The 568,585-nt window shown below is 48.2% G+C and overlaps 17 protein-coding genes, 1 long non-coding RNA gene, 3 other non-coding genes and 1 pseudogene across 42 annotated transcripts; 12 read left to right on the top strand and 10 right to left on the bottom strand.

Annotated features, from left to right (window-relative positions):
- The first annotated feature begins 2,096 nt into the window (after positions 1-2,096).
- HIP1 (huntingtin interacting protein 1) lies at positions 2,097-155,807 on the top strand. 4 transcript variants are annotated; one of them, XM_067705883.1, is made up of 32 exons: positions 2,097-2,294; positions 103,822-103,885; positions 107,929-108,071; positions 108,310-108,366; positions 116,085-116,165; positions 118,243-118,319; positions 118,765-118,826; positions 122,300-122,440; positions 124,417-124,474; positions 127,633-127,708; positions 127,801-127,941; positions 128,154-128,251; positions 128,615-128,687; positions 129,258-129,441; positions 129,969-130,057; positions 130,431-130,547; positions 131,516-131,617; positions 131,849-131,992; positions 132,446-132,581; positions 134,470-134,556; positions 134,762-134,869; positions 134,951-135,087; positions 136,878-136,988; positions 137,765-137,823; positions 138,225-138,318; positions 145,936-146,036; positions 146,722-146,827; positions 147,973-148,096; positions 148,545-148,606; positions 150,912-151,020; positions 151,988-152,061; positions 152,425-155,807. In XM_067705883.1, exons 1-31 carry the CDS (start codon positions 2,175-2,177, stop codon positions 152,038-152,040), a joined length of 3,114 nt encoding a protein of 1,037 aa, XP_067561984.1. In that variant the 5' UTR covers positions 2,097-2,174; the 3' UTR covers positions 152,041-152,061; positions 152,425-155,807. The 4 variants fall into 4 exon arrangements, with proteins under 4 accessions (XP_067561984.1, XP_067561986.1, XP_067561987.1 ...); XM_067705884.1 differs by lacking the exon at positions 2,097-2,294 and adding an exon at positions 68,824-68,969; XM_067705885.1 differs by lacking the exons at positions 103,822-103,885; positions 107,929-108,071.
- On the top strand, positions 5,723-9,685 carry LOC137206796 (uncharacterized). Its single transcript, XR_010934832.1, has 2 exons — positions 5,723-9,426; positions 9,543-9,685. It is a non-coding gene; the product is annotated as an uncharacterized lncRNA (long non-coding RNA).
- On the top strand, positions 106,422-106,554 carry LOC137208237 (small nucleolar RNA SNORA25). The gene has a single exon (XR_010935557.1). It is a non-coding gene; the product is annotated as a small nucleolar RNA SNORA25 (small nucleolar RNA).
- Positions 155,808-155,954: 147 nt separating the features above from the next.
- Positions 155,955-205,685, top strand: POM121C (POM121 transmembrane nucleoporin C). Of its 2 annotated transcripts, XM_067705882.1 has the most exons (14): positions 155,955-156,826; positions 158,126-158,218; positions 184,426-184,641; positions 184,946-185,104; positions 186,716-186,796; positions 188,242-188,413; positions 197,034-197,125; positions 197,775-197,848; positions 198,704-198,828; positions 198,943-199,045; positions 199,294-199,470; positions 200,376-202,043; positions 203,012-203,134; positions 203,490-205,685. In XM_067705882.1, exons 1-14 carry the CDS (start codon positions 156,813-156,815, stop codon positions 203,585-203,587), a joined length of 3,195 nt encoding a protein of 1,064 aa, XP_067561983.1. In that variant the 5' UTR covers positions 155,955-156,812; the 3' UTR covers positions 203,588-205,685. The 2 variants fall into 2 exon arrangements, with proteins under 2 accessions (XP_067561983.1, XP_067561982.1); XM_067705881.1 differs by lacking the exons at positions 155,955-156,826; positions 158,126-158,218 and adding an exon at positions 182,619-183,248.
- TRNAG-CCC (transfer RNA glycine (anticodon CCC)) lies at positions 158,376-158,448 on the top strand. The gene has a single exon. It is a non-coding gene; the product is annotated as a tRNA-Gly (tRNA).
- On the bottom strand, positions 205,679-237,229 carry NSUN5 (NOP2/Sun RNA methyltransferase 5). Its single transcript, XM_067705888.1, has 10 exons — positions 237,079-237,229; positions 236,851-236,973; positions 236,172-236,346; positions 235,967-236,075; positions 207,830-207,968; positions 207,624-207,739; positions 206,766-206,944; positions 206,331-206,541; positions 206,114-206,254; positions 205,679-206,038 (listed from the first exon to the last, which is right to left on the bottom strand). Exons 1-10 carry the CDS (start codon positions 237,169-237,171, stop codon positions 205,924-205,926), a joined length of 1,401 nt encoding a protein of 466 aa, XP_067561989.1. The 5' UTR covers positions 237,172-237,229; the 3' UTR covers positions 205,679-205,923.
- Positions 237,230-241,538: 4,309 nt separating this feature from the next.
- Positions 241,539-250,464, bottom strand: TRIM50 (tripartite motif containing 50). Of its 2 annotated transcripts, none has more exons than XM_067705100.1 (6): positions 250,066-250,464; positions 246,998-247,093; positions 245,837-246,067; positions 245,693-245,712; positions 244,495-244,619; positions 241,539-243,560 (listed from the first exon to the last, which is right to left on the bottom strand). In XM_067705100.1, exons 1-6 carry the CDS (start codon positions 250,462-250,464, stop codon positions 242,971-242,973), a joined length of 1,461 nt encoding a protein of 486 aa, XP_067561201.1. In that variant the 3' UTR covers positions 241,539-242,970. The 2 variants fall into 2 exon arrangements, with proteins under 2 accessions (XP_067561201.1, XP_067561199.1); XM_067705098.1 differs by having other exon boundaries at positions 245,693-245,715.
- A 5,322-nt stretch (positions 250,465-255,786) lies between these two features.
- FKBP6 (FKBP prolyl isomerase family member 6 (inactive)) lies at positions 255,787-263,596 on the top strand. Of its 2 annotated transcripts, XM_067705101.1 has the most exons (8): positions 255,787-255,843; positions 255,938-256,055; positions 256,401-256,490; positions 257,267-257,469; positions 258,713-258,832; positions 261,898-262,092; positions 262,218-262,327; positions 263,506-263,596. In XM_067705101.1, exons 1-8 carry the CDS (start codon positions 255,787-255,789, stop codon positions 263,594-263,596), a joined length of 984 nt encoding a protein of 327 aa, XP_067561202.1. The 2 variants fall into 2 exon arrangements, with proteins under 2 accessions (XP_067561202.1, XP_067561203.1); XM_067705102.1 differs by lacking the exon at positions 256,401-256,490.
- Positions 263,597-316,080: 52,484 nt separating this feature from the next.
- On the top strand, positions 316,081-318,424 carry FZD9 (frizzled class receptor 9). The gene has a single exon (XM_067705887.1). It carries the CDS (start codon positions 316,295-316,297, stop codon positions 318,065-318,067), a length of 1,773 nt encoding a protein of 590 aa, XP_067561988.1. The 5' UTR covers positions 316,081-316,294; the 3' UTR covers positions 318,068-318,424.
- A 5,921-nt stretch (positions 318,425-324,345) lies between these two features.
- BAZ1B (bromodomain adjacent to zinc finger domain 1B) lies at positions 324,346-388,848 on the bottom strand. The gene is made up of 19 exons (XM_067705880.1): positions 388,374-388,848; positions 379,674-379,790; positions 376,647-376,791; positions 369,306-369,507; positions 366,384-366,505; positions 364,031-364,228; positions 351,956-353,657; positions 347,976-348,114; positions 347,344-347,477; positions 345,165-345,270; positions 344,119-344,217; positions 341,601-341,778; positions 339,496-339,678; positions 332,216-332,363; positions 330,988-331,135; positions 329,038-329,150; positions 326,581-326,726; positions 325,089-325,192; positions 324,346-324,833 (listed from the first exon to the last, which is right to left on the bottom strand). Exons 1-19 carry the CDS (start codon positions 388,478-388,480, stop codon positions 324,476-324,478), a joined length of 4,449 nt encoding a protein of 1,482 aa, XP_067561981.1. The 5' UTR covers positions 388,481-388,848; the 3' UTR covers positions 324,346-324,475.
- A 5,411-nt stretch (positions 388,849-394,259) lies between these two features.
- On the bottom strand, positions 394,260-411,173 carry BCL7B (BAF chromatin remodeling complex subunit BCL7B). Its single transcript, XM_067705889.1, has 6 exons — positions 410,953-411,173; positions 407,928-408,003; positions 398,641-398,737; positions 396,285-396,455; positions 395,613-395,692; positions 394,260-395,357 (listed from the first exon to the last, which is right to left on the bottom strand). Exons 1-6 carry the CDS (start codon positions 411,042-411,044, stop codon positions 395,265-395,267), a joined length of 609 nt encoding a protein of 202 aa, XP_067561990.1. The 5' UTR covers positions 411,045-411,173; the 3' UTR covers positions 394,260-395,264.
- Positions 400,201-400,746, top strand: LOC137206795 (glycine cleavage system H protein, mitochondrial-like; annotated as a pseudogene).
- Positions 411,174-421,828: 10,655 nt separating the features above from the next.
- TBL2 (transducin beta like 2) lies at positions 421,829-429,547 on the bottom strand. The gene is made up of 7 exons (XM_067705890.1): positions 429,360-429,547; positions 427,763-427,893; positions 427,317-427,501; positions 426,678-426,829; positions 426,222-426,348; positions 425,710-425,862; positions 421,829-425,476 (listed from the first exon to the last, which is right to left on the bottom strand). The coding sequence occupies exons 1-7, from the start codon at positions 429,487-429,489 to the stop codon at positions 425,014-425,016; spliced, it is 1,341 nt and encodes a 446-aa protein (XP_067561991.1). The 5' UTR covers positions 429,490-429,547; the 3' UTR covers positions 421,829-425,013.
- Positions 429,548-435,748: 6,201 nt separating this feature from the next.
- Positions 435,749-455,046, bottom strand: MLXIPL (MLX interacting protein like). 8 transcript variants are annotated; one of them, XM_067705896.1, is made up of 17 exons: positions 453,402-455,043; positions 449,488-449,594; positions 445,485-445,567; positions 445,231-445,320; positions 444,888-444,932; positions 444,165-444,366; positions 443,960-444,040; positions 440,759-440,928; positions 438,947-439,475; positions 438,655-438,722; positions 438,429-438,579; positions 438,160-438,272; positions 437,950-438,069; positions 437,658-437,785; positions 437,453-437,576; positions 436,735-436,864; positions 435,749-436,467 (listed from the first exon to the last, which is right to left on the bottom strand). In XM_067705896.1, exons 1-17 carry the CDS (start codon positions 453,698-453,700, stop codon positions 436,349-436,351), a joined length of 2,559 nt encoding a protein of 852 aa, XP_067561997.1. In that variant the 5' UTR covers positions 453,701-455,043; the 3' UTR covers positions 435,749-436,348. The 8 variants fall into 8 exon arrangements, with proteins under 8 accessions (XP_067561997.1, XP_067561994.1, XP_067561993.1 ...); XM_067705893.1 differs by having other exon boundaries at positions 437,453-437,785; positions 438,429-438,576; positions 453,402-455,045; XM_067705892.1 differs by having other exon boundaries at positions 437,453-437,785; positions 453,402-455,045.
- Positions 455,047-479,895: 24,849 nt separating this feature from the next.
- Positions 479,896-483,818, top strand: VPS37D (VPS37D subunit of ESCRT-I). Its single transcript, XM_067705903.1, has 4 exons — positions 479,896-480,110; positions 481,440-481,611; positions 482,085-482,167; positions 482,773-483,818. The coding sequence occupies exons 1-4, from the start codon at positions 479,973-479,975 to the stop codon at positions 483,133-483,135; spliced, it is 756 nt and encodes a 251-aa protein (XP_067562004.1). The 5' UTR covers positions 479,896-479,972; the 3' UTR covers positions 483,136-483,818.
- A 4,853-nt stretch (positions 483,819-488,671) lies between these two features.
- On the bottom strand, positions 488,672-491,616 carry DNAJC30 (DnaJ heat shock protein family (Hsp40) member C30). The gene has a single exon (XM_067705902.1). The coding sequence runs from the start codon at positions 491,579-491,581 to the stop codon at positions 490,901-490,903; it is 681 nt and encodes a 226-aa protein (XP_067562003.1). The 5' UTR covers positions 491,582-491,616; the 3' UTR covers positions 488,672-490,900.
- Positions 491,617-491,709: 93 nt separating this feature from the next.
- Positions 491,710-503,011, top strand: BUD23 (BUD23 rRNA methyltransferase and ribosome maturation factor). Of its 2 annotated transcripts, XM_067705900.1 has the most exons (12): positions 491,710-491,838; positions 491,940-491,977; positions 493,312-493,407; positions 493,503-493,585; positions 493,681-493,777; positions 495,738-495,834; positions 497,066-497,116; positions 497,867-497,952; positions 498,185-498,230; positions 498,397-498,455; positions 502,490-502,579; positions 502,714-503,011. In XM_067705900.1, the coding sequence occupies exons 1-12, from the start codon at positions 491,791-491,793 to the stop codon at positions 502,766-502,768; spliced, it is 846 nt and encodes a 281-aa protein (XP_067562001.1). In that variant the 5' UTR covers positions 491,710-491,790; the 3' UTR covers positions 502,769-503,011. The 2 variants fall into 2 exon arrangements, with proteins under 2 accessions (XP_067562001.1, XP_067562002.1); XM_067705901.1 differs by lacking the exons at positions 502,490-502,579; positions 502,714-503,011 and adding an exon at positions 498,559-501,906 and having other exon boundaries at positions 491,715-491,838.
- Positions 501,948-502,079, top strand: LOC137208249 (small Cajal body-specific RNA 20). Its single transcript, XR_010935568.1, has one exon. It is a non-coding gene; the product is annotated as a small Cajal body-specific RNA 20 (non-coding RNA).
- Positions 503,012-503,738: 727 nt separating the features above from the next.
- Positions 503,739-520,662, bottom strand: STX1A (syntaxin 1A). Its single transcript, XM_067705899.1, has 10 exons — positions 520,554-520,662; positions 512,742-512,819; positions 512,286-512,385; positions 509,389-509,463; positions 508,554-508,627; positions 508,348-508,456; positions 508,184-508,257; positions 507,232-507,369; positions 505,468-505,578; positions 503,739-505,180 (listed from the first exon to the last, which is right to left on the bottom strand). Exons 1-10 carry the CDS (start codon positions 520,581-520,583, stop codon positions 505,103-505,105), a joined length of 867 nt encoding a protein of 288 aa, XP_067562000.1. The 5' UTR covers positions 520,584-520,662; the 3' UTR covers positions 503,739-505,102.
- Positions 520,663-531,082: 10,420 nt separating this feature from the next.
- Positions 531,083-532,305, top strand: LOC137206806 (BICD family-like cargo adapter 1). Of its 5 annotated transcripts, none has more exons than XM_067705908.1 (4): positions 531,083-531,240; positions 531,473-531,661; positions 531,891-532,011; positions 532,096-532,305. In XM_067705908.1, the coding sequence occupies exons 1-4, from the start codon at positions 531,098-531,100 to the stop codon at positions 532,240-532,242; spliced, it is 600 nt and encodes a 199-aa protein (XP_067562009.1). In that variant the 5' UTR covers positions 531,083-531,097; the 3' UTR covers positions 532,243-532,305. The 5 variants fall into 5 exon arrangements, 2 of the variants coding, with proteins under 2 accessions (XP_067562009.1, XP_067562010.1); XM_067705909.1 differs by having other exon boundaries at positions 531,891-531,996; XR_010934833.1 differs by having other exon boundaries at positions 531,084-531,240; positions 531,567-531,661.
- ABHD11 (abhydrolase domain containing 11) lies at positions 532,262-534,728 on the bottom strand. Of its 4 annotated transcripts, none has more exons than XM_067705905.1 (6): positions 534,542-534,727; positions 534,253-534,388; positions 533,399-533,572; positions 533,060-533,230; positions 532,775-532,956; positions 532,262-532,468 (listed from the first exon to the last, which is right to left on the bottom strand). In XM_067705905.1, the coding sequence occupies exons 1-6, from the start codon at positions 534,655-534,657 to the stop codon at positions 532,420-532,422; spliced, it is 828 nt and encodes a 275-aa protein (XP_067562006.1). In that variant the 5' UTR covers positions 534,658-534,727; the 3' UTR covers positions 532,262-532,419. The 4 variants fall into 4 exon arrangements, with proteins under 4 accessions (XP_067562006.1, XP_067562005.1, XP_067562008.1 ...); XM_067705904.1 differs by having other exon boundaries at positions 532,262-532,552; positions 534,542-534,726; XM_067705907.1 differs by lacking the exon at positions 532,775-532,956 and having other exon boundaries at positions 532,262-532,552; positions 534,542-534,728.
- Positions 534,729-552,812: 18,084 nt separating this feature from the next.
- Positions 552,813-553,954, bottom strand: CLDN3 (claudin 3). The gene has a single exon (XM_067705103.1). It carries the CDS (start codon positions 553,717-553,719, stop codon positions 553,057-553,059), a length of 663 nt encoding a protein of 220 aa, XP_067561204.1. The 5' UTR covers positions 553,720-553,954; the 3' UTR covers positions 552,813-553,056.
- Between the last annotated feature and the right edge of the window lie 14,631 nt (positions 553,955-568,585).

A 568,585-nucleotide genomic window follows, 5' to 3' on the forward strand; every position in this document is an offset into this window, starting at 1 on the left:
GAGAGTTGCTAAGAGCTGAAGGAAGCAGGCAGGGTCCTGTAGTTTACTTCCTGGGGGAGGGTTTCCCTCTACCCTTGGCAAAGGGTTTTGCTGCTGCGGCAAGTGGGAAATCTTATTTTTAACTTACTCTTGAGTTTCACAGTGGAAGGTAACTCGCTTGAATCTTTCTCCACAGGGTGCCTCCAAACCACAGATTCCTGACTCCTACTCTGGTTTATTCTAATAAGAAGTAGGCTGATCCCTTAATCCCTGTTTAAAGGGCCGCTGTTTATTGAAGCCATAAACTCAGGGCAAAGGATCATAAATCACTCTTTAGCTGGGTCCAGAGCAGGAGGTGGGTACAGAACAGAATGGGCTCAGAGAAGTAAAGCTTAGGAAGCTTGTCTGTTTTCTTTGTAGGCAGACTCCTGTGGGTCCCTCCCCGCCCCCACCCCATGCTGGGAACCTCCAGCTCCAGCCTCCACTCTTCTCCACTCTGCTCTGAGCCTGCAAGGAGGGGAGGGGGCAGACCTGACCCATCACCCTTAGCCCTCCTGCCTCCAGCTGGGTTTGGCCAGGGGGAGGCACTAGTAGGAAATGAGAGGAGGGAAAAGACAGAGATTGCGGTCTCCCGGTGACTGGTTTTCTACCTTAGGTCACAATTCTTGTCAGGTGCCTCCTCTCTCATGATTAGAGCAAAGAATCCAAAACTAGGTGACAGCTAACCCCATCCCAGAGCAACCCAAGGAGAGCCACTCCTAAGGCCTCCCCTAAGAACACAATCTAAGAAGGCGAAACCAGGGTTCTTGCTACGCAAATGTAGCCTCAACGCAATTCCCCTCCATCACGATGCCACCCTTAAATCCTTCTTCTACAGAAATTCTGGCCCCGACACTCCCTCCCCGCATTCCCTTTGTCCAAACCTATTCACAGAACCTCCCACGGGACCGAACTCTCCGCTCCTCTCTAGTGGAGGCCCTCGTTGTCTCACCTACTGCTGGAGTCTCCGCATTGGTTCCCTCCCTCCCCTCTCGCCCCCATAATCCCGTCCATACAATGCCAGCTGGCAAAGCCTTCAGTAGCTTCCTAGTGCCTACCGAGGCCCACCCCCTCTTCCCCTTCTCTACTGAATGTGCAAATTTTTATCAAAAGCTCTTAGTTTTTTTTTTTTTAAGTAACGGCTTTCTTTGAGTTTCAAAAGCATTTATTTTAAAAACACCAAAATTGGCACTGAACGGAAAACTTTTAACTTTCTTCAGCATCTCCGCTAAGGATCACACTTCCCTCTGCCTGTCGGTACCCTGGCTGACGACTGAGCAGGATGGGAGGGGTGTCCCAGAGCCGGGGATAAATATAAAGTGTCTGAATACGTTCTGGCCAGATCCAGATGATGAGAGGTTTGGAAAGGTGTCGAGAAGTTTCCACTGACCCGACCCAGCCCAGCGCTCCCTGGTCTGAGAACATTACAAAAGGGATGGGCAGGGATTCGGGGGCAGGGGGAGGATAAGGGAGGAAGCAGAGGGAGCTGGGCGGGAGTCGCTACCCATGGCGGCCAGGTCTGCAACAAGCTGACCCAACCTGCGCAAGCCGGGCCTCGAGGCAGCGCATCTTGGGACTCCGGCCGCCGAGCCGGTCCAACGCGCGCTCTCTCGTCCCCGGCCCGAAAGGAGTAAATAGGCCAGTCCCAAGCGGACCCGGATTCCCTGCGGGCGGTCCGACTCCCCGCCAGCTTGACTCCCGCCCACCAAACCGGGATCTCGCAGCGGCCCCGACACTGGGAGAGCGCTGGTCGCGGGGAAGACTCGGGCGCCGGCAGAGCAGGGAGAGCGGTGCGCTGGGCGTCGGGGGAGGGGAGGGCGAGGGCAGGTCAGGGCCGCCCCAAGCCCCGCCCCAGGCCCGCCCCCGCCAGGGGAGGTGGGGCCCGGTGACGGACAGGCCTCCGGGCCGGTCACGGCCCGCCTCACCGTCCCTAGGGCCCAGCCGGGTAGGGCGAGTCAAGGGGCTCTGGAGAAGGCGGGGGCGGACGGGGAAGCCTCTGGGCGGGGGCGGGGCCTCAGGAGAGTAGCAGTGATCTCAGCCAATGGGAGGCGGGAGCCGTACCGTTAGCGCCGGATCCCAGTGGGTAGGGCGGGGCGGGCGGCGCAGAGGGGATCCCGGGGCTGCTGAGGGCCCCTGACTCGGCTCCGCGGGGCGACATGGACCGGATGACTAGCTCCATGAAGCAAGTACCCAACCCCCTGCCAAAGGTGCTGAGCCGACGTGGGGTCGGCGCGGGGATGGAGGCGGCGGAGCGGGAGAGCTTCGAGCGGACTCAGGTGAGGACCGGGGGACTCCGGGTCGCGCATGGCTGGGGCATCCCGAGAGACGCAGTGTCCTGGAGCGGACTTGAAGGGAGTAGGGGTCTTGCAGACCCAGGAAAGGACAGAGCAAGGGGGCCGCGAGAGAGGGCATCTGGTGCGCAGGTCAGGGCGGTCAGGGAAGGTCGGGGACCCCGGGGGCACCCGGCTGGCCTGGGGAAGAGGGCAGGGCGGCTCCGAGGAGCTGACATGATCCGTGCGGCGCGACTGAGGGGAGCCGATCCTGGCGGGGCAAGGCAGGGGTTACAGGGGCGGTGAGAGGGGAAGGAACCCGAAAACGAGCCGAATGGAAGGCTTGCTCCTAGGCTGGGGAAGCTCACGGGGGTGGGGGCTACTGAGGGTAGCTGAGGCTACTGAGGGGGCTACTGGCGGCCGAGAGTGGGGCGCTGGGTCGGGGATATGAAGGGTGGGGAGCCCTTTCCTCCCCTCTCGATCGCTTCAGGGTTGTGCTGACATTGCCCCCACCCCTAGCGCCCCCTTCCTTGTGCCTCTTGCTTGGCTCACACCACCCCCAGCTGTCGGTCTCCGAGGGCCCGGCTGAAGGGGTCTGAGCGGTGAGAAGGAATGTGGGAAATGTGATGTGTGGCCGAGTTTGGAAGATGACTGGGGGCTGGAGGGGGCCGGCCCGGGGGCAGGAATTGAGGCTTTTAGACCAGTGGCCCCATGCCGGTCAAGTTGAGCTGACCTGGGGTGCCCAGAACCCTGAATTGGGGTTTTGGTTTCATCCCCCAAGATGTGCCTGACAGCTAATAGGCAGATTGCCCCATTTGTCCAGCCTGAGCAGGGCTGGGGGCCAAAATTCCTCACTGTCGTCAACAAAAAGCCACAATCCATTTTTACCTCAGAGTTTTAATGCCTTGTGTATTGATTGGACTGAATAAAGCTGACATGTTTATGGTGTTCATTGGCTCGTTTGTATGCAAAATCCGTTTCCAAGGGCACAGCACCTCTTTGAATCCCAGGGCCAAAGCGGTATGGGCACATTTTTTCTTCACTCTTGCCCTCGGAGTGGAACCTTTGAAGAACCAGTGGGACTTCTACTGCCAGAGGCTGGTTCTCCTGCTGTGTTCTGCTCCCCCCCACCCCCAAATACAGTACCGTGTGAGGGAAGGGCTTTGGGGTTTTAGATACAGATGGTGAGCTCCTGACTGAGTGTTCTATATAGAGAATCTTGCAAAGAATGAAGCTTTTCATCCCAGGGGACTTCCTTCTCTTCTTTTTCCAAGCCCTTCGCAGGTGTGTTTGGGTGATGTAGAGTAGGGAGTGTCCCCTTCCTAGGTCATCATCCTACCCCAGGTGGGATGGGAGAGATGGCTGTTCACTTCTGTCTCCCAGGGCCCAGCTGGGTTTAAGGTTTATTCTCTGACTTTGTGGATTGGACCCCAGAAAAGAAGGAAGCTACCTGTCTGCTGTGGGTATTATGGCTTCAACTAGCTGCCTGGGCACCTGAGGCTGCTTGCTCCAGGAAACAGTGTGAATTTTTTTTTTTTTAATGGCAAAGGAAAATGAATGGTAATTCATTCCTTCTAGAGTCTCAAATAAATAAAAACTGGAGCAATAGAGAAATACACGTAAGACTTTGACCCATTATAGTGATAGAAATTAGGTTTATGAAAGTTTCTCTAGCTATCCAGGGACAGCCCAATAAGAAGAGTCTAGGTCAGTGTTTGCCAGTTCCATTCTATGGAACACTGATAATTGGCCAAATTTGACCTAGTGGCTTGTGTGTGTGTGTGTGTGTGTGTGTGTGCGCGCGCGCGCACGTGCATGTGTGTGTGCATGTGTGCACATGTGTGTGTGCATGTGTGCACATGTGTGTGTGTGTGTCTGTGTATGTGTAGTGTGGAGGGGAGGTAGAATGAATCAGGAAAAGAGAGTTTCTCTATTGTTGAAACTATTAGGGGAGTAGGAGAGTGAAGAAAAGGAAAGAGGAGAATCCTAAAACCTCATCTTAGTCAAGCTGCAGAAATGTATTTTCTTTAATGACTACCTATGAAATGTATTATGAGATATAAACATGAGTTAGAAAAAAATTTTTTAATGAGTTAAGAAACCATGAGAATTAGCGACATTAGAATGATAATTGTAACTAATTATTGTGTTTGGCACTGTTCTAAGTACTTTATTATATTTCCTTCTTTAATCTCAGTAAGGTCCTGTGAGGTGGTATCGATAAGGACCTATGAGGTGGGTATCAGCCACATTTTACCTGGATGAAATTGTGTCACAGAGAAGTTAAGTAACTTGCCCAAGGTCACACAGCTGGAATTGATCCCAGCCTTTAACTACTACCTTGTGTGGCCTTAACTACTACCTTGTGTGGCCTCTGAGTACTGGGCAGAACACTGGCATGGGAGCTAGAAGAGGTTGGAGTTTGATTGCCAGGCACGTGGGTGGGTGGTGTGGCCCCAGGCAAGTTGTCTAACCTTTTTTTTTATTTAATTTACTTATTTATTTCTTTATTTTTTGGCTGCATCGGGTCTTAGTTGCATCGGCTGTGATTAACTCTTCAGTAAAAGGGCAGAAGTGTTACTAGTTAATGCAATAATTACTAAGAGTGTGTGCTTAAAGTACAGGCCATGGGGGTGGGAAAGGGGTGGCAAGCGGGTGGGAGCCCTCTGAGGTCTGAACCCCACCCTTCAGCCTGAGCTAGCACTTGCTGGGTGGAGAGGAGGGACAGGGCCATTCCAGGAATGGGGAATGGTCTGGAGATGGGTGTGGATGAGACTTATTGGCTGAGTGGAGACAGGAGCAGAACTGGTCCCTTCCACCTCTGAACGCCTCGCACCTGCTACCTGTCCTGTCCCCATTTCTCTGTGACCCTCAGTAAACTGTGAGCGTCCTGAGGGCGGGACTGTGTCTTGTTGCTCTTGCCTCTGTCCTCACATGCCTGAGGCTCATGTGAGTGGTGAAGTGGCTGTAGTCAAGGGTACAGAGTGACTGGTTGGTCCCACAGGGAGGCCTGGCCTGGATGGGGAACTCGGCTCTGGGCTGCAGGGAACATCTGTAATTACTTGATGTTCTTTGCTAGTGGCCCCAAGTTCCCTCCTGGTCCTGCCTTGTCTCTGCAGTCTCAGTCAGGAGCCCTGCCCCAGGCCTATCAGGGGACTCTGATTTCTCTGCCTTCCTTCCGGTCAGGCCCGTTCCCCAGCTGCCTGTGCCCTCAGACCCGCCTTGTTTCCCCACCACTGCCAGCCTCTTCTGGGAAGCCTTCCCTCCTCGACTCTCCTGGGATCATCCTCACACTTCACGTGGCCAGTGTCCCTGCCAGAGTGGGGACCCCTGCCCTGCCTGCCTCAGTCCCCATCTGCAACCAGACCCCTGGTGTGTCTCCCACCCAGCCCATCACAAGCAACCTTCAGTCTCTAGGGAAATAAAAAGTAGTTCCCGCCCTCAAAAAAGCTGCAGTAATAATGCTACGTTGCCTGGAGTACTTTACAGTTTATAAAGCAGGTTTTAGCCATCCTTGGGGTCACACTGTGGTTCGGTGTTATCACCCTCATTTTATGGATGAGAGCTTGGTAACTTGCCCAGGGCCGCTGGTCGGTGAGAGAAAGGGTCAGGATTCAAACCCAGGACTCTGGGTTCCAGGTCTCAGGCCCACCACACTGTCCTCAAGTCGGGCAAGAGGGCGATTCTGGAATGAATCTGGAGGGTTGCCACTCACAAACAAAATACCCTGTCTGTATTTACTTATCTGGAAAATGGTTTTCTGTATGGTTTACTTGTTTTTTTCCACATTCATTTAGTGAGTACATACCATGAAGGGAACTCAGAGATGAGTAATGTAAAGAGAGTGGCCCCAGAGGAGCTCATGAGTCAGCAGGGAGGTGGACCGGCCACTGCGGGCCTTCTCTGCAAGGGGGACAGAGGACCCGTGGCACCGGCATCACCGGAGCCATTAGCAAGGCAGGACCTGCTGCATCAGAGCCTGCATTTCAATGAGACACGGAAGTTTGAGCAGCTTTGCTCTGTGGCAGGTGAATGCTGGGATCAGAGGAGAGGATGGGGCTCTGGAAACACAGGGGAAGGAACAAATCGTTAGTCACAATCTCTTGGATGGAGCCCACGATAGAGTAAAGGAGCCTAACCAGTCATACACTGGGAAGAGCCAGGAACAGAAACAAATATTTATGCAGGGCTTGCTGGGTCCTAGGAACATGCTAGGGGATTTATAGCCTTTAACCTATTTAACAGCTCAGGCTCAGAGAGGCCAAGTGACTTTTCCAAGGCCACATAGCAAGTAGACAGACAAGCCAGGGCTTCAAAATCAGATGACAAGTCCTCTTCTCCACGTTTAAGTCAGGGGTGTTTCTGCCATCTCGTTCATGATCATCAGAAGTTGTTCAACCTTCGATTAACCAGCTGAAAAGTTGTAGGGTTGGGCTAGAGGAATCAGTGGATCCCAACCCTGGCTACACAGGAATGGTTTCTAACATAAAAGGTGCTGTACCCCTCCTGTCCCCTGCTTGCTCCCTTAGTTGGTATTGAAAACTAGAAAGGATGCCGAGAGCTTTCTTTGGTTTTTCTGTGGTTCTGTCCTCTTCTGGTTTCCTCCCACCGATACTAATGAGAAAAGCCTGCACTTATCACACTTACTCTTGTGCAAGTGTAAGGGCCTTGCACAAATCTCCCCTTTCAAGTCTTACAAGAAACTTACAAATAGGGTTATAAACCCTATTTTACAGATGAGGCAATTGAGGCTGAGAGGGGTTAATAACCAGCTCAAGGTTCTGAAGTAAGTGACAGCTGGGACTCAAACCCAGGAAAACTGGCCCCGATTGCCATCCCTGTGGCACTGCCTGGCCCCCTCCAGCTCTCATCCTCCTTCCTCCCCTAACACTTGGGGTCCCCAAGGCTCTGTCCTCACCCCACTTCTCTTTTTCCTCCTGTCCACTTCCTCTGCCCTCACTTCCATCTGATGGTTTCTGTTCTCACCTCAGTGACGCCGACTCTCTGACTTCCTGGCCTGTGTGACCACTTCCCATTGGATATCTGCCCCCTGATAAACCACACATGCCCCAAACTCTGCTTGGGCCTCCCCAGCCTGTGAACACCTGTGCCTGGTCCCCATTAGTCCCATCATCTCCTGGGCATCAGCTCTGAGCCCTCCCCGCCTCTTGCCCTCACAGCCACACTCTATTCTGTGATGTTTCTCTTGTCCTTCCCTCCTTTGCTTCTCACTGTCGCTGCCCTTATTTCCTCCTTTGCCTGCATTGTTGTAATTCCATCCTCCCCGCCTCCCAAAGCGTCTGATGCCAGATGGATTGTCTCTAAAGCCCAGCACTGCCCATTTTCCAGGAACCTTTGCTGGCTGCACAGAGACCCCACATGATGTGGCACCATCAGGGTCCCTAGTCCCTGTCGTTTGCAGGCCTTAACTTACAGGGCATCCCTCCACCAGGCAGCCCCTGCAGTCTGGTTCAGGTGAGCAGGGTCCCTTAGCTACTCTATGTCCCTCCCATTCATCCACGTGCACATCTTGGCTTCCCTTCCAGACTGGAAGGTCTTGAGGGCAGGGTCTGGGTTTCAGTGCCCAGTGGGCCCTTGCATGAGGCAGGCACTGTTTGCCAAACATGTGAACATACAGCAGTCGGAGGATCTACAGCAGCCTGGGGGCCGCAGGCAGACCTCCACTTGCAGAGTGCTTTTCCTTTGCACATTTTGGAGATTCTCCCTCTGTCTCCTTTGATTTCCCCAATGAGCATATCTCACTAAGTGCCTGCCCTGTGTGCCAGGCCTGGGCACCCAGGGTACCATGGAAGTACATGGCCCACTAGGTTGGAGACTTCACTTAGGAAAGAGCCTGCAGGGGCTGGAAACAGAATTAGGGCTCAAGGTTGACAGTTTGAATTTCCATCAAGTTCAGAACACTTGATAAACATTCCCGAACTATGGTCTTGGACTTCCCAGGGCTTCATTCTGCTTCAGGTCAGATCTTTCTGAGCTAGAAGAGGTTACAGGGAAGGGAGAGAAACTGGCCTAGTGTCCCGGGCACCTGGACGTGGCTGATGGCAGTGGCCTGCGTGCAGGTGCTGTAGTTTGCAGCAGGGCATGAGGGATGTTAGGATGAGTGCAGAGACAGGAAATCTGTCTCTGGCTCTGCCCCTGCATCTCTCATTTCAAAATGAGGAGGCTGGAAGAGATTTCTGGGGGTCCTTCCAGCTCTCAAATATTTCAGCTTATAAAACCCCTGTAAGCAGCCTTTGCCATTAGAATAAGGACACACATTTCTTCTGAGCTCCCAACTGCTCTCTTGAAAGGGGTTTCCAGCTGCCCCCTGTATGTGGAATGGGGCCCAGGTACCAGTGACGTGGGGCTCATGAAAGGATGCTAGTGCACCTTGGGAAGGGATAGGGTGTGTCCGTGTGGTCCAAGAGAGCAGATTCCCAGCCCCACTTGAGCACTGAAAGGGTTCCTTGCTTGTGAGGCACTGGTGAGGCCCGTTTTATGCTCCCCATGCGTGGGCCCACTTATTCCACTACCTCGGGACAAAGTGTGGGAGTGACCTGGGCGGGGTGTAGGGCACAGCTTGGTGCAGTGGTGCCACAGGCCAGCGGCCATGACTTCTCCTGCATCCAGAAGGGTTGATGTCCTGGAGAGATGCCCACCTAGGAGAGGGAAGTAGTCAGCCCCACCTCCTGGCAGGGTGGGGAGTGCTTCCTGTTTTCCTGCCTGGGCAGGCAGGGAGGAGCCCTGTTCCAGGCTGTGGGCAGTACAGTCTGACACTGCGGGGAGAGAGCTGGGGATTAAAGGTTCCTCTGGCTTAGCCCACAGGAAAGAGAGAAGGGATCTTCTTGGATCTGAAAGGTGGCTGCTGCCACCTCTGCTGTTAGTGCTGGGACACAGCTCAGGAAACTGGTCGGGCAGTTCAGGAAGCCAGTGTGGCCAGTTGCTTCTGATTTAACTACAGCTACCACCATGTGCAGTTTTTAAAGTACGTTTACACATAACCTCTTTCCAGCCACAGAACAACCGTGCAGGAGGTAATTTTGGTCAGTTCTCAAGTGTGGATACTGAGGCCCAGAGAGCTCTGTGACTTGCCTAAGAGCACTCAGGAAGTGGCCCGAGGAGCTGAGACTTGAACCTGGTGGGTCTGATCTCAAATTGTACACTTTCCTTTCCATACTTCCCTCTAAAACTGAAGCCTGGCCTGGGGCTGGTAACTTAGAAAAGGTACAGAGATTTCTTTTTTTTCCCCCCTAGGTCTTTTCCAAATTGACTTATTTGGACATTTGAAATTCCTCCCAGAAGATTTTTAGCAACACACGTAACTACCGAAGGACCTTTATCCAGAATATGTAAAAAAAACTTAAAAGAAAAAAAAAAAGGACAACCTAATAGAAAAACAGGCAGGAGGTACTTCACAAAAGAGGATAAGCAAATGGCCAGTAACCATATGAAAAAGTGTGCAACTTCGTTATAAATCAAGGAAGTGAAAATTGAAATTACAGTGAGATGCAGGATGGCTGAAATAAAAATGAAAAAGAAATTGACAGTGCCAAGTGTTGGCAAGCATGTGAAGCAGTGAAAGCACGCATGCACTGCTGAGGGGGGTGTACACTGGTGCAACTGCATTGGAAAACAGCCTGGTATTATCCCAAAATTGAAGATAAGCACACTTAGTAACCCAGCAAGTCCACAGCGAGCTATATACCCAACAGAAATGCATGCACATGCACCAAAAGATATTTAGAAGACTATCCATAATCATGTCTAATAATAACCCCAAACTGTAAACAGTCCAAAAGCCCATCGGCAGTAGATGGATAAATAAATTGTGATCTGGTTTCTCATTGGGATACTATACAGCAGTGAAGATGAACAAACTGTGGTTTCTCTCAACAACATGGGTGACTCTTGCAAACATAACGTTGAGGGGAAAAATGGCAGACCCCAAAGGACAACTCTGAAGGCTTCCATTTATATTAAGTTCAAAAAACAGGCAAAGCAAAACTGGGATTTAGGGGTGCTTGCTTAGATGGTAAAACTGAAAAGAAAAAAAAGGGAGTGATTATTATAAAAGTCCAGATAAAGGTCATCCCTGGGTGCAGGAGAGGTTAGTGATGGGTAGGATGTTCAGAACAGGGGAGCTTCTGAGGTCCTGCCATCCATCTGTTTATTGGCCTGGGTGGTGGTTTATGATAATTCATTAAGCTTTCCATTTTTGCTTCATGCAGTTTTCTCTATTTATATATTTCAGAATACAAAGGATTATAAAAAGGCTCCTCCCAGGGAGTAGGAGACGGTCTTAAGGAGGCTAAATAAGAACCTGCCATTTAGATATCCACCCACCCTTTGAGGTCTTTCTCAAACACAGCCTCCCCCGTGAAAGCACTTCTGAGGCTGCCCTAGAACTGGGAAATGTTTGATATATGAATCACGCATATACAAGCAGCACACCCTGAGCCCTGCTGTAACACGTAGCCGGGAAGTTGACACCTATCATTAGCCCACACTTAGCATGGTGCCCTTGGCTCCCGTTCATGTGTGTCTTGTGCCTACCTTCCTTCGTGGCAGACGGGCCCTCATTTCTTTTTCTTTTTTTTTTTTTAATTTATTTATTTATTTTTGGCTGCGTTGGATCTTCGTTGCTGCGCACGGATTTTCTCTAGTTGCGGCGACTGGGGGCTACTCTTCATTGCGGTGCGCAGGCTTCTCATTGTGGTGGCTTCTCTTGTTGTGGAGCACGGGCTCTAGAGCGCAGGCTCAGTAGTTGTGGCTCACAGGCTTAGTTGCTCCGCAGCATGTAGGATCTTCCCGGACCAGGGCTCAAACCCATGTCCCCTGCATTGGCAGGCGGATTCTTAACCGCTGCGCCACCAGGGAAGTCCTGCGCCCTTATTTCTCACTCATCTTTTGGTGAGTTGCCCCAGTGTCTAGCAGAGGGCTTTACACCAGCCAAAGCTCAGGATGTCTGTTAAATACGAAATAAATTAGGCGGTGAGAAGTTCTCAAAGGAGAGAACGAGAGAAGAAAGCGTGCCTCTAGGCTCAAAAGAAGCACATTTGAATAAACCAAAGACCCAGGTGATAGGCTTCTGAAACACAGAACCTCGGGCTTGGCTCCTGTTCCAAAGCTTGAGATCAAGCCAGACACGGTGAGCCACTGTGAGAATCTGGGAGCCTGGAGGATGTCACCTGGGAACATGGCAGAAACGCTGACCTTCTAACAGTGGTTCTTTGAGGTCTCCGTCTGGCTGTGTGGTCCCTGGGGCCAGCCCATGGTGACAGTTCTTAGGCTAGACAGTTCCTGTGTGTGTTATTATGTCTTACTAGGCTGTCACGTGTCCCCTCTCCCACACTGGCCTGGAAGCAAATACCTTCTCTGTTCGGTTTTCCTTGGATCTGGCTTAACTATTGCTATATTCTTCCCTCCCATTTTCCATAATCCTTCAGAAAGACATAGGCATGAGCTCTGTGGTTTCCTCTCCGAGCAAGATCCAGATCAGCTTCCCTTGGAGTCACAGGTCATCCCAGGGCTCCACCTCTCTGGGCTTGGCACGTGGTAGAAATTCAAAAAATATATATGTTGAGTGCCTTTTCTTTGTCAGCTCAAGTTCCTGGCGCAGTGTCTGGCCCCGAGTGACTCTTGATAAGGGTTCGTGGAATGAAGGATAAAATATTTTGGGTGAAGGACTGAATGGGCATCAACCATTTTTGGTCCCAGTTCTAAAATATGAACCCTGATTTGCGAACCCTGAATCTGGGGTCACATGAGCACAATTGGAGCCACCAAGAGGGACCCTGAAGACACCGTCTCTCTGATGTAACTGTGGGTGGTCCTTGGGGACTTCCTATTGAACGTCAACTCCCTGACTCATGCTTGGCAGTGACTTGCGATCTCCTGCTTCCCTTGAGACCCTTATTCCAGGATGGGATCTCCCTGTACAGCCAAGGCCTTGTTACTGTTGATAAGAAAAATCCGACTCAAAAAAGAAAAAAAAAGAAAAAGAAAAACCCAACCCACCTAAACTTTGTCTCCATCTCCTGCCACAGACTTACTCATTCTCCTTTGTTCACAGCTTCAGAGAATCTCAGTTTATAAACCATCTCGGGCCATTCCACCTGAAGTTCTGCCAGTCACCCTAGGAGACCCCGCTGTTCTGCACCCCTGCAGCTAGTCACAGAGGCCTGTTGTTCCTGCCTCCTTGACTGCGCGCCGTATCGCCCCAACTTCTCCACCACCGCCTCCGCCTTCTCCACCTTAGTTCAGGTCTTCATCTCAAGCCCGAGCTATTTATTGCATGGCCCACCCGGCCCTCCTGCCCTCCAGTCTCGACCCTCATGAGATCTACCCTCTCCTTGGCCGTCAGAGTTTGGTTTTAAGAGGTCCAACTGTTTGTATCACTCCAGGTTTTAACAACCTCTGTTTGTTATGCGTTACTCTAAGCTGAAACCCAAGCTCGTTGTCACAGCACACAGCCCAGCTTGGCCAGCCTTAATGTTAGCACCCGCAGCCCTACCAAGCGCCTTAGCACTTTCCCAGCACAGCCCAAGGCTGCTTCACTCCTGGGTTTGTCCAGGTGGCAGCATTCTCCTCTGCCTAGAACGCCACTCCCACTTCATCCACCTGCCAAACTCTTCATCCGTTAAGTCCCACGCTCGATGGCCCCTCCTCTGGGAAGTCTCCCTCCACCCCCACCCAGGCAGATTTACTGACTGCTGTTTCTGTGTGTTCTGTGCTACCGTGTTTATCTGGGAGTCTGTCCCACACTGGACCGTGAGCTTCCTTATAGCTTAGCCTGCTCTGTAGGCCTCCCCACCCTGAGCAAAGGGCTCAGTGCCCAGTAGGACCTCAGGAGATGTTTGTCAGATGAACTAATGATGCATCTTAAGGACCTAATTGTATTTGATTGTTGCGGTAACGGAAAAGGGAGTGGGCCCAGTTCCCACCCCAAGGCAGATGCTTAACACCGAGGTGAACTCATCTGATCTGTGTCACATTGGACTGAAACGAAAGTTTTGGCAACACTGGTGGGTTCAAGGTGAGCGTGTTTTAGGAGTGGAGAATTCAGTGGGAGGGACAGATTTACAGAGGTGGCTTCCGTGTGCAGGTACGGTACACCTAGAGCCAGCGGATTAGGGGCCTGATTTATGTTCTGTCAGTGGACTGCTAGGTGTTCTTTCTGCAGCTCAGAAATGTGAAGTGAAATGTGGTAGGTAGAATAACGTCTCCACCATCAACATATCCACCTGTGACTATGTTCTGTTACCTGGCGAAAGGGACTATGCAGATGTAATGAAGGACCTCAAGATACGAAGAGGAGCCTGGAGTATCCAGGTGGGCCCAGTCTAATCACACATGCCCTTAAAAGCAGAGAATCTTCTCTGGCTGCCAAGCAGAAGAGAGACATGGCAGAAGGGGAAGTCAGAGGGATTCCAAGTGAGAGAAGGATTCAATGTGCCATTGCTGGCTCTGAGATGGAGGGGCTGACGTGCAGGGACCCAAGGGAAGCCTCCAGAAGCTCAGAGTGGCCCCTGGCTGACAACCAGCAAGGACATGGGGACCTCGGGTCTCGAATAGCAAGGAATTGAATTCTACCAACAACTGGAGTGAGCTTCAAAGCGAATTTTCCCCAGAGCTTCCAGTAAGGAATGCAGCCTGCTGACACCTTGATTTTAGCCCAGTGAGACCTTGTTGGACTTCTGACCTATGGAACTGTGAGATGGTGAATGGCTGTTGTTTTAAGCTGCTAAGTTTGTGATAATTTGTTAAGCAGTGGTAAAAGCTAATACAGGATGGTAACAGGTAACGCACGCTCCAGGGCAAGAAGCCCAGTGGAGGCCAGGCCTCGCTGCACAGACAGGCCATGCTTTAAACCTAGAGGAACACTTGTTATTTCATCCATGCTTGTTGTGGCCATAGATAAAACAATGGATTTCCACGCTTGGCACTTATTCACAGGTGTTTTATCCTGGAAAAAACAATTCAGCAGCCTGTTCGAAACATTCTTTCCTGTTGGGCCATGGAGTTCTCTGGTGCAATTCCAAGTTCGAGGATCATAGATGTAAGTTACTTAGCCTTAAAAAAAAATTTTTTTTGATCAAGTGCTGTGCTGTCTATTAAAAAAAAAAAAAAGGCAGGTGGGAAATCCCAGTGTTACCATAGGATCCTGATGGTGTCTTTGCTTGAGGGAACTGACTTAAAGGCAGGAAGCACAGGTGGGAATAAATGAAGGGCTTCCCTCAGGGTGGGCCTGCTGTGTCCTGAGACTTACTCAGGTTCGCTGGTGGTCTGGAATGTTCCCGTATCCTTGGGCTTAGCTGCAGAGCAGCCAGGAGGTCCTGGAACTCTGGATTAAGAATTGGGAAGCCTGGCCTCTCCTGGATGTGGTTCTCTCTGTTCTGCCATGTTCCCTACCCTCTATAGGTCTGTGAAGTGAGGGGGTTGGATAAGATTGCCCCAAAGGCTTAGGAAATTGGGATTCCTTGCAAGTGTAGTTACTGAAGCAACAGCCCTGTCAGAATTGACTGCCTTCTAACAACACCTGGCCATTGTTACCCCAGATTTTGGTTCTCAGCTTCAGACACTGAATTCTGTTTGGCTTTCCCCTCTGTGTGAGACCTTTCCTCCTGGATAACCCTAGCTGCACTTAGTTTCTATGGGTAACTTCTTCTGCGTTGGTCAGATGGACCTGTCCCCCCACCAAAAGAACTGGCCTCCCAAAGTCACTCAGCAAACACCCAGTGAGAAGCCCTTTGCAGTTGGTCACTTCTTCCCAGGCACCATCTTCTGTCTTCTGCTTAGAACTGCCAGGTACGTCTGCCCAGGCTGAGCACTGCACAACTTTGGAAGTGTCTTTTGAATTTCACCTTCCCAGTGGTAGCCCATCAGGCCTAACTTTGTAGCATAAATTTTTTTTCCAGAAAAACTCTTTGACACTGAATCAGAGGCCACATGGAGTGTCTGTCATGATGCCATTGCAGTGAACCTGAGGCCCGACCTATCAAATCTATTTGATTTAGAGAATGTTAGAGCCAGAAGGGATGTGCGAGATTCAAGCTAGCACCTACAGATGTGTTTCTTTAAATTTTACAAATAAACCTGAAACCCGTGGCCAGGGCATAAACACTGATTTTCCACAGTCTCCACCACTCCCTGTTGTCTTCTGCCAGCCTGCTTCATGCTTTGACCTTACCTCCCTGGTTCCTGTTGTTATCTAGATATGGCCTCTGATTCAATCCTGTTTCCTAAAGGGAAATGAAGATTAGAAAAGAAAAATAGGGTCCATACTGCAAGTCAGTGCCCAAATTTGAGGCAGACCCAGTTGTGTCTGGGTCTGGGTTGTGCCCCAAGACTCTGTAGACGTGATGAGCATGGGCTTTAGAGCCAGACGGTTTACCTGCCTGGGGTCCCAGGCAGCCCGCTTTACAGAGATGCTGGTGGGCATAGGTTAATCTGGATCAATGAAGTAGAGATTTGTTGAAAGAGCATCTACAGTAATAAAAATACCTACCTCATAGGGCTGTTGAAAGGATCAAATGACATAATAAATAAAAGATGCTCAATGCGTTCCCTCCCACGTGGTGAGCACTTGGAAATATCAGCTCTTACAACTATTCTCTTACTTGTACTTAGTAACGTCTGAGTTTGGGGGTTAGTGCACTGTTTGGCACAGGGTGTAGGCACATGGCTGTTGGATAAGTAAACGGATGGGTCTTGGTCTGGTTTGTCTGCTCCCTGATGAAGCCCGGGTTGAGGCTCATCTAGACGAGGACCTACACAGGGAAGTCCCCGGGTTTTCAGGGGCGCCGTTTCAGAGGGTGGTGTGCAGAACCACAGGAGGAATTACCCGGAGATCTCAGGAGGTGTTTTCCTGCACCATGACCTGAACACATCGGCCTGCCTTTGCACAGGATCTCGGGTGAACCGCCTGCTTGGAGGAATCTGCATTTCTGGTTCTAAGGCCTCAGGAAAGACATTGAGGCACAAAGCTGGCTCAGAGGTGACAGTTAGGTGACAGAGGGCATGCAGTGAGAACTGCCCAGTCTGGAAAGACAGAGGCTGAAGCAAGGATGCAGACCGGAGAGAACACAGGCCCCCAGGGCAGGGCATGGGGTTTGGGTCGAGGCTCTACCCATGACTAGTTGTGTGATTTTATTTTCCTTAAAGGTATACACGTACAGGAGGTAAGAGTCAGTTCCACAGGCTTGTTACCAAAATCCAGCAGTCTCTTGGCCCAGTTCCTTCTCCCTCCCCAACTATTTCCTGCTTAAACTGCGTTCATTATAGCCATTAGCATGAACCTGCCATTACATAAGAGAAAGATCTCGCTTTCATTAATATAGGTGCCTTCCATCCCCTGACAATCACTTTCCTTCATTATCCCCCCAGAGTTTTAACTCTGTATTCAGTGTCAACTTTATCATGACCCTGTCCATGCTAGGGACAGCTGAGCCCCTCCTATATATATATTTTTTAAATTAATTAATTAATCTTTATTTTTGGCTACATTGGGTCTTTGTTGCTGCGCGAAGGCTTTCTCTAGTTGCGGCAAGCAGGGGCTACTTTTCGTTGCGGTGCGCGGGCTTCTCATTGCGGTGGCTTCTCTTTGTTGCAGAGCACGGGCTCTAGGCATGCGGGCTTCAGTAGTTGTGGCATGCGGGCTCAGTAGTTGTGGTGCACGGGCTTAGTTGCTCCGCAGCATGTGGGATCTTCCCAGACCAGGGGTCGAACCCATGTCCCGTGCACTGGCAGGCAGATTCTTAACCACTGCGCCACCCGGGAAGCTCCCCCCCCATATTTTGATATACATTCCTGCATGCATTTTTGTTATTCTTTGTTTGCTTGGGCTCATCATTGATTTATCTAGGACCATCCCTCCAGTGTGTAAATCGCCACCTACTTAATACGGTACGTATTGTCAGTTTCATCATCCTAGGGTCAAGTGAGAATGCGGATGGGCAGGGGCTTGGTAAGGAGTCAGGAATCATGAAGATGACCTAGACTGGGGATAATGGCTGCAGTTCGGAACTTTCTTTGCAAACCTCCAAACTGGACAGTAATTATAGGGCAAATGAAAGGATACCTCCCTGTGAAAAGAGTGGGGACTAAGGCACATCCAACCCAAGAGGCAAAATAGGCTACACGTGTTTCCAGGTCCATGAGGAGTTTGGATCAAGTCATAGATGATGTAACTGGGACTTATGAAGGAAAGTCTGAGCAATTAAGCGTGTCCTTATGTCATTGAGAACAACCTGCATCTCTCCCAGACCCCTGCTCCAGGAACAGCTGAGCCTAGGAGTTTTTTGAAAATTTATTTTCATTTATTCTGAGTGCCAGTTGAGTATATTTAGAATGTGTTTTGTCATGGAAAACGGGGAATAAAAACCAAGTGATAGGAGAGTCTTAAATGTCAGGGGAATTAGGCCTCAGAGTGAGGGGGCAGACTGGCTGTGAGACGCCCTAAAGCTCTGTTTCCTCATTTGCAAGTTACTTTACATAATAGTACAGGCCTGCAGTCTGTTATCCCCACAAAATCCCAGAGGCTCTGGAAACCTAAAGTTCTTTTCAAAGTTTGGTACCCGACCTGTTCTTGTCTGGGCCTATTTATAGTCTGTTATTTGCCCATTTTAGAATGGATGGTCATACGATACGCTGCAAAGATGTTACCGTGTTTGATTAGAAGGTGTTACCCAGACCCCCAAATTCCCAAACACACCAGCCCCCAAGAGTTTGGGATAAGGGATTGTGCCCTGGAGTGCCCACTCCATCGTGTTGTTGGAAGGATCTGAATACGATACCTTAGATGGAAAAGATGAAGCACTATGCCAAGCAAATAGGAGGTGCTCAATAAGTAAATGTTAGCTGTTATCCTTATTATTCATTGGTTTTAGAATCACACTTGTAGAACTAGGAATAATTAACATCCAAGTCCAACTTCCTATATTCAGTCAAGATCATGATGAATTATTTTAAGCTAGAAAGACTTGAAGTAGCAGCTTGGTGTGTAATAGCATGATCCAAAGACAGAACTGAGTTCAAATCCTGTCTCTGTTACTTACCACCCCTGTGACCTTGGGCAAATGCCTTAACTTCCTTGCCTCAGTTTTCCAATCTATATAGTGGGGGTAGTAATACCTCTCGAATGGGTTTACCCTGAGGATACAGAGAAAGTCAGAGAGCGCAGTGTATTGAAATGAATGACGATGTAGACTGACCTGGGCACATCACCTATGTGGCTTTCTTGCCAAAAGTGCATAACCTCAATTTAATCATGAGAAAACATCAGACAAACCCCAATTGAGGGATGTTCTACAACATAACTGACCAGTCCTCTTCAAACATGTCAAGGTCATGAAAGACCAGGAATGACTAAGGATATGTGACAATTAATACAAGCTGGGATCCTGGATTGGATCCTGAAATAGAAAGAGGACACTGGGGATGGGAGGGAGGGATAAAATAGGAGTTTGGGATTAACATATACACTACTATATATAAAATAGATAACCAACAAGGACCTGCTGTGTAGCACAGGGAACTATACTCAATATTCTTTTTTAAAAATATATATATAAATTTATTTATTTATTTTTGGCTGTGTTGGGTCTTCGTTGCTGTGTGCGGGCTTCCTCTAGTTGCGGTGAGCCAGGGCTACTCTTCGTTGTGGTGCGCAGGCTTCTCATTGTGGTGGCCTCTCGTTGCGGAGCACGGGCTCTAGGCACACGGGCTTCGGTAGTTGTGGCTCACGGGCCTAGTTGCTCCACAGCATGTGGGATCTACCTGGACCAGGGCTTGAACCCATGTCCCCTGCATTGGCAGGTGGATTCTTAACCACTGCGCCACCAGGGAAGTCCCAATATACTCATTATTCTGTAATAACCTATATTGGAAAATAATTTGAAAAAGAATATATATGTGCATATATATATATATATAAAATAACTGAATCACGTTGCTGTACACCTGAAACTAACACAACATTGTAAATCAGCTATACTTCAGTTAAAAAAAAAAAAAGAGGATACTAATGGAAAAACTGGAGAAATCCAAATTAATTTTGTAATATAGTTAATAATATTGTACCAAAGTGAATTTCTTCATTTTGATGATTTTTCCTATGGTTATATAAGATGTTAGTTAATATAAGGGGAAGCCAGGCAAAGATGTACAGGAACTTTGTACTATTTTTGCAATTCTTCTGAAAGTCTAAAATTATCTCAAACTAAAATGTTAAAAAAAAAAAGAATGGCATGTTGCTTGGCAGACGTTAGTCAGGGCTAAGTAAATGTGCATTCCTCTACTCCCTTGGGTCATCGTGGAGACCCCGGAGACCCCACATGCAGAGGGACAGGACAGTGGTGTCTGAGGAGGGAAAGTGTGGGAAGTCTAGGTTGCACTGGAGGAGGGAACAGATCTGGTGCCTTTTCCAGAGAGGAGCTGCTTTGAGTGCCCCAGGTCTTGAAGGGAGAAATGGCGTAAGACCTTTGTCTGCAGTCTGCCGGATGTACTTCTGTTGGCCTCCTTCTGCTGCAGACGGCCTGGCCCACGTAGTTAAGCACTTAACAGTCAAACAAGCTTAGCTCCAGCTCCAGTTTGGTTACTTATCTTGGGGGGGCCTTGGGAAAACTCCTCATCTGGAATATGGGGTAATGTACTGACATCTGGGCTCAGTGAATGGGTTGAATGAGAGGGCCCGGAGCAGTAGCCAGTGCTGGTGGTGGTTTCCCCTCCCCATGAAGCCTTCCTGAACGGCCCCCGTGGAAGTGCCCATCGCCCTCCAGGTCCCCCACAGCAGTCACTTTGTGTCCCTCCAAGGGCCCTTTCTAGGGACACCCTTCTAAGTCCCATGGTTTGTGTATCTTGTTTGCCCCATGACTTAGGGCTTTTGTAAACCAAAGGGCTTTGCATGTGGGGAAATACACAAATGTGGTTAGTAAATTAGTGGGTGAGTGAGTGAATGAATGAATGAGTATATGAATGAGTCACTGAATGAATGAGTGAGTGAATGAATGAGTGAATGAGTGAGTGATAAATGAGTGAATGAGTGAGTGATAAATGAGTGAATGATGAAGGAGTGAGTGAGTGAGTGAGTGAATGAATGAGTAGACTGATCTCCCTCCTGACTCTCTGAAAGAGGACTATGTACCACATTCAGTTATTGGCCCAAATACTTGCCTGGTGTCAGGCTGTTCTCTCGAACGACTTTGGTGGTGTTCAGAGCGAACACTCTTTTATTATGGTTTTTCTCCCTCTATCTTGGATGCCAGTCATCGCTCCAGAAAAAGCAGTCAACTCCTTTCTTACACTGTTTGAACATCTCCAGCTTTAAAGCTCTTTGTCAGCGCTTCAGAATTCTCCAGGCCTCTCTCCTTGTTGCTGAGAAATTTTTGCCACAGGAAATCAGGCTCATTTTAAGGGCCAAACAGTCACTAAATATAGCCTCCTGGCACAGATATTTAAAGAGCTGCGTTGATGATGTTATGTCTGAAGAGAGAAGAAGGAGAAGAAAATAACTTTTTTTTTCTTGATAGAAGAGTGAAGTTATACCAGATTTTCTGTGGGTCCACAGGGAGCAGAGTGCGGGTATGGTGTCAGTGTCTTAATTATGAAATCACCGGCTTAGTGCTTGGGGCCAGGGAGTCATTTCTTGTTAATTCCTTCTCGTCTGTATTTAAAACTACCTCCTGTCCTGGAGAGTTACCTCGGGCGAGTGTGCCCTCCCTGTCAAGCCCGGCACAGCGTGGGGGGCGGGGTGGTGGTGGAGTGCACAGGGAGGTGTAAGAGCTGCTCTGCCCTCTCCTGGGACCAGCATTTTTCCACGGGCCGTGCGGTCGGATGGTTCAGGCAGTAATGCGAGCGATGGGGAGCCATGGGGAGCGGCAGAGGAAGCTTCACTCGCTCGCCTGCCACCCACCTCCTGCTATGTGGCCCGGCTCCTAACAGGCCACGGGATACCGGTCCGTGGCCCAGGGGTTAGGGACCCCTGCCTCATAGCACATATCTGGTGTGTTTATCCCGTAGCATGTGGCTTCAAATCTCATTTGCCACCGTAGCTTTCTGGTACCTGGAGATGCTTTCAAGTTCATTTCCATGTTAATGATATTTTTTTAATGTGTTTTTTTCTAGTATGTCTACGTATTATGTGGGAGAGGTCATGTGTATGACAGCTCAGTCTGCTCTTTTTATCTGAGTCTTAGTTCCCTATTATTCGTCTCCTGCAGCATAGCCAGAGAGCTTAAAATAAAAAAAAAACAAAAACATAAATCAGATTATTTCACTGTCCTGCTTAAAACTTTCCAGGGGGGGGCTTCCCTGGTGGCGCAGTGGTTGAGAGTCCGCCTGCCGATGCAGGGGACATGGGTTCGTGCCCCGGTCTGGGAAGGTCCCACATGCCGCGGAGCGGCTGGGCCCGTGATCCATGGCCGCTGAGCCTGCGCGTCCGGAGCCTGTGCTCCGCAGCGGGAGAGGCCGCAGCAGTGAGAGGCCCGCGTTCCGCAAAAAAAAAAAAAAACCTTCCAGGGGCTTCCTAATTGCTTAGAATAAAATCCACCTTCGTTAACTGAACTGTAAGGTCCTCTGTAAGCTGCTCACACCCTCACCGGCCTCAGCTTGCTTACCATGTGTCAGCCTCTTGCTCCTGTCTTAGAAACTTCGCATTTGCTCTTTGCTTTCCATCCAATTGCTACCTCTTTAAAGGGGCTTCTTCTGACTCCCCAAAAAGCTGTACCCACTCACTGTCTCATCAGCTCATTGTATTTTCTTCATGACACTTACCACTGGGTAGAGTCACCTTGTTTATTTGTTTCTGGGTTTCATCATTTGTCTCCCACCACCAATGCCAGAATGGGGGCTTCATGAGCAACGGAAGGATCTGTGTTGCTTGCAGTTACAACCTCAGTCTCTACCACAGCACAGTGGGACAGCAGTTAACCCCAGGCTTCTCCTCTGCAGGTCACATCATTCAAACCCCTGCCACCGCTCTTCAGAATTCCTACCTGGAATCTCCCAGGAAAGAACGGTGGAGGTAGAGTCAAAGTTCAGTGTCCCGGTTCTGGCTGCAGGGCACACTCCCCGTGTGATTTTGGACGAGTCACTTAACTTCTCCCAGTCTCCATTTTTTCATCTCTAAAATGAGGACCACCGTACAAGATAGAGTTTTTGCTAGAATAAAATGTGAATGTTCGCACAGCCTTGGGAGGGGCGAAGACAATCATTCTCATTTAGGGCAAAAGTATCCACGTCTCAGTGAGGGGCTCCATGGGTGCTCCAGGGTCATGAAGCCCCGTGAGACTTTTCTCACCCCCTTCTTATTGGCGTCCCTCATACATCGGTTTTTTTTGTCTCTGGGTGGCTGTATGGGTGGTAAGCATCATGTCGGCCAGCCAATAAATACATTTCTGAGGGCTTGCTCTACGTGACAGGTGTAAAAAACAGACCCCACCCTCATGGAGGCTGTGCCTGGTCCTTGGAGGACAGGGGTGCCATCATCCTCTTTGGCTTGTTCTACAAAGTTCCATCAGGGTTTTGGATGCGTGGGTTAGTTGGAATGCCTGCCAAGAGGAAGACCTGCCCGACAGCCTTCGTCACTCAGCAGACAAGGTTTCCCAAGCGCCTGCAGTGCCAGGCGCCAGGCGTCGTGCATGAATCAGACTTGATTGCTGAGTTTAAGTTGCTCCTAGACCCCAGGAAGAATGGGTGGGCTGAACGGTCACTGTGATCTGATCCGCTAACCACAGAAGCAGAGGATGCTGGCAGGGATGGGAGGAGCCCAGCAAGGCAGGATTAACTGTCTCAAGTTGCTTATTAAAGAGCCCGGAGCCACACTGAGTCTTGCCGTGATTCTAAAAGTGGTTCTAAACCTGACAGCTGTGGAGGAGAGTGGAAAGCTCCATGCAGACTGGAGGAGCTGGGGAGGCCTGGGGGCAGGTGGGTCTGGAAGAAGGCTTTGGAAAATGCGGTGGGGGGAGGCACGGGGACGGTGTAGCTGAGGGGAAGAGGGAGGGGGAAAGCAGGAGTGAACAGGGAATACTGCAAGCAGAGGCCGCAGACTGGCAGCCCGAGGGCTGGATTCTTTTGTGGGCTTGTTTCGTTTGGCCCACACAGTGTTTTTTAAAAATGGAACTCAGTGTCTTTACATGGAAAACACACTCTTTCCTTTACCACCATCCTTACCGTTCCTCATTTTCACCCCTGGCCTGTCTGAACACATTTATGGACCTGCCCTATTCACTGAAAACCCAGAAGAACCAATGGAAAAGGGTCTTAGAATTAAGAAGCAAGTTCACTATAAGGAATAAAAGTGTTAGGAGTGAGATTATAAAAATGAATAATATATTTTCCTATATATTAGCAAGCAGCTTGAAACTATACTATAAAACAGATCCTAGGGGCTTCCCTGGTGGCGCAGTGGTTGGGAGTCCGCCTGCCGATGCAGGGGACATGGGTTCGGGCCCCGGTCCGGGAAGATCCCACATGCCGCACGGAGAGGCTGGGCCCGTGAGCCATGGCCGCTGAGCCTGCGCGTCCGGAGCCTGTGCTCTGCAGCGGGAGAGGCCACAGCAGTGAGAGGCCCGTGTATCGCAAAAAAAACCCAAAAAAACAAAAAAACAAAAAAAAAAACAGATCCTATTCAGAGAAGCGGCAAGACCATAAAATGTCTTTGTAAGAATCTATGTAATCGTTAATCCTTCACTTATAATTTACTGAGTGTCTGCTATGTATTTTATTTTAAATTAAAATTTTTTAAATTTACTTAATTTTGAGGAAGTAATACACTTACTTGATTAAAAAAAAAAAGCAAAAGGTCTCCCTCCCACTCCTGTCCCCCTGCTGCCTAGTTTCTGCTCAACTCCAAGAGAGAGAACCACTCACTTACTAATTTCTTTTTTTTTTTTTGCGGTACGTGGGCCTCTCACTGCTGTGGCCTCTCCTGTTGTGGAGCACAGGCTCTGGACGCGCAGGCTCAGCGGCCATGGCTCACGGGCCCAGCCACTTCGCGGCATGTGGGATCTTCCCGGACCGGGGCACGAACCCGTGTCCCCTGCATCGCCAGGCGGACTCTCAACCACTGCGCCACCAGGGAAGCCCACTAATTTCTTTTTGTGTCCATTCAAATATTTAATTTTTATGTATAAGCAAATATACATATACTGGAATATTACCCTCTTCCCCACTTTTTACATAAATGATAGTTCAGAATCACTTTTTCGCTTAACCAACTATCTTGGCAGTTTTTATATATCAGCAAATAAAAGGCTTCCTCATTCTTTTTTACAGTTGAATAGTAAAAATATTGATTTAAGACCATGGGCTCCAGAGTAAAATTGCTTTGATTTGAACCTGGTTCTGTCTCTATGACCTTGAACTAATTATCTCTCTGTGTCTTAGTTGTTTTCATATGTAAGTGGAAATGATAGGTACCAACTCATACTGGTGCAAGAATTTAGTGCGATGATGCTTATAAAAGGGCTTAGAACAATGTCTGGCATCTAGTGAGCCCCCTAAATATTAGCTGCTTTTCTTATTCTTCTTATAATGATGAATATACTATACATGCAGGCTAAGGTAAAGGAATAAGGAGTGACTTCAGGGGGGGAGGGTATATGTGATAGAGGGGTCCTGATGAAAATTATAAGACTTTACTGAGAGATATAAAGCAGATGTGCTAGTGGAGAGACGTACTTTGTTTCCAGATGGAAACTATGGAATTTGTAGAGAGGTCAGCTCTTCCTAGTGTAATTTATACTTGTCCTATTTGTAAACAAAACCCCAGTAGAATTTATTTTGGAACTTCAGTTTTTCTAAAATTTATCAGGAAGAATAAATAAGAAAAATTTTAAGGGCTTCCCTGGTGGCGCAGTAGATAAGAATCCACCTGCCAACACAGGGGACATGGGTTCAATCCCTGGTCCGGGAAGATCGCACATGCCGCGGACCAACTAAGCCCATGTGCCACAACTACTGAGCCCGTGCTCTAGAGCCTGTGAGCCACAACTACTGAGCCTGTGAGCCACAACTACTGAAGCCCACATGCCTAGAGCCCATGCTCCGCAACAAGAGAAGCCACCACAACGCAAGCCCGCGCACCGCAATGAAGAGTAGCCCCCGCTCACCACAACTAGAGGAAGCCTGTGCGCAGTAACAAAGACCCAACACAACCAAAAATAAATAAATGAAATAAATTTAGAAAAAAAAAGAAAAATGTTAAAACTTTGAAAAAGATTGCAGTGAGGAGAAACTTTCCCTACTAAATATCCAAACACATTTTAATGATTAAAATAGTGACTTACTCGTTTAAGAATAAGTAGATCAGTAAAATAGTATAAATAGCCCAGAAACATACTTTATACACATGTAAATTAATTTTATGTCAAAAGTAACCTAACAAGTCAATAGGAATGGAAGGATTATTTAACAAATTAGGTGGGGCTTGTTTGGTTAGCTGTTTGGGAGAAGAGGATGTTTAGATTCTCACCTCAAGCTGCATGCCTGTATAAATTCCAAACAGATAAAAATTTTAATTTGAGGGGGAAAAAAATCAAACCATTAGAAAAACACTTGAAGAAGGTAGAAGGAAGTTTGGGGTAGAGGAGGACCTTTGAGTTTTAAAGCAGTCAAAAATATCACAGTGAGGACTTCCCTGGTGGCACAGTGATTAAGAATCCGCCTGCCAACGCAGGGGACACGGGTCCGATCCCTGGTCCGGGAAGATCCCACATGCCGCAGACCAACTAAGCCCGTGTACCACAACTACTGAAGCCCACGTGCCTAGAGCCCATGCTCTGCAACAAGAGAAGTCACCGCAATGAGAAGCCCGCGCACCACAGCGAAGAGTAACCCCTGGTTGCCGCAACTAGAGAAAGCCTGCGTGAAGCAACGAAAACCCAACACAGCCAAAAAAAAAAAAAAAAAAAAAAAAAATCACAGTGAAAACAACGCTGATTTATGCGATCACAAAAAGTTAAAGGTTCTGTATTAGTTTTCTAGGTTGGCTGTAGTAAAGTGCCCTACACTACTTGGCTTAAAACAACAGAAATTTACTGTTTCACTGTTCTGGAGGCTGGACGTCCAAAATCAAGCTGTTGGCAGGGCGATGCTCCCTCTGAAACCTACAGGAAGAAATCCTTCCTTGCCTCCCAGTTTCTGGTGTTTGCTGGCACTCCTTGGTAGCCTGTGGCTTGTAGGCACATCACTCCAGCCTCTGTCTCCGTGCTCCTGTGGAGTTCTCCCTGTGGGTCTCTGTGTCTCTCTCTTCTTATAAGGACACCAGTCATATTGGGTTAAGGGCCCATCCTTAACCAGCGTGATCTTATCTCAACTAATTACGCATGCAACGACCCTATTTCCAAATAAGGTCACATTCTGCAGTACTAGGGTTTAGGACTTCAACATATCTTTTTGGGGGGACGTCACTTAACCCATCACTGGCTTCATATGTCAAAGCACAACACAGGACTTCAGCTAAAGTAGCGGATTGGCTGCACGCCTTCATCTCCCAAGATTTGCTACAATAATAGTGAAAATAAGAATGATGAAGACTCACCAAGACAAAGAATGAGAAAGGGATCATTATCAAATAAGATACTTAACACAGTTTGGAGAGAATGGAAGAGGTGATGACAGGAGGAGGGCAGATGTGTTCTGCTGGGTGCAGATGTGCTTGAGCTTGGAGGCATCATGGTGGGGATGGGGGTCGGGGGGAGGCGGGACTGAAGTCAGGTGGAGAGGATGTCCGTCTGTAAGAACTGACCACCACCCCCGCCGCGCCCGCTGTATTCAAGCAGGCAGGCATTTATACTGCAGCTGTGAAGCTGTGAACCAGGTGGGAGAAACTGACCCAGGAGAGATCCTCACTCAGAAACTCCTTGTTGGGAATTCCCTGGCGGTCCAGTGGTTAGGACTCTGCGCTTCCACTGCAAGGGGCACAGGTTCAGTTCCTGGTCGAGGAACTAAGATCCTGCTAGCCCGCAGCACAGCCACACACACACACACACACACACACACACACACACACACACCCCCAAAAAAAAAGAAAAGAAAAGAAACTCCATGTAGCAGAGGGTATTGAAAACAAGGGATTAGCCTGGAACCTTCACACCATCCAGATGAGTCAAGTACATCCACATCCCAGGCAGGTGATCAGAAGGTGCTTCTCTGGAGAAATTCAAGTCCTCAGAGCAGAACCCTCCCAGCCTGATCTCTGGGAGGCCCAGAGGTGGCCTGGTTCCTTGTGCATCCTCCCTAAAATGAAATTTGCCAGTTGATACATTACACCCCTGGGAACTTCCACATGGAACTTCCAATTAACTTTTTAGAGCCACACAGTTAATAGAAACAGCTAATCAAGGATTAGCCATCGGGGACTTCCCTGGTGGTGCAGTGGTTAAGAATCCACCTGCCAATGCAGGGGACACGGGTTCGAGCCCTTGTCCGGGAAGATCCCACATGCCGCGGAGCAACTAAGCCGTGCGCCACAACTACTGAGCCTGTGCTCTAGAGCCGATGAGCCACAACTACTGAGCCTTCATGCCACAACTGAAGGCCTCACGCCTAGATCCCGTGCTCCTCAACAAGAGAAGCCACCACAATGAGAAGCCCGTGCACCACAACGAAGAGTAGCCCCTGCTCACCACAGCTAGAGAAAGCCCGCGCGCAGCAATGAAGACCCAACGCAGTCAAAAATAAATAATTAATTTAAAAAAAAAAGGATTAGCTGTCGGATAAGGAAAGGCAAGCCCCTGCATGAACAAAAGAACTTAACAATCAGGAAAGAGCAATCTATAAAAAACAGACAATGCCAGTTCAGAAGAAAACTTGAGGAACTTCCAAGTAGTATTCTCTTAGAGTTCAAGAGGGCAGTGAACTCAAAATTTCAGTCGAAGGTAGAGGAGCTAAACCTGAAGAAATCTCTCACAAAGTAGCAAAAAAGGACAAGGAGTTGAAAAGTACAGAGAACAGATGAGAGTCATGGAGAATCAATCCAGAATGTTCAGTATAAACACACTTAGAGTTCTGGAAAGAGACACAGAGGCAACAGAGGTGAGGAAATCAGAGAATTTGTACAAGGAACACAATTGCAGACCACCAGTTGCCAGCATAATAAAAGACACGCCAAGGCACAACGTAGTGAAATTTTAGAACACCAGGCGTAACGAGGTTCTACAAGCTTCCAGAGAGGAAAAACAGGCATCAGGCCAAGGAATGAGAGTTGGATGGGACCAGATTTTTTCAAGAGTGACTCTGGAGGCTAGGTGTCGCATGCCCCCCGGGGTTGTGGGGGAAGAGGATTTTCTATCAATTTCATACCCAGCCAAGTGACTAATAATAAAGTGTGAAAGCAGAACAGAGATATTTCCAGATAATCTAGGATGTACAACATGTATCTCTGGGACTCCTGTTACCGGAGGGTGGACTTCAGCAAGACAAGAGGAAGGGGGAACGTGAGATTCAGGAAAAGTGGATCCAGCACAGGCAAGTGGCAAAGGATGCTGAGGGTTGCCTCCTGGAGATGAGACACCCCACACAATATCCGACACAACAGAGCAGTTGGGAAACTTTCAGAACGTGTATGTAGAAAATTATGCAACTAAAAGAACAGAGGAATTGTTAACTCCCAGAAAAGTAAAAAATTGAGCAAGAATGGAAATGTAATCATCCCTTTCCACTTGGGTCTGTGCTGAGTGACATTTCTTTTTTTAAATTTATTTTATTTATTTATTTTTGGCTGCGTTGGGTCTTCATTGCTGTGTGTGGGCTTTCTCTAGTTGCAGAGAGCGGGGGCTACTCTTCGTTGTGGTGCACGAGCTTCTCATTGTGGTGGCTTCTCTTGTTGTGGAGCACGGGCTCTAGGTGCACGGGCTTCAGTAGTTGTGGCTCGTGGGCTCTAGAGCGCAGGCTCAGTAGTTGTGGCGCAGGGGCTTAGTTGCTCCACGGCATGTAGGATCTTCCCGGACGAGGGCTTGAACCTGTGTCCCCTGCATTGGCAGGCGGATTCTTAACCACTGCACCACCAAGGAAGTCCTGAGTGACATTTCTCTGTAGTCATCATTTAAACACTGATTATTTCACTAAAATATTTGTATAACTATGATGAGAAGATGAGGGAGGAGAGGTGGTGGGAGAGCTAAGGGAATTATATCTTATCTGTCATAATAGGAAGTCATTAGGTAACATTTAAAATTAGTAAATGAAGAAATGGCAGCATAAGTATATTAATTGGATATCTCGAATTCATTATGAGAAGGGAAAAGAGATCAAAAGCGTGACTGCCTTTGGGAAGCAGAATCGGGAGGATGGAACAGATGACAGCTTGTTGATGATTACAAGCTGTCCTTACCACTTGATTTTGGTGGTGGTGGTGTAAAATTTCACATAACATAAAATGAACCATTAACCATTTGAAAGTATACACTTCAGTAGCATTTAGTCCATTCACAGTGTTGTGCAACCTCTACCTCTGTCTAGTTCTAAGACATTTTCATGCCCCCCTGCAAAGGAAACCACATACCCATCAAGCAGCCCCTCCCCACCCCCTGTCTCTTTCCCCCAACCCTCCAGCTCCTGGCAACCACTAATCTGCCTTCTGTCTCTACTGATTTACCTATTCTGGAAGTTTGATTTCAATGGAATCACACAGTATGTGACCTTTTGTGTCGGCATCTTTCATTTAGCATGATGTTTTTGAGGTTCACCCGTGTTGTAACATGTCTCAGTATTTCATGCCTTTTTATGACTGAATAATATTCTCTTGCCTGAATAATACCAGCTTTGTTTGTTTATCCATTCAGTAACTGAAGGACATTCGGGTTATTTCCACTTGGGGCTGTTGTGAATGGTGACGCTATGAACATTCATTGTTCAAGTATTTGTTTGAATATCTGTTTTCAATTCTTAGGGTATAAACCTAGGAATGGAATTGCTGGGTCATGTGGTAATTCTATATTTAACTTTCTGAGGAATTCCCAAACTCTTCCACTGAAGTTACACCATTTTACATTTCCCACCAGCAAAGTATGAGGGTTCCAGTTTCTCTACATCCTTGCCAACATCTGTTATTTTCTGTTTTTTGTTTTTTTTAATAGCCATCCTAGTGGGTGTGAAGTAGTATCTTGTGATTTTGATTTGTATTTCCTTACTGACTAATGATGTTGAGTATCTTTTCAGGTGCTTTTTAGCCACTTGTATATTTTCTTTAGATAAATATTCATTCGCGTCCTTTACCTTTTTTTTTTTTTTTTTTTTTTTTTTTGCGGTACGCGGGCCTCTCACTGTTGTGGCCTCTCCTGCTGTGCAGCACAGGCTCCGGACACGCAGGCTTGGCGGCCATGGCTCACGGGCCTAGCCGCTTCGCAGCATGTGGAATCTTCCCGGACCGGGGCATGAACCCGTGTCCCCTGCATCGGCAGAAAGACTCTCAACCACTGCGCCACCAGGGAAGCCCCGGTATCATCTTTAATTTCTTTCAAAAGTGTCTTATAGTTTTCTGCATTAAAGGTCTATTGTCTCCCTAAGTAGGTTTTTGCCTAGGTATTTTATTCTTTTTCTTGCAGTGGTAAATGGGAGTGTTTCCTTAATTTCTCTTTCTGATTTTTCATCACTAGTGTATAGGAATGCCAGAGATTTCTGTGCATTAATTTTGTATCCTGCTACTTTTCCAAATTCATTGATTAGCTCTAGTAGTTTTCTGGTGGCATCTTTAGGTTTCTCTATGTATAGTATCATGTCATCTGCAAACAGTGACAGTTTTACTTCTTGTTTTCCAATTTGTATTCCTTTTATTTCTTTTTCTTCTCTGATTGCCGTGGCTAGGACTTCCAAAACTATGTTGAATAATAGTGGTGAGAGTGGACATGTTGTCTTGTTCCTGATCGTAGAGGAAATGCTTTCAGTTTTTCACCATTGAGAATGATGTTTGCTGTGGGTTTGTCGTATATGGCCTTTATTATGTTGAGGTAGGTTCCCTCTAGGCCCACCTTCTGGAGAGTTTTTATCATAAATGGGTGTTGAATTTTGTCAAAAGCTTTTTCTGCATCTATTGAGATGATCATATGGTTTTTATTCTTCAATTTGTTAATATGCTGTATCACATTGATTGATTTACATATATTGAAGAATCCTTGCATCCCTGGAATAAATCCCACTTGATCATGGTGTATGATCCTTTTAATGTGTTGTTGGATTCTGTTTGCTAGTATTTTGTTGAGGATTTTTGTATCTATATTCATCAGTGATATTGGTCTGTAATTTTCTTTTTTTGTAGTGTCTTTGTCTGGTTTTGGTATCAGGGTGATGGTGGCCTCACAGAATGAGTTTGGGAGTGTTCCTTCCTCTGCAATTTTTTGGAAGAGTTTGAGCAGGATGGGTGTTAGCTCCTCTCTAAATGTTTGATAGAATTCACCTGTGAAGCCATCTGGTCCTGGACTTTTGTTTGTTGGAAGATTTTTAATCACAGTTTCAGTTTCATTACTTGTGATTGGTCTGTTCATATTTTCTATTTCTTCCTGGTTCAGTCTTAGAAGGTTATACCTTTCTAAGAATTTGTCCATTTCTTCCAGGTTGTCCATTTTATTGGCATAGAGTTGCTTGTAGTAGTCTCTTAGGATGCTTTGTATTTCTGTGGTGTCTGTTGTAACTTCTCCTTTTTCATTTCTAATTTTATTGATTTGAGTCCTCTCCCTCTTTTTCTTGATGAGTTTGGCTAATGGTTTATCAATTTTGTTTATCTTCTCAAAGAACCAGCTTTTACTTTTACTGATCTTTGCTATTGTTTTCTTTGTTTCTATTTCATTTCTTTCTGCTCTGATCTTTATGATTTCTTTCCTTCTGCTAACTTTGGTTTTGTTTGTTCTTTAGTTCTTTTAGGTGTAAGTTTAGATTGTTTATTTGAGATTTTTCTTGTTTCTTGAGGTAGGCTTGTATAGCTATAAACTTCCTGCTTAGAACTGCTTTTGCTGCATCCCATAGGTTTTATGTCATCGTGTTTTCATTGTCATTTGTCTCTAGGTATTTCTTGATTTCCTCTTTGATTTCTTCAGTGATCTCTTGGTTATTTAGTAACGTACTGTTTAGCCTCCATGTGTTTGTGTTTTTACGTTTTTTTCCCTGTAATTCATTTCTAATCTCATAGCATTGTGGTCAGAAAAGATGCTTGATATGATTTCAGTTTTCTTAAATTTACTGTGGCTTGATTTGTGACCCAGGATGTGATCTATCCTGGAGAATGTTCCGTGCGCACTTGAGAAGAAAGTGTAATCTGTTGCTCCTGGATGGAATGTCCTATAAATATCAATTAAATCTATCTGGTCTATTGTGTCATTTAAAGCTTCTGTTTCCTTATTTATTTTCATTTTGGTTGTTCTGTCCATTGATGTAAGTGAGGTGTTAAAGTCCCCCACTATTATTGTGTTACTGTTGATGTCCATAGCAGTTGCCTTATGTATTGAGGTGCTCCTGTGTTGGATGCATATATATTTATAATTGTTCTCTTCTTCTTGGATTGATCCCTTGATCCTTATGTAGTGTCATTCCTTGTCTCTTGTAACATTCTTTATTTTAAAGTCTATTTTATCCGATATGAGTATTGCTACTCCAGCTTTCTTTTGATTTCCATTTGCATGGAGTATCTTTTTCCATCCCCTCACTTTCAGTCTGTATGTGTCCCTAGGTCTGAAGTGGGTCTCTTGTAGACAGCATATATATGGGTCTTGTTTTTGTATCCATTCATGAAGCCTGTGTCTTTTGGTTGGAGCATTTAATCCATTCATGCTTAAGGTAATTATCGATATGTATGTTCCTATGACCATTTTCTTAATTGTTTTGGGTTTGTTTTGTAGGTCCTTTTCTCCTCTTGTGTTTCCCACATAGAGAAGTTCCTTTAGAATTTGTTGTAGAGCCGGGTAGAGTAATCTTGGTTGTAGGTTCTTCCCTTTCATCACTTTAAGTATATCATGCCACTCCCTTCTGGCTTGTAGAGTTTCTGCTGAGAAATCAGCTGTTAACCTTATGGGAGTTCCCTTGTATGTTATTTGTCATTTTTCCCTTGCTGCTTTCAATAATTTTTCTTTGTCTTTGATTTTTGCCAGTTTGATTACTATGTGTCTTGGCATGTTTCTCCTTGGATTTATCCTGTATGGGACTCTCTGCGCTTCCTGGACCTGGGTGGCTCTTTCCTTTCCCATGTTAGGGAAGTTTTCAACTATAATCTCTTCAAATATTTTCTCGGGTCCTTTCTCTCTCTCTTCTCCTTCTGGGACTCCTATAATGCGAATACTGTTGCGTTTAATGTTGTCCCAGAGGTCTCTTAGGCTGTCTTCATTTCTTTTCATTCTTTTTTCTTTATTCTGTTCCACAGCAGTGAATTCCACCATTCTGTCTTCCAGGTCACTTATCCGTTCTTCTGCCTCAGTTATTCTGCTACTGATTCCTTCTAGTGTAGTTTTCATTTCAGTTATTGTATTGTTCATCTCTGTTTGTTTGTTCTTTAATTCTTCTAGGTCTTTGTTAAACATTTCTTGCATCTTCTTGATCTTTGCCTCCATTCTTTTTCCGAGGTCCTGGATCATCTTCACTATCATTATTCTGAATTCTTTTTCTGGAACGTTGTTTATCTCCACTTCATTTAGTTGTTTTTCTGGGGTTTTATCTTGTTCCTTCATCTGGTACATAGCCCTCTGCCTTTTCATCTTGTCTATCTTTCTGTGAATGTGGTTTTCATTCCACAGGCTGCAGGATTGTAGTTCTTCTTGCTTCTGCTGTCTGCCCTGTGGTGGATGAAGCTATCTAAGAGGCTTGTGCAAGCTTCCTGATCAGAGGGACTGGTGGTGGGTAGAGCTGACTGTTGCTCTGGTGGGCAGAGCTCAGTAAAATTTTAATCCGCTTGACTGCTGATGGGTGGGGCTGGGTTCCCTCCCTGTTAGTTGTTTGGCCTGAGGCGACCCAACACTGGAGCCTAACTGGACTCTTTGGTGGGGCTAATGGCTGACTCTGGGAGGGCTCATGCCAAGGAGTACTTCCCAGAACTTCTGCTGCCAGTGTCCTTGTCCCCATGGTGAGCCACAGGCACCGCCCACCTCTGCAGGAGACCCTCCAACACTAGCAGGTAGGTCTGGTTCAGTCTCCCCTGGGGTCACTGCTCCTTCCCCTGGGTCCTGATGCGCACACTGCTTTGTGTGTGCCCTCCAAGAGTGGAGTCTCTGTTTCCCCCAGTCCTGTTGAAGTCCTGCAGTCAAATCCCACTAGGCTTCAAAGTCTGATTCTCTAGGAATTCCTCCTCCCGTTGCCAGACCCCCAGGTTGGGAAGCCTGACGTGGGGCTCAGAACCTTCACTTCAGTGGGTGGACTTCTGTGGTATAAGTGTTCTCCAGTCTGTGAGTCAGCCACCCAGCAGTTATGGGATTTGATTTTACTGTGATTGCGCCCCTCCTACCGTCTCATTGTGGCTTCTCCTTTGTCTTTGGATGTGGGTATCTTTTCTGGTGAGTTCCAGTGTCTTCCTGTCAATGATTGTCCAGCAGCTAGTTGTGATTCTGGTGTTCTCACAAGAGGGAGATGGCACTCTGCCATCTTGGTTCCTAATCTCCCAACCATCTCTTTTTTAAAAGATTTTACTTATTAGGTAAAAATAAAGTTGAAAAGGTAGCATAGGGAAAAGAAGGAAGTAAATAAAAATGTTACCTCTGGGCGGTGGAATATTAAATAATCAAAAATACACCATCTCCTTAGCTGTGGCACAATCATCCCACCTGTCTCAGCTAGGACAGTTTTCCCAGGATTTCATCACCTGGGGCGGGGGGAGAGAATGAGCAGGAAGTGAAGACTACAGCTTGGGCTGGGCTCTCGCTGCCCCTGTGTGATTATTTACGTAAAGATGATTTATGATCTTTATGCCTTCTTTGGGGCTGGGGCATCTGACTCTGAGCATGCTGGGAAATGCAAAATGCATGAAACTTATTCTCTAGCTCTTACCAGCACCCGTTTTGCACCAGGGACCAAGGACACAAAGTTCATGAAACCTCTCACATCAGGGAGTTCACATTCAAGATCAAATAAAATCCATCAGGGCTCCAGACCATCTTCTGTGCATGCACCTGTCACAACCCACTCAGCTGACATCTCTCTACTTGCAGCCGTTTCTAAGATACCTGAGTGTTCATTTTGTTAACCGTCGTCACCCTCTATTTATTCTCGTGGTCTGTGGCCTGGGCTCCTCGTGGAAACACAGACGCAGTCACTGACTATACTCCAAGGAGACTGACTGCGCCCCAGTGCCAGGGCACAGCCAAAATTTGTATTTATAGTATCCATTCCTATATGTATGTGTATACATAAATTTATATATGCACGCATCTATACATGTATACATAATTTTGTACAATGAGCGGGTATTGCCTTTATAAAAAAATTAAAAAGAGTCTGCTCCGCATTTCTCTTTAGGATTTCATTCTGTGTGTTTGCTTTGTTGTCCTGCTGTCTGGCTTGGCTGCAGGCTGTCCAGAAGGCTCTGCAGAGGGAGAACAGGGGTCCCAGGCATAGTCACAGTGTGGAGCTGCGCCAGGGGAGCTCACAGGGGATGAAGGGGGCCTTGAAGAGAGCCTCTGGTCAACCAGTCAGCTGGAAGCACCTGTCCTTTGCTTGTCACTCAAGTTGAGGACACCAGGTGCCATGGGGCCACTCTCTGCCAGGGAGTGTCCAGCAATTTGAAGGTTGCTCTTAGGAGCCCGAGCTGGGAGGCCTGTGATAAACCCCCTTCCGCCTGCTGCTGCAGTGCAGCTGTCCCCGGGACAGGACCAGAGGCCCCCGAGGGAGGGAGGGAGGGAGCAAGGGAGGGAGGGTGGCAGCTGCTGGTTGTGGGCACAGGGCCAGGCCTGGGAGAACCAGGCAGGCGGAGGATTTGCGTGGAGGCTGACAGGTGGAGCTCTGTGTCCTGGGTGCCCTCATCTGGAGGGGTGGCCAGGCACATCTCCCCTCAACCCAGCTCCTCTCTTCCAGGCCGCACTTGGCCACCTTCCAGCCACTCACCCCTTGAGGGTCTCTGTCAAGAGCCCCTCCCCACCCACCTCCTGCAGACCCAGCAAGGTGGGCACCCCTTTGGAACCCGGGCTCCACATTCTCTGGGTCCACGCAGCCTTGCCCACTCATTGTGGCCCTGAGAGCTTTCTGTTTTCATGGTGGTGGGAGTCTCACTCTCCGATCACAGAAAGTTCTGTGAGGTCCCACCCGGCTCAAGGCAAGGAAGCCCTGGTGGGTTTGCAGACAGTACCTCTGGGATCGTGGCTCACAGAGTGGGGCACCAGCAGCCTGGGCAGGTGCTGTGTTGGGTCCAGGATGGAGGAAAGACCCCAGCATTGCACCCAGTTTCTTGGAGGAGAGACTCATCCCCAGCTAGAGTGAGTGTGCTAGCTGAGGGATGTAGGGATGCTCTAGGGGCTCTAGGAGGGACGTGAAGGACTCTTAATAGACGGGGAGGGTAAACTTACAGAGGAGGTAACCCTTGAGCCGTGCCTTGAAGAAGTCTTACAGATGAGGGCACCAAAGAAAAACTTCAGTGAAGAAAACATGATGTGGAAAGACCCAGAGGTATGAAAGAGATCAGTGTTCTGGGATCAAGGAGAGTTTGGGGATACAGGTTGGGAAGGGAGTGAGGCACAGAGGAAATGAAGCTGGGAAGGAAGGTTGGACCCAGATGGTGTGTGTTTGTCACCCTAGATTTTAAAGGCATGGTGTGAGGGAGCAGATATGAGGCGCCAGCTGGGCTCCTGGAGAGGTCCTGGAGCCGCTGGAGACTTTTGGTTACAGCCTCAGAGTGGACCAGACAACCTGAAAATCCTGATGCCACAAACGCTTAGAAATGTGAAATAAAGAGAACAAATATCCTTTCACATGCATAGAAGTGCTCATCCGATAGTAAGAGAATTCCTCATCTCACCTTCCTGACCCCCTGCCCCAGGGTTGCCTGGGACCCTTCCCAAATAAACTGTCTGCTCTAGGATCCTCTTCTCTTTGGAGTCTGCTTCTGTGGGAACCCAAACTAAGATGGATTCTTCAATAAATGATGCCGAAGCAACTGGTTTTCCATAGGAGAAACATAAAATAAGATTAGAATCTTTATATCCAAACTAAAAAATAAATTCCAAGTATATTAAAGGCGTAACTGTAAAAACCAAGACCTTAAAACTTCTAGAGGAAAATATGAGAGTCTCTTTATGATCTTAGAGCAGGGGAAAAATTCTTAAATATGACACCAAAAGTGCAAAAATAAAGGAAAATATCAAAGAAAATTGTCAAGTTTGTCCACAAAAGATGCCATTGTAAATAAAAAGACAGTTCACAGGCCAAAGCAGGTATTTGTAGAAATACCTGTAGAAAACTGACAGAGAACTAGTAATGAGAAGATATAAAGAGCTAGTACAGATCTACATGAAAGGAGACAGGCAACGCTGTAGAAAAGTGGACAAACATAAGTAGGTATTTCACGGAAGAGGAAATGTGTACAGCCAACGAACATAAGAAAAACCATTTCACACCCATCAGATTGGCAAAAATTGAAAAGTCTGAGAACACAAATGATGGCAAGTAGATGGGCCCCCTGGGGCACTGTCTCCTGGTGGTTGTAGTGTACATTGTCACCACTATGGAGATCCATTTGAAAATAGAGTTTAAAATTTGCATGCCCTGGGCTTCCCTGGTGACGCAGTGGTTGAGAGTCCGCCTGCCGATGCAGGGGACACGGGTTCGTGCCCCGGTCCGGGAGGATCCCACATGCCGCGGAGAGGCTGGGCCCGTGAGCCATGGCCGCTGAGCCTGCGCGGACCGGAGCCTGTGATCCGCAACGGGAGAGGCCACGGCAGTGAGAGGCCTGCGTACCGCAAAAAAAAAAAACAAAAACTTTGCATGCCCTGAGCCCCAGCAATTTCACTTCTAGGCAGTCCACTCACGTACCAGTGAACCTCTTTGAAACTCTTGAAGCACCACGTCACCATGGTGCCCCGGAAGGAGCAGCGTCATGCATGTAGCCATGAGACTCCCGGGGAATCACTTAACCTCTCTGTGCAGCAGTTTCAAGTGGTGAATGGGGATAATACCAATTTGCAAAGTTGTTATGAGGACTACATAATAATATGAACGATCAGCAGCACGTGTACAGTGCTTCCTGGCACCAGATGCTGTGCTGTACTTTCCCGGATTTAATCAGCAACCCACAAAGTGGTTAGAGGTGATCTCTAACCCTAACTTAGAGATGGGAAACTGAGGCTCTGGGGAGTAGTTGGTCCAAGGTCCCCAGCTGGTTGGCTGCAGAGCTGGGATTTGACTCAAGCCACACTGCCTCCCATCATGGAATAATGCCCACGAAAGGGTTTTATAAACTGTGAAGGGCTGTACAAATTGTCCTTTGTCTCTCGTTCCTCCTTGATGAACTTCAGAGACCAGAAGAGACCCTTTAACAAATGGGGACCAGGTGCTCTTCTCTCCCCAGTGCCACATGGGCAGAGGCAGGGGCAGGATACATAGATGCCCATGAGCTCTGAACCTCCACGAGCTGCACTTCCAGAGGCTTAGAGCCTCAAGATGCCTCTCTCCTCCATGCCCGAAAAGTAGAGGCCCCAAGTGGTCTCATTTCTTCCTCCAAGCTTGTTTTCCTCCTGCCCCTACGGCTTCCCTGAGGCACATCCACACACATGCGTGTGCACACACACATGCACATGCACACGCCCTGCAGTCCTATGCGTCTGTGCCACAAGCCTGAAGGAAAGCCTGTGCCTCCGGCCAGGCCACCTCTCTTCCAGCGTGTACACAGCTACCAAAACCATCTTCCTCACTCTGTTCCGATCATTTCCTGCCCAGGAACCTCACAGGAACAGCCTTTTGGGGTCCAAAGGGACCTTCACAGCTCATTTGGTCACACAATCTCATCTGATGCATGGTTAGATCCTCTCCACAGTGCCCCACTCCAGGCACCTCCCGGTCCTTCATAAATCTTACGTGGATGGTGAATACTAAAGTTTGCCTCTTGGAGTTCATTTAAATCCTCCAGCCTCACTCCTAAAGTCCTTGAATAGCAAGCCCCATCCCAGGTACCTTGGCCTTGCCTGACCAGCAGAGCAAGAATGGATCAGCAGCAAATCCCTCTAGGGCAGCAACTAGGGACACATTAGCAAGGAGGAGGTGGGTGCGTGGTCAGAACAGTTTGCTTCTGTTTATGAGTTTTGTAGCAGGTGTGTTATGGAATGTTCCAGTGTGTGTATATACGTATTTGTCAATGCCTCCTTAAGCATTCCAAGGTCAAAGGCCTGCAGAAACAACTAAAACTCTTGTGTCCTGGAAAACAGGAATATTAATTCCCTCTGGGCTACAGGATTTGTTTGTTTGTTTGTATTGGGGTATGTGTGTGTGTGTGTGTGTGTGTGTGTGTGTGTGTGTGTGTAAAATGAGGATATTGATCAAGATAAACAGCTTTCAAGCCTTTTAAATTTATTTATTTAACAGGCATTTATTGCTTGCTTGCTATGAGCAGGCATTGTGCCAGCCTTGCTGGCACCTGTGATGGGTGGACAAGGCAGGACCAGGTGCCACCTTCATGGGTCTGGTGGGTGGATAGATGTTCAACATGTAATGACAAACATGTCGTGGCCATAAAGAAGAACAGGTACTATGGTGTGAATTATAGGAAAACCGCCTGGTCTGGGGATGGCAGGAAGGGAGATTCAGGCCAAGATCTGAAGGAAGAGCAGGAATTAGCTGGAAGAGAAGGTCAAGAAAATTCCAGGGTGCAAAGGCCAGAGGGTTAGGAAGATGCTGCTCATTCCAGGAATGGTGTGGCATGCCTGCAGGGTAGACAAGGAGGGGTTAAGGGGCTTAAGGTAGGGATGAAGAGACAGGAGAGATGCACAGGGCCTTGAAGCTGTGTTGAGAGTGTTATATTTCATCCTAAGGACAATGGAAAACCTTCAAGGCAAAATAATGTCATGATTGCCCCTGCACTTTTTAAAGATCCTTTTGGCATATAGTTGTGATCCTATAAATTTTTGAATGAGGTGGTAGGACAGGATGAAATGAAGGCCTCATTGTGAAGAATGGGATGGGGGGGCAAAAGGTCAGTTAGAAGGATGATGGTGGTAACCATGGAAACAGAGAGACATGGACTTGCGGGGGGGGGGGCATGCATTAAAAGACTGAATTGCCAGGACTTGATCACTGGTTAAGGATTATCCTCAGCATTCTGGTTTTGGCCACAACTGAAAGCAGAATGGTGTTGTTAGATTTGCAGGGATGGTCAGAGTGGATTTGTGACGTGTTAAGCCTGAGGTCACTGTGGCATTGCTAAGATCTGGAGATCAGCAAGATGGAAGTTATGCTGGTGTATGGGTGGTAATTGGAGGCACGGGAGTGGATGAGGCCCCTGAAGAAGAGAGTGCAGAGGGCTAAGGGGGTCTACAACTGCCCTGAGGACCCCAACATTTAACACACAGGTTGAGAAGAAGCCAGCCAAGGAAATGAAAATGAAGAGAGAAAGGAGGGAAACCAGGAAAGCTTGGTACCATGGAGACGAAGGGAAGAGAATTTCATGGAGGTCAGAGTGACAAGCTCTAGTTAGATGGAACTAAAAACAAGTGTCCTTTGGATTTTGCAAATGGAACTTATTGTTGACCTAGCAAGAGCAAGAGGAGTTCTTGAAATGAAGACAGTGAGTGAATGCAGGTCTTTCAAGAAGTTTGACTAGGAAAGGTAGAAGGGGTTGTTCAAGGAGGGAATTAATTTTTTTAATTGGGGAACTTTTTAAAAAAAACAGATAGGGATAAATTAATAGAGAATGGTTGAAGTTATAGGACAGAGGAGGCATATCAGGTAGGTTCAATCAGAGAAGTAGATTAAAGGTACATGTAATAAGAGATCTATCATAAAGATTTGACCTTGTGCAGCTGTGGGAGCCCATTACCCTGTCATTGAGAAGTTGTTGTCTCTGTGTCTGGTGCTGGACCTTGAAGGCCACAGGGACCTTGAAGGCCATAGGCCAGTTGGGAAGGGAAGAGGGATGTGAAGTGGAGAAAGCAAGAAAAAGCTGGAACCTTATAGGCTGAGCTGGAACCCACAAAGATAGCTTGGAACCCTTGTCAATTTCTCATTGACTCCATTCCTCCAACTTGGATAATGAGGGTGTCGTGTGGGGTACTGGTGTTTGTCACAGAGCTAAACATGCACCTGGCCCAGGAGTTAGAGAAGCTAGGGCTGGAGGAGCTGCAGACCCAGCTGCTGCTCCAGGGCAGCCAGATGACCCTGGCAATGTGCATGAGCTACAGCCATGCCTGGTGCCCTGCACCACCTTCTGAGCATAAAGGAGCATGGTCACTCCTTCATGGCTGCCTTCCAAACCTTGGGCAAAGTCTCATACTAATTTGGAGCTATACAAGGAAAGTGTAGTTCAGTTTTGCTAATCTGACAGAATACAAATCCATCCTAGGAGGTGACTTTATTTTTAGGCAAGTATTTGTTTATTAGTGGATCCAGGCACAGTTCTAGGAGCTGGGGATACAATGTAAGTTAGACAGAGTTCGTCCTTACAGAGCTGAGGTTCCAGCAGGAAAATCAGACAGTAGCAAGTGCATATGTGATATGGTGCCTGATTGTGAAAAGTACTATTTGACAAAAAAAAAAAAAGAGAGAGAGAAAGAGAATAGTGAGTGTTGGAGGTGGGGGTTGGGTAAGAAGGAGGTTATACTAGAGAGGGTAGTTGGAAAACCTCCTTGATGAAGTACCACTTAACCACAAACCATAATGAAGTGATGGAACCAGCCAAGTAGAGAGCCCGGGAAAGAGTTTTGCAGGCGGCGGAAACAGTATGTGCAAAGGTCCTGAGGCAGGAACAAGCTTGTTCAAGAAACTGCAAGAATGCCTGAGTATCTAGAACAGAGTGAGTGAGGCAGAGAAGGATAGGAGGTGAAGTTGAAAGTTAGGCAGCAGCCAGATCATGCAGATAGTCATTATTTGACCTGACTAGTGCTCCCCCTGAAGACCTCACTTGGAAGGCTTGTCTCTTTTTGACCTTACTTGAACCGTCCCAGTGCTAAAAGCCTTTCCTGGGAACATTTGTCAAGGATTTTGACATCACAGCTGCCTGAGCAATGGATAACAGTTGGCGTAAACAATAGACTAACATAAAACTAAAAAGGAAAGGCTGAGGAATGAAGTGTCCATAGGGGGCTTTAAAAAGCTCTGGCATATTCCTGGAATCTGTGTGCATGTGATGCCCGTGTGCTTGGGAAGGCAATAATCTGTCACCTCTGAATCCCCTTTGAAGCTCTGTGCAAGCAGGACATGAAAGTTGAGGCAGAGTTATAAACTGCCTGGCTGAGTGTTAAAGGTATGTCCCAACACACATACAGAACCCCTCAGTGAAGAGTGGGCAACTTACTGTTTCCAGGAGGTTAAGGAAATATCTGCCTCATCATTAGCTGACCACTCAAGTTAACTGAGCAAAGACTTCAGTAGGTATACCTGACACAGAATACAGGCTTTGCAGAATTACTTAAGGAAAGTCACTAAACAAACAACAACTACAATAAGAAGCAACAACAAACCCTGTGGAGGGGGCAGAATCTGATTTCAGAGTTGTCACATTATATTATTTGAAATATCCAGCTTTCAACAAAAATTATGAAACATGCAAAGAAACAATAAGGAAATATGATCCATACACAGGAGGGAAAAAAAGCAATTAATTGAAACTGATCCTGAGGAAGCCCAGAAGCTGGAATTACTAGACAAATACTTTAAATCAGCTATTTTAAATCTGTTCAGAGAACTAAAGGAAACAGTATGTAAACAATGAAAGGAAAGTAGGAAAATGGAGTCTCACATAGAGACAATCAACAGATAGAAATTATAAAAAGGAACCAGAGAGAAAATTAAGGAATTGAAAAGTATAATTATTCAAACAAAAATATTCCCTGAGGGGCTCAACAGCAGATTTGAGGAGGCAGAAGAAAGAATCAGTGAACTTGAAGATAGGTCAATTGAGATTATCCAGTCTGAAGAACAGAAAGAAAAAGAATGAAGATAAATGAACTTGTGGGACAGACACCTATGGGACACCATCAAGTGACCTGAAATATGCATAATGGAAATCCCATAAAGAGAAGGGGGGGTGGGCAGATAGAATATTTGAAAAGATAATAGCTGAAAACATGCAAAATTTGATGAAAAGCATTCATCTACACATCTAAGACACTCAACGAACTCCAAGTAGGGTAAATTTAAAGAGATCGCCACCTACATGCATCATAATCACACTACCAAAAGCCGAAGACAAAGAGAGAAAGCAGCAAGAGGAAGGTGACTCATCATGTACAGGGATCCTCAATAAGATTTCTCATTAAAAAACAAGACAAAACATAGAGACCAGAAGGCAGTGGGATGATGTATTCAAAGTGATGAAAGGAGAAAAAGAACTGCCAATCAAAAATTCTATATTTGGTAAAACTATTCTTCAAAAATGAAGGAGAAATTAAGGTATTCTTCAGCCTGATAAAAGGCATCTACAAAAACCCCACAACTAACATCATACTTAATAGTGAAAGACTGAAGGTTTTCCCCCTAAGATGAGGAGTAAAGCGAGGACGTCTGTTTCTACACTTCTGTTCAGTATTGTGCTGGAGGTCGTAATGAAGGCAGTTAGGCAAGAAAAAGAAATAAAAAGCATCCAGGTTGGCAAAGAAGAAGTGAAACTCTCTCTATTGGTTGATGACATAATCTTACATGTATAGAAAACTCTAAAGAGTCCAGCAATGACAACAACCAAAAAAGGAAGAAAACTATTAGATTAATAAATGAATCAAACAAGGTTACAGGATACAAGATCAATATTTTAAAAATCAGTTGGATTTCTATACACTAGTTATGAAAAATCCAAAAATGAAATAAAGGATATAATTCCTTTTATAATAGCATCAAAAAGAATAAAATAGGAATACATTTAACCAAAGATGTGCAAGACTTCTACACTAAAAACTATGATTGTTGAAAGAAATTAAAGAAGACTTAAATAAAGAAAAGACATCCCATGATCGTGGGTCAGAAGACTTAATATTGTTAACATGGCAGTACTCCCTTAACTGATCTACAGATTCAATGCAATCCTTATCAAAATTTCAGTGCCTTTTTGTAGAAATAGACAAGCTGATACAGAAATTCATATGGAAACTCAAAGGACCCCCAGTAGCCAAAACAATCTTGAAAAAGAAAAACAAAGTTGGTGGGCTCATACTCCCCAATTTCAAAACTTACTACAAAGCTATAGTAATCAAAATAGTGTGGTACAGGCGTAAGAACAGAAATACAGATCAGTGGAATAGTATTGAGTGTCCAGAAAGAAACCCATATGTCTATGGTCAGTTTATTTTCAGCAAGGGTACCAAGACCATTCAATTGGGAAAGAATAGTCTTTTCAACAAACGGTGCTGGGACAACTGGATATCCATATGCAGAAGATGAAGTTGGACCCCTACTTCATGCTTTATACAAAAATGAACTCCAAATGGGTCAAAGACCTAAATGTCAGAGCTAAGCCTATAAAACCCTTAGAAGGAAATGTAGGTGTTTTAATGCTATCATCCTTTTGGCCTAGCATTCCCATCAAGGAAATTGGAATCCTCATACTTTGGGAGTATAAAATGGTGAATTTTATGGTATCTGAATTATATCTCAACTTTTTAAAAAAGATAATTCTGGCTGCATATAGGGATGGACCATAGGCAACTGAGAGTGGGAACTGGAAGGTTGTTGTAGTCTAGTCTAGTGGTGAGCTGATGGTGCTCTAAGGCCAAGGGCATGATGGCTTTAAAAGACAGGAAAGCTCAGGACAGGAATCCTTTGGAGAGGCTGGCTTCAGCAGGAAGAGGGACAAGTCCCAACACCGAAGTAAGAGGGAAGAAGGGATGTAGACACAGGGGTAGGCATTCTAGAAAACTGAATCTGTCTTTTGGTTTGGTACAGAAAGCCTTTGTGGGCAGAGGATGTCTGGAAGCTTGAAATAGCTGTGGGCAAGCAGAGAACATGGCCTTGGCTTCCAGGAAGATCGGGAGCCCTGAGACTGGGTATACAGGGCTGCATGTCAAGGAAGCAGTCCTCTTGGACCTAACAGTGACTTTTGAGCTAGAATAAGAGGAAACTTCAACAGGGGGATACCTAGAGATTATCATATTAAGTCAAGTAAGTCAGGCAGAGAAAGGCAAATATCATATGATATCACTTATATGTGGAATCTAAAAAATTGATAAAAATGAACAGAAATAGACTCACAGATATAGAAAACAAAGTTACGGTTACCAGAGGGGATGGGGGTGGGGGGGGATAAGTTATGAGTTTGGGATTAACATATACCCAGTACTATGTATAAAATAGAGAAAGAAGGACCTACTGTATAGCACATGGAACTATATTTAATGTCTTGTAATAACCTATAATGGAAAAGAATCTGAAAAAGAATCTGAATCACTTTGCTATACACCTGAAGCTAACACAACATTATAAATTAACTATACTTCAATTTTAAAAAATGTTTAAAAAAAAGAATAAGAGGAAACCAGGTATTCTATAATTATGACTCAATAATACAAGCCATAGCCTGATTTTAATTCCGTTTTATGAAATCAAAGTGACTGATTAGTCAAGAATAGGCCTTGTATTTTTACAATCACAGTTTAATTTTTTTTTAAATTTTTTAAATTTTTGTCTGTGTTGGGTTGTGTTTGTGTTGCTTCGTGCGGGCTTTCTCTAGTTGTGGCGAGCAGGGCTACTGTTTATTGTGGTGTGCGGGCTTCTCATTGTGGTGGCTTCTCTTGTTGCGGAGAACGGGCTCTAGGCGTGCGGGCTTCAGTAGTTGGGGCACATGGGCTCAGTAGTTGTGGTGCATGGGCTTAGTTGCTCTGCGGCATGTGGGATCTTTCCGGACCAGGGCTCCCCTGCATTGGCAGGCGGATTCTTAACCACTGTGCCACCAGGGAAGCCCTAATTTTTTTTTTTTTAAGATTTTTTTGGGGGGGGACTTCTCCGGTGGCGCAGTGGTTAAGAATCCGCCTGCCAGTGCAGGGGATATGGGTTTGAGCCCTGGTCTGGGAAGATCCCACATGCTGCAGAGCAACTAAGCCCGCGCGCCACAACTACTGAAGCCCGCACGCCTAGAGTCCGTGCTCCACAACAAGAGAAGCCACCGCAATGAGAAGGCCGCACACCACAATGAAGAGTAGCCCCTGCTCGCCGCAACTAGAGAAAGCCCGTGCACAGCAACGAAGACCCAACGCAGCCAAAAAAGAAAAAAAAAGATTTGTTTTGGATGTGGACCATTTTAAAAGTCTTTACTGAATTTGTTATAATATTGCTTCTGTTTTATATTTTGGCTTTTTGGCTGCGAGGCATGTGGGATCTTAGCTCCCTGACCGGGGATCGAACCTGCACCGCCTGCATTGCAAGGCGAAGTCTTAACCACTGGACCACCTGGGAAAGCCCCCACAGTTTAATTTTGAATTGGGTATATGCCCATCTCAATTGGGTATATGCATTAATAAAAGAGTATAAGGTAGCATGACTAATAATATTAATTGATTATTAATGGTTTAATTGATTGACACAATTTTTTCACTTGCAGTGTCTCACTTGGTCTCTACAACAACCACGTAAAGCAAGTTTTATTATCTTCACACTTATTTTACATAAGGAAATGGGGGCTTAGGGAGTTAACACTTATTCTAAGTAGTCTGAATCCAGGTCTCCTAAATCTCACGTTCTTTCTTTCCACTATTACCCCATGAATCAAGCAGAGTACTTCTTTTTTTGTCTATTCAAATTCTCAGGGTATGTTGCCAAGGTATCTTTTTCCAGAAAGTCTATTTTTGTAAAATGTCTTTAATGCTTGTCCACTCCAGTGATTATTTCCAATAACATTTCTTTTCTGTTAATGATATTAATGCGAACTGTAGAAAATCTAGAAAAACTTGTTTTTAATCCCACGCAGGTAACTACTGTTAACAATTTAGTTTATTTCTTTCCAGTATCTGCCTATAAATAAATATACTGCCTATAAATATGTACACACATATATATACACATACACACATATATATACACATACATATATATTAATAATTTTTTTACAAAATTGTACTCATACTATAAACAGTGTTGTGTCTTGCTTTTTCACATAGTATGATGTTGTGAGATGTGGCATGGCCTTGTGGTGAAGGTTAATTAGGCCCTGAAGCCAGAATGTAATGGGCCTGTTAGCTGTGCGCCCTTGTCAATGCTACTTAGCCTTTTTGTACTAGAACAATATTAGCTATTACAAACCTTAGTGCAAATGTGGTGTATCCTGTGCACTCTCCTCTCAGACCAGGTGATCTCTGTTCCTGGGTTCAGGAACTGCTCTGTGTCTGAAACACATCCTCTCCCCTTCCCCTTGGCCAGCAGCATCCTTGCTGTCAGTTCATCTTGCTCATACCCTCCGATCTGTTGTGCACCCCCCGCCCCATGACCTCCGTAACATCCACTCCAACCAGTTGACTCCCCAGAGGCAGCTCCCTTACAGTCTCTGGACTGTCTCCCTGAGACAGTCTGTGCGTCTGCAAACTTATTGTCAACGTGGACTTGCTATTTCACTTAACAATATACATCTTGGATGTTGTTTATATCAGCACATAGGGCACTGCCTTGCTTTTGTTTTGTTTGTTTATTTCATTTTGCTTGTTTTAAACTGCCATATAGGGGGAAGGCTTTTTCAAGGCATGCCATGAATCCTAGAAGCTATAAAGGAGAAGTTGATTGATTTGGCTACGTAAAAATTAGAAGCTTCAGTATAGGAAAACATACCATAAGCAAAGTCGAAAGACAAAACAGCCTCCACATTCCACTGGGGCTCTAACACTGCTCCGTGACTCTCTCATTTGCTCGGCTTGTACTTTACACAGAAAACCAAAGTCATCAGGTGCAAGTGTTCTCTGCTTCCACCACCAGACCTCAAAATGTATTTGAACTGAAACCCATCCATTCCACCTCCCACCCGTTAAAACAGAAGGTGTCTCCCCTCTGTCTGAAGCTAACGCCGCCTCTGTGCTGGGATCCCATCCCATCTTGCTCTAGTAGGACTGTGGCTCTGTTAATTGCCCAAGTCAGGCTGCCCTCCCTGCTGCTCCCAGCCTGTGTATTACCCCGGCCCACTGGGTTTTACCTTCTAGATATATCTTGTCTCTGCCCTCTCCTCTCTTTTCTCCCTTCACTGCTCTGGGGCAGGCCTCATCATTTCACGCCTGGACCATTGCAGTAGCTTCCTCATTGGTCTCTTTCAACCTGGCCATCCTTGTTTTTTGGGCTGCGCCTCGTGGCTCGTGGGATCCTAGTTCCCCGACCAGGGATTGAACCCAGGCCCTCGGCAGTGAAAGCGTGGAGTCCTAACCACTGGACCGCCATCAACCTGGCCATCCTTGATGCTGTCCTCCGCACAGGTGCCAGCGGAGCATCTAAAACCCGGGCCTACTCTCATCCCCTGCCATAGGTCAGTCTCATCTGCTGTAGCTTGGGGGTCAGAGCGGTGTGGAAGGAATCCCCTTGTTGGTGAGGGAGCGCCTATAATTTGGAAGAAAGCCTCCCATGCCATTCGAGTCCCAGACCTTGATAGCTTGCCATTGCAAAGCCCTCTCCTCCATTACCCCTAACTGCCCAGCTCCCCAGATTCACCTGCCTTGGACTTTATGTCTTAGTGGCAGCAACGTGCCACACACCTACCCCCCTCCTTCCAAGAACACGCTTACTGCCCTACTTCACCCGGCGGCTCAGCCATCCTCGGCCCTGAGCCCCAGGCTGGGACATGACACCCCCTCCTCCAGGCAGTCCTAGCATCCTGAACGTTCCTACGTGGTTTGCTGAGCAGCCTGCTGTCTGGATGCCTCTTAGGAGGCTGGTTGGGAGCTGACTCTAGCATATAGATCTCATATCACCACTTGAACCTCAGCTTTGGGTCCCAGCAGCCAATTCTAGGGCAATGGGAACCGTCCCACTTCCTTCCTTCATAGCATCTGTCACGATATTGAAACTGTATTAAAATGGTCTGTCTTTGTGTTTGTCCCCACACTACACTATGTGCCTCTTGAGAGCAAGGATAGTGTCTGGTTTTTCACATGGCCTGGCACGTACCCAGTGCTACAGCTGAACTGAAAAGGGACTTGGCAAACCATAGACCGAGTTTAATGTTTTCTTGGTCATTGTACTGGAACAGATGGTCATAAAGACAATTTATGAAATGTCATTAGGATAAGTGTAAATTCCTGTAGTTACATCCAAAAGTAACAGGCGTGTGCATTTTCGGTGGACCACCATGGCTTTGCAGCAGTTCATGTGATAAGAGGTGGGGATTTTCACTGGGGAAGCAGCCTCGACGTGGGTCGCCAGTGTGGTGAGGCTGCGGGATGCTGCTGGGACGCTGGTCTGCCCAGCAGGTGTCCCGGAGACGTTGCTCTGCCATTGTCCCCATTCTCTCTCGTTCTTCAGTAATCTTCCCTCCCATCCGTCCTTTCAGCCTGTAAACATGCCCATGTGTCCCCCAACCTTTAAAACCCACTTTCCCACCCTGCCTCTTGGTTCTCTTGGTTCTTCCTTCCTTCCAGGAGCTAACTTAGCCTTATGGGAAAGATGGAGACCCTCCAATGCAAACTGCTTCCCCATTTCTGATTTTTTCCACCATGACGTCGGCAGATACACCCCGCCCTCCCCACCTCTCCCTGACCATGGTTCACCGACTCCCTGGTTCCCTTGAGCCCGCCTCCTCCTTGCTCAGTCGTCCATCTCTCTTCTGTTGCACTTCTTGCCCATTCCTTCCGTTATGCCCACGAGCAGTTACGGATCTTCCCCTTCCTTACACACCCTACTGCCTTCTCAGGAATTTTCCATCCCCTTAGGAACTTCCTGGGATTCTCTGCCCTTCACCACTAGCCTTTTCCAAAGAGAAGGCCACTTCCCTGCCTCCCCCTTTCCCCTCTCCCCAGATGTTCAACATCTCACAGTCTGACTTAGGCCTGAATTCCTCTGCTGCGGCTGCTCCCCAGATGGCATCAGAGACCTAGCCAGCGTCTCTCTTTCTTTTTTTGGCCATGCCACACGGCTTGCAGGATCTTAGTTCCCCAACCAGGGATTGAACCCCAGTCCTCAGCAGTGAAAGCATGGAGTCCTAACCACCGGACCACCACGGAATTCCCAGCATCTTTAATTTAGTGCCTTGCCCTCCCCTCTGCCCCTGGTTCCCATCCTCAGGGATCTCCCCGAAGGATTTGGCCAACTCCTCCTTCTAGGGCAGCCCCTGGTCCTCACCTTCTCCTACCGTGTTGTCTGCACTTTCTTGGGCTCCTGCAGTGGCCGCTCCTCCCATCCTAGATGGAGACTTTCCCCAATGCTCTGTCCTCCGTCTTTTCTCTTCTTGACACTTTCTGCATTATCTATAATAATAAACAAGGAGATGAAGAGAGGTGCTGAGAAGACTTTGAGGATAGGGGGAGTTCTTTGGGTCGGTTTGGTGGTACTGCTGGGTTTTTGTTGGCTTTTTATTGGGGGGGGGAGGTTTGGGCAGAATGCATGAGGGATTCCTTAGGGTACAGCAGAAAGGGTTGGAAGGAGACCAGCAAGCCACATGTCAGTTTCGCTATTTTCTGGACGCACCCCAAACTTTCTTTGCCTCATGGTCCTTCTCTACCTGTTGTGTCTTACCCCCCTCTCATGACCTTTGTAACATTCTGGTCATACTTCTCTTACCAGTCAAATATGGCATTGTAGTCATTTTACCACGTACTGTAGCTCATACTGTCCATCAGTTCACTTAGGTTGTCTGGAGATCAGGACTTGACTTATTTTAACTCTGGAACATTTAACAGAGATGCTTACATCTAGGGGCTACTCAGTGTTCCTCAGGAGCATCAGCTAATGGGAAGAGCATGAGTCTTAGATGTAAACAGACCCAGATTCTGATGCTGATCCTGGCCTTGATCCTTGTTCATTGTGTGACCTCGGGCACATTGCTTACCTTTCTAATTACGGTAATCGTGAGGATGAAATGTGATATTGGGTGCTCAAGAAATGTGAGTCCCCTCCCCCAGCCCTGGAAGTGGCCAGAAGTAGGAGGAGACAAAATGACCTAAAGCATCATCTGAGGACATGCTGATATCACAGGATGTGTCTCCACCCATAAATGATGGGCCAGTGGTTAGAATGTTACTGCACTTGGTATGGTCCTTTTGGCCTTCACACCGGCTTGCCTTAGTTTGCTTTCCAGCTGTTTTAATAGTTTTTTCTCTGCTTTCCTCCCTCCCTTGGCCCCCACGACATGCGTGAATACCACTACCCAATCCAGGATGCCCCCTTCCTTACTTTCCCTCCCTCAGAGTTCAGCTGCTAGGGTAGGATGTTCCAAGGTCTTATCGCAAGTCTGACAGCTCTTCAAATAGCATCACACAGTGTCATCGTGGAGCTGGGCAGATGTGTATTCTACCTGCAAAATTCTTAGAAAATGAGGAAAAAGCTGATAAGCCGGCAAGCAGGTCCACTTGGAGTGATCCAGGGCATCTTTCTCTTTCTTTCTTTTTTTTTTTTTTGAGATTGTTTTTCTGTTAGCATTTTTAGATCAACCTAATTCTTTTTGGTTACTGCATAGTATTCCTTAGAATTAACGTGCCCTAGTTTGTTTGAACTTTCTGCTCTTGTGGAAACATTTAAGTTGTTTTTGCTTTTTCCCTAGGAACAATGTTTCAGGGAATGCCCTTGAACACGGCTCATGGGAGCATTTTTCTAGGACAGATGCCCAGGGGTTAGATGATATATATATTTATATGTATTTGAAATTGTATTAGATCCTACCAGATTGTCCAGATCAAAGACTGTATGTACTACCACAGGAAAAATGTTTTCTTTTTTGGTGTCATCATTTCATGTCTTGCATAAGAAGGTCTTCTCATTGCTAAAGGTATAAACAGATTTTTCTGTATTTTTATTCAAAGTTTGTAGTTTTGCTTTTTACATTTGGCTCCACACACCCCGCCCCGGGGACGGGGGGACTTTTTCCATTATATTGGTACCACCTGAATAGTCCACCTTGTTTTTAGACTTGCTGTTCTATTTCACTGACCCAAATGTTTGCTCCTGTACTATTGCAATCATTTTGAGTGTGTCCTTTAAAAAAAAATTGTGATTTTTATATATATATATATATATATATAAAATCATAAAATTTTTCATTTTAACCAGTTTTAAGTATTAAGTAACAGTTTTAAGTAACCAGTTTTAAGTATACAATATACAGGTGGCATTAATCACATTTATAATGTTGTACAACAATCATCACTATTTCCAGAATTTTTCATCAGTCCAAGTAGAAACTCTCTACCCATTACACATTAGCTCCCTTTTCCCCTCCAATCCTGTGCCCTGTAACATCTGCCCTACTTTCTGTGTCTGTGAATTTCCAAATTCTAGATTTCACATAAGTGAAATCATACAATAATTGTCCTTCCGTGTCTGGCTTGTTTCACTTAGAATAAGTTTGCAAGATTCATCCACATTGTATCATGTATCAGAACTTCATTTCTTTTTATAGCTGAAGAATATTCCATTGTATGGATATACTCCATTTTATACATCCGTTCATCTGTTGGCGGGCAACTTGGGTTGTTCCACCTTTTGGCTATGGTGAATAATGCTGCTCTGAACACTGGCGTACACTTACCTGAGTCCCTGTTTTTAATGCTCTTGGGTATATACCCAGGAGTGGAACTGCTAGGTCCTATGGTAATTCTGTGTTTAACTCTTTTCCTTGGTGGCCACAGAGGAGATGTCATTTCCTTCACTGTTAGTAGAAAGATCAGTCCCTGAGTCCTGTTCTTACCCCATTTTTACATTCACCTGCCCACATTTTCCCCCACCCCTGGAGCCAAGCACAGAACTTGGCACATGGTGGTACTAAGTAAAGGCCAGCCTGGGTGGGTGGGTGGATGGACAGATGAACTCCAGACCACTGGAAGAGCAAGATTTTCCCTGACTGTATAACGGGACAGCAAGAAGCAATGGAAAGAGCCTGCAGCCATACTATTGGTGCATGCATCCAACAAGAGACCTGGGTTCTGCTTCTTACATGAGCCCTTAGTTTCTGTGTGTCTTGTTTAGCTCATCTGTGAAAGGCAACTGCACTCCTGCTGTACAGGATGTTGAGACATGAGATCTGGGTATGAAAGCCCTTTGCTGAAGTCAAAGGCACTCACTGGCGGGAGGGATTGCAGAGTCCCGTGTGTACCCCGCACTCAGAATAGAGCCTGGCACGTCGGTGAACTGATTTCTTGCGTGCATTCATTCCTACATCCAACCACTGTCTACTGAGTGCCTGCTCTGTGCCAGGCAGTGTTCTGGAGGCTGGGCTTCAGCCATGAGCAAGAGAGACAAAAAGGCCCTGGCCTCATCACTCTGCTCAAGAGCGAGATCCAAGAACCAGCCCCAAGGGTCCTAACTGCCTTCCCAGTGCTTCTGGTACCAACTCTAGACCCTTTAAAAACACAGCAAGAAATGCCAGTGGAGAGCTTATATTTTAAGGAGGTGTCTCCAGCTTTAAGGAGAAAAATGGATTTGAAAATGTAAAACAAAGAATAGGCCAGGTACTTGGCAAATCAAGCAGCTTGAAATGCCATGAGGGAGGGGAACTTTTGGGGGGTTCTATGTGAAGCAAAGGGAGAGAAAAGATTCCAGATACTCCCCTGACTGCCACCCACAGGAAAAATGTGAGAGCCTCCAAGCCTCTTCTTGCAGGAGTTTAGGGGTGGGAATCAGGGCGACTGTCACCAGGCTCTCTGCAACACTAGGTCTGCCTAGGAATGTTGCTGGTGACACTTTGGCCCTGTTTGGCCCCATGGGAGACAGAGGTTGGCTTTTCTGGTTTGGTCACTGAGCTCTGCCCCTCAGGAGCCCTTGGAGGTGGCCCAAGAGCTCATGGCCACTGAGCACACATCCCACGCACTGCATATCAATCATCTCATTGAAGCCTCTCCACAGCCCTTGATCACCTCCGGAAAACAGGCTCAGGGAAAGTAACGGCCTCAGTCTGGGTCACGCAGTTATGCACACACAACAGAGCCAGAATCCTTGCTCTTACCTGGACCCTAGTTGAGCCAGATCCCAGAAGCCAGGCAAAAGGAGGAGCAGCAAGGTTGATAGGGTAAGAATTGGCAAGAGACTCTAGGTAACAAAACCTGTTATACCCACGAGGACAGGTTTTATGATTTATTAATAAACTTAGCAATAAAGGGATTCTTCTGGAGCTCGGAAAATTTTATGGGCACTAATACGTAGTTTCCAAAGTTCTTTCACATATGTTCTTTTTCACTTGATCCTTATAACAACCTCTTTTAAGAGCAATGGTGTGGTTTTTTTTGCGGTACGCGGGCCTTTTACTGTTGTGGCCTCTTCCGTTGCGGAGCACAGGCTCTGGACACGCAGGCTCAGCGGCCATGGCTCATGGGCCCAGCCGCTCCACGGCATGTGGGATCTTCCCAGACCAGGGCACGAACCCGTGTCCCCTGCATCGGCAGGCGGACTCTCAACCACTGCGCCACCAAGGAAGCCCACAAGAGCAATGGTTTTTATACCCATTTTATAGACAGAGAAACTGGCTCACAGAGAGTAAGTGCCCTAGATTGCACTGCTAGTGTGTGTGGAGGGGGCATCCTGACAGTTGTGGGCAACAACCTTATCAAGTGTTTCATTTCCTGTGAGATTCTCAGAGCAGAGGTGACCCCAGCCCGGAGGAGGAGAAGGAATTCCTCAGCCTAATGAGGTCACAGTTTGTTTCTTGCCCAAACCTTTATTACTCAAAGCATGTATTCTAGTGAATGCAATTGACATATATTTGTTATTTACCAGTCGTTTCTCTGGAACGTGAACCTAGCTTTGCCTTCATACAATCATCATTTATTAAAGGGACTGTCACCCCCAGTGATGTCAGTATATTTAGTAATGGCAGAATCTTTCCTGCACATATTCTTCAAGGTCTCACCTGAAGTTTGGAAGAGCTACTTGCCCTGGGCTGGGCTGGACTTGGGATGAGACCAGGTTCCTGACCCCAAAGGATCAGCCAGCATATGTAATCCCACCAGAGCTAGAGATGTACACAGAGTGCTGTGGGGAGACTAACCCTGCCTGGGAAGATGTCACAGAAGAGGTGAAACAGAGACAGGAACACAGGTGGCCTTGTAGGGAGAGGGGCCGGCTCATGCAGAGGCCCTGTGGAAGGAGTGATGTGGGATGAGGCTGGAGGGGCAGCGAGTCAGAGGAAGGCCCTTGGGATTCCCCCTTGAAAGCCATGGGTAGGGAGCTCTTGGGGTTTTTAAGAGCGTGATCTGCCTGTTTCTGAATGATCCCTGAGGTGGCAGATGGGGAATCTGGAGGAGAGGAAACCACTGTCCCCAGCATCTTGCCACCTAAGACCAAGAGACCATGACAGAAGTGGACCCTGGCCCTTGAGTCTCTGCTGAGGTGCTCAGCCTGGGAGAATTTCAGGGAGGAAGGAGCAGCCCCAACGGAGGCGAACAGGTGTGGAAAGAGTGGGATTCGGACCATGTTGACCAGGGGCCAAAGTGAGGGCCGCAGGCGGTGAGAGCTGTGGGAATTCGGTTCCTCTCCCAGTGCCTCCCCTGCAGGCCCCCTGCTGAGTCTCCCCTCCCTGCTTGTGAGCACTGCTGCTTGGAACACCTTTGTCTGTCACTTCCTGTAGGAAGATGTCCCTGGCCTTCTGCCCCTTCCCCCACCTGCCTCCAGCCTCTGCTTGGTGCTCCCTGGCCACCTGCACTGTCTTCTTGTGCAGGTAACCCTCACATGGGCTTGAAATGATCTGCGGGCTGACACCCTGGCTTTATTTGTTTCAGTAGTCATGGCACTTAGCCCAGTGCCTTGCATGTAGTAGACACTCAATAAAGGTTTACTGAATGGAACTAGAAGGGAGAGGTTAGTAGAAGCTGGGTTAACATGTAAGGGGTGTCGAGGGCAGAAGGAGCAACAAGTGAGGCAGGTGGGTGTCAGGGAGGGGGCGGGTGGAGGGTGGCCCGTGCAAATAAGGGTGATGGCTGGGAGAGAGAGGCCAGATGTGGGTCTGATTGAGTGGGCAGCCAGAGAAACAACACACACACACACACACACTGATTGATTGATTGATTGATTATAGGAAATTGGCTCACGCTACCATCTGCAAGCTAGACACCCCAGGAAAGCCAGTGGTGTAATTCAGTCTAAGTCCAAAGGCCTGAGAACCAGGGGAGCCAGTGGTGTAAGTTCCAGGCCTAACTGATATCCCAGCTCATGTGATCAGGCAGAAAAAGAACTGAAATCTCCCTTCTTCTGCCTTTTTGTTCTATTCAAGCCTTCAACCTTGGATGACGCCCATGCACTTTGGGAAGGGCCATCTTCTGTACTCAGTTTCCTGATTCAATCTCTTCCTGAAACACCTTCACAGACACACCCAGAAATAACGTTTAGCCAAATATTTGGGCACCCTGTGACCCAGTCAAGTTGACACAAAATTAGCCATTACAGCAGGCTAGGTGATTTCAGAGTCAACTAGCATTACCAAGCACCCCCCTGTGGCCATGCTGTGTGCAACCATTTGCCCCCCAAGAGTGGGTATTACCCTACATGCAAGAAGAGAAACTAAGTCCAGCATTCACACCTAAACAGAGCAAAGCCTCTTCCCATCGTTGGCAGGCGTTGGGTCGTGACTACAACTTGCTGCAACTTTATCTCTTTTCCACCTCAGGCCTTCTGTGGCTTCATACTCCATCCTACTCCAATGTACTATTTTAATGATTAGTATTACTGACAGCGATAATTAACATATGTGTGGTGCTATAATAGAAACGACAGCTAACTCTTACATAACATTGGATATACCAGGCAATTCTCTGTGTTTTACCTACATTAACTAGCCTCTTTTCATCAATGGGGAAATTGAGGCACAGAGAGGTTGAGTGACTTGCCCAAGGCCACATGTGGCCAGGGTTGCAGCCCAGGGTCTTATCTGACTTTCCCAGTAAGCTGCCCAAGGCCATATGGCAAGAGAAAGCTGGAGGTTGGACTTGAACCTGGGAATTTGGATTTAAAAACCTTTATTCATCCAGACTTCTGACTCTGCCTTCAGAATCCTGGGATGTTTTTACTGTGAGGGGGTCCTCGAAGACCCTCTCACTTTCCCTCCTTCTCCCGCAGGCCCTGTGCTCACAGGTGTCCCCTGCCCCATCTGCCTGTGTGAGCAACTGCCTTCTGCTAAATGGCTTTTATACAGAGCCCATGTCCTGGCTCTTAAAAAGGAATGTGTGGGATGAATAAGCACCTAAAAATAACTCCAGATCAATTTTTTGGGCGGGGTGGATTGGGGTGGGGAGAGGTCTGTGTTTTCCTTTCTCTCCTCTCCCTCCCTCCCTCTGCCCGCAAGGCCCATAAACTGCTGCTGGCTGACATCTGGGCCAGGCTGGCTTCCTGTAAGGCTGTAATAACACGGAATTAGCCTGGCGGCCGCCCTCTCCTACACAAAAATGCCAGTGCTTGGTCACTACAGACGTCTCCGAGTTGCTGCCTTCCTGCCCTGGTCCATGCTCCCGGGACAGGTCCTTGTTCATCAGATAACTGGGCAAGACAGATTCCTGGACTTGTCCTCCCCGTGGAGGAGCAGTGGAAAAACCCCTCCAAGTGAGAGGCTGGCAGCTTCTGGGCTGGGCCATTTGAGGGAGCCCCAAATTCCTGCCTCCACGGAGGAGCCTGGAGGGCAGGAGCGGAGTGCTCTCTGGCAGCCTGGGCCCCCGCATCGAGGTTTCCAGGCCGTCTGCTGACTCAGGGACTTGGCTGAATGGCTCGCATCTGTCTCTGTGCTTCTAACAGGCCCCTTACCCCCACCAGCCACCCACAGGCCGCCTGGAGAGGATTTAGAAATCCAGCAGATCTTTGCTGCCCAGAACCCGCCAGCTAAAAGCGGCATCCTGAGAGTGGGCTACGTTTCTTCCTCGGTGGAGTCTGTCTTGCAGAATGGATTGGTTCTGGGGGTATGCCAGGCGTTTTTGTACAGCTCAGCCGTGCTTGAGGTCTCTTTCCCCTGTGATGTCAAATATGTAGAAAGGGACACTGGTGTTTAATATGGCAGGGGTTGGGGGGGAATGGAATGGCAATGTAAAGAGAGAAAAGAAACCTACCAGGGGCAAAGGGTTCAGAGGTCCCCGCTTATGCTGAACCTTTGGCCAAGGGATGGAAAATTCCAGGTGGAAGCTCCGAAATTCCCAGTGTAGAAGTGCTAAGGGAAGCGCCACACCTAGAAGACCTAGTCTTCTGCCCCCCTCGGCTTCAGCCAGGACTGGGGCGGGGCTTCCTGTGCCCCAGCTATGTGGTTGGTCAGTGGTTCACTTGTTCCCAGTCTCGGGTGCACATCCTGGGGGAGCTTGAAAATGCCAGTGCCCAGGCTCTGTCCCCAGGCCAGTTATATCAGCATCCCTGGGGTGGGGCCCCACCTTCCCAGATGATGGCAGCATGCAGCAGGGGTGGTGAGCCACCTCTGGCAATAACCTGTTTTCCTCCACCCTCCGCCTTGCTTCTCAGCTTCTGATTTCTCAAATTCAGAGGTGGGCACTGCCACACCAAGCATCATGTCCTACATCATGGGCTTGTTAAATAATGTTGAGGGCTGCTGTGCCGTTGATGATGATGATGATGACAATTTAGGCCACACTCTAGGGACTAGAAGCATTCGAAAAGTCCTTTTCTATGACTTCATTAAAAAGAGTCCCCTATAGGGCTTTCCTGGTGGCGCAGTGGTTGGGAGTCCGCCTGCTGATGCAGGGGACACGGGTTCGTGCCCCGGTCCGGGAAGATCCCACATGCCGTGGAGTGGCTGGGCCCGTGAGCCATGGCCGCCGAGCCTGCGCATCCGGAGCCTGTGCTCCGCAACGGGAGAGGCCACAACAGTGAGAGGCCCGCAGTTCCTTATAAATACTGAAGGGAAAAGGTCAGTTTTAAAGTTGTACTTAAGGTCCCAAAGGACTCTTTTTTTTTTTAATTTTTTGGCCACGGTGCACTTGGCATGAGGGATCTTAGTTCCCCAGGGATCAAACCCGGGCCCCTGCAGTGGAAGTGCAGAGTCTTTTTTTTTTTTTTTTTTTTTTTTGCGGTACGCTGGCCTCTCATTGCTGTGGCCTCTCCCGTTGCGGAGCACAGGCTCCGGACGCGCAGGCTCAGCGGCCATGGCTCACGGGCCCAGCCGCTCCGCGGCATGTGGGATCTTCCCGGACTGGGGCACGAACCCACGTCCCCTGCATCGGCAGGCGGATTCTCAACCACTGCGCCACCAGGGAAGCCCGGAAGTGCAGAGTCTTAACCACTGGACCACCAGGGAAGTCCCCCAAGGGGCTTAGAAACAAAGGTTCCCCTTAGCCCACAGCCAGCAAATGACCCATCCTCTGAGAGCTTTACTGCCTTCACCTGGGCCTGGCCTGAGTTGGGTTCTCTTGTCCTGAGGACCAAGCGAGCCTCCCAGATGGCCCTCCTGGCTCCCTTGACTCCCAGGAGACTCCTGGATCTGCGTCTCTGAGCCCCACCTACTCAAACTGCAGCTTGGCCAGAGGCCCTCCCTGGGAACATGGCCAGCCAGCAGGGCGGACTTAATGCAGTGAAGACCACGTTCCTCCCCGCAGTGCCCCGGAAAGCAGGGCCCTTGTCCTAATTCCTCCTGATTCCTCTTTACAGGACCACTTGCCCCCAGCCCCCAGGGTCAGATCTTCCTCTGCCCCGCCTTCATCCTGCAGCCTTCCCCTTTCCCAGTTGTTCCCTTCTTGAAGCCCTGTCTTCCTGGCTCCCCACTGCTACCCTTGACCACCTGCAGCTTCCAGCCTGTCTCCTCCCTGGAGCCTCCCAGGCAGCACTCCCAGCGGCTGGCCTCAAACACAGCAGGGCAAGAGAGCATCTACAGGCTGGAGGGGCAGCAGGAGCCATCACTCAGCCCACCCTCTGTGGCCCGACTCCCCTCCGCCCTCACCAGGGGCTCCAGCCCTCCTCAGCCCAGCTCCGAAAGCCAAGGGTTACTAGCCCCGCTTTACCTCTTGAGTCTGTGTCTGGCTCTTCGTACATAGCAGCCTGTCTGTCTTTCTGCTGCCTACACGAGCCTGAGTGTCCTAGCTGGGACTCCCTCTCCCTCCCCGTGGGCCTGCTCGGTGAGACAGCTCTGCTTCCACACAGATGCACATGGCCTGTTTCACTCGCCATGCTTGGTCACGCTACCCTCCTGCCCAGCCCTGCCGCCCAGTCTTCCTGCATGCGCTCCGATTTTCCCCAGCTGCCCATCTCCCGCCACAGTTCCATCCACACGCTCCTTTCCCGGACCCCACGGGAGGAAAGTTCAAGTGCGCTGGCAGTTGAAATGGGGTGTAGGGCAGTCGCTGTCCGTGCAGATGCACGAGCTGCTCCAGGATTGGCAGGGGCCTGGTAGCAGCCCTGCACAGTCCTCTTGAATTGCCTGAGAGCTTCTGGTTTTCTCGATTTGAAACTGCTGTCTGCCCACTCATACCCCAGCCCATTTATGTGTATCATTTCTCTGGAGGGAAGCACATTTCCCGGATGCTTTAGCAGCTGCAGCTGCAGTCCCAAAGGGAGCCACTGGTAAGCAGGACTGGAAATAGAATTCTAGATCTGGAGGTTCGCAGAGGATAAAACCAGGGCTCAGGCACTCAGGCTCATGCACACTTAGTGCCAGAGTGAGGGGGTACCCCAGACCACTGGCCCTTCCTCCTAGGATGGCCCTCTCCCTGACCAGGAGGGGGCATTTCCAGGAGCTGCACCCCCGGGCTCCCGGGTATGTGCCCACAACTCCCTTGGTCCTGGAGGGGGCCTGGTGATAGCAGAGCCCTTGACCTTTCCCAGCTCTAAGTGGCACTCCAGGCCTCTTCTCATTACTCATTTATGCTGAGGGTCCCCAGGGGTAGCTGTGACATCTCCAGCAGTCCCAGCAGGGGCAGACGCACCCCAGCTGATGGAGGGGCTTCCATGGCCTTGCTCCTGGAAGGCTGACAAGCTGTCAGCAGACAGTGATCTGAGCCCCAGCAGTGCCTGAGTTTACCCTGGGAAAGTGAGCTGTGGATACAGAGGGAAAGCAGGGAATTTGCAGGCAGACGACCTGTCATAGTCACATCTATGGGACCTTGGGAAGTCACTGGCCTCTCCTTAGCTCAGGATCCATATCTGTAGAACTGTGAGCTGGGGGATGAGACAGGACAGTGTAGGCAGAGCATCTGGTCTGGTGCCTGGCACGCTGCAGGTGAGTTCCTTGCTCCCATGGACCCTGTGATGGGCAGGCCACTCACAGATGTTTATTACTTTTAATGCAGTCTCAACACTGCCCTTCAGTAGCTAAACCTTTACTGAGCGGCTGCTCAGAGGCCAGGCCAGAGCCCTTGTGCCAATTTGGTGGCACTGCCAGCTCAGTGCCCCAAATGGAGATTACCACCCATGCTCCTGTTTGGGCCTCTTGTGAACATCAACACACCTGAGGCTGGTCCGGGTGAGGAGATCTGGTGGCCTGTCCACAAGAAAGCCAGGGGTTCCTGCAGACCCGGTACCTGGCTGTGGCGTGAGCTCGGGACTCCAATCAGATGAGTTAAGCTTCTGACAACCTGGCCCTTCAGGACCACAAAGGATGAGGCTTCTGGGGGCAGCTGTGGCAACTCACTGAGCTGAGTCGTTTCACACGGATGCCCACTGAGATCCAGGGCTCGGCAGAAACGTCCAGGTGGGGAACCTTTTTGCCACCAGCTGCCCCTGCCAGCCGAGGGCCTCCCCAGGAGAGTCATCAGCTTCACATTTTATTGTCACCATGCCACCAGCTGCCCCTGCCAGCCGAGGGCCTCCCCAGGAGAGTCATCAGCTTCACATTTTATTGTCACCATGCCACCAGCACCTGGGTATTGCTGAGAGGTTCCTATAGAATGAAATTTGCATATTTAAAGCAAATAACTAGGATTCCATATAAATTAGAGGTATGCTGCAAGAGGTCATGGGAAAGACTTCCCACTGGTTCCATCTGAGAGGTTTTGGCAAGATAATGTGGGGATGGAGGCTGATTCACTTTGTAACCTCCAGATGCTGGGGTAACATTTGTAACCACCAAGGAGGTGGGAATTTTAGTCACTACCTAGCAGTTCACTCTCTTTTCTAGTACTTTCTTAACTCTGGGGTCTCCCTTCTGCATTGTCTGCTTTTCTTTTACTTCCCCTCATTCCCCTATGGTTAAGGGATTTTCTTGGTCATGCCCAGATATCTCGTTCATTGATTACAGTTTCCTGCCTAAGCTGCAATCATTTTCTCTCTCTCTGGCGTGTTATAGTCAATATTTATTTTAACTTCAGTTTCAGAATTTGGGACAATGCCAGGTATCTCTAAGATATAGGCCTGTTTAGTGTGTTCAGGGGAAATGTTTCAACTACTTAAGAAGTCATTTCTTAGGGCGCATCCTTGCATATCCACAGCAGATAAGCCTATTATACAGCAGCACACACAGCAGAGGGGGAATAAGGGTTGAAGTCCAAGGGTCAGCTAGCAGGCCCTGCATTTGAATCATTGATGCTCGGTACCTGGCACTGGGGATTTATGCAAATCACTTAGGGGAAGGAGGGGAAGGCAGCTGAATTCAGTGTAATTAATATATAATTAATAAACAAGGTTTTAAAATGAAGAAAAACACCCCCGTAAATTAAAATACATTACTAACAATAACATAGTTCACACTTCCTGCCAACCCCAGTGAGGGCAGGTTTCCCACAGGTAGGGCAGTGCCAGGTGCCCAGGATGCTGCCCAGTGCAATGCAGCGTGAACCCGCAACAGGGGCTACGAGGGAGTAGGGGTTACGAGGAGGGGCTCTGGAATACACTGCCTGCTTTCAACCCTGGCTCCCCTGCCTATTAGCTATGGGGCCTGGGAAAGGCACTTAACCTCTCTGGGTCTCCTTCCTTATCTGTAATATAAGGATAATAATAGTAACGCTTAGTATACAGGGTTGTTGTGGGGACTAAAAGAAATAACGCCTGTAAAGTACTTGTCATAGTGCCTGGCACCTGGTAAGAACTCAGGAGACGTTATCAGTTGCTATTATTATTCACGGCATGACACAGTGCCGCCTCACCTCCCACCCCCGCTGCCAGCAGCACCCCCCTTCCCACTCGCCTTGTGATGCCCTGCCCTTCAGGTATCCTGAGATACATTCTAGGTCAGGGGACTCTTTATGCATCTTGAGGTCTTTTTCTTTTTCAACTTTTAAGGGTAATCAGAGCCCCTGCAGAGAGAGGCAGCGGAAGGCTTTTCCCACTGGAGTCAAAGTGACTCGTTGAAAAGGCCAAGTTCTGTCCAAAGAAAGACCCGTGGAAGTACTCCATGAGGTTGAGAGTCCGCCGCCGATGCAGGGGACATGAGTTCGTGCCCCGGTCCGGGAAGATCCCACATGCCGCGGAGCAGCTGGGCCCGTGAGCCATGGCCGCCGGGCCTCCGCGTCCCGAGCCTGTGCTCCGCGGCGGGAGGGGCCCCAACAGTGAGAGGCCCGCGTACCGCAAAAAAAAAAAAAAATAATAATAATACCTATTCTATCTGCCTTAACCTGAGTTGAATGAGATAATGGGCAAAAAGACATTTTATAAACTTTGCAGCCCTCTGTATATGCTTACTGTTAGCAGTAGCAGTTAGCATAGTAACATGCATTATATAAGGCCATTTTGTAAGGAGTATTGTTTAGTTGTTTTTTTTTTTTTAAATATTTATTTATTTAGGCTGCACTGGTCTTAGTTGAGGCACGCAGGATCTTCGTTATGGCATGCGGGATCTTTTAGTTGCGGCATGTGGAATTCCTAGTTGCAGCATGTGGAATCTTTAGTTGAGGCTTGTGCACTCTTAGTTGCGGCATGCATGTGGGATCTAGTTCCCCAACCAGTGATTGAACCTGGGCTCCCTGCATGGGGAGGGCGGAGTCTTACCCTTTGGACCACCAGGGAAGTCCCTATTGTTTGGTTTAAACCTCATTGCTGGGAATTAATGGAATCTCATGCCTCAAAGTACTCGAAGGCCCAGCCCTGAGCTTCTCAGCGGGGTTCTTCAGTGTGGTAGTTGTAGGGCTAGGCGGCAGAATCATGGTTCTCCAGTAGGTGTCACCCTCCACCAGGACACATCCTCTGCACCTTCTGTACCGGCTTCCTGGGTCCATTTAGCACTTCTTAGTTGAAGTTAGGTGGAGCAGTGATTCGCGTGTGGAATTTGGATGGACAAGAGGCCTGGGGCAAGTTAGTAAGTATGGGGTGGGGCACTCAGGGAGGCTCAGCCTCTGCCTGAGGGAACTCACAGGTAAGCAGAGAGAGCCCAGGGCAAGGACCACCCCCATCCAAGGTTGATGCAGGCTATACCTAGAGGCTGTCCATTGCAGGAAGGGACTCTGAGTGACTGGCTATGTCTGGATGGGTCAGGGATGTCTTTGTAGAGAAGGTGATGCTTGAGATGGGTTCTAAAAGGTGAAAAAGAATCTTCCAAGCTGAGGAGGTGGGAAGGACATTCCAGGAATGTCCTGCGGTGGGCCAGGACTTCATTGATGGGGTGGACAGGAAAGGATGGGAGAAGGTGGCTAGGATGGAGGGGGATGAGGCCAGGTTAGTAAGGACCTTGAGGGCCAGATGAACTGTGCAAAGGTTTTTTGTTTCATTTTGTTTTTGTTTCCATTTGGGGTCAGCCAGTAAGGAGTCACAGCTAAAGGTGTAGAAGATGAACTGGACATGTAGCGACTGGAGGCAGGGAGGCCAGTTAGGAGGCTGTGGTTTAAAGTCTTACCCAGTGCAGGAGCAATTGGTATGGGGAGGGAAGACATAGACTGGAAACTGTTGGCAAGAAAGAACTGCATGGACATGGGAACTGATTAGATGGGGTGAGAGTGGCAGTTGTCAGTGGAGGAGTTAAGACTGACCTTGATGTTTCTAGCCTGATGAACTAAGTGGATGTGGAACCATTAGTGAAGACAGAAAACAGGAGCTGGAGCAGATTGTGAAAACAGAGGGAAAAGAAAATTTTATCTTTGGATTCCTTGAGTATGAGGTGCCTGTGAGACTTCCCCAGGTGTTGATGTCTGGTAGACAGTTGAATATAGTGACCTGGAGCTGATGAAGAAAGGACAGCAGCCTGAGGGGCACAGCATTCTTATTTTGACCTACTGTTTCCCTTTCTATCCAGTTTATTCAAAAGAGACTCCTCCAGCCTGAGCTGGGTTTCATGCATATTTCAAATTGCTTCTCTCTGTAGTGGCACAATTAGAAATGTCTTTTCTTAAAAACCTGAGACCACAGGATGCCTCGTGGCACAGCCGCTGTGGAATGGGGAATGCAAAGCCCCCATCTTTTCACTTCTTCTCTAAGTCTGAACCTGTCACCCCAAGAAGAGTTGCAGGAAAGGCAGGCACCCAAAGATGTTTGTGTGCTGGGCAGGCCTAGCAGGTGACGGGTTAGCCAAGGCAAAGAAGCCCAGGCTCTCTTAAGAAGCTGTTTGCTCCTTCCCTGTATTTGTATGTTGTGTGCGCACATGCATCCGTATGCTTGCCTGTAGGTACTTTCTTATTTGCCAGGGTGCCCCCCCTGCCCCCCAAATGGAGCAGGAGAGGAACAGCCCTATTCATGGCTCCTGCTGGCCTCTCTTTCACAAGAGCAGCTCCCCAGCAAAGAAGTCCAGCAGAGAGAGCAGCCCTGAGGCAGGCGCCTGCCTTTGGGCAGCATGTTTGTTTCCTGTGTCCATTGTAACAAATTGTCATCAACTTGGTAGCTAAAACAACAGGAATTGATTCTCTCCTTGTTCTGGAGGCCGGAAGTCCGAAATCACATCACTGGGCCAAAATCAAGGTGTTGACGGGGCCCACTCTTTTCACAGGCTCTAGGAGAGAATCTCTTCCTTGCCTGTTGCAGCTTCTGGTGGCTGACAGCACTTCTTAGCTTGTGGCCGCATCACTCTAATCTCCACATCCTCTGTGTGTCGTATCTCCCTTTTACAAGGATGCCCAAGACTGCATCAAAGGTCTACGCAGATAATCCAGGGTCTTCTTCCCACCTCAGGAGCCTTGGCTTAATCATATGTGCACATGACCTTTGCCACGTAGAGTAGTATTTACAGGTTCCAGGGATTAGGACCTGATATCTTTGGTGGTGTGTGTGTGGCAGCGGCAGGGGGCGGGGGCATCATTCAACCTACTACAGGTAAGGTTTGGGAAAGATCTTTCATTCAACCCTTAACAACTGTGTGTGAAGCAGGTGTCACTATCCCCAATTTTAGCAATGAGAAAATGGGCTTTGCCAGCTAAGATGTCAAGATCTATTGGGAGACCTTGATCAATCCCAGAGTTAAGGGTTCATAATATTTTTATTTTCATTTATTATTATTTTGGCCACGAGGCACAGCATATGGGATCTTAGTTCCCTGACCAGGGATTGAACCCGTGGCCCCTGCGTTGGAAGCACAGAGTCTTAACCACTGGACCGCCAGGGAAGTCCCGGGTTCATAATATTTTTAAAACATGAAATCTATTTTTTTTTTTAAAGAAAAAAGATGGTTGTCCATTTAAACAACCAGCAGATAATCCAAAACTCACTTCTGCATTGGGTGACTCCTGCTGGCTCACCTGGCCCTGACCTCCCTTAGGTGTCCGGGTTGGAGGATGAGGAAGTGGTGGCATGCTTCCCTCCTGCCTCGTACCTCATTTGGGTCGACTCTTGTGGACATGTCAGTAGCAGGGTCTATGGGAGCCCAGAATACCGCAGGGTCTATGGGAGCCCAGAATACCAGAACTGACCAGGGCACCCTCCTGCCTTCCCTGGCTGGGGCACAGTGCTGGAAGAGCTGGGCTTGCCAGGGGCAGCCCTGGGGTGGGGCGCGAGAGTCAGTGTGCGGTCCAGACTCAGGGTTAGACAGAGAGACCTGGGCCCAGAGAGCCTTTTCCTGAAGCTGAGGGACCCTGGACTGGGCTCTGGACCTGGGAAGTAAAAATAACCACCACGACAAGAAGCCCCTGACCTTCCTGTACTTTTGCTTTTATATCTTATTTATATCATCTTTTATATCATGGGGTTCTCACATCCCCCTAGAAGGCAGGCAGAGAAACAGCCCCTATGACATAGATCAAGAACTCAGCTTTGAAGGGGAGGGTGCTGCCCTAGTCAGCCCAGCAGGCCCTGGGGCCAGGATGGGGGACTTAGCAGTGCTGCCTCCCCAGCCCCTCGGTGTGGGTCAGAGGGCCAGTGTTGTGGGTGCATCCACCTGTTTATAAAACCGGATTTCACTCCGTGGCAGCATGAGAAGCTCTTTTGGGCTTGGGCTGTACTGTCCTTAGTGAGGTTTCTTCTGCCCTCATTTCTTGCCAGGTGTGTGACCTGGGGCAAATCACTCCCCTTCTCTGGGCCTCAGTTTCCTTACCCTGTAAAGCAGGGCTGGTGTAAGTGGACTGAGGTCCGTGCTGACTATGCTGAGCTGGAAGGCTGCTTCTTCCTGCACCTCCGAGGATGTGAGGCAGCCTGTGTTGAAACCATAGGCTTGGGCCTCCAGCCTTTTTCTGGAGACCGTGCCTCAAAAGAGCATTTGCCAGGAGCCCTTTTCTGCCACCAGCCGCATCTCCTTGCAGAGAGGAGTCTGTCTCCCATTTCTCTTAGGTAGACTAGGCATTGAGTAAGGGAGTCTGGCTTGAGAGAAAGGGGCTCTGAGCTCAGGGCAGACATCATTTAGAAGCCAGTAGGCAGGTTGGCTCTGGGCTCCCTTGTGGGGGGCCTCGGAGCCTTCCGGGGATACCTGCACCACTTCCTGCTATTCGTCCATCTGTTTGCGGACCCCAGACTCTTCTGGGCGTCCCCTCCGGATTAGCCGCAGGCGGCTAACCACTGGGTTTGAATTCCGCCTTTGTCCAGTGAAGCCAAGTGGGGAGGGGCCGAGCAGACCCCCTGCCCCCACTGGAATGTCGGCTCGGTGCGCCCCCCAGCTCTCCCCGCTTTTCAGCCGCCTCCGCCGCCCACTTCCTGAGTCCCACTGACCCCACCACCCAAACGCGCACACCCGCGCACACACTCACACTCACACTCACTCCCCGGCGGCCTCGCTGCGGGCTCAGCGATCCTGGCCGCGGGCCTCGGGGAGAAGCGACCTTTTGTTATTCAAATCACACCCTCGCCGCGCGCCCGGGCCGCAGGCTCCGGCCCCGGGAATCCGTCCATTGATCCCACCCCGCCCGGCATCCCCGCACCGCCACCACCGTCACCGCTACCGCCGCGGCGGCTCGGGCGCCTGCGGCAGATTTCGGGATTCCCCGGCCCCCGGGTGCTCCACCGCGCCGGGCCGCGCCTCCCCCGCCCCCGGTGCGCGCTGCGGCTCGGCACGCGGCCCCCTCCCCTTCCCCGCCTCCTCTCCCCCTCCCCTTCCTTTCTCCGGACCAGCCTCGGTCCTGCCGCCGCCGCCGCCGCCTTCCCCGGTCCGCGGGGGCCCTGCCGGCCGCCCTCCCCGCAGCATGGCACCATCCGGGCTGAATTAGCTGGGAGCAGCGTTCGGGGCACGCGGGATCTCCAGGGGCGGGGGGGTGCCCTGCAGCCTCGGTCATGGATGTGAGCAAGATGGTAAGTGAAGAGAGGGGGCTCTGCCCTGGAACCTCCGCGTCCGCGTCCCCGTCCCTCCCCCCGTCCCTCTCTCCCTCCCAGTCGGCTTGATCCATTGAAAGTTTCTGGATGGTTGATCCTGCCTGTTGGCCCCGACTCCAGGCGTGCTGGAGGAGGGAGCGGGGCCAGGATCCTGGAGGCGGGTGGCCGACACAGCTGGGCTTCCCGGTTTCCCGCCGCGCTGCCGCCAGGGCTGCCCCGGAGAGCTCGCTAGACTCCAGGGAGAGAGGGCTGTTGAGTTCGCCTCCCACACTGGGGAACCAGCCTGGTGGAGGGAGGACAGGGCTGCGGGAAGGGGGCTCGTCCTACCTCCTCCAGAGCCCCTGCTCTCACACGTATTTGAGATTTATGGGAAGATTTTTGGACTGAGCCAGTGGGCAGGAGGGCACAGGTGGGTGGCCTGGAAGAGCAGTGAGGAGAAGCCAGGGCTTTAACCATCCTGCAGGGTGAGGGGACAGGGATGGACCCCTTGGCACAGAATCCTTGGAGGCGTGTTCTAGATTCACCACTTGTAGACCCCCGACTGCCTTGGCTTAGGGGGCAGCAGACACCATTGACTCTTAAGCATCTAATTCTCTGGAGGGAGCTGATTCTTCCCCCAGGGCAGCCCTCCACTCCCCCAGGGGCACAGTAGGAGCTGAATACAGTGTTGTTCATTGATCAATTGAGGAGCAGCCCTGGGGGTTGGGGTGGGAATGGCGGTGGGATGTGATTTGGGGGACTCTGAAGGGAGGGGTTCTCTGGGAGCACTTGGAGACCTGGGGCAGGTTTGTCTAAGTTCTGATTGGCTCCCACTCTGAATGAAGATTTAAAGTTGTCCTTGAGATCACTACCACCCTGACCCTGGCTTTAGACCCACACCCCAACCTTACAACCTTTGAGGGCAGGTGCCTCAGGTTGGAGAGGTACCCCATGATGGCCTGTGCTTCATGGGGGCCCCAGGGCTTCAGAGGAAAAGACCTGGGTTGGGGTGTGTCTGGGGAAGGGGGCCTCTGGATCTGCCTATACCTTAGGGAAGGGAAGGTACTGGAATTTCAGTTGGTCTTGTACAGAATTAGGCTAGTTTTTCCCAGAAAGTGTCCTTTGGAAGTAGCCATCTCTTTGGAGAAGACCAGTAAGCTCCGGGCCCTGCCAAGCCTTTGGCATTCTGTCTTGGGTAGGCGACAGTGGGATAGGGAGCAGAGGATGGGTGAGAGTCGTTCCTTCCTGTGGCAGGAGACCACTCTCAAACTGAGTGCTGCCCCTGGGGCGAGGGGCCTCACTGGCTTTCATCTTTGTCTGAGGACACAAACCTGCCCATGGTTGGGCAATGCCAAGAGGCTGGACAACCACTCCCTATGTGTGTATCATGAAAGCTTATTTTCTCTGGGTAACTATTAGAAATACCCCTCAAAAAAGTCATCTATGCATCTGTGAGGGTGGGAAGGGGGAAGGCTGAGCAGCAGCCAGGCCCTTTCCAGGATCTGTCTTAGCAAGACCGGAGTCACCTGTGTAGGCTATGGGGGAGGGCGGGTGGGAGGTACAGGGAACCTGAAGTTCTAGTCCAATGGCTACCAAACCAGATCACCTCTGAGCTTCCTTCTGTCCCTGAGCTTAGATTCTTTCCAAAGGCTGGTCTGTGAGGACCAGCTTACAGGGTTTAGGGACCTCTGTCTCTAGAGATCTGGTCCACTTCTGACACTACCACCTACCTCCATTCATCCCCTCTTTAACTCAACAGTGCTTATTTAATTCCTGTCATTTCTATAGCAAGTGCTGTGTGAAGGACACAGAAACGTAACGTATGGCCTCTTTGCTCCTCAGGCCCTTAGCATCTGGGTGAGGGGTCCAGAGATATGCAGGTCGACCTAACAGCTATTAGTGCAGGCCCCGATCAGAAGGCTGTGGGGTCTGCGAAGGGATGGGCTGCAGAGTCCAGAAGAAAGACGAGGCCCTAGGCTGGGTCTTCAAGGCTGAGTGGAGTCGGCTCTGCTGAGAGCAGTGAGGGGCATTGCGTCTTAGGAGTTCCAGGAAGACAAATGGGCAGAACCCATTGGGTGAGACTGAGGACGTCTGGCTGGGACAGAGGTTTGAGATCAGAAAATGTTAAGATCTCTGGTTGGGGCCCAACCAGAAAGGCCTTGAACGCCAGCCAAGGCGTTCCGACTTTGGCCTGTAGGCAGTGGGTAACCTTCAGAGAATTTTGGACACAGGAGAGGCACATGTGTTGTCTCTTTCGTCTTTTAGCTTGGGGTCCAAACAAAAGTGATATTAGATTCTCATTAATCATTGAGCAGCCAAGCTTCCAGCCCAGAAACAATTGTTCTCGGCTCTTTGTAAAGAGCACAGACCCTGGACTGTGTAGCAACAAGAACCTTACCCACCCCAGGGAATTGGCATCTGCTTCCTATTCCTGCAAAAGGCCGAAGTAACTTTCTGTTCTGACCATGAAAGCCCCATCTCCGGTTTAAAGTCCTCATTCTGGGGGCCCTTGGCTCCAGGGTAGACCTCAAACCCAGCATTTCAGTCATATCCTTGGCAAAGCCCAACACCAGCCTTGGGGTTTCACTCGCTTATTGCTGAATGAGAAAAAGCAGATTATAGTTTATCCCTTTGAGCATGTTTCTTAACCTTTTAGCCTCGTGTGTAAAATGAGCCTTGAGCGTCCTCATCAAGGTTGGAAATAATCCTTTAAGGCACAGGACCTAGTAAGTCCTCCATACATGGTGGCTGTTATGATAATGATGGTCCCCAAAGTCTGATCTAAGATGACTCTGACCTCCCCCTCATACACACCCCCCCCAACACAGCCTTTATTTTCTTGATTGGCCTAAAGAGCTGAACTTAGGCTGTATTTCAGTTGACTGCTTTGGGGACCAGTTCTCCCAGGTCTAGTTCTCTTTCTGAATGAAGGTACAAATGAGTGGAGACAATGGATTCACCAGCTGCTGTGACCCAGTGAATTTTTGATGACATCAGATATCTGCCCAAGGGAGAGCTGGTTTAACCCGGCACTCAGGGGTAAAGTGCAGATGCCCTTTGGGGGTTGATGATGGGGTCTGTGCCTTTACTGAATACAGAGCGTGAATGCACCGTGCTGTAATTAGGGGATCAGAGTCATCGCTGTCATTTCTTAGCAAAAGGACGTATAGTTTATGTAACGATTTGTCTTTACATAGTGCTTTACAGGTTACAATGCATTTCACACCTGTTCCTGTTCACCACAACCCCATGAGAGAAGCAAGGCAGAAAGAATTAGCCACATTTTACAGATAAGAAAACTGAAGTTCAGAAAAGTGAAATCCTGGAGCAAGATGTGGTACCCCCAGTTCTCCACATCACCAAAATTATGACAAAGCCAATAAAGGGCAAGGAAAAAGATTGAGTGAACAGATTCTAGGATGGACAGAAGCTAATCTAAAACGATGAGCTGGACGTGGCAGCCTTTGGCCTCTGGGTCCCTGAGGGGAGAAGATTCAGGGAGAAGGGATTAGCACCCATCTATGTGGACTACGCCCCTCGTCAGGCATCTACAGCTGTTTTTAATGCTTGGGGTTTCTTCATGAATCTCGGCTGCCTGCCTTAAATGTGAGGCTTCTGACCCCTGGGATCTTCCAGCTTACACAGCAGGAAGATGGGAGGAGGTCAGGAAAAAAGCAGAGAAAAGCATCTCAGGTGTTCTGAGTAAATGATGTTGATGGTGGGGCAGGAAGAAGCTTCAGGCCAACCTGCCGCCTGCTGAGGTTCTGTCTGCTGAGGTTCGTGTGGATTTGCTGGGTCGAGGAGAGGCGTGGTAGAGGGAAACACGAAGCCAGAGAGATACCAGGGTAGAATGATGCCCAGGCCTCTACCCACAGCTTGCATCAGCTAAACCATGTGGAAAGGAAGGCTTAGTGTCTGAGCTAAATAATCAGTCAAAGCTGGCCATGGATGACCGGCTTGGTGAAACCAGAGCAGTGTTTTCAGTTCTGGGTCACAAAATGCCGGTTTCGTGGGTTGCAGCTAAGCATCTGAAAGAGTGAAACAGACTAGAAAACATCCAAGTATATTACGTGTACGAAGGTTCATGAAATTGGTTTGGTTGTATACGCACGCACACACAAGCATGGACTGGCCTTGTAAGATGTGCTTTTTACTGTGGTCAGAGTCAAAGAAGATTGGACGCCTCTGACTAGAGGCTGTCCAGAGAGCTGTGAGGGGGATGTCAGCCTCGTGAAATGAGTAGTTCAGTCTGTGGAAGGGAAGACTGCAGAGAGGCTGGTTGACAGCTGAGGGCTGTGGGGAGGAAGAGGTAGTTTATGTACTGGGGTGGGGGTGGGGCTCTGGCTGGCCAGGACCGCCCCACAGCAGAGCATCCTATGGCAGAATTAACTCCCTGAAGAGGGAGAGCACCTCCTTGGCCATTGGAGCTGCCGAAGGACCCTGGAGGAGCATGGCCTCCGAGTCCTTGCCAACCTAGAGACTCTGGCTCAGTGCTCAGACTTTGGGAACAGCCCTCAGAGACCTGTCATTCCTCGGCTAAGGTGTGGCTGGCCCCGGGTGAAAGGCAGCTCCTTTTCACACTGGGGAGCAGTTCCAGAGAAGTGAGCTTTATGCATCACCAAGCACAGTTTCTCAAACTGAGCAGAGCATCACGGACCAGCCACCTTCTCCAAACAGCCCGTGGAATAAGGTCAGGGATCAGAGCTGACATTGGCCTCAGCCAAGTGCCAGTGGGGAAGGAAATCTGTTATTTGCCTCTTTTTAAAATGCTTACGAAGAAAAGAGTTTTTGATTTACCATCTGACTGCTGTCTCTTATTGTCACTGAACACTAAGATTTTATCCTACCTGGATGAGGTTCCGTTCAATTCAGACGCATGTTGAATCCTCACTGTATGCTCAGGCCCCTGGGGGGTGGGTGTTAAGATGTTGGGGACCCAGAGCTGAGGATGGCCAAGTTGTCTCTTGAAAGACTTAGAGTCAAGAGAGGGAGACGGATTTCCTTGAAATGCTTTGAGTCGGGGGACTCATAGACATTTGTAGTTGATGGAACACACTCAGCTGGATTATTTGCTCCCTCAAAATAGCCTTGGGAAAGAAACGGGACTTAGTGTCCTAAGTTCAGATGCACACGTAGGTTTTAAGACAGCCCAGCCCACAGATGACCAATCCTCCCTGCCGACCGACCCTCCCTGCCGTCTTCCCCCTACTCCACTCCTCTCCCCCCAAACCCCCTCCCCCCAGACACAGCTGGGTGATTTTTTTGAAGAGCATGTCCAGGGGCTGTTTCCGCTCTACCTTTGTCTTATTTCTTGCCCTAGAGGTCCCAGTCCAAAGCCAGACAGGCACGTCGCCTGGCAGCTGCCCCTGAACCAAAGGATTTTCGCAGTCAGACAAAATTCACGTTCCCCGGGCCACGAAAGAAATTAAGCCGTTTTTTTTAAGAAGATGTTGGGGGTAGGCGTTTATTAATTAATTAATTTATTTTTGCTGTGTTGGGTCTTCGTTTCTGTGCGAGGGCTTTCTCTAGTTGTGGGAAGCGGGGGCCACACTTCATCGCGGTGCGCGGGCCTCTCACTATCGCGGCCTCTCGTTGCGGAGCGCGGGCTCAGTAGTTGTGGCACATGGGCCTCGTTGCTCTGCGGCACGTGGGATCCTCCCAGACCAGGGCTCGAACCCTTGTCCCCTGCATTAGCAGGCAGATTCTCAACCACCGCGCCACCAGGGAAGCCCCGAAATTAAGCCATTTTAAGAAAAAAAAAAAAAATCTCCGTGTCTCCTCTAGATTCCTTAAAATCCTAGTGAGTCTTTGACCTGGAGGGGATCGCTTGTGAGCAAATAGGACAGGGATTACAGGGTAGGAGGCGTGTTTATACATGTGAGTGGGAGCCAGCACTGCCCCCTGCACACACAGGATCAGGAGGTGACTTCTGTGTCCTGAGACTGCCCTACTTGCTGACCAGGGGCTTTGGAGTCACAAAGGCCAGAGGCTAAATCCTGATGCCACCACTTGCCACTCTAGGACCACAGACAGGTTAGCTGACCTTGCTATATACATCAGCTAACTTTCTCAGCTCGATTGGTGTCTGCCAGCTTTTGAGAGGCTGAGATGGCCTGTTTGCAGTTCTTGGCACAGGGAGGGACTTCGTAAGCCATGGCTATAATTATTAGTATTTTTGCTTATTCGTTTAGGCAACAAATAAAATCTTTCTTTTTTTTTTTGGATTTACAAGCCATCCTTTTGTTAATACTTTATAAATTTATTATGTTACGGTCTCAACATGGTTTGTATAATGTTGATTCTTTGGCATTTACTGAATCTTCCGTTATGGCCTTGGCCATGTTTAATTTTTGTGAATGATCTATGTGCACCCAAAAAGGATGTCTGTTCTCTGTTGGGTGAATTCTCCATATATTTATGAGTTGAACCTTAATATATCTCTTTATCTTTGTATTTTGCTTTTTGTGTTGTTTAAGCCATCAGTCTCTAAGAGGGACCAAATAAAATCTTGAAACTTCAGGTGAAGGAGGAGAACAGTCCTTCTTTTGGGACCACCCCTCTGCTGGTAATCAGGGCAATCAGACACGTTATAAGTAATTACAGTACATGTGATAAAACGCACAGGGTACTTTTGAGGGATGTGCTAGGGTGGGAGAGGGTGGGCTTAACTGCCTGGCACTAGAGAAAGGGGCTCACTGAGAAAACTGGAGGAGGAGGGGGAAGGAATTTGCCCAGAGGGTAAGGAAGGTAAGAGCATTCCAGGCAGAGAAAGCCACACGTGCAAAAGCGCACAAGGTCACAAGACCATGGGATGGGCTCGGGAACCACCTGCTCTTTATACCAGAAGATTAGGTGCAGTCCCTATTTCCGTGGGACTAGCAAATTTCCCAGGACACGGGGTCTAAATCTTTATACCTCAGTGTTGTGTTTCCTGGAGAAAGGTGGTGTTTAAGCTGTGTTGTGAGTCTGGGGAGCGGTGATTTCATTGATGAAAATACATGGTGCACAGTAGGTGCTGATTGAATGGGTGAGGAAGTGGTGAGAAGACATTCCGGTTAGGAGAGCGGCGCTGTGTGCAGGTGAACGGGTGTTGAGGTTTCTCGGGAGCAGGGCCAGAGGAATGAGAGAGGAGAGATGAGTGGGAGCAGGGAGTGAGGGTCCCAGTGAAAAATAATCAGCAGGTGTTGCCTAAGTGAGGCAGTCTCCACCGAACAGTCAGATCCGAAAGTGCTATTCTGGCCAACAGGCTTACACCTGCTTCTGGTCCCAGTGCCTGGAGGTGGCCCTTGCTGGTGCCAGGATACGCGTGGGAGCTGCACACCATGGGTGGGGGAAAGTTTTTTGGAGATGAGCGTTTCATTAACTTTCTATCGTGACCTCTCTTTGGAGCACGAGTTCAGCCTCATTTTCTGGGACCTAAAATAGCTTTCTTTTGCTGGATTTCTCCCAGGCTGGATTCGTAGGGAAGTAGTCTTACCAAATCACTGCCTCCTTGGCCCCCCTAGCTCAAAGATCCGTGTCAGCAGTTTTAGTGCTGGACGGCGATTTTCCCAGTGCTGTCAGCTAGGGTCCTGGCTATCATCCTTTCTGTCCTATGCATATGTCAGCATTGTCCCCTGAGTCAGCAGACTCTGAGTTCTTTCTGTGACAACTTTCTGCCTATGCTTTGACTTCTCAGCTCCCGAGGGGAGATGGCCATGAGTGTACTGGCCTCGGATGCTGTAATTTAGGAGGGCTGGGCTCCTGCACTTTTGATACATTTTAATCTCACATAGCTGTAGTCATCAGCAGCTGTGGTGAGGAAACAGGTAACCCACAGGAAAACATTTAACTTATGCTAGTTTTCAGAAAATATGAAAAAGTGTAAAAAAAAAAAAGCAAGGTCACGCATACTCCCACCATCCAGAGCTACTAATAATTTGATATAGATCCTTACAGACTTTTTTATTTATGGGTGTGAATGTGTCCATACCAACACACATGCACGTGTGCTAGGTTGAACCATATGAAAGGGTAAAGGACTTTTTAGAAGTCAAAAATGGCCAAATGTTCATTTGATTTAACAAAATACAAGCATATACACGTAGACAAATACATATTTAAACAAAATGGGGTCATGTCTTAATACAGTTTTGTAAACTTGTATTTTAGCTTTCACTACACTTTAGATCTAGAAACAGTTATATCAGAGTGGTGAAGGGCATCGGTCCTGGAGTTCAAATTCCGTAGCCACCACTTACTCACCAGGGCAGGGGACTGAGGCTCCCTGAGCCACAGTTTTCCCACTTGTGTAGTGGGACAATCACAGTAACCTCCGTATGGGGTTGTTGTGAAGGCAGATTCAGCAACTGTTAGCAACTGTTAGCAATTCATATTTCCAGATGAATAGAGCCATGTATCGTTTCATTGTAATCACTCTCCCACTAATAGACATTTAGCTGTATCCGTTTTCCACAGTTGAGGTGAGATCCTTATACACATATCTAAGTGTGTCTATCTGGTCACTGCTTTATACTTTAATAACTTGGGCTTTGAGATTTGGGCTTAGGACTTCCCTGGTGGTGCCGTGGTTAAGAATCCGCCTGCCAGTGCAGGAGAAACGGGTTCAAGCCCTGGTCCAGGAAGATCCCACATGCCATGAAGCACCTAAGCCTGTCCTCCACAAGTACTGAGCCTGCGCTCAAGAGCCCCAAGCCACAACTACTGAAGCCCGCATGCCTAGAGCCCATGCTCCCCAACAAGAGAAGCCACCGCAATGGGAAGCCTGTGCATCACAATCGAGTAGCTCCCACTCTCGGCAACTAGAGAAAGCCCACGCGCAGCAACAAAGACCCAGCGCAGCCAAAAATAAATTAATTAATTAAAAAAAAAGATTTGGGCTTTTCAAAATTGTTTTAATTGGTGTGTTTTGGGCTGAGTGGTGCTTACGGGGAAAGCTGCTTGGACGGTTCTCTCTTCCGTTGCCCTATAACTGTATGCTAGGCTCTCTGGGCCCGGCCTCCTCTTCTCTTTTTCACACTCCAGCAACACTGCCATTGAGCACTGGCCCCCACTTTTGTGCCGGGTGCTGGCCTCTCCCCTGAATGCCCCTACAGGCCCCTTCTCTAGGCCAGCTCACTGGGTCCAGGGAAGGGCCGCCGGGTCTGACCCGTTCAGCCTGGTTCAATGCTCACCCCACCCTCCCTACCACCTGCACCCACCAACGCCTCCTCCCACGGGCTGTGTACACAATGCCACCATCTTTCTCCCCACCTAGATCACTCTCTTTGAAGCCAGGACTTAAGTCTTACTCATCTGTGAGTTAACTTAGTACAGCACTTGACATAGGTGCTCAGTATTTGTTTGGTGGCTGAATTTATTGAATGAATACAATCATGACTAACTAATTAATGGCAGGACTTAAATAAACAGAGATGGTTTGGGGAGGATGGGGTTAATCTAGGTTATAGGTGTGGCTTGAAGCAAAGGCTTGGGGTGCAGCTGTGAGCCCCTGGACGTGTCTGGCATCGCTGGAGCTGGGCTTTATTTATTTGTTTTTTTGTTTATTTATTTGGCCGTGCCATGCGGCATGCGGGGTCTTAGTTCCCTGACCAGGGATCAAACCTGTGCCTCCTGCAGTGGAAGCGCAGAGTCTTAACCACTGGACCGCCAGGGAAGTCCAGGAGCTGTGCTTTAGAAAGAGAGGTCTGGCCATGTCATGACCACCAGGTGCTGGTAGCCCAGAAACCAGCAGGATGTCAGGCCTGGGTGCCCAGCGGGGGTTCACCCTGCCTGGGCCCTTGGGGTGTCTCCCTCTACACCCCTACACTTCTCCTGAACCTTGTGGCTTTTCCCCTGAGGAAGGGCTCTCCTTCACCCCTCGAGAAACAGAAGTGAGAGTTTCTGGCTGCTCTGATTTCTGAGGAAGTCACATCGCAGCCCTACAGCTGATGACGAAATCCACCTACAGAATTAGCAACCACCGGTCTCTCCACTTTAGAAAACCGTTTAGCAAATCCACCCCAGCTCGTTATTACTCCCTGAGTCCGGGGCTGGAAATATCCTTCGAGTTTCTGCCTGCCAGCTGGGACAGTTGATGGCCTCCTGGGGGTAACCTGATCCTGCCCTACTCACTCCACTCTCTTCTCTTTGGGTCTGACCTGAGTTCAGTGAGCCTGTGCTTTAATTATATGTTAATAAGGACTTCAGTTCCTGGAACCCTGGGCTTGACATTGACCTGTGTGTTCTCTCAGTGGAAATGAGTCAGAATGATCCTTCCCAGGCCTGGAACGATGTTGCTGGGATGGATGGGCCTGAAATTGGAGTGAGATCTTGGTTCAAATCCTGGCTCTGCTACTTACCAGCCGGGTCATCTAGCTAGTCAGGCATCACAATTAGCTGGACAAGTCACTTAACCATTCTCGAGTCTCAGTTACCCCATCTAGTCAATGGAGGTAGCAGTCTCAGTGTTACTCTAAGGGTTACATGAAAGAAGGCATGCAGATGAATCTGGGATCTATTACAGGCCAGGACAGGTTAATTGAAATAGAGAATTAGCACCTGAGCCACAGTGAGGTAAGTGACTCTTTAGTCTGTGTTTTTAGATAAGGAAATTGAGAACCAAAAGGAGGGAGGGGGTGACAGGAGAGAAGGAAGGAAGGTGAGAGGACTGAGGAGGGAGTCTGGATGGGTTTTTTTTTTCTTCTTTTAAAAATTGAAGTATAGTTGATTTACAATATTGTGTCAGTTTCAGGTGTACAGCAAAGTGATTTGGTTATATATAGATATATGTATATATCTATTTTTTAAAAAATTTATTTTATTTTTATTTTATTTTTGGCTGCATTGGATCTTTGTTGCTGCGCACGGGCTTTCTCTAGTTGTGGCAAGTGGGGGCCACTCTTCGTTGCAGTGCGCGGGCTTCTCATTGCAGTGGTTTCTCTTGTTGCGGAGCACGGGCTGTAGGCTCCCAGGCTCAGTAGTTGTGGTGCACAGGCTTAGTTGCTCCACAACATGTGGGATCTTCCCGGACCAGGGCTCGAACCTGTGTTCCCTGCACTGGCAGGCAGATTCTTAACCACTGCGCCACCAGGGAAGCCCTATATCTATTTTTTAAATTCTTTTCCATTATAGTTTATTACAAGATATTGAATATAGTTCCCCATGCTATACAGTAGGTCCTTGTTTATCTATTTTATATATAGTAGTGTACATCTTTTAATCCCATGCTCCCAATTTATCCCTCTCCTCCCTTCCCCTTTGGTAACTGTAAGTTTGTTTTCTAGGTCTGTTTCTATTTTGTAAATAAATTCATTTGTATCTTTTCTTTAGATTCCACATATAAGTGATATCATATAATATTTGTCTTTTTCTATCTGACTTACTTCACTTAGTATGATAATCTGTGAGTCCATTCATGTTGCTCTAAATGGCATTATTTCATTCTTTTTTTTTTTATGGCTGAGTAATATTTTATTGTATGTATGTACCACATCTTCTTTATTCATCTGTTGATGAACACTTAGGTTGCTTCCATGTCTTGGCTATTGTAACTAGTGTGGCTATGAACATTGGGGTGCATGTATCTTTTCGAATTAGAGCTTTCATCTTTTCTGGATATATGCCCAGGAGTGGGATTGCTGGATCATACGGTAACTCTATTTTGAGTTTTTTAAAGAACCTCCATACTGTTTTCCATAGTGGCTCTCCACACCCTCTCCAGCATTTATTATTTGTAGACTTTTTGATAGTGGCCATTCTGACCAGTGTGAGGTGATACCTCATTATAGTTTTGATTTGCATTTCTCTAATAATTAGCAGCGTGGAGCATCTTTTCATCTGCCTTTTGGCCAGATGGTCTTCTTTAGAGAAATGTCTGTTTGGGTCTTCTGCCCATGTTTTGATTGGGTTATTTGGTTTTTTGTTATTGAGTTGTATGAGCTGTTTGTATATCTTGGAAATGAAGCCCTTGTCGGTCACATCATTTGCAAATATTTTCTCCCAGTCCCTAGATTGTCTTTTCGTTTTATGATTTCTTTTGCTGTGCAAAAGCTTATAAGTTTGATTAGGTCCCATTTGTTTATTTTTGCTATTGCCCTGGGAGACTGACCTAAGAAAACATTGCTAAGATTTATGTCAGAAAATGTTTTGTGTATGTTCTCTTCTAGGAGTTTTATGACGTCATGTCTTATATTTAAGTCTTTAAGCCATTTTGAGTTTTTCTGAATGGTGTGAGGTTATGTTCTAACTTCATTGATATACATGTGGCTGTCCAGCTTTCCCAGCATCACTTGCTGAAGAGATTATCATTTCCCCATTGTATATTCTTGCCTTCCTTCTTGAGGATTAACTGACCGTAGGTGTGTGGGTTTATTTCTTGGCTCTCTATTTTGTTCCATTGATCTGTATATCTGTTTTTGTGCCAATACCATGCTGTTTTGATCACTGTAGCTTTGTAGTATGTCTTAAGTCTGGGAGCGTTATGCCTCCAGCTTTGTTCTTTTTCCTCAGCATTGCTTTGGCAATTCTGGGTCTTTTGTGGTTCCATATAAATTTTAGGATTATTTGTTCTAGTTCTGTGAAAAATGTCATGGGTAATTTGATAGGAATTGCATTAAATCTGTAGATTGCTTTGGGTAGTTTGGCCATTTTAACTATATTAATTCTTCCAATCCAAAAGCATGGGATATCTTTCCGTTTCCTTGGATCATCTTCGATTTCCTTCATAGTTTTATAGTTCTCAGTATTTAAGTCTTTCACCTCCTTGGTTAGGTTTATTCCTAGATTTTTTGTTTTTTGTTTTTTTGATGTGATTTTAAATGGGATTGTTTTTTTACTTTCTGTTATTTCATTGTTAGTGTAAATAAATGCCACAGATTTCTGTATATTAATCTTGTATTCTACCTTGCTGAACTCATTTATCAGTTCTAATAGTTTTTGTGTAGAGTCTTTAGGGTTTTCTACATAGAGTATCATGTCGTCTGCATATAATGACTTTTATCTCTTCCTTTCTGATTTGGATACCTTTTATTTCTTTTTCTTGTCTGATTGTTGTGGCTAGAACTTCCAATACTATGTTGAATAGAAGTGGTGAGAGTGGGCATCCTTGTCATGTTCCACAATTTAGGGAGAAAGATTTCAGCTTTTCACTGTCTAGTATTATGTTGGCTGTGGGTTTGTCATAAGTGGCTTTTATGTTGAGATATGTTCCCTTTGTGCCCACTTTGGCAAGAGTTTTTATCATGACTGGATGCTGAATTTTATCAGATGCTTTTTCAGCATCTGAGATGATCATGTAGTTTCTATCTTTTCTTTTGTTGATGTGATGGCAGTCTGGATGTTTTGTCCTTATATTTCCCTTGCTTCCCCCAGACTCCTGCCCCCACCTCATCCCCCGAAAACAAACACATCAACCACTAAGTCCCTGGTACCCATGTTCCAAAAGCAAGCACAGGTCAACCCCACCTCTCCTTCCTGCAAGGCCTCAGTGAAGAAGGAGAAGAAGAAGGGCACCAAAGTGACCAAGTATATCTGAGTATTGAGTCCATCAAGGTCCAAACTGTTTTAAATCTGGAAAGGCAAAGAGAAGGAGGAGAAGAGCTGGTGTGAAGACAAGTGAAAGGGATGGAGGAGAGTTGTCTGGGAGAAGAGGAGGCAGAGGGCCAGCTGAACTTCCTTCCTCGATGGGTGCTGTTGCTGCTCCCAGAGGCCTGTGTGTCCCCGCAGTCAAGCAGCCGTCCGCTTCCCTCAACAGTACGTCCTGCCTTCTCCTCTGCTGCCCTCATGCTGAGCCCTTGACCTCGCTTCCTAGTTCACTGTGAAAGGAGATGCAATCCCAAGAGAGCTCACACAAGCTGTCTCCAGCGCACCTGCTTACACCTGTGTCTGTACTCTGTGACCTGGCCTGTTACTCTCACAGGGTGGCCGCCTCCTATTGTGCATTGGACCCCTTCCCCATCCCAGCGACCCTCTCCCTTCTCTCCCCTCACGTCTATACAGACAGGTTATACCTTCTCCCATTTAAAACAAGGAAACCTAGACCCTACCTTCTTCTTTCTCTGTCCCCCTTACCAGCACTTGCTGCCTCCAGTGCCCCTGTTACCCCTTTTCTCCTGAATCCCCCATCAGGCTCTCTCTTCCACTCCACCAAAAAGCCCTGGTGAAGGTCACCACGATGTTCAAGCCAGTGGTCAGTTTTCAGCTCTTATCCTGTTTGATCTGTCAGCAACGTCCAACACCACTGAAGTTCAAGTATGTTTCTTCATGCGGTTCCAGGAGGCCACACCCTCTCCTGGTTGCTTTTCTGTTTCCGTTACTCATTCCCTCATGTCTCTCTTTCTTGAATGTTGGGTGTACTCAGGCTGTCCCCAGACTTCTCATCTGGACTTACTCCTTGGTGATCTTATCCATTCTTAAATCCCATCTCTATATATGCTGATGACTATCAAATTGATGCATCTAGCCTGAACCTCTCCCGAATTCCAGGCTTGCACATCCCCCGGCTCATTTACAGCTCTGTCTGGATATCCAATGGACATCTCTTATTTAACATGTCCAAAAACAAGCTCCAATCTGCCCTGCCCCAAGCCTGTCCTCCCGTGATTCTTTCCATCTTGTTAATGGCAACTCGGGCCCTCTCGTTACTCTGGCAAATAATTATGGTGCCTTCCTTGACTCTTTCCTTCCTGACACCCCACGTCCAAACAGCAGCAAATCCTGTCAGCTCTACCTTCAAAATGTACCCAAATCCCACCACATCTCAGCACCTCCGCTGCTGCCAGCCACATCTGAGCCACCATCATCCCTGGCCCGAATTAAAGCAGCAGCGTCTTAGTCATCCCCCCTCCACTTGCAGGCTGGTCCCTGTAGCCTCTTCTCAGCACAGCAGCCAGAGGGGTCCTCTAAAACACTGAGTCCGGTAATGTCACCCTTTTGCTCAAAAAGAAAAAACAGTGAGGGGGACTCCCCTCGTGGTCCAGTGGTAAAGAATCCGCCTTCCAATGCAGGGGACGCAGGTTCAATCCCTGGTCGGGGAACTAAGCTGTCACGTGCCGCGGGGCAACTAAGCCCACGTGCCGCAACTACTGAGCTCCGCGCCTCAACGAGAGAGCCCGCGTGCTGCAAACTACAGAGCCCATGCTCTCTGGAGCCTGCACGCCACAACGAGAGAGAAGTCTGTGCACTGCAACTAGAGAGAAACCAGAGCAGACCCCACGCCGGACCGAAAATGATCCCGTGTGCTGCAACTAAGACCTGATGCAGCCAAAAAAAAAAAGGAAAATAAATAAATAAAATAAATAAATGTTAAAAGAAAAAGAGAATTGTCTCGCTTTAATGTGAAACCAATAGGAAAGGATCTTAAAAAAAAATACCTCCCAGTGGCTCCTGTCTCTCTCAGAACAAAGGCTGGCCCTTACAGTAGCCCCTTGTGATGGGGCCCCTCCCACCTCTGACCTCTCAGCACCAGCCCCGCTTAACCTCTAGCTGTTCCTCATACCTGCCAGGTGGGCTCTGCCTGGAACTATTCCCCCAGGTGTCTGCTGGGCTTGCTTCCTCATCACTTACAAATGCAGCCCTTTGTCTCCTAGTACAGCCTTCCCTTATGACCCTGTGTAAGGTGCTAACACCAGCCTAGGGTGCACCAGCCTCATTGTAGGCCTTATTTATCTTTCATAGAGCACCATTTCACGTACTGTGTATTTTAATTATTTACCCTCTCTCTACCACTAAAATATAAGATCCACAGGACCAGAGACATCGTTTTTTGTTCACGGCTGTACCCCTAGAGTAGTGCCCATGATAGGCCTTCAAGAAATATGTGTTGCAAAGAAGATATACAGATGGCCAACAAACACATGAAAGGATGCTCAACATCATTAATCATTAGAGAAATGCAAATCAAAACTACCATGAGATATCATCTCACACCGGTCAGAATGGCCATCATCAAAAAATCTAGAAACAATAAATGCTGGAGAGGGTGTGGAGAAAAGGGAACACTCTTGCACTGTTGGTGGGAATGTAAATTGATACAGCCACTATGGAGAACAGTATGGAGGTTCCTTAAAAAACTAAAAATAGAACTACCATACGACCCAGCAATCCCACTACTGGGCATATACCCTGAGAAAACCATAATTCAAAAAGAGTCATGTACCACAATGTTCATTGCAGCTCTATTTACAATAGCCCGGAGATGGAAACAACCTAAGTGCCCATCATCAGATGAATGGATAAAGAAGATGTGGCACATATATACAATGGAGTATTACTCAGCCATAAAAAGAAACAAAACTGAGCTATTTGTAATGAGGTGGATAGACCTAGAGTCTGTCATACAGAGTGAAGTAAGTCAGAAAGAGAAAGACAAATACCGTATGCTAACACATATATATGGAATTTAAGGAAAATAATGTCATGAAGAACCTAGGGGTAAGACAGGAATAAAGACACAGATCTACTAGAGAATGGACTTGAGGATATGGGGAGGGGGAAAGGTAAGCTGTGACAAAGTGAGAGAGTGGCATGGACATATATACACTACCAAACGTAAAATAGATAGCTAGTGGGAAGCAGCCGCATAGCATAGGGAGATCAGCTAGGTGGTTTGTGACCGCCTGGAGGGGTGGGATAGGGAGGGTGGGAGGGAGGGAGACGCAAGAGGGAAGAGATATGGGAACATATGTATATGTATAACTGATTGACTTTGTTATGAAGCAGAAACTAACACACCATTGTAAAGCAATTAGACTCCAATAAAGATGTTAAAAAAAAAAAAAGAGGGCTTCCCTGGTGGCGCAGTGGTTGGGAGTCCGCCTGCCGATGCAGGGGACGCGGGTTCGTGCCCCGGTCCGGGAGGATCCCACATGCCGCGGAGCGGCTGGGCCCGTGGGCCATGGCCGCTGGGCCTGCGCGTCCGGAGCCTGTGCTCCGCAACGGGAGAGGCCACAGCGGTGAGAGGCCCGCATACCGCAAAAAAAAAAAAAAAAAAAAGAAATATGTGTTGAATGAATGAGTATGAAAATTCAGAGCAGTTGCTCCCTGAGTTTAGAGAAGACTGGAAGAATCCAGTGGCCCTTAGGAATCAATGAACCATGATCAGGTAAAGTAGAGAAATAGGTGACAGAGAGCAGGGCTGGGTATCTTTTGGAAGAAAACAGGTGACCATCTGTACTGGGCCAGTTCTATAGTTAGGCAGAGTATATGGCAGGAGAGCTCTTTTTCTGAGGTTTATGCAACAGATGTGGTTTTGTATAAATCACACTTCTGTAAAAGGAATCCTATTTTAAATGTACTAGCAGAGATTGCTATTTAAAGGAATCTGATGTCAAATTCTTTGGTAAATTGACTAATCTCCTGATTTGTCCTTAGTGTCCATTCATATTTTCCGGAAAAAAAATTATATTTACTTAAATCAAGGTATGCTTGTCTGAGCTGAGGAAATCCCTTCATTTTCCATTTTTCCACTTTATTATTATAAAAGTAAATATTATAATATAAAGTCTTTATTATCCCCTTTTTCTTTGCTCCTCCCATTCTTCCCCCTCTTCATTCCTGCTTTTCCTTTAGCTGAGCTTTTTTCCTCCTTTAGACTCTGACATAGAATGTTCTTCTGTAACACAGCCGGATTTAGAGTGTGGTGAACAGTGGCCCTTTCTCAGACCAGATGAGTCCAATCCTGGGTGGAGCAAAGGAATCTGTTAGGGGTGGATGAATGCATACGGGGGGATACAGGGGTCAGTTCTTAGGTGATATTCAGGTACAGCCAGATTGGAGAACCACTGACCAAAAAAACACTGTGTGCTATTTGAGGCTGTTGAATGAGGCTGGACAGGCATCCCCTATGGGGCTTTGCAGAAGGTGCTTGATGCGAATTTGGCCATAGACTGTGACCGGACTGGCTGATTTGTCTGGGGGCTGGAGTTCAGGGCTCCGGACTATCCCCTCTCGGTACGTCACCCACCTGCGGAAATCTCAGAGAAGAGCGAGCTCCTGGGACCTCTGCCTGATGGAGTTTAGTCCAGGTGATCTCAACAGTGTCAGCCTGCAGTGACCTTGGACTTCACAGGCCCAACATCCAACCTGTCTCCCTTCAGACTGGAACAGGTTCCTCCCGAGAAAGAATAAAACTGTGTATTATGGGGGTTTGGTGGGAGGTGTGCGAGCAACTAAGACCAGAACCTGCTTCCATGACGATAGTACAGGCTGATTTGTTTAGAGGTTGTTTGACCTCAGGGATGGTCTTCTTCAGGTACCCACTCTAGGTTTTCTGAAAAACTTTCTCCTTTTGGTTCTCATCAGAGGTCAGAGCAGGGGTTTAGTAAACAAGTTGGCTCTGGCTAAGAGTTCAGTTGTAACCATATAGGTTGTAGAGTGTAGAGCATGTGCCCGACTGGTGTGGCTGGACCTCTCCAAGCCCACTTGTTTCCCTATAAAGTGTGCCCAGCTCTCTCACCAGGGTTTCTCAACATCAGTCAGACTGCAAATGAAAGCTCTTTGCAGACTGTGAAAGGCTAGACAATAAAGGAGAAATGCTATTGTTATTATTTTCCATGCACACCTGGTCTTCACACATTTGAATGAGCCAAACAGGTGAATTGCGAAGATCTAAGGTTACCGAATTCATTGTTGGAGTCAACATATCTTCCCGCAGCCGCCCTCTTGTGTAAAATGGGACCCTATTTATTTATAAATTGCATTTCGGGAAAATTGGGTCACAGTCTTGTGAAGACCGCCATCTGAAGTGAGAAGTGAAGCTGAAGAAGGAGACGCAAGGGGTGTCACTGAAGCCACATGGGAGAGTTTGGATTTCGCGAGATCAGGGACCCGTCGCTTTCTCAGCAGGGAGAACTCAGGAGGAAAGTGATTCTTGCTGCTTCATTTGGGTCCGTGGTGGTGGAGAGTAGAGGTAGAGGGTCAGTTATATAGTAACATTGGGGTGAGTTTGCTGTAGAAATAGAAGATAAAACAGAGGTTTGGGGGGCGGGAAGTGGCAGGCTCTGGCATTGTCTAGGTCTCTCAAGTGCCTCCCAGCTCATTCATTTGACACTGAGACACTCTTAGGAATGGGGTCTGGGAGAGGCACGGAGCTGAGGAAGGGTGGGTCCTGTGCTGTGCCACTACCTCCCCCCTGTGTCTTGAGAGAGTCAGAGCAAAGTTGCTCTGTGCTGCTGAAAGAGAAGAAACAAAACTAACCTCCCCATTAGAAATCTGGGAGGTGGAGAGTGCTGGAGAGCATGGTGCGGGGAGGAGAGGAAGTTGAGCAATGCTGGTGATTTGGGGAAAGACACAGCTCAGGGTTTCCACTCTTGCAGACCAGCTGTCTATCTGGAAACCAAGGCCATTGCGAAAGGCCGCTCGAGCTTGGCTGGGTGCCTCCTGAATGATCGGGATGAATCTGATGGGCCTGCCCCAGGCATCACTTTCTAGGCAGAGGCCTGGCCCTAAGAGGGACTCTAATGAGTTCTCGGTGCAGCCCCTGTGAACGTGGCGGTGCAGTTTGGGTCACTAGGAAGGCAGAACCGAGGCTTCCTCTGTGACAAGAGAAACAGAACGGTGGGGGCCAGAGCATGCCTGTCTGAAGCCACAGCCGCCTGCAGGTGGGGAAGAGGGAAGATGGGCCAGCATCTCCTTTTCCCTGAGACCCGACGTCTCAGTATCTAACCCTCGTGCCCTACATCCTGGGACCTTCTGAAGGCCCACGTGGGTACCCTGTGGTTGTCACAGACGCTCTCCCTTGGGAGGAGGCTGCTGGTGTGCACAGTGGCTGAGACCCACAGGAGACATTGGGATGCTCAAGTTGGTGGGTGACCTGAGCTTGGGTTACACTGGGGGACAAAGTGCAGGGAAGATGCTGATCTTTGCCGGAGGATAAGCAGGATGACCTGGCTCAAGGGGACTCTTCAGTAGTCCTGATAAATGAGGGAGGGAAGACGGAGCTTGTTGGCTTCTTCTCCGGGTCAGGAGGACACGATGGGGTCCCCCTTTCTGTAATCAGTTGCCCCTGTGCTGGATGGTCTGATTCAGAGTCTGTAGAGAATTTCTGAGGACCTTTGGGGATGCAGAGCTGGGGGTTCTCTCCCAGCACAGTGGCAGAGAAAACAAGAGGACGAGGGCTACACGACAGCAAGGGGCCCGGGTTGCCCTGGGAAGGCCTCTCGGAGGCTTGAAGGTACAGGAGGGAGGCTGTTCCCGTCGGCTCTCTCACTCTGTCCCCACGGAATCTGGAACCGTGGCTGGAGAGGGGTCTTGTCAGGTAGACAGGGAGATCACTTCTGGGGGTTTACAAGCAACCTGGATAGTTTTCAGAGAAGGAAATATAGATATTTGTCTCTGGAAAAAGAGTGTTCTTTGCAGCCTCTCTACACCCAATCTAGAAAGATTGCAGACGGGGAGTCTGTATTTCTTGTCTGTGTGACCCCATCAGGGGATGGAGAACCAGCCAGGGAGCTGGTTCTAAATGGGGTCACTGGTGGGGGAGGGGGGCCTGGAGTTGAGGGGCTGTTCATACACCTCAAGAGCCCCAGCGCTGAGCCCCGGGCCCTGGGAGGGGAGGAGACGTCCGTTCTGTCCCCACTGTCTCCCATACGTCTTCCTCCGGTTCTCTGCTCCCCTCCCCATGCCCTTGCGGCCTCCATTCCCCTCCTGCCTGGCTTGCTGCTTTATCTCCCTCTCCTTCCCTGGTCCCTCCTGTCTCCCCGATGTGGATGGAATGGCCTAGAGCTCCATCTGGGCCTCTTTTCCTTTTCAAAAACAGAATCAGATCCTGTTTCTCCTCTGCTTAAAGTTCTTAACGGCCTTCAAGGCCCTGCCTGGTCTGGCGCTTCCTGCCCTCCTCTCGCTCTGCTCCAGCCTGACCAGCCTTCTAGCTGTTCCCCAAACACACCAACCACACTGGCTTCTTTCACTTCACATAATACTTTTAAGATTCATCCTATAGTTGGCATGAATCAGTAGTTTTTTCCTTTTATTCCTGAGTAGCTTTCCGTGGTGTAGCTATACCGCAGTTTGTCCCCAGGTGGAAGGACATTGGGATTGTTCCCAGTTTGGGGAGGTGATGAAGACAGAATCTGGCTTCTTTTCATCCTCACTCAAGGGTCCCCATCTGGCCCTGAGACCTTCCATTTCTCACAGGTGTAGGGAACTTTTATATATATATATATATATTTTTTTTTTTTTCCCTGTACGCGGGCCTCTCACTGTTGTGGCCTCTCCCGTTGTGGAGCACAGGCTCCGGACGCGCAGGCTCAGCGGCCATGGCTCACGGACCCAGCCGCTCCGCGGCATGTGGGATCTTCCCGGACCGGGGCACGAACCCGTGTCCCCTGCATCGGCAGGCGGACTCTCAAGCACTGTGCCACCAGGGAAGCCCCCGGGAACTAATATATTTGAAGACACCTGTGCCCCTTCTTCCCCATCACTTTTCCCCACCACCACTTTCCCTGATTTCTGTTCTCTCATCTGACCTTCTGTGGTTCACCATCCTAGTTGGTTTCCTTTGCACACACCCACTTGATCTGTAATTCTCTTAGAATGGGGCGCCCAGAGCTGACCGCATTATTCGCTGCTCAGCAGCCTCTCCGCACGTGGTAGGATGACTCAGTACTCCAGGTGAGGTTGAAAGCTGTAAAACCAAGGATTGGCTCCTGTGCTGGATCTTCTAATTCTGTTGATGTAGCTCAAAATGAAATTACCTTCTTAAATTTTATTATGGTGGCCACATCGTACTGTTAATGAACTTACCGGGAATAAGTTTGGTCCCTTTCACCTGGGTTGCTGTTCGCCCGTATGTACTAGGATTCTGGGCCCAGGAATTTTCTGTTTTGTTGTTTTTCGCCCATGGTCATGGTCTACCAGTATCATCCAATGCATTTACTCCCAACATCAAGATGATGGTAGCCAACAACCAGCACCTGTAAGGGCGGACATCGACCCTCGTGGACCTCCCTGTCTAGCTCAGGGGACACCAAACTTTTTCTGCCAAGGGCCAGATAGTAAATAGTTTGGGCTTTGTGGCCAGCGGCTTCTGCAGCTGTTACTCCTCCCCCCTCCTCCCCTCCTCCCTCTTTCCTCCTCATCCACCTCCTCTGCTTCCTTTAAAAATGTAAAAACCAGGGGCTTCCCTGGTGGCGCAGTGGTTGAGAGTCCGCCTGCCGATGCAGGGGACGCAGGTTCGTGCCCCGGTCCGGGAAGATCCCACATGCCGCGGAGCGGCTGGGTCCGTGAGCCATGGCCGCTGAGCCTGCGCGTCCGGAGCCTGTGCTCCACAAAGGGAGAGGCCACGGCAGTGAGAGGCCCGCGTACCGCAAAAAAAAAAAAAAAAGTAAAAACCAGGGGAATTCCCTGGCGGCTCAGTGGTTAGGCCTACGCACTTTCACTGCCGGTGGCCCTAGTCGGGTAACTAAGATCCCACAACCAATCCCGGCTCATAGGTTATACTCAGGCTGCAGGTCAGGTCTGGCTGGCAGTCAGTAGTTTCGACCTCCAGTAGCCTCTGTTCTTTCTCATCCTTGTCAATGAGATGTTATAAGAGACTGGCAAGCACCTTGATGATGGAAAATCAGACACACACGTTGATGTTTTCCTGAAACGGTGGCCTAGAGTTTTAACGAGGAAACGAGGTCAGTCTGGCCTGACTTGCTTCCGTGAACGTAAGTTGGTGCCTGGTGAGCGGCGCCGCCTTTCCTTTTGGGAATCTCTCACGAATAACAGGTGGAATTTTGCCGTCTTCTCTTTCGGTAAATCACGATTATCTTCACCCATGTGTGGTCCTTGGGCGCCACTCCATTTCCCCACAATCTCGCCACGCGTGTCACTCTTAACCCCTCGTGTCTTCCTCGTCCGAGTCGGAAGCCTGAGCTCACTCAGCACCGGGAATTCTCTGACAGTCTCCTCACTCGCCTTGGGTTTGCTCTTTCAGTGCTCTCTGCCTTTTTCAGTTCAAAGATCATCCTGGACAGAAAAGACAGAAGCAAATTAGGAGTTGATTGGGACTTCCTTGGCGGTCCAGCAGTTACGACTCCCCGCTTCCAATGCAGGGGACGCGGGTTGGATCTCTGGTGGGGGAACTAAGATCCCACATGCTGCAGCCAAAAGAAAAAAAAAGTATCATCAACATGTCACCATTGCTGAAAGCAGCGTGCCCATCCCCTCCTGTTCCTTTTGCTTTTCGTGTAATGAGGTAGCCCTTTTGGGGGTCGCACACATTTTCCGGAAGCCTCGTCTCATTTTGGCTTTAGCTTTCTGATCCTGCTCACACACACAGGCATAGGTAACGTGCACCCGTGCTGCTTTCTTTTTTCATCAAGTACTTCTGAAACTGCAGTCAGAGGAGGAGGAAGGAAAGAATAGAAAGAGGAACAGGAAGAGGACGGTCTTTATCTCCCTATAAACAGTTAACTCTTTGGCGACAAGATCCACTTTCTCCCGCGTCTCCAGCGGCACTGGGTATGGTGTCCTGCACCCAGGCAGCGGGTCTGGGTACAGGGATCATCCCTCACAGTCTGGGAGAGGCCCACCTGGAGTTGTGTAGCATAGTCCTACAGCCTAGGTGGCGGCCCTGCCCTGCAAAAAGGAGGTATTCAGTCAGAATCATAATTCCTCTGTGTTTTCCACCTTTAAAAAAAAAAATTGTTTTACACGTAACATAAAACTCAGCCAATATAAAGTATATAATCCTGTAGCATTTAGTACATTCATGATGTTGTGCCACCAATCACAACTATCTAGCTTCAGCACATTTTTTTCATCGCCCCAAGAGGAAACCCTGTACCCATCAAGCAGTCACTCCCCATTCCCCCTCCTGCCTGAATCTGGCAACTAGCAGTCTGCTCTCTGTCTCATGGATTTGCCTATCCTGGGTATTTCGTATAAATGGAATCATACAATATGTGACATTTTTTGTCTGGCTTCTTAGCATCATGTTTTTGAGATTCATCCCTGTTGTAGCCTAATCAGTTCCTCCTTTTTGTGTGTGGGGGTGTGTTTTTATCGTGGTAAAAATGTACATACCATAAAATGTACCATTTTAATCACTTATAAGTGTACAGTTCAGTGGCATTGGGTAATTCCACATTGCTGTGTGACCATCACCACCATCCCTCTCCAGAAGTTTTTCATCTTCCCAAACTGAAACTCTGTCCCCATTCAACAATAACGCTCCACTTCCCCCTCCTCCCAGCCCCTGGCAAACACCATTCTACCTGTGTCTCTCTGAATGTGACTGCTCTAGGTACCTCATATAAGTGGAATCCAACAGGGTCTGCCCTTTTGTGATGGGCCTATCTCACTCAGCATAATGTCCTCAAGGTTCAGCCATGTTGTAGCAGGTGTCAGGATTTCCTTCCTTTCAGGGCTGAATAATATTCCATTGTGTGGATAGACCATGTTCTGTGTACCCATTCCTCTGTGGATGGACACTTGGATGGCTTCCCCCAGTGTTTTCCACTTTGGTTGCTTGTTTCTTCAGTTGTTCTGGGTGCTTCACAGTCCTGGCCACCCTGCTCCCAACACAGGTTTGTACACCTATTACAGAGTTGATTGACATTTTTTAATCTTCTCAACTTTCTTACTCCATCTTCCCCTCTAGATTATCAGACTGCAGAAGAGCGAGTGCCTTTCCTTTTGCTAAACCCTTCGAAATCTGCATGACCCAGATAATTAGATTACTCACCACCTCCCCAGAAGCCAGAGGAAGGTTGGGGGCTTTAGAATGGGAGGGGAGGGAGAGATGTGATCCTAATTTCAATAGTCCTCAGCTTATGAAGTAGATAAGACTCACAAAATACTAAAAAAAAAAAAAAAAAAAGAGAAAAAAATACTCTTAGTCTGTTCAGGCTGCCATAATAAAATGTCATAGACTGGGTGGCTTAAACAATAGGAATTTATTTCTCACAGTGCTGGAGGCTGGGAAGTCCAAGAGCAAGGTGCTGGCTGATTTGGATCTCCATGAGGGCTCCCTTCGTGACTTGTAGACGGCCACCTTCTTGTTGTGTCCTCATGTTGTGGAGAAAAAGAGAGCAAGAGAAAGGGAACCTGCTCTGGTGTCTCTTTTTTAAGGTCACTAATCTCATCATGGGGGCCCCATCCTCATGACCTCATCTAACCCTAAGTACTGCCCAAAGGCTCCAGGTATCATCACACTGGAGGTTAGGGTTTCAACATACAAATTTGGGGGGCACACAACTCAGTCCATAGCACATACCTTTTATAAAAAGCATTTAAATGAGGCAAAGTGTTTAGCCATATGGAGCCTAGCTAAGTGCTAAAGGATTGTAAGAAAGGATAACTGGATATCATTAGTTAAGGCAGCTTATATTTAAATATCAGCAAGATTTTTCATTGGAGAGAAAAAATGTGACTTGGGGAGGGGACGATGGAGGTTCCTAGACAGGTGAGTGGAACAAACAAGGTATCACGTGGTGATGAGGATGTCTACTTGGAGAGGGCCGGGCTGAGCAGCCTTTTTCCTCTGTCAGCCCATCCACGTGTCAGGCACAGTGTGTGCACTGGGGGGGAACAGCAGGATCACACGGTCCCTGCCAGCACAGAGCTCACTGTCTAGTGGTGAGACCTACAACAAGCAAAGGAACCAACAAGGGAATTTCAGGTTGAGATAAGAGCCTCTACAGGAAATAACCAAGATGGTTATTGATAAAGAGGTACTGCAGGCCAAGGGGTGGGGAGATGCTTTAGATTAGAGAGGCTGCCTAGGAGGTGGTATTTGAACAGCCGGGAAAAGAAGGAACATCCAGTCTTGCAAAGAATGGGAGGCAAAAATCTGACCATTCCAGGCATAAGGAGCATCAGAGACAGAAAGAATTTTAAATGTTTGAAGAACAAAGAGGCAGCCCATGTGGTCGGGGTGTAACAAGTAAGAGGGCAAATGGGAGTTGACGCTGGTGTAGGGCTTTGTCCGCCGTGTGGGAGGGCAGGCTTCATTGGTGGTGGTGGGTTCTGCGGCAGGTGGCGTGATCTCAGGTGTGGTTTATCAAGATCACTCTGGCTGCTGGGCAGAGAGCAACTTGGGGAGGGCTAATCCACTTGGGAAGCTATTTCAGTGGTCCAGTGGGGACATGATAGAGGTTTGGGCTTGGCTGGAGGCAGAGGAGATGGAGAGATAACAGAGGGATTTGGGAGGCGGAAAGGGCAGCATTGCTGATGGGTTGGATGGGAACATTGAGACAAAGGCAGCAGTTAAGGGTGACTTCTAGGGAGACTGGGAGAGGAATAGTTGAGCAGTGGGGCATGTTGGCAGAAATGAAGAGTTCAAAGCCATGGGCCTGGTTGAGATCACTCAGGAGCAGTAGAGATCTGGGGCGCAGCTGCTGTGGGGTAGAAAGCAAGGCAGGGGACTTCCCTGGAGGTCCAGGGGTTAGGACTCCATGCTTCCACTGCAGGGGGCTCGGGTTCGATCCCTGGTCAGGGAACTAAGATATCCCGCATGCCACATGGTGTAGCCAAAAAGTAAGAAAAAAAAAGAAAGTCAGGCAGGTGGATGGCATTGAGGCTGCCGAGTAGCTGAAGGTAGCACAGTGTGGGGACAGGGACCTGGGTTTGAATTCTGGCTCCACCTGTGGCTGCCTTTGCTTCTTTGGGCAACCTGACTTGGAAAATGGGTCAGAGTCCCTGCCCTCTAGGGGAGGGGGGATCAGAAGCAAATCCCCAAGTGCAGCGCCTGGTAGAGGCTCAGCTGCTACCCCTAATCAATCCGGTGACAACAGTGACGACATTCTATTATTATTATTTCTGATCAAGAGAAGAATTCAAAAGACTTGACGTCGGACATCCACTTCCAAGTGTCACGGCCAAGACCAGAGCAGTCTCAGTGCTGAAGGCTATGTTCGGTCTTCTGTGCCTTGCTTGTCTCTTCCCTGAGACTCGTGTGACTGCGACTCGGTTCTGAATCTGTCATCCTCACTCAGGCTGCCCTCACCTTTACCATGACGTGCCCCAGCAGTCTTTTGAGTCTGTCTCTCTCCGGCATCAGAGCCCACCCTCCCCATCGCCAGCCTCGTTCTTCTCCAGGAGGAGCTGACGGCCCAAAGCATCCCTTTCTGCCCTGCGCAGCAGGTATTAACAGGACCACCTGCCTCATCTGTTTACCCCAAGCCTCCAAACCTGACGCGGTGAGGGATGCAGCGTGCAGCCCCCGTGCTGGGCAGCATCACCAAGGCCATCGGTGGTGGCCACCTCTGGCTTTGCTGAGCAAATGCCTACCGCCCACTGATGCCCTTTTCATTCCTTCTGTGTCCTTTCTAGCCTACTTCCTCCTTTCTCCTTCTGCCCTGCCTGGTCGCAGGTTTTCCTACACTTGGCCCAGGCACTGGGTCCTCCGGTCCCTGGCTTTGGCACCTGCCTCCCGCACCGGGCACATCCTCCGTGCCTGCCCCTGCCATGGAACCTTTGCGAGCCAGCCCGGCCTTGGCAGCCCAAGCGCTGGTCCCTGCCAGCAGCTGTGTGCGTGACCTGACTGTGGCCAGCTGCCCCCGCAGCACGGGCCCAGGCCTGGCCCCCCGCAGAAGCAAGGCCCGAAGTTTCCCCATTGGCTGCAGCCTGGCTGAGGCTGTCCTGAGGGAGCAGAGGACAGGGATGGGGGCGGTGGGGGGGCGGGGAGCGGAAAGCCGCCCTTCCTACGGTGCCTGCTGATAATTGGCCCTCCGGAACCAGCCTGGGACACGAGGGCCAGCTGGGTCAGGAAGTGGTGTACAATGCTGCTCTTTCGGGGGGGCACTGCACGGCCTGAGGTCCTGTGTGACTCCGGCGAAATCTGCAGAACAGCCTGCTCTCAGAGGATGTTCTCTAACCCAGGCCGGAGGTGGGCAGTGGAGCCCCGAATTTCTCACCCTCTGCCCTGGGAGCGCCCCCCAGGCATCGCCCAGCTCCGAACCCAATTATTTAATTCAGAGAGAGTCTGGGGAGGGGAGGGACAGAGCAGATTTTCTCAAGAGACCATGAATCACATACCTGGTACTTTTTAGAGGCAGGCGCACTGGGAAGCTGTCATTAAGTCCTTAATGATTTAATAATTTATTAAGACTCTGCCCCGCCTTAGCAGCTGCGGGCCCACGAGGTCAGAAGGCAGGGTCCTCGCCCTTGGGATTTTAATCTTGGCGGGGAGGTAAGACAATATACTTGTTGTCAAACACACGAAGAGAAATGGGAATTTAAAAAGAAAGAAGGAACGAATTCGAAATGATTGGCCAGAGTGGCCTCGCAGGTCTAAAGGAAGGTCAAGTTTGGACTGTGCTCAGAAGACGGGGCAGGATTTGGGATGCAGAAGGAAGTGGGGGGCGTGTGACGCAGGGTGGCATCCCAGGCACCGAGCATTGCACAAGTACAGGAAACTCAGCCTAGCGTGGAACTTCCGCCCTGGATGTGTCCGGTGTCTGAGATTCCGAGGGCCCTGGAGGACCACAGCCTGCCTTTACGGGCCCAGAGGCTCAGCCCTGCCTCTGAGCCCGAAAAGCCTGCTACAGAAACCGGGTGGTGGGCCTGCAGCTGTGGGCTGGACCCTGCCCGACTTCTCAGTAGGGAAGCGTTGATTGGAGAACTTTGGGCATGTTGGCTGCAGTGGGTGGGCACTCCCAGGAACCTGCCAGAGCTGCAAGAGAAGGGTCTGTGGCAGTCCTGACCAGGGCAGCCAAGGCTTGCAGGTGTCTTGTAGCTATTGATTTGGGTAGAGACTTCGTTCCATAGCCCAGGGCTAGGCTAGGTGCTGTGTTGGGGTCCTGGGCTCGTACTGGGGCTGTGACTCTGAATGTCCACACAGAAGTTGTTTCACACTTTCCTTTTTCAGGGCACTGAAAAGGTACCTCCTCAAACTCAGGAGGACGGAGTGGCGTTTGCATCCGGTCCCTCCCCTGCTTCAAGAGCCTTCCATTGGGACTTCCCTGGTGGTCCAGTGGTTAGGACTCCATGCTTCCGCTGCAGGGGACATGGGTTCAGTCCCTGGTCAGGGAACTAAGATCCCGCATGCCACAGCACGGCCAAAAATAAAAAACAGAAGAGCCTTCTGTGGATCTCAGTGTCCACCAGGTCACAATTTCTTGCCCTTATATCCAAAGCCCACCATCATCTGAAGGACATTTACAGAGTCTAACAGTGAGAAGGAACCTAAAAATCACCTAATCCAGCCTGAGCCTGTAAGTCTTTTTCACAGTAACCCTAAGAAGACGTTGCCATGCCTCTGCCTGTATACTTCTCATAATGGGGAATTCTCTCTTTCATGAGACAGCTTTAAGTTTATCCAAAAACGGCCTGACTATACTTCTACCCGTCGGTCTAGTTTTGATCTTTGGAATTATTCTTCCTTCCACATGACCACCTTTAAGAATATTGATATTCCTCTAAGTTGTCTTCAGGCCCCAGGCTTATCCCAGCCCAGGTCACTCTCTTTTAGAAGTAGTCTAGTTTGTTGGTTTCCTCCATAATGTACAAGGTCTAAAACTGAATAGTGTTTCACATGTGAATTTATCTTCATAAGGAATTAGAACCATCCCCTCCCTCATTCGGAATACTGTACTCCTTTTAATACATCCAGAGCCAGACTTGCATGGTGATCAGCCACATCACAGCGTTGCTTATATTAAGTTGGCAGCCAAATAAAACACCTAAATCATTTTCACAGGTGCTGCTTTGACTCATATGTCCCCTGTGCCAGCGAGTTTAGACCTAAATATAGGAAACTTCGTTTATACCTGCTAGATTGCATCTAGTGAAGTTTCACCCATTTTTCCAGTCTGTGGAAATCATTTGGACTCTGGTTCTGTGTCTCTGTGGTGTGGAGGGCCATGTCTCATGTGGGGATTGTGATCCAGAGCCTGAGCTGTGGAGCCCCACTTCCGAGTCTGAGTTCCAGCTCTACACTGGCCGGTAGAGCAGCCTTGGGCAATTTACATAGCCTTTCTAAGCCTTGGTTTCCTCATCTGTAAAATGAAGATGATTAATACTAATACTCACTCGTAGGATGTAGAAGTTATAAGACTTTAATGAGATAATTCGTACAAAATACTTATTAACCCAGGGCTGGGTAGTAAGCACTCATTAGCTGCCATTATCTTGATGATTAGAACCACTGCTACTGCCAGTTCACTTCCTCAATCTTTTAAAAATGACTGTTTCTCACCCCAAGCCCCCCCAGCCTCATTGTCCTTTGCTTACAGTGTCCCCTCAGCCCCAGATGCCTGCCTCGTTCTGCCACCTGCCCAGCTTCAAAACCTCTGCAGCATCTTTGATTCTTCCTTCTGTTATGTTCCCTGTAACTGGGAGCTCCTACTGGCCAGTCCTATTGGAGTTGCTTCATAGCCCACCTTGTGTCGGGTTCTTTCCATTTCACTTCCATCTTTTAGGTTGAGGCCTTTTTTCCTTCACTTCTCTGCTATTAATAGCTGCCTCCTTCAACTCTCTTCCCTTCAGCTGCTTCCGTCCTTTCCCGCCCCCTCCGAAGCCCACTGGCCCCCCGCACTCAGTGCTACCTCCCTTTCTGCCTTCACGCCCCGTTCTGCCCTTGCACACACGTGGCCCTGCAGCAGAACCGGCCCTCGCGTTCCAAGCCTTTCCGGAGCTGGGCTCGAGGATCCGACCACCAGAATAGTATGACCTTGGGCAAGTGGCTTAGCCTTTCTGTGCAACAACCGTAAGTGCCCCTTGAAGCTGTAGGCAGCGTCATTGAGAGAAGTCAGTCAATGGCAGGGGAGGCACCGGGGACAGACAGGTGACCCCTTTCTTCCTTAGACAAAGTTTCCCTGGGCAGCATCGCAGTTTCACAGGATCTCTCCTTCCTTTCAACATGTAGAGTACAGGATATTTTCAGTTTTCAGACACACACACACACACACACACACACACACACAGTCTACAGTTACAAACTCATGGTATATTATTTTATGTGGCTTAAGGGAATTTTAAGGATTTTTTGTTTGTTTTTGTAAGCAAGGCTCATACTGACCACAATTGCTTGGGCAATTGGTCTTTGGTCCATCAGTATAAATAGATATTTGTGGACCAAGTCTAAACCCCACCCATCACAGTCCTCCCTCAAGGCCCTGACGCAGTTTCTAGCATTTCCAGCCAACATGGATTTCTCTTTTTCCATCACAGCCTGTGCTACTGGCTGTCTCTACCAACCCCCTAGAACTTGACCACATCCAGTTCACACCCTACTGGATTTGCATCTCTTGGTGTCATCTTACGTATTTAGGTCCCTTATAACTCCTTATGAACGCAGGCAACCTTTAAAGGCTCAGCAAATGTGGTCACTTTGCCCAGAGGTCTGTCTGCAGCCAGGATCCCATCATTGTTCTAGAGCCAGGAGAGAAACATAGTTGAAAGCATGTAACTCACCTGAGGAAATCTGAAGGAAAGAGGATGACGTGGGACAGGCATGGAAGAAGGAGCTGAGAAACAAGGTCCAAGGAAGGACTTGTGAAGAGGAAGCTGGAAGTGCTGGGTCTCCACAGGACACAAGTGCTGCCTCACTGGGAGATTTTAGGGGGATAAACTTTTTACTTCTTTCTTGCAGCATCTCTTATATGAGATTCCTTCTGGACTGGTCTTACCGATGCACTGACAGCCAACAGCTGTGCTCAGTGGCGCCCCCTGCGTGTGCTGTAGGGGAGAGGGAAAGGAGTATCTGCACTTTCCTTGTCTTCGGAGGTGACTGAGCATGATGGGGAAAGGACCCTGTGTTAGTCTCCTGGGGCTGCCATAACGAATTACCACATAGTGTGTGGCTTAAAACAACAGAAATTTGTTCTCTCCCAGTTCTGGAGGCTAGAAGGTCAAAATAAGGGTGTCAGCAGGGCCACGATCCCTTTGGAGGCTCTAGGGAAGAATCCATCCTTGCCTCTTCCTAACTTCTGGTGGTTGCTGGCCATCTTTCGCATTCCTTGGCTTGTAGACACATCACTTTAGTGTCAGCTTCCATCTTCACATGGCTGTCTTCTTCCTGAGTGTCTGTGTGCCTGTGTCTTCACCTGGCCTCCTTATAAGGGCACCAGTCATACTGGATTTAGGACTCACCCTAATCCAGTATGACATCATCTTAACTAATTACATCTGCAAAGACCCTGTTTCCAAATGAGATCACATTCACAGGCGCTGGGGGATTTGAACTTGAACGTGTCTTCTTTAATAGCTTATGCTATTAAAGAAGTTGAGTCTGGCTGACAGACATAGAAAACAAATTTATGGTTACCAAAAGGGATGGGGGAGGGAGGTAGATAAATTAGGAGTTTGGGATTAACGTGTACACACTACTATATATTGGGTTGGCCAAAAAGTTCGTTCGGTTAGTGAATACGTTGTTCAATAAAGCTCTTCGTGAAAATGAAAAACATCTTTTATTTGTACTTAAAACCGAATGAATTTTTTGGCGAACCCAATATAAAATAGGTAAACAACAAGAATCTACTGTAGAGCATAGGGAACTATACTCAATATCTTATAATAACCTACATGGGAAAAGAATCTGAAAAGGAATATATATATATATATGTATAATTGAATCACTTTGCTGTACACTTGAAACTAACACAACATTGTAAATTAACTACATCTCAATTAAAAAAAAAGAGTTGATTCTGGTAGAGGGAAAAAAAATACGTGCTATAGTGGACTTAAAGAACACACCCAAAAGTTATGTAAACCAGATGTAAAAGATCATATCTTGGTATAAAACCTATTTTGTACCAAATATATTCATACACATATACATGTACATATACATATATGACATATACATAAGTATGTATTTTTTCCAGATGAAGATTCAAACACAATAAAATACAAACAATAAAACACTTAGAGGAAAATGTAAGCGTCTACCAGTATAAACATGGGGCAGGAGAAACTGTAAGTAAACATAGAAGCTATAAAAGGTAAGATGAACATACTTCACTAGGTAAGGCAATCAACAACCATGGGAACATATAAGAAAATACTCAAAACTTACTAGCAGTCAGGAAATTACAAGTTCATGATGAAATGTCGCTACACCCGTAAGACCGGCAAAAATGAAAAGAAGTGATAACCCCCGTCAGAGGGGATACTTTTGAACATCGCCAGTGGAAATGTGATTGTTAGAGCCTGTTTACAAAGCGTGGTGGCAGCCTTGTTTAGATCCCGATTAGAACAGTTGCAAGAAGGTTGTTTGTTTTTTTAACACAAGAGAGAAATGTGAACACTAACCATTTGATGACATTAAGAAATTATCCTTAAAACTTTAGGTGTGATCATAGTATTATGGTTAAATTTTAAAGAGTCTTTTTTTTTTTTCTTAGAAGTTCTTACTGAAGTATTTACTGGTAAAATGGTATAACGCCTAGAATTTACTTCAGATAATCCAGGGAGCAAGGGAATCAGTGACCAATGGTATAAAGCAAGGGTCAGCGCACTAGAGGTGCAGGCCAAATCCAGACCACCTCCTGGTTTTGTAAATAAAGTTTTATTGGAATTCAGCCACAGTCATTCAGTTCCGTATTCATTTAGTATCGCTGAGGTGGCTTTTTCCCTCCAGCAGCAGAGCTGAATAGTTGTGATGGAGAGCATGTGACTTGCAAAGCCTAAAATATTTACTAACTGGCTCTACAGAAAATGTTTGTGACCCCTCACCCATAAGGGTGCATGTTTGGATGCAAGTTCATAATAATTGGTTGGTGCTGGGGACTGACTATATGAGGGCTTATTAGACTAATCATCATATTTGTGTGTGCTTGGACTTTTCCATAATGAAAAGTTTAAAAAAAAAAAAAGTGGACCCAGTAATCTCACTCCTAGTACTCTATCCCTTGGAAACGAAAGCCTCAATTAATAAGGATATATGTATAAGAATGTTTACTAAAATAGTTTACTGGAAATAAATTGCCTCCCAATACGGGATGCTATAAATGACATCCACCCCCGCCATGGAATATTATGTTATCTTTTTAAAGAATGAGCTAGCGTTTTACCAGTTCACTTGGAGAATGTTTCATGGGATATTTTCAAGGGAGAAGAGCAAGATGTGAAAAAGTCTGTGCATGACAGTCCCAGTTTTATAGAACAGTGACAAAAATAAGCCCTTCGGAATGTAGGGGTGTGTGTGTGTGCGTGCGTGCGTGCACGCGTGCAGGATGCATAACGGGTTGCTAACATGGGTTGGGGGTAGAATGATGTCTGTGGAAGGAAGCAAAGCAAAACAGAAAAAGGCTGTATTTCAAAAAACAGCCTACACGATACGATCCCTTGTATGTGTGTGTGTAAGTTATATTTACAGGTATAACGTGCTTTGCTTACTTCAGAAGAGAGTTACGATTTTTAAAACGACCAGAAAGGAGTGAATATTCGTCCTGCCCTATGATAGAAGTAAGAAAATAAAAGGGAATTTGGTTAGGAGCTGGAAAGTGCCCAAGAGCAGGGAAACAAGAGAGGAGAGTGACCACTGTCAACCCGGGCCAGCTAGGGTAGGCTCCATGGAAGGTTCTAGCTGTGAGAGAGGGGGTAGCTGGACGGTCTTTGAGCCACAGCCCCTCCCTGATCTCAGCGCCTCTTCCTCCTGCTCCCGGAGAAATAATGTTTCCCTGGAGGATGAAAGGCATCCCTTTGTGCAGGCTTTAATTGCCATGTTGGGCCAAGTGAATGAGTGGCATGCGGGCGCAGCAGCTGGGCACAGCCAATGCCAGGCAGCAAAGCCCTCTGCCTTAGGACAGCCCGGGCCAGCTGGCCTGGGAGTGCTGCCCACCTCTGCCCCCCGCAGGGGGGCCCTGCAAGGGAACAGTGGAGCAGAGGGGTCTGCGGAGGGAGGAGAAGGGGCGGGGCGTCTGGGAGGGTCCCAGCCACTGTCAGAAGCTTATTCATCTCATCCTCCTTCCCCTCCCCCCTCCCTCTTGTTTTTCAGACTGTCAGCATCAATAAGGCCATTAATACACAGGAAGTGGCTGTAAAGGAAAAACACGCCAGAAATATCCTTCTAGATGTTGCTTGGAGGACCGACCCCAAGGGGGGTCAGATGGGGGGGCGGGGGGGGGGGCGAATGAGGTCGGGGTGAGGCATCCTTGCTCAGCTTCAGGAAGGAAAACTGCCCCCCACCGGCCAGGCCCCAGCAGGGTCTGAACAGTGTGGGTTGGCAACAGCTGGCCTCAGAACCCACAGCCTGTAGAGGTGGAAGGGACCAAAGCGGCCATCTGGCCCAGTCTCGCCTCTCTCCTGGGACTTAGCTTTTCAGAACTACCGAGTCCTTTGAATTTACTCTCCTTTGAGAGATTTCCTCGGGGCACCAGAGGGGTTTTCACCTGTACCATCAAAGCGCTCTGGCCCTGCACCTTGCCACACTGACCACCCCCTTGGAGACATGCTCAAATGCCCTTCTCTGAACATGAAAGCAAAACAGAGGCCTTGGCGGCAGCGGTTGGCCTTAAGCCGACACAAGGGCTCTACCATGGAAATCAGAGCCACTTGTGTGAACTGGTTCACCCCAAACCAGAGGGAAGAAGATGAGAAGGTCAGGGTGGACTAGGGAACTGGTGATTTGAAGATTTTCGCCAAGTCCCCCACGCCAAGTTGGTGGAGGTCCTAGGCAACCACCGTCATGGGTCTGTGGCTTTGGAGGGAAGTGCAGGCCACCTGGCCGATGGATTCCTCGGGACCTGCCCTTGAGGTCAAGTCCAGGTGCTCGAGGGCTAATCCCCGAATCCTGGAGGAGAGGCTGCCAGTGGGCCAAGGCTCGGTCTCTGTGTGTGCTGGGGCCAAGCACAGGGCAAGGGGAGGCTGGGCTTCTGTCTGCGCTGGGAAGTTCCTTCTTGCCGGGGCTCAGCATGGTGGCTGCACCACAGCCAGCTGGGTTGGAACAACCTGTCTTGAAGTCATCCCACCCCCGCCCCTCCGTGGAGGAGACCCTCCAGGTTAGAAGGCCATGGAAGCCCAGCACTGCCAGTGCGATGCCCAGAACAGGTCAGGCCCTCAGGAAATGTGGCTAAGAGCATGTACTGCTCTTCACTGGAAGGAAAGCAGCTTGTCTTTAGCAGAATATGCTTTGGTTGGAATTAGGGCTTTGCTGCAAGATGGGGCTATAGAACCTCTACCGGGTACCCCAGAAGCCTGGCCCAACCGTGAGCCTAGCCGGACCTTGCCTTTTTATGCCCTTGATGCTTACTGAGTCAAGAAAACCAAACCAAGAAAAGCCCTCATTATTGGTGGCCCGATTGATTTTCACAGGGAGTGACCCAGTCTTGACCCTTCCCTGCTAAGAATACTGATCAGTCAGTCTGGTGCAAGATATGAAGTAAGAGAGAGACAGTTGTCACAGGACAGTGTGCTCCTCTGGATGGGTGTGAGCACAGAGAGGGCCAGGCCTGTAGTGGCCGGGCCAGGTCACACCTTGCCAGGGAGGCTCCCTGGGGCCATGGAACAGACCTAGAGGGAGATTCTGAAATCTCATCTCTGGGGCTCTCTGACTTTCTCTGGGACCTCGAGTGGGCCCCGTGGGACCTCTGTGAGCCTTAATTCCCTTGTCTGTCAAATGAAAGTGTTGGCTAAAGAAGCTTTCAAAGGCCTAACATTCCAGCTCTGACATTCTGGGAGTCTGTCTGCCTCACAATTTCTAAGGGGTGGATAAATGTTGAAAAGATCCGCTCCATACAGTAGGGTTTTACAGCCTAAAGATCTCACAAAACATTTATTCTTTATCAGTACTTTTAAAGAACACCAGCTACCCTCATTACCCACTGAACGAGCAGTTGGAAACCTGGCTTCATTGAGAAATGCTGTTCAGACAACCATCTATCCCTAGTGCCTGACTGGTGAACAGGTTGACACCTCCGACTGTGGTATCCACTCCTGGAGGGCTGAGGACTGAAGTCTTACTTTCTTTATATCCCCAAGTGCCTGACACGAATTGGGTGCGTTAAAATGCTTAGAAAATTAAAGAAAGACAGAAAGGTCTGCTTGCCTCTTTGCAAGCCGGGGTGCCCGGCCAGCTCCACACGTCCCTGGCTTCTGTTTCGGGAGATTGCTCTCCGGTAAAGGAGCCGCAACCTACTGTGAGAAATCATCTCAGTGGAGGGTAGGGGGCTGTCCGTCTCTCCTCTTGGCTTCCTTCTAGTCCCAGGGGGCTGTGCCTGAGGTGAAACCATAAGTTATTTCAGAATCACTCTAAGACCAAAAGCTGATTTCAGCTTCTAGACCCAAAAGTCCGTTTTCAAGGCAGCCCCTCTCAAAATGCAAATTTCAGTCCAGGGAGGGAACTTTACCACACTTTCCAGCTCAGAAGCAAAACAACATGTCTTTCGGGTGAGTCTCATAGTTTCTAACCTGAGGCAAGTCTTTCCTTAAATGGTGCAGTGCTTCTTACCTGAGCCTGGATTAAAAAGCCGAAAGTTCTGAGGACATTACCATACTTGGGGTTAATGGTGCCCGGTTACCGGGTGTGTGAGGCCTGTGTAAGCATCCATTACAAAAGAAATGTGGAAATCCTCTACTTGCCTCAGAAAGGGCTCCCTTAGGTCATTTCAGAGAGGGCTGATGGGACTAAATCCAGGAGCTCTTAACGCTGTGACCAAAGATTGAGTTCTCTATTGGATATAATATTAATAGTAACTCGGTAGTGCTGTGTTTTCCTGATGGAGATACAAGCCACTCATCCATGATTGGTGATGTGGGAAAGTAAAAATAAATGTAAATGTCTTCCAAGTTAAAAAACAGTGGGGGGGGCTCCCTAATTACGGAGGCCTGGAGCTCTGTTAAAGTCACTCGAGGCCAGAAGGACATTTATTACACGCAAAGCATGGCAGGCACTCCACGTGGCGGGTGTGTTTGGAATTGGATCTCAGAAGGAAGTGGCCCCAGGAGTCCGCATACAGGGAATTCAAGGTGTTGGGAAATGAAGGCACCCCTGAACGAGGCCAGGAAGGCTTTTAGAAGAGGTGGAGTGAAAGCGTCATTTTATTTACTTATTTATTTATTTACTTATTTATGGCTGTGTTGGGTCTTCGTTGCTGCGTGTGGGCTTTCTCTAGTTGTGGTGAGCAGGGGCTACTCTTCGTTGCGGTGCACAGGCTTCACACTGTGGTGGCTTCTCTTGTTGCTGAGCACGGGCTCTAGGCGTGCAGGCTTCAGTGGTTGTGGCACACGGGTTCAGTGGTTGTGGCACACGGGTTCAGTAGTTGTGGCTCACGGGCTCTAGAGCGCAGGCTCAGTAGTTGTGGCACACGGGCTTAGTTGCTCCACGGCACGTGGGATCTTCCCGGCCAGGGCTCGAACCTGTGTCCCCTGCATTGGCAGGCGGATTCTTAACCACTGCGCCACCAGGGAAGTCCCGAAAGCGTCATTTTTAAATTTAGGGAAAATACATTTTAAACAAAGACTGCCTCTTTCAGGGTAAGAGCACAATGCCTAATGGGAGAGGAGATAGACGCTACCTGGAAGAGAAGCCAAGGGTGTCAGTAGCCAGGGGGTAGGGTCCCCAGCAGGGGCCAGGGCACTTGAGCTGAAGCACACCCTTGCTTTGGAATAGTGCATAAGAAAGAATTTTGAGAGGCTGTATTGTGTTGTTAAAATGTTAGTGTAATTATACACACACACCACACCCTCCACTCACCTCCCCACAAAGGCCCTACCACAAACTTGGCAAACCTAGAGGAAGGGCAGAGTCTGTCTTCCCACAGCAAAGCCCTAATTCCAACCGAAGCATCTTCCCACTAAAGGCCAACCAGAGCCACTGCTGGCCCAGAATGCACTTATGCAAGTTAGGAAAAGACACCCCTCCCAAAAGACATGGCCGTCTCTTTGGAAATCATCTAATAAAATGGATTTTATTAGAAGGAAGCACTTTTTTGCCATCTGCCAAAAAACTGCCAGGATACTTGTACAGATCTGTGATGCCTTCATTATAAGCGGTGTCCTCTGATGGGTAGTGCCAGGCGCCATGAACAACACAGAGCCCCCACGATGGCCTTTAGAGGCTTCATCCCAGGGTTGGTTGCCTTTGTTTTCCATGACCTTCCCTCACCGTGCATACTGGGCACCCACCATGAAAAGGGGGCGCAGACCTTTTGGTCTGTTGTCAACCGGCTGCCCCTCTCCAGCAACGCTGTGCTCTGCTGGAAGTTCTGCCACGTGTTCCACAAACTCCTCCGGGATGGACACCCAAACGTGAGTTCCTGGGGCTGCAGCGGATGGGCAGGGATCCAGGGACCCATGTGGGGAAAGTGCAGTTGCCTGAGTCACAAGAGCCACTGTCCACTCTCGCACAGGGGATGGCAGCTGCCCCCATCTCCTGGCCTCTTGGGTACCAATTTCATAGAGGGCTTCGTCTCTGTCCCATCACCCTCTCTCCTCCACCCCAGACCCATGTTTCACCATCCTCTGTCTCCTCTCCTTCTCTCTCCAGGTCCTGAAGGACTCTCTGAGATACAAAAACGAATTGAGTGACATGAGCAGGATGTGGGTGAGTTTGGACACGCACCCAGGGGCCACCTGTGCCACCTTATCCTTTCCCAGAGGCCACAGAACAAGGACTGTGGAATGGAGCAAATTCATCTCTTTCAGCTTGTTTAGCATTTCTCTCATGAACATCAGGGAGGGAGTCAGAGATGCCCCCAAATGGAACCATGATATCCACAGTCTTATCTGGGGTCCCTGGAAGCTGTAGGGAAGTTCTAGGGCTTGGGAGCTTCTCCTGCCGATGGCAGTTCATGTCATAATGCTCTCTGGGCATTGGGATCCTTCGGCAGTGACACTGTCACAGGTCCTACTTCTTTCTTCTAGTGGTCCCATTGGGGTCACAGTACATTGAGAACTGGCATTCCCAGTCCTTAATGCCAGTGGTTTTTCTTTCCTATCTAGGGATTCTCAGTGCCTTAGGAAGAGGGAGGAGGTAGGTGGCAATATCAGAATACATTGAAAAGAGTGGTTTTGTACACATACCGGAATCCCTCTAGATTCAAGGAGTATGTGTATGGACAGGAGGTAATTTGCCTTTTGAAGAATCTCCCCAGGTGATTCTGATGTGTCATTTTGCCCCACTGGTTAAGAACTACTATGTTAGCCCTTTCCTTCAAATTCTTACCTGTGTCTGTCTGCACTCACAAAATGTTAGCAATTATGTTGTCCAATCTACCCATTATAGATGAGAAATACAGGCCCAGAGAGGGAAGCAGCTTTTCCTATGTCACAAGACTAGTTAACCTAAACAAAGCAGAGGTTTGTCCCCCAAAACTTCCAACTGTATGCTAGAGAGCTTTCTATTACATTTCTGTAACATGGAAAGCTTAGGTCTTTTTCCTTTTTTTTTGCTAGAATTTATCTGGTATATCTTTTTTCATCCTTTTACTTCTGACTTTTCTATATTCTTTTTAATATTTTTTACATATATATTTATTGCACTGTGGCCAGAGAATCAATATGATACTGATTTTCGAAGTATTTTTGAGACTTGCTGTGTGAGCTAGCTCATGGTCAGTTTTTGTTTAAAATTGAAGTATAGTTGATTTATAATACTATATTAGTTTCAGATGTACAGCACAGTGATTGACTGATTGACTTTTCTATATTCTTTTGTCTTAGAAATATACTTGTCAATAGCATTTAGTTGGATTTTTTTTAAAATTCAAGATGGCAGTCTTTGTCAACTGGACACTTACTCTGTTTACATTTATTATAATTCATAACATGTTTAGATTTATGTCTCCCATCTTATTTTATGCTATTTGTCCCATCTGTTCTGTTTCTATTTCTCTCATTTTTGCCTTCTTTTGGATTGATTGGGTATTTTCTTTCTCATTCAGTTTCCCCCTCATTACTAGTGGGAAGATAAAAAATAAAAGCAGAGGTTTTGGTTTTTTTTAACTTTTTGATAATGTTATCTAATAATTACAAAGTGCATGCTTACGTTACCAGCGTCTAAAATTCATATCAATGTCTAGATATCATATCTGTTTCCAGTATAGCACAAAGACCTTAGAATATTTTAACCCCATTCACTCCCTTGTATGTTGTTGTCATGCATTTTAATTTTTGTTGCTTTTAGACCCTAGAAGATATTTTATTTTAATTGTCTTATTCTGCACTCTTCATTTCCTCTTACATCCCAGGCCATCCATTTGGGATCTCTTTCTTTCTGCCTGAGTTATTTCCTTTAGAACTTCCTTTAGTGAGAGTCTGCTGGTGGCAAACAACCACTTTTACCTGATGGAGAATGTCTTTATTTCACCCGCATTCATGGAAGATATTTTCTCTGACTTTAGAATTCTGGGATAATAGTTCTTTTCTTTCAGCACATGGAAGGTATTAGTCAAGATGTCCTTCCACTGACTTCTGGCTTCCATCATTTTTATGAAGTCTGCTGTCAGACTTACCATTGCTTCTTTGAAGCTAATCTGTGTTTGTTTCTCTGTTTTTAAGTTCTTAGTATTTATCTAGGTGTGAATTTATTCTAGATTCTTTGGACTTTTTAAATCTGTAGATTATTATATCAGTTACAAAAAAATTCTCATTGTCTCTAAATATTGATTTGCTTCATTCTTTGTTTTCCTCTGAGACTTTGGTTAGCAGTATTTTAGACTTTCTCACTCTATTCCCCATGTCTTTAAACCACTATTTGATTTTTTTCTACCTGTTTGTTTGTCTCTATACTGCATTCTGGATAATTTCACAGTAAATCTAGCTTTCAGTTCACTTATTCCCTTTTCAGCTGGGTCTAATCTGTTGCTAAACCTCTCCATAAGGTTTTCAATTTTAGTATCATTCTCATTTCTTGGAATTTTAGGTTTGGTTTGGTTTGGTTTTTTCTAATCTGCTTGGCATTCTTTATAATTTATTGTGCCCTGCATATATTTTAAAACAGTCTCTAATTTTTTTTAGGTTTGTTAAATATAGTGGTTTTATATATCACTTTTTATAATTCTAGTATCTAAAGCCCTTTGAGGTCTGTTTCTGCCATCTGTTGTTTTGATGAATTTTGCTCCTGCTATGTAGTTTCTTTTTGTATTTAGTTACTTTTCTACTGTGAGCTGCTCATTTTCCTGGAGATTTTTTTGGTGGGAATTCTTTGAATTCTAACAAAGGCCGCTTCCTCCAGAGGGAATTGGCACTTGCATCCATTAAGATCACTCTAAATTAAATTCTCAGCTTAAAAGTTATGTGAATTCTGAGCAGATCCCCTTGAGGACTGGCTCACGGGTCCAATTCTCAGCAGTAGTTTTTTCCGCCCTCTGATCACAACAGTGGTTTAAGGCAGTAGATTTTCTTTGCAGTCCTCAGGGGGGACTCCTTCAGTGCAGGAGTACATGTGTGTTATTTCCAATTTACCCTTAATTCCCCTGCACGGAGGAGGAAGTCTTTTGGCTCTTGCACTAGACTCCTCAAGTTGGGCAGGTGAGAGCCCTGCCTCCTGTTCACCACCTGGGCCTTAAGGCCCAGAAAACCAAAACTCAGGTTCACTTGGTGTGGCAAAGTGCCCCCTCCCCACCATTCCCTGAACCCATCAAGTCATTTGCTCTCTGAATATCTGAATTACTCAGTTCCTGGCCTGAGGATTTCTTACTCTCTTGCAAGTTCATTAATGCCTTCAAAGCATTTTTAATATTCCACTCAATATTGTTAGTAGTTTTCAGTGGGAAAGTCAACCCAGTTACCTAGCCTGCCTGCCTTGTTATCCAAAATAGAATTCTTTTAGGTCTTTTTTCCTATGTAATCTGTCTCTTCCATTTGACTAAGAGTTTCTGAAGTTAGAAACTTCTTTTACTTTTTTTTTTAAATTAAGATCTTATTTTTTTTAAGAGCAGTTTTAGGTTCACTGAACAATTGAGTGGAAAGTACAGAGTTTCCACATACCTGCCCTGCCCCCAAACATGCATAGCCTTGCCTAATGGATGAACCTACTGACACATCCATCACAATCACCAAAGTCCATAGTTTATATTACAGTTCACTTGTGGTGTTGTACATTCTGTGGGTTTGGACAAATGTATCCATCATACAGAATATTTTCACCGACTTAAAAATCCTCTTTGCTCTACCTGTTCATCCCACCCCACCCCTACTCACTCCCCACCCCCACCCCCCCCAACTCTTGGCAACCACTGATCTTTTTATAGTCTCCATAGTTTTACCTTTTCCAGATGTCATATAGTTGGAATCATATAGTATGTAGTCTTTTCAGACTGGCTTCTTTCAACGTAGTAATATTCAATTAAGTTTCCTCCATGTCTTTTCATGGCTTGATAGCTCATTTCTTTTTACTGCTCAGTAATATTCCACTGTTTGGATGCATCACAGTTTATGTATCCATTCACCTACTGGAGGTCATCCTGGTTGCTTCCAAATTTTGGTAATTATGAGTAAAGCTGCTACAAACATCCATGTGCAGGTTTTTGTGTGGGCTTAAGTTTTCAACTCCTTTGGGTGAAAACCAAGGAGCTCCATAGTTGAATCATATGGTAATAGTATGTTTAGTTTTGTAAGAAACTACCAAACTATTTTCCAAAGTGGCCGTATCACTTTGCATTCCCGCCAGCAGTGAATGAGAGTTCCTGTTGCTCTGCATCCTCATCAGTATTTGGTGTTGTCAGTGTTCTGGATTTCGGCCATTCTAATAGGTATGTAGTGGTATTTCATTGTTTTAATTTGCATTTCCCTGCTGACATAGGATGTGGAGCATCTTTTCATATGCTTATTGACCATCTAAACATCTTCTTTCATAAGGTTTCTGTTAAGGTCTTAGGCCCATTTTTTAGCTGGATTGTTTGTTTTCTTATTGTTGAGTTTTAGGAGTATATTTATATGTTTTAGATAACTGTCCTTTATCAGATATGTCTTTTGCAAATATTTTCTCCCAGTCTGTGGCTTATCTTCTCATTCTCTTGACAATGTCTTTTGCAGAGTAGAAGTTTTTGTTTGTTTTTGCTATGTTGGGTCTTAGTTGCTGCACACGGGCTTTCTCCAGTTGCGGGCGAGTGGGGGCTACTCTGTGTTGCGCGGGCTACTCACTGCTGTGGCTTCTCTTGTTGCGGAGCACGGGCGCTAGAGCACGCAGGCTTCAGTAGTTGCAGTGTGTGGGCTCGGTAGTTGTGGCTCATGGGCTTAGTTGCTCTGCAACATGTGGGATCTTCCTGGACCAGGGCTCGAACCCATGTCCCCTGCATTGGCAGGCAGATTCTTAACCACTGCGCCACCAGGGAAGTCCCAGAGTAGAAGTTTTTAATTTTAATGAAGCCCAGTTTATCAATTATTTCTTTCATGGATTGTGCCTTTGGTGTTGTATCTAGAGTTATCACCATACTCAAGGTCATCCAGGTTTTCTCCTTTGTGATCTTCTAGGAGTTTTATAGTTTTGCATTTTACATTTAAGTCTTTGATCCATTCACCTTTTACTTTTTTTTTAATATAATCCATTTTAAAATTTTTTATTCATTTTATTTATTTATTTTTGGTTGTGCCGGGTCTTAGCTGTGGCTGGTGGGCTCCTTAGTTGCAGCCAGCGGGCTCCTTAGTTGTGGCATGGGAACTCCTAGTTGCAGCATGCATGTGGGATCTAGTTCCCTGAGCAGGGATCTAACCCACGTACCCTGCATTAGGAGGCGAATTCTTAACCACTGCACCACCAGGGAGGTCCCCACCTTCTTGATCCTCATACATTTTCACATGAAGTATAGTTGTCTTTGATGATGAGCATATTTTTGCTTTTTCTACTTCTCACTACTTTCTGATTTTTCTATAATGAACAAGTATATCATAAAATATGAATTTTCATAGAAAATTAATACATTATGAAATACTGTCATCTACGGCATTGATGTTTTTAAACTCCTTTGATTACTCAACTCTCTTTGGTGCCCCTTGAGGCACCTTTCAAAGGATTCCTCTATGCTAGAGGAAGTAGATGCACTTAGAAGAAAATGTAGAAGTCAAGACTCACGTGGGAGCCACAGTTATTCAGTTTAAGGTTCTTTGTGCCCCATTTCCCTTTTCTTTTGTATATAATGGGGAGTTGCCAGCATCACTCTGCTAAGCCTAGCTTCTGCCCAGGCACCTAGGACATGACTGCATGGGCAGACTCCATGGGAAGGCTTCTTCTTTACCAGCTGGGTTTAGTCCCATTTCAAACCCCCATCCCAGGTATAATACCATAGATGCTTTTAGTCTGTTGAAATCCATCTGGAGGAGGTGTTTGTTCTCCTGTGTTTAGATAGAGAAACAAAAGAAGGGAGATAGCCCATAGTCAGACTGTGATTACTAAGGATGGGAGACTTAAGGTTCTTAAATGAGAAACATCGTCCAGAATTTACCCGAAGGATGTTTGTACACAAGATGATACTGTAAGAATGTTCATCGAAACATAGTTTACATAGAAAAACTTGTCTACAATTAAAACACACAACAGTAGGGAGCTGGTCTGGTAAATTACAGTACAGACTTATAATGTACTGGGTAGTCACGAAAAATAACGATACAGAAGAAAATTTAATAAGATGGAAAAAATTGCAGTATATTAAGTGAAAAAAACCATATTGATCCCATTTTATCTTTTAAAATAAAGGTGGAGCACAGAGGATTTCTAGGGCAGTGAAACTACTCTGTATGATACGATAATGGTAAATCCATGTCATTATACATTTGTCAAAACCCATAGGATGTACAGCACCAAGAGTGAACCCTAATGTAAACTTTACTTTGGATGATAACAATGCGTCAGGTTCACCAATTATAACAAATGTCCCACTCTGGTGAGGGATGTTAACAGTGGAAGAGGCTGTGTATGTGTGGGGACAGGGGGGACATGGGGAATCTGTACTTTCTGTTCCATTCCGCTGTGACCCTAAAACTCCCCTAAAAAATTAACTCTGTTTAAATTGAAAAAATAACATTGTGAACCCCAAAATGTTAGCCATGATTGTAGCTGGTGGTTAGGTTAAGGGTGATTTGTTTGCATATGTACTTTTTTACATTTTCCAAATGTTCTTTCTAATTTCATTTTTCAATGTATATCAACATTTTATTAAAATTTTTCCAAATTTTTATTGTGGTAAAATACACATAACATGAAATTTACTACCTTAACCATTTCTTAAGTGTACAGTTGAGTGGTATTAAGTATGTTCATATTGTTGTATAGTCATCGCACCATCCATCTCTGAAATTTTTCATCTTGTAAAACTGGAAATCTATATCCATTAAACAATAACTCCCCATTCCCCTCCCCACCTCCAGCCCCTAGAAACCACCGTTTTACTTTCTGTCTCAAGATTTTTTACTAATCTAAGTACCTCATGTAAATGGAATCATACACGATTTGTCCTTTTGTGACTGGATTATTTCACTTAACATAATGTACTCAAGATTCATTCATGTTGTAGTACGTGTCAGAATTTCCTTTTCAAGACTGAATAATATTCCGTTGTATGAGTATATCACATTCTGTTTATTCATTCATCTGTCGATGGACACTTTGGTTGCCTCCATGTTTTAGCTCTTGTAAATAATGCTTCTATGCACATGGGTGTGCAAATATTTTCAAGATCCTTCTTTCAATTCATTTGAGTATATACTGAGAGATGGAATTTCAGGATCACATGGTAATTCTATTTGTAGTTTTTTGAGGAGCTGCCATACTGTTTTCCACAGTTGCTGTACCATTTTACATCCCACTAACAGTGTCCAAGGGTACCAATTTCTCCACATCCTCCCCAGCACTTTTTTTTTTTGATATTAGCTTTCCTAATAGATGTGAGGTGGTATCTCATTGTAGTTCTTTTTTTTAATTTTTGTTGGAGTATAGTTGCTTTACAGTATTGTGTTAGTTTCTACTGTACAGTAAAGTGAATCAGCAATATGTATACATGCATCCCCTCTTTTTTGGATTTCTTTCCCACTTAGGTCACCACAGAGCACTGAGTGGAGTTCCCTGTGCTATATAGTAGGTTCTCATTAGTTATCTGTTTTATACATAGTATCAATAGTGTATATATGATTCTATCTGGTGGTTAGGTTAAGGCTGATTTGTTTGCATATGTACTTTTTTATGTTTTCCAAATTTTCAACAGTGGATGTATGTTATTTTCATACTCACAAAAAATATATATTCTTTCAAAAAGAAATCCTGGCTGTAGATCCTTCAAACCAATGTTCTTCGTGTTGACACCCCGCTTTCTTTCCTCATCCTGAAAGGGCCACCTGAGTGAGGGGTATGGGCAGCTTTGCAGCATCTACCTCAAACTGCTGAGAACGAAGATGGAGTACCACACCAAAGTGAGTCTTTGCGACAATCCTGCTGCCACTGCCAGCCATGCACTCCCCCCGCCCCTGCTTCCCCCACCTCCCCGCCCTGTCCCCTCACACCTGGCTGGGCTTAATTGTCAGGTTTTCCAGGTAATGAGACAGCCTGGCTTCTTAGGGAGTGTTCACACCATATCCCAGCTATGTAAGAGGAAACATTTTATAGAGTAACTGCAGTCAGGCCCCTGGGATGTGACAAGGGGCCTGGGATTTTGGCCCAGGTCTTCTGCACCTTTTGTTCCCCATTTTGCAAATAGAAAGAGGAACCTGATCCACCAGGTGGCCTTATAAAAATACTTCAGAAGCACTGACTTGACTGTTAATAGAAACAGCGCCTTCCATTTATATAGTAAGTTTCCACACAGGACCTTCTAATCAAGATATGACTTTAGCTGATATTTCTTTTTTTATATAAGATTTTTTTATATTTATTTTATTTATTAGTATTTATTTTTGGCCGCGTTGGGTCTTCTTTGCTGCACGCAGGCTTTCTCTAATTGTGGCGAGCAGGGCCTACTCTTCGTTGCAGCGCGCAGCCTTCTCATTGCGGTGGCTTCTTCTGTTGCGGAGCACGGGCTCTAGGAGCGCGGGCTTCAGTAGTTGTGGCTCGCGGGCTTTAGAGCGCAGGCTCAGTAGTTACGGCGCGCGGGCTTAGTTTCTCTGCGGCACATGGGATCTTCCCGGACCAGGGCTTGAACTCGTGTCCCCTGCATTGGCAGGTGGATTCTTAACCCCTGCGCCACCAGGGAAGCCCTAGCTGGTATTTCTTACACACTTAATGCATGTAAAACTGTGTGCCAAGTGGCATGTAAGATTAAGAAAAAAGGGTCTACTCTTTAGGCGTTTACAGATCTGTCGGAGAGAGAAGCTTATACACTTGCAGTAGCTGTGTAATAGTGCCGGGCAGGTATGTGTGCCTGCAGAAGAGTGCCAGGGATGTTTTGAAATGATGGAGGGATATGGCATCCTAAAGGGCAGAATGAAGGAAGTGGGTCTTGAGGTGGTCCTTGAAGGGTGGGTATGAGGCACATAGGAGGTAAGGAAGAATGGCATGCCAGGTGGGAGGGAAAATGGCCAGAATTAGGGAGCTGGCGGTGGAAATGGAGAAGGGGACCAGGTCATCATAATGTCCAGACTGAGTGAGGAAGTAAATGCGACCAGAAGGATAAAGGCACCAGGCCTGAGTCTCTGAGGCAGATGAGCAGGGGTGGTGGGCCTGAGGGCAGGAAGGGGCTGCAAGGCAGAGCGCCGGGTGTTACAGCCAGAGAGGGAGGTGCCGGCGTGGAGGATTTCTTTCTTCAGAGCCTGAAGAACTCACACTGGCATTTAGAGCCCCCTTGGTGGACTGGCCACCCGTCTCTCTGTGCTCCCCTCCACCTGCCCCGCTGCCCTGTGCTCCACCCGCTCCAGACAGACCACGCCGAGGAAGAGAGCAGGATCCAGATACCTGACAGCTGATGAGTCCACGTAGCTTCCCCTGACTGTGCGGGTGCTTGATGTAATATTCTCCAGCCTTCAAGTTTATTTTACTGATTATGTTTTGCTAAAGTTAATGTGAGAATGGGTTTGCCTGCCCTGAGCTCACAATAGCCGCTTCAGGAGATGGCCAGAGGGCAGTGGGAAGCCTGGAGAGTATTCAGAACAGATTGGAAATAAGCAAAGGCTGCACTGCCTGCATGGTGTGGGTGTCAAGTTGAAGACCGACCGCTCTCACACGCTCGGTGTCATTGCACCACAGAGAAGATGTCCATGGCACAGGCTGTGAGCGAGGGGCCCTCCCCCGGGTCCCAGGGTTGGGATGAAGCCTTCCCCTATGATGATGGGCGGTGGGTGTTCTTTGCCGTGAACCAATCACAGGACCTGTGTGTGCGTGTGTGAGGCTGTGAGCGCTGCCACACCTCCCCAGGGAGCATGCAGGCACCTGTACCAAGCAGAATCCACCTGCTGCAGCCCGAGCTCAGCGGGGCTGGCTTGCTTGATGTCGGCTTAGTTGGTCTGTATAGAGAGCTCTTGAGGTGCCCTGTTCTGACTTCCTCTGCCTCCCTTCCAGAATCCTAGGTTCCCAGGCAACCTTCAGATGAGTGACCGGCAGCTGGACGAGGCCGGAGAGAGTGATGTTAACAACTTGTAAGTGGCTGTCCTCACATTCTGGACTCGATGAGAAAGAAAGCTTGGGTAGATGCTGTCACTTCCGGTTAGGGTCACAGAGGGCCTGAGGGCAAGGGCAGTGGCTGGGGTGGGGACTAAAGCCCCTGAGTGACTTGACCTTGGGGCCACTTACTCCTGGCGCCTCCTCAAGAACCCTTCCAGGGCGCCTCCCACTCCAGGCCTCCCTTCTCTGTGCCCCTCTGCCCTTTTTCTTTGCTGCTTCCACTGTTGAATTCGCCCTGCTTGATCTTCCAATGGCCTTAATACCCACTTAGGTCGGGGCTAAGAATTGAAGCTGGTGTGTGTGTGTGTGTGTCTGTGTGTGCACGTGTACATTGGCGGCAGTACAGGGCTTGGGGGCCGGGACAGGTGGAGCACTGGCCTCGGGCCGTGGAGTATAAGCTCTCTTTCCTCTTGGGTCCAGTTTCCAGCTGACAGTGGAAATGTTCGACTACCTGGAGTGTGAACTTAACCTCTTCCAAACTGGTGAGTCTCTCCCTCCCGTCTGGCCCAGGCTTTCCTGGGCATTCACCTAACCCCCAGCCTGGTTCCCTGCTTGGACCAGCTGGCCTAGCCCCTGTCTCCATACAAGTTGTGCAGTTCAGGGCCAGGGAGATGGAGCTGCCCACACTGTGTCTGTTCTCTTGGTCCTGGTGCAAGGAGGGGCTGAAGCCCAAGGGCATTTTCACGTGAGTGGAAAGACTGCGATCCCCACCCTGCTGACCTCCCCGCTAAGCCCAGGCCTCCAAGAGTCCAAAGACAGTTCCGGCCTCTGACAGACCCTAGACTGTGGCCCCAGCACTGGCTGGTCCTTTGGCCCAGGCTTGTGTGCTGCTCAGGTGGGCTGGCCCTCAGGGTGTATTTCTGCCCAGGTGGCCTGTGCAGTCACCCTTTCTGCCCCAGCATCCCGTGATACCTGGCTCTGTTTCCATATTCATTGATCACTTGGGTTATTAGCAATAGATGCTGAGCTCCTCCTCAAAAATCAGGAACCATGCCTGCTCACCTCTGTTCTAGCCCCATGCCTGGCATATAGCAAGTGCTCAACAACCAAGTTTAGAATGCTTGCTTTCTGCATGAACAGCAGTGAAGAAACAACAGGTGGACAGAGTTCATAAAATGTTGTCAACGGGCTTCCCTGGTGGTGCAGTGGTTACGAATCTGCCTGCCAATGCAGGGGACACGGGTTCGAGCCCTGGTCCAGGAAGATCCCACATGCCGCAGAGCAACTAAGCCCATGCGCCACAACTACTGAGCCTGTGCTCTAGAGCCAGAGAGCCGCAACTACTGAGCCTGTGCTCTAGAGCCTGTGCTTCCAACAAGAGAAGCCACTGCAATGAGAAGCCCGCGCACCGCAACGAAGAGTAGCCCCCGCGCGCAGCAACAAAGACCCAACTCAGCCAAAAATAAATAAATTTATTTTTAAAAAATACTGTCGACATCCAGCTGAATGCTCTGGAATTATCTGGGGAGAATTAGCTAGAGTTTTCTAGAGAGAGCTCCCCCAAGTCTTTGCACAAACTCTTCCATGGTTAAATGGCGGTGGTTTTCTCATCCCCCAGAGAGCAGTGATTCGGAATCAAGAGCATCCTCTACACGTTTCCCCACCTGCCCCCCATCCTCAGTCACCTCTTGTGAGCCACAGAAATCGAGAGAGCTGGTATTAGAAGACGTCTGTCCAGCTCCTGAGTCCTAGTCTGTGACCCCGTAAGATTGGGACCAGAACCTTCGGAAGGAGGCCCTGCATTTTCAACTGCGGGAAACGTGGGCCAATTACAATTAACATTTATTTGGTGCCCTTGCAGTGATTCTCCAAGTGTGGTCCCTGGACCAGCATCGGCATCACCTGAGAACGTATTAGAAATGCACACTCTCGGGTCCCACCCCAGACCTTCTGAATTAGAATCTCTGCGGGTGGGGCCCAGCCATCTGTTTTAACAAACTCCCCAAGTCTGCACTGTCCAACAGCGTTGCCACTGGCCACGTGTGACTATTTAAATTAATTACGATTAAGTAACATTCAAAAGTCAGGGCCTCCGTTGCACTCACCACATTGCAGGCACTCGGCAGCCACACGTGGCTAGCATATTGGACACACGTACAGAGCCTTTCCATCATCACAGAATTCTACTGGAGTGATCCTATGGGGGGATTCTGATGCATGCTACAGTTTGAGAAGCGCTGAGCTAGAAAATAGTTTTCAACCCTGGCTGCATATTAGAATCACCTGGGGGGCTTTTGAAACCCCACCCCAACCCTACCCCAGACCAATTAAAAAAGAAGGGGGCATGGAGGAGTTGCAGGCAGACATTAGTAGTTTTCAAATTTCCCCAGGTGATTTTAATCAATCTCAAAGCAAATGGGAAGGACCACTGCACTGTTGCCATGAACTTTATAGGACATTCTCATTTAATCCTTAGGAGACCTCCTTACAAGACCCTTAAGAGGTATGTGCTATTAGAACCATCTGCATCTTACAGAAAAGCATCTGGAGGCACAGAGAGGTTGAGTAACTTGCCCACGGTCACACAGCTCTAGATGTTACTAGATGCCAAGGGGCATTCCTGGAAAGCGGCAGGCAGGCCGTGAGATGGAGCGGCCTGGGGTTCCTTGCCAGCGTGGAGCCTAAGGAAGCCAGGAGATTTGGGGATGGCCGCCTCGCAGTGACAGCTGCTTTTAATTTGTGTCAAGAAGAAAAGCTGCCTTTTAATTAGAACCGTTTGGGTTTTTGTTTTTTTTTTTCTTTCACTTGACAGACTAAGCCTGTTAACAGGGACTAGTACAGCCAGGGAAGGCCGAACACAGTGGCTCTGGGCTTTCCTCCGGGGCAGTCCCACTCACTGAGGGACTGCAGGGAAAGTCTTTCGGTGCCGGCCACGTGCAGGGTCTCCGGAGGCGGTGGGCAGCCTCTGCAGGGAGGAAATCAGCCCTGGCCAGTGGTGTGCACTCAGGGTCCACGGCCAGGCATCTAGGTGCTTGGTTTAGGACCGAGGGGCAAGGGGCAGGGGGTTAATGTGTAGGGGTCTGTGAGAGCAGTTTGCTTTCTGGAGCCCGGGAGAGTGGAGGGCAGTACTTCCGTTGACCGGCTCCCCCAAGGACCTCCGTCAGCCTTGATCCTGATGGTTCGTCCTCTTCCTGGCTCCTTGCCCTGGGTCCTTGTAGCCTCTCCTCCAACTGTCCACCAGGGTTCCTGCATTTCCCCCCTTGTGGTGTTCCAAGAACCCTGTGACAAGCCAGCAGGAAGCCAAGGCTGAATTATTTCTTCGTGTTCTGATCAATGTTTGATAGTTTCCCCACATGTTTTCTCTTGCACAACCAGATTGGGTGCTTCTCAGGGTCAAGATCACCGTGAGACCAAGTTCATGCCTGAGACAGAGGGCTGAATTGGCTGTCCAAAGCCCCTTTCGATCCTGAAATACTGATTCCCCATAAAACGGAGGGCTTCCCTTGAACAAGAGCCCACCTCCCCATTAAATCAGAAACCTTAAAAGGGGATGTGTTCTTCCTGCCCATATGGGAGGGAGGTGGGGGAGGAAGCATGAAGCTCGTCAGACCGGAAGGAGGCATTTGGGGTGCTCCCCCCGTAAATCCCTCCCGCCGGGCTGTGCACAGAGTAGAGCAAGTTCATTTCACCTGTTTGTGACACACAGAGCATCTTGACTGCCAGGGCCACAGGCTCCTGGTCTAGCCATCGCTGGCCACAGGGGCTCTGGCTTTTAACTCACCATCTCTCAGCAAAACCGCTTCTTGGCTTTGTGGCCACCTTCAAGTTACTTACTCCCCTGTATGATGGGGATACTCTTAGCTACCCCATAGGAGTGTTGAAAGGGTTAGATGCATCACATGAGATCATGATTGCACAGAACAGGTCCTCGTGTGTTAGACTCCTGCCTTCTCCCGTCTGAGAAGGTTGCCTCTAATTTCCTAGCTCTGCTGCCTCTCCCCTTTCTGTCCCCTAGTGTTCAACTCCCTGGACATGTCCCGTTCCGTGTCAGTGACGACAGCCGGGCAGTGCCGCCTAGCCCCGCTGATCCAGGTCATCTTGGACTGCAGCCACCTCTATGATTACACTGTCAAACTTCTCTTCAAACTCCACTCCTGTGAGTATACGGGGCTTGATCTCTGGAAACTTCTGGCCGGAAGGAGGTTCACAGCCTGAGGCTGTCCCTGGAGGGAAGCAGCTCCCCCCAGTGCCCTTGGCTTTCTGCTCCTGACCCAGAAGGCCCTGGAGCTCCCGGCTGTCTTGAGAATAGAAGAGCAGGGCCAAGCCTTGCTGTGCTCAGGGAATCACCTGGCCTGCCACAGCCGTGACTCGGGATGGTCCTCACCCTCCACCTCCAGCTCTACCACGTCAACATCCATATGTGTCATGTACGCTGCAGACCACACAGATGAGGACAGACCCGGCCTAGACCCACAGGAGCAAAGGCGGCCGTTTCCAAAGAGTTCATCAACACAGTCTCTTTGTACAAATGGGTTTTGTGGAGAAATGTAAAATATAAAACAGGGCTGCTCAAATCAATGGAAGGGCACACCTCCCCTAGCCACAGATCTTTGGGATAGTTTCGCGGAATGTATTTTGGAAACTACTGGTCTTGTGGATGTTCTTATCCGTTTATGTGCTTCTTTTTTTTTTTTTTTTTTTTTTAGGAATATGTATTTTTTTAACATCTTTATTGGGGTATAATTGCTTTACAATGGTGTGTTAGTTTCCACTTTATAACAAAGTGAATCAGTTATACATATACATATGTTCCCATACCTCTTCCCTCTTGCGTCTCCCTCCCTCCCACCCTCCCTATCCCACCCCTCCAGGCGGTCACAAAGCACCAAGCCGATATCCCTGTGCCATGCGGCTGCTTCCCACTAGCTATCTACCTTACGTTTGTTAGTTGCGCTTCTTATTTAAAACGATGTGTGTGGGTGCTGCTTCCTCAGGGTCTGCATCGTTAAACCGTATCCCCGATGAATCTGATGTGGGCGGTCCCTGGGTGACACTGTGAGGTGGCCATCGTGAAGGGTACACACATTCAGAGTACATGGATGATGGAAAACCGAGAAAAATCAAGACTCAGATGGATATTAGCAAGGTTTTATTGCGGAAGTCTAGGACAAGGGGTACTCTGGAACAGGTCACTGACGAGGATGAGTCTGGTTATTTAGACCAGAACAAGGGAAGCAGCATCACTGTCATTAACGTAGGAGGGTTTCATGGGAGGGAGGTTGGAATTCCATGTTCAAGGGTTAGAAGGGTTTTGGAGCAGGGGGGCGTGTCTGAAGGAAGCAGAGAGGGTAGACTAAATCCCAAGAAAAGAAGGCAGGCAGTTGCGCAGAAGCTCTGAGTACAGATGAACTTGTTCCTAAGATACTACAGAACCAGTTGCGCACTAGGACATCCCCACTTCCTTCTATAAAGTGGTGAGTTGTGATAAGAGACAGGTAATTATTTGGGTTTAAAGGCCTTCTTTAAAGGCAGAGCAATACACAAGACCTTCGAGAACTGTGTGGTCAGGGAAAAAGGGATGCTCCATACAGTATATGCTTTTCTGAAAATAAATATTTTCTTTTAGAATAGATTTAGATCTACAGAAAAGTTGCAGAGATAGTTCAGAGAGTTCCCATGTACCCCTGAACCCAAGGGTCTCAGTCCTGCAGTCTTTGCCTGTCTCTGGCAGGCTCTCTGCATCTCTCCAGACTCATGTCTGTGCTGGGCCTCACCCAGTGTGCCCAGTGCACACAGCCCCCCGGAGAGAGCCCCCCTCTGGGGCCTGCCGTGGTCCACCCTGCTGCTTGGGTCAGGTCACCGCTGCTGTAGTCAGCAACGTAACTTCCATCCTGCTCTGTCGAGAGTGGCTTGCAGTCCAGGAGCAAACAGAAGGAAAGATCTGACTGAGAAGTAGCCCCAGAGTCCCTGCTGGCCCCACTGGGCCCTCTTGGTTTCCCAGGGCAACTCTAGGTCAAGAATGCCTTCCTGCAGGGCTGGCCCCCAGCCCCAGGAGGGATGGTCCCTTCCCGCTGTGTCTTGCCTGCCCTCCGGTCCTCCTATTCCCTCTTAGTCTTTTCCAATTTCTTCCAGGTCTTCCAGCCGACACCCTGCAAGGCCACCGGGACCGCTTCATGGAGCAGTTCACAAAGTAAGCGGCTTCAGTGAGAGAAAGGAAGGCGAATCTAAAAGTGCTATAAAGTCAATTAATCCATGCAGGAAGCACTTGCTTTTAAATCATCGAAGGGTGAGGGTATCTGCTTTAATGCTTTAAAAAGCAAAGGAAAAGAAGACGGCAGCAAACCTACCAATGGCTGGGGAAGCTATCGGTTCTCTAATAAATCTCATAGAGAAAGACAGTTTCATTCATTCAGTCATCCTGCTTTATTCCCAGGGCTTCATCCTCTTCCATTTTTCTTCTCCCTAAGTTCTCATGGTTTTATACCGTATACATGCTGACAACTCCCAAAGATATAACTCCAGCCCAACCTTACCTCTGGATTCCAGGTTCACATCCCCAGTGGTCTATTTGACATCACTATACCAAACTTACATCTCAAACTAAACTCTAGGTTTTCTTCAAAAACCTTTTCCTTTCCCTTCTATCTCAATAAATGCTGCCCACCATCCACTTAGGACAGAGATCCGGAACTCACCATTTTCCTCATTCCCCACGTCCAATCTATAAGCAAGTTCAGATGATAATTGACAAAGAGGTCTTGTCTCTGGTCATATATCCCATCTCTTCCACTTCCATTGCTGTCTACCAGGACCCTCCGATATGGACGGGATGCTCTGGATTTCAGCTCTTGCCCTCTGCAATCCTATCCCCACCCAGCAGTTAGAACGACCTTGTAAAAATATAAATCCCTTGCTTACAACCTTTCAATGGCTTCTGATTACACTGAGAATCAATTCGCAGCTCCTCTCTGTGGTCTGCAAGGCCCCTACATGATCTGGCCCCTGCCCGCCATCTGTGACCTTGTCTCCAGTTCTCCAAGTGTTTCAGCCACGTAAGGTCCTCTTCCAGTTCCCGGAACATAGCCTGCGCTCAGAGGCTTAGCACGTGCTGTTCCCTGTCCTCAGGATGCTCTCCTCCCAGCCTGGCCAGCTCCATCCAGGTCATCTTCAGTCACCTCCACACAAAGGCAGTCTCTGGCCCCGCATTTGGGGTCTTTTTGCCTACCTTCTGCTCCTCCGACCCCACCCTCATATTCTCCATCACAGCACCCTGTTTACTTCCTTCCTGGTTCTTAGCATGACTTTTTTTGTTTGACTGTCTTGCCCATTATTGTACCTCTAGCACCTGATTCACAGCAGTCAATTAAGCCTATAGCATTCAATCATGTTTGAATGAATTAATAAGCTAATCAGCTAGTCTAGAAGAGGAAGAGCTTCTCTGACCAAAGGGGAAATTATTCTGGTGCATTTGGGAAAGAAAATTGGTGACGAGATGACAAGTCCAGCTCATCTTTCAATTAAGCATGCCCCAAGAAGAAGGGATGGAATGGAGGGAGAGACAGGAGGATGGGGCCGGCGAGGGGGGGGAAGCATGAGCATGATGTTTTCCTTGTTAATTTCTTCACCCTTGACTGCAGGAAAAGCGTCGCCCCCCCCACCCCCAGGATCCCAAGCTTAGGCTTCTTTTGCTGGTTCCTGAGCAACAATCAGAGAGGGCAAGTTCGGGGTTGTGCTATCCTCCCCGTTTCCTTGTTCCGTCTGAAAAGCCTCGTATGTTTATTCTATAATAAATGACTTATTAAATGCTAGGAGACAGGCCCTGGGGCTGATTTCCTGGAATGTTAAATTCCAGTAGCTTAGGAAAGCAGCAGAGCCTATTACTGTTGGCTCCAGCCCAGAAAGCAGGGAACGTGTGGTCAGGTGATTCTGTTTCCTTTCATTTTTTTGAGCTTATAAAAGCATTTCCCATGCGTGCCGCCTCACCTTCTCTTCCACAGACACGGTGGCTGAGGCCTCAATGTCCCCGAATTCGGGGAAAGCAACAGTGATGTCACAGGGACAGTCCTAACCCTGGGGTCTGAAGGGTTATCGTGAGACCCCAGGAGTTTCGCTTATTGGGCTGAGCTGGAGAAAATTCTGTGCTGCAGAGAGAGGGTGCTGAGATCCCTGACCCTCTTTTATTATATCTCAGAAAATATGTCTGGTGCCCTCAGTTTTGTTGGCCTTCAGTGTTTAGATTCAAAATGGAGACTTGAGGAAGAGAAAAAATTGGGGTTTATTTATTCCCATATCCATCCAAGATTAGGACACAGTATAAATGGTTTTTCTTCAACCAATATTGCTGAGTAATTCCATGCCTGGTACTACTTTATTTTTATTTTTTAATTAATTTTAATCGGAGTATGGCTGCTTCACAACGTTAAGTTAGCCTCCGCTGCACAGCAAAATGAATCAGCCATACACATACAGATATCCCCTCCCTTTGGACTTCCCTCCCATTTTACCACAGTGCATTAGGTAGAGTTCCCTGTGCCATACAGTATGTTCCCATCAATTGTCTATTTTATACATAGTATCAATAATGTATATGTGTCGATCCCAGTCTCCCAATTCCTCCCTCCCCACCCCTTTCCCCCTTGGTATCCATACATTTGTCCTCTACGTCTGTGTCTCTATTTCTGCTTTGCAAAGAAGATCATGTATACCATTTTTCTAGATTCCACATGTATGCGTTAATCTACGAGATTTGCTTTTCTCTTTCTGACTCACTTCACTCTGTATGACACTCTCTGGGTCCATCCACGTCTCTATTAATGACCCAATTTCGTTCCTTTTTATGGCTGGCCCGGTACTATTTTAAACCTAGCTCAGCAGGGCCCAGTCTCTGCCTTCTAGAAGCTTATAGTCTAGTTGAGGAGATAACAAATAGCGCTCAAATAAGGTGAATTCATTAAAAAGAGATCTGCCTTAGTAATTAAGTTCCCTTCCCTCTTCGTATCATTAGTGGGTTTATCCTCAGAAATTTATTTTAATATTACTCTAAGCCAAACATTGCTAGGAAGACACATCTGCCAAACAACAGCATATATTCTATGGTGATGCAGAAATTAGTTTTTGGACTGTCTACTCTTCCAAAGGATTTTGTGGTTTGAATTACTCTTCCCCCAATCAGTGAGGACTGGCTATAAATAATCTCTCCCTGCAGCATCGTAATTGCATCCTAGCACCATGGAGCATCTCCTTGGCAGCCTGTGCCCGGGGGCTGGGCAGGCAGTAGGAAAGCAGGGTGTCCCCTCCCCGGGGCTGGTGAAGGCCCCCAGCAGCCCTCAGGCCTTTCTCCACCCTTAGGTTGAAAGATCTCTTCTACCGCTCCAGCAACCTTCAGTACTTCAAGCGGCTCATTCAGATCCCTCAGCTGCCAGAGGTAAGGCCACACCCAGGGAGCTGCTGAGTCCTGGAGGCTGTCTTAGAGGCTGGCAGGTGGGCAGGGTCTGAGGATGTGTCTTCCCTTTTCAGAACCCACCCAACTTCCTACGAGCCTCCGCCCTGTCAGAGCACATCAGCCCCGTGGTGGTGATCCCAGCCGAGGCCTCATCCCCCGACAGCGAGCCAGTCTTAGAGAAGGATGACCTCATGGACATGGATGCCTCCCAGCAGGTGAGGACCACTTAGGAGGAAGCTCAGGCCTTCCCGTTGCCCCCGGGGAGGGCAGGAGGACCTGGGACAAGTTCAGCCACCTTCTAACCCAAGCGCCGTAAGTGGACCTGAACCAGATTAAGAAAGTATCCGTTCCCACGTGTCACTCGTGAGACCCACGCTGACCTCTCTGGGTCTCTAACCTTGTCCTTACTCCTTTCTGGTTGCCGCAGAATTCATACGACAGCAAGTTCGATGACATCTTTGGCAGCTCCTCCAGCAGTGATCCCTTCAATTTCAACAGTCAGAATGGCGTGAACAAGGACGAGAAGTGAGTCCGGGCTGTGGAGTTAAAGCACATGGTACAAAAGCTAAGTTAAGCCATGATCTCACTTGCCACACCCAACCAAAGAGGAATTCTTGGGCTTCTTCGGTAAATGTCTTGACCTTCGAATACTGGCCCCTTTAAAATCCCAGAGGAAAATCGAATGAGGCTGAAATACCCATGGACCTGTGGGTGGTAGATTAGTATCTGGAAACGCTGACAGTCTTAGCGTATAACTTACAGGATTTCAAAGAACTGTTCCCAAATTAACATCGACTTTTAACCTCCTCCCTGGGTCTCCTAGCTCGAATTTAAAAGGGAAGGGATAGAAGCACAGTGGAAGCAAACTTGCTGTCCTTCTGTTCCTAGGGATCACTTAATTGATCAACTGTACAGAGAGATCAGTGGGCTGAAAGCACAGCTGGAAAACATGAAGACTGAGGTATGAGCTAGGCTCTGATCTGCGTCTGGGCTTCACCGGAACATGACAGCTTTTAATATTAAATTTGCTTCACATCCACCCTTGTTGGGCCACATCTTGACCAGGTCGTTATGCATTTCCAGTGCACTTAACCCTTGAGAGCAGCATTTAAGCCGCGCTCCAGGGGCCCTGTGATAGTGGGAGATAGTTGTGATCACCAGCTGGCTGTGAAGCTGTGCGGTGAGAGACCTGCTCTTCTCACTTGGCGACGAGAAGGTTTGACTTGTAGCTCTGCTGGCACTTTGCAGTGTCTGGTGCGGAGGCTTTACCCTGGGACCGGCAAATGTCCTCTCCTTCATGCCAGCTGGTCCATCACGGCTCCCAGGCCCCTCTAACAGGACCAGAACTCCCCTGCCGTCACCCCCTGTTGTGGCTGGGGGGTGGCTTGTAGTGACCAGAAGCCTCCACTCTCGTGAGGCCTTGGGAGTGGGCCTCTTAGGAAGACCCAGGTGTTGATGTGGTCGGCGCTGGAGACGTGGCAGGTCGACCCCGCTCGGCCCGCCCAGCGCTCATCCCCGGGCCCTCCCGCAGAGCCATCGAGCCATGCTGCAGCTGAAGGGCCGCATCAGCGAGCTGGAGGCCGAGCTGGCCGAGCAGCAGCACCTGCGGCAGCAGGCGGCCGACGACAGCGAGTTCCAACGGGCCGAGCTGGACGAGCTCAAGAAGAAGCGAGAGGACACGGAGAAGGCTCAGCGGAGCCTGACGGAGATCGAGAGTGAGCGGCGGCTGGCACCGGGCTGGGCGTGAGGGTGGGGCCGGGGAGGGCGGAGCCCAGTGAGACCCCGGATGGAGGCTGAGGCCAGGCGCCAGAGCCCCCGCCTCGAGTCTGTCCGGGAGGCCGTCGTGAATGCCAGTGTCACCAGTCAGAAGGGCAGATCGGTGTCGGGCAGGTTGAGAGCCCCACTTGAGGCCCTGCTGCGAACACGGAGATGGGGCTACAGAGGATGACGAAGGAGAGGGAGCCTAAGAAAATTCGTGGCATAAAAGCCAAAAACCCTGATAAAGTAAATGCCGAGCATGAAATGCTCAAGGCATGTATCAGTGGAGGGATTTGAATTAGGTGAATTCTTCATTAAAGAAGACCTCCCAGGGGACTTTATTTCAGTAGGGGTTTTGAGGGAGAAGGAGGTATATATGCTTGTGAAAAAGGAGGGACGATCTTCTAGGGGTTCTGGCTTATTGGAAGGAGGGCAGAGGGTCCCCACCAGTGCAGACCCCTCACCTTGGTCCTTGACGATACAGGGAAAGCCCAAGCCAACGAGCAGCGCTACAGCAAGCTAAAGGAGAAGTACAGCGAGCTGGTGCAGAACCACGCCGACCTGCTGCGGAAGGTAGGACCCTCACCGCCCCCATCGGCACGCGCAGGCCCCGCTGCACGGGGGAGACGGTGACTTACGCCACGTGGCTTCTCCAGGGCTGGCGCCCCCGCCGTTTCTTGGAAACCGCAGCTCCCTGGCCTCCTGTATCTCGAGCTCCACCTTAGGTGCCAGCCCCACTAGCATTAGCATTATCCCCCATCTTTATCATTTTGGCAAATAGTTGAGAGTTGAGCATCTGAAGGTGACAGCTTCCTTCTAGGTGGGAAAGTGATGTCTGTGTCCGACTCTAGGGCACCCAAGGTCTGAACGGCGTCATTTCTTCCGGAAGGAAGATGGCCTTTGTGCTGGAGATACGCTAGTTCAAGACACTGTGCTTCTCTTACAGAATGCAGAGGTGACCAAACAGGTGTCCGTGGCCAGACAAGCCCAAGTGGATTTGGAACGAGAGAAAAAAGAGCTAGAGGATTCTTTCCAGCGCGTAAGCGACCAGGCCCAGCGGAAGGTGAGTAGAAGAAGTAGGTGGGAATTGGTGGGGGGGAGGGTGTCTGTCCGAGATGGAGGTGGGCCTTGAGCACTGCACAGATTGAAAGACCTCGTCGTCTGCTTCACGAACAGGTAGAGCCCTGTGGGAGGGTGACAAGGGACCGTACAGGACAGGACGTGGTTACCCATGTGTAAGGGGTTAGAGGCATGACGTGATGAAGGGTCTGAAGTTGAGTGGGGCTCATCAGCTAGGACGAGTCTTGAGGAGGTTTTGAAGTGGAAGCAGGTGGATGTCAGAGAGGAGTGGCATTCATAAAGACCCACAGCCAGAACTCCCGTGAGTTGGGATGGGGTTGGCGGCAGGTCCGATTGGAGTAAAGAGATGTCGGGTGGATAAAATGGAATGCCTTACACTTAGAGTAGTGGCTTTCGCGCTCTCCTGTGACCCAAGTGAAAAATACATCTAATGGAAATCAAAGTTTCACAGAGCAATACTTATCCTTATTATGTGAATGCATGTGGATTTTTTTTGTGGGGGAAGCTCTGTTTACTGCATTCTTTTAAAAATGTTAGCTGTGAATTCTTACTCATGGGTCACAACCCGCTCTTTGAAAAACACCACTTAGAAATCAAAGAAGGGAAATTGTTTCAAGACGGTGAGATGGGGTGAGTCAGCATTATACCTACTGGGTGTTGGGATGCCTGAATTAAAGATCTCGTTCTGCTTTAATTAGTATTATGGGCTCAAGCATGACATTTGGGAAATGTCCCTAAAACTCCCCACCCCCCACCCCACCCCCGCCCTTGACATTTCCTGAAGCTGGAAAAAAAAATTTTGGTACATTCTGAGCTCTCACCTTCCCCCTGCTTTATGTCAGGGTATAAAAGTATACAAATCTCACAAGTATAGCCTGGGGACTTTTACACGTGTTTATCCCGTGAAACCGCCACCCAGGTGGGAGCGCTCCTGCATTTCTTCTCTTTCAGACTCAAGAACAGACGGAAGTACTAGAGAGTTTGAAGCAAGAACTTGCCACCAGCAAACAGGAACTCCAGATTGTCCAAGGCAGCCTGGAAAGTTCTGCCCAGGTAAGCGTCACCTGTCTTTCCCTTCCTCATTCTTCTCCATCTCTGGCTTTGGTGTTGCTGGCACCCGGCATCCATCACCATGAGCACATGGCCCACCTTGGTCCCATCTGGGAGCAGTGTGTCCTTGGGAAGGGGCAGATTCCTTGTGGCCTGGTGGTGGGTGTGGACCTCTGGAAAGGGGACAGTTTAATTCTCCCAGCAACTCCCTCTTCCCACTCGGTCGCCCTGCAGTCAGAAGCGAAATGGACCGCCCAGATCGCCGAGCTGGAGAAGGAGCGGGGCGGCCTGGTGGAAGCCATGGCTTGTCGAGAGGAGGAACTGTCCGCTCTTCGGCAACAGTTGGAATACACCCAGATCAAACTGTCCAGCACAGAGGCAAGTAACGGACGCCCACTGGGGCTGACCAAGTCCAATTTCATAGTCATGGGCCTCGGCAGTGTATGCGTGGAGGCAGGGGGGCTGTGAAAGGGGTTTGGGGCCTTCGGCCGGATCGCGAAGGCGAATATTCTGCGGGCGTAGCTCCTAATGCCAGTGTGCCCTGTGCTGCACACAGAGCAGATGAGAAGGGATGCACCTGGCACTCTCTCCCCAAGGGTGGAGGCCGGGCTGCCGTGGTCCATCCCCACAGCCTCCTGTGCTCGGGGGCACACACCTGTGGACAGAGTTAAAAAGGCTTTTTCTCTGTGTCAAGCTAACTGGCTTCGGCCTCATTAGCAGCAGCTCGAGCTAAGGTTCCAGGAGTCCTAGCTGTGTCACAGGTGGGTGCTGCATCGAGGCTCATTCGGGGGCCTATGGCCGACTCTCATCACTTCCCTGGACCATCCCTAGGAATCTGTAGGCCGGCTCGCGAAGGACCAGCGAAAAATGCTTCTGGCGGAGTCGAGGAGGGCTGCCGAGCAGGTGGTGCAGGAGGCCCTGAGGCGGTTTGAGGAGCCCGCTCTCTTCAGCTGTGCCGGATCTGCAGGTGCCCTTCCCCTTGCCCGGCTTGCAGGTGCCGGATCCTTACAGCCCAGTGCTCTTCGGCGTTGGCCTTGAATCCCGTGAGACCCTGATCTCAGGGGTTCCCAGCCCAGCTGCATGTCAGGATCACCTGGGGATGCCCAGGGCCCCCCCCCCCCCACCACGCCTAATTTCTATTCAGTCGGCAGCTCTGCAGCACAGGGCCTGCGCAGTAGTATCTTCTAAACCCCCCCACCCCCCCAGCTCTCACCCCTCCCCCGCCCCGGGTGTGATAACTACTGCTTTGGTCGTGGATCACGCTGATGAAATGCATCCTGGGAGCCAAGGCCTGGTAACAATTCTGAATGCCGGGAGGAGGAGGAACAGACAGGCCTCTGTGTCTCTAAGGAGAACAGTGTGGTCTGAATCCAGAGGTGGCTGCCATGAGCTTCAAATCTAGACAGGGAGTCATCATCCTTAAGCGTGGAGAGGCAGAAACGATAAAATCCCTACAGGGTCACGGGCGTGAGCAAGGGCCCACTCTGCGTGCCCCAGAGTCCTCAGGGCATATGGTGAAGTCAGGAGCCCCGTGATGAGAGGAGGGCCCTGGTGCACAGTAGATGGGCGAGCATCCAGGCCCGGGGCATTTGTGAAGTCGTGGACGTAGCCGTGAACAGATCTCATTACAGCTCATTTTCGAGCAGAGGGGACTTGATGGTCTTGAGAGGTCCCATTCAGAACGAGGCAGACGGGAAGAAACAGCTGATGGGTGATTTTATTTATTTATTTTTTTTGCGGTACGCAGGCCTCTCACTGCTGTGGCCTCTCCCGTTGCGGAGCGCAGACTCAGCGGCCATGGCTCACAGGCCCAGCCGCTCCGTGGCATGTGGGATCTTCCCGGACCGGGGCACGAACCCGTGTCCCCTGCATCGGCAGGCGGACTCTCAACCACTGCGCCACCAGGGCAGCCCTGATGGGTGATTTTTATTATCAGCTAGAAAGGTCTCGATTTGGTGAAGTGTTTCAAGAAGGACTGTGGTATCTTGTTCAGTGGGGAACCCGTCTGTAGGGAAATCCAACAGTTGCAAATGAAGTAGCACACTGGGTACCTCATTTACTGCGAGAACACCAGGACATGGGGCAGCTGTGGGCAGATTCCACAAGAGATGGTATGAGCTGGGTTTTGGAGGAAGAGGAGAGACATAAAGCCATGGAGAGGAAGAAGAGTGGGGAATAATAATAAAAACGGCTGACATTTACCGAGTGCTTGCAATATGCCAGGCACGATTCTAAGCGCTTTATGTGCCTTGGCCCAGCAACCCTCACTGTGATGCCAGGAGGTGGTACTATTATTCCTCCTTTGTTGGATGAGGAAGCAGGCGCATGTGGCCTGAGAACACAGCCAGTAGTGATAGAGCCAGGAGCTACAACACGTATGCCACGAGACGCAAGAGCCCCTACTTTTAACTCCTGTGCGTGCGATTCAGTCTCCGTGGACCAGTGCACAGAGGCACAGCAGTGGGAATGACGGTGTTGTGGGCAGAACGGGGAGCCAGGGGTCTGAGCCCAAGAGTAATGGGAGTCCAAGGGCCTTGAAACACTTAACAGGAAGGCCTGGATTTGATTCAGTGGCAGTGATGGGAAATGAGGGGCAGAAGCTAGACCGTGATGCCATTGCCGTGGTTCTTGGCTAAAGGACCAGGTAGCCTCAGAAGTACAGCCTTTGAAGCTACAGTAAGAGAATCACGTACCAGCATAGCCATCGATCTCTCCTCCCTCCCCCTTCTTAGGGAAGCTCCTGCAGGGCTGGAGCCCCCCACTGGGAAGGTCGTCTGTCAGGCAGCTTAACTAACAAGGATGAAGTGAGCTGAGACAGCTCTGACTCTGACTTTGCCCTGTCTTCCCTCTCACAGATCACCTACTCTCCAAGGTCAGGTCCGTTTCCAGCTGCATCGAGCAACTGGAAAAATGCTGGAGCCAGTATCTGGCCTGCCCAGAAGGTAAGAGAGGTGAAGGAGAGGGTCTGTCACTAGTGACAGCTGGGCAGGGATCCGAGACGCTGGAACGTGGCAATGGTGACCATTTCCTAGGCACCCAGAAAGGAGTGTGTGTGTCTAACTTGCAAAGCGGGGAGGAAGGAGGTATGAAAGTGACCGCCCTCCCCCTCCAGCAGGACTGAGAAAGTTTCCTTTAAACTCCTGGCAGATATCAGTGGGCTTCTGCACTCAGTAACCCTCCTGGCCCACTTGACCAGTGACACCATTGTTCATGGCAGCACCACCTGCCTTAGAGCCCCGCCAGAGCCTGCCGACTGTAAGTACCAGGGTGAGGGGCCACCACCACAGCACGGGGAGCAGGGGGCCTTTAAAAGTCTCTGTCGCCTTGCCTCTGCAGCTCTGACCGAGGCCTGTAAGCAGTATGGCAGGGAGACCCTCACCTATCTGTCTTTCCTGGAGGAAGAAGGAATCGTCGAGAGTGCCGACAGCACAGCCATGAGGAGCTGCCTCACCAGGATCACAGCCATCGGCGAGGTATCATCAGTGATATCCCTGGGGAATGTCGTTTTTTGGTATGAGTGCTGGGGATTTCTTCAGGGATCAGTGATGTTCTAAGCCAGTTCTTTCTGTACTTTAAACTTGATTCGGGAAGGTAGAGTTAGAACTGTAAAACTTGACCTTCTGAATGACTTTCCAGTTGTATTTAATTCACTGGATATTAATTACAAATCTTCTGTGTGATCATCACTGTGCTAAGCAGTGTCAAAGAAGGATGAGCACAGTTTTCCTGTTTTCAAGGGTTTTTATCTGGCTGGGCAGGTAACACCTAAAATGAAAATAATATATTTATTCACTCAATAAAGATGTAGTGAGTATGACCTATGTACAGGGAATTGTGCCAGGTGTAGTTCTACAGGGACAAATAGGTCCCCTGGGGAAGGTATGGTCTCCCTGGGGAAGAAAAATAAAGAAATCAACCTTTTTAAATTTTTATTTTATTTTTGGCTGCGTTGCGTCTTAGTTGCAGGGTCTTAGTTGCGGGATCTACGTTGAGGCATGCAGGATCTTTCATTGCGGCACATGGGCTCTTCGTTGCAGCACGCGGGCTTCTCTCTAGTTGTGGCACACAGGCTCCAGAGCATGTGGGCTCTGTAGTTTGTGGCACACTGGCTCTCTAGTTGTAGTGCGCAGGCTCAGTAGTTGTGGCACGTGGGCTTAGTTGCCCCGTGGTGTGTGGGATCTTAGTTCCCTGACCAGGGATTGAACCTGGGTCCCCTGCATTGAAAGGTGGATTCTTAACCACTGGACCATCGGGGAGTCCTGGAAATCAACCATTTCTATACAGTGTGATACAGATCTATTTAAGGAGTACACTGCAAGGCAGCTTTTAATTCCTAGAATAGTAGGAATATTACCACCTAAAATAGTGGGAATGATAAATTCAGAGAAGGAAGAGACCAGGGCCAGAGATCATATCCTCATCATCTCTCATTCAGACTCCGCCAAGTGGCTTGCAGGGTCTTAGTTCGCTGACCAGGGATCCAACCCACGGCAATGAAAGCACAGAGTCCTAACCACTGGACCGCCAGGGAATTCCCTCATCTGAATTTTTTTTAAATTTATTTATTTTATTTATTTTATTTTTGGCTGCATTGGGTCTTCGTTGCTGCACGCAGGCTTTCTCTAGTTGCGGCGAGCGGGGGGCTACTCTTCGTTGCAGTGCTCAGGCTTCTCATCGCGGTGGCTTCTCTTGTTGCGGAGCATGGGCTCTAGGTGCATGGGCTTCAGTAGTTGTAGCACGTGGGCTCAGTAGTTTTGGCTCGCGGGCTCTAGAGTGCAGGCTCAGTAGTTGTGGTGCACGGGCTTAGTTGCTCCGCGGCACGTGGGATCTTCCCGGACCAGGGCTCGAACCCGTGTCCCCTGCATTGGCAGGTGGATTCTTAACCACTGCACCACCAGTGCAGGGCTTCAGGGAAGCCCTGAAGGTGTTTTTAAAGTACCTCCCAAGCAGCAAATACAGTCACTGCTGCACAATGGTGGGGTCAGGGTCTGAGCAGCTGCAACTGAATGGCCTTGTGTGGGGTTCAACAGGGATGGCCTTCTGGAAAGAGGTGGGTTCTGAGTGAGAATAGAGGTGGGAGGAGTGTGGAGTTGCAGAGCTCATGTGGTAGAGAGTTCCAGACAAGTCCCACCACAGCGTGCAGAAGTGTGTTACGTGGTGGGACCCTCCTACCTTCTGCCGTCATGTGGGGGTTACCTGTCCACCACGGGAGGGTAGAGAGGAGGTCAAAGGGTCATTTCCGCCTTCATGATGCTGTTCACAGGAGCTCCTGCCCAGAGGCCTGGACATCAAACAGGAGGAACTGGGGGACCTGGTGGACAAAGAGATGGCTGCCACTTCTGCTGCCATTGAAACCGCTACGGCCAGAATAGAGGTATGAAAGTCTCTGCAGGATCACCTAAGGTGATGCTGTGCAACTACCTTTTGGCAACATTGCCCGCTGGATATATCTTAGCGATTCTCTGCAGAGCCCCCTATAAAACAAACCAAAACCCAAATCCCCTGGGATCTCTGAGTTACAGAAAATAGAAAGTTCTCCAAGGGAAGATGAGCAGTTTCCTCAAGGATCACATACTTTGGTGTCAGGCCATCCTACATTCAAGCTCCAGACTGACCGCTGAGTTACGTTAACCCCGCTAAGATTCGGATTCCTTTTCTATATGATGGTGATGATAACAGTACCTTCCTCACAGGGGTGTTGTAAAGAGCTCAGTGAGGTAATGCACATGGATCTCGGTGCCAGGCACTCAGTAAACCAACGGTAACTGTTGTCTCAGGGAAAAGCTGAGTGGGCACCATTGGAAAGGTCACATGTTACTCCTTTGATGGAAGACTCAGGCCATCTGCCTTGGTGTGCTGCCTGCCTCGAGGACCTGGTAGCAGCTGCCCCTGTTGGCATGGTGCCGTAGCTCTCAGAGTTCTGTGCACATCAGCCCAGGTGCCAAAATGTCAAGACACAGACTATAGCTCCAGCTGCCTCCCACTGAATAGACCGGAGGTCTGGGTTCTTTTCCTGACTCTCACGAGGACATGGGTGGGCACTTCTAGGTTTCTCAGCTACTGCAGGATGTTGGACCCCAGGTGTAGCAGGACACCAGTGGGTTCTCAGTACCTGTGATGTACTGAGAAACTCTGCTTCTTTTTTAATAGGAGATGCTCAGCAAATCCCGAGCTGGAGACACAGGAGTTAAATTGGAGGTGAATGAAAGGTCAGTCTGAGCGGCGTGGTAACACCTAGGTGATCAGGATCTGTCTTTCCTGTACTGGATCATACTGATTAGAATAGAACCTTAGCCACCACAGGGAAGGGCTGAGTCTATGGAATTGTCAATATCAGTATTAATGATGACCATGATATCAATATTGCATTATAGGGGAAAGAAACCCCAAGAGTCACTACTTACCTATTCCTTATGAAGAAGATCCACAATCAAGTCTCCTCTCTCACCCCCCTTTCCTTCAGAGCTTCACCTCCAGAATATTCCCTGCCTTTTTTCCCATCCCAAGTTTGCGTGTGTTCAGGAGAGAAAAAGAAAACAAGTCTTCCGCATTGTTTTTGGTCTCTGTTTTGTGTCCCTGACTTTTTTGTTGTTGTTTTTGCTTGTTGCAGGATCCTTGGCTCCTGTACCAGCCTAATGCAGGCTATTAAGGTCCTGATCGTGGCCTCAAAGGAGCTCCAGAGAGAGATAGTGGAGAGTGGCCGGGTAAGCATGGGTGAGGGCCCTAGACAGAGCAAACATCGGTTACTGATTCCCAGCTCAGTGAGAGGTGGAGTCTACTCGATACACATTCAGTGAGGTCTAGGTGTGCTGCCGTCCAGCCATATGTGTCCACCTGAGGGCACAGCTGCCACTCCCATGGACGTCAACAAATGCTATGGAAAGAAGCTGGGGCATGGCCAGGTCCCCGGAGGGCAGTCGGCCAGAGCCTCCAGCGGCAGGCTCATTCACCCCAGTGGATGTCACTGGAACCTGCCATGGAAGCCCAGTGTGCATTGCAAGTCTGGACTCTCGGAGGAGGGAGTGAGGACTTTTAAAACCAGGCAAATCAGAAATGCCAACCTGGTGCTGACTCTCCACTGTGGGCTCTGCCCATGTCTCTTTCTGTGCATGCGGGATCTTAGTTCCCCTACCAGGGATCAAACCCGCACCCCCTGCAGTGGAAGCGCAGGGTCTTAACCACCGGACTGCTGGGGAAGTCCCTGCCACATCTCTTTCCAACAGCAGTTAACTCGCAGTGATTCAGACAGACTCTGCCTCCGTCCCTTGTTGACATCATCACTTCAGTTTTCTTGCTCCTTTGCTGGCGTCATCAGCCTCTTTTTTCCTTTCTCATGTGCCCGTGTGTGGCTGCAGCTCAGGAGACAAAGGTCCAGAGAGGGGGCTATGAGCCTAAAAACAATCCTATAAAGAACGAAGCTATACCGTTTACCACGTGATGTTACAGTGAAATGACTGCCAGCCTTCAAGGAAGCAGGGTCTCATCAAAAGTAAAATCTGCCGGCACCCGGAGATGAATTTCTCAGGTTCCAGAATTGTTTAATATTTTGATGAGTAAAATGTATCTGGCTCAACATAAATGTATGGTGGAGTAGAAGGACGTGCTCTCACTCCCTCTTGTGAGAACACCAGAATCACAACTAGCTGCTGGACAATCATTGACAGGAAGACACTGGAACTCACCAAAAAGATACCCCACATCCAAAGACAAAGGAGAAGCCACAGTGAGATGGTAGGAGGAGCGCAATCACAGTAAACTCAAATCCCATAACTGCTGGGTGGCTGACTCACAGACTGGAGAACACTTAAACTACAGAAGTCCACCCACTGGAGTGAAGGTTCTGAGCCCCACGTCAGGCTTCCCAACCTGAGGGTCTGGCAACGGGAGGAGGAATTCCTAGAGAATCAGACTTTGAAGCCTAGTGGGATTTGACTGCAGGACTTTGACAGGACTGGGCAAAACAGAGACTCCACTCTTGGAGGCCACACACAAAGTAGTGTGCACGTCAGGACCCAGGGGAAGGAGCAGTGACCCCAGGCGAGACGGAACCAGACCTACTTGGTAGTGTTGGAGGGTCTCCTGCAGAGGCGGGGGGTGGCTGTGGCTCACCATGGGGACAAGGACACTGGCAGCAGAAGTTCTGGGAAGTACTCCTTGGCGTGAGCCCTCCCAGAGTCTGTCATTAGCCCCACCAAAGAGCCCAGGCAGGCACCAGTGTTGGGTCACCTCAGGCCAAACAACCAACAGGGAGGGAACCCAGCCTCACCTATCAGCAGTCAAGCAGATTAAAGTTCTACTGAGCTCTGCCCACCAGAGCAACACCCAGCTCTACCCACCACCATTCCCTCCCATCAGGGAACCTGCACAAGCCTCTTAGATAGCCTCATCCACCAGAGGGCGGACAGCAGAAGCAAGAATAACTACAATCCTGCAGCCTGTGGAACAAAAACCACATTCACAGAAACATAGACAAGATGAAAAGGCAGAAAAGGCAGAGGGCTATGTACCAGATGAAGGAACAGCTCTACAACAAATGCTAAAGGAACTTCTCTAAGTGGGAGACACAAGAGAAGAAAAGGACCTACAAACACAAACCCAAAACAATTAAGAAAATGGTCATAGGAACATACATATCGATAATTACCTTAAACGTGAATGGATTAAATGCTCCAACCAAAAGACACAGGCTTCATGAATGGATACAAAAACAAGACCCATATATATGCTCTGTACAAGAGACCCACTTCAGACCTAGGGACACATACAGACTGCAAGTGAGGGGAGGGAAAAAGATATTCCATGCAAATGGAAATCAAAAGAAAGCGGGAGTAGCGATACTCATATCAGATAAAATAGACTTTAAAATAAAGAATGTTACAAGAGACAAGGAAGGACATTACATAATGATCAAGGGATCAATCCAAGAAGAAGAGATAACAATTATAAATATATATGCACCCAACACAGGAGCACCTCAATACATAAGGCAACTGCTAACAGCTATAAAAGAGGAAATCGACAGTAACACAATAATAGTGGGGGACTTTAACACCTCACTTACACCAATGGACAGATCATCCAAACAGAAAATAAATAAGGAAACAGAAGCTTTAAATGACACAATAGACCAGATAGATTTAATTGATATTTATAGGACATTCCATCCAAAAACAGCAGATTACAATTTCTTCTCAAGTGTGCACGGAACATTCTCCAGGATAGATCACATCTTGAGTCACAAATCAAGCCTCAGTAAATTTAAGAAAATTGAAATCATATCAAGCATCTTTTCTGACCATTATGCTATGAGATTAGAAATGAATTACAAGGAAAAAAAACGTAAAAAACACAAGCACATGGAAGCTAAACAATACATTACTACATAACCAAGAGATCACTGAAGAAATCAAAGAGGAAATCAAAAAATACCTAGAGACAAATGACAATGAAAACAGGATGATACAAAACCTATGGGGTGCAGCAAAACCAGTTCTAAGAGGGAAGTTTATAGCTATACAAGCCTATCTCAAGAAACAAGAAAAATCTCAAATAATCTAACCTTACACCTAAAGAAACTAGAGAAATAAGAACAAACAAAACCCAAAGTTAGCAGAAGGAAAGAAATCATAAAGATCACAGCAGGAATAAATGAAAGAGAAACAAAGAAAACAGTAGCAAAGATCAGTAAAACTAAAAGCTGGTTCTTTGAGAAGATAAACAAAATTGATAAACCATTAGCCAGACTCATCAAGAAAAAGGGAGAGGACTCAAATCAATAAAATTAGAAATGAAAATGGAGAAGTTACAACAGACACCGCAGAAATACAAAGCATCCTAAGAGACTACTACAAGCAACTCTATGCCAATAAAATGGACAACGTAGAAGAAATGGACAAATTCTTAGAAAGGTATAACCTTCCAAGAGTGAACCAGGAAGAAATAGAAAATATGAACAGACCAATCACAGGTAATGAAATTGAAACTGTGATTAAAAATCTTCCAACAAACAAAAGTGCAGGACCAGATGGCTTCACAGGTAAATTCTATCAAACATTTAGAGAAGAGCTAACACCCATCCTGCTCAAACTCTTCCAAAAAATTGCAGAGGAAGGAACACTCCCAAACTCATTCTGTGAGGCCACCATCACCCTGATACCAAAACCAAACAAAGATACTACAAAAAAAGAAAATTACAGACCAATAGCACTGATGAATATAGATGCAAATATCCTCAACAAAATACTAGCAAACAGAATCCAACAACACATTAAAAGGATCATACACCATGATCAAGTGGGATTTATCCCAGGGATGCAAGGATTCTTCAATATATGTAAATCAATCAATGTGATACACCATATTAACAAACTGAAGAATAAAAATCATATGATCATCTCAATAGATGCAGAAAAAGGTTTTGACAAAATTCAACACCCATTTATGATAAAAACTCTCCAGAAAGTGGGCATAGAGGGAACCTACCTCAACATAATAAAGGCCACATATGACAAACCCACAGCAAACATCATTCTCAATGGTGAAGAACTGAAAGCATTTCCTCTAAGATCAGGAACAAGACAAGGATGTCCACTCTCACCACTATTATTCAACATAGTTTTGGAAGTCCTAGCCACGGCAATCAGAGAAGAAAAAGAAATAAAAGTAATACAAATTGGAAAAGGAGAAGTAAAACTGTCACAGTTTGCAGATGACGTGATACTATACATAGAGAATCCTAAAGATGTCACCAGAAAACTACTAGAGCTAATCAATGAATTTGGGAAAGTTGCAGGATACAAAATTAATGCACAGAAAGCTCTTGCATTCCTATACACTAATGATGAAAAATCTGAAAGAGTAAATAAGGAAACACTCCCATTTACCACTGCAACAAAAAGGATAAAATACCTAGGAATAAACCTATCTAGGTTTATTTTGTATGAATAAACACAAAAGTCCTGTATGCAGAAAACTATAAGACACTGATGAAAGAAATTCAGGATGATACCAACAGATGGAGAGATATACCATGTTCTTGGATTGGAAGGATCAATATTGTGAAAATGACTATACTACCCAAAGCAATCTACAGATTCAATGCAATCCCTGTCAAATTATCAATGGCATTTTTTAGGGAACTAGAACAAAAAATCAAAATTTGTATGGAGACACAAAAGACCCTGAATAGCCAAAGCAGTCTTGAGGGAAAAAAACGGAGCTGGAGGAATCAGATTCCCCAACTTAAGACTATACTACAAAGCTACAGTAACCAAAACAATATGGTACTGGCACAAAAACAGAAACATAGATCAATGGAACAAGATAGAAAGCCCAGAGAGAAACCCACACACCTGTGGTCAATTAATCTATGACAAAGGAGGCAAAGATATACAATGGAGAAAAGACATTCTCTTCAATAAGTGTTGCTGGGAAAACTGGACAGCTACATGTAAAAGAATGAAATTAGAACACTCCCTAACACCATACACAAAAATAAACTCAAAATGGATTAGAGACCTAAATGTAAGACCAGACCCTATAAAACTCTTAGAGGAAAACATAGGAAGAACACTCTTTGACATAAATCACAGCAAGATCTTTTTTTGATCCACCTCCTAGAGTAATGGAAATAAAAGCAAAAATAAACAAATGGGACCTAATGAAACTTCAAAGCTTTCGCACAGCAAAGGAAACCATAAACAAGATGAAAAGACAACCCTCAGAATGGGAGAAAATATTTGCAAACGAATCAACGGACAAAGGATTAATCTCTAAAATATGTAAACAGCTCATGCAGCTCATTATTAAAGAAACAACCAAATCCAAAAATGGTCAGAAGACCTAAATAGACATTTCTCCAAAGAAGACATACAGGTGGCCAAGAAGCACATGAAAAACTGCTCAACATCACTAATTATGAGCGAAATGCAAATCAAAACTACAATGAGGTATCACCTCACACCAGTCAGAATGGGCATCATCAAAAAGTCTACAAACATCAAATGCTGGAGAGGGTATGGAGAAAAGGGAAACCTCTTGCACTGTTGGTGAGAATGTAAATTGATGCAGCCACTATGGAGAACAGTATGGACGTTCCTTAAAAAACTAAAAGTAGGGGCTTGCCTGGTGGTGCAGTGGTTGAGAGTCCGCCTGCCGATGCAGGGGACATGGGTTCGTGCCCCGGTCCGGGAAGATCCCACATGCCGCGGAGCGGCTGGGCCTGTGGGCCATGGCCGCTGAGCCTGCGCGTCCAGAGCTTGTGCTCCGCAACGGGAGAGGCCACAACAGAGAGAGGCCCAAATACAGCAAAAAAAAAAAAAAAAAAAAAAAAAAAAAACTAAAAGTAGAATTACCATATGATCCAGCGATCCCACTACTGGGCATATACCCAGAGAAAACCATCATTCAAAAACACACATGCACCCCAGTGTTCTTTGCAGCACTATTTACAATAGCCAAGTCATGGAAGCAACCTAAATGCCCATCGACAGATGAATGGATAAAGAAGTTGTGGTATATATATACAATGGAATATTACTCAGCCATAAAAAGGAACGAAATTGGGTCATTTGTTGAGACGTGGATGGATCTAGAGACTGTCATACAGGGTGAAGTAAGTCAGAAAGAGAAAAACAAATATCGTATATTAACGCAATATGTGGAACCTAGAAAAATGGTACAGATGAACCGGTTTGCAGGGCAGAAGTTGAGACACAGATGTAGAGAACAAACATATGGACACCAAGGCGGGAAAGCTGTGGGAGAGTGGGGATGGTGGTGTGATGAATTGAGCGATTGGGATCGACATGTATACACTGATGTTGATAAAACTGATGACTAATAACCTGCTGTATAAAAAAATAAGTAAAATTAAATTAAAAAAAAAAAGAACAGAGCTATATCTGCTTTGGTGGTGCTTTTTATCAGTCCGAGAGGTGATGTTTTCTGCCCCCAAAATAGAAGGAGGGACTGAGCAAGGAGTATCTGTAGATTCTCAGACTGTCAGGTACTTCCGAAGCATAAAAGCATTTTAAAATTCCAAGTAGGAATTATTATATTTTTCTTTCAGTTTTATTGAGATATAATTGACACACAGCGCTGTATCAGTTTAAGGTGTACAACGTAATGCTTTGACTTAACGCATATGAAGCGATTATCCCAGTAAGTTTAGTGAACAACCGTCATCTCTTATAGATACAAAATGAAAGAAAGAAAACAAGTTTTTTCCTTGTGATGAGAACTCTTAGGATTTAGTCTCAGTATCTTTCATGTATAACACACAGCAGTGTTCATTATATTTTTCATGTTGTACATTACAGCCCTAGTACTTACTTATGTTATAACTGGAAGTTACACCTTTTGTCTCCCTTCCTCCAATTCCCTCCCCCACCCCTCAGCAATTATTTTTTTAATCACTCACTGTGTACTCACTGTCCTCTTTTGGCAAATCACAGAGAGCGGCTAGACTCCCCTCAGTTCACAAGTTATTTGTATATACATATAAATAATATATATATTCTTATATATACAATATAGAGATATTGGGATGTGATAGAAATGCTATAGGCTTTGGAGTCAGAAAAGCCTAGGATTTATTTCCATTTATTTCCTGCATATCCTTAGGGAAAGTATTTTTGCCTCTCTGAATCTTAGCTTTCTCATCTTTAAAAATGGGAATGATAATTACTCAGCCATAAAAAGAAACGAAATTGAGCTATTTGTAATGAGGTGGATAGACCTAGAATCTGTCATACAGAGTGAAGTAAGTCAGAAAGAAAAAGACAAATACCGTATGCTAACACATATATATGGAATTTAAGAAAAAAAAATGTCATGAAGAACCTAGGGGTAAGGCAGGAATAAAGACGCAGACCTCCTATAGAACGGACTTGAGGTTATGGGGAGGGGGAAGGGTGAGCTGTGACAGGGCGAGAGAGAGTCATGGACATATACACACTAACAAACGTAGTAAGGTAGATAGCTAGTGGGAAGCAGCCGCATGGCACAGGGATATTGGCTCGGTGCTTTGTGACAGCCTGGAGGGGTGGGATAGGGAGGGTGGGAGGGAGGGAGATGCAAGAGGGAAGACATATGGGAACATATGTTTATGTATGACTAATTCACTTTGTTATAAAGCAGAAACTAACACACCATTGTAAAGCAATTATACCCCAATAAAGATGTTAAAAAAAAAAATGGGAATGATAATGCTCACCCCTCGGGGTTACTGTGAAGACTGCATGGGATAATATATATAAAAGCACCTGGCACACAGTAGGCACACGATAAAAGATAGCTAATAGTATTTTTCACTTCCCTAGGGTACAGCATCCCCTAAAGAGTTTTATGCCAAGAATTCTCGATGGACGGAAGGACTTATCTCGGCCTCTAAAGCTGTGGGCTGGGGAGCCACTGTCATGGTGTAAGTATCCATCCATCCCAAGGCTCCTCACTTCACCCTGCTTTCCAATGATCCACCCCAGAGAACAACTAAGGGGAAGAATCTGCCCCCTAGAAATGAACTGTTGATAGGGAAGTTAATAGGACTGAAAGTTTCAAAGGGAGTCCTGGGTCTGAATATAAAGAAGATGTGGTACATATATACAATGGAATATTACTCAGCCATAAAAAGGAACGAAACTGGGTCATTTGTAGAGACATGGATGGTCCTAGAGACTGTCATACAGAGTGAAGTAAGTCAGAAAGAGAAAAACAAATATTGTATATTAACGCATATGTGTGGAATCTAGAAAAATGGTGCAGATGAACCAGTTTGCAAGGCAGAAATAGAGACACAGATGTAGAGAACAAATGTATGGACACCGAGGGGGGAAAGCGGGGGGTGGTGGTGGTGGGATGAATTGGGAGATTGGGATTGACATGTATACACTAATATGTATAAAATAGATAACTAACAAGAACCTGCTGTATAAAAAAAATTAATTTCAAAAAAAAAAGGAGTCTGGGTCTCCTGGAGCAACACGGCGGGTGGGGCAGGCTGGCTGAGCTCCCTGTCTGCCAGGGTGATGGGCGTGGTCTAAAGGTGAGGTCATTAGAGGTTGCAGCTGTCAGTTTCATAACCCATCTGGTTCTCACCTGACTATCAGGGATGCAGCTGATCTAGTGGTACAAGGCCGAGGGAAATTTGAGGAGCTGATGGTCTGCTCGCATGAAATTGCTGCTAGCACCGCCCAGCTTGTGGCCGCATCCAAGGTAGGACCTGTGTTGGGCTCCCCAGGACACTGTAAGTTCTGACTGGGTTAGAAAATATACCTGGACCATGGCACTGGCCCCAAGAACTGATTATTTATCCAGTATCCAGGTAGGTTGAGTCCCAGATAAAAATTCTGTCTCCAAGGGTCCCCTAAAAGCCTTTCGGCAGGGAGCCCCTCTAACCCACCTCTCCACGTGCATGCCTTTTGTCTTCATCATTTTTATTGCAAGTGGCCTTTACGTGTCCAGCCATGCCAACCTCTGATGAGCAATCGTACGTTCAAGGAGCGCTCAAATAAGGAAAATGCCGGCCCAGTAAGCTGGTTACCTGGCTTGGCTCTGAAGTTCCACAATTAATGTCTGCCTCTCTTCAAAAGGGTTCAGATTTGAACCATTGCCCCAGCTAATCCTAATGCAAAGCTCGTCACCAAAATCCTTCCATGAGTTGTAGAGTTCCCCAGGGAGTGTTCTTTTACTGTCCTTATTTATTGTTGTCCCAAAATAGTGATAAAGCTAGAGTTCGAGGCCACCAAGTAAATAAGCCAGGAATGATTTTGTTTTTAATTTATTTGTTTAATTTATTTATTATTTTTGGCTGTGTTGGGTCTTCGTTGCTGAGTGCAGGCTTCCTCTAGTTGCAGCGAGCCGGGGCTACTCTTCGTTGCAGTGCGCGGGCTTCTCATTGCAGTGGCTTCTCTTGTTGTGGAGCACAGGCTCTAGGCACACGGGCTTCAGTAGTTGTGGCTCGCGGGCTCCAGTAGTTGTGGTTCGTGGGCTTCAGTAGTTGTGGCTCGCGGCTTCAGTAGTTGTGGCTTGCAGGCTGTAGAGCGCAGGCTAGGTAGTTGTGGCACACGGGCTTAGTTGCTCCACGACATGTGGGATCTTCTTGAACACCAGGGCTCAAACCTGTGTTCCCTGCATTGGCAGGCGAATTCTTAACCACTGCGCCACCAGGGAAGCCCCAGAAATGATTTTTAATATTAGAGAGAGATGCCAGGAGTTGACCCCCTAGGTAGCGATTTTTGAGAAGTTGAGTGGTGACCACAGCAGAGCCCATATATTTGTCAAGAACCATCAGACCGACTATCTGATTCCATCCTTGCTGCTCTATGTTGTGTGACGCTAAATCTGCTTGGTCCTGGCAGGTGAAAGCTGATAAGGACAGCCCAAACCTGGCCCAGCTGCAGCAGGCCTCTCGGGGCGTGAACCAGGCCACCGCCGCAGTTGTGGCCTCAACCATTTCTGGCAAATCACAGATCGAGGACACAGGTAGCCTTTCAGAAGCAGCGCTTTTCTCATCCATCCCATGTGGCTGCTCGTTACATTCTTCTCCACGATTCCGATCTCCCACAGTCCTGTTTCCAAATTCTGTCTTATTTTTCATCTTTGTACATTCAAACTTACCTTCTCAAAAGTTGAGACACCACACAAGCATGCTGTTGGTCACTCTAGGGACAGGCCTTAGCTAGATTGTCCATTTAGCTATTTCTCTGAATTCAGAGAAATGACTCCACAGGCCTGATTGTCCATTGGGGTGGGGTCTGACCCTAGTTACCCTGTCATTGTCTTCCTCCCTCTCCACCCCTCACTTACATTCACGCGTATGTTGGTAAATGACAAACCAAGCATTTCAGCAGAGCATTGGCACCGGCCACCTCTCAGGTAAGTGTCAGCTGGGGTGTCATTCGACAAGACCCTCCTATTTCCATCATTGCAGACAGCATGGACTTCTCAAGCATGACGCTGACCCAGATCAAACGCCAGGAGATGGATTCCCAGGTAGGAACTCCATCTCTAAGTCTGGTCAGACTCCATTGCCTATGACACTGACCCCACATATTATTCCCATGGGGAGAAGTCAGAGAGAAACTCGCGGGGGAAATGAACACAGAGGTACATATCACCCCAAGAATGAACGTAAGTGATGCTGGAAGAAACAGCGGAGGTGGACAGAGGTCATTAGTAAAGATCAGAATCTTAACTCTTGCCCACCCGTCTTGGTCTGGCATCCCTCAAAATGTTATCAGCTCTCTCCTAAGCGGACCATAAACTGGTATTTAATAGTCTTATATTGACAATTTTTTGAAAACTTTCAATATGAATTATTTGTATATGACCTTCAGGTTTTTTTTTTTAAAAGTCAATCCACTGTTAACCCATCAAAGGCGATGCCATTTCTCAGTTTTAGTAAAGTTATGCCGTGCAAAATAGGATCCTGGAGAATACCTGACGTCCTTGTTCTAGAATTTCTGGTCACAGTCCTGGGGTAAAGTCCAGCTTGAGACTGGTGAAGTCTATACTCAGCATTTTTAGGAAAAGTCATGTGCCAGGTGTCTGTAGACACTGAAAGAACTGGGCTCAGTTCTGTTGTCTCTGCTGAGCTACTGCAGAAGCAACTTATCTATATTGTATGCAAGTATGTGTTTTAGAATTATCCCATGGCGGGGCAGGGAGAACAGGAAAGAGTATTGCTGAGACAAGTCTGGCCACGAGTTGGTAGTTGATGGAGCAATATGAAAGGTATATGGTGGGGTTCACTGTACCAGTCTCCATCCTTCTGTATATGTTTTACATTTTCCATAATAAAAAGTTTAAAAAGCAAAAAAAACCAAACCACCGTACTGGGTCTAGTTGCTTCCTCTCTGCCCATCTTCAATGCATTCAGCCTCAACATATTGTAAAAATGTAAATGACGACATGTCAGTTCCCTGCTTAAAAGCTTCCGCTGGCTTCCTTTGGACTTCCTTTGGACCCAGACTCCTTCCCCTGGCCCGTGGGCCGCAGGCGTAACGATCCTTGCCTATTGCTCCAACCTCACCTCATGACTCTCTCCCGGCCAAAAGTTACTTCCTGAGAGTAGCCTTTGCTGCCCACCCTTAGTCTTTATCACTAAGTCGCCCTGTGTCATTTGCTTTATGATCAGGTCTTTTCTTGTTCATTAGTTTGTCTCGTCCCCCCATGAGGTAAGGGGTAAGCAGGGACCTTGTCTGTCTGAGCACCACTGTGTCTCCAGCACCTGTAACAGAGCCTGGGGTCCATTATGGGAGCTCAGCAAATATTTCTTGCAGTAATAAATAAAATAGTTAATGAGGAGGAATAGCCAAGAACCAACCCTTCCTTTAGTGAGATTGTACCTTTTCCTGCACAATAGTAACCCTAAGTTATACCAACCCCTCAAAAATGCCAGAACCATTGTATTTGGTTCCTGTCTAGACTTCCAGAGAACTGGGGTTGAAGGAGATGGGTTACAACTGGATTAGAATGTATCATATAGGTAGACTAAACATTAGAGTTGTCCTTTTCTTTCCATTTTTTCTCTTTTTATTTATTGAAATGGAGTCGGTGTACACTGTTACATTAGTTTCAGATGCACCACATAGTGATTTGACATTTGCCTACATCACGAAATGATCGTCACAGTAAGTCTAGTCGCCATCTGTTTCCATACAAAGTTATTACAATAATACTGACCATGTTCCTTATGCTGTATATTATACCCTTGTGACTTATTTTATAACTGGAGGTTTGTACCTCTTAATCCCCTTCACATATTTCACCCCCCTCAACCTCCCCTCCACTCTGTCAACTACCTGTTTATTCTCTGTATCTGTGAGTCTCTTTTCATGTTATTTTGTTTGTTTTGTTTTTTAGATTCCACATTTAGGTGAGATCATATGGTATTTGTCTTTCTATGACTTACATCACTTCTCAAAATACCTTCTAGATCCATCCATGTTGTCGCAAATGGCAAGATTTTTCATTTTTTTTAATAGCTGAGTAGTATGTTTTTAGTTAGTGATTTATCAGAGGAACGTAAGATAAGCCCTACTCCCATTTAGGCATTTGGACCGTAAAGTATCATTCATTTCCAGTAGAGGGTCCCAGTGAGAAAGCATAAAAGCCATTGGGATAGATGGATGAACGAGAGGATGGAGGAATTAGAGCAGAGACAAGGGTGAAATTGAGGACTGGGTAAGCTATGGATAACATGGACGACGAGTCCTGGACCACAGAGGAAAGGGATTAGGTCGACATGAGACCGTTCTCAGGTCCCTGCTCAAAGCAAAGGCCACTTTCCCCACAGGTTAGGGTGCTGGAGCTAGAAAACGAACTGCAAAAGGAGCGTCAAAAACTGGGAGAGCTTCGGAAAAAGCATTACGAGCTCGCTGGTGTTGCCGAGGGCTGGGAAGAAGGTGAGCCAAGGACTGGCACAGCCCCCAGGGAGGGAGGTGGGGGGATGCTGTGGGCCTCCCCCTCCCATACAGCGGAACCAGGAACTTCTCCCTCCTCCCTTCTATTCACAGGGCATCTTTTTTTTTTTTTTTTTGTGCGGTATGTGGGCCTCTCACCGTTGTGGTCTCTCCCGTTGTGGGACACAGGCTCCGGACGCGCTGGCCCAGCGGCCATGGCTCAGGGGCCCAGCCGCTCCACGGCACGTGGGATCTTCCCGGACCGGGGCACGAACCCATGTCCCCTGCATCAGCAGGCGGACTCTCAACCACTGCGCCACCAGGGAAGCCCTCACAGGGCATCTTTTTTCTCCAGTGGTGAATAACCCATAAGCCCCAAACTGGTGGTGAATAGAAAGCTTTTGTGGTCATCTTTCAAGACCTGAATGTTGACCAGTGGACTGAATGGTCACTCACTCACACCATTGCCTTCCAGACCCAGTTAGCCTGGTTTTTCTCCCCAGGAGTTTAGTTTCAGGCCAGCATCAAGTTGAGTAGTGAATGAATGAATAGTGGTCAGTGAAGGTCCAGCAGACAGGGCAAGTGAATTCCAAGCTTCTGGCTGCCTAGAGCCAGCTATGGGTAGCAATGGCGAGAGACAGAAAGGGTCAGGAGCTAGAAACAGTGTGGAGTGGAGAAAGGTTCACCCCACCAGCCCAGGGACTCTTGGTCGCCCGGAGTCTGTGCGGGCTGCTTTTCTGAACATCCAAAGTAGCCAACTTGATCACAACCAAGATCGTGATTCTCGTTGGGCTCATTGACTCTGGGAGCCCACCACAGATGCCGCCCAGTCATTCCTGGACACTTGACCCAGGGAATAGGTGGTTATGATTATGTATTTTAGAGCCCAACCTGGCGGCCGTTTCTGTTGGCTAGATGAATGTGTGCGTGCACCAAACACTATGAAACATAAGTGACACTTGTCTTTTAGGAACAGAAGCATCACCACCTACGCTGCAAGAAGCGATCACCGAGAAAGAATAGAGTCACACCAACGTCCCACAGGTCAGAGTGTAAATCCTTGTTGCCCATCTGTGTGTGTGTGTGTGTGTGTGTGTGTGATTCCCCCAGTCACGGGCCAGCCCCTGGGAGTGCACGCCACACCCCTCATCCGGTGCTGAGCACCTGCCCGACCTTCCAAAGACTCCCTCCACAGCCCATGATCTGTGTTCTCTCACTCCTCCCCCACCGCCAAGAAGAGGGGAGCCCAGGGCCACCCCGACAGAGGGGACCTCCCTCCCGGTCCTGCCTGTTTTACCCCCAAACAGTTGGTGTCCTTGTTGGGGGGTGGGGTGGGAGGCTTGTTGCTACTGCTGTTGAGCTGGAGAGCGAAGATCTTACGCGTTTTCTTTTCTGTTTTCTTCTCAGCCTTTTCCGTTTCATCATTTGCACAAACTTGTGAACACTGGGGGACTGGTGAATTCCAAACCATGACCCGACCCTGAGGCTGCACAGAGTCGGAAGAAGAGCAGAAGTGTCCTGGCCGAGAATGCCAAGGCAGTGCCCCCCTCTTTTGGCAGTCCCATGGATTCCCACTGCTTCTTATGGTGGTCGGGTCTTTTTTTCCCCAAGTTTCACTCACATAGCCAACACTCCCAGGGGATCGCCCCTGAAGCCCTGAGCTATTGGGGGCCCCTAACCACAGCAGCTCACAGCAATGGTGCTGCCTAGGCTTCGCCACGGTGCTCCCCGCCGGCCCCCCGAGCCGAGCGTCCTGCTGAGCAAGTGTGGGTCAGCCGAGGCCACTCCCTGGGGCCGGGCGGAAGGAGAGCGAGTGCCTTGCCTTCTAAAGCTGGAGCCCAGCCGAAAGCTCTGCCCACCTTCACAAGTGAGGGGCGACAGAGAGAGGGAGAGGAAGGGTGCACACAGCCCAGGTCTTCAGGAGGCCACCTTTCTTGGAAACTCCTTGTGACCGGGCTGAAAAGCCTTATCCCATGCTTGAACCCAGCCGGTGAGAGTAGCCACACTTCCTCCCCCCGGAAGGAATCTTCCATGGCCCCTCAGTTGACACCTCCCTTCATACCCAGGCAGGGCCCTAAGAGGGAACACGTGAGGGGTTTCCAATCCCTTTCTCCAAATGTCTGCCTTGGCACCCTCTTGAATCTCAAGAAGATAGTTCCATGTTCTACCTAATGGACAGACCCAGAAGATCAGGCCAACTTACTTGCTCCCAGCAGGAAAGACCCTGGGCTTGGTTTGGTACCTTGAATATTCTGACTGATCTCCATTAGCAGCAGTGCTGGCAGCAACCAGGATTTCAGGTGTGACTGTGGCTAGGCTTGCGTTGCCGCCTGAGTACATCCGTCTTTAAGAATCGGAAACAAGACCTAGAGGTCATCCCGATCTGTCGTTGCCGGTTTGGGTCTTGAAGGGGAAAGCTCCTCAGAGCATCTGGGTCAGGGAAAACAAGAGAGGGGGGCCACTGGCTCTGACCCCTTCCAACCACACATCCCGGGCCCTGGCTGCCTCGTGGACAGGATGAGGACAGAAGGAGCTTGAACGACGTCCTGGAGATGGGCGGCCCGCCAGCACTTCTTCACCTCCAGATGGACCCCAGCATTTAAGTGACCTTCCCATCTTGGACAAACAACGTCTTCCTTCCTTTATCTGTAGCAATTCATAGGTAGTAGCCAACAAGCACTTCCCAGGACCTGTCCCCAAGGACCATTGCTGAGTGTTGCTACGTGACAGGTTGTGAGACTCCCTTTTGATCACTGTGAATCAACTCTCTCTCCTTCCTAAGCCCCCACCGCCGACTCCCTTTCTCTGCATTTTCTAACTAGGGCACTCAAAAACCTGCGTCCCATGAGCTCAGATTATGAGACGCAGATGTGTGATCTCCATACTGGGCTGACGAGGCGGCAGCAGTAGAAACTGACCGGTCTTACGTTTACTGCTTCTTTGTGCTCAACTATTTTTCCACCCAAGCCTCAGAAGGAATGATGTGTAGCATCCCTGGCCCAGCTGTGCCTATTAAGCCAATTGGTGTGTTCTCAGCATGGGTCAACACTTCCAAACGTGGCTGGTCCTCACTTCCAGAATCAAAGCCATTCAGACTATTGTGCTCCAAATTACCGATGGGGGGAAAATCTAGTATATGGGACCAGATTAGGATTCCCTGAGTAACGCTCCCTCTAAAAAGAAGCCACAGTAATTTTTAAAACCTTCATGGGCTTCTCCGGAGTAATAAGACAGTTAAGAAAGCACTTAAACAGGAACACAGGCTAATTCAGTCTCACATGAGGAAATATAGGTCAGAATTAGTATAATTACTTTTATAATCGCTTGACTCAGAAGCTAGTCCATTCTCTAGCCCAAATCAAAATGTCGTACCTTGGCTACTCTAAAAATGAGCGTGTTATCCTGGGTGTGAAATGCCTTGGTTAAAACAGGAATCACATCCTCAGGCTAAAAATGAACCTCACAGCCTTTTAAATTAGTCACTGAGCATCATTCGTGACTTGAGTCTCATGGGTCAGTGTGAATGGGTCAGAGCAAGGCAGGACAGCAATGAAGTGATGCCTTAGCGTTGACGAGAGGCCGAAATACAGCCGTATCCATGATTTTAATTGTGTAGCACAGTGTCTCATATCTCTAGAGTAAGGATATGAGTGTACATAATAAGGAAAAAACATTGAAGGAAAGACCTACCTCTGTGGGGTTATTTATATCTGAGCACGGAGTTTAAATGAGACTCGAATTTAGATTGTTTGCTGATTCTGCTGCCCACAACAGGATCCCTGAATTGGAGTCCCTGACCCAGTGGCTGGAAGAACCATTGTCCAGAGCATCCTTTCTTTGAAGTGTCTGAGCTGCCAAGGCAGACGGCAGGGTTTACACCGGGTACCACGGGGATCATGAGCTCATGTCTCCAGTCCGGTTGGTTTGCTTCGGCCTCTCACTGAGGAGCTGGTTTGGGGCTTGCACCTGGGTGGCGCCTGCTTCTTGGCCAGCTCCTTAGTCTAGAGGGATCTCCTGGCTCCACTTACCTTGGTCTTTACCAAGTGGTGATGTTCTTGCTACCTTCTACCACCTTTCTGCGTCTCTGGAAATCCTTTCTGCCAGTGAAAGCCTTCAGTCCTGGCATTGGCCTTCCAACCAGACTGGCTTTGCCCGGTCTCCACCATCCTCGGTCCTCCAGAGACCACGCTGCCTGTTGCATAGAAAACCACCACCTCGGGCCTGCCAGCCATCAACACAGCATACCGGGCCAGCTGTCTACTGCTCACATCTCCCAGGTCCAGACCAAAATACAGGATTAGCAACCCACAGTGGCAACTTGGCCTCTCACCCCAGGAGCCAAAGCAACATGAAACAATTGGTCAAACATTGTTGGGTCCGATTCTGAGAGTAGGTGATTTCCAGACATGTCTTTCAGGTGACCCTCAACTACCTCAGGTTTGAAGGCCCTAAATTAGGCTGATTACTACTCATAGGGACAAACTGAGGGGGTTCAGATAAATCTTGGTGATAACGCAATTGTCTCAAACTTATAACAAACTCTTTCACATTTAGGTTTTCAGGGATGGGATTGGGTTTTTTCTTCTGTTTTTAACCTTTTCCCCAATTTTCCATTAGAATAGTTCCTATAAATGAATTTCATTTTTCACTGAGTGCCTACCTTCCCAGGGCAGGTAGCCACTGGCTTTGTTTCCTTCCAACAGTACTTTTATTATGGTATTAAGACTTTCCTTTGTATAATACATTGCATCTGTGTTTTCAATTTTTCAATAAATATTTCAACCTGGCAATGGAGAGGAGTGGTGATAACTGACCAATCAATGTGGTTTTGAGGTCTGGGGTTTCAGTGAAAAGCCTACATTTATATCCCAAGGTTCACTGAATCCACTTAGCTCTGCACCTCTGGGAATGTGTCTTAAAAACAGGACGTTTTCTGAAGCGTAAAACTATTGCATTTCCTATGCTACTTTAGAAAAAAGAAACATTAGTTTGCACCCCTTAGCACTTTTCCATCCTCTCTATCCTCTCGTCCTTGGGAGTGATCAAACAGTGTCTAAGTGTTCAATGTAGTACTGTAATTTACCTAGAAGGCCAGGTCACTGCATGAAATCTGGGGTCTTGAGCCATGGATATTCCTTTCTCCACCCTAAAGATGTAAAAATAATCTGCCATCTGAAAAATGCATGGGGCGAATTCTGCTCGGGGCCAGAAGCTGCCAATCACAAGGGGATTCAGAGCGAGCCGGTCACGGCTACCAGAGGATTTGCAGAGGGAGCTGACAGAATGGGGCCGGCTGCATGGTGACTTTCCCCGGCAGGATCATCTGTAACCTAATGCTGCCAGTGCGTTAAGCCAACAGGACCTGCCAGGGAGGAAGGGAGATGGGGAAGGCCTGGGGTTGGCAAGCAGGGGGATTGCCCAAATGACTCACAAAGGACAGAGAGAATGAAGCAAGCCATCGGTAGAGTCTGTAACTAAGGAGGTCAAATAATCAGGAAAACTGAAGGAAAATAGTGTTGAAAGTGCCCAGTGGGGAAGATGATCTTGATAAATACAGAAAACGGGAAACCCTTGCCTACAGCTGTGTTTTTCTGCTCTCTCTAGCAGGATGCAAAGGTGAGCCTGCTCCATTTGAAGCCCCACTGATAGAATGGACGGTTCTTGGTCACAGCCCTCTTGCATGTCACTCCTGGAGCTTGAGTGTGAAACTGAGAGGTCCAGAAAGCCAAGCAGAGAACCACCGGGAGCAAACAGGGGCCCCAGGCTTTGAAGTGCCTTCTCCCCGAAACCTGCACATGACACTGACCAGGTGCCCCAGAGGTTCTGGTACTTACCCCCTTAGGGGTCTTTCCGGGGCCCTGTGGCCAGGCCCCAGTTCTAAGAGGGCAGCCTGGGTGGCTGGTCACTCTGGCCAGTGGAGTATTTCTTACGGGGAATCGTGAGATCAGGCCACCAGAATGTTTTATGGCTAACAAGCCGTAAAGAAGGACCAAGGGGGAGTTAGGGTTTATACAGACAGGAGCCAAATTTGTTTGGGACCTAGGGGTGGCCCTGGCAAAGTGAAAATGAACAAAGGGTTGAAATGGGCAAGTGGGAGGGTAGCCTAGATGAGATTGAAGCCAAGGGTATATAGCCAAAATATCCTATATACCACACTGTTGTGATTTAAAGCCAGTGAGATTTAATCTTGGTCACCATGGCTGTACTCAGCCTCTAACACATTACCCAACGTACGTTTAAACATTCTGGAGTGAATGAACTCTTTTTACACCACATTCTTAGTTATACACATATGTTATGCATCCGTTCATTGCACAGGCTCTGAAATTTCCAATGAAGCCTTTCCGTTCCCTGCCCTTACATTAACATACTGATTAGTCATTGTTAAGTGTCTGCTCTACCAGGCACTGGGAACACAGTGGAGAGCAAATACAGACGCGGTCCCGCCCTTCTGGAGCTTACAGGCTATGGGAGGAGACAAATAGGATAATCAAATAATCACAGTAACAAGTGTGTAAGGACAACTGGAGGAAGTGCAGTAAAGGAACAGGACAGAGTTCTCTGAGAGCATGTAAGGATGCCACTGGGGTGGGGTACAAAGGGAATTTCGTTTTTACCTGGACTGTTTTCTTTTGATGGGGTTCAGGACGTGCTACCCCAAAATATAGCACTTTGGCCTGTGGAATATTTGAAACTGAAGGAAATTGAGAATGGCATATGGAGGAGGGACTTTCTGACCTTCCTCTGAAGCAGATCATGTGAGAGGTGCCCTGCTTGTACCCAGAGGAAAGGAACCTCCTTATCTCCACGTGAGGGATGCCGAGAGGAATCTAAGCAGACCTCGCTGTTTCCCCAGTTTCCTACGCTCAGCTCGTGTCCTCTCTTCCTCTCCCATTTTCCCTTAATTCTCCACTCTTCATCCAATCGAGCATAAACACACTCAGGTGTGACTGCCTCTTTAGGTCTTCATTCCCTTATGAAGGCTCCCACATCACATAGAACTTACATCAAAGACATTTGTGTGCTTTTCTCATTAGTCTTTTGTTACAAGGGCCCCAGCTGCGAACGTAGAAGGGTAAAGGGAAATGACCTTTTCCCTCTGTTATAGTTTCTGGCAACCACGGAGGGATGGCTGGGACACCTCACTGGCTCTGCGGCCTGTAGACAGGATCCTGGGAAAACTAACCAAAACCAGTGAAAGGTAAGAATGTTCTACCAAAGTCAGCTCTCCCGGGTCTCCGTCTGTAGGGCCCAGTTGAGAGAGGAAGGTAAAAAGTATCTCCTTGTCCCTTCCTTTTCTAATTCAGATTAGCACAAGAAAAACATTTGTCAAAATTAATTCTTTGGATTGTGGGACTTCCCTGGTGGTCCAGTGGTTAAGACTCTACACTCCCAATGCAGGGGGCCCAGGTTCGATTCCTGGTCAGGGAACTAGATCCCACATGCATGCCCCAACTAAGAAGTCCGCATGCCGCAACTAAAGATCCCATGGGCCGCAACGAAGATCCCATGGGCCACAACTAAGACCAGGCACAGCCAAAATAAATAAATAAATAAATATTTTTAAAAAATTATTTGGATTGTGACTCTGGTTGAATTTGGTTTGGGGGGCCCATTGGTTATTGATCTTGCTCTCCTGTTTGTCAGCTCCTGCTTTCCTGTTTGTCTTGTTTTTTTGTTTGTTTTTGCGGTACGTGGGCCTCTCACTGTCGTGGCCTCTCCCGTTGCGGAGCACAGGCTCCGGATGCGCAGGCTCAGCGGCCATGGCTCACGGGCCCAGCCGCTCCGCGGCATGTGGGATCTTCCCGGACCGGGGCACGAATCCGTGTCCCCTGCATCGGCAGGCGGACTCTCAACCACTGCGACACCAGGGAAGCCCCCTGTTTGTCTTGTTTTGTGTCCTGGGAGCTCGTCTTGGCTTTCCTCCTGCCAAAGCATGAACATTGTCAGTTCTTGCCTGTGCAGGAGGCCAACCAGCAGGTAGGGTCCCCAAGAATATGGCTGCACAGAAATGTGGGCAGTACCTCATTTGCAGCTAACATCCTACAAATTGTTCCCAGCTCTCTGGGGGAAACAATGATCTTTCTTTCTTTCTTTTGGCTCTCTTTGGGAGTGGCTCCAGATCACAGGAGGACTGCGTACTTGCACCCTCTGTGCGGAGGCCTCTTGTGTCCTCTGTTAAGTCATAAACAGCTTTTACTGGTTTTGGTTTTGAGTCAGTTGGCACAGGTATGACTTTTGGTTTTAAAAAAGAAAAAAAGGAGTAGGTAGTCAACACTGCCAGGAATATTTGTTGTTTATCTCAGCTGATAATAAGATATTTGAAAGAATTTTTTTCGAGGGGAGTTCCCTGGCGGCTTAGTGGTTAGGACTCGGTGATTTCATTGCCATGGCCTGGGGTCAATCCCTGGTTGGGGAACTAAGATTCCTACAAGCCGCGCCAAAAAAAAATTTTGTTTTAACGAGCTCTGTTGTCAGAAGTTGGCTTAATTGGAAGCTGATATCCAGACCCTGATAGGAGCTATTTTTTAAGGCGTCTCTTGTTTGTGTGGTCGTGCTGCTCCATGGGAACTTCTGTCCACTGAAACCCCGTTCTCGAGCCCCTGCCGACGGTATGGTGCACCAGACCTGTCTTCCTCCTTTTTTTCCTTTAATGTTTTATTTATTTTATTTTATTTATCTCTTTGTGGCTGCATTGGGTCTTCATTGCTGTGCGCGGGCTTTCTTCTAGTTGCGGCGAGCGGGGGCTGCTCTTCGTTGGGGTGCGTGGGCTTCTCATTGCAGTGGCTTCTCCTATTGTGGAGCACCGGCTCTACCCGCACAGCCTTCAGTAGTTGTGGCTCGCAGGCTCTAGAGCGCAGGCTCAGTAGTTGTGGCGCATGGGCTTAGTTGCTCTGCGGCATGTGGGGTCCTCCCGGACCAGGGCTCGAACCCGTGTCCCCTGCGTTGGCAGGCAGGTTCTTAACCACGGCGCCACCAGGGAAGCCCTGTCTTCCTCCTTCTTGTTGACATGATGCTGCTGGGGATAATTGGATCGTCATTGGATTCTTTGGGAAACATAAGATCTCCCCGAACTGGCCCCTCTTCAACCTCTCCCTTGCCATTGCTTCTGCTTTTTTCCCCTGTGCCTTCTTTGATCTTCCATCACTTCCCTTGAGTCCTCTGCTGTGACTCCCTTCAAGCCCCTGGCTCCTCCATCCTTCTGTCCACCTCTGCCAGACCTTGTTATACACCAGCCCCTCAGCCACTTGAACTTTAGGCCCCTGCTCTCAAGGGACTGAGGGTCCCCCAGAAGCAACTACCTGAGGCTGTAAAGGAAAAAGGCTAATTGCAAAAAGGCTGACTATTTTATCCACTCAGATGAGCTTTGGAGACATCCAGACAGCCGCTAGATGTCTCCTCAGTCACTCACCTAAAGCGTAGTTCTCAGCCTCCATAAGATTACCTATCAGGTCAAATGAAAATCCTAGAAACTTGCTCCACAAATATTGATAAAAAGAATTAGCCCTTATATTGAGTAGGTAACCTCAACTTGTCCCATTTGCCAGAAACACAATTTGGTTAAAAATATAAAGCAGGTATAAGGACTTCCCTGGTGGTCCAGTGGTTAAGAATCCACCTTCCAATGCAGGGAACGTGGGTTTGATCCCTGGAACTAAGATCCCACATGCTGCGGCATAACTAAGCCCATGCACTCTAGAGCCTGCGCACCACAACTAGAAAGAAGCCTCTGCGTCACAACAAAGATCCTGCGTGCCGCAACTAAGACCCAACTCAGCCAAATAAATAAGTGTTTTAAAATATATATATAAAGTAGGTATAAACCAGTGAGTTTGTATTACTAAGTTTTACTGACGCATGCTTAAAATTATAAAATGAAAGCTCTAGGATCACTGCATTTGTCTGTATGTATGCGTATGTCTATGCATGTATATTACGTGTAGGTGATTTTTTTCTACCTTTGGATGGTATTACCAAATTAGTTATAAAATCCATTAAAGAGGCTCTATTTGAATTGGCTTAGAGATAAATGAGTGAGAAGTCTAGAAACTAACCCAATTTTGTTTTAAGTTCACATGATCTGGGATAAATATTTGGTAAATAAAGCTAGTCTTAAAATTGTTGGCAAAATAAAAACGGGCATGTCTTTGGAGTTGTCAGCATTAAATATAATGCAGACATACAATTTTTTCCCACCTAGGTTTATACTAAGTCAAACAAGCTTAAGTTATCTCTGCTAGATACTTAAGATTATAAAACTATAAATCCAACCTAAGAACAAAATTTACGATAGAAATGAATTGCTTGATGTGTCAAGCATGGCAATTTAAAAAATTATGTTTAACTTTGAAAGCTCTTTGCTTCTGTGATATTTTTGATACGTGCCTGATTTGTCAACGAGAAAAATAACTTGAGATGATGGCTAGCTTTGTTTATTGTCTCATGACATTTTCACAAGCAAGTCAAGCATTGCTAAAAGTGTTAAGAACAAGAGAATTAAATAGACATGAATGAAAAAAGTTTATAAATAAACTTTTCAACAATAATTTTATTTTCTAATATGTATACTTAAAAATAGGTTCAAAAACCTTTTGACAACTTGAAACCTTAAAGCTGTTCTAAGTTAAGTGATATTCAATGAATATCTAGATCATTTCCAAATAAGGTAAAATACTGAAACATTAATTGCTGACCATAAGTTTATTTATTTGGGACTTCTTAAATTCTACAGAGACAAAAGATATTCGGGTTCATTAGTGAACATGAATTTTGCCACATGGAAAATTGTACTGTGACAACAAGATCCTACTGTATAGCACAAGGAACTATCTTCAGTATCCTGTAATAAACCATAATGGAAAAGAATAGGAAAAAGAATATGTATATATACGTATAACTGAATCACTTTGCTGTACACCAGAAACTAAGACAACATTGTAAATCAACTATACTTCAATTTTTAAAAATTGAAAATTGTACTATAAGGAAGCATATACCCATAAAAAATTATGAGACAGTATATTTGTAAAATGTATTAATCTTCTACAGAATGATAGTATGTGGCAGACAGTTCACAATTGCTTACTTCCTAGTGTTCACAGAAAAATAAAGATTATTAATGGGTAAAAATTATAATCAACATATGTAAATGAAACTACTAGAAGCCATAAGGATGAAGTGAAACAGCTATATATGCCAAACATGCAAAGTATGAAGGACATATTTTTGTTAACGGAAAAAGAGAAATTCAGTCCTAAAATAGAATGACTGGTTGTTCTAGAATGAGATGGAGGAAAAGAATAGGACAAAACCCAAATGGATTTTTTTTTTTAATTGTTGAAGGTTTGTGGAAAAGGAATCTTGGAAAAGGAATCTTATTTTGTGTGGTCAAAGCTGGCTAGGATTGGACAGATTTATTTATAAGGTTCCTTTTTTTTTAAATTAGCTTTAGTGTTAATTGTACACTGATACACACCTAAAATTTGGCTTTCTCTGTTAAAATGACAAAGATTTCTTAGATTAGTGGTCTGTTCTTAATAAGAAATTGTAAAAAAAAAAAAGAAAAGAAAAGAAAAGAAAAAAGATTTATCTTTTAAGTAATCTGTCTGGGAAACCAGATTTTGTGTTTTGTAATTATTTTCTGTGCTTCATGTTGTCTTTATCAGGTCTTTGATTGAGTCTTCTCAGTATCAAAAGAGCTAAGTTTTGTTCACACCCATGTGACCTTCTGTATTTGCCTTTAAAATCGTTTATTGTCACTTTGGTTAAAAAGATGACTAAGGGACTTCCCTGGTGGTGCAGTGGTTAAGAATCCACCTGCCAATGCAGGAGACACGGGTTTGAGCCCTGGTCCGGGAAGATCCCACATGCCATGGAGCAACTAAGACCGTGCGCCACGACTACTGAGCCTGCGCTCTAGAGCCCGTGAGCCACACCTACTGAAGCCCGCGTGCCACAACTACTGAAACCCGTGCACCTAGAGCCTGTGCTCCGCAACAAGAGAAGCCACCTCAATGAGAAAGCCCGTGCACAGCAACGAAGAGCCAATGCAGCCAAAAGTAAATAAATAAATAAATTTATATATATATTAAAAAAATACAGATGCAAAGGAGATGTAGGTGAGATCACTTACCAAAAGTAGAGTGGAATGGAGTGGAAAGTTTGTGGCAGACTATAGAAAGTTTGGAGGAAATGTAGTTAATATGACAGCAAGGTCACAAGAATGGATAGAAGAACTTCCAGTCTACAATAGGAAGGAGCACAAAGCTGTGAGAAAGCACACATTTGTGGAGGAGTGAGAGCAACGTTCTTTGCTTTTCACCAGCCATGTTTGGTATCTCTGCAGCCAGACTGGAGAAAGCACACAGCCTGGTTTAGCGAGGGATGGAAACTGGCAAAAAGGCAAAGTGAAAAATCACTGAGGTGAGAGTTGAAATAATTGGTCATAATATCCAAGCTATCTGGGGACAGAAGAGAAGCCCAGAATGCTGCTGGTTAGAGCAAGAGGGCCCTACAGGCTGGATTAAGGATGAAAGTGTATTTGAAGTAGAACTGGAGGAATGTGAACTATTCCCAATAAAATGAAGGTGTGAGAGGAGTGACAGAATCAGAGTTTGAAGGAATTTCAGAGTTTGAAAGCCACCAAAAGGGCTTTTCTTTAACCCTCAGACTAGTAGAACAGGTATTAGCTGTTCAGTTTGGGCTCGATCTGGTAATAGAGTTATTGTAATGGAGGAAATCCTCTTACCAATTGTTTAAATAAGTGCCGGTTCTAAATGCACCGTTTTCCAGGCAGTCTTTATAACGATCTGAGTAGCTTACAAAGAACACAACAAAATCCAGCCAACCGACCGTGGGGAGTCTCCAGCTGTGTGCGGGTGCTCTCTTCCTGGGGCGGGGTGTGTGTGTTGTCCCAGAAAAACCTTGCACCTGCAAAGGGCAGAGCAGAGAGGGGATTAGGGCTCTCAAAAAGCCACAGCCTTGCAGGAACTCAGTACTGTAGGGAGCGTGGGTTACTGGGACTGAGTAGATGCCCCCTCCTGTAGAAAAGAGTCACTGAATAGGATTCCCCCGGTCTGCAAGGTGGTCATGCAAGGATCCTTACCAAGCGCACTTCACGCTTCCACCTAAGACTCTGCCCGCCCACTGCGGACAGAGAGTGGCCTACCCTGTTGCCTGGCAACCGGCTCCGTCTCGCGCCTCAGGCGGGAGTCGCCCACAGTGACGTGAGATGCGCGCAGAGCATGCTGGGAGCACGCGGTTTCGGGCTGCCTCTGGGCGGTCTAGTCCCGGAGGCCGGGGGCAGGTCCTCGCGGCCCGGACTGGCACACGTCGGGCCCTTGCGGGCCGCAGCCGCCTGGTCTGGCCTGTTGCGGGAGCCGTGGCCCAGCCATCACCTGGAGGTGCGCAGTCGGGTAAGCCCCTTACACGCCCTCAGGCCGCCTAGGCCCTGAGCATCTTCCAGGCTCCCCTCTGAGCTGGTCACCCGCGGCTTCCGACTCCGACGAGGTGGTGGACGCAGAGCAGTGTGTGTGGGGGGGGGGGGTGAAGCACATCAAATTTACAAGGCAGTTCAGCGCGTAGTAGGTACACAGCATTTGTTGCTTAGTGATCGCCCCAGCCGTTCTTTCTTGGTCTTCGTCACTGGTTGCTATGCTCCTGCCCTCGTGGGTCCCAAGGTGCTGCTCCTGGAAGACATTCAGTCTTCTGTGCCTGCTGCTCCTTCCCTGATATCTGCTCCTCAGCTCGGCAACATGTCTCTGTTCAGGGTTCTGTTCTTGGCCCTCTTTTAACCGATGATGGTCTCTTGTAACATCTCCTCAATTACCAGGGTGATTTAGATGGCTCCTTAAGCGCTCTCAACTAACAGGACTCTAAGCTCTAGGACTGCATTTTATCTGTCTGTAAGGCAGCTTTGTGTGCCTTTTTTCATACCTCAGACTCCTTCTAAAATCTGAAGTCACAATGTTCACTTTCTGTTCCAATCTCTCACCTCTTGTGTGTTCACTAAACTCACCACAGTCACTAAAGCACGAAATCGTCAGATTTTACTCTTAACCACCCTTGTAGCCCCATCATTCTGTGAGGTGCCAGGTCCTATACAGCTGTCTCCATCGTTCTGTTCTTTGCATTCTTACGGCTCTCCCACAGGTACCCCAGGCTCTATTTGGTTTCTTAATTTAGTTTTCTTCCTGCTCCTCAGGCTGGATAATTTCAAAGGACCTCTCTTCAAGTCTTCTGGTCTTTTATTTCTCAAATCTGCTGGTGATCCCCTCTAGTGATTTTTCGTTTCAGTTAGTGTACTTTTCAGTCCAGAATTTTTGGTTGTTTCCTTTCTATAATAGATATAGATATTCTCTTTTTTTTTTTTTTGCGGTACGGGGGCCTCTCACTGTTGTGGCCTCTCCCGTTGCAGAGCACAGGCTCCGGACGCGCAGGCTCAGAGGCCATGGCTCAGGGGCCCAGCCGCTCCACGGCATGTGAGATCTTCCCATACCGGGGCACAAACCCGTGTCCCCTGCATCGGCAGGCGGACTCTCAACCACTGCGCCACCAGGGGAGCCCTGATATTCTCATTTTGTTCATCTTTTATGTTCTTGATTTCCTTTAGTTTCTTTGTCCATGGTTTCCTAAGCTCATTGAGCATGTTAAAATGGTCGATTTAAAGTTTTTGTTTAGAGACTTGCCTGGTGGCACAGTGAATCCGTGCCAATGCAGGGGACATGGGTTCGAGCCCTGCTGGGAAGATCCCACATGCCACGGAGCAACTGAGCCCGTGTGCCACAACTACTGAGCCTGCGCTCTAGAGCCTGAGAGCCACAACTACTACTGCTGAGCCCATGTGCCACAACTACTGAAGCCCGTGCGCCTAGACCCCGTGCTCCACAAGAGAAGCCATCGCAATGAGAAGCCCGCGCACTGCAACAAAGAGTAGCCCCTGCTCGCCGCAACTAGAGAAAGCCCATGCACAGCAATGAAGACCCAATGCAACCAAAAATAAATAAATAAAATAAACTTATATTAAAATAAATAAATAAATAAAGTTTTTGTTTAGTTAGTCCATTGTCTGGGCTTCCTTAGGGATGGTTTCTGTCGAGTTGTTTTTTTCCTTCGAATGGTCCATACTTTTCTGTTTCTTTGTTTTAAAATTTTTTGTTGTTGTTGAGAACTGTACATTCTAAGTGTTATGATGTGGTAACTCTCAAAATCTGATTCTTACTCATTCGGGATTGCTAGTTTTTGCTTGTTGAGTGATGGAGCTGTTACTTTTACAAACTGTTTTTGCAAAATGTGTATTCCTTGTTTTTCTGTGGTCACTGAAGTTTCTGTTCCATTTTCTCTGCAGTTAGTCAATGACCTGACATAGATTTCCTTAAATGTTTGATTCTAGATAGGGAGGTCGGAGAGGGGTATTCCGTCTCTTTAAATCTGATAGATGCCCCCGGGAAAGCCAAAGCTGCCAGTAGGGTCAAATCCAAGGCAAGCATCTGTGCTGATCTGATCCTCAGGGATCCATCAGACTGATCAAACTGTGTAACCGCAAACTTTTTTTTTTTTTTTTTTTGGCCCCGCGGCACGGCACGTGGGATCTTAGTTCCCTGATCAGGGATGGAACCGGCGGCGCCCCCTGCAGTGGGAGCGCGGAGTGTTAACCACTGGACCACCAGGGAGGTCCCTGTAAGCCCAAACTTTTGGAGGACAATGTTTCCACCATCTACTCTGGCATCAGCCAGCTTCTTCAGGAATGCAGGCTGCTATCCATACAGCTGCAGCACGTCTGAGGAATGAGGGATATTGACTAGTTTGCACATGTTGCTCACTTGTGAAAGATCAGCAACCATTCCCTTCATTGTTATAAGGACTCCTCTGGTTGTTAAAAGTTTCTGGTCATGTTCCAAGTTCCAAAATAGTTGATTTCTATCTTTCTTTGTAGCTCAATGATTGCTTTGGTGAAGGGACAAACCCCTAGTTCCTACTCTGCCATTTTGTGTGACACCACTCTGAGTCATATTTTTAAAAATACATATTCTGATAATCTGTTTTCTTAATTGGTCTGTTTAGATGATTTACATTTAATATAATTTTTGATTGGTTAGGATTTAAGTCTGCCATTTTACTTATTTTCTGTTTATTCCTTCTGTTTTTTTGTGCCTCCTTTTCCCTTTTCTTGCCTTCTTATGGGATACTTGAACATTTTTTAGTATATCATTTTAAGATGGCTATAGATTTTTAAAATATAGCTCTCTTGTATAGGTTTTCAGTGGTTGCTGTTGAGATTACATTACACATACTTATGATAGGTTACTAGTATCAACTTTTTACCAGCTCAAGTGAATGTAGAAACTTTACCACCTTTAGGTCCCTTTTTTCTTCCTTTACGACATTATTGTCTTAAATTTTACCTCTACATACATTGAGAACCATGTGAGACAATGTTATAATTTTGCTTTCATCCATCAAACATAACTTTAAAAATTCAAGAGATTATATCCACACAGATATTTACCCTAAAAATTGCTTTTTCTTCATTTCTGATGTTTCAAGCTGCTGTTATTTTCTTTTCATTTGGAGAACTTTTCCTTTATCACTTCTTTCAGAGCAGATCTGATAGTGGCAAATCACTTCATTTCCTTCATCTCTTAATATCTTTATTTCACCTTCATTCCTGAAAGATATTTTCACTGGATACAGAATTATGGGTTGTCATTCTTTTCTTTCAGCACTTAAAAAATATTTTGCCACTTTCTTCCCTCCCCCATGGTTTCTGATGGGGAATCTGTAGTTTTTCATATTGTTCCTTCTCTGTAGGTAATACTTTGTTTCTCTCCAGCTGCTTTCAGATTTTTCCTTTATTTTTAATTTTCAGACATTTGATTATGATGTATCTGGGTGTTGATTTATTTGAGTTTATTCTTTTAGGGTTTGCTCAGATTTTTGAATTGGTAGGTTTATGTCTTTTACCAAATTTGGGAAGTTTTCAGCCATTATTTCTTCAAATATTTTTTGTGCACTGCACTCTTTTTCCTCTCCTTCTGGGCCTCCAGTAACATGAGTGTTAGATCTTTTGTTATTGTCCCATAGGTACTTATTCTTTTTTTTCTGTTTTGTCTCTTTTGTTCAGATTGGATCATTTCTACTGATACATCTTTAGATTCACTGATTCTTTCCTCTTAAATCTCCATTTTGCTATTGAGTCCATCCAGTGAATTTTTTACTTATTTTAATTTTTCGTTCTGAAATTTCCATCTGGGTGGTTAGATATTTTTCTTTGATGAGACTTTCTATTTTTCAGTGTTTCAAGAGCATTCATAATTATTTCTTGGAATATTTTTATGACAGCTGCTCTAACATCCTTGTTCAATAATTCCAATATCTTTTTCACCTTGCAGTTGGCATTTGTTGATTGTCTTTTCTCATTTGAGTTGTTTTTCTTGGTTCTTAGTATGAGGAGTAATTTTTTATTTTATCATGGACATTTTGAATATTATGAGGCTCTAGTTTTTATGTAAATCTTCTATTTTAGCAGGAAGTCAATATCAATATGTTTATATTCAGAATGCACATTCTGGTCCAATTTTGTGGGCTCTGGTTTGAAGACCAATTTCGTTTTCACAGCCTTTGCAGAGCAGTTCTGGCCTGCCCCACTTGCGTGCTACCCTGAGGCCGATTTGAAACCGCAGAGTATTCCCCATTGTAGTTCAATACCCAGAGCTTTTTCTGTGTTGATACTAGTTGGTTTCACACATGCACTGCTTGGGAAGGCATGACCAGTACTTCATACACATGTTTAGAGAATCCCTTTTTCTAGCTCCCTACTCTCTATTTGAGAGGGGATGAGGTGCCACTTTTTACAGTTATTCAATTAGTGCAGGTTGTGGATAGCCAACAGGGCTCCTCCCCACAGTCCCCAGTACCTGGTAGGGAGGGGAGAGATGCCACCTCTGCTTTGCTGGTACAAGATGGGGATGGTCAACAGGGCTTTGTCCCACAGTCTCTGCAGTACCAGGTGGGGAGGAAGAAAGGTATGGGTTCTTTTGTGGTGTTTGCCTCAAGTAGGGTGGCTGTAACCATCCTGCAGAGCTACCCTCCTCATGGCCATTTGCTGGACAGAATGGGCTTTTTTTTTTTTAATATTGATTGATTGATTGATTTGGCTGCGCTGGGTCTTAGTGGTGGCACTCGGGATCTTCGTTGCTACGTGTGAGATCTTCGTTGTGTCATGAAGGATCTTTAGTTGTGGCATGTGGGATCTAGTTCGCTGACCGGGGATCGAGATTGGGCCCCCTGCATTGGGAGTGCAGAGTCTTAACCATTGGACCACCAGGGAAGTCCCAGAATGGGCTTTTCTTAGGGCTTGGTTTTTATGGTTTTTTTCTTTTGTTTTGTTTCGGGAGGGGCTTGTTGGCATTTTTCTAGCTGCAGACTGCTCTAACACCCAAGCCAAAATATATAGGAGGCAAAACAAACAAACAGACCACCCAGGGAACTCACCACTGAGTTGTCCCTTGAGGCCCTAGCCAGTTTGCCTTCTTTTCTCCACCTTTTGAGAGGTTTTTTGATGGTTGTATCATGTATTTTGAACAGGAATTTTGGTTGTAATTAGCAAGAGGAAGATGATGGAATGTGCATACTCCATCTTCTATGGAACTGGAAACAACATAAGGCATTTAAAATTGTTTTCTTGATAAGTTTTAGAGCGTAACTTCTCATTTTAGTAACAGTACATTTGTTCCTGTATAATGAAGAATCGTACCCATTTTGTGTATTATGTCACATGGTCTCATACTGCAGCAGCCAGTAAAAACCTAACTCCAGTATACAACCCAGACCATCTTCCTAAAGAACTCTACTCTTCAGCCCCTCTGCCTTGGTACTCTGGGCTCATTAGACCTCTCCAGATCTTCTTCCTCGTTTCATTTGTCCATTTGGGCCCTCTTCTCCAGGTGGGCAGCTGTAGCCTTTCAACCCTTGATGAACTTACGGTAGGACTGTTGGGAAGATTAAATAGATTAATACACGTCAGGCACTTAAAGCAGCAGCTAGCATAGAATAAGCAGTCCTTAAATCATAGTAGTGGTTGTTATACCCTCAATTTGGCATAGCCTCAGCTTTAAGTAAAAGAAACCCAAACTGGGCTTCCCTGGTGGCGCAGTGGTTGAGAGTCCGCCTGCCGATGCAGGGGACACGGGTTTGTGCCCCGGTCCGGGAAGATCCCACATGCCGCAGAGCGGCTGGGCCCGTGAGCCATGTGCTGAGCCTGTGCATCCGGAGCCTGTGCTCCACGACGGGAGAGGCCACAACAGTGAAAGGCCCGCGTACAGCAAAAAAAAAAAAGAAAAAGAAAAAAAGAAAAAAAAGAAACCCAAACTGTCTATGGTGTCCCACCAAAGTAGGGAAGTCAGATTTTTGTCAGCTTCAGTTTGAAGATGAAATTCACTCATGCAAACATTTATTGAATGCTCACCATGTTGAGTATCAAAAGATGAACAAATAAGACACAATCCCTTTCTTCAAAGAGCCCAGAGACTAGAGTGGGGAGTAATGTATATGTGAATGAGCACAATTAAGTAAATAAATGCAACGAGGGGCTTCCTTGGTGGTGCAGTGCTTGGGAATCCACCTGCTAATGCAGGGGACACAGGTTCAAGCCCTGGTCTGGGAAGATCCCACATGACACAGAGCAACTAAGCCCATGTGCCACAACTACTGAGCCTGTGCTCTAGAGCCTGTGAAGCCACAACTACAGAGCTGCATGCCACAACTACTGGAGCCTGGGCGCCTAGGGCCCATGCTCCACAACAAGAGAAGCCACCACAGTGAGAAGCCCGCGCACCACAAAAAAGAGTAGCCCCCCATCGCCGCAACTAGAGCAAGCCTGCACGCAGCAATGAAGATACAACGCAGCCAAAAATAAATAAAAATAAATAAATTTACATTTAAAAAATGCAGTGAAAATAGTCTGTGCAAGATAATGGAGACACCAGGGTGGGAGTGGCCATGTGTTTGGGGTTGAGGAAGGGTTCACGGAGGTGGTAACACTTAGGCTGAATCTTGGAAGGTAAGTAGCTTTTGCCCTGGTGAATAAAGGCATTTCATGCATAAGCAGGAGGAACACAATTTCAGAAGCTTAAATCAGTGTGGCAGGTGGTTTAGTACCCACATAATCTGTCACATGTCTGCAGTTGGATTGAAATTGTATGTTTAGAGAAGCACACGAGAGAGACTCTAACCTGATTTCCAAGGTCCTTCATGATCTAGTCCCTACTTAATTTTCTAGCTTTTTTTTTAATCGATTCTTTTTGTTCTTCTCCAATTGAAGTATAGTTGATTTACAATGTTATGTTAGTTTCAGGTGTACAGCAAGTGATTCAGTTTTACATATATATATCTATTCTTTTTTAGATTCTATTTCAGATAGTTCCCTATGCTATACAGTAGGTCCTTGTTGGTTATCTGTTTCATATATATCTAGTTTTTTCTCTTGCCATGTGCATACAGATATTTATAATTTCATCTTATATAATGTATTAATACCTGCACAGTGATACACAGTGTCCATTCTTTACAAACCTCTTGGATCTGACTCTTGAGACAAGACCAACAGCTGGAAACACATTCAATCCAAAGTATAAAATGAGAAAAAATAAATAAAACATTCAGTCATCGATCTGAATTGAGGACGAGGGGAAAGAGTACCGGGCAGCAGATGCTTATGTGATGGCAACTTAAGTCTTTAACTGTAGGCTTGCTGGATTTCCCCACCTCCACTGTGTTGTTGACATGCCTTGTGGGGTCTCTTTTTATCCACAGCTGCCTCAGGCATAGTTATTTCTACAGACTTCCCTTACTTTATCTGGATGAGACTTGGGCAGATTCAATTTTATTTTCCATGATGGGGCCGCTGGGGTAGGATAGTTACTAAAGCATGCAGCTTTTCCCCAATTTCACCAGTTTGGGAGCAGCCATTGCCTGCTCTGTCTTCTCCAGTCTCTTTCTTCCTAAGACACTGCTGACTGGAGGCTGCTTCTCTTCTCAGGGGATCCAGCATGGAGGGCATGAGCCAAGGCATGTGGTATCTCCCGTCTGTATCCTCCCCTGCAGCACTTTTCCCTTGCCCTCCAGGCTCTCATCACTCCGAAACGTAGCATTCAAACACATCAGCCTCTTTGGACTGCAACCTTTACACCTGTTGATTCCTCTACCTAAAGCTCTTTCCAAGGCTCCTCTTAGCACTTCACCCCCTCAGCCAAAGACAAGACTTCCTCACAGAGGCCTTTGCTGACTGACCCCCTAGGCTAAGTTATACCCCCTTCCTATGCTATCATGACAGCCTGTGGCAGACTGAATTTTCTGAAGATGGCCACAGTAATATTTCCCATCACATATGCTCATCTTACAATATAACCTTAAAGCTTCTTCCATCGAGTGGTGGGAGGTATGTCTCTTCCCCTTGAACCTATGCAGATCTTTATGATTGCCTTAACCAAGTAAGGTAGGACAGAATTGACTCTATGGTACTTCCCTGGCTAGGTCATCAAAATGCTGTGTGCTTCCACTTTTCTATCTGGGAATGCTGGCTCTTAGAACTAAGCTGCCATACTCCAAGGAAGCCCAAACTAACCCACGTGGAGAGACAGCAGGGAGAAGAAATGTGTACATGTTCCCGGCCCACAATTCAGCAGATGTCCCAGCTGACAGCCATTACCTACGTGCGTGAAGAGGCCTCTAAGTGATTCCAACCCCTTACCATCAATCACCCCCAGCCTTTCAGTCTTCCTAGTTGAGCTCTCAGATATTGCGGAGCAGAAACAAGCTAGAATCAAAGAATCTCTGAGGATAATAAAATGATTGTTTTGTGCCACTGCATTCTTTATTGGTTTCTTATGCTATTAGTGACCGAAACAGTCTTTACTACTTTGGTAGTTCCAGTGCTTTTCTAACTACTTGTTTAATGTCTGACTTCCCTGTCAAAGTACATCCTCCTTGAGGGCTGGTACTATGTCTGTAGTCCTCATTGCTGTATCCTGTGTAGTGCAAAGTAGGTAGTGGGTGCACAGTAAATAGTGAACTAATGACTAGAAGGTATGTGTTTCTTCTCCTAATGTGGCACGTGTTTCTGCTCCCAGAATTGCTTCTGGCCTGCGGTTCTGTGCTTACCAGGTTGATCCATCCCTCCCCGGGAATCACTTCTTTCTCCCCATCCTGACTGATCTATTGGTGAGAGATGCACCTGGTTGTTTCAGCCACTTTTTTTTTTTTTTTTTTTTTTTTTTTTTTTTTGCGGTACGCGGGCCTCTCACTGTTGTGGCCTCTCCCGCTGCGGAGCACAGGCTCCAGATGCGCAGGCTCAGCGGCCATGGCTCACGCGCCCAGCCGCTCCACGGCATGTGGGATCTTCCCGAACCGGGGCATGAACCCGCGTCCCCTGCATCAGCAGGTGGACCCTCAACCACTGTGCCACCAGGGAAGCCCTCAGCCACATCTTTAACTTACAGGTGGTGCCTATAATGGTTCACGCCACCTCTGCAGGGAAAAGGGTGGAAACAGTGAAGAAACAGGAGGCTAGGAGTTCCAAAGACAAACTTGATCCATTTTTTAATTCTGTTAACAACAGTCTTGAGAGAATAAATACAGATCTTACGTAGTTTGGTATTTTGTCCTTTCTGACAGTTCTTCACTGATAGTACGGTTGTTGGAGTTAACACGACTACTGCGCCATTGTGGACGAGCTTCAGGCTGCCCTCTAGTGGGAAGCAGCACAATAAAGTCCTATACGTATTACACCCTGAGGCATCCTGGACCTCTGCAGTGAAGAAAATTAGTGTAAGAACCAACTGTCTTGTTGACTATGTATAATCAGCACTTATGATACTACTTGGCATTTAGTAGGAGCTCAACTAATATTTATTGAACAAACTAACCAACACGCACTGTTTATGAGCACTAGCACGTTTCTTGAGACCCTACTATGTTTAAGACAAGCCAAGCACTGTAGATGATGTAAATCAGGGCCAGGTAATAAATATTTTAGGCTTAGAGGCCATGCGGTCTCTGTCACAACTACTCCACTCTGCTCTTGTGGTGGAAAAGCAGCCACAGACCATACAAAATCTAATGTGTCTCAGTTCCAATGCAACTTGATTTTTAATGAGTAGAATACGATAGAAATGGTGGTGTGAGACACAAGATTAAGGCCTAAAAGGCATTGTGGCTTTCCCCTTTCTTGCTCTCCCTTGGATTACTTGCTCTGTGAGAAGCCAGCTGCCTTGTGGTGAGGACACTTAAACAATCCTATGGCTAGGTCCACATAGTGGGGAACTGAGGCCTTCTGCCAACAGCTGGCAAGGAACTGAGGCCTCCTCCAAATAACCAGGCAAGTGAGCTGTCTTGGAAGCGGATCCTACACGTGACTGCAGCCCTCACTGATGTCTTGACAGCCGCCTCATCATCCTGAGCTAGAACCACCCACTTAGGCCCACTCCCAAATTCCTGGCTCTGTAAGAAAGCTTTGTTGATTTAAGCTACTAAATTGTGGGGTAATTTGTTATGCAGTGACAGATAACATACATCCAGTGTTCCAGCATCTTCCCCATTGGATTACAGTGGTGCCACTATAGAACATCAGTTGACCACATGTCTTTTTCTGGATATTCTCTTCTGTTCCATTAAGCTATATGTCTGTGAGGTTTTTTTCTTTTTTTTTTAATTGGAGTATAATTGCTTTACAATGTCGTGTTAGTTTCTGCTGTACAACGAAGTACATCAGCTATATGTATACCTATATCCCCTCCCTCTTGGACCTCCCTCCTGCCGCCCCCACCCCATCGCACCCATCTAGGTCACCACAGAGCACCGAGCTGAGCTCCCTGTGCTATACAGCAGGGTCCCGCTAGCTATCTATTTTACATATGGTAGTGTATTTATGTCAAACCTAATTTCCCAATTCGTCCCACCATCCCCTTTCCCCCCGTGTCCACATGTCCATTCTCTACGTCTACATTCCTGCCCTACAAATGGATTCATCTGTACCATTTTTCTAGATTCCACATATATGCGTCAATATACGATATTTATTTTTCTCTTTCTGGCTTACTTCACTCTGTATGACAGACTCTTGTTTATGCCAACATACTGTCTCGATTACTATAACTTTTGCTGTAGTCTTGAAGTCAGGTGGTGTAAGTCCTCCAATTTTGTTATTATTGTTTCTTTTGTCAAAATTGACTTGGCTATTCTGGGTTCTTTGCATGTCCATATAAATTTTAAATCAGCCTGTCAATTTCTAGTTAAAAAACCTACTGAGATTTTCACTGGGATTGTACTGAATCTATAGATCAATATGAGGAAAATGGCTATCTTCATGTTGAATATTCCAATCTGTGAACATGTATCTCTCCATTTATTTAGATCTTTAATGTCTCTAAAAGATTATTTGCAGATTTACTGTAACGTTTTAGTGCCAAAGTCTTGAACATATATTGTTAAATTTATCTTTAAATATTTCATGTTTTATTGCTATTATAAGTTGCTATCAAACATTGGCTATATTCCATGTGCTGTAAAACATATCCTTGTAGCTTATTTATTTATTTTTGGCTGCATTGGGTCTTTGTTGCTGCGCGCAGGCTTTCTCTAGTTGCAGTGAGTGGGGGCTACTCTTCGGTGCGGTGCGCGGGCATCTCATTGCGGTGGCTTCTCTTGTTGCGGAGCACAGGCTCTAGGCGCAGGCTTCAGTAGTTGTGGCGCACAGGCTCAGTAGTTGTGGCTCATGGGCTGTAGAGTGCAGGCTCAGTAGTTGTGGCGCATGGGTTTAGTTGCTTCGCAGCATGTGGGATCTTCCCGGACCAGGGCTCAAACCCGTGTTCCCTACATTGGCAAGCGGATTCTTAATCACTGTGCCACCAAGGAAGCCAGTAGCTTATTTCTTTTATACATAGTAGTTTGTACCTCTTAATCTCCTACCCCATCTTGTCCCTCTCCCCACTGGTAACCACTAGTTTGTTCTCTATATATGTGAATCTGTTTCTGTTTTTGTCAGTTATTTTCTGAGCATGCGTCTTGCCCTGGGCATTCACATGGCCTTCTAAATTCTTATACATAGATGATTATGAATGCTCTGATTACCCAAAGAAACTCTCCCCAGCTTTTCCTCCCAGACTTTAGGCAGTCTGCATTAATCTGTTAGGGGGTTGCCATAACAAAATACCAGAGACTGAGTGGCCTACACAATAGAAATTTATTTTCTCACTGTCCTGGATGATGGAAATCCAAGATCAAAGTGTTGGTAGGGCTGGTTTCTCCTGAGTCCTCTCTTCTTGGTTTACAGATGACCACCTTCTTGCTGTATATTCACATGGCCTTTTCCCCATACACATGCATCCCTGGTGTCCTCTTCTTATAAGGACACTAGTCATATTGGATTAGGGCCCCACTCATATGGCCTTCATTTAACCTTAATTACATCTTTAAAGGCCCTATCTCCAAATACAATTACATTGGGGATTGGGGTTCAATATTCACATTTTGGGGGAACACAATTCAGTCCATAACAGCAGTCCGTTGTGTGTGTCAACTGTCATATTTTGGTATCATGTTTATCTTTGTTCTTTTTTTTTTCTTTAGAATTTTATCTGTATTGCTGGTTTTGACAATTTGGCTTTGATGTGACTTGTTATAGTTCTCTTTATATTTCTTGTACTTGGGATTAAGCTTTCAGAATTGTGGGCTTATATTTTTCATTATGTTTGGAAAGTTTGGGGCCATTATTTCTTCTTGTATTTTTCCATATCGCTACTTAACTTTTTGAACATATGAAATACAGTTAAAATAACTTTTAATGTTATTCTTTGCTAATTTTAACATCTGTGTCAGGTCTGGGTCGGTTTGGATCAATTATTCTCCTCTTGACGGGTCGTGCTTTCCTGCTTGTTGGTATGCCTGTCCATCTTTGTTTGGATGTCAGACATTGTGAAGCTTACCTTGTGGAGTGCTTGTCATTTTTTGTTCCCGTATGTTTTCTTGAACTTTGTTTTGGGATGCAGTTAAGGTCCTTGGAAACAGTTTGATCCTTTCAGGCTTTGCTTTTTGATCTAGGTAGGTCCAGATCAGTGCTCAATCTAAGGCTGATTATTTCCTCTTACTGAGGCAACACCTTCCTGAGTACTCTCTACCCAATGTCCTATGAATTATGAGTTTTCCCAGTCTGACCAGTGGGAAGAGACACTTTTCCTGGCCCTTTGTTAGTGCCAGATCATGTTTCCTCTAATGCTTTTGGATGGCTTTTTCTTTGGCTTTGGGTAGTTTCCTCATAAACATGTACTATTGAGTTCTGTGCTGAATACTCAAGGAGGAACCTCTGTACATCTCTGGGATCTTGTTGTGCAGTTCTCTCCTCTCTGGTATTCTGCCTTTTAAACTTTACTGCTTTGGTAAATGCTACTGCCTGGAAACTCCAGACAGTAAGCTGTGTTGATTGTGGGGCTCATCTCATTTAGTTCCCAGCTATCGGTGATCTCTGTCCTTTGTTGTCCAAAGTGTAGTGTCCTGAAAACCACTGTTGAATGTACTTTGTCTAGTTTTTGTTGTTGTTTTAGGTTATAGGGTAAATCTGTGGTCCCTGTTATTCCATCATGGTCAGAAGTAGAAGTCCCTTTCCATGTATTTACATACATTATATTTTAATTCATTTCAAAATATTTTCTAATGTCCCTTGAGACTTGTTCTTTGACCCATAGATTATTTAGAATTGTGTTGTTTAATTATCAAGTGTTTGAAAATTCTCCTTTTATGTTTCTGTTGATGATTTCTAGTGTAATTCTGTTATAGTCAGAGAACATCCTTTGTTTTATATCAATCCTTTTATGTTTAGTGACAATAGAATACTATTGAACACCTTCACCCTTCACTTTCCTATTTCACCATATTCCTTCTCACATCATACCTGACACTTGAAGTGTCCCACTTTCTGCTGTCACAAATGTAATAACCTTACAATAGTATAATTCCATTTATCCTCCCCACAATCCAGCTTTTGGTGATGGTTATTACATCTTTTTCTTCTATATTTGTTGTATTAATTTCACAATATCTCTATTATTTTTATTTGAAACAATCAATTCTTAAATTAAATCATGACTATCATAACCATAGTTTTTTATATTTACTCATTTATTTACCATGATGGTCTTTATTCCTTCCTGTAGTTACAGATTTCTATCTGGTCTTAGCTCCCTTTGTCTAAAGGGCAACCTTTAACATTTCTTAGAGTGTATTTTTATTCACAAGGAAGTGTCTTTATTTCTCCCTCATTTTTGAAGGATTTTTTGCTGAACGTGGAATTCTGGAATGACAAGCCTTTTCCCCTTAGCATTTAAAAGAAACCATTTGTCTTCTAGCCTGTCTTGTTTCTGATGGGAAGAAACATACTTGTATGTGGTTTTGTCAGCTTCATGGATCTTTAAGTTGTTATTTTTCACCACATTTGGGAAATTTGGATGTTATTTTAAAAATATTTCTGCCTCAATCTCACATTTTCTTTTGAGAGTCCAGCTACACATATGATAGATAGCACTATTTGATAGATAGCACATATGATAGATAGCACTATTTGATAGTGCTTCAGAGGTCCCAGAGGGTCTGTTCGTTATGAGACAGTTTCTACTGATCTGTCTTTAAGTTCACTGACTTAATTTTGTTGTCTCCGATCTTCTGTTAAGCCTATCTGGTGAGTTTTTTCAATTATTTTATTTTTTAAGTTTTATCATTTGTTTGTTTCTTCCTAGAATTTCCATTTCTTTGTAATTCTTTATCTGTTTGCTCATTAAGACCATGTTTTCCTTTAATTCTTTGGACATATTTATAATATTTCCCTTAAAATCTTGGTTGGCTAAGTCTAACGTTTAGACCGTCTTGGGTTCATTTATATATACTGCTTTTTTTCTTGATTATGGATCACATTTTCTTGTTTCTTTATGTCTACATGACCTTTTATCAAATATTGTGCATTGTGAACAATACTCTGGAGTCTGTTATCTCTCTATGAAGTATATAGATTCTTGTTTTAGTAGGCAATGTAATTACTAGCTAATGATCTTACACTTGTTCAAGCTTGGTTTGGTTTTGTTTTTACAGATCAGTGGAGAGCCTAAATTGTTTCCCATGCCTAGCTTGGTGAGACTCAACCTTCAAACTCTTTTCCTGTGGATCTTGTCATGGTTGACTTAGGCTTTATTAGGGCAGACCTAGAGTAAGGCTAGACTATGGTCTGTACCCCAAACTGTAACCTTTCTACTGTTTCAACTGGATGCCAAGGGTGTTAAAGATGCATTTATGAGATCCCTCCACTTTGGAAGCACCACAACTCCCTTGGCAATGCTTTTATCCAAGGACTGCTCTAACTCTGGTATCTTTGTTCTAATCTTAGCCCCATATACCAGAAAGCCCCATATACCTGCTTTCTGGTGAGCCTCAGGTTGTCTCATGCTGCATATACAGCCTGGCTGTATTATTCAGGGTTCTCCAGAGAAACAGAGCCAATAGGATAGAGGTACACACACACATATTTTTTATTATTATTATTATTACTAACAGGAGAAATTAGGAATTGGTTAATGTAATTATGGAAGCTGAGAAGTCCCAAGATTTGTAGTCAGCAAGCTGGAGACCCAGGAGAGCTGCTGGTGTAGTTCCAGTCCAAGAAGCAGAAGAGCCAATAGTTTGAGCTCTAGTCCAAGTCTAAAAGCAGGAAAAGACTGATGTCCCCGCTCAAAGACAAGCAGAGAGAATTCCGGCTCATCCCTTTTGTTCTATTCAGCCCTTCAGTGGATTGGTTGAGGCCCACCCACTGTGGAAAGAGCAATCTTCCTTACTCAGTCTACCAATTCAAGTGTTTATTTCATCCAGAAATACTCTCACAGTAGTTGCCTCTTAAATTTTTGTCCATTTGTATAGTTGTTTATGGCAGGAGGACTAGTCTGGTATCACTTAATCATGGCTGGATAGGTTAATTTTCAGCTGCTTTTATAGTATTTTATTATATGAATTATACCACTGTTCATCCATTCTTGTGTTAGTAGACGTTAGACATTTAGATGTATTCAAATTGTCAATTATACAAATGCTGCTGCAATGACTATCTTTGTACCCACAGGGTTATGAGATACATTATTTCAACTTTATGTGATATTGCCAAATTGCTCTCCAAATTATGTCATTTTACATATCCACATACAGCACACGAATTCCAGTTGTTCCACATCCTTGCCAAAATTTGATCTTGTTGAACTATTACATTTTTCTACTTGTGCAAATGAATGCAAAATGTTATCTTGTTACATCGATAAACCATTCCTAGATTACTGGTGAGGTTAAAATATATATGTACGTGTATGTACATATATATATACACACATGCATATACATACACATATATATACATGAACATATGTATATATTTATTATTGGCTATTGGATTTCCTATTCAGTAAGTTGCATTTGATATCATTGTCCTTCTTAACAATTGGGTCATCTTTTTGTTACTGATTCTTAGGAGTTCCTAATAAATTCTAGTTACTAATCCTTTTTTGGTTAGATGAGTTAGAATCATGTTTTCCTGGTCTTGGCTTGTCTTTTGGCAGCCTGTGCTGTCTTTTCCCGTACAGAAGTGTTAAATTTTAATGTAGTGATATTTATCTTTGTTTTGCTAAATGATTTGTGCTTTTTGTGCATCCATTTCTTTGACCTCTAAACACTGGGTGGGTGCCCCATGGCTCAGGCCTTGGACCTCTTTATCTACATTAATTCCCAAGAAATCTTACTTAGTCTTGTGGCATCTGTACACTGATGGCTTTTACATCTAGCTCCTCTCTTGAACACCAGTAGTATATGATTATTTAAAGGACCCTTGCTGAGCAAGATACTATCTTCCTTCTTCCCTTATTGAAGTTTCTTGAATGGGACGTCCACAGCCGCTGCCTCCATTTCCTCATCTTCTATTCACTCTTTAACCCACTGCACCTTGACTTTGTCCCACTATTTCACTGATGCCAGTACTGTTTGAGATTTTTTTTTTTTTGACTGCGCCGCACATCTTGCAGGATCTTCGCTCCTCAATGAGGGATCAAACCCAGCCCACAGCAGTGAAAGTGCGGAGTCCTAACCACTGGACTGCCAGGGAATTCCCAGGATTTTTTTCTTAAGGAACACAGCCCATACCCTTTCCTTTTCGAATGAAGTTTGGTATGAAATTACAGTATATTGAATAGATAGAAGCAGAATTGCCCTGGCAATGTGTTGGGGAAGAGAAGAACTGTTTGTTTTTCTCATCTCTCCCAGTTGCTCCAAAGGCATCTTTTTCTGAGCCTTTCCTATCTTTCCAACCTCCCTATTCCACCAAACATCGTAATCTCCAGCCATATCAAACTGTTTGCAAACTCTTGTGTCATACTCCTTTCCATCTCTGTGCTTCTGCAAAATCCTTCTTCATCTGCCTTCAACCTGCTTTAAGCCAGTTCTCTTAGCTCAAGTATCACCTCCCAGCCCATCTTCCCCTTTATCATTCCTTCCGTTTTTGTGCCTCTGTTATCACTCTTACCACGATGAATTGTAACTTTCTATTTACACATTTTTCTTCCCTGCTAAACTCAGGGCTTCTAGAGATCAGAGACCCTGTGTTTTCCCCCATTACTCTTTAATGTGTATCAGTAATAGAATGAGTAAATCAATGAATGAATGGCCAAGGAAGCTGAGCTAGGCCAAAGCCTAAATTAGCAGACCACCAAGTTTTTTTTTAAAGTTTTATTAAGATATAATTCAAATACCACACAATTTCACAGCGTTGTGCAACAATCACCATAATCTAATTTTTAAACATTTTTGTCCCCGCCAAAAGTAAACTCTACCCTTCAGTAGTCACTCTCCATCCCCTGACGCCCAACACACTCCCCGGACCTAGACAAACACTAATCTACTTTCTCAGGCCACCAAACTTAACAAAGGTAAATTGATCACAAATCCTAAAAATCTACCCGATTCTGGAGCATAATGTGAAATTTGGTAGATAATTGCCCCCCTTTATCAATGTGTACTGCAGAAACGCAAACTTCTATTGCAGCTTCAGGTCTGATCTGCAGTTTATTAGACTATTAGGCAGTTTGATCGGGAATTTATTAGTACCAGATCCACATTTAATGAGGGTGGATAGTTTGGGTTGGTCTTGATTTTTACTATTGCTGTTGAAGTCAACTCCCTTTAGCAGTTTATACTTTGGCAGAAAACTGAGTAACTGAAAAAACTAGCAGCCTCAGGTAGCAATTGTGAAAGTGCCTGATAATCTCTTCTAGGGTGTTTAGGCCCCTAGAAAATAAGCATTACGTGAGTAGTCGCTTTCCGGAGCTTTTATTTCTAACAAGATTCTTCCAAGAGGCTCACCTCTGGATGGGTGCTGTGCGGGTGTACACGAGGGACAAGAATCACAACTCGGCGTTTAGCGAGGCGGCATTTTCTTTAATGGGTCGGGTCTAGCGCGTCGCCCGGCAGTAGCGTTTCCCTACGCTATCGCTCGTCCGAGTCGCGTGCGCAGTGACGCAGTCGGCGCGCGGTGACGCGACGCGCGGCGCGGTGCACGCTGGGATATTTAAGTCTTCTCCGCGGCGCGGAGCCGCGATGTCTCCGGCGGCTTCGGCGGCTGGAGGAGGCGACCGACGGCGGCCGTTAGCGAGTGTCAGGGACGGCCGGGGCCGGGGCTGGGGCTGCGGCGGGCCGGCTGGGGCGGCACTTCTCGTCCTGTCGCTGCTCGGCCTCGTGCTGTACCTGGTGCCGGCGGCGGCTGCGCTGGCCTGGCTGGCTGTGGGGGCTACCGCGGCCTGGTGGGGACTGAGCCGCGAGCCCCGGGGTTCGCGCGCCTTCTCGCTGGTTCGGAACGCCAGGCGTCAGCGAACACTGCTCGCCTCGCCTCCGGCCAAGTCGGCAGTAAACGGAAATCTTCTAGAGCCGCGGAGCCTGCTGGAAGGACCCGACCCCGCTGAACTGCTCCTCTTGGGCAGTTACCTGGGCAAGCCAGGCCCCCCGCAGCCTGCCCCCGCCCCGGAGAGCAGGGACCTGCGGGAGAGGCCGGGCCGACGCCCACCCGCCCGCACCGCGCCGCCCGCTCAGTCGGCGCATCCCCGTGGCGTTCAAGTTCACTCCTTCCTCCCCACTCCTCTCCTCCGGTCCTCTAGGAGGCCTTCCCACCGGTAAGATAACCCTGATCTTTCCCACACTCTCCTCTCTGTCGACGGGCTTTGAATTAGGGACTTGACTTTCAAATCCAATTTTCTTTTTCATTAAGTCCAAAGTGGATTCTGTGTCGTTTTGCCATCTTAAACACCTTGATGCGTGTCAGTCGTCTCCTGCCCCCCTTTACCCTTTGGAATGAGATGTGATGCCACAGCTGTTTCCTTCCTTTTAGTTCTTAAACCTGTCTGAATTTTCATACAATATAGATTTAGCAGAATACTTGATAAACCATTAAGTATCCCTACTTCTAGTGAAAATGTCTTTATCTTTCGATTGTAGTCATAGAGTATGTTTTGTTAGATTTTTTTTCTTTGGACCACTAAGAGAAATTCTATGGTTAGCCGAGCTCAAAGAGGTGTTCCCAGGAAACACCTCTTTGATTGATAAAACTTGGTAGATAAAGATGATCAAATCAAAGAGACAGTTTCATTTAGTCCCAATAGCTGAGTGATACAAGAGAATACAAAAATTTGGTGAAACTATTAGATTCTTGAAAAGTACATTTATTTGAGAAGATGAATGTTTAGGTGTTATTAGGTGATAAAAATGTTTAACTTTGAGTGTATGTTACTGATGGATTAGCATAGAAGAGTGAAGCATTCTTGAAAAGTTTCTCCCTACACATCCTAACACACACTTTTCTTCCATCGTAGTTTACTTGTGTGGGCAAGGTTTTCAATTTCCCTCTCAAATTGTTGAAGTCCATTGTAGGGACAGCTGTTAAGCAGCTGTCACTTTCTGCCCTTAGACGAAATGGGGGAAAGTTGCCATAAAAGTACCATGTGGGGCTTCCCTGGTGGCGCAGTGGTTGAGAGTCCGCCTGCTGATGCAGGGGACACGGGTTCGTGCCCTGGTCCGGGAGGATCCCACACGCCGCGGAGCGGCTGGGCCCGTGAGCCATGGCCGCTGAGCCTGCGCGACTGGAGCCTGTGCTCCGCAACAGGAGAGGCCACGACAGTGAGAGGCCCGTGTACCGCAAAAAAAAAAAAAAAAAAAAAAAAAATACCATGTGTTCTTTGTTGCTTTGAAAGAGGTTTAAACTCTCTGGAAAATATCTGAACCCACGTGGTTCTTTAGTCATTTAAATTTTCTGACATTCCTTTAAGCTTCTTTGGTATCTCCCATTCTTCACAGGGATTGTGGGACTTTATCACATCGGTTTGTAATAACACCTCGAAGAAGATATCCAATTCAACAGACCCAATATTCCTTGCTGGGGGTACTTCCCACAGTATGCTGGAATGGTTATCACAAGAAGACTGTGCTATCTGCTCGTAATTCCAAAATGGTGTGCAGCCCAGTGACAGTGAGGATTGCTCCTCCAGATAGCAAATTGACTCGTTCTCCGATGTGAGTATTGTCGTTGGAAGAATAGACTCCTATTTGTCCACTTTATTCTTTGGTTATTCCTGTGACAAAGCAGAAAAAGAAGTAGCTGCTTATTTGAATGAGAAATCCCAAATTCTAGTAATTGAACCATCTTTTTGTTTTGTTTGCCTTGGATTGTAGCTTTAATTGCAAAGGGCAATTTCTGTGAGTGTATAAATTATACTTTTGTTTGTTGGTTAGCTTCTGATGTCCAGTGACTGAAGTCTGTGCTATATGGCATGGTAATTAAAATATCTTGATGCTGGAATCTTATCTTTCACTGTAGACGAGAGCAAATTATCAACTCAACACTGTCCTCACCATCAACTAGTGCCCCAGACCCATGTGCAAAGGAGACAGTACTGAATGCCCTCAAAGAGAGGAAGAAAAGGACAGTGGAGGAGGAAGACCAAATATTTGCTGATGGCCAGGAAAATAAAAGAAGGTAACAGTCCCAACAGAGTAATAACAGGCCTCTCAGGTGGGCTTCTGGGATTTGTTGAAATATAGATCACTCTCCAGAAGATCTAGAGGCCAGCTCCAGTTTGTGGCCCTTAGTAGGTCCTGTTCTTTGGCTTTCATGGAAGAGCTTGGTAACAAGGGCTTTAATGCTGTTCATTTCCTAAGACACATGTTAGATAAATTTTGTAATTTACCTTTTCCATAAGTACTAGAGATACGCCAATAACTGTTAGCCATGTTAGCCTCATACTTTTGATACAAACATGTTAAATTTTATTTTTGAGAGAGCATGCTTAAAGTCTTCGCCTCACAATCTCGTGCTGTTTAATTATTTGGGTAACCACCAGTTGCAGTATTGTGATTGTGCTGAGGGGAGTGCTTGGCAAAGAAAAGTGAGGACTAGGGTATGGTAGACTTACTAGTAATGAGAGTAAAACCAATTTCATTATTTTGTTTTCAATAACTTAATGAAAATGGGTGTTAAGGCTTTAACAGGCTGCAAAGGAGTAAGTTAAGGAGTCCAGTCATTTTTCTAATTCAATAAATTGAGTACCCACTATGTGCCAGAGCCTATTCTAGGTAGAGCGGAGAGAGCTTTGAACAAGACGGAGTCCTCATGGGACTTGTTTGAGGAAAAGAGACCAAAAAATAAGGATAATAAAATAAGCAAGATAATTATCAATTATAAGTGTATAGAGATAAAAAACAGAGTGATATAACAGAGGGTAATGAGAAGGAGGCTTCTTTGTATAAGGTGGGCAAAGAAGTGCTCTCTGAGGAGACAGTGGACCCCACATGTAAAATCATTGGCCCCATTACCTAGAGAAGATTGTTCATATCCTATAGGTTCAAAATTGGTCAGCTTTGATACTGTAGGTGACAAAATTGAGTAGGGAAATGTTAATCAGTGCAAGTGTATGTATGTAACGGGAAAATCATGTTATCATGACTAGAGATAGGATTGACAAGTGAGCAATTTGAGCTAATGTCAACTAGCTAAGTAGGAGTGGCAGGGGGTGGGGAGGTGTGGAGGTGGGAGAAGAAATAACTTTTTATGGTGCAGATAGGTTTCTCATGTTCTGCAGGGTGGTAATTTTGCTTGACCCCAGTGAGCCTATAAATGAGGATTCTGTACTATCTTTCCCATGATGGGAATATGCAATGATTCTGTGCACCATGCATAGGCCCTTCTTGTATGTGATATGTAAAGTTTTTCCTTAATAGACTTGCCATATTAACCTCTAGAGCACTATAGGATGTGTGGGTTAATCCCTAAAGGGTTGTTTTTGTTTTCAGTTTGGGGACGGTAGGATGTTAAATTTGTGATTCTGATACTTTGGTGAGAAGTTAGCAAATAATTGATACACCTGAAGAGTTCAAAAGGTCTTGAAGTATTTTCATACTTTTCTTACTGCCTGGACACTGTTAGCATAAATTTACCTTTTGGAATCTTTGGAGTTGAAGCATTCCCCTTCTTGTCTAGCATGGAACCTATGCTTCATAGGAATAGTATAGGGTCCCAAGAATATGGGAATATGATTTAAGGGGAAAGAAAAGTAACTTCATTTAATTGAGAGTTTTTTGATTTGACTAGGCGCCATGATAGCAGTGGGAGCGGACATTCAGCATTTGAGCCCCTGGTGGCCAACGGAGTCCCTGCTTCTTTTGTGCCTAAGTAAGTGAGAATCCATGGGTGAGATACAGACTGTTTGGAAAAAGGGAATCATCAGAGTTACTGTCCTGTAGACTTTCTTTGCTTTTTTGCATTGTTTTATTAGTTCAGGTTCAAATCTTTGAAGTCAGAGAGGAACATTTTGAGTAATTTGCCACAATAACTATCTTCTAATTCCTTTTAATATTTTTTCATTGATATGGATAAAACACACTAAGGCTAAGAGGGTTTATAAATATATTTAATAACCAAGTATATAAACAGAAAGATCACAAGGTTTGTGCAATGGATAAAATGTAACAATATGAAATTTAAGGTAAATATTAAATCTCTACATTTGAGTTTAAATACATTTGAGGAGGAATTGGCTGGGAGGAAAAGTGGCTCAGCAATATGTGTGAAAAGCCTTGTGGTAACGTATATGCTTAATTTGAGTCAGCAGTATGCTATGGCTGCCAAAAAAGCTAATGTGCTCCTAGTCTGCGCTGATAGAAGAACAAAGACTAGAATGAGGCCGGTGAGTGGTAGTCTTGCTCGTCTTAGCTCTTCTCAGATTGTCTGTGGAGTGGGTTTGGTTTGGTGTACTACACTGTAAGCATGTACACAAACTGAAATGCATTCTGAGTGGAGCAGCTAAGATTTTATGGGCTGGTGGTGGGTAAGGCAGTTTTGAAGGGGTATGAATACTAGCCCAGAGGAGAAAAATCTCAAGGAGAATAAGGAAATTTGGATAATGGTCTCCAAACTATGGAAGGACTGTCACGTGAAAAAAGAAAAACAGTTTGCTCAGTTTGGCTCCAAATAGTATCCATGGGTGAAAGTTAGAGGAAATACATTTTCATCCAGTATAAGAATAAACTGGTCCGTGGTTGAGTATCATAACAGGGGTTGGATGACTTATTCTACAGGAAAGATGTACAGGGAATTTCTGTTTCAGTTGGAAGCTGAGAAAAAATGGTTGGTTTCTCTTAACTCTGATTTTTAAAAAAAACAGTTTTATTGAGGTATAATTGGCGAATAATAAACTGCCTGTTCAAAGTGTACAAGTTGATAAATTTTGACTTGCATACACCTGGGAAACCATCACTGCAGTCAAGATAATGCATGCAAACATCACCTCCAAAAGTTTCCCCATGCCCCTTAGTAATACCTCCCTCCATCCTGTCCGCATCTCCAGGTGTCTGCTGATCTGTTTCCTGTCACTGTAGATTAGTGTGCATTTTCTAGAATATTATATCAGTGGACTCATATATTTGATTTTTAAAATATTTGGCTTTCTCTTCTTGACTGTCAGATATATTTAGCCAAACTGTTAATAATAAAATTAAGAGCATTATGCTCTTTTATTAAGTTTGTTTTTTTTTTAAGGAAGATTTTGTGTCCATGGACAAAGCCTTAAAAGAATGTCTTTAATAATACATCTAACTATCTTTTCCCCTTTTTATTAGGCCTGGGTCTCTGAAGAGAGGTCTCAATTCCCAGAGCTCAGATGATCACTCGAATAAGAGATCCCGCACCTCTTCTGTGAGCTCCTTGACAAGCACATACACAGGTGGCATCCCTAGCTCCAGCCGCAATGCCATTGCCAGTTCTTACAGTTCTACTCGAGGTCTCTCTCAGGTACTTTTGTCTTGCGCTGTGGGAGAAATGGGTTCCTAGCATTAATTAATCGATCAGCCAGTGTTTACTACCTGGTAGTTACTACCTGGTTATCTGTAGATATCTTCTGTCTGTCAGATATTGGGATTACCACTAACAGAAGATACAAACCCTTGAGTGATAACTATAGACCAGTGGAACAGAATAGAAAGCCCAAAAAGTAAGGCAATCATATGTGGAAACCTGATACAAGACAAATGGGCAAAGGACGAATAATTCAGTAAATGATATTAATTTAATCAAAAGGTAGATTGACTCCAGATTGCATTGGATCATAAAAGAAATTTATCCTATAGGCATTGAGAATTTAATGAAAGTTTTAAAAATATGAAGTGGTTGGGGCTTCCCTGGTGGCGCAGTGGTTGAGCGTCTGCCTGCCGATGCAGGGGATGCGGGTTCGTGCCCCGGTCCGGGAAGATCCCACATGCCGCGGAGCGGCTGGGCCCGTGAGCCATGGCCGCTGGGCCTGCGTGTCCGGAGCCTGTGCTCCGTAATGGGAGAGGCCACAGCAGTGAGAGGTCCGCGTACCGCAAAAAAAAAAAAAAAAAAAAGAAGTGGTTGTAATTCTTTTTTAGAAAGAGGACGTAGTATAGCCTAGGGAACAGAGCAAGCTTTGCTACCAGACAGATGTGGGTTCCAGTCTTGGCTCTGACACCTAGTAGCTCTGGGGCCTTGGGCAAGTAAATCACTTAAACTCTCTTTGTCTCATTTCTAAATCATTGTTGTAAAGACTGAAGGTAGTGTTTGAAAAGTACCCATTACAGTGCCTGTTAATAAGTGGGTACCCAATATGTTGTAGCTAGGAAAAAATAAAGCATGTGTGGAGGAAGATTTTCAAGGGGAGAAAAATTTTGAGATAAGTTAATCTATCCAGAAGACTCTTACAGTAATATAAATGAAAGATGAGTGTGATAGGTGAGGAATAGTATTTAATTTGTGTCTCTTATGAGTGAGTTTGAGCAGCTTTTCATATACAGTACTAGAGAAACATATTCCAAATGAACTAAAGATTTAAATGTAAAATAGAAACCATAAAAATAAATGTTTGCAAAAGCAGGCTTCTCGGAATTCCCTGGTGGTCCAGTGGTTAGGACTCGGCGCTTTCACTGCCGGGGGCCCTGGTTTGGATCCCTGGTGGGGAAACTTAGGTCTCACAAGTGGGAGCATCAGTTGGTACAGTTCCCTAGAGGGCAGTGTGGCCATTATTATTAGCATTAGAGATGCACATGCCCTTTGATCCAGCAGGTTTACTTTTAGGAATTAACCCTACACATATACTCAAAGACATATACAAGGGTGTTGATTGTAGCATTATTTTTGCAGAAGCTTGGAAACAATGTAAACATACCTTTTTAAGGGGCTGGTTGAATGACTTACATTATTTCCATAAGTTGAAATACTGTGTAACTGTTAAAAACAGTAAGGCAGCTTTAATAGGCACTGATGTGAATGAGCTCAAAATATTATATTTAAAAAGCATGGTGCAGAACTGTGTGTATAGTGTCCTCTATTCATGCTGCTGGTTTCTTTAATCTTTTGATGTGCATAGAATAATGTTGACAGGAAACTGTAATAGAAGCTGTAATAACTATTGGATAGGAAGGAAACTTTTTACTGAGTTCTTGTTGGAATTTGTAACATGTGCTACAATATTACCTTTCCTGGTTTCAGAATTTTTTTTAAGTATAGATAACCGTTAAGTAAAAATTCCCCTGTCCTGGCTATCTCAGTGTCCATCCCATAGGCACCTATTGTTAACATTCCTACTATGTATGTAAACACAGATGATACACAAGATTTCTGGTCTGTTTAACAAAATGGAATCATAGCATATATGGTTTTTCTACATCTTTTTTAATCATTATATATTGCATAGCATTCCATGTCATGTAATCTATCTAACAGCTGTTTTAAAATTAGGGTATAATGTGCAGAAAAACAAATATAGATGTACAGCTTCATGTAACTACCACCCAGGTCAAGTAATAAATCATTTTCAACATGCAGAAGCCCCTCTCATACCCACTCACAGTTACTACTTCTTCCCTTCTTCCTTCCTCAATATTAGCATCATATATAGTTTTCCCTGTTTTTGAATTTTATATAAATGGAAATAGAATATGCTTTCTTCTGTGTTTGGCTTCTTTCATTCAACATTTTACTTGTGAGATTCATTCGTGTTGTTGCATGTGGTCATAGGTCTTTCATTTTCATTGCTGAATACTGTTGCATTATATGAATATTCCACAATTAATTTATCCATTCTACCATTGGACATTTGAGTTTCTAGTTGGGAGCTGTTACGCATAATGCTGCTATGGACATTCTTGTATACGTTTTTTTTTTTTTAATTTAAGCATAGTTGATTTACAATGTTGTGTTAATTACTGCTACACAGCAAAGTGATTATTGTACATAATATACATCCTTTTTTTAAAAAATTCTTTTTTGTTATGGTTTATCATAGAATATTGAATATAGTTCTCTGTGCTATACAGTAGGATCTTGTTTATTCATCCTGTATATAAAAGCTTCCATCTGCTAACCCCAACCTCCCACTCCATCCCTCCCCCAACCTCCTCCCCCTTGGCAACCACCAGTCTGTTCTCTGTTTGTGATTCTGTTTCTGTTTCATAGATAGGTTCATTTGTGTCATATTTTAGATTCCACATGTAAGTGGTATCATATGGTATTTGTCTTTCTGACTTCACTTAGCATGATAATCTCCAGTTGCATCCATGTTGCTGCAAATGGTATTATTTCGTTCTTTTTTATGGTTGAGTAGTGTTCCACTGTATATATGTACCACATCTTCTTTATCCATTCATCTGTTGATGGACATTTAGGTTGTTTCCATGTCTTGGCTGTTGTGAATAGTGCTGCTTTGTATAAGTCTTTTTTTTCCCCCGTACTGCACAGTTTGTGGGATCTTAGTTTCTCGACCAGGAATCGAACCTGTGCCTCCTGCACTGGAAGCGCAGAGTCCTAACCAATGGACCACCAGTGGTCTAGGGTTATTCCTTGTATAATTCTTTTCAAGGTGATGTTTCAGCTGATTCTCCTACCAGCGCAGTATGAGATTTTGTTCCTGTGTTTATACATCTTCACTAACACTTGGTGTTGCCTGTCTCTTTTAATTACCCATTCCAGTGAGTGTGAAGTAGTATTTCATTGTGGTCTTAATTTGTATTTCTCTGATTAATAATGAAATAGAGGTATCAACTGTTCATTGGCCATTTGTATTTTCTTTTTTATGAAGGGCCTGTTCAAGTTTCTTGGCTCTTTTCTATTAGGTTGTCTGTCTTTTTCTTACTGATTTTTGTAAGGTCTTTATATGTTCTAGATACAAGGTCTCTGTGAATTATATGTGTTGCAACAAGTAAGTGTCCTACTCTGTGGCTCACCGTTTCATCCTTTTCACTTATGGTTAGTGTATTTTGTGTACTGTTGAGGAAGTCTTTGCCTGCCTAAGGTCATGATGATATTGTCTTATGCTACCTTCTAGAAGCTTTATTATTTTTCCTTTTTAAATTTAGATCTATAATCCTCTTGAAATTGACTTTTTTTTTTTTTTTTTTTTTTTGCGGTACGCCGGCCTCTCACTGCTGTGGCCTCTCCCGTTGCGGAGCACAGGCTCCGGACGCGCAGGCTCAGCGGCCATGGCTCACGGGCCCAGCCGCTCCGCGGCATGTGGGATCTTCCCGGATCGGGGCATGAACCCACATCCCCTGCATCGGCAGGCGGACTCTCAACCACTGCGCCACCAGGGAAGCCCTTGAAATTGATTTTTATGTGTGATGTAAGGTAGGGATCAAAATTAGTATTTTTCCATCTAAATATCTATTTGACTCAGCAACGTTTATTGAAAGGCCCGTCCTTTTCCTATTGCTCTGCAGCACCACCTTTGTCATAATTTGTGTCAGTATATCTGTAGATCCATTTCTGTTGATAGATTCTGTTTTGTTGCACTGGTCTGTTTTTCTGCCCCGTGCCACACAGTCTTTAAGTTTTGATATCTAGTAGAGTAAGTCATCCAACTTTCTCATTTCTCTCATTCCTCTTGAGAATTGTCTTGGATCTTGGCCCTTTGCATTTCTATATAATTTTATCATCTTGTCAATTTCCATACCAAAAACTTTGCTAAGATATTGATTGGGATTGCCCTTAATCTACCAATTATTTTGGAGAGAGTTGACATTTACAATATTGAATCTTGCAGTCCATGCACATGGGGTAGTCTTCAGTTACTTACATCATCTTTAACTTATCTGTGCAGTGGTTTTACATATTTTTTATTACATTTATTCCTAGGTACATGTTTTTGATGCTATTATAAATAGCATATTAGAAATTTGTTACTGATATATAGTAATACAACTGATTTTTGTATTCAGAAAATTTGCTAAATTCTGAATATTCATCTGTATATTCTTTAGGATTTTTGTATGTACATCATGTTGTCTACAATAATAACAGTTTTTTTTTTCTTTCTTTTTAATTCTAGTATTGTTTTTTCTTTTTAGTTTTTTAGAAATTAATTTTTAAAATTTATTTATTTTTGGCTGTGTTGGGTCTTTGTTGCTGCGCGCGGGCTTTCTCTAGTTGCCGCAAGCGGGGGCTACTCCGTTTTGGTACACGGGCTTCTCATTGCGTTGGTTTTTCTTGTTGCGGAGCACGGGCTCTAGGCATATGGGCTTCAGTAGTTGTGGCATGCAGGCTCAGTAGTTGTGGCTCGTGGGCTCTAGAGCGCAGGCTCAGTAGTTGTGGCGCACAGGCTTAGTTGCTCCACGGCATGTGGTATCTTCCTGGACCAGGGCCAGGGCTGTCACCCATGTACCCTGCATTGGCAGGCAGATTCTTAACCACTGCGCCACCAGGGAAGTCCTTGAATATTATCTTCTTACATACTTTTTTGTTGTTTTGTTTTACTGTCAGACATTGGAGGGGTGGGGGGACAATGACTTGAAGCTCTGAATGATAGTATCTTCCTCCAGAGAGGTCTGTCTTTTGCCTCTGGCAGGCAGCTAGGATTGGGACAGATTACCCCTGTACAGTTGGAACTGACATGATTCTGAGTTGGTTGTCAGTTCTTGTGAGGGCTGGTTTATTTCTGATTTGCCCTGTACCCTACTATGTAGCCTTTGGGATTCGAACCAAAAGCCTAAGGTGTATATTAGGGCCCCTCTACTTTGCAAAGCCCTGAATTCCGGTTTTTGTCTTCCCAGCCCTACAGGGCTGCCGAAAGCTTTTCTCAGCCTCTCAACTGCAGCTTTTACTTTTGGAAGGAGCAGTCGCCCTGAGGCTCCTCACCTGCTGGCTCCTCTCCTCTGTCTTACCTCCACAGTGTCTCACTGCCTTGGAAGCTCTCCATACCACCATACCTTCAAACATATGTATTTTATATTTTCTTCAGCATTTTTTGTTTGTCCTCCACAGCAGGGTTGGTCTGAAACAACGTAGTCAATATGTAATAACCCATAATGGAAAAGAATCTGAAAAAGAATGTATACACACACATATATGTATGTATAACTGAATCACTTTGCTATACACCTGAAACATTATAAATCAACTATATATCAATAAAAACTAAGTAAATGGTGCTTATGCATTAAAAAACAAACAAACCCATAGCCTGAAACATGGTCAGATTTTGTTTTAAAGCACCCTCACCCCTGGTAGAGCCTGTGACGTCACTACGGCAAGTAATATACTCACTGACACTAATAGCTTCTGGGTGTTTTATTGTAAGTAGTTACCAGTCCCCTGTTTGTGTGTGATATTTGAATATATAATGCTGTCAGAAGGAGAAGTTCTAGAACGGCGAGCATAGTGTACTTTCAATTTTGATCATAATTATCTTTGAAATGGTCCATGGCATGAGTTATTTTAAATTATCAAGAAAGTAAGGAAGTCATTGGAAGCGGAGATTAGAGTAATATGAAAGTTCTTTATCTTGAAACTTCTCTTTCAAAGAAATGTGTACTGAAGCAGTAAACATGCCCAGTAGTCAACAGAGATGACAGCCCTTCTATTTGGTGCAAGTGGTAGTAGAGATATTTGACTTAATTGTATTTTTCCAGAGGAGCAGTAGTATATACCCAACCCACAGCTACCCAAACTAGAAGTTCTAGCTTTGATATTATAAAATCATTACAAATATTAGACTGGTGCCAATTAGAGAAAGTGAACTGTCCTTAGATCTCATTGTGCGTGACATTGATATCTTCGTAAGTCTTATATAAGACTTGTCATTTTCCAAAGTAGGAATAGTAACCCTGGCCTTCAAAACCTCAAAACCCTAGCTTGCATTTCTGACCCCATCCCTTATTATTCCTTTACATATACCCTATATTTAAGTCAAAGCAGCATATTTGTTATCTTGTAAGAGCACCTACTTCCTGCTTTGTTGCCTTTTCTTGTCCTGTTCTCCATCCGGAATCATGTGTCCATCCTACTGCAAGCCTGTAAAGTTTGTCTTTCTTCAGGTGTTTTTGTCAGATTATGAAGGACCATCACAAATGTCACCTTCATCCTTTATTATTCTTCTAACCGAACTCTGCATAATCTCTCTCTTCTTGGACTCCTTTTTAGAGACTTCATTCATCTCTTGTCTATTATAGTCAATTTGTGTACCATCCTATCTCTTTTCTAGATTATAAATTTATTGATGATGGGAATGGTCTTGCTTCTATTCTTTGTAAAGTATAAAGGATAGTACCTTTATGAAATAGGAACTTGACAAAAATTGAATTACAGTGCAGAACTAAATTGACTGCTGGATACATAGATTGTTTCTTTTTATGACTTGCCTTGGTATAGCCTTTGCCCACTTTTCATTTGATATGTTTATTATGTTTATATGGAATTGCAAGACTTTCACTTTTACATGTTAAGGATATTAACTTACCACTTTAGTTGAATATATCTACCTTTTAATTTTGTTTCTAGTTATGTTTTTATTTCATTTTGGAGTGTTTTTGTTTCCTGTCCACATACATTTTATTTCTAGTTTATGGAAACATTACTGTGGTTGAAAATTCAGATGGTACAGAGTATATAGTAAAGTCTCCTTCCCACATGGAGACATTTTTATTTAGAGAGGTTCTTAGTTGTCCTACGACAGTCTGTCAGTTTTCTCTCCTTTGTTTCTGGAATAGAAAGTCTTTTCCCTACCCCAAGTTATTTAAGAGCTCATTTGGTTTTTTTAAATAGTTCTTTATGACACCTGGATTGTGTGTGTGTATAGTCTATGAAGTAGAGATAGAACATTTTCCTCCTAATTGTTGAACCAGGTTGTCTTCCACCCTGGCTAAAGGTTAGAATCACCTTTGGCACTTCGTTAAAAATACAGGTGTGAGGCCTAAGCACTTGTTGTTTTTTCAGATGGCTGTCCTTTCTCGTTATTTACCTGAGCATAACGTAAAAAACTATTACTGATTTCAGCTTTTTCCTCAAGCTTATTCTGAGTCTCGGTTTCCTGACATTAGTCTTATGGAACTACTCTACTGCTTTACCACCTGTCTTTGATTTAAAACCCTCTTTACCTTTTTAAAATTTTTATGAAGTATTGTTGCCTCCCTGTTTGTGCTTATATGATGCAATTTTACTGAGTAAGAAATCACTAGAAGCTTCTCAGTAGGAAAATTGCCTATGGTGATAGTTCAGTATCTTTGTAAATAGGCCAGAGACAGTGAACCTATTTGCAGAGAGCTGCTCTTTGTCAAGTACTTTGCTGCTAGGCCTCTTCGAAGGAGGCAGAGATGAAAACAGACTACCTTTGCTATCAGGGGACTCCACTTGGTGAAGAGACAGATGCATGGATAATTATAACGATAAATACCACTGATGCTGCAAAAGTCATAGATGTCATGATCGTATATATGTGTGTGTGTATATATATATATATATTTTTTTTTTTTTTTTTTTTTTTTTTGCAGTACGCGGGCCTCTCACCGCTGCGGCCCCTCCTGTTGCAGAGCACAGGCTCTGGACGCGCAGGCCCAGCGGCCATGGCCCATGGGCCCAGCCGCTCCGCAGCATGTGGGATCCTCCCGGACCGGGGCACGAACCCGTGTCCCCTGCATCAGCAGGTGGACTCTCAACCACTGCGCCACCAGGGAAGCCCCGTGATCGTATATTTTAAAAAAATAAAGTTAATAAAGTAAAACTGAAAATTTAATGAGAGCAAAACTAAATTAGTTTATTAGCTTATCTTCATTGGAACAGTTTAATTTACTTTTATCATTTCCACAGACAATATAGAGTAAACGTGTATGCACATCATAGCTCTAAACCATTACTGAATGTGACAGTCCCCTTTTTAATATACGCCAAAAGTACATTCATTCCTTCTACATTTATTAGTTAGCGTTCCGTTAGTTTTTCAGGCTTTTTCTCCTGTAGTTAATACTGGCAATTGACTTTCTTTTCAGGAGCCTTCCTTCACAAAGAAATATTTTTTTAGTTACCTAAAAGGAGATTTTATATGCAGTGATAAATAGAACCACAGCATTATATTGAAGGTCAGATGATAAACTATCAACTAGGGTCAGTCACGTTATTTGTGTTTGCCTTTTAGCTGTGGAAGAGGAGTGGACCCGGTTCATCTCCCTTCTCTAGCCCAGCCTCATCCCGCTCCCAGACACCAGAGCGGCCAGCAAAGAAAATAAGGTAATCCATTATTGTTTGCTGCGTGGATTACTGAGCGGTCAGGAAAAGAGGGACGTTTACTCGGCTGTTAGGCTTTCTGCAACTCTGATTTGGAGGATCAAAGAAATTAACATCCAGAGGACAGGGAAAGGCCCGCCTGAATCGCTCTCATCTCTTACAGTTCTTTTGTACCAACTGTAGAGGCCTCTGGCTCTCTTCCTCACACTGTAGCGTGAGTGACAGGGGTGCAAGAGTAGAGGCCACACAGAATAGAATGAACAGAGCAAACGATGTCATCGGGCAGCGGACTTCCATGTTTTTGACTCCAGCTGACCTTCTAGGTACCTACAGTCAAGTTGAATGTCACTCTGTTAGGGATCAGATCTGTGACTAGAACTTTCAGGGACTTGGTGGGTTGTAAGTAAGGTTTTGAAGATCACTGATTTGTGCTTGTTGTAAGACAAAGGTTTCTCCTTGGTTTCCATGAACTGCCTCCATTCTTTTCTGTTGGAATTTTCTTTTGACTTCTTTTATTTTTTCTCCTGGCATACTGAGGTCTTATATCATGGTTGTTCTAGACCAGTTGGTAGGTAAGCAGGTACAAGAAGTTATCCAGTACTTTTTGTCAGCAAGTCTTTCTTAAACTTAATTCTGCCTTTTCCTCCTACAGAGAAGAGGAGCTTTCTCATCATTCTAGTTCTTCAACTCCATTGGTAACAGACAAGGAGTCCCAGGGAGAAAAGGGTGAGTTGATGAATGCACTAGGGTGGCTTTTGGTGGTGGAAGTGTTGAGCATTGCCTTGTGGACGGCCTGTTAGATACAGAGACAGGAGTTTCTGTCCTTCAGAAATTTATAGTCAGGTAAGGGAGAAAGGTGACACAGACAGGTACAGTATAACGTGTGGTAACGGTGGGCTACAGATAAGCTTAGGTTGAGGTATCTGTGACCAATCCAGATAATTATTGTCCAGCAAGCAGTTGTATACCTGCATTTGGAGCAATTCTGCCTTTATATCCTCTTGACTATATAATCTTTTTTTTTTTGTGCGGTACGTGGGCCTCTCCCACCATGGAGCGCAGGCCCAGCAGCCATGGCCCATGGGCCCAGCCGCTCCGCGGCCTGTGGGATCCTCCCGGACCGGGGCACAAACCCGTGTCCCCCGCATCGGCAGGTGGACTCCCAACCACTGCGCCACCAGGGAAGCCCTTGACTATATAATCTTTCAGACACCATCCAAGAGCCCAAATCATGGAAGATCGAATCTTTCAGAGATACCCATTGAAAACTCAATGTTAAAAATGGGATAGGGCTTCCCTGGTGGCACAGTGGTTGAGAGTCCGCCTGCTGATGCAGGGGACACGGGTTCGTGCCCCGGTCCGGGAGGAGCCCACATGCCACGGAGCAGCTGGGCCTGTGAGCCATGGCCGCTGGGCCTGCGCGTCCAGAGCCTGTGCTCCGCAACGGAAGAGGCCAGAACAGTGAGAGGCCTGTGTACCACAAAAAAACCAAAACAAAACAAAATTTATAAAAATGGGATAGACAAACCTATCCATTTCTGGCAGAGAGGAGGAAGAAAACAAGTCTTTCTTTTTTTTTAGTTGCAGATAAAACCACATGTAAGAAACAGAACTCGTGGAATTCCCCATCAACACCTGGCAGCTCTGGGCGGCGTAAACGGAAGGTTCAGTTGCTGCCCTCCAGGCGAGGGGACCAGCTGACCTTGGTATGGTCTTGTCCATCTACCTCTGCCCACCCCCACTTAACTCTGTCTTAGGAAGGCTAAATATAGGATTCTTCCAGTTTCTCCTGATTGACAACTTCTTTTTCTCTTTGGTAGCCTCCACCTCCCCAGCTTGGTTATTCAATCACTGCTGAAGACTTAGACTTGGAAAAGAAAGCTTCTTTACAGTGGTTTAACAAGGTCTTGGAGGATAAGACTGGTAAGGAATGTAGATCAGTTTCACACCCCAGAGAGGGTTTGTTTCTTTTGGTTTTATTTTGGTCTTTCTCATCTAGGAAGTCCATTTGGGTTCTCAGTGGAATCTGGAGAACAGTGAGCACTGAGACTGAAGGGAAGCCTTTCTAAATGAGTTGTCCTGAGGCCCTGAACTCCCCGTGCTCCATGATATGCCACTGGAAAGAATTCCCAAACAAGGGAGGACAATGTCATCTTTTCTTTCTTCCCTAGATGCTGCCTCAAACTCTGTCACTGAGAACCCACCTACCAGTCAGTCTTCTTTCACTTTTACCCTGCCTGCTGCTGGGACTGCTTCATCCCCAGCCTCCCTCCCAGCCCCAAGCACTAACCCACTGTTGGAGAGCTTGAAGAAGATGCAGAATTCCCCAGGCCTACCATCCCTCCCCGGTGAGTGGGAGAGCTTACTTTAGAGCACGTAACGACATCAGCCTTTGTTTAGGTGGAAGTAAAAGCACCGTGCCCATCAGTTGCTGGAAATTGCTGCAAAGGTTGAACCTATTCTGACTTCCCAAACCTGAGCTGGTGCAGGCTTAAGAGCTTTAGAAATCTGTAGTCAGGACATTTAGGGAAGGGCTGCGACACTTAAAGCTGGGGAAGGCAGCTTAGCTCTGGTAGCCAGATAGCTCTTGATTTGAAACCCAGTCCCTTAGCTGCTCCGAGCCTTGTTGTCTTCATCTGTAAAATAAGAACAGTGCTCACCTCATGAGGTGTCCCTGAAGTATAAACGGTCACATGGTTAAGGTGTCTTGTCACATGCTTGCTAGACGGCAGGCACAAGGTAATAGGCTTCCAAGGACCTGCTGGCTGTTCCAGCCCCTTGCCTTCTTGGCACTGCATATATACACACTCCTCTACTGCACTTCATCATAGTGTAGAATATATTAGGTGTTCAGCCTCTCCCAGGGCTCATGGGCAGAGACCATCTCATTCATGGTCATATGCTCTGTACTTAGCGCCTGGTGGGTGAATGTAATATAGTACATCTTTGTTAGATGAATAAGGTATATCTACATAATTAATTGGACTTGAGTTCAGGTAATTGGATTTTTCTCAGTTTCTACACATTTAACCCCCAACTGGGCCAGGTTTTATCCTCTTCTGTTTTTCTTATGACCTGTGAAGGGTAGAAATTATGAACACTTCTTTGACTTTCAGGAATGGACAGTTTAAAGGCCTGTGGTATAGATTTAGTCGTAATTGTTGACTGTTGAATCCCTAGCACTGTGCTAGGCATTGAACACTGCATCATGTTTGAGATATTCCAAATTCACTTTCTCTACTCTTCTTCCCAGAATCTGCTGGCGTGGCAACCACTGTGGCCCATTCGCCTCCGAAGACACCCAGCCCTCTGGCCCCTCTGGGCTCTTCAGAGTCAGCACCCCTTCCAGGCACCTCCGAAGACTCCAAATCCACCACCACTTTCTTGGGGCTGACCCCTGCTTCTTCCCCAGGACCAGTCACTGACGCCAAGTCACCTCCGGACCCTCAGGCTGAGACATCTGCCAAATCCCAAGCCCCGTCCGCCCCGTCTCCCAGCCCCAAGCAGAGTATTCTGTTTGGAATGCTGAGCACCCCACCTGTTAACCCTCCTGCCTCTGCGGCCCCTGCTGTGTCTTCAGCATCTCCCATGTTCAAGCCCATTTTTGTGGTCCCACCTAAAAGCGAGAATGAGGGCCCCTTGCCCTCTAGCCCTTCCAAGGTCACAGCCGCGGCATCTTCCAGCTCAGCCGTCCCCATGACGACTAGCAGCCCACCCCTCACTTTCAAGCCTATCTTTAGCAACATGGGGCCACCTGCATCTGTGCCCATGTTAACTCCCTTCTCCCTCAAGCAAACAGCTACTCCAGCCACTACCACGAGCGCCCCTCTCTTCAGCGGCCAGGCTGGCGCCACCTCTGCAGTGGTGTCCATGACCACAGCCAGCGCCTCCGCAGACTCTGCTCCGAAGCCCGCGTTCAGCTTCGGTGTGCGCACCGCGACCAGCACCCCGAGCAGCGTGACTAGCACCACCGCTTCCGCCTCCCAGCCCTTCCTCTTTGGGACTCCCCCTGCTTCCGGTGCCAGCTTCACCCCAGCCGTGGGCCCCATATTCCAATTTGGCAAGCCTCCCGCCATGCCCGCTTCAACAGCAGTCGCCACCTTTGGCCAGTCCCTTCCCAGTGCCGCCCAGACCGCCCCCAGCAGCAGCAGCAGCAGCAGCAGCACAGCCAGCTTTAGTGGCTTTGGCAGCACCCTCACCGCCTCAGCCCCAGTCAGCAGCAGCCAGCCCACGCTGACGTTCAGTAGCACCACCGCCCCAGCGTTCAACATTCCCTTCGGCCCGAGCGCCAAGCCACCTCCCCCGTCCTACCCAGGAGCCAACCCCCAGCCCGCCTTCGGGGCTGCGGATGGGCAGCAGCAGGGGGCTGCCAAGTCGACCCCTGTCCCCAGCTTCGGCAGCTCTTTCACTTTCGGGAACTCTGCAGCCCCGGCCCCGACTGCGGCTCCAGCGCCAGCCCCGGCCCAGCCAGCCTTTGGTGGCACTGCGCAGTCGGCCTTCAGCGGTCTGAAGGCCACGGCCTCTGCCTTTGGCACCCCTGCCAGCACCCAGCCAGCCTTTGGCGGCACCACAGCTGCCTTCTCCTTCGGTGCAGCCACCACCTCTGGCTTTGGAGCTACAACCCAGACCGCCAGCAGTGGGACCAGTAGCTCAGTGTTCGGCAGCACAACACCATCGCCCTTCACATTTGGGGGACCGGCAGCCCCAGCCGGTGGTGGGGGCTTTGGGATCAGTGCGGCCACCCCAGGCACCAGCTCTGCCTCTGGAGCGTTCGGCTTTGGAGCGGGACAGAGTGGGACCACTGGCAGCACGACCCCTTTCGGGGGAGGCTTGAGTCAGAACAGCTTGGGCGCGCCCAGCCAGGGCACACCCTTTGCCTTCAACGTGGCCAGCACGCCGGACAGCAAACCTGTGTTTGGAGGTAAGGTCAGGAGTTGACTTGGTCTGCTGTGCGGCGTCTGTTCTTGGGGAGCTTTACGTTGTGGTAGTGAAGAAACAGGTGTTAAATGTGTAAATAGTGTGGCAGGTAGCAATAAAAGTATGTGATTGATGACTGTGGAGGGATGCCTTTCTGAGGAAGTAACAAATTTAACCTCCCAAGAAGAGCTTGGGCTGTGGCTGGGGGGAGGTGTGTGTGAGGGCCGCCTGTTGCAACTCACCAAGTAAAGCAGCAGGGGCGGTGGCCCGGAGGTTCTCTGAGGCTGAGGAAAAGCAGGAGCCGGAGTTGCTGCGGTGGCGAGCGGGGAGCCAGTGCAGTGCCTGCAGGGGAGGCGGGAGTGGGGGGAGAGACGGGGGCCAGGCTGGGCCCCAGGAAGCCAGAAAGACGCCCGCCCCAGCCTGGCCCCCCACCCCCACCCCGGGACGAGGAAGAGCTGGGAGAGCAGGCGGCCCTCCCCGCGGGACTGGTGCGGATGGCAGCACTCAGTGAGGGCGGGGCGTTTTCTGGTGGCTGAGTCCCAGTGGGCCCCGGGGGGAGATCAGGGGACCCACCGGGTGGAGGGGAGGAGACCGGTGAACAAGGAGAAGAGGCATAACGCTTCTAGTCCTGGTGGAAGGGAGGTAACCGGGTCAGGCTACAGGTGGCGGTCCACTGACGGTCGCTGTGTCTGGTGGCCAAGGGAATGCAGAGGCCCTACGCCGTAGGTGGTCAGAAGGCAACCTGAGGGGCTTGTCTCCACCGTGGCACAGCTGTTAGCAGGCTGGGAGGCCCACCTGGGGCAACGCGTGTTAAGGCCTCCTTCCAGTAGGCTGAATGGGAGCTAAGGGGCCCTGCGGGGAAGGCCCTGCTGGGAGCAGACCCCCCCCCCCACTAGGCTTATAACCCTCTGCTTTGAGGCCCTCTGCTCACCGGCCTGGTCTCTACAGTTCTCTGCTGTCTCTTCATCCTAGGCACCTCCACACCCGCCTTTGGTCAGAACACCCCTGCTCCTGGGGTGGGCGCATCAGGCAGCAGCCTCTCCTTTGGGGCATCCTCAACACCCGCCCAAGGCTTTGTCGGAGTTGGACCTTTCGGTAAGCGGCCAGTCTCCTCGTTGCCAGTGTGACCTGTGTATCTCCTCTCTGAAGATGGGGTGGGGTGGGCTGGCAGCTCCGGCTCTCCGAGCGCTGTCTGGGAGTCCAGCACAAGCCAGGTTTGGAGTTGGGCAGCAGAGATGAGAAGGAGCCAGACTGCTGGGACGCCAGGTAAAAATGCCTTCCTGGGCCTTGCTCCCAGCCTATCTGTGGTCTTGGGATTTTGCCTTTTTAATAAGCCCTCCCCCGGAAGAATTGCTAGAGCTTGGCGAGGCTTTCTCCCAGCATCCGGTGTTCTTTAGAGACTGCTCTCAGGTAGCAGCTACCCTGATGAGATCTTGTTGAATCTTTCCAGGATCGGCGGCTCCCTCCTTTTCCATTGGTGCGGGATCCAAGACCCCAGGGGCTCGACAGCGACTGCAGGCCCGAAGGCAGCACACCCGCAAGAAATAGCCTTTGCCCCTGCCCCCCACACCCCCGCCTCCCTTGCCCAAATCTGGACCTCAGCACCTGCTAGGAAGAGCCTCTGACCCTTCCAGTTCCATAACGCAGACCTGCCCCAGACCTCTGGCTTCGGCCACCAGGGAGGTGGTGGCAGCCCCAGGGGCTGTTTCCCTCTTCCAGGAAGCAGAAGCCTCGGGCCTTTCGAGGGAGGAGGGGGAGGCAGGATGTGGCGGGGCAGAAGCCTATTACTACCTTACTTGAACAGTTCCACTGGTGAGGCTGGAGAGAACTAAAGAAACATCTGTACATATCGTCCACTGCCTTCCCTGACTCTCGTTTAGTGTATGAGCTTGGTCAGGCGGCCTCCCTTCCCGCCTTTTCCCTGAGAGCCAGCTTTGCCGGAGGGCAGCAGGTAGAGCCCTCACCCACTTGCATCTCTGATATGCACTTGATGGGATTGGGGGATGGATTATCCCTAAAACTTTACCTTGCTTGGCTTGGCTATAAAAAGTGGTTCTCCCCCTCTGGTCCCATTAGGGGATTCTGTTTCCCCATTTCTCGCTGCTTCATCCCTTACTGGTTCCTTGCAGGATCGATTCCATTTAAAATGATCCTGACTCTAGCTTTGCCTTTGGAGACCCCAGCGGGTGCTGCTCCTGCTGTTCCACTTCCTCCTGCCAAGTCCGAGCCGCTGTTTCATCCCCGACCCTCTCTGCCAGTTTGGCCCCTAAAAGCTTGGTGGCTCAAGACTGTTAGCCTGGCAGACCCAGGGGTGATACCTTCCCCAGGAGAGGGAAGCTCCTGGAGCAGGCAGGACGCCCCCGCTGCTTTCAGCTGCCTCCTTGCCCACCGTCCCCGTTGGCCTCATTGGGCTCGTCTGCCTCTCCGGGATCGTATGTCTAAAGCCTTGTCCTGTGTTATTTTGTCTGATGCTCACGTCTATTGCTCTTTGAATCGAGTTTGGAGGAAGAACTGAATTGTATGAGTGGCGGCATGTTGGTAGTGCCGGACTTACCTGTTTCTCAAGTTCCTGGGGCCTCGCTAATTGAATGTGGAAAGTAGCACCACTTATGGCTACAAGTGCCGAGTCCTGAATTTTCAAATGGTGTTTTGACTTTAAGGGCTGGCAGCCCAAGGAGGATGGGTCTGAGGGGAAGCAAAGGCCTCTTCCCTCTGCTGTTTCTTTCCCACCTGCCTAACTTCACCGTAGGCTAGATCACTTGTAGTATCTGTTAGAAAACCTAAATTAACCACATTTTAAAATGGTATCTTACTTCCTCCACCCCTTCCTTCCTTCTTCCTTGGTTCCAAAACCACATACCCCAGGCCCAAAACCCTTGCTGCCATGCCCATCCTCTTTGGGAGAAGTATGAATGCGTGTGTCTAAATTAAAAGGAAAAATATTTAAACATTTTTTAACAAAATAAAAATTTATTTTTGTATTTAAGCTAAATTGCCTTTTAAATTCCTTCAAGCTTGGTTCATTGAGGTGGTTAAGTATAAATGCTATTGACTAGAAATTTAGCTGTATAGTTAAGTTATGCCTGTGTGAAGAAGAGGCTCAAATGCTGTCCCAGGCAGCTTTCCTGAGGGACTAGAGCTCCTTCCGGAAACACAAAATGTAATTCTTATTTTATAAATAATGTGATGTAGATGTAACTAGTCCCCCTCCCCTTGGTGAATGAGCGTGAATGTTGTGTGGCAGGCAGGGGACTGTGCCTCCCCAGCCCCAAGGAGAGCTCTGTTAGTACTTAACTGTTGTGTGTGGAGCTGAGGAGGGACCCGAGCCTCAAACACCTGCGCCTATACCTTACATAAGGTAGCCCCTCTCAGCTTAGTACCTGCAGCTACAGCTAGGTAATTTACCTCAGTTCCACAGGCAGGACAGTTGATCCAGGAGCCCCCTGAAGCGGGCGTCCTGGCACAGCCTGAGTGTGAGCGCGTGAGTGCGGGTGTGGACATGTACGTGCACTGGACAGGGACGGGAGGCTGGGACTTTCCATTACAAATACAGACTGAATTCCTGTGAGTCTAGTTGGAATTTTTAGTATGAACGTGAGATTGTTCTCCTCGCTTATGTCATTAAAAAAAACTGTGATCTATCGTAGACCATGTCCTGCCTTTTATTTATGTGGGAAGCAGTGCATCTCACCAGCAAGAACAGAGCCCAGGGAAGGGACCCACAGCACAGGGATATCCGCTCTTTCCAGCTGGAGAAACGCGGTTACCAGTTTTCCTCCTCCAGCCATAAAAAGAGCCTTTGCAAACAAAACTGCTGCCTGGGGCTGAGGGCCTGAGACTAAGCTTGAGAGGAGGACCTGAGGGGTCAAGGCTCTGAGCACCTGCTACATGCCAGGCTGTGAGCTGGGAGCAGCTGTTGCTTTTCGCCGCCTCTTCTTTCTCTTTGGAGCTGGGTTGGGTGTAACTTCTGGGGCTGATGCTTCAGCCTGTGAGACGGAGCTGGAAGAAAAGAAGAGTGAGTTAGATGTGCCCCAATCCTCCAGCGTCTTCCAAGCAGGCCCCCTGCTCACTCACCTTGGCACCTCTACCCGTTCAAGTACAGCAGTGAAGAAGCCGCCAGTGAGCGTGGTCTCAGGGGAGGCCCGGAGGCAGTGCTCAGCACCTGGAAAAGTGCCAAGGCCTCGGTGCGGCCAGGAGGGGAGGACAGGAGCCAGCCTGCAGAGAGGAAATGGAACGGGCTTCTAAGTAAGAGGGCGGCCCTCGCCCCAAGACCCTGGTGGACACCCACTACCTGAAGGCTGCTGGGCTCTGCTGCAGGGCGGCTCGCACCACGTCTTCGTTCTCCTCCTGGTAGAGGGAGCACGTGGAGTAGACGAGGCGCCGCAGGGCGGGGAACGTGAGCGCGTGGCTCAGCGCCCGCTGCTGGAAGGCAGCCAGTGCTCGCAGGCGCTCCTGGCTCGGTACGCTGGTCCCGGGCTCCTCCAGCTGTCTGGTCAGCATCCCTAGGGAAGAGTGCTTTCACCACACGCTGCCTGATTTCGTATGAAATCCCCACATACAGATGAGCACATCTGACCATTCACAGGATAACATGAGCCAGAACTAAACCCGAGCCAGAACTAAACCCGAGGCCAAAACGAACGACCACCGCCACACACACCCCCATCCCCGCTCTAAGGCTGCTCTGGATCTGTGGGGCCCTTGGCCGCGTTTTCCCCCATCTCACCAGAGCCACTACAAGAAGGATCCAGCAAGATGTACTGGACCTGACGATAACGCTGGTCTGAGGGCGAGACCTCCAGGAAGTCCTGCTCAGCCAGCTCACAGCAAGAAACCCCGGCCCGGGCCAGCAGCGTAGCCGTAGAAGCCAGCCGCTTGGCATCCAGGTCAAAGGCAAAGATCTTCCTAGGGAGGAGGGCAGAGTTGAGGTGAACTGAGAATTTATGTAACACGTAAGAGCCCACAGGTCTGACACAGTGACACGTACCTGAAGTCAGGACACACAGAAAATCATACTTAAATGTCTTTAAATTCTCAATATTTAAAAAGGGTCAGTGGGGGACTTCCCTGGTGGTCCAGTGGTAAAGATTCCACCTTCCGATGCAGGGGACGTGGGTTCGATCCCTGGTCAGGGAACTAAGGTCGCACAGCCTGTGCACCACAATGACCGAGCTCGCGCACCTCAGTGAGAGCCCACGTGCCTCAAACTACAGAGCCCACGCCGCAACGAAAGATCCTGCACGCCTCAACCAAGACCCTGTGTGCCACAACTAAGACACGACACAGCCAAAAATAAATTAAAAAATTAAAGTGAGTCATGTGAAGTTTAAAACAAAGTTAAAAAAAGTAAAGGTCAGTGGTTAGAAATAACTGCCCAGGGCCCTCTGCCCCAAGGGCTAAGGGATTCACATCTCACACGTGTAACCCACTGGGAAGCTTAGGGAACTGCCCTAGGTCCACGAGGAAATATTTAAAGGGAAGACCTCCTTTCAGCCTTCATGACCTACTGGAGTTGAGTTCCTTATTTCTTCCTATAAAATATAGGATCAGACCCCACCCCACTCTGTCTGACCATGGCACTCACCCTTGGTTCTTCAGAAGGGCAGCCAAGTGACTGGTCTTATTGCCTGGGGCAGCGCATGCATCGATGACATGGGAACCTGGAGGTGGAGCCAGCAGCATGGCCGGGAGACAGCTCGCCTGGCGGCGCAGAGCACAGGGGCTGGCTCAAAGGGACCCCAGGCTGACCACTCCCCTCCCGCTCCTCCCATTTCCACCCATCCACCCTACCTTGTCTTGTAGGATGAGGTGACCAGCTTGGTACAGTGGATGTTCATGCAGATCTGTTCGGGCAGGAAACACGAGCAACTCCGGCAGCAAGGAATCCAGAAGAAAGCACTTCCCTTTGAGGGCCCGTACGTCCTCGAGGCTGCCGGGGAATAAGAGCTGTTCATGCCACATTTTCTGAACCCCTCCGTGCCAGGCAGCAAGCCAGACATTTCACATGTCACCTAACTGCTTATTTATGCAACAAACGGTTAAAACTGCTATGAGTAAATTAACAAGCTGATAAGATAGAGGCAGCAGTTAAGAGAACAGGCTTCTCAGGCCAGACTCTAGGTTCAGGATCCCACCTCCATCATTTACCAGTGGCGGCAGCACTGACACTTCAGCCTCTGTCTACAGTTCTGGAAAATGGTAGATCTCGTGAGGATTAAATGACATGCAAAATACTTAGGAAAATATTTTGCACAAATTAGACACTCACTAGCCAGTACTATTAAAACACAACCCTGGGGAGAGGGGCCTGGTTCAGGGAGGTAAATGCTGAGCTGATTCCTGATGTTCATATAAGTAACCTGAGGAGGTAAGGTGAAAACTGTACTCTCCACACTGCAAAGGAGCATTGTTCATTCACCTGACCCACGTAGAAAACAGGCCTAGAGAATAACAACTCAGAAAGCTATGAAGTAGCAGAGCTGGAATTCAAACCCAAACACAACCATTCTCTACCACCCTGGTCACTAAGCAGCATGCTAGAGGCAGATGGGGGAACATCTACAACAGATGGAGAGAGAGGGAGAGAGAAGAGGCAGCTTCCCAGAGCTGTCAAAGGACAGACCAGGAAGTAGGTGAGTGCAGGGAAGCCTGGGGTGAGGAGCAGCAACCACTGTAATAACAGGTGCACAGCGTGCATGGCAGATGGGCCTGGGAAGGAAGCAGGGGGCACAGCGCAATGGAGAGCCACGGGTTTTCAGCAGGGGAGTAAAGCATCAGATCTGGCTGCAGATCTCTGCAGCCAACACAAGGAGGACAAACATGACAAGAAAGTCTGGAAGTGGGGAGACCAGTTTAGGAGATTATTCTGCCAATCATGATAGGATATGATGCTTAAACCCAGGCAGTATCCAGGAGGACAAAAAGAAAGATGCTGAAGGCACAGTAATAAATGACTGAAAGGAGAGGAGGGAAGCATCTATGATGACTCAGTTTCTGCCTTGACCAAATGGGTGCATAATGGTGATATCTGTTAGGTTAAAACAGGGAATGCACAAGATGCCAGTGCCAGGAACGCAAGGATGGTTCAACACCCACAAAGTAATCAATGCGATATACACAATTAACAAAAAGGATAAAAATCACATGACCATCTCAACAGATGCAGAAAAAGCATTTGAAAAAATTCAACACCGGGCTTCCCTGGTGGCGCAGTGGTTGAGAGTCCGCCTGCCGATGCAGGGGACGCGGGTTCATGCCCCGGTCCGGGAAGATCCCACATGCCGCGGAGCAGCTGGGCCCGTGAGCCATGGCCGCTGAGCCTGCGCGTCCGGAGCCTGTGCTCCGCAACGGGAGAGGCCACAACAGTGAGAGGCCCGCGTACCACAGAAAGAAAAAAAAATTCAACATCCACTCATAAAAACTCTCAACAAACTGGGTATAGAGGGAACACACCTCAACATAATAAAGGCCATATATGACAAGTCCACAGATAAAATCATACTCAATGGTGAAAAGCTGAAAGCCTTTCCCCTAAGATCAAACACAAGGCAAGGATGCCCCCTCTCGCCACTTTCATTCAACCTAGTATTGGAAGTCCTAGTCAGAGCAGTCAGGCAATAAAAATAAAAAGCATCCAAATTGGAAAGGAAGAAGTAAAACTGTCACTATATGCAGATGACATGATTTTATATAAAGAAAACCCTAAAGAATCCACCAAAAAACTATTAGAACTAATAAATTCAGTAAGGGTGCAGGATACAAAATCAATATACAGGGAATTCCATGGCAGACCAGTAATTAGGACTCCGCACTTTCATTGCCAAGGGTGCGGGTTCAATCCCTGGTCAGGGAACTAAGATCCCACAAGACATGTGGCATGCCCCCCCCCCAAAATATATATATACGAAAATCTGTTACATTTCTATACACTAATAATGAACTATCAGAAAAAATTAAGAAAACAATCCCATTTACAATTGCATCAAAAAGTAAAAAATTCCTAAGAATAAATTTAACCAAGGAGGTGAGAGAGAGACCTGCACACTGAAAACTATAAGACATTAATGGAAAAAAACCTGAAGATCAAAAAAAAAAAAAAAAAAAACCTGAAGATCACACAAATAAATGGAAGGATATTCTGTGCTCATGGATTGGTAGAATTAATACTGTTAAAATGTCCATACTACCCAAAGAAATCCACAGATTTAACACAATCCCTATCAAAATTCCAATAGCACTTTTCACAGAAACAGAACGAACAATCCTAAAATTTGTATGGAAGCTCAAAAGACCATGAATAGCCAAAGCAATCTTGAGAAAGGAAGAAAAAAGCTGAAGCATCATGCTCCCTGATTTCAAACTATATTGCAAAACCTATACTGCAAAACCACAGTAATCAAAACAGTATGGCACCAAGGAGAAGGTCAAGGTGGCAGAGTAGGAGGATGCTGAGCTCACCTCCCCCCCAATGAACATAGCAAAAATACATCTACAATGTGGAGCAATTCCCACTGACAACAAACTGGAGACTAGCAGAAAGACTCTTATACAACCAAGGGTGTAAAGAAAAACCCACATGGAATATGGGTAGGAAGAGAAGCAATCAGGTCAGGACCTGTGCCCCTAGGAGGGGATAAAGAAGAGAGGGATTACACAATCCTCCTTGGGTTTCAGGATGCTGGCACCATCTGGGTGGCATCACCTGAAGGACCACATGGAAGCTGATTCCCTGCCACAGACACCCTCACTATTCATTACCAAGAGGAACTCCTATTGATACTGTGGTGTAATACTTGTAGACTTTTAAAAAATCAGTATTTATTAACAACCAGGAAAAAAATGGAGCTCATACTTAACATATGACTCCATGACTTGTTTTCCCATTTGCTATATTGTCAATAAACATTCACACCATCAATGTAAGCAGCTCCCTGATATTTCACAGTCTGGATAAAACCAAAATTTACTGAACCAAATACATATTGTTGGGATATTTTAGAATAAATGTAGATCGAGACCAATTTTCCCCTATTCGAAACAAAATTATGAACATTTCAGAAGTGCAATCTAACAATAAATGACTAAAAGCAAAATTGCTCAAAAAGGATACACAGGGCTTCCCTGGTGGCGCAGTGGTTAAGAATCCGCCTGCCAATGCAGGGGACACAGGATCAAGCCCTGGTCCAGGAAGAGCCCACATGCCACAGAGCAGCTAAGCCCACATGCCACAACTACTGAGCCTACGTGCCACAACAACTAAAGCCCGTGTACCTACAGCCCGTGCTCTGCAACAAGAGAAGCCACCACAATGAGAAGCCTGCGCACCACAACGAAGAGTAGCCCCCCTCTCACCGCAACTAGAGAAAGCCTGTGCGCAGCAACAAAGACCCAACGCAGCCAAAAATAAGGGTGCACAGGTGAGTGGTTCAAACCACATTATTAGGCACCACAGCCCTAGGGTCTGACACCAGGAAGATGAATCCCCTTAGCTGGTTTGAAAACGAGTAGGACTTACAGAACAGCTGTTAGAAACCTAGATTCCACTCATGAAAAACAAGCACATGCTTGCTTACTCCAGGGAACAAGGTGCAGGAAGCTGACTGAAACAGCCTGGGACTCTGGCTGGTTTCCTGCAAATGCCCCAGCCCAGTGCACACCCCAGCCCACGTCAAGCAGCTGCACTGATTCCTTGGCTCTGGCACAGCTCTACGCTAGGGAGAAGGCTGCCGGTGCCAAGGAGAGTGCACAGTTTGGGGGGTGGGGTGGGGACGAAGCCAGCTCAGACCTGGCATGGCATTCAGTTGGGGCAAGGGCAGCCATTACTGGCATTCGTAGAAGCAACAGATCAGGAGTGGTCTGGAGCTGACTGGCATGCCAGGACTGCCCCAGAGTGTGCCCCAGCCTGTGCCAAGCACCCACTCCAGCCCCTCTTGCTCCAGCACCACCCCCTCTGGGGCAAAGGTGCCATTGCTGGGAGCAGGGTAGAAAGCACACTTAGAGGAAACAGAACCAGTTCAGACCCAAACCTCGGCTTCAGCTCCAGTATCCTGGGACCAGACACCACTCTCAGTAGGGCAGTGACAGCCACTGAGAATAGGAAAAGCCCTGGCTCACACCTGGCTCTGGCTCTAGCTCTAGCCCCTCCACCTCCAGCCCCACCTCCCACCAAGGTGATAGCTGCCAGCACACCCTGGGGAAAGACATGACCTGTGCTTACTTTAGATCCAGTTCTCCCACCAAAGGCACTGGGCACACAGAGACTGCATAGTGATGCTCCCACACAAGGATACCCCTTCGAGACTGGGATAGGTAACTTTTTCACCTAATTTCATAAAGTTAAGCGAAATAAGAAGACAGATGAATTTGTTCCAAACAAAAAAAACAGGGAAAAAACCTGAAAAAAAACAACTAATGAAACAGATAAATAATTTACTAGATAAAGTGTTCAAAGCATTAGTAATAAGAGTGCTAACTGAACTAGGGAAAACAGACGAACACAGTGAAAATTTTTACAAGGAACTAGAAAATATAAAAAGGAACCAAGTCAAAGCTGAAGAATACAGTAAGTGAAATGAAAAACACACTAGAAGGAATTAACATCAGATCAAGTGATACAAAGGAACACACATTTGATCTGGAAAACAGAATAATGGAAACTACCTAATCAGAACAACAAAAAAATCTTTAAAAAATGAGACCAGTTTAAGGGATCTCTGGGACAACATCAAGTGTACTAATATTCACATTATAGTGGTCCCAGAAGGAGGGGAGAGAGAGAGAGGTCAAAAATGTATTTGGTGAAATTATGGTTGAAAACTTCCCAAACCTGAAGAAGGAAACAAATATCCAGGTATAGGAATCACAGAGAGTCCCAAACAAGACGAACCCAAAGAGACCCACACCAAGACATCATAATTAAAATGGCAAAAGTTAAAGAGAGAATTCTAAAGGCAGCAAGAGAAAAACAAAGAGTAACATACAAGGGAATACCCAGAAGGCTACCAGCTGATTTCTCTGCAGAAACTTTGCAGGCAAGAAGGGAGTGGCATGATATATCTAAGGTGCTGAAAGGGAAAACCCTACAATGTAGGATACTCTATCCACCAAGATTATCATTTAGAATTAAAGAAGAGAGAAAGAACCTCTCAGAGAAGCAAAAAATAAAAGAGCTCATCACTACTAAACCAACTCTAAAAGACATGTTAAAGGGTTTTCTCTAAGTAGAAAAGAAAAGGCTATAACAAGAAGTAAGAATTTATAGGAAAGGAAAAATCTCACTTGTAAGACAAACATATAGTAAAGGTGTGGATCAACCACTTAAGCCAGTATGAAGATTAAAAGACAAAAGTTGTAAAATCAACTATAACTACAATAAACAGTTAAAGGATAAACATGAAGATATAAAACATGACATCAAAAACACAAAACATAGGGGAGAACAGTGAAAAAACATACATCTTTTAGAATGTGTCTGACCTTAAATGGCTATCAGTTTAAAACAAGTAGATACAGTTATAGATCAACATATATGAACCCCATGGTAACTACAAATCAAAACCTACAGTAGAAACACAAAAATCAGAGAGAAAGGAGCACAAGCATACCACTTAAGAAAAATCATCAAACCACAAGGGAAGAAACTAAGAACAGAGAAGAACTACAAAAACACCCAGAAAACAAGCAACAAAATGGTACATACCTATCAACAATCACTTTAAATGTCAATGGACTAAACGACTCAATCAAAAGACATAGGTAGCTGACTGGATTTTAAAAAAAACAAGACCCATCTATATGCGGCTTACAAGAGGCTCACTTCAGAGCTAAAGACACACACAGACAAGTGAGGGGATGCTGGGGTAGCAATATTCATATCAGACAGAGTAGACTTTAAAACACAGTCTGTAACAAAAGACAAAGAAGGGCATTATATAATGATGAAGGGATCAATAAAAGAAGAGGATGGGGCTTCCCTGGTGGTGCAGTGGTTGAGAGTCTGCCTGCCAATCCAGGGGACATGGGTTCATGCCCCGGTCCAGGAGGATCCCACGTGCCACGGAGCGGCTGGGCCCGTGAGCCATGGCCGCTGAGCCTGCGCGTCCGGAGCCTGTGCTCCGCAGCGGGAGAGGCCACAGCAGTGAGAGGCCCGCGTACCGCAAAAAAAAAAAAGAAGAGGATATTACACTCAGTAACATATATGTACCTAATATAGGAGCATCTAAATATATAAAGCAAATATTAACAAACATAAAGGGAGAAACAGACAGTTATAAAATAACAGTAGGAAACTTTAGCACCACACTTACATCAAGGGACATATTGTCCAGACAGACAGAAAATCAATAAAGAAACAGTGGTCTTGAATTACACATTAAACCAGTTGGACTTAATCGATATCTACAGGACATTTCATCCCAAAACAGCAGAATACACATTCTTTTCAAGTGCACATGGAATATTCTCCAGATAAATCACATGCTAGGCCACAAAACAAGTCTCAACAAATTTAAGAGAATATATCAAACATTTTTCCAACCACAACAGTATGAAACTAGAAATCAATCACAGGAAGAAAAATGGGAAAAACACAAACACATGGAAACTAAACAATACACTACAAAAAAGCCCCAATGGGTCAATGAAGAAATCAAAAAGGAAATCAGAAAATACCTTAAGACAAACAAAAATAAAAACTCAACTTTCCAAAACCTATGGGATGCAGCAAAAGCAGTTCTAAGAGAGCAGTTTATAGCAAATACAGGCCTACCTCAAGAAACAAGAAAACTTTCAAATCATCAACCTAACCTATCATGTAAAAGAATCAGAAAAAGAACAAAGCCCAAAGTAAGCAGAAAGAAGAAAATAATAAAGAGAAGAAATAAAATAGAGACCAAAAAACAAACAAACAAAAAAACAGAAAAGATCAATGAAATCAAAACCTGATTTTTTTTTAAAGGATAAAATTGATAAGCCTTTAACCAGGCTCATCAAGAAAAAAAGAGGGCTTCCCTGATGGCGCAGTGGTTGGGAGTCTGCCTGCCGGTGCAGGGGACACAGGTTCGTGCCCCGGTCCAGGAGGATCCCACGTGCCGCAGAGCGGCTGGGCCCATGAGCCATGGCCGCTGAGCCTGCGCACCTGGAGCCTGTGCTCCGCAACGGGAGAGGCCATGGCCATGAGAGGCCTGCGTACCGCAAAAAGAAAAGAAAAAAAAAAGAGAGAGGACCCAAATAAAAGAAATAAAAAAGGAAATATTACAACCGATATCATAGAGATTAAAAAAATCATAAGATCCCATTTGTTTATTTTTATTTTAATTTTCATTACTCTAGGAGGTGGGTCAAAAAAGATGCTGCTGTGATTTATGTCATAGAGTGTTCTGCCTGTGTTTTCCTCTAAGAGTTTTATAGTATCTGGCCTTACATTTATGTCTTTAATCCATTTTGAGTTTATTTTTGTGTATGGTGTTAGGGAGTGTTCCAATCTCATTCTTTTACATGCAGCTGTCCAGTTTTCCCAGCACCACTTATTGAAGAGGCTATCTTTGCTCTATTGTATATTCTGGCCTCCTCTGTCATAGATTAGGTGACCACAGGTGTGTGTGTTTATCTCTGGGCTTTCTATCCTTTTCCATTGATCTATATTTCTGTTTTGTGCCAGTACCATACTGTCTTGATTACTGTAGCTTTGTAGTATAGTCTGAAGTCAGGGAGCCTGCTTCCTCCAGCTCCATTTTTGTTTCTCAAGATTGCTTTGGCTATTCGAGGTCTCAAAGAAAACCATAAAGAAGAAGAAAAGACAACCCTCAGAATGGGAGAAAATATTTGCAAGTGAAGCAACTGACAAAGGACTGCTCTCTAAAATATACAAGCAGCTCATACAACTCAATATCAAAAAAACAAATAACCCAATCAAAAAATGGGCAGAAGACCTAAATAGACATTTCTCCAAAGAAGACATACAGATGGCCAACAAACACATGAAAAGCTGCTCAACATCACTAATTATTAGAGAAATGCAAATCAAAACTGCAAGGTACCACCTCACACTGGTCAGAATGGCCATCATCAAAAAACCTACAAACAATAAATGCTGGAGAGGGTGTGGAGAAAAGGCAACCCTCATACACTGTTGGTGGGAATGTAAATTGATTCAGCCACGATGGAAAACAGTATGGAGGTTCCTTAAAAAAAATAAAAATAGAACTACCATACAACCCAACAATCCCACTACTGGGCATATACCCAGAGAAAACCATAATTCAAAAAAACACAGGCACCCCAATGTTCATTTCAGCACTATTTACAACAGCCAGGACATGGACGCAACCTAAATGTCCATCAACAGAGGAAAAGATAAAGAAGATGTGGTATATACACAATGGATATATAGATATACACAATGGAATATTACTCAGCCATAAAAAGGAATGAAATTGGGTCATTTGTAGAGACGTGGATGGACCTAGAGAATGTCATACAGAGTGAAGTCAGAAAGAGAAAACCAAATATCTTATAATAAGGCATATATGTGGGATCTAGAAAATGGTATAGGTGCTTGCAAAGCAGAAATAGAGACACAGACGTTGAGAACAAATGTATGGATAGCAAGGGGGAAAGGCGTGGGGTGTGAGGAAGTGGGAGACTGGGATTGACACATATACATTATTGATACTATGTATGAAACAGACAACTGGTGAGAACATACTGTATAGCACAGGGAACTCTACCTAATGCACTGTGGTAACCTAAATGGGAAGGAAGTCCAAAGGGAGGGGATATCTGTTATGTGTACAGCTGATTTCATTCTGTTGTGCAGCGGAGGCTAACACAACATTGTAAAGCAACCATACTCCAATAAAAATTTAGAAAAATCAATCTGAAAAAACAACATAAGAGAATACTATGAACAAACAGTTATATGCCAACAAAAGACAACCTAGAAGAAATGGATAAACTTCTAAAAACATACAATCCTACAAGACTGAATCAGGAAGAAATAGACAAATCTGAAGAGACCAATCACTAGTAGTAAAATTGAATCAGTAATCAAAAAACTCCCAGCAAACAAAACTCCAGGACCAGATGGTTTCACAGGGAAATTCTACCAAATATATAAGGAAGAGCTAATACCTATCCTTCTCAAACTATTACCAAAAAACTGAAGACGGAACACTCCCATATTCATTCTACAAGGTCACCATTACCCTGCTACCAAAATCAGACAAAGAAACACTCCAAAAAAAAAAAAGAAAATTACAGGCCAATATCTCTGATGAATATGGATGCAAAAATCCTCAACAAAATATTCGCGAACTGAATTTTAACAATATATAAAAAGGATCATACACCATAATCAAGTGGGATTTATTCCAGGGATGGTTCAATATCCCCAAATCAATCAATGTGATACACCACATCAATAAAAGGAAGGATAAAAATCACAAGACCATCTCAATAAATGCAGAAAAAGCATCTGAAAAAATTCAACATCTATTCATGATGAAAACTCTCATCAAAGTTGGTATTAAAGTAACATATCTCAACATAACAAAGTCTGTATATGACAAACCCACAGCTCACATCATACTCAATGGGGAAAAGCTAAAAGCTTTTCCTCTAAAATCAGGAATAAGACAAGGATGCCTACTCTAGCCACTTCTATTTATCACAGTATTGGAAGTCCTATCCAAAGCAATCAGACAAGAAAAAGAAATAAAAATGCATCCAAATTGGAAGGGAAGTAAAACTATCACTATTTACAGATGACAAGATAAAGAAAACCCTAAAGTTGCCACAAAAAAACGGTTCATTAGAAAATGAATCCAGTAAAGTTGCAGGGTACAAGATTAGCATTATACACTTTTCTATGCACTAATAATGAACTATTAGAAGGCAAGAAAACAATCCTGTTCAAAAGTGCATCAAAAAGAATTAAATAACTAGGAATAAACTTAACCACAGAGGTAAAAGACCTATACTCTGAAAACTATGACACTGATGAAGGAAACTGAAATGATACAAAGAAATGGAAAGATACCCATATTAAGGGATTGGAAGAATTTAAATTGTTAAAATGTCCATACTATCCAAAACAATCTACAGATTTAATGCAATCCTTATCAAAATATCCATGACATTTTTCATAGAACTAGAACAAATAATCTTAAAATTTATATGGAACCACAAAAGACCCTGAATAGCCAAAGCAATCTTGAGAAAAAAGAACAAAGCCAGAGGTATGAAGCTCCCAGACTTCAGACTCTACTACAAAGCTACACTAATCAAAACAGTAAGGTACTGGCCAAAACACAGACACATAGATCAATGAAACAGAACAGAGAGCCCAGAAATAAACCCACAAACTTATGGTCAATTAATCTATGACAACAGAGGCAAGAATATGCAAAAGGGAAAAGACAAAGTCTCTTCAATAGGTGGTGCTAGGAAAAACAGGCAGCTATATGTAAAAGAATGAAATTAGAACATTTTCTCACACCATATACAAAAATAAACTCAAATCAATTAAAGACATACATGTAAGACCAGAAACCAAAAAACTCCTAGAAGAAAACATAGGCAGAACACTCTTTGACATTAATTGTAGGGGAATTCCCTGGCAGTCCAGTGGTTAGGACTCTGTCCTTCCTCTGCAGGGGACACGGGTTCAATCCCTGGTCAGGGAACGAACAAAGATTCTACAAGCTGCGTAGCGCAGCCAAAAACAAACAAAAAAAAACTAGCAATTTTTTTGTTTTTTGATCTGTCTCCTATGGCAAAGGAAACAAAATAAATAAATAGGACTAGTTAAACTTAAAAGCTTTGGTACAGCAAAGGAAACCACTGACAAAATGAAAAGACAACCTACTGAATGACAGAAAATATTCATGAATGATATGAGTGATAGGGATTAACATCCAAAAACATATAAACAGCTAAGACAACTCAACATCAAAAATACAAACAACTGGGCTTCCCTGGTGGCGCAGTGGTTGAGAGTCCGCCTGCCGATGCAGGGGACACGGGTTCGTGCCCCGGTCCAGGAAGATCCCACATGCCGCGGAACGGCTAGGCCCATGAGCCATGGCCACTGAGCTTGCGTGTCTGGAGCCTGTGCTCCGCAACGGGAGAGACCACAACAGTGAGAGGCCCACGTACCGCAAAAAAAAAAAAAAAAAAAAAAATGTGGAGAAGGCATGAATAGACATTTTTCCAAAGAAGACATACAGATGGCCAACAGGCATATGAAAAGATGCTCAACATTGCTAATCAGAGACATGCAAATCAAAACCACAATGAGATATCACCTCACACCCATCAGCCATCAGAAAGGCCATCAACAAAAAGAACACAAATAACAAATGTTAGCAAGGATGTGGAGAAAAGGGAACTCTAGTACACTGCTGGTGGGAATGTAAATTGGTGCAGCCACTATGGAAAAACAGTATGAAGGTCACTCAAAAAACTAAAAATATAACTACCATATGAACCAGCAATTCTACTCCTGGGTATATATGTGAAGAAAATGAAGTAACACTAATTTGAAAAGATACATGCACTCCAATGTCCATAGCAGCATTATTTACAATATCCAAGTTACTGAAGCAACCTCAGTGTCCATCGATAGATGAATGGATAAAGAAAATGTGGCATACATACACAACAGACTATTACTCTGCCATAAAGAATGAAATTCTGCCATTAGCAAGAATGTGGACAAACTTGGAGGGTATTATGCTTAGTGAAAGAGAGAAAGACAAATTCTGTATGTTATCATTTATATGTGGAATTTAAAAATAAATTAACAAATACAACAAAACAAACAGATTCACAGATACAGAGAACACCACAATGGTTACCAGTGGGGAGGGGTGTAGTAGAATAACTGAGGACATGGAAAGGAGACGTGACCCATGAACCCCCCCTCGGCAAACCGAGGGCTGGCGAATAGGCCAGGACTGCAGGCAGTCCTGGATACTCTGGGCACTGATCCATGAAATGACCTCAGTATAATCAGAACACAAGGAAACGTCCTTGTGCTACTTCAGTATAATCAGAATGATGGGAACACAAGGAGATGTCCTTGTGCTGCTTATGAGCTCAAGGACGAAGCACGGCATGTCAAGAAAGCCCATTGTTGCTTGTATAATCAATAAAAGCATATGTTGCTGCTTTGGATTTCTGGAATGTTAAGAAAACAAGTCTTAAGATGTAAACATAGATAATGCTTAAATAAAAGCTACCACAGCAGGACAGACGGCACTGTATTCTACTGCTGTGCTTCTGCACAATTCATCTCGTGTGATGAGCTTACTTTCGGCCCTGTCATAAGAAAACTACAACAGAGGGGGAAGGAGGGAGGGGCAAGATAGAGGTAGGGGATTAAGAGGTACAGTGCAGAGAATGTAGCCAATATTTTATAATAAATTTAAATGAAGCATAATCTATAAAAATATTGAATCACTATGTTGTATACCTGAAACTAATATAATATTGTAAGTCAACTACACTTCAATTTAGGAAAAAAAAACCAGTACGGTATTGGCATGAATATAGACACAGATCAACGAATCAGAATAGAGAACCCAGAAATTAACCCACAAATATATGGTCAAGTATACAGTTAAGGAGCCAAGAATATACAGTGAGGAAAGGACAATCTCCTCAATAGATGGCATTGAGAAAACTGGGCAGCTGCAAATAAAAGAATGAAACTGGACCACTATCTTACACCGCACACAATAAATTAACTCAAAATGGATTAAAGACTTGAATGTATGCGGCATATTACTCAGCTATAAAAAAGAATGAAATCTTGCCATTTGTTGACAATATGGATGGACCTAGGGGTTATTATACTAAGTGAAATAAGTCAGAGAAAGAAAAATACTATAAGATTTCACTTATATGTGGAATGTAGAAAAAAGATGAATAAACATAACAAAACAGAAACAGAGTTACAGATACCAAGAACAGGTGATTGCCAGAGGGGAGGAGGGTGGCAGGGAGGAGAGAAATAGGTGAGGAAGATTAATAGGTGAGGGAGACTAAGAGGTACAAGCTTCCTTGGGCTTCCCTGGTGGCGCAGTGGTTGAGAGTCCGCCTGCCGATGCAGGGGACACGGGTTGGTGCCCCGGTCCAGGAAGATCCCACATGCCACGGAGCGGCTGGGCCCATGAGCCATGGCCGCTGAGCCTGCGCGTCCGGAGCCTGTGCTCCGCAACGGGGGAGGCCACAACAGTGAGAGGCCCGCATACCACCAAAAAAAAAAAAAAAAGGTACAAGCTTCCAGTTACAAAAAAAATGAGTCGGTCTTCCCTGGTGGCGCAGTGGTTACGAATACGCCTGCCAATGCAGGGGACACAGGTTCGAGCCCTGGTCCAGGAAGATCCCACACACTGCGGTGCAACTAAGTCCGTGTGCCACAACTACTAAGCCTGCGCTCTAGAGCCCACAAGCCACAACTACTGAGCCCACGTGCCACAACTACTGAAGCCCATGTGCCTAGAGCCTGTGCTCCACAACAAGAGCAACCACTACAATGAGAAGCCCGTGCACCGCAACGAAGAGTAGCCCCCGCTCACAGCAACTAGAGAAAGCCTGCACGCAGCAACGAAGACCCAATGCAGCCAAAAATAAATAAATTAATTTTTTAAAAAAATGAGTCATGGGTATGAAATGTACAGTATGGGGAATATAATCAATAACTATGTAATATCTTTGTATGGTGATGGATGGTAACTAGACTTATCAATTGTGGTGATCGTTTTGAAATGTATAGAAATATCAAATCACTATGCTGTGTAACATGAATTAACAGTGTTATAGGTCAATTATACTTCAAAAACAAATCAACCAACTCATAGAAAATGAGATCAGATTTGTGGTTACCAAAGATGAGGGGGAACTGGATGAAGGTAGTCAAAAGGTACAAACTTCCAGTTATACAATAAATAAAATATTAGGAACGTAACATACACCATGATAAATATAATTAATACCGGTATATGTTACATATGAAAGTTGTTAAGAGAATAAATCCTAAGAGTTCTCATCACAAGGAAGAATATATTTCTTTTCCATCTCTTTCATTCTGTATCTATGTGAGATGATGGATGGACACTAAACTTACTGTGGTCATCATTTCATGATGTATGTAAGTGAAATCATTATGCTGTGCACCTCAGACTTCTACTGTGCTGTATGTCAATTACATCTCAATAAAACTGAAAGGAAAATAAAAGACTTGTATGTAAAACCTGAAACCATAAAATGCCTAGAAGAAAACAGGTGTAAGCTCCTTTACATCATCCTTGGCAAAGATTTTTTGGATTTGACACCAAAAGCAAAGGCAACAGGGGCTTCCCTGGTGGCGCAGTGGTTGAGAGTCCGCCTGCCGATGCAGGGGATATGGGTTCGTGTCCTGATCCGGGAAGATCCCACATGCCACGGAGCGGCTGGGCCCGTGAGCCATGGCCGCTGAGCCTGCGCGTCCGGAGCCTGTGCTCCGCAACGGGAGAGGCCACAGCAGTGAAAGGCCCGCGCACCACAAAAAAAAAAAAAAAAAAAAAAGCAAAGGCAACAAAAGCAAGCAAAACAAACACAAAAACCAAGTGACACTACATCAAAGCTTCTGCACAGCAAAGGAAACCATCCACAAAATGAAAAGGCAATCTATGGAATGGGGGGAAATATTTGCAAATCATGTATCTGATAAGGGCTTAATATCCAAATTACACAGCGAACTCATACAACTCAACAGTTTATTAAAAACACCCAATTAAAAAATGGGCAGAGCCTCTAGAGAGATATTTTTCCAAAGAAGACATACAGATGGCCAACAGGTACACTACACTGTACGGTTGTTAGCATAAGTGACACCATCATAAGTCAGGACAGTTTCTCCTGTCCTGCTGACTCTACTCAGGACTGTACTGTGCAGTAAATCTTCTCTGCCGTCAGGGCTTTGTAGTTAATAGACAGTGTTTAATAATCATTAGGACCAGTGGCCTCTATGCTCCATTAGTCCCCAAACAATGATGAAAACCTTCGCTGGTGTATTCCCAGCACCCATGAGACTCGTTACTGATTTATAAATCTTGACTTAAGAATGCACGCCCTGTTTCCAAGGACCTACCCGCATACCCTAGGTTAACTATAAAATTGTCCCATTGGCCCCTCTGTTGTGCAGAGTGCAGCAACGAATCCTTCCAGATTGTTGTCTGACCAATCCCACCCCGTAAGTTACCCTATAATAAACTGATCCATTGATTATCTAGAGCTGCCTGCCTCATTTTTCGGCCTCCTGATGCCTTCTCAGTTCAGTGGGCACTTTTCATTCCCTCCATCCTCCAACAATTGGCAAGCCAGTCAGGAAACTGAAAACGACACAGGAATGGGTAAAGGGGCAGTAAAGCCCATTGATGGTAGGGGAAATCCCAGGCTGGCCAGCCACTTCCACGTGCAGTGATTTGGCCAGGCTTAGGGAACACTTCCAGCCAGTGTGTGAGTACAGGGATGCCCCCAAAACACCAAAGGGCTTATTAGATATATCAACTGAAGCGGTGGGAAAGCAAAAAGTGGAAAAACAAAGTAAGCTATTGCATTGCATGACCTTTGTTATGCGCTCTAATGACTGGCACAGAAAAAGAATTACAGCTCAACAGGGAACTAAAGACTAAAGAGGCGCCGGCATTAGAAAGGGATGTCCAGATGGCAAGTTCCACCACTTCAGACATATGTTAAGGACAATACAACAGGAAGAACATGTTGAAGTGATAACATGTAAGATGCCTAAAATGCAGGGCCACAGGCTGTTCCATTCAAACATGAGGAGCTTTTCACAGGAGAACTGGGACCCCAAGACGTGGGATCCTTGGGATAACTACATGTCAGAAGATGTGGACATAACTCTAGAGGAGGAAGACCTGCAGGCAAGACCTCTGATCCAAACTACAACACAGGCCACTAGGGAACCAGGAGATAACCGAGAGGAGATCCCTAGAATCCAAGACACAACTATGCGGGGATATTTCTCCACTGAGTTAGAATTCACTGGCAGGTTTAAACAAAAAAGTAGGAAAGGAATTGCAGCCTGGGTGCTCCGTTCATGGGATACTGGGAGAAATGGCATTATATTAAATGAGTCAGAAACGTCAAAAATGGCCTTGGTCACAGCACAGCCCACCCTCCAGCAACATTTGTATGCGACTGGGTTGGGAGAAACCCAAGGGTGGCTACAGCCACCTTGATTGACTAGATACGTGCAGGTATACACACGGCTGGGCCAAATGAGGGGGATGTGCCGTCTCCATCCTGAAGATGGGCCTCTACGCAAGAGTTACAAGAAGTAGCTACGGGAATTGGGAACAAAGCATGCTGCCTATGCTCCTAATTTCCGAGAACTTGATGAAGAGTTGTTTACAACAGGTATGAAGGGTGGCATCCTGCAGTCTGCTCTAGGGGCTTGGCACGGGACCCAATGATTAATCGACTCATTCAGACAGGGCACCCATGATAGCTGATCTAAGCAAAACGGAAAAGATCTGGCATAAGAGAAATAGAAGGGGAGATAAAGGCAAAGAGAAAAAAACGAAAAGTGAGGAAACTAAACAAAGGGGCCCAACTAGAATTTCCCACAATTATGGTAAGACCTGGTATTAGCTGGAACCCGTAAGGAGACTATAAATAAACTAATCTGATCCTTTTAACCTCATGGAAAGCATTACCCAATGAAATAAGTTTACTCTTCAGCCAGCAAGAGAAAAAGAGGAACAGGCTTAAGCCTATGCTCCACAGGGGCAGGAAGATAACGAACAGGGGTGCAGGGCTTCCCTGGTGGCACAGTGGTTGGGAGTCCGCCTGCCGATGCAGGGGACGCGGGTTCGTGCCCCGGTCCGGGAGGATCCCGCGTGCCGCGGAGCAGCTGGGCCCATGGGCCATGGCCACTGGGCCTGCGCATCCGGAGCCTGTGCTCCACAACGGGAGAGGCCACAGCAGTGAGAGGCCCGCGTACCGCAAAAAAAAAAAGAACAGGGGTGCATATGCCCCACTCCTAGGGGTTAGGGGTGAAGTCAAGGTTGCTCCTTGGTGCAGGCCACAGGGGGCAACTGGAGGTCCCATACTGAACTATTAGTCCCACACCAATAAACAGACTGTCCTGGCTTTAACAGACACTGTGCCAAGTGTACCCTGATTTATGGGAATCCATCCAAGTTCCAAGGGGAAATACAAGCCACTGATGGATATGGAGGCCAGAGGTGAGGATGAAACAAGTGAGCCTGTATTTACAAGTTGGAAGACACCCCCACCCCCCGGACCCTGCTCATCCCCTTCTGGTTTATATTTTCCCCATACCTGAGTATATTTTGGGTGTGGATGTCCTACAGGACCTGGACCTCATAACCACCATGAGCGAATTCCACTTATGGATCCGAGCAGTCAAGCCTGCAATGGTGGACCATGGTAAACGGGATCCTGTAAAGTTGCCTATCCCGTGGAGAGTGGTGGCAATAAAAAATATCACCTACCTGGGGGACAGGAAAAAATAACAGCTACCGTCAAGGAATTAGGGAAGGTGGAAGTTAAAAGACCGGCACAAAGCCCGCTAAATAGCCCCATGTGGCTGATGGAAAAACCAAACCTGGCGCATGATAGTAGATTACAGAGAATTAAACAAGGCAACACCTCCCTATCTATGCAGCAGTTCCAAACAGCCCAACCCCTGGATCCAATTCCTCTTCCCTTTAGACAGATCACTGTGTCTTAGGTTTGTCTAATACCTTTTTCAGCACACCCTTAGATAAGGAGTCCCAGGACCAGTTCACCTTCACGTGGAATGGGAGACAACAGACTTTTACTGTCTTACCCCAAGGTTGTCTGTATAGTCCTGCTGTATGTCATGGGATGGTGGCCTGGGATTTGGAAAACTGGGCTTTCCCTCCCTCTTTAGTTCTCTATCATTACATCGATGAGATGTCAAGCTGTGATGCCTTGCGCTCTCTTCCCCAAGCCACTACGCCTCTTCAGGAACATTTAAAAGCACAGGGATGGGAGGCAAACGCCAACAAGGTGCAAGGACGGAGATAGTCAGTAAAGCTCTTTGGAGTTACCTGGTCTGGCAAGACTAAAGTGATGCCTGAGGCTGTTTTGATAAAACACAGGTGTATCCCATGCCCTGACATGTGAAAGAACTACAGGCCTTTATAGGTCTGCTAGGGTACTGGCACCCTTCTACTCCCCACCTCGACCAGATATTAAAACCACTATATGCTTTAATGAAAAAGAGAACAATCTGGGACTGGAATACCCCACAAGAGGCTTCTGCAAAGGCCAAGCTGATTGTCCAAGGACTGAGGGTGTTAATGCCAGGTGCGAGTTGCAAATTGGATTTAAGTATATACATCCAGATGGGTTTGGGTGGAGGCTCTGGCAGCAACAAAATGGGAAATAAGTCCTGCTAGGAGTTTGGTCTCAATAACAGAAAGGGGCAGAGAACCGGTATGGTCCTAAAGAAAAACAACTGTCAGCAGTTTATCTAGCCTTACAACAAACCAAGGGTCTGACCACCGACCTACCGGCTGACATACAGAATTCCTACCTGTGTGCGACTGAGCACCTTACAAAGTGTAAGCCTACTCAACAGAAAAGCACCCTCTCCCGGGAGGTGCATGCCTGATTAGGGCCGGTGACCTACAGCGACCCACCAAAGACCCCCGCAACATCACCTGCTGCATCCCCTCTACCACAGGTACAGGGAGACACCGGGATGCCCCCTGCTAACACATGATACACGATGTCAGCTGTAGGGCCAAGCCGCTCGGTGGTCCTCCACAGCTGCTTGGCTCCGGATGTCATCTGGTTCAAGGGACTGAACAAAGCAGTCACTGGGCAGAACCCAGAGCCACGTGGCTGGTGATCACCCACAAACCCATGCCCCTCAAGCTTACCACTTGGCATCAAAATAATCGGGAAATACTAAATAAACCTCTGTGGGGGGCTGAATTGAGGGCTGATATTTGGACTGCCTGTGCGCAACCAGGTGCCAGCATGACCTTATGGCACTTGTCAACTCTGCCTGGTCATCACGAAGCAGCTGCATTAGCAAGAGCTTTGTTGCTGGAAGAATTACAGACCCCCTCTGACATGGCGGACTGGCTCCACCGAAAGTCGGGACACAGAGGCCCCAAAACTTGGGAAATAGTAAAAAAGCGGCATTTGCCTCTCCAATACGCAGACCTCTGAGTCACAGATAAGGGCGGCCCTCAGTGTCCTTTTAAGTGCCACCCTCTTCCACACACCCCAGGGTACACTGGACGCTCTGACCATCCAGTTACCAGATGACAAGCGGACTACATAGGGCCTTTGCCAGTGTCAGAAGGACATAAATATACTCCAACCTGTGCTGACACAGCCACTAGACGGATGCAATCCTTTACCAGTAAGAAAACCAACTAGGCTGCAACAATCAAAGGCCTGTCAGAATTGGAAGTTATGTATGCAACACCAGCCCAAACTGACATGAACAAGGAATCATTTCACTGGACATGAAATACAAGAGTGGGCAGAAACCCCAAGAAATACTTTGAACTTTCCATCTACCATACAGTCCCACCACGGCTGGCCTTACAGAGCATGTCAACATGTCAGAAGCCACATTAAAAGCCCCATCTCCTGACTGCACGTTAAGAGGTTGGTCCCTCCCCACTCCCTCCACGTTAAGAGATCTGAAACTATCAGACGATTAAATGCTGTCCCCAGGATGACAACCTGCAGATGAATGGCTACCTGACCAGACACCAAGAGCCTGAGACTACAGGTTCAGAAGGGAGGCCTTAAGCCTACCCTGTAGGAAGGTCTCCTTTCGCCACTGCCACAGGACCTCTGACCTAGTGTTACTGTAATTCATTAGCATTTAAATTGGTCTCCCCCTTCCAGGTGGCTTGGTATCCTAATCCCTTGGGGCCTGGGTATTGCCTTCCCTCAATCAGGCCTTTTATATGGTAATGAGCCCCACCCAGACCCAAAAGTCCTCTCCAAAGCATTAGCACAAGGACCTAAAGTGGGTTTGCTCATGTGGGTTCCTGCTGAGGCCCCAGGTACTGAAGACATTAAAGGACAAAATGAGTCGTACCACCTGCCAGGAAAAAGGCCAAAACCAGGGGTGGTTTTGGCCAACGGTGATCAAACAGCTACGGTGCTCACAAATGAGGATTTGCCTACCTTTCACCCCTAAAACATCTGTCTTATCACTCATAGTGTGTGCCTCATAGACTCCCTGGCTCTGGTTACCAGAAGTGTCCTCCTCTCCTGGGCCTCAACATATGCGAAGGTCCACAATCGCTCTGACTGCTGGGTCTGCAGCCTGTCTCCAATGCAGAGTAGATGCTGTGGACAGTTCATCTGTCCCACAGAACGGGACAAGGGCTTGGTGACCAAAAATCCCCTTGGTGATCTGGTTCCTATACATGAAAGTTCTGTTTGATTATAGTGACTCTAAACAATATGTTTTTTCCCTGGTGCAAAACTGGTCAAGTAATCCCTGGACTCCCACAGCTTATATTTGGGATGGTTTAGTGTGGCTGGGAGCTGCACAAGGAGTCTTGATGTCCAGAGCCCCCACCTGCATAGGAAGGACCAACCACGCCCAAACAAATCACAGATGTATGGGGGGCTTCCCTTTGAAGTCTGCTGAGGAACTCACAACATATCAAATGATGAACGGACAGGAACGGAAGCAGCTTCCTATAGAACAGGCGACTTCATGGCTCCCAAACAAGGGATCTGGAAATGTGGAGCTTATCTGTGGCCTTATTTGCCCTAGTGGACGGGCCAATGCGCCGTCTCTTCTGGGCCGTACATACACCTCTTTACCAGGAGTTCCCTATAACCTTCCTGCTATTAAGTCCAGGTGGTGGGCCCATCATAGTATGTCATGGTGGGAATGGCCGACAAACAAGAAAACCAGTGTAAGTGCTAAACTAGAAATCCAAGTGTTAGCAATTTACCCCATCAGCTTTGAATGACTCCCATCTCTCCATGAAACCAGGAAACCACTCAAATGAGAAAGGTGGTGCTGCAAAACTATATGGCCTTAGATATGCTGACAGCCTCACAGGGAAGGACACGCACCGTAACTGGGCAGGAATGCTGCATTTACATCTTCATGTGAATCCAACATAACCGATTAACACTCCCATATGAAAACAGTCATTAATCAAATGGATGAAATCCCCTTTGCCCATGCTTTACCCACTGGCTTACTTCCCTCCCAGGTAAATGGAGAACCATAGTTCTTACTATACTTTTGTTTATTAGGAACACTTTGTTCGTGCTACTTCTTATACTGTTGCTTTGGGCTAGGGATACAAAAGCCACCTCTCGATATCTAGCCCTAGGGTCTACGTGGAAAAATTACAGACAAGATTATACGGGCCATCAAGATGTCAGGAGTGGAGTATATGGCTGTTAACATAACTGCCACAATCTTGGGCCCTTACAGTTTCTCCGGTCCTTCAGCTGATCCTACCCAGAACTGTACTGTGCAGTAAATCATTCCTATGTCATCAAGGGCTTTGTAGTTAATAGTGTTAATAATCATTAGGACCAGGTGGCCTCCGAGCTCTGTGAGTCCCCAGAGATGAAAACCTTCACTGACATATTCCCAGTGCCCACAGGACTAGTTACCCGTTCATGAATCTTGACGTAAGAATGCACATCCTGTCTCCAAGCACCTACCCCATACCCTAAGTTAACTATAAAACTCTCCCAATGGCCCCTCGGTGGTGCACAGGACAGGCATGAATGCTCCCGGGCTGCTGTCTGCCTGATCCAGATCCCACCCTGTGAGTAAGTTACCCTGTAAAAAACTCATCCATTGATTAGCTGGAGCTGCCTGCCTAGTTTTCAGTCTCAAGATGCCTTCTCAGTACAGTGGGTGCTTTTTGTTCCCTCTGTCCTCCAACATATGTGAAAAGATATTCTACATCACTAACCATCAGGGAAATGCAAATCAAAACCAAAATATCGGAGAGGAACCAAGATGGCGGAGTAGAAGGACGTGCTCTCACTCCCTCTTGTGAGAACACCAGAATCACAACTAGCTGCTGGACAATCATCAACAGGAAGACACTGGAACTCACCAGAAAAGATACCCACATCCAAAGACAAAGGAGAAGCCACAATGAGACGGTAGGAGGGGTGCAATCACAGTAAAATCAAATCCCATAACTGCTGGGTGGGTGACTCACAGACTGGAGAACACTTATACCACAGAAGTCCACCCACTGGAGTGAAGGTTCTAAGCCCCATGTCAGAGTTCCCAACCTGGGGGTCCGGCAACGGGAGGAGGAATTCCTAGAGAGTCAGACTTTGAAGCCTAGCGGGATTTGATTGCAGGACTTCGACAGGACTGGGGGAAACAGAGACTCCACTCTTGGAGGGCACACACAAAGTAGTGTGCACATCAGGACCCAGGGGAAGGAGCAGTGACCCCAGGGGAGATGGAACCAGACCTACCTGCTAGTGTGTTGGAGGGTCTCCTGCAGAGGTGGGGGGTGGCTGTGGCTCACCATGAGGACAAGGACACTGGCAGCAGGAGTTCTGGGAAGTAATCCTTGGCGTGAGCCCTCCCAGAGTCAGCCATTAGCCCTACCAAAGAGCCGGGAAGGCTCCAGTGCTGGGTTGCCTCAAGCTAAACAACTAACAGGGAGGGAACCCAGCCCCACCCATCAGCAGACAAGCAGATTCAAGTTTTACTGAGCTCTGCCCACCAGAGCAAAACCCAGCTCTACCCACCACCAGTCCCTCCCATCAGGAAACTTGCACAAGCCTCTTAGATAGCCTCAACCACCAGAGGGCAGACAGGAGAAGAAGAAATACAATCCTGCAGCCTGTGGAACAAAAACCACGTTCACAGGAAGACAAGATGAAAAAGCAGAGGGCTATGTACCAGATGAAGGAACAAGATAAAACCCCAGAAAAACAACTAAATGAAGTGGAGATAGGCAACCTCCCAGAAAGAGAATTCAGAATAATGATAGTAAAGATGATCCAGGACCTCGGAAAAAGAATGGAGGCAAACATCGAGAAGATACGAGAAATGTTTAACAAAGACCTAGAAGAATTAAAGAACAAACAAACAGAGATGAACAATACAATAACTGAAATGAAAACTACACTAGAAGGAACCAATAGCAGAATAACTGAGGCAGAAGAACGGATAAGTGACCTGGAAGACATAATGGTGGAATTCACTGCTGCAGAACAGAATAAAGAAAAAAGAATGAAAAGAAATGAAGACAGCCTCAGAGACCTCTGGGACAACATTAAATGAAACAACATTCGCATTATAGGGGTCCCATTAGGAGAAGAGAGGGAGAAATGCCAAGAGAAAATATTTGAAGAGATTATAGTTGAAAACTTCCCTAACATGGGAAAGGAAATAGCCACCCAAGTCCAGGAAGCACAGAGAGTCCCATACAGGATAAACCCAAGGAGAAACAAGCTGAGACACACAGTAGTCAAATTGACAAAATTTAAAGAAAAAGAAAAATTACTGAAAGCAGCAAGGGAAAAATGACAAATAACATACAAGGGAACTCCCATAAGGTTAACAGCTGATTTCTCAGCAGAAACTCTACAAGCCAGAAGAGAGTGGCAGAAATGAAAAAGGAGAAGTTACAATAGACACCGCAGAAATACAAAGCATCCTAAGAGACTACTACAAGCAACTCTATGACAATAAAATGGACAACTTGGAAGAAACGGACACATTCTTAGAAAGATATAACCTTCCAAGAGTGAACCAGGAAGAAACAGAAAATATGAAGAGACCAATCACAAGTAATGAAACTAAAACTGTGATTAAAAATCTTCCAACAAACAAAAGTGCAGGACCAGATGGCTTCACAGGTGAATTCTATCAAACATTTAGAGAAGAGCTAACACCCATCCTGCTCAAACTCTTCCAAAAAATTGCAGAGGAAGGAACACTCCCAAACTCATTCTGTGAGGCCACCATCACCCTGATACCAAAACCAAACAAAGATACTACAAAAAAAGAAAATTACAGACCAATAGCACTGATGAATATAGATGCAAATATCCTCAACAAAATACTAGCAAACAGAATCCAACAACACATTAAAAGGATCATACACCATGATCAAGTGGGATTTATCCCAGGGATGCAAGGATTCTTCAATATACGCTAATCAATCAATGTGATACACCATATTAACAAACTGAAGAATAAAAATCATATGATCATCTCAATAGATGCAGAAAAAGCTTTTGACAAAATTCAACACCGATTTATGATAAAAAACTCTCCACAAAGTGGGCATAGAGGGAACCTACCTCAACATAATAAAGGCCATATACAACAAACCCACAGCAAACATCATTCTCAATGGTGAAAAACTGAAAGCATTTCCTCTAAGGTCAGGAACAAGACAAGGATGTCCACTCTCACCATTATTATTCAACATAGTTTTGGAAGTCCTAGCCACAGCCATCAGAGAAGAAAAAGAAATAAAAGGAATACAAATTGAAAAAGAAAAACTGTCACTGTTTGCAGATGACATGATACTATACATAGAGAATCCTAAAAATGCAACCAGAAAACTACTAGAGCTAATCAGTGAATTTGGGAAAGTTGCAGGACACAAAATTAATGCACAGAAATCTCTTGCATTCCTATACACTAACGGTGAAAAGTCTGAAAGAGAAATTAAGGAAACACTCCCATTTACCACTGCAACAAAGAGAATAAAATACCTAGGAATAAACCTACCTAGGGAGACAAAAGACCTGTATGCAGAAAACTATAAGACACTGATGAAAGAAATTAAAGATGATACCAACAGATGGAGAGATATACCATGTTCTTGGATTGGAAGAATCAATGTTGTGAAAATGACTATACTACCCAAAGCAATCTACAGATTCAATGCAATCCCTATCAAATTATCAATGGCATTTTTTAGGGAACTAGAACAAAAAGTCTTAAAATTTGTATGGAGATACAAAAGAGCCCGAACAGCCAAAGCAGTCTTGAGGGAAAAAAACGGAGCTGGAGGAATTAGACTCCCTGACTTCAGACTATACTACAAAGCTACAGTAATCAAGACAATATGGTACTGGCACAAAAACACAAACACAGATCAATGGAACAAGATAGAAAGCCCAGAGATAAACTCACGCACCTATGGTCAACTAATATATGACAAAGGAGGCAAGGATATACAATGGAGAAAAGACAGTCTCTTCAATAAGGGGTGCTGGGAAAACTGGACAGCTACATGTAAAAGAATGAAATTAGAACACTCCCTAACACCATACACAAAAATGGATTCGAGACCTAAATGTAAGACCAGACACTACAAAACTCTTAGAGGAGAACACAGGAAGAACACTCTTTGACATAAATCACAGCAAGATCTTTTTTGATCCACCTCCTAGAGTAATGGAAATAAAAACAAAAATAAACAAATGGGACCTAATGAAACTTCAAAGCTTTCACACAGCAAAGGAAACCATAAACAAGACCAAAAGACAACCCTCAGAATGGGAGAAAATATTTGCAAACAAACCAATGGACAAAGGATTAATCTCCAAAATATATAAACAGCTCATGCAGCTCAATATTAAAGAAACAAACAACCCAATCCAGAAAAGAGCAGAAGACCTAAATAGACATTTCTCCAAAGAAGACATACAGATGGCCAAGAAGCACATGAAAAGCTGCTCAACATCACTAATTATGAGAGAAATGCAAATCAAAACTACAATGAGGTATCACCTCACACCAGTCAGAATGGGCATCATCAGAAAATCTACAAACAACAAATGCTGGAGAGGGTGTGAAGAAAAGGGACCCCTCTTGCACTGTTGGTGGGAATGTAAATTGATACAGCCACTATGGAGCACAGTATGGAGGTTCCTTAAAAAACTAAAAATAGGGAGCAGGAGAAGCGGGAGGAAAAAAAAAAAAAAAAAAACTAAAAATAGAACTACCATATGACCCAACAATCCCACTACTGGGCATATACCCAGAGAAAACCATAATTCAAAAAGACACATGCAAAAAAAAAAAAAAAAAAAAAAAAAGACACATGCACCCCAACGTTCATTGCAGCACTATTTACAATAGCCAGGTCATGGAAGCAACCTAAATGCCCATCGACAGATGAATGGATAAAGAAGGTGTGGAACATATATACAATGGAATATTACTCAGCCATAAAAAGGAACGAAATTGGGTCATTTGTAGAGACGTGGATGGATCTAGAGACTGTCATACAGCGTGAAGTAAGTCAGAAAGAGAAAAACAAATATCGTATATTAACACATATATGTGGAACCTAGAAAAATGGTATAGATGAACCAGTTTGCAGGGAAGAAATTGAGACACAGATGTAGAGAACAAACCTATGGACATCAAGGGCAGAAAGTGGCGCAGGGGAGGGGGGTGCTGGTGTGATGAATTGGGAGATTGATATTGACATATATACACTAATATGTATAAAATGGATAACAAGAACCTGCTGTATAAAAACAACAACAAAAAAAAAAACCCCAAAATATCACTTCACACCTGTTAGAATGGCTATTATCAAAAAGATAAGAAATAACAAGTGTTGGCAAAGATGTAGAGAAAAGGGAACACTTGTGCACTGTTGGTGAGAACATAAATTCATGCAGCCACTATGGAAAACAGTATGGAGGCGCCCTAAAAATTAAAAATAGAACTACCATACAATTCATCAATTCTACTTCTGGGTGTTTATCCAAAGAACACAAAAACACTCAAAGAGATACATGCATCCCCACATTCATTGCAGCATTATTTACAACAGCTAAGTCATGGAAACAACATAAGTGTCCATCAATAGAAGAAGTGGATAAAGAAATTGATATATATACACAACAGAATATTATTCGGCCATTAAAAAGAATAAAATCTTGCCCTTTGCGACAACATGGATGGACCCTGACGGCATTATGCTAAATGAAATAAGTCACACAGAGAGAGACATACATTGTATGATCTCACTTTTATGTGGAATCTAATACAAAAACAAAAACCCAAGCTCATAAATACAGAGAACAGACTTGTGGTCACGAGAGACAGGGGGTGGGGTACAGGTGAGCGAAATGGGTGAAGGTTGTCACAGGGTACAAATTTCCAGTTATAAAATAAGTCCTGGGAATGTAATGTACAGCATGGTGACTACAGTTAATAATATCGCTTTGCATATTTAAAAGCTGCTAAGAGAATAAATGTTAAAAGTGCTCATCCTGAGGAAAAAACTTTACAACTATGTATGGTGCCGGATGCTAACTAGGCTTATTCTAGTGACCGTTTTGCAATATGTGCAAATATCAAATCATCACATTGTACACCTGAAACTAATAATGTGTTATATGTCAATTTTAAAAAAGGACGCTGCAAAATAATCCAATAATGCATTTAAGTACACTGTTTTGGCAGCATTTCTCTTAAATCTTAAATTTTGAATGAATAAGTTAATGTTAAAAAAAAGACAGTGCAGAGTTCAAAAGAAAGATGAATTTGGTTTGACAAGTGCTGCGACTGTGGTGTCTGTGAAGCAGTAACATGAACCAGAGAGGGAAAATAGGAGAGAAGCCTAGACTGGGAGACTGAATGATCAGGTGAGAAGTAGGAGTCAGAGCCAGAGAAGAAATTGAGGGATACATTTAGAAAAATGTATCAGTAAAACAGGGCTCCCAAGAGAACCACTGTTTAAAGGATGAAGGAAGACAGGCCTTGAAAGGAAATGGAGAAACTGCTGGAAAAGTAGGAAGAAAACCTGAGCGCAGTCACAACCACCCTGACTCTCTCCCCACTGATCCCTTTCCCCAGGCTCCTTCCTAGATGAGAGCAGCCATTCACGGTTCTAAGCTCACCTGGAAGGCCGACCCTGGTAGGAGAATCCTTGTCTCTTAAAATAATCAACTGCATCCTCAGGGCAGGTCTTCAGAGTGTTCACTCGCACAAATCGAGGCACCTGGGAGGCTAGGAAACCATCAGCAGTGAGTGGGCAGGAACATGGACGGCTCTCTCCTGAGGGCCCGATGGCTACCTCCACCTCCACAACTCCTTCCAGCTCACCTGGGCCAGGTTTGGATCCCCCTTCCAACAGGTCCTCATTCTGGCTCACACCTCGGCGAACCTTGAGCCGGGCCAACTCGGCCTTCAGCCTTGCCTGGTGCCGGTCCAGCAGAGGCTTCCATCGGCCCCCGCGCCCTTTAAAGCCTCTTCCCAGCAATAACTCATATACTAGCACCTGGGGATGGGGAAAGGAAGACAGAAAACCTTGAGCATGAATATCTTGGAACGCCACAGTGTTGGAATTGGAAGAGCTAAACAGACCACCTGAAAGACGGTAACAGGTAAAAGTGAAACACCTCATTCAAGGTCACACAAGAAATTAATGGCAGATACATGATTTGAACCTGGTGCCTTGCTTCCCAGTCCTGAACCCTTTCCCCACGGCTTCTCACCAGGAAAGCTCTGGATGCCAACCCTCCTCCCTGGTCAACGTCACAGTTTTGTTTTACCTAGAGAGTCCCTGCCGTCGCTACTTCGCACTTCCGTTCTTTATCTTTCACACAAGACTCGAAGGTAAAGCATGTTCATCCCACCTCAATTCATAACCCAGCGAGGGTCTGCGCCTTCTCATTTCAGAGGAGCGACTTGACAGAGTCACACCGTGCACGGTGGCGGAGCTGGGACCAGGTTAGGAGGGGCTCACCCCGCCCGCCCCGCCCCACCCCACCCCACCCGTCACCTTGGCCAAGTGCGGACGCAGCTTCTTCTCGGCGCGGAGAAGGCCGGCGCTGGCGATCACTGCGTCCAGCACGGTGGAGTAGCGCTGCGTCTCGCACACCAGCGCGTACAGCTGCTTCACGTTCTGCGCGCGGCCGAGAGAACCCAGGTGAGGCGGGGGCCGGGCCGGGGGAGGCCCCCGCCGGGCCCCCCCTCCCGGGCCCGAACTCCGAACCCCGTACCCCGCTACCTGGAAGCTGCTGCCGTACACCAGCCCCTTGAGGGAGCCCTGGCGACTCTCCACGCCGGCCAACACGGCCGCCGCCGCCGCGTACAACGCCATTCTCCACGCCCACGCGTGCGCCTTTACGGCTCTGTCGCGAAGTGCGCCTGGCTCCGCACCGCCCATCCCGCCCGGACTTCCGGGGTCAAAGGGCACGGAGGTTCCAGATCCGGGAGCCACAGTGCCCATCCAGGTCCCCACAGGGCGTGTGCCAGGTGCCTGGCAGGGAGTAGAGGCCGACGCTGGGAGCCCGGTTCACCACTTCTTCGTAGCTCTTCTCTTTTTTCTTTCAATTTTTGCCGATTTCACAGGCAAACAATGAGATTTTATTGATGTTTTAATTTCTGTGATTGAGGTTGAATATTTTCATGTATTATTGGCCATTTGTATTTCTGTTGTGACATGTAGATGTCTTTTGTTCATTCTTCTACCATCTTTCCCTTGGTGCTCTTTATGGATTAACAATATATACCTCTTATCTTAGGTTTTGCCATTTCTTCCAATTTATTGTTGCTTTTTTTTGTTTTCTGGCCGTGCCGCGCAGCCTGCGGGATCCTAGTTCCCCCAAACAGGGGTGGAACCCGCGCACCCTGCAGTGGAAGCACAGAGTCTAACCACTGGACTGCCAGGGAAGTCCCTATTGTTGCTTTTTAATGTGGTTTATAGTTGTTTTGGGCAACATAGAGTTCTCATTTTTAAGATACTTACCTTTATGGTTTCTGCCTTTGATGTCATGCTTGAAAACTGCTTCACGCCGCTACGATATAGAAATCACTTATGGCTTCATCATTTCACACTTAAATCCATTTAGAATTAGGTTTGGCACGTGATGTGAGAAATGGCTCTTTGTTTCCCAATGGCTAGCCTTTTATGCAATCCTTTTGAGGATTCATCTATAGGAACGTTTCCCCAGCCTCACCCATGGGAGGACAGGGATTGTGTGGTATTTGGGTCTACAGCACCCATGTGGTTACTGGTTACATAATGGGTTGATTGAGAAGAAAAAAAAACCAAAAAAACAGTACACTTGTATCTCAAGCATTCAAGTAGGCAGGACTCCATGAACTAGAATATTCCAGCCTGTATATTCTCTGTATTACTAATAGCACATAAGCAAGCATTTTGCAAGAAGGTTGACTCTAGTCTACAATAAAATCACTGAGTCACTTAAAGGTTTAACGCATTCCTGTAGCTCTAGGTTGGTTCGTAAGTGATCTTTTAGTGGAACTCTCCTCCTCCCCCATCAAGTTACATCATCTGTTTTCTTCATAGTACCTATTCCATATGTGATTATGATTTATTCTCTGTCTCTCCATCTGGCTCCATGAGGGCAAATCCTTGTCTGTCTTGACACTCATCTACCTTTAGCTCCAAGACCAGTGTCTTTCTCACAGTATGGACTTAATAAATATCTGTTGAATGAGTGAAGGAGTGAATGGATGAACAGAGCACAGATTGATGTGGTTCTGGACAACCAGCTGTACTAGAGTTGACCCATCCTAAAACAATCCCCCCTCCTTCAGGTGAGTGGGTAACAGGTACATCAATATTGATACAAGTCCACAGTTTATTCAGACTTCCTTAGTTTTTACCTGATGTCGTTTCTGTCCCTGAATCTCATCCAGGACACCACATTACATTTAGTCATGTGTCTCAAGGCTCCTCCTGTCTGTGACAGTTTCTCAGACTTTCCTTGTGTGTGGTTACCTTGATTACCTTAAGGAGTCCTGGTCAGTATTTTGTAGAACGTTCCTCACTTGGAACTCGTCTGTTGTTTTTCTCATGATTAGACTAGGGTTATGAGTTTTGGGGAGAAAGACCACAGGTAAAGGGACATTTTCATTACGTCAGAGCAAGGGCACATAGTACCAAAGTGACATCACTGTTGATGTTAACCGTGATCACCTGGCTGAGGGAGTGTTTGTCCAGTTTCTCCACTGTAAAGCTACTCTGTAACCCTCTGGCCTCTCTGGCAGGACGTCACTATGTGTAGCCCACATTTAAGGAGGCTATTATGCTCCCCCTCCTTGAGGGTGGAGTAGCTATGTAAATTACTGGGAATTCTGCACAGATTTATCTCTTCTCCCCCATTTAATTAAACAGTCATTTATTTGTATCAGTATGGATTCAGGGATATTTATTTTATACTTTGGACTGTAATCCAAAATATTTTGTTGCTTAGATTATTCTTGTTTTGACCACTGGAAGTGCTTTCAGTTGGCTCCTATATCCTTTTCACAGGGCTCTACTACTGTACTTTTTTTTTTTTCACGTTTGTCTGGGTTGGAGCATTTCCTTGCCTTCTGGCACTACAAGATACTGAGGCTCATTTGGTGTATTTCCTGTTCTAGTCCCAGAATCAGCCAGTTCTCCAAGGAGCCCTCATTCCTTTTATTGTAGAATGGTATTAAGAAATCAAGATCTGAGTGCTAGCTGACCTGGGTCTGTCAATTTTTTTTAATGTTTTACTTATTTTATTTGTTTATTTTTGCCTGTGTTGGGTCTTCATTGCTGTGTGCGGGCTTTCTTCTAGTTGTGGCGAGCAGGGGCTGCTCTTTGTTGCAGTGCATGGGCTTCTCATTGCAGTGGCTTCTCTTGTTGTAAAGCATGGGCTCTAGGTGCGCAGGCTTCAGTAGTTGTGGCACACAGGCTCAGTAGTTATGGCTCACGGGCTCTAGAGCACAGGCAGGCTCAGTAGTTGTGGCACACGGGCTTAGTTGCTCCGCAACATGTGGAATCTTCCTGGACCAGGGCTCAAACCCATGTCCCCTGCATTGGCAGGCGGATTCTTAACCACTACGCCACCAGGGAAGCCCTGAGTCTTTTAATTTTTAAAATGTGACCATTAGAAAACATAAACCTACATATGTGGCTCATATACTTCTGCGGACAGCACTGCCTCTGTCCTAAAAACGCCTTCTCTTAATCCCACCTTCTCCCAAACCCTTGACCCAGTTTACTTTTTCCCTTCACTATCAAACTTTTTTTTAAAATTTATTTTTGGCTGCGTTGGGTCTTCATTGCTGCGTGCAGGCTTTCTCTAGTTGTGGCGAGCGGGGGCTACTCTTTGTTGCAATGCATGTGCTTCTCATTGTGGTGGCTTCTCTTGTTGCAGAGCACAGGCTCTAGGCGCGTGGGCTTCTGTAGTTGTGGCACGTGGGCTCAGCAGTTGTGGCTCACGGGCTCTAGAGCATAGGCTCAGTAGTTGTGGTGCACGGGCTTAGTTGTTCCACAGCATGTGGGATCTTCCTGGACGAGGGATCGAACCCATGTCCCCTGCAATGGCAGGTGGATTCGTAACCACTGTGCCACCAGGGAAGTCCCACTATCAAACTTTTTAAATGGAGAATCAGCAATCTTTGCCTTTACATCTTCATCGCATGCTATTATCTAACTGCCTGCAGTCCGTTTTCCACCAGCTGCACTGAGATGGGTCCCTCCCAAACTACCAAGAATCTCCAGATATTCCTTCGGCCTTTCCTGCTGAATCTGGGGTTTCATGGCACTGTTGAACACACCTTCTTTGTTGGTAAGCTTTGGCTTCTATGACCTCTCCTGCTAGCATACCCTCCCATCTCTCTGCCCGTTTCTAAGGTTCCTTGGCAACCCCGTCTAAGCTGTTCCCCTAGGTTCTGGTGTTCCATTCTCTGACCTCCTTTCTGTCAGTCGGATATTTTCTCCCTGAGCAGACTCGCCCACTCCCACACTGTCATTATCACAGGACAAAGTTAATATACACTAAAGTAGCACAGGTGCCCCCCGCCCCGGATCAGCCCCCACCATCATCTCCAGGCCCAGCTCCAGCTGCAGCATCCCTTTTGGACCTAGATCCCTGAAGGCTCTTCTCCTCTGCCTGTCTTCCACTTCTTTCAGCTTAAATGCCAACTCCACACGAAGAATTAACTGCTCTTTCCTCTGCCTTCTGCACATTGGATGTGTATCAGTTAAGATCTTTCGGTTGCAAGCACAAACACTAACTCTGGTTAGCCAAACAACAGAGGGGATTTATTAAATGGGTGCAGAAGTATGCCATTGTGTCTGTCAGGGTCTGGCTGGAGGCAGAAAGGTGCACATAAGTGAGTAGCTGAGTTTAAAGAAGGGACTGTTTCTAAAAGAACAGTGGGAGTTAAGGGGCCCCTACGGAAGATGGCACGGTGCTCACTGTTCAGCGACGGGAACAAGGGAAGAGCAGCAGAGGGAGAGGGCTGCCTGCCAGGAGTCTTCAGTAGAGGGAAGGTGCCAACGCATAGCCCAGCAGGCAGAAAACCAGGAAAAGAAATACCTCCAACTCCCTCTACTGCCCTGGGATCTCCTGCCAGGCCCTCCCCTCAGCTGAACCCAACAGGAAGCCAGAGGGGTTTGCATTCCAGCGGGGCCAGCCTCCCAGGACACAGCATGGTGGAGAAGGGTGGAGAGTGGAGGTAGACTGATGGAATTGAAGGAAAAGCTGCAAAACCAAAAACCAAGTCTGAAAGGTGTCAAGCATACAGCAACCAAGGCCAAGGCCCGACAGATTCAGCTGATCAAGAGACAACAACCAGCTTTTGATTCAGTTTATTACTTACATAGACAGCAGGAGGAAGATTAGCCAAAGGTGGAAGCTGCACGTGGGCCTCGTTGCCCCGCCGAAAAGGATGGTGTGGAAATCAAAGGGCTCGTGGCTGCAACTTGACTTGTGGGATATCCCGTTGCTGAGGAGCCAGTTCTAGATGCGGCTAAGCTCTTTTATAGACTGCAGCCCTACTGGGAGGGAAGGCGGGCAGAAAGCTTCAGAGCTTCTCACAGCCAGGGAGGTGATGTCCTGAGTCTCCCGTGAGGATAAAGGTCGGTAAAGATGGCCTTGAGGTAGCGCCTCACGATCTTCCTCCCTCTTCTGTTCCTGGAAGATCGTTCAGATAGGCTGTGGGTTGAGACTTTGTCTGTGTGGCCGATGTGGATTCATGCCAGGGTGACAGGGCAGGGCTGTGCCCCAAGGAAGGCTCCTGGATGGGTCCACAGACCTCAGGGCACAAGGCTGGGGAGCTTCTCTCTAAAGCACCAGACCTCAGATGACTCAGCCCCAGCCACTCTCTCTCTCTCTTCCAATTTTCATGTTCTTGGGAAGGAATTCAGCTGTCCCAGCCTTGGTCTGGGGTGACCACAGAGCAGGCTCAGCATGCACAGACCTGGGCTCTGGACCCACTCCCACGTGCCCGGCAGCTTTCAGGGATGGGCCACACCCCCATCTGGCCCCTACTTGTTTCTGCTCTGCAGGAGTGTCATTTCCATCTTCTCTAACAGAGAGGGAAGTTGAGAGAAGTCTCTGGGGACAGAGCAATGACGGAGTGTTTGCTGTGACTAACCAGAGACCGATGGGCAGGGGGTGGAAGCAAGATGTGGCCCCACCAGAGGCTGGAGCTGCTTTTAAAGGCCTGAGCATAAAGCAGTGGGTACGTACAGCGGTTGATAACTGCAAATCATTTGAAAAGGAAGAAGTAACGTCAATTTTATGATCCTTAAAGTCATTTAAAGTTCACAGTGATGGGGGGAAGTCACATGTGGGAGCGTTTCCACCCTCAGGGGGAAGAGTAAGCAGAGATCACGGTTAGGAGGGCCCAAGGGAAGCCCAGCTTGACCCGCGGGCCCCACGGCCTGGCTCCACTGGTTAATAAGCAGGTTAATAGCCTGGAAAGAGGTTAATAAACACACCCCTGACTGCTGGGGATGGGACCGTGGTCCTTCTCTCCCTATCGTTAAACGTTTCTAGGGACACCAAGGCAGGAAGACCTCCCCGAACGACTGCATAACCTCTGCTCACCAGAGCCGGTAGGACCACTCGAGCCCCCGTGCCCAGCTGGGAAGGCAGCCCCCCGAGCAGCGCTACAGCTTGGTGGGCTGCGGGCGGGCGAGGTGGCTGGGCCCGCTGGGCGGGGGCAGCACCAGGGGCAGGGAGTTGCTGCCCCTCTCGTGCCAGCACGTGTCCAGGATGGGGTAGAGCTTGCCCTGGAAGTCGGCCTGGAACGTGTAGAGCGGCCGCAGGTCGTCGGGGCGGTCGGCGTCGAAGAAGGTGAGCTCGCCCTGCTCATAGTGCAGGTAGACGCCGATGCGGTGAGGGTGGCCGGCCACGGGCAGGGGCGCCCGCGGGCAGCCGAAGGCCTCGTACACCCGGCCCTCCTTCAGGCCGATGAGCCACACGCCGTGCCCTGGGGACTTGCTCAGCTTGCCCTTGCGACTGGCTGTGCCCTTGATGACCCCCAGGCGCCAGTCGCTCTTGCTGCCCACCACCACCTCCCAGTAGTGGCGGCCGCAGGAGAAGCCCCTGCTGGCCAAGACACAAGTGCTGTAGTCGAAGCGCTCGGGCTGGCTGGCGCGCCGCTGGGCCAGGAGCCCACACTGCACCACCGTGTTGCCCTTGGAGAGCTCCAGGAGTGGGTGGGCCGTGGCAGGATCCAGCTTGAGGGACTCCGGAGCTGGGAGAGATCAGAGGAGATGTGTATTCAAGCCTCACAGAAGGCGGCAGGCCCTGCCCCAAGGGAGGCCGATGGCAGGCCCTGAGCTCCTCGGGAGAAGAACTGAGTCGGCCTCTTCCCTGTATCCGCAGGGCCTAGAAGGGGCTGGGGCCTGGAGCAGGCAACCCTGAGGACATTTGCTGAATGAGTGAATGATGCCTAAGGGTGGAGAATGGGCTGCTGCAAGCCCAGGCATTCTGGCAAGGGAAACGGTGCAGGTGGCGGCCTGCCTAAGGCGGAGGTGCCAGTGGAAGGATCTGGGAGACGGCCTGTCACGTGGGCACCTCAGCTTCACTCCCCAGGTTTTCTGGAGCCTCTAACAACGGCAGTGGTTTCTTGGATACCCTAGCAGCCCAGTCAAGGACAAACTATCCCAACTGACCTCTTTGCTCGCTGCCAGCTAAGCAGTTTACACCTAAAACGTGCAAACAGCATTCATGGTTCAGAGATTACCTGCAGGTTTTGTTCCCCCCTTTCCCCCTTTTGATCTTATATCAACCCTGTTTGTGCCTTTGTTGGATGAAATCAGTCTATTGATTGATCTTATGTGCTAGTAATGAAGGAGTTAAAGGTCAGAGTTATTTTTTGGCAGAGCAGCCGCTGCCATTTATTAAGTACTAAACTACACACACACACAGACACACACACACAGACACACACACACACGTCTACTTAGAAACTACGCAGCCCAGCAAGGTGGGCTCTTTACAGATGAGGAAACTGAGGCTCAAAAATTACACCACTCTCCCAGTCACTAGTAAGAGATGGAACGGGGCTTGAGCTCCCCCTGCTGGCGGAAGCCCACCACCGCGCCCTCACCGTTAGCTGTGCCAGCCCCCACTCCAGTTCTCTGCACCTCATACACTGGAAGGAGGATGGGTGGGTGGGGTCTCACCTGGCAGAACCTTTCGGAAGAGCCTTTTCCACGCAGTCAGCTTGATGTCAGCCTGGTGCAGGCCTGGCTTGAAGGAGATGGGGCTGAACGTGCCTTCCAGGGGCCGGGCCTGCTGGAGCTCTGCACTGGGGGCAAAGGTCCACAGTGATGGTGGAGCTGCTTACCGTGCACCCCAGCCCTTCACCCAGACGCAGGTCCAACCAGCCAAGCCACAGCTCAGAAGACCGTGCACTGAAGATGCCCACCATGTACCCGCCCCCCTCTGAGGACCTGCCTCCTTCCTGGAAGGGGAAACACTCTACATCAGTAGCTCTCAAAGTGCAGGTCTGGGAGCAGCAGCAGCACCTGGGGGCTTGTTAGAAATGCAAATTGTCTTGGGTCCCACCCCAGGCCTGCTGAATCAGAACTCATTACTGGGGCCCAGTGACCTCTGTTTTAATTGAGCCCTCCAGGTGGTTCTGATGCACTGTTTGAGGACCACTTCTCTGTATCTGGTGACCCCGGCCCCCAGCTCCAGCTGGAGTGGAAACCAAACTCAGTCAATCAGATCCTCTGTCCATTCATTTAAGTCAATGCTCCTAAGCAAATTGTCCTTAAGACGAAGGGAAATTGGAGAAAACAAGGAGACTCTCATAAACGTGGCAGAGGAAGGCTCAGGAACTGCACAGGTGATTCATTTGTTGGGTTTGGAACATGGATCCAACCCCTTCCTACAAGCCATGGTGCATGTTTCCTTACCACCATCACCCACCTCATCTCCTGTTCTGCTCTGCTTCATCCTTTACACCCATGATATTGAAATTCTCACAATACTCCAAACCTGCACACACTTTACCCTTTCACGTGAGTCAGCGTGCCTGGCAAACGCCTGTCCTCTGCCCTTCTCAGCCATCCCACCTGTGCGCTGTCTTTGCCGATCTCCCCCCAGTCACCTCCCCCTCTGTGTTAATTCTTTAGCTTGTGTGAACTTCTACTGTTCTAGGTGCCCATAGTGATGTAACCATACTTCGCCGCCGCCTCCCACAAGGCTTGGAGACCCCTAAAGGCAAGGCTGTCACTTTCCCTGGGCTCAGTACTGAACCAGATGTGGGCAGCTGCTCCCGGCACCAGTAAAACTGAAGGGAGGATCTAGTGGAGATGAGACACCCATGCCCGCAGCCACCAGGCCCTCGCTGAGAGTGCCCTCCGAGGTTATTACCTGGAGGCCATGGCATGGTACTTCTGGAAGACAAGAGGGAGGAGGGTTAGACCATGGACGAGGCTATGCGGAAGCCGACAGGAAGGGGGAGGCGCTTGGAGCCCCAGTGGCCTTGGCACAGGGGACACTCCCTTGTCTACTCACCCGGATGAACTCATGGTGACTCTCGTTGCCGAACTGCTCCAACACACCCACAGCCTGGACTAGCCGCTCCCGAGCGCCCTGGGCCTGCTCCAGCTGCATGTCCAGGGAGGCCACGAGGCCACGGGTGTGACCCTCCACCCCCTCCAGGCAGCGGGCCTTCTCCTCGTCCACCAGACGGTGCAGCTCCTGGAACTCACTACGGATCACCCAGCTGAAGACATCAGACTCATTCTGGGACAGGGAAGGGCGGGTCAAGGCAGGAGCCATGGCTGACCTCGGCGTCCCCAGAGCCTGGCAGCTCGGGCCTTCTGACCGGGCTGGTCCTGGTACCCAAGTCCCAGGGCTGACTCCTGCCAGGTGTTCACACACTGTGCCTGGGGATCCCGGATGTGGCCCCAGGGGGAGGACGACAGTGGCAGGGCAGAGGCTGGGCCCCCAGCTCCCAGTTCCAACACAGTGGCTCTCCTTTTGCCCATCTTTGCTAACAAGTGTGAACGTAAGATTTTGCTTTATCACGGGGTTCCACAACTGAAAAAAAGTCTGAAAGGCCCTGGAGAGCAGACTTTGGAGTGAGATAACAAGGGTTCCCCGTGTGACCCTGAGTTCTGCCTCCATCAGACGGGGTAAAGCGGGCTCCCTCTTCAGGATAAGGAAGATTAATTGAGTTGACTTTCAACGGATGCCAGTCTCCTGCTCGTTTCATGACTACCTGTAGGGCCCAGGCTCCACAGACTCCCAGACCCAAGTGCCCCGCATTTAGGAAAAGCAGACAGCCACCAAGGGCTTCAAGCCTTTCCGTGCCTGTGCTCTAAGGTACTAGGAGGGCATTGCCCAGGCTGTCAATGTCAAGCAGCCACAGGTGGCGGAGGGCGGGCAGTCATGCCCACGTGTTAAGCTGTTTACCTCCGGGACTTGGGTTCTAGGTTATCTCAGTCTCAAGGACATGGAGGACACAAGCCAACTTGGCGACAGTCCTGACAACTGTGCTGAATTCCTCCAAGAGCCTTTGCACTTCCCCCACCCCACCCTGGAATGCTTTGAATTCTGGCTTTATATGGAAGGCATGGCTTCCTGTGAAGGACAGATTAGAGCTGGGCTCTGCAGGAAAGGGAAGGCGGGTGGCCGGCCCCAGGGGAGGGCACGGAGGGGCGGGGCGCTCACGACAATCCGGGTCCTGTTGTTCACCAGTCTGGCGATTTGCTCCTCCACCTTCTTCTGCTCCTGCTTCAGGTCGGAGATGAGGGCTGCTAGCTCCTCCTGGAGGCAACAGGCCCCATAAGCCGCCGACCCCTTCACCCCCACCCCCCACCCCCAGCTCCCGGGGGCAGCCCGACGGCCACAAGCACAGAATAGGAAAGGCTATTCAAGAATATTCCACACTGACAGCACGGACTGCCTGGACGGATCTCCACGTCATCACTCTCTATGCCGTGGACAGAGATGTTACACGTCGTTACAGCCACCAGAAGTCACCACACAACATCCAAGTGGGGCGACTGCCAATCTGAAGTCAGCACTCCCTGCGTGGAGTGCTGCCCGTAGGGAACCCACCTGGGAAACTTGCTGGTCACCAGAAGGTCCAGAATTAGTGGGCATTTCATCAGGAGTCATCACAGAAAGGCTGGCCCCAAGTGAAGCCAATGGTGCATGCAATGGCCCAGGGAGGGGTCACCTGGTGACCCCCCACTCCCTATGAAGACCTGAATCCATCTCCAGCAGGCTTGGGCCCAGCCTGGATTTAGGGCCTCCCAGGCTGAAGTAAACTTCTCCTAGGTTGCCCTGGCCCCATATCTGACTTAACCTTAGGGATCCAACCAGAGCCACCTAGAGCACCAACTGGCCGCACGACCTAATGCAGCCCTGCTGGTTTGTGCCCATGGAGTGCACAGAATCTTTGGCTTAGACAGTGCCCAAACAGAAGTCAGCTGCAAGAGCCTTTCCGGAAGGGAGCTGAGAAAAAAATAGAGCCAGCATGGAGATAAATGAACACAGAGTCCTTGCTCTCCATAACAAGGCATCCGATCTCATAGGAGCCTGAGAAGGGCATCCCAGTGGTAACCCTCCCAAGGCAAAGAGAGATGGGACTAGTTCCTTCTCATCAACTGGGCCACAGTGAGTGGAAACAGAATTATGCAAATAAATAAAGTATCTTAAGATCCCAATCAATAGGAGAAAAGAGGAATGCATGAAAGAGATCTGATAATGGAACGTAACTTAGTTGCAGCACACGGAGGAGTCTTGAGATCACAAAAACCCACATCTGAAAGCAGGACCCAAGCCCTCCCAGCTCCTAGCCAGAAATGACGGGCTCCCAGGAGTCTCCTCCTCTGCCAGGCAGCCCTCTGCTGATAAAACTCGACTCAGTTTCACTGTACTGCACTTTGGCTTCCTCCTCTAACACTCCCCTAAAACTACTCTTGCCAAGATAACCAATTCTTACTGCTAAACCAGACAGGCTCTTTTCAATCAGCAGACATTTCACACAAGTGATTTCCTTCTTGTCAAAATGCTCTGTTCCTCTGATTTCCTGGAGCCTACATTCAGCCAACTTCCCGCTCCCTCAGTGAATTCCTTCTGGCTCCTTTTCAGAGTTCTCTCTCTACCCAAATCTTAAGTCCTGATGCTCCTGGGGGCATCATCTTCCCCATCACTCCTGCAGACTCTCCTGGTTGGTCTTCTCCACACCTGTGGCTTCAACGACCGCCTGTATGTAGATTACTCCTAATCTCTTACTCCCAGCCTCACTCTCCAATCTATCCTCTGGCAGAGCGATCGAGCCACATCACGACTCTGCTTAAAACCTTCCAACCCTGGTTCTCTGAATAAACCCCTAATCCCATCTCATGTCACACAGGCCTTTTCATGACCTGACCCCCGCTTACTTCACTTCACTCTCCCTCGTGCTTATTGGAACAATGTAGAATTCCTCAAATGTGCCACGCTGTTCGCCTCCTGGTCTTTTGCACGCGCTCTTTTTATACTTAGGATGCTTTTCCTCCCTTTCTTTTCCTTTCAAGTCCTCCTTATGGTTCAGGTCTCGGCTTACCAGTCCACTTCCTCCAAGAAGCCTTCCCTGACCACCTGAGACCACGCAGGAGCCATGTTCCAGACGGTCTCACCATTGCCTGCACTTAACCTTGACAGCAGCACCTGACACACGGGACTCTGTCAGACCCCCAGACTGTGAGCTCTGGTGCAGGGTGAACTTCTCGCCCACTGCTGTACCATGGGCGCCAGTGTAGCACCTAGCACATACTAGATGCCCAGGAAATGCCTGTGGGTAGGGGAACTTGGTGGACGACCTGGCTTGGCCCTGTGCACCTTTCCTACTTCTCTCCCAGGGTTGAAGGAGCAAAGAAATGCTGCCCAGAGCACTCAGCCAGGAAAGCCCTGCAACAGCTTCCAGGGGCCCCTCTGTCTACGGATCTCAATGCTTTTCCCTCGTCCTGCCCCCTCCCCTGAATTTCCTCATTCCTCATCCTTACTGCCCAAAGCCGCCCACCCACCCAAACACTGGGCCAGGTACCCTATTACAATTTACTTCCAAAAGCCCTTCCTGTCCTTCCTTGATCTGGTGCCAGGGGAATGAAAACTGGCCTTGGTGAGTCCTAGCTCTGCCACTGACAAACTGTATGAGCTTGACTAAGACCCTTACCTTCTCGGAGCCTGTTTCCTCATTTGCAAGTACGACAATAACCCCACTCTTCATAAACCTTAGATCAATAGACTAACCTAAAATGGTATCATTATTATTATTCTTCATCGTAAACAGTGATCTGCTAGTTCTGAGGGAACAGTCCATGAAGGCAGGAATCCATTGATTCCACAAATACATTTTGGGCATTTACTACCTGGCTGGCACGGTCCTAGGCACGGAAATATCCCAGGGAATGAAACAAAGTCCCTGTCTTCACCTGCCTGAGAGTGCAGTCCCCTGAGCGCTCAAGAATCTAATGAGGGCTACAGAGAAGACTAAAGCAGGGGAGGGGGCTAGCACGTGACGCAGGGGGCTCTCCATCCGGTGGGTCACCTAGTCCCCAGCACCTGGAGACTGGAGCCGCTGCTCAACAGGTGATCGGTGGATGAGCAAATGCTCCGCAAGTTCTGCTCCAGAACAAGGCTGACCCTGGACCCCTCTGTGCCGGGCGATGGCCCCAAGGCCTCAGGACCCGGCTCTGTGTCCCCAGGGGCGGCCCGGCTCCCCACCCCCCAGCAGCCTCGCTGCCCACCTTCATGCGGCTGTAGACGGTAGAGACAGGCGTGACCCGGTGGTGCTGGTGGGAGCCCAGCAGGCCGCAGAGGCCGCAGATGAGCTCCTGGTCCTTCTCACAGAAGAGGCTGAGAGGGTTCCGGTGGTGCGCACAGACCTGGGGCTCAGGGTCCCCGGGGAGCTGCAGGGCTTCGATCACCCTCGCCAGGGAGACGTTAGGCGGGGAGCTGCTGCAGTCCACCTCCTGCCGGCACACGGGGCAGCGCAGCTCCGAGTCCGGGTGACGGGACAGGGACAGCAGGCAGCCCTTGCAGTAGGAGTGGCCACACTGCAGCATCAGGGGCTCCTTGAAGACCTCCAGACAGATGGGGCACTGCAGGTGGTCCTCCAGCTCGGGCACGCTCACTTGCCACGCCATCCACGGAGCCTGCTGGAGCCCAGGGTGGCCTCCCTGGAGCCTGCTCTCTCCACTCCTTTGGCCCCCAGTCCCCAAGGGCCCTGAAAGGAGAGGCTGTTAAGGACGCCAGTCTTTGATTCCAGTCCTGACCCGCTATGACTTTGGGTCTGTTTTCCCATCTTTAAAACAAAGGGCTTAAATGAAAAGTGTGGTCAGTTGGAGGTCCCGGAGTCAACACTTTTAACTCGGATTTGGAGGTAAACATGAAAGAGGCCATCTGCAGGGTCATATGGAGTGACACTAATATTGCAAGCTCCAGCCCAGTAGGTGTCCTGACCTAGAACTGGAGAGCAAAAACAAGCCAAGGTCTTTCCCACCTTCTAGATCAGTTCTCAAACTGGCGAGCAGCTGTTGGAAGCAGAGTTACAATAGAATTCCTGAGTCACCCCTTCACACAGCTCAAATGAACCCCAGAAACCTGCACTGACAATTGACACCTCCAGGCCATTCTAAAGCGGAGTTCTGTCTTAGAACAACACTGTTCCAGAGAGTCGGGGACCCTGGAGAGTTGTCTCCTGAGCTCCCACCCTGCTCCTCTGTAAAAACTGACTGGCGTCTCACCAGAAGTCGGCAGTGGGCCAGGGGAACCCCACACTGGACTACCTGGCTTCTCGGGATCCGCCGAGCCCCCCACCGGGGCCTCACACCAGCATCATCGACTTGATCTGCTCCGCCTTCTCTTCTCCCCAGGATGGGACAGCAGGTGCAGAGATCTGGGGATTGTAGCTGGACACCAGTTCTACCTATTCTCTGTTCCTTTCCTCCTCCCCTTTCCCAGAAACACCCTGCTGTCCTCAAGGTCGCTCAGAATCAGGTGGAACTAGGCCATATCACGGGACCGGGGAGGCAGCCTCTGCTCAGCCGGCTCTGATAGCGGCAATACTCAGGTGCTTGCCTTGGCCAGGCATGGGGGAGGGGCAGAGACAGAGGGACTGGGTACTTATTCATACCTCACAGACCCCAAACGGGAGTGGACTCGTGCTTTGACACAATTCTTTCTGAATCTCAATCTCTCCCTCTCTCTCTCTAGAATAATGAAGGTATTTTTAGTTACCTAGATTTTTAAACTGATGTATAACTTCTATAAAGTGCACAAATCTTAACTACACAGCTGCAGTACAACTTATATGTGTATACTCACTCACAAGGTCAAGATACAGAGGAGCGGGACTTCCCTGGTGGCGCAGTGGTTAAGAATCCGCCTGGCAATGCAGGGGACATGGGTTCGAGCCCTGGGCCGGGAAGATTCCACATGCCGCAGAGCAGCTAAGCCTGTGCACCACAACTATTGAATCTCACGTGCCTAGAGCCCGTGCTCCGCAACAAGAGAAGCCACCGCAATGAGAAGCCCGTGCACTGCAACTAGAGAAAGCCCGCGCTCAGCAACAAAGACCCAGCGCAGCCAAAAATTAAATAAATTTATAAAACAAAGATACAGAGGAGCTTCTGGGTTGGTGAACACATCCATGTGCTGGGAGGGTGGTGCACCCCAGTTCCACGGGGACAGAAGTTCCTACACTTTGGACCCTTCCAGACTTCACCCTATATACCTTTTCATATGGCCGTTCATCTGTATCCTTTACCATAAACTGGTAAACATTTAAAAAAAGATCAACATACAGAACACTTTCAGCACCCAGAGGCTTCCTAATGCATCCCCCATTCAGAACCCCTAACACTATCCTGACTTACATCATCATAGATTAATGCGGCCTGGCTTTGAATTTCAAATAAACAGAATTACATAGCATGTATTCTTTTGTGTCCAACTTCTCTTACTCAATATTGTTGAATTACAAACATTTTTATTAAGGTTATTTCGAAGGTTTAGAAGTTCAATGTCATTTTGTTGTATAGTTAATAAATATTATGGTCATACTCCACTATTCGTATCATGGCCGTGTGGTGGGAACTCACTGAATGGAAAAGACAGGGGCGGGTGAGGGTCTCCAGAAGCGTTAAGAAACAAGGAGCTTTGGATCAGCAGGCCACGACCCCTGCAGGCCTAAGCACCCGTGTCTGTCAGCGGGGTGAGGTCTCTACCCCAGTGACAAGCTAGACCAAGGTCTGGTATAGGCAGGTAGAAAGCCAATTTTATTGAATTGGACAAATATTTATTGAGAACCTGCTATGAGTCAAGCACTAGGCTGGGTATTAGGGATCCATTAGAGAACAAGACAGACAAGGCTTCTGTCCTTTTGGATTTTATAATATATGGGGGTAGGAGTAGGGTGAGGCCATAAATAAACTAGATAATATAATGGCGTTCAATGCTATGCAGGAAGTAAACGGTGTGGTAAGAAAGAGGGAGGTGGAGTGGCAGGATTGTGAGGTGCATTCTAGAAGGGGGCAGGACAATCTTTCAGGAGGGATGGTTGAGCTGAGAACTGAAGGATACCAAGAGGCCAGCCACCTGAAAGGAGGGCAGTCCAGGCAATGGGTAAGCAAGTGCCCAGGCCGAGGCTGGAAAGAGTTCTGTACAATTGACCCTTGAGCAGTGTGGGGTTAATTCTCATACACCTTAGAGTTGGCCCTCTCCACCCATGGATTCCACCAACCACGGACGGTGCAGTACTGTAATATGTACTATTGAAAAATGTCTGCGTATAAGTGGACCCTCGCAATTCAAACCCCTGTTGTTCAAGGGTCAACCATATTTGTGAGATCCACCAGAGAGGGGGCCTGGGTGGCTGGATCGCAGTTAAGCCAGAGGGAACATCAGAAGATGAGGTCAGAGGGGTTGGCAGGGAGGGCCCTGTAGACCAGGGCAAAGGTTTGGATTTAATTTCAAGGGCAGTGGGAGCTATTGGCGGGTTTTAAAGCAAGGGGATATGATCTGATTTATATTTTTAAAAGATCCCTCTAGCCGCTATGTAGATAATAGATCACAGTGGCTAGAGCACCTGGGTGGGTGGATCGTGATGCCAAGGAGATCAAGGTGAAAAAGGCAGACGGGAGAATCCAGAGTCAGATGCCTGACTGAGGACAACCAGGTGAAGCAGCTGAGTAGCCCAGTGGTCTGCAGACTTCAGCAGACACAAGAATCACATGGGGGCTTGTTAAAAGAGAAACCTGTGGGCCCAGGCCCCAGACTTTCTGATTCAGGAGTACAGGGAGGGGTCCAACAATTTTGTCCCAATTTTTATAAGTTCCCAGGCAACACTGATGCTGCTAGTCTGGGGACTACACTTTGAGAACCACTGAAAAAGTCAATTGGACACAGGCACCTAGAGCTCTGGTTCCCAGGGGAGGCTCTAGGCTGTCCTGGTGTATCACATACTTAAACCTGGGAATGGTTGGGCTCTCTCAGGGACTGGGAATAGAGAAGGGCAGGGGTCCACAGACAGGGCCCTGAGGTTGCTAATGTTTAGAGGTCAGGAAGAGAAGGATGACTGAGAAGGGACAGCCAGACAGGTAGGAGGAAAATCAGGAGGATATGGTGACCAGGAAGGTGTGGCAGGCAGAATGGTCCCCCAAAGATACCCATGCCCTAATTCCTGGAATCTGTGAATACGCTACCTTACACGGCAAAAGGGACTTTGAAGATGTAATTACAGTCATGGAGCTGAATTATCTGGGTGGGTCCAATCTAATCACATGACCTTTTAACAGTAGAGAACTTCCCCTGTCTGGACTCAGAGGGAGATGCAGCAGAAGAGGAGGAAAGCCTATAAGAATATTAATCAGATAATATTCCCTCCAAGCCTGAGAAGGAATTGGCATGCTGTTGCTGACTCTGAGATGTAGGGGCCCACGTGCAAGGACCACAGAGTAGCCTCTAAAAGCTAAGGGTCACTGCTGGCTGACAGCAAGGACCTGGGGACCTCAGGCCAAGACCTGCATCTGCCAACAAACTGAATGGGCTTTCAAGTGGATTCTTCCCCAGAGCCTCCAGTGAGGCTGATGCCTTGATCTTAGCCCAGTGAGACTGGTGTCAGACTTCTAACGCACAGAACCGTGAGACAATAAATAGGTGTTGATTTAAACAGCTAGTTTTGTGGTCCTCTATTGCAAGAGGGAAAGAAAACTAAATACAGAAGCCAAGAGAAGAAAAGCATTTAAAGGTCAGTCAGGTCAGCTTCGTCAAATGCTGACAACAGTCCAGTAACCTGCGGACAAAGAGGCGTCTGACGGATTTGGCAACGACAGAAGAATGGTGGCGTGGAACAGGGGAAAGTGGTATTGAAGTGAGTTGAAAAGAAAATGGAGGGTAAGGAGGTGTTGACAGAATAGCCGAGAAAGCCTTTGCAGCAACCCTTTTGAGAAGTTTTTCCCACAGAGAGTAGGAATGAGACCACCTGTTGCAGCGGGGGACATTTGGGACAAAGGGAGGCGTGTTTGTTTTAAGGCAGGGTATCTGGGGGCACATATAAGCGGAAGGAAACGATCTGTAGTCGAGGCAAGGCAGGTGCAGGAGAAAGAGAATAGCCTAAGGCGTCCAGTCCTCGGTTTGGCAAGAGTGGAAGGACGCAGGGGGCAGGCTGGAGGGGATGGAATCCAGGGCTATTCTTCCTTTGCTCCACGAGAGCGCAGGTGCTGCAGATTCTGCAGCTCCGGTGCTGTGAAGGTGAGGGCCATCACCTTGTTTTCTCGGGAACTGGGCAGTTTCACTTTAAAGTCCTGTCTGCGTCTACGTTTCCCCTGAATGCGATGGAGAAGGACGGAGGGTAGAAATAACCCACGGCTGTGAGGCCTGAGCCCTCCAGCAGCCCACCGTCTTTGGGGCCTTGTCCCCACCAGCGTGTTCTGCCGCCCACGTGCCCACAGCTTGGCCATCATGTGCCCCACTGCTGCTCCTCACCACCTGCGTGTCCCATTCCTTGCGCCTTCGCCACGTGCCACCACACGCCCCTGCCACGGGCCCCCGTCATGATCTTCGCGTCCTCACCGGATGCCTGATCTTGCTCTGCACACCCCCATAATGTGCCCAGTTACGCTCCACGTGCCCCGTCATGCTCCGTGGGTCCTCACTACGTTTCCCATCATGCCCTGCAAGCCCTCAACTCGCGCGGGATCAAGCTCCTTGCGCCCCCCACCACGTGCCCTGTCACGTGCCCTGCCGGCCATCCCCTGGCGCGTGGTCCAGCCCCCAGCACCCACTCCCCAGCACCCAGCCCCGGCGTGGGCCCGCAGGCGGTTGGCTGCTGTTGGAGTGGAGCAATGAGCGCCTCCTCGCGGTCCCTGAATGGATTGCCGCCGTGGGGTGCGGACGGCAGGGTAAAAAGGGGAGGCCGAGTCTCCGCTGGGAGAAGACAGCGGAATCGAGAGGAAGGCCGCGCGGAGATGGGGGGCAGCACCCGGAGCCCGGGAGTCCTGCAAAGGGACGACGCCTCCAGCCAGGTGAGGGCCCGGGCGCTGGGGAGTCAGGAGCCGGGGCCGCCGGAGTCGGGTGTCAGCTGAGGACTCTGAGATCTTCTGTTTCATTCCCCACAAGTCTCGGTACCAGCGGTTAAGTCAAAGGATGCTGGACCTTTCCGGGGACCGGGGCGTGCTGAAGGATGTCATCCGAGAGGGTTCTGGAGAGTTGGTGACACCAGACGCTTCGGTGCTCGGTATGTCGTGCGGCCCTGGGTGCCGTCTGCCCTTGAGAGGCTGGCGATGCCCTAGTGCTGGCAGTTCCTCGGGTTTTAAGGGATAAGCGAGGGAACTCACTACCCCTTAGTGTGAGACCACTGTGAACAAGGGGCTCTGGGAGGCCCCCCAGCCCAGCTCTTCAACCTCAGGGCCAGAGGGCCGGCATCCAGACGTTGAGCGAAGGTTTCTCCTATGGCTCAGGGTGTGGGGCAGTTTAAGGGCATCTGGTGCTCACATGGCTTTTGTGTGACAAAGAGATGAGATGTGGAGGTGTGAGTGCCTTTGGTCCGTTTTCCTCCCACTGTCTCTTTTTTCTGTCCTAGTGAAATATTCCGGGTATCTGGAGCACATGGACAAGCCTTTTGATTCCAATTGCTTTAGGAAAACCCCTCGGCTCATGAAACTTGGAGAGGGTAAGTTCAGAAAAGGAGCTGGAAAAGACGCCGCAGCCTGGGGAACTGATGCAGGGCAGCGCCCTAGGACTGGAAAGCTGTCCAGAGAACTGAGTCTTCAAGTTGGTTTTTCTGAGGCTGGGTTTTGCTAAACGTTGTCTTCCACATTCCCCCGAGACCGAGGTATTTGGGAGATGGCCTGCCTGGCAAGGAAGGTAACCTTTGCATCCTGACTTAAACATGGGGTGCTGCATTCTTCTTTGTTAGTTTACTAAGTACAAATCTACTGAATGACTCTTTTACAAGGCAGGGTGAACAGAGAGGATGTACTCAGATGATTAGAAAGGCTGGGGCCAGTATGGTGGAGATTGACACACTCCAGAACTAACCTCATGGAGCTCCTGGGAGGCATAAGCAGTGTTTTATGGGAGTGCTTAGTGAAGGCACAGTTAATTCCAGCTGGGAAGACTTCATGGTAGAGGGGGCATTTGAAATGAGCCCTGAAGTTTGAAGAAGGGTTCACTCAAGGTAGAAGCTGGGCCTTGGGGGAGGAGGACAACATTGCAGGAAGAAGGAACTACGTGAACAGAGACGTAGAGGCCAGAATGCTGCAGAGCCTGGAGGAGTTAGAGTCTGGGGGTGGAGGGGAAACAAGGCTGAGAAGTGAGTTGGGACCACAGTGCAGAAGGCTTGGGATACTTGTGGAGAGATGTGGACGTGAAGGGGGAGGAAATGGATAGCACTGGGACAGGATACTGGGCAAGCTTCCGCCATGTATTTTTCGTCCCTTCTTCCAGATATCACACTTTGGGGCATGGAGCTGGGCCTTCTGAGCATGCGGAGAGGAGAGGTGGCCAGGTTTCTGTTCAAACCGACCTACGCTTACGGAATGCTGGGCTGTCCTCCCCTGATCCCCCCAAACGCTACCGTCTTGTTTGAGATCGAGCTGCTTGACTTCCTGGATTCTGCTGAGTCAGACAAGTTTTGTGTCCTCTCAGCTGTAAGTTCTGGAGCACAGATGTCAGCACTTGACAGAGAGTTGGGATGGGTTTGTGTTTTGGGTAATTATCCTGCCCTGCTGAAGATCCTCAGCCCCAGATTCCGCCCCAGCCTCCCGCGTGGCGGTGGGGAGCGGGGGAGTGTCCCGCCACTTGTTAGTATGCGTCTGTCTTAGTTCTGCTGGCTCTTGTGTGTGGGTACATGTGCTAGGCCAAGGGTTTGTTACGGACCACCAGGCTGAACTGACCTTTCAGTCACTGTTTGCCAATTCTCCCTGAAAGACAAGGAACGTTTGTTTCTCAACACTGTTTGGTTCCCAGCAAGTCGAGCACTGATAGCTCATAACTAAGGTGATCATATAATTTATCGTCCAACCCAGGACCCTTGAGAGTGAGAGGTACTATTAACCAGATGGGATACCAGGACATTGGGTGTAAACCAGGACAATCCCAGGCAAACTGGGACAGATGGCCTCTGTCTTCATAACTTAAAAATTGCCTCTCCTTTGTAGCCTTTCACTTAACTCATTCCGTAGAGACAAGGCTTTTGATGGTCAGCAGTCACATGCACTCCTTGTTACGGTGTCTCACCCTGGCTATACGTGTGGCCTTAGATGTCCACCCCAGGTTCACATCTGTATATGACATCTCCCCAGCTAAACTGTCACCACCTCAAGTGAGAGTTATTACCTTTTTCTCATCTTTCCACAAAGCAGAGGTTCTTGCAGATAACCTGGGTCCCAACTCTCGTGTACTGATTTAGAATCTTTGGGGGTGGGGCTAGGACATCTATTTAAAAAGAGGCTCTACAGGTGATTCTGATGTGTACCAAGGGTAGAGCCTCATGGCCAGAAAGACCAGCAGGGCCCTGGGCGGACCAAGACCTGTTAAATGCTTGCTGGATGAGTGGTTGTCCTGATACGTGACTTCTGTGCTTGACAAGTTCCATCAGTTTCTAATTCTATGAGAAACTGCTTCTTTAGGGAGCATCTCTGGGTAGGACTAAACTAGTAGACTTCATTTTGGCTCTAGTCTGTAGAACAGGAGCAGTAATGGCACTGACCTGCCGTGGCTTCTGTTGGGATTCACAGAGGTGACTTCTGCAGAGCCACCTAGCCCCGTGCTCGGCACACAGGTGGCAGTGAACAGAGGTTCCTAACCTAAAGGAGCAGAACTGACAGCTGTAACGACACTGGCATTGTGGCGTTCAGATTCCTTGCTGGTGTCCTTGTCTTTGATCCTCAGGAGCAACAGGATCAGTTTCCACTTCAGAAGGTCCTAAAAGTGGCAGCTACTGAACGGGAGTTTGGCAACTACCTTTTCCGCCAAAATCGTTTCTATGATGCCAAAGTGAGATATAAACGGGTAAGACTGCTTTAAGGTACACGTTTAGACCCTGGAAACTTCCTTCTTTAAAAGGTACAGACTTTTGTCTCTGTCCCTACTCCTCACATACAGCCGTTAAGAAACATCTTGCTTAAAACTCCGCATGGCAGAGGGCTGGAAGCTAGGCGAGGGGACACAGGGTGTGGGGAGCCGGTGATGTCTGGTCATGGGTCTGGATGTGACTGCGTGGGTGTGTTCAGACTGTGAAAATCCACTGAGCTGGATGCTTACTTTTGTACTTAACTGTGTGTGTTTCTCAATAAAAAAGTTTTTAAAATTCTCTTTCTAGTTCAGGGTTCTCTACCTACTGACTTCTCCACCCCATTTGCCATCTTCATTTCACGTCTCTCTGACAGTGGAGATTCATCTAATTGTGACTCCATTCTCACCAAGCTTCTGATTGTGATTTGGCTTCCTGTGGAGGTTTTGCTGACAGGAATTCACTGTTGGCCTTGCGATGCATTCAGCAAATATTATAAACACTTTCTGTGTGCCAAACTTTGCACCCTAAGTGCTAGAGGCAAACAGGATAGAGTTTAGGGGCGTTCTGATTTTTGTCTCACTTGCATAGTGACACTAAACATTCAGGATTTGCATTCAGCTGTAAACCACAGAATCCTGAAAAACAGTTTTTCAAATAAACTAGAGACGTGATATTTCTCACATAAGAAGGGAGGCAGTCAGGGCTTCCCTGGTGGTGCAGTGGTTAAGAATCCGCCTGCCAATGCAGGGGACCCGGGTTCAAGCCCTGGTCTGGGAAGATCCCACATGCTGCGGAGCAACAAAGCCCATGTGCCACAACTACTGAGCCTGAGCTCTAGAGCCCGTGCGCCACAACTACTGAGCCCGTGTGCTGCAACTACTGAATCCCGCACACCATAGAGCCCGTGCTCCACAACCAGAGAAGCCACCACAATGAGAAGCCCGCACACCGCAACGAAGAGTAGCCCCCGCTCGCCGCAACTAGAGAAAGCCCATGTACAGCAACAAAGACCCAACGCAGCCAAAAATAAATAAATAAATAAAATTTAAAGAAAGAAAGGAGGCAGTCAAAGCCTGGCATAGCAGTTCCACAAAGCCATCAGGGATTCAGGTTCCATAGGTCTCTCTGCTCAGCTGCCCTTAAGCGTGTTTTTGTTGGTTTTTTTCCCCCCAAGATGGTGGTTCAACCTGCAGCATCATGTGCTCATCTGGGCAGGAAGAAGGGAAGGGAGAAGAGTCTGGTGTGTTTATTTATATTAAGAGCTTTCCAGAATTCCTCCTACCCCAGCTTCCCTTTATATCTCATTGGCCAGACCCGTGGTAAATGTCCATTTGCCCTTAGCTGTGTATGTATTAGAAGCTGGGAAGTGTGGTTTAATTAGTACATTGCTGCTTTGAATGAAATGGAGGCTCTGTTAGAAGAGGAGGGAAATACCAATAGACGTTGTCTTTCTCTGACTTATTTCACTTAGCATAATACCTTCTAGGTCCATCCGTGTTGTCACAGATGGCAAGATTTCGTTCTATTTTACGGCTGAATAATGTTCCATTGTGTATATATACCACATTTTCTTTATCCATTCATCTATTTTGGGGCACTTAGGTTGCTTCCATATCTTGGCTACTGTAAATAATGCTGCAATGAACGTAAGGTGCATATATCTTTTTTTTATGAATTGGGAGATGGGGATTGACATATATACACTTTTTTAATTTATTTTATTTATTTATTTTTGGCTGCATAGGGTCTGCGTTGCCGCACGCGGGCTTTCTCTAGTTGCAGCGAGTAGGGGCCACTCTTCGATACGGTGCGCAGGCTTCTTATTGCGGTGGCTTCTCGTTGCGGAGCGTGGGTTCTAGGCACACAGGCTTCAGCAGTTGTGGCTTGTGGGCTCTAGAGCACAGGCTCAGTAGTTGTGGCACACGGGCTTAGTTGCTCCGTGGCGTGTGGGATCTTCCCAGACCAGGGCTCGAACCAGTGTCCCCTGCATTGGCAGGCACACTCTTAACCACTGCACCACCAGGGAAGTCCCTACAGTAATTTTTCTTAAACACCAGTCAGCCTTCAGTCATTTTCTTCATTCACTTTCTTGATAGTGGCTTTTGAAGCACAAGAGCTTTTAATTTTGATGAAGTCCAGTTTATTTATTCTTTAGATATTTGTGCTTTCAGTGTCATTATTAATCTAAGACCACAAAGATTTACACCAGTGTTTTCTTCTAAGAGTCTTACAGTTGAGCTCTTAGATTTAAGTCTGTGGTCCATTTTGAGTGAATTGTTGTATGCTGTCTGAGGTAGGAATCCAGCTTCATTCTTTTGCATGTTGACATCCATTTATCATAGCACCATTTGTTGAAAACACTGCTCTTTCTCCATTGAATGGTGTGGCACCCTGTTGAAAATCAGTTGACTCTAGATGTATATAGGTTTGTTTCTGGATTCTCAATCTGCATTGTTGGTTCTCTTCCACTGATCTATATGTCTGTCCTTATGGGTATCACACTGGCTTGGTAATTAATAAGTTTTGAAATTAGAGAGTATGAGTCTTACAACTTTGTTCTTTCTTTTTTTTTAATGTTTTTTGGCTATTCAGGATCTCTTGAATTTCCATATGAATTTTCAGATCCGCTTGTCCATTTTTGCAAATTTTGGTAGTGGTTACATTGAAAATGTAGAACAATTTGGGCACTCTTGCCATTTTAACAGTATTAAGTCTTCTGATCTGTGAACATGAGATGTCTTTCCATTTATTTAGATCTTCTTTAATTTCTTTCAACAATGTTTTATAGTTTTCAGTCTACAAGTGTTACACTTTAAATTTATTGCCACTTATTTTATTCTTTTTGATGCTGTTATAAATGGAGCTGTTTTCTTAATTTCGTTTTTGGATTATTTATTGCAAGAGTAAAGAAATACAACTAACTCTCATATATTGATCTTGTGTCCTGCAACTTTGCTGAACTCACTTTTTAGCACTAATTGTGTGTATGTGTGTGTGTGTTCTTAGGGTTTGCTATATATAAGACCACCTTCTCTTGACCTCCTGTCTTCCTTCTCCACAGGCCTTGTTGCTTCTCCACCGGCGATCAGCACCCGCTGAAGAGCAGCTCCTGGTGGAGACCGCCAAGCTGCTTGTTCTCCTTAACCTGTCCTTTACGTACCTGAAGCTGGAGCGACCCACCATGGCCCTGCGCTATGGAGAGCAGGCTCTAGTCATTGACCAAAAGAACACCAAGGCCCTCTTCCGATGTGGACAGGTGAGTTGGAGGACAGGGACTTGGGAATGAATGCCCGAAGAAAGGCAGCAGTGGTGTTCAGCTTGGGCACTGCAGAAGTGCTGTCTTTCCTAAAGTGTGCTTTTAAAATTTTGTCCTTTTGACAGGCCTGCCTCCTCATGACTGAGTATCAGAAGGCCCGGGATTTTCTAGTCCGAGCCCAGAAGGAACAGCCCTTCAATCACGACATCAATAACGAGCTGAAGAAACTGGCCAGGTGAGACCTGTGTTTGCAGGAGTGCAAACAGAGGAACGAACGTGTGGTGTGGCTACCACTCTGGCCTGCCCGCTCGGGTGTAGGCCTGTTTGATGTTGCCAGGCTTGTGCTGGGAGGCAGCGCCCCCTAGAGCTGGCTTTGTGAAGTGCTCGGCACTCTGACCCACAGCTCCCAGGCCGTGGGGGGGCAGAAGGGAGGGCGGCTGTAGGACAGACCTCCAAACCACACATGCCTGGACCATCGCCTGCCTCCCTGTCCTGCCCCAGAAGTAAGCACCTTAAAGAGGCGGCCAGTGTGACTTGCAGAAAGGGAAGTGTTCTTCAGATATTCTTCCCTACTCGCCACCAGCTGAGGACTGCTGTTCTCAACTGACTGCAGATCCTGATTTGATGTGAAATGGCTCTTTCGGGTCTAGTCATACCCTAGGGTGACGCTCTTTTTACTCAGGTGATGTGGATACCAACCTTGAAGTAATCTAACTTTTTCTGATTGTAGAAGCTACATGTTCATTGTAGAAAACTTTGAAAATTTCAACATAGTTAATCACCGATAATTCCATCACTTCATATCATAGCCACCGGGTTTGTTTGTTTGTTTGGTGCTCTTTGGTTCCTCTGTACTGGTGAGATTTTTCTACTCCTGTTAACATTTTTAAATGTTTAATCCAGATTGCTAGTTAAAGCTTTCTTGCCATTAAAAAAGGTCTGAGGTGTGTGTACCTCTTATTTGGATCCGATTGTTTGCATTTCAGGCCTTTAACACTTTCTAGCAATTTCCTTTCTGGTATTTATAAATATCCTGGCAAGTTAGGTGTAGAAATTTTGGAGTCTGACCGTTCTTTAGCAGGAAAATCTCAAGGTAAGTTTGAGGTCTCTGAGTGTGAGGTGTTGCTTGGCAGGACTCTGCTGGGCAGCCTCACTGACAGCGGCTCCCGGCCTTCGAGGCTGCCATCTTTGCAGACGGTGCGCTTTTTGTCCAAGGACTTCCTGAACAGCCCTCGGGAGCCTCCCCTATCCCCCCACCCCCCACTCCCCAGCATTGCTTCCACTCACTCCTGATTCGATTTAAGGCCTGCTGAAGTTTTGGTGTTTCTGGACCTGAGTGGAGAATTCCAGCCACCAGGTGTCACCTCCCACAGAGACAGCCCTTCTCTAACTACTGTGTATTTCTCCCAACAGCTACTACAGCGATTACCTGGGTAAAGAGAAAGAAATGTGTCACCGAATGTTTGCTCCTGGTGCACATGGCTCTACAGTAGGAGAAAACTAAAGGTAAGGAAAGGGCTGATGCATGAAAAGCTTCAGGATTTTGTTTAGTACAGGTCTTCCCTGTAACGGTGGGGTTATGTCCCAATAAACCCATTGTAAGGTGAAAATATCCTAAGTCAACAATGCATTTAATACATCTAACCTCCCAGAACACCCTAACTTAGCCTCACTGGTCTTAACCGTGCTCAGAACGCTGATGTTGGCCTACAGTTGGGCCAAATCAGCCCAAAGAAAGCCTGGCTTTATTATATAATAGAGTGTCGACTGTCTCATGCAGTTTATTGAACACTGTACTGAAAGTTGAACCAGAGTGGTCGTCTGGGTTCAGAACGGCTGTCAGCGTGTCAGTTGTTTACCCTCGTGATTGCGGGGCCGATCAGGAGCTCTGGCTTGCTGCCCGGCATCAAGAGAGCCACTGGGACCGCATGCTGCTAGGCCGGGAAAAGATCAAAATCCAGAATTTCAAGTACCATTTCTACTGAACGTGTATCGCTTTTGCACCATCATAAGGTGGAGAAGTCGTGAGTCAGATCATCATCTGTGTGAGGAGGTGGGCTCTTCTCCTCGGCCCCCAGTGACTAATGCTGCCTACAGTGAGGAGAGAAACCCTCCTTCCTGGAGCTGATGGGCCGCTGTGGTGCAGGGGGAGGGCACGTGCTGTGGGCCTTCTCAAAGAAGCTCACAGAAGTGAGGGAGGTCCCTCCAGGGCTGGAGGTTAGATTCATAGGTTTGGGAAGCCTTAAGCCTAAAATTGAAAACGGAAATGTTTCATGGTATATGTTCACCTCCCTCACAGTAGCGTGGAACATGAAGCTGTGAGTATAGTTATTAATGCAATGGTTTATCTGGGTGTTGAAGATAATGCTTTTCTTAATCTGGTTTCTCCCCAAAACCTGAAAGCCTCCAACCTCACCTTCCATCTAACACATTGTTAAACACGATCCACATGTCGAGGGTGGGAATGGTTGGTGACTGCTAAGTTCCAAGTATTCCGAGAGCAAGAGACGGAAGGTTTTCAGAGCAGCAGGGGGTGGGCACGCCCCGTCCTGCTGCACCCAGGGTTTAGCTGCTCGGGGTTGCAGTTTCCCCAGGACTACATGACATAACCCTCTTGTCTGGTTTACTGTTACTTCAGAAAACTAATGGAAACAAAATCACCTGCCTTAAACACCTGCTTAGCTGGGTAGATAGCTCTGCTCTCTTGAGAGAAGTTAAACAAGGGACAATAAGAAAACAGCTGCTGGACGGGCTCGTGATGATAAATCTCTCCTTTGTTGCCTCCTCCATCTCCCTACAAAGGAGGCTTGAGAGAAGAAGGCAGTGAAAAGGCCCATTCATCTCAGGGCTTTCGCAAGTGATCTGTACACTCTTGTCTCTGCCCTGTCAGAAACAGCCAGTCGGTATCAGACGTAACGTCGCCGTCACCACTGACCGTGACCCTGTGACCTTGGCCTTCAGGTCTTGCGGGGACATTGGCGTATTAGCAGGTCTCCTGAGCTGAGACGTGAGCCCGAGGACTTTTCTCGTTTGGCGACTGTCAGTGTCCGCCAGAAGTGGGCGCCCAGTGGCTTTCTGCCAGACGTTTTGAGCTGTGAGCTGGCATGTTCTGCCACTTAATGAAGATCTGATTCTTCCCAGGTCTGTCCTAGAAACAGACTTTGGAAAACCCAGCAGGGAAACAAGTGTCCTCTCTGTTGTCCTCACTTCCCAGCTTTCTGCATCTGGCAGACGTTTTGGAGCCGCTGATTCTTAGATGGTTTCGGCGGTATCCCTAAGTCTCGAGTTTGTCTTATCACCAGCAATGGCCACGATCGTCAGACTCCCACCGCCATTGAGGTTGTAACACGTTTTGGCCTTTGCGTCGTTGGTTTTGCTGCTCCCTTTTTTTCTGTTGTACTTGTGCCTGGTTAGTCACTTAAAATGTCTAGGTTTTTAGATTATGTCGCCAACTAGTTTTAACTAACTAGGATCATTTAAAATGTGTACTTGTCTTCCAAGATGTTAGATGCTACTGACTCGTCTCCATCTTGTCTTCAAAGATGTTAGATACTTCTGGTAGAACAAGAGTTCCCTCAATTATATTCTCTAAGCCTCTGGTGATAGACGCAGTTTTCTAAGATCCATAGACCTCTATGTCCTTCTTACCTTTGTATTTTGCAGCATCTGGAACCATGCCTAGCATGTGATTGACACTCAGTAGATGTTAGTTGGATCAAATATGAAGTAGCTGAAATGCTAGCCCAGCCTCTTTGAAACCATACCTTCCAGGCTGACTCTTGTATTGGCTGTCAGGACTCATGTTATTGCCAGTAACAGAAACCCATTTTTAACTAGTGTCCACTAAAAAAGGTTTACTGAGGGGACCCTGGGGTAGCTCGCAGAATCCAAGGAGATGGTGAACAGTCAGTAGTCGGGCAGGTAGAGACTGTGGGCCCCAGGGAATCAGTCTCATCTTTGCTTCATTCTCTCCTGCCCTAAGGAATGCCCAGGCACCCATTTACACAGCATTTCTATTGGAGAGGGGTATTCCTTACCCACACCTCCCTCCTCTTCCTGAACCAACTGTAACTCCAGTTTGAAAAATCTTGAAGCAGGGCTCTGGCCTGGTTTGGAGGGTGTGGAGTCCCAGTTATCATATCATTTCATCCAAAAGGATTTCCCTGTGTATCTCTAAAAGATAAGGACCACTCTTGCACACTTTCTTTTATTCTCTGAACTGCTTATTTTTCTGTTCCTTTGCTTTGACTTTTCTCTTTTCCGTGTTGTAGACTTTCCACAAATGGTTGGTGTTTCTCGGTTGCTTATTCACATACAAGAATGAAACAGTAAGGAAAGTTGACAGGAGCTCTGTCACCTGGGCAGGGCTTTTCGACTCATCCTTCTTAAGGCTGAACAGATGGGAGCTGACTGAAATGCTTTAAGATCCTTAAATACCACAGGGAGGGGCTTTGCATTGGGCACCAACTCCTATACTAGCTTCCCAGATTTTCCTTGGGTGGATTTCCCCCCCTAAAATAGGGGGTACAAGTTCTGTATTATTTTACTTTGTATATTCTCAATTTCTAGTGAAGTATCTTCTTGCATATTTATTGGCCCCGTATATTCTTTATGCAAATTTCCTATTGATATCCTTTGATCACTCTTAGGTCTTTTCTTCATTGTTGTGTAAGAACCCTTTTTCATGCGAAGGATGTTCACTAAATGTCACATATTTTCTTCTAGTTGTTCTGAGTACTTATATATTTACATGTATCGCTGTTTTCTGTGTGGTCTGTGGAATTCACATTATGCTTACACTTGACCTGTGGGAGTAGCGGAGGTCTGTAATGAGTGGGCAGGAGAGCTAAGGGGTAATGGGTTTCCTAACAGTTCTTCCTGGAGTCTGAGCATCATTCCACGTCCACAGTGCTCCGTAACGTCCATAAGCCCATTTAATCTTCCCAACATTTTTTTGAGGGAGAAATTATCTCCGTTTTACAGATTGGGGAAGGAATAAAGCTCAGAGAATTAGACCCTTTCCCTGTTTGTGTGTGTGTAAACGACTGTGACCATTTTCATTTGATTTGAAATGTAAACCCCAGGTGATACCTGAGGCTTTGAATATATTCAGCTTCTTTCTTCAGCTGGAGCATTATCACTGGTTGCTCAGGAATTTTTTATTCCTTTCTTAGGTGTTTAGGAATTTCCTCCCTCTTCTCTGCTTTTCCATACTTAAGAGAAGCTGAAGCCTTTGGGCTATAGAATTAAGAGGACTGAGCCCTGTTGCTTGGCCAGCCTCAGGGAAAGAGTATCCTAACGGACTTCATAAAAAGTGTTTTCTGGGAAGTCAAAGCAGCCCCCAGGAGGCTCAGGTAGAAATAAAGGCCGAGCTGTGGAGAGTCCATTACTGTAGTTGATGAGATTCTGGGATTCGTTTAGTCCTGGTTCAGAATGTTGGCCGGAGTGAGCCCCGGAGCAGCAAGCCCCACAGAGCTCGGTGCTGAGGCTCGAGGGGTCCTCTGGGGCCAGGGGTTCCCTTGTTCCAAAATAGCCTTCCTGTGTCCGGCCCGCACCAGTCAGTTGCCCGGAAACCCTAGGAGCAGAGCATCATCCCTCACGGTATGTGACCAGATCCAGACGGAGAATCTGTTTGATCCCATTCTTCCCAAAGGGATTAAGGAGAAACTCTCAAACCTGCTGTTGACTCTATAAAGATATTTCATGCCTCCAGTTAGACTCGTCTGAATCCTGAACAAATAATAACTTGCTTAAGTGTATTTTTATGATTTTATATATTAATTCTGACTGACTTTCCCTGCATCTCCACTTTTTTTTCTCCTCCAAATGGAGATGTATTTTCTCAAGAGTAACAGGGCCAGGCAGGCATCCTCTTGTTCTCAGATGAGGGCCGTGCTGTTTTCCAGGCAAACTGTTAGACACAGTCTCTTGATCTTTAGGAAATCTGTGAAATGCCTTTTCTCCCAGCTCAGGGGTGTCATTGAAGTCACCCCTTTGTTGTGTGACTATAAATAACTCCCTTAGGTTGGCACCTCTTCATTTTACCCCTTGCTGGGAATCGTTTCCGCTGGTAGAGCTGCTTTGGCCCGTTCCCCTCTCTCTGCAGCCTCTCCTGGCAGCTGTTAACAGGCCCCAAACCTGCTGCCTACTGAGATTTACTTCTGTGCTCTTAGTAGGTGAGGTATCAATGAGGGCTAATTACATGTCAGGCGATAACTAGGTTCCTTTCTCTAATCTTCAAATCAGTGATTACTGAAGTGCCATTACCTTTCCTTATGGGGCTGAAAAACGGGAACTTTGGATTCTCAGTCTCAGTTTGCTTTCTGTGACATCAGCCAAGTCCTCTAACCCCTCTGGGCTTCAGTCTTGTCACCTGTAGGATGAAGCGATTAGATCTTTAAGGTCACCCTGTACCTCTTTCTCCTGTCAGATGTTGGCTCAGTTGTTTTTAATTTTTTGGACTCATAATTACCTAATTATGAATAAGCCTTGTCTGCAGGCCTATGTAAGCCAGACCCTGATTTAGGTGAATTAAGGGTACAGGCAAATAGTGAAAGAAGTGAGCCTGAGTAATGAGGAATTAACATGTAGTAAGCCTCTTAGTGCCTTGAGACACTTGAGGCAGAGTATGGGGAGTCTTAGTTTGGTTCTCCTGACTGCCCTTTGAGGGCCCGGCCAGAGCATCCCAGACCCAGGGTGAAGCCGAGATGAATGGGGATGAGCCTCAGAGTCTCAAGAACCCAGAGAAGGGTTTTCAGATCTGTTAGACAAAGGGAATGAGCACAGATCATCTGTAGCACAGAGGACAAGGGTGTGTCCACAGGGATGTGGTCTGCATCATCCACACCGTGGTCACTGGCACAGTCTGAACAGAAAAGGCTGAGAGACAGATGCGGGGCTTGGCTCTTTAATTCTTTTTGGCATCCCGACACATCACAGGGCTTGGTGATAATGATGATGATGATGATGATGATGATGATTTTTGGTGAGCTGCATGTGATAGCCATGAGTGTAAGAAAATTCCTCTGCGCTAGTTTCCTACCGCGGCTGTAACAAATGGCCTGGAGAGGCTGCTTGCATCCCTTGGCTAGCGGTCCCTTCCTCCATCTTCAGAGCCGGTAGCATAGCACCTGCAAACTACCATACCCTCCTGCCCTGGTCAGCATCTCTCTCTCTCTCAGTCCCTCCCTCCCCTCTGCTTCTGTAGTCATGTTTTCTTCTCTGACTCTGACCTTCCCGTCTCCCTCAGAATCCTTCTGAATGCATCGGGCCCACCCAAATGATCCAGGATACTCTCCCATCTCAAGATCTTTAATTTAATCACAAACTCCCTTTTGCCACATATGGTGACATAGTCACAGGTTCTGTGAATTAAGAGGTAGACACCTTTGGGGGCGGCCATTATTCTATCATACCCTCTATGTATCACCACATACTGGGAACTACAGATCTCTTTAAAGATAACTCAGAACCATACATCCTAAGCGTTCTCCACTTAGTCCCTTCTGTCCCAAATAAGATAATCATAACAGCCTTCCTTGGAACATTTCCTCTCTTGCGGTCATCCCACTGGTGGCTGGGGGAATAATGGTATAAGGGGAAAGGACCGGAACCAGGAGACAGTCACAGCCAACCTCTCAGCCAGCAGATGAGGGCCTGAATGCGGATGTGGGGAGCAGGGTGCAGAGAGAGAGACTCTTTTAGGTGGCAGAATCACATGGTTTGGTGTTGGGATGAGGGAAAGAATCAAGAATGATCTCCAGATTTTCAGCTTTGATAGCTGGGTCCCTGGAGGCATTAGCAACTGAAGGAGGCTTGGCGCAGGTATTTTTTTTGTGGCTTGAGAAACTTGAGGTACCTGTAGGATGTCCAGGTGGAGGTAGCCAGCAGGAAGTTGACTGAGTGTGGGCGTCAGAGAGGAGGTCTGGCTGGAGAGCACGTGGCAGCCACGAGTATATGCAGGGCGCTAAAGTCCAGGAATGTGAGGAAGTCACCCAGGAGGAGGTGTAGAGAGGGGAAGGCTGTGGGCCAAGGATGGACCCTGGGAGTACCAACATGGAACTGAGAAGAGAGGCTGGGAGCCAGGAGGACGAGTGGGAGGTTTAGCTGGGTGTCTGAACCAGAGAAGAGAGCAGGTGGATGGGAATTAGAAACATGTTGAATAATGTAAACCTTGTTTTGAAACAAGGGTGGCAGTTGGGTGGCACTTCTGACCCCTCTTTGACCTTGTCTTCTGTTGTCTTCACCATGGCACTGTGGCACCTGATGGCTGTGAACTCTGACAGTTGTCATCAGAGGAAGTGTGCTGTGAGTCCTAGGCCACCCGCAAGTCAGGGCAGAGGCCTGGGGGTGCTCTCTGGTTCAGTTTAAAGCTAAAAAGTGTGGGCTTCGGGGGACCACTCAGAGAGCCTGATGTGTGTTCCCAGCAGGGAGGGGACACACAGTGACTCCGGCCTCACGCCAGTGGTGAGAAGTAGAGAGGCATAGCCGGCTGGGGGTGGGGAGGGCACCAGGGAGGCTGAGGGGACTGCAGCAGGGAGAGTCGGTGTGGAGCAGACCCTAGGCCAGGGCCAAGGTGGGGACAGGCAGAAGAAGGTGGGCGCAGCAGCGAGGGCTGGCTTTGAAAGGCTGCCAGGCACGGTGGCGGGAGGAGGAAGGGCAGGATGGAGAACCAGAAAAGCCAGAGGACACAGCCAGCTGGTGAGGTGGCCAGCACATCACATCACAGACTGTGTGAGTGGGCTCGGGCTCCTTGTAAAATTATTTTCCCCCAGTTGGATGTTTGAGATACCCAGACTAGGTTATTCCGATTAAGTAATGCGTTTTGAGAAAGAGAACTAGTTAAATGGCTTCAGGGAGAGTCTAGGAATCTTCACCTTAATGTGCAGCATTTGTGCATTTTCTGGGATTTGAAGTGGGATCCATAGCTCTCACCAGTTTTTTTGTTTGTTTTGCTTGCTTTTTTTTTGGCTGCGTTGGGTCTTTGTTGCTGTGTGCGGGCTGTCTCTAGTTGTGGCGAGCGGGGGCTACTCTTCGTTGTGGTGCACGGGCTTCTCACTGCAGTGGCTTCTCTTGTTGCAGAGCACGGGCTCTGGAGTGCACGGGCTTCAGTAGTTGTGGCACGTGGGCTCAGTAGTTGTGGCTCGCGGGCTCTAGAGCGCAGGCTCAGTAGTTGCAGCGCACGGGCTTAGTTGCTCTGCGACATGTGGGATCTTCCCTGACCAGGGATTGAACCCGTGTCCCTTGCGTTGGCAGGTGGATTCTTAACCACTGCGCCACCAGGGAAATCCTCTCACCAGTTTTTTCAAAGGGCTGTATGACCCATAAAAGGTGAAGACCGACTATTCTAGAGGTTTCTCACAGATGCTGTTCATGTCTGCTTGCTCACTCTGGTTCACTGTTGCAGGCCTGGAGGGAAGGGCTCTAGGCCAGGGCTGCGGATGGGCAGGGCTGGTGTGGACACCGTGGGAACTCCGCTTACCCTGCCCTGATCCTTGGCTCTTTGTCCTCGGGTTTCAAACATAAACATCCCAGGCTCTGCAGCCTCCGGCTCCTGGTTCCAGGATTACATCACTTCTCCATCTTCTCTGTTACATTTTCACACTCTTCTTTGATTACTGCCCATTATTTTGTGCAACTGTTGTGGACACCTATCATATCATTGCTTGAGTTTCTGTTTCACAGTGACTGTGCCTTTTCCCCAGGCCTGGGCTGCACTCTCTTCAGAAGCGGCTTGTTTAGTATTAATGTATTCAGCTGGAGTCTGCCCTGCTGGACCTTTGTCTGTGTTCTCTGCCTGAGTCTGACTTCCTTTGTTTTGAGGGTCTCCTGGCTGAGCTCTCCTTGAGCCCTGGGCACATGATGGCTTTTCTCTCCGCCTTCTGCACCTCAGTGTGCAATGAGTATTGGATTTTCAAAATGAAATTTGAACTTTTCTGTTTTGATGCATTTTCATTTATGCTAAAGTGTTTCTTTTTATCGGTTTCAATTTGAAAATTCAGCTGACTGAACCTCATAAAATCCCAGTGTCTGATCTTGGAGGCTCTCCCTACCCACCTGCATTCCCGGGCACATGTTTGTGCTGAGTGAATACTGAATACAGAGTTTATTTCTACAGTCATTTCATGGGGCACAGACTAGACTGAGTTTTCTTTTTCATTGATGATTATTAAACTTTTTATTATGGACATTTTCAAACCTATGCAGGTTTAGAAAGAATAGCATGACAGTCTGAGTTATCAGCATTCTGCTGTTCTGTTTCCTCTACCACCCCCCACCCCATAACTTTTTGTCATACTTTAATTTAAATTATAAAAATGCTACCTGCTTATAGTTTTAACCCAAAGAGCGGAGAATAAAACCTCCCAGTCCCCAAACCTACTCCCTAGAGGCAACCACTGATGTTTCATATGTGTCCCTCCCTAAAGGTTTTTATGAATATTCAAGATTGTGGGTGTCAGGCTTCCCTGGTGGCACAGTGGTTGAGAGTCCGCCTGCCGATGCAGGGGACACAGGTTCGTGACCCGGTCCGGGAGGATCCCACATGCCGCGGAGCGGCTGGGCCCGTGAGCCATGACTGAGCCTGCGCGTCCGGAGCCTGTGCTCCACAGCAGGAGAGGTCCCAACAGTGAGAGGCCCGCGTACCGCAAAAAAAAAAAAAAAAAGGGTTGTGGGTGTCAATGTAATCTTCCCCACAAATAGAATTATACATCTTGTACCATAATGCAATTTGGATGTTTTCTAGGTTAGCGCACAAAGAACTACCTCATTAAAAAAAAAAAAAGACCCAGTAGCATTCCATCCTAGGAAGGAATCATCATATTCTTAACAGTGATTGATAGATAGACGGATGGATAGGTAGATAGACAGGAGATGACATAGTTATCCCCACACCTGAGTTTTCTATGGTATTTATTTAAATGTCGTGTCACTGGGTGGTAGCATGTATATCTTCAGCTGAACTAGGAATCACTAAATTGACCTCTCAAGTGTTTATACCACTTTACATGCCCTTTGGTAGTGTCTGAGATTCCATTCCATAGCTTTGCCATCACTTGTATTGTTAGATGTCTTAATCTTTGCCAGTTTGGCGCATCCACAATGGGATCTTGTTATCAGAATTGGCATGTCCCTGATCAGGCATCTTTTCACATGTTTACAGTCACATGTCCTTTCTATAAATTGCCTGTTTCTCTGTAACCAAACACCTTTCTGAATTTTTCAGTTTTTTGATAGTTATTAAAATGTCAGTTGCTTCCCTGGATACTCTAGGCATATGATCATCATATATAAGTAATGGTAACTTTGTTTTCTCCTTCTCACCTTCTCTTATTTTATTCAGAGCCCATCTCACCATGTGGGCTGAGTGCTTCCAGAACAGTGTTAGATGGTGGTGGCGGCTCAGCACCGCATCTTTCGTGACCATAGTGGGTGACCTGTTGCTGCTACACTGCTCAGCATGATGCGGACTTTCAGTTGAGATATATTCTTCTTTTTACCATGTTAAGGAAATGTTTTTATACTAAAGGCTTCTGTCAGGAAAGATTGTTATCAAATGCCTTCCTGTCACAAAGATAAGCTTTTTTACCCTTTGACTTATTATGGTTTATAATATTGAATCTTCGCAGCAGGGATAGAAATACTGTGCTTTTTTTTTGGCTGCATCAGGTCTTCGTTGCTGTGCACGGGCTTTCTCTAGTTGCGGCGAGCGGGGGCTACTCTTCATTGTGGTGAGCGGGCTTCTCATTGTGGCAGCTTCTCTTATTGTGAAGCACAGGCTCTTGGCATGTGGACTTCAGTTGTTGCAGCACGCAGGCTCAGTAGTTGCGGCACGCAGACCCTAGAGTGAGTGGGCTTCAGTAGTTGTGGTGCACGGGCTTAGTTGCTCCGCAGCATGTGGGATCTTCCAGGACCAGGGATCGAACCCATGTTCCCTGCATTGGCAGGCGGATTCTTAACCACTGCACCACCAGGGGAGTCCAGAAATATTGTGCAATTTTAATTGGTTGCTTTGGGAGAGCAGCAGAGTTCCTCTAACACAAAAGAGCATGTTCCTTCCCTAAGCAAATGCATTCATAGGACATTCTGTAATGAAAGACTTTTAAACTCAGTAGGAGAATTTGAGGCAAAAGGAAACTAACTTTGTTCTTCACAGGTTAACAGGAGTTCTCTGTTTTCCTCAGGCTGCTTGATGCTCAAGAGGGAGGAGTCTGGGGGGACCGAGGACTTGGAGAAAAAAGCAAAAGTAGAGCCCAAGAGCTCCAGGAGGAGGGGCAGAGGGAACCTGAGCGAGACCATGTTGACAGCCTGGGGCTCCCAGCTGGGCGGGCAGAGGCAATAAGCTCTTCCCAGATTCCAGTGCTTAGGATATTGGTACTTCTGTTTCTGTTGAAAGGATTTCAGGAAGTGAGGATACCTGTGGGAAGGGCTCATTATACCTTTTTGATGTTTTAATGTGTTTCGTTGATCACTAAAGTTCAGCATCTCATTTATTTGCATTTCCACTACTTAACTTACAAGTAATGTCTTGTTTCCGTCTAATAGTTTTACTTATTATGTTTAAATTTTTATGATATCAGCAGTTTATTTACATCCTTAATTTGAAGTAGGGATCTAACTTTATTTGTTTTTCCATTTTTAAAGCCTTTATTGAATTTGTTACAATATTGCTTCTGTTTTATGTTTTGGCTTTTTGGCCCCGAGGCATGTGGGATCTTAGCTCCCCAACCAGGGATCGAACCCGCACCCCCTGCATTGGAAGGCGAAGTCTTAACCACTGGACTGCTAGGGAAGTCCCTCTAACTTTATTTTTAATCAAATGTCTAAACAGTTGTACCCAAACCTTCTGCTTATTGACTTAAAATACCATTTGTAATACCCTGATCAAAGAGTTTAAACCTATATAGGGTAAATTCATTCTTCACATTAATGCTAGAATGAGTCTGTATGTTTATATAACGAAGTTGGCATATAGTAGTGGAATTAGTCAGTGGTCCCATGGGCCTCCCTCTCTCCTTACTGATTCTGTGGCTGGAGCTCTGTCTTGGTTCATCAGTAGGTTCTGGGCCTGAGCACTACAACTACTGTTGGAACTCAAGCTGGACAGCAGTTCCAGGTGATCAGAGGGCATGTCAGGTTGGTTTTGGCCCCAAGGCTGGACATTTCTCAGTGTGATTGCATCACAGATCATCACAAGACCCCATTGTTTCTCCATGACTTTGCGTGGGGTTGGACAGGAAAGTGCGTCTGCTGTGTCTGCCCTCCTGCATCCGGTGTGGCCGGGCCCCATCTAGCTGCTCTGGCTCTGCCCCATTCCCTCCTCTCCTGGATGCTGACAGCACAGCAGATGCCTCCACCTCAGCGGCTGGGGTGGCCCTCCTTCTAGGCGAGCATGTGAGTGGATTGTCAGCTGGAGCCCACAGTGGCCCTCTCCAGTGTGCTGGTCTGACAATAGTTGGACTTGTTGGCAGTGTGGGTTTGCAGAGGAATAAATGGGAAATGAGTGGGGAGTGAGGTGCTGCAAAATGAAGAGTGAAGCTGCCAGCTTTCGAGTGCCTGGACTAGGAAACGGGCACCACGTCACGACCTCACCTTGGCCTGTCGGGCAGGGCAGTGTAAGCATTGGCCCAGGCCAAGGGGCTGCTCTTCCTGCCATGGTTCTTAAGCCCCGCAGTGTCTTCCACGGAGCGGCCAGAATCATCTTTTTTCAAAGTCATTTCTCTGTTCAGAAGCTCCAGTGACTCACCTTTTAATGCCTCTGTGGCCCGTGTGACGGGGCCCCTTCCCATCTTTCTTCCCTGCGTTCACTCCACCCTGGCCACACTGGCTTCCTGGTGCCTCTCACACACTCCAGTCGTGTTCTTGACTCTGGGCCTTTGCATCGACGTTCCTCCAACCTGGAAAGCCCTTCTGACTGTTCAGAGCTCTGTCTACTTAAATGACCCCCCGCTCAGAGATCTCTCTGGTTACTTTATGTTAAACAACAACCTGCATCATTCTGCATCCCAATAGCCTGCCGATTTTTCTTCACAGCAGTTATGTGCTTTGGTTTATTCATCTCTTTATCCCACTAAAGAGAGTCCCAGGAGGTGGCGACTTTGAGGTTTGTCCGTTGCATTTCACTGGTGCCATGGTTTTCTGTAATTTGTTATAAAGGCCAGCCAAGAAGGCTTAGGGGCACAGAAAAGCACCCTTCATGGTAGGTTTAAATGAGAAGCAAGATGGCCATCTTGAGGCAGCACTGGCCCTCCCTCCTGCCTGCACTGAGCCCAACCGCTTCTGCCCAGGGGTTGGGTTGGGAGGAATATCTCAGGGCAGGTCTCTCCCCCGACTCAGAAACTGCTGTTCAGCAAGATGGGAGTGAAGGATGTGTTCTTACTCTGACCCCCACCTCCTGGACACACACAACATGGTCCAGACAGCTGCTCACACCAGGGCACCAGGGCACCAGGCTGGGATGGCGCATCAGCCAGCACCCACCCCTGTGTACCAACCAGCGTTTTTCGTGGCTCTGGGGCCGGCGTTGGGCTCTGGGGAGGGGGGGGCGGGCAGCGCCTGCAGAGCCAGCACCACAGAGCCATCGATGGGCTGTCATACTAGCTTTCACTGTGTTCCTGCCCTCAGACAGTGTCACACTGGTCTTGTGACAGCCCGGTGAAGTACACACTATCTGGCACATTTTATAGGTAAGGAACAGGAGGTATTACTTGTCCAGGATCACAGAGCCGGAAAGAGTCCATTTGGGTCTCTTGGCTCTGGAAAAAGTATCACACTGTGTCTCTTCCGTCAGCACCCACGTTACCTGTCTGTGTGGTGAAGCCAGTCGTCCTGTGGAACTGCCTGGCGAGGCCCGTCCAGGCTTCTTGTCTGGTCACATCCCGAGTGCTTCACGCTGTCTGGTGTGTGTCACGGCTTTTGTGTGTCCCATTGAAAGCAGCTGCTGTACTTCTGGCTCTTCGGGGGTGCTTTTCGTGTCTTTGAATGGTGGAGGAAGTGTTAGTCCTTGTGGAACAGTTGAGAAAGTCTGATGAATGAAAAAGCTCTGCCTGCATTCAGGAATTAGGCATCTATTCTGGGGCCTCATCTGAACAATGAACTTGAACTGGATGGTCTCAGGGTCCCTTCTAGTCTGGTTTTCTGAGGCTGTGTTCTTGATTTGAAGTTTCAAAGCCACCGTATTAATTGGTCACCATTTCCCCGGACCCACCCCCTAGGGGCCTTGCAGCAATGGCGTCTGTCCCTGACCGCAGACCTGGGACTGGCTTTGGTGCCCCTCTGGGACGTCTGAGTCCCGTTGTGTTTCTAACTGCTGTGTTTGATTTCTAGATTCCTCAGCTAACTACAAGCAAGAGAAGAGAGGCTGCCCAGTTCTCCATCGTTATGGGGGGTGGCGAGGGAGCTTTCTGGAAGGAACTCCTCAGAGCAGACTGTGTGGCAGTGACCTGCTTGGAAGAGGGGCTGGGATTCTGCAGCCCGAGGCCACTGCCTCATCTCTGACACTGCTGCTGAGGTGTTTTCACAGGTGCTGTTTTCTGTTTCACGTTTTCATACAGAGGAGGGGAAAGGGTAGCTACTGACAAGTAGAAAAATGCTATTTTTTTAAAGGCAGTTTCTTGTTTTTTCAAATAGAATAAGTCCTTGGTTTTTCTCCAGTCCCAACCCCCTTCCCGCTGCTCATGTCTCTGGGTAAATACAAATAGAGATGGCTTTGTGTATTTTTGTAGGGCTCTCAGTTTTGAGGAGAGAGAATTATGTTACAGATGTTTTTGTTGTAAGCAAATAAAAGACTTCCTTGTCCTTGCAAAATCCAGTGTAAATTGTGTGAATTCAATTAAACTTATAAAGTCAGTAGGTAGGGTAGAGGGACAGCCATTCGTTGAGACCAGTTGGATCAGTGAGTGGAGTTGGGTTTGTTTTGCTGGAGCCAGAGCAGTTCTTTTTGATTGACCTAAGGGTGAAACGCTTGTGCATTTGGGTTGGGGTTTCCTTGAAATCTGCTCCCTTCTCTGGGAAGCTGTTTCAAGAGAGTTAATTGGAAACCTGGGAGCCAGCCAGTCCTCCTGCACTTTTGTGCACCTCAGGTCTTGCAAAACATGTGTGTTTGAGGTGTTATAAAGCCAGCCTCCCCGTGGTGTCTTGGACAGTGTGGTGCTGGGTGATGACAGCTGCCACCTGAGGGGCAGCCCGGGGCCCTCACAGCATCGCTGCAGCTCGTTCTTGCCACAATCCTGGGAGGTGAGCAGTGGCCCTGCACTTACCAGGGAAGGAACAAGCTGGCCTAGACAGAGTAAGACACTGCCCCAGGGCCTCCGGGCTCTCCCCGTTAGAGCCAGGATGTAAATCGCTGCCTCTCCTGCCTCGCAGCCGGCAGCGGGCTTGGCTTGGAAAGGCCCCCGGCTCCCAGAGGGCTTGGTCGTCCCCACCCAGCCGCGGTGCTCAACCCTCTGCGAGCCTTGCTGTCCCCTCCTGGACCCTCACCGACAACTTCCCATCTCACTTAAGAGCCGTGGCTGCGGCCTAGGGTGGAAGGTCTCGGCCCGGGTCACCCAGTTAGGGCCAAGCTGGAGCACTTCTAGCGTGGAGGGGGGGCCTTTCTGTGAGGTGCTCAAGGACCTCTCCCCACTCGCCCCCCAGGCCGGTTGCTGTCTTCTAAAGAGGGTTTGGGCTCTTTTCCCTCAAGACAAGGCCTGAAGCCCTGGCTGACTTTTGCTGAGCAAACCGGGCAATAGGTGGCGACAAAACCTGCTCTATGCTTCCAGGCCAGCCCGCCTGGGCGGCAGCAGCAAGTGCCCTGGCCTGGGGGGCTGGAAGGGCCCTGGCTGGGGTGGAGACCTTTTAGGACGGCTCTAGGCCTCTCTCTCGACCCAGCTGCTTCACATGGTCGCTCCATAAGACTGGTCTGGCTGGGCACTGGGGCCCAACTCCTGGGCCCCTGTCCTCCAAGAGGAAAAGGCAGCAAGTGTGGTCAGTCCTCAGCACAGCTGGAGAGGCAGAGAGGCTCTGCAGGCAGGTGACTTGTGACAAAGAAGGAGCCTGAAGGGCCGCTGCAGGCAGGCAGAGGGCATGGCAGGAGCAGAGGCCCAGAGGTGACCCACGTGTGCATCTGCACATTTGCGAAAATAAGTCTTTGCGTGGATGTCACTCGGGCAGACAGACGGGATGGATCACGGAGAGCTGTGTTTGTGTCGGGCTGAGAAATCACACCCTCCTTTGGGCCCTGGGGAGCCCTGCAGACTCCTCCCCAGGTGAACAGCAACCCTGGAGACTTCTGTTCTCTCTCTCTCTCTGGCTCAGGAGCCAGGCTGGCTGCAGGGAAGGGCTGGGCTCTTTACTTGGCTCCTTCTCTCCTGACCTCATTAAGAAGCTTACCTCGACCTCTCTAATCGCTTTGGTCAACCCGGTCATGATAATGACATCATAACAGTGAGGAGTCAGACTTAATCCAAAGCATCAGTTAAGCAAAAAAGCCTGTGTGTTTGCGTTTGCACACAGGGCACTCGTGTTTTTGGCCTAGGAGGCAAACATTCTAGAAAGAGACGGAAATGCCAGAAGATAGATAAGAAGGTGATATGATATAAATATTGTAATAAACTAAAAAATATGTTATCTTTCTTACATATGTGATTTTCTTTTTTTTTTTTTTTTGCGGTGCACTGGCCTCTCACTGTTGCGGCCTCTCCCGTAGCGGAGCACAGGCTCCGACGCGCAGGCTCAGCGGCCATGGCTCACGGGCCCAGCCACTCCGCGGCATGTGGGATCTTCCCGGACCGGGGCACGAACCCGCATCCCCTGCATCGGCAGGCAGACTCTCAACCACTGCGCCATCAGGGAAGCCCCAAATGTGATTTTCTTAATTCACAGCCCTTCACACTAAAAGCGCAGCTGCAGGTGGGGCAGCACTAGAGTCCGATCTCTGCGTCCCCGTCCTGCCTCCTTTACCAGCTCCCTCCTGCTGAGCTCGTCCTCCCTGACCACTCAGACAGAAGGAGAAACACCCTTCTAGGGAGAAGCAATGTCAGACCCAGAAAATTCACCATCCACGACGGGAATTGACTTGGGGGGGGCGGGGCGGGGGCACTGTGGCTGCTCTTTGAGAAACGTCAGGAAATAAGAACAGCCCCGGGAGACAGACTCCAGACAAACGGCCACTTTGGAAAAGATGGACTCCAGGAAGAGCCCCACACTTTCTCCTGCCTGGTGACGCGGTGTTTGTGCAGCAACTGTGACAGGTGCTCACTGGATGCCAGTGGAACCTGAATCCAAATTCCTGATGCAAAATCTAAGCTGGTTTCTGAGAACCTCGAGGTAAATTGCGAGATGGATAAGTAAGCGGAGATATGCCAGCGTCATCGTCTGTTCACCAGGAACAGGCTGGCCAAACTCATGCTGCTGTGGCTTGTGTTGGAGGGACTCCTGCGTGACTCATGAGACCTCCGCACATACAGAGTATATCTCCACACACTCACACAAGGCAGTGAAAGTCATTTCCCTCACACTGCTGCCCCCCCCCGCCCCAGCCCTGAGCCAGACCCTCAGGGGCCCTGCTGCCCTCCCTCCTCCCGCTCAGCCTCATCCCAAAGCTGAGGGTTTTGCCTCCGTAGTGTCCCTTGTATCAGCCCCTAACCCTCCATCTCTCTGCCCTTCCTGGCTCAGATGTAACGACCTCTCTCCTTGATCACTGGACACCTTTCCCCCTAGCCTCCCCAGTCCTAGACTCCATCCCTCCTCCACCTGCTAGCCCCATCCTGCTCCGGCTTAAATGCTTCAGTTGCTCCCAGTAGCCTTTGAGATAAAGTTCAAACTCTCTAATTTAGCATAGGAGGCCTGGCCTATCTCCAGCCATTCCCTGCCAGGCTCCCTGCCTTCCAGCCACGCTGAGCCACCTGCGGTTCCTAAATGTTCACACCATTCCACCCCTTGTACCTCCCCATGTGTTGCTCTCAGACCAGACCACATTTCCATTCCTCTTCCAAAGCTTAACTTAAGACAGGATCCTGAGTGGAAGCCTCCAGGGCTCACAAAGAGGCAGGACACGTGTCCCCAGCAAACTGTCAGTCATCCCAACAATCATGGGAAAGGGGCCATTCAGCACAAGAGCGAACTTCTCTGCCCCCAGTCTGGCAAATAAAATCATAAACCTTCCTCTTTTCTTGGTGTTAAAACATTTCTCATATTTTAAAAAATTATTTTAATTTCTTTATACAAAAATCACACGTATAAGATAGTTATAAATACATGCATAAATCTGGAAAGAAAAAAAACTTAAACGTCCCCTCCTCCAGGCAGCCTTCCCTCACCACCCTGACATAGCTGCCTCCGAGATGCCCGGGGCCTTGGTTCCCAACACCCCACAGTAACTGGATGGTCTGGCCTGACTTCCCCAAGGCTGTGAGCTCCTCCAGGACAGGGACAGGATGTCACCTGACTGTGGTCCTCCATTCCCCTGCATAGTCAGAGAGACAGGAGCCCCAGTTTATTGAAGGAATAAATAGAGCTCACTTATAAGCTATGTTCACGTACCTCATGAAATCCTTATGGACAAGTCAAAGACAATGCAGAATAGGTGGCTTGAAATGAGGTCTGCCTTGGCTGGCTGTGTTGAGGAAATCTGGTTCAAGGACCCTTGATGGAAAATAAAGATGAACCCGGGTCAGACAAGAAGACTGTGAACTCAGCATGAGCCATGGGCGGCACCGACTGCTAAAGAGGGCAGGGCAAGCGCTGGTGGGGCAAGTGGGGGCCATGGGACCCCAGAACCCTGGGCAGGGCTGCAGATCTGGAGACGATCATCGACCCAGAGAAGGGCCGCGGGCACACGGACACCTTAACAACAGGGCTATCTCCCTCCGTGGTGGTGGTGAAAGCCAAACCTGATGGCATCTTCGGTGTCAGGGGAGCCCTAGGAGCCAACAGCAGACAGCAACTAGTTGGCTGGAAATGCGGTGAGGGTTTCCAACTTAATTGTGAACAGTTGTTGGAAAATGTGCAGTTGACTAGGAGGACTGAAGGTCACGACGATGTCAGCCCCTCTGAACTACCCAGTTCAGTCCCCACCCCAGAGATGGCGTGGCTCCCCAGCCCAAGGGTCACTCCCCGGGCACCACCCATGCTGTGCCCCTCTGCTAGGGCTGGCGCCTCCACCCCCGTTTCTCCTAAACCCCCGCAAGGCCCACTTGCCCCACCCTGTGCGGTGGCGTTTGGAGTCTAAAGCAGACGCCTAGGTGGGCTGACCCCTGCTTGGCCACAGCCGATAGCTGCCCGCCATCAATAGCACAGTGTCCCGGCACACAAAGAGCCTTACTCAAGCTCCATGGAATGGATGTGAAAATCACCGAGGTGGATTTCCAACCTCAGAATTACTCAGCAGCCCTCTCCTGCGTCACTGGTTCCTTTCTGGATTCCATGAGGGAGCCCTTCCTAACCTTGCCCTTGATGCTCATGCCCCTTCTTCCCCTCCAGCACCCCCTTCTCCTATCTCCAGGCCCAGTGACCTGGCCTCTTCCTCCACAGAGCCAATAAACGTCATTGGGCATGAAATAAGACCCCCCTTTCCCCTCACCCCTACTTCTGTATCTTTGCCCCCCTCACCTCCTCCCCAGGGTCCTCGGGGCAGGAGTTAGGGGTGGGGGAAATGCCCACCCCTTGCCCCTTTCTGTGCTGTCGATCCGGGCCTCAGCGGTTCATCAGCCTCCTCTGTTTGTGACACACAGGCTTCTTCTCCCCTTCTGCCTCCAAACGTGGCCCAGCCTCTCCCTCCTAAAAAAGACTCCTTCAATCCTGCCTCCTTCTTTCACCAACAGCCATTTATTTTGTTCTATTTATTTACTTCTTGAAAAATGTAATCCATTCCCATGACTCAGAATTGATGTACAAGTGCCCTCCCTCCCATCCTCGCCCTCTGCCCCATTCCTGGTCCCTTCACTGTTGGCAATTTCCTCGTTATCCTTCCAGGAGAGTTAACAACTTGTACAAGAGGATGTCTTCACATATTCCTCCTCTTTTAAAAAAATGAGACATAATTCACATACTGTAAATATCACTCTTTAAAGTTACACAATTAAATGGTTTTCTTTTTTTTAAAAAAAAAAAGCATGTTCGCAGGTCGTACAACCATCACCGTATCTAATTCGAGAATATTCTGATACCCCAGAAAGAAAGGCCATACGCATCAGCAGTCACACTCCACTCTCTTCTCTCAGGCCCTGACAGCCACCAATCTCCTTTCCACCTCTATGGATTTATCTGTGCTGGACGTTTCACATAAATGGAATCATACAATATGTGGCCTTTTGTCTCTGGCTTTTTCACTTTAGCATAATGTTTTCAAGGTTCGTCCATGTTGTACTGTGTATCAATACTTTACTCCTTTTTATGGCTGAATAATATACAATTGGATGTATATACCACCTTTTGTTTATCCATTCATTAGGTGGTAGACATTTGCTTTGTTTCCACTTCTTGGTTATTATGGATAATGCTACTGTGAACATTTGTGTATATTTTTGTTTGAACACCTGTTTTCAGTTCTTTTGGGTATATACCTAGGAATGGAATTGCTGGGTCATGTGGCAATTCCACATGTCATTTCTTAAGGAACAGTCATACTGTTTTCCACAGGAACTGCACCATTTTACATGCCACCAGCCACGTATGCGGGTTCTGATTTCTCCACGTCTTCGCCAACACTTGTTATTTTGGGGTTGTAGCAGTAGTAGTAGTAGTAGTCGTCATACTAGTAGTGGTTTTATAGCTATTCTAGTGGGTGTGAACCGGTATCTCATTGTGGTTTTGATTTGTATTTCCCTGAGAACAGCTGAAGTCAAGCATCTTTTCATGTGCTTACTAGCCACTTGTATATCTTCTTTGGAGAAATGTCTATTTAGATCCTTTGACCATTTTTTAATTAGATCATTCGTCCTTTCATTGTTGAATTGAAAGACTTCTTTATATATTCTGGAACTAGTCCCAGAGGGCACCTTCCTTCTGGAAAGAAGTCTTCCCATGGACCTCTGAAATCACTTGCCACTTTGGAGCAGTCCTTTATTAAAGCACCTTCTCGTGTAGCTTTCACAAAGCACTCTCCTTGTTCTGTCTTCTTCACTGACCTGCCTCCTCTTCTCTCCCCACTGCGCTCCCCCCACCTAGCCCCCCTCCTCTGCCAGTCCCGCAAATGTTGGGATTCTGTCCTTGATCATCTCCTCTCCCACATGAATGAGTTCCTCTCGGGTGAACGCATCCACTCCCAAGGCGCTCAGCCTCCACCTTTACCTCCGAGCCTCCTGAACCTCTTCCTCCAGCCCTGTCCTCTCTGGACCTCCTGTGCTGTATCCCCTGGGGCCTTGAGACCTCCCCTCCCTGGTCTCTTCTGGGTAACCCGGGCGTCCTCTCACGTTTCTGAGTTTAGTTAATGATCACACCCAAGCCAGAAACAAACCAAAGGGGTCACCGTATTTGACTCTCCTCTCCCGTCCTCACTTCCCAAATCTCATCCATTGTCACATCCTGTGGTTTCTGCCCCCTCAGTATTCAAAAGGCACACCTAGAGCAGCATGGGACAGGCTCCTGCCTTTAGCCCTGACTCTGTGCATTGGGGAGCAAGGTGGGGATACAGCAACGCAGCCCACAGCATCGGAAGCACAAACGCCAAATGACTGGTGCAGACTGCAGGCTCAGAGGAGGGGGAGGGGAGGCGGACACACACTGAGCTGTGAAGGACAGAGGTCAGCAGCGGAGGCGGGGGAGGGGGGGACCACAGCCACTGCACTGTGGAGACACCCGAGTGTGGGGTTTAGGAGCGGGTGGGAGGGAGGGCTTAGGAGGGGAGAGGGAGGCTGGCTGCTGTGGCTGGGAGACTGGCTGTGGTCAGAGACAACTAGGCTGGAATTGGTCCACATTATGCCTCTGTGACTCTGGATACGGCACTTAGCCCTGAGGCTTCAGCTTCCTTATCCAACACCTGCGTTGTGGTCAGGATCGCCTCCAATCACGCTTGTGAAAATCCTTCGTAAGTGGTAAGGTGCTGGACGGGCAAAGGCAGCCCAAGGCCAGAAAGGGAAGCGGGTTGCACATTGTGAAGGTCACAAGTACCAAGTGCAAGGGCTCAGGTTTTACTGTTCAGGTGTGGTGAGGATATTAGGTGGGACTCTCAACTCCAGCTGACAGAAACCCAACTTACTCGGGCCCAAACTGAAAGACAATGGATTGGTCATTGTCATGGGTGGCCCGGGGTGGCTCTGTCTGCAGCACAGCTGGGTCCTGCCGACCCAGGATGACGTCTGTGTCTCCGTTGGTGTCTCTCCGGGTTTTCGTCTTTCTCGCCCCCTCACCCACCGCCTCTCTCACCTCTGCTTTCCTGTAGGCATTGGGGAACCCCTAGCAGCCTCAAGCTCACTCCTCTCAGGCACCAAGACCCAGAGCCTCACTGCCCGCCTTCACAGGGAAGCCTTGATTTCCGTAGGGTGGGTCACTGCTCATCCCAGAACCAATCAGGCAGGTGGGTGGTGTTCTTTGATTGGCCAACAGGACCAGTGCCCTCCTCTGGCATTGGGGTGGGAGCCAAGTGATGAGGTGGGATTGGGAAGGAAGATTCCCAGGGGCCAGGCTGTGGGCTGACATAACCTCTCCCACTACGGGGAGTCCTGGAGCTTCTGAATAGAGTGATTAATCCTCCTGTGAGGGGGTGGGAAGCAGTGCCTTGGCGGAGGCATGAGTAGGGCAGATCTGGGCAGTGGCCAGGAGTGCCTGTCTCATAGAGAAAGGCCCGGGCACCCTGCAGTTCCCAAGCCGTCCTTGCCTCTCCTCAGACTTTTTCCTCAGCCTCACACAAGTCCTGAGAAGTAGGGAAGGATGACTTGGCTGTGCCCATTTAACAGGTCAGGTTGAATGGCTTTCACAACCATTAATTAATAACTATTAATGGGAGTAATGGTCCTGGGTTAGCAAACCATTAGGCTGCCCATCCTCCACGGAGAGATTTGTATGGGGAACACTCAGCAGCCACGTCTGGGGCCGGCGTCAGGCATGGACCCTCTCTTCGCCCCACGGACACCTTTGGGGATGGGAGAGGTTCGCACTGGGTGAGGGGCTGCAGGAGGCTTGCAGACTCTGCTTGGGCCTAACAGGGGTCTCGAGGAAGGACCAGGTACGGCCCGTCGGAGTCCAGCGCAGGGATGATCCAGGCGGGCTTCACGGAGGAGGCTGCCTGGAGCCCAGTGTGCACCCACGATGCGCTGGGGGCTGGGCTGAGGACGCGCAGCGGCCCGGGGCAGAGGGGCGGCCCCAGCGAGGGGAGGCAGGCAGCGGTGTTGACCGAAGCGCGCGGATGGGAAACTCCGGGCCCCACCTGGGCGCTCCGGGCGCTCAGGTGAAGCTCGGCCAGGAACCGCGCCCCGCAGCCCGGCCCGGCCCACCCTCCGGCGCTCTCCCCGCGGCCCCGGCGTCCCCGCCGCCCGGCGATTTCGGTGCGTCAGCAGAGCGGAAACGGGGAGCGGCGCCAGCCCGCGAGCGGCGGGGACGCGGCCTGGCAGCGGCCGACGGCTCCGCAGGTTCTGTTCCGCCCGCGTTTGTGTTGGCAGCTGCCCGCGGCGCGCGGCCCGGCCGATGAAAGGGCCCTCTGTCTGCGCCTGAGCGGCCCCGCTCGCCTTTCATTCTTAATATAATCTTCACTTCATTTTTAACCGAGCAGAGGTTCTCTTGGAATTCTTCCCCTTCTTCCAAAAATACATGTGCGTGTGTGTGTTTGCAAAAGTTCCTTCACGGTGAAGGTCGGGATTGTCCCGGGGAAGGGAAGTGCGAAACCCGAGGCGGATTCAGAGCGAGACAGAAATGCCTTTCTTCCTGTGCAGGGGCCTCCCTGGGGGTCGCCGCTTCCGCTGGGGTGTCCCCCATCCCGGCCCCGGGGTCTGGGGCAAGAGGACGGGGATCCTTCACCACGGCCCACAGCCCACCCCCGACCCGTAGGATGAATGGGCTGTTTGGAAGCCGAGGTCAGTGGGGAGGGGGTGGGGTGCCTTCTCAAGGGGTCCCTGCCCAGGGCTGGTTGGAAAGCACTGTGGTCAGGTGTGGCCAGCACGGGCTGTCCTCCCAGAAATGGATGCAAAGGAGAAACAGGACCGCTGGGACCGGGGTTCTGCCTGGGGAGACTTTACTCTGTACTCCTGTCTGTGAGGAAGCTCAGAACAGCCTGCAACAGTGCCTGGAAACCTGCCTCCAGCCAGCCCTCCATTCACCTGGCTGGGCAGAGGGGTGTTACGCCTGAGGCAACGTTCTAGATTATACCAAAGACTGCCATTTGGAGAGACTCCCACCTCAAGCATCGCAGGGCCAGGGCTTTCCATGCATGTTCCCAGGTTCTGGGAGTTAGGTATGGCCATCCATACAGAAGAGAAACAAAAGGCTCAGAGAAGCTAAGTAACTTACCCCAAGTCCCAGAACATGAAGGGTGTGAGGGCCAGAATTGTGGAAGCAGGTGGCAAGAAGCCTGGGTTTGCCCTTCTGTTTCAGTGGTTTTCAAACTGTGTTCTGCAGATCTTCTACCTGCTTTGACAGCCAGGAAATTTTGATTCCAGTTCTTAAAAAAAAAATAATTTGTGTTTGTATTTGGACTTGTGTTTTGAGCAATAGAGTAGATTATATAACCTGAAAACTATCCTGCTGTAAACACCTAGGAAAGTTCAGCTAAAACTAAAACAAAAAACCACCACCAACAGTTTCCTTTCAAATCCAAGAAATTAAGAACCAAAAGGAAATCTCCAAGAGCTAGAAATGAAGAGGGTAACAAAGGTAAACTGACCACAGCTGCCCTACTAGGCAGATGAGGGAACCTTGAGGCACAGGCAGAAATGGGGGCAGGTTGTCATCCAGAGAAGGTGATGCCTTGGATCTACGCAAAGTGGGGTTTGAAACAGAGACTCCAACTAAAGCTGGGACTGTCTGGGGCTAGACCGTCAGTGAAATAATGTGCAAAAATGAAAGGAAAAAAAAAAACACAAGACCTTTAGGCACAAAAGGACAAGAAGGAAATTTGTCTGTCTCAGCGTGGCTGGTAGAATTTTTTAAATGCCTCCTGAGAGTTTGTGAACCAAGAGCCAGTGCTCACACAGGTCTTAGATTCAACGTGACTCCACCTGTTAACCTATAACTGAGCGATTAACATAAATATTGGTCCCAGGCTTAGTAATATCTGTGGGTTACTTAACAGAAACAAATACAAAACTTGCTCTAAAAGAACAGGTCCTCAACTGAGGTCACACAGCACTCCCACAGATAAAGCCCTGATGAAGATGAGTTGATAGTGCGCAGAAGAAAACTCAACCCCAGTCAAAAGTCTGGAGATACAAAAACAGCAAGATTAAGCACCCAAAACCAATCTGACAGACTATAAATATGTTTTTATTTTTATTTATTTATTTATTTGGCTGTGCCACAGAGCATGCGGGATCTTAGTTCCCCCACCAGGGATCGAACCCGTGCCCCCTGGAGTGGAAGCATGGAATCTTAACCACTGGACCACCAGGGAAGTCCAAAATAAGTATGTTTAAAATGATAAAGAAAGTAGTAAAAAAAAAAAAAAACATGAGAGAAAAATGACACAAATACAGAGGTACAGCATCACTTTCTTAATTTTATAAAATTCCATTTTCCTCCATGTGATTTTGCAGCTGCAGCTCCTATCATCAAGAAGCGGAGTCTTTTCCTCCACCCTGTTAATCTAGGCTGCGTTTGCAACTTCATTTGACCAATAAAATGTGGTGGAAGTGATGCTGGTTCTGAGCTTTGGCCTCAAGAGGCCTTGGGCACTTCCGTTCATTCTCTTAAAACCCTTAATGAATAAACCCAGAGTAGCCTGCTGGAAGATGAGGGACAGTGTGGAGCAAAGAAGTGCCATCCCAACTGAGGCCATCCCAGACCAGCCAGTCCTTAACTGACCACATATGCATGAGTGAGCTCAGCCAAGACCATAAGAACCACCCAACTGAGCCTCGCCTAAATTGGTGATGCACAGAATCATGAGCTGAATAAATGGTTGTTATTTTAAGCTAGTGCATTTGGGGATGATTTGTTATACAACAAAAACTTACTGATCCAGAGAGTGTAAGAGACATGAATAGAATGAGGAGGTCTGACACACATCTAACAGGAGTTCCATGGGGAAGAGAATAGGCAGATGGTGGAGACAACATATTCGAAGAGAGAGTGTCTACAAAATGCCAGTTTTTGTGAAAAATATAAATCCTCAGTTTCAGAAAGCACTGGTTCCAGTAAGACGGATAAATTCAGAACTATATACATCCCTGTGAAACTGCCAAACACCATAAAGAAGATCTTAAAAGCAACCAGAGAGAAAAGACAGATACCTTCAAAGGAATGACAATGACACTGCCAGGAGATTGCTAATGGCAACATTAGAAGCCTGAAGACTGTGTTAAAGAGCATCTTCATGGACTTCCCCGGTGGCGCAGTGGTTAAGAATCCACCTGCTGACGAAGGGGAGACGGGTTTGAGCCCTGGTCCGGGAAGATCCCACATGCCATGGAGCAACTAAGCCGTGTGCCACAACTACTGAGCCTGTGCTCTAGAGCCTGCGTGCCACAACTACTGAAGCCCGCGCTCCTAGAGCCCGTGCTCCACAACAAGAGAAGCCACCACAATGAGAAGCCCGCACACCGCAACGAGGAGTAGCCCCCGCTCACCGCAACTAGAGAAAGCCCACACGCAGCAACGAACACCCAACGCAGCCAAAAATGAATAATTAATTAATTTTAAAAAAGAGTATCTTCAAGTTGCTAAGAGAAAAGAAGAGTGTATCTAGAAATTCTTTAGCTAAATTATTATTGAAGAGCAAGGATAAAAATAAGGTTATTTTTTGTAAAGATTGAGAGATTTTACTACTAACAGACTTTTTATGGACTGACTATATATCTATATAAAAGTATGTGTCCTATATATCCTTTGTACTGTACACATATCTCCTATATATGGTATATATTATAACCCAGGAAGAAGTGGTGTTAAGAAAGCAGCAACGATAAACAAAAATACAAATAAAAGTGAGCGAATGTGAGTAAATCTAATGATAACAACAGTAACCAATTTGGGGGTATAAAAAGATGTAATTAAAGTATTGGGCCCCAATGGTGACTAAGTTCCTTGTATTAGTTAAAAGGGTAGACACATGCTGCAGACATTGTTAGTTCAAGTATACAAATTAAAAATTTAAGGGTAACCTACAAAGGGAATGAAATAGGATGTATAACTTCCAAAGTAATATGTGGAGCAGGGAGTGGGAAGAAAAGAATACAGAAAATGTAACCAAGCTAATGGAAAACAATAAAGGAGAAAAGGAAATAAAGGAAAAGGAAGATAAATAACACAGTCCAAAATATATAACTGATCACAAAAAATAATAAATAATAAATGGACAAAATGTATAGATTAAAGGAGCATGTCAAATGAAATAATTAAACAAAAGCAAAAAACATAAATATCAGAATACAGGAATACTGGAAGTAATGGGATAGGAAATATTTATTAGGCAAATTTTAATCCAAAGAGTGGTATATCCATATTAATATTAATAAAACACTTTCTGTTTCCAGATAAGATGGCCTATAATATGGAGCAGCATTCTCCACCCCAGCTCCCCCATAAAATAAAGCAGCAAAATGTGAACAGACCATATTTGAAGAAATACTGGCTGGACACTTTCCAAACTTGGCAAAAGACATAAGCCTACAAATTCAATAAGCTCAGTAAGCTACAAATAGGATAAACCCAAAGAGATTCACAACCAGACACATTCTGATTAAACTGCTGAAAACAAAAGACAGGGAAGAAATTATGAAAGAAGCCAGAAAAAAACATTCATTTTTAAAGAATAACAATTCAAATGACTGTGGATTTCTCATTAGAAACTATGGGGGTCAGAAGGATGTAGAATGACATTTTTAAAGTGTGGAAAGAAAAGAACTGTCAACCCATATTCTGTATCCAGTGAGAATATCCTTCAGGAATTAGGGTGAAATGAAGACATTTTCAGATGAAGGAAAACTAAAAGAATTCATTCCTAGCATACCTACTCAAAAAGAAATACTAAAGGAAGTTTTTCAGACAGAAGGGAAATAGTGCCAGAAGGAAACTGAAATACCAAGATTGGGAAAAGCGACAGAAATGGTAAACATCTGGGCAAATGCAACAAACTATTCTTAAGTTTTTAACTATGATGGTTGAAAGCAAAAATTATGACATTATTTGGTGGGATTTCCAATGTATGTCAATGTGATATATGACAACCATTATGTAAATGGGGAGGTTAAAAGGACATATACTGTGGAAAGTTTTCTACATTCCACTTGAAGTGGTAAAATATTGATGCTAAGTAGACTTGAAAAGTTAAGTATGTATATTGTGTTCCCTAGAGCACACTTGAAAACGATACAAAAAGATAATAGTCAAAAACACAATAGATAAATTAAAATGAAATACTAAAAAACATTAAAATAACCTAAAAGAAGGCAGGAAAGGGGAAATAGAGAAACAAGAAAAAAACAAAATTAATAAAATAGTAGATCTAAATCCAAAGAGATCAGTAATGACATTAAAAACAAAACAAGACTGGGACTTCCCTGGTGGTCCAGTAGCTAAGACTCTATGCTCCCAATGCAGGGGACCCGGGTTTGATCCCTGGTCAGGGAACTAGATCCCATGTGCCGCAACTAAGAGTTTGCATGCCACAGCTAAGGATCCCGCATACCGCAACTAAAGACCTTGCATGCCGCAACTAAAAGATCCCACACGTGGCAACGAAGATCCCGCATGCTTCAACTAAGACCCAGCACAGCCAAATAAGTAAATATTTTTAAAAATAATAATAAAAATATAAAAGAAATAGTTTATAAGTTAAAAAAAAAGACCTAACTATAATGCCGTCTACAAGAATCTTACTTCAAATATAATGATATAAATAGGCAAAAAGTAGAAGAATGGAAAAAGATTTACCATGAAGAAAACATTCAAAAGAAAGCTGGAGTGGCTATATTAATTATTATTATATAGCCAGACAAAGTATTTAGAGCAAAGGATTACAAGGGTCAATTTACCAAGAAGACATAGCAATCCAAAAAGTGTATGCACCCAAAAATAGAGCTTCAAAATACATGGAGCAAAGGGTGTCAGAAATGAAAGGAGAAATAAACAAATTCACAATTATCGTTAGCAGTTTTCTCTCAGAAAGTAATAGTACTGGTAGACAGAAAATCAGAAAGGCTATTGAAGAAGTGAACAATACTATCAACCAACTGGATCTAATTGACATTTATAAAACACTCTACCCAACAATGGTAGAATACACATTCTTTTCAGGTGCCTGTGGAATATTCACCAGGATAGACTATACCCAGGGTAGTAAAACTAACCTTTACAAATATAAAAGAAATGAAACCATACAAAATATAATCATAGTGCACTTAAACTAGATGTCAATTACAAAACAATAACAGGAAATTATTCAAACACTTGGAAATAAAACAGCATACTTCTGAATAATCCATGGGTTTGAAGTCCCCAATTTGTTCTATTACTCTGATATCAAAGTCAAAGTCATACAAGAAAAGAAAACTGCAAACTAATATCTTTTATGAATACAAATGAAAAAATTCTCAATAAAATACAAGCAAACTGAATCTAGCAGCATATGAAAAAGATTATACACCATGACCAAGTGGGATTTATCCTAGAAATGCAAGAGGGGTTCAGCAAACAAAAATCAGTCAAAATAACTCAAAATGTAAGAACTAAAATGATAAGAAAACATGGATAAGACGTCCCTGGTGGTCCAGTGGTTAAGAATCCACCTTCCAATGCTGGGGATGCAGGTTCGATCCCTGATTAGGGGAGTAAGATCCCACATGCTGCAGGGCAACTAAGCCTGCGCCACAATTAGAGAGACTGCACGCCACAACTACTGAGCTCGCACACTATGGAATCTGTGCGCCACAACTAGAGAGCCTGCATGCTGCAACTACTGAGCCTGCATGCTTTGGAGCCCGAGCGCCACAACTAGAGAGAAGCCCGTGTGCTGCAACGAAGATCCCGTGTGCCACAACTAAGACCTGACACAGCCAAATAAATAAATATAAAAAAAAAAAACATGGATAAATCTTCACGACCTTGTATTTGGCAATGGTTTCTAAGAATGACACCGAGGGCTTCCCTGGTGGCGCAGTGGTTGAGAGTCCGCCTGCCGATGCAGGGGACACGGGTTCGTGCCCCGGTCCGGGAAGATCCCACATGCCGCGGAGCGCCTGGGCCCATGAGCCACGGCCGCTGAGCCTGCGCGTCCGGAGCCTGTGCTCCGCAACGGGAGAGGCCACAACAGTGAGAGGCCCACGTACCACAAAAAAAAAAGAATGACACCGAAAGCATGAGCAACAAAAGAAAAAAAAATAGATAAATTGGACTTTATCAAAATTAAAGACTTTTGTGCTTCAAAGGGTACCATCAAGAAAGTGAAAAGATAACCAACAGAATGGGAGAAAATATTTACAAGTCATATCTCTGATAAAGGACTAGTATCAGGAATATATAAAGGACTCTAGGGAATTCTCTGGCGGTCCAGTGGTTAGGACTTGGCGCTTTCACGGCTGTGGCCCGGGTTCAGTCCCTGGTCAGGGAACTAACATGCTGCAAGCCACACAGCACGGCCAAAAAAAAAAAAACTCTAAAAACTCAGCAATAACTAAACCAACAACCCAATTAAAAATAGGCAAAGGATGGGGACTTCCCTGGTGGTCCAGTAGATAAGACTCCACGCTCCCAATGCAGGGGTACTGGGTTTGATCCCTGGTCAGGGAGCTAGATCCCACATGCTGCAACTAAGAGTTCGCATGCTGCAACTAACAAGCCCACATGCTGCAACTAAGAAGCCCGCATGCTGCAACTAAAAAGATCCTGCATGCCTTGATCCCGCAACTAAAGATCCCGCATGCCGCAACAAAGATCCCATGTGCCGCAACTAAGACCCGGCACAGCCAAAATAATTAAATAAATAAATAAATATTTTTTAAAAATTCAAAAAAAAATAGGCAAAGGATCTAAATGGATATTTCTCCAAGAAGACATACAAATGGCCAATAAGCACATGACAATATGTTCAACATCATTAGTCATAAGGGAAACGCAAACCAAAACCACAAAACTGCTTCATACCAGTTAGGATGGCTATGATTTTTTTTTAAAGAAAGAACAAAAATAATAATAAAAGGCTGTGGAGAAATTGGACCCTCATATATGTCTGTATGGGAATGTAAAATGGGGCAGCTTCTGCGGTAACAGTTAAACATAGAGTTACCCTGTGATCTGGAAATTCCACTCTTAGGTGTATTACCAAGAGAATTGAAAACATGTTCACACAAAAATGTGTACATAAATATTTATAGCAACATTATTCATAATAGCCAAAAATTAGAGGCAAAACTGATGCCTGAAGAAACAGAAAGGCTCAATAGACCTATAATAATGAAATAAATTGAACTGGTAGTTTCACAGCTTCAAAAATAGAACACTAAGTTTAGGGGACTCTTTAGGTGCGTTCTTACAGATATTCAAGGAACATAAAATACAAATCATGAACAAAATATTCTGGAGGAGAGAAAAAGATGGGATGCTTACTGACTCTTTTTATAAGGCTGTTATATTATTGAACTCAAGTGAAAGCCTTTCTCTGTTCATTTTTCTTCATTCTTTTTTTATCTGTGCTCTTCAGACCGCTTAATCTCTAATCTATCTTCAAGTTCACTAATTCTCCTTACAGAGCAAATCTACTGTTGTGCTTCTCTACTGAACTTTTCGTTTTAGATATGGTACTTTTCAACTTCGGAATTTCCATTTAGTTCTTTTTATAATTTCTATCTCTTTTTTTGTTTTTGCGGTACGCAGACCTCTCGTTGTGGCCTCTCCTGCTGCAGAGCACAGGCTCCGGACGCGCAGGCTCAGCGGCCATGGCTCATGGGCCCAGCTGCTCCGCGGCATGTGGGATGTTCCCGGACCGGGGCACGAACCCATGTCCCCTGCATCGGCAGGCGGACTCTCAACCACTGCGCCACCAGGGAAGCCCCTATAATTTCTATCTCTTTATTGATATTCTCTATTTGATGCAGCTTTCCCATCATAGCTTCCTTTACTTCTTTTATCATGGTTTCCTTTAGTTCTTTGAACATATTTATAATGGCTACTTTGAAGTTTTGTCTGTTAAATCCAACATCTGGTCATTCTCATAGGCAGTTTCCATTACTTGCCTTTTTCCTGTGTATGAGTCATACTTTCCCATTTCTTTGTCTCATATTTTTTGTTGGAAACTGGACATTTTAGATAATATACTGTAGCAACTCAGTATGGTGTCCCTCCCCTGGGGCATTGTTGTTATCTGCTTATTTATTGGTTTAGTGACTTGGTGGATTATTGAGTAAAGTCTATTCTACCCTCTCCCCTTAATGCGTAGCCTCTGATGTCGCTCCTCGGAGAGCGCAGGCTTGGTGGTTGTGGCCACAGTCACCCTGGAATGACAGTGGTTTTGGCAGGGCTCTCTTTGAGTCTCTCTTTCCCTGACCAAACACATCTGTTAAGCGCCACTAATTGCTAGTTAGTTGCACCACTGTTTTCATCACCGCCCTGTGGCATATATTGTTCCCAGGCTAATCCAATCAAATCTAGACTCCTTTGAAGGGACGGTTCCTGAGGTCAGTGTTTGAGATCTGTTTTGACCCCAGAAGGGCTCCTTACAGCTGTCTCTTTCCCTGGTTCTCTCTGACAAACTAACTAGCCTACATCTCCAATGAATCTACCAGCCTCCTCCCAACTGCCTGCCACCACAGCCTCCAGTGTTTCTGAGGGCACCTCTGGGCTTGAACTTCTCCACACTTTGCTGCAAATGAAGTCGATTCCTTTGAGAAGAGATTGGGAGCTCTCTGTTCTACAGCCTGCCTCTCCCTCTGGGCAAAATCTCTGTGCCACGACTCTGGAGCTGGGACTAGGGACAAGGGTGTGCTTCTCTCTGAATGGCACCCCTCCTTTAGGAGCTGAGTGCTCGGTGGAGGAGAAAGGCTATAGCCTCAGGCCTTCTTGGCTTGCCTCTCGCAGGATGGAACCTCTTCCTAGAAAGCCAGGGCAAGGGGATGGGGGCCCAGTGTTCTGAGTGGTGCCACGCCCCTGGTAGAGTGGGTGCTGGGCAGAATAGGGAGCCCCCATTTCTCGGCAACACTTACAATGCCTCAGCAGCAAGTAGCTGGGGGCAGGCTGACAAATGCTGACTTCCTGCGTGTTCTGGGAAGATGACCCCTGCCTTGGAGCTGAAGGGAAGGGACCTCTGTGTGCTGGGCTGCAGCAGCCTAGAGGGGAATTTCCATCCTGCTGAGCTGGGGGTGGGGATGGGGCAGGATCTTGTTCAAATACCACTGGACTCTGTTCTTACCAAGTTTTAGTAGAGTTTCTTGTATGTTTCTTCATTTGTTCTAAGCCTTCAGGACCATTTCCAAAGGGTGCCTGAGTGCTGTGACGAGCAAAGGCCTCCTGCCACCCACAGTGGACAGGTAGCACGAGGGAGACTTATTCCTTTACTGTTTTAAGCCACTGAGCGCAGGGAGTTTTTGTTACCACAGCAGATCTAGCTTAGTGGTTCTCAAGTTTGGGCATGCATTAGAATCCCCCAGAGGGCTTGCTAAAATACAGAGTGCTGCATCTCACTGCCCTGAGTTTCTGATTCAGCAAATCTGGGTTGGTTCCAGAGAATTCACATGTTTAATGAGTTCCCAGGTAAAGGTGATGCTGCTGATATGGGACCATACTTTGAGAACTACTGCTCCAGCCATCCTTTCTGATATCTGGGGATAAATAATAGTACAGTAGTGTTTACCTTGCTACAGAGTTGGTAAGGATCATTGCATTAACATCTGTAAAGCATTTAGAATAGTGTCTGGCATCCAAACAGCCTTAGCATTATTATTAACATGTCCCAAGGTTTTTTTTTCAATATAAGGATATTCTCAGGTGTTAAAAATTTTAATACTATTTGGCCTTTTACTGGAATAACCCAGATGACTAGACTTTCCAGCATTTTCAGCTGTCTCTTTTTATTACTTCTTGATCCGCTTATAGCTCAGACCAATTGCTGAGGAAAGATAGTCATCCAGGCAGGATTGTTAACTAGGCCCCATAATCTCGTCTGCTTTTCTAAATTGGTGTGCTGGCCCCTGCAGACCTAAAGGCAGCTCTGTTCCTCTCCCTGCTGGGCTTTGTGGCTGCGGTTACCCTCTGTTCCCATCAGGGCTAGACTAGGGGTGGGCCAGTAGCACCCACTACAAGACCCCAAACTAAACCAAGTCAGGAAGGAGGGGAGGTCAGTGTTTCTGCTGCTTCTTCCACGCCCTTTTCCAGTTGCGTAAGGAATCAGGAGGTTATCTGTTGTCTAGGAGGCTGTGGCCCAAGAGGAAAAGGCAAGGGCAGGTACCTTTGAACTCATAAGAGGGAAAGAATGCTGGGGCTGCCATAGGACAAATTATGATACTTCATACTTGGATGCATAATGTCCTGTCATAATCCTCCCAACGTTCCCTGTGAGGACCTCGGGTCAGGCACTGATAGTGACAGCAGCCAACAGCCTGTGCCATGTGCCATTAGCTCATTTAATCCTCCCAAGAGCAAAGCAGGCATCATTATTACCCTCACTTTACAGATGGGGAAGCTACAGCACAGAGCAGTTAAGTATTTTGTCCAGGGTCATACAGCTAGTTGAGAGTCAGAGCCAGAATTTGAACCCGGGTGCTTCTAGAGTTTCCACTCTTAACCCTGTTGCTGTGGCACTGGGGTGTAAGTGCCATGTGGACAGGACCTCGGCCTGTCGTGCCCCCTGCTGTACCCCAACCCTGGAAGTGTGCCTTCCCCGTAAGAGGTACTCCATCAACACTGGTAGAGTGGATGAGAGAATTCCCGATTTGGAGCTGGTCAGTGGAGACTGTCTGATGGATATGTGCTCATCAAGCATTTGTTGCACCGTGAGGCTCAGAGAAGAGGAACTCCTCTGAGGTCTCCTAGGGCGCCCTGTGGCCGGAACCACTGCCCTGGTCTAATTAGACGAATTAACGAATTAAGTGCCTGCGGTCTCTGCCAGAGTGAGAGCCTTTCCCCTCAGCCCCCAGGGCATGGCCGGGTCCTGCCGGGCAGAGGCTGCTCCAGGGGGGCGGGGCGCCAGGGAGGCAGGGCCCAGTGAGGAGAGGGGGAGGGGGAGGGGAGGGTACCCGGCCACCACCCTGGTCTGGTCGAGGCCAGTCGCCCACATCTTGGACATCACAGGAGAGAGACGCTGAAGGTAGCTCTGTGGCAATACTGAGCTTGGACACAGGAAAGAATTTGGGGTTTTCCCCTGTGACCTAGACCATGGGCTGTGGTGAGACAGACCCCAGTTCAAATCTCAGCTTCTGCTTCCTCCTGTCTGAAAACACTGGTAATAACCTGCGGGTAAGGTTCTTTGTGCAAACTGATGAACATGATCACAAACAGCACTCGGCAGGCCCTTCCCCCATTGGCTCCCCCCAGACCTGAGCCCAGGCCTCATCCCTGAGAAGGCAGCCTCTCCCTGCCCCCAGCCCCGCGGGAGGGGGTTTCCCAAAGAGAGGCTGGGAGGCTGGGAGGGTGTGATCATGCCTCAGATAGGTCACTTTGCTGGAAAACTGGCTTGCCAAGCAGGAACGGTAGAGGGGCGGCAGGGGGGAGAGGGCCCCGCCCCGTGTCGTGCCTCCCACCCCCCAGGGCTCCAGTCTAGTGGTGGGGGGCGCATCAGAGCGGGGCGGCCTGGGCTTAAGGCAGGTGCAGTGGGCCCCAGAACTGTGGGGTCTTGTTTAAAAATGCAGTGTCCCCCTCCCCCCCACACACACACAGAGTCCATGCCTGGGAGTCTCCACCAATTGCTCTGATGCAGACCTCAGACTGCCCTTTGCGGTGCACTGGCTGAGGGGTCTCACCCGATATCCAACCCTGCTTCAGGGTTGCCCTGAGTCCCTCCTTCCCCTTGTGCCTGTTTCATCTGGTGTCAGGTAGTGGAAAGCCTCATGGTGATCTCGGATGCTTATTTGGGGTCTCCAGCCTAAGTCCCCCGCCCACTGGCCCCAAGCCTTATTCCTCACCCACTGCTGGGCTATGACCCTTTCCCCACCTTGACCTGGCCGAGGACGTGTGCTGTCCCCTCTGTGGCTAGCCTGAGTCAGCAGTCCTGGCCTGGTGGGCAGAGCTTCGGGGGGCCTACCGAGCAAACCCTCCATCTGGGGCATCCCCTCTGTGGAGGTGAGGGGCCAGCAGCAAGCCTGATGCCCGGCGGGGAGGAGGAGGTGGAAACTTTGTCCCAATGACCAGAGGGCGGAGGGCTTGGCCGGGCCAGCTCTGTTCCATGCACAAGCATGTGCAGGATGCCGTGGGGCTATTTTTACTCCTGTCAAGGAGACAGTGTGATTTATGCGAAGCCTGGTCCCCTTCAGGGCTGTGTTATAAATACACCTGGCCCCATGCTCTTGTTCACTGGGAGGGGAAACTCAGGCCCCGGCCTCTCTCCTGCCTCCCTCCCTGCCTCACTGGGCTGTGTCCATACGTGGCCTTTTTGGGGGCGTCCTTCCCCTATGCAGCTGTCCCCCTGTGGTGGCCCAGCTCTCCTCAGTCACCAGGGCCTCAGTGTGAGTTTTTCAGATGCTTTTAGGAGTGACGGTTATCTGCGAACTGCCTTTGATGAAGGGAAGAGGAGAGAGGCTTCAAATCTGGGGTTCACACTTCCTTCAAGGGCCGGATATAGGTAATAGGAAGGGGAAAGGGGCACAGGTAGGAGGCTTAAGAAAAACTCTGCCTCTCTCCCAAGATGTACCCATCTGCCCAGAGTCCCCGCCTGGAAGGTGGCAGGCCAGCTGGAGAGGGGCCTCTCTGGGCCCAGGACTGGTCCCTGCCCACCCGCTTCCTTCAGCTGCAGAAGGGCAGACAGCCCTGGTGTGGGAAACGGGGGCTGGTCTGGTCTACTCACTGGCTGTGTGTTCTTCCGCAAGTCCTTTAACTTCTCTGACCCTCAAGTGTTTCTTCTGGAAATGGACGCAAAGATGCCTGCCTTCTGGATCGATGTGTGTGACATGCAGGCCAGGCTGGGCTGACAAGGGAGATATGCAGGCAGGCAGCCCAGCCTGTGTCTGACATCATCCCCTTCCTCTGAGGAACCCTGGTCCCTCATCTGCAGGGGCACAAGGGCAACACTGATCAGAGAACCCCCCTCCTCTGTCCTGCCTGGAGGAGGGAGAGGAGGTAGGGCTGCTTCTCCATGAGCCCCTGGGGCTCAGTTCCTTCACTCTTGGGAGGCAGGGATCATTCAATGCAACATCCAGTCCAGACAAATGGATGTTCAAACCTGGCCAGGACTGGTCCTCTTGTAGAGGCTAAGAGCTATAAGCGGGGGCTTCCCTGGTGGCTCAGTGGTTAAGAATCCTTCTGCCAATACAGGGCACATGGTTCGATCCCTGCTCCGGGAAGATCCCACACGCCACGGAGCAACTAAGCCCGTGCGCCACAGCTACTGAGCCTGCGCTCTAGAGCCTGCGAGCCACAACTACTGAGCCCACCTGCCACAACTACTGAAGTCTGCGCACCTACAGCCCGTACTCCGCAACGAGAAGCCACCACAATGAGAAGCCTGCGTACCGCACCGCAATGAAGACCCGACACAGCCAAAAATAAATAAATAAAATAAATTTATAAAAAAAAAAAAGAGCTATAAGGGGCCTCAGAGTTCATCTAACAGTACCAGTCGGATGTCAGATATTGCCCCAATAATGCTGCGGAACAAACCACTCAAGTGTTTACTTGCTTATGCTTCTGCCGGGCAGCTGGGCTTGGCTGTAAGCCCGGTTGGGTCCCGCATTCTCCATGGATCTCTCAACCTCTTAGCTCAGGTGGGCTGGCCAGGGCATGCGCTTCCTATAGGGCTAAGACAGGAAGCCCAGGGGGGCAAGCACTTCTCAAACCTCCTGTTCACCTCGTGTCTGCCTACCTTGCATTGGCCAAATCAAGTCACGTGGCCAAGCCCAACCTAAATGGGGTGGGGACACACTGCTCCCCTGGAAGGGCGTCAGAGGGGAGGGAGTGACTGCTGCTGACTGATAATCTAATGAACTGACTTTCCAGCTCTGTACTGCATGACGGTCGGGGGTTTCTGGACGTACTTTGGGGCAGCGAGAGGGAGAAGGGGCAGCTTGGGTGCAACATCTCCCACCCGGCTCCATCCAGAGCCGTGAAGAGCCTTGCAGGTGGGGAGTGGGGGAGGCGCTTAGTTATTCATGTGCTTCATTCACTCTTGTGCATTTCTGAGTCACGTCCTTTGGTCAGCCTTGGGGAGGCCAGGATTTGTTACTTTGTTACGGAGGCAAAGAGAAAGAGGGAACACAGGGGCCCCTCTGACGCTCAAACATACGATCTCGCCGTCTTGAAAATGAGTGAACTTAACGCCAGTGTCTCCCGCTGTAACTTACCGGGGTCCAGGCTTGGTGAACTATCCGTTTTCTGTAGAGATTATCATGAGGAAAACGGTCCCATCGAGAAGAAGGGGAGGGGTCTTCCACTTCCTGGACCCTGGGAATCATGGGAGAGGAAGTGACGAGATTGGGCTTCCGGGTTTGGGCGTCCCCACCTGGGCTTCTGCCGGGAGGGGCAGTTGCGAGGGATAAACGGAGAGGGGCGCCACGGGCAGTGCTGTCTTGCGCTGCCACCCGTGGGGACTCAGCCACGTCAAAGCAGACACGGTGGCCGGCGTGGTCGGGCCGGGGAAGCCCGGGACGCAGAGCTCTCCGAGGCCTTCACGTGGGCCCTACAGGAGGAGCCCCTGGGTTAAAAGCCAGCGGGTCAGCCGCGAGGGCAGCCCACAGGCACCAGCAGGCGCCAGCCCAGCTCGTGGGCAAGCAGGAAGCTGGACGCTTCGCCCTTTCCCCATATCCAGGCCACCCTCTTTGTTACCCTCTTTGTTACAGAGAAGAGGCGTGTGGAAAGTGTGGCTCTCAGAGAGACAGGGTTTGTTCTAATCTATGAGAGACTAAGAGCCACTTAAACGGGCTTCACAGAGCAGACATACAGGATTCCTGCCCAGCCTCCAGGCCCCTGCCCGTCACCCTAATGCAGCCCCACAGAGTAATCCTGCTGGCATCATCCCCCGACAGGCGTCTGAGCAGTCTTCACTCTCTTGCTTAACACGTGTGCCCATCCCCTTGCCCACAGGGCTGAGACCCACTCCGGGCAGCCCTCCAGGCTGGCAGCCCCTCCTCAGCCCTTGCTGCAGCTGGTGGCGTACTTCCTTCCCCAGGTCAGCCCTTCGAGGCGGCACAGCTGGGACGGGAGCCCAGGGAACTGCCGTCCACCCCAGAGCCCTTTCCGCCGTCAGCTGCTGTCTCCCCTGCCCGGGAATCCCTGCCGGGGGTCCCTGGCTCCTGGGCTTCCTCTCTGGGGGCAGCCCCTGGCTGAGGGCGGGGACTGGAGGCACGGAGCGGCCCAAACCCTCCGAGGTCCTGCTCCTCCGGGGGTCAGCAAAGCTCAGCGGGTGGGGCCTCGGCCTCCCCGTCCCAGGCTCGCGGCTCCACGCCACCTGTGGCCATGGGGCTGGGGTGCAGGGAGCAGTACCCCGGTACCCTGCTTTCTGACCCCGGCCCCAGCTTCTCCGTATCTGTTTATTTACCTTGGAAAAGGCCCTGTGGCCCAGGCAGGAAACGGGCCAATTCCAGGAGGCTCGCCGGGCTGGGGAACAAGGAGCCACATTGTGCTCGGTTCCTGGCCACTCCCCACCCTGGGCCTGCGAAGAGCCTGGAGAGGGGGACCAGTTGGGGGCCTGGCAGGAAGGAGGCGTGGGGGCTGAGGGCTGCCAGCGCGCCAAGCCCGCCCGCCGGTGAAAGGGCTTCTGTGCAGGGGTGGGACGGGGGGCTGCCGAGTCCCCACCCCGCCAGTGAGCGGATGAGGCGGGGATGCTGGGCGGCGGCCCCTCGTCACGGCCTAGGGCCCACCAGGCACCGACCTACCGGCCACCGACCTGTCGGCCCAGGGCAGAGGGAAGAGACCCGGGGAGCCGGCTGGCCCTGGTGCCCCTGGCTTCTCTTGGGCAGACGCCACCCCTCAGTGGAGGGACATCCTGCCCTCAGCCTCCCCTCCCCTGTCCCAGCTCCTGCCAGGCAGCTGGTCCGACCTCAGGCCTCCCTGCCCGGCAGAAGCTGGAGGCAGGAGAGTCCTGCGGTCAGAGCCTGGCCCTGGCTGATGAGGCCCAGGCTGGCGTGCGGCTTGATGTCGTCATGGGGGCACTTGGGAGGGCTGACCCCTCCCCAACCCTGCACTCTTCCTCACTGACCGGCTGGTGTCCGTACGGGCTGACCTTCCATCCATCCATCCATCCGTTCATTCATTCAACACGGGGCTCCCTTCCTCTCTCTTCCTATCGCCCCAACTTGCAGTGACAGCGTCCTCCAAGCCCCCTTCCCCGGTTCCCAGCGTGCTGTTTGAGAAATGTAGATCTGATTACGTCATTCCTGTCTCTCAAGGTCTTCAGAGACTTCCTACTTGTTTCTGGGCAAAGAGGTTCACAGGCCCTTTAAGCTCAGCCCCGCCTGCCCCTCAGGCCCATGAACACCAATGACTGGGTTGAGGGCGGGCAGGGGACTTGAGGGGGTCAGAGGTGAGATGGATTTCTCCCACCCAGCATTGGGGGGGACGGGGAGGGGCTCTGGGTGGGCATGTCCTTCCAGTTGGAAGGGAGTCCGAGGGACCTCAGAATGGGGATGAAGACCTGGGACGAGAAATGTGCACGGCTGTCACCTGGCCAATGCCTCCGCGTCCTTCTAGGACAGCCCCTCCCAGCTGAATTGCCACCTCCCACCCCCACTCAAGGCATCACTCTCTGCCCCCAGCCCTGCTGTCCTCGCAGCCAACATCACTCCATGTATGTGTTCATCTCCAGATGGGCAGGCTCGATGTTGTAAAGATGTCAGTTCCCCCCAAGGTAATCTATAAACTTCCATAAATCAATCTCTAAATCCAGTAAGATTATTTCTGGGACTAGATGACAAAGTTCATCTAGAAGAGAAAATGAGGAGAAAGAGGCAAGACAATCATCAAAATAAAGAACAAAGGCAGGGAGCCTGCGCTTCCCAGTAGAAAAGTAAACTGCACGTTTACAATCATGAAAAAGAGTGTTTCCTGCACATTTACTGCTGTTATAGCCAGTGCTGTCGTGCTCTTCTTACCTGTGTCAGGCACTGTCAGGAACAGCTTTCCCTTTATTGACCCCTTTGATCCTCGCATTAATCTCGTGGTACAGCTAAGGAAACTAGCTCTAGGACAGCCTGGTCTGCCCCAGGCCCTGTTCTAAGCACTTCACATCCAGGATGTCAGTTAATTCTCACAGTACCCCCTGAGGTAGGTACTGTTACTAATTCAGTCCAGCTATGATATATTAATGCTATAGAGAAGATGGCCCATTGAGCTTCAAATGGGCCCAAGACCCATCAGGTGAAAAAAAGTTACAGAATGACATATGTCTCATTTAAGGGAAACACAAGAAAACTCCTAACCTGTATACACTTGTGTATAGGGATGTAAGTGCATAGAAAAGTGTCTGGAAGGAAATGAAATGAAACCCACGTCATTACCTCTGCAGAGGGGAGAAGGGTGGGGACTTTCCCTCTTTGCCTCATGTATTTCATGGGCCTTTTCCTTCTTTTTTTTTTTTTTCTTTTCCTTCTTAAATAGTAAAATACAGGACTTCCCTGGTGGCGCAGTGGTTGAGAGTCCACCTGCCAATGCAGGGGACACGGGTTCAAGCCCTGGTCTGGGAAGATCCCACGTGCCGCGGAGCAACTAGGCCCGCGCGCCACAACTGCTGAGCCTGCGCTCTAGAGCCCGCAAGACACAACTCCTGAAGCCCGCGCGCCTACAGCCCATGCTCCACAGCAAAGAGAAACCACTGAAACGAGAAACCTGTGCACCGCAACGAAGAATAGCCCCCTCCCACTGCAATTGGAGAAAGCCTGCGCGCAGCAACGAAGACCCAACGCAGCCAAAAATTAATTTTAAAAAAATTTTATAATAAAACAAGAACAGGATGACGTAAAAAAGGAAAAAATAGAGAACAAGAAAGGGCTCTTGCAAATTAAAAACATGATGGTTAAAAGTAAAAAGGAGAAGGAAAAGGAGAAATAATAATACAAGGTTGGAAGATAAAAATGAGGAAATTTCCCAGGAAGCCACTGAAAAGATAAAGCGGTAGACAGACAGAAAAGAGTATCAGAGATCAATCCAGGAGGTCCAACATCCGCCTAATAGGCCTTATGCATCAGGCTCAGAGGGCACCACGCCAGGCCCACAGCACTTCTAGGGGCCCACCGAAAGGCTTTCTCTTAAAAGCAGGAAAAAACAAATCAATTTTAGGTCAAAAAGTGTTTTCGTAGATAATATGTTCATCTTTATACTAGTGTAGCCATAAAATACAGTTTTTAAAATTGTATTTTAATGGTGGAAGGGACCCAGGAAAGCAAAGGTGCCTAAAGACCATGAAAATCAAAATGTGGCCCCAGGCTTCAAGCAACAGCTTGAGACAACAGTTCACCCCAGAGTCCCCGAGAGTTGAGTGGAGGATGTGTGTCTGAGGGAGGGAGTGAGAGCAGACCAGGGTGTGGACCGGCAGTGACTGTGACACTCGTTTGAGTGCAGAGCCCCAGCCCACGCTGTGCAGATCACCCAACCCTCCCAGCAGCCCTGGGATGCGGGCACCGCTGGAGTGTTCCCTTAACTGCTGGGAAAAGCGCAGCCCACAGAGGTTGGGCAGATTAACTAAGATGATAGCTGCGGGGTATGATTTGAATCCAGGCCGCTGGATCCAGAAACCACGTCATGGCCTCCCCCGGCCTGAATACCCCAAAAATATACTTGAGATGTTCCCTGTGTGGGCGCCTGCAGAAATGTTAACACAAGCAGCAGAAAAAGACCTGTGGGCATGGGGATGGTGTGGGGGGCGCTTCTGTCCTTCATGTGGAATAACTCCCCCTGGCCTCTCCCCACTGCACACCTAGGAAAAGCCAGGACCGGGGCAAGGACCAGGAGAAGCCAAGATGGATAGGGACATGCTCCCTGCCCATGGGAGTTTCTGGAGCAGCCCCCTGCAGGTAGACCAGCAGGTCTCTCAGACCCACTGACCAGGCCAGGGGAGCAAGTGGACCCATCCTGTGGGATGACCTCAGAGAGAAGTGAGGCAGGCTGCAGGCCTAGTGTCCAGAGGTCTGGGATCCAGCTCTACCTTGCAGCCTCCCAAGGTTCAGTTTCTTCATCTGTATAATGGTGGCAAGCAAGATCATGGGTGTGAAAGGGCCTCACCAGGCACAGGGACGGTTGGACGAAAGGAAGGGGAGGCAGGCTGTGCGGTGGAGAGCTGGAAGGCCCTCCCTGGGCTGGGGGCAACGTCCACACCTTTTCCTCCACACCTCCACCCCTGCCTGAGGGACCACAGGGTAGGGAGTGGTTGAAGGTCACGGCCTCGCTGAGCTCCGCCCTCGCACCTTGAGAGGCAGTGTGGTCTGAAGCCAGGGCCTGCGATGGCTTCGGAGAGGGTTTGTGGGGGCAGAAGAAGTGTTCCAGAACACACTAGGGATGGCCTCCCCGGAGCCTCCCCCGGCAGAGGCGGGGCACCGTGATGAACTGAGGCCCGCATGTCCTGGAGAAAGGTGACTTTCCTTGGGAGGAGCCACAGGGGGACCCCCAGCCAGCCAGCAGCCTCAGACAGGGTGGGGGCCCCAGACCTACCAGGCCCCCCTCTCCAGGGGCAGAATGAGGCCCACAGCTGCTGGGAGAGCCTGGGCTCCATCCGAGGCCCCTGGCTGGGCCAGGCTGGGTGGTGAGGGCCAGGCTAGGGCCTCTTTCCTCCTAGCTCAGCCGCTGAGGTTATTTTTTTCCCCTCGTTTGCTGCTGAATTTCCCTTCGAGTTGGATAAATAAGCAGCAGGTTCCAACGTCAACGAAACAAGAGCCCAAGCGGCCGCACAAAAGCAGCTTTCAGCAGCGTCAGGCACCTCTGGCCCATCCTGGCCGCAGGGTGGCCACAGTGCCCCGGCAGGGCTGGGGAGCGGTAGGTGGGCACGCAGACGCCACACCCCTTCCCAGCAGCTCCCCCACCCCCACCCCCGAGCCTCCGCCTCAAATGCCCGCCCTCCCTCTCTGGGACTCACACGCTGGTCACCTCTTCCGGTCCCCGCCCACCCCCAGCAGAGCCCACGCTTGTCCTACGACCCTGACAGCACTCCGCGCAGACCGTGTAAAGCCTTCCCTCCCTTAAAACCTTCCGAAGCATGGCTCCCCATGGCCGGAGGGTCCAGCCCGGCTTTCCAGCGTCCGCTGTGGGCTCCAGGAGGCTGCTTCTGTTTTCTCTCCAAAGCTTCTGCGAAGGCTGTTCCCTCTGTCTAGAACATCCCCTGTCTCTTGCCTGGCTCCCACTGGGCTAAGCGACCCTGTTCAAGTATCACCCCCTCTGATGCCCGCCCCAGCTTCTCTCTCATGTCACAGACGTCAGCTGCCCCCAGAGTGGTCCCGATTCATCACCTGACCATGAGCAAACAGAGGGCAGGTTCATCTCGTGTGCTCAGCGCCTTGCTCGGCCGTGCTGTGTGCTATGGGGACACAGAGGAGGCGCCCAGTTAGAGTTTGCCGCTCCACATCCCTGTAACATCACACTCACCTTGCACGTACCTGAACTAGATGCACACTAACCCGTAGCGACAGCAGTTCAGGGGCTGCCTGGGGAAGGGACGGAGGGAACAAAAAAGCTTCGGGTGGTGAAGAATATGATTTTTTAAAATTATATTTTAATTTAATTTTTTTACCGAAGTAGAGTTGATTTATACAGCGTTTTGCCAATCTCTGCTGTACAGCAAAGTGACTCAGTTACACACATAAAGACATTCTTGTTTATAATATTCTTTTCCATTATGGTTTATCACAGGATACTGAATACAGTTCCCTGTGCTATAGAGTGGGGCCTTGTTTATCCATCCTACGTATAATCGTTTAGATCTGCTAATCCCCCCTCCGCCCCGCCCGCACTCCCAGTCCTTCCCTCCCCCACCCCCCTCCCCCTTGGCAACCACAAGTCTGTTCTCTATGTCTGTGAGTCTGTTTCTGTTTCGTAGATAGGTTCATTTGTGCCATATTTTAGATTCCACATACAAGTGATAAAGAATATGATGGGTTTTTAAAGTCTCGATGCTATCACTTGCCTGAAGCGAGTTTCTTCCATTCTTTCTAAGCCTGTTTCCTCATCTAGCATTTAGGGTAATAACCACCTCATTAGGGTGTTTGAGGATTAAATGAGATGTGAATTAATACTTAATAAATGGTAGTTTTATTAAGCTCATTTCACACTGTATTGACCATATATTAATACATATACCATTTATTAACATTTTAATGTACTACTTCTCCGTAAGAGAGTTGCATTTTAACTAGAGGGTATTCATTATCTGGATCAATTATGGTGATGATTTCCCAAGTATATCCTTATGTCAAAATGCATCGAATTGTACACTTTAAATATGTGCAAGCTGATTGCACATCAATACTGTACCTCAATAATGCTGTAAAAAAATTCAAAGACCAATTGACCCAGCAAGTTCTCAGATTCTGTGCTATGGAAATAAAAGCACAGGTACACTCAGGGGTCAGCAAACGTTTCCTACAAAGGGCCGGATAGTAAATGTTTTCGGCTTTGCGGGCCATTTGGTCTCTATCATAACTACTCAATTCTGCCAAAGTGTTATAGCTGGAAAGCAGCCATAGATTCTACATAAACCAACGAGCATAGCTGTGTTCCAGTAAAACTTTATTTATAAGAACAGGCAGAGGGCCAGATTTGGACTACGGGCCACAGTTTGCAGATCCTGAATCTAGGTACATCTACCTATGTCAGGACCATAACAGAAACAACCTAAATGTCTATCCATAGGGGACTGGTTGAATCGTTTATAATAAACCCACACTGTGGAAATTAGAATGACTATTAAAAAGGATGGGTTGGATCCTGTGTGTTGACCTGTAAAGACCATTCATGGTAGATTATTTTTCAAATATTTTATTGCAAAAATGTAAAAATACACAGACTATTTAAAGTCTATAGCGAACACCTGAATGCCCACCATGAGATTCTACCATTAATATTTTACTACACTTTTTTTTTTTTTTTTTGCGGTACGCAGGCCTCTCACTGTTGTGGTCTCTCCCGTTGCGGAGCACAGGCTCTGGATGCGCAGGCTCAGCGTCCATGGCTCACGGGCCCAGCCGCTCCGCGGCATGTGGGATCTTCCCAGACCGGGGCACGAACCCGCGTCCCATGCATCGGCAGGCGGACTCTCAACCACTGCGCCACCAGGGAAGCCCTACACTTATTTTTTATCATATGTCCATCCATCTGTCCATGGTAGATTCTTAGGTGAGAAAATGAGGTGTAAAATGTACAATATGACTTCCATTTTAGTAAAAGAAAGAAAAGATCAGAAAAGACTGCACTACGTATATTTGTGTTTGTAAAGTCTAGAAAAAAGTATCAGAAGAGATGCCTGAACTCTTTTTTTTTAAATTGAAGTATAGTTGATTTACAACGTAGTGTTAGTTTCAGGTGTACAACATAGTGATTTAGTTATATAGATAGATGTTCTTTTTCAGATTCTTTTCTACAATATCATAGGTTTTTACAAGATTTTGAATATAGTTCCCTGTGCTATACAGTAGGCCTTTATTGTTTAACTGTTTCATACATAGTAGTATGTATATGTTAATTCCAAACTCCTAATTTATCCCACCCACCCCACCCCCACCCCCCACCACCCTTTCCCCTTGGGTAACCATAAATTTGTTTTCTCTGTCTGTGAGTCTGTTTCTGTTTTGTAAATAAGTTTATTTGTATCATTTTTTTAGATTCCACATGTAAGTGATATCATATATTTGTCACTCTCTGACTTACTTCACTTAGCATGATTATCTCTAGGTCCATCCATGTTGCTGCAAATGGCATTATTTCATTCTTTTTTTTTTTAATTTTTTTTTTGATGTGGATAATTTTTTTTTAAAGTCTTTATTGAATTCGTTACAATATTGCTTCTGTTTTTTTTTTTATGTTTTGGTTTTTTGGCTTCAAGGCATGTGGGATCTTAGCTCCCCAGCCAGGGATCGAACCCGCACTCCCTGCACTGGAAGGCGAAGTCTCAACCACTGGACCACCAGGGAAGTCCTATTTCATTCTTTTTAATGGCTGAGTAGTATTCCATTGTGTATACATCTTTTTTATCCATTCCTCTGTGGGTGGACGCTTAGGTTGCCTCCATGTCTTGGCTGTTGTAAATAGTGCCACTGTGAACAACTGGGGTGCATGTGTCTTTTCAACTCAGAGTTTTCATCTTTTCCAGATATATGCCCAGAAGTGGGATTGCTGGATCATATGGTGATTCTATTTTTCAGTTTTTTTAAGGAACCTCCATACTGTTTCCCATAGTGGCTGCACCAGTTTACATTCCCACCAACAAGAGCAGTAGGGTTTTCTTTTCTCCACACCCTCTCCAGCATTTACTATTTGTAGACTTTTTGATGATGGCCATTCTGACCAGTGTGAGGCGATACCTCATTGTAGTTTTGATTTGCGTTCCTCTAATAATTCAGGATGTTGAGCGTCTTTTCACGTGACTGTTAGCCATCTGTATGTCTTCTTTGGAGAAATGTCTGTTTAGGTCCTCCACCCATTTTTTGGTTGGGTCGTTTAGGTTTTTTTTTGATATTGAACTGTATGAGCTGTTTGTTTATTTTGGAAATTAAGCCCTTGTTGGTTGCAGGAGATGCCTGAACTCCTGATGCTGATTATCTGAGGGCAAGGGTTGCAAGGGAATTAGTTATGAAAATTTGAAAGCCCTAATAAGAAATTTTAAAAACGCTTCTTTAGTAAGAATGAACAGTCTAGTCCAGCCCCTGACATCCCAATAAAGAGACCCTGAGGGCTTCCCTGGGGGCGCCAGGTGGTAAGAATCCGCCTGCCAATGCAGGGGACACGGGTTGGAGCCCTGGGCTGGGAAGATCCCACATGCTGCAGAGCACCTAAGCCCGTGTGCCACAACTACTGAGCCTGCGCTCTAGAGCCCACGAGCCACAACTACTGAGCCCGTGAGCCACAACTACTGAAGCCCGTGTGCCACAACCACCGAGGTCCGTGCTCCTAGAGCCCGTGCTCTGCAACAAGAGAAGCCACTGCAATGAGAAGCCCGTGCACTGCAATGAAGAGTAGCCCCCGCTCGCCACAACCAGAGAAAGCCCGCGCACAGCAACGAAGACCCGACGCAGCCAAAAATAAATGAATAAATTTATTAAAAAAAAAAAAAAAAGAGACCCTGAGTCAGAACCAGGGCTCAAGCTGCGGGGAGGTGGGCCCATTCCCTGAGCTTGCCTGGGGCGTGGCCAAGTATGTGCACACTCGGGAATAACTAGGCCCCTGCGTGTCCTTGTGTGTGTATACACACTTAACTCGCCCCAGACCCACATACACAGCATGCATATGTGCTGGCGCCCACTGCTGTCTGCCCAGGCTGCTGTGTCACTCCACAGCCGCACCCGCCCAGGAGCAGGCATGACAGTGTGATACCCCTTGAGTCCTTCATCACCCCCCGCAGGCAGCCCCTCCTGAGGGCTGTCCCAGGCGCCTGGAGGAGGTGCAGCACGGCCCTCCTCCTGGTTCCTGCTTACTCACGCGGACACCTCTGTCCCCCAGGGTCTAATCAGTACCCCTCCCCCCAACCTCAGGCCCCACTTGCATGCAACCTCTCCTCATTATGACGTTCTTTTATTCAACAAACATTTATGGGAGCCTACTCCAGGCTAGGCACCAAGACACCCAGGAGCACAGCCCAGCCCCTGACCTCCGGAAACTGCCAGGTTTATGGGGAGACAGGTGCAGTCGTGGTGACTGCAGGGCACAGAGGCAGGCACCAGGGCCATCGGGCAGAGGGTCATCCTGGAGGAGGCAATTCCAGGGTCAAGCTGCAGAAAGGTCAGCATGTGTCCTGTGGGGTGAGTGGTGGCTTCGGTCAGGGAGGACGTGGTAAGAAGGGAAGACCGGAGCGCTGGGGTTGGGGCACATGGGTCAGGAGGGTGTCCCTTCCCACTTGTGCAGGGCAGTTCATTGGCCCACAGCCAAGGGCCCCCTGGAAGGGAGTCTTCTCCCACCCCACCCCCCGCCCCGGGAGGAGGAGTTGGGAGGGGTTCCATTCCCACCTCGCCCAACTCTGGCCCTTCTGCCCAGTGAGCAGGAGTGGGGGTGGGCATTGATGGTAATCTCCCTCCTCCCAGTCCCCCGGGTCCTCCTCCTAGTCTCCCTTTCAGTGAGTGCCTGGCGTATTGTTCCGCCTTTGTAAAGAGGCAGATCGAGTGACAAAGCAGGGTGGGTGGGCAGGCAGCCCAAGAGGCCTCTTCTCTCCCAGGCAGCATCTGCATGGGGGAGGGGCTGTTCTACACCCCCCCACCTCTGGCTTCCAGCAGCAGCTGTTGTCATGGTGACAAGCCTGGCATCCCATGGCTCCTGGGGCATCCTCCCCACTGTGGCTGCCGGAGGAAGGGCCCCTGGACTCCTCTCCACCCTGGTTGCGGGGCGGGGGCACAAAAAAACCTGGCTCCCTGGACAGTCCTAGCAGGGGGGAAGCCTCCAGCCTTCTGTGCCTCCCAATGCAGCTGCCTGCACAGGGGCAGCTCCAGAGCCCCCGCCTCCTACAGACACTATGATGTGGTGGGCTCAGGCCATGCACCTCTGTCATCCTTGCGTCTCCGCCTCCTTGGGGCAAGATACAGAGAGAAATAAAATGTCCCCAGGGTCCTTGAGCAGCTGCTGGCATTGGGGCAGAGGGAGCAGATGGATGGAAGGCTAACAGTACATGAGTGTACAAGTGGGGGAGAGTGTGTGGGCAAGGACTATGGGCCCACAGAGCAGAGCCTCCAGCCCCGTCCAGAAGAGCTGGGGGGCTACCCCTAGGAGGCTGGTGTGCCCAACACAGCAGAAGAGAAGGGCCTTCTGGGCTGGAGAGATTTGAGGCATGACATGGCATGGGTTTCCAAGGAGTTGGTCGTGGCAGGAAAGGAAGAGGAGGATGGGGGCTATGCCTGGAAGGGCTTCTGCTGCCATCCCCAGGAGCATGACCTTCATCCTGGGCAATGGGAAGCTGCCACTGGCATTTCGGGAACCTCCTTGACCAGGTGGTCGAAGCCAGGTCCTTTTTTCAAAGTTACCCTATTTCTGTGCTACCTCTTTGGGAAGTTCAGGAGCTTGCCGCTGCGCCTCTCACGGCTCAGGTGGGCCGAGTTTGTATTTCTTGCAGGGCACAGGGCTGGCTGCATCTCCATGGAGTCCCAATCTCTCGGGTCCTCTTGGAGAGCCAGAGGCTGGGTCCTTCTCGCTTCCCTGCTCCAGCACAGCTCTAAGAGGAGGTGAGCACTAATTACAGCTGCTGCCCCGACTCCTTGCTGTGCCTCCACCACATGCCAGGCTCTATAGCAGGGCAGTGTTGGCCGAGCAGGGCCAGCTGGGCAGGTGCCCTTGCTCTGGTGGTGACAGGCAGCCTCATGCAGTAGAAGAGCCTGAATGCCATCCCTGACCCTTGTGAGCTGTGTAATCCCAGGCAAATATCTTGAATTTTCTTTTTTTTTAAATTTTATTTATTTATTTTTGGCTGCACTGGATCTTTGTTGCTGTGTGCGGGCTTTCTCTACTTGCGGCGAGCGGGGGCTACTCTTTGTTGTGGTGCGCGGGCTTCTCATTGTGGTGGCTTCTCTTATTGCGGAGCACAGGCTTAGTTGCTCCACAGCATGTGGGATCTTCCCGGACCAGGGCTCGAACCCGTGTCCCCTGCCTTGGCAGGCAGATTCTTAACCACTGTGCCACCAAGGAAGCCCCTCTTGAGTTTTCTGAGCCTCAATTTCTCATCTGTAAAATGGGCACAGAATTCCTTGCAGGGCTGTTATGAGAGTTTAAAAAGTCACTGTGTAGGGCTTCTCTGGTGGCGCCGTGGTTTAGAATTCGCCTGCCATTGCAGGGGACAAGGGTTCGAGCCCTGGTCCAGGAAGATCCCACGTGCCGCAGAGCAAGTAAGTCCATGTGCCACAACTACTGAGCCTGCGCTCCAGAGCCCGCGAGCCACAACGCCTGAAACCCATGTGCCTAGAGCCCGTGCTCTGCAACAAGAGAAGTCACCGCAATGAGAAGCCTGTGCACCGCAACAAAGAGTAGCCCCTGCTCACCGCAACTAGAGAAAGCCCGGCGCAGTAACAAAGACCCAACTCAGTCAAAAATAAATAAATTAAAAAAAAAAAGTCACTGTGTAAAATGCCTGGCCCAGGGCCCACTTGGCTCACTGTGGGTCCTTGACCAGTTTCCTAGGTCCCCTGCAGTGCAGGTCACTCCCTCAGCCCTTCATCTGCTTGGCATCCCTGAGCAGCTGCTAGGGCTGGACCTATGCCGAGCGCTCACGCGGAAGCTGAGTCTGAGTCTTCCAGGTACCTCTAGGCCAAGGGGGTGAGGACAGACGGGGGTGGGCCATGGAGGAGGGAGGCAGTGTCTCAGGGAGCTTCAGACCAGAGCAGGGCCCTTTGGGTGGCCTGCTGGATGGCACTCGGGTTTCACCCACAAATCTACCCGGGAACCATGGTGGGAACCTGGCTGGGCAGAGGCGGGAGGGCTGAGGGGCTTTGGGACTCCAGGCGGCCCTGGGCAACCCCAGCCTCTCAGAAACACCTTCCCAACCTGAGGATGGAGGAGTTGGGTGGTGTCGGCAGCTCAGGGGTCGCAGTCTCAGACCTCACTCACTTATTGTCACTGGTCACCACGAGGCCGAGTCATATCCCTAGGACTGCCTTGATTCGTTCCATCTGTACAAAGGGAAGGACAGTCCTCCCCACTCCCCACGGTTTCGGTGCCGCCCGTGGAAGCAGAGTGAGTAAGCTGGTTATCTTCCTGACAGCTGTCTGCCTTAGGTGAGGAGGGTGTGAGGTGTACTAAAATATTCCACGGGTGTCACTGTACGCGGTCCCCTGCTCTGCTGTCTGGGGGGCCTGGCGGGGGCGGGAAGGGGGAGGTGGACGTGGTTCAGGCAGAGAGCGGCAGGATCTCTGGGCCGAGAGGAATTCCCAGGGGAAAACCTATACGAAGGGAGCGCAGAGGACAGGAGGGGAGGGGGCAGAGGGAGACGGGGTCCTGCAGCTCTGTGCGAAGCAGTTTTCAAGCGGTCCTGAGGCGTCAAGGGGCACCCTAGACAGTAGAACCTCCCGCGGATAGGGTGACACCTCCCCCGAGGCCCACCTGGGAAGGGGAGAATGTACCATTCCTGGACTGCGGAGAGAGACAATGAGGTCAAGTGCGCAGTGTGACGGGTAAGTAGCACGTGAGCAACAAATGAATTGTTCACTTCTACAGGATTATCTGCCGGTTTTACAGAAAAGGAAACAGAGCGAAGAGCCCAAAGCCACATACAACTAGTGAAGAGGCAGAGGCTGCACTTGAACTGTCCCAGAGTACACGGTCGAGGCGTCCCACGCGTAAAAGCCTTAGAAATCGTCCCTCCTGGGGTAAAAAGAGGTGACGCGGTACGGTGGCAGGGAAATCCTCCGGCTGACCGTCTTGTCGCGGGGAGAGGTTGGGCAGCAACCCACTCAGAAGGGGAAAAACCGAGTGTGAGCGGGCAGACGAGGTCGCTTGTACACCCCGCCCCGCCAGACCGCGCCCGGGTTGGTGCCTCCCCGCGCAGCTGCGAGACGCGGCGCCTTTAAAGCCCGGCTGGGGGCGTGCCCGGCGCGCTGAGGGCACGCCTCTGGGCGCGTCCGCCCGGCGCCCCGCCCCGAGGCTTGTAGCCGCGGCCCCGGGAGGCGGGGCACGCTTTGGCTCGGCGGCCGTTCGAGTGGCGGCGGTTCGGCGGCTCGGCGCCTCCTTTCCCTCCGGCGGCTTCCCCGCGCGCTGCCCAGGGCGCCCGGCCGCGCCCTGACACACTCGGCCAGCTCGGCTATGGCCCGCGCCCCGCGACGTGGCGGGCGGGCACGGGGGCGCCGGACGGCGCGGCCAGAGTGAGGCGAGGCCGCCCTCCCGCCCTCGGCCGGGGCCGCCCGGGATGGCCGTGCCGCCGCTCCGCCGGGCGCTGCTGCTGTGGCAGCTGCTGGCGGCGGGCGGCGCGGCGCTGGAGATCGGCCGCTTCGACCCGGAGCGCGGGCGCGGGCCGGCGCCGTGCCAGGCGGTGGAGATCCCCATGTGCCGCGGCATCGGCTACAACCTGACCCGCATGCCCAACCTGCTGGGCCACACGTCGCAGGGCGAGGCGGCCGCCGAGCTGGCCGAGTTCGCGCCTCTCGTGCAGTACGGCTGCCACAGCCACCTGCGCTTCTTCCTGTGCTCGCTCTACGCGCCCATGTGCACCGACCAGGTCTCGACGCCCATCCCCGCTTGCCGGCCCATGTGCGAGCAGGCGCGCCTGCGCTGCGCGCCCATCATGGAGCAGTTCAACTTCGGCTGGCCGGACTCGCTGGACTGCGCCCGGCTGCCCACGCGCAACGACCCGCACGCGCTCTGCATGGAGGCGCCCGAGAACGCCACGGCCGGCCCCGCCGAGCCCCACAAGGGCCTAGGCATGCTGCCCGTGGCGCCGCGGCCCGCGCGGCCCCCCGGCGACGCCATCCTAGGCGCCGCCGGCGGCACCTGTGAGAACCCCGAGAAGTTCCAGTACGTGGAGAAGAGCCGCTCGTGCGCGCCGCGCTGCGGGCCGGGCGTCGAGGTGTTCTGGTCGCGGCGCGACAAGGACTTCGCGCTCGTCTGGATGGCCGTGTGGTCGGCGCTGTGCTTCTTCTCCACTGCCTTCACCGTGCTCACCTTCTTGCTGGAACCTCACCGCTTCCAGTACCCGGAGCGCCCCATCATTTTCCTTTCCATGTGCTACAACGTCTACTCGCTAGCCTTCCTCATCCGGGCTGTGGCTGGGGCCCAGAGCGTGGCTTGTGACCAGGAGGCGGGTGCGCTCTACGTGATCCAGGAGGGCCTGGAGAACACGGGCTGCACCCTCGTCTTCCTGCTGCTCTACTACTTCGGCATGGCCAGCTCGCTGTGGTGGGTGGTGCTGACCCTCACCTGGTTCCTGGCGGCCGGCAAGAAGTGGGGCCACGAGGCCATTGAGGCCCACGGCAGCTACTTCCACATGGCAGCCTGGGGGCTGCCGGCTCTCAAGACCATCGTTATCCTGACTCTGCGCAAGGTGGCAGGGGATGAGCTGACCGGGCTCTGTTACGTGGCCAGCATGGATGCGGGGGCACTCACGGGCTTCGTGCTGGTACCCCTCTCCTGCTACCTGGTGCTGGGCACGAGCTTCCTCCTGACCGGCTTTGTGGCCCTCTTCCACATCCGCAAGATCATGAAGACAGGGGGCACCAATACGGAGAAGCTGGAGAAGCTCATGGTCAAGATTGGGGTCTTCTCCATCCTCTACACTGTGCCCGCCACCTGCGTCATTGTGTGCTACGTCTATGAACGCCTCAACATGGACTTCTGGCGCTTGCGGGCCACAGAGCAGCCCTGCTCGGCAGCCACCACGCCCGGAGGCTGGAGGGACTGCTCGCTGCAAGGGGGCTCAGTGCCCACCGTGGCTGTCTTTATGCTCAAAATCTTCATGTCGCTGGTGGTGGGCATCACCAGCGGCGTCTGGGTATGGAGCTCCAAGACTTTCCAGACCTGGCAGAGCCTGTGCCACCGCAAGATGGCAGCTGGCCGGGCACGGGCAAAGACCTGCCGGGCCCCCGGGGGCTATGGCCGTGGCACCCACTGCCACTATAAGGCCCCCACCGTGGTCTTGCACATGACTAAGACGGATCCTTCTCTGGAGAACCCCACACACCTCTAGGGACACAGGCCTGCGTGGGGAGGCTGTTGCCCCCTCCTAGCCCTCCTCCGGAGGAGACAGCTGACTAGCAGCTGCCCAGCTGTCAAGGTCAGGCAAGTGAGTGCGAGGGGCCGAGGACCAGGGCGGGGAGACTCTCGTTCAACCCTCACTTGTCAGGACCCAGTGAGGCTCACTCCCCTGTCGCCTAGTGCAAGGGGGTGGGCCTGGCTGAGTCCCCCGCAGGGCCCTGGAGGTGGGGGCATGTGGAGAGGAGGAGGGGTAGAAGGGGGTGTGGTCCAGCAGAGTTTATTTAATGATGTAATTTATTGTTGGAGTTTCTCTGGAAGCTGTGACTAGAATAAACCCCCGTGTGGCACCGCTGAGTCTTCTCTGGACTGGAAAGGGAGAAGGTAGGAGGGTGAGGGCCCTGCAGGAGTCTCCCATGTGAGCAGAGCTGGGGGTGGGTTCTGGGCTCATCCCCTGACCCCGTTTTCTGACTCTCCATCAATGGGGAGGACATCGTGCTGTGAAACAGCTGTGTTTTGCAGGAGTCCCAGATTCTTCTCCTCTTTGCTCCTTTTGGCAACCTGCTTGCCTCTCTGAGCCCTGGGTTCCTGCTTCCCAAAGTGAGACTGGGATGCCTGCTGGGATACTCAGGGAATCCCCTGGGATGACACTGTCCCCCTCTGGCCCGGGGGAGTCTAGCCTGTTTGGGTCCTGGGGGTAAGACTCTGCTTTCCTCATTTTGTATAAAAAATGAGGGCATCAGCCTACCTCAGAGTTTTCCTCAGAGGCTCAGGATCTGTTCCCACTGTCCTTATGGCCCATCCTGCTGTCCCCTCCCTGGGGCCTGAGGGCCAGGGCCCAGCTGACTGTCCTCGTTGCCTTTGAAGATTGCTGATGTGATGTGGCCACTTCACTCCTTGCGGCCCTAGTCAGGGCACCCCACCCTCTCGTCCCTCTGGGTGGAGATGGGGCTGGACTATTATATGGGCATCTTGGTGGCAGACACAGGCATAGAGACAGCCCTTGAAGATAGTGGGGATTGGGTCCCTAGCTCCTAAAGGGCTGCGGAAAGGTTTGAGTTGTGAGCACAGCAGTGAGAAACAGGGCAGGTGCTGGGGCGTGCACATGGCAGCTGTGCTGTCCCTGAGGCAGCTCCCACATTCGTGTGCCAGGATAGGAAAAGGTACTTGCGCCTATCTGTGTGCCGGGGAGGCCCTGGAGCTGCCAGGACCTGCGCCACCTCCGTGTGTGGCCGTCCCGGAGACCCTGTCAGCGTGGAGTCAGACCTCAGCGTCCTATCTTAGCCTCTGCTTTGGCCACTGTGACTCCAGCCAGGGGAGGGTCTTGGTTCCTGTCTCTGGGTGCATGACACGTTCAGCGTCACTGTCAGGAGGCCCCAGGGTCCAGCCCCACTGCCAGCCAAGGGGAGGCCCAAGGTCAACTGCTTCATATCACAGTAGGGCTGAGCCCCCAAACCCAGCACCTCTCCAGCCAGAGCCCTTTACCCTGCACCAACCACCAATCTCACAGGAACAAGAAAGAAACCAAATGGAGATCAAACAGGTGGCATCAGCTCCCTCAGGAGGTGAGTGGGGAGAGGGCTGTCCCTCACAAGGAACAGTACTGACCCCTAAGGGAATTTCGCAGCCCTCACCCCTGCAGCTGGCAGGTGGAATGCCCCCCCATCCCCCCAATCTAAATCCTCCCCTTCTCATAGACACAGGATAAGTCCTCATGCCTTCTCTGACCAGTGAAACCAAGTGACCCTAACATGTGGCAACTCACCCGGGGAGGGTCCCTGACTGAGAAACAGAATGAGCTTAATGAAGGTGACAGGGGCCCAAGTTGGGAGTGGGAGGGGGAGTGGCTGCACCGAGCTGAGCTTAACAGGTTTGTGGGCAGCCGACCTGAAACTGCTGAGGGCCTGCACTAGGGCAGGGGCAGCCAGAGGCAAAGGAGAGGATTCTGGAAACAGGGGAGGAGAAAGGCAAGTGATGTGCAGGGGCCAAGGGTGGCGGGGAGGGTAAGCATCAGGGGCAGCACCAGTTCACCCAGGTCCTGCCAGTCATTGGGCACCTGGCTGTGTCCCTCAGCGGAAACAAGACTGGCTTCCAGGACAACTGGGATGGCGGGGGTGGTGGGGGGTGGGGGGCGTGCAATCAGGACAGGCCCCAAGGGGGCTCTGCTTTGAGGCTGAGATGGTTCACATAGGCCAGGACCTGGGAGGGAGGGAGGGCGGGCGGGCCTTGCCAGCTAAGGCTTCTCAGCGCTGGACAACATTATGGAAGAGTCCCAGACCCTAGAGGAAAAGGAAGAAGGAAACATGATTAAAGACCTTTTACAGAAGTCCTCCATCTGATCCTCCTCTCCCCGTTGTGCAGACAAGGGAAGTGCTTGAAGGGATCGATTGGCTCAAGTTCACACAACCAGGGAGACTGTGGCCTCCAGAGCTTGTGATTTCACACCATGGAGTCCATTGGGGCATGGGGTGAGATGGACAGGGTGGGTGTTATAAAACCTAGGGCAGGGCTTCCCTGGCAGCGCAGTGGTTGAGAGTCCACCTGCTGATGCAGGGGACACGGGTTTGTGCCCCAGTCTGGGAGGATCCCACATGCCGCGGAGCAGCTGGGCCTGTGAGCCATGGCCGCTGAGCCTGCACTCCGCCATCGGGAGAGGCCACAACAGTGAGAGGCCCACGTACTGCAGAAAAAAAAAAAAAAAAAAAAACCTAGGGCGGTTTTGTCCAGAGAAACCGGTCCCACAGTGGGACCTCCCCCCACCCCCAAAAAGGAGATTCCAGAACCCAATGGAAACACCTCAGAAGCCAACACCTGCTGGCCTGTGCGCCCCCGGCCCCCGCCCCTTCCCTCAGGGGCCTAGTAGCCCAGCACAGGGCCCCTTAGAGCAGCACGTCTGTGCATGTGTCCACGCCAGCCGAGCCTGTCTGAGGGCCGAGCCTGTGCTTGTTCTTAAAGGAACTTCTGAGCCCTGACCTCAGTCACTATCAGTTCCAGGGAAACAATTCAAAGTTCATTGGAGTCAGCAGGGGTGATCTTGACTGAGGTCAGATTGAGGAGAGGCTGCCCCCCCTCCGGGGGGGGGGTCAGTAGCTGCCCTCACTCTCTGCTCAGTCCCACCCTGAAGGAGGAAGCTCCAGGACAGCCCGTGTGAAAAGGCCTGGGGGTCCTGGGCGGGGGGTAACAGAACAGCAGCCTTCTCCCCTTACCTGGTCTAAGTGTCTCGCTCAGTACCCTGCGGAGGGGACCCTGGCTCTCGGGCAAGTGGGAGACCTGGTTCCCTAGTGGAAGCGGCACCGCCCCTGAGTAGCTGCTTTGGAATCAGTCACCAGCTGACTGCCACCCTTGACTGTGCTCCCTCCCCAGAGACAGGGTTTGAGGAGAAACAAGAGTAGGCAGGAAGAGGAGTTGGTCTCTGTTGATTGCCAGCATTAGTATTCCAGACCCCTCCTCAGGAAAAAAGTTTTCTCGTCTCCATTTGCAGTAGTCAGCCCAAGTTAGGTTTCTCGTGATAGGGAGGAATGGGCTGGGATGGCTGAATAGGACCAGGATACAGAGCCTAGATGAGGTGACAAGGCCCCACAGGCGCTGGCCTGGTGTAGCCTAAGAAACCCACCCCAGGAATAGGACTTCACAGGTGTGGGTGGGCTGGGAGTCCCAAGTCCAACCGTGCCTGTGTGGAAAATGTCTGGAGGTTACACAGCTCCCTCCTCCAGAGCTTGAGGGCTGGTCAAATTCAGTCCGACCTTGGGGCAAACCACTTCCTCCCCTGCGGGACTGAAAATCCCCGAGTGCTTGGCGCGGGCGTGACTCAAAGCCCACGCTCACCAAGGCCACAAAGGGAGTCAATGGCAGAACCCGCACCCAGGACTTAGGTTTCTCCTCAGATTTCTTCCTATTTTACCTTATGCCATCCCTGGCGCAGCTGGTCAGGAACTGGCAGTTGCGCTTCTCAGTGAATGGGATCACGCAGTGGCCCTATAAGATCCTGGAACTCCACCGGCAGGTTGCCAGCCAGCAGTGATCTACTCAAATTAGCCACTCTGCCTTTACAAAAACTCCCAGCATAAAATATAAATGAAGGCACGAATAAAACAAGATTGGCTATGTAGTAGAACTGTTGAAGCTGAGTAGGTGGGAGTTTGTTCTATTTCCACACTTTTTGTGTATGTTTTATATTTTCCTTGAAAAGTATTTTAAAATGTCGAGTTTCCCCCAAAATTAAGTCCTGAAGGACTACACAAGTTCCCGTAGCGAAGCCTTAAAAAATACTTTCTCCTAGTTCTTAGAAGTTTCAAATGGAATGGGGGGGAGGGGGGTGGGTGTTGAGACAAAGACAAGGCCAGGAGAGGCTTGAAGGTCACAGCTTCGATTACCCAGGGCACCAGAACTCTCTCCTGGAAGCAAAGAAATGCAGTAGATGGATCTGACCTGTGGTTAAAAAGACTAAGTCAGAGGAGGTCCTCTCCAGAAGAACAGGCTCCAAGAGTCCATGGGAAGACAGCGCTCGCTCGGGACTGCACCACCCTCCAAGAGCACAAAGAAAAATTCACCAGAATTGTTTCTTCTTTATAAACACAAGTACATAATGTTTATTTGAAATTCCAATTTATTACAAGTTTACCCTTTAATGGGGCCCTTCCTCCTTAAGGACAACTTGAAAAACAACAAAACTCAGGTGTCACTGAAGTGGGAACACGGAATTCTCACTGTTAACAAGAACAGACTGGCTCTAGGGTAAGAGGCAGGGCAGGTGTCCACGGCTGGGATTGTGAAATTGTAACGTCAGTGCTAACTCCAAGCCTGGGGGAGCCAGGATGGTAAACCTATCCAGCAGCCCCTGGAGCAAACCCCAAGGAGGCAAGGAGGCCAGGGGACAAGATCACACCTTGAAGTTTCACTTTAAGAGGTTTTAATTCTCAGGTTCTGTGAGCTTCAATCCCCTTGGTGGACTTCTTTTCCCTTACTTTAAATAGGTACAGAAGAGCTTAGGTGCTCCCATTTTTCCAAATTCAAAGCTGACAGAAAAAAGAAATTAAACCCTGTTTTGTGTTTTTATCAAAATCTGCCATAAAAGGGAAAGAAGACTACAAAGTTCTGCCTAAACATAACTACTAGTGCTAGACTCACTGTGGGAAGGGGCCGTGGAGCCCCTCCTCCTGCCCTCCGCCCCCCACCCCGGCACTGAGCACTGAGAGATTCAGGTTCCCGGGGAGCCTGAGTCTGAGGCCAGAACAGCACAGCAGGGGCACTGCACACAGAGGCGGCGGAAACAGCCACCAGGGCAGGCAGAGGGATCGTCCATGACCAGGTCCCCACTGCTGGCCCTGATGAACCCCAACCCAACTTCTCTAAAGGAGAGACGATGGGCCAAGGGAGGAGACTGGGCAAAGTAAAGCAAACACGTTATCATATAAACTGTACTGTACATGTGCCAAAGCAAGATGACAGAAATATTTTTACAAGATGTTCTTTATACAATATCACTGCTGAAACAAGCAACTTTTAATAACTAGAAAAGTCAATTTAAAAAAAATTAAACATTTAAATTCTTCCTGCTTTTCTTCTGCTCCCCTAAGAGCTTGTCTGGTATGTGGGTGGGCTGGGCTCCAACACCCCTCTGGCCAGACCCATCAAAGTAAAGGTTATATGCATGGTTACAAGCAGGGCTCCAGTCTCTGAGTGAAGTGCCTTAGGGTTTTTTTTCCAGGGGGCAAGGTGGGGCGGGAGTGGGGAGAGAGCTGTCACAAGGAAGGGGAGGGGTACTCAGGAATGGCTACAGGACATATCCCTTTACTCTGCCAAGATCAACTCAACAGACCACAACTGTTTCATGATGCTGGTGAACACAGAATTCTGTATGGCACTCACTGATACCATCACCTGAGAGGGAGGGAGGGAGAGACAGAGCACAGGCTTAAAGAAACAAGACTGTGTATAAATATAGATTAAAAAACCCAGTTGGCCTGATTACCCTTCATCCTTCTACGTAATACAGTAATCCCTCCCCTGGAGACCAGAGGGCTTGGCACTGTTGTGGTGGCCAAAGTGGGAGGGACCTTAGGAAAGAAGAAAGAAAAGGAATTGGGTTCACAAGAAAAGCCATACCCTGGGACTCTTCCTGGAAACTCTCGGAAAGGGGGGTTAAGGCCATCTATCCCCCACAGTATTTCTGGGCAAAGACCACCAACCCAGTATTAGGCTCTCCAAAGTGCTCTGCTTGATTAAGGCCCATGGAGAGTTTTGGAGACACGGCACAAGCTCGGATGACAGGCATTCCTGGGCTCCCCGTGACCTCCTCCCTTCCACGTTCTTCTCCAGCGTCCTCTTTCGCCTCCCTCCCCCCTCCCTCGCTCTCTCCCTCGATTCCCCCAACCTCAGCTCCCTTACCAGGGCCCCTGCCTCTCTACTTCTTCTGTCTTCGTCCCCTGGACTGTCCAACGGGCTCTGGCTCACTGTCCCCTTCATCTTCAGCAAGCCGGTCGGGAAACTTCTTACGTTTCCTACGGACATATGGGTGGCCAGGAAGATGTTTATGCAACAGAGCCATCAGACACTGTTCTGTCTTCACCATGCAGTTTAGGACATGGCTGCCTCGGCAGTTGTAAAGCTCAGCGTTGGTAAACACTTGCTTCATGTCAGTAAGAAACTCCTGCACAGAGCGGTAGCTCCCACAGGAACATTTGTTCTGCATTGTCTGGAAGTCCATAGGGTGGGTGATCACGTCATAGTAGTCCTCAGCCTCATCTCTGGTCACGGGCTCTCTGTGGAGAAGAACCAAATGGTGAGATAAGCGCAGCCCTGAATCCAATGGACAGAAACCTTGTTATCAAACCACCAGCCCCAGAACGCCCACCCTGCTGAGACCAGCCCACTGGCAGACAGAGCAACTGTGTTCGCTTGCACTCAGAGCGGGCTCTGCTAGTCTGGAAGCTCATTTCCCTGCCACTGAGATGTGTCCTCGGGGTTCAGCTGCAAGGTTGGGCCTACTCCCCTGCGCCTGAGGCCACGGAGCTCACCTGAAGGGCCAACTGAAGCGGTACTTCACGATCTTGTGGAGGATCTCTTCACACTTCTGCAATTCCAGGCTTTGCCTCCGGGAGCTCCGCTTGGTCTGAAGTACCTGGCACCAAAGAAAGACGACATGTTATTACAGGTCTGAGAAAAGAAGAGTGGACAGGGCAGGAAACGCATATATCTGCTTAACACAGAAAAGAAAAAGGTCAATCATCTTCTCGGAGCAGAGACGGCCAAAATCATCTGAATTGGGCTTCCCTGGTGGCACAGTGGTTGAGAGTCCACCTGCCGATGCAGGGGACGCGGGTCTGTGCCCTGGTCCGGGAAGATCCCACATTCCGCGGAGTGGCTAGGCCCGTGAGCCATGGCCGCTGAGCCTGCGCGTCCAGAGCCTGTGCTCTGCAACGGGAGAGGCCACAACAGTGAGAGGCCCGCGTACCGCAAAGAAGGAAAAAAAAAAAAAATCATCTGACTTGCACGCAGGGAGCGCTCTCAGCAGGGGGCACTAGCCCACCTGCCTCCTCCCTGGTGGACGGTGAGCAAAGCAGTGGAGGACATGCAGCAGTTGCTGTATTACAGCAGTCCTGCCAGGGGCCAGCTAGAGAGGGCCACTGTCACCAGGACGCTAGCCCTCTGAGAGCAGATGGACCTGGGATTACGGTCACACTGCGGATGAGTTTAAACAAGCAACTGCAGAAAGCCAGGTGGGTTATGGGGACCACCCGCAGCCAATTTTGTGGGGGTGGGGTGTCAGAGGGAGGAAAAGCAAAAGGTACAATTCCTTTCCTGGGCTCTCCCCTGCAGGCCTGCAGCAGCTAAGTGGCTAAAGAGAAAGGGGCGTGCCTCCCTTCCAGGTGGCAGGAACAGGCCGTGACTCACAGAAGTAGAGGCACAGAGTTGAAGGGGTTAGGGCCAGGCACACAGGAGGTGCCTGCAATGCCCTTTGAGCACCCTAACGGCTTGCTTTATGCCTCCAGCCCACCTCCAACTCCAATTTAATCTGTCAAAAGAAGCAAATTTTCAAGAGCCTCTTTCTGTCCTTTAAACTTCAAGTGAAACCTAAAGTAAAACCACTAAAATTACATTGGTTGAGGAGCAGAGGGGAGGGTAATGTCCCTCCCATGACAATTGTCGGCAAAAGACCCAAGAGTAAGTGAGGCTCCAACATTGCTGACATTCCCACAACGGAGACCCAGCCCCTCTGAGCCATGGGAGACACATGGATACTATTTTAAAATCCTTAACAAGTCGCAGGCTGCCTGTTAACTAGAGGAGATGTTTGCAGGCTGCAGCAGGGGAATGCCGGACATAGCTGTTCCCGGAGGGCCTGCTGCCTCGTTTGCCTACAGGCCCATCCATCTGCCTCATCAGTCTCCAAAGTTAGGGAGGAGGGAGCAGAGGGGAGGCTCCCACCTGTTGCCTGCTGAATTCCTAATGCTGGAGTGGGGGATACGAAACAGAAATGCTGGAGGGCAGATGATAAATAATTCTTACCAGCTCATCAACCTCAGCCTCGTCTACAGGTGGCGCCTTCGGCCGAGACCTCCTGGTAGGATGCGGCTTCTTACCTGGTCGTCGGCCTGGCCTTGCTGCAGGGGCGATGACACCCTGCTTGCCCCGGACAGTCTTTCGAGGTCTCACTGAAATAAAAAATATGCATAAAAAATATGCAGACCTGAGGATGAAGGGAGCATGCCCATGGAAGGGGTGATACTCTGGACAAGCAAAGCAATGGCTTCCTTTGGTTAGGAGGTGCTCTTGCTATCCGTCTCCTGCCGACCTCACAGGACACTTTAAGGGCAGCAGTAGCAGATGGAAGAATGGGTACTTTTCTGCAACTGCCAAAGACCTTTTAAGAGTCTCTTCAGAAGGCCAGTTCCTTTAGTACGTCCACTCTCTGTCCCCACCCTGTTCAGTTACTCTCAGGAATGAGGGCCTGGAAGGAATCAATTGTAAACTGACTCACTTAGGAGAAAAAGCCACTTGCTGATGGGTCTGCCTGGGAATTCCTTCAGCCCAAGCTCAGCCTGAGAACGCATGTATTTACATGTAAGATGGAATCTGAGTGTGGAACAGATCCTGTTTCATAATTCCCAGAGTTACCCTATACTCACCACCACAATCTTTTCAGAGAAAAGCTGATACTTATGTGAAGTACTTATGTGAAGTCTGCCTCATTGAATCCAGTTTAAGCCTAGCCCAGTCCTGCTTTCTGCGATTTCTAAAAACCATAGACAGTAGGCCCGGCCACTTCCACAAGAGCCCTGCTCGGGATCCCACAAGAGAGAATAAAAACTACAAACGCACCCGAGGCTGCCTGTTTCTCAGGTTTACAACAGGCGCTCAATGTCAGACAAACCAACATTTCTCAATACATCTTCAGGAAACAACGCTCCATCAGGATTAGCTCAAGGCTGCTCCACTAAGCAAATTTTCCCCTGGAAAATGGGGAGGGGCAATTTGGAGAGAGATAGGGGTATACGGAGGCAATGATATAGAGAATCAATAAACAATGTTTTATATTCTACTTCCAGACCATGATGACCCCTCACTGACTATTTTAGGTTCTCTAAGTTGTAAGACCAGGTGAGGAAGAGAGGGTAAGGAGCTGATGCCAAGGATGAAATGATGGATGCAGGGAACAGCCACCGGCCCAGGGCCTCGAGTTGCACTAGGGAACCACATCGTTGGTGGCCTACAAGGCAGAGTAGACAAGAAGCTCTGAAGTTCCAAACACTTCCTGGATCCTTTTGGTAGACAAGGCCCTAGAAACCTGCAGAGGGAACAATTCCCTGGAAAGACGAATAACTTGCAAGTGGAAAGCAACCATTACTTGGAAAATAAACAAAATCAGTCCATTGCTATATTTAGAATCTGTTCCTAGACAACCATGCATCCAAATCACGACTCTGGCAGTACTCCGTGGTCTCTCTGTAATGCAGGGTTAATGAACTACTTGTCTCCTTACTCAGATACCTGAAAAATCATGCCTTGGGAACAAACAAAAGGAGCCCTAGAGGAATGAGAGAAGTGTAGGTGTCCCAAATGAAAACCCTGCAGGATCGGGGAAGACGGTAGCAGGGGTGCAAGCCCAAAGTCCTCAGGTTTTGACAGCACCAGTACAGTAAGGACCAGGAGTGCCAAACGTCCTCTCTCTCCTTTTACAGCAAGTACGACTGTCCAGGGAGTTATGATCTTGGGAACTGTACCTCTCTTGAAAAGCTCATCAAAATCTTCTGTCTGTATTAACCTACAAAGAAGGGTATATTTTGCAAAAAGGGAGGCTGTTAAAAGGCTCAACTACAGGACTTAAGGTTTAACAAAAATGACACGACTCTCAAAGCCTCAAAAAAAACGAACATGAGAGACTGAGTCAACAAGGTGAGTTTATGTGATGAGGCCTTTTCCCCCTACTGACATCTAGAGAGAAACAGATCTGAACCTTCCTAACAACTACGCCTAAACCATGGAAAAAAGTCTTCCCTGTCCAACTAGCAAATCTACAGCCCTGCACACTACAGGGAAGAGAAGAACCACTGCAACCACAGAAAAACAACTTCTTTAAAAGCAACACTGCACCAGAGGCCAAAAGAACTGCAAGAGACAGCAATGGGTCTAGACCCTTGTTACCCCATCCTCACACTGAGGGGCTCAGAACCAGCAGACCTGTCATAAACAAGACCTGGGGCCTTGAATTCCATGAAATCTTGGACCAAGTGGATCTGCCAGTTTGATGTTCTGAGACCAAGCCACCCAACCTCCTTATAGGAAGGTAGTTAATTGGCATCTTGAAAACCCATTTAAAACGTGGCAGCAGTCGCCCCTCCACCACAACTTGTGAAAAAAAGAAGACGGCACGATGGCCTTGTTGGGTTATCTACCGCCAACCCAGTCTTTCCAAGTCAGCTTAGAAGACTGTGAGGTTAACTATGAAAGAAACTGAATACTTACGTCGCAAACCAGCCACCTCATAATCTTCCTCCCCCTCCTCCTCCTCCTCTTCTTCCTCTTCGTTGCTCTCATCATCTTCGCTGTCCTCAGAGGCAGACTCTTCCGTATAATTCCTGTGGGGGGAAAGACACTTGTAGAGAACACGGATCTAGGCCGAAGGGGTCCTAAGAAAGGTAAAGTCCCACATAAATTGTGGCAACTTTTCCCTCTTCACAGACTAGACAGATTTCATGCTAAGGGGAGGGAACCTGAATCTAGGCCAGGACACAGGAAGCAGAATGAAAACCTAAGCTTTAACAGAGTGTCTCCTCTATCAGGCCCCAAACCCTCTGGCTACGATATTAATGGCAGCAAAAACCAAGACCAAAATGCAACCCCCACCCCTCAACATACAAAACAAAACTCTGTTCCTTCTGTCTCACAAAAACAGCCAGATAATGTAACATTTCAGGTATTAAAAGTTGTCCCCAGTGCTGGGGTGGACTGAAAGGATAAACAGCCCAGACAGGTGTTACTCCACCTTGATGGCCCCCTTCCAGGAGCTGAAACAGCTTGCAGATGACCATAACATCAAAGCACTGGTAATCCCAGCTCAGAACAGCTGGTCCAAAGCCTCACCATTTCAGAGTGGCAGCCTCATCTCTCTAAGTGTAGCTGGAATGGAGTGAGAAATAACCGAGTAATGCTGTTAGGCAGGGTCAGGATCAAACAGCTCTGACCTTTCAAAGAGACACCAAGCCAGACTGCTACAAGCTGCTCTTCTACAACCTCGAATTTCAATGTGGAAAACAACGTTATTAACTTTAGCAAACATTAGGCGTCTCCTCTTTACAAGGCCCTATGTTTGGCCTTACTGGGATGAGGATGAAGAACAAAGCACCACCTCTACTCTCAGGGCAGAAACAATCTCATAGGAAGACAGCCGTGGATAAAACTGACCAAAAAGGCAAGATGCATCGAAAAACAACTTTGGACATGGAAAGCTGAACTGGAACACAGAGGAGGAACAAGTAATCCTAAGGATGTAAGGATGTTTCCAAAAAGCAGTGAAATTTTAGGTAGGCCATGGTCAGTTTAGCCAGGTGGGAGTTCTGGGGACAGGGAATATTCCCAGCTGGGAGGAAAGCACAAGAGGCAAGGATGCACAATGAACAGCCTGTAACAAGCACACAAACATGGGAACAAGGGCTTAGAAAAACATCAGCTAGTATTACATAATGAGAGTCTCAAAAGCTAGGCTAGGGAGTTTGGACTTTACTCTAGAGGCAGGGGGAAGATCGAAGTTTTTGAACACGACAGTGACATAAGCAAATCTTTGTCTTACGTAAACCATTCTGGTATCACCATAAGAGCTGGATGGATAAGAGGGAGGAAGATATGAGGTAGAGTTGAGAAGCCACTGAAGGAGCCCAGATGAGAGATGGAGAGGGCCAAATGACAGCAGGGACCATGGGGAATGGACATCAGGATTCTGACTCATTAAGACATCTAGATACTGAATTGATAACATCTGGCAAGTTGAATGAATACGGAGACGGGGGAGAGGAAGACACCAAGTTGACACCAAAATTCTAATCATGCTAAGGAAGGAAGAGTAGGTACAGGTAAGGAAGGTAGTGAGTTTCAGGATTTTTAGCAGTGACTGGCTGCAGAAGTCATCACAAATTAAGAAGTGGGCGAAGTGGAAGCAAACAAAGGATATGTTATTTGAGAAGAATGTATGACCAAGAAGACATAAAACACAGCTGGTAATGAAAACAAGAAATGTCGACAATTAAGCTAAAATTAAATCAGAGCCCTTTGAGCCCCCACTGTAATACCTTAAATGATGGGGCTCTGCACACAAAAGATGAACTTAAAGCTCCTCAGCATCATTCAGTTTGAATAACCCAAGCTCAAGTATAACAGCTATTTATTAATTTATTTGTTTTTAAAAGAAGAAATTCTCACCTGCCACGGGAGTTGCGCCTGGCAGTGGCAGGCTGGCAGGCTGGGCACTGCCATTCACCATCTGGTACTTCATAGAGGGCCGGCCTCAGACAAAACAGGTGGAAGGCTTTATTACACTCGTCACACAAGATCAGCTTGTCATCCTCACCTGCAAGGAGATAAACTTGTACAGCACTGTAGGGAGTGGGGCAGTAGTCAGTGAGCTGTAAGGAAGAGCTGCTCAGCCTCAATTAACCCAATGGAAGAACAAACATTCTAGTACACTGCTACCCCATTTTAAAAAAACTCAGTCATCTTCTGAAAAAAAATGTAGCATTAACTAGACTATAGGTAATTTAGGGTTCAGGTCTTCTAACTTATATCCCCAAATACTCCGGGCTGGAAGACGACAGTTAACATTTACTAGGAGATAGCAAAAAATCAAGCAGTAGCAGGAGATTTTTGCTGCCCCTGTCCCACTAAGAAACGAATCTCCCATGAAGTATTACATTTTTTGCCCTTCCTCCTCCTCCCCGACGACACAAATGCTTCCCAACTCATATCTGATATGGTTCTCCTAAATCATTCGGTTTCCCTACATTTGAAAATACACCAAACCAATTTAAATGATAACTTCTCCTCTCCAACCTTCATTCTACATCAGTTTTTAGAGCAACTGAATGATTTTACATAGGTCTTTTCATCCTTGTAAAGTAAATCACAAAACAGCTTTAGCCACTGAGAAGTCAACCACTGGGGGGCTTTTAGCCATCTAGTTCCTTTTACACATAATGGGGCTCTAAAAGTTCTCAGCATTAAACAGTCCAAATGCTTCGCTCTGTAGGATTCCATGCCAGAAGGTCCAAACCCAACTATTCTTCACAACGTTCAAATACTGCCCTCTACTGGTAGCACCCAGTAGTCATCATGGATGACTAAAATTAAGAGATAATGAGAGATTTAAAATTTTAGTTAAAACTAATTTGTTCCCTATAGAAAATCTAAGAATTGGCGAGATCAACTGCTCTTATTTTACACTCAAAACTGAGGCACAAAGGGCCTGCTGTGATTTGCGAGCGTGTGACTTTAACGACTAGCATTTTATGGACTTTCAGGAGAAGGTAAAATCTGGCCCACCACCACCACATTTAAAAGTTGTGCACACAGAATTCTTAAGGGATAAAAGATCTTGCAAATGGAAGTCCTAGTGCCTAATACACTCAGATAAGCAACTCTGATTTAAATATACCTTTCTTTCGACAAACTTTGCATCTAGCATTTTCTGCTGACATATCCCATTTGATACAGGCATCAAGCATCCCAAGTAGAACATGCATTCTGGAAAAAGTCTGAGCTTCACGGATTGCTGTCTTCCATTTTTCCAGAGCAGATGCGACCTAAACAGAGACCAAACCAGGCCAGCATTACTACAATGACTTCAAAGACATGAAATGTGGATTTTTCACATAATACTGACAGTATACACAGAGAGAGGACTACAACTAGGTAAAGATACGAGAGCATCCTGATACATTCACCTCCTAGAGCTCCTCTGGTCTAACCCATTTATCTTACAGAAGAAACCAAGGCTCGGAAGGGTGGAAAAAAGTTGCCAGAGGTCACACAAAGAATTCAAGGAGGGGGAAATGACTAGAAGCATGTCACTTCTAGTGAAATCAACTTAAAGATTCAGTATCATTTAAAAGCAGGAACATCTGTACTGTGTAAATAATGCTAGTATGCAACAATGTCATGTAGCTTGGTCAGTAAGATTATCAGTTTCTGCACTAATATGTACCATAATCCCAGATTATAGGGCCAAGAAATAGTAAATAGTATCTATAAAGCATTCTATAATTCTTAAAAGTATTAAGTACTGATATGAAATATTCTCTTGACTTTATCACCAACTTCTAACTTAAGTGAAATCTGTAAAGTCCCAGGGGTTGGCCTGATTTCATTCTGGGCAGTTACTCTCAGCATAATCCACACTGTCTCCACTCATCATCAGAAAATGCAAATTAATTTAGAATTAGCAAAGTAAAAGAGGATGGAGAAAAAAGTAATTAGGAATTTTCAACCCTCCCTCTATAAAATATACATTCTGAGGAGGAACAAAAATGCCATTTTAGGATAATTCATTTATTTGTATTGCTGTTTTATTAATTAAAAGGTGACTTTTGGGGATGTTTTCAAAGCACTAAAAAAGCCTAAACAATTAGGGTGAGCATCCATGTAAACAAATGCCATTATAGGGGACATCATTCTCAGACAGTCAGAAAATACAACAGAGCTGGACAAGGTAAAGCTTCGGCAGTATACCAGAAGCTGAGAGACTAGGTTATCTCACTCTCATCTACCTTGTGGAGGTCATACTGCTTAACTCAGTCATGACTGAACTAAAGTTAGCCATGCTGGCTACTTTTATTATACAACCTGGCTAGCTCTAGCTAACTGACAACAGCACTGCTTGGTTTCACTGCCCTGTCCTAGGCAAAAAGCCTATTTTAAGTAATAGTCTTCCTCCTTTAAGAAAGGCCTGTTATCCCTGAAAGGCCACAGCTCAATTTGAAATAGAGCTGCCAAGGGACAAAGACAGTTGAGCTACTTCTGAATCTGTAGTGTGAGAGTTCAGGGAGGGGACCAAAGGCTGTCTATTCTCTTTCCTATAGAAACAGAGAACCACTGAGAGCCTTGTGTGTATAAATTTATGAATAATGAGGATAAGTAACAAACACATCGAAAAAATCTATTTAAGAGGCTGCTAAACTTCTAATGGAAACTGACTCATTCCTTACTCCAACCTGCAGTGAAGATATTTCAACATCTGCCTTTGAAATACAATTTCCTTCCTTCCCTTTTCAGAGCTCCTCAGTAGGATGTAAGATCTACAATCACAGGTGCCTTGCAGGTCTTCTCCCCTAATGTAATGGAGAGCTGACATACGGTACCACAGATTCTCTTACTGTAATAATTAATGCAAATCTCTTCATTCAGTGGAACATATATTTAAGAATTTCAGGTTTGGTTCCTAAAAGAGTGTTATTGAGAACACTCAATTAGCCAAGGAATGGTTAAAATGGGCTTTGCTGTCCTCTAGTGGACAGTCAGATGCACAAAAGCATTAAAAAAATCATCAGTTGGGCTTCCCTGGTGGTGCAGTGGTTGAGAGTCCGCCTGCCGATGCAGAGGACACGGGTTCGTGCCCCGGTCTGGGAAGATCCCACATGCCGCGGAGCAGCTAGGCCCGTGAGCCATGGCCGCTGAGCCTGCATGTCCGGAGCCTGTGCTCCACAACGGGAGAGGCCACAACAGTGAGAGGCCCACGTACCGCAAAAAAAAAAACAAACAAAACATCAGTATACAGTACTGCTTTTTACTTATTTCCTATAAATTATAAAATCTGAACACCCAGCACATGTGCCCTCATTAAAAGAAACAAACAAAAATCTGAAAGAGGGGCTTCCCTGGTGACGTAGGGGTTAAGAATCCGCCTGCCAATGCAGGGGACATGGGTTCAAGCCCTGGTCCGGAAAGATCCCACACGCCTCAGAGCAACTAAGCCCGTGTGCCACAACTACTAAGCCTGCGCTCTAGAGCCCATGAGCCACAACTACTGAAGCCCGTGCGCCCAGAGCCCGTGCTCCGCAACAAGAGAAGCCACTGCAGTGAGAAGCCCGCGCACCACAATGAAGAGTAGGTCCCGCTCGCCGCAACTAGAGAAAGTCCGCGCTCAGCAACAAAGACCCAACACAGACAAAAATAAATTTATATATATATATATATATATATATATATATATATATATATATATATATAAGAAAACTGGAAGAGATCTTGAGAATAAGCTTATTTAGCCTCATTTTAAAAACAGATTTACTGAGATATAATTTATATACTATCGATAACAAGTTCCCCCTGTAAAGTGTACAGTCAATGCCTTTTCATATATTTGCAGAGTTGTACAACTATCAACATAATCTTAATTTTAGAACACTTTCATCACCCAAAAAAGAAACCTTGTCATTCCCCATTCCCTACCCTAACCCACCACTTCCCCGGCCCTAGGCAACCACAATCTTCTTTTGCTTTATAGATTTACCTATTCTGACATTTCATATAACATGTGGCCTTTTGTGACTCGCTTCTTTTACTGAGCATAAAGTTTTCTAGCTTCATCCACATCCCAGCATGTAACAGCACTTCACTCCATTTTAACTGCTGAGTAATACATCCATTTTGTTTATCCATTCATTAGTTGGCAGACATTTGGATTGTTTCTGCTTTTTGACTATGCTGAATAACAAACACTGCTATGAATGTCTGTGCACATGTGTGTAATGTTCATTTATTATTTTTCGTGAAAAGAAAGTTTGCCCAAGGTCTCACAGCAATTTAGGGCCAGGTCTCCCAATCCCCAATCCAACGCTCCTGGCATTATACATTAGATCCTGTTTCATCCACTGAGTTATCCATCTAGACCAGCCTCGTCTCCAGCTAGCCTCTAATTTCGAGGGCGAAAACAATAGGCACTCAGATTTTAAAGAACATCTTAAGTATCCTCCCACTGCACAAAATTCCAGTCCAGAACATTAAAAACAAAACAAAAAAACCCCACCATATCGAAGACTTTTTAAAAACACAGGAACAGCAGCAAGATAAAGTTTTGACATACAACACGGTAGCATCAAGTAAATATTCTGTTTTGCAGTACTGCTGAGAAGCTGGACACACAACACTGATGAAAAAGTCAAATTCTTTAGCATATTTAAATGAAGTTGGGACCTAGTTAGAAGTGGCAGAAGTGCGTATAACAAAATCAAGGGGAAGCCACCTTATGTGCAAGTCACCATTAATCCCTTTACCTAACAGTAAAAAGGCAATATATCTTGGCAAGAATATAATGAGGCTTCAGACCATATTCTTCCATAAAAGAACATTTAAAATGGAAAAACAGATAATCAGGGACAAATGCATCCAAAGCAAAAAGAGTCTAACAGAACCCAGGATTTGGCCAAATTATACGTCTTTCCCATTTAATGCAAGAAAATGAAATAAACATTAAATATTTGAAATAATTGACTATTACAAAAAGGGATTTGAGAGATAATCTACTTTTTCAAATAAGGAAACTGAAGCACAGATTAGGGACTGATATTAGCTCATGCAACAACCTAGTGCCAATTGAAAAAACCCTGGCCCATGCTAAGTGGAAACCTTCAAAGCAAAGGACAGTGGAAAATTTCAGAGCTGTGGCAAGGCTGACCTTCGGTGGGGAACTGCAGGGCATAATGCCATTTTAATGGAGAACATTGCTGAACTACTTAGTAGGCAGCCTAATTGATTTTCCAAGAAACTCTTCCATGTTTTCCATTTGTGTACTATGTGTCTGGGCCTCAAGGTTAAATCTGCAAAGTGCTCATATTTTCCTCCCCAATCAATCTAAGAATCGTCTCATATGACAAGCTAAAAAGAGGTTACTTCGCTATGGGGTTAAATACTAAAAAAGAACTTAAATGAGAACTCTACAGCTACTAGTTCCCAATGAGAAGAAAAATTTTATTGAGTCAAGAAATGGCAAGGAAAGATCACATCAAGAAAAATACTAGGACTTCCCTCGCGATTCAGTGGTTAAGACTTCGCCTTCCAATGCAGGGGGCCTGGGTTCCATCCCTGGTTGGGGAGCTAAGATCCCACATATCTCCCTGGCCAAAAATCCAAATCATAAAACAGTAGCAATATTATAACAAATTCAATAAAGACTTTACCTGTGTGAAATCTCTGAGTCTATGCCATGAATCAATAGTTAAATGTTTATCTAACTGAATCTTAGTTCTCTACTCACCTCTGACCCAACATGTTCTTTCCTGTATCACATATCACTCTTGGCCTCAGGAAGAAACCCAGGGGGAACATGACAACTGTGTACAGCTACCAGAGGAGCTTTAGAGAGTAAACTCATTCTGTGTAAACTCAGGGCAAAACAAGGACCAGCTGTCAATGATGAGAAGGCAATTTCAGCTCAACCTAACATTATGTCCACCCCGCTTCCACAACCTAATTAATTTCTACCTGTTCTTCAAAAATCCAGCTGATAGATTCTCTTCTCTGGGAAGTTCTAAGCTGCCCTGGTATCCCTCACAGGAGAGCCAAGCACTGCTCTTTCTCAACATACTTGTCACTCTACTCCAACCATCTCTCACATTCAGAGTTCCTTGAGAGCAAGGACTTCCAGCTTCTACTTATGACCAAAACCCCCAGACTTTTGCACAATGACTGGCACAGGCAAGCCTTTACCAGATGTTTGTGAAAGAAAGGAAAGGAGGGAGGGAGGGAGGGAAGTCAAAAACAAGGGAAAGTATTCCACTGGATAATGGCTGGGACAGCTCCCTTAATGTAGTATTTTCAAATTCTTTTCTTCACAAGTAATCTTAAGCAGAAATCTAGTACACAAAACAGAAAAAAATGGAGCTGCTAATTATCCTAAAAAAGAAAAACCAGAGACAGCATAATGTTCATCAATAAGGAATTAGGATGTTAAAAAAACAAAACAAAACAACAACAACCAAAAAAACCCAAATACCAGGATGATCTATACGGACTGACAGAGCGAGAGGACAGATGCCTAAGATATGTTGATGAGTGAAAAACTGCAGAATATTATGCAGAGGGTTCCATTCTGTAAAAATCCAACAAAACTATCTTTGTATGTACACAGAAACACGTCAAACTATTAAAGAGTGATGTCCTTGGGTGGTGTGTGTGTGTGGCAAAACTAAAATGGGAATTGTCTCATATCGTATCTACCTCTCACATTTGATTTACTTACAATGAGCTACTTCTAAAATTAAAAAACCCAGAAAACTGGATTATACACATACAAAAAAATGAAGTTGGACCCTTACCTTATACTATATACAAAAATTAACTCAAAATGGATCAAAGATCTAAATGTAAAAGCTCAGACTATAAAACCTGTAGAATAAAATACAGGAGGAAAGCTTCATGACATTGGATTTGACACCAACAGCAGAGGCAAAAAAAGAAAAAACAGGTAAGTTGAACTTCATCGAAGTTTAAAACTTTTTGCGTCAAAAGACACCATCAACAGAATGAAAAAGCAGGTAATTCCCCGGCAGTCCAGTTGTTAGGACTCTGCGTTTCCACTGCAGTGGGCACAGGTTCAATCCCTGGTCAGGGTACTAAAATCCCACGTGCTGCTCAGCACGGCTAAAAAAAAAAAACTGAACAAGCAGCTCACGAAATGGGAGATTATATTTGCAAATCATGTATCTGATAAAGGATTAATATTCAGAACATATAAGGAACCCACACATCTCCCCACCCCACCCCCACAAAAAAATTTAAAAATAGCCAAATGACTCAGAAAGACATTTCCCCCAAAAGATAAGCAGCCAATAAGCACATGAAAAGATGCTCAACATCACCAATTACTAGGGAAATGTAAATCAAAACCACAAGGTAGGGCTTCCCTAGTGGCACAGTGGTTGAGAGTCCGCCTGCCAATGCAGGGGACAAGGGTTCAATCCCTGGTCCAGGAAGATCCCATGTGCCGCGGAGCAACTAAGGCTGTGAGCCACAACTACTGAGCCTGTGCTCTAGAGCCCAAGAGCCACAACTACTGAGCCTGCACGCCATAACTACTGAAGCCTGCGTGCCTAGAGCCCGTGCTCTGCAACAAGAGAAGCCACCATAAGAAGCCTGCGCACCGCAACAAAGAGTAGCCCCCGCTCGCTGCAACTAGAGAAAACCCACGCGCAGCAACGAAGACCCAACGCAGCCAAAAATAAATAAATAAAAAAAATAAAAATTAAAAAAAAGGTGGAAGTGACCCAAGTGTCCACCGATGGACCAATAAACAAAATATGGCCTATACACACAATGGAATATTATTCAGTCTTAAAAAGGAAGGAAATTCTGGCAAATGCTACAATGTAGATAACTCTGAAGAAGTTAAATAAACCAGTCACAAAAGGACAAATACAGTATGATCCCACTTTATATGAGGTACCTAGAGTAGTCAAATTCATAGACAAAGAAAGAAAATGATGGTTGCCAGGGATTGGGCGGGTGAGATGGGTAGTTTAGTGTTTAAAGGGCATAGTTTTGCTTTGGGAAGATAAAAAAATTCTGGAGATGGATGGTAGTAATAGTTACAGAACAACGTGAATGTACTTAATGACATAGAACCATACATGTAAAAGTGGCTAAGTTGTTCATTATGTATATTTTACAATTCTTAAAAGTTTAAAAACCACCACCTTTTAAAAAAAGGAATTAGATCTGGTAAAGTGGAAGGGGGGACTCTGACACACTATCCAGCTCTACAGGCAGGGCTGTGCTCCACAGACCAGTTTGAAAACTACAACATTTGGAGAAAGCGATAAAGATCAAACACTGGCTAGGGAACAGTGCTTATGTAACTAAAAAGCATAGGGTTAGATAATTTTAAAACCAGATCACATACTTCTACGCAGTCATAAAACTACATCTTCATTAGCTAAATACCTTTGCTTCCTCTGCCATTTTTTTCTCTTCATCCACCTCTTCAGTCTTTGCTGAATCTTCGCTTTGGAGTTTTCTTCTCTTTTGCTTGGGAGCCATGAAGCCTTGGAGAAATTTCTTTATGACACTGGCTTGAAGGGCAATCACACACTCGCCAAAATCCTTCAGTTTCTCTAGTGAGATCACCTACAGAAAAAGATTTAAAAACCAGACTGAGTAAAAGGCCAAGAGAAAGATGAAATAGACAATCCTCGATTAAATTCAAATCAACCTAGACCCAAATTGGTCACATAACATTAATTTAACTGGGTTCCTCAGTTCAATGGATGGCTTATGCATTTGAAAGTAGCCAACTACTTGGATTTCCCTGATGAAGGGATCCATGGGAGGCTGAAACTTGCTCTACTTAAAGGAAGTTACTGAACTCATTCATACACTCAGTGACTGAGTGCCTACTACGTGCAAATGACAGTCTCAAGGCAAAGAAAAACTGAGAAGGAAAGTAAAAATTTACCAACCTAACAGCTTACAACCTATAAGCCAGATAATACATTTTACATACTTGATCTCATCTAAGCCTCACATTTATTTTATGGATAAGGAAGCATAAACTAAATCACTTTGATCCAAATCATGCTCTTAAGGACTGAAACTACCTTCTCAGCCACACAACACATGCCAATTAAAAAAATACCATTTTAGGGGCTTCCCTGGCGGTGCAGTGGTTGAGAGTCCGCCTGTCGATGAAGGGGACGCGGGTTTGTGCCCCGGTCTGGGAAGATCCCACATATTGCGGAGCAGCTGGGCCCGTGAGCCATGGCCGCTGAGCCTGCACGTCCGGAGCCTGTGCTCCGCAACGGGAGAGGCCGCAACAGTGAGAGGCCCGCGTACCGCAAACAAAAACAAAAACAAAAAACCCCCCCACCATTTTATAACTACAAAGAGAAACAAAGAATGATGATAATCCAACGTTAGCAAGGTGTGGGCCCGGGTTTGGCACAAAGTAGGTTATTGATAGATATTTGCTAAATAAACAAAAAAGTAACTGTAATATTTGAAACAGGTGAAATTCTTTTGGTTGAGTAATTCCTAAAAAAAAATCTTTAAGAACAATAAAGATGTTTAAACCTTTTTCCCAGGTAATGTACCAAGAATTCATAACCAGACTAATGAAAAAAAGTTACATATATAAGATGCATATATAATTTGTTAATTCTAATGGCAAAGAAATAGAAATACAAAAGTCTGGCAGTAAAAGATTTACGATATCAACTCCATGTGTTATTATGTACCCCAAAGTGACATTAAAGATTAAAAGAAATGGAAAGTATTTATAAAATGAGGGAAAATTGGAGGGCAGTGGGAGGTTCAACTGCTCATAAAAATCACACAACTATTAACACACTGTTATAATGCAAATGAACAATTTGAAAAGACTCACAAATATTAATGTTTGGAGTTACGTGGACTTTATTATTTAAAATTAACAAAAAAATTTTTACAGTGATAACTCATGGACAGTGTTCTCCAATCTTTTCTCCAGCTTTGTTACCTAAAATCTAATGTGGAACACAGGGTCTCTTGAACTGTTTCACCTATAACACTTAAGGGTCCTTCTGAACAGTAAGCGATAAGACTACTAAAGTGCCTTCACTGAAATGTACCTGTTTAACAGCATGAGTGCTGCCGAACACAAGTATAACTAAGCTGATCAAGTATAGAGAATGAACAAAAGCAAGATACACAAATGTTTCATACCTTACAGCACAGGCATCACATGGGAATGGATAGGTACATGGGAATGGATAGGTTAAATAATGTTATATGAGTAAGACTCCAGGACTAGTTTTCATTCAACTTAATAGAAAAGCTCTTTTTGAACAAAGGTTCTGAGCCAAATACTAGATTTTCCTGGATACCAGCAGAATATAACAAAGGAAAAGTATCATATGTACATAGAGAATTTAGGGTTCCACATGTGTCTTTCAAGACAAATGCAAATATGATTCCCAGGGTCATCTAGGAAAGTCAAGAACAATATCAGGGAACAATTCCAAATTGAGTTTCCATGAGTAACATTTCAAAGGGTGTTTTCCTTATATTCTTACCCGAGCTTCAAATTCTGATGTTTCTTCCACATAACCAAGTCCTCCCTTTTGTAACCTTGTTGCAACTTCAATGAGATCACTACGAAGGAAGTTTAAAAGCTCCTGGTTGCCATCACAGGATTTTAGACCCAAATTTGGCTTCCGGGCCAGATGAATAGAATGAATAATGTCCTGGTACCTAGAAAAGTTGAGGCAAAGGGGAGGAGGAATAAAGGAACTTTAAAAAATGGTCTATTAATTTCAATTACTTGAATGACATGTTTTATTTCTAGATGACTTATTTAGATCCTTTTCATCTCTCGTTTAATAGTCTCATGTTTCTCACACAAAATTTCAAATTTCTCTTATTCTTGATTCATTTAAAAAACACACATTTTGTTCTGTATATGGTAATTCCAGTATCTGAAGTATGTTTCTTTACCTAGCTCTCATTCATGGTAACTGGTTTGTGTGGTTTTTTTGGGGTGTTTATTGTTTTTTTTTACCAAGAGTTTCTTGATATTTTATCTGTGGAAATTCTTTGAGGCCTGGTTTGAAGTTATGCTCCTCCAAGGAGAGTGTGCATCTGCTTATGTTAGTTGCCAGAAATTGCTACCAACCGGAGACAAACTTTAAATCGTCTGCCTGGATTCTTCACAACACAGAAGAAACATGAATTTGAGCTGAAAACCTACACAAGGACCTTCAGAGTTCACTTTCACACTGAAGATTAACCTTCTGAGGTCACAGTAATAAAGACTCTAATAAGACTCTCTACCCTGGATTCGCCATAAGCTTCACTGTTGGCTTCTTACACCAAAAACTAATGTTCAAGGTCATCGAAGTCGAGTACTAAGTTCCCTTTTCATGCTTAATAATAAGGAGTTTTAATATTATTTTCCTCTGACTATACATTGTGTCTCACTGGTGTTCTTATAAAGGATTCTGCTTTCACTGCCTTCTCCCACATAATTTTCCCTTTATTTTCTTCTTTGATCTAAGTGTTATCAAGACAGGACGATTCTGAATACAATTTTAATTCATTTATACATTAAGCAGTGGACCAAAACCAATGATGTACCCATTATCACTCTCAAAAGTGTCTCAAAATTGCAGAGTATGTACTGAACAGTATTTTCCTTCTCTCCTCAATTAAACCTAAATTCCAGCATGAAAGCATGCAGATATTAAAGGTGGCCTTAAGGCAAAACCTATCCCAGTTTTGATAGAAACAACTGCTAGAACAGGAGGGACACTAGCAAATCTAGACGGCACTGATATTGATGCTAATTTTGTAGGCAGGTTTTTTTGTGTGTGGTTTCTCTTGGAGATATAATTCACATAACATTAAACTCACCATTTTAAAGCCTATACTTTCAGTGGTTTTCACATTTTAGAAGCATCAAAACTACCTAATTCCAAAACATTTTCATCACTCCATAAAGAAATCCCATAAGGGTTAGCAGTCACTCTCAATTCTCCCCGTCCCTCATCCCCTGGCAACCACTAATCTATTTTCTGACTATAAATTTGCCTATTGTGGGGCTTCCCTGGTGGCACAGTGGTTGAGGGTCTGCCTGCCAATGCGGGAGACGCGGGTTCGTGCCCCGGTCCGGGAAGATCCCACATGCCGCGGAGCGGCTGGGCCCGTGGGCCATGGCCGCTGGGCCTGCGCGTCCGGAGCCTGTGCTCCGCAACGGGAGACGCCACAACAGTGAGAGGCCTGCGTACGGCCAAAAAAAAAAAAAAAAATTTGCCTATTGTGGATGTCTCATATAAATGAAATCACACAATATGTGGCCTTTCTATGTCTGGCTTCTTTGACTCAGCAAAATGTTTGCCCACTTTCTAGGATATTTCATTACTTTGTTCCTTTTTATGGCTGAATTTATGGATATACCACATTTTGTTTATCCATTCATCAGTTGATGAATATTTAGGTTGTTTTCATTTTTGGTGCTACTCTGGATACCGACAGAATACTTCTGAATACCAACCAATGTGGAACTGCACTTACAAGGCTGCCTAACTACAATCAGGCTCTCAGTCTGGTGTATGGCGTGTTAGTCAATGAATAGTCCTGCTATCTTGTATATACATCGTTTAAAAGCATACTTTTCCAAACAAGCATGAGGTGTCCAGAAAATATCAAACAACGGGACTTCCCTGGTGGTCCAGCGGGTAAGACTCCATGCTCCCAATGCAGGGGGTCCAGGTTCGATCCCTGGTCGGGGAACTAGATCCTACACGCATGCCACTTAGTTCTAAGAAGCCTGCATGACACAACTAAAGATCCTGCATACCACAACTAAACAAGCCACAGCGAAGATCCCACGTGCAGCAACTAAGACCCCGCGCAGCCAAAATAAATAAATATTTTAAAAGAAAATACCGAACAACAAGAACATAAAAGAGTTACAGACTTCTAAAATTTTTACTTAAGCTTTTATGGATAAACAACAACAACAAAAAACCCCTAAGGTATGTATAATATCTAATGCTGAAGAGGAGATATGAGGAGTGAGATGAAAACCCTTACCTCTTCTCTAGTCTCTCTTTAAGCTGACTTTCTCTTATTCCCTGAGGGTGAAGGCAGTTTAGCAACTCATCCAGTTCCTTTTGACTATCACATAAAAACCTGTAGGGGCAAAAAAACAAAAACAAAAAACCAAAAAAACCCCCTGTTAACTCTGAAAAAAAAGGGAAGAATCAAACATTAAGAAAGGGATCTAGGATTGGTGGTGGGAGTTGGGAAAGCAGAATTCCAACCTTGCTCAGAAGTAGAACAATTTATTGTTTCCATGAGACCTAATGTTAACTTTATTTTAGGACACTGGAGCCAATGTTTCCTACTAAAACTTAATATGAGGGGACTTCCCTGGCGGTCCAGTGGTTAAGGCTCCGGGCTTCCACTTCAGGGGGCATGGGTTCGATCCCTGGTCGGGGAACTAAGATAAGATCCCACATACCGCTCAGAGCAGGCCCAAATAAATAAGTAAGCAAACAAACAAACATATAAATAAATAAAAAGTAATATGAGACAAATTTTATAAAGTAAATAGGCACACTTGTCCATATCCCTTTCACAGAGTAAAGTTATATCAAAAAATAAAAGACAAAAGGTCATTAAACTAAAGGTGATCACAGCTAAAGCAGTTAATGCGATCACAAAAGTAGAAGGGACCCTCTCAAAACCTAGCTCCCTGCCTAAAAGCAGGATAGATACAAAGGAAGATTAATGGCTATATTTACAATTCCTTTTCTTTAATAAAGATGAAAATTCTAAATACTTCTATTGCCAAGCAGACTGAAAGGCATTTCCAATGCTATGTAAGATCTATCATATAACATACAAAGTTACATTACAAGGAAAAAATAAAATTCTAAACCTTAAAGCAAACAGATATATTCTTATAAAAAAATCAAGTCTGCTTTTAAAGCAACGAGCTTACAGATCCAAGAAATCAAAATCACACAAAATGCTCTTAATAGATAATCACTAACTCACTGGGTTTCACTATATAAATTATTTTCTTAACATTGAAAAAGAAAAAGAAAGAGCAACCAGATGAATGCTCACATTACCATAGATTCTGTCCCTGTTTGGGTATAGTGGTCTCTACAGCAATTTCTGTAGCTGGTCCATGTTGTGTGTTCATGCTTACATTTTTGCCTAGGTTTGCTTTCTTACCTAAGAAAAATTTATACATTAGGCTGAATATAGTACATACTCAATTCCTAGTTTCAAACCTAAGCAGTACACAGTGCAAATTCAACAACCAATAACACATATGCTGCCTATTAAATATATCCACAGGCACAATAGATGCTAATTTCTCTTAAACATCTTACATACAGCACATCATCTGAGACAATTGCTCTCTATACAGCTGAACAGGCAAAGTTTAAGACTGTTACAAGTTATTGCAATAGAATGGAGAGAGATGACTAAATGTCTCAGAGCAAATAAATAATCTGTTCCTTGTACGTGATGCTTAGCACAAAGGCATCTGTGGTGAAGCAGACACAACTGAAATATATAAACTACTACAAACTTACCCCTGGAGGCTTCAAATGTCAAATATGATTAGCTTTTTTGTAAACCATCTCCTGTATACTAATATATGACATTACTATAGATAGATCTTAAGCCTGTATTTGAGGCCTTACCTAATTCTACAATTGGTTCTCTCCCCTACTCCCCTTCTCTCCCCTTTAACCTGCAGCACCTTCCCTGCAATACTAACACATAACCTCGTTTAGTCTTTTCAGGCAGGTAATTCTGAAGAAACTCTGCCATGCTGGAACTAGAAAACATGAAGGAACAACATCCACCAGGATGCTCTAGAAGTGAAGGGATGTAGATGCCAGTCTTCTCCTGAGAGCTGTAACTGTGTGGACCTGATTTCTGAAAATAGCCATTAAGCTTTTGAGACACATAAAATCACAGTCCTTCATCCCACTGGAATCTCTCTCAAGTCTGAAGATCCTAACTTCGTATTTACTGCCCTCACCTGGTTATTTACAAAGTCTACCAAAACTAGACTTTTCTACTAAGTACTACAATCTAACAAATAACATAATTCAACAAGAAAATGCCTTAAATTTGAAGTTTTGGGCTATATACTAATTTCCTTATTTAATGATTCTGTGAGTTTAAAAGTTTGGGTTATGAGTTTCTCTAAAATGAAAGAAAACTACTTTTTGAGAAGCAATTTTCATTAGGTTATATAAAGTACAGCTGGAAGGAAGCTTATGTATCATCTAACGCAATGGTTCGCAACAGAAAGCCATGCTGCCTCCTAGGGAACATTTGGCAATATCTGGTGACATCTGGTTATCACTAATGGCATCCAGTGGGTAGAGGCCAGGGATGCTAAATAACTTACAACATGTAGGACAACCCCCCACTACAAAGAATTATCTGGCCCAAAATGTCAACAACAGTGAGGCTGAGAAAACTTGATCTAACCTAACCATCTGGTATTTTTAAATGAAAATTTTTTCTTTTAATTTTTTCTTGGGGGGAAAAAAAGAAATATATACACACACACACACTCACACACACTCACATACACACACGCACATCTATGTATAGGTCAAGAAAGACTATATACACACAAATATCTATATTTAGAAAAGTACACTTTTCTATTTTACAAACTGAACATACTCATGTAACCAGAACCCAAGTCAAGAAGAAGAACATTATCAGTGCCCCTTATGACCCTTCTCAGTCACTTATTTCTAGTTATATATTTGCTGTGTTTCTCCTCACTAGAATTTTAGTTAATTGACATTCAGGACCTTTTATGTCTTGTTTGCCATCTTGTATCACAGCACATGAAAAACTGGTTGGCAAATAAGAGATGCTCCATAAATATTAAATAAATGAATTTTTAAAGTGGAGGAAAAAGACACATAACCACCTTCTTGGCCCCTTACCTCAATTCCAGCCCTTGAAGTACCTACAAAGAGACTTCAAAGGAACAAAGTTTGAAAACTACTTGTATAAATCTAATACCCAAATATCCTAATATTCAAGTTCTTTATCTTTTCATGCTATGCCTGGAACAAAGTCGATAATCAAATGTTAAGTTTCCTTCCTTCTGCTATGCATTTCACATCTTCCCACTTCACTCAAATAAATCTACCTAAGAAGGCAATAAAGAAATTTAGAAAGTAAAAAAAAAGTGACAGAGGAAAGACAGTCTTAATATTGACCCTACTTGAGCAGGGTAAACTAACTAATAGATATACATACTACGGGGACAGTAATCCTCATCAGGAGAGTCTGCATGGTCTTTTCGGTGATGGCTGAATCGGTAGTCAATGCTGTCATGTACCCAGCCTTTCTCAATGAACAAACCTGGAACTTCATCTGAGAAGAGCCAGTATCTACAAATCACAACCACATATTAATGTGTTAGTGAAAGATCATGAGCACAGGATGACTTCATTGTTGAGGAAGATGATTACAGAATATCACTGAACGTTCAGCAGATACAAATCCTAAAGTAAAGCACAGAATACTAAAATTTGGGGAATTTGAGATTCATTTATTATCTGTAATTTTTATAACTTCTAATATTTCACTACTTTAGGTTCCACACAATGTATGCATTTAAAATATCTTACCATTTTTAAAGACTTCTATTAGGATTACATTTCTCCTATCACCATAATTTAAGCTTCATATCTGTGGTATCTTTGAGGACAGGGTCATGTCTTTAACTTCATAACCCTAGCATTTGGCACAGTAAATATTCAAATAAATGTGTGATGAGCAATTCTGTTTCCAATATCCACGAACAGGGAAGCTTGTCTAGTCTTAGTACAAACTAGCAACAATATAGCAGCCCTAAAAAATGATAAAAATTAAGTTTAATAACTCACCTATTATGGTTTCGATCTGTACCAATTGGAGTCCTACGCATGACTAGTTTTGCTTTGGCAATTCCTTCCTGGAAAGCCTTCTCAGCAGCTGCTTTGTGCTTTCGTATTCGTTCTTCTTCAGCTTCACGTTCTAGTTTCACTGTTAAAGATAAAATGAATCAATTAAGTTTTTTCCTAGTAAATTTTACTCTTACAAATTTAAATAAGATATGGAGTGAAACGTGCCTGGTATTAAGTAGAAATCTTAGTTTCCTTCTCCTAATTCTAAACTGTTATAAGAAATAATGTGTAAGGCAGCAATTTCTATCTGATCCTTCTATGTTCTTTGAATTTTGGTGATGTCTCAGCCATCAACTCAGTGCAAAATCTTTTCTCTCCAAAATTTAACTTATTAGTTTTATAATAAATTAATTTTATTTTATTGATAATTAATTTTAAATGTAAAGTTAAAATAGTCCTTAAACGGAATTAACTGAAACATTTTCTGACAGGACCAGCCACAGGATCCTCAAAATGATCAGGATGACTAAAACCAAAATAGCTATTTCAAAATAAGACATATTTCAGTCCTGAGGAATTTAGAAAAAGGAGTGAGAAAGCAAGGGCACAGAAGCATCAGCAGATAATAGTAATTATTGCTTCTTTAATACTATTCTTTGAGTTATTCAGCAAGTTGCTACTGTTAATGATGAAAAAAAAGTTTTAGTCAATTTATTTCTGATCATTCATTTAATAAGTTTATTCTACCCAGATAGAAATTTCCCTCAATAATGAAAGACACCCAGGAATCTTTCCTTTTAAGTTTTTCCACAACTGTCACAAATTTTGATACTGTAAGTAAAGGGCACTGCTATTTACAATGTCAGCAATTTTACTGCTGGTACTCTATTGATGACAACATCCACAATGTAGCGAGAATCTGGAAAATGCATCAGTCTACAGATGTTACTTAAAAATTTAAGTCAAATTTCATCTATTTAAAACCAATATGGGGGAATTCCCTGACAGTTCAGTGGTTAGGACTCAGTGCTTTCACTGCTCTGGGCCCAGGTTCAATCCCTGGTCAAGTAACTACGATCTCGCAAGCTGCACAGTGCGGACAAAAACCAAAACAGAACGGTATGGTATTTGTTACTTTTAATAAATGGTTTTCTAGCCTGAATAGAGTTGTACGTTTGAAACAATGATTACAGTAGAAATCAGTACAAAGGTCAATGACAAAAAGAGTAATGGCCAAATCACAATAAAGGAAAAGCTCCTTCTCTTGCAGGTACAAACAAACAAAAAACAATCTAGGGAAAGTCATCAAAAAAAAAAGACCAAATTTAGTTCCAGAGGTTACAGCACTGAGCTAGACATCAAAAGACCTGAACTCTAATTCAAATACTATCCTTGGCAAAGTATTGATATTTATTACATATTTTATAATTACATTACAGGGACTTCCCTGGTGGTCCAGTGGTTAAGAATTCACCTTCCAGTGCAGGAGACGCAGGTTCAATCCCTGGTTGGGGAACTAAGATCCCACATGCCACAGGGCGACTAGGCCGGCATGCCGCAACTACTGAGCCCATGCGCTCTAGAGCCCATGTGCCACAATTAGAGAGAAGCCCGAGTGCCACTACTAGAGAAGCCAGAGCGACACAATGAAGATCCCACGTACCACAACTAAGACCAGACGCAGCCAAATAAATAAATAAAATTTAAATATATGTATAATTATATTATATATTTATAATATTCTGTTTCTTGTTTCTCTATATCAATAATCAACTTATTTCTGGCTTCTCAATTCTATTCAAGACACTGTGGTATTGGTGTAAAGACACACATAGCCAGAAATAAGTTGATGTGTCTATAGTCAAATTAACTCAAAATGAATCAGACCTAAATGTAAGAGCTAAAACTCTTAAGACTTTTAGAAGAATACACAGGAGTAAATCTTCATGACCTTGGATTTGGCAGCAGATTCTTGGATTTGACACCAAAACCACAACCAACCAAAGAAAAAATAATAATAAATTGGATGTCATCAAAATTTTAAAAATTTGTGCTTCAATGGACACCATCAAGAAAGTAAAAAGGGGCTTCCCTGGTGGCACAGTGGTTGAGAGTCCGCCTGCCAATGCAGGGGACACGGGTTTGTGCCCCGGTCTAGGAAGATCCCACATGCCGCAGAGCCGCTAGACCCATGAGCCATGGCCGCTGAGCCTGCGCATCCGTAGCCTGTGCTTCACAACGGGAGAGGCCACAACAGTGAGAGGCCCGCGTACCGCAAAAAAAAAGAAAAAGTAAAAAGACAACAAACACACAAAATGGGCGAAAATGTTTTTGGATCATGTATCTTAAGGGATTTGTATCTAGAATATATAAAGACCCCTTGTAATTCAATAATAAAAAGAAAGGGGCTTCCCTGGTGGCGCAGTGGTTAAGAATCTGCCAATGCAGGGGCTCGTGCCCCAGTCTGGGAAGATCTCACATTCCGCGGAGCGGCTGGGCCCGTGAGCCATGGCCGCTGGGCCTGCGCGTCTGGAGCCTGTGCTCCGCAACGGGAGAGGCCACAACAGTGAGAGGCCCGTGTACCACAAAAAAAAAAAAAAAAAAAAAAAAAGACAAATAACCCAATTTGAAAATGGGCAAAAGATCTGAATTAATATCCTCCGAAGAAGATATACAAAAGACAAATAGGCACAAGAGAAGACGACATCATTAGTCATCAAGGAAATGCATATCAAAACCACAATGAGATACCAATTCACAATCACTAGAATGGCTACAATCAGAATCATAGAATAACAAGCTTTGGCAAAGATGCAGACAAGTGGAGAAATTACAACCCTCATTTACTACTGGTAGGAATGTAAAATTGTGCAGCCACTTTGAAAAACAGTCTAGGACTTCCTCAGTTAAACACAGTTACCATATGATCCAGCAGATCCATCCCTAGGTATATATACCCATGAGAAATGAAAACATACGTCCACACAAAAACTTGTACACCAATGCTTGTAGCAGCATTATTCATAATAGCCAAAAATGATTAAACCAAACCAAACGTTCATCAGCTGATAAATGGATAAAAACAAAATGTGACATACCCAAACAATGGAATAATATTCAGTCATAAAAAGGAATTAAGTACTGAGACATGCTACAGCCTGAACCTTGAAAACATGGTAAGTGAAAGAAGCCAGTCACAAGAGACTACATACTTATTATACAGCTCCACTGATATGATGTATCAGAATAGGCAAATACAGAGATACAGCAGTGGACGGTGATTGCTTAGGGCTGGGGAGGATGGGTATAGCTAAAGAGCATGGGGTTTCTTTTTGAGGTGATGAAAATGTTCTAAAATTGACCATGATAAAGGCTGCACATATCTGTGAATATATTAAAAAACAATGAACTGTACAATAAACGTGGATGAATAATATAGTATGTGAATTATTTCTTAATAAAGCTGTTTTTTAAAAAGTTCAGACTTAATGGTGCTATGAAAGCCCCAAATTTTTACTTCCTTACATCTTAATAAAGGAAAGATTAATATCTGAGTTGGCAACTGTGCTGAGGGCTTCAAATACCTCGTCATTCATTTGTTATGACAATCTTAAGCATATGAGGAAACTGCGGCGTGGATAAGCAACTTGCTCAAAGAACTATAGCTAAGTCGCAGGTACCCAAGTCAGTCCATTCCCAGGTCGTATGTTATTTCCACTATGTCTGTTTGTGGATTTGGTCCTTTACTAAGCCAGAAAAGATGCCAACATCACACTAATCCAAGTCAAACTATCATTAACTGCAGAATGCCAGGCTGAACACTCCTGCTAGAATCTAACATACCTAGAAGGGTCGGGTTATTACACACAGAAATAACTAAATAGTTGTGACAAACGAAGACGCTACCATTACCTCAGTAATTTCCTTTCTTCTACTATCTCCTAAAGGGCTTCCCCTTTTCTCTCAACACAAGATTTTACCTTTCATTTCTCTCTCCTGAATTTCCCGCTCCTTCTTAGCCTGAATGGCAAGCAGCCGTCTGCTCTTCACGGCACTGATCATGTCTTCAGCTTCCATATCTACCTGGGGCTCAAACTTCACGACTTCTTTTTTCCTATCAGCTTTGCCTAACCCATTCTCCTCTTTTCCATTTTCTTTATTTCTGGCTTCCATTTCTTTCCGTTTCTGTTTCTCTGCTCTCTTCTTATCATTTTCTTCCTTCAATACAGCAAGCCGTTCCTTCCATAACTCTGCAGACATCTGCTGCCTGGTTTCCATGTGGTCCTGCACTGAGTATGTCATGAGAATCCGGTGGCAGAGTGCTGTCAAGATCTGCAGTTTCTCCTCTGATGTTAGCTCAAAAAATTCAGAGGTCTCCAGCTTTTCTAGGAACTCATCTTGTACCTCATTGTCTTCAAATGGTGCTGAATCTTTGTTGTCATCTGTGTCTGAGCCCTCACTTTCTTCCTGAATGTCAGATTTGCGCAAGCAGAGCCGAACCAGCTCTGAAACAGAATGCAGAGTCAGAGGGATTTCTGACAGCTTCATTCCCAATTCACCATAGTCTTCCGCTATTTCATCTTGTAACAAGGTCTGTAAGAGGATGACCAACACTCTATTCAGGTATAAAAAGCCACCCTTTTCTGCACTCAAGGCTTCCATAAGGGACACAGCAGTAATAGGATACTGAGCATCTGGTAAGAGTAACCCAGAATAACAGCTCAAGAACTCCACCACCATGGCCACATCCCCAAAGAGTGTATTGGGCAGCCCTTCAGGGGTATCCACCAATTTAAATGTTGGAAGGTTTTTGCCAGTTAACTCTTGGTCCTCATACCGCTTCTGTTTCTCTAGTTTCTCGAGCATTTCTTTCTCTCTCCGTTCCTTGGCTTTCTCCTTCAACTTTTCTTTCAGCTCCTCTCGTTTCTTTTTCAAATATTCTTTGCGCTGATCTTCAGACATAGAAGCCCATCTCTTTTTGTGCTCTAGAAGCTCAAAGCGTTTTTGAACAATACTTCGCAATTCTTCTGGGAGACGAGCTCTATCTTCACTAGAGAGGAGACGAGCTGTTTTGGAGATAACACAGGACAGGGCACTCTTCTTGTCCTCCCTGTCTTTGTTTTCTTTGTAGTAGGCGATAAGGTGGAGGGCAGCAGGAGGCAGATGTTTATGAGGTTTACTAGAGGACCTAGGTGTGCCCCCAGAATTCCTCGGGGCTCGTGTCACCTTCTGAGTGCCTTTGGCCATGTCCAACAAAGTCATCTGCTTCATTTTGGTTTTAGGAGTCTTCAAGCCCTTTTTTGGAGATTTGGAATTCCCTGTGGATTTCTGTCCATTCAGAATGCCTTTGCTTCTGCCCTTTGCTTTCAAAGGTTTGTCACTATGCTTCCCTGATTTCTTGCCAGGTGGGCCTTTCTTAGGAATGTGAAAGTTAGCATGTAGCTTGTTGGGCGACATCATCTTCATCACTTCCTCCAGATGCTCTTCTGGAGATTTGGAATTCTTTGAGTTCTTCACTTTGAGTGGTGAGCCATTCAAGGATTTCTTCAAGTGTACATGACACCATAACTTAGGATTTAGTGGTGAACTGAGAGAAGAGTTGTCTGTCTTGGATTTCTTTGAGGGCTTCCTGTCTGGAGATCCAGTATTCTTCCTCTTAGTAGAGGGGTTGAGAGTCATGTACTAGAATTTAAGAACAGGAGCAAAAATAGTTTTAAAAACTAATTTAAAGAAGCAATATTTAAGCATCCTAAAGGCCCTCTTCCCCATCTATTCAGGTAAAGCTACATATTCATTTCTCTTCATAGACACTCTGTCCCTGAAAAAAACAAAGCCATGAATGTTAGCTAATGTTTTAGCCATATCAACACAAAATTCTCTTGATACTCAGACTTAAAAATCTATACTCCGGGACTTCCCTGGCGGTCCAGTGGTTACAACTCCATGCTTCTACTGCAGGGGGCATGGGTTCAATCCCTGGTCGGGGAACTAAGATCCAGCATGTCGTGCGATGTGGCCAAAAAAAACATCTATACTCCAATATTAGGCATTTTTTGCTATATAACTAGTTTTCTTCTTATATATAGATTAGCAGTTCTTAAATACCTTAATGAAATCTATGAACTCTTTCCCCAGAAACATATAAAAATCATGCATACAATTTCAGAGTCCATGGGTCCCAGACTAAGGATACTTGATCTAGATAATGTCAACATCTGAGGAATTTTAAAATTATTGCTCTTGAGACAGGATTGTATTTTTGTCCTTTAAACCTTTAGTACAACTAGGGGTATTCTATGTTTAGAATGGTAGAAAGTACACCATTTAAGTATTTTTGTTTAAATTCAGAAACATATTTTCTTATTAAGAGTATCAGTAAGTATACTAACGACAACAAAACACTGCTCACAAATAAGGAGCCCTCCTGATCCTGGCTCCTTAACCTCCTGTCTTCGCCCCACACCTCAAGAACTCTTTCCCACGAATACATTATTAACTACAAGCCCCATAGGACTTCCCTGGAGGCACAGTGGTTAAGAATCCGCCTGCCAATGCAGGGGACATTGGTGCGAACCCTGGTCCGGGAAGATCCCACATGCCGCAAAGCAACTAAGCCTGTGCGTCACAACTAGTGAGCCTGGGCTCTAGAGCCTGCGAGCCACAACTACTTAGCCCATGCGCCACAATTATTGAAACCTGCACACCTAGAGCCCGCGTTCCACAACAAGAGAAGCCACTGCAATAAGAAGCCTGCACACTGCAATGAAGAGTAGCCCCCGTTCGGCGCAACTAGAGAAAGCCTGTGAGCAGCAATGAAGACCCAACACAGCCAAAAATAAACAAACAAATAATAAATAAATTTATTTAAAAAAAACCTACAAGCCCCATAAGTTCTCAAACACACAATTCTCTCTTGATCATCCCCTCACATCTTTCAAATCCACTCCCTTTAGTACCCCAACTCTGCAATCCTTCAATCCCAGCAGGGCCCTTAAATCAGTTAATTCTATCACGTTTTCACCAATCTCACTTCTTTGTCCTTCTTAACTCAGGTTAAGTTCCACAGACAGTCATTCCAATCAATCTTGCATAAACCTACAGTTCCCTTGTCTCTCTTGCTCTATTATATCAAGTTACTCCTAGCCTGCACTTGTTAAGCTTGAACATGACTAGAATAAAAGACACAATGACAGTGTGTGGACTTATTTTAAATTCATGATCAGGTACCTCAGATGGATCCTGAATGCCACTCAGTAATCACAATATATTCCCTTAGTCCATTTACCTTCTCACTCTCCTGGATATACATCTTTTCCTATCTCCTAAAATCTCCACCTTATCCCCATTATACAGAATTAGTTAATAGGTTAGAACCCAGTCAACCTGCCATTGTTTCTGTTTAAATGTGCATTGAAACAAAACCAAAAACACTGTTGATTTTGATGTTTTAAAATATAATTACAAAGAAAAAAAGCCTGGCAGTTAAAACACATACTACATGAAATAATAGCCAAGCAATGAAAAAGTATAGCCAATTCAAAAAAAATTTTTTTTGTTTCAAGTGATTAGGAGAAAGACTAGATAACCCCTAGAATACTTGACTTCTATTACCAAAAGCAGCTAAGCACATAAAAGGCACTCAGAGACTGCTGAGTTTAAGTTTCTGAGTGGAAAGGACTAACTTGCTAAGAAGCAGTCTGGAGGCAGTGGATAAGACAGGCTAGTGTGAGATGAGACTACAGGCCAGGAAACAGCTGAAGACTATCGAATATGAAATTAGGACCCCTTTAAAAAGGCAACAGAGAAACAGCTATGGTGAAATAAATCTCAGAGATGCTACACAACAACACCTATGCTCCTGTTGAAGTAAACAAAACAGGTAAAATAAAATTTAATAAGTTGTACTACAATGCCAAATAAGCTTTAAACATTAAGGATATAATCATCAGAGAAACAAACTCATAGAACCTAAGCAGCACAAGAGGTAGAAATATGGTCTGCAATGAATGAGTGGCTATACTTAACAAATCCTTCTTCTGGCTAAGTTCTCTAACTTTAAAGGCCAATCTGCCTTTTAAGAACTACAGGCAATTGCAGGTTACTGTTCCTCCAGCTGGCTGTTTTTGTTCCCTGACCAAAACGGGATGTTTTGTTCCTCAATTATCATCCTCAGTATGGGCTGACAAAGAGGTTTCATAGTTTATAGAACATAAACATTATCTGTGACTCAGGGGACACTTTCCCCAGAGGCAAGAATTTCTCAGTTCTAGTTCCCCAGAACTATATTTTAAAATGTTAAAAAGAAAAAGCAAAGATAACTTATGTATGATTCCATTCTTCTTGCTGGCAGTAATATTACCAAAACTCCAGAGAGGACAATATTTCAGAGACCACCCTACAAATCACGAATAAGACCCAAAACTACCCTGGCAGGAATTAAGGACAAATATGTGCCTTCCAAAAGTTAATCATCCACTTCAGCTAGCCTTGGAAAATCTTCAGAGTACAAACATAATGGATTGATACTTTTTCTAGTGAGCAGGATAAGAGATTATCTCTAAAGTCATTCTAAAATAAAATTTATCACTAAAAAGGAGTTTAGTGTGAGACTATGTTCCATTTTTACCATTTTAAATAAATATCTAATAGGGTCTATTATAATTGGGCCACTTCTTAATTTACTGATTACATTTCTTTCTATTTAAAAAGTCACTCAAATTTAGCATAAATTTCTTCTACTTAGAAGCACTCTATTATGCAGAAATAATGCAAGAAAGAGCTGGGATGGCTTAGCCATGAGGTGGTCCAGCAGCCCATTTTTATCTATAAGGTGTGTTTTTTTGCCAAGCCACACCACATTAATTTTTTTTCTTAAAAATGAAAGAAATTAACTCACCCAACCCCCTCCCAAAAGGCCGGCTCCCCGCGTGAGCAGTCCTTCAGTAACTGGATCATCTCAGCATAGGGCATGCTGGGCAGTCACAGCCAATGGGAGCCGGCATGGCTGGACTCAGGGGGAATCTGAAAAAGTATAAAACCACTTATGTGCTAAGGGTCTCCCCTGTCCCCCATTCAGCATAAGTAATCTACCAGAGTAGTGCATAGAGAAGGAGAAAAGAATGGGCATCTGGATTAGCAGTATTATAGTTTTCTGGAAAAGGCCCTTCTTAACTGCTAAACAGGGAAAAATATTTATGTATGTATTAGCAACACGAGAGGCTATAAGAAAAATAGTGTAAAAAAAAAAAAAAAAGAAAAATAGTGTATACAGTTCCATATTTGTTCCCTGTCACCTGGAACGAACCACCACCACAAATAAGGAAATCTAATAAGATAAAAATGAAGAAACTTAATATTTATAGCAGCTCATTCAGATGCTAAACTTAACTTACTAGTAAGCAGTCAGAACCCTAAACTAGAAAACTTTGGCAATCTACATTCTGATTCTATTCCACTCTTCTCATTCACCCCAGGAACGATGTTAGGAGTTTTAAGGCAACATTCATATAGTGTGCTTGTCTCAATCTCTAGATGCCTTTATCAGCAAATCTGTGAAATGTGTTACTATACAATATTTTTAAGTGCTTTGAAATTAATGTAATTTATTTTTAAAAGTACTACTGCTCTATGGCACTTCCCTGGTGGTCCAGTGGTAAAGAATCCACCTTACAGTGCAGGAAATGCGAGTTCGATCCCTGATCAGGGAACTAAGATCCCACATGCCATGGGGCAACTAAGCTCGTGTGCCTCAACTACTGAGCTTGCGTGCCTCAAACAGAGCCCACGCACTCTGGAACCCATGCACCACAACTAGAGAAGAGAAAAAACCTGCACGCCACAACTAGAGAGAAGCCCACACACAACGAAGAGCCCGTGCCGCAACAGAAGATCCCGTATGCCTCAACAAAGATGCTGCAACTAAGACCCGACACAGCCAAAATAAATAAATAAATAAATAAATAAATAAATTTTTGGGAAAAAGTACTGTTGCTCTAGTGTCTAATTCATAAACAAACTTCAAGCACCAAAATTTAATCAAAGAAAAATCTTAAGACCATAAACACTTACTTGAAACATCAGTTATTAGGAGAGATAAGAAACATCTTTTAAAATGTATAATAATTAGTATCACTAATAATGAGACAAAATTACACCATGTGCCTTCTGAAATGATTCACTGAGAAGAATACAACATCAGTTCTGTGGTATTACTAAGCATGAGGAAATAAACTTAAATTGAGGAACATTATACTAAATAATTGGTTTGTATTCTTAAAATTATCAAGGTTTTTAAAAGACAAAAGAAAACTGAGGGACTAATCCAGATTAGAGAAGACTACAGAGACATAACAAGTAAATGTAATACATGATACTACCCTGGATCCTATTAGGGCCAAAACAAAATATGTTTGGCTAAAAGGATGTTAATGGGACAATTGGCAAAATTTGACTAAAAACTGTAAATCACTTCTTTCCACACCGACAGTGCTCTCGCATACATGGTAACCACTCCTAAAACCTGCTGGATTTTCTGTAATTAGTGTTGCAAACCTGCCCACAAAGTGATACAGTACAAGAAGCCCAAGGATTCTCTGTATTCTCCAAGGAAAGGAATGTTATGACAGGAAGGAGAGTGGCTATGGTGGACAGACTAAGCTGGTTTTCCAGAAAAAGGCTAAATAAAACCACAAAGAAGATTTTGCTGAGGCTTGAATGCATTGAGCCCAACTGCAGATCTAAGAGAATGCTGGCTATTAAGAGAAGCAAGCATTTTGAGCCGGGAGGACGTAAAAAGAGAAAGAGCCAAGTGATCCAGTTCTAAGCTTCATGTTTTGTTTTATTATGAAGATAATAAAATCTTGAGATTACGTTTACTTTAAAAAAAACTACAGATCAGATAACAGTATCGTTTTCATGTTAATTTCTTGATTTTGATCACTGTACTATAGTTATTATAGAAAATATCCTTGTCTTTTAGGAAACACATATTCAAGTATTTTGTAAAAGGGTATCCTGTCTTATAACCTACTACCATCAGCTCAGAAAAAAATAATGTGTATAAAGAGAAAAAAATAATAGGGACTCCCCTGGTGGTCCAGTGGTTAAGAATCCGCCTTCCAATGCAGGTGACGTGGGATCGATCCCTGGTCGGGGAACTAAGATCCCACATGCCGTGGGGCAACTAAGCCTGCGCCACAATTAGAGAGCCTGTGTGCCACAACTACTGAGCCCACACACCGCAACTAGAGAAACCTGTGCACTGCAACTACTGAGCCCGTGCTCTGGAGCTCACACACCACAACTAGAGAGAAGCCCGCACACCACAACAAAGAGCCCACACACCTCAACGAAAGATCCTGCATGCCGCAACAAAGATCCCCCAACTAAGACCCAATGCAGCCAAATAAATAAATTAATTTAAAAAAAATCATCTGCTCAACTCCTAATCCAGAACTTGGAGGGCAGTAAATAATAAATTGAAATGACCAAAAAGTCAAATCAAAACAAATTTTAAAAAAAACAGAAAAAATAATAAAACAAATGTGGTAAATGTTAAAATTTGAGGAATCTACTTGAAGAGTACAGAGAAATTCTTTATAGTATTTGTCACCTTTTCTATATGAAATTATTTCAAAATAAAACGTTTTTAAAATGTATGCAGAATATTAAATCAATCCAAATTATTTTAGGACTCCAAATGTCTTAAAAAGTGTTATTTTTCTTGTTACGTCTCTAACCAAATGCTTCCTTACTAGGATATACCACTCCAAAATAAGACTTCAAAACATGGACAGGGAATTCCCTAGTGGTCCAGTGGTTAGGACTCCAAAGCTTCCACTGCTGGTGGCACAGGTTCGATCCCTGATTCGGGAACTAAGATCCTGCATGTCACGTGGCACAGCTATTAAAAAAAAAAAAAGGCAAAACATTATAGACAGACTAACAAAACACTAGAGCTGCCATGTATTAGAATACGGCAATGAGCTAAGATAGCTGATTTCGTGTTAGATGACAGTTATTTTATCATCCAAGTGCCTTGTAAATCATTCCTCCAAGTCATTAGGCCTACAAAATATTCACCCCTAAACTCAACGGTCAGTTGCATTTTTCTCCTCAATGAACAGAATGGAACTTCTTAAAGAAATGAATTCACTAGCCATGTACATATTATACCTATGCTAAACATCACAGGATATAAAATGAGTAAGATAGCTTTTAATCTCAAGTAATTTATATTCTAAGGTTCTACAAGACCACAAGCACACCCCCATCATCACACTAGGCCCTACTCAGATAACACTCCAAAATTCTACATTTCTAAATAATTTTCCTCTTTCCCACCTAAGCTCTCCTAGTTGGTCCTTTCCTAAAACTATTACTCACAACTTGCTTCCTCTCTCCAGACCTCATCTCTCTCTATAGTAGTTGTATTCAGCAGCCTAGCATAACATTAAATTCTACAAAAACCAAAGAAAAAAATTTTAACCTATTGCTTTTGGTTCCCATTTCAATGTACTTGCTGCCAAAGTAAGCTCAAACCCACTGCCTCTGGGACAGGCAGATCACATGTGATCAACTCTGATGTTCGATGCATTATTTTATTTATCTTTTTTAAGATTTTTTTTTTGATGTGGACCAGTTTTAGAGTCTTTATTGAATTTGTCACAATATTGCTTCTGCTATATGTTTTGGTTTTTGGCTCTGAGGCATGTGGGATCTTAGCTCCCTGACTAGGGATTGAACTTGCACCCCCTGCACTGGAAAGCAAAGTCTTAACCAGTGGACTGCCAGGGAAGTCCCCACTGCATTATTTTAAATTTCCTTTAGATCAGGAAAGAATCCAAAGCACTCTTTTATGGTCTACTTATCCATACCTTTACTATATTCTGTCCTGGCTGAGATGCCAAAAGTTCTTTGAGAAAACCAATTTTATAAAAAGGAAAAATAAACATACATAAACTCAAAAGATAAAATCAGTGAAATGTCAAATAGTATTGGGGAATAAGAAATTATTGTTTAAGGTATGCAAAATACATTAAAAGACAAGTGTATGCTCTGAATTTATAGACTGGTATCTTACATGACTCAATTTCTCTAAGTAGAATCACTGCCTTCTTACAGCAGTTTAGTGTAAACAAGCTTGCACTTCTAGTCTCTATCAGAATTACAGCCAAAATTCATTAAGTTAATATTTTAAGTCCTCATTAGAAAATTTCAGAGTAGCCAATTTCTTCAGAAATTGCTTTTCAAGATATAATAAATTCTTAAAACAAAACAAACAAACAAAAAAAGATATAAATTCCTGGAATTCTAAGTCTCTGACTCCTACAGAAAGTGTGGATCAGCTTTTTTGTTCTAATAAAACCCAAAGACCTTTTTATCCATAAATTATACTCAGTCTTTCTTTCATGTTACTCACATATTTGAATCACTGAACTAAAATACATAAAAGACAACTGTAAAATTTAAAAAGAAGAAAATATTTAGGACTCAAATGATCCAAGAGTCTAAAACCTATTTAGAGATGATCTTATATACAATTTTCATACAGTAAAGACAGTAAGTTCCTGTTATAACCACCGAAAGCTGTATCACAGTTCCAAAACTCTACAGCAATAAAACGAAAACAAATTAAAATTTCCCCTCAGTAAATAAAAAAATTTAAGAAAAAGTTTAGGTTTACTAAATAGTTCTATGGAAATTTTAGTCCTGATCTAGAAAAAGTCAACTAATCCCTAAATTTGTCTTTTTACACAAATGATAAAAATTTAAAGAGCCTAATGGAAGATAATGCTGTGACATAAATCACAGCAAGATCTTTTTTGACCCACCTCCTAGAGTAATGAAAATAAAAACAAAAATAAACAAATGGGACCTAATTAAACTTAAAAGCTTTTGCACAGCAAAAGGAAACCATAAACAAGACGAAAAGACAGCCCTCAGAATGGGAGAAAATATTTGCAAACGCAGCAACAGACAAAGGACTAATCTCCAAAATATACAAACAGCTCATGGAGCTCAATATCCAAAAAACAAACAACCCAATTAAACAATGGGTGGAAGACCTAAATAGACATTTCACCAAAGAAGACATACAGATTGCAAAGAGGCACATGAAAAGATGCTCAACATCACTGACTGTTAGAGAAATGCGAATCAAAACTACAATGAGGTATCACCTCACACCAGTCACAATGGCCATCACCAAAAAATCTATAAACAATAAACGCTGGAGAGGGTGTGGAGAAAACGGAACACTTTTTTTTTTTGTGGTACGCGGGCCTCTTACTGTTGTGGCCTCTCCCGTTGCGGAGCACAGGCTCCGGACACGCAGGCTCAGCAGCCATGGCTCACGGCCCTAGCCGCTCCATGGCATGTGGCATCTTCCCAGACCGGGGCACGAACCCATGTCCCCTGCATCGGCAGGCGGACTCTCAACCACTGCGCCACCAGGGAAGCCCAAACGGAACACTTTTGCACTGTTGGTGGGAATGTAAATTGATACAGACACTGTGGAAAACAGTATGGAGGTTCCTTAAAAAAACTAAGAACAGAACTACCAAAATGACCCAGCAATCCCACTACTGGGCATATACCCTGAGAAAACCATAATTCAAAAGGACACATGTACCCCAATGTTCATTACAGTACTATTTACGATAGCCAGGACATGGAAACAACCTAAATGTCCAACAACAGATGAATGGATAAAGAAGACGTGAGTACACATATACAATGGAATATTACTCAGCCATAAAAAGGAACGAAATTGGGTCATTTGCAGAGATGTGGATGGACCTAGAGTCTGTCATACAGAGTGAAGTAAGCCAGAAAGAGAAAAACAAATATTGTATATTAATGCATATATGTGGAATCTAGAAAAATTCTAGGTACAGATGAACCTATTTGCAGGGCAGGAAAAGAGATGTGGACGTAGAGAATGGACATGTGGACACGGGGGGAAGGGGAGGGTGGGATGAACTGGGAGATTAGGTTTGACATAAATACACTACCATGTGTAAAACAGCTAGTGGGAACCTGCTGTATAGCACAGGGAGCTCAGCCCGGTACTCTGTGACAACCTACATGGGTGGGATGGCGGGTGGGAGGTCCAAGAGGGAGGGGATATAGGTATACATATAGCTGATTCACTTCATTGTAGCAGCAGAAACTAACAAAACACTGTAAAGCCAATTATACTCCAATAAAAATAAAAATAATAAAAAAAAGTTTAGGTTTACTAAATAGTGTTCCATGGAAATTTTAGTCCTGATCTAGAAAAAGTCAACTAATCCCTAAATTTTTCTTTTTACACAAATGTTAAAAATTTAAAGAGCATAATGGAAGATAATGCCTGATCGTGCTGGTCTAGAATAAGAAAACATGCTAATGCTAAACTACGGTTGGAGGTCTTTACCAATGTTTGAAGAAATAAAATTATTTCTCAATATACTTTTGTTAACGATATCAACATAAGGTAATTGAAGTAATTTAGTTGTATGACTCAGTTGTAAGATAGCCTTAGTTTTTCATAATTACAAGAAAGAGATGAAAATATATATATACCATACAACTTTATAAGAATATTCTGAAAATCAAATGAGATAATTAAAGGAAAAATAATAGAAGTGCTAGATTTTCTACTAATCTGTCATACAAAGCAATACTTAGTCCTTTTCAAGGCTGAAAGTATATTTGATCTTATCTCACATACAAAATCAGTTTTCATTTTTAGTAATCAATTTGCAAAAATAATTTTTTTTAATACCATACCTCATTCCAAGAAAGATCTGAGACAAAAAGGCACATGCATGTAATTTGTTTCTTTGTTTTAATTATGCAACCATAGTAAAATAAGTCAAATTAGAAGAGGAGATATTCAGTGTGGCCTCTTCCCTACCAACCCCATAATCACAACCTATAAGAAATAGATATACGTGAAAACTTTGAATTCATTATCTGAAGTTAGAGTTCAAAATCTACTGTAACCATCAGAGGAAATAAATTCATTCAACAGTGTTCCATCCTGCTGTCCAAAACTTAAGTGACCTTACCTTGTATGGATCAAGCAGAAAGTCACTGAACTTGCTAGGCAAGGAATATTTCTTCACTAATTCATCTTCTACCACCCAAGGTGCATTTTCACCAGTACCAGCCCGTAATGCATTATGCCGTATAAAGTATCGAAGTATCTCCTTATTTGGCGGGCGTTCTGTACGAATCAAGCTGTCTGCTGGCACATTACTGATGATCTAGGTTAACAAATAGAAATAGTTAACTCACTACTGGGGTAAAAAGCAATTAACCAATGAGAACAAAGATTTATATTCTCTCTGGAAAACTCATCATTACACCTATAAAATAGGTTATATACTAGATAGAAGAAGAATAATTTTCAGAGACAGAATGTTAAAGATATCTGTAGGCAATGTGTCAATATGTATCAAAGTCCTAAAAATGGGTATATCTGTTAAACCAACAGTTCCTCTTGTTAAGAATTTAGAAGTAAATGGAGGGACTTCCCTAGTGGTCTAGCAGTTAAGACTCCATGCTGCCAATGCAGGGGGCTCAGGTTCAATCCTTGGTCAGGGAACTAGATCCCGCCTGCTGTAACAAAGAGCCTGCATGCCACAGCTAAATATCCCACACGAGGCAACGAAGATCGTGCATGCTGCAACTAAGACCCGGTGCAGCTAAATAAATAAATTAATAAATAAATTTTTTTGAAAAAGAAGTAAATGGAAAGTCATCATCAATCGCTTATAAAAGGAAGGGGGAAAAGGAAGGGAATACTACACAAAGGTACATCAATAAGGGATTCATTTTTCTTTTATTTATTTATTTGTTGTTTATTTATTTTTGGCTGCACTGGGTCTTCGCTGCTGTGCACGGGCTTTCTCTAGTTGCGGCGAGCGGGGTCTACTCTTCATTGCAGTGCACGGGCTTCTCATTGCAGTGGCTTCTCTTGCGGAGTACAGGCTCTAGGCGCGGAGGCTTCAGTAGTTGTGGCTTGCGGGCTCTAGAGTGCAGGCTCAGCAGTTGTGGCGCACGGGCTTAGCTGCTCTGTGGCATGTGGGATCTTCCCAGACCAGGGCTCGAACCCGTGTCCCCTGCCATTGGCAGGTGGATTCCTAACTGCTGCGCCACCAGGGAGGTCCCAGCAATGATGTTTTAACTAGCCACCTTGCTGAACGGGAGCTAAGAAACTTAGTGAAAAATTGTATTTAACACACAATTTTCAAATATAAAGAAATCCTAACAATCCAGTAATGTCTTCAGGTCACTAACTATAAAACAAATGAGTCAAAATGAAATAAGACTTGTCAGCATTCTGACGTGGGAAAAAAACAACACTCTAAAGAGGCAAGAGATCCAGGTTATAATCCTTCCTAATCTCATTTATTAAATTAGGAACTTTGATAGAATTATTTAATTTCTCAGGCCATAGCTGTTTCTTCTATATAACAGTTAGACATGAAGACAAATGTGCAACTGCCTTCCACACCTAGCCGCCCTCCTGCTTCTTTCTAATGATGAGATCTTAGACATATAGGAATAAAAGTACCCAAAAGCAACATGGCATATTTCATGAAATCTAGAATGCTATTAATGAAAGACACATTATGTACCACAAAGAAAAGAATTCTTGCCAATTGATATTGAGATATATCCTGATTCCAGCAGATACAAACTACTATATATAAAATAGATAAACAACAAGGTCCTACTGTAGAGCAAAGGGAATTATATTCAATATCTTGTAATAAACTATAATGGAAATGAATATGAAAAAGAATATACATATATATATGTATAACTGAATCACTCTGCTGTACACCAGAAACTAACACAATATTGTAAATCAACTATACTTCAATTTAAAAAAAAACAGATACATATCCTTATTCTGGAAATATAAAAATATGAAAGTTGAACATCTCAGAATCAATAAAACATAGTACTAAGTTATTTAAAGGGTATTCACCATTTTAGATTATTAGCTTCAGATGCCTTGAAAAAGCACTGGTTAGAGTTAACTCACTTTCTGAGTTTAATTATATTACAAATTGCTCTGCTTTTAACTGGGAAGAGCTATTTCCTCAGGAAGCCCATAACCACTGGAAACAGAGTCTTATTTTTTCAAATAACTAAGTTTGAAGCTCAAATGTAAACTACTCTCACACCCTAATAATTCCTATTAAAAAGGAAAAAGCATGCTATCTCCTAGGAAAGACAATACAGTTTAAAGTCATAATTACAAAGACCAGAAAACCACTCAGAATTTGTTGTAGAAACATTTATTTACATTTTTCTTTAGCACATTTTCTACGAGAAAACGAGCCCTTTGATATTTTCTTAAACAACATCTACTACATGTAAGAGGTTTAATATAAAGTGCCAACTAACCTTATCTTCATTTTGTAGTTTCACATCATATTTGTGAGGCAGAAATTTTGGAGGTGCCCATTTCCTCTCTCCTTTCTTTAATGAAGTAGGAAGTTTTCGTGGAGATCTACGTGCTCTGTCATCTAATCAAATCAATAGAAAATTAGTGAAAAAAATAATTCTTTTAATTCTATCCACTCAGTAATCTTCCTGAACAGCTACTCTGCAACCAAGCACTGAGTGATGGGGCCCTAAGGTAAATCATAAGGTCCTTACTTCAAGTAGCTAAAGTCTATGGGAGGAGTCAACAATAATTACAATACAATGGGTAAATACTATAATAGAGATTGGTATAGAAAAATACTAGATTAGAGAGAAAAATTCTCAAAAAGAGAGAAGCAATGTCTAATTTAGTCTGGAAGATAGGCAGGGAAGACTCAGAAAGAATATGACTTGTTCAGAGACTGCAAATAATGAGATACAGGTGAATATGATCTACAGTACAATTAAAAAAATCAGACTACAGAGGTAAGTAGGGGCTTATAAATTATAACGAACCTTGTATACCATTCATATAGGCTGGAATTTGTCTTACGGACACTAGGGAAACAAAGGATTTTTGATCTAACTAACTAGATGTACATTTTGGAAAGAGCACTAGTGTGAAAAAATGAAGAAAAAGAAAAAGCACTTTCAGCAGTTAGAAAATGAATAAAATGGGAAGGTGAGACTGAAGAAAGGGAATCATAAGATATAATCTTAAACATCTGGATTAATGTATCAGAATGGTGAAGGAAAGAGTCAAGAAGACAGACTTGGTAACCAACTAGATGTGGGAATGTTAAAGGTTTCTAAGTTTTCTGCCTTAGAAATCAAGTAGATGATGATGTAGTGAAAAATAAAAAGGCAAAAAAAATAAATAAATAAAAATAAAAAGGCAGAACAAAAACCATATGAAAAAAATCTAAGGAATGGCAGTGGGGAAAAAGAAAATAAAAAAAGAAAAGTAGTTAGAGAAATAGGAGACTGTGCTATCAAATAAACTAAAAGATTTGAGAGTGACCAACAGTGTTAAATGTAAAAGAAAAGTAAAATGGACTAAGAAGAAATCAGTGGATTTGGCAATTAGGGGTCACCCATAACCTTATTAGGAACAGTTTTAGGACTAAAGAGGCAGAAGTTAGACTATAATAGCATAAGGAATAAACTGATGGTCAGAAAGTGGAGACAACATTCTCAAGAACTTTGGCTTGAATGAGTAAGACAGAAATAGAACAACAGGATCAAGGGAGGGTATGTTTTTGTTTTTAGAAAATGGAACTTCATTTATAAGTTGAGAAGAACCATTAGAGAGAGAGTTAAAAACACTGTAGAGCAGAATAGTAAGAGTTAACCCAATCCTTGAGAAAGCAGGAAGGAATGGAATTCAAAGCACAAGTATCTTGACCAAGAGGAAGGACAGACAGATCCCTTCTGAGATGAAGGAAGAACACAGACATTCGTAACAGTGAGGTTAAAAACACAAAACTGAAAAGTTCCTGCCTAATACATTTTCCCCCCCCATAAAGTAGAAGGAAGGTTACCTTGTGAGAAAACATTTCGTATACTGGAATTTGTCTCTCATATTTCTATGTAAATTCTAATCAGTTTTCCCCCTGAAAACATTCAGAGTACATCATAACATTCTTTAGCCTGCCTACCATTCTTTCCACATACTAGCAATAACATTATATCCCAAAATTAAAACCTAAACTAAGGCATATAACACCCTAAAAAAGAAGCCAAAGCCTAAAACTAGGGGTTCCTAGTACACGTTTAAGGCATAAAACTAACAACTGTAACACATCATTGGTATTCCAATGATCTGGTTCTAGAAGAAGTGTTAGAAGACATATCATCAGTCAACACCTAACCAACACACTTATCAACCTCAAGTCTTGGGAATTATAAGTAATATACATGTTAGAAAACTTCAGTATCAAAAAGAAGGAAAAGAGAAACTGAAAAACATAGACGTTAGCATTCAAAATGCAGAGTGGAAAACAAAACTGAAGCATCAACAACTGGGGCAGACGAGTCTCAGAAGTTTCCTCGGGACTAGATAAGAACATTCCTTTAAAACCATCTGCACATATCCAAAACATCTGGAGAGACAAAGAATAGAATGGAAGACATACAGCATAACATTCTAATGAAATGTTCTAATTCAAACTTTGTAATAGTTAAATAATGAGGTAAAATTTGATCCTCTAACAATCATGGGGAAGGGGATCAATATACATGACTACTTGAGTACTCATATTTGTGGAGACAGAAGACACCTATCCCAGTCAAATTCCTTACTGACACAGATTTAAAAAAAAAAAAGACGACCTCAGAGGACGATTTATTTTTCCAATGGGCAATGTCTCAGTTCTTCAACTTTCAAAACATTACATTATGTCTCCAAGTCCCTAAAAATTACTTTCAGATATCATAGTGTTTCAGAATTCTGGCAGCTCCCATCTGAGACAAATTTGAGTTACAAAATACAGATAAAAGGAAGTATCTCAAAACTGTCACACTGGCTTGCAACGTGAAGAGAAACACAGATTAGAATTTATCCCTCATACTCTGATCACACCCCTTCCACACATATACATAATTCCAACTTAAAGAGAAAAGGCAGGCAAACTTACTTTCCCATCTTGGGTAGCTAGGTATGTGCACATAGATTTCCAAGCAACTAGAGGAAATGACTTCCCAATTGTCTTAATTGTGTAGGGAGATTTAAATCTTGATTCACTTTGTAGGTATTTTAGTTGTTTTCCGAATCATAAACAGACAAAATCATGTCTATATAGCAACAAACCCAATTACAAATTTAATTGCTAGAGAACTCAAAAAGATTTGCGCATAATATGAGTTGCATAACTCATTAAGGAAAGCTACTATCATACGTACTAATACTCTCTCTCCTTCCTTCATCCTCTTTCACAATTGCCTCCTTCTTCTGATGGTCCTGAGCGATTTGGCTAGAATTCTCTTTGTCACTTGAGGGAGAATCACAGGCACCATCAGATTTCTTCTCAGTGGCCTCTTCATCCACTTTCTCCAAAGGATGAATCTTCACAATCCTCACCTTTAGCATTTTTTCCTTCCCAACCTATAAGGGAGATAGGAGAAAGAATCAAAGATAATAATTAAGGGGACTTGCCTGGTGATCCAGTGGCTAAGACTCCACGCTCCCAATGCAGGGGGCCTAGGTTCAACCCCTGGTCAGGGAACTAGATCCCACATGCTGCACCTGCATGCCGTAACTAAGACCCAGTTCAGCCAAATAAATAAATAAATATTAAGAAAAAAAAGATATTAAGAACTAGAAACCTAAAGGTAACATTTAGAATATATTATCCAATACACATTCCACCTCACCTGACAAAAGTCACTGAAACTCTAAAGTAGTCAAGCACAGTGATTTTTTTCAACTTTATTTCTCAGATCTCCAGGTTGAAATATAACATCTTAAAAAATAAAATGATCACAATCTAGTTCATAATTCACGTACCAATATACTAATGCCAAAGGGCAACTACTGCACAAACCTGAGAAATGTGTAAATAAAGTTCAAGAATTTCCATTTTCTAAAAAAAAATATATATGGATATTCAATTCTCCAGAACATCTGTTGAAAAGACTATCTTTTCTTCACTTAATTACCTTTCACCTCTATCAAAAATCAGCACAGAGAGAGAGAGAGCGGGGGAGAGAGAGAGAGGGGGGGGGGAGAGAGAGAGAGGGGGGGGGGAGGGAGAGGGAGAGAGGGAGAGTGTGTGTGTGTGTGCGCGCGCGTGCTCACACCTATTTCCGGATGCTACTCTGTTCCACTGATCTACTGGTCTATCTTTATACCAATTTCACACGGTCTTAATACTTTACAATAAGGCTCAAAATCAGACAGCATTAGGACTCTAACTTTGCTGTTCTTTTTCAAAGTTGTTCTGGCTAGGTTTTTTGCATTACAATCAGCTTGGCAATCCCTACAAACAAGCTGCTGGGATTTTACTATTAATTGTGTTGAATCTATACGTCTATTTGGGAAGAACTGACATCTTAACAATATTTAGTTTTCTGACCAATGAACAAAGTCTACCTCTCCATCATTTAAGGCCTTCTTTAATTTCCCTAAGCAATGTTTTATAGTTTTGTGTATAGGTCTTACACATCTTTTGTCAGATTTACTCCCAGAGTATTCCAGATTTTTTGATGTTACTATAAATGGTATTGAATTTTTAAATTTCAATTTCCAACTGTTTGCTGCTAACACATAGAAATACAAATTGGTTTTTTGTATAGTGGGCCCTTCATTTCCACGGGTTCCATATCTGTGGATTCAACCAACCACATATCGAAAATATTAAAAAAAAAAAAAGAAAGAAAAAGAAATTCCAAAAAGCGAAATATGAATTTGCTTCACACTGGCAACTATTTACACAGCATTTACATGTGTATTAGGTATTATAAGTAATCTACAGGTAATTTAACATATACTGCAGGATGTGCATAGGTTAAATGCAAACACTACACCATTTTATATAAGGGGCTTGAGCATCTGCAGATTTTGGTATCCACAGGGTCCTGGAACCAATCCTCCACGGATACCAAGGGATGACTGTATTTATCTTGTATCCTGCTACCTTGCTAAACTCACTTATTAGTTCTAGTACCTTATGTGGTAGATTCCATGAGATTTTCTACATAGACAATCGTGCTGTCTGCAATTTTACTTCTTCCTTTCCAATTTGGATGCCTTTTACTTCTTTTTCTGACTAGAACCCCCAGTACAATATTAAGTAGAGTAGGAAAGCAGACATTCAGTCTTTTATCATTAGGTATGATGTTAGCTGTAGATTGTTATTCTGTAAATACTATTTATCAGGTTGAAGAAGTTTCTATTTGCAGTTATCTGGGAGTTTTTATTAGGAATTTGGGTTTTGTCGAATGTATTTTGTGTGTAAATTGAGATGATCGTATGGTTTATCAGTAAGGAGAATTAGAAATTTAAAACCTTGCATTCTTAGGCTAAACCCCACTTAGTCATGATGTATTATCCTTTTAACATAATGTTGGATTTCACTTGCTAAAATTTTTATTAGAACTTTTATATCTAGGTTCACAAGAGAGCTTTGTGAACATACTTTTTGTCTTAGTCTGTGGCTTTTTCTTGTGCTTATACGGTTTCCGTATCAGGGTAATGCTGACCTCATAAAATGATTTGTTAAGAATTCCCTCCTCTTCTATTTTCTGAAATAACATATAGAATTGGTATTATTTCTTCCTTAAATGTTTGGTAGAATTCACCAGTGACAACATCTGGGCCTGAAGTTTTCTTTGTGGGATGATTTTCATTACAAATTCAATTTATTTAATAGATAAAGGGCCATTAAAGGTTTCTATTTCTTCTTCAGTCAGTTTTGGTAGTTTGTGTCTTTCAAGGAATGTTTTCATTTAAATTGTCAGATTTATTGGCTTAAAGGTGTTAATAATATTCCCTTATTATTCTGTCAATATCTGTAGGCTCTGTTGGGATATCACCTAATTCTTCATATTGGTTAATTCGTGTCTTCTTTTTTTTTTAACCTGAGTTTGCCTACAGGTTTATTAATTTTATTGATCTTCTCAAATTACCAGCTTTTGGTTTCACTGATTTCCTCTATGGTTTTCCTGTTTTCTATTTTATTGATTTTGCTCTGATTTTTACTAATTCCTTTCTTCTTCTGTTTCCTTTGGGTTCTTTTTCTTATTTCTCAAGGTAAAAGCCAAGGTCAATGATTTGAGACCTTTCTTTTTTTCTCAGAGATGTTTAGTATTATACATTTCTCCTAAACACTACTGTAAGCAGTATCTCACAAATTCTAATATACTGTATTTTCATTCAGTTCAAAATATTATCTAATTTCCCTTTTGATTTCTTCTTTAATCTATGAGTAAGTTAAAGTTGTGTTATTTAGTTTCCAATTATTTGCAGAGTTTCCAGATATCTGTTATTGATTTAATTCCATTCTGGTCAGAGTATATACTTTGTATGATTTGAACCCTTGTAAGTTTACTGACTTTTTTTATGGCCCAGACTATGGTCTACCATCATAAACTATGCACTTGAAAGGAATGTGTATTCTGCAGTTATTAGGTGGAATGTTTTATAAATGACAATTAGGTCAAGTTGGTTGATAATGTTATTCAGGTTTTCTATATTCTGGCTGACTTTTTGTCTACTCTTTCTACCAGTTATTGAGAAAAGGGGAGGGGGCTGAAATCTCCATCTATAATTTTGACTTGTCTATTTCTTTTGGTAGTTCTATTTTTGCTTCATGTACTCTGAAGCTCTCATTAGTAAATACATAAACATTAAGGACTGCTATGCCCTCTTAATAAACTGATCCCTTTGTCATTATGAAATGCTTCTTTATTCATGGTAATATTCTCTGTCCTGAAACCTACTTTGTCTGACACTTATATAGCCATACCAGATTTCTTTTGACTAATGTTAGGATGGTATCTTTTTTCCACCCTTTTCATATTATTCTATTTGTATCTTTCTTATAGGCAGCAGATAGTCGCGTGTTGCTTTCTTATCCAATCTGACAATCTCTACCTTTTAAGTGAAGTTTTTAGAACGTTTATATTACACATAATTACAGATATGGTTAGGTACTTTCTTTCCATTTGGCTTATCAAAACTAAAAACTTGGGCTTCCCTGGTGGCGCAGTGGTTGAGAGTCCGCCTGCCGATGCAGGGAACACGGGTTCGTGCCCGGGTCCGGGAAGATCCCACGTGCTGCGGAGCGGCTGGGCCCGTAAGCCATGGCCGCTGAGCCTGCGTGTCCGGAGCCTGTGCTCCGCAACGGAAGAGGCCACAGCAGTGAGAGGCCCGTGTACCGCAAAAAAAAAAAAAAACTAAAAATTTATGCTCTTCAAAAAACACTGTTAAGAGAGTAAAAACACAAGCCCTAGATTGGGAGAAAAAGCAAAAACACATATCTAATAAAGGATATGTATGCAGAATATATAAATAAGTCTCACAACTTAAAAACAAGAAAATAAACAATTTAAATTTAAACTAAATTTTTTTTTTTTTTTTTTTTTTTTTTTGCGGTACGCAGGCCTCGCACTGTCGTGGCCTCTCCCGTTGCAGAGAACAGGCTCCGGACGCGCAGGCTCAGCGGCCATGGCTCACGGGCCCAGCCGCTCCGCGGCATGTGGGATCTTCCCGGACCGGGGCACGAACCGTGTCCCCAGCATCGGCAGGCAGACTCTCAACCACTGCGCCACCACGGAAGCCCTAAACTAAATTTTTAAATGGACAAAGATCTGAACAGACACTTCACCAAAGAAAATACAAATAGAAGGATAGCAACAAGCACATAAGGTGCTCAACATTATTAGTTATCAAAAGAGTAAATACTCAAGAATAAAAACCCTAGTCAAAGTCCACTGTATTCAATAATGCCAAAGCATTTACCAAAATAGTTAGCAGTGAATGAGCAGCTCCAGATTCTTGTCAAAATTTGGCATTATTTTGACTTTTTCTTATTTACTAATCTGATGAGTATAAAATGATCTCACTACGGTTTCAGTTTGATTTCCTAGATTACTAATGAATGTAAACATCTTTTCATATGTTTATGGACACGCCTATCTCCCTAATCTCTCTCCCCCCCTTCCTGGAACTCTTCCTCTTCCACCTTGCAGATGTGTGCAGAGTATCTTCCTTTTGCCACTCCATATCTGTCTCCAGTCTTCTCTGCCTTGCTCTGTGCTTAAACAGGCTGATCTTTATGAACTACATCAAAGGGCTCCCTTGCCCTCTAGATTTTGGTGAGTTCCACCCATGGGAAGCATAAGCAGAAAATCATATGGTATATTCATTCCCCTGTCTCCCTAGCAGGTTGGTTACTTCTCACTACCAAAGTACTTTTCTACAATTACATTACTCTCTCCTAGTTCCTGTATCCACTCCCTCCCCTCATTTACTTGGGGTTTAGAAGTAGTAAAGCCTCTTCACTATTGACAGCCATGAGGTACTTTAACCTTGTTAGTTTTCCTTGACCTAGATCAGACTGCTGTCTGCTGTCTGTAGTTCCTTTATTAAACTCAATTTGATTACACTATATGAATATGCCATCTGTTTCCTGCCAGGACACTGAATGATACAGTGTGTGATTAAAACCCAATGATGATTCCACAGACAATTACAAAATTTTAAAAAAGTAGCTAGGAGATACAAGGAGTCAAAGTAAATTAAAGAAAGAACAAGGACTTTGGAGCCAGATAGACACAGACTTACTGGCTATTGTTGGGCTACCTAGGCCATTCCCCTCCTCCTCTTCTCTTGCCAGCCTGTCTCTTTTGAGGCTTTATAAAAAAGGTAGTATTCACTTTCTCAGCCCCCCTGCAGCTGATGGATTATGTAAGCCATGGTCTAGGCAATAACATGTAAAGATAAAAGGGGACAGGAGGGGGACTTCCCTGGTGGTCCAGTGGGTAAGACTCTGCACTCCCAATGCAGGAGGCCCGGGTTCGATCCCTGGTCGGGGAACTAGATCCCACATGCATGCTGCCAACTAAGAGTTCGCATGCCGCAACTAAGAAGCCCGCATGCCACAACAAAGGTCCTGCGTGCCGCAAATAAGACCCAGCGCAGCCAAAATAAATAAATATTTTTTTAAAAAAAGGGGGGGGACAGGAGGAATATGCTTCTGGTAAAGATTTTCTTACTGTGCTTAGATATTTGATCACTCTGAATTGCGAGTGAGCAAACAATTGTGCTCACAGTCACAATTTCACAACCAAGAGGCAACAAAGCTAAGGACAAAACCAAACACACTGAGAAAAGCGGAGCAGAAAGGCAGAGAGACGGAGTTTAAGTCCTTGACAATATTATTCAGCCTCTATACCAAACTTGGAATTGCCTGCCTCTAAGACTTATTATGCGAGATAATCAAATGTCTTCATTGGTTAAGCCGATGCTACTCAAAATGTTGTCCCCAGAGGGTTCGTATCATCACATCCTGGAGCTTGTTAGAACTGCAAACTTTCAGGCCCTACCCTAGACCTTTTGAATCAAGCTCTCAGGGGATGGGGCCCAAGAATGTACATTCAGTAATCCTCTAAGTGATTTTATTTAGGCTAAAGTTTGAGAAGTCCAGGCCACTGTCAGTCAGCCATTTCATTACATACAGATGAAATCACTAGTACTAACTAGTACGTTATATAAACCTGAACAAGCTACTTAAACATCTGCGCCTGTTTACCACCTCACTTTTCTGTGCAGATTCTGTAAGACATTATGTAAAGCAACTAGCCCAGTATCCAGTACATACAGAAATTCAACAAATGTTAGCTCCCTTCCGCCCTGAATCTTACTTAAGTTTTCAAAGGATTATATAGGGATTGCTTTAGTGTTACGTAAACAGTTTACCTAACTACTTTAGTAAATCCTTTAGTAATAGTAATAGCTATCTTACCTATTTACTTCAGTAATAGTTATCCTTTAGTAATGGGCTGGAAAATTTAAAAATTTAAATAGAAAAACAAAACAGTCAACTCAATCACTGTTGCAGGGAAATGAAATCTTTTGCCTATAGATTCCATAGATTTGGACTAAAAATATCTAAAGGTCTTTTAAACAAAGTATGAAAAAAATGACAAAACAAACAAGGCCAATACAGCATCAAGTTATCAAAAAGGGACAAAACAGGGAAAACAACGTTGCAATGATACAGTCTAACAATTATTGTAATAGTCAACATTCCCAATAACAAACGTGGTTCTAAAATTTGGTGATTAGGGACTTCCTTGGTGGCGCAGTGGTTGGGAATCCACCTGTCAACACAGAGGACATGGGTTCGAGCCCTGGTCTGGGAGGATCCCACACACCGCGGAGCAGCTGAGCCTGTGCGCCACAACTACTGAGCCTGTGCTCTAGAGCCCACGAGCTACAACTATTGAAGCCCGTGCTCCACAGCAAGAGAAGCCACCGCAATGAGAAGCCCTCGCACCACAACGAAGAGTAGCCCCTGCTCGCCGCAACTAGAGAAAGCCCACCTGCAGCAACGAAAACCCAACACATTAAAAAAAAAAAAAAAAATTGGCGATTAAAATATTTGATATTAAGTGGACTTCAAATGTAATGTATATTTTTACTCACAAAGAAATATATTCTATAATCTATGTTGGAAGCTCCAATCCTGACATTTGGTGAGTCAAATCACATTAAAAAAATAAATAAAAATAGGCACTCACCTCAAAATCACACTCTTCTCCCACAGCATATTTGGTCATGATCTCCAACCAAGCAGTATCTACTAACTTTTCTAAGGAGGCTGTGTTATGGTGAACCATTTCCAGAACAAGTTTCTCATACCAGGCAGGGAACTCCTCCTTCAAACTAAACAAACATGTCATCAGTTACCAAGAAAATGCAGGAGAGTCTATCCGGAGTTACTCAGATCAATGCAAAAAGCTCTTTAGCAAATACATGCAAGGCACTGGAGAATACAAAGATTAAAACCTATGTGGTATACAGAATAAAGAAAGAACTTTTAAATAGCTTTGTCTAACTGACCTGTCCATGTTAATTTTCTCATCTATAAAATGAAAATAATAAGCACATCATTAGTAAGGTTGAACATTTTCCCATTCGTTTTTGCAGTTGACTTCCCTTTTCAGGTATGAATTCTTTATACACATCCTTTGCGCAATTTTTGGTTGGGAGACCATAACTTAATTATTATGTCTCAATCAATAAAAATGCATTCCTTCATTTAGTTCTCACAATACCTTGTGAGGGGTCTAGAATTTTCATTTTACAGATAAGAAAAATAAATCATGAATGGTTAATATGTTGGAACCATGATTTGAACTCCTTGCAAAGTGAAACAATGATGTACCACTTTTCATTTATTAAACTAGCAAAAAAGAACTTTAATTATCACACCCTGATAGGAGCAAGTGAATGGTGCAAAATAGCACACATACTCTGCCAAAAGCCCACGTTTCACCTCTTTTGGAAAGCAGTTTGACAACAGTTAGGAGAACTGTCATAGGTACACAAAGATATTCACTGCTGGATTCTTGATGACAGCAGAAAATGTGAAGCAACCTAAATGGAGAGTTGTTAGATATCCAATTCTGACCAGATAGTTTAACATATGTGTTACAGGGCAAAAGGAAGGATCAAGCATGAGAATATTCATACAGATGCAAGTAGCAGGTTTATTATCATACTACAATATTCTCAATCACTCTCTGTGCTGTTCATAACAAATGTTCCTCCAACTGCGGCTTAAAAGCTCTTATCATACTCCGTTCACAATTAACCTACCAAGTTATCTGCTATTCCCCTCATGATCAATAACCTTCAAGTCTCCCTGCCTTTGTTAAGACTGTTACCTTTGTCCTCTCCCCACTGTCTTCCCTCCCAGCTTAATCACCCTTCCAACATGTCCTCAGACTTCCTTAATTCCACGAGGCCTTTCCTGGCCCCTATAAATTCACTGTCTCTTTCCATTAAGCCTCCCAGTCACTCAGGCTTAAAGCTTCATTGTCTGTGGTTATTTCTGGGGAGTGAAGTTGGACAATGATGTTCAGACTCTTTTACTAACTCTGTATTGTTTACATTCTTATAACAAGTATGCATTTCTTTTATAATCAGAAAAAAGTATTTCTACTTTGAATAAAAATTATAAAACCTCACTGTCTTTTTCAACAATTTCTCCCATTACTCCTTATATTCTATTAGCTATCAAATCACATAAAACATTCCCTACTTGTGTTCTTCAGAACTTCCCTCTGTTGTAATGGGATCTAAGGTCGAATAAGTTTAAAACCCATAAGACTAAACCAAGCTAGAGTTTCTTTACTACAGTCTTCTGAAAATCTTTAATGTGTATTATGACTTCTCAAGAACAAAGTTTGTAGTGGTTTTCCAAAATTATGACCAAACCCCCCTTTTCAGAATGTAAATCCATCTCATTCTTTCTGTTCCCAATAATGCCATGATTCCCGACCCGAATACTCCTAGCTAGATTACACAGACTTCCCACCTGCCTCTTCCCTCTCTAACTCATCTTGCACACCGCTTCCAGATTAATCTTCTCAAAGCACAACCCCAATCATCAAAACTGTCATATGTGCCTCTGCTGTTCAAAAAGCATTGCTGTCCTCACACTGGTCACTGAAGTAAATACATGAATAGCTGAGACAGAGACCACATGGCCCACAAACCCTAAAATATTTACTAACTGGCACTTTACAGTAAAGGTAGGCCAACCCTGAGTCTAGTATACTAAATGGGGCATATACATAAATAACAATAATCCAAAACAGAACTATGTCAGTGACCCAAGCAAAGAAGAAACAGGCACCAGGTTAACAGACTTCACTAATTATTAATCAGTGATGGAACCATTACTAGACCCCAGGTCTCAACTGAAGGTTGTGTTCTGTTACACAGGCAAAAGAGCAGAATGGTATTAATTACTAAACTGTATGCTCTCTGCTTATATACTATCAAGAGAAGTCAATGAGAAGTCCACAGAAAAAGTTTCTACTCCGAATTTCTAAAAGAGTACTGTTTTTTTATAGTAGCTAGAAATGGAGTATAACCTTTAAAATTTGTGAATCACTATAATGTACTCCTGTAACATATAATACTGTATATCAAATATACTTAAATTAAAAAAAAACCACTAAAAAAAAGAGTACTGTTTTATCATCCTTAGTTTCTACTTACCTTCTGCATGCTTCTACTGCTTAAATTCTGAGTGTTTTTTTTGAGACTACCCAGACAAATAGGCCCTTTGAAAACAGACAGAATTTTTAAGACACCTCATTCAACCACCCCACTCAGATAAACTGTCTTCAAACTGTGTACTTATTTTTGATAGCTGCTTTAAATACTATCTTAAATTTCAAATGACCACAAAATAAAGAAAACTTTCTGCTAATTTGCTGCCTCCATATTACTTCTAGATTATACCAGCTTCCTTTGCTTAGAACCACATTTCCAGAGTATTTACAAGGTAAAAGTATACAGCAAGAACACTCAAAAGCCTAGTAAATATCTAAATAAGTGTACACACAACTATATATTCCACATACTGTTACTTGCAAAATGACAACAGGCAAGACACCAGTACATTATACTAACGTAATGTATTCCAATTTATGCCCCATAAATTTAAATACAAATATTGTTTTATGGTTAATATTCCCTCTTTCCTAATAACATGAAGATAGCGCTAGAAGGGCAGTGCTTCTACTACTTACAGTTCAGCAACTTCCTGTTCCTCCTCCCAGGCCTCTTTGTGTGTTAGCTGACTGCTTCCAGTACTCTTACACGTCCAAATGCGCTCACTGTATCTTTCCAAGCGGGCTTCATACTCTCTGTTAGCAGTGGCTCAGGAACACAATATTCAAGCAACAGAGACAACTAATCCACAAAATACTTACCATATATGGGAAAAAAACTACAGTATACTTTCTATAATATACAGCATAAGATAAAACTGAAATCAGAATTTTCAATTGGCAAATCCAAACAAGATGATTAACACTAAAGTATGGTTAGGACCGTCTACAACTGTGCTTTCTTCAATTCACCCAAGTTTCATTTCACAAGACTCACACAGTACTAAAGATTAGTAAGAAAAAATAAAGGCAAAATAAAATACAAGACACAAGGAATAAGAATTTAAGGTATGTGAAACTGTTACACAACTCAGATGGTCAGCAAGTTTAAGAATCAGTTCCACAGTAAGATGAGATGGCTCCAGCAGTCTCACAGGCAGTTTGGAATAACCCCGTGCATATGCTAATGATCCATTTACTAACAGCCTTCCAGTCTACCTTGGAAACACTTGTTGATTCTCTAAGGTTTAGAAAATAAGTTCCATAAAGTAGTAAAAATAATTCTGATATAGTAATATTTATCCAGAGTTTATGTTATCTCCAATAATACCACGTCCACAAGTTGTTTACCAGTCATTATTCCGTCTTTGTGAGGGAGATGGAGGAAGACATCCTATAACTAGTGCATGTATATGGTAACTTTCCATACCATCCCAATTGTAATTCATTATCACCCAGCCATATTCAAATTCAAATGACAAGTAACTAATTTACTTTTATGCACAGCAAAAGATGTTATGCAGGAAAATAAACTTACACCACAACTAGAGAATTAGCTGCCAATCTCTGTACTTTCCAAGTGACAGTTTTTATATATAATGGTTGAAATAAAAAGTATTTAAACAGCTCCCCTTGTAATATTACCTCACAACTAAACAAATAATTCATTTTTAATATAAAAGAGATTCTTGGTTTTCTAGGGTTATGATCAGTTAAAAGACAAATGACAGAGATAAATCCATAAATAATCCAGAACTGTAGTTTTAGTCAATAGTATAAGCACCTTCTCTCACCATATCATTCTCTGGATCTGCCAAAAACAAAGCAATATGTCTCTTTTCCTCACCGGGCTGTTGCTAATATTTAAATGATTAAACAAAATAGAGCACCTGTAAAAATCAGGAGTCAGACTTCCATAGAAAGCTATGTAAATCCAATCACTGAAAACTTATAAAATCCCATAGAGAAAAGGAAATAGCATGGTTTCTACAGGGACATTATCATAACTAACTTATCAACAAAATGGATTTGTTTTCTGTTTGCCTGTTTGCACCTGGGGAGGGGAGGTAAAATAAAGAATCAGTACGTGGATTTATTTAAACATTCAAAAAGCTTAGTAACATTCTAATATATCATTTAGCTACACTGAAGAAATTCACTGTGTAATCAGAGAGAATGTGAGATTAACAAATATGTCCTAAAGAGAAAACATTAAGTTTTTATTATTAGTTGTTATTTTATTCATTTATTTATTTATTTTTGCTGTGTTGGGTCTTCGTTTCTGTGCGAGGGCTTTCTCTAGTTGTGGCAAGCGGGGGCCGCTCTTCATCGCAGTGCGCGGGCCTCTCACTATCACGGTGTCTCTTGTTGCGGAGCACAGGCTCCAGACCAGCAGGCTCAGTAGTTGTGGCTCACAGGCCTAGTTGCTCGGAGCCATGTGGGATCCTCCCAGACCCGGGCTCGAACCCGTGTCCCCTGCATTAGCAGGCAGATTCTCAACCACTGCGCCACCACGGAAGCCCCTATTATTAGCTGTTAATTTAAAAAGTAGGAATAATGTGGGAATTTCCTGGTGGTCCAGTGGCCGAGAGCATGGGTTCAATCCCTGGTCGGGGAACTAAGATCCTGCAAGTCACGAGGCTCTGCCCAGTGGAGGGGGGGAGTAGGAATAATGTGCCATGTGCCCAGTCCACTCTCCTTAGATCAAGACCGATATGGCCAATAACACACAGAACTGCTGTCACCTGGATGCCTCAGTAATCCCTCAAATCCAACTTCTTCTAAAACTAAACTCTTACTACTCCTCCACTCCCTCCCAAACTTGCTCTTTAACAGATACTCCCAATCTCACTGAATGGCCCTAGTGTCCAAGTTAGAAATCAGGGAATCATCCTAACCTCTTCAGTCCCTAACTGTAACCACTTAGGTGTTTCTCAATTAAGTCCTTTCTCTCCAATAAAAGAACCATTATCCAAATCCAGCTTTTGATCCTCATTTCTCATTCAGTCATAACATTTTAAAACATGTTAATTGGCCTGATTGGTAATCCTCTTCTTCTCTGGCCCTTTGTGATTCTTACACTCACAATCTTTTTTCTCAGTCTTGTTTTTAAACCCATTTCTTACGATTTAAAAATCTCACTTGGCCTCAGGCCTCCTAAAATACAAATATGTTGTTGCAAAGGGAAAAATCCTCCGGCCCCCACAGTTCTGAAAATCATTCCACCCATCAAGATTTTATTGTGTTTTATTTTCTATGATTTTTATTATTTTAAGGGAAAAAAAGGAAGAAACTTTTTTTTCCAACTTTTTTCAAACAATATGTATTTAAATACCAAATACTGATTGATTGAGTGTGGTTTTTCAAATAATGACAGTCTCTTCTACCCTAATACAGATCTTTCGTACCCTCCTGTGAAAATCATCATCAGTATAGCATTCTCATTCTGGGTGACCTCATCCATGCCCGTAACTTCAACTACTATCTATATATGCTAATAACTTCTATCACCAGCTCAGTCTCCTCTCTCTGAACTCCAGGCCCATATATATACTAGCAACATATACATCTCCATTTGGATATATTCAGCAATTCAATATAAGAACCTCCGTAACTAAACACTTCCTATCCGTCCCCCACCACCCTTCACAGTCAAAACAAAAGAACCACTTGATCCTCTTCCATGAAACCCCACACCTCAGATTGGGACTCAAACCCAATCACATCTCAGATGGGGCTTGAACCCACAATCTCCCTGCTGAAACCACACACCTGGTCTCAGGACTAATGAAGCTCAGGTTCTTTATGCCTCAGTGCAGAAGGAATGCAGCGAGAGGCAAAGCCATAGGCAAGAAGTAGATTTATTAATATAGGATGCTTGTGAAGGATGCAAGCAGTCAGGCAAGGGAGTTTTCCCCAAGACCTAAGTGGGAAAGCAGGTTTATTTAGGGAGATACACACTCCACAGACAGAGTGTGTGGGCCCTCTCAGAAGGCGATAGGCCCTGGAATATGGGATGGTTAGTTTTTATGGGCTGGGTAATTTCACAGGCTAAGCAATAGAAAGATTACTCCAACTATTTTGGGGAAGAGGCAGGGATTTCCAGGAATTGGACCACTGCCCACTTTCTGGCCTTTTATGGTTGGCCTCAAACAGTCAGTGCGCCTGCGGGGCGTCATTTACAATATTCTAATGTATCGCAATGAGCGTATAATGAGGCTCAAGGTCTACTGGAAGTAGATTCTTCCGCCATCTCGGTTCTAACCACTTTATGTCCTCAGGGGCTGTCATTCTTTTAAGGTTGTGCCCTGCCCCCTTCCCTCCTGTCTCACAGGGTCCTCTATATCAGAGAAGAACACCACTAACCAAGTGATAACCAAAACATAACCCTTGATTCCTCCCCAATCAATCACCAAACCCTGTCAAATCTACTTAATTTCAGAAATCCATCAACTGTACTTCTCTCCACCTCAAGGGCTAGTAAATTTATTTAGACCACCATTATCTACCGCCTAGATTATTTAATTATTTAAACACCATCTAGTTGCCATTAGTCTCAAGGCTGCAGATCCATTCTCAATGCTACAGCCACATTGATCTTCCTAACCTAAAAGCCTGCTTCTTTCCTGTTCAAATTTTTCAACAGACTCCACTAAATTTAAGGCAAAGTCCAAACTCCTCAGCCTATCTCACAAGGACCTGTGATGCAGCCCTTTTCTGTATCTCTCAACACTGCATCTCCATCCCCACTTCTTCACTCCAGCCATATGAAACTTCTTTCAGGTTTTCAAAATCGGGAATTCCCTGGTGGTCCAGTGGTTAGGACTCAGCGCTCTCACTGCCAGGGGCCCGGGTTAGAGCCCTGGTCAGGGAACTAAGATTCCACAAGCTGCCGAGTGCAGCCAAAACAAACAAAAACAGCTCACTGAGATATAACTGGCAAAATAAACTAAATTCTAACCATCCTTTGGATCTCAACTTAAAAGCAACCTTCCCCAGGAAACATTCCCTTAACCCTAAAATGTGGCAGACTGTACTATTTTTTCCAAATATCCACCTCTCTTCCCTAAGAGGATTCTACACCTCCACCCACTGCCATGTGGCTTGCAATGCCTCCTGGGAAGAGGAAAGCACATCCCCTCCCCACAAAGGCTGGGCCCTGCCACATAACTTGCTTTGACCAATAGGTGTGACAGACACCACTTCCAGGAAGAAGCTTAAAAAGCTGTCATGGTTTCCTCCTGACCTTTCTGCCACTAGAAAAGGTCGCTGCAGACAGGGACTGCTCCTTCAGCCTGAAACTTGGAATAAGAAAAATGTGCGTTTCCTTTTTTTTTCACCTGTTTTCTTTTTTTCAAATGTGGCCCTAGAAAAATTTTAATTACATGTGGCTCACATCATATTTCTGTTGGATAGCACTATAAACCTAACGATTACGTCTAGGAATGAATGTCCTCTGACAGCACAATTTTTAACTGACTAGTCATTCAAATTAGATTAATTTCAAAAGTCTAAAACTGAAATTTCTACAACCACCCCTAACATTAGGTAGTTTTAAGTTTATGTAACTCTGTTCTGGTTATTACTTTGATTTATGCTAAGAGAAAAGTTAAAGAAAAAATAAATGAAAGGAGAAAAAAAAAGCCCATGAGAAGGATATTCAGGGACTTCCCTGGTGGCGCAGTGGTTAAGAATCCGCCTGCTAATGCAGGGGACATGGGACCGAGCCCTGGGCTGGGAAGATCCACAGGCCATGGAGCAACTAAGCCCATGCGCCACAACTCCTGAGCCCACGGCCTGCAACTACTGAAGCCCACACACCTAGAGTCCATGCTCCACAACAACAGAAACCACCGTGATGAGAAGCCCACGCACCACAACGAAGACCGAACAGAGCCCCCCCAAAATAATAATAAATTAATTTTTTACAAAAAGAAGGATGTTGAGTCAGCTGGCTCTAAATCCTATTTCAGATTTTAGGTTACCAAAATAAGTCACTCACTCTCAAATAACTGCTCAAAGCAAATGCCAATTGTGGTTTTTATGTTCCAGCGACTGCTGCACTTATAATTGCAGACAAAATGTCAAAGCAATTCTCCAAAGGTTGTGTAAGCTATAAATGATAAGTTCAAATCCTAGACTATCTCATTATGCATCTACTTTTTCAAGAGTTCAAGAGCTACTTCCTTACCACCATATGCTGCCCTTCTTTGTTCTCTTTAGCCTTGTAAGTATTGTTTCTTTCAATAAAGTACCTGATAGCCTGAAAGGAAGTGGCCCATAAAAGTATGGAGGTTAAATAAGCATAACTATAACGCTGAGAGTTCTAAGTGAGAAGACAAAGCACCAACTCAAGGTCTGCTTTTTATCCTATTTTCTCTCTTTGGACCAGTCTGTCATTAAGTTAAAAATAACTCTAATCTGATAATAACTTGTTACTTTAAAGAAATTAAATTATAAAAATCGACATAAGAGCTCAGTATTCCAACTGCCCAATAAAATCCTGTCTTGCAACTACAACTTAACCCCAGCTCTTAAAACACTCTAGGCAAATCAAGTTATTCTTGCCTAGAGCCAGAATAACTGTATATTCTAATATCCCCTCCTTATTACACCATCTAAAAGTTCTCATATTGATGCTACTAAGGTTATGAACTAGTTTCTAGGCTTTAGAAACTAGGATAAAGCAATACAAAAAAAAATTTAATCTACAGCAGGCCACTTGTAGGTTCAGTTCCTCCTTAAAATCTATCTTGACTTAAACACAGTCAGTGTAGAATTCTATTGTCAAATAATCACATCAAGAAGTGATTCCAATAAAGTTAATTTTTCAAACCAAGATCTACTGTCTTGCCAGCAGTAGTACTATCCTAGGAAGCAATGTACCATAGATTTAAAGCTACAGTACAATAAACATCAACATATAACCCAGTCATTATACGTGTGCATCATTCACAACCACTGTAAGTTTAATGAAGATGTACAATAATACCTTCAAGAACACAATGCTCACAGCTTTAGGTCAATAAAACACCATACAAATTTGCCATAGAATATACATGCAACCAAAAGGTAGGTGTTAGGAGAAAATTAAAGTATGAAGTCCTATTAAAACATAATTATAACTATAAATTAAGAATTGGAAATAACAATACTTCAAATGCAGCAGTTACCCAACCACATACTTGTTCTCCTCTATGAAATCACTAATAGCCTAATAAAGAAATATGCCAACCTGCCAACCACACAGTACAATTGTTTAAAAACCATCCTCAAAGTGCTTCCACTTGTAGAAATTACCAAGGGAGCAATTTTCCCCCAATATATAACACAATTTAAGAACTCCTTTGTTAAAAGGGTTCTAAATACTCATATGGGAAATTTTAAAGATGAAGAATTTTTATTAAATACATAACAGTTAAAAAGTTCCACATATCAGTTTTCAACTGTCATCATTAAAAAAAACTCCTCATATGTATCACTGTATTTCAGCGATTTCAGTAAATGATATGAAAAGGCCGGGGCTGCCAGTTCTATCTACAGCCATTTTTTACAGAGCTCAGTACCTAGTACAGACTTAGAATTTGTCTCCTCCCTATCGCAGTTTCTGATGCTCCACTAGAACCAGACCTGAAAAATCAACAACCAGTAATATTAGTGTGAATAATCATCAACTGCTCAAAAGATGACATCTGAAAAGGATATGGCAGATTCCCAAAAGTAATTTTTTACTTCACCGATGTTTTGGAATGTTATTTAAAAAAAAAAAAAAATTGGGCACTTTTAGAATAAAGTATTTGGTAGAGCTAGAGCACTTCTCCAAAACAATCCAAAAGTCCTAACAGGACATGAAAAAGAACCAGATTACCACTCCGACCCCTCCCTTAAATGCACCTTATCATACCACAAACTGACACAAACAATGGACTAACATTATTAAAAGTGAAAGAATAGCATTCCATGTTCCTCTCTTGATTTACTTTCAGGGATGAGGTACGAGGAGCACTGAATTCTACTCCTGATTCTCATCATTTACGGAGTGTGTGACCTTTAGCAAGCCAACCTCAACTGTGTGGGCCCGCTAGGCATACCCAGGCAGGAGAACCCCACCATCTCCAAGATCCATTTCAGCTCTGAGATGCTCTAGCTGCATTTCTTCAAGAGCCCTCCTACAGCATGGACTCACTTGTCAAATCCCTTTGTATGTAAACACCTAACATCCACAAACTGCACTCAAACAAGAATGAGGTTATCCCATAAAGCATTACATTAAAGGGAGGATCAAAGAGAAATGAAATCAAATGATATAGCTCACACCGGCATTTCCTTCCATACTGAAGCAAGCAAACTGAAACTACTAAGAAATCAAGTCCTTCCAAAGGGAAAGGGGTGATAAAACTAAAGAATACATTACCCTTCACTCTTGAAGCTTTCTGTACACTAAAGAAAGCTTGATTCAGAAAACTTTTTTACACTTAAGCTTCAAAACGGACGCATCTGGCATCCATAAAAAAAGTAAATAAGAGTCGTACAACTTTCAACTAAAAGACTAATAAGCTTGTGCAAGAAACCTTAAGCAATGATCAGAAGAAACGGTGCTCCTCATTTAAAACATCAGCCTCGTGTTTCTAAAATACAACATAAAAACTTTAAGCGTGTCTTTTTGAAACGTTGTTAAAAGACAAATACTGATCTCCTATACATCGTCAAAATTCCAAATCTGTGCATGCCCAGGGAAGGAAGGCATCCGCTCCTCCAAGGTAACTTTTTTACTGCCTCTTCTCTAAGTCTGGACATTCATTCTTGGTTTTGTGCCTCACAATCCTGTCAGTTCATCCATCACCAGCCTAAAGTCCACTCGGGAGAAGCAAAACACAAATGTCCCCGCAGAGATCCGGGAAGACGCAGTCGCGACTTGTACAACCCAGATCACGAGGCCGCTCAAGTACAATTTCCAAAACTTAAGTGGAAGGCTTAATTTATAAAGAAAAAAGCAGCAGCAAAGGAAACCCCGCTCAACCCTCGGTACTTACGGCCTAAAGCCAACCTCCTGGGGCGGGGGGGGGGGGGGCGGGATAGAGGGCCGTTCATCTACAGCGAGGCCCGGTGACAAAGTGCGGGTCAGAGGAAAGGATGGAGGGCGCAGGGCTCCGGGGCGGCCTGAGCCGGGCCGGCCCGCCCGCCCACCCCCCCGGAACGGCGGGCCTGGGGCTCGAGCTCGGGGTGCTGGCCCGCCAGCGCTGGGCGCGCTGACAGCTGCCACCGGCGCGGGGCTGCGCGGCCCACCCCGCCTCACCCCACCCCGCGAGCGGCCTGGCCGGCGCGACTGGAAAAGGATACTCCCGGGTGCGGAAGGCCTCCTGAGTGTGCGCGATGGTGAAGAGCGGCTCCTCGCCGGGAAGCGGCTTCACCAGCGGGAAGGGCTTGCGGCCCAGGAGCGGCGCCATCGCGGCGGCGGCAGCGGCGGGGAAAGCGGCTGCTCCTCAGCGCGCCCGCGGCGTAACACTAGGCCCCGCGGCCCGGAGCGAGCGCCTGGCTCCCGGGGGTGGGGTGGGGGAGGGGAGGGGTGAGAGGGCGGCGCGAACTCGGCTCCTTCACTGCTGGCGCCGCCGCGCTAGGGCCATGGAGAGGGACGCAAGGGCACAGAACTCCCACGCACAATGCCGCGTCGCCCCGAAGCCTCCGGCCAACCTTCGCTACGGGTCCCCGCGTTCGGCAGTCACGACTCGTCCTCAGCTGCACCGGAGGAAATTATTGAAAAATGGCGGGAGATTCCCCTCCTCCCCCCGGTCCGTCCAGCGCACACACTAACATGCTCCCCTGTGGCGCCGGTGGCGAATGCTCCAATAGGCGGAGAGCTGGTCAGCACCCAGCGTTTATTGGCTCACAGGAGCTGCCGCTCTGCGATTGGGTCCCTCCCCCTTCCCGGGCCGCCTAGTTGGGTTGCAGCGCACTAGAGGGCAGTATGAAGAGGTGAAAGGTCACGTTATGTAAGCGCCAGTGACAGGAGCGGGCCTCCAGCGGCGGAGTTGAAAGTGGGGGACAGCGGGGGACCGAAAGGCCGGGAATTCAAAGAGGTCAGGCCGGAGAAGCCCTCTAACATACACAGACACTACGCCATCTGTCACCGAAGGCGACACCGACATCCGGGCACCACTGTCCGTGTGGTGCGCCGGAGGGGGGAGGGGGAGCGCGCGGCCAGGGGCTTTGTCTTTTCACTTGGGCTCCGCCCCCTTCTTAAAGGCACCGCTCTCGGCCACGCCCGGAGGTGTGCGGGTGGGGCGGATGGGAGGAGGGCTTGGCGGGAAGTAACCTCCAGACCTTACCTCAGCAAAGGTTCTACGAGGGGTAACTTGAGCCCCAGCCTTGCTCCCCCCAAAGTTACCTGATTCTAGACTAGAGTGTGGTTGAGATCTGGATATTAGTATAATGCTTGCTTCTAGGGGCTTGCTGGAAAGGATAATACAGAATCTTCTTTGGAAAAATATATTAAACGACATGTCTATTAAAAATACATACCTTCATTCAAATAGTCTTTACTAGCACCTACAATGTTCAGGGCCTGCGTTGGGTGCTACAGGGGAAAAAAATGAGACTTGAAAAAATGAGAGACAAATAATCACAGTTCTGTGTGATGAATGCTGTACAAAGTGCGCAGTAAGAAAACAGCAATAATTGTGCCTGGAGAGTGAGAACATTTGAGCTACTTCTCCAAGCACACTACACCCACATAGTCCAAAATCTTCTTGGCTATCCAGTACAGTCAGAAACACACTTATTAATCATTCATCCCTGGTTAAATTGTCACCCTTGGTTCAAAAATCTTCAGTGGGCTTCCCTGGTGGCGCAGTGGTTGAGAGTCCGCCTGCCGATGAAGGGGACACGAGTTCGTGCCCCAGTCCGGGAAGATCCCACATGCCGCGGAGCGGCTGGGCCCGTGAGCCATGGCCGCTGAGCCTGCGCGTCCGGAGCCTGTGCTCCGCAACGGGAGAGGCCACAACAGTGAGAGGCCCGCGTACCGAAAAAAAAAAAAAAAAAATCTTCAGTGCCCAGAACATACCTTCCCAGCCTGGTCTTCGACAGGGCTAGACTGCTAGATGTCCCTGAATGGCAGCATGCCAATGCCAGACCGTTTTCTCCTTTTCGTCTCACCTTGAAGTGAGAAGGATACCCCCCCCCACCCGCGTAAAAGGTAAGTTCTAGGTGTCAACTGGAAAAAAAAAAAAGCACAACCTAAAAGTTGAGAATTATGTTTTATTTGGCAGACAAAACCGAGGATTTAAGTCCAGGACACAACATCTCAGATAGCTCTGAGAGACTGCTTGGAAGAGGTAAGGGAGGAGCCAGGATACATAGGAGTTTTTGCAACAAAGACCAGGTAGTAGTCAGAATATCGAAAGATTACTGTTAAAGAAAACCAGATATCTCAAGTTAAGAAATTTATTGCTTTTCTATGTATGGGAAGATGCAAAAGTCAGGGCTCACTGAAATCATTCCTTTGATATACACCTCAGCTATCTGGGGCCAGTATCCTGTGCTTTCTCTTCCTGAGTTTGGGGGTCGGCAGGGGGCGGGGGGCACTGCTAGATGGCGGGCATCCTGTTTCTATCCTGAGTTCCCTCATGGCTCAGCTGTAAGGTGATGGCTTGTTGCCTGGAACATCCTTTGTTTACTGATGTGGCAGGCAACATTTTTGTTTTCCATTGATATAGGTCAGACGCCATCTCTATGAAGCCCCTTCTGATCACCTAGCAGAGAAGGGAGCTCTTCCTTCAGTAGCAATTTCCTCTAAGAGGATTAGGAGAAACCTCAGAGGATGTGGCATCTGAGTTGATTGTGAAGAGGCAAGTAGCCCACTCCACTAGGCAGAGGAAATGAGGGACGAACCTTCTAGACAGAGGGAGCAGCAGAGCAGACTTGGTAAATTCAGGACAATGTGCCTAAAACATAGGGATTTTTCAGGCAGAAAGTATCAAGAGATGAGAGTAGCAGAGGAAGTCATCATCCTGGCCAAAGCGTGTGAGGGTTGAATTGAAGCGACCCTATAGGAGGTAACTGCAGTAGTTTGTGGCACTGGTGGCAAGGGCCTCAAATGTGTAGCAAGATCAGTGGAGACAGGTGGCCAGATTTGAGGCACAGACTAAGTGGCTAATGGGATGGACACTTGCAGAACTAGATAACTAACGGCAGACTACACACAGAAAAAGAACTCCAAAAACATCCAAAAAACAAATTTTGGAAACTTTTGATATTTAAAAAAATGCATCTAATTGCACATGAGAATGGTCACCATAGTCATTTCAGTGCTTGGGGCTGCTGTGGACTGGAATCCAGCCCCTGGTGGTGATAAAGCGGAGATCTAAAATGGGAGACTCAGTGATGGACTCAGTTTCAGCCATAAGAACCGGAGACCGGTACCCTGGAGAGCCATCCAGAACACAGTTGGAAATCCTGCAGACCGAAGTGGAAGCTAGAAGTGGGGCTTTGTGAATACAGCCTAGTAGCTGGAGTCCCAAGAAAAGGAGCTAAGAAGTGTCTCTCCAAACAAAGAATAGTGTTTACCTTGTAGAGATGGAGTTATGGTTGGTTTTATTTTCTTCGTTATCTTTTTGTATATTTTTCCATTTGTTTTTCTATAGTGATTATATTTTCATTTTAAAATAGAAAAAAATAATAAACTTTAATGTGACTATTGCTTGGTGGTTGTCCTCCATTTCTTTCTATGGCTCCAATTTACAAACAATGGAGCTAATTGACACAAGATTTTTTAACACCCCTCTTTCACTGATGCACACTGAAACCCTTGATTAGACAGTTTCAGCTTGTCATTTTTTTTTTTTTTTTGACTGCACCATATGGATAGGGGGGATCTTAGTTCTCTGACCAGGGATCTAACCCGTGCCCCCTGCAGTGGAAGCATGGAGTCCTAACCGCTGGACTGCCAGGGAATTCCCTACAGTTTCAGTTTCTGGCTGGTATTTTCCGGCCTGTCCTGTTGGTTCCTAAACCTCAAAACATCCCAAATCTGCAGTCTGTGATCTCTGTTCCCTCCATCACCTGCTCTGTGTGGGTGTTTTTTATTTCTATTAATGGCCCCACCTTCCTTACAACCTCACAGGCTCTGCCTTGACCTCTCTTGAGCTCCACAGCCATAGAGTCAATCAGATGACAGCAATTCTGCCTGCCTAAAATCGTGAACCATCCCCTTCCTGCCATCCCCACTGCATCCTACTTCAATTATTTCTGGCCAAAACTACTACTGTAATGACTTTCTTCTTTAAAAATGTTTTAAACTACATTAAAATTATGTCTTTTTTCATGGTAAAATGGACATGGTTCCAAAAAGGAAACATATAGATGGAGTTAAGAAAACAAATAGTTCTACAAAAAGCAGCCCTGCAGTGCTCTCCCCCATCCACTTCCTGCTTCCCCCAGGCACCCATTTTCAATACATTAAGCTGTTTCCTCTGGTATTTACCTCCCTATTTCTAAATAACATATATATTGCTGTTTTCTTTAGTTTTTCAGTTTTAGTATTAGCTGTTGACTTTCGTCAGTGGAAGATGAGAACTTAGCCCTCTTATATCCCCCAGAAACACCATACACGTATACAAGCATATATAATTATGTTGCAATAGTTCAATCAATAGTCAGTGTGTAACTTATGATTATGAATTATTCACAAATGATCCACATGGTGAACTGATTGCATTTCCTTTCTTCTTTTGTTTCCCCTGGTTTGCCTCATGTATTTTACTTTGTTTTCCATATACCTATTGCTGTTCTATCCTCAAACTCACAGAACTGTAAGTCTCCTCTTGATAAGTGCAAACATATCTAGATAAGGTTGGCAGGGTCCTTCCAACTTGTCCCCTGCCTCCCTCTCTTTCCTCTCCATGGCATCTTGCTATGTCACTCCCCTGTCCTTGGCTTCTAATGGTTGGCTTCCTAAAGCCAACAGAGTAAAACCAAACTCTCTTGACGTGACCTTCAAGGCCCTCCACAATCTGTCCTGTGTTTCTGTTTCTTCCCTCAGACTCCTTCCTCTTCAGCAAAACTAGGTTTATCTAGGTTTCTTAATACTATTCCCCACTAAAAGGATCCTCTATTTGATTCTTTTCCAAAATCTGCCTGGTCACTTTTTATGGTCTCTTGGTCATTATACTTTCAATAGCTTCCTTTGTTTAAACAAATTAAGACATACTTCATGTACCACATATGATTCTAGTATCTGTGACATTAAAGTTTTTTAGTACCTGTTAAATTTTTAAGAAAAAAACAACTAAAGATGACGAAAAAACCAACTAGAGATGACCAAAAAAAAAGGCAACAGAATTAACTGGGATTCTAGTTTCATCCATGACACCTGGAGCCCCTAAGAGAAATGAGAGGAATCGCTTTAGGGAATACGGAAATGAAATTTTTTTTTAATATTTATTTTAGTTGCACCAGCTCCTTAAGTTGTGGCACGTGGGCTCCTTAGTTGTGGCACGTGGGCTCCTTAGTTGTGGCATGGGAACTCTTAGCTGCGGCATGTGGGATCTAGTTCCCTGACCAGGGACCGAACCCCGGGCCCCCTGCATTGGGAGCGTGGCGTCCTAACCACTGCGCCACCAGGGAAGTCCAGGAAATGAAATTCTTGGAGATATAGAATGTAGAATTCTTTTCCACCATGACTCTACTGTTTTCCTTTGGAATCGGGAGCAAAAAGGAGGAACCCATGGACAAAAAGCAGACTTGTGATAGCCAGGGCCTTCGGGGGAGGGGCAAACGGGGAGTGAGGGCTTAAAGGGCTTAAAGGGTATGGGTTTCTGTTTGAAGTGATGAAAATGTTTGGAGCTAGACAGTGGTGATGACTGCGCAATGCTGTGAATGTACTTAGTGCCACTGAACTGTGCACTTTAAAATGGTTAAAAATGGTACGTTTTATGGTTGTGTATTTTACCATAATAAAGTTAAAGAACAAAAGTCAGCCTCCTAAGGACCTGGAGCTGTGCAGTGTACACAGGTTTTCATTTGGTGTAGGCGGGGACAGAAGTATAATTCCAAGTACATGACAACTTCAAATGGAGTCTCCAAATCATTTTCATCAGAAAGTCACTCTGTGGGAGTGAAGACAATTGGCAGGGCCCAGCCCACAGTGACTTCGCTAGCACTCAGCCACCACGCCCCCCAGCCCCTGCCCTCCACAACCTTCAAGAATGAAGCACTCAGCTACCAACAAGACATATTTCAAATAGTTTAATTTTAAAAATATTCTATTCGGTGCTAAAATATGTCTTCACTCACTGTTGCCCATTTCCATTTTCTTAAACTTTTTTGAAACAAAAAATAAAATCACGAGGTTCAATTAAACATGCAGATTTCAAAGAAAAGGGAATTTTCTAGAAAGTCTGAGCTGAAGGAGTACTGTGGGAATGGGTGCTGTTGTCAGAACCTCAAATTCTCGCTGGGGCAGAGTTTGCGGCAGGAGTGCTGGGGACCGTGGCGGGAGGCAGGGGATGCTGGAATGAAATGTCCAGGTGGAAACAACAAAAGCTGCGCGTGCGTGTGTGTGTGTGTGTGCACGCGCGCGCGCGCACGCGCGCGTGTGTTGGGGGAAGGGGATGGTTACAGTGGGGGACAAAGGACTGTCAGCAGCCAGAGAGCCCATGAGAGGCAGGATAACCTCAGGAATGGGCAGAAGTGCCAGGATAGCAAGAAATCTATATGGACTTTTCCACCCTCTCATGGAGCGAAGCCCTTCCCTTGCCTCCGGAGTCTACTCAGGCATTCTCCAACAGCAGCCTACAGGGCCCCTAGCCCTATGCGAAAGTCCATGAATCTACAGTCTCCATTCAATTCAAGTAAGCCCTAGGCACTCTCTTCTCTAGAGGATGCCTTCCACATCTCTTTCCTCTTGTAGAAGCACCAGCAGCTCAGTCCAGAGGTTCCGGAGCAGAGACTGCTACCTGGAGGTGACAGATGAACCCTGGAGTGGCCGATGCTCCAGCCTACTTGGGGTGCAAAAAGGACAGGAGTGCTCCTCTTCTCAGGATCAAGCAGACACAGGTGCCAGGGACGGGAAGATGACGTTACGACCCCCAGTCCTATGTCAGCCTTCCAGCCCAGAAGGCTCCTATGTGCAGGCTCTGGAGCCCAGTGCTTGCCCTTAGCCCAGCAGCACAGCACAGCCAGAACCAGAATGCAAGAGAGGCCTGGGGCCAGGAGGCGAAGGGTGCCAGGGTGGTGCTAGCTTTCTGACGCTGTCTGTGGCACTGCGGGCTGGTCCACACAGAAGCGTTTCAGGGGAGGCGCACCTGAGTCTTCCTCTTCCTCAGCAATCTAGAAGCAGCCAGGGCATGGAATCACAGGGCCATCCTTCTGAAACAGACCTCCCCTTCTACCCTAATTACAACCCGGAAGTCCATCCCCCACTGTCTCACAGATAACCAAACCTCTTCCCCTACCTTATAACCTGGAGCCCAGCGTCCGTGCTGCCTTCCCAACTACAGCACATCCCGTGCTATAGAGCCAGTGCACATTAACAGAGCCCTCACTTTTTTCTTAGAAACTGGGAAACCCAAAGCACCTCCTTACCTGTGTCTCTAATGGAACTGGTTCTTCCTTCGTGAGGGTGGGAGGTTCATCAGCAACTTCTGAGGCGGGCAGGGAGGGCTCTGCAAAAGCAAGGTCGGCGTAGCTGAAGGGCCTCCTGAGGCAGGAGACTCCTATGGGATCTCTGCCCCAAGCTGGGGGAGTGCTCCTGCAAGCTATGTGGAGACGCCTTGGTGAAGGGGCAACACAGGCCGCAGAATCAATATACATTATAAGAAGAAATTCGCAGCATCTAGTGCAAAGAGCACGAGCTCCGAAGTTAGAAGGAATGAAATGAGACACACAGTTCCACAAGTTACTAGCTGTGTGATCATGGCCAAGCAATTGAACTTTTCTAAGACTACTTCCTCATCTGTAAAATGGAGATAACAGCTGCCATTTCATGGGGTTTTTGAGAGAGTCATACCAGGCATCAAATATGAAAAGTGCCTTCCTTACAGAGAGCCTGGCGCTCAGTTGTGTTGCTGTTTTCTTTCTTCATTCTGTGAAAGGCAAAAATAAAACCATTCCCAAAATAGCCTCAAACAATTGACAAACGGCTTGAAGCTGCCAGCTCTGGGGCAAATTCTCTAACCTGTGACTCTAAAGAAGAGAAACATCAAGAGCAAGAGCAAGGCCCCTCCAAGACGCTCATTGGGGCCAACAGAGACTCACCCTCAAGGATCTCCTGGCCCAGGGTGGGGGGCTGGGAGTCATCTGTGCGGAAGTCGGAGGTGTGCGCTGGGCTCAGGGACTCGCTCTGCTGGGGGCTGGGGCTCGAGTTGGTGCTGCTGTCCACCTTGAGCTGATAGACATCAGACACGGAACTCTGGTTGCTGTTTTCATCTGAAAACCAAACATGACAAAGGCAACAGCTGAGGGTGGTCACTTTTGAGAGTAATTCAGTACAGAGCCAAGGGCCTGGTGTCTCTGCAGACAGCGTGGACACAGCCAGGCACACAATGATCACGGCTGTAAACAGCCTCTGAACCAAAGGCAGACATTCTCGGGGCTTCTGTGCACTGCAACTTACCAACAAGAGTCTAAATTGATTAATTTAAGCATGTTCTATCTTATGACACATATTCTAAGCACCACAAGATGCAGCCAGAATCTTTAAGTTTATGCAACATTTATATTTCAGGAAGGTCAAGATATGCTTATTAATCCCTTCTTTATTATCCACCACTTATAGCTGGGACCTGGTATTTTCCCACTGTCCAGTGAAGGGAGGAACACATCTGTGCCTCTCAACCTTTCTCACAATACAAGACGTGTAGAAAATGAGAGTCTGTCTGCTATTCTCGGCTGTCTGAAGGAGGGTGATAGTGTCTGGAGGTGGTCAGCTTGGGCCCTTGCACCTGCCTAGGCTCCATCTCACCGCCTCAAGGACCGTGGGATCCCACCTGGGAAGCGCTGTCTGAAGGCTTAAAGTCACCACCTAAGTTAAAAATACAGAGTCAGCAGGGCCTTCCTCTCCCTGACCTCCAGCAGCCAGTCACCAAATCTGCCCCACCCACTGCCCTGACTCGGCCTGTGCCCATTCCTTCCTCTCCCCGTGGCCTCAGCTCAGCCCTCATGATCTCTCGCCTGGCCTCCAGCCACAGCTACCCAACTGCCCTTCCTGCAGTCTCAGGCACCCCCACTGGACCTCATACCACTGCCAGAATGATCTTTCTAAACCCTTGTCGGTTCCCCACTGCCCACGAGATGGCCCTATCCCAACCTACAAACTCCCTTCTGATCTCCAGGCTCACCACCTGCTGTTCTTCCCCATGTACCCTGGCTCCTGCCAAACTGGACTCTAACCTAAGAGCAGCTTCAAGTACCAGTGTCTGCTATGACATGCTCTTTCCGGTCTTCCTGCAAAGCCCCTAGACATGCCAACATTCAGCTCAGGCATCACCTCCTCCACAGAGCCTCGTGTCCAGGCTCCCTTGGGTGGAAATGACCACCCTCTCTTTTATGCTCCTGCTGTTTCCTGTGCACACCTGCATTTACTATATTACACACCAGTCTCCCTCCATTACACTCTGCGCAGGCAGGCTCTGTGGCTTACTGGTCCTTGAATCTCCAGTGCAGTACACAGTACCTGGCACATAGTAGGAGTTCATTAAATGTTCAATGAACAAAAAGGATAAGATAGTGGCCAGACTGAGGAAATGGAGCCTCCCATTGTCTCCCAGAGCTTTATGATGGAACATCTCACACAGCTAGAGAACATTTCCCTTGTATTCTCTTCCTGTACCACACTGACCTTGCAGGGGTTGGGGGAGAAGTGAGGAGGGGATACCTGGTCGCTCCCAGTCTAGTTCCGAAGAGAAAATTGTAAGCCCTTTCTAGTCTTTATCCTACAATGACCACCACCTTCTATACTAAAATGGAAGTAGCATTTTATCACAAAAAAGAATAAAGCTCTGTCACTCTTCTGCTCAGGCAAATACTTTTCTTCTCCAAGCATCAATAGGGATGATGATAACTGCCTGGTTTATATCACAGGCTAATGTAAAGATAACAATGAGAAACTGAAGTGAAAGTGCTTCATAAACAGTAGCTGCCACACAGGTATAAAAGGTAATGTTATGAGTGTAGTGCTGACTCAGGCAGGACGTCTACCGAAGACTGGTTTAGGAGGCAGAGCTTGGGCTAAGGGTGGATGGGTAGATGCCCCGGCATGGGGGGGGAGGGGGTCTCCTCTGAGGCACTCTCATCAAATACACAGTCTAAAGAAAAGTGCTTCTGATCCAGAAAACCGGGACCCACCATGGGGTCTGCCACCTACAAGTGATATGACTTTAGATGTGTAACCTCACCTCTCTGAGCCTCAGTTTCCGTAACTGGAAAGTGAGGAGACTGTGGTCTCTCTTGCAGGGTTATTGTGAGGTTTAAATGAAAAGGCTTCCATAAAGTGCCCAGGAAGATACCAGCAAAACAGTAGGCACTGAAATGACACACAGACTATTCTTCTGATTATTAATGGGTCATCTAAATTTTCAGTTTCCTGCAGGGAAGACATATGGATGCAACTCACCCTGGAATTCAAGAAGGAGAGAGGAATTGGCTGAGGCATCAGAGGGAAAGCCATTAGGTTCCCGGGCTGCTGAACTGTTCGATTTTGACTTTTCTTTCTAGAAAAGGAAAAAAAGAGGAATATGACAGAGCCAAGCAGAAGACCCACAGAGAGAGAAGGTGCTGAGACACCAGAGAGGTCTGGATTAGGAACAGGAGGAACAACAGCGGTTTCAGAATCCAGGACCCGAGGAATAACAGGATCCTGGACAAGGTGTCCCCAGGCCTCAGTGTCTCTGTCAGTAAAATGGACCCTTCCAGTGCTAATATCATGAATCGCAAGTGAGAGGCAGATACATGTCTTCCACTAGAGCTCCCTGTAGGACTCTTCTGCTTTCTGCCCTGATGAGAATGCTCTATCCAGTCCTTCCCTACAGGCATGGGTGAGAAACACAAAATACCCATTTGAGAAAGATCCCTGTTTTAGTAGCACAGTAGGGAAGAAAAATAAGTGAAAGAAGAAAGGACCTCTGACTGGACAAAGGAAGGAGTCACTTTATATGTAATGCAAGCAGTGACAGGACAAGGGGCCCCTGCTAGCTCTATTCCTCACCAATCCACCACATCCACTCAAAATGATCTCCCATGTCCACCTCTGCCTTCAAGCAGGATGCAGGTTACACATGTGGGGGAACCACAGTGGGAAGGTAAGCACTAGCTTGCAACAAACAAGGAAATAATCCACAGGACAGGAAATCATCAATCCAAGCATTTGCAAATGAGAGCATCCCAAGAGCCAAAAGTTCAAATCTGAATAATCTCAAATTTACTAATTCATACTTTTTATACTTGCCTATTCATTGTACGTGCATCGTACTAGTAATACAACTTAGTGTTTCTTAATACTCGCAATACTAGCTCGGCAATAAATCAACTGTACACATACATGCAGTCCTTCCCTTCATTTTTTCATATACAGACATAATTTTAATGTAATTACACTTTACCATTTTACTGCAGAGGCTACATAAACATGATTTTTACTAGCTGCACAATATTCCAGATATCATAATCACTTAATCACTACTCAACTAGTGGACATTCAGCTTTACCTGATTTAGGATTGTTTTTGTTTATTGCTAGTAGGAATAAACCCACAATGCTCAACTTTCACTTTTTCCTGGATTATGTGACTAAATTCACAAAAAAAATTCCTTCTAGATCAAAAAGTATAAACTAAACATATTTTTCTTAAAATATACTGTGGCTCACCCACCACTCTCTACAAGGAGGCTGGCAATATATTTGGAGTACGAGCATCACGGCACCCATGCCAACATTTGGCTTTATCATTATTTTTTTCTGATCTCTCATTTATCTTTATTTTAATGATTCTGGACTCACATAAAATATGCATTCACTATAAGAAATTCTGAAAATACAGAAAAAGAAATGAAAATCACCTGTACAACCCGAGACAACCGATACAACATACATCTGTATGAAAATGGCTCATGATTCAGCATTATAACTTGCTCCCCCTCCCCCATTCACCATATTAAAAACATTTTTCTCTGTGAACATGGTGCTGCGAGTGGTGCGGAGCGTGCGGGCCACAGTCTGCAGCCTGCGCACCACCTCTGTGCCCAACACGCCCTGCCCACTGTGGCCCTGGGGACTGCGGCAGGCACCGACCGGGCGCTGCTCGCCGGACCCGCTCCGCTGTCAGGTTGTAAATTCACAGACAAACATGAATGGGTAACAACAGAAAATGATGTTGGAACAGTGGGAATCAGCAATTCTGCACAGGAAGCTTTGGGAGATGTTGTTTACTGTAGTCTGCCTGAAGTTGGGACAAAATTGAACAAACGAAGAATTTGGTGCTTTGGAAAGTGTGAAAGCTGCGAGTGAACTCCATTCTCCTCTATCAGGAGACGTAACAGAAAATAATGAAGCTCTAGCAGAAAATCCAGGACTTGTCAACAAATCTTGTTATGAAGATGGTTGGCTGATCAAGATGACACTCAGTAAGCCTTCAGAACTAGATTAACTAATGAGTGAGGAAGCATATGAGAAATACATAAAATCTATTGAGGAGTGAAAATGGAACCCCTAAATAAACTAGTTTGAAACAACTTAATCTAGCATAGCTGTCTTAAATTAGTGGTGGATAGATTTTTAAAAAGCAACTTTTAGGGCTTCCCTGGTGGCGCAGTGGTTGAGAGTCCGCCTGCCAATGCAGGGGCACGGGTTCGTGCCCCGGTCCGGGAAGATCCCACATGCCGCGGAGTGGCTGGGCCCGTGAGCCATGGCCGCTGAGCCTGCGCGTCTGGAGCCTGTGCTCCACAACGGGAGAGGCCACAACAGTGAGAGGCCCGCGTACCGCAAAAAAAAAAAAAAAGGCAACTTTTAGCAAAAGAAACGACTTTCAACAATGTTGCCTGAAGAAAATACCCCTTAACTTCCTCATGATTTCTGATAAACACTCTGCATCTTTTTCACAACACCCTATGATTTTTAGGCTAGTCTCCAGTTATAATATTTAGAATTCCTGAAATTATCTGTGGTAAAACTAGTTATAAAAATTATGTAATTCAAGGATAACATTGTTATCTTAACTATATATTTTTATATATATATATATATATATATATATATATATATATATATATATATATATATATATATAAAATAACTTGCTTACAGCCATCCCTGGATTTAGGTCAAAAGACTCAATGAAATTGCCACTGGAAATAAATGGCAGTGGAGAAAAATTTGTTAGTTGTATCGTGTCCAATTAAGAACATTACTATGTTAATTTTGCAATATACTGTGTTTGCTTGTGCTATTTTTATACAGTGAAGCAACAGCCTTGCAGGAAAATAAGAAACAGTTTAATAATAAAATATGCAACTTCCTAAAAAATAAGAAAGTTTTTTTCTATGCCATTGAATAATCTTCTATACCATCTTTTATAATGGTTACAAAGCTTTACGATATACAGGTGCACAATAACTTAATGAATTCTCTACAATAAGATCTTCATTTTGCTTGCAATTTTTAAATACCACAAACAATAATATTGTGATGCTCAACACTATAGATATACCTTGTACACATCATGATTATGTCCTGAGGATAAATTTCTAGAGATAAAACTTCTAGATCAAAGGCATAAATATTCTGAAAGCTTTTTCCCCCTCAGCTTTACTGAGGTATAACTGACAAATAAAATTGTAAGATATTTAAAGCGTACCCTGGGTTAATCTGATATACATATACACTGTGAAAGAATTCCCACCATCTGGTTAATTAAGCTTTTAAGTATACATATATGATCAACTTCACCTGTAGAAAGTTTGTCCCAATTTACTCTCCCATCAGCAGTGCCGCACTCCCTTATGTCCTTCACATTTTTTTCTTTACCAATTTGGTCATTTTCTATTTTTCCTAACCTAACTGGTCTATGCCAGTACCTTAGAAGATGGCACACTATCATGGACCACTGGAAGGTAGATAAACCGATGGACCTCAGGGCCCAGCTCAGAAACCAACACAAACACTGTAAGAAGCCCTTCGGAGAGACAAAAGGAACTGAGTCCTGGGCAGGAGAACTTGAAATAGGAAAGCGCCAGGGTCTTACATGTGAGAAATGGGGAGGGGGTTGCTGGCAGTGTCCTTCCCCCACATGTACACACTACCCAAGAGATCTAGCAGCCTGACCTTTGGCCCTTATGGGTATTGGCATCACCAGAGCCAAGGTTAGATGAAAAACAAAGGGTGACTCCAGAGCCCCCCCTAACTTTCACCCACCAAGTCCTTGGGCTGGACAAGGACGGTTGCTCCCAGATAAAGGCAGCACGTGGAAGACTGGTACTAGGGAGTTCCCTGGGAGGCAAGGGAAGATGAGAGGGGAAAAGGGAAAGGCTGAACCCTGAGGCTAATCCCATCCCCTAAATCCATTTAGAGGAGGGAACACAAAGCCTCGGTTACACGGTTACACATTTCTAGCCAATGCAGCTCAGAGTCAAAAGGAATAAAAGATGAGTGCACAGAAAAAACTAACCAGACACTGGAGGAAAACAAGCACCATGAAAGACAATAAACAGAACAAGCTATACCAGAAGAAGCAGACTAGTGGGACAGAAGAATTGAAATAAAACATAGCAAATCTCCTCAGAAAGATAAGGATGACACTGGAAAGTTGTTTTGAACAACCAACAACAAAGGAAATTTGGTATGAATAATAAACTCGTTCAAAATAAAAATTAAGTGAATGAGGGAATTCCCTGGCAATCCAGTGGTTAGGACTCAGCGCTTCCGCTGCCTGGGGCCCAGGTTTGATCCCTGGGAAGGGAATTAAGATCCCACAAGCCAGCTGCACAGCGTGGAAAAAAAGAAAAAACAATTAAGTGAACGAGTTTATTAGCAGAAATAGAGCTGAAGAAAAGATTAATGAGCAAAAACTGGGTTGAGGGTCTTCCCTGGTGGCGCAGTGGTTGAGAATCTCTGCCTGCCAATGCAGGGGACACGGGTTCGAGCCCTGGTCTGGGAAGATCCCACATGCCGCGGAGCAACTAGCCCCGTGAACCACAATTACTGAGCCTGCGCGTCTGGAGCCTGTGCTCCGCAACAAGACAGGCCGCGATAGTGAGAGGCGCGCGCACTGCAATGAGGAGTGGCCCCCACTAGCCACAACAAGAGAAAGCCCTGGCACAGAAACGAAAAGCCAACACAGCCGTAAATAAATAAATAAATTAAAAAAAAAAAAAACTGGGTTGAGAAGTCAGAATATATGAGGACAGAATAAAGAGATGAAACAAACTAAAAGTTAAGAAATGAAGCTAGATGTCCACATTACAGGATATTCTTACAGAAGTTCCAGGTCAAACAGAAGAAATTCTAAAAGTTTCCAGGAATATAAAAGAATCACCTACAAAGAAATCAAGAATTAGACTGACATCAGATTTCTCAACAGAAAACCAGAAGCACAACAATTGAGTAATAGTTTCAAAATGTTGAAAGAAAATAATTTTTAACCTAGAATTTCATATACAGGTAAAATGATCAATTAAACATGAAAGTAAAACAAAGATATTTTCAGAAAGTTTTCTCCACACAAGCCCTCTTTGGCAAAACTCTTGAAGGGTGTATTCCAGCAAGAAAAGAAATGAATCTAAGAGAAAGCAATAATAAATAGGTACAAAGGGTTAGTAAATAATTAGTAATGTTTACTTTGTCTAATTAAGCAATGACTAAAACAAGAAATGTCTGTAAAAACAGAAATATCTGAACAGAATATCTGACCTGAAATTCCACTGAAAACTAAGGAGAGGGCAGGAATGAAAGTGGGGGTAGAGACCAGGGGGGGTTAAAAATGTGTTCAGGCTCTGAGGGGAAACACAGATTTTGATAAGCGTTATACACTGATACAGAAAAATAGTAAGTATAAGTCTTATTAGGTTAGAGATAGCCAATAAAAAAATTAAAAATAAAATGTGGAACTTTCAAATCGGAAGAAAAATTTGAAAGTGAATTTGAGGTGAAGAGAAAAAAGAAAGTGTATCATGGCAGAAATCCTTGTCCACATAAGTAGAGTGTTTAGATGGTGACATTTTCACGGCCTTTCCGGCCCCTAAATGTGCCACAGCTATTATGAACACACATAGTTAGTATACATGTCCTGAGGAGACTTCTAGGAAACTCCTTAAATTCATGAAAATACCATTTGCCCATCCTTCCACTCTCTTGCTGCCTTGAACTTGAATGTGTTGAATGATGGCTGGAGCTCAAACTTGGATACAAGATCAAACATGAAGCAGAGGAAAATGGGCAATTGTTTAATGCATATAGAGTTTACCTCTGCAAGATGAAGAGTTCTGGAGATGGATTACACAACAAAGTGAATGTATTCAACACGACTGAACTGTACACTTAAAAAACGGTTAAGATGGTAAATTTTATGATATGTGTATTTTACCACAATAGAAATAAAGTAAAATGAATAGAGAACCATTAATCTCTTAAATATAAATTAAAAAAAAAAAGGTGGGACTTCCCTGGTGACGCAGTGGTTAAGAATCTACTTGCCAACACAGGGGACACAGGTTCGAGCCCTGGTCTGGGAAGATCCCACATGCTGCAAAGCAACTAAGCCCACGCGCCGCAACTACTGAAGCCCGTGGGCCTAGAGCCCATGCTCTGCAACAAGAGAAGCCACCGCAATGAGAAGCCCGACACCGCAACGAAGAGTAGCCCCCTCTCTCCACAACTAGACAAAACCCACGCACAGCAATGAACACCCAATGCAGCCAAAAATAAATAAATAAATTTATTTTTTTAAAAAAAGGAACAGAAAGGTTGCAAGAAACCTGGGTCCCTGGGGACTCTTAGAGTGGAAGTGCCACACCGGTCCTAGACTGCATATTTCTGTTCCTCTAAGAATAAAAGAAAACTTTTTTAAACCATTACTACTTTGAGTTTTCTGTCACCCACAGCTAAACCTAATCCCAATATGCCCAATAAGCAGAAAAATGTAAAACAGAGAAAAACAGAATTACAAGACATACCAGGGAAACACAAATCAAAGAAGACACGGTGTCTTTTAGAATATCTAGAATATCAATCAAAGAAGCCATGCAAATCAGAAAAGTAAAGAGGAAACCCAATCCAAGAACAAGGAAAATACAAGAAATCAGAGGGGAATTTCCCGGCAGTCCAAGCGGCTAGGACTCTGTGCTTTCACTGCCCGAGGGTCTGGGTTAAATCCCTGGTTGAGGAACTAAGATCCCACAAGCCTCAGGGCAAAAAAAAAGAAATCAGAAAAGAGGAAATCTAAATGAATAAAAAGTAAATCTGAAGAGATAAAATTGTCAACCTCCCTAGTGTTCAGAGAAATGCAAAATAAACAAAGAGATACCTCTTTAAGTCTATCAGATTGGCAGGACTTAGGAATTAGGAGTTAGATAATATCAGATGTTGCTGAAGATGTGGGAAACGGGAGCCCTGCAGCACAACTGGGGAAATGTACTAACTATCCGGGTGCAGCTATTCAGGAGAGAGCTCTGACAGCCAGCATCTAGTAAAAACAATCATGTATGTACAGCCAGTAACAGAGAAATCTCACTCCTGGGCATCTAATCCAGAGAAAACCTCCCACAAGTCCGCAAAGACAATGGTTTAAGGAATGTCCACCAGAGTCATCTGTGCTACCAAAAAAAGCTGGAGGCAACACACACAAACAGACCCATATTCGGACACTTGGAATATGACAAAGTTGGTTCTACAGAGCAGGAGGAAAACAGTCTTTTCAAGTGGTGGGACAAATGCATACCCACATGGAAAAAAATGAAATTGGGCCCCTACTTCAAAATACACGAAAATCAACTCCAGGTGTGTTATAAATGGGAACAGGATAACAAGACTGTAGAAGATTATATGGAAGAATACCTTTGTGACCTCAAAGAAGGAACAGATTTAAGACATTTAGAAGCACTAATTATAGGGCTTCCCTGGTGGTGCAGTGGTTGAGAGTCCGCCTGCCGATGCAGGGGACATGGGTTTGTGCCCTGGTCCGGGAAGATCCCACATGCCGCAGAGCGGATGGGCCCATGAGCCATGGCCGCTGAGCCTGCGCGTCCGGAGCCTGTGCTCTGCAACGGGAGAGGCCACAACAGTGAGAGGCCCGCGTACAGCAAAAAAAAAAAAAAAAAAAAGTTTAAAAGCACTAATTATAAAGTAAAAAATTATTTTGTCTATATTAAAATTAAAAACTTGTTACTCGGGACTTCCCTGGGGGCACAGTGGTTAAGGATCCGCCTGCCAATGCAGGGGGCACAGGTTCGATCCCTGGTCCAGGCAGATCCCACATGCGGCGGAGCAACTAAGCCCATGCACCACAACTACTGGGCCTGCGCTCTAGAGCCTGTGAGCCACAAATACTGAGCCCGTGCGCTTAGAGCCCGCACTCTGCAACAAGGGAAGCCACCACAAGGAGAAGCCCGCGCACCACAACAAAGAGTAGCCCCTGCTCACAGCAATGAAGACCCAATGCAGCCAAAAATAAAATTAAAAAACAAAAACAAAAAACTTCTGTTACTCAAGCCTGCATAAACAGAGTGTAAAGACAAGCCATGGAATGGAAAAAGGTACAGATAGTATTTAATCAATAAAGAGTATGTGTCCACAACACAGAGAATCCCTACAAGTCCTAAGAAAAAGACCACAGCCAAAGAGACTTAAATAAGAACTTCTTAAAAGAGGAAATCCAAAAGGATGCTGAAAAGATTCTCCATCTCATTAGTAATTACATCATTAATCACCAAATTAAAACCACAATGAGATATCTTAATACATTAAGTCTAACTATACCAACTGTTGATGAGGATTTGGAGCAGTGAGAACTCATATTGCTGTTAAGAATATATACTGGTTGGGCTTCCCTGGTGGCACAGTGGTTAAGAATATGCCTGCCAATGCAGGCGACACGGGTTCCATCCCTGGTCTCGGAAGATCCCACATGCCGCGGAGCAAATGGGCCCGTGTGCCACAACTACTGGGCCTGCGCTCTGGAGCCCGCGAGCCACGGCCGCTGAACCCGCACACCACAGCTACTAAAGCCCACTCACCCTAGAGCCCACACGCCACAACTACTGAAGCCTGCGCGCCTAGAGCCCGTGCTCCACAACAGGAGAAGCCACCGCAGTGAGAAGCCCGCGCACCGCAACGAAGAGTAGCCCCCGCTCACCACAACTAGAGAAAGCCCGTGCGCAGCAACGAAGACCCAATGCAGACAAAAATTTAAAAAAAAAGAATATACAGGTGTCCAAATAAACCCATGGAAGAGGAATTAGAAAGGCATATATACATATTAAACACATGATGTAATAAACTACAGTGGGCAGCAGGAGTCCACAAACTTTTTCTTACAGGGCCAGATAATAAATATCTTGGGCTTTGCAGGCCATTAGGTGTTATGGCAATTACTCAGCTCTGCCATTGCAACTCAAAAGCAGCCACAAATAAGGAAACAAACAGGCATAGGTGTGTTCAAATAAAACTATATTGAATCACAGGGAGCAGGCCTGGGCTGTAGTTTGTCAAGCCCTGGAAAAGAGGAATGGGTTAAGGAAAGGGAATAAAGGGGAGGGAATAATAAAATAAGAGGCTTTGCGTGGACCAATGACAGAGGATGCCTTGAAGTATTTTCAACTCAATTCTGGGAAAATACATTCCATTATAATTAAGAGGCAATCAAAGAAAGAAAGGAGACGTTACCTTTTTGTTGTTTCGATTTTCTTCCACACTTACCTCCTTGTTGTCTGTCACGGGAACCCACTTAAATATCCTAAGGGACGTGTCACCCACAGTCACCCACTTTTTCTCCCTAAAACAAAGACACTTCTTAGAACTGATAAACAATAAAATAGATTTTCTGATCATAACTGTGCTTTCCCACTTCTCAGCAGATCATTCCTTCAATCTTAAGTGCTTTCTAAACTTCCTCTCCGTCAAATCATACCTTACCTTTCAGGACAAAATCATCCCTTCCAGAAACACTTTGCTATCAAATGCCTTTGGCTCTGAACCCTCTACTTGCCACCTTTGCTCATGTACAGTGTACCAAAACCTTTTGTTCCTCACAGCCTACAGCAGTATAGAGTATCAGCACATTTTCAAATTCAGGTATCTATCTGGCATAAACTTCTTTATTTCCCCAAAATTAATTCAATTCCACTGATATTTATAAAGCCCTAATATACAAGGCCCAATAGGAGATAAAGGATATATAAGATAGGGTCCCTCTCTTGGGAACTCATAGCAATGAAAAGATAAGTAAAGAAAGCATTGTAACACGTGAAGGTGGCAAGGAAGAAGGCTGAAAGAGTAAGATCAGGATATCCCACGGAAGGCAGAACTCCTATGACTCCTGTGGAACTCTGGATTGAAACACGATGCTATTTAAAAATAATCACAGGAGCAGGACAGGATGCTTCCAACTAACAGACCTGAGCCTCACACTGGCTTCTGGAAGAGGTGAAGGCCAAGCCGCCATGGAAAGGCTGCTTTAAGGTTTCATTTTACCAGAGGTTACTTTTGAGATGAGCCTTAAAAAATGAGTTGTTCTCCCCACCCCGCACATACCTGGGGAGGGAAAGGCAAGTGACATTGTTGAATAAGAGTGTAGATTATGAACGGCCAGAGTTGGGGAGTCTGGAGTATGACTTCTGCAAGTTTCGCATCCCAATTTGAGGACAAAAAAGCAAAAAAAGTAACTGCTGTTACTGCTGCTATTGATGATGCTATTCAGCAAATGGTAACATCACAGAAATGTAGAGACTATGATGTAACAGAAAGAAGAATGAACTAAAGACTTAGGAAACGGGAGTTAATTCCTGGCCAGCCACTCATTTATTCCTCATTTACTCAAAAATATTTAATATTCAAGATCCTATGCTAAGTCTTGGGCACACAGGGAACAAGATGCACAGTCCTGACCCTCACAGACCCGAAATTCCAACTGGAAACAGACATCACACAACTCATCTCACAGTTTGAAACCTAATCACTAGGTTTAACCATATCAAACTGCCGCTTCTGCTGGTTAAAAAGGCAAATACAGGCAATATATTATGCTTCGACCTAATACAATTGTGGAAAGTTCCAGTCGGGGACCTGATTTAGACTGGGGATCTTGAAAGGTGTCCTTGAGGAAGCAACTGGAGAGCACAACTAGGAGTTAACTAGGCAAGGGGGAGGAGAGGGTAGAGGAAGGACACCAGGTAGCAGAAACAGAAGTGTGGCCCCAACTGAAAGATGGCCAGCATCTTGGGAAAGAGGGCAGTTTGAACCAGTCTGGTGGGGCAAGAAGGATCATCTTTGGTCTTTATCCTAAGAGCAAGAAGAGATCAATGAAGCATTATTTCCTAAGCAGGAGTGCTAGAAGATTCACCCTTGAGAAAAATACAATGTGATGAATGGACTGGGGAATGAGCCAGTCCTGAAGCAGGCAGATCATAGGGAAGTTGGTACAAGAGTTCTCGGTGAGAGAATATGCTCATCTGCCCTAGGCTGCAGGTGAGGACGGAGATGGCCAGAAGAGAAAGGTATGCCCATTTTTAGGTTTCCCAAAAAAACCTAGAAGGATGAGATTTGGAGGGGAAAAATCATTAATTATTTAACTAGTATTTATGAGTCCAACTATATATCAAGCCCTTATTGATGAAGAGTTAAGGAACTTGATCTTGTAGAGAAATGGACAAATAAACACGAAAATAAAGTCCAAGGTAATGACCCTAAAGGGAGTGGAGGGACTTCCCTGGTGGCGCAGTGGTTAAGAATCCGCCTGCCAATGCAGGGGACATGGTTCAAGCCCTGGTGGGGGAAGATCCCACATGCCACGAGCAACTAAGCCCGTGGGCCACAACTGCTAAAGCCGGCGCGCCTAGAGCCCGTGAGCCACAACAAGAGAAGCCACCGCAATGAGAAGCCCACCCACCGCAAAGAGAAGCCCACGCACCGCAAGGAAGAGTAGCTCCCGCTCGCTGCAACTAGAGAAAAGCACCCGCGCAGCAACGAAGACCCAACACAGCCAAAAATAAATTAATTAATTAAAAAAATAATAATAAAGGGAGTGGAGAGTGAAGGGCAGGAGAACTTGGAGAAGGCTTCCTGGAGGGAGCTAACACCTACCCGGACTTTAAAATTATTAGTAGTAATCAGCTAGAGAAAAGTACTCAAGAAGTTGGCGCAAACAGTTGGCTGTGAATATTGAAGGTGATAACGCATCACTGTTTCTACAAAATAGGCGGTAAACCGGCGCCTGCAACGAACGCTACAGGAGCCGTTTCCAAACGAAGGGTAGATCCTGACTCCACTACTAACAGCTCCCAGGCCATCAAGAGAAAATGCCTACCCAGCTCGCTCGTGTGGGTCCGTATTAGGCGAAACACAGGGCTTTTAATTCCAATAACCACTTGGTCCCGTGGCATGTAGGTTTGCCGAGAAGCTCTCACCTAACTTAGAGTTCATACGTAGAGGACCGGCGTGCGAACCAGGTCCCATTGACCGAGCGCCGCCAAACGCCCGCAGCTCCACCGGCGCCGCGCTGCCCTAGGGCAGGTGGGCGGACCCGCGGGCCGGGCGACCCGCTGATTGGTTGCGGCTGGCGCGCCCTCTGACCTCACGCCGACGCGAGCAGCACCCTCCTCCCGCCTTCTCCGCTCCCCCTTCCCCCAAGCGCCCGCCGGTCGGCTCCCACCCCACACGCTAGTTCACCGCCGCTCTGGGCCTGGGCCGGCGTCCCCCTCCAGCACCCTCGGCCCTGGCCCCTCACCATTTCCGCACTTTCTCGATGGCCGCCATCACCTTCTTGATGTCATCCTTGGCCCGGCTGCGGGTCTCGGCCCGGACAGACCGGCCCGACATGGCGTCAGTGGGAACGGCGGGGGCCGGGGCACTGCTCCCAAGGCACCGGGAATCGCGCGCCTCACGCGCCGCCGCCCGCCCGGCGCAAACAGCGTCACCGCGGCCGTCGCCCCCTCCGTGCGCGCGTGCGCGAGGAAGCGCGCGCACCCGCCCTCCCCATGGGGCTCGAGGCATCAGCGCGCCTGCGCGCCCAGTCTCAGGTGCCCCACCCCGGGCGTCCCACCCAGCGTGCCCCGCCCTGGTCGTCCCACCCGGGGCGTCCCCGAGTCCAGTGAGCTTACGAGCAGGCCAGGGTTAAGCGGGCGAGCTGGTGGCACGTGCTGTGTGCAGGGTGTGGTGGGAGGCTCTTTCCCAGGGGAGCATCTTAATCCTCTGGACAGGGCTGCCGCCATAACCTATATTTTATGGGCTTGACCCTAACGTTACTGAGGGTCTGCACCATCCTGTCCTGCTGCCGCTCCTGTCTGGGGCCCTAGCTCCCCAGATAACACCATTGTGCTCCAACTACAGAGAATTTCACACCTTTAGTATGCCTTCCAACGTTTGCACACATCTGTTCCCCACCTGGAATTCTGTCTCTTCACCTAATGACCACTTACTCTTCCAACATCCCGTTTGAACTACGACAGGTCTTCCCCGATATCCTGGGGTGCCACTTAGTGCATCCTTGACACTACATCAGCAGTCCCCAACCTTTTTGGCACCAGGGACTGGTTTCATAGAAGACAATTTTTCCGGGGCGGGGGCGGGGGTGGGGGTTGATGGTTCAGGCGGTAATGCGAGCGATGGGGAGCGGCAGATGAAGCTACACCTGCTCGCCCGCCCTGCTCACCTCCTGCTGTGCAGCACAGTTCCAGGCAGAGGACCAGTACTGGTCCATGGCCCTGTGGTTGGGGACCCCTGCTCTACATTACTGTCTCATTTAATTCAGCAATTGGTGATTATATGATGCCTGCGTTGTGCAAGACTCCATGCTCAGTGCTGAGGACAAAATCTGGGGTTTTGCTTTCAAAGAGCTTCCAGTTTAGTAGAATATGCAGACCAGAAAACAGGCATTTAAAATGTCATTTAGGGGACTTCCCTGGTGGTGCAGTGGTTAAGAATCCGCCTGCCAACGCAGGGGACATAGGTTCCAGCCCTGGTCCGGGAAGATCCCACATGCCCTGGAGCAACTAAGCCTGTGCGCCACAACTACTGAGCCCGCGTGCCACAACTACTGAAGCCTGCGCGCCTAAAGCCCGTGCTCTGCAACAAGAGAAGCTACCACAATGAGAAGCCCATGCACCCCAACGAAGAGTAGCCCCTGCTCGCTGCAACTAGAGAAAGCCCACGCTCAGCAACGAAGACCCAACGCAGCCAAAAATAAATAAATAGAAATAAATAAATTTTAAAAATAATAATAAAAATAAAATGCCATTTTATAAACGCTAGGCTAAGAGAGGTATTGTACAAGGTGCTATGACAACCCTAATCTAGATGAGGGGTGTCTAGAGGCATCTGGGGAAAAATGACCTTGAAGTTGAACTTTGAGAATACAGTAGGTGCAATTGCTCTAAGTCCTGTGTCCACAGACACTGTAGATGCTCAGTAGATGTTTGGGTGAATGTTCAACCTTCAGCGCAGCTCCCTAGTCTTCCCCCAGCACCCTAGGCATTTATTGATGCTTGCAGTATGCAGAGAGGGTCCTGGAGCAACCGCCTCAGGAAACATAAAGGAAGTAAGTGACAGTTTGCATTGCTTGGTAGCAGCTACTTCTTTCAGCTCTAGAGGAACTTCCTTCTGTGTGCCCAGAGAAATGTCTAGCTAACCCTGAACTTGACATAGCCTCTATAACTGTTCGCCCTTTCATAATCCACCAACATCATGGCTCGATAAGCATTTGAGGAGTGGAAGAGCTGAACTAGCATGTGGAGGGAAGAACGATTCTAGAAATAACGGGATCAAAGGTGGCATGTCTGTTTCTCAAAGCCACTGATCCAAAATAACTGAACCAAAGAACTATCTGAGCACTTGCTATATGCCCTGCAGCAGTGGACACTGGGTGACGCAAAGATGAGTAAGACACACTCCCCGCCCTTTGGGCGAGGATAAGGAAAGCAAGAGGAAAATAAAACTCGAGGCAGAGCATGTTAAGTGTTGTGAGAGAGGCCAGCTCTCTAGAATTCTCCAGTTCTGTTCATAGGGCCCCCTGGTCTAGGCACACATCACCAGACATTTATGTCTCACTTCTCTCTCACCCTTGTCCAAGTGCTGGCCAGCACCCCACTCCCACACCAAGGTTTCTTGCCTCTAGTTTCTCTACTCCACAGCCCACTGCTCCTCCCAGCTGCTTTAGCCTCCTGCACCCATCTCTCCTCCAGCCCGCCCTGCCAGTCGCCAGCTTCTTCAGGCCATCCCCTGAAGACCCAGTGATCCTCCTGTTTCCTGCTCACATTTGTCCACCTGGCCCTACATTCCCCACCTGTCTCCCACTGAAGTTCTCTCTGTGTAAGAGACTGGTCAAAATGGGCACCTGCCAACTATTCCCCGAAGCCTGCACAAATGCCCTCTGTTGACATCCTTCTCTTTAAAGAGATCTCACCTTGACATTTTCTAGGTGAAAGCCCTGTGCTAGATGCAGAGCTGGGTGCTGAGATGAGCAGCCCAGACCTCTACCTTGGGCAACTTGCATTCAAAGCAGTGCATTCAAAGTAAAAGCTACAGAGACCTGCAATGCCCCAACCGTCTACCTCCTCCCATTAATTCTCTGACCTCACCACCGGCAATCTACCCTTTGCTGTCTCTGCTCCAACTACGCTGGCCTCCTTGCTCATCTGAAAACACCCAGTAAAACTTTGCACTGTGGGTCCCTCTACCTGGATCATCCATTCTGCATACAAGTATTTACATGGCTCACTCCCTCACCTCCTTCAGGACTTTACTCAAATGTTATCCTCTCAATTCAGCCTTTCTTGGCCACCCTAAGACTGCAGTATGCAATCCCACACACACACTCTGTATCCCCCTCCCCCAATATATTTTTCTCCAGAGCATTCAGCACCGTCTGATATACTACTTTACCCTCTGTCTTGTTTACTGTCTATCTCCTTTCAGTAGCTCCATGAAGGTAGCAACATAGTCCCTTTTGTTTTGTTCACTGATTATCCCTAGCACCTAGAACAGAGCCTGGCACTCAGTGGGTGATCATTAAGTATCTGTTAAATGAATGAATTCCCAGCCATGATGCTTCCTCTTCCATGAAGCCTTCCCCAGATCACTTCAAGCAGGAGGAAGGAAGCCTCGCTCCCCTGAACCACCACAGGCAGGTAGGAGAAGCCAGCCTGAAGGCCACATGACCTGGGTGGACGTCCTCGGATATTCCTGAAGATCATAAGTTTAATCACAATTAGAAGATCTTTGACTTTTCCTTTGCTCTGTATTATCTGGCTATCCCCTGTAATGGCAGCCCTGTGATGGCAGGGACCCCATCGTCAAGTTCACCAGCACATCCCCGATGCCTAGCACAGCACCTGGCACAGATGAGGTGCTTAATAGAGTGTTATCGAATGAATGAATGAGGGAATGACCACAACTCCCCACAGGCTCTCTCTAGGGCCTGCCATCAACTGTTTTCTCCCTTTCTGCCCCATCCACATTACCTGGAAATCATCCCACTTTCTTTGTCAGAGCGATTTAGCTCCTAGGTAGCACTCAATCCTCCCCCAACCAGGACGTGTGTCCAGGGCCAGTGCGCCTTTGTTAACCAGGCCTCTTCCAAAATCCTTTCCATGCCTCCCCATTGCCCAAGTTCAACCTCATACCATAGTGTTAATCAGGGTCCCAAATATGATCTCAGTCACAGGGAAAAGAATGCTAGGAGGCAGAAACCCTGGGTCAGAATCCCAGCTCAGCCATGAACTTGTCTCGTGGCTTTGCGTAGGTCACTTAACCACTCTGAATCCTAGTTTTGTTCTGTGTTTTGTTTTCTGTGAAATGACTTCAATAACAATGGCTCTGTACTTCATAGGCTTGTACCAAGGACCTGGTGAGGTAGAGACCGGACAAGCTTTGTAAACCACAAAGTGCCTTGCAGGCAGAAATTCTCTTTTTGGCTTCCTGTGCCATTGCTCCTGCCATACTCTTAGCTCCAGCTGAGTAAACCTGTTCCCTGTTCCCTGAACAGATTCTGCACATCACCTCTGTGCTCTTACTCACACTGCTTCTCCCCTGAGGAATGCCACCCCCTCTCCTTCCCCAGTTGCCATCCTCCTTCTGAAATACCCATCTTTTAAGACTCAACCTCCTCCACAATTATTCCAAAAGCATGTAATCCCACCCTTGCTTAGGTCCCCCTAGAGCATTGCGTTCACCTCTCTCGGCCCTTTCCTTTTTTTTTTTTTTGCGGTACGCGGGCCTCTCACTGTTGTGGCCTCTCCCGTTGCAGAGCACAGGCTCCGGACGCACAGGCTCAGCGGCCATGGCTCACAGGCCCAGCCGCTCCACGGCACGTGGGATCTTCCCGGACCGGGGCACGAACCCATGTGCCCTGCATCGGCAGGCGGACTCTCAACACTGCGCCACCAGGGGAGCGCCCTTTCCTTTTATTTTACCTCCCAAAAAGCTGAGATCCTCACCCAGGCTGCTTCAGTGGAAGACAGGGTCTGAGGAACCTGCTGAGTCTCGTGGTTCTAGACTAGAACCTGTGTATTCATCTCCCGCACTGGCATCTATGAAAATCTGTCTGAGGAAAAACCTTGAAGACTAAGAGCCTGAACTACGCTGACGTTCTCTCTTTTCTCCTTCTTGGGTTGTGTTAGAGCCCGGCTGAGAGAGAAGACAGAGGACCTGGATCGGGTCTTCTTCCTCTGAAAGCCACTTTGTAGGCTGTGCTCCTTTGTAAGGCCACCAAGGCCCACGCAACAGTCCTGATGAGTCAAGGAGACCTGTAGGAGGTTGTGGGCGCTCCCTGTGTGTCCTTAGGCAGCAACATTGAACCTACTGGAATTCATTAAAAGAGAGGTTACATGGGCTAAAAATGGAAACGGTTCAAAAAACCCCTCAAAACATTCACAGGCATGGGTCCTTAATGCCTTGCTAATAAGAAGTGCCAGAAAGAAACAAGAAAACAGCCAGTGATGGCCAGTCAGAGGCAGAGAGAGCCCAGTGCTGCTCCAACCATGAGGACCCCCAAGAAGCTTGTTAAAATGCAGCTTCTGGGGACTTCCCTTGCAGTCCAACGGTTAAGACTCTGTGCTTCCACTGCAGGGGGCGCGGGTTCGTTCCCTCGTCCGGGAACTAAGATCCCGCATGCCAAAAAAAAAAAACGCAGGCTCCTGGGCCCTGTCCCCAAGGTTTTCTCTGTGGTACAGCTTTGGCACATGTATTTTATTTTCATTTTATTTATTTATCTTGATATATAACATGCACATGCTAGAAAATTAAAAGGGTACAAAATGTTAGTAATTGTTGAAGCTCAGTAATGGAAACGTGGGGGTTCGTTATACTATTTTATTTTTGTATACACTGAAATTTTCCATGATAAAAAGTTTTTTTTAAGGGGTACAGTGAAGGGACTTCCCTGGTGGCGTGGTGGTTAAGACTCTGTGCTCTCAATCGCGGGGGCCTGGGTTCGATCCCTGGTCAGGGAACTAGATCCCACATGCATGCCTCAACTAAGAGTTCAAATACCACAACTAAGGAGCCCGCCCACCGCAACTAAGACCCAGTGCAACCAAATAAATAATTTTTTTAAAAAAGATATACAGTGAAGTTCCAAATTAAAAAAAAAAAAGCAAGTCTGTCTCTCTTTCCCTCCCTGGTCCCACAGTCACCCTGTTCCCCAATGCTTAACCTTCCAGAGATGAGACAGTCTATACCAATGGCCTCAACCTGGCTGCACGTGGGAAGCTTCAAAAGATATTAATGCTTGGGTACTTCTACCCCGTCCCCCCGCTCCTAGAGGTTCTGATTTACAGGACTGCAGCCAGGCCATTGGGATTTGTTCTTAAGCTTTCCAGATCACCCTAATGTACCGCCAATGTCGAGACCCACTCGTCTTGTTTACAAACATATGTGCAAAAGTACATATTCACACAACTGGTTGCAGCACACTCTGTGCATTATTCTGTACTTTGACATTTTACGTAACACATCGTTGTATTTGTTCTCTATTGCTGCTGTGACAAATCACAACAAACTTATTGGCTTAAACAGCACAAGTGTGTTATTTTGTAGATTAGAAGTCTGATAGGGGTCTCAGTGGGCCAAGCTCAAGGTTCATTCCTTCCTAGAGGCTCTAGCAGAAAATCTGTTTCCTTTCCTTTTCCACCTTCTGGGAGCTGCCCACTTTCCTTGGTCCATGGCTCCTTCCTCCATCTTCAAGGACAGCAACATCAGGCTGAGTCCTCCTCCTGCTGCCATCTCTCTGACTTTCCCTTCTGCCAGCCTCTTCCACCTTTAAGGACACTGTGTCCTTGTGATTACATTGGGCCCACTCAGATAATACAGGATAATCTCTCTATTTTAAAGCCAGCTGATTAGTGACCTTAACTCCATCTGCTACCTTAATTCTCCTTTGGCATGTGCAGTGGACTGACTGAATGTGACACCACAAAATCTTAACCCCCAGTGTGATGGTATTAAGAGGGGCCTTTGGGACTTCCCTGGTGGTCCAGTGGTTAAGACTCCGCACTTCCACCGCAGGGGGTGAGGGTTCCATCCCTGGTCAGGGAACTAAGATCCCGCATGTTGTGCGGCACGGCCAAAAAAATTTTTTTTTAATTAAGAGGGGCCTTTGAGAGGAAATTCAGTCATGAGGGTCGAGCCCTCATGAATGATTGGTATTCATGCCCTTATAACCGGGACCCCAGAGAGCTCTCTTGCCCTTTTACTGCCATGTGAGGACACAACGAAAAGATGGTCATTTATGAACCAGCAAGCAGGCTCTCACCAGACACCAAATCTGCCAGTAACTTGATCTTGGACTTCCCATCCTCCAGAACTGTGAGAAATAAATTTCTGTTGTTTAAGCCATGCAGTTTATGGTACTTTGTTACGGCAGCCCGAACTAAGACAGCACGTATCCTAACGAATTCACAGGTCCCAGGTATTGGGATGTGGACATTTTTGTGGCAGGGGTGGGGGTCGGGATCATTGTTCTGCTGCCACATCACAGAAATTTGTCCAAACAAGAGGCAAGTACATTTAGTGTATTTTTAAAAAGATGATCTTATGTGTAGCCCAGTTTGGGAACCAATGCTGAGGCCCTGATCAGAAAGAATCTGCAAGGCAGACTAAGGAGCTCTGACCCGGTTTTACTATTTAAATATTCTCCTTAAATAAAAAACAAGAAAACAAAAATATTATTTATTTGAGACCTGTAACCTAGTCATGTACATCCAGGCCTTCCTTCTCCCCACAGCCACAGGGAGGAAACATCTTGTATACTCCAAATATAGCCCATGGAAGATGTTTAGCAACTATCCCTGGAAGGAAGGAAGGAAGGAAGGGAGGAAGGGAGGAAGGAAGGGAGGAAAGAAGGAAGGAAAGAAGGAAGGGAGGGAGGGAGGAAGGAAAAAAAGGAGAGGGGCGGGAGCTCTCCTTACCCATCCTCCTGACACTGGGTCTGGTTTCCCATCTGCCTCTCTGAGTAAGCCTGTTTTTTCTTCCTCTCCAGTCTCTCTTGCTACTTCCAGACCCCTCTACACACGGGTTCTGTGATATTCAGTAATACCCTGGCTGTTCTCATTTTGTCATTTCTGAGTACCAGGCACTGTACTGGGCACAGGGCTGTGCCTCGCTGATGGCAGGTAACCACATTCTGGCCTATGTTCTGGGTACAGGCATGGCTGGGAGGCTGCATAAGAGTGCGTTGAGAACACAAGTGCTGGAGCCAAGTTCATATCCTAACTCTGTCACTTAGGGAAGTCCCTTAACCTCTTCGTTTCTCAGTTTCACCATCTCTAAGATAGGAATAGCAATATCTACCCAGTAGGATGTGGTGAAGCTTAAATAGCCTAATGTGTACAGAGCACTTACAACCTTGCCTAACACATACTCAGTATTTGCTGTTGTTACTATTATTGTATTTCCTGATACCAGATCAAGCGCCTTTTGGATGGAAGGAATGCCATCTATCCATCTTTGCTTCCCAGTGGCAAGCACTGAGTATTGGGTGCAGAAACTATGCAAAAGAGGGCTTTTGAATCAAAGGGTATAGGAATTCTCTGGCGGCCCAGTGGTTAGGACTGTGATGAAGGATCAAGGTGTACATGGTTTCCATGTTGGTACCCTGGGTGCAGCTGGTCTCTGGGATGCTTGGAAGAATTTGAAGGTGAGAATGGAGAGTCAGTAATCAGACCACAGATACCGGTAAAGAAAACGCACAAGATTGCTTTCACGTATCCAGAACTTTTGGAAAAACTCTGATACATACCTGGTTGAACCCCCAGGAACTCACAATAAAATACTGTATTACATTTCTGATGTGTTAAGGAGAGCTTAGCATAGTGAACTTGGAATTGCAGGGAAAAGATGGAGTGTGGTCAACACAGTGTTAATAGTGTTAGATGTGGGCAAAGAGGACTCCTCCGGAGGGACCTGCCCTGGCCCTCCTCCTGCCATGCCCCTCCCCACAAGGCACAGTTGCAGGACCAGGGAAATGTGACCACCCAGAGCTTTTGTCATCATCTCATCCACTAGACCCTGGACTCCCTGTCCAAACAGACACAAGCCTGCTTCAAGGGCTTGTACCAGCCTCTCACCAGGTCCATTCTCCCAAAGGTGGGGCTGCCATGGTGCACACCCTAAGGCCTGAGTGGTTGGTGGCCAAGGGGCGGGTGGTGTCTTGCAGGGATATGATGGCATGTGAGGTGCGGGCTGGGGTATCTCTTGCAATGTGGGAAAGAATCAGGTGGGAAAAGGGGGATGGCCTTGATCATGGGATGGTTGGCTTTGACAACACTTTGTGGCACAGACCTGAGTCTGAGTATTCTAAATTTGAACTTGGCCTTCCAGGAAGTTATATGAAGGTAGGAGGACAGAACATATTTGAGCTTGGCTTAATTTATAAGAAATATTAAGACATGGCATGGCATGTGGGCCTTCATTTGTATTCTTGCCTATGGCTTTGCAAATGAAAGGAATTTATTTTTTTAATTATTTTTTTGGCCTGACAGCACAGCTTGTGGGATCTTAGTTCCCCGACAAGGGACTGAACCCATGCCCTTGGCAGTGAAAGGGCAGAGTCGTAACCACTGGACCGCTAAGGAATTCCCTAAAGGAATGTATTTTAGTACTCGATAGACCTAAACTTGAAGATCTGGGCAAGCCATTTATTGGTTATGTGCCTTGGGCAATTTACTTGGACTCTCTAATAATACTGATGTCAAGGCTCTCTCAGTTGCAAGTAAGAGTATCCCAACTCAAACGGACCATCATAAACAGGAATCTATTGGCTCTTGTAACTGACAGTCCAGTGGTGGCAACCTCAGGTGTGTCTGGATCCAGCTGTCTAAACAAGCAGCATCCTCAGCACAGCACCTCTCTACATCTTTGGCTGCTTTCCTGTGTTGGCTTCATTCTTGGACAGGACTACACATAGTTTCTTTACATCCAACTTACTAAGCAATCCCAGCAGAAAATTAAACATATTTTCACTTTTCTAGAGTTCTGGCGAAGTCCAGGAATATGCTGATTGGTTATATGCCCACCATGGAGGGTCTGGGTCTATCCCCTATAAATTGTACAGATTAAGATTTGGGGAAGTGGGACTTCACCAAATAAAAACTAAGATGTGGTTGGTTACTGGGTTTTGCTGAGGCAAAAACAATAGTGAGTTGGTAGGGATTGAAGGCTTCGCACTCAACGTTAGCCACTATTAATGTGACCAAGAAAATGAAAATGGACTCAAACTGGGTATGTATACTGAAGAGAAAGCAAGTGGAAACCACATTCATTTTCCAATTGCCCTGAACCCTGGGATCAGAGTTGGAAGCTTGAAGAAATGAAGACTTGGACATACAGTCACAATCTCAAGAAGACATTCCCAGGTTTGTGTGTATGAATCATGCTTCCGGTTGCTGTGGCTGATTCTGCAGTGCCAACCTGTTCTATCAGTGGGCCTCAGCCTCAAGAGCTGTGTGCTCAAAACAAGCCAGGATCACCTGGAAGACTCATATTTCTGGAATTTTGTAGAGGAGAACATGAATCCCAAATTATTGTTTCTAGATATGTGGCCAATTTGGGGCAATGTTGGGTCTCTGATATAACCTATAATCATTTTAAAAAAATATTTATTTGGTTGTACCAGGTCTTAGTTGCGGCAGGCGGGCTCCTTAGCTGTGGCATACGAACTCTTAGTTGCGGCATGCATGCGGGATCTAGCTCCCTGACCAGGGATCGAACCCGGGCCCCCTGCATTGGGAGCACAGAGTCTTAACCACTGGGCCACCAGGGAAGTCCCAACCCACCATCATTGATAACTCATCACCAGAGTATGTGCTTCCTACTTACCTCCTATAATCTCTAATTGCAGAACATCTTTTTTGTTTTTGGCTGCACAGTGCAGCTTGCGGGATCTTAGTTCCCCGACCAGGGATCGAACCCGTGCCCCTTGCAGTGGAAGCATGGAGTCCTAAGCACTGAACAGCCAGGGAATCCCCCAGAACATCTTTTAAATAAGAGTATTCTCATTACCTTAATTGAAATTGATGAAGACTATCAACAGGCCTTTAGATGTGCACTTTTGTGGTTTAAATATTTTTTTCTATTTTTGATGACTGATAAAAATAATCTATAAAGCACCATTTTAAAATATTTCCCAAAATTTTTATTTTGAAAAATTTCAAACCTACACACATTGAAATAGTAATATTTAAGTATTAACACTGCCTTCACACACAAGGATTTTTTACCAGAAAACCACGGTGGCCTCTAGGCTACATGAGTATCTAGGTAACTTCTCCATGCTTACAAGAGAAGCAGCCTCATCTTTAGTGAGAGGAGCTTTCTGTCCTCAGGAAGTCTCTGTATTGACTTTTTTGTAGTGCTTTCATTCATCTTATTAGAAGTTCATAGCCCTGCAAAGCACGAAGGACAGGATTTATTCCCATTTTACAGATGAGGAAACAAACTCAGAGAGGTCAAGTGATCTGTCTGTTCAAGGTCTCAAGTCAGTAAGTGCCCCAGCTGAAATTGGAACTGAAGACTTCTGACTTCCGTAACTCAACATTCTGTGGTCACTTCCTCTCCTGGATATACGAGAGTAAAGCCAGAGCCAAGCAGATATGCAAAGTGTTTTAGTCTCATTCTTCAAACAATCAGAAAGCAAGTATTCACCAGGACCCAGGTGCATAGTATTATCAATCAGAAGTCTATTCTTAGGAACATAAAACCACAATACACAGAGGGTACTGAAATTTCTGTCAACTGCTCTGGTTTGAGTTCAACATTTATTGAGTGCTTACTCTATCCCAGGTACTGTGTGTGGGATACAGAGCAAATAAGACCGACAAGGAGTCTTGTCACATTCCAGTGGGTTAATGAACAATCCAGAAGCTGCCAATGAGACTGCTGGTCTGCATCCTGCCCACAGTAGCATTCTGTTTGGTCCCCACGGTGCCTAAGTTTTTCTGTTTATAATGAATTGCCAACTTCTAGCTTCTCTGAAACAGGCAACTTCTACTGGAATCCTGAATATTAAGTCGCAGCCACGCCTGCCCCTTACCCAGGACACATGCCCCCTAGAGATCACTTCAGTTCCATTTCCTACTGTCTTACACCCAGAGGACTGTGGCCCAAATCACCCACTTATATTACCCACTTGACATCCATAATCACTTAAACTGAAAACCCCTGAAGCCAACAAATATCCAAACAAGATAATTTCAGATAGCATTAAGTAATGCAAAATAAAATAAAATAAGCTAATGTGATGGATGCGATATGATTGGTGTAAAGGGCTACTTCAGATTGGGTGGTCAGGGAGGGTTTCTCTGAAGTATAATCGAAACTGAGAACTGAATCATGACAAGCATGACAAGACTGCCAACAGAAGAAAAAAAAATGCTTCTAAGCAAAGGGAAAAGCATAGGCACAAGTCCCCCTCGAGGCTGGAAATAACTTGGCTTGGTGGAGGGAAGTGGTAACAAGGTCACGGAGGAAGGAAGAAGCCAGATTACATAGGACCTTGTAGGCCATGGTGAGAGTTTTGGATTTTATTCCAACTGTGATGGGGTGTCTTTCCAGGGTTTTAACTTGGGAACAATGGGATCTGGTTTACATTTTTAAAAGATCACCCTGCTACGTAGAAAAGTGACTTAACGAGGCAAGAGAGGAAGTAGGGAGGCCAATGAGGAAGCTATGTTATAGCAGTCCAGTAGGTGACAGTGGCTAGAACCAGGATGGTAACAGAAAAGATGGAGAGAGGTAGCAGATTCAGGATATAAACTGGAATGTAACCAAAAGAATTTTCTGGTGGAGTGGACGGCAGTAGTGCAGTAGGGCGGAGAGAGTATGAAAAGGGAGTAACTAAGGATAACTCCAAGGCTGTGACTTGTTCAAATATCTCTATGAGTTGGGGGTGACTAGCAGAGGTCCCAGTTTTAGGGAGAGGGAGGAAGAATTTATTCTGGATGAGTAAATTTTCCCTAGGCTCAAGTCTTCCTAAGATTCCTCATTTCCATCTCACATCCAAGCAGTCCTCAAAGTCCCAAAATTTGAACTGCTAAATACCTAATCTATCAAATCTACCCTTCAACTTCAACTCCATATTCATTGCCTCTGTCCTGATTCAATCCTCTCTCTCGCTTTGACTTTTACAACAGCCTTCTCCAGCTATGAATAAACTAACAAAAGCACTTCACGGGCATGTGAACCCCTCTCCCACCTGCCACCTCTGATGGCAGAAACCATGTCTTATTCATACTTATCTCCAGGGTCCAGTGCTGTGTGCTAGGCACAGAGTAGGCACTCAAATGTCTGGTGAACTGAAAAGAAGTTCTCCTCAAACAGGATATAACCTCCTGGAAGAGAAGAGCCCTATCTCGGGATTCTGTGATTCTCCCACACAACTTAAAGCAGAACCAGATATGAAATGTATGATCAAGTCCCAGAAACTTGGCTTTCCCAAGGGATATGTTTCTTTCTAATTGAGTTTCAAACTGCCCTGTTTTAACCCTGTAGTTAATAACTGATATGCAACAACAGGTAACATATGTTATGACTCTTTTCTACTCTTCTTCCAAATCTAGGGACTTCATACCCTCATACTCTCACAACATCTTTGTAATGAGGTCAAGAGATAATTATTCTCCATTTCACAAATAAGAAAACTGAGGCACAGAATGAATCCCTTAATCACTTTTTGATGAAGTTAGGTGCTTTGCTGGGTTAAGATCAGCCTTTCCCTGAGCCATACCACAGTTATGGAATTGGAAGATTTCCCAATCTCCCATCCCTGCAAGACTGCTGGTTAGTACTCAGGTGTTCCCTAGGTTTTGCCTCCACAGTTACAAGCTTCTTTGTCGTTTTTTTTTTCCTTAGTTCCCCGACCAGGGATCAAACCCAGGCCCCCTGCATTGGGAGCACAGAGTCTTAACCACTGGACCGTCAGGGAAGTCCCACAATTACACACTTCTTTGGATAGCAGGGTGTGTTGCCACAAGGTCAAAGACCATGTTCTCTCTTTCTCTTCTAATTACCACTCTCCTCAGTGCCTGGTGAAGACAGATTCCACCCCTTGGGCCCAGGAAAAAGAGAAGCACCTTGCTCGTTAGCCTGGGAGGTCAAGTAAGGCCAGGAGTCACACCAGCAAGAAGAGAGAGAGAGATCTAAGTAGGCAAGAATAGTTTCAATGGGAAAAAGGAGAGAGGAGTCACCATTAAGAAAATCAGCACACCCCTTTCAAAAGGCTTCCAGCTGGGGAGTACTTGGAAGAGCCGGGACAGCGAAGGCAGAAGGCCAGATCCTTCCTGCTGTGCCCTCCCATGAGTCACTTCCTCAAGGCACCCAGGCTCTTCAGGGCCTCCTGGGCCTGCGTCAGCTGCTGCTGTAGCCTCTGGCGGGTGCTCTCATTGGAGGCCCGCTTGAGGAGGCCCTGCATTTCTTCCATCACTGCCCGGTAGCCAGGGGTGTTGTGGAAGAGCCGCACTGCGCGGTCCCCACAGGAGGCCAGAAGCCGGCCAGTGACGTCAAAGGACAAGTCACTGATACACTCCCCATGGACCTGCTCGAAGCACTCCTCCTTCTCACCCCGCCGGCTGTTATAGAGATGAATGCTGCTGCCACTGGCCAAAGCCAAAACCTGGGCGTCAGGCGAGAGTGCCAGGCGGCACGGCATGGTGCTTGCTTCTTCAAAACGGCCTGTCCTCAGCAAGTAGGGGTCCTGCTGCTTCTTGTATTCCACATCTGTGTCCCACAGTTTCCACGTACCATCCTTGGAGACAGAGGCCATCCTGCAGCAGGGAAAGTCACGGCTCTAGCCCCAACACACCCTGGAGGGGAGGGCACTGGGACAGTGCTAGGGACGCCAGCTAGGAAGCCAACTCCACTGCTATGTCTTCTGCCTGCTGCGGGCCAGGCACCCTCCCCCCGCAACTTCAGAGCCACTGCAGAGAATGGCAGAAGGATCCTGGATGCCAAGAGGGGCTGCAAGTCACGTGTAAGAAATCAGAGAGGAGTCACTCACCTCCGGGAGTCATTGGAGAAAGCGAAGAAGTGGACGGCTGCAGAGTGGCCCTTCAGTTCAAAGGCTCGCACAACCTCCTGGAAGTCCCCTTTTTTCCCAAAGCAGACTTCCCAAACTTTTACATCTGGGGTGAAGCCACACGAGGCCACAAACCTGCCATACAACCCAGGTTGCATTAAAACTTAATTTTAAGAGCATCTTTTTCTGCAAATCCGCCAAAACTTTTTCCTGAGAAAGTTAATTAATCTTGTGCCTAAAACGCTACCTTTGAAAACTGCTTTTATACATGACCTCAGTCCATCCTCACAGCCAGGCTGTAAGATACTTAGTACCCCCACCCCAACCTCTTAAAAACTATGGATGGAGAAATAGAGACTCAGGACTTGAATCTAGGTGTCCTGATTCCACACTGCCTGCCCCTTCTGCTCTCTGAAGCTGGCTCTCTGCTCTGTCCCCAGCCCCCCAGCCCCAACCTCTGCCCATGCCCGAGGCCAAAGTCCCTCCTTCCTCACCTGCTACAAGGGGATATAGCAGCAAATGTATTGTGCATCTGGTTGGTGTTGATGGTGGACAGCACCTGACCTTTCAGATTCCAGATGATGATAGTTGTGTCACTGGAAGCAGTCATGATGAACTTCCCTGAAGGGCGAGAGGAGTGCCATGGGCTGAGGTCCATGACCTGATCGACTGACTTATGAAGGCATCTGCTGCCCAGTGTAATGTATCCACGCTTCCCTCCCAAGCCAAGGGTCACCACAGATAAGGATTTGGCTGAAGACTGTGGCTACTACCTGCCTCCCCCAGGGGACTTGCTGTGGCTCCCAGGACTCCAGGGGAGCCCAGAGCCAGGGCCCTTTTTGTCACACTGGGGCTAAGCATAACTCTCAGGCTGCATTCGCTCACTCAGTAAGTAAAACTGGGTCCATTCCCTCTTGCCTTGGGCAAGCTCCATCCTCTGAGTGCCTCACCTGTGTCAGCAATGCCAACGTTGACGATGGCTGCCTTGTGCTTTTTAGGAAAGTCCTCTGGGGTGGCCGTGAAAGTATAGCCCCCATCCTCTCGCTTGGTCATCTTGAAGACACGGAGGGTATCTCCGTTAGCCAGCCAGACGATGAATGCTCTAGAGACAGGGAGCAGACAAGTCTCTCACTCCTTTAGGCACGGAGACCTGTGTGTGCCAGGTCCTATGCTAGGCAGGCTCTGAGGAAAATCAAGATCTCCCTTCAGGACTTATAGTCCAGCCTCACAACTTAAACCCTTAATTCAAAATCTCTTAAAACTCCTTACAAGGTAAGCCTCTCATAGCTCTGGCTCCTTTAGCTTCTCTCTAGGGTTTAGAAAACCATTAGAGCTTCCAAGACTACTCTGGAAGTCAGGCTTTGGTACTTCCCAAGGAGGAAGAGCTCTTCCCCTCTCTGCTTCCCTGCTATGTAGCTCCGTAGGCCTCCAAGGAGCCTCAGGCGGTGTTCAAGCTGTCTGGATGTTCCCTTTCTGCCACCTCAAGGGAGACCCTGGGTCCCCCCTCACTACCCTAAACAAGGTATGGGAAGGACATAAGCTTGGGTCAGGGCTTCTGCAGGCAAACCTGGGGATCCCTCCTGTCCCACCTGCAGTCAGGGCTGAAGCGCACCAGGATGGCATGGTCCAGCTCCACATTTGCTCTCATGCTGCGGTGCTCCCGCTGCAGGAAGTCCTTGGTGCTCCAGATGCGGACAGTACGGTCATCTGCACAGGTGGCCAGGTACTTGCCATTGCTGCTAAAGTCCATGCAAGATATGTTCCCACTGTGGCTCTAGGGGAAGGGTTGCAGCAAGTATGAACAGGAACCCCTTGGGCAAATGGGGAAACCCATGCAGCCATGATTCTGGAGCCCTGTTGCTTAGATTAACAGCCAAGCTGCTGATGGGATGTGATGAGAAGGGATAGGATGGGGCATCCCCACTGACTTTGGTCAGAGGCAGAGGGGTCTGTAACATGCACAGAATACTACAAAGGAAAAGTCTACGGGGGTGTGAGTCTCTGTATACATGTCCTGTGCATGGGCACCATGTACCTTCAGTGTTGCAGCCAGGAGGCGGTGGGTGAAGTTGTGTTGCTGAGGCTTTTCCTTGTGAACCCGCTGATGTTGTTTCTGCTTCTTGGATCTCAAGGACTTGTCAGGTGGAAGTCCATTTGCTCTTTGGCCTATAAGGAAGGCCCATGTCATTCGTCCATTCACTCACTCAATAAGCACTTACTGACCACCTATGATTGGCACTGAATAGAGGCACAAGAGATGACCAGATATGGTCCCTGTCCTCAAGAAGAGAGGGATATGGGAAAAAAACAGAGGCTTTGTGGAATCAGACCTGGGTTTGCATTGCATCTCTACCACTGAGTGACCCTGAGGAGGCTGCTTGCTGTTAGTGTATATAACATAACCATAGAGCACCTCGTTGCACATCAGAAAAGGCGCCCTCTCAGGGCAGGCACAGCTCAGCAAGTACACAGAATGGCCAGTGGAATGCAGATTCTTGGCCAGACATCTCTAAGTGGGGGATAATGTGCACACCGGAATCTAGTGACCCTGATCTCAGGTAATTGCCCTGGGCCTTGGTTTTCTAAAAGAGAAGTTGAGAATTGGGTGAGATAATATATACAAAATGACAAGCACAGTACCCAACACAAGCATTAAAGGGCTCAAAGGAATCCCAGAGAGAACCCAGAGGTGAGAGGTAGTTGACGTGAGTACGTCCCGTGTGCTGGAAATGGTGCCAGTCATTTTTGTATCAAATAGCTAACTTAATTGAAAATCAGGCCAGGAGCAAAGCTGGCATATGTTAGATCGCTACAGATGCTCCTCAATTCCTACAGGAAGAAAGCTCCGAGGCCACATACAAAGACAAATCTGCCTGCCCTCCGCTTGCGTCTCCAGCCTTGTCTAACAAGCCCTCCCCTCTCCCCTCCCACTACAGTCAAACCAAATGCTGTTCCAGGCCTCCTTGGTTTCACACATGTTGCCATTGCCAGGAATATTCGCCCTCTCTTGGCCTCCTGGCAAACTCTTACACGTCTATCCTTCAAGACCCCACGTCAAGTGTTCCCTACTTGACACCCCCCCGCCCACCGACAAAAGCAGGGCTGACCACTCCCACCTTTGGGTTTCCTGTGTCTGGTACTGACCTTCCTATGAAACCTACTACACTATATTTTTCCCTTACAGTTTCACCTGTTCTTTTTTACCCGACACTGGACTCCCTAAAGGAAAAGACCCCGAAGCCTACAGGAGGTGGCAGGTACTCAATAAATGCTGCATGTCGGGGAACCAGAGCGTTCACAAATGAATGTCCGTCCCCTCCTCCCCGTTTTCAGAAAATAACGAACAAGGAGCGCGCTGGAGAGTTTCCTAGCGTCCCCGCAGCAGCCCCGGGGAGAAGCTCAGGCTCCGAGGGCAGGCGGCTTAGCCTCGGCCACGGAGAGCTCGGTAGCGCGGGGCCTAGGTTCTAACAGGTCGTCCCAAAGTGAAACTGATGTCCCAAGAGGAGAAACTGAGGCCGGAGGGAGGGCGGGATCTCTGGCACCCCCGCAGGCCCAAACGGCCGGTCAGACCCCGGGGAGGCCGGGAGCGACAGGTCCGGTGGGTCGCCCCCACGCGCCCCCGCCCCACTAACCTGCCGACCGGCCGCATGTCTCCTGCTCCGCGCGCAGCCACCCCCGCGCTACCGCCGCCGTCGCTATCAGGGCCAGCAGCCCGAGCAACAGCGACAGCCCCATCAACTCCGGCATCTGCAGCAGCTCCATGTCGGCACAGTCGCTGCCACCTCAGCCTCTGGCCTCGCGAGGGCCTGCACGTCTCCGCAGGGCGGTGCACGCACGTGGGGCGGGGCCTGGCCGTTAGTGCGTCCCGAGGGGCGCGGCCTGGTCTTTGGCCCGTCTCGGGGGCGGGGCCTGTTGGTGGAGCGTCCCGAGGGGCGGGGCCTGACCGTCGGGCATCCGGAAGGACGCGGCCTGGCTATTTAAGTTCGTCTGGCCATTGAGGCTGTGTGGCCTCACAGGGTAGGGGGCAGGTGATGCAGACTCTGCTCAGGCCTCCCCTTGAAGAATTTACTGATAATCGTTATTAAAGGCGTTATTCCAGTCGTCATCACATTGGATCCTTTCAAGGAGCCATGGGACCTATTATTACTCCCATTCAACAGGTGGGAAAGTCTTCTTAGTATCAGGGGAAATTCAGATGGGCTTTTACTGTTAATGGAGAAGGGAAAGGGTATTTCTGGAATTAGGAGGTGGGACAGCCTCATCCTCCTGAGCAGGAGAATGCTGTGTGGAGGCAGGGCATGAGCAAAATAAAAAGTAGCAGGTAAGGGAGTTCCCTGGCATCCCAGTGGTTAGGACTCCACGCTTCCATTGCAGGGGGCACAGGTTCGATCCCTGGTCGGAGAACTAAGAGTCCGCAAGCCTCGCGGCATGGGCCAAAAAAAAAAAAGTAGCAGGTAAGATTGAAAAGGTCTGGAGGGCCTTGAGTGCCAGCTCAATCAAGCAAACAGAGAGTAGATTCTGGTGGTTATTTCAGGGTGAGATAGCTCAAAATCGGGGTCTTGGAGATTCTTTGGATGGACTAGTGTGTGCCAAGACCAAAGACAGAAGGAAAACCAAGAGGTGGTTGCAAGGGTTCAATAGGGAGGTGATAAGAGCCTGGACTCAGGGTGGCCTGGGGATAGAAAGGAAGTTGAAAAGGTGATTTTAAACAAGACACTTTTAATTTTGAAATAATTATAGATTCACAGGTAGTTGGGAAAAAAAATGAAGAGGAAGGTTCCATGTATCCTTTACCCAGGTTCCCCCAATGGTAACATCTTGCATAACTATAGTGCAATATCAAAACCAGGAAATTGGCATTAATACAATCTACAGAGTTTATTCACCAAAAAAAGAGATATTCTGAAAGACTAGTGATAGAATTTGGAGCAGACTAGCTCGAGAGGGAATATTCCCAGAACAAGCATGCTCCGTGGGCCTCCCAGGCCCACACCCCAGAGCGAGTCGAAATGCCAGGGTCAGGGATGCCAGAGTCAAACGTTTCCATGGCCACCAGGGAGCCCTTCCTGGCAGTGCAGGTCCTCTGGCCTTTAGAAGGATCCTATGAGGACAGAGGCTGCTGCAGAGACTAGATGACAGACGGACTCACCCACAACCTCGGGTGAGGAGACAGATCCAGTCAGAGAGCAAGTGAAGTGGCCTCACTTCCTTCCCTTTTGTCCTTGGTGAGGGGAGAAGGGGAGACTGGCATTGACTCAGCTGTGGGCAGTGGGGTGGAGAGGGCTAGGAGGGGGTGTCCAGAGCATTCTGGGGCTTTTCCTCCTTAATTTGCTATTTAGAACCGAAGGCCCAGCCATGAACCACTTTCTCCTAGAGACAAAGGGGTACGTTTCAGAATTTCATTCACCAAGCATTTTGCAGGTGACATTTACTGATCCAGGACCTTTGCATTTCATTTAATCTTCTCACGTTCCCACCCCACAGATTAGGGGACTGATGCTCTAGGAGATGCTCATTAAGTGATTTTCCAGAGGTGACACAGATAAAGAGTGAACCTGGGAACATGTGCAGGTCTGTGACTCTAGTCTATCAATGTGGGGGACAAGCAAGAGTAGGGCTACGGCTCAGCTGAGACTACCAGATTCTTTTACATTGTAAGTTCAGTTGATCTTTATAGTGGTCTTTAAAACAGGTGAGGCCATGAAATAACTTTAACCAAACCAAAAAAAACCACACAACTAGGCTCAGGTCAAGTAACTTACCCAAGGTCAACAAGGAAGCCAGGGATAGAACCAGAGTCAAACTGGGGTCTGCTACACTCCAAGATCCTTATCCTTCCCACCTTGCCACTGGGCTGTGGTAAGGGCCTTGCTCTTACCCTCAAGTTCCTACAGCCCAGCTGGAATCCAAGGCTAACACTCAGAAGGACGTTAGTAATGACAGAAGAGGGGAAAACTGGGCAGGTCAGGGAGGGAGATCTGCCGATGGATTTTGAGGGGCAGTGAGATTCAGCTGTACCTTCAGGGGTGGGCATTTAGACAGGGGAGACAGAGGGTAAAAGGGAATTCTAGGAGGGAAAGGAAAGCATGAGCAAAGGTGTGGCTGGAGGGATAGCAGGGCTCAGTCGCAAAGCACCTTGACCATCTGCTAGAAACCTGGCCTCATCAGAGGCAAGCAAGAGCCAGAGAAGCAATGGAAGCACAACTTCAATTTGCAATTGAAGATTCACCTTGCATTGATTGGAGCCTCTCTACCTCTGGCCTCTGTGTTAGGTAAAACGATGCATTTCCTCATTGTTTAAGTAGCGGTTCTCAAAGTGTGGGCCCTGAACCAGCATCATTAAAAATGCAAATTCTTAGGCTTCATCCCATATCTGCCGAGTCAGACATTCTGGAGGTGGAGGCCTGGCAATCTGTATTTTAACAAGCTTACTAAGTGATTCTGATGTACGCTAAAGTGTAAGAACCAATGCTTTAAACTAACTTGAGCCCCAGATGTAGGTTATTTGCAGCTCAAAGCCTCCATTACAGTGGTTCTTAACCTCGAACGCATATTGGAATCACCTTTAAAAATGCTTATGTCTAATTCCCACAGAGAGGGATTCTGATTTAATTGGCCTAGACTAGACCTGCTCAAGAAGATTTTTAAAAGGCCCAACTTATTCAAATGTACTTTTAAGTTTGAGTTGTAGCTGTAAGGGATATGAGAGGCTAATGTAAGAGTCTACATAAAAGTGATATTCTGGACTTCCCTGGTGGCATGGTGGTTAAGAATCCACCTGCCATTGTAGGGGACACAGGTTCGAGCCCTAGTCTGGGAAGATCCCACATGCCGCAGAGCAACTAAACCCATGTGCTACAATTACTGAGCCCGCATGCCGCAACTACTGAAGCCCGTGCACCTAGAGCCTGTGCTCCGCAACAAGAGAAGCCACCAGAATGAGAAGCCCGCACACCACAACGAAGAGTATCCCCCCACTCACCACAACTAGAGAAAGCCTGTGCGCAGCAATGAAGACCCAATGCAACCAAAAAAACAAACAAAAAAACAAAAACAAAAAACAAACGGAAAAACAGAACAAAAAAAAGTGATATTCTGTCAGGTGGCCATGTGTATGGATGCTTGTGAGGTCAACTTGAGACAAGAGGGAAGGGAGCAGGGCACAACCATTAAAAGGATGACATAGCCATTGAGGATACAACAAAAACTGCTTAGAACCAACTAGACCCAAGATGGCGGAAGATTTAACTTCCAGTAGACCTTGAGCCTCACTATATGCTCATTTTAACACGTTAGCATATACTAAATGACACACTCCCAGGCACCGTGACAGTTCCAAGGCCAAGCATAAAAGGCCAAACAGTGGGCAGTGGTCCAATTCCTGGAAATCTCTGCCCCTTTCCCAAAATAGTTGGAATAAACCTCCCATTCGTTAGTCTATAAAGTTACCCAGCCCATAAAAACTAACCACCCCATATTTCGGGGTGCTCTCATTTTCTGAGACGACCCCATGCCCTGGGGCTGCTCTTGCCTTCTGAGACGGACCACATTCTGCCTATGGAATGTGTATCTCTCTCAATACACCTGTTTTCACTTTACTATGGCTCGCTCTTGAATTCTTTCCTGTGCGAAGCCAAGGACCCTCACTTGGTGACCCATCCCAGGGACTCACCTGTGACCTGGGACATGACCATTCTCTCCTGCAACAAACTGGCCAGGCCTCGGTAACACACCACAGGGCAGTGAGGTATAGGGAAGAGCCAAAGATGACTGTTCCTGTTGGCACAAGTGTCTGGATGGTGGTACCCTTCCTGGGCATGGGGAACATGGAAAGTTTCAGGTTGGAGGGGGAAGAATGTGAGCTATAGTCTTGGAAATGATGAGTTCTGTTTTGGCTCCTTCAGGGTTAAGGGAGCTGTGGAACATTCAGAGGGGGAGGTCAGGGTGGCAGTCAGATACGTGGTTGTGTCCCTCTGGGGAGAGGGCAGCACAGATACAGAATAGGGAGACCTCAGCAGAGAGGCTGAAGGGGATGGCGGTGTCCAGGGCTTGCCATAGGGTGAGAAGTGCAGTGGGCCGAGGAAGAGGCTCCCACAGCAGGGACTGGGGAGGCACTGCCAGGGAGGGGGAGAGCCTGGCGAGAATTCTGGATCTGCAGGGAAAGAGTGATTCAAGAAGGAGGTCTGAAGGCCCAGGAGAACTGTTAAGTGTTTGTTGGATTTGGCAATAAGGGAGCCAAGTGACCTTGGAGAGAGCAGAGTCTGTGCAGGGGTGAGGCTGGGGAGGAAGGGCGGGGAGGAAGGAGGAGCCCAAAGGCAGGGGGCTGGGGGCAGATGGGAGGGGAAGGAGGGAAGGCAGGTGTAGACGGCTCTCTTAAGGGAAGGTGGCCTCTAGAGTGGGACCCGGGGTCAAGGGGATGTCTTATGGGGACCTTCCTGGCAGGATGAGTGGGTGAAAACAGCAGAACACAAATGGCCAGGAATTTACCTTTCAGAGAGCCTCTTCAAGCCTTTGTCTGCAGCAGCAAATACCACCTAAAGGCTGGGTACATCTGTCACCTGCACGGTAAAAAGTGGCTAAAAGCAGAAACTCTGAAGTAAGACAGTCTGGGTGGGCACCTCAAAAACTGTGCAAACTGGGCTTCCCTGGTGGCGCAGTGGTTGAGAGTCCGCCTGCTGATGCAGGGGACGCGGGTTCGTGCCCCGGTCCGGGAAGATCTGACATGCCGCGGAGCGGCTAGGCCTGTGAGCCATGGCCGCTGAGCCTGCGCGTCCGGAGCCTGTGCTCCGCAATGGGAGAGGCCACAAGAGTGAGAGGCCCGTGTACCACAAAAAAGCAAACAAACAAAAAAAACAAACAAAAAAAAACTATGCAAACTTGGGCTAGTTAACCTCTCTCTGTCTCAATTTTTCATCTGTAAAGTGGGGACAATAGTAATCGTTATGATAACTCTTCCATCGCGTTATATGCCACGCACTGTAGTAAGTGCTTTATGAATAGTTACGCTTCAATTCTCACCGCAGGCCTATAGAGGCAGGTGTGGAGAGGATTAGTGGGTGAATATAAATAAAGTGCCTAGAATCGTGCTTGGCACGTGGTAAACACTAGATGACGGTGCAATTACTCATGTTATCATTATTATTATTCTACATGACTGAGGGAAAGACAAAGCCCCCAGAAGACCGGCTCCTGTTTCTAGCTTGCAAATGTCTCCCCAAACGTCTCCAGAGGTTTCTGAGCACGTGAGAGGGCTCAGACTCGCCAGGCCTGAATGTAAGCTCCACGAGGAGAGGGGTGCAGCGGTGAACAGATTCCCCAGGGCCAAGACCATAGCTTGGTCTGTGGTAGGCCCTCAGGAAATACTTGTTAAATGAGTCAATGAAAGGGAATTCTCCAGCAGTGCAGTGGTTAGGACTTGGCACTTTCACTGCAGGGGGCACGGGTTCAATTCCTGGTCAGGGAACTAAGATCCCACAAGCCGAGCAGTGCAGCCAAAAAAGAAAATTAAAAAAAGGGTCGACGAAGTATTAGGGCCATTTGCCCCAACTTCCAATCTGCAGTATCAGTTCCTTCTAAGACATCCCGACCTGGTGGCCACCCACCCTCTGCTTGCACATCTCACGCAGTGAGGCCGTCACTACCCGCTAAGGCAACGTCCTCCTTCTGGATGGTTCGGATGGAAGGCCCTGTCACTTCCACTCTGGGGTCCCGGCTCTGCCCTCCTCCAACGTAGAAGGTGGTGAGCCTCTCTGAACCTCCCCCTGGCCATAGAGGATTTCCAGGCTGAGTGTCTGTCATCTCTCCCTTGACTCCCTGTGGCCTATTCTCAACTCAGCCCCCAGAGGGATCCTGTTAAGAAGCTCTGTCTGATCTTCTTTCACCTCCACTCAAAACCCTCCAGGAGCTTCCAGCTCAGAGGACAAGCTAAGGTCTCTTCATGGCCAGCGAGGCCCTCTACAAGGCCACCTCCCACTGCAAACCGCTCTCTTTCCATCCCTGAGTGAGAAACTCTGACAGTCCCTGACAGTTTCTGTTTTTATTGGTCAAGAATTCTTTACAAAATCCACACACACTCATCCACACACATACCAGATGCCTCCCCTGGCTTGGCCACCCCCTGCCCTGCTCTCTCCTGGGATCAGACCTTCCTGGCCTCACTCAGGGATGCCATCCTGCAGCCCGTCCAGGCTACCAGTGGAGGAGCAGAGAGAAGGAACCTCCTTTTCTCCTTCCCAGCTTAGAAACAGAAGCCTGTGCCTGACCTGTGGGGGGAGCAGGTGGGAGTGACAAGGAAGCATCGTCCCCTTCCCTCTTTCAAACTCCCTGAGTTGCCAGCTTAGGCCCCCAAGTGCCACAGCTGCTAAGGCCTTGGGATCCTCTTCTACTTGAAGCTTCCCTGTCCCCATTTTGCAGACTGGAGAATGGAGGTCCAAAGAGGGAGGATGATCTCCCCAGGTCACAGCATTGTTGCTATAGTAGAGCAGGGACTGGAACTCAGTTCTTCCCGGCTCCCAGGAGATCAGAAGAAACCCTGCTTGAAAGCCGGGACCCGGAGCAGGAGGGGAGTGCCCAGGGAGAGCAGCCCCAGGGCAGCTGAGTGAGCAGCACGGTCCGGCCAGCACTATACAGATTTGCCAAGGGTGCCCTCTGTGACTGCCCGCGTGGCTTGCTCGGGTATACAGTCCGGGTCCGTCAGGATACTGGTAGATGTACTCAGCTGGCGTAGGGAGTTCAGAACAGCTGGGAAGAGAGAGAGAGAGGGAGAGACACTTTCTGGGGTCAGGGCCCTACCCTTGGATGCTGAAGACAAAGGGATCGGGGGAGGTACTAGTTAGCAAGACTGTCAGTCATCCCCTCCTAGGATCTCTGTCTGCAGATGTCCTGGTGGCCCATCTGGGGGCATGGTGGGGATGGACAAGACCCTAGGCCACAGTGAAGACAGGCCGGACCTGGGGTCTGAGTAGGGTGGAAGCCCCTGCCCGGAGGCTTGGCAGGTGGCTCACGTACTTGGCCGGAGAGCAGGCAGGGAGCAGTACTGGTCCAGCCAGGCCAGTGAGGTCTGGCGGAGGCTCTGCAGGCTTGCCGTAGACACCATCCCATTGAAGGATTCGAACAGAGGCCGGATGAGGATGCTGAACTGGACCCAGGTCAAGGAGCAGTTCTGTCATCCAGCTGGTACCCTCACCCATTTCACATGTAGCCCTGACATCTGGCTACTGTCCAGCCTTGAACCCTAAGGACTCCTACTGTAGCCGCCCTCCCATACACTAAGGCCCTCCCAGCTCTCTGGCTCTCAGGCCCTTCCCCCAGCTCCTCCAGGACCTTCCTTCTGGGCTGGACTGTCCCCCATCCCTGGGCTTCCTGCCCTGGCTCAGTCAAGGGCTTGACCAGGTAAGGGAGTGAGAGATTCTATGTCTTCCCACAGGCCCACCCCAGTCATGTTACTCCAAGTTTAGGTTCTCCCAAACTGCCCCTGGGACTTTCTGAGGGCAGGGCTGTGGTCCCCTCACCCAGGGGGCTCCCCCTCAGTTTCCCTCTGCTCCCAGCCCATCACTGGGTAATGCTGCTGGCCAAGATGCCAGGGGCCTTGAAGAGGGGGTAGAATCGGAGCCCTTTCCTCTGGGATCAGCTCTGAGACCCTGCCCGGCCCGGGGAGCAGAGCCTGTGTCGGGCCCAGCCTGGTCCGGCTGCAGCGCTCACCCCGCCACTGGCCAAGTGAGGATACTACCCAGAACTTCCAGTTATGCAGCGTGCGGGTCCGGACATAGTCATCGAACATGTCTCGCATTTGGTCGAACCGCTGGTGTGTGATGGGCACTCCCGTAGCAGGCAGCTGCTGCTGGCACAGGCTGGGGGCACGGGGCAGGTCAGGGCGGGGAGTCAGGCAGCAGGCCCCCTGGCCCAGCGCCTGCAGGGCCCCCCCCACCCACTTGATGGCGGCATTGAGCGCCTCGATCTGGTCCCGGAGCTGCTGGGCCTCCTCCTGCTTGGCGGCTCGCTCCTGCTGCAGCATGGCGATGTACTCGGCTGTCTTCTGCAGCGTGGTGGCTTTGCTCATCTACGGCAGCACCGTAGGGCTGGGCTCAGGGACTGGGGGTCCCCCACCCCGGGACCTACTGAGGCACTGGGATGGGAGGAGGCAACCGGGTGTGTGGAGGGCCCTGGGGTGTTCCACGATGAGGCCCTGGGGCTCGGAGGTGCCAGCCTGGGCTGGAGACGCACCTTGAGGTTGGGCTGGGTGCTGAGCGTGCTCACCAACCCGTGCAGAGTGTCAAACCCCAGCTTGATGTTGAAGCGCCGCTTCTGCTCCGCAGAGATGTGTGTGATGCGCCGGTTTTCAGTCTGAGGGGGCAGAAAGCGGGGTGAGCCTAGGAGGGGGCGTGGGAGGGCCTGTGGGGAGCAAACAGACCTTAGGGTGAGAAATGGTGCCACCTTGTTGTCCGGATGGCCGCGGCTTAGGATGCGTTGAGGGGAAGAGGTGCACATGCTCAGAGTCCCCGGGCCCGGCAGGGAGTTGAGCTCCCCAGACAGCCGCTGCTCACCACCTGTGTCAGAGACAGACAGACCCACAGACAGACCAACACAGGGGAGAGGGTCCCATTTCCCTGGCCCTCTCATCCTGGCCCCAGATGTAGTCCCCCCTTCTTCCTTCCCCTCCCTCCCTCCCGCAGAGCTCCCCGATCCCTGCAACCCCTCTTTACCGCTGGGTGCTGGGGGCGAGAGCCGCTCCGCTTTGGGGACAATCAGGGGCCTGGGAGGGGCCAATGTGGCTGGACCCGGAGGTGGTCGGGGCGGTGTAGGGGCCGGGGTCGGGGGAAAGAAGGTGCAGGGGAACTCGGGGGCTATCTCCTGCTGGGGTGGAGAAGGGCAGAGAGTCGGGGTGAAGCCCCGGGGTTCACCGCCACCTCCCAGTGCCCGCCATCTTACCGGGGACCCTGGGGACCGGAGGAGGGCGCTGGACACAAGCGCAGGTTCCAGGGCTTGCTCAGGCTTGGCTGTGCACAGACAGAACTGTGAGGGCTGCTGGGGCCCCCATCCCATCATCTCCCAAGACCCCGTCCCTCCCCTCCTCACTGCCCACACCGCTTTTGGGTTCAGGGCCCAGGTCCCTCATTCCCTGCCACCTGCCCTCCGGCTGAGCCTACCCCTTAGCCTCCACCCTCTAATCCCACAGGCTCCCCGCTCCGCATCTGGTCTCCACATCCCCTTCCCAGCTCACCTGCTGTGAGCAGCTGTGCGAGGCAAGGATTGTTGCCCCCGGCAGTGGCAGGGGCCAAGGTGGGGGGGCTAGGCCTCCGCCCCCTGGGGGACTGGGTAGGGGGCTTGCCTCTGGGCCGCGTGCCTTGGGGCACGGTGAAGTGAGGCCCCAACGGGGGCTCCGAATACCCCGAGGGTAGAAGGTCTAAGGGGAAGGGGGCGGGGGCAGGGCCTGGACCCAGCTGGGGGGTGGGTGCGAAGGCCGTGGGAGCAGATGGCGGGGACACTCCCGGGGCAGGAGGGACAGGAGGGAAAGAGAATCTGGGAGAGAAGACAGGCTCTTCCTGCAGCATAGCAGGCAGTGGAGCCATGGGAGGGAAAGGGGGTGGGGCACAGGGCTCCAGGCCAAGCCCCTTGGCAGGGCTGGGGTATTGGAGGAGGGGTGGGCGTGCGGGAGTGGGTGGGAGCTTGGGCTTGGGGTCTTCAGGCAGGAGGAAATCAGAGCTCAGGAAGGCACTGGAGTCCAGAGGGCCAGGGCAGCTGCTCCGAGCCTGGTTGGGGGACAGAGGGCAGGGGAGAGAGCTAGCCTTTCTGAGGCCTCCCAGGCAGCCTCTTGCCCTGCCTGAGCTCTGGACTGGGCACTGGGAGAGTTGGGAGAAATGGTCCCTGGCCTCAGACACACACCCCAGGAAAATTATAATGTAATGAGGGGAAAGAGTGGAACCCATTTATGCACAAATTAGGCATGAGAAAGAGCATCAATCTTCCTGCCTGCCCATTCGTTCACCAAATAACTTACCAACCCATCCACCCATCCATCCATCCATCCTCCATCTATTCACCGACCTATCTATTCTCTCATCTATGAGCTAGCTCATCTACCTATATTTCTACCAGCCTACCAGGTATTAACCCATTCACCAATCCATCCAACCACCTATACTTCCTTCACTCACCCACCAACCCACCCGTAGTCCATCCATCTATCCACCATCTGTACCAGCCGCACATCCATCCACCAGCCCATTTATTGATCCACCAAACTACTTACTCATTTACAGATTCATCCACCAGCCCATCCATCCAACCAACCACTCACCTACCTATATATATATATACCAAGCTGTAAGCATCTACCCCCATCTACAACCCAGTGATCTATTCTCCAACACACCCATCCATCCACACATTCATCCGTTCACTCACTTGCTCACTCATTGGGCAACCATTTACCCAGTGCCGTTAATGTGCTTGAACTGTGCTAAGTATGAGAAGATGCAGCGGTGAGTAAAGCATAGCCCTTCCAGCAAGGAGCTCACAGTCTAGTCAAGGAGAGAGACCTCTCAAACAATGAACTATGCTAGTGCCTGAGAAGTCTGATAACGGAGGGAAAAGGCAACTATCCTAGCATCATGGGGGCAACATCTGAAGTGGGCCTGGGAGTTCCTGAACCAAAATGATGGAGTCGCTGCTTCCTAAACGCACACGCTCGGCTTCGGTCTCCCTGCTTCCGTTCCTGCTTCTCCTCCCCTCTACTGGTCTCTTCTTCTGCCCAAACCCAAGTCATTCATTAAGGCCCAGAACTCCCCCCTCTTCCAGGAAGTCTTCCACAAGCAGCCCAGCTCCACGCTCCTCTGTCCTCAGGCTCCCCCCCAACCATCTTGTCAGTTCTGCTTCATGAGGGTCTTTCCTCCCCAGCTGAACGGTGCCCTCCTGGAGGCCACAGATGGGGTCTTTCTCCCCCTCCAGTCTCTCTCGATGGACTGAGCATACTCAGGAAGTACCCTGAATACCTCCGGGGTGTGGGCAGGTGAGCTGGGCAGGGTGAGCTCACCTGCAGGCGGTTACGTCCCGAGAGGTGGGTCATGCCCGAGCAGGCAGAGGGCACCTCCGAGCCCAGGATCCCACTGCTGAGGCCAGGGTCAGCCATGGGGCCGAAGCTGGGGGGCTCCAGGAAGCTTGAGGGTGTAGGTGTCTGTGGGGGGCGGTAGTTGGTGAAGAAATCTGTAATTCAGACACACAGGGTGGCAGCTGTCAGGGTTAAGGCCGCGGCTGGAAGCAGCGGGCTGGCCCTGTCCCCAGGCTGGGCTGGCAGTGGGGTGGGGGCTGGCGAGGGAGGGGGGGCCTTCCACAGGAGATTGTGAAACTGGGAGAGTTTCTGTCTCACTCAGGGGAAGCCACAGCAGAGGCTCTGGTGGGATGGGCCTGAGTGGGAGACAGCAGGGGGATGTACGGGGGTGTCAGTGGGACACCCCAGGAAGCAGCCTTCCCACCGAGCCCCAAAACTGGCTCCAGAGGCCCCCCTTCCCCACCCCCGGCCTGGGAATCCCAGGCCTTGTCTGCTTCTGTTACCAGCTCTGCTGGGGACGTGGTGGGGCGGGGTGGTACTGGTACTGGAGACTACCGGGGAGGGAAAGGGTGGGGTCCAAGGGGAGGAGGTCTAGGATGGGGAAAAGGGCATCATGGCGTCAGGAGTTCACGGAGTGAGTTAGGGGTGAGAGGGGTTAGAAGGTCAGTGGGTCTGGGACAAGTCGGGTTTGCTGGAAGGTCAATGGGTAGGGCTACAAGGACAGAGCTCAGGAGTGTGGGTGAAGGGACTAAGGGGGGTCAGAGCAGGGGTCAGAGGGTGGGCTCAGAGCGGGGGCAGGAGTGAGGGGGTGCTGGAAGGCCTGGAAGAGCTGGCGGGGAGCGGGGCAGCCAGATTGTTTGAGGTGCGGGTTGTGTAAGCCCCAGGCTATTCTGGTTTTGGGAAGCAGCTGCCTGCGGCCTAACCACATCCCGGGCCTGGGTGCGCCCGCCCGCCCGCTCCCTTCCGGGCACCTTTCTCTGACCCTGAGCAGCCTCCTGTCTGCACCAGCTCCCAAGGCCTCCTGGTCTGGTCAGACGCGACCCCACTGGCCTTGGATGGACCCCAGCCCCCTGGCCAAGACAGGTGGTCAGGCCTTTCTCCCGGGGGCCCCCTTGAAGGAAACTCAGGAGTGGGATAAGCCAGCACCAAACCTCGAGGCTGACCGGGTCTTATTTGTGCATCTCATGTGACTGGGGGCCCGTGTGCTGCTGGATGGCCGGCTCTGCGTGTGTCAGTCTCATGTAACACCTGTCTGTCTGCCTCCCTGTGTGTCGGTCCCGCTGTCTGGAGCTCTGTCTGAGTCCGTGTGCACCTGCCCTGGTGTGAGGTGCTCAGTGTGTACACGTCTGCCCTGTGCCCACCTCTGTGTGTGTCTGTGTGTCTTTCTCGGCCACAAGGGCCGAAGGGATCTTCTTGCTGTCCTCCTGCCTCTCTTCCACAGAAGGACTGGGTGGCAGCGGGTGAGTGGCCGCCGATCCTCCACCCCCGGCCCCCAGGGACCACGGGCCTCATCACGGAGCCCCGGGATGCTCAGGGCCACAGAGCAGCTGCTGCTCACCGTGCCGCCCACTCCCCAGAACCCGGTGGGGCTCACAGAGCAGCAAGCCCAGCCCAGCCTGAGTCACCACGTCCCCTCACCACGGTGTGTCCCCACCCCACGCCCGCAGAAGGCACTTCCGAGTCCCAGCCACCCGCGGAGCCCTCCCACCCTGTCGCCCCCACTGACCTGCCATCCCCTGGCTGAGCCCCTCCCCCGCCCGGTGCTTCCCCGAGGGGCCCTCAGCCAGCCTCTCCCTGCTCCCTGAGCCCCTCCGCCAAGCCCCCTCCCTCCACAGAGTTATGGCCCCCTCACTAGGTTTCCTCTCAAGTGAGGAGCTCTTGGGGACCAAGCGGCAGCCCTGACGGCCCTGGCGCTCCCTGCCCTCCCAGTTCACGGGGCGCTCAAGGGGGCCACACTAGCCGCCTCCCCTGTGCGACCCACACCCCCTACCGTAGGTTGCCCTCGCTGGCCCCCCACTCTGGCAGCCACCCTGCACTGAGAGAAGTCGCTTCCCAGCCCCGGTCGATCAGGTTTTGCCCAGAGCCCGGGTTTGGGGGGCAGCGGCTGGGCTCCTACCTGCGGCAGGGGTCTGTGTGCCCAGACGGGGCTGCTGCCCTCCCAGGCTGGTCTGCTCCCAGGGCACTGCCATCAACACTGCTGTCCCCGCAGCCCCCAGCCCCCACCCAGGCAGGCATGGGGGTGGTTCCTCATTCCCTCGTCCCCGCCCCATAGGCTTCCACCTCTTAACTGACAGGCCCAGGACCCTGCCAGTCAGGAAGGAGTGGAGGGGTCACCCAATGCAAGCCTTGATCCCAGGAACCCCCTTTCTGCACCCAGGGCCTCAGCTGAAACAGGCTGAGCCTCCACGTCTGACCCCCAGCACGGCTCCGGAGCCCCCTAAGTGTGTGGCTCTCAGCAGCAGTCTAAGTGAAGGAAGCGATGCGAGAGACAGGCTGCTACAGAGACAAGAAGAGACGTCGGCCCACATGTGCTATATAGACATGATATCTCCGGAGGGACACGAGAAAGCGGCGACTGGTGGCCCTGGGGTTCAGGAGAGGGAGCCAGGGCCAAGGGCTACTTTAAAGAATGCTTTGTAAGATATGACTCCTGGGATTTTCTTAAAAATAACATAGGAGGGGAGAATTGGGTGAGGTCTAGATGAGATAAAATGGCCAAGAGTTGATAAATGTTGACGTTGGTGAGGATTCCATGAGGGTCAGTGAACTCCTCTCTCTCCCTACCTGTGTGTATGCTTGAAATGTTCTTTAATAAATAGTTTTTTTAATGAATTATATAAATACTGATAAATAGACCCAAACAAAGGAGAGCCATCAAAGACCCTCTCTCCCCTGAGAGAGTCCCAGCATCTACTGCTCTCCTGGGAACTCCCCAGAGCCTGCAGCTTCAACGCTCCTGGTCCCCTGTCCCCTGCTAGGTACCCTGTCTGGCTTGCTCTCACGTGAGGCCACGGCACCTGCATCCCAAGGCCAGACAAAGGGAGACCAGGAAGATCCCTCAGAAATCACCCAGATCATCTGCCCTCCCAGAGGGGCCTGGGACTGGCCTGAGGTCTCAAGCGTACTGGGGCTTTCCTCCCACTGACCCTGACCATCCACTCACCCAGGAGGAGGGGCCTGCCCCACCTGAGATCTCCATGAAGTCATCCAGGCTGGGCTGCAGAGGCGTCAGGTCTGGCTGGATCATGTCAGCGTTGCCAACATAGGCTGGAGGGGGCAGTGGTGATGTCAGCAGCATCGGGCAGGGCGAAGTGGGGGCACCCATGCCTGGCCATCCTCCCTTGGCTGCCTGGATCCCCTCAGGCCTCCCTTTCCTGGCGCAGCCCCTCACCGTCCTCGGGGGGCAGCTGCAGGGGTGTAGGGCCGGGCTGAGTCATGGTGAAGAGTGTGTCGGAGATGTCGGACAGAAAGCAGTCGAGATCCAGAAGCTGCCGCCCGCCGGTCTCCTCCTCTGGGCCCGCCAGCAGGACGGGCACCACGCTGGTGAAGAGCTGCTCGCACCATCGCTCCGGCGGCTGCCACCCCCCTTCCACCTGAGGAGACAGAGCTGTCAGCAGCCCCAGGTGGGCTCCACTGCCCTACTCCTTCCCAGTCTGGAGACACAGGGGTCTCCCACCACCCCCTGCCTGGGGGATGAAGTGGTCAGCCATCCAGGGGGCCTCTCTGCAGACAGCCCCTCCTCTCCTCTCTCCGGTGGACCCAGTTTGCTGCCTGAAAGGCTAGGGTCACCCCACTGGCCTCCAACAACTACTCCCAGGAGAGAGGCTGGGGTGGCCTGCTGAAGAGATGAGGGTCCCTTCCTGCCCCTACACTTTTCCCTACCTGGGTCCCCAGTTCTTAGAGCCCCATGCTTCCCCACCACTTGCTTAGTGAACCAGAAGGCTTGGGGTCTTCCCACCACTGCGCTCCAATGCTGCCCTTCCCAAGAGGAGAAAAGCTCAATTAATCAACCAGAGGACACACCCACTCCACTCACGTCCCACCCTCACCCCACCACCACTGCCTCGCCCACCCAGAGGGAAGCATCCATTCTCTGGGTCCAGGGAGCACCCACCTGCTTTGGGGCCAGGAGATCCCCTTCCCTGCTGGACTTACGGAGCTGCAGGAACACACAAAGGTGGACACTGGATCCCTTTCCGCTCCTCCATCGCTCCCCGCCAAGGCCTCCCTACTCACTAGCTCCCCCAGATCAACCGGATCCCTCACTTCCCCTCGGAAGCTCTTTGGCCCTGGGAGGTAAGGAGGTTGCGAGGAGGCCCTGTGGCCACTGGGTGGCGCTGTCGGCCTGGGTCTTAATGGAGGACAGGGTCGGGGTTGGGGTTGGGGGGGAAGCCCTCCGGGGCTCTTGCAAGAGAGGCCGTGGCCAGAAGTCGCAGGGGAAAGGGCCCCCCACTGACCCGCTTCTTGTAGTAGATGCGCCACTTATGGTACTCGCGCATGACCACCTCGATGCGCCGCTTCCAATAATTCCCCTCCAAGACGACGGCCTGAGGAGGGCCGGGTAGGGGACTCAGTGCGAGGGGCGGCACTGACCCCACCCCTCACCCAGTCTCCCTCTGGGCCAGCCCCTCCCGCTCAGCATGAGGAGTGATGGGCAGGAGGGGCCTGGCTTGGTGGGGCGGCAGGTGGTTGGTCCCGTGGTCTCAGCTACCTCCGGTTTCCGGTGCTCATCAGCCTCAGGCCCCTGCAGGGGGGTCACGAAGCCACACACGGGGCTCTTCCTCCGCTCCACATCTGAGAGAAGAGCGCCAGGTCAGGGGTGTCCAGCTCCCTCATCTCCCATCCAAGGGGACTGGGACTCAAGTGCCACACTATGAAATCCTGCTTGGCCTTCCATGCTCTGATTAAGTGCCACCTCCTCCAGGAAGCCTTGCTGCCTGCTCTAGCTCTCCCAGATCTCCCTCTTCTATGAGACCCTGTAAAACAAACCTCCCACACCCCATCTGCCCCCTTGGGAGCCTAGTAGGTGTGCAGGCAATGCTTGCTGAATGGCATTGTTGGGCCACACGAAGTTAATTGCCCCAAGAAGGTCCTGGTCAGGCTGGCGGGCTAGAGGTCCAGAGCCCTGGTCCCCTGCTTCAGGATACCCAATTCCATCTGAGAGCCACCGCTGGCCCACTTCAGGCCACCTGCCTGAGCCCTTTCTCTGCCTCCTCCACTCCCATCCCTGTCTTCAACCTTATCTCTCTCCAGGCTCCTTTTTGGCCTATAAACAAATTCCAGGCTCTCCTTTACCTCTCAAACCTTCCCCTTCCTTTGCTTCCCAACAAGCTAAATTTCTTCCCATCACCCCTTTGCTTTCCTCCCAGACTCTGGCAGACCTGTCACTCACCACATCCACCTCTGCCCTCCCAGTTGCATTGTCGCCTCCGGTACCTCAGCATCTGCCCGCACACCCACCCCGCTGGCCCAGCTCCTGAACTCAAGGCTCTGGCCCTCCCCAGTCCTGTCCTCCGAGACCTTGGCTGCAGGGCACCCTCCTCCTCCCTAAGCCCCGGGAACCTTCCCTCTGTTCTCCTACCTCCCTGACCACTTTTCACTGGCCCTTCTGCCAGGCCCGCTCCCCCTAGCCTCTCTCACCCTGCTCCTTTCCAGTTTCAGACCCATCTTCCAGCTGCCTGGGGAACCTCCATTAGGAAGTCTCAAAACATCACTCTCAGACGTTTGGGAACTTCCCTCCCAAGCCCATGCCTCCTCTGGACTGCCAACACTGCATCCCAGTCTCCCAGCTCCCCACCATCTCCCAGTGTCCCCATCTAATCCTTGGACTAACCCTCTCAATCCCAAGGGTGTGTGGCATTTCTTCCACCGTCCCCTCCCCTCCATATTCTCACTGTTCCCCCTGGTCTGGTGTCATTTCTCGCCTAGACCTCCCTGACTCCAGCCTCACACTCTCCAGCCCATCTTCCTGCTGCGGCCAAGTCAATTCTTCCTAAAGGGCAGTACAGGCCTGAACCCCTCCATGGCTCCCTGAACCTCCAGGATAAAGCCCACACCCCTTAGCTTGGCTTCCAAGCCCTCCGGGACTGGCCCCACTGCTTCTCCTGCCTTTCCATTGCCTTCATATGCCCCACCTTGAAGCCAGACCCTAACCCCCCCGCCCACAACAGCTCTCTGGTTTTATTCTACGTGGAATCCCCTTCCCTTCCCTCTGCCTCATCACGTCTGCCCGCCCATCAGGATAGCCTAGGGCTGCTCCTGTTCTAGGAAGCTTTCCCTTGTCTGAAACCCCATGGTCCCATGTGCCTCACTTTCCACCCTGCCTTGGCCATTTCTCTACATGCTGGCCTCTCCGTTGGGAGTGAAGGCAGAAGCTGTTGCTTTTAGCCCCAAATCCTTACATCTGGCACAGAGCTTGGCACACAGCAGTCCAGGCTGCGTGGACTCCTGGGGGTTAGAGCAAGGAGGATCTCAGAGTATCTGTTCCTGGCTGCCTAGCTGAGGATATGAGCACCAGGAAAGACTGGGCTTGCCCAGGGCCCCCAGAGAGTCAGTGCTGAGCAGCCCTGGTTAGGCTCTGCCCTCCCCCACTTGGCAACCCTGTGCTCTGGACAGAAGGGCAGGGATCATGGGGCTTCCTAGAGCTGGGACATGCTTTATTTAACAATGATAAGTTCATCCATTCATGCAGCCTCCTAGGCCCTTGCACCTATGCTGGGATAGATGCTGGGACAGGGGATCCATGAATGGATCGGGGAGGAATCTTCCAGCTTAGTGGGAGAGACAGGAAAGCACACACATCACATGAGCTAAAGCAAGGTGGAGAGTCAGCTCATGAGAGGTGCTCTGGGATACCAGAGGAAATCAAGATGACTTGGGGGTGTGGAAAAGGAAGGGCTCTTGGAGGCCAGGAGCCTGCCGAAAGGGTGGGGGTGTGAGGGGGAGGAGCCAGGCAGCCCTCCAGCAACCCCACTCCTCCCCCTTTCCTGAAGCCCCCCTTCAAACTTTCCGTGTTCAGGGAGGAGGAGTCCTGACATTGGTTAGAGGCCTGCTGTTGCTATTATCGCAATAATAGTAGTAAATCCCAGCAGCTCACCTTCAGGGAGCCCTTGTGTGTTTCAGGCCCTGTGCTGAGATACGGACCATCTATCTCGCTGAAAACTCACAGCAAACCTCAGCAATAGGATCTATTATGATTCCCACTCGACAGATGAGCAAGCACCAACTGGGGGAGGCTAGAGACTTTCCCAAGGTCACCCAGCTAGGGTGTGCTGGAACTTGACTCAACCCCCCTCTGACTTAGAACTTGGGGTCCTTCCATCAACTTGTGCCACAAGCTGGGTGAGGACCCCTGGGTGGCACCAGAAATTTCTTCTGCAGAGAGAAGGGTCTGCACCCCATCCAGCTTTGAGGGGAAAGGGTACAGGGTGAAAGCTCAGGGTGGGGTGGGAGGGTGAGGGAGTTAGAGACACCTTCTCCCCCCGGCCTATCAGCTTCCTGGTTTGGGCAGGGCCCGTCCTTAACATTCTCAGGCGAGGGCTGGAAGCCAGCCAGCTGGGAGCAGTGAAAGGAGCGCTGGGCTGAGTTGCAGAGCCCTGAACTCACAGCCAGTCATAGCTCTGCTCCTTTTATGCTCAGTGACCCTGAGTAAGTCACTCGCCTTCTGGGTCTCACTTGCTCATCCATAAAATGGGGGTGATAAAACCTATCTCCCAGGGTTGCTAGGAAGCCTTAAATAAGATGATTTAGGAAAGTGCCGGGCACAAAGATGAATAGAAACCAAAAACAAACAAACAAAAAAAACCCACTTGTTTTCTCTGCTTGAATGGAATCCAGCGGGGCCACTACAGAGAATACCGTGTGTGCTCCCTCCTACGCTGTGTGTTCCCAGCTCAGTGCAGCCTTTGATCCTACAGGAGGACCTCACTGAGCTGGACAAGGTCCAGCACAGGTCTCTCAGCCTCTGCTACCCTGCCATGGGGCATAGGTGGGTTTTGTATCCCCAAATGAATGACCGTGACCTCCTCAAGGGTACATCGGATTCAACCATCATTTATTAAGCACCAACTTTGTGCCAGTCCTGTTCATACCCATTATCCCCATGCCAGCCATCAAAGTTAGGACTCTTGGCCTCATTTTATAGATGAAAAAATGGGTTCAGAGAGGTTAGACAACTTGCCTGCAGTCACACAGCCAGCAAGGGGCAGAGACAGGGTAGGAAACCAGCTCTGGGTGACTCCAAGACCAGAGTCCCTTCCACATGGCCTCTCTGGGCCCCCTCCCCCCAAATCTCCATGGTGGGGAACCTAAGGATGTCAGTGGAAGGCTGGTAGAGACCCACCAGGATCTGAGTTTCCCCTTTGCAAAGGGGTGTGATTGGCCCGGATAGTACTGAACGCCTCTTTCTACCCTGGCATTTGAGGCACCTGACTACACTAATGGGATGCAGAATGGGCCTTGAACTGTTCCCCAAATCTCAGCTAACTTTAGGACTTCCGAAGGGTGACCCCTGCTGTGTCCAACTTCACAGTGGAGAGCGCCCTTTGGGACACATCCCCCAAGACCCTCTGGGTTTAGAAGCTGTTGAGGGGTCCTGACGCTGGGGACCTGGCCTCCCCCAAAGCTCTCTGTGGCTGCTGGCCCTGAGGGCCCTGGGGGTTTCCGGGGCGGCCCCTTTGTCAGCCCTCCTGCTGGGGCCTGTGGTGCCCACTCACACTGGATATACCAGGCCCTCCAGATGGCGTTGTTGAGGCGGATCTTGTCCCGGCACAGCAGCTTGAGGCCTTTGAAATTCTTCCACTTGGGAGAAACCAGCTTGCCACTGTCAGAGGGAGAGGGCTGGGTCAGGGGGGGCGTGGAGAAAGGGGATGGTTGGAGGGGGCTGGCTCCACTTTCTTCCCATGCACGAGGCACTCATCTATGGTGGGCAACTTGATGGACACCCCTCCCAAATCCTGCCCCTCACTCTAATCTGCCTGAAATGTCTACCCTGAGAGGCAGACCTTTAAAATACTCTCCCAGGTCCCCACTTGGGGCCTCTGTGTTCTTTGGTGAGACCTGCTGAAATCTGTTGATCAGCTCAGGTGTCAGAAAGACAATGTCCATTGGCCTCACAGGCATCTATCTCATAGGCGGGCTAAGGAGGGTTTTCGCCTGTTTCTTACTTAAGGAAACTGAGGGTCAAGAAACGAAGGGGACATGTCCAAGGTCACATGACATGATGGGGACTCACTCAGGACCTGTGGCTTTTTCTCCACCAGTCTCACTGGCCCCCTTAGGCCTAGGGGACGGGTAAGGTTTGTCTGAGTAGAGACAGAGCCTCTTCACCAGAGGCAGCCTCCAAGCAGCCAGCCACTGCCTTTTCACTGCCCTTCTGGTGTCTGCCCAGCCCAGAATCCCAGGATGGCAATCTGGACTGACCTGGAAGGTGCACCCCTTCCCAGGGGTGTGTGCAACACAATAGCCACCAGGGCCCACCCAAAGGAAGGCAGCTAGGATGGTAGAGTGATGGGCAGGGGGCACCTTGACCCTAACCCTGATCCTGACCCTAACCCTAGTAGCCAATCAAATCCATGAGACGGAAGGGCTCTACCAGGTGAGGGGCTTGACTCTCAGGGTCCTGATGGGCACAGGCCAAGTCTGCCACCCCCGGGGAGCTGGCCTAGGAGGCCAAGATGTTCAGGGTCTTAGACCCCTGCTGGCCCCTCCCTCGCTCCTCATGATTCACAAGCTGGGTTATGCATGAGTCCCCTCTGGCCCAGCTTCTCCAACCCTTGCTCACATGGAAGGCTGAGGCCCCAAGGCTCAGTCTTTCAGAACGCCAGGCCTGCTCTCTCCAGGGCCCTCTCCCAGTTCCTGGGGGTGAGGGGCAGGTGGGTGGCAGTCTGGCTCCTGCAGTCCCTTGAGTGCATGGGTCACTGAGTCCCCTCTACTCTCTGGTCTCCAAGCTCCTGTGTTTGCTCTGGGGTTGGGGGGGGACTGCTACCCCCAGGCACAACAGGCCTCATTACCCAAATAGAGTACATGGCCCAAGCACCCAGGCCCGCTGGCTGGCCCCTTTCCCTCCTAAGTCAGATAAACACCATCTGTCTAGACAGGAGACATGGAGTAGGGGCACTCTGATACCTCCTGGGCCAGCTTCTTCTGTGGCACCTGGGGGGACTCCTGAGTTTGTTGCCCCAGCCTGTATCCCAGCAACCTCCCAGCCCACTCTGATCACCCCGCGCCCTACCCCCAGCCTGCCTGCCCTCCCTCCTCCATTTCCCTGCTGAGGCTACAGCGTGGCCAGGCAGGGCTGGGGGAGGTGAGACAGTGACATCCACGCCCAGGAGGAAAGGATTTGGTCTGTGCTGGGCCTGTTGGCTGGGAGGTGAGGAGAGGGGCCCAGCCTGGAGCCAAAAGCCTGTGACCAGGGTTCAAGGGATTCTTACAAGCAATAGAAATTCTGGGAATCTTGGGGATGGGATGGAGAAAACTCAGAACACCCCGCCCTCCCCTGCCCACACACACATATCTACCTTGTGGAAATTTCCCTGGAAATTTCCTTAGAGTCCTGCTTGCTCCACCTCACTCCTGAGGCCATTCTTTCCATAGCTAGCCAGCTCTGACCATGAACAAGTGTTTTCTTGGAACTTCCAGAACCTGCCTCCCTGAGGGTTCCACCCGCAGAACCATGGAACACGGGCCTCCTCCCAGTGCAGCAGTCCTCTCTCTGCCCATACAGCCCTGCTGAGGGTGAAAGCTGGTCAGACGTCTACAGGCTGTTCTCCGGGTCAAGCTGGCCAGTTCTTCCTGGCACCTCTGGACTCCTTGCTTTGCTGTCCCTGCCCATCTCCTTACTCTCTTGGGATACCCCAGCTTCCACAATCCGCTCCCCTCCAAGGAACCCCTACAATTAGGGGTCTTTAAGGGCTAAAACACTGTCCCAGTCTGAGCCTCAGTTTTTTCCTCTATGGGGGAACTCAAAGACTCCTCTGACACTGAGCCACTACCATCCCTGGCACTTAGGACCCCACCCGGGGCGGGCCACAGAGGTTGAATATTCTGGGGGTTTAGGGAGAAAGCCCAGCCCTCTCTACCCCAGCTGCCCCTGAATGGGGTCACATCAGCTTCCAGTCAGCCTCCTAGTGTGGGCGGTTCCTGGAGTGTGCTCTGCCCCCTGCCTTGCCATTTCCCCTGAACCTCCCCTTTTGGTCACTGTGGTCTGAGATAGGGGCATGAGCCAGCCCAGGCAGAGCAGTGTGTAATGTAAAGCAGAAAGCTTAAGTTGGGAATGGATGGGAAAAGGGGGACCCTGGGGGAGTCTGGGGAGCAGGGGTGCCCAAATCTGGTGTACCGTGACCTTAGATGCCCTTTCCCAGGAGGTCCCCTGATGTCCGAGGAGGGGCGGGAGGAAGGGATGGGAATTTGAACTTTCCACACAGGTCTGGCGCTCTGGATGATCAGATTGCAACACGACCTGGGCCCGGGGCCAGAGTGTGTGGGCCAAGGTTACAAAGCGTCCAGCCAATGGAGTCGAGGCTGGGCGCCACAGTGGGGGGTGGGCAACACTCTTCCCCAATCCCCACCGCAGCTCTGGATCCCAGTCAGAGCAAGTGCAGGTCTGTAACCAGCGGTTCTCAGAAGAGGAGGAGGAGCCGCAGAGGAAGAGGAATATTTACACAGAGAAAAGATCAAGGCTGGCCGATCCCCCTTTCTCCCCTACGGTTCTCGGTTGATAATTTATCCTGGTCCCTCCGCTCCGGGGAACTTTGCTCTCCGGGGCACTGAGCCAGGACCCCGGTTCGCGCCCTCCCCTGGGACACAGGAGTGGAGCTGGGGCCGGGCGCGGCCGGCGTGCTCTGCGACGCGCCAATCAGGGGTCTCAGGCAACATTAGGCGCTCAGCCTCGCGTGGCGACCCGGGTGGGCGAGGCCACGCCGCCCGGAGACCAGCCCCGCGCGGCCTGCAACACCCACTGCCGGACCACGGCTGGGAAACTAAGAGTTGCGCCCCTCTGGGCCGGCCGGGGCACCCTCCTCCCGCCACCCTCGACCTAGCAGGTCAAGAACAGGTGTTCCGGCAATTGAGGGGTGCAGGGTGGACGAGAGACTGGGTTTCAGTCGACGTTGGCTATGAATTGGGACAACATGGGCGCGAGGTGTATCGCGAGGGTGCAAGAATAGAGCGGGCCTGGGCGGGGACTGCTGCGTTGGGAGCGGAAGGCTGCAGGTTGTCCGGTGGAGTGGCCCCCGGAGTGGAGGGTGGGAATGTTAGGATGGCCAAGGGTCCTGGGAGCGCAAGGGATGCCCTGGGGGCATTCTTTGGGGGCAGAGGGGTCGGGACGGGAGAGAGAGGCCCGCGGTGGGCCTACGGAGGTCGAGGTGGAGGGCAGGAGATCCCAGCCTTAGGGAAGGGGGTCTCGGTGCTGAGGAATGGGAACCAGGAGGCGCGTAAGCATGTCGGGAGCCAGTGGGCTGGGCCGGGGTCAGAGGACGCTCCGGGCTGGGGAGAGGAGGGTATCCAGGATGTCGCCGGAGTCTCTGAGAGCAGCCGGGACCAAGGCTGGGGGCCGGGTGGGGTGTCCGGGGCCCCAGCGCGCGGTGCCGCCATGGAGGGCCGAGGTCGTCGGCCCCGAAGCCCCCCTCACCTGTAGGCCAGGCTCATGCACTCGAAGAGGCGGGTGAGTGTGGGGTCGATGCTGCGCGGCCCGAAGTCGGCGAGCCCCAGGGGCCCCTCCTGGTCGCGCCGCCGGGTCAGCGAGTCGCTGTGCGGCGATGACACCATGAAGTGACCGCTGTGGATGACCTGCGAGCGGAGCAGCCCGCCTGCGCTGCGCCGGGTACTTGGGTCCTCCGAGTCTGTGTCTGAGTCTGAATCCGGGCTGGGGACGACCCGCGGGCCCTGCAAGCCCGCGACCAGACCCGCCAGCGCTCCGGCCGTGGCCATAGCCGCCGCCGCCTCGCCTGGGCTAGGTGCAGCTGCCCGCGCAACCCTTGGGGCCAGGCCGGCTCATTAGCATAGCCCCGCCCTCCAACCACGATAGGTCGCTCGAGGGGCGGGGCCTCGTGGCGTGTGGGAGTGGACGGGGCTGTCTTAAATTAGCATAATCAATGCGCCAGGTGTGAGAACGCTGGCCTGGAGCTCCCGCGGTCTAGAGTTTGGAAGAGGAGGAGGTCCCTATGTCCCCTCCCGTCTTTCCTTATGCTGTAACCACTTGGAGTCCTGGTGGAACCGCCCCTACTTCACCCAAAAGGGGTCTCAAGAAGAGTCGTTCACACCTGAGCCAGAAAGCGCCTCAGTGCCAGGGATTCCTGCCCCCAGGGGTGCCCTCCCGTGAAGCCCCTCACCTAACTACTGCCCCCCTGCTCTCTTTGATCTCCCGGCTCACATTCACTCTCTCAGTGCTCCACGCAGCTGGAAGCACCCACCTCTCAGAAGTCTCGCGTGGCCTACCCACAGGACGGTCTCAATACCTCCAGTTACCATTATAATCATCACTGCACCTGCACAGAGGTCCTGGGGGTTAGATGAGCGTGAATCCTGCCTGGCCACGCAGGATCGTTACCAGTGGTGATGGGTAATCGCTGGCAAGGCAGAGCCTTGGTCACCCTCCCCTGGACATCCCCTAGGCAGGCCATCTGCTCTGGGCCCCCTCCTCTCACCGACCCAGTGGTCCACCTTGTGTTCCTGTTTCTGAAGGCCCTCTTCTCACCCAGAGGACACAAACTAGGCTGTTCGGTCTGAGGCAATCACACCTGTCACCTCACTGGCGCCTTTAACAATCCTTAGAGGTAGAGTTCTTGCCCCACATCAGAGCGGGCACCAGAGTCCACAGGAGTGCAAACAGGCCCACGGATCTACAGAGGGACAGCCACAAAGCCTGGTCTAGAAGAATTCCGGCATTCCCACCCAGGGCTATCTCTGGTTCGGGGACAGGTGAGGGCTGGAGGCAAATGTTAACCTCCCTTGGTTTTGCAGAGGGTGTGGCCTAGTTAACACACAGGAGGGAAAGGGGAGGAAGTGGTCATTTGGGGGCTGAAGGCTTGGAAAAGGTTCCCCCATACACTTTCTTCCATCCCCTGGTAGAATCACACAGCTCCCACAATCAAACAGCAGTGCCCCGAGGGCCCCTGGGACCGCTTGAGGTGCCGAAATGGTTACCCAGGCTGGTCACAGGCCAGCCCTTCCACACACCACGTCCCTTGGACAGGTTCCCTCTGTCCCTGACAAACAGTCACCTCACATTCCCAGGAGCCCCAGCTGCCCTGCTCCACTTGCCCCCTGCTGCTCTCTGCAGGTGTTCATTCTCCCTGCCCACCTCTCCCAAATTCTGGGACTCCTCGTATGCCCACCTCAGCCTGCCTCCTCTGGAGAGAGGGCCCTCCCTAAGTGGCCCTTTTGGGATCCCTGGCACAGTGGATTTCCCTTATGTGCCTGTCTGACTTCTCCCCTGGCCTCTGGGCCCTGAGGCAGAACTGTGTCCTAGAGTATCTGAGCCCCCATGCTGGGCACCCAGGCACTTGGGGAACGCACTGTGGAGGTAGGAGTAGGAAACAGGGCCTCCTCTCCCTTGGCGCCTCCTAGCTTCAGGGGCCCTGGCTTAAGCAGACACCTGAATTGATCCTGCTCTGCCACTAATTCCATGAATGACCCTGGGCAAGTCTCTGTCTTACTGGGGATCTGTCTCTCTGTAAAATGGGGAAGTTGAATTCAGTGATTTCTTAGGGTCCTGCAACTTGAACCACCCTTGGTTCTAAGTCCCTGCTATCAGCATTCCAGCTCACCCTCCCAGGCTCCTCAGGCCTCCTGTCCCCAGGAGAAAATCTCAGAGTTGTGTTCTGTGGTTCAAAAGGCTTTCCTTTGAGCTGGTTCTCAGTAGAGTGGATTATCTCCCTCACCCCTTGCCCTAACCCTCCACAGGCATCTGCACCCCATTTCTGCCCTCCTGAGGGCCTGATAATACCTTTGGAGGCTTAAGCACTGAAAAGACAATCCCTCTGCACATAATTCAAAACAAAACAATACTACAACAAATAAAAGGAAGTCCAAGATAAACAAGGGCCTATTGTATAGCACGGGGAACTATATTCAATATCTTGTAATGACCTATAATAGAAAAGAATCGGAAAAGAATATATATTATATTTATATGAAAAAAAAATATATATATAAAGAATATATATAAAAAAATGGAATCACTTAGCTGTACACCTAACAAACTAACACAACACTGTAAATCAACTATATTTCAATTTTAAAAAAATGACACAAAAAATACAAAACAGTTACCCAAATGAATTTTGGAAAAAAATAAACTCACTTATCTGAATAAGAAAAGGAAGTCCACAAATTCTGATTTCTCCCATGATGACATCTTCAATCTTAAAAATACGTATATCAATTACTAAATTTTAAAAAGTGTTCTGGGACTTCCCTGGTGACGCAGTGGTTAAGAATCTGCCTGCCAATGCAGGGGACATGGGTTCAATCCCTGGTCCAGGAAGATCCCACATGCGGCAGAGCAGCTAAGCCCATGTGTCACAACTACTGAGCCTGCACTCTAGAGCCCACGAGCCACAACTACTGAGCCCACGCGCCGCAACTAGTGAAGCCTGTGCGCCGAGAGCCCGTGCTCTGCAACAAGAGAAGCCACTGCAACAAGAAGCCTGCGCACCGCAATGAAGAGTAGCTCCCGCTCGCCACAACTAGAGAAAGCCTGTGCACAGCAATGAAGATCCAATGCAGCCAATAAATAAACAAATAAATAAATAAATAAAATCCATCGCTAGTCTAAATAAATAAATAAATAATTTAATTAGAAGTGTTCTAAATGCCTCAACTTTCCTGAGGCCTTGAATGTGTGCTTCCTTCACTTTACCCAGCCTCCCCCAACCTATCTGTATGGCCATTTAAGGGAGTACATATTCCTCATTCCAGGCACTGTGTCCAACACTTTTGAACCATCATCTCTACTGCTACTGAAGTAAGTGTTATTAGCTTCATATTACAGTTGAAGAGACAGGCTCAGAGCGGGGAAGCAGTTACTCAAGGTCCCCAGCTGAGAAAAGGCAGAGCCAGATCTGACTTGGAAGTCCTGGTTCCTACACCTGTGAGGCTGCCACTCTCCATAGACCGAGGGCATAGCCGTTTCAGAGTGTCCTTGCCCAGATGACAGTGCAGACTTGCGTGTGCTAGCCCAGGTCACCCCTTCGCTCCTTTCCCATTTGGCCTGTATCACCCAGTGTTTATAACCTCTTGCTACAGACAAGTCTTTTTCACAACTGTGGAGATGTAGGGCAGAGTCTTGACTGGGTGTGAAGACGTGGCCGTCCCAGAGGTCCTGCCTGACACCAAACCCTCCCTGTCTCCCAGCCTTAGTTCTCAGGATTGCTCCCCCAGACTGCCATTCGACGTCAGGAAAGCTTACCCATCCTAGATGGACCCTAGATGCCACTTCCTCCTCTAGCATCTTGTTCAGATACAACTGTAATTTCATTCTGCCCTGCGTTCACATGCACCTGCCTCTCTTCCCACTAGATGGCAAATTCCCCGAAAGCAAGAATCACATCTTACTTCTCTCAATGGACCATTTTCCTCTCAAGTGCAAATGGGTATTTGTTGAATGAATGAGTTTATATTATATCTGTCTACTAAGTGTGCTCTACCTATTCAACTGTCTATCTATCTATCTATCTATCTATCCATCTATCCATCCAGCCAGCCACATACACACACATAGATAATATTTATTAAGTGCACATTATGCGCCTGTCCCAGTGCTAGGTATTTCACTTTTGCGAAAGTTAAAACATATAGAAAAGCAAAGATTTGGTACTCTTAATATCCATAGAGATGGAAAGTAGATTAGCAGCTGCCAGGGGTTGAGACTAGCTGGGTGTGGGAAAATGAGGAATGATTACAAGGGGTATGGGGTTTCTTTTTGGGGTGATGAAAATGTTCTAGAATTACATAGTGGTGATGTTCGCAAAACTTTGTGAAATACTAAAAGCCAGTGAAAAGGGGTAAATTTGATAATAAGTGTATTATATCTCAGTAAAAAAAATTAGGCATTTAATATATTATTTCACTTACTGATAATCCTCCCCACTGTGTGTGTATGTGTGGGTGTGTTCGTATTTTTATTGCCATTTTACGGAAGGGGAAACTGAGGACGAGAAGTGATTCAGAGGGTTGTTGTGAGAATTAACTATAAATAGTTAATGTTTATGGAGCCTAACCTACTCAGTCTAGGGAATCTTCCTAACAGCCCCATGACTTTCAACCCATTTTGTAGACAAGGAAACAGGCTTTGCTGAAGGTCACAAGGGAAAAAGAGAATGGGAGGGACTTCCCTGGTGGTTTAGTGGTTAAGACGCTGCACTTCCACTGCAGGGGGACTCGGGTTCGATCCCTTGTCAGGGAAGTAAGATCTCACATGCCACGTGGTGCGGCCATAAAACATAAATAAATAAAAATTTAAAAAAGAGAATGGGATTCAAACCCAGGCAATCTGATGGAAGCCTGCCTTACAAATACCTACTTTCTCAAATTAAAAGGACTAGCAATTGTTTGTGAGGATGTCGTGTGCACAGAACCCCATCCACTGCCACCATCGCTGTGTGACTTGGCACAATCATTTTGGAAAACTATTTGTCAGTATCTACCAGAACTGAACATCCACGTACCTTATGACCCAGCAGTTCCAAGAAACGTGCACGTATGTGCACCAAAAGACATGTACAAGAGTATTCCGAGCAGCATTATTCTTATTAGCTCAATATTGGAAACAGCTCAAATGTTTATCAACAGGCGAACGGATAAATATATCACAGCACAGACACACTACGGAATCTTGACACAGCAATGAGACGAACACTCTACCACCAGATGCAACCATATGGATGAATCCCACTGACAGTCTGTTAAGCAAAAACAGCCTGACATGGAAGTGTGGATGCTGTAAGGCTTCATTTATATAAAGCTCCAAAACGGGCTAATCTCTGGTGTTAGGCTGTGTTTTAGCCTTGGGATGACTAGAAGGGATCAAGAAGGGGCTGCTAACATTTTGTCTCTTTATCTGGGTTCAGGAAACAGGTGTGTTCACTGTGAGTATTCACTGAGCTGGATACTTATGATGTTTACCCTTTCTATATGGACGTTAGACTTACAAGTTTTTTAAAAGAGAGACTCAGTTTGCACGTGCACATGCAGCCTCACGGAAGCCTGCCTTGGCTGGGGGTGCCTCAGGCATCTAGGAGGTGGGGAGAGCGATGGTGCATCAGGCCCAGAGGAGGATTTGGCAGGGGGAGAGAGCGTTGAGTGAGTTGAGGGAATAGAGGATGGAGAGGTAGATGAGAGTGAGAAAGAGGAGTCTTAGCTGTGTGTCTAATCGGCGGCAAGTTGGGAAGTCGTTTCCCCTGTCTGGGTCTCAGTTTCTGTATCTGAAAAATGGATGAACAAATCATGAAGAGACAATTGATAAATATGACTACATCAAAGAGGAAGTTGGACTGGATGAGTTTTCATATCAGAAGCACCCAGCTGTTCTATCAAAAAATACGGGTCTCATCCTATGAGGAAAGAAAAAAGTCACTTCTCTTTGCGAAAAGTACACTTCATGCTTACAGACCTTCTGCTTCTATATTTACGTATAGTGATATTACAAGTGGTGTCATATTGTTCATACTTTTTTTTTTTCAGCCGTGTTGGGTCTTCGTTGCTGCGCGCAGGCTTTCTCTAGTTGCAGCGAGAGGGGGCTACTCTTTGTTGTGGTGCGCAGGCTTCTCACAGTGGTGGCTTCTCTTGTTGTGGAGCCCGGGCTCTAGGCACGCGGTCTTCAGTAGTTGTGGCACGTGGGCTCAGTAGCTGTGGCGCATGGGCTTAGTTGCTCCGCGGCATGCGGGATCTTCCTGGACCAGGGCTCGAACACATGTCCCCTGCATTGGCAGGTGGATTCTTAACCACTGCGCCACCAGGGAAGTCCCAGTTCATACATTGTTTTTCATAAATTTATTTATTTTTGGCTGCATTGGGTCTTCATTGCTGTGTGCGGGCTTTCTCTAGTTGCGGCGAGTGGGGGCTACGCTTAGTTGCAGTGTACAGGCTTCTCATTGCAGTGGCTTCTCTTGCTGTGGAGCATGGGCCCTAGGCGCGCGGGCTTCAGTAGTTGTGGCTCGCGGGCTCAGTAGTTGTGGCACACGGGCTTAGTTGCTCCGCGGCATGTGGGATCCTCCCGGACCAGGACTCGAACCCCCGTCTCCTTCATTGGCAGGTGGATTCTTAACAACTGCGCCACCAGGGAAGTCCCATACATTTTTAAATTACGAAAATACCAAGTGAAAAAATAATCCCAAATAGACTACCTCTGATCTGGATCGAGAACCACTTGTCTTTGTGCTCTGAGACTGTTAGAGTGGAGGAGGAGGGAAAGGAGGAGGAAACACATCAGAGTATATATCAAGTGAGTATCCAGCTATCTTGCCCACCCATCCATTCATCTACCTGGGCATGTATCTATGCATCTTCTCATTTACCTATACGTCTATCCATCCCCTAATAGTCAGACTGTCCACCTATCCACGCATTCATCTATCCATTCCTAACCTGTCAATCCCTCCATCCATCTCTTCATCCACCCATCCAGCTCCTACCAGTCAATCTATCTGCCCGTCCGTCCTTCCAGCTATACATCTACCTAAGTTTCTATCTCTTCATCCATCCCCTTACCCAAATACGCACTCACCTGCCCATCCAGCACACATATGAACTGGCTGTGGGTATCAGGCCCTCAGTTAAGGCAGGGGTAGGGGGGTGGGGGGATGCTCAGATACTTATAACCTGCATCCTGCCTCCAAGCAACTCTGCATGGGAGAGTGAGGCATGCCCACCAGCAATGCAGAGAGGGGCAGAAATAGTGCCTGGGACTATTTCGAGGCCTGCCTCAAGCACATCCTCTTCTAGAAAGCCTTCCCTGTCCCCCAGGCTGTGAGTCAGGGAAGGCTGTCTAGATGAAGGTGTGCTTGAGGTGGGCCTCAAAAGACAAAGTGGGAAGCAGACACACAGCGAAGGGAGAAGCTGTTATGGGCGGGGAGAGCAGGGGCAAAGGCAGGTCTGGGGAGAGCAGGGAGCCAGCAGCCCACAGAGCTGCCGTGCTCCGGGCAGCCACCTCCCGGCCCTGCCCCTCATCTGGCTCCAGTGTGCACTGAGGCATCTGCACCAAAGCATGCCCCGTGGGCCACTGCCAGCTCATGGATTCCCTTACCAGTTCGTGAGATAAGAAAAAGACATAAATTGAGAGCAAGTGTCTAGAAACATTTATATTGATTTAATGGAGTAATCTGATAGTTGAATGTAATAAGAAGAAGCTGAGCTTATAATTTGTCTATTTTTTAATTTAATTTTTATAGTAATTCATTTTCTATTCTTTTTTGCATACTTATACATCCATGGCCGATTGAAAATAAAAATGAGCCCTTTGCCCGTCTGTATGGACTGCAGGCACTTAGAGAAGCTCGGTAGGTGGCACAGCCTACACCCATGTACCCTCTGCCGAAGTGACCTCCAGGTCATTACCACATTTCCCTGAGAGAGGGGCAAGGCGAGGACTATCGTCCCCATTTTATAGCACGACTGGCCCAGGTTCTCACAGAGTAGGTGGCAGGGCTGAGATTTGAACCCAGGGCTGACACTACATCAGGCAGCTTCCCATGAGCTCTTGCTCCAGGGTAGGCTGAGCTGGGGGGTGGGCCCAGGAGAGGAAGGGGAAGCATCTGGAGAAAGAACAGTCCAGAGCCTGTCCCAGGGTGTCAGTGGGTGCTCAGGGCACTGAGGGGGAGGACAGGAAGACTTCCTGAGGAGAGCGGCCCGAGGGTCAGCCTGGGCTTCCCCACGTGGTCCCAGAAGAACCAGGCCCCAGGATCTCTGGGAACGTACGCTGGGGCTAGTTCCAGGCCCGGCCCACTTCAATCCCTCTCCAGCTCCTTCCCTCCTCTTCTCCTCCTGCATCCACACTCCCCATCAGCCACACTGTGGGATCCCTGAGGCTAGGGCTTCTGCCCATCCCTGTTGTGCCCAAAGCCCAAAGTTCAGCCAGCGAAACGGGTCTCTGCCTGGCCCTTGGCAGGAGCCACTGCACATTCAGACACATCCTCTCCTCTTGTCCTGGGGGAGACTAGAAAAACAGGGATTATGATTACTCCTCACTTACGAGCTTGAGGTCACAAGGCTCTAATTCCTGACCCTGTACTTTTTGACTAGTATGGTTGAATAGTAGAGAGAAGAGGGAAGCCATTCCCTTAGGGCCCTGGGGTGAAGCCCATAGTGGGGCAGGGAGTGGGTGGCTGGTGTGCAGTGCCAGCTGGGGAGGAAGAAAACAGTGGCCTGTGGCATAACTAGAGGGGTTATCTGCCCAGAAACTGTTTTTTTTTTTTCGGCCTCGGCTCAAAGCTTGTGGAATCTTAGTTCCTCGACCAGGGACCGAACCCGGGCCCTTGGCAGTGAGAGCGCCAGGGAATTCCCTGCCCAGAAACTTCTTATTCAGCACTGTGGCTGCTTCCTGGGCAGCCTGAGAACCCCTATCCCAGGCCAGGAAGAGGCAGGAATAACATGGGCCAGGTGAGGCTTTTTTCCTATTCTGTCAGTGGACCAGTAACATGGGACTATATTTTTGCAGGACCATTTGGCAAAATCTATTACACCAAAAATGTTGGTACTCTTTGACCCACCAACTTCAGCTGCAGGAATCTGTCCTATAAAAATATCTTTATAAGCGTGCAAAGATGTACCAGGATGTTCCTTGCAGGACTGTTTATAATACTGAGAAACAGGAGAATGGTTGAATAAATTTTGATGTCCCTACAGTGGAATACTATGTAGCTGTTAACAACCTCATCTTTAAAATAGTGATAATAGGATTTGTCTCTCATAGTTTTTAATGGGGATTAAGTGAATTAATACCTGCAAAGTGCTTCCATAGTAATGCTAGCTGTCATCATTGTTACAGCTGTAGAAATAGGAAAAAATCACTAAGACGCAATACTGATTAAAAAAGAAACTTATAAAACAATAGGTGAAGTGTGATCCCATGTGAGTAAATTAATAATAGTAAACACACATATGAAAAAAGAAGAAAAGTCTGGACATACAGGCACCAAACTATGATACTGGTAGTCTTTGGTGGGTGGGTAACAGAGACATTTACTTTATAAATGTCTATAAATTTTAAAGTTGGGTAATACCTGTGTATTGCTTTTGAAACCGGGGGGGGGGAAATCCTCCAAAAAAGTAAAGAAAACAAGAGGAGTAGAAGATGGTATGGGAACCCTTCCCCTCTTTTTGAGGACCCCTTAGTCCAGAGATCAAAGCTGCCTAAACAGCAGAAAAGACTCCCTGTTTGGCTGATCTGACACTGGGGAAGCTGGGGGCGCAGCTTCCCACCCCAGCTTGTCTGACACTTTATTCTCATTCTGCAGGGCCCAAGGACCCCATGGGGACACCTTCCCTTCAGGGCATAAGGCCCAGGAGGCTGGCTCATCAGGGAGGCTGGGTCGTCTCAGGCAAGTCATCTGCCCTCTCTGGGCCTCAGCTGCCCTCCCTGTAACATGGGCAGAAGCAGCCAGCCTCTTGTGTGTTGTGAACAGCTAGGGGAGCAGAATGTGCCACTGGCATCACAGCAGAGCAAAGGATGGGGGCCAGCCTGGAGTTGGTGTTTCACCAAGAGTCTGTCGTCTGTAAAAATGCCGATGGCTGCCATTTGCCAGTGGGCAGTTTTTACTCACAACACTGCTCACACAAAATGCGTGATGTCTTTTCCGACACTTCTCCAATTCACCAATACCAGCTGGGTGTCCTCCAATTCAATTCCATTGTGACACTGTCTACCTGGAGTTAGCATCAGATCCCACAAATTAAGGGCTCGGTCCCACAAGCCTGCCTCCACTTCAGACACCAATCACAAGTCCAGGTTGTCACCGGTACTTTTGACCAACCAGCTATGAATCAGGAGATCCTGTGATCCCTGGCTGAGGTTCCATAATTTGCTAGAAAGGCTCACAGAACTCAGGACATCTCTTTACTTACACTTTCCAGTTTAGCATAAAGGAGACAACTCAGGAAAGCTGAATGGAAGAGACGCACAGTGCAAGGTATGGGAGCAGAGAGTGCACAGAGCTCCCATGCCCTCTCCTGGTACGCGCCCTCCCAGCCCCTCCATGTGTTCGCCAACCCAGAAGCTCTCCCAACGCCTTCATTTAGGGGTTTTTATGGAGGTTTCATTACATATGCACGATCGATCGATTAAATCATTAGCCCTTGGTGACTGAATTCAATCTCCAGCCATCTCCCCTCACCGAGATGGGGGGTGGGGCTGAAAGTTCCAACCCTCTAATCATGCCTTGATCTTCCTAGTGACCAGCTCAGAACTATCTAGGGGGCCACCAGTCAGCTCATTAGCATACAAAAGACACTTATCACTCTGAAGATTCCATGGGTTTTAGGAGCTGTGTGCTAGGAGCCAGAGACAAAAACTAGCTATGTATGTTTCCCATTGTACCACAACCAGGCCTCCCAGTGGCCTGCCAGGCCCTGAACATTGGTTGTCATGTCTAATCAACCCACCCAAACACCTGCACATAGGGCTGATGGTCCCCAGTTTACAGAGCACACCTAGCTCAGGGAGTTGTTTATTTACATGTGTTAGAGAGAGTAGGACAGTCATTCCAGGTCATACAGTTAATGAGTAGTGTAGCCTGGATTTGAAGCCAGGTGTGTCCGAAGGCAGAGCCCAAGTGTGTCCTTCCACTGGGCTGCTCAGAGGCACTGAAGGATGACCTGACCGCCCCTAAATATCAAGTATGATAAGCCCACCCCCAAGACAGAGCTGAAGTGCAGGGGCCAGGGTGGAAGGGGCAGCTGGCACACAGTAGGTGCTTTGTGAATACTTGCTGAGTCAACGAAAGACTGGTAAGTCCTTCTCCCTACGCTCTCTAGGAGGGGGTGTGAGGATTAGGGTCTCATCAGCTGCTCAAGACTCATATCCACGACCTAGAAGTTTGTAAGTTGGAGAGGGCTGCAGACCACGTGTCCGCAGACCTCGTTACACAGAGGGAAAGTGGGGCTTGAGTTGGCTCAGGGGCTGCCTCAGACCACCAGCATGTCATGTCAGTGACCACGCCAGGCCTCCTGCCTCCCAGCTCTGGGCCCTCCAAGCTGCACCATCGGGGTCTCACGAGAGCGGGCCAGGAGAGGCAGAACAGGGCCCACTGTGTTAGTCGACCCATTCTACAGAGGAGGAAACAGAGGGCCGGAAAGCAGGTGCGCCTGGCAGTGCAGCCTCCTTCTTTGTGCATTTCTGGCCACCTCTGCATGTTGAGGCAGGGTGTGGGTGTGGTTGCCCAGAGTCAGTCCCCGGAGAGTAGAATGGGGGTGCCTTGGAGGGGTGGAATGATTGTCAAGGCCAGGACCTCCCTGGCCGCTCAGACCCCTGCCTGCCTGAGAAATGTCAGGGTCAGACGATGCCCGGGCCGCCCAGGGCTCCCTGGCACAGAGGCGTGTACTGTAGTGCTCAAACCTGCCCCTGTTCTGTGTCTTTGGGGTCCTCTCTGAGTGAGACCCCTATACAAGGAGGGAATGGTATAATGGGCTTTGAGCGCTGGTTTCTCATCTTTCTTTTTTTTTTTTTAATAGATTTATTTTATTTATTTATTTTTTGGCTGCGTTGGGTCTTCATTGCTGTGCGCAGGCTTTCTCTAGTTGCAGCAAGCGGGGGCTACTCTTCGTTGCGGTGCGTGGGCTTCTCACTGCGGTAGCTTCTCTTGTTGCAGAGCACAGGCTCTAGGCGCATGGGCTTCAGTAGTTGTGGCACAAGGGCTCAGTAGTTGTGGCTCGCGGGCTCTAGAGTGCAGGCTCAGTAGTTGTGGCGCACAGGCTTAGCTGCTCCGCACATGTGGGATCTTCCTGGACCAGGGCTCAAACCCGTGTCCCCTGCATTGGCAGGTGGATTCTTAACCACTGCGCCACCAGGGAAGCCCCTGGTTTCTCATCTTTAAAATGGGTGTGGTGATATGATGTTATATTTACTTTAGGGGGTTGTTGTGAAGATTAAGTGAAATATGTGAATGACGGCCAGTGGTTGGCACATGGTAAGTGTGGGTTTCCTTCTTTCTTCTCTCTCTGCCTCTCCCACCCCTGCCCTTTCTTTTTTTCTTTCCTTCCTAGCCAACAGCTCTGGGTGTGGTGTTAGAGAAAGAACCAGGTGCTGCAGGATACAGACAATGAGGGGACAACCTCCACCAGGGGACTCAGGGATGGAAAAAGCCATCTCAAACCAGCTGTGGGTGGGCCGACAGTCAGCTCGGCCCTGCCCAGAATCCCTAGGCTTCCTCAGTGCTGGGAGCTCTGGGAGTCATACCAACCGTGGTCCCACACCAGCCTCATCAGGGCTTCAGACTCCTGGACTGACACGGAAAGGGGGTCCCAGGGAGGCACATCTCTCTCACCCAGAGTCGTGGGGCTACTGGGGACCCCCAGCAGCTGACTGTCACCTGCTCACCCACCTGCCTGCTGACCTCCATAACTCAGGGCCAGCCAGGAGGAGGCGTCACCTATTTATTGGTGCCAGGCCCTGTCCTGGGCATGTCCTGTTCCTTCCTGCTGGGGTCTGTCAGGGTCCCCTACTCAAGGTCAGCTTAGCCCACCTCACAACATGAGCTGCCTTGCCCTGTATCTCAGGAGCAGGAAAGACAGGTGGAGAAATGGATGAGGTGGGCACAGGCCATGAGGACACCCGTGAGCACCCATGAATACACCCCCTGTTGTGTGCTGCTCCTTGAATGCAGAGCACACACTCGCCCAGAGCTGCTGCCCAACAGTCTGGGTAAGAATGCTTAGGCCCAGGTTACAGATGAGCAGAGTGAGGCCCAGCAGAGGACAGGGTCACCTGGAGGACAGTCAGAGGCAGCAGTGAGAACAGAAACCAGAGCTTTGGAATCAGGCTGCCTGGGTCTGAACCCAGCCCTGCCATTTCCAGGCTGTGGGACCTTGAGCCAGTGCCTTGACTTTTCTAGGCCTCTGTTTCCTCATCCGTAAAGTGGAGAGAATATCCTCTTCCATCTCAGGTTATCAGGAAGCAGGAAACAGAGACAGAAGAGCCCCCACACAGTGCCTGGCACACAGTAGGTGCACAGCGAGTTTCAGTTCCTCCTCCCACTCCCAGCTGGCCCTCTCTTCTCCTTCCTCTGCTTCCGAGCCCAAACCCCTTCTTCAGCCCTGACCAGGGGGTGAGAATTGGCCTAAAGAGGGCCCCTCCCAGCCCGACAGCGCCAACACAGGTCTCAGCCCGCCTTTGCCCGCCACAGGGCCAGCAGCGAGGTCAAGGGCAGCCTCAGAGGGAAGACCCTGGGAGGGGAGTCTGAGTGTCTGGGCAGGTGAGGTCGTGGGAGCCTCCAAAGCGCGGCCCCTCCCATTTCCATTCCACTCTGCAGGTCGTCAAAGCTCATTCCCATCCACCTCAGCTTACAAAGTCACCCGCACCAGTGTCAGAGGATTTCATTCACAGCATTCCATGACCCCACGTGGGGCCCTGACCCCAGCTCTCAGCGGCCCTCTCACCTGAGCGCAGGTTGAGTCCTGATCCCAGCCTGAGCCCTGAGCACGATTCCAAACTGAGCCCAGGTCTAAGGTAGATTGTGTCCTTAGCGGGGTAAGGGGGTAGGGGTGGAGGGGCGCATTCAGAAGAATCACCCTCTCAAGAGAGGGAGAATCCTGGCTGTCACAGCTCAGAGCTCCTCCGCTGGAACCCCCCTCCTTCCCCAGAAGCTGTCTCTGCCCTGTGGCTGAGGAGCTGAGCCCCCCCGGGATGGGCCTGAGCCCAGCGCTCAGGTCCCCAGGCCTGAGAGCCCCAGGCCCCTCTTCTGAGGATCTGGCCAGATGCTGAGGAACCTGGGCAAGGTGGAGGCCAGGGCTAGACCCCTGGCCTCACCTGCCACCTGATCCAACTGACCCTGTCACATCATCCTCCTTGTGACGGACCAGAGACCTTGTTTGGGGGGGGCTGCCCTGTACCCCAAAGCATCCTGGTGTCCCAGTTTGTTCTGTCCCTGTCTCCATACCAGTAGCCCAGGAACAAGCCCCCCCATGTCACAGAGGGAGAGCCAGGCCCAGAGAAAGGAAGTAACATGCCCATGGTCACACAGCCAGACACAGGCAAGAGCTCGAAGCTCCTAAACCCAGTCCAGGCCTGACTCTGGCTTCCTGGCCCCCCAGTGGACTCGGGAGACCTGGGGTTGGGGGCAGGGTGGCTGGGAGAAGGGTGGCTGGGAGCCGGCAGGGAGCCCTGGTCTCCCTGAGCCAGACCAGCGGGGATGCCTTTCACCACTTCCCTAGTCCCTACCTGTTGACTAGAAGCCTGGTGACTAGGAATCCACATGGCTTCCCTGCCCCACGGAGACAGCTGGCTTCTTCCTGACCAGCCCGGAGGAGTCTGGGTCCTTGCCCCGATCCAGGGCCCACTTGGAACCAGCTTCTCTATTGGCACCCACAACTGTCCAGGGCAGGGGGGAATGACAGGGAGGAAGGCCCTCCCTCTTGGCTTCCTGGACCCACACTCGGCTCCATGGAGAGCCCCCTGGACCAAGATTCAATCCCAGCCCAGCCAGTGGGACCGAGGAAGCAGTGGGAGCCTGTGGGCCTCCTGGAAGGGCAGGCAGGGTGAACTCTTCTTGGATTCTTGATCCTGAGCCCTCTCTGGGGTATGAGCTTGCCTCTTCGCTACCCGCCCCCCACCCCACCCCCGGCTTGAGTGAGGGGGGCAGGTACACGAGAGTATTAACCCCTTCAGCTCAGCAGAGCCATAGAAGCGCCCCTCCCCATTTGACAGGTGGGGAGACTGAGGTCCAGCAGGTCCGACTCTCCTCGGGCTAGGCACCTGCCCCCACCTGACCCCCTCCACGCCCCTTACCTGGATTCCGCGCGATCTGCGATGGGCGTGGTGGCTCCCAGCCAGGGCCACGGGGTCTCCCGTGCTGCGTCCGTGCGGCGTCCGGGGCGCACGCGGGATGCTCCGGGCCGACGCCACTCGCTCTCAGTGTCTTCTCTGCGCCGGCGGCAGATGGCTCTGCGCTGCCTACGCAGCGGGTGTGGACGCTGGCACTGCCCGGCCCCCGCCCTCCCGCCCCCTCAGGGTGTCCTTTGCCCCTTGATCCGGTGCCTCCTTCTCTCCTTAGCACGTGGGTGGCAACCGCTCACCCAGCCGGCGGCCTGTGGGGCAGCCCTGGCCCGGGCCATGAGCCCAGGCGCCTGCCAATCCCCGTCTGCGACCGGCGCGTGCCGCTCACCTTTAACCTCCCTCTCCGCGGGGCTTAGTGCCCGGCTCCCAACCCGCGGGCTGGGTTGGAGAAGGGAGGAGCCACAGGTGTGGAGCCAGGCCCAGGTGGGCGGAGGCAGAGCCTGGGACAGCCTCGGTTACGCCCTGAGCCGCAGCCCCTCTTCTCTCTTGAGTTCCCATCCTGCTCACCGAGACCCATTCATTCCCTGAGCGCCAGCTCCACTCATACCCCGTCCTGAGCCCCCTCCTGCCTCTGAGACCTGCTCTCTCTGCCTGATTTCCCATCGTCCTCACTGATCCCCACTCCCATTCCTTGAGCAGCCCTCCCCTTCTCACACACACCCACCCCTTATGGAGCCCTCCCCCTCCACACACCCTTTACCCTCCCTGAGCTCCCGGTTCCTCCTGGAACCTCTTTCTGGCCTTCTTTCTCTCCCCTGGGTCCCTGTCTCCTCCTATGCCTCTGCCCTCTCCCTGAACCCCACCACTAAGTCTAAGTATGTCTCATGCAATATTTGGGGCATACTTATACTAAAAGATTATTCATACTGTTTATCTGAAATTCCGATTTAACTGAGCATCCTAGATTTATTCTACCCATATGTAAAACAGGGGAGGCAGGGAAGTTCCGACAGGATCTTCTCTCTCCAGGGCCCCTCTTAGCTCCAGCTACACTTATAGAAAAACCTCAGGTTGACCTGGAAGTGGTCTGGAGGGTTACATCCCTTGCAGAATAAGAGGAAAGCAAGGTGAAGATGGGAAGCAGGGTGGAGGGGATGGCCTTCACATCAGAGAAAGACAGAGGGAAGCAGAAGTTCCCTGAGGCAGTCCAATCCTGGAAGGTTTCCTGAAGGAGGAGGACGTTCATGGTTACTCTGACGCTGAGAAAGAAGGGAGGTGAGTTAAATGACTCTGGTGGATGGCTCCCCCTCCCTTAATGGAAACTGGGGAGGGTTGGGGGTCTCCTCATTTAAGGAAGTCTCCTGAAGATAAGTAGAAGGTATCTCCCCCTTTATATGAAGATTCTTTAGAGTGAGGACAGGGTCTCATTTCAGCAACAAATTACTTCCATTTCTAGCTAAGATTTGTCAAGCACTGACCACTTGCCAGGGTCCTGCCTACACTTCCTAAGCCCTTTATGTGGGTTTATTCATTGAATCCCTTCAACCACAAAATGGAGTGGGTGTTTTTCCTTATTTTACAGATGAGGAAACAGAGGCACAGAGATACTGAGTAATTTGTCTGAGGTTCATACAGTGAAATTTGAGTCCAGGTGTGCTGGTCCTGCACCTGCCATGTAATAGAGCCTGTGCTGGGGGCTGGGATTGGAAAAATGACACAGATTCTGTCTCACAGGGGACCTCGAGTCTAGCAAGGAGTGGGGATGTGTGAGTCTTTAATGACTCTGGTACAGGTCAGGCTGGGATCAGGGATGGGACAGAGTGTGCTGGGAAGGGAGGATTGATTCTGCCTGTGGAGGAGGAGGTGTGTGCTAGGCCAAAAGGATGGGTCAGTTCTTCAATAGTTTTAGGACAAGGCATTGGGAGGAAGGGTATTCTTTTTCTTTTTCTTTTTGGCCACATCACGCAGCTTGCATGATCTTAGTTCCCCGACCAGGGATTGAACCCGGGCCCTTGGCAGTGAAAGCACGGAGTCCTAACCACTGGACCGCTAGGGGATTCCCATGAAGGGCATTCTAGGTAGCGGGACGTCTTGGGCAAAGGCAGGAGAGGTGTAGAGATGCAGTGTGAGACTGGGGAATAGTCAAGAGTCTGGCTTGAGTGGAAGGGGGTCTATAGGCAAGTATGAGATGGGGGAAAAGGAAAAAGGAAGAAAATCATAGAGGAACACAGACATTAGACAAAGAAATGTAGACCCCATCCAGAAGAGGACAGGGAGCCATAAAAGAGGGGAGGGGGCGCTCAGCCCAGGAGGGGCATGTCTGCCTCAGCTGGGCCAGGACTGCACAACTGCCTTGGGGAGGTGGAGGGAGGACTTGCCCAGCTGAAGGGACTGACTGTCACTTTGCCAAAGGTCTTGGGTCTCATTCAACTCTAGATCCAGCCCCAGAACAGGACCTTTGTTAACAAAATAACACACTTGTAAATGTCGGCAGAATTGGGCGAAGAGGATTTGTCGACAGATCAAAGCTTTAGGGGTGAGAAAGGCTTTCCTGATTTGAGCCTAAGTGCCTGGCAGGATGCTGACTGTCTAAATCAAATAAGGGGGTATGGGGGAAACTGACTGTGGGCAGAGGTGGGAGATACTGCATCGTAGGGCTGCTGTGGGGTGACGTCCAGGAGGCTGCTGTCCTCAGGATGGCAGGTAATGTCTGAGCCCCTCACAAGGAAGATGGTGGAGCTCTGAGGCTGCTGAGGGTGTCAGGCTGCTTATTTCTTCAGCCTCCCGTGTACCTAGCCCCGTGCTTGTGCGAACATGTTCATAATATGGTAGGAGAGTGTCCCCCTCAGCAGAAAGATAAGACGGCTGAAGTCGGAGCATTCACTTTTTATGAGGTTCAAAACAGCTACAAATGATCTATTGTTTAGACTCCTGTGTCTATATACCAAAACTATTTTTAACAAAACAAAGGAATTCCACACCCGATAGAATGTCTAAAAAGAAAAAGAGTAAGCATATAAAGTGTTGGTAAGAATATGGAGTAACTGGAACTCAGATACTGCTGGTGGGTATGTTAAAAGAGTTTGGAAAACTGTTTGGCGGTTCTTAAAATGTTAAAGACACCTACCACCTGACCCAGTCGTTTCATTCCTAGGTATTTAGTCAAGAAAAATGAAAGGCTATGTTCATACTAAGACATATGCAATGTTAATAGCAGCTTTGTTTGTAAAAACCTTAAACTGAAAATAACAACAACAAAAAAGCCTTAAACTGGAAACAATCAAAAGGTCCAGCAATAGGCGAATGGATAAACAAATTGTGGTATATCCATACAATGAAATATTATACTGAGATAAAAAGAACAAACTGATAAATGCAACAGTCTGGATGAATAACAAAAGAATTATTCTGAGTGAAAGAAGCCAAATAAGAAAACTAGTATACACTGTATGATTCCATTTATGTAAAATTCTCAAAAATGCAGTCTAACCTGCAATGACAGGAAGCAGATCAGGGTTATCTGGGGATGGAGTTGAGGGGTGTGGGAGAGACTGGAGGGAGTGATTACAAAAGAACATAAAGGAATTTTTTTTTAAATTAATTAATTAATTTATATTTTTGGCTGCGTTGGGTCTTCGTTGCTGCACGTGGGTTTTCTCTAGTTACGGTGAGCGGGGGTTACTTTTTGTTGTGGTGCACAGGCTTCTCATCGCAGTGGCCTCTTGTCACGGAGCACGGGCTGTAGGTGCGTGGGCTTCAGTAGTTGCAGTGCGTGGGCTCAGTAGTTGTGGCTCGCGGGCTCCAGAGCACAGGCTCATTATTTGTGGCACACAGGCTTCGTTGCTCCGCGGCATGTGGGATCTTCCCAGACCAGGGCTCGAATCCGTGTCCCCTGCATTGGCAGGCGGATTCTTAACCACTGCACCACCAGGGAAGTCCTGAGGTCCACATTTTAAAAGGGATATGTGTGTGTGTGTGTGTGTGTGTGTGTGTGTGTGTGTGTGTGCTGGGATAACTGGATATCCACAAGCAAAAGTATGAAGTCAGATCCCTACCTCACACCATATACAAGATTAACTCAAAATGGATCAATGACCTAAATGGAAGAGCTAAAACTATAAAACCCTTAGAAGAAAACATAAAGGTATAATAAATCTTTATGATCTTGAATTAGAAAATGGTTTCTTAGATATGATGCCAAAGTACAAGCAACAAAAGAAAAAAATAGATAATTGTACTTCATCAGACTTTCATAAAAACTTTTCTGCATCAAAGGACGCCATCGGGGCTTCCCTGGTGGCGCAGTAGTTGAGAGTCCGCCTGCCAATGCAGGGGACGTGGGTTCGTGCCCCAGTCTGGGAGGATCCCACATGCCGTGGAGCGGCTGGGCCCGTGGGCCATGGCCGCTGGGTCTGCGCTTCCGGAACCTGTGCTCCGCGGTGGGAGAGGCCACGGCAGTGAGAGGCCTGCGTACCGCAAAAAAAAAAAAAAAAAAAGGACACCATCAAGAAAGTGAAAAGACGACCTACAGAATGGGAGAAAATTATAAACCATATATCTGATAAAGGACTAGTTTCCAGAATATATAAAGAACTCTTACAACTCAGAAATAAAGAAACATGGGACTTCCCTGGTGGTACAGTGATTAAGAATCTGCCTGCCAATACAAGGGACATGGTGGTGCAGTGATTAAGAACCTGCCTGCCAATACAAGGGACACGGGTTCGAGCCCTGGTCCGGGAAGATCCCACATGCCACGGAGCAGCTAAGCCCATGCGCCACAACTACTGAGCTTCTGCTCTAGAGCCCGTGAGCCACAACTACTGAGCCCATGTGTCACAACTACTGAAGCCCGTGCACCTAGAGCCCATGCTCCTCAACAAGAGAAGCCACCGCAATGAGAAGGCCGCGCACCTCAATGAAGAGTAGCCCCCGCTCGCCGCAACTAGAGAAAGCCCGTGTGCAGCAAGAAGACCCAACACAGCCAAAAGTAAATTAAATTAAATAAATTAATTAAGAAAAAATAAAGAGACCAACAACCAACTGAAAAATGAGCAAAGTGTCTGAATAGGCTTTTCCCCAAAGTAGATATAAAAATGACCAATAGCACATGAAAAGATGGTGAACATCATTAGTCACCAGAGATGTGGAAATTGAAATCATGAGATAACACTTCACACCCACTAGGAGAGTTATAATAAAAAAAGATAGACAATAACAAGTGTTGGTGAAGAAACTGGAACTTCATACATTGCTAGTGCAAGTGTAAGATGGCGCAACTGCTTTGGAAAACAGTCTGGCCTTTCCTCAGAAAGACTAAACGTGGAATTATCATATACCCACTCATTGGTATATAAGCAAGAGGAAAAAACATGTCACATAAAAACTTGTATGACAATGTTTATAACAGCATTATTCATAATAGCCAAAAAGATGAAACAACCCCAATGTTCACCAAGTGATGAATGGATAAACAAATTGTGGTAAATACATGCAATGGAATATTATTTGGTAATAAAAAGGAATCAATAGATATACAATGGAATATGATTTGGCCTTAAAAAGGAAGGAAATATTGATATGCTATACAACATGGAAGAACCGTGAAGACATTATGCTCAGTGAAACAAACCAGTTGCAAAAGGACAAATACTGTATGATTCCACTTATATGAGGCACCTAGAGTAGTCAAATTCATAGAAACAGAAAGTAGAATGGTGTGTGTCAGGGGCTGGGGTGAGGGGGGAATGGGGAGGGAGTATTTAATGGACATAGAGCTTCAGTTTGGGAAAATAAAAAAGTTCTGGAGATGGATCGTGGTGATGGTTGCAGAACAAGGGGAATGGACTTAATGTCACAGAACTGTATACTTTAAAATGATTAAAATGGGAAATTTTATGTCACATATGTACCACAAAAAAATCAAAAGGAATCATTACTAATAAATTCTACAACATGAATGAATCTTTAAAACATTATATTAGGACTTCCCTGGTGGCGCAGTGGTTAAGAATCTGCCTGCCAATGCAGAGGGTACTGGTTTGAGCCCTGGTTCAAGAAGATCCCACATGCCACGGAGCAACTAAGCCCATGCGCCACAACTACTGAGCCCACACACCACAACTACTGAGCCTGCGTGCTACAACTGCTGAAGCCCGTGCGCCTAGAGCCTGTGCTCCACAACAAGAGAAGCCACTGCAGTGAGAAGCCCATGCACTGCAATGAAGAGTAGCCCCCCGCTCAACGCAACTAGAGAAAGCCCACGCACAGCAATGAAGATCCAACGCAGACAAAAATAAATAAATTAAAAAAAAATAAATTTATTTAAAATATATATATTAAATGAAAGAAGCCAGTCACAAAAGACCACATATTATAGGATTCCATTAGTATGAAATGTCCAGAACAGGCAAATCTATAGAGACAGAAAGTAGGTTAGTTGCCTGGGGCTGGTGGTCGGAGTGGGATCTGGGGGAAATGGGGAGTCACTGCTAATGGGCACGGAGCTGCTTTTCTGGGGTGATGAAAATGTTCTAAAATTGTGCCAATGGATACACAGCTCTGTGAATATACCAAAAACCATTGAATTGTACAATTTAAATTGTTGAATTGTATGGCATGTATCTCAATAAAGCTGCTTTTTTTTTTTTTTTTGAGGGGGTGGTGATTGAATCCTTGGAGAATAATGAATTTAAAGGCTGAATCGGACTTCCATGGTGGCGCAGTGGTTAAGAATCCGCCTGCCAATGCAGGGGACACGGGTTCAAGCTCTGATCTTGGAAGATCCCACATGCCGCGGAGCAACTAAGCCTGTGCACCACAACTACTGAGACTGCGCTCTAGAGCCCGCGAGCCACAAGGACTGAGCCCTCGCACCACAACTACTGAAGCCCACAAGCCTAGAGCCCACGCTCTGCAACAAGAGAAGCCACCGCAATGAGAAGCCTGTGCACCGCAAGGAAGAGAAGCCCCCACTCTCCGCAACTAGAGAAAGCCCGCGCGCAGCAACGAAGACCCAACGCAGCCAAAAATAAATAAATTTATTTTTTTTTAAAAAAAAAAGACTGAATCAGGGAGCAGAACCATGAAGATGAAGTGTTCCCTTTCTCCAGTCAGCCCCTGGAAGATAGTAGGTACCCCATAAATTAAATCCAATGGATCATTTCTAGAAAGAGGAACCCATTGCAGTTGCTGTTTTTGGAGAACCGACTAAGTGCCAGACATTGTGGTAGACACATATCAAGTCACCTAATCCTTCAACTACCCATTTTAAAGATGATATAATTGAGATTCAGGGAATTAAGGACTTTGCTCTTGGTCACATAGGAAGTGGCAGAGGTCAGAATGGGACCCAGGTCTGTCTGACTTCAAAGCTAAGGTCTAAAAATTGACCCTAAAAATTATTAATTTTATATAGAAGTTTTCAGGCTTACCCCAAAGTATTAATATAAAGAATAATACAGTGCACACCTGTGTACTCAGCCTAAGAAACTGAACTATCTCTTAATGCCATTGAAGTCCCCTCTGTCTCCTCCCCGATTCCATCCCTCTTCTGCCAGACAGCCACACTGCTGAATTTCCTGTACTTTTACTTTGTACGTATCTCCAAGCAATAATATAAAGTACGGTTCTGCATGTTTCTAAACTTTACATAAACACTATTATACTGAATGTAGTCTTCTGAGGCTGCCTTTTTTTAACTGTATTGTTTGTGAGATTTAGCCAAGTTGACACGTGTAGCTGTAATTTGCCCATTTCTGTTGCTGTGTAGAATGAAGTGTTCCACTGTATTGGACATTTGGGTTGTTTCCAGTTTTTCGTCATTACAAGTAGAGACACTGCAAACATTCCCGTTCTTGTCTCCTAGTCCAAGACAGTGAAAATTCCTAGGAGTTTGTGTTAGTTTCCTATCGCTGCTGTAACAAATTACCAAATTAGTGCCTTAAAACAACACAGGTTTATTATCTTACATTTCTGGATGTCAGGAGTCTGAAATGGGTTTCACTGGGCTGAAATTAAGGTATTGGCAGGGGTGCACTCTCTCTGGAGTCTCCAAAGGAGAATCAATTTCCTTGCCTTTTCTGGTTTCTAGAGGCTGCCTGCTCGTGGCTTCTTCCTCCAGCTTCAAAGCCAGCAACGTAGTGTCTTCAAATTTCTCTGTCACTCTGACCCTCCGATTTTACTGTCAAACCTCCTTCTCTGATTCTGACCCTCCTGCCTCCCCCTTATAAGGACTCTTGTGATTACACTGGCCCCACCTGGATGATCCAGGATAATCTCTCCATCTCGAGATCCTTGATTTAATCACATCTGCAAAGTTCCTTTCACCATGGAAGGTAACAAGTTCACAGGTTCCAGGGATTAGGATGTGGACACCTTTGGGGTCTATTATTCTGTCCACTGCAGAGGGGAACAGCTGGGTAGTGTGATATGAACACCTTTGAATTACGAGTTTGTCAAACTGCCCTCCAAAGTGAATTGATTCTCTCTCCCAATAGCAGTACAAAAGCATTCCTGTCACTTCCCATCCTCATCAACACTTGATATTATCTGACTTTTTAATTTTTGCCAACTTGACACCTGTGAAATGTCTGGACTCTGACTGCTATGCAGTCAAGAAAGAGATGATGGTCAATGGCGCTGAATGTGACAAAGAAGGGCCCTGGCAGTAAGAAGCAGTCCATGACCTTGGCTAGTGCAGTGCCCTTGGAGTTGTGGTGGTGGGGGGCGGTGAAGTCAGACTGAGTCAAGGAATAAGGGGGGGGGGGCGGGTATGAGGAAATGGATGCAGGGAGTACAGAGTCTAGATGGTATGTTAGTAGGCTTGGACTGCCATAACAAAATACCACACACTGGGTGGCTGAAACAAAAGATACCTATTTCTCATAATTCTGGAGGCTGGAAAGCCCAAGATCAAGGTGCCAGCAGATTTGGCTTCTCGTGAGAGCTCTCTTCCTGGTTTGCAGACAGTGGCCTTCTAGCTGTGACCTCACACTGGTGGAGAGAAAAAGAACTTTGGTCTCTTTTCCTCTTCTTATAAGGGCACTAATCCCATCATCAGGCCCCATCCTCATGACCTCATCTAAACCTAATTACCTCTCAAAGGCCCCACGTCCAAATATCATTACATTGGGGTTAGGGCTTCGACATACCAGTTTTGGGGGGAACTACTCAATTCATAACAGGGTACTTTCAAAATATTGGGTGGGGGTGGTGAAAGGGAGGTATCAGTCTAAAGGCAGAAATTAAAGGTGAAAGAGACAGACAAAGAAAGAGACATAACTACCACAGTGGGGGAGGCATCCTGGAGGGGCAGGTGAAGGTGAGACCCATAGCAAGGGTACCTGGGCTGGCTTTGGAATGAGGGGAGGTTCCTCCTTCTGGAGGAAGGAGAGAAGAAAGGGCACTGGGGCAGGTGCAGAGAAGATCCAAAGAGGTGGAGCAGGAAGTGGCAGAAGCTCTCCCATGTGATGGGCAGTGGAGTCACCTACTGAGGGGGCAGGAGTGGGTGTAGGAGGTCTGAGGAATGTGGGGAAGTTTCACAGGGGCCGTTGTTGTGGGATTCCACAGGGGGCCCACTGGGCTGAACAAAGGGGGATTGGTGATGAAGAGGGGACAAGCCAAGGCAGGAGCTCCCATCAGATCTCACCAGGGCCTCTTAGAGTGAAGACTGCCTCTTGCCCGGCCAAAGGAGGGCTGGACAGGGGGAGTGTCTAGGAGACCCCTGGAAGCTTAGTGGAAACAGTGGGTCTGGAGGACGCAGACCAGAACCAGGGAGATCATAGCCAGGAAACTGTGAAGTGTGGAAGAGCTCTTGATAATACCCAGGACCGTGGTGGAGGGACATCAGGGACTGTGGGGCACACAATGCTGCCTGGGGAGGTAGAGAGGGCTTCCTGGAGGTGGTGATGTTCCAGCTGAATCTTGAAAAGGAAAACCAAATTTCACTTGCCATAAAAATGTGGAAGAAGTGTTGCCTTCACAGTCTATCAGCAAGTCTGTCCTGCCCCACTCCATCAGTTTTGTCTCTTTCTCAGACATCTCCACCACGCCCCCTGTGCTCTGGCTGGATTGGGAGAGTCCTTGTTGGGCACTTTCAGCTTCTATGCCTTGGCTTATGGACTTCTCTTTGGTTTCACTATTTTCGCCTTCAACTTCAGAACTCCTATTCATCCCTCAAAACCCAGCTCAAATGTCACCTCTGCTGGTGAGCCTTTCTGTGCCCTGGTGCCATCTTGGTCCTTTCTTAGTAGTGTGGTGAAGTGGAAAAAGCTCACTCACTACTGTTTGATTTTAGACAGGTGACAATCTCTGAGTGTCTGTTTCCTGACAATGGCACTGGCCAAGCCTAGTTGTGAAGATAAGGTACATGACATCCTCAGGCATCACATGGGACTCACAAAGGAAGACATCGAGCCATGACACCCACCATTCTGTCTTGTACTAAAGTAAGCTGAGTGAGAATGTGACTCTGCCTTAATCCATGAGCTCTTAGAGAGTAGAGACAATGCCCTGACAGGGCCCAGCCCAGTGCCCAGCATGGAGGTATCGTGTGCTCCGTGGACACTGCACATACAGGAAGAACTGAGATTGTCTGTCATTTACTTGTAATGTGACTTTGGGGAGGTGACATCATCTCTGAGAATCTGTTCCTTCATCTTTAAAATAACAATAACTCGTATTAGGTATTCATCTAACTACAGGTAAGGGACTCAACAATTCACTACCTCTAATCCTCACATTGTGTTATCATCATCCTATTTTATGGAAAGGAAAACTGAGGCTGGGGGAAGTGAATGACTTGTCCAAGTTAGCAGCGGGCAGGAGCTCCTGGCACCCGGCCAAATTCAGAAAATTGTGCGAATTCACGGGGTAAATGTGAAATAGCCTTGCAAACTGTAAAGGCCTGGGGTGGGAGAGTCCGTGCCTGGGGGTGTGGTGAATGATGGCCGGGAGGAGAGGAAAGGAGAGGCGCCTTAGATATCCGGACGCCGTGAGGAGGATGGGTTGCCATGCGATCTGCGGATGCGGGAGGCGCGGCAAGGCGCGGCTCGGCCGGGGTGGGAAGAGGAGCGGCCTGCCCCCTCCCCATCCCACCCCCAACCTCCACGCCGCGGCCCCTTTAAGAGCGGGCGGGGCGCCCTCTGGCGGCGGAGCGGCGCGCGCTGCCGGAGCCAGAGCCCCAGCCGGATCCCGGAGCCGGAGCGGAGCGGAGCCGGGGCGGAGCGGGCCGAGCGGGCCGAGCCAGCAGCCGAGCTGGGGGCGCGGGCGGGCGGCATGTACCGGGCCCGGGCGGCGCGGGCGGGGCCGGAGCCCGGCAGCCCGGGGCGCTTTGGGATCCTCAGCACCGGGCAGCTCCGGGACCTGCTTCAGGATGAGCCCAAGCTGGACCGGATCGTGCGGCTCAGCAGGAAGGTAGCGCGGGGGGCGCGGGCGGGGGGCTCGGGGGACGGGCCGCGGCCTGCCGGACCTGCCGACCGACCGAAGGGCCGCACCGGCCGGGCCGAGGGGCCTCCGGAGCCTGGCACGTACGAGTGGGCCCGGTAGAGCCGCCCCCGGGGGAGGGGGCTTCCTGAGCTGGCCTGGGGCGGGTGGGGCGCCGGAGACCCAGGGAGGCGCCCGTGCACCCCCGGGATGGCCGCGAGGCGTGTCCTACAGCGGCTGCTCCAGGGAGGTGTGTTCCGGGGGGCGGGGGGCGGCTGTTTGTGGGGGCCCTGGCTCGCACACCCACGTCTGTAGGGCCAGAAAGGGGAGGCGCCTTCCATGGGGAGAACTAGGGGCCTGTGTGACACCTGGGGGGGCCGTTGGGAGGGCTTCCGTGGTCTGGGAGTGTAAGAGGGGGCTTTGGGTCTTCCGGTGGGGAGGGGTACTGAAAGCTGAGGCGTGTATTCCATAGGCCACCATAAGAGAAAGTTGTATATTTCACAGGAGATAGGCCCGGGCTGGTTGTCTGCGGGGGGGGGGCAGAAAGGGAAAGTGTACATTGGAGGGAGGCAGGCAGGAGGGGCGTGTGCATCCTATAGGGGACAGATGGAGGGTAGTGCGTTCTCCAGGGGCAGGGAGTGGAGGCTCGGCCCGCCTAGTAACAGAAGGAAATAGCGTTCTCCAGGGCCAGGAAAGAAAGGGGTCTGCTTTCTGCAAGAGAAGGAAAGCTGGGAGCAGGTGCTAGGGGATCAGGGAGGAAAAGGGGGTGTGTATTCCTTGGGGTGTGGGGATTCCACTGGAGGGCAGAGGAGGGGGTGCGAGGGAAGAGAGGGGGGTTTGAGGGGGTGCTGTGCAGGGACAGGGTGAAGACATCACTGGAGAGTAAGAGCAGGGGGTGGGAGTGTTTTCGGCACAAACACCTGAGGAGGAAACAGACAAAGGCCTGGAATGAGAGGGAAGCTGCCCATGCATGGAAAATGGGACAGAGGAGGGAGGGGGACTCCTCGGGGACCTGAGCAGACATATTAATTGAAAATTAAAAATTAACTAACATTTGTAGAGGCCTTCGTAGTTTTCCTCACTTAAGTCTCACAACAACCCTATAAGGTAGATGTTTTTAGCTCACTTTGTGGAAGAGGAAACTGAGGCAAAGTGGGGTCTGGGCTCTTATCGTTCCTCCACCTGTTGGCTCGCCATCCTGAGATTGGGGCAGGAAAGCCAAGCTTTCGGCTTGGCCCGTGGGCACTGTCGCCCACAGTGGCAGTAGGTGGCCATGGGCAGACTCCCTGAATGGGCCTCTGGTCTCTTCCCTGCCGGCAGTTCCAGGGCCTGCAGCTGGAGCGCGAGGCATGCCTGGCCTCCAACTACGCTCTAGCCAAGGAGAACCTGGCACTGCGGCCCCGCCTGGAGATGGGCCGCGCTGCCCTGGCCATCAAGTACCAGGAGCTTCGGGAGGTGGCCGAGAGCTGTGCAGACAAGCTGCAGCGACTGGGTGAGGGACGGCCGGGAGAACTGCCTGGGGTGGGGGGCAGCTGGCCATCTGGCTGGGTGGCCTTGGGAAGTGCCAGGCTCTGAAGGTCGGGACTTGGGCAGACCTATTCCCCAGGCAAGTTTGAGGGGTGCTACTGCTGGAAAATTACCGAGTTGGGAAAGTGAGCAGTCGATGGGTAGAGCTGGGTTCGAGAGGCCAAAATGGGGCCCCAAACCCAAGGGCCTGGGGTGCTTTAGGAGACAAAGCCCCTGCTCCCTCTTTCGCACTAGGACTGGGGGGAGGAGCATAGATGGATCCGGCAGGCGCGTTGTGCAGATGAGGAAACTGAGGCTCCAGAGAGGGGAGGGGAAGCGTAGAATCACACACAGGGTCAGTGAGAGTCAGGTCTGGGCCCTGGGGCTCTGCTCTGTCTGCCCTGAGTGACAGGCCCTAAGGGCAGGGGCTAGTTCACTATGTCCCTCTGTGGCCCTCAGAGGAGAGCATGCACCGCTGGAGCCCCCACTGCGCGCTGGGCTGGCTGCAGGCTGAGCTGGAGGAAGCTGAGCAGGAGGCTGAGGTGAGAGAAGGGGCAGCTGGGCCTGGGGACCGGGAGGGGGGCCCCATCCTATCATCATCCCCCTCCCCTCAATTCTTACATTGCAGGCTTGAGAGCCCCCCTTCCAGGAAGCCTGCCCTGAGTGCCTGGCTCCCAGGAGTGCCCACTGCATTGCTGTCCGCACTGGACACAAGGCCCACCGTCCCCACCTGTAACTTTTCCCCCAACTTCCTGTGAACATCTCAGGGCAGCTTAGGCTGGGTCTACAGAGGAGCTGGGACAGATGTCTCAGAGCTGGGTTGGGAGCACAGTGCTCAGTGAGTTGAAGAGGTGGAGGAGGAGGGCCCTGGCCCTGATGAGAGACACCTGTCTACTTCAAGTGTGTCTCCATCTCTGATCCCGCCTCATCCCTGGCCCAGCAGGTCTGGTGATAGTAAGGAAATCAAGGCTTGAGAGTAGAGGACGTTCATCCTCAGCACTGTGGCAGGCCCAGGCTGGAACTCAGGTGCCCCATGCCCGAGCTGTGGGTGGTCGCCATCGGGAAGGGTTCAGGGTGGGAGGAGAGAGGACCAGCCCTCAGTCTTTGGTCATGTTCTTCCCAAACTGTCCTTTCCCTCCTGTCCCAGGAGCACATGGAGCAGCTGCTGCTGGGGGAGCAGAGCCTGGAGGCTTTCCTGCCCGCTTTCCAACGAGGCCGTGCCCTGGCCCACCTGAGGCGGACCCAGGCGGAGAAGCTGCAGGAGCTGCTGCGGCGCCGGGAGCGATCTGGCCAGCCAGCCCCCACTGCTGCTGCGGATCCCCCCAAATCCTTCCCCGCTGCCGCTGTCCTGCCCACTGGGGCCGCCCGGGGGCCACCAGCAGTGCCCCGGAGCCTGCCCCCCTTGGACTCCCGCCCAGTGCCCCCGCTGAAGGGCTCCCCCGGGTGCCCTCTAGGCCCAGCCCCTCTGCTGAGCCCTCGGCCCTCGCAGCCAGAGCCCCCCCACCGGTAGGATCCAGGGTATGGCTCCCCACTGGGGGGCCCAGACAAACTTGATGCGTGGCTCCTCCTCCTCCCCCACCGCCGGGGTGGGGGGAGGGGCAGGCCCCTCCCCCTGGCCCTAGGCAGGCCCTGGCCCTGGAGGCTGAACTGGGGAGGAGGGTCACCTGGAAGATGCCCAGAGAGAGGGCCGGGAGTGGGGTGGGCAGGGTATTATGCCTCTGCCGCTGAGGAAACTCTGCCTTTTTCTCCCCGGCTGGGGCCTCCCGGGTGATGGGCCAGCCCCAGTGAAAGAACTTTACTCATGGGGGCCTGGGAAGATGCCCACTTCCTTCAAGGGCCCTGCCTAGGGGGCCTATCGCCCCCTGCCACTCCACTAGGCTTGCACAATGCCAAGGCTGACAGGAGTGTTTTCCATCATGTCCTGAGCCTACCTTTCCCCCAGTTCTGGGGTCCACCACCTAGGAGCCAGGTGGTCAGGCCCCGCTCATGCTCCAGACCCTGGGGCAAGGTAGGCCAGGGGCTTCTGACCTGCACCAGGTGAGAGTGGGCCCTCCCCCGGAAAGACCATTCTGTATTTTTCTGTCCCCGTCTCCTTAGAATGGAAACTTTTTGAGGGCAGGTCCTTGTCTTTGTATGTTCTGTCCCCAGCCCCGCCTCCCAGGGGCCGTCAATAAATGTGATGATGAGGATGACGATGCTGCCTGACTTCTCTCTGCTCCCTCATCCAGCCACTCTGCTGTTGCAGCCTCCACATCTCAGCTCCTGTGCTTCCTACTCTTGAGATGCCCTCCTTTCCTCTCTGCCCATCCAAAGCCTGGCTGTCCAGGTCCAGCACTGCTTCTGCCTCTTCCATGAAGCCTTTTCTGATTACCAACCCATGGGAGTCTTCCCTAACTCTTAAACTTCCCAGCACTTCTGGCCAGAAGCACACTCTGCTCCATCACTGTTCTCCAACTGCCTCACCTGTATGCACCTTCTTTTCCTGGGTGGCCTGTAAGCCCAGTCAGGATGGTACCTGCTCCTTCTCTGGCCTGCCAAATGACCACCCCACTGAGTGATGGAGAGGGTTCCACAGGGCTGGAGCTAGCTGTCTTCAGCTTGGGTAAACATTAGGTGACCAGCTTGGCCGATGACTGTGGACAAGAAGATGAGAGAGTGGGAATACGTCTTGGATCAGCTTAGGTCAAGTCTAATGAGATGAAGTTTGGCAGGAAGTCACAGAAGGTCCTGCAGGTAAGAGGGGACAGTCAGAGTGCTGTAGAAGCTAACGTGATCTTGGTCCATGTTAGTGGGGCTATAACCATCTAGAACGAGGCAAGTGCTGGTTTGGCTTTACTTTTTACTGAAGTTTTAAACTCTAAGGGAACGCCAAAACAGCACCTTTGGAGTATAATGAGAAAGAGGATTGGGGCTAAGCCCCCTACGGAACAGTTGAGGGATCTGTTTTACACACAAGTATGCGATGGCTAGCCTCTGAGTCTCTAAAGGACTGCTTCACACAGAGCAAGACGTCAGAGTCAAGACCAACGGGTGGGAGCCACTGGGAGCCAGATTTTGGCTCAGTATGAGGCTCCTGATCCACGGGTGCTGCGGCTGGTAGGCTGGTCCCCATCCCTAAAGATGAGTGAGCAGCACCTGAGTGACTGCTTGATGAGCTCTTAAGAAATACAGGCAATAGTTAGAGGGACTGGCCCATCCGAGCTTTTGGAAGCCCAAGTCCAGTCGGATTCACCCCCAGCAGGGGCAAAGCACTGACAGTGCCCACTTGAGAAGCTTCATCCCACAGTGGCCGTGGTTCTCCTGCTCTCACTGCTAGCACTTGACGTGCTGGAGACAAGGGACGCTGGGGAGGACACCAGGTGCCTGCCTGAGATGACAGAAGACTGAACAGCCCCAGAAGACCTCCCACATTCTCCACACAGCCTGGGGCAAGCTGGGCCCCTCTCGGCCTGGCCTCCCACTCTGGTCCATGCTTCTAGGGAGTTTTTCGTTTGTAACCAAAAGGAAGAAGGGCTAATGGTGGTCATGCCTAAGCCTCCCTCCACTATTGTGAATTGGGGAGCAGCCTCTACAAGGCAGAGGCTAATGTCCACAGTCTGGTTCAGCCTCCCCTCCCCAGGGCAGATAAGAAGAAGAGGAAGGAATGACCCAGGCAAGGGAGGGACTGGGAAGGGAGAAAAGTTTTACCATGAGAACCAGATGGGGTCTTTCAGAAGGCCTTCCACACCCCTCACCTTCCTCAAGAGCTCAGACTCAGTTTTAGAGCGCACAGGGAGTGAGGCCCTCTGTATTCAGCTCCAGCATGAAAAACACCAAAGACCTGAGGCAGGTGGGTATAGATACCACCAGAGTGGAATGGGCCTAGTTCTGGGCCATGGGAAAGACTTAGAGTTGGATGGTTAATAAACTTGATTAACCCCTCTGCTTGAAGGTACATGGAATATTCTGGAAAGTTCCAGGCAGTCTGGGCTCTCCTGCCAGATCACTTCTGGAACTTTCTATTTCCAGGTCTGGGGTCGCAGAGAATGCTCCTGGCTGTAATCCTCTGTGAGAGAGAATAAACTTGAGGTAGACCCTCAAGGGGCCCATGAGAAAGGTCCTACCTATTGTAGGCCACCAGTGCTTTTACAAACCAAAACCAAAACCAAAAAATTGCCCAAAGGGCTTCTCTCGTGGCTCAGTGGTTAAGAATCCACCTGCCAATGCAGGGGACACAGGTTCGAGCCCTGGTCCAGGAAGATCCCACATGTGGTGGAGCAACTAAGCCCGTGCACCACAACTGCTGAGCCTGTGCTCTAGAGCCCGCGAACCACAACTCTGAAGCCCCCGTGCCTAGAACCTGTGTTCTGCAACAAGAGAAGCCACTGCACTGACAAGCCTGCGCACTGCAATGAAGAGTAGCCCCCACTCGCCGCAACTAGAGAAAGCCCACACACAGCAACGAAGACCCAACACAGCCAAAAAAAAAAAAAAAAAATTGCTCAAATAACAAAACTCTCACTCCTTTTTGATAAAAACAAGGTGTTCCTCCCCCTCAAGAAAGTCTATGTGTACCTCCTTGTTTGGAAATCACTAGCTTCTGCATATTTTCCTAAGCCTCCCACCTTGTTTTCCAAATTTGAAACATAATAACATTAAATGTACTTTTGTGTGTGCCTGCTAATCAAGGCTTACTGAGCTCAACCTTTACCACTGAATCATGTGGTCACTGCAAAGCCATGGCTAAGAACTTGCCCCTGACCTCCCAGGCTAGAGAGAATCTGACGGTTTCCAAGAGACCAAGTTGGACTAGCTGAGGGTTTATCCCAATTTATACAAGGATTTTACACAAAAGATTGAGTGCAGGAATTGGTGCTATTGTACCAAGGGACCTCTGGCTTTGTTTGGGACCTTGCCACTGCTGTAGAACTCTCAAAAGATTCTTCTTGTCCCACAATGAAAATAAGACTTATACTCTGCCTCCCTGCATAAAGTGTGAGCTCTTTTAATAACATAGGAGGTAACCTAGGGATCTGCAAATTCAAATGCCTGTAGGGGCCAGAAGGTTACAGTGCAAAGCAGCTCTGTTTCCACAAAGTACACCCTTCCCCATTTTCCTGGAAATGCATGATCCCCCCCACCTTTTTTGTTTTTCCTCTTAATAGACATGGGATACAGAGAGAGATTTCTCTAAGAGTAAAATGGTGCAAGTGTGTGCATCACGGCCTCTGACACATCCCCTCTGCTGGTGAGAGTGCAGGGGACCAGGGAGCAAGGTCCCATCTGAAAGGCAGACCTTACAGCTTCTCCCAGACTGTCACGAAAGTATGGGAGGAAGCTCAATGGTGGCACATTTTCTCACTTTTTTGAGAGGAGTCAGAAATCTAGATTTTTATGCAAAGTCTTCCAAGTTTTGAATATTGCCTAAAGTTAAGACACTGTGCTAGCCGCAGCCAAATGCTGTGTGCAGGTCAGCTGTGGCCTGTGAACCACGAATCTCGGTCAGTTCTTCGTCCTCTGGAAACAGGCCTTCTTTTGTCTAGCAGCAGTCCCCTCCCAGGACCGAGGATGTGAACACTGACAGGGCAGAGGCAGGATGGGAGGGCCAACCCACCTCAAGACTAGCGACGGAGCCCCAGGTTTGTATAGCCTTAAGAGACAGTGGCGAGATGGCTAGATCCATAGTGACGCTATGACCTTACAACAGATGGTGAAGGTGAGCTCTCTGCTTCTGGGGGATGAGAGCACCTAGCAATCCCCAGCATATGCAAGTTCATGAGGTCCAGACTCAGGTCTTGCTACCACCCTAAAACACTAACAGAGGGACCCCAGCTGCTTTGCACAAACCCGATGGCCCCCAGGGCTCCAAGCCTGGCCTGAGAGCCAAGCCGCTGAGGGCAGGCAAGGCACGCCTTCTACAGTCCTGCTCAGAGGCAGGAGACAGTGTGTGACCTCATCACAGGGCTGAGGAACTGAGAGGGCAAAGGCCAGGAGAGCGCACTGAATTCCAGGGAGTGAAGTAACACCGCTACTTACCAGCTGTCCCTTCTCTCAGCCTCCCTTCATGGGATCTGGTGACATTCCTGGAAGCCCAAAGGCCCGAGACAAGACCCCTACTCCGCCATTTTCCATAAGCAGGTGTGGTGGCCACTCACTTGGGCTCCACCCTTGGTGTCTCAGCTTCAGGCTGTGGCTATAAGGGATGGAGATATATATACATGGTCAGTAATGACCACCGGACAACTCACTGGCCTAAGGTAGGCTATTCTTATTCATCTTGGCTCATGCTGGGACCATTACAGAGGGCAAGGCGCACTCAGCGAATGAGATGCCAGAACCGCAGAAGGAAGCAAGAAATCTTACTCCTTCAGCACTGGGATGTGTAAAGGATCTTTTCACCCTGCAATAAATAAAGGACAATGGAGGGGAAAACAGTTAGGCTCAGGAGGAATAAAATGAAGTCCTGATCAAGCCCAAAGACACTACCACAATTGCCTAGACATGTACACCTTGACTCCTATGCTCTTGTCCGCGTCGCCCCATTAGGATCTGTGTGTGCCGCTCACTCAGCCTGGCACTCTTCTTCACGCCTTACCCAATGAGCACAGCATGGAGCATGCTGGGCCCCTCTTGTCCAAAGTCTCTCTTCCTAGGTCCAAACTTATAGTTTTGTTTCAGTTTGTGACCAAAGGGAGAAAAGGGACTGAAGCTGACCATGTCTCAGCCTTCCTCCTCTATCAGGAACTGGGGAGCAGCCCCTAGAAGGCAGGGGCTAATGTCCATGGCCTGGTTTAGCCTCTCCTCCCCAGGGCAGCTAAGAAGCTGAGAAAGGACAACTGCAGGGGGACCAGAAAGGGAGAAATGATGTAACAGGAACCAGGTGGGGAGGGTCCTTCAAAAAGCCTCCCACACATCTCCCCTCCCATGAAGAGCCCAGATTGAGTTTCAGGGATGGTAGGGAGTGGGGCCTCTCAGAGTTTAGCTCTGGCCTAAAAAAAACAGAGGCAGGCAGAATGGCACTATAGAATAGAGTGGGCCTAGTTCTAGGCCTAAGGAGAGGCTTAGAGTTGGATGATTAATAAATTTTATTGACTACCCTGGTTGGAGTTGCATGGAAAGTTCCAGAAGTTTCACAGAGTCTGGACCCCACTACTCCAAACCTTCTGGGTCTACCTCCATGTTCTGGGGCCCAAGGGGATGTTCTTCACTGTGATTTTCACTGAGAGAAAACGAACTTGAGAGATCTATGTCAAAGAGCCCATGAGAAAGATCCCAGATTATCACAGACCACTAGTGCTTTCACAAACAAGACCCAAAAGAACCCCAACTCCATTTGATCGAAACTTTGATAGAATCTTGTCCCAAGGACACTGTTATGCCCCAACTCCTTGGCTGAAAATCACCAGCCTCTGTACTTTTTACTAAGCTTCACTTCCTGTAGTTTGTGTTTTGAAAAGACTTTCCCTCTTGTTTTCCAGATATGAAACATAGTAACATTAAATGTTCTTTTTTAAAGTACATATGCCCTTTCCCCCAAACCAAGGCTTCATGAGCCCAGCATGTCTGAACCAGAGTAGGCTTAAATCTTTACTACTGAATCATATGGTCACTGCAAAGCCACGACTAAGAGTTTGCCCCCAACCTCCAAGGCTAGAGAAAACAGAATGGTTCCCAAGAGACCAAGTTGCACTAGCTATGGGTTTCTCCCAATTTATCCAAGGACTGCCACAAAAGATTGAGTGCAGGCACTGGTGTTAATATAGCAAAGCACCTCTGGCTTTGTTTAGAACCTACTTAGGCCCTTACCTTTGCAGAAGATCTCCTGCAAAGGTTTTCCTACCCCACAGCTTTACGCTCCACAGTACATACCTGAGTACCTACCATCTCACAGCTAAGCCACACCCCACGTGCAGTGATGCACGGTTAAGAGAACTGGATTACCACAGCTCTAGCCAAGTGACAACCCACTGCACCAATTAGGAAAAGAGGAAACAAAGAACAACCAAAAAACCCTCAGCCAGCTCTGAATAAGGAAGTGCGCTTCCATCCTGTGCCTCCTGTCACTCAACAGTCCGGTCTACTCAAACTCCCCCAATTCCCACAGCTTCAAGTAGCCATGTTTCAAGGACTTGGCTTGTAGGACCTGCGATAAGCACTGCCAGCGAAACATGAGGCTGGGCCACACTCAGGTGACTCAAAACTCCCAGTTCGTTGCTCTATTTTGGGGAAGGGAGGAGCTGCACAGTTAGCAATGGGGCTGGCTGGTCAAGGGATGACCAGGCGCCAGGCACAGTGTCCCAAGGACAAACCTGACTCTACTGGCACTATATATATATATATATATATATATATGTATGTATGTATGCATGTATATGTATATATATATTTTTTTCTTTTTCCCCCCTGCTGCTGCACCATGTGGGATCTTAGTTCTTCAACCAGGGATTGAACCTGTGCCCCCTGCAGTGGAAGCACGGAGTCTTAGCCACTGGACCGCCAGGGAAGACCCTGGCATCATACTTTAATCACTGAGCCTATTAGAACATGGATAATCAAGTGTGACAGACCGAAAGAGAGCAAACGATTTGCTCCTCTGCCATCACGCCCACAGAGTAACCTCTCCGAGGTCATACATTAGATAAGCATGGGAACAGGAAGGCTCATTCCTTACTCTCATGACCTTGCTTTCTTTCCCACTCACACTCACCACCAACAGAAGGCGGAGTGGGGTCTGACCACCAAAGAATGGCCAGGTTCCCACAGATCACATCCTTACCCTACACTGGGTCTCACCTGTGGCTTGGGGAACTCACAGAAAGACAAGTTTCTTATCACCCCAGAATTTTTCTTTTGGCAGTCACAATTGGTCACATTGCACGTTTCAAGGTTACAGAGGAGCCCCACGCTACACACGTGGGGCAGGAGCTGACGAGTCTTGCTCGGAGCTTTACAGGAAAGCCACAGCAAGTGTTCCAGAAATTGACAACATCTGGAAGCAGGCACCCCAGGGCCTCCAGGAAACCCCTCACTCTCGGGCTTTCGGGACTCCTCATTGGGAGCCTTTTTCTTGGGCATCAAAAAGCCTCCTTTTCTGGACCAGAGGGGTAGGGATATGCAGGTCAATGGCTAAGCTGGCCGGGTGGGGAAGGGAAAGGGGAGAGCAGTTCCTTCGGACCCCAGGAGAGGTAGACAACAGCAGACAATGGAGGCAACGGGTTCAAGAAGACAGGAAAGGCCGTTTTCTTGGGGGTTGGGGGGGCGGTGGCGCGGCTGCTCCCCTTCCCTCCGCTCTCCGATTAAAAACGAAAACCCATGATGATGAAAACAGTGAGCAGAACCACGAATAAAGCCGTGTCTCGGGTCTCGTCCCAGCGTAAGCCTTTCTTGGCCCGGTCCTCCCGCTGCTTGCGAAGGGCCTCCCGCCGGGCCCTCAGGCGCCGCTCGCGCTCCAGCTGCTCGCCGTAGTGCGCCTGGTAGAAGGCGTCAAAGTCGAACATGGTGCGGTTGGCTCCCGACGAGGCCTGACCGCGGCCCTGGGTCCGAGAGGCAGGCGGCTGGGTGCGGGGCGAGTCGGGGTCGGTGGCGGGCGTCTTGGAGGGCCGGACCCCGGGGCCGCGCAGGTCCTCGTCGCTGAGCAGGCCGCGGTCATACTTGCGACGCAGGGTGGTACTGCCCAGCACCACGTAGGCCTGGGAGATGCGCGTGAACCGCTCGGCAGCCTCGGCGCTCCCGGCGTTGCGGTCCGGGTGGTAAAGGAAGCTCTGCCGGTAGTAAGCCGCCTTGATCTGCGCCTGCGTGGCCGTGGAGGGGACGCCGAGCAGCTCATAGAGCGCCGTGCGCGAGTACGGGCCGTCGCTCCGGGAATAAGTTCTCGCTTTTAGGCCCAGGCCCAATCCCAAGTTTTGTGGAACCCCCCTGGCCTGCCACAACCTCCACAGAAATAGCCGTGACCATCTCACATCGCGCTGGGCGGCCATCTTGAATGAGTCAGGCGGGCGGTGCAAGATGAACTGGCCAATGGGAGGCGTGCGTTTTTCGCATCCAGTCGGCCCTTGTAGCCAATCGAGTAAAAGAGAAGGCGGGGAGATGGGTGGAGCATGCGTATTACGAGGCGGGCACCAGGCCGAGGACATAAAAGCCGGACACCCGAAAGAAATCGCGCGAGTGTTGTTGCAGAGGCGTGGGGATGGCGGCACGTGGGCAGAGACCCGAGCACAGCGGGCCTCCGGAGCTGGTGAGGCCTGTCTTCCGCGGACACCCCTCTCCTCTTCTGGGGCCTCCGCGTCTTGATTTCTTCCTCGACTCCCCACCCTTTTTCTTTTCTCGTCCCTGCAGTTTTACGACAAGAATGAAGCCCGGAAATACGTGCGCAAGTAAGTGGAGCTTGGATGTTGCGAGGCGTCAGGGGTCGGGAACCGGCAAGTTGCTCTGGTTGCTTGGAAAGCACGCAGAATTTGGGGGTGGGGGAAGGAAGAGACCTGAGTTGATCCCACTTTTGACACTGGAAGGGTCAATTTTAAACTTTCGAATGGGTCTCAGTAACCTTAGCATCAGAATGGGAGGGATCACGCCTACTTTCTCTCGTACGACAGCTTATTTTAAGCATGTGATAAAACAGGACGCAGTGGAGATGTGTAAGGGATCAGTGCTGTTGGGGGGAAGGAAATAATATTCACGGAATGCTTACTGTACGCCGCAGTTTACATTATCTCAGTAAATCCTTAGGGCAGCTGTTGGTAGAGTATCTGAATTTCGTAGAGGAGAGTTTTTTGTACAATTATGAAGTTAGTTAACAGATGACGGCTAGAGCAAGGACTTCCAAACCTTTTTTTCCGATACAGTATTCTGTAAGAAAGTTCTGCAGATACCTCTTTTCTCTTTTTTGTTCAAATTGGACTATCAGAGTCAGCAAAAACCCTTTGGTCAGTTGTCATTATGTAGCAAATAGAAACTTTTTTCCAGTTGCAGAGCCCTGTGTTAGGCATTTTGAAAACTGGTACATGTGACTCTCCCTGGATCTTGGGAAAGCCAGATACACTCTAGACCTCTTCTGTTCAATATGGTAACCAGTAGTCATCAGCCATCTATTGAAACGTATTTAATATGATACACTTCATGTGAAGAAAATGTAGAATGCTTTATTGTTTTTTATGTTATGTATTGAAATGATGTTTTGAGTATACTGGATTAAATAAAGTGTAATATTGAATATGTTGGGTTAACTATTACTACAGTTAACTTTACATATTTAATTTCTTTTTAAACGTAGCTTCTAGAATGTCCTAAGTGGCTTGCGTTATGTTTCTCATGGACAGCACTGCTATAATTCTTATTGTGTCTTCTTCACCCTTCTATATGGGAGTACCTACAGTGGATAATTCTTCTAGAAGACATGTATTTAAGTAATACAATGTCAGAGCCTGGTAGAGTTGAAAATACCCAATGGTTGGTCATTAGATAAATGATTTGTTAACTTCACATTAGCTCTGCAGCTACTACAGTTTTAATTTGTGTCAGAACAAAATAACACGTTGTATTACATGGACTTCTGGGGTCACTTTTAAATAGTTGTAGTCCAGTTTGTTGACCGGGAAAGGGTACCTCAGGATGATTGTTCCTTTTTCTCTTTCTTTGGCTTTTCTTGGTCTGGGTGAGGTTTTAGCCCAGAGCTCCTTTACCACTTGCTTGTGTTTCTGCCTTTTTATAGCTCACGGATGATTGATGTCCAAACCAAGATGGCTGGGCGAGCGTTGGAGCTCCTCTGTCTGCCTGAGGGTCAACCTTGTTATCTGTTGGATATTGGGTGAGATCCTGGGGCTCACTTCAGATAGTCCAGGTGGGTGGTGGGATGTCTTTGCTACTCACAGTGTTGAGTCCCCATTTGATTGTGTCTTCCAGCTGTGGTTCTGGGCTGAGTGGAGATTACCTCTCAGATGAGGGGCACTACTGGGTGGGCATTGACATCAGCCCTGCCATGCTGGGTAAGTATGTCCTGTTTGGCACTGGAGTGGACTCCCCTGCATGAGTATGGAACAGTGATGCAGATTGATTCCTCACCTGCTCTTCTCCAATGTAGATGTGGCCCTGGACCGAGACACGGAGGGAGACCTGCTTCTGGGGGACATGGGTCAGGGCATCCCCTTCAAACCAGGCTCCTTTGATGGTTGTATCAGGTGAGAGTCTTCAGGTCCTGCTTTTAGTCCTGCAGGCCAGTGCTTCCCAAACCTGGCTGTGCAGCAGAATCACACAGAATACTTAAAAATACACATCCCCCAGGATTTTCAGATGTATAAGGTCAGAGCAACGCCCCCAAATATGTATTTTTTTGTATTTCAAAACTACTCCTGTGATTATCTTGCACTGCCAGGTTCAGGCACCACCGTATAAGTTTCTCTGCTTTGTGTATGGGGGGGTGTGTGGGGGAGTGGTCTTCTGAGCCTCTAGGAGCCATTTTGTGGGTCCCAGCAGCCATCTTGTTGACTTCTTTTCAAAGGACTTTGTAGTGGAGAGTGACCCCAATTGCTCCAGTCTCTTTGGTGGCTTAGGAGTCGTTTCTGTGGCGTCAGGTCCAAGTTTTGAATGTGTACGTAGTGCTTTGATAACAGATCTTAGAACACTGAAATTACAGTTAGAAACGTGAAGTTGTTCTTTGTCTTCTGTGGTAAGTTCTGTTTAGTATTTGGTTTAGTGTTTTGTTGGTGGGGTGGAGGTAGGGGCTAGGGTAGGAAGTCATAGTTTAATCATTACCTGGGGGAAGACCTCCTGTGATAATAGATTGAGCTGTAGCGATACACAGTAGGAATCTGGGTGAGGAGTACAAATCTGGATTTGAAGGGTTTTTTTAGGGTATGGGATTAGCTTACATGTGGGAACAAAACAGGAGGGGAGAAAAAACATTTCAAAGATAGCAATTACTTTTTAGTAATGATCAGGTGAGATGTTCTAAGCTGCAGAAAACCAAAGGCCAGCAATTTGGTCTTGTATGTTTCAGGAGTAAATAGTCATTTTTAGTTTGTTTTTAAGAGGAGGGGTGGTATGGCAGGCTTTTTCTTTTCAACATTTGTTACCTGCAAGAAATTGTCCAAGGTGCTATGCTGTTTGTGGAAATAAAGGTCCCTGTTTTTAAGACTCCATGGTTTTTTAGGTGCTATAAGATGTGGACCAAGTTACTAAACGTGAGCCCCAGTGTGGGGTGTGTACTAGGGAATCATGGGACCCACCAGAGTTATGAAGAGAAGTAAGAGCACAGGAAAGCAGGAGGGGCCGGGGCTGGGCCCTGAGGTTGGGAGGAATTTGGATAGTCAAGGAGAGGGTTTCAGAGTGAAGGAACAGTGTGAGCAAAAGCACATAAGTGGGTGGGGAAAGGAGTCTAATAGGTGTAGGGAGGAATGAGAAATTCTACGGAAGATGAGATTGTGTGGGGTCGGTTCCTAGAGGCTTTTAACTCCATCCTGAGAAGTTTGGGTTTTACTCAGTAGTTGATGGGGAGCTGGGGAGTGACGAGATCGGGTCTGTGTTGTAGGAGGATTATTTAAAAGAAGAGAGAAGACGCGAGAGGAGAGATAAGTTAGGTTGTCGAAGCGATGGAGGCGGTAATGAGTGCTGACCAAGGAGAGTAGTGGAGGAACGTAAAAGCTGGGAGAGGCGGTCGGACACACCAGCAGGGTTTGGGGTTCTGTAGATGTATGTGCACAGCAGTGAGGAGCGGAATGTCGGAAAGGAGGACATACTAGCTGCTTGAGGCTTTAAATCTGGGGATGGTGGAGACAGTTAGCAGGTACAGTTGAAAGAAGTGATTTAGGAGGAGAGCGAATGGCTTTGTGTAAGTCCAAAGCATATTTCCCTTGATTGGAGGAAGGGAATGAAGGGGTAGGTGGCAGGGAGAGCCTTGACCTGCTGAGTAATGCTAAACTTGAGATGTGTGCAGAAGCAAGGTTGAGGAAATGTTTCCTCGGACTGGCCACGAGAAGTTCACATTCACCTTCTGTAGACCCTATTTGGTCCAGCGTTGTAGAATAGTGACCTGGAGTGGACCTGCCCGTGCCAACAAAGAGTCGTGGGCAGGAGGGTTTCGCCTGGAGATTGAACCTTGCGTATCGCTCCCTTTCCTGACTAGGTCCCTTCCTCTTTCAGCATTTCTGCGGTGCAGTGGCTGTGTAGTGCTAACAAGAAGTCCGACATTCCTGCCAAGCGCCTGTACTGCTTCTTTTCTGCTCTTTACTCTGTTTTGGTGAGTATAAGATCTCCTTCCCACCTGGGCTGGCTGCCTGTCCCTCCCTTGCCCTGCAGATAGCATGATGAAGTGGAGGTGCCCCGTGGGAATGCCATTTAGATGGGACCACACAGGATGGCAGGACCTCATTGTTGGCTACTTTGGTCCAAGTCTTCAGCCCCCAAAAAAGGAAAGCTTAGGGGGCTGACGCTCTAGTGAAATGTGAAGACACTGATGTCAGAATCTGAGACTGATCACAACTCCTGTGTCCAGTCTGCTGAATACCAGTCAGAAGTTGGCTTGGGGGCCTGGACGCCACAGAGGGAGGACAGGGACAGCATTTCGAGGCCACACAGAGGACACCTTCTAGAGTGCTCACATCCTTCAACTCCAACCTTGCCTTCCACCTACTGCCAGTGCTCAGATGGGGAGCAGGGTGGTTATTTACCACTGAGAGCGCCTTTATTAGCTTTTTCTTGTCTTTTATTTATTTGTTTGTTTGTTTATTTATTTATTTGGGCCACACCGCTCGGCTTCAGGCCCCTGCAATGAAAGCGCTCGGTCCTAAGCACTGGACTGCTGGGGAATTCCCTTTCTTGTCTTTAGAAGTGATGGTGTTGATTTCCACTGTTTACTAGGATTAGATGATAGTCTGCGATTCTAAGTCCTAAAAGTGAGTTCTTTCACTTTTTTTTTTTTGGATCCGGGTGTTTCTTGGTCCCCTCAGTCCCCTCACCTCACCCCTGGCTTTCTTAGAGTGGGTGGTTCTGGCAGATAGCTGCGTCTTGTGCGTTACATGGTTTCTCTTTCTCTCAGGTCCTGGGGTTAACCCTGAAGTTCTGAGGGCCTTTGTGTTTGGTTTTCTCTCTGCTGAAATGCTCTTCCCTCAGACATTTAAATAGCCCAGCCGTCTACTACATTCCGGTCTCTGCTCCAGCGTCCCTCAGAGAGAGGCCTATCTTGAGCCAGAAGTAAACTTGATAGTTGCTGTCATGCACCATCCCTTGTCCTAAGTTATTTTTCTTTTTGGCACTTAATCACTACTGTAAATTAGCTACCTCACCCACTAAAATGTGAGCTGCAGAAGTTCGGAGGCTGTCTCTTTTGTCCCTGGCTGTTTCCCAGCCTTGAGAACAGTATACCTTGCACATAATGGGAACTCAATAAATATCTCGTGAATAAGGAAAGGAGGAGTGTCTGGGTCCTGACCCCATGGGATATTTGAAAGATAACCATGTTTCTGTTGCAGGTCCATGGAGCTCGGGCTGTCCTGCAGCTGTACCCTGAGAACTCAGAGCAGGTGAACCCCTTGGCTAGTGGAGGTGCAGGGAAGGGGGAGGGACCCAGAACAGGTAAACATCATCCTGCTCCTCACCCACCTGCCCTCCTGCTGTTGGGAGGTGATGGAACAAGCAACCTTAGGCTGCTTGGTGGGAAGGGAGGGGCTGAGCTCCTGGGAGTGGTCCCCGTGGCCCCTGCTGGCACATTTTGTGACCTAATGTCCTAAGGAAGAGGGAGGGGTACCTGGGGCGAGGGGCGGGGTAGGGGGGTCTGTCTTCTCTTGACAGATAAACCATCTGATATTACTGATTTCCATAACCGAAGAAATAACTGGGGGTGGGGGAGAGGACATCAACAGTTGTCTGTTCTGTGGAGTGTGACGCATGAGCAGTGAGGGGTAGGAGGTACCGACTCTGACAGACAAGTGGCGAGCTGTCCCTGACTAATAACATGAATGAGTCTGCCTCGCAGTTGGTGGCCATTCATCCCCTGAGATTTGAGTCGGGAGGTGGGTCCCTGGGCTAGAAAGTGAGAATCAGGGGGACTTGGTTGGTCTGTAATCCCCCGAGGGAGGTATCTGCCGTGGCTGGTTCTAGGCTGCACCTTCTCTGCGTGGCTTTCGGGGACTCAGAACTGGGAATAGTCTGATAAAGACCCTCACTTCTCCCAGACAAGGTCCATTCTGGGACCAGAGCGGGGCCAGGGGAGGGGGCGGGAAGCTGCTGCTCCCCCAGCCGCCCTGCCTGACTGCGCGCTCTTCTCTCCCCAGTTGGAGCTGATCACGACCCAGGCCACCAGGGCCGGCTTCACTGGTGGTGTGTTGGTGGACTATCCCAACAGCGCCAGAGCCAAGAAGTGAGTGCCGGGAGCCAGGGTGCTGCCCGTGCTGCAGGAGAGAGGGTGGCGGTGTGGCCCTCACAGGCCGCTGATGCGAGCACCAGGGCAGTGCTGAGTTGGGTCAGTGGGGCCCCGGGCAGGCAAGAGGCCTGACTGTGTCTGTATGTGTTTGTGGCAGGGAGGGGGAGGACTTGTCTTGCTCTCTGAGCCTTTCTGAGCCCAGCCCTCACTCTGCACTTTCTTGTTTCAGGTTCTACCTCTGTTTGTTTTCTGGACCTTCGACCTTTATACCAATGGTGAGGGACCTTGAGTTTGTAGGCCCATCTTTTCTGGCTTCCCTTCTTCTGGGGCCGGGCCGTCTACCTGTTAGAAGGGCTCAGGCCTGGGTGCCAGGCCTTCTGGGACGGGGCAGGTGGGTTGAGAGATCTCCAGGGTGATCTGAGAGCACTTTGGTTCCTGCAGGCCCAGAACGAAGATAATGAGGAAGAGGAGGCCAGGGAGTCCACGTTCACGGTTGAGAGGTAAGGCTGTCGTTCAGCCCTGTCTAAGGCGCAGGCAGTTGCTGCCACCAGGTTCATTAGACACAGCAGCAAGACTCCTCTGTTTCTCTCTGCTTTCACCAAGCCTGTCAGGGTCCGGTGTGGCAGAGACACCAAGGCGGAAATAGGACCTGGGAACCCTTCAGACCTGTGCCTGCACCTGCCTCCGGCTGAGCTAGTGGAGCCCTTCCAGATGTCTGTGGGCAGCCTTCCTCTCTGCCTGCCCTCTTGCCATACCCAGCAGGCTGTCCCCTCCTCCCAAGGCTGCCTCCTTCACCTACATCCCGGACCCCATCCCCACTTGGCCCCTGTGGCTCTCGTTCCTCTCCCGCATCCTCATGTTTACCCTCCTGAGTCATCCCCATCAGCACACAAACATCCTGCGCGATTTCTCCTGTCTTCAAAAAGGGTCCTTCCTTAACCCCGTAACAGCTCCTGGCGGCCACCCTGTTCATCGGCTTCCCTTTATGACCGAACTCCTCACACTGTCTCCTCTGCCATTCTCACTCCTCTCCTCTGGCTCATGCTTGTCTCATCACAAATTGCTCTCTTTTTTTTCAGTACGCGGGCCTCTCACTGTTGTGGCCTCTCCCGTTGCGGAGCACAGGCTCCGGACGTGCAGGCTCAGTGGCCATGGCTCACGGGCCCAGCCACTCCGCGGCATGTGAGATCTTCCCGCACTGGGGCACGAACCCGTGTCCCCTGCATAGGCAGGCGGACTCTCAACCACTGCGCCACCAGGGAAGCCCCACAGTTTGCTCTCTTGATCAAGGCCACCGCCAGGCTGTCTTCGCCAAACCCATGGTCACTTCCCAGTCTTTTTTCCTTCTCCATGTTCATTGTAACTTGCCTGCTCATTAGGAGCTGATGCAGCCGATCGCTCCCCTAACGCTTTCCTCACTTGGCCTCCCACCCAATGTCCCGGTTTTCTGTTAACCTCACTGGCTGTTCCTTCTTGGTCCACTCTGGGGCCCACCCTGGACCCCTTTTCTCTCTGTGCTGCTGCCTTAGACACCAGCTACAGGTTCAGAACCTCCAGGTTTCTATGCTTGGTCTCAATCCCACCTCTGCTTTCCAAACCACCTCCCCTCCTAAATATCCATACCTGGACTTCCACGGGTCTCTGGAACAAAACAGAGCTCTTGGTCTCCATCCCCGAACTTCCTCCCTCCATTCTTTCCATTCTCAGCCCTTCCTGGTTTCCTTACATTTTACATCTAGTCACTCCATCCCTTTTCCCCACTCCTACCTGGTCTCTGTCTTTGCTGCCTAGATTACTGAAAGCTACCTCACTTGTCTCCTTACTTCTGACTTTGCCTCTTTGAATTCATTTGCTGTGCAGCAAGACGGAGACTTCCCTTTTTCTTTTACGTTTTTGAAATGTAAATCATATCTTGCCATTTCTCAGTTCAGTATCTTCAGTTGAGTTCTTGTTACCTTTATTTTCCCTACCACCTTTCACTGCTCTAAATCATAAGCATTCGTTTACTTGGTATTACTTCTGTCCCCAACTAGAATGAAAACTTGGTGGGGACTTGCACTGTATCCCTGAAACCAGAATAGTGTCTTGTTAGCAAAAGGTGTTCAATATTTGTTGAAGGAACAATTGATTATAAGGTAGTGAAGAATGAGGTGTTTCTTAGTTGTGATTAGTAGGGGTGAAAGGTTTTCAGACTCTTACGACGTTTAAGAGGAAAAATGAGCCGAGAATGGATGAGTTAGGAAGGCCCACCTGTGGTGAAAATCATGAGTGCGGTCCTCCTGTTCACCATGGATTGATGCCCTCTGACCCATTGGCCCTCCGCGGTCATCTCCCTTAGCTTCCTCACCCATTCCCCGTGGGGACTTGGGGGCTCTCCTAGCCGTTTCTGCCCTAAGGTGCCCATTGCTTGCTCTCAGGGAGTGGTCCCGTCTCCTGCTTCCCCTCCGTCTATCTTAGGCTCCCTCTTGTCCTCACGCCGGTGTCTACAGACGACGTGTCCTAACTGTAAACTTAGGTAAGTTGTGGGACCTGATCATCCATTTCTCGTGTTTAAAATTGGGGGGGATGTGCCACCCTCTTGGGCAGTGAGTTGAGTCGAGGGCATGTCTGTACAGGACTCAGCACAGTGCCTGGCGTGGACCTCATTTCCCTACAGGCTCTTCCTTTTGAAGTCCTCGGATTTGAGGAGGGTGGGAGGAGGCCTTTGTCTACTGTAAGGCTGATGGGGCTTCTCCCGGTGCTGTCACTTCTGTCTGATCACATTCAGGCCACTTACTGTAAATAAATAGGTAAATCAAGGAAAAGTATTTTAAACCTTTACCTGACTTATCTCTAATTTCTTCCCCCCGCCCCCCAACAACTTTTCTTGACCTATGTATTCCTTAATCCTCGTCACTCAGCCTCTACCGTACCACTCGTCAGCTGCTCTCTCCAAAGGCTCCGTCCCCTCTGGCATTTGCACTGTGGACTCCGCTCTCCTCTTGGCACCTGTGGTTGGGGTCGCTTACCGTCTTCACTGCTCCCTTTGTCTCCCCTGATGACTCTTTCCCATCGTCCCTCCCGCAGCTCACATCTTGCCCCCTGTTCACTGTGCTACCCCAGAGCTCGTCCTTCCTTAGAGACTCCTGGGGATTAGTCCTGCATCTCCAGCAGCCTGCTTTGCACCTGGCACATCAGACTCCTGCCCCCTCACTGTAGGCCCTCTTAACTTTCTTTCGTGAACTGCTATCTGCACACCCCAGAGTCTAGGACATGTTGTGTTCCTCCTGTGGTAGAAAGCCTCGCTGCTTCCTGGAGGGAGAGCACGCTCCTTGCTGGTTGGTGTTCACACCTCCATGAACTGGACCAGCCAGGTGGGATTCTGAGTTGGTGGGTTTTTTTTTTGTTTTTTTTTTTTTGGTGTTTTTTTTTAATCTGACTTTTACTATTAGGTTAGAACAGATGAGAAGTAGGAGCCGGAAGGGTGTGTCATGCAGTCCGGCTTCCACTGGTCCTCAGGCGAGGAGGACACTTACGAGGACGACTCAATCTTCAGCTGACCCTCAGAGTCTCACTTGGACCCTTCCCCTCCTTACACTCAATGACTCCAGGCAACAGGGCTCTTCTGCTCCCTAACCTTCCTCTTCAGTCCTTTCCCTGTGCCTCATTTTCATGTATTGCTTCTTGTCTGGAATGCTGGCCCGCCTTCTGCATGAAGCAGCTTATCTCTGTGGCCCTCTCCTTTTCCCCATCACTGCCTTAGCAGCTCCTGGCCTCCCTGCTCTTGCTTTGCCTCATGCGGACGGTCGCTACCACAGCCCAGCCGTGGACTCTTCAGGGGCAGGGCTGGTTCACAGCCACTGTAGAACGTCCACGGGCCGTGCACGCAGGTACTCAGGGAATGGTTACTCAGAGGGCAAGCAGCCTCCGTGGTGTGTTCGACGCTGAAAACAGTTGGATTCCAACTGCCAGGTGGGGATGTGGTTTGAGGGCCCAGGCTCCCCTGTTCTCAGGGCCTCTCTCCCATAGAGCTGTGGGAGGTCCCTTTTCTCCTCAGCCAAGACTGGAGGCCAAGATCACCCCTTGAGGATCATTGTCAGGGCTGCCACGAGTGGGGCAGCCTTGTTTTCCTACCTCAGACACCTGTAGTTGCTGGGAGCCCCAACCTGGTCTGTACCAAGCGTGCTGGCCTCACAGCCAGACTAGGGCCTGCTTTCCTTGGATCGGCTCTTGTGAGCCCCAAAAGTAGCTTGGCCCCTGCCTGCCCCACAGCAGGTATGTACGTATGCCTAACCACGTGGTCAACCGCGTGGATGCCTGCGAGCGAGGGGGGGACCCCACGTCTCCTGCCTCCTCCTAAACAACCGCTCTGGCCCCAGCAGATGTCACCAGGAAGGGGGAGTCCAGAATGGGGGCTTCTGTTGTGGAAGGGGCATCTGAGGCCACCTGGCTCCGGGGAAGCTCACCACACTTACTTGCTGGGATTAACCTGGGTGCCAGCCAGGCCACTCTGTCCTGCTCACAGGACCTGCTCACAGTCGTGTCTCCTGCACAGGGTCCCGTACAGGATGGCGAGGCGGGGAGTGGTGAGGAAGAGCCGAGAGTGGGTGCTGGAGAAGAAGGAGCGCCGGCGGCGGCAGGGCAAGTGAGTGCAGGTGGGGGTGGGAGGTTCTGGCCACCCAGGGCCCGGGGGCTCACCTGCCTCAGGGGTCCCAGGGGGTCTTGTTGTTTTTCCTGAGATGGTCCTGTTCTTCCCGCCCCTGTTACTTCTTCACACAGGGAGGTCCGACCTGACACTCAGTACACCGGCCGCAAGCGCAAGCCCCGCTTCTGAGCAGGCGGCCGCGTCCAGCGGGACAGCTCGGGAACCACACAGTTGTGAGCTGAGCCATCCAGCCCAGGCACTTGCTTCTGGAGGGTTTTCTGCGTATTAAAGTGCCTGCTTTATCAGCTGACAAGAATAGTGCTCTAGGAAAGTTCTAAAAAGGTTTAAAGTTCTAAAAGTATTTTCTTCACTAAAAAAAGTTCTGAGAGCATCCTATTTTGTTCTAAAAGCAGTAAACCACTTTCTGTGGAACTCCGGCTCTGGCATTTTCCAGCTCTGTGATCCTAAACAGATTTCTGAAGTTCCTCTATTGGTGGGGGCTTGATTCCCAGGTTATCAGTTAGGGTTTAAAGAACTTAATGTATGAAAGCATTCTTTTAACCTGCAAGGAACAAGGTAGATTAATTTAGGGCTGCTTATATGTGACTTAGATGAAACTATATTATGTATAACAACACCAGGCAAAGTTGGGAAGCATGGGCGGGATGAAATGAAAGGTATCCGTTGTACCCATTGGCCTGAGGCCTCTGCCCAGTCTGGTTTCCCTTTGGTCTGAAGGCACTATCCAGCCCAGCGGCCTGGGCTGACTTTAACCCCGAGCCGCCGCATCAGCTGACCAGTCCAGCACTTGGTTGCCTCTGTGGCCTGTCTTCTCTCCAATCACTAGTGGTCAGAAGGACAGGTTTGGCCCCGGGTGGGGGGACTGTCTAGCAGGGTGATGAGAGGGGATCCAGTGGTGGCTTGTGACTCCGGGAAAAGTGGGAAGAGGGGGTCAATCTGGGCCCACAGTACAGAATAGGCGTCAGGTGTTAAGCAGGAGTGGAGAGATGTTCAGGCTGGGGTGGAGGGGCCAGAGGGTCTGGAAGGTGAAGGCCAAGGGAGGCGGCTGGGATCCTTGGTCTCTGAGCCCCGTGGTGCCACGTAGGATCAGCCCCAGTCCTAAGGCCATGACACTAAGAAGTCTAGAGCAGAGGCATGGTACAGGTACAAATGTTTATTCTACATAAAAATTTCACAAAATGGGCAGCTGGTTGTACCAAGACCTTTGGTGAAGGGGTGGAGGAGGGGGAGGGGAGTCGCTGTTCAAGAAGGCAACACGGACAGCGGTCACAGTCACTGGGCAGGAGCAAAGCCGAGGGAAGGCGGGGCTCAGACCTGGCCCCGGCCCCTGCTGCATGCGCTCGCATGCATGCTCCTTGCCTGTCAACGGGCGACAGGGGTTTTGGGTGGGGGCACATCTCAGACTTGAGAAGTCCCGAGACAGTGGGGAGGAGGGAGGTGCCCCTCCCTGGCTGGCTGCTGAATACTGCATCCCAGACACCTGACACCCACGTGGCACGTCAGTGGGGGGCAGCAAGGGCAGGACGAGATTGCGGGCGCCTGAAGGGATGCTGACTTCCCGAGCACAAGAGAGCAGGGACCACTGTCCCAAACATGCAACACACAATGGCTTGAGGACCCAACTAGGGCCTGCCAGGGAGAGTGGCTGGCCCGGGCCGTGGGCTTTACCAGTGCAGAGGCCTGACCGGGGCCCGCTCTGCCTCCCTAGCTCCGAGGGTGGCTGGAGACCAGGCACCAGTCAGCCTCTTCCAGAATATTACCTGGGGTCAGGCGTAGCCCAAAGGGGTTGCTCCTGGGGCTGTAGGAATGTGGGAAGGGAGGCTGAGGCAGCTGAAGACCTGTTGGACTCTGCCCCGAGGCAGGGGAGGAAGCCTGGTCTTGACATGGCCAGAAGCCAGAAGCCTTACCCGGCCACGGCACCCTGAGCCTCCCTGGCAGTGAATTGGCTGTTAGAGGCTTAGAGCTGGGCTGTCTCTCAGGGCCACCCTTCCCCGAACCTGAAAAGCAGCACCATGTGGCCAGCTGGTCCCCAGCCCTCAGGGGGCTTGGCTTATGGGGACAGCTGGAGAGGACACAGGATGGGGCAGATGGGCTGGTCAGTAGGAGGCAAGGTTGGGGTCCAGAGAGTCTCGATCCCAGGAGAGGGCAGACCCCAGGCTGGAGTGGAATTACTGAAGGCTGGGGGAGGGGAGCATAGCTGACTACCCCAGGCAGCCCTGTCTATAAGGGGAGCGGCCTGGGCTAGGGCCTGAGTCTGTCCCTTGCCGGCCCATCCCCACCGGGCTGGCTGTTGCCCAGCCTGGCTCCCCTCTGCCTCCTCTGTACAGACGCACACTGTCACAAGGGTCATGCACACGATGGCTCAGGGCAGGGTGGGAACGGGGGCCCTGTGCAGAGAAAGCGGTATGGGGTGGGGAGGAGAGGGCCCGAGCCAGAAGGTGGCAGCAGCCAGGAGGCCTCCCGGGGTGGGCCATCCGGAGCGCAGTGGTGGTGGGGTGGTCTCTACCCGAAGATGCCTCCGAAGGTGGAGGCGATGACGATGCCCAGGACCACACAGCAGATGATGATCATGATCTTCTTCTGCACAGGGAGGCGAGGAGAGACCTCAGCGCAGAACTGGGGCCAGGAGGGAGGCTGTGGGGCAGCTGGGGAGGGGCTCTGGGGAGGGATGAGGGTTGGAGAGTCTGGGGGATTGAATGAGGGAGAAAGTGAGGGCCTGGAACATGTCTGGGTGGGGTTTTAACTGGGCACCAGAGGCTCTGGTCAGAGCTGAGGGAGGGTGCAGGCAGAGCGCGGAGGGGGTTGTGATGGTCCGGGGGCTCTGTGTGCGTGAGGACGTGGGCTCGGGCAGGGTTGGGGCTACTGACCCGGCGAGCCTTGCTCTGGTACTTGACGGCCTTCTTGGTGTCAGACACAGCCCTCTCCACGTAGTCCACTGAATGTTCCACGTTGTACTCAATCCTGTCAATCATCTCTCCCTGCAGGGCCAGGGGCACCCGAGCTCCAGAGGGCCCCCCTCAGGGTTACGAGGGGGCCCAGGGCAGGATTTCGGGAAAGCAGCCTGAGGTTAGAGAAAAGGAGAGTGTGAGGGGGATGGGGCAGAGCTTCTCACCGGTGACCTTCGCCTCTGCCAGGCACCCCGGCACCCTGCGCAGCTCCCTGAAATGCAGCCTCAGCCAGGGGGGCGGGGACCATGCAGAGGACGCTCAGAAGGGGCCCTGACCCCGGGGCTGGGCAGAGGACAGCACAGGGCAGAGGAAGGCAGGGGCGGGAGTGGGTGGGCTGGAGTCTGGCCAGAGTGACGACGGTGAGCCCCCCACTCCATCCTCCCCAAGCACGATGGTTCCGTCCAGCCCGGGCAGGCTTTGGTCTTCAACCTTTAAGATCCCCCTGCCCAGTCCCACAGGCCTCGTGGGCCCTGCAGTCTGGTCCCAGGAAGCCCCCGGAGGCCACTCGACCATGACAATGCCCAGGACTCCCAGCAGCAGCGTGTTGAGGGCTGGCCGCTCTCTCCAAGCCCACTGCTCCCACTGGTGTCCACAGCACCATGGTCTCCCGCCCCAGTGGAAGCAGCAGCCTCCTCAAGGCCTCCCTGCTTCCTAACTCGGGCCATGCCACTCCCACACTTAAGACCCTTCAGTCTAGAAGAGACTCCAGCAGCCCAGCACCGCCTGCCAAGACTCCACCTCTGTCATCTCCAGCTCTCCCCGTGCTCTAGCCGCCCAGATCTCCTTTCTGCTCCTCACATAAGTCAGGCTCTTGCTGGTCTCAGGACTGTGGTGCTGCTGGTCCCTCTGCCTGGGCCAACTGCTTCACTCTTCCCCTGGGAAGTCTTCGGAGCTCAAATGCCGCCTCCTCAGAGAGGCCTTCTCTGACCACCCCGTCCAAAGTGGCCACTGCGGTGACTGTGTCACTCCAAGCGTGGCCCTTGGACTAGTAGCGTCGGCATCACCCTTGAGCTTGTGAGACATGCAAATTTATGAACCCCCACCCCACCTACCGATGTCTGGGAACGGGGACCAGAACAGGGGAACGTATAACAAGCCTTCCTGGTGGCCCTGGAGCACTTTAAAGTTTGAGAACCGCTGCTCTGTCACGTCGCCTCCTAACGTCTGGCACAACTGGAGAATATGCCATTCATCGTTTACTTATGCTGCCCTTTTGCCCAACAGACATTAGCTCTCAGGGAGCAGGCCCTCAGCTGTCCTGGTCACGGCTATACCTCCGGCTCCTAGAAAAGTGCCCATCCACAGTGCCCACATGACACACAGCTGGTGAACAAGACAGGACAAGGCTGGGTGAAGGTGGGTAGGGCCATGCAGGGCCTGGGGTCTTGGAAGGCCAAGCAGAGCCATGCAGAGAGGATCCTTCAGGTGGGCAGGACCCTGAGGGCAGTTTCAACAGCACGTGGTTAGTTACCTGAAGACTTGGTCCCTCCCGGGCAGGGCAGCATGGTGGGCAGAGAGGGTAGGGTTAGTGCCGCCCTGAGTGCTGCTGGGGGCTGGGGGGGGACGGTGGGGCCCCGGGCGCTCACCTGGCTCTCCACGAGCAGGGCCATGTCCGTGAACGTGTCGTGCAGCCCTGGGTGCTGCTGGGGGCTGGGGGGGGACGGTGGGGCCCCGGGCGCTCACCTGGCTCTCCACGAGCAGGGCCATGTCCGTGAACATGTCGTGCAGCTCCCGGATGCTGCTCTCCAGCTTGATGATCTCACTGTGGCGCGTCTCGATCTCGCTCAGGGCCTGCTTGGAGATGCTGGAGTCCATGATGATCTAGAGGGTGGGAGCAGTGGGCTGGGACCCAGGGACCGGCTAAAGGGAGCGGGGGTGGGGACTGGGACAGCAAGAGGCCGAGGGTGGAAGCAGGCCACCAGGATGGGCCGTGGCCTGAGCAACACGTTCTGACAGCAGAGCCTGAGGCTTCTTCCTCAGCCGCAGCTCTCCCCCCACTTTCTGCTCGGCGCTTACTAGCTGTTACCTAACTTCTCTGAGACCTGATTTCCTACCTGTAGATTTCCTACCTGTAACATGGGGCTAACCCTCCCCACCTGTGCCCGTGCATAGTAACAGCTGAGTGGTAGTTGCCCCGAGGGGCCCAGGCCTTGAACAGCCTTTCGGCCTCTCTCCCATCCCCTCTCCTCCTGTTCTTCCTCCCACACTGAATGTAGCCGACACCCCCTCCTAGAACCGCACTCCCAAGCTGCCTCCCCTACCTGTGTGCCACCTCCTTCAGGAAGCCCCCCTGCCAGGTAGAACATGGAGCTTCACGTGCATGTAGAGAGGCCAAGGGCACCGTGTCCTCCAAGAGGGGTAAAAGGTCCTGAGGCTGGTGGAAGGAGCCCCTAGCCGGTGGCAAATGAGCAGGGGTAGCTAAGGAGCGGACCCGACTGGGAGGAACCGGGAGACGGGTCTTAATTCCCCCTTTGCCCCTAACATTTGTGTGACCTTTGCCTGGTCCCTAAGCCTCTCTGGGACTCGGCCTTCTCTTCTCTAAAACCTGCCGCACAGGTGGCTGTGTCCAAAGACTGCCCAGATCCGGCGCTCTGCACGCACACCAGGGTCCCCAGGGGGAGGGGTCCACACTCACCCCGGAGGCAAAGATGGCGGGGTTCCCACTCTCCAGCATGTCCTCCAGCTCCTCGCTGGTCGTGGTCCGGCCGGCTGTGAGCAGGGGTCACGCTGAGCCCGGCCTTCCCCAGGGTGGTCAGCGGCAGCCCGGCCCCGCCCCTTGGCCCCACCCCCTCAGCTTACTGATCTCCAGCTGCCTCTGGATGCGGCCCTTGCAGCGCTCGCGGTAGTCAGTCTGCGTGGTGTTGTACTCTGACATCACCTCCACAAACTTCCGGGACAGTGTGGAGTGCTGGGGGCCCGAGATGGGGGTGCAGGTGTTAGGCCCACCCCACCGGGCCCCAGAGCCTCAGGTGCCTGGCTGCCCACCCCAGAGGTCCCGCCCACACCTGTGTCTTTCGGATCCTCAGGTCAGCGGATGAGCGGCTCAGGCCTTCCTCCTGCTCGATGCTCTGCTCGATGCCTGGGGAACAGCCAGCTGCTGATAACCTGCCCCATTCACCGCTGCCTCGCCACCCACACACCCAGGATCTGGCTCAGGACCCTCCCCTGGGGGGACGTGTCTTGTCTGTTGAGTGGGGTCACACAGGAAGCAGAGCAAGAGAGAGCTCCAGGCACTGATGGAGGCGGGGCCAACAAGGGCTCTTCCAGGCATGATGTGTGTGGGGGTGCGTGCATATACACACACACCTGTGAGGCCTCAGGCACACACCAAGCTGTGTATCTGTGTGTGTACACCTACTATGTGCTAGGCCTGGTGGCTCAGGCCCACCCTGTCTCTCTCCCGCTCAGGAAGGCTGTGCATGGAGCGAGGAGTGGGGCATGCCGTGGAGGGGGTCGGGGGGTGGGCAGGGCTAGGTGGCCACAACCACAGGGCACGGGACCCCTAGGCCTGTGCTTTCCGGGGCATGCATGCCTGTGCTCACGTGAGCGTGTGGGGGCTCCTGTGTGGGACCACGCACTGCTGGCCACTCCTTTAACTCTCTTTAGCTGACAGTGTCCAGAGTGGAACACTCCCTGGACGGAGCCTCAGGCATGTGTCCCAAGGCCCAGCCCAGAGCCTGGCACAAACAGGCCTTGCCAGGTAGCTGCTAAGTAAACAGCGCGTGAGGAAAGAAAGACCCAAAGTACCCCTCAGAGCCAGTGAAATTCCATGGGCTGTGTGGGGGAAGCAGGCCTGGAGTGCCCCCCACATCCCAGACAAGGCCTGGAGCCCAGACTCACTCTTCAATTTGGAGCGAACTTTGTTTGCTGTCTTCTTTATGTCAGACATGAGTTCCTCCAGCTCTTCCTTGGTTTCTGGGGAGGTAGAAGGGGTGGCGGGTAGACACCCTGGGCTCCCCCATGCCTGATCTTCAGGCTCAGGCCCGAGGGGGCTCTGGGCAGACCCTGGGTCTCCCCTTGTCCCCTGGCTAAGAGTCCGCCTGCCCCTCCAATCCCGGGCCGGGGCCACACCAGCTGCAGCCTCACCCCTTCTCGTGTGTCTTCCAAGGAGCCTCCCTTCTGCCTTCGCCGGCTCCCCCCAACCCCCTGCCGATAACAGATGGGGCTAAATTTAAGGCAGAAGTAATTGTGGAGCAGCTGGTGATGCTGAAGGTGGCACTGGGGAACGTTTACTTGATAACTTGCCTGAGTCGAAGGTGGAGGTGCGGGCTCACCTAGCGCTACCTGGTGGCTCTGGGGGTGGACATCCAGCTGATGGGCTGATGCGGGCCAGGGGCCAAGGAGGCAGAAGCCAGCCCCCATCAAGCACCCTGGGCGGGGCAGACCCTGTTCTCTTCACAAAGTCCCCCTCCCCAGGTGCTGAGCTCAGTGAAGGCCAACTGCTGAGTGCCTGGTAGGTAGATGGGGGCTGGAGGCACCCGGCCGGGTGGGGGCTGTGAGAAGAGCTTCAAAGAGGTGGGCCCCTGGGGTACAGTCAGCTCTAGAGGTAGCATGGAGCGGGGCTATGAGGGGGTGAAGCTGGGGGAGGGCTGTGGCGTAGTTTCTGGCCCTTGTTCCAACTGGAACCATCTCTGGAAAGCTGGCAGAGGCCATGGAGGTGCCCAGCTAGCCCTGCTCCCTGCGAGGGGTTGGCTGGCAAAGTGGGGCAAGATGGCTGCTTCCCTCTGGGGTGCTGGGTGGAGCCCAGCCTCAGGGCAGCCCCCCATGGCTCCACCCCCTGGAGAAACCAGGACTGAGCTCCTGGCTGGAGCCTTTCTCATCCACCCTGTGCTTGCTTCTGGGGTTGGGGCTTCTCCCATAGGGGACTCGGGAGGGGCATTTACAGTGGCTGATCAAGTGGGAGGGCCACTTCCCAAGTGGAATGTGAACGAGGTGGAGTGGGGGGCTTCCAGGAGCGGGGGAAGAGGCCTTGTTCGTAGGAACAAAGGCAAACTCGGTTACCAGCTGCTCTGACGTCACAGCCTCTTTTGCTCAGACCCAGAATAGCCCAGCCTGGATGGCAGCCCCCAGAGGAGGCAGAGCAAGCCTTGGCCCAGGAAAGCCCCCCACTCACTGCCAACTTTCTTTGTGATGCCCCCTCAGCTCTGCTCCGCCTCTGCCCTAGAACCCTTAATGGGGAGCCCCCTCCCCTTGGGGAGTGCCTGTTAGCCCATGTCAGTGACCGTCAGCCGGGTCCTGACTGCCCAGCTCATGGGTGGCAATTCTAAACTGGTCACTAGTGCTGTCTGATGAAGGTGGCACAAGGCAGCCAAGGCTGGGGGAGTTGGGCAGTTCTGTCCCCTGCCTGCCCCACCTTCCAGCAGGTGAGAGGCCAACTCCCAGCTCTTTATAGTCTCGCCCCACAGTCAGCCCCCTCCTGCACCTCACCAGGAGTGACCCACCAGGGACACGCGCTGACCCGGATACACACGGGCCCACAGACAAACCACATCACATACTGCCGTCCCAGACAAACCTCTAGGGAAAGGGGCAAAGCACGACGACACAGCAGCTGCACTGGATGTACGCCCTGCTCTGGGGTGTCCCTCTTTCCTTCCCACTTCTTCCTGGGCTAGTCTCCCCGGCTCCCAGCTGACTCACTCTGCCTTCAAAGGGCCTGGCACTGGCCTCAAGTTCAAGCACACTTTGGGGCCGTGGAGAGATTTATTCTGGGTGCTTGAGGATGCCTGTGGGCCTGGGGCTGAGAGGCCATGGATAGGGAGGCAGTGCTGGAGTTGAGAACAAAATCAAGCTTTGGGTGCCTGGGTGGTGGGCTATGGGCCGTAGGTCCTTTCCCATGAACACCTGGGCAGCAGCCGGACCCTCCCCCGTGCTTTGTCCTGGGGCCCCATAGGCTGGCGCCTTCCAAAGGAGCTGGAGAAGGGAGAGAGGAGGTGAGCAAGCCGCAAGAACAGGCAGGCAGTGCACACACCCAATCTGATGAGTCCAGGTGGCTGACCTGGGCCCCAGCCCGTCACTGCCTCCCCAGGGCTGAGGGTGAGCCCCCTCTATGGGAGGGGGTCACGGGCCTGCATGCCGTCAGCCTGGCCCATGTTAGTGTAGTAGTAATCAACACCTCCACGGGAATCGTGACAGCCAGGTCAGTGGGACCCGTCTGGAGACAGTGAAACGCAGACACACACAGCCTCCCTGTGCAGAGGGAGAGAGGTCACTTCCTGGAGCCCTGAGAATGCCCGGCTCCGGGGTACCAATGGCCAAGTGCCAGGGCTGCCAGCTTTTTCCGGAAACTCTGCCTGCTTGGCCGGCTTGCCCTCCCACAGCGCTGATGCCTGAGAGCTGCCATCTGCTCCCCTGGGGAGGCGAGGGAAAGGGAGAGGCTGGGCTGAGAGGCCCTCTATTGATCAGAGGCCGCTGCCTCCCTCCTTGCTCCCTCCCAGAATCCCAGGGCTACAGCCGGCTGGCCAGCCGCGCTGCCTTAGAAAACAGCCAGCTCACCTGGGGAGGGCGGGTCCGGCGCCTGACCCCGCCCTTCTCACCAGGCATCCGGTAGGTGGTACTGGGCACTGACCCCACCCCCACCCCGGGCCTGGGACAGCTGTTTCCTGAGGCTTCCCATGGAGCCCTCCCCAGCCTGGCCAGGCGCAGGCAGCCCTCAGCCGACCAGCAATGAAGGGCGTCCCTCCCCGCAGCAGTGCCCTCCTGGAGGCCTGTGGGGCTCCTCACACCTACACACTCACTCTCATCAGGGTTGGGGGAGGCCAGGATGGCGCTGTGCTTCCGCTTCACCTCCTCCACGTTCTCTGAGATCTTGTCAATGAAGCCACGGATCTCCTCCACCTGTGGACCAAGGCCAGGTGGTCTGGGGGCAAAATCCAGGGAGGGGGCTTCTTGGGCCCAGGGCTTGCCCAGAGTAGGGCTGGAGGTCAGGGCTCAGGGCCAGACTGAGCCAGGCTTCAGGGGGTAGGTGGGGGGGGTGGGGCTGCTCCAAGGATCCTTCTAGACTGGGGTAGGAGTAGGGAGGAATGGGCCATCCCAAACTTTGCTCCCCTCTGAGCCTCAGTGGGCTCATTAACTGGCGCCTGTGGGCTGCTGAGACAGGCGCAGGTGTGTAAGAGCCCTGGCTGCCTCAGAGTTGAGACGTGGCCACCCTGGGTCTGCCAGTGTTTGGGGAGAGGCAGGTGTGCTGCTCCCACCTGTTCGAAGAACTCATCCATGAAGCGGTCTCGGTCCACGGTGACAGTGACATCGTCATCATCATCGCTGTCCTTGGCCTGCACAGGGGTGTGCACACATGAGCAGACCTGTGCTAGGACCACTGGGCCCCACTGGACCTGGGACACCCAAACTGCCCAGCATCTACATACAGCAGGCCCGCAGGCTGCAGCTCCAGGGCCCTTGGCAGGGACAAGGCCTGGCTGCGCCCTCAGCTCCCAGCCGCAGTGAGGAGGATCCCTGGGGACCCAGCATGATCATGGAGAGAGGCCTTGCCTATCAAGTTGGTGACAGGGCCAAGTATCCACCTCCGTGCCAGGCACTCCTTCCCCTGCTCAGCTGCCTCCCCTCCCCCACAGGACTGGGGTCCTCCGAGCACACCCCTCACCCTAGGGTGCTGCTGGGGAGGCCCTGCCACAGGCTAGGCAAGAAAACCTCAGGGCTTAGTCCCCCGGCCACTGGCCCCAGCCCACACCATGCCTGAGACAGGTTGCCTGGCGTTCCCAAGCTGGCCCTGAGTTCCAAGCTCCCCCTCAGGGGAGGGCCATGCAGAGGGAGGCCTGGGCACCACGAACACGTCCCTGCCAAAAGGTGGGATGGCTCCGATATGGGCCATCCCCACAGCACCCAGGCCGGCTTGAGAGCTCCTGCCTGTGAGGGGCCTCTGATCCGCCAGGCTTGCTCCCTCAGACCTCGGGGAACTCTCCCTCCTTGTTAGTCTTGACATTGATCCTCTTTCCTTCCAGGTCCAGAGTTGGGTCCGGCAGGCACAAGAGGCCAGTCACGTTGCCACTTGGCCCGGGGCCTGCCTCAGCTGCAGGTGCAGGCCTCACCCCGCGGCCCCAGGGGCAGCCGTACGAAAGCCAGCCCATCAGGAGGTGGGGGTGATTACACCTCTGACTTCCCAGCATGCTGGCCACTCTCATTACTGTCCCCCACACCTGGAATCAGCCATGGTCAGCCCACTCTGCTGGCAAGGCCAAGGTCCCTCTCCACAGCAAGGCCCAGATGCTCAGGGCAGGATGGTCACCTGGGTTCTCGGGCTGGGTCATGCCTCCTCATTTCTCAGCGCCCCACAGGAGGAGGCACTAGCCCTCACCCTGATGCTCTCTTGCGAGGATGGAGGCAGGCAGAGGCTGAGGGGCCGGGGAGGCTGAGGGACCGGGGAGGCTGGGCCCCCGCCGGCTGGGGAAGGGGCTGAGTTCTGGGCCCAGCACAGACACTGACTGGCTGAGGGACTTCCCCTCCGGGTCTGTTTGCTCCTCTATGAAATGGGGACAGTGATGCCATGCTGGGGGACGCGGGCTGAGAATGGATGGGGAAGCCCAGCATGTTCTGTAAAGGGCTGTGGCCCTGGGGCTCTCGGGGTCCCACTACCCCACCAAAGTGGGACCAACCAAGAGAGGGGGTTGGTTGGGAGCTTTATGGAGGCGGCCCCCCTCCTCAAGAGATCACACCTCCTCCCCCAGCAGCTAAAATAAATCCTCGCTCCCACAAGTGCCTGTGGCTGCCGCCAGGTGGCCCCCATCCCCCACCAAGCCCACCCTTAGCCACAGAGAATCTAGGAGCCATTTCCATACTTTGAGGCCCAGGAACCAAGCCAAGCAGGAGGAGCACTCCCTAGGGACACCGAGGCAGGGTGCAGCCTGGAGAACCCCAGGGCCCCCTCCCCGGCAGCCTGCCAGCTTGGGAAGTGGCCCCAGGAGTTCCTGCCATTCAGCAGCCTGGCTTCTCTGTCCTTCTGGTGCCCAGAGAAGGATAGGGATGGATGGGAAGAGGCAGAAGGAGAATTTTCCAGCTCCCTTCCCTTCCGGAGTGATGACCCGCTAGAGCCAAAGACAAGGGCGCCGGAGTCACTGGAGATGAGAGTCACTGCCAGGGACCCCGGGGCTGATGCCTCCCTTTGGGCCTCAGCTTGCCCATCTGTGAAATGGACTTATCTTTTCCAGGCATCCAGCCAGTTCTGACCTGCTACCCGCACAGCCTCCCTGCACAGAGGCTGGACTTGAGTAGCTTCTCCAACAGAAGGGTGGTGGCGGGAGAGATGCCACACCCTCCTCCATGCTCTCTATCAATTGGAGGGTTTAGGGCCTGACCTCACAGCCTGGGTCAAACAGCTGTGGCTCTGAGGGGATGCTCCAAGGGCACCCTTCCTTACCAAGTGCTACTTCTTCTTCCTCCTCAGGACCTTTTCACTCTCACGCCCCTCTTCATCTCACTGCCCCAGCTGGAAATCTGATCTCACCACACTGCGCCTATAACCTATAACCATCTCCCTGCCCCTATAATCTACCCACTGTCCTCCCTGCTGTCCCCATGTGGCTCCCTCTGCCGGCAGTGCCAATTCCATGGAGCTGACATTCCCCTCGTGTGTGCTTTGCCACCCCCTTCGGAAGCCTTCCCCAGCTCCCTGGGGTGGGTATCTTGCTCCTCTGGTTCCCCACACCCTATTCACATCCCTACTGGAGCCACAGGCACACACTCTCAAGCCCTAAGGGACCTGAAAAGGCACCTTGGCCGCAGCATCTAGCCGCAGCTTTCACACCTCCGGGGATGGAGAGCACACCAGCTCTCTCGGGCACTTCTGCCTATCTGGAGCAGCCCCAATTGTTAGAAAGTCCTTCCCTTTCCTGTGGTTTGGCCCCAGGCCGTAAAGAACCTGTTGGTGCCCTCTCCCTGGGCTGGCCCTGCCAGAGATCTGAAGGTAGCATCCACATCGTTCCTGGGTTTTTCTTCTCAAGTTGACCATTCCCTCCCCTTCAGATCCTTTCCAGAGGCCTTAAGTTGCAGCCCCTGCCCCAGACTTGTTCCACTCAGCCTCTGTCTTCTCCCGCAGTAGAAGATATAAACTGAACCTGCTGCTGATTGTGGCCTGAGCAGTGCCAAAGAGCTGACCCATCACCTCCCTCTTTCTACATAGTCTACCTCTGTTAATGCAGCCAGGGAATCACAGAAGTGATGTTATAGTTCTTCCTGCCAAGGAAAGCCCCCAAGCCCTTCCCCACCCTGTTTACTTGGTTGGATTTTGGGCTCAAGGGAAGGATCTTCATTTGTTCTGATCCTTGCTTCAGTTTGTGAGAATCTGACGGTTTATGCCTTTGTTGCCCCCTGCAACTTCAACCACATCTAGGCCAAAGCCCTGAATGGTTAGGGCCCCAGCTCCCTTGGGGATCCGCCAACCCTCTCTAAGTGGCAGTCACAGCTCCGGAAAGAGGGCTGGACTAGAGCTGGGGACTTGAGAGGCTGCAGCGTGGAGGCGGCAGCTGGAGTCGTGAGGCAGTTATAAACTCAAGGGTACAAACATCTTCTGGACAAACCCACCCAGACATCATATGGGCACCCTGTCTGCCACCTGGCCCAAACTAAGTTCCACCTCTTTCTCCTGAGCCCCCTTCTCTGAACCCCCCTGCTCAGAACCCCCGTTCTCAAGAGTCCCCCAAATCAGAAACTGGGGGGAGCATCCGCACTCTTCCTCCTCCTCTCACATCCAACCTACATCCAATTTGTCATGGTGTTTGTTTTTTGGTTCTAGTGTTCACGGGTTCTCAACCCTGGCTCAGGATCTGAGTCCCTCGGTGGGGGATTAAAAAAACAAAACAAAACAGCTTCCAGACCAAATGAGAATCTATGGGGATGGGGCTGGTGAGGTTAAGTTTTTTTTTTAAGCCCCCCCAGGATGGAGAACCACTGGTCTGGTCTCACTCCTCTCTGGCCGGCTGGCCATCTCGGCTCTAGCATCATCACCTCCGGCCTGAGCAATCAGAAAAGAAAATCGGTGCAGGAGTGAGAAAGCACTGCCCCACCACAGGGACCTGCTGCAACAGGGGAGAGAATACCCCACTAGAACCACCACGCGTGCAGCCCTGGTGGTCTCTCCAAGCAGAGGCTCCAGGATTCCAGGATACCCTCCTGGAAGTAAGAGTGTGAATCCTCCAAGGGGTGTGGAGGCCAGGCAGCCTCCGGGGCGTCCTGGGGGATGGTGGCAGGCTGGCAGGCAGGCTTGATTCATTCCTGCTGGAGCAGGAGTTGCTGTTGTCTGTCTCGAGGGCTATTTTTTTTTCCCCTTGTTCTTTTTAATGACTAATCAAAGCCGGTATTACTAAAGCAGAGAGGCCCAGAGCTGAGTCAGGGGTGTGCGAGAGGCCGAGCTGGGTCTCCAGAAAGAGAGGGCTCTCCTTTCTGACCCCTTCCTCCTTTCCCCATCCTGCAAACCTCCCCCTCCCCCAGATCCCTGCCCTCAGCCGGGTCTACCCCTTAGCAGGGCCCCAGAGCAGCTCAGGGAGGCAGCTTTGGGCTGTGGGGAGGGGCTGAGCTCTGCCTCCCTCCAGGTGCTGTGTGACCTTGGATAAACTCCTGGCCCTTTCTGACCTCAGTTTTCCATTTGTAAAATAGCAGGTTGGACTAGATAGTTCCTGGAGGCCATCTGTACCTCAGATGAACACGTACCCAAATCCACTGGGTTTTTTTTTTTGTGGGGAAACTCCAAGGAGGTGATGAGAGGGAACGAAGGAAGGAGAGGGCCCCTAGCCTGGGTCTATTCTTACACTCCCATTTCTTCTGCTCTGCAGGGCAAAGCCGGTTGGCTCCACTGTACAGACAAATGAGCATGGAGAGGTTAAGGCACCAACCTGCCTGCTGTTGCCCCGGGAACCCCCAGTCTCTTCCCAGCAGTGAGAGAGAAAAAGGGAACCAGTCAGCAGAGTGCTGCCCCGGTGAGCTGGGCCCTGCTCTAGACCAGATGTCAGGCCCACCCACCATTCTCTGGGTTGGGCATCCTAGCCCCTCTGCCTTTACTCACAGTGGTCCCTTCTTTTGGACCACACTCCCTCCTCCCAAACAAATCCAACTCCATCCCAAGTCCTCTCCTTCCAGGAAGGTTCTTCCTGGGTCTGGCTACCCCATTCTCCCTCCTCTTTACTGTCGCAGGCCCCCCTGTGTCTCACATGGCCCAGAATGTAGATAAACACCATTCTGGGCCCAGGGAGGGGTGGGTCGGCTCCAAGGAGTTCTCGGAAAGAAAACCAGGGAGGCCTCTGAACTGGGGGAAGGAGGCAGCTGCAGGCCAGGCGGGGCTGCCTGGGGACACCTTGTCCCCAAAGTCTCCCCAGTATACTCTGGTGACCCAGGTCTTCACCCGTCCTAGGCCTCCAGGCTGCCCTTCTGCTCTCTGAGGGCTGTGGAGAGCATTCAGGTCCCCACACCGGCCCACGAGGACCCCTTCATTCTCCCTCTGCATGAGAGGATCAGCTCCTCGAGAGATGAGGGCTGGAGAAGGCTGGAGGGCTGGGCCCGGCTTGCAGCGCTGAGGAAACGTGCTAGCTCCTTCCCCAAGTGTGACTTTTATAAATAAGCTCCCTTCGCCTTCCTTCCAAATGTGGTGGGGAAGGAGGAGGGGGGGGGGAGGAGGGAGGGAGGCTGGCTGTGGTGCAAGTGGCTGTCCCAAGCGCCACCCTCTGTCCAGCCCAGCTAGCACTGGAGTCTCAGTTCCTGGGGGTTCTGGCTCCTGGGGTTCAAGGTCTCCCCCAAATATGGAGTCAGAGTCAGGAGACCTGTGACCACCCCTCTTGCCCTGAGAAACTGGGTTCTAGGTTTTCCTACCTCTGCTTCATAGATAGGAATCTATGCAGCCCAGAGGGAGACCTGGGGGAATGGCAGTGCCCCATACTAATGGTTCCACCCCACCCAGTGTGGGCTCCTGCCAGCGGACCCTCAAGGCTGCTAGAAACCCCCAAGGGGCAGAGCCACCCAGCCATGAGTACAGCAGCCTTCATGGGCGCTGAATGCCTGGACTGGGGGCCTGTCTGGAGAGGAAGACTCAGTTTACTTTCAGAGAAGCCAGGCCTCACCACCTAAAGACCACTCTGGCTAGTGTGTGTGCGTGTATGTGTGCTGGCTGGGGGGAAGGGGAGAATCACAGACACACCAGAGCAAAGAGCTGGCTTCAAGCTTCCTACAGCCCAAGATCTCTTAGGCCTTAGGTCTCAGCCAGGTCTGAATGTGACCATTTTTAGGACTAGGTGAAGCGCCTTTCTACCATCCCACTTCATCTTCCAGGCCAGCCACATCTCTTTTGTGCCTCAGTTTTCCCTTCAGCAGAGGGAATGAAGCTGATGAGTCAGAGGATGTCAGATGGAAAGGACTGTGCTCTCCCTGATCACCTGGTTCCCACATACACCCTCCCCTGACCCACCAGGCACCCAAACACCAGCAAATGCACCACACAGCCATTCATCACCGAGATAACCACACTCCTTCTGACTCAACCAAGCACAGGAAACTTGAGGGCAACCACAAGGGCTGGCGGGGGAAGAGTTTAGATACCATACACGACATGAGGGACCATCTTCTTCCTTTGAAACCTCGTGGGGTTTACTCCTGGGTCTGGGCACTCAGCCAGGAATAACACAGGTCTGACGGGAGAGTGGGGGCTGGCAGCCAGAGCAAGGGGGACACGGAGGCAGGAGAGCACAGGTTCCAGCCCCATGCTGCCCAGGAGACAAGACTGGTACAACGGGTGGGAGACCCAGGCACAAATGCAGGGAACCTATGGGCAGAGAGGACAAGCCATGGGATCAAAAGTCCAAAGGACCCTTGGAACTTTCCATATAAGGGGACCCAGGTCTCTGGCTCTAAGGTGGGTAGCATGGGAAGTGTTCTGGGGAGACACTGAGCTAGCCCCGCCCCCGCCACAGAGATCAGCAGGTGGGGGCCTGCCAGTACGGGGGTGGGGGGGTCAGCCGGGGCATCAGAGGAGCCTCAACTGGGTCTAGAGCCCTGATGCCCCTCTCCCCACAGGCAGGCTTCCCTTCCTTCTCTGTCCCCCCCAGCCCCCCCACCCCAAGATTGCCATCTTTAAAGGGAGAGGTGCGAACACCCTGGTTAATAGCAGAGGCCAGAGGAGGGGGGCCGTGACGAGGAGGAGCAGGCGACAGGGGTCTCTGTCAGGGCTGGGAGAGGGCGGGCTCCGACTCAGAACCTTTGCGCATCCTTCTACTTCCCCCACCGGAACGCCGCCCCAGAAGCCACACCCCAGGGGCCCCCGAAACACAGGTGGAAAAATAGGTTCAGGTAGGAATCCGACCAGGGAACCCCGGAAGGGTCTGGAAACGCCGGCCCGGGCTGCCCGGAAGCCAGGAATGTGGACCGGGAGCGGGTCTGACCCCTCCCGGACCAGGGCGGGCAGCAGATGCCGATCGCCACCGGGTGGGGAGCCACAGGTGACGGGAGCTACAGGTGATGGAAGGTGATGGGGGCGGCGGTCGCCCCGCGAGACAGCGCCCAACGGAGGAGCCCGGCCACACCCGACCGCCCCGTTTCCGCAGCGCGCCCTGCAGCGGGGCTCTGGACAGCAGACCGCCCGCGGCCCCTTCCCACCGGTCCCGCCATCTGTCTAAACCAGAGGAAGGGCAGAAGGGTCAGTGATGAGGCACCGTGGGGAGAGAGAGTCGGAACCTGCTCCGCGGGGCGAGCGAGAGGTCAGGCTTCGGTCCCGCCACCGATATTCCAGAATACCCCTTCGACCCCCGAAAAGAAGGGGGCGCCGAAAAGTTTATCCAGGACTCCGGGCTCCAGTCGTCAGTCCGCGAACCATCGGAGCCGAGCTCACGCGAGCCCGTGACCCCAGTGGGTCCAAGGGGCGGGACCCGGATGGGGGTCCCCGGCTCGGCACTGCTCCCTCCTACCCTGGCCAGGGACGCAGGGACTACCGCCCCAGAGGTCGCCAGAGGTGGTCGGGGAGCTGCCCGGCCGCTGGGCACGGGCGGCGAGGGGCGCCGCGCAGGGGCTGGACTCACCGTGCGGAGCTCCTGTGTTCGGTCCTTCATGCTCCCGGGAGTGGCAGCGGCACCGGCTGCAGCCCTGTGAGCCCCGCATGCGCGGCGGCCGCCCCGCGGCTGCGCAGCGCCAGCCCGGCCCCGCCCCGGCCCCCGGGACCCCGGCCCAGCCCCCAGCCCCTAGCCCGGCCCCGCCCCTCGCACGCCCCGCCCTGGCGGGTCCCAACCTAGAGCCCAATTCTGGGACTCTGGCTCCCCGCTCCCACTGCCCACCGTCTCCCACACCCAATCAGGTCCTCCGAAGGGTCACAGCCCAGGGACCTCATCCCCCTGCGTTCTCGACGCCCGCCTGATCCCTGCCTGGGGTCGGTTCCCAGAGTCTCTGCTCCCTCCCGTCCCAACTCCGTCCTCCCTCCTCCCATCCCTCGACTCAGCCGCTCAGCATCCCTCCTTCTGGACCCTGGCTCTTCACCCCCAGGGCCCCTCATATCCCCGGGGATTTGCTAGAGGTTAGACCCCACCTCCCTCCTTAATTTTATTGCCTTGGGACCTCCAGCATCCCCCTCCAAAAGCCTCCTCGAGCCAAAACCCTCTAGAGTTCCAGCCTTTGAGCCCCTACCCTTCCTGCCTTCTCCCAGCGTCTCATCCAGACTCAGGCTCTGGCCCCTTCTTTCCCCAGGATTCCTCAGTTCACAGTCTGATGCTGAGTGACCACCACTTTTCCTTTAGTTTCCACTCCCAGCAAGATGCAGGCACCCCTCTATTTTGGGGGAAGATGATCTAAGTTATAGGCCCATCTCTTTCCCCTTTCCCTGTATTCCCAGTCCTGCATCCCAGCCCCGGGCCTGAGATCCTACTTCCTAGCTAGAAGCTGGGAGTAGCTAAGCAGGGGCCGAGCTCCTCTGGACTAATGGGAAGGTCTTCTCAATACTGTGGAGGGGTGGTGGCTGGGGGCTAGTCAGTAGCAGATGCTTCTTTTCTGGTCCCTGCCAGCATCTTGTTGAGCAGCAGCCACACACACACACACCCAGCTGCCCCCTCTGTGCCCTGGCCCAGATGCTCTGACCTCAAGCCAAGCACTCCCCCTTCCCTTCCCCAGGGCTGCCAAGGTGTTGCTCTGGAGCTGGGCCAGCCCCCTGCTGACCAGTATGTCCAGGCCCAGCAGTTCTCCGAGACTGTGGGCACAGGTTAGCTGGCTGGCAGACAGGCTGGAGACACTGTTCCAGCCATCCCTCCTTCCCAGGAAAGTCTGGTCCAAGACTAGCTCAGACGTAGCCTAGCACGAGAGGCAGCCACATCCCTTCCACTTGTCTAGACCTCAACCTTGAGTGTCCCACAGAGCAAGTGTTGGTGGTGCCCCATTTGACAGATGCGAGACCAGAACTCACCTGCTAGAGGGACTTGCCCAGGGTTACAGGGAACAGGTGGCAGGGAAGCTGCTGATTCCTGGTTCAGAGTACTTTCCTCTGTGCAGGGTGACTCAGTGGGATGAGTCATGGGTGCAGCCCCAGAGCCCAGTGTCTGGCCCTGTGGGGAGAGGGCAGGAAGGGGAGACACAGCTGCTGCCCTTAGAGAATCCTGGTGTCATGCCAAGCGTCACTTATTGAGATGAATATTAAATGGTAGCGTGAAAAATGAATAGAGAATGAATGTGTGCCCTTCAACTTAAACTGCCTTTCTGATACAGGTCTTACTCTCATTCATTCATTCATTCATCAAACATTACCTGGGAATGCACGTTCTGGGGATACTGTTCTGCACTTAAGGTGCTCCTAGAGTGGTGGGAGAGACAGACATGGTTTCAATATGTGAAGGATTCAGGGTGGCTTCCCAGAACCGGTGACATTCAAGCTGGATATTGAAGGAGTGGCATTGCAGCAGGCAGTGGTGCAGGCATTCTAGACAGAAGGAGTGTGCCCAGACGCTGGAGTGAGGGTGGAGAGCAACTGGAGAACCTCAGGAGCCTGCTGCAGTGCTCAAGTATGGGGATGAGCGTGGGTGGGAGATGAGTCCAGTGAGGGAGACCTTGAACGTTAAACTTCATTGTGAAGACAAGGGGGGAGGCAATCAAGGGTCCGACTTTCATTCCCTTAATCAAAAAGCATCTACTATGTGCTGACTATTCTAGACGTTAGGGACATGGCAGAAAACCAAAGTCCTTTCCCTCCATGAGTTCTAGTAGAGGAGAGAGATGACAAACAAGAAAATAACATACATGACGGTGATAATATATTATGAAGAAGATAAAGCAGGACAGAAGGAGTAGGGTGCCAGGTTTGAGGCAGGATTCCAGCTTTAAATCAGGTGGTCAAGGAGGGCCTTGCTGAGAAGGTGCCACTTGAGTACATATTTAAAGGAGGTGAGGGGGTAGGGCTGCCCTGGTGGCGCAGTGGTTGAGAGTCCGCCTGCCGGTGCAAGGGACGTGGGTTTGTGCCCCGGTCCGGGAGGATTCTGCATGCCGCGGAGCGGCTGGGCCCGTGAGCCATGGCCGCTGAGCCTGCGCGTCTGGAGCCTGTGCTCCGCAACGGGAGAGACCACAGCAGTGACAGGCCCGCGTACCGCAAAAAAAAAAAATAATAATAATAAAGGAGGTGAGGGGGGCTTCCCTGGTGGTGCAGTGGTTAAGAATCCACCTGCCAATGCAGGGGACATGGGTTCGAGCCCTGGTCCAGGAAGATCCCACATGCCACGGAGCAACTAAGCCCGTGCACCACAACTACTGAGCCTGCGCTCTAGAGCCCGCATGCCACAACTACTGAAGCCCGCGCGCCTGGAGCCTGTGCTCCGCAACAAGAGAAGCCACCGCAATGAGAAGCCCGCGCATGGCAGTGAAGAGTAACCGCCACTCGCCGCAACTAGAGAAAGCCCGCGCACAGCAATGAAGACCCAACGCAGCCCAAAATAAAATAAATTAAAAAAACCTTTTTTTTCTAAATAAATAAATAAAGGAGGTGAGGGAGTGAGGCATGTAGGTCTCTGGGGGAGGAGCATTCTGGGCAGAGGAAACATCAAGTGCAATGACCAGGAGCAGGGAGTGTGCCTAGCATATCGGAGAGACAGCAAGGAGGTGAGGATGCCTGGAGTGTGGTGGGTGAAGAAGAGCTCCAAGGAGGTGAAGTCAGAGGACTCGAGGGAGGGGCGTTGGAATTGACTGTGTGTCCCTTGGCTTTGATTCTGAGGGTGATGGGAGCCCCCAGAGGGTTTTGAAGAGAGAAGGTACCTGATCCATCTTGGGCTTCAGCAGGATTGCTCTGATTGCTGAGTGGAGAACAGACGGAAGGGGACACGGGAGGAAGCAGGGACGTATTTAGGAAGTTGTTGTGATCACGCAGGCAGCTGGGCCAAAGGTGATACAATGGTGTTGATGAGAAGTGGTCACATCCTGGATACATTTTATTTTTATTTATTTTATTTTATTTTATTTTATTTTTTGGCCCTGCCACGTGGCTTGCAGGATCTTAGTTCCCCAACCAGGGATTGAACCTGGGCCACAGCAGTAAAAGCGCCGAGCCCTAACTACTGGACCACCAGGGAGCTCCCCTGGATACATCTTAAAGGTAGAGCCAACTGAGAGAAAGAGAGGCATCGAGGATGCCTGGAGTCAAGTTTTTTGCCCTGAATACATGGAAAGATGGTGTTGCCATTTGCAAAGATGGAGGAAAAACTAGAGAAGGAGCAGGTGGCAGGTGGGTGGCAGGTGGTAATAGGATTCGGGGTTTGGACACTTAAGTTTGAGTGGCCCATTAGACATCCCACCAGGGAGGGCAAGTAGGCCACTGCCCATAGGAATCTGGAATTTGTGGGAGAGGTCCAGGCTGGAAGAGGCCACCATAGATGGTCTTAAAGCAAGGAAAGAGGCTCATCTATAGCAGCATGGAGGCCAGCTGGAAGGCTGCTGCGTTGTCCAGGAGAGAGACTGGGACTGTGTGAACAAGAGCAGGACCCATCGGCTGGAGAGAAGGGTCAAAGGCATTCAAGAGATTTATTTAAGGGAATTCTCTGGTAGTCCAGTAGCTATAGTTAGGACTCCGTGCTTCCACTGCAGGGGGCACGGGTTCGATCCCTGGTCAGGGAACTCAGATCCCGCAAGCCATGTGGCCAAGAAAAAAGAGAGAGAGAGAGAGAGAGAGAGAGAGATTTAATACGACTACACTTTATTTCAATTATGAAAAGAATATGTTTGTTGTAAAACATTAAAACAGTGACAGAGGCTTCCCTGGTGGCAGTGGTTAAGAATCCGCCTGCCAATGCAGGGGATGCGGGTTCGAGCCCTGGTCCGGGAAGATCCCACATGCCGTGGAGCAACTAAGCCTGTGTACCACAACTACTGAGACTGTGCTCTAGAGCCCGCGAGCCACAACTACTGAGCCCACATGCCACAACTACTGAAGCCCGCGCGCCTAGAGCCCGTGCTCCGCAACAAGAGAAGCCACTGCAATGAGAGGCCTGCGCACCGCAACAAAGAGTAGCCCCCGCTCGTTGCAACTAAAAGGAAAGCCCATGCGCAGCAACGAAGACCCAACGCAGCCAAAAAAACAACAACAAACAAATAAATAAATTTAAAACAAAACAAAACAGTGACAGATATTATGAACTAGAAGCCACAGGCCCTGTGACTGACCACATGCCGATAAGCACAGAACTGGCACCTGGGAGAGGGGTTTGACCAGGATGTGTGCTATTTAAGGTTTCTGCCCTGACATCAAGAGGAGACAGGCAGACAGTCAATGAGGAGTTAGTGTGGCACACAGGCTGGAGACTTGGAAGGCAGGAGGAGCCTGGCTTGGGGTGGAAATGGAAGTTGTGGGCCACAGTCTAGGGAAGTATGTGCATATGTGTGTGTCTGTGGGTGTGTGTCTGTGTCTATGGAAGAAGGTGAAGGGCTGAAGATGAAACTGACAGGTGAAGGATGGCCAGAGACAGAGGACCTAGAACCATGGCAGGAGCTAAAGGAGAAGCTGCTGCACAAGGCGCCAATGAGTACCCGAGCAGCCACCTCCCTGGGATCAGGGACCACTTTGCAGACGTGGGGCATTTGACTTGGGGCTTAAAGGATGAGTAGGAGGTGACCAGGTGGAGAATGGGGGAAGGGCATTCTGGGGCAAAGCTGTGAACAAGGACATGGACAGTGAGAGAGCAGGGCTTCGTCCCTGTGGGAACCAGGCAGTCCCCACAACACACATCACTCCCATTCTTTAATGTGGTTAATTGATGGAGATTCAGTCCAGAGCAATGTTCTGTAGAGCCCTCTCCCCACTCTCATTAAAGGGGCATCACTGTGCCCCAACACTGGCATTCTGCACCCCTCTACTTGTTCAGGTTTCCTTTTTTCCTTGAGGAGCGGGGAAATGCTGGTACCACAAAATAGCTTTCCAGGTCCTTTGTGGTCTGGCCCTGCCTCTCTTCTTGGAGGCCACTTTCCCTCCCACCCTGTGAGCAGCCTTAACGCCTGACCTGCACATGCCTGGGGCCCTCTCCTCCCTCTTTTCTCCTCCTCCCCATGCAGCTGGCCAATGACTTCTAGTCCTTCCCCGCTAGACATCACCTCCTCCAAGAATTTGTCTCTGACCACCCAAGAATGAGCTTTGGACTCCTTCTGCGTGGTCCCACAAAGGCCTGTATTTATCCCGACTATAGCACTATCGTCCTGTGTGCATATAGTGTGTGTTAAGTGTCTGTCCCCTCATTAGATGGGGACACATAAAGGGAAGGAACGGGGTCATGTTCTTGTCGATTCCCCAGGGCTGGCACAGAAAGTGTGTTTGCAGACTGAGCTGTAAACACTTGGATGCTTGAATGAGGCGTGTTCCTATAAAGGAGCACTGAAGGAAAGGCTGGGCGTCTGGAAGCATCCTCGCCCCAGCACAGTTTGGGGTTTCCATCCCAACAGCAGGGAGGGTGGGAGTGGGGATCCCTAATATTGGGAACTGCTGCCACCTGCTGGGCAAGGCCGGTGTTGCCTTGCCCACGCCCTCACGGCTGAGCACCTGTGTGCCCAGGTCGGGATGATGACAGTCACTACCTGTCCTCCAGAAACTCCCGGGCTGGTGTGAGAGACACCCTGACAGTGACAAGACAATGATGTGGAAGTATATGGGCTTTCGGGGTCTGGAGGCAGAAGGGGAGGCAGCTTGTGTAGAATTCAGGAATTCTGTCCCCGGGGCAGAGTTGTGAGGGGCTCAGAGCAGGAAGGGCCAGCCAACCCAGGCTCCGAGGCTGGGGAGAGTGCGTGTCCGTGTGTGTGTGTGTGTGTGTGTGTGCGTGCGTGCGTGCGTGTGTGTTGTTGATGTTCTCCTGTTGTGGCTTTTCTGCTGCTTTCTGGCAGATTTACTCCCTCTTTCTCCTCCCCTGGGAAGTCTGGCCCTGGCCCATTATTGTACAAAGTGCTGGCCATTGTGTAAGGGTCACTCTTACTGTGACCCTATCAGGAAGGCCCTCCTTTAGTTCCATTTCACAGATGAGGACGATGAGGCTCAGAAAGGTAAACACAAACCAGGTACTGAAGGTTGGGTGACATGGTTTGTAAGCCACCTAGCCCTGCAAATCCAAGCTGTTTTGACCACAAAGTCCAGCCCTGCCCAGCAGGCAGCTCTCCTTCCCCCTTCCAGACTCCCTAACCCCAGCCCACCATCTTCTAGATCAGTCTTGAGGCCTGGGCTCAGCCATCCTGGGGGTGCAGCAGAGGAGGGAGATACGGGCAGTAGGCAGCTGGGGAATGAGTCTCACTGCTCAGTGTGTGATATTTAAGGTATTTGTGATGGAATTGACTATATGCCTGAATACATTGCCCTCCTTTTCCCAATGAGAAGATTTTTAAGAAAGAAATTTGGCTCAATAGTCTAATTAAAACATTTAGGGGTGCAAATGAAATAAGCGGCTCCCTAGTAATATTTAGTGAAAACATTTAAAATGGAAATACTTTAAATCACATATATTTACAAATAACTTTATTTCAAAACAATTCTTTTCCACGCTCACGGTTTGTGAAAGTTCATTCAAACCCTTCACTTGTATTTCTGCTTCTCATTGTCATGTCATGTGTCATCCCTAGCACCTCCTTTGAGTTCCCTAATACAGTTTTCTCGAATGTGTCATCTTCACTTGTGCTTGGAAATACAGAACTCTTTTTTTTTTTTTTTGGCTGCACTGCATGGCATGTGCAACTTCCCCGACCAGGGCTTGAACCCGTGCCCCCTGAGGTGGAAGTGTGGAATCTTAATCACTGAACCATCAGGGGAACCCAGAGCTTTTTGAATCCATGAATGATGCTGTTGCTGGAAAAATTATTCCAAGTCATGAGAACGGTTATCTTTCATCTCAGTGGTAGGTTAATATTTGTGATCTCCCTAGGATAGTACAGAATTATATAAAATAGCAATCTCCTAGTCTTTTATCATTCTCTTGCCCTGCTTTCTTTTTCTTCACAGCACTTCTTACCATCTGGTATACTCATTTATTTATTGTTTATTGTCTATCTCCCTTCCCTAGAATGTGAGCTCCGGTGGTCAGGGAACTTTGTCTATCTTCTTGTTTTATGTCTGTCACTTGGAAACATGCCTGAAGCATAGTAGGTGCTCAATAAATATCTGTAGAATGAACGAATATAAAAGTCTTAGAAATGTTTGATAGCCCAGTGGCAGCCAGGACCATGCATGCAGATGGCACTGGTGTGGGATGGGAAGGCAGCCCTGCCAGACCCACCCCCATGTAAGGAGGGCATCTAAGTCAGGGGCAGCCTGTTGTCTCAGAGGATTAGCTACCTACAGGGAGACTGAACAAATTATAAAATATATTGAAGACAATTGGGGAAAAGGCAGTAAAAATCTGGAAAGGGGGAAAGCTAGGATGAACCCTGTGCCATTGGAATTTAAGGTCTGAATGGAAACTATTTTTCAATATATGGAAATTGTATTAGTTTGGGTTTTCGGAGAACCAGAACCAATAGGATAAATATAGAGAAAGAGACTTATTATGAGGGATTGACTCACGCAATTATGGAGGCTGAGAAGTCTCACAATCTGCTGTCTGCAAGCTGGAGACTTGGAAAGCAGGGTGGTGGAGTTCCGGACTCAGACAGAAGGCCTGAGAACCAGGGAGCTATAATGGTGCAAGTACCAGTTCAAGGGCAGGAGAAGACCAAGTCTAGCTCAACAGTCTGAAAGAGAGAATTCAACCTCGCTCTGCCTTTTTGTTCTATTCAGGCCCCCAATGAATTGGATGATACCCGCCCACATCAGGGAGGGCCACCTGCTTTACCCAGGCCACCAAGTCAAATGCTAACCTCTTCTGGAAACACCCTCACAGACACACCCAGAGGTAATATTTAACCAGGTATCTGGGCATCCAGCAGCTCAGTAAGGTTGACATATAAAATTAACCATCACACAGATAAAGGAATAAACATAGGTAAAAATGTGTATGTTTATGTGTGTATATAAACATGTGTCTACTGAGCGGGCCTGGCAGTAGAGGTTACCCTAATTGCATTGAGCACAACTAACACCCAGATCTCGGTTTCTAAATATTATTCTCCAGCAAAAAGAAACAGGTATTCTTGTTGAAATGGCTAATTCTAGGGCTGGGGCAGGGAAAAACAAGATGAACCTGGAATATCTTATTGAGCCAGAAAAGAATGGACGTGTCCAAAGAATGATGCGACACATCAAAATGACAAGAGGTCAGCAAGGGGCACCCGTTGACCAATCCTGGGACAATTTAAGCATCAAAATAAATGATAGGAATGGATTATAACCTATGGAATAAAATAGGAAATCACAAGTTCATCTGATAAATAAGTAAATGAATAAATAAATGGGGGTGAAGAAAAAGTTTTTTATAATAGAAGGCCAACTAATAAATGTAGAAGAAATGATAAAATTGGAAAATCACCATTTGCAAACCATTGTATTAATAATTAATTCAGGCAAGAAACATCAATGGATGCTGAAACCTATGGGTGAAAGTGGGATGAAGAAAAGGGTGTTTCATAGTCTTAAAGTACCTCCCTTCCCCAATACCTACTAATTATGATCAAGTGATCAACATTACCAGCACCAGGCGTCATGGTTCCAAATGATACTGAATACAAGAACACAGCATCAGGAGTTCCCTGGCGGTCCAGTGATTAGGACTCAGCGCTTTCACTGCCATGGCCTGGGTTCAATCCCTGGTCAGGGAACTAAGATCCCGCAAGCTGTGCAGCATGGCCAAAAAAAAAAAAAAAAAAAAAAAGCACAGCATCGTTTTTGTGATATTTCTGCCCAAAATATATAACAGTGGTCTAATTGTGAGAAAGAAATGGACAAACCCAAATTGAAGGACAGTCTACAAAATAAGTTCCCTGTAATTTTCAAACATGTCAAGGTCAAAATTCAAAGAAAGGCTGCAAATTGTTCTAAATTGAGGGAGACCAGAGAGATGTGACAACTGGGTGCGATGTTTGATACCATATTAGTTTTTTTAACCCTAAAAGGATATATATATATATATATTTTTTTTTTGACATTGAAGAGCAGTTTGAAATTGCTTCAAAGTAAAAAGTTAAGACAAAAGAAATGCCTGACATGAGTGTTAGACCTTTCTGGCTGGCTCCTGCTGGCCTGCGGGATTCATTATCAGACAAGCTCCTGTGGAACCCCCGTGACTGGATGTGAGGGGTCTTTGTGCTCCCACTGTCCCTGGACTCCCTGACACCCTTTTCTGACTATATCTGTGCTTCATCCTTGCTAGCCCCAGAGATCCGAGAGCAGAGGTCCTGTCTGGATCATGACATACAGCAGCCTCCAGAAACACAATGAATGAATCTCCTCCACAAAAGGGGTTTTTGGGGGTACAGCTCAATTCCACCTCTTCACCTGGGTTCAACCAAAGAAACTGGAGTCTGGCTGTTAGAGGTGCACCTGGTTGAGTGGGACCCAGACAAACCAGGAGTCATGTCTGCAGGGAGCTTCCTGGGGGGTCTTGGAGGAAGTATGTACTATTTAGAGTGGGGTTGAGGGTCTAATCCCCAAGATGGAACCTTGCTGCAAAGGCCTCTCAATGGGGAGGCCCTCTTACACGTTTGAGGTTACTTGTGCTCTCAATGGTCACATCGAGGGGGGGGTGTGGGATATTGAGATTCTGAGACTTCCCCTGCCCGCCCCCCCTCAGAGCACAGCACCTCCACCCACACTCCAGGATCAGAATGTTGGGAATACTGGAGGAATAATGAACACTATTGTGGGAATACTGGAGGATATTGCTAGGGGGGATGGACGGTTCATTGTGTTAGGAGGCATTTGCCAGGAACGGTTAAACTTTTGCCCTTCTGTTTTCTGCTTAGCTAAGGTTATGGTTGTATGTGTGGGGATGCCACTCAAGCTTCCAAGATGCCAACTCCTCAGCATGGGGGACTGGGGCACCTGTCTCTCAGCGTTGACGTCATCCGGCTCTCACTCCTTTCTTATCTCCTGATGTGAGTAGTGCGCCCCCTTGAGGTGAGGGGCACGCATGCCTGGACAAGGAATGGGTGAAGAAACTCTGGGTCTGGCTGGAGGGTTCCAGGATCCGGGAGTGGAGGCAGGGGCATGGTCAGCCTACCCGGGGCGGAGCCTCACAGGGAGTGCCTTGACAGGAAGGGAGGGCAAAGGGCCACGTCCTCCGCCTGCCCCACCCTGCTGACAAGAGTCCCAGTCACCAGGCCACCCTCTCAGTCTGGGGCCCTCGAGGGGTAAGTGTCCTTCTGAAGCCACCTTGTCTCTTTCCTGGGGATCAGGTGAGAATTCCTTTCCTCTTGTGGGGTGGAGGGGGGCGGTCCAAACACCCTGCCCCCTCTGCTTTCCTTTAGGTGGGAAGGGGCCACACCTACTAACCCCTCAGCATGATGCAGTCCCCTGCCCACGAGACCGGGGCACTGGGGGGCAGGTACAGAACGTCTCAGACCCTTCCCCTCCTGACATCAGCCTCAGGGCCAAGGCCAGGGCGGAAAAGCCAAGTGGGGCACCTCATCCAGGCAAGCCGCAAACCACTACTGCCTCCTCTGTCACCCTACCACAGAGCCCAGAATCCCAAGTGGCTGGAGCGCTGGGGGACACCCAGACAGAGCCCTCGCTGGACCAGGTCCTCCGGGAGCGGGATGAAGCCATTGCCAAGTGAGAGGAAGCTGCTTGTGGGGGATGGGAGGGAGGGTGGTGGCTGGCTCACCCTCAGGCTCTGTCCTGCCAGGAGGGGAAGGGGGGACATCAGGCATTCCTGGAAGAAAAGCCACACAAATACCCACTCTGTCACAAGGCGGGGGCTGTGGCCATACTTGTCCACCCCCAGGGCCCAGAACCAGATCTGCAGGCTCTGACGCCCAGGCTGCTCTCTCTGCCCCCTCAGGAAACGGGCAGTGGAGGCTGAGCTGGACATATTCAAAGCCAAGTTGCGAGCTGTGGAGGCCCAGCTGCTGGAAGTTCTGGAGGAGAAGCTGAGACTGAAGCAGGAGGTGGAGGCCTGGGAGGTAGGGTGGACCTGCCGGCCGGGCCCAGGGGGCTGGGCCAGACGGGCACAAGCCTGGCCCCTGAACCTGCTCTCCTGCCCCCAGGATGACATGCAGTGGATGGTGAGGCAGCAGGTCGAGAGTCAGCTGCAGAGAGAGTCCAGGGGCGCTCTGGGAGCCCCCATGGACCCTGGAACTGCCAGGACCCCCTGGGTCAGATTCCCCCTGCGTTGGTGGGGACGTTGGCGGTGAGAGAGCTCAGCCCAAGACCTTGGGAAGAGTAACTTTATTCATTAAAGTTTAAGGTCTGACACACCCCCGACGCATCCTTGTGCCCTCTCAGTGCCCACCTGAGTCCTTCTGTGTAGAAACAAGGAGCAGCCCGCAGGGCCTTGAAGCCTGGGGTTTTGTGTCCCCTTCTGGCCTTTCTTAGGCCAGGAAGTCTCGGACTGCAGCCATGAAGTCCTGCGGGCAGTCGCTGTGGACCCAGTGGCTAGCGTTAGGCACGGTCTGCATCTGGGCCCGAGGGAAGAGCCGTCTAATCTCAGGGTGGTGGCTGGGACTGTCCGCCGGAGAGAAGGCCACCGAGAGGGGGTGAAAGTAGGAAGATGGAGAGAGAAGGAGAGAAGTGGAGGCCAAGCGGGGAGGGATGGGGAGCCACGTGAGTCCACCTGCCTAGTGGTGTTTCTGGGTTTTCAGGCACCCCCTGCCCACACCCCAGCCCTCCCCAGGCTGGGGGCTGGATAAGTCAGGTATGCCCCTCCCACCACCCAGCCTGGCTTACAGCACGAATTGAGAGTTTCCACCCAGGAGGAAGAGGGATGGCCCAGAGTAGGTTTCTCGTCGTGGTGGGAAGTTCAAGATCTTGTCCAAGTGCTGGGCCAAGGCATCCAAGTTCACCCTCCACATAAAGCGCCCGTCCACCTCCACCAGGTTGGTGAGCAGGAACTGCCGCATACTTATGCTCTGTGGGGGTCCAGCAGTTGCGGGTGGGAGGGACTCCTTGTGAGGCCCGGGGCTGCCACTCTTCCTTTGCCCACAACACCATACAGGGGCTTGGGTGTATTACCTGGATAACACAGCTGAGCTTCTCATCCACCAGTTTTCGGGCACCAGAGAGGGACGCCTCATCGGGGATGTCTATGGCCCTCATGGCTGCCACGTAGTTTGGAAAGTTCAAGCTGGACGGGCTCTCCACTGGGCTGATGTCCACGGCAATCAAGCGCTCCACCAGCTCTGGCTGTGGGAGAGAATCAGACTGGGGACCTTAGGGCAGGCATAGCAGGTCTCAGGCCTAGTTCCTGGATCCTGAACTTGGCCATCCAAGGCTCACTGGAGTTCCAGGTTGCCTGCTGGGCACGCAGGGTCTACAGTGGATGGGAAGAAGCGCTGGATAGAGACGGCTCACCCTCTGAAGTGCGAGCAGCATGGCTGTCCTGCCTCCCATGCTGTGGCCAATGAGGACGCAGGGCACTAGGCCCAGCTGGGGCAGGAGGTCCTGCAGATCCTGGCTCATGGCCTCGTAGCTCATGTCTGGGCTGTGGGGGCTGTCACCATGGTTCCGAGCATCCACTGTCAGCACCTGGGGAGTGGGCGAGGCGGGCAGCTCTGGCATCCACATTCAGGGCATAGCCAAAAGCCTGGCAGATCTGCAGGCTGAGGGAGGTGGAGAGCCTCGGGTGGTGGGGAGATCCAGAAGGGGAAGAAGGGCCCGAAAGGTGAGAAGGCCCAGTTCTCAGACCTTGGAGGCCCAGATGACGAACCTGGAGCCACTGTGCCAGAAGGTCCAAGGAGTGTGACCACGTCTCTGGAGGTATGGCCTAGCTGGGTGGCAACTCCAGAGAAAGCCGACACCAAGAATTGGCAACAGCTGGAGCACAGCAGGACGGGCTGCTGGACGAGGTGGAAAGCCCCCTGTCATCCCTGGTGAACAAGCAGGGTCTGGCCCCCTTAGGGGGTAGGGTATTGGTGCTTAGGCATCTGACAGCAGAGCCTAGGTTAGGGTGCAGCACTTAGACCTGTAACACGAATGAAGGACTGGATGGGTGAAAGCACGAGGGAATGAATGGGGTTCATCTAGGGCCTGGGTCTGCCCTGGGGCCTCCAGCCTTAGAAGGTCAATCTCTTCTTTAATTTCTGCCGAGAAGGACCTGCCACTCCCCGCGCTGAGGACAGAGAAGCTGGCCACACCGCGGCCTCCTCTAGGGCCCCGCCCACCAAGGCCCCACCTCCCTCGGGTCCCCGCCTCTCCCGGAAGCTCACCCTCCGGCCGGTCTGCTGGGCCAGGGCCTTGGCGATGGAGTTGAAGTTGGTTTTGCAGCCGAAGAGCCCATGCAGAAAGACGAGGGGCGGGCGGGTTGCCTCCCCGTCCAGAAGTCTGTAGGAAAGCGGCACCGGCCTGGCGGGAGGAGCAAGGGTAGGGGAAGGGTCTGAGCCGGCTGGCGAAGTGGCCTGGGAGAGGGCGGGCCCAAGCGGAGGAAGTGGAGCCATCTGGGTTGGACTGGAGGGGGAGGGGCGAAGGACGAACTTGCACCTGACACCCTTGACTGACCTCGGCTCGGTGCCGCCTTGGCTGCTGCTGGGTGCGACAGGCACTCTGGAGAAGCTGGGACTGGAGGGGCCGAGGCCCCTATGGAGGAGCCTCCAGGCGCTGGCCCAGCGGAGCATCTCCCGGATCTCCTTCCCGGCGCGCACCTCGTGTTGTCCCCCGGCTCCGCCTCGCTCGGAGCCCCGCCCAATTCCGACTGGAGCTCCGCCTTCTCCCCGCCCCCTATCGCGGAGCGCCCCTCCTTCGCTCACGTTTCCTTACGTAATCCCGGAAAACTTCCCCCCCAGGCTCCGCCCCTTGCGTCACTACGAAACCCTGTGGGCACCACGCCCACAGGCGAGAGCACCGTACCTGGCCACGCCCTGGGCGGAGCTAACCAATACCCTGGCCCCGCCCTGCTAAGCTCCGCCCGGCCCCTCCCCGCGCAGAATTCTTGCGGGGAGTCGGAGCCTGAGTTTTGGGAATCACGTTCCCGCAGCTCGTGACGTGCTGGGTTTGGGGCTTGAACCCTCGCCGCGGGGCAGATCCTTGCCAAGCCGAGGAGGCGCTGCCTGGGCCCGCTGTGGACCCCGCACCTGGCCTGCTCCGGAGGCTGTATTTTCTGTGCCGCTGGCGGTCGCAGGCGAGGGGCGCCATGAGTGGCTCCCGTCGTCGAGGCGTCAGCTTGGAGGCGCCGTGCTCTATAGCTGGGGGCCCAGGCAGGCTGGACGGAGCACCTCTTACTAATCCTGAAGTCTACTCTAGAAAGAGCTAGGAGAGACTCTAGAGGTCATTTCCAGCCCGCCCTTCGACCCCCGCTCCTGCCCTTTACTGATGAGGAAACTGAGGCAAATAACTTACAAGCGGTATAACGTAACCTCTGGTCTGCGAGTCAAGGTGGGAGGCCAGGTGTTTGTACTAAAGGGGGCATTTGCTGCACTGAGCTGAAATGGTTCAGATCTGCTCACCTCCGCCCCCCATTTACCAGCAGAGAAATAAATAAGACCTTTATTTCCCACCCCCCTCAGCACATCGTGCAGGGAAGTCGCCTCCTTTTGGAGCACTGACTGGCTGCCATCTTCTCTGACCAGTCTGGGGTAGTGGTGGCAGTGGCGACATTGTCTCAGGTCTCAGCTGGCTTCCACAGCAGTCCAGCCTTCAGCAGCTGCAAGAGTAGCTGCTCTTTCTACAGCATTCTTCTGCTCAGAAACGGTCAGGGGGAATTTCCTGGTGATCCAGTGGTTAGGACTCCGTCCTCTCACTGCTGAGGGCTCGAGTTCAATCCCTGGTCGGGGAACTAAGACCCCACAAGCTGCGCAGTGCCAGGCACCCCCAAGGACTATACTGCACACCTCCCTTCAGGTCCTTTCCCACAGCACTTCCCACTGGGATGCTGTGTCCACTTTCCAGATAGCCAGTTGCCCAAGTCCTCCATGTCTTTTAAGGTCCAGGATAACTGCCACCTCTTCCTCAAGCCTTCCCAGCGTTTCCCAGTTGAAACTAATCTCTTCCACCTCATGTTCTCAAAACATCTGTCAGAGTCTGGACTCCTATGTGTCCACCAGGCTGGGGGCTCCTGAAGGACCTGGGTCATGTTTTGTTCATCTGGCGCAAAGTGCAATAGTAATTTTACTGAATGATTATGGAGAGATTCAAGCACTAGCTGAGGCTTAGGTGTAGGCTCAGCTGGTAGCTGGGTCAGTGCCCCCTCCAGGACATGGCACCTGGGCTAGCCAGGGATCCACTGGCTTCTCCCCCACCTCCTTAGGACAAGCCTGATGGAGTCAGTACAGTAGGATGCATCCTAACTCCATGGCCTCATAAATGCCTTGCCTAATGAAGTGGCCCCCATCTTGAGCCAGCCTGGTGATGGGCAGGTGTTTTGTTCTAATCTGAGGAGGACTTTGAGATCGCTGTGGACTCTAAACACACCAGGCGGTGTGATCATTTGTTGCCAGCATAGTCAATAGGGGCATGATGAGAACATCTGAGCTCTGGAGGGGGGTTGGTCCAAGGCCTGGGAGGGGTCCTTGAAGGAGATCAGGTAGGAAGTTTTTCTAGAACTGGTGGATAAAGGGGAAGAGGGTTGATGTCATGGTGGTGATTCAGAAGAGTAGCATTTCAAAGGTGGTTTCAGGTGGTCCCCCATCCCCACCCCAGCCTACTGTCTAACTGGGTAACCTGAGCCCGGCCCACAACCCTTGACCATCTGCCCCCAGTCAGAGTCCTGGGTCTAGGGGCAGAAGCAGTCTTGAGACGTTTCTGAGTCCTGGGCCCCAGCTGTGTCACGTGGCCGGTCAGGACCTGGCTGGCTGGCGAGCAGAAAAACCAGTTGGCTTGAGGTTTTCACTTAACACTCCAGAATAAGCAGTGGGACCAGGAGAGGGGTTGTTGTTACCTTGGAAGGACTCTGGTGATGGGGTGTTGGGCAGGGGTAAGCCTTAGGGCCGTCCACCCCTCCCATCTTGTCAGGAACAGGCCAGTGGCCTCGCTGGTGGTTGGTGAGGGTCTCCTTCTTGGGGGGTGTCAAGCCCCTGATATGCTGAGGTTGATGTAGGGGGAGAAACGGGGCACAGAATGAAGACGCTCGACCTCGGTGATCGACTCTCCACTTCCGCATCTCTGTTCCCAGCCGTCCAAACTGGGAAGGTGTTAGCATCCTTATTTCACTGCTGAGAAAATGGAGATTTGGGAGGTGAAGTCACCCAGCTCCAATCATGCAGCCCCCGTGTGGCGCAACCCGAAGTCCTTGCCCGGCTGTGTGACTCCTAGTGCAGTGCTCCGAGTATTTCGTCACCGCCCTTCTGGCTGGGGACTGACAGCCAAGGGGGTGTGGCCTGCGGCCGCAGGAACACTGCACCCTGGTGGCGGCGGCGTTGAATGGGTTAAGACAGGGAGGTGGCGGGTGTCCCTTAACCGCACCTGGCTCAGTATCGGTCACGTGGCCAGGGTTTCACCTGCCCCGCTGAGCAGGGACAATCAGGCTGCTTGTTTCTGCGATTGGTCACCATGGTGACAGGAGGGCGCCTGGGGAGGTCATCAGGGCAAATTCCTGCCCGCCGCCAGGTGGGGCAGGGGTGTCGGTCAGGCGGGTGTCACCGGGGCTCCTGGAAGACCCCTCGAGGTTTCCCTTGGGGCTGTCCCCGTGGCCCCCCTCAAGTGACTCCCATCCAGCATCCTCCCATAGCACCCCACCCCCAACCCAACTTCTCTCTTACCAGATTTTGAACCTGAGTTTATTAAACTGCCAAGACTTTCGTATGCATTATCTTGTTTAATCAGCACAGCAGCCTGTTCTGCGTGGGAGCGGTGGTAATCCCCTGTGCCTCCCCCGACTCAGGGAACACTTTGAGAACATTTGCTCCTGCCTTCTTTCACTCAGCAATCAACAGATATTCTTGGGGCCTCATGCCTTTCTAGACACAGGCACCTTTGTAGACACAGCCAGTGAACAAAACAACAGACTAACAGCCATACAACAGTGGGTGGTGTGGAGTATTTACTTTCTTCGGAGCGGGTTGGGGAGGCTCATGGGGACCCCGTGTAGAAGACAGAGACTGCGCGTGATCATCCTCTAGCCCCGGTGTCCAGAACGCCTCTGGGGACCATTTCTGCCACCTCCAGGCCTTACCTGTACCTCCCCCCCTCCAAGCTCCCCACCAGACCCACAGATCCTCCAACTCCTGCTTTCACCTACTTGCTCCTCTGCCCCAGAACCCCCGACAGGCCCTGCTAACTATTGTTTGTTTTTTCGCAGTACGCGGGCCTCTCACCGTTGTGGCCTCTCCCGTTGCGGAGCACAGGCTCTGGATGCGCAGGCTCAGCGGCCATGGCTCACGGGCCCAGCCGCTCCGCGGCATGTGGGATCTTCCCGGACCGGGGCACGAACCCGTGTCCCCTGCGTCGGCAGGCAGACTCTCAACCACTGCGCCACCAGGGAAGCCCGACTCTGTGTATTTTGAAACCCAGCAACCTTCACTCCCCTTGAGAAACAGCAGCCTGCAGGTTGCACACCAGCCCCCTCTGCCTGCAGTTTGGAGCCTTCATTTACTGAGCCCTATGTGCCAGGCACAGGGGATGCAGGGGTGAGCCCAGATCAATTCACAGACCTGACAGTCTGCTGGGGAAGATACGAATGGATGTGTGATCACACACCCAGTAAATATGCAAAGGAAAGTGAGAGCATAAAACCGAGGAATCCGACTGGCCCTGCAGAAGTGATGCTTGAATGGAGATCTGAAGGATGAGTAGGAATCGGCCAGGTGAGGGGGTTACAGTGGAGGAGGGTGTTCCAGAAGTTGGCACACCATGTTCAATGACAAAGCCATCCCATTTCTCAAGGCAGAATCAGGAGTCATTTCTGATGCCTCCTTCCTTACCTCCTCCACCCCCATCCAATCTCTCACCTAGTTCTGTTGATCTTTATCTCCCAAACAGCTCTGATATCCATCCACTTCTGTCCATCTCCACAGCCCCATCTCGCCCCTCCATCACCACCTTCTCACTGGACCTGTCCATTTTGGCCCTTCTAGTATTTTCCCTACATAGTAGGCAGCTTGATCTTTTCCAAACATCTAATATATTTCTGTGTTATTCTAGTTTGTTCCTTTTTACATTTTCCTATTTTTCTGTGCTCTGGGTTCTGTGTTCAATGCTCCTGGCGATGCATGTGGCAGACCAAAGAGTAGAAAAGCTGGTTTTTGTGTTTCAAAAGCTGAAGCCCAGAGGGGAAGAGGAAGCCTCAGTAGAGATAAGTGTTTGGGCCAAGAATGGGAGGGGTCTGCCACTTACTTCTTGGCAGGGTCCCCAGAAAGGAATGGCTCATGGGCTTACTAGGCAGGCAGGATCATAGGCAGCTTGCAAAATTGTTCCCAGCTCTGAGCCCAAAGCAGACACAGTACAAACCACAGGACCAAAGGGACCATGGAGACAAGATGGTGGTGCCTCAGCAGTGATCACTGTTGCCTGAGGGCTGGATACTGTCCAACTTCACCCTTCCCCCAGCCTCCTCCCTCATCTCCCCCCTCCAACACACCCCCAGCAAATTTGGCCCTGCTGAAGGTCCTGGAATTGTGGCCCAGCCACTGCCTCAGCAGAATGGAGCATCAAGGAAATAATGTTATTGCATGGCTCAGTTTATGAACTGAGGTAATTGCCACAATGCCATATACACGGACTTTCTTTATAAATCAACAATCCAATGATTCATTTGGCAAATATTTACTGGGCACCCGCGGATGCTAAATATGAATTTTAGAGTCAGGGATATGGCAGTTACATGGCCCTCTTCCTCAAGGACAACAAAAAGCCAAAACCAAAACCCCCCCCCCCAGCATTTCTACTTTCAAGTGGGCAGGGTGCTGTGTTCAATAATTGGGGTGGGAGATATTAAGTAGGGTGGTAAGGAAAGGTCTCAGGTAAGGTGAAATTTGGAGGATAAGAAGGAGGCAGTCATATAAACACCAGGGGGAAAAGTGTTTTAGGCAGAGGGAATAGTATGTACAAAGGCCCTGAAGTACACAAGACCTTCCCTTGTTAGAAGAACAGAGAGGTAGGCAGAGGAAGCTGGAGCAGAGAAAACAAAGGGGAAAAAGGCCTATAAGAGATGGGCTGGGGTGGGTCCATGTAGGGGCCTGGTAAGGGATCTGGTCTTTATTAAAGAGAAATGAGAGCCAGTAAGGGTTTAAGCAGGGAGAGATATGATTTCCATTTTACAAAGACTATTTGGCTATGCAGGAAAAGGCTGGAGAGACAGATTAGAGGGGAAGCGGAGGAGAGGAAGGAAAATCAGCTAGGAAGCTATTGTATTATCTAGTTGAGACAAGATGGTAACTTTTGACTGTGAGGTGGCCGTGGAGATAGAGAGAGGTAGATAGACTTGAGATATATTTTGAGTTAGAATTAATAGGATTGGATGAACAATTATTTTTATTTTTAGTTTTTATTTTTGGCTGCAGGGCGTGGCTTGTGGGATCTTATTTCCCCGACCAGGGATCGAACCTGCACCCTCAGCAGTGAAAGCACAGAGTCCTAACCGCTGGACCACCAGGGAATTCCCTGGATGAAGAATTAGATGGATATCCCCCTCTATAGGGTACAAGTGGTAAGGGAGAATCTAGAGTTCCACTTGAGGCATGTTAAGTTTGAGATGCCCATGAGATAGCATAATAGTTAACATTTATTGAGTTTAACATGCCAAGCACTGTTCTAAATGCTTTATATCCATTAACTCATTTACTCCTCATAATGACTGTGAGAGGGTACATGTATTATTTAATCCCTCCTTTAATAGCTGAGAGAATTGAGCAACAGAGAGGTTAATTAATTGCCCACGATCACACTGCTTGGAAGCTGCAGGGCCAGAATCCAATCCCAAGTGGTTGGGCTCCAAGGGCCATGCTGTTAACCAGTGTCTTCTACTGTCTTCGTGGCATTCAAGGAGGCAGGTGGATGCATGAGTGGGGAGCTCGGAGGAGAGGTCTGGGAGCTGGGGGATGTTAAAGCCGTGGAAATGGGAGAGACACTCACAGGGGATAAAAGTGCATTGGAGGAAGAGAAGAGGGCCTAAGACAGAGGACCTTTGGAGGATGGCCGGAAGGGAGATGGAGGAAGTGCACAGAAGGAGGAGGAAGGCCAGGCGAGGGTGGTGTCACAAAGAGCAGGACAAGTGAGGGTTCTGAGGAGGAGAGAGAGCAGCCACCTCTGTCAACAGCTGCTGAGAGCGTGACTGTTGGCCATGGCAACCTGGATGCCCCAGGGACCTTGCCAGGAGCAGCCTGGAGTGGTGAATGGGTGGGGGCAGGAGCAGACAGGAGGGGCTGATTGGCATGTGGGCAGAGAGGAAGCAAAATCAGGGGTGAGATAGCTCTTGAGGTGAACAGAGAAATGGGGTGGCATCTCTTTGGAGATGTGAAGTCAAGGAACTTTCTTTTTTTAAGATGGGAGATAAACATGTTTATATGTTGATGTGAAGGATATAGTAGAGAGTGGGTGGTATTTGCTAATGCAAGAGAAATAAGGTATTTCTGAGGGAGATTTTTTTTTCTATCTACCTTTTTTAGTTTTTATTTTTAAAAATTAAAAAAATTAATTTATTTTTATTATTTAATTTAGTTTATTGGATCTACCTTTCTTTATAATTTAAATTTTTAATTTTATTTTCTTTTATTTTTTGGCTGTGCTGTGCAGCTTGCAGGATTTTACTTTCCTGACCAGGGATTGAACCCAGGCCCATGACAGTGAAAGCGCAGAGTTCTAACCACTGGACTGCCAGGGAATTCCCTGGATCTACCTGTAAAAAAAAATACTTTTTATTATGAAAAATTTTAAACATATATGAAGGGAGATAGAATCACCATCACCCATCACCCAGCTTCAACAATTATCAACTCAAGGCCAATCTTGTTCCATCTGTACCCCATGTATCTCCTCTCCCATCTCTGCATTATTTTGAAATAAACCTCAGACATCATACTATTTCATCTGTAAATATTTCAGTATGTTTCTCTAAAAGCTAAGGACCTATTTGTTTTTTAAACATAAACCACCATATCATTTACATACTTTTTTTCTTTCTTCCCCTCCGCACCATTGGCCTGTGGAACTTCCCTGACCAGGGATCGAACCTGCAGCCCCTGCAGTGGAAGCACAGAGTCTTAACCACTGGACCACTTAATATTCCTTAATATTATCAATTATACACTCAATGCTTACTTTTCTAATTGTCTCACAAATGCCATAAATTTTAACAGGTTGCATCAGGAAACAATTAAGATCCACAGCTGTGATTGGTTGATATGTCTTGTGTTTCTTCTTTTTTGATCCATATGTCCCTACATCTCATTTTTTTCCTTGAGTTTTTTTGTTGTTGTTGAAGGCCCCGTTTGTCCTATAGAGTTCTTCACATCTGGATTTGCTGACTGTATTCTGGGTATATGTGTTCCTCTCTCCTTTGCATGTGCTGTAAATTGATCTTCTGATCTAGAAGATTGATCAGATTCAGATTTCACTTATTTATTTGCTATTTTTGTTTTTCTGCAAGGGTACTTCACAAGAGATGTTGTACTTGATTCTTCTTTTACGGCAGCCAAGTTGTACTGGTTAGGACCCTTTTGGCTGGAAACCCCAAATCACACTGGCTTAACCAATAAGAAAAGCCGCATCTCCCACAACCAAGAGATCTAGAGGAAATTCAGGGCCCCGAAGAGGAGACGGTTACTGGATAGAAAATGTTTCCAGGGCTCCAGGTTCCTCCTCTCCAGATCGACGTCCTCATCATTGGTCACAGTCCTCGGGCTCATTCTCTTTGGAGGTTCAAGTTGGCATAGAATTCCAGATATCACCACCTGACAGGACAACGTCCAGGGGAAGATGGGGTGCTTTCTTTCCTAGGCAAGCGGAAGCCTAGTCCTGCGGCCTGGCAACAGACCTTCCCTCCTGTCTCACTGGCTGCAAAAGTGTCACATGCCCACTCTGAGCCAATCACCATGGAGGGAAAGAAACCAACCACCATGATTGGCTTAGTCTAATCAGGAGTTATCACTGGAGCTGGGGGTGGGGATCTGCTCTAGTTATCTATAGATGCATAAAATGAATATCCCGTATCTTTGCACACTGAGTATTTCTGAACAATGTTACCTAGAAGTGGAGTTACTGGATCTCAGACTAGTTTTTTATACTTATAAGGGACCTTATTTTTTGTAGAAGTGGTCAAATGGCCCTCCAAAAAATTGGTTATTGTATCAATATATACTTCACCAACAAGGGAAAAGGAAAACAAGAGGCAGAGGAGTGCAGTCCTTAACAACTTGGGCTCTAGAAGACCAGATGCCTGAGTTCAAAGCCCAGCGTCTCTGTGTAATGTCTGTGTGAACTTTGGGCAACTAGTATAACTTCTTTGTGCCTCAGTTCTCCTATCTATAAAATGGGGATAATGATGATAATACCACTATTCAGTCAACACTTACACTTAGAAATTGTTAGCTATTATTTTCTCTCATATGGGATATCATCAAAGTGCTGGTTAGTGTCGCAGATCCTTTCTCCGCTCTTGACTGCGCCTCTGGGAGGCTCACCTTTGCAGGCTGTATTAGCTTTGTCTTCTGGCTTCTGAGGGCGAGAAGAGAGAGATGCTGGCCTATTTGTTTCTCCTGCTGCTCCCAGGTTTGCTGTGGTTCCAGCAGAGGGTGTGTCCTTCTATAGCTGTGGCTACTGTCCAGCAACCCTGTTTCCCATGGCTCCATCTTTCAACCCTGTAACTCGATTTTCCTCCCATTGCTTCTTTAGACTTGGGGGTGGTAATGGCTCCCCACTACTGTTAGTTTCTTTCTTTCTTTTTTTTTTAATGCTGCTGGAGATGGAACTCTTTTTATTTATTTATTTATTTTTGGCTGCGTTGGGTCTTCGTTTCTGTGCGCGGGCTTTCTCTAGTTGAGGCGAGCGGGGGCTACTCTTCGTTGTGGTGCACGGCTTCTCATTGCAGTGGCTTCTCTTGTTGTGGAGCATGGGCTCTTAGGCACGTGGGCTTCAGTAGCTGTGGCATGTGGGCTCAGTAGTTGTGGCTCGTGGGCTCTAGAACCAGGCTCAGTAGTTGTGGCGCACGGGCTTAGTTGCTCCGCGGCATGTGGGATCTTCCCAGACCAGGGCTCGAACCTGTGTCCCCTGCATTGGCAGGCGGATTCCTAACCACTGCGCCACCAGGGAAGCCCTCTTTCCTTTTTTTGTTTTTAATTGTTAGTTTCTTGGTACCTCAATATCCTTTACTGAATTCCCTAGCTCTACCCATACCTCTCTGTACATAGTCCCTCCAATAAAGTCTCTTTAAAATCAAGCATGCTGGACTTCCCTGGTGGTCCAGTGGTTAAGACTCTGCCCTTCCAATGCAGGGGGCACAGGCTCAATCCCTGGGTGGGGAAGTTCCGCTGGCCACGTGGCCAAAAAAATAAAAAATAAATAAATAGAATAAAATCCAGCATGCTGTCTGCTCTCTGCCAGGCCCCCAGTGATACAATTAGTCTTTAAAGTTTGCCAATCTAAAAGGGGGGAAAATTTGTTTCACTTAGAGAATTTAGAGAAATACCACTTAATAGGGGAGTTATACATCTTTTCATATGTTTATTAGCATAAATAGTTATTTTTATAATTGCTTCTTCTCCTTTGCCTATTATTCTTTTGGACTGCTGTACTTTCTCTTATTGATTTGCAGGAACTCTTTATAGTAGGTGTTTTAACCATTTTTCTGTTACATATGTTGCAAACATTTTCTCCCTGTTTCTTGCTTATCTTTGACATTTGTTCATTTTTCCCATCTATGTAAATTTTTTTATTGTGGCAAAAAGCACATAACATAAAATTTACCACCTTAACTATGGAGTATAGTTCAGTAATTTTAAATAAATTCATATTGTTGTGAAACATATATTCAGAACTTTTTCTTTTTCTTTATTTGGGATCTTAGTTCCCCGACCAGGGATCGAACCAGTACCCCCTGCTGTGGAAGCACAGAGTCTTAACCATTGGGCTGCCAGGGAAGTCCCCAGAACTTTTTAATCTTGTAAATCTGAAACTATACCCATTAAAGGACAACTCCCTTTTTCCTCCTCTCCCCGCCTTAGTAGCTATCATTCTGCTTTCTGTCTTTATGAATTCGACTCCTCTATGTACCTCATGTAAGTAGAATCATACAGTATCTGTCTTTTTGTGGCTGAATTATTTCAATTAGTATTTATCTTTAAGGATCGTCCATATTATGGCATATGTCAGAATTTTCTTCCTTTTTAAGGCTGAAGAATATTTCATTGTATGTATAGACCACATTTTACTTATCCCTTTATCCATAGATGGACATTTGCATTCCACCCCTTGGCTATTGTGAATAGTACTATGAACATGGGTGTGCAAATATCTCTTTGAGACCCTGCTTTCAACTCTTTTGGGTATATACCCAAAAGTGGCATTGTTGGATCATAAGGTAGTTAAAGTTTTTTACCCCCATGCTGTTATCCACAGCATCGGTACCGTTTTACATTCCCACCAAAAGTTCCAATTTCTCTATATCCTTGCCAACAGTTGTTATTTTCTGTTTTATTTTTCTTTTTGAGTTTTAGGAATTCTGTATCTATCCTAGATATTAATCATATATCAGATACATGATTTGCAAATATATTCCAAAACCATCCCGTGGATTGCCTTTTCATTCTGTCCATAGTATCTTTTGATGCACAAAATTTTAAATTTTCATCAAGTCCAATCTGTCTATTCTTTTCTTTTGCTGCTGGTGCCTTTGATGTCATATCCAAGAAATTGTTGCCAAGTCCAACGTTGTGAAGCTTTTTCCCCACATTCTTCTAAAAGTTTTGTTGTTTCACCTCTTATGTTTAGGTCTTTGATCCAGTTTTAGTTTTTGTATAAGCTGTCAGGCAAGAGTCCAACTTCGTTCTTTGGCATGTGGATATCCAGTTGAAAAAACTGTTCTTTCCTCATTGAGTGTTCTTGGCATCCTTGTTGAAACTCATTTGACCATTTTTGTGAGAGTGTATTTCTGGGTTCTCTATTCCATTTCATTGGTCTATATGTCTGTCTTTATGCTAGTACCACACTGATTTGATTACTATAGTTTTGTAATATTTTGAAATCCAGATGTGTGGATTCTCCAACTTTGTTCTTCTTTTTGGCTATTCAGTTCCCTTGAGATTCCATATGAATTTCAGAATGAATTTTTCTATTTCTGCAACACAAAAACAAAAATGCCGTTGGGATTTTGACAGGCGTTGCATTGAATCTGTAGATCACTTTGGGTGGTATGGATGTCTGAGCAATTTTAAGTCTTTCAGTCCATAAACATGGGGTGTCTTTCCATCTATTTGTGTTTTCTTTAATTTCTTTCAGTCATGTTTTGTACTTTTCAGTGTACAAGTCTTTCACTTCCTTGGTTAGGTTTTATTTCTAAGAATTTTATTCATTTTGATGTTATTGTAAGTGGAATTGTTTTCTTACTTTCCTTTTCAGATTGTTTATTTATTTTATATTTTTATGCACTCAAATCTGATCATCTTTTGTTTGACTTCTTCTGGGGTTTGTGTCTTGCTTAGGGAGGCTTTCCTCATTTTGATATCATAAAAATGCTTTCTGCATTGTCTTCTAGTTCTTTCTAGTTTGCTTGTTTGTTTTGTTGTGTTAGACCTTTAAAGCATCTGGATTCCCAATGAATTGCCAATGATTAGCATGTGGACAGAAGGCAAGGTGGAAGGATAGGGATAGTAAAAAGTGTTGGGACTTCCCTGGCAGTCCAGTGGTTAAGACTCCTCTTTTCCACTGCAGGGGGCACGGGTTCAATCCCTGGTCAGGGAAGTAAGATCCCCGATGCTGCTGTGGCCAAAAAAAAAAAAAAGTGTGGAGACTGGGTGGGGAGAGGGAAAGGAGGAGGGGCAATATAGGGGCAGGGGATTAAGAGGTACAAACTACTAGGTATGAAATAAACTACAGGGATATGTTGTACAACATGAGGTATATAGTCAATATTTTATAATAACTATAAATGGAGTATAACCTTGAAAAATTGTGGGTCACTATACCGTACACCTGTAACTTATATAGCATTACTGTACATCAACTATACTTCAATAAAAGAAAAACTGTGGAGGCTGGAACAACTCTAGGTGGCTGCATTGTTGGGTCTGGGAAGGAGGCACTGAAGGGTCTGGAATACCAGGCAGAGAAATTTGGGTTGAAATGTAACTCCGTGTCCCTACTCAAATTTTTCAACCTTTCTCTTACTGGCTTGTATACAAAGTTTGTACTTCAGCCAGGTTGACCTTTTGGTCAACTCCTGACTTCTGGTCTGACACCTTGCCTTTGCCCAATCAGTGACTCCTGCCTGGAAAGCCTTTTCCTCTTAGCTCTGCCCATCTAAAACCTACTTATGCAAGACCTTTTCAGGGACCACCCCCCCACTGCCCACAAAGCCTTCCTAGACTGTTACAGCTCTTCATGACCTCTGAACTCTTCTAGAACCAATCTACTGCTGTTCCCTGATTGCACATAAGACACAGTCATTTTTGTCTCCAAGAGGCACCATGGACATTAACCTTGTCTCTTCTTTATTGAGTATCAGCTTTGTGCTGGGCATTCTGCTAGGCTTGGGGCATACAAAGGTGAACAGGATGCTTAGGTCCTTCCCCGACAGAGCTGATGGTCTAGGGCAGGAGAAAGACAAGAGGTGATTCTGTCCACCTGCCAATGCAGGAGACATGGGTTCGATCCCTGGTCAGGGAAGATCCCACATGCTGCAGAGCAACTAAGCCCGTGTGCCACAACTACTGAGCCGGTATGCTGCAACTACTGAAGTCCGCGTGCCTAGAGCCCGTGCTCCGCAACAAAAGAAGCCACTGCAATGAGAAGCCCGCGCACCGCAACGAAGAGTAGCCCCCGCTCGCTGCAACTAGAAAAAGCTTGCGCACAGCAACGAAGACCCAATGCGGCCAAAAAAAAAAAAAAAAAGAGAGAGAAAAGAAAAAAAGAGGTGATTCTGACACAGAGGGACAAACGCTATGGTGTTGCCCGGGATGCCCAGGACTCTATAGGAATAGGCTGGGTGTCAGGGAAGCATCCCTCAGATGGGATATAAAGTGACCTCTAAGCTTCCCAAGGCGGTGAGGTGAAGATGGGGAAACTGTGCCAAGAAGAGAGGATGACTTGTGTTGAGGGTCCAGAGAGCACGATTTTTGAGGAAGGGAAGGCTGTCTAGTGGGGTTGAGCCTTGGAGGCCGGGGTGGGGAGGCAGAGTGGGGCAATGTGCAGGGTGCAGGCAGAAACTGAGAGGCAAGCACGGCTCTGCCCTTGTAGGGCTCTTTAGGCATGCCGTGGTGTTTGGGGGGGCTCTTAAGAGCCACGTCGGCTTGGGGGACTGGAAGGACCTTAAATAGGGGAGTGACGTGGCCAGATTCAGGACTGTGTCACTTGGCTATTCCAAATGGCTTGGAAGTGGACTGAGCAGGGTTGAGGGTAGGGAGAGGCAGTCTGGGGATGGGAGACCCTCTTGAGGCTGTTACAGAAAGATGGTGATAGCCTGGTTGGAATCGGTGGTACAAGTGGGGAAGAAGAGAGGTGGACGTATCTAGAAATAATAACAGGCTGGTAATTGACAGGAGGTGGCAGAGCCTGGAGCCCAGCCTCATCAGCTTGTGAGCTTCGGTGGTCTCAGCGTGTAATGCCTACCTCGCAGGGTCCTTACGGAGATCAAATAGCGCAGGGACAACATCACCTCTCTTACAGAGGAGAGTGGGAGGTGGCCAGTGACTTGTCCAAGATCCCTCACCAGGGCCAATGCGCTCTCTCTCTCTTCACCTCCTCTGCAGTGCATACTTGTCTTGGCAAGGATGACCTTGAATGGAGCCCTGGCAGGGGAGGGAGAAGGAAGGTATGGTCTGTCCCTCCAGGCCTGCCGCAGACCTTGAGGGAGCCACAATAAATGCTGTATTTGTTTGGTAAAACACTTGGCTTTTAGTTTTGCTAGGAGGAAGAGCTAGAACAGGTGTGGCCAGATCAGGGCAGCCTGCAGCACAACAGTGGGGGGTGGGGTGGGACAGAGCCCCAGGGCCTGGCAGGGGGCTCCAGGGGCTGTGGATTTTGAAGAAATCCAAGGACTTTCTCATGACCCAGCCATCTCCCTCATGTTCCCAGGCTCCTGCCTGGCCGAATACACCAAAATATTAACGATACCAACTCAAGTTAACTGACGTTCTACTGTGTGCCTAGCATTGTGCCACGTGCTACTCCTGCACATAGACAGGAACACAAATGAGTGCTGGCCTGTACTGGGTGCTGCAGACCGAGAGAAGCTCAGGATAGTGCCCCTGATCTTGGGAGATGACCTTCTGCAGGGGACATCTCACAAGAAACAGAACAACAACATAGTGTATGTAGTATGTGCTGTGACGGGGTGAAACTAGACTGCATGGGAATCCAGAGGATGGCTCAGCTAATCCTCAACACAGCTCAGTGCTATTATCATACCCATTTTGTAGATGAGGAAACTGAGACTCAGAGAGTGAACTGCCCTGTTTACCCGGTCAGTTTGGTTCCGACTAATTTTCTTCTGCAGGGGGTGATAAGGATAAAAATGGGGATGGAAAAGACAAGTTACAGGGGCCCTCATGGATCATCTGGTCCAAGCCCTATGTTGAAATGATGGGGAAACTGAGACCCAGAAGGGAAGGAAATTGCTCCGAGTCACACAGGGAAAGGAGCGGATCCCAGCTGACTCCCAGTCCAGTCACACCAAATGGCTTTCTCTTCTCTAGCAGTCTCAAGATTTCCTGGGACCCCTCACGTGGGACCCTCCTCAGTTCGTGGTCTCTAGGCTGCAAACTCTACGCCCTCTGTTTAGACCCTAAACTCCAGAAGGAATAAGAAGAGTTTGAGTTAGGACAGATCCTGAAGCCAGGCAAGGATGTGTGTGTGAGTTGGGGTGGGAGGGTGTAGGATGGGGTAGGATACCTCACCACTACCTGCCAGGGGAGCCCAGGAGAGCCCAGGCTTGGGGAGAGACTAGGGAGCCGGGGGAGGGTCTGAGGCCCGGGAGTCCTTCCCACCCCACCTGAGGATCTGATTGGGTCTGTCTACCTTCTCGGCCACATCCCTCTGGCTCATGGATGCTGACAGGTGTGCTGGGGATGAACCACAGTGGGCTGGCTGGCTCAGAGCCTCAGGCTGCAGCTCTGCCACAGTGTGGTTGGGAGGCGTTGCATCCAGGCTGCCCTCTTGAAGCCGGTGGTAAATGAATAACCTCGCTCCTGCCTGCAGGGCCCTCTGGGACAAAGAAGCCACCTGGTGCCCCTCAGTTTTGGCTTGGGCCAACCTGGCTCCCTGGTTCCACTGACCAAGAGACTGTGGGGGTGGGTGAAGGCAGATGCAATCCCTTGGTCCTTTGCTTACACTCCCAAATCCCATCTCAGTTCCCTCCCCCTCTACTGCTAAGCCTCTTCCCTCTCTGACACTTCCCCCCACGGAGCCCCGTCCCCTTCACTGACCCCCTTCTCTGAGTCCCTTCCCTCTTACTGGGCTCCCTCCTCTCACTTCTCCATGGCTAAGCCTCCTTCCCTTGAGGCCTCCCCATGGAGCCCTCCCACCCACTGCCCCGAGCCCACATCCCCTCCCTCTAGCTCTCCCTAGGATCCATCACTAGCAGCCCCCCTCACCTTCATATTCCACGTCACTCTGTTTCCTTCCCCGCAGGCTAGAAGACTGGTTCCCAAAGGGGACTGGGCTGGAGAGAGAGTAATGGCAACCCCAAGTCCTTTCCTGGAATCTCACAGAGAATGAAGGATCTAAAGCCAGGGTACTCTTACTGTTCATGGTAACCTACTTCCTCTGCCCCGGGTCATAAAGGGTAAAAACATATCTGTTGTTCCTTAACTAGAGGAGAACTTTTTGGGAGCTATGTGAAGCATTCTACTGAAAAAATCTGCCTGCTCCCGGGGCCTTTTGCTTTCGCTTTGCTGCAGGCCAACAAGTTCAAGATACAATAATTTCGAAATAATTGCAAGCCTCCACAATCCCAAATACCTGTCCTGTGACCTTTGCTCCCCTGCAAGTGGCTCTCCTGGCCTGGATTCCCCAAACCTCTAGGACGCATGGTCTACATGTTCTGTTTCTACTTCTCATCTCCCACTCACTTTTCTGTCCACTGCATCTGCCCCCGCGCCTCTAGTTAAGGCTGCCAGTGACCACCTCGCCGCTTTTAATCTTCAGGCTTCTTGCCTGACGACTTCCACAGCCTCGGATGCCATTGCCAACGCCCGCCTTCTTGAAACTCTTTTTTTTTTCTCTTTGGTTTCTAGACTGACCTCATCCACTTCCCTGGTTTCGGTTGCCATATGTATGCTAACAACAGCCAGGTTTACTGTTCCTGAGTTCCAGATCTCTATGTATGTCCAGTCACTTCCTGGACGTCTCTGCCTGGAGGTCCCACAGGCTTGCCAAACTCCGTTCACTCACAAGTGAAACCATCATCTTCCCCCAGCAACCTGGTCCTAGTTTGGTAAATGGTACCACCACCAGCCAGTCAGTGACCTAAGGCAGAAAACTGGGGTTATCCTAGCTCTTTCCACTCCCTCACCCCGCCTATCCAAATGGTTCTCCAGCCCAGCTCATCTTGCTTCTTTTACAGCGCCCCCTCCCCGTCAGGCCTGGTCCCTGCTTTATTTCTGGGCTGCATCATCTCACACGGGTACAGCTGCACAGCCTCTAAGATGGTCTCCTGCCTTCATGTGCCTCCTTGAGTCCCAGTTCTGCAGGGGCAGCTGGAGAGGTTATTTTAGAGCGTAAATTTGACCAGGTACGTCCCTCCCATGATTCCCATAATATTAGATGAGGGTCCAAAATCTGTAATTCTGCTCACGAGATTCTCCATGACTTGGCCTCTTCTGGGCCCAGGGCCCCATTGCTACTTCCCCCCTCACCTTGCTATCTACCCAGCCATTGGAATCCCACTTTCCTGGCTCTGCACACCAGCCCCCTTTCCCACTGCCTGAACCTCTTATACCTTCTCCAAGACACAAGTGCTTCCAAACCTTGTTTACCTTAGCATTAGAATGTCACCAGAGAGTTCTGAGTCCCCCCCCACCCCCCGCCTCTTTCCCTCCCTCAAGGGTTTCAGGAAGAAAATGAGGCCCCTCTCTCATCTCTTCTCCTGGTGAGAAGATTCCACTCAGCTTCCTTTGGTGGTGTGTTTTACCAAAACAATAGATCTTTTTGTTCTCCTTTCCCAAATATGAAATCATAGCATTGAATGTGCTCTTTCACACACCACAGGGGAGATTCAGGTGTGCGGGAGCGCTGTGGAGGGCGGGTGCTCCAGGCACAAGCCCTGGGGAAGGGGGTCCCTGACATCCTCCTCCCACCTCCCCCATGCCCGGAAGCGCTCATGCCCGCCCCTCCAGATTGGGGCTTCATCGTCTGAATCCCCAGTGAACAGGCCAAAAGACCAACTAGCTAGTGAGCACCCAGCTCAGTTTACAACCCCACTTTCTCGGCTACCGAAACTCGGTCCCTCTCTAAGCTTCATCCCGGGCAGTGGGAGAGCAGAATCCAGCCAAGGCCAGCAGCCCTTGCGGGGAGAGCTCTGCAGGGAGGTGGAGGCCTGTCCGCGCTCGGGACAAGGAGGCACAGGCAACTGCAAAACGAAAGGTTTTTATTGAAAAATATCAAGTGGCCCTTTTCAAGACTGCGGGTCCCTGCTCAACGAAGGCTGTCAGGCCGCAGCCCGACGGGGCGAACAAGTAGCGGCAGTCACCCCAGCTCCGCGCTCCGGAGGGGCAAGGTTTCATGGTCCATGCTGGCTGGCCCCTGGACTCCGCAATCCCGCTCCCCGGCCCGAAGAGGGGTGGCAGCTGGGGAAGGGGGTGCCGGGAGGTCCCCTCCCAGTCCAGCGAGAGAGTTGCCTGGCATCTGGGTGGGCTGGTCTCCGATGCAAGGCCGCACGCAGGACTGGTGGGCGCGCCATCTCGTGGGAGTGGTAGAGGCTCCCCGCGGCTGCTCACTCAGACGTAGTCCTTGCGGTCGTAGGCTGTGCCGGTGCCGGTGCCCGGGCCGTTGGAGCGCGGCGCCGAGTAGAGGATCTTGGCGGGCGTGTATTTCTTCTCGCGCGGCGGGCACGAGCAGCAGAGTAGCGCTCCCCCCAGCAGCTGCAGCGCCGCGGCCGCCCAGCCCACGTACAGGGCGGAGCCCATCTCGCGCTTCTGTGCATCTGGCACCAACGGGTTGTAGAATTCCCGGATGATGGTGTTGGCCGACCAGGACACCGGCACGAGGGTGAGCAAGGCGGCCATCAGGAAGAGCACGCCCGCCACGATGGTGATCTTGGCCTTGGCCGTTTCGTCCTGTACACAGTTTGTGCACTGGGCACCCACGAGCGCCACAAGGAGCCCGAAGGCGGCCAGCAGGATGGCGATGACGATGAGGGCGCGGGCCGCCTGTAGGTCCTGCGGCAGCGCCAGCAGCGAGTCGTACACCTTGCACTGCATCTGGCCCGTGCTCTGCACCACGCAGTTCATCCACAGGCCCTCCCAGGTGATCTGCGCCGTGATGATGCTGCTGCCGATGAAGGCCGTCACGCGCCACATGGGCAGCACGCAGCACACGATGGTGCTCAGCCAGCCCATGACGGCCAGCGAGGTGCCCGCGATCTCCAGGCCCATGGACATGGCTGCCGCTCCAAGGCCGTCACTGGCGGGCGGCTCCGGGTGCGGGAAGACGAGGGGCCGGGGCCGCTGGGGCCTGGGTGGGAGCGGCGGTGCGCCGACGGACTGACGCCCGAATTGATGGACCGACGGAAAGACACACGGATGGCGCGCGCCCTAAAGGGTCCGCTCTGCCCGTTCGCGCAGCGGCTGCGCCTGCACCTGCCTGTGGCTTTGTAGGCGGGCGGCAGCGACTGGGCTGGCCCTGGGCTGGGGCAGGTTAGTCTTCGATCCGGGCCCAGCGCTCCGGCGGGGGAGGGAGGGGCGGGGCCGCCCTCTCCCGGGCCTGGGGACAGTGACGTGGCCCCTCTTCCCACCTTCACTAAGCGCCCTGGGAGGAAGGACTTGGCCAGGAGTGGCTCACGGCGCGGGGATGGGGGGTGCCAAGAGAGGGCGGGGCCGAGACCTGCGCCCCCGCCCCTCGCTCCTGGTTCCCCACTGCTCGGAAACGAATTCTACGGGGTGTGGGGTGAAAAGCACAAAGTGCTGGACACTCCCCCTCCCACCTCCCGCATTTTCAGCGCCGTTGGCACGGAAGGCGTGGGGAAGCGGGCGCTGCCAGCTGCCAGGGATCCGCGGGGACAGGGAGGGCCCACTGTGGGCGTGGCCGCGGCTGTTTTCCCAGAGTGGGCCGCTGCCCCGGGAGCTGCGCACCTGCTCCTCGGTCCGTCTGGCCTCTGAGGCAGCGCTCCCAGCGCAGGATCCCGGTCTGATCCAGGCCCATGGCGTTGCCAGCCCTGGACGTCTGGACTCGGCGGAAGCCAGGGACCACCCGCAAAGGCGCCCAGAAGACACCCCTGAGCCAGTGCTGAACTCAGATTCTCTAGCCCCTCTCCAGCTCTCAGCTCTTAACACTCGCAGTGACCCCGGATCCCTTTAGCTGAGCTGCTCTCGCCTCCCAGAGCCGCCCCCATTGAGTCCCTTCCCTTCACAGAGCCCTGGTCCTCTCTCCCGCTGAGCCGGGGGCGGGTGGGGGTGGGGGAGTCAGAACAGGGATCCACCTTAATGAAACGGTGGTGAAAGAGGTTTGATCCAGGCAAAAGTGGGAAGTCAGAGACATTACCTGCAATAGCCTTGCTCCCACACCTAGGCTATCCCTCGCCCTGCTTAGAGCCCTGCAGAGTTGGCCTTGGAGGGTCTGTCCCCCACCTTCCTCGCTTCCCCTCATCTCAGGGCCCTCATTCTTGCCGTGTCCTCTGCCTGGGACATTGCAGAGACCACATGGCTCACTCCTTTCACCTTTCATGTTTTTGTTTCCAGCCAGGGCTTCCCTAACCACACTATTTAAAATCACAGCTGGGACTTCCCTGGTGGCGAAGTGGTTAAGAATCTGCCTGCCAATGCAGGGGATCCTCCCTGATCCGGGAGGATCCCACATGCCACGGAGCAACTAAGCCCGTGCGCCACAGCTACTGAGCCTGCACTCTAGAGCCCGTGAGCCACAACTACTGAACCCACGTGCCACAACTACTGAAGCCTGCGTGCCTAGAGCCCGTGCTCTGCAACAAGAGAAGCCACCGCAATGAAGAAGCCTGCGCGCAGCAACGAAGACCCAATGCAGCCAAAAGTAAATAAATAAAATAAATTTATTTTAAAAAATTAAAAAATAAAATCACAGCTGGGAATTCCCCATCGGTCCAGGGGTTAGGACTCCTTGCTTTCACTGCAGTGGCCCAGGTTCAATCCCTGGTGGGGGAACTAAGATCCCGCAAGCCACGTGGGGCGGCCAAATAAATACATAAAATCGCAGCTATTCACCCCACTATGTCCTGTCCCCTTTTTATACTTTACATTCTTTTTTAGCATTTAACACTGTCCATCATACTCTATATTTTTCTTACTTATTTTTTATTCTCTCTCTCTCTGCTCTAGTATGTCAACTCCACTGGGACATCCAGAAGGTCCCCAAACAAGAAAGGGTTTCTGCTGGTTTTATTAACTGCCGTATCTCCAGTGCCTAGAACGGTGCCGGGTGCTCAAGAGAAAGTTGATTTAGAAAGTTCATGCAAAAACATCACTTTCTTGCATTCCTGCAACCTTGTCTGCCTGGGGGCCCTCCTCCTGGCATAAATGACTGATAATGGGACACTACTCTGTCACATGCTTTTGGAATCTAGTCGGAACCTAGGGCACTTCCAGGCGAGATGAGAAACCCCATCAAACCAGGCCTAGGGGTTTTTCTGGTTTGCCCCACATCTCTCAAATACAGGCATGCAGCCTATGTCTTCCTCCGTAAGGGTCGAAGCCCTGGGGTGAGGTAAACAGGGCCAGAGGCCCATGGAAACCAGGGTCCTACTTCTCGCAGGGGCAAAGGTCTTGGGCTGGGCCTGTTGGGGCTGGGTTGGGCGGGGCTGGGAGTGCCCAGCCAGAGAGCCCAGCTGGTGCTGGGCGGGGGCTGCCCCGGAGCAAGTTCTTGAAGCCCAGGTCCATCCAGTGGACTGCTGGCTGCTGCAGTTTCCTGGTTAGTGGCGTGGCTTTGGGTCGGAGGAGAGGCAGAACACTTGGGCAGTGTGGCTGCGTATAGGGTGGGTGCCTGAAATCACATGCTTTTGTCCTGAGAGTGGGCTTCCTGCTGGTTTTGCCCTGAGCTCTATCTCTTGCTACCTGTGAGGCTGAGGAAAGTCAAGTCCCCTCTCTTAACCTACATTTCCTCCTCTGCCAAATGAGGCGACTGATGCCTACATGACCTACCTCACAGGACATTGATGAGAACGGAGGAAACATATGTGTACTGCAAACCAGAAAACAGCCAGGACCAGACAAACCAGTGGGCAGAGAAACAGTGTGGACAAGGTGGAGGGTTTAGTTGGACAGACCTGAGGTGGAGTCCAGCTCCACTCTTATCAGTCCTGTGGCCTTGAGCAAGTCCTTTCCCACCTGGACTTGGTTTCTTCATCTGTGAAGAGGGGTTTGTTCTGAGCTGCTTGGGTTCGGGGTTGGGGGGATGGTGGGCAGGAAGAGGCGCCTTGTTCCTGAGCCTGAATGAGGTGGATGTGCTGGGCAGGGCTGTGAGGAGATGAGGCCAGCAAGACAGAAAGCTTCTTGCCCAGGGGCCAAACTTCAGGGACGCTGGGCAAATAGCTTCAATCAGCGTTTTGCTCAATATCGTCCACGGTCCTTACAACTCAATAATAAAAAGACAAATAACCCAATTAAAAAAATGGTCAAAGGATCTGAGTAGACATTTGGAATAGACAAGGAAGACATACAAATGGCCAAGGTGCACATGAAAAGTTGTCTGACACCATTAGTCATTAGGGAAATGCAAATCAAAACTACAAAGAGGGATTTCCCTGGCGGTCCAGTGGTTAAGACTTTTCCTTCCAATGCAGGGGGTGTGGGTTCGATCCCTGGTTGGGGGGTTGAGAGCCCACATGCCTCATGGCCAAAAAACCAAAACATAAAACAGAAGCAATACTGTAACAAATTCAATAAAGGCTTTAAAAATGGTCCACATCAAAAAAATCTTAAAAAAAAAACATACAGAGATAAAACTTCATACCTATGAGGATGGCTAGAATCAAAAAGATGATAACAAGTGTTGCAGAGGATGTGGAAAAATTGGAACCCTCCGACAAGGCTGGTGGCATTGTAAAATGCTGCAGCTGCTTTTGAAAACAGTCTGACAGTTCCTCACAAGGTAGAATTACCATAGGACCCAGCAATTCCATTATTAGGTATTTACCCAAGAGAAATGAAAATGTACGTTCACACGAAAAACTTGTGCACGAATGTTCATAGCAGCATTATTCCTAATAGCCTGAAAGTGGAAATGTCCTAAATGTCAGTTGATGAATGAATAAACAAAAAGGAGTGTATCTATACGTGCAATATCATTCAGCCATAGAAAGGAATAAAGTTCTGATATGTGTTACAACGTGGATGAACCTTGAAGACATTATGATAAGTGAGAGCTACCAGTTGCAAAGGATGGCGTATTATATGATTTCACTTATAAAAATGATCCAGGACTTCCCTGGTGGCGCAGTGGTTAAGAACCCACTTGCCAATGCAGGGGACACGGGTTCGAGCCCTGGTCTGGGAAGATCCCACATGCCACAGAGCAACTAAGCCCGAGCACCACAACTACTGAGCCTGTACTCTAGAGCCCACGTGCCACAACTACTGAAGCCCGAGCGCCTAGAGCCCATGCTCTGCAACAAGAGAAGCCACTGTAATGAGAGACCTCTGCGCGGCAATGAAGAGTAGCCCCTGCTCGCCCACACTCAGCAACAAAGACCCAACGCAGCCAAAAAAAAAAAAAAAAAAAAAAGATCCAGAGTAGGAAAATCTATAAAAATAGAAAGTAGATCGGTGGTGGTGCTGCGGTGGTGGTGTTGGGAGAAAATGGGGACTAACTGCTAGTGGGAACAGGGTTTCTTTTTGGGGTGATGAAAATGTTCTAATGACACAATTGATTGTGTTGATGGTTGCATAGCTCTGTGACGATACTAAAAAACCATTGAATAGTACAGTTTAAATTGTGAGTTGTATGGTATGTAAATTGTATCAATAAAGCTGTTAAAAACCACAATGGTGCTGGGTGGGGGGGCTGCAGTGTGTGTTCGTGTGGTATGTGTGTCCCCAGAGAGTGGGAATGAGGGTGGGATGAAGCTGTTTTTTAATGGAGAGTACTGTGGGAGTTGGTGAGAGGAGGGTGAGGCTTGGGGGCTCCAAGCACAATGCTTGTCTCCTCCTCCTCCATTCCTGAGCCTCCTGTCTAGAAACAGCAGCATGAGCCAAGGTGGGACCGATGCTCCAACATCCCTCCAGTTAGTGCTGAGTGACCATAGGAAGGGGAGTTCTGATGCTGTCTTGGTCCAGGAGAGCTTCCTGTAGGAGGAGGTTGGGCAGGAGCTGGTAGAGAAGGATTTGGCTGGTGGAGGTGACTAGGTGCATTTGGGGTGAATTGTGTGTGTGTAACTCCAAGAAGCAAGGGTCTAGAAAAAGAGGAACTGAAAGAAGAGTGCCCCCAGCTAGGAGATTAGCCTGTTCCCCATCTCCCACCCAGTGTTCAGCTCCCCAGAAGTAGCCATCACGTCCCCAAGGCCTGCCTTTCCCCTACTGCAGTGGCGGCATCCTCCCCTTTCTCCCATCCCAGCACACTCAGCCTGGCCCCCACCTCTCCCCAGTGGGCAGTCTGTACTGAATTACACCATCGGCTTTCTTGGTTCTCCAGTTTGCAAATGGCAGATTGTGGGACTTCTTGGCCTCTATGACTGCATGAGCCAATTCCTATGATAAATCTTCTATTATGCGTATCTGTATATAGTCTATTAGCTCTGTTTTTCTTGAGAAGCTTGACTAATGTGGTAGAATTCTCCAGTGAAAAACTGGGCCCGTAGATTACTTTCTGGGAGTTTTAAAATTACAAATACTTAATACTTACAGGTCTATTTAAATTATCTATTTCATACTGAGTGAATTGTTGTAGCTGTGTTTTTTGAGAAATTGGACCATTTCATCTAAGTGGTTGAATTTATGTGTGTTCATAATATTTCTTATTATCCTTTTGATATCTGTAGGGTCTGTATGATAGCTCCTGTTTCATTTCTGTTGGCAAATTGTATTTCTCCCTCTCTCTCTCTGTCAGCTAGAGGTCTGTCTTTGTCAGCTAGAGGTTTGTCATTTTTACCAGTTTTTTTTTTTTCCTCAAAGAACCAGCCCTTTGTTTCATTGATCTTCTCAATTATCAATTTCCTTGATTTTTGCTCTTCTTTATTATTTTCTTATTTCTACTTGTTTTGGGTTTATTTTCTCCTCTTTTTCTAAATTCTTGATGTGGGAGTGTAGATTATTGATTTGAAACTTTTCCTCTTTTCTAATATATGCATTTAGTGTTATAAATTTCTCTCTTAGCACTGCTTTATCTATGTTCTACAATTTTGATATGTTGTACTTTCATATTCACTTATTTCAATGCATTTAAAAAAAAATTTCCCTTGACCTATGGCTGCCTTTTGAGTTATGGAACAAGAAGTGTGCTGTTTAGTTTCCAAGTGTTTGGAGATTTTCCTGTTGTCATTCTGTTATTGATTTCTAGTTTGATTCCATTGTGGTCAGAGAGCATACTATATGATTTCAATTAATTTAAATTCAATTAATTTAAATTAATTTAAATTCAATTAATTTAAATTCCCTGGCCATCCAGTGGTTAAGACTCAACACTTTCACTGCCAGAACCTGGGTTCAATCCCTGGTGGGGGAATTAAGATCCTGCAATCCAAGCAGCACGGCCAAAAAAAAAAAAAAAAAAATCCGTGGAGATTTCATTTTGGCCCAGGATATGGTCTATCTAGGTTTTTAATTTTTAATTAAAAAAATTTTTTAAAAGATTTTTTGATGTGGACTATTTTTAAAGTCTTTATTGAATTTGTTACGATATTGCTTCTGTTTTTTGTTTTGTTTTTTTGCCCCCGAGGCATGTGGGATCTTAGCTCCCAGACCAGGGATCGAACCTGCGTTCCCTGCATTGGAAGGTGAAGTCTTAACCACTGGACCTCCAGGGAAGTCCCTATCTGGGTTTTTTAAACAAATGTGTGTTCTGCTGTTGTTGAGTGGAGTATTCTATAAATGTTGATTAGATCCTGTTTGTTGATGGTGTCACTGAGTTCTATAACTTTGCTATATTTCATCTAGTTGTCCCATCAATTGTTGAAAGAGAAGTGTTAAAGCCTCCAACTATACTTGTGCTTTTGTCTATTTGTCCTTTCAGTTACGTCAGCTTTTTCTCCATAATTTGCAGTTTTGTCGTTTGATAATGCATACACTTTTAGGATTACTATGTCTTCTTGGTAGATTGACCCTTTTTTCGTTACATAATGTCCCTCTCGGTCTCTGGTAATTAACTTTGCTCTGAGGTCTAGTCTCTCTCATACAAATATAGCCACTTTCACTTTCCTTTGATTGTTTTCATGCTATATCCTTTTCCGTTTACCTTGCCTATGTCATTATATTTGAAGTGAGTTTCTTGTACACAACATATATTCGGGTCATGCTTTTAAGCACTCTGATAATTTCTTTTAATTGATACAGAGGCATACCTTGTTTTATTGCGCTTCGCAGATATTGTGTTTTTTTACGTTGAAAGTTTGTGGCAACCCTGTACCAAGCAAGTCTATCGGTGCCTTTTTTCAACAGCATTTGCTCACTTGGTGTCTCTGTGTCGCAGTTTGGTAATTCTTGAAATATTTCAAACTTTTTCATTATTATTATGTTATGGTGATCTGTGATCAGTGATCTTTGAAGTTACTATTGCAAAAGGATTATGACTCATGAGGCTTATGATGGGTAGCCTTTTTTAGCATGAAGTATTTTTCAATCAAGGTACGTACATTGTTTTTTAGATATAACGCTATTGCACAGTTAATGAATACTGTGTAGTGTAAACATAACTTTTATATGCACAGGGAAACCAAAAAATATGGGTGAGTCACTTTGCTGTATTTGCTTTATTGTGGTGGTCTGGAACCAAAAGTGCAATATCTCTGAGCGATGCCTGTATTTAGACTATTTACATTTAATGTAATGTTGATGTGTTAAAGCTTAGTCTGATATTTTATTTTTTGTTTTCTGTTTGTTCTCTCCATTTGTTTGTTTTCTTTCTGTTTTCTTTTTTCTGCTTTCCTGTGGGTTACTTGAACAATTTTGAAATCCATTTTATCTATAGTGTTTGTTCTTTTTTAAATATTTATTTATGTCTTAGTTGTTGCATGCAGGATCTAGTTCCCCAACCAGGGATCGAACCTGTGCCCCCTGCATTGGAAGTGCGGAGTCCTAACCACTGGACCACCAGAGAATTCCCGAGTTTGGCTATTATTTATTAAAGTTTAAAAGCAATGCCTACTTATACAGGAAAGTCAAAATGGAAAAGGATATTAGAAAAATTATAATCCCATCCATTTAAAGATACCATTATTGACATCTGGTTTTGTACGTTTCAAGATGCTTTTCTAGTCATTTCTGTTCAAACGTGGTGTCCGCTAGAATGTAAACTTGATGACTGTAGGGACCTTGTCTGTATGCTTCAGCACTTTATTTTTAGCAGTAGAATAGTGCCTAGCAGAGGGCAGGCACTCAGTAAATACTTGTCAAATGAATATGTGAGTGAGTCCTGTTGTACTACTGTTATAATATACTGTAATTAAAATTTTTTAATTGAAAAAAGTTTTCATATTTCATATCTAGGCTCCCCATTGGCCTTTGTGGTGTGGGGATGGGTGGGGCCACAGTTTCTTCTCTGGTGTTTGTCCTAATATAGAATGCTTAGTTTTAAATTTTATTTAAAATTTTTTTTGGCCGTGCCTCATGGCTTGCAGGACCTTAGTTCCCCGACCAGGGATTGAACCCACGCCCCTTGCAGTGGAAGTGCGGAGTCCTTAACCCCCACTACCCACAAACGGCTGACAAATATTTATTGAGCACCTACTGTGTGCCAGGCACTGTGTAGGTGCTGAAGGCAGGGTCAAGGGTCATTCCAGCTGATGACTCCTTGCATTCTCCCCACCTCACCCCGCCCCCACACAAACCACTGCAGGGATGAAGTATCACTCTTCTAGCTACCACTATCTCTAAGAACCCCAAATCTGTCACCCCATAATAAAGCTGATTTGAAGTGTTACTATCTTTTGGAGGGACTGCCAGGAAGTTCCCCTAGAATGGTTATTGTTCAAAAGTTTTCTGTCCTTTTAGGCTGCCTCTTTCCTGGTCTTTTGACCGGAGAAAGCAGACTTTTATTGGGGCTTTTTTGGTTTTTGTCCAGTGGTATCTCCCACTTGCCTACATCTTCAGTTCCATGTTTGGGATACATGAGGGAGAAAGAAAACCCAGGGCACTGGCACAAAAACAGACACCTAGATCAATAGAAAAGAATAGAGAGCCCAGAAATGAATGCACACTTATATGGGCAATGAATCTATGACAAAGGAGGCAAGAATATACAGAGGGGAAAAGACAGCCTCTTCAATAAATGGTGTTGGGAAAACTGGACAGCTATATGCAAAAGAATCTAACTGGAATACTTTCGGGCTTCCCTGGTGGCGCAGTGGTTGAGAGTCCGCCTGCCAATGCAGGGGACATGGGTTCGTGCCCCGGTCCGGGAAGATCCCACATGCCGCGGAGCGGCTGGGCCGGTGAGCCATGGCCGCTGAGCCTGCGCGTCCGGAGCCTGTGCTCCGCAACGGGAGAGGCCACAACAGTGAGAGGCCCGTGTACCGCAAAAACAACAACAACAACAAAAAAAGTACAGACTTCCAGTTATAAGATAAATAAGTACTAGGGCTGTAAGATACATGATAAATATAATGAACACTGCTGTATGTTATATGAAAGTTGTTAAGAGAATAAATCCTAAGAGTTCTCATCACAAGCAAAAATAGATTTCTTTTCTATCTATTTAATTTTGTGTCTATATGAGATGATGGATGTTCACTAAACTTATTGTGATAATCATCTCACGATGTATGTAAGTCAGATCATTATGCTGTACACCTTAAATTGTACAGTGCCGATATCAATGATAACTCAATAAAACTGGGAGAAAAAAGAAAAAGAAAAGCTGTGGCTCTCATCATGAGCTACGAGGAGTCTGAGGGACGGGAGGGCGGGCGGCAGGATGGTGACAACGATGAGGGCATCATGTGTCCTTGGGTCCAGAGGTCCTGAGTTGGTCTGCCTTCCCTCCACCTTTCAATCTTCTCATGCCTGTTTTATCTATAAAATCCAGGGGTTTCAGCTGTACTTGGCAGAAGGAATAGGAACACGTATGTCTATTTCATCTTCTCAAGAGTCGGTCCCCCAACTGTTCTCTTTCTTTCCTTCTTCCTTCCTCTCTTCCTCCCTTCCTTCCTTCCTTCCTTCCTTCCTTTCTTTTTCTTTTGGCCACGCCATGCAGGATCTTAGTTCCCAGACCAGGGATCGAACCCGTGCCCCCTGCAGTGGAAGCGTGGAGTCCTAACCACTGGACCACCAGGGAATTCCCCCCCACCCCACACACCTGTTTTCTTTCACCTGGTTCTCTGTACACATATTCGTTACCTGCTCGGCCCATGTAACCACTTGAGTTTGAGACCCCTGGCTTAGCCTCTGTAGTTTAGTGTTTTGGCCCTGGGTCTCCTACTGGCAACCAGAATGAGAAAAAAGGAAAAGGAAAAGAAAGAAACCCCAGGGAAGCTCAGTTGGGATAGGCTGGGGCTGGGGGCACTGCAGGAGAGAGGCATGTGAGACCCCAGCCCCCAGCCCCTGCACTGTGCTGTGTCTTCACCTCACTAAGCCTCCCTTCCCAGGAACAGAGGGTAATGGACTCTGTTGACTTCTAAGTTTATTTAAACCTTGGGGAACCTTATCATATCTTCACGCAAACAGCACAAAGTTAAACAAAGCAGCTTCTGAGGCCCAAGGAGAGCATAGTTGATTTAAGATAGGACTCTATCAGAGGTTACTCAACCCTTAGTGCCTCCCATGTTATCACTGACAGAGGCCACGTTCGCCAGCCAGGGCAGTCCCATGGCACTCTGTGCCCCGACTCTGAGCTCGAACCGAAAGGAGAGTCTTGCTGCTGAAGGAGCTCAAATATCTTTGTTGGCTGATGAAGAGCCCTATGGGTACCAGGCAGCCTCTTCCCCAGACAGCCCAGTCCCTGCTCAATGGCCTTGTGACTGCGGCAGCCACTGTGGCAGGGAGGGAGTCCACGGAGGGCTTTCTCTCACCAAGGCCGACCCCTGTGGCTTCTGGCCGCAAAGTAGCACCCATCCTGAATCCAATATGGCGCTCTCCTTCCTTAGGGGCCAGCCAACCTAACGGGACTGCCGTCGCTCCAGACTCCTGTTGTGAGGATGTCAGCAGTGTGTCCGTACATCGATAGGTGCCCATCTGGGATCTGGATTTGTTCTACTTGAGCATCATGCTTCTGCCAGGACTACTATTCATGGACTTACTCATGCCTCATTTGCTGTCCTAGTGAATCTTGCAATGTTGTTTCTGATCTAGAAGCTGCCTTACAGCAAAAGAAGTATGGGGTGATATCCTGGGAGTCCTGCTCTTATCATGAGCCCCACCATCTAGAAGCATCTGGCCTTGCAGGGGGGATGAAATGGCCCTTTGAAGACAACTGTGGTTCCACCTGGGAGACAACAGCGTGGCAGCTCAGACGGCCATCTTGCAAATGCTCTCACACCTCGTGCTGTTTCTCCTGCCGACAGAACACGTGTGTAATCAGACCTCCTCCTCCCCTGGCCTGCTAAACAGGATTCAATAATTGCGCACCAAGTTTGCCCCAGCCCCTCCCACCTTATTGAATATAAGGAGGAAGAGCTGCTTGCTGGAGGAAAGGCAATGCAGATACATATAATAAAGCGTTGCGATGGGCAGGGGAGGAACGGAGCTCGTTAGACTGGGAGTGAAAGAGTGGTTTGGGGGGTGCAGCTTCTAGAAGATTTGCTTAGGACCGATTGTGGGGTGTGAGGAGGGGAGAGGGAAGGTGGTTTTCACCTGAGTTGTGGTAGACCACATATTTTGATAACTTTGACATCTTTCAAAAGTCAACGGTGGGGGGCTTCCCTGGTGGCGCAGTGGTTGAGAGTCCGCCTGCCGATGCAGGGGACACGGGTTCGTGCCCCAGTCCGGGAAGATCCCACATGCCGCGGAGCAGCTGGGCCCGTGAGCCATGGACGCTGAGCCTGCGTGTCCGGAGCTTGTGCTCTGCAATGGAAGAGGCCACAACAGTGAGAGGCCTGCGTATCGCAAAAAAAAAAAAAAAAAAAAAGGGTCAATGGTGGGGATTTCCCTGGTGGTGCAGTGGTTAAGAATTCGCCTGCCAATGCAGGGGTTACGGGTTCGAGCCCTGGTCCGCGAAGATCCCACATGCTGCGGAGCAACTAAGCCCGTGCGCCACAACTACTGAGCCTGAACTCTAGAGCCTGTGCTCCACAACAAGAGAAGCCACCACAATGAGAAGCCCACGCACCGCAACAAAGAGTAGCCCTCTGCTCGCTGCAACTAAAGAAAAGCTCGCGGACGGCAACAAAGACCCAATGCAGCCAAAAATAAATAAATTGACAAATAAACATTTAAAAATATGTTAAAAAAAAGTCAACAGTGGGGTGGGGGTTAGGGGGTTCCTATGTACTTCTAGATCATGCTTTGTAAATGTGACACCAAGCCTGGGTGGCATTAAATCTCTAGGACCTCAGTGTTATTTGAGGATCCAGGAACTGAGGGGCAAAAATGGGGGAGGCATCACCCTGAAGTACACCCAATGACCCACTGTCAAGAATTTTGTTTCCTGAACTCTGTGGAAGGAGGGATGCTCCCCTGGGGTGTTGCATGGTAACAGGCCCACTGCGCTGGAAGGGAGGAGGCCCCCTGACTGTTTTGTGTCCCTTGTCCCCCTACAAGAACAGGCAAAAAGGAATCACTGCAATGGCTGAGATGATTGACTCTGACCACGGAGGGTAAATCAAGTCACAGTTACTGGGGGGGAGCATATGGGCAATTCGTGTAGAGCTCAGGGACCCTCCTGGGTGTCTGCATTCTGCTGTCACCAGTGATAAATGTTCACAGAAGACCACCACCACCCCAGGCAGGGCCACCAAGGGCTGGTTATCTCTGTGGGAGAAGAATGCTGGCCCAGCTGGGGCTGCCAAAGCTGAAATGTGGAGTGAAGGAAGGAAGGCACAATCCGGGGTCAGCTGCAGAAACCAAGATGGCAGCCCACCAGCTTGCAGCCAGACTGTAAAACTGCCCTCTTCCCTTTGAATATATATTTTTAAATTACGAGGGCAATTCCTTGGTGGTCTAGTGGTTAGGATTTGACGCTTTCACTGCCATGGCCCAGGTTCAACCCCTGGCTGGGGAGCTGTCCCGCAAGCTGGGCGGTGTGGCCAAAACCCCTCCCCCCAAAAAAACCCTGGAAAGTACAAAGAATAATATAAAAAATACCCATGGGACCCCACCACTCAGAGTTAGCAAGTTGTTACATTCTGCGGGAGACCCTTTGCACTCCTTCCCTATCCCACTCACTTCTCTTCTTCTGGGTAACACAATCCTGAAGTTGACATGGCATCTTCCTGTTCAGATTTGTATAGTTTTGCTACTTAGGTATATATCCATCCACAATACATAGAACTTCTTGCATATTAAACATTTTTACATGGATGGTCTTATATTGTACACATCATTCTGCAAGTTGCTTTATTCAATGGTGTTATGTCTTTGAAACGTATACAGGAAGCGTTAGTTCATTCATTGTAACTGCTGTGTATATTCCATGGTGTGAGTATGTCACAGTTTATATCCATTCTCCTCTTGATGAGCATTTGGATTATTTCCAACTGTTTTGCTATTACAAAGATGTGACATACATCCTTGTAAATGCCTCCAGGTGCATATGAGTGAGAGTTTCTCCGGAAGTGGAATTGCTGCCTCATAGAGTATATGCACCTTCCACCTTACCAGATCTTGCCAAATGATTCCCGAAAATTGTTGCCTGTTAGTATTATACACTCCTTCCAGCACATTAGAGAGTTCCTATTGCTACACATCTCTGCCAGCACTTGGTAGCGTCAGACTTTTTGTCATTCCGTGGGTGTCAAGTTGCATCTCATTATTATTTTTAAAAATTATAATCCTGCTTAGTTTTTTAAAATATTTATCTATTTAGTTGTGGCTGCGTCGGGTCTCAGTTGTAGCGCACAGGCTCTGTGTTGCGACGCACATGCTTCTCTCCAGTTGCGGCGTGAGGGCTCAGTAGTTGCGGCACGTGGGCTTAGTTGCCCCGCGGTATGTGGGATCTTAGTTCCCTGACCAGGGATCGAACCCACGTCCCCTGCATTGGAAGGCAGATTCTCAACCACTGGACCACCAAGGAAGTCCGCAGTTTCTTTTTTTTGAGGCACAAAATACATTCACTGAGGTCCTTGAAATGAACAAATCTTAAAGGTACAGCTTGAAATTTTTACATTTGAACACATCATGCACCTACCACCCAAATCAAGATACAGAGCATTTCTATTACCCCAGAAGGTTTCCTGGTGTCCCAACCCCATCCTTCTCCTCAGAGGTGGCCACTTTCTAACTCCTGTCACCATTGATTACTTTTGCTTATTTTTGACCTTTGTATAAGTGGAATCACAGTGTGTACTCACCTGTACCTGGTTTCACTCAATCCAATATGTGTGAGGTCCACTCACGTTGTTGTGCATGTCAGTAGTTTATTCTTTTTTCATTGTTGTAGAGCATTCCATTGTGTGACCATGTCACAATTCCTATCCATTCTTGTGAGCATTTGAATGGCTTCCAACTGTTTTTCTATTACAAACAAGATGTGACACATGTCCTTGTCCTCCAGGTACACATACCTGAGAGTTTCTCTAGAAGTGGAAATAATGGGTCATAAGGTATATACGTCATCCACCTTACCGGATATTGTGAAATGATTCTCTAAAATTGTTGTACTAACCAACACTTCCTCCAGCATGTTGGAGTTTCTTTTTTTAAAAAATTAATTAATTAATTAATTTTTGGCTGCATTGGGTCTTCGTTGCTGCACACGGGCTTTCTATAGTTGCGGTGAGCAGGGGCTGCTTTTCATTGTGGTGCGTGGGCTTCTCATTGCGGTGGCTTTTCTTGTTGCAGAGCACAGGCTCTAGGCACACAGGCTTCAGTAGTTGTGTCACATGGGCTCAGTAGTTGTGGCACACGGGCTCAGTAGTTGTGGCTCACGGGCACTAGAGCGCAGGCTCAGTAGTTGTGGCACACGGGCTTAGTTGCCCTGCGGCATGTGGGATCTTAGTTCCTCGACCAGGGATTGAACCCGTGTCCCTAGCATTGGAAG

This window comes from Pseudorca crassidens, chromosome 15 (genome assembly GCF_039906515.1).
Source record: "Pseudorca crassidens isolate mPseCra1 chromosome 15, mPseCra1.hap1, whole genome shotgun sequence".
NCBI classification, from domain to species: domain Eukaryota; kingdom Metazoa; phylum Chordata; class Mammalia; order Artiodactyla; family Delphinidae; genus Pseudorca; species Pseudorca crassidens.

Bases quoted from the DNA above. Each gene is read 5' to 3' on its own strand.
- HIP1 (XM_067705883.1), top strand. From the start codon at position 2,175: ATGGACCGGATGACTAGCTCCATGAAGCAAGTACCCAACCCCCTGCCA. The intron at 118,320-118,764 runs GTAAGTGGCTGT...TCTTGGGTCCAG, and splicing joins GAGAGTGATGTTAACAACTT to TTTCCAGCTGACAGTGGAAA. The intron at 118,827-122,299 runs GTGAGTCTCTCC...TCTGTCCCCTAG, and splicing joins ACTTAACCTCTTCCAAACTG to TGTTCAACTCCCTGGACATG.
- POM121C (XM_067705881.1), top strand. From the start codon at position 182,680: ATGTCTCCGGCGGCTTCGGCGGCTGGAGGAGGCGACCGACGGCGGCCG. The intron at 188,414-197,033 runs GTACTTTTGTCT...TTTGCCTTTTAG, and splicing joins CTACTCGAGGTCTCTCTCAG to CTGTGGAAGAGGAGTGGACC. The intron at 199,471-200,375 runs GTGAGTGGGAGA...TCTTCTTCCCAG, and splicing joins AGGCCTACCATCCCTCCCCG to AATCTGCTGGCGTGGCAACC.
- NSUN5 (XM_067705888.1), bottom strand. From the start codon at position 237,171: ATGGCGTTGTACGCGGCGGCGGCGGCCGTGTTGGCCGGCGTGGAGAGT. The intron at 236,974-237,078 runs GTAGCGGGGTAC...GGCCGCGCGCAG, and splicing joins TGTACGGCAGCAGCTTCCAG to AACGTGAAGCAGCTGTACGC. The intron at 206,542-206,765 runs GTGAGATGGGGG...ACTCTTCCCTAG, and splicing joins TCCTTCTTGTAGTGGCTCTG to GGATGCTGACCAGACAGCTG.
- TRIM50 (XM_067705098.1), bottom strand. From the start codon at position 250,464: ATGGCGTGGCAAGTGAGCGTGCCCGAGCTGGAGGACCACCTGCAGTGC. The intron at 246,068-246,997 runs GTGAGCGCCCCG...TCCCTGTCCCAG, and splicing joins ACAACAGGACCCGGATTGTC to AATGAGTCTGATGTCTTCAG. The intron at 244,620-245,692 runs GTAATAACCTCG...CTTTGCCCCCAG, and splicing joins TACCATGCCATGGCCTCCAG to TGCAGAGCTCCAGCAGGCCC.
- FKBP6 (XM_067705101.1), top strand. From the start codon at position 255,787: ATGGGGGGCAGCACCCGGAGCCCGGGAGTCCTGCAAAGGGACGACGCC. The intron at 258,833-261,897 runs GTAAGACTGCTT...CCTTCTCCACAG, and splicing joins CCAAAGTGAGATATAAACGG to GCCTTGTTGCTTCTCCACCG. The intron at 262,328-263,505 runs GTGAGACCTGTG...TTCTCCCAACAG, and splicing joins GAGCTGAAGAAACTGGCCAG to CTACTACAGCGATTACCTGG.
- FZD9 (XM_067705887.1), top strand. From the start codon at position 316,295: ATGGCCGTGCCGCCGCTCCGCCGGGCGCTGCTGCTGTGGCAGCTGCTG.
- BAZ1B (XM_067705880.1), bottom strand. From the start codon at position 388,480: ATGGCGCCGCTCCTGGGCCGCAAGCCCTTCCCGCTGGTGAAGCCGCTT. The intron at 353,658-364,030 runs GTAAGGTCACTT...CTTAAATTCTAG, and splicing joins TTCTGCTTGATCCATACAAG to TACATGACTCTCAACCCCTC. The intron at 348,115-351,955 runs GTAAAATCTTGT...TATCTTTAACAG, and splicing joins TCAGGAGAGAGAAATGAAAG to TGAAACTAGAACGTGAAGCT.
- BCL7B (XM_067705889.1), bottom strand. From the start codon at position 411,044: ATGTCGGGCCGGTCTGTCCGGGCCGAGACCCGCAGCCGGGCCAAGGAT. The intron at 398,738-407,927 runs GTAAGTGTGGAA...TTCCTTTTCTAG, and splicing joins CCGTGACAGACAACAAGGAG to AAAGAAAAGTCAAAATCGAA. The intron at 396,456-398,640 runs GTGAGTTGCATC...TTTGGTTTTCAG, and splicing joins TCTCCTTCTTGAATTCCAGG to ATGAAAACAGCAACCAGAGT.
- TBL2 (XM_067705890.1), bottom strand. From the start codon at position 429,489: ATGGAGCTGCTGCAGATGCCGGAGTTGATGGGGCTGTCGCTGTTGCTC. The intron at 427,502-427,762 runs GTACATGGTGCC...CCCTTCCCCTAG, and splicing joins TCCTGGCTGCAACACTGAAG to AGCCACAGTGGGAACATATC. The intron at 425,477-425,709 runs GTGAGTGACTCC...TCCCTGCTGCAG, and splicing joins TTCTCCAATGACTCCCGGAG to GATGGCCTCTGTCTCCAAGG.
- MLXIPL (XM_067705891.1), bottom strand. From the start codon at position 453,700: ATGGCCACGGCCGGAGCGCTGGCGGGTCTGGTCGCGGGCTTGCAGGGC. The intron at 445,321-445,484 runs GTAGCTGAGACC...GGCCCTCCTCAG, and splicing joins ATGAGCACCGGAAACCGGAG to GCCGTCGTCTTGGAGGGGAA. The intron at 438,070-438,159 runs GTGGCACCATTT...CTGCCCCCTCAG, and splicing joins GCGGCCATCCGGACAACAAG to ACTGAAAACCGGCGCATCAC.
- VPS37D (XM_067705903.1), top strand. From the start codon at position 479,973: ATGTACCGGGCCCGGGCGGCGCGGGCGGGGCCGGAGCCCGGCAGCCCG. The intron at 481,612-482,084 runs GTGAGGGACGGC...TGTGGCCCTCAG, and splicing joins AGACAAGCTGCAGCGACTGG to AGGAGAGCATGCACCGCTGG. The intron at 482,168-482,772 runs GTGAGAGAAGGG...CTCCTGTCCCAG, and splicing joins AAGCTGAGCAGGAGGCTGAG to GAGCACATGGAGCAGCTGCT.
- DNAJC30 (XM_067705902.1), bottom strand. From the start codon at position 491,581: ATGGCCGCCCAGCGCGATGTGAGATGGTCACGGCTATTTCTGTGGAGG.
- BUD23 (XM_067705900.1), top strand. From the start codon at position 491,791: ATGGCGGCACGTGGGCAGAGACCCGAGCACAGCGGGCCTCCGGAGCTG. The intron at 495,835-497,065 runs GTGAGTATAAGA...TTTCTGTTGCAG, and splicing joins CTGCTCTTTACTCTGTTTTG to GTCCATGGAGCTCGGGCTGT. The intron at 497,953-498,184 runs GTGAGTGCCGGG...TTCTTGTTTCAG, and splicing joins AACAGCGCCAGAGCCAAGAA to GTTCTACCTCTGTTTGTTTT.
- STX1A (XM_067705899.1), bottom strand. From the start codon at position 520,583: ATGAAGGACCGAACACAGGAGCTCCGCACG. The intron at 512,386-512,741 runs GTGGGAGCAGCA...CTTGGTCCACAG, and splicing joins TGGATGAGTTCTTCGAACAG to GTGGAGGAGATCCGTGGCTT. The intron at 508,258-508,347 runs GTAAGCTGAGGG...CCCTGCTCACAG, and splicing joins CCAGAGGCAGCTGGAGATCA to CCGGCCGGACCACGACCAGC.
- LOC137206806 (XM_067705908.1), top strand. From the start codon at position 531,098: ATGGTCAGCCTACCCGGGGCGGAGCCTCACAGGGAGTGCCTTGACAGG. The intron at 531,241-531,472 runs GTAAGTGTCCTT...TCCTGACATCAG, and splicing joins CAGTCTGGGGCCCTCGAGGG to CCTCAGGGCCAAGGCCAGGG. The intron at 531,662-531,890 runs GTGAGAGGAAGC...CTGCCCCCTCAG, and splicing joins CGGGATGAAGCCATTGCCAA to GAAACGGGCAGTGGAGGCTG.
- ABHD11 (XM_067705904.1), bottom strand. From the start codon at position 534,657: ATGCTCCGCTGGGCCAGCGCCTGGAGGCTCCTCCATAGGGGCCTCGGC. The intron at 533,573-534,252 runs GTGAGCTTCCGG...CCCACTCCCCAG, and splicing joins CCCAGCAGACCGGCCGGAGG to GTGCTGACAGTGGATGCTCG. The intron at 533,231-533,398 runs GTGAGCCGTCTC...TCTCTCCCACAG, and splicing joins TGCTGCTCGCACTTCAGAGG to CCAGAGCTGGTGGAGCGCTT.
- CLDN3 (XM_067705103.1), bottom strand. From the start codon at position 553,719: ATGTCCATGGGCCTGGAGATCGCGGGCACCTCGCTGGCCGTCATGGGC.